General features: G+C 41.8%; 5 protein-coding genes across 5 annotated transcripts; 3 read left to right on the plus strand and 2 right to left on the minus strand.

The window, feature by feature from the left end:
• The first annotated feature begins 399 nt into the window (after positions 1–399).
• Positions 400–53,780, plus strand: TMTC4 (transmembrane O-mannosyltransferase targeting cadherins 4). Its single transcript, XM_009979014.2, has 17 exons — positions 400–630; positions 5,534–5,649; positions 7,729–7,945; positions 11,822–11,909; positions 25,908–26,005; positions 28,104–28,196; positions 34,051–34,212; positions 34,996–35,198; positions 36,899–37,070; positions 37,148–37,279; positions 44,322–44,401; positions 44,541–44,648; positions 44,798–44,939; positions 45,640–45,754; positions 46,246–46,358; positions 53,042–53,111; positions 53,629–53,780. Exons 1-17 carry the CDS (start codon positions 400–402, stop codon positions 53,778–53,780), a joined length of 2,292 nt encoding a protein of 763 aa, XP_009977316.2.
• A 6,296-nt stretch (positions 53,781–60,076) lies between these two features.
• GGACT (gamma-glutamylamine cyclotransferase) lies at positions 60,077–89,516 on the plus strand. Its single transcript, XM_086611040.1, has 2 exons — positions 60,077–60,110; positions 88,880–89,516. Exon 2 carries the CDS (start codon positions 88,897–88,899, stop codon positions 89,368–89,370), a length of 474 nt encoding a protein of 157 aa, XP_086467166.1. The 5' UTR covers positions 60,077–60,110; positions 88,880–88,896; the 3' UTR covers positions 89,371–89,516.
• Positions 89,517–92,687: 3,171 nt separating this feature from the next.
• On the minus strand, positions 92,688–413,728 carry PCCA (propionyl-CoA carboxylase subunit alpha). The gene is made up of 24 exons (XM_086611055.1): positions 413,666–413,728; positions 404,365–404,442; positions 400,097–400,144; positions 399,936–400,004; positions 352,039–352,152; positions 350,490–350,543; positions 312,570–312,701; positions 305,017–305,053; positions 298,408–298,486; positions 288,427–288,529; positions 283,718–283,812; positions 274,978–275,128; positions 264,598–264,741; positions 263,008–263,082; positions 257,715–257,783; positions 256,821–256,896; positions 245,662–245,772; positions 235,827–235,929; positions 209,733–209,835; positions 166,927–167,025; positions 153,216–153,269; positions 108,778–108,918; positions 96,142–96,219; positions 92,688–92,756 (listed from the first exon to the last, which is right to left on the minus strand). The coding sequence occupies exons 1-24, from the start codon at positions 413,726–413,728 to the stop codon at positions 92,688–92,690; spliced, it is 2,145 nt and encodes a 714-aa protein (XP_086467181.1).
• Positions 413,729–453,452: 39,724 nt separating this feature from the next.
• On the minus strand, positions 453,453–456,963 carry ZIC2 (Zic family zinc finger 2). Its single transcript, XM_086611065.1, has 3 exons — positions 455,955–456,963; positions 453,915–454,078; positions 453,453–453,719 (listed from the first exon to the last, which is right to left on the minus strand). The coding sequence occupies exons 1-3, from the start codon at positions 456,961–456,963 to the stop codon at positions 453,453–453,455; spliced, it is 1,440 nt and encodes a 479-aa protein (XP_086467191.1).
• A 10,197-nt stretch (positions 456,964–467,160) lies between these two features.
• Positions 467,161–473,525, plus strand: ZIC5 (Zic family zinc finger 5). The gene is given in 4 exon segments (XM_086615899.1): positions 467,161–467,489; positions 467,491–467,563; positions 467,566–468,454; positions 473,071–473,525. Coding segments are annotated over 4 exon segments (1,746 nt in total).
• Positions 473,526–492,210: the final 18,685 nt, after the last annotated feature.

Consider the following 492,210-nt stretch of genomic DNA (forward strand, 5'->3'; position numbering starts at 1 on the left):
ACAATTGATGATGTTTGGTTTTCACACTCAGATTGAAATTATAGTCCTTATTTTTCTCTTAAGAACTTTATAAGTGCTCCATAGTCCCCATGATGCCCCTGTTTGTTATACTTGAATAGTAAGAAACAGAAAAAGTGATTTGCTTAAGAATTTTCCTGTGCCAAAGCTTTAACTTAGAATCAAAGAATTTCTTGGCGTTATCTCTGGGCTCCAACTATGAGAAACTGTGCCTTTCTTCCATGTTTGAAGTACAAAATTATGTTTAGATATGTTCCAGTAATTATGAAAACGCACTGAGAGAAGAAATTTTAGGTTACATGAAACTTCATTCTCCTTTCCCAGCCCAGCTCTCCATTTTTAAATTCTGTTTTAGTGAAGCACAACTGTAACTGCATTTGTATGCATTTCTTTCAGATTTGCAACCAACATAATGCTGAAGCTCCCAACTTGGAACAAGCATTTCACAGAATGGCACAAACAGAACCTAATCTGGACCATGACGTATCGTGGTTCCTCCTTCCATCATACTGGGCTAAAATGGTTGTGGCATTAATTTCCTTCCTCTGTTTTGCTAACAGCTACGATGGAGATTTTGTCTTTGATGATTCTGAAGCCATCATCAATAACAAGGTTTGTCTCTCTTTTTTCCCCCTGCACCTTTTGACATAAATAGTAATAGGAAAAGAAATAATGACAACAGCTGATCTAAGTAGGCCCAAAATATTCATCCTAGTAAAGAGCTTCCTTCTGATATTCCTTTTTTTTGAATGTAATTTTTGTTTTATTTTTTTAAATAAGCCTTATTTAAGGTTGATAAACAAGCTGTGAAGCAGTGCCCTGCTGAAAAGCCAGAAGCATAAGTATGCTTAACAAAATCTTATTCCTAAAGCTATTTGAATAACATGACTTGGGTTCTAATGCATAAACAAAAGAGTGAACAAATTAAACAGCTTGCTTCCCCCCCCTCAGAATGTGTCTCCTTTCATTCTTTTGCAAGTGAAATGCTCTGCTTAACAACTGTTGATATCTGGTCAAGGGGAAGGGATCTCTTTTTGCCAAGCCAAATGGACTTTGTCTGCTTGTCATTCACGAAAGCATTATCTAATTTGGATGTGATGTTTAGTAACGCTTATTCACGGGGTACCTGTACGTTGAGACTTCCTGTAGATCTAATTTTATGCCCATTTCCAAGTCAGTGAAAGTATGCAGTAGACTTTTCTAATACCCATGGATGTTAATAGGAGATTTTTTCATATCTTCTCAGAGTGATGGATGAGTAAGCCCAGTGAATAAGCTTACTCTGGTTGCAAGATATGTAATGCATCAATAAGCGATTGTAGGGTGTAGGGGTTCCCCAGCTGGTTTATACCATGAAAATGTTACAGGAGTAAGGAAAGCTTCCTTTTCCTATGTTCCTTCCCCACTTAAAGTTCCTGTGACAACAGTGTTTTTTTTGAAATAGAGGCAGAGTATTCTCGTGCTCTATTTTAAAACTGATCATCCATGCAATGAACAATCCTTGCAATGCTTAGAAATTAACGTGTGACTTGAACAAACCTCTAGCTGAGATTCTTTCGACTTTCACTTTGAGGAGTTGAGTGTCTTCAATTGCTGAGATGCTTCATAGAATCACATGCAGCAGTTAGTGAGCCCGTGCTCATTGGAGGGGCTTGGTGTTTCAGCTCTTACGCTGTTCTGGAAGGTGCTTGTTAAACATTTGGAAAGAGAAGCACAGAGTGGAAAGAATCACCTTTATTTGTTGGTTCTGTTTTCCTGAAGCCATGGAAATACAGTGAAGACAATCTGGAGACTGATACCGCTAGAAGAACACAATTCACATTTTTTTGCTTTGCACAAGATTTACAGGCAACTTATCACGATATGCTTTTTAGAATCCCACAGAATTACTTTCTGTACGCAAATTTTTATTATGCTTGTGTAAGTCATCATACCTTCAGTTATAAATGTATGGGGGAGAAATACATCTGCCAAATTGCAAATAAATTCCAAAGCTTCTAAGAGAATACTATAGACAAATTAAGAACCTACAGGTTGTGTTTTTTTTTTTTAAGAAGCATTATATTTTAAATTACACAGCTTCTGGTAGTTTCATTCTGCAAAGTTTTATTTGGGGCACAATTATAATATTTTAGTTTCCTGAAAGAATGAATAGAAGACTGACGTTGAAACAAGGCAGGTTGTTTTGTTCATGTACAATTTCCACACTTGTAATCTTTCTTCATTTCTTTCAGTTTTTACTTTCAAAATGTTTCAGTTTATCTATGCAACACAACAACCTGCACCAGGATTATAGCTGTTGGCAATGCTGAGAAATTCAACCAACTGCTTAAATAGATTAATTCATACCTAGTCTGTATGTTTGAAAAAATGTGAGACTTATTCTATTTTTCACATCAAAATCCTCTATTATTCCCTAGAAATGAAATGAGATTTTTTGTGACAGTATCTTTTTAACACAGAGGTCGTACGAATATATGGAAATATAAAATCCACAAGAAAAATGCAGAGACAATGAGTTTACCAGTTTAATGAGGAGGGAGAGCATCTAGCAAAGGCACAGTTTATTAAACAAGGTATAGCATTTTTATCCCTATTCAATAGAAGAGACAGCAGGTGAAGTAATTTTGTAGATTTATTGAGCATTGCTATGCCAGTATTTTCTTGGGTACCACACAGTGCCCTTTTTGTTAATTTACTAGCTCCCACCACCACCCCAATCTTTCAATTATTTATTTTAGTGAAAGATACGCTGTTATTTGACCCCTTGCCTACTGTACCATGGAACATATTGTTATTAGATTTTATTTGGGCACAAGGCTGTTTTTTAGATGCTTTCTTGTCATTTTAAGCAGCATTTTAACTGGTACACAGCAGTGACTTTTGTCTTTATTTATTCACTAGCTTGGCAAGACAAACAGTTGCATTAGGAGGAGCTTCAGACACAACGTGTCATTTCCATAAGCCTTTATATAGAAAAACTGACCTTTCTTAAGTATTGAACTCTGCTGTCTGTAAGCTGCTGCTAATCAAATATTTAGAGATTCTTTGATATCTACTTTCAGTTCTTGTAGAGAAAATCGTACTTAACTTTCAAACAGCTGTGTCTCTTAGAGCAAACCATTCCTATTTTATGGTAAGTCCACCAAGTGGAAAAATTAATGTAAGTAACTTTCTGTCACAGAACTTGGATAGAAGAGCAAGATGCAAGACTGAAGATTTCTAGGTCATATGAAAGTGTAATCTAATCACTAAGTAATTCCATATATTCAACTTTTCCCTGAATTCTTCCTATGGAACACAAAAGAAGACTGATTCTAGGAAAGGGAAATCTGTCCTTGCACATCTTGAATATATTTCCCATCTCAAGTTATTGAAGACCATCTGTGACATGGAAGACATACTTTGAAAGTCTCTTTCATTGTCCCTTTCTTTGGCAAAGGTACATAAGGAGCAGTGTCATTGTTGGAAAAACAGTCTGAGGGCCACAATGCTCACTAACAGCTGTCCCCTGCGGAGTACAAAGACTTCAATATATGTTGGTGTACAATCCAGTCCCAACTTGCCCTTGGAAAAGCAGGCCATATTGATTTATTTAGTGGGCTGCTGATTAAGTGCACTCCTTCTCTGAGAGTCAAATTATGACCTTTAGGGTTCATGCATACCGGTGAGGAATGGAATGGGAATTTAGGTGCCTAAGGCCAAAATTGCAGTCCTGGGAGAGGAAAGAAATTTTTAGCTATTGCCTGGCAGTGGAAACATCTGTGAGAGAGTGAAGAAATTTTACACCTTGATAATTCTTAAGCCCAAACAGGATCCCCTATGTGTCTTGTTTTCTTAAGATTTTCCCTTAATTCACAGCTGCAGTATAGGACTTTTCAAAGACTAGAGTGTTAACCCTGCTTTCTTTTCTGTGTATTGATTAGTAACCTATTAGAGAATGCTTCACTTCATTTGACAGTGTGCTAGGATTTTTATCCTACTTCCCCTTCCTAATTTTTTTTTAAACCAGTTTTCTAATGCTGGCCAGACTTGATCAAGTGATAGAAATAAATCTCTTCCTGGATTTTTTTGATGGATGAAAGTCAGAATGTGTTAAGAGAGAAGCAAGAAAAATTGTTATTTTAAGTTCCCTTTAGCAGCTGCCAGTCAGCGTGGCCCAGGCATTTGGCTGTACCATGGGACTAGCAGTGGTATGTGTTCTCTCTTGCCTTGTTGGCAGGCCAAAAATGAGATGGAAGGTACTGGAGACCACAGGAGGTGCTCAAGATACTGTAGAAGCAAGTGAGATGGTAGCAGCATTTGAGAGGAACTGGAGTTGGTGAACCAAGGGTATTATAATGTGGGAGTCTTGTAAGGATGGAGATGGAGGAGGAATGAGACATAAGACTCCAGGCTTTGTAAGACCTTTCATGGATTTAGCAACCTGGGTTGTCTGCTTATTTATGTTTGTATTGGCTTGTTAACCTGCTTTGGTTTGTTAGTCTCTTGAACAATTTCAGGGGAGAAGGTGGGGTTAGAGTAACTTGTGGTTGATTGCAGGTGTGATACTAGCACTCGTACAAAAGCGGTTCATTGCCAGTACAGTTTTGTTCTTAGGTTCTGTCTTAAGTGTATTTAACCTGCATGTTTGCTATAGCATCAATTGGTTTTTAATTGCCCCAGGGAAGCAGGAAAAGAGGGGCAAATAGAAGATGAATATGTTAGTTTGAGCTTTGCCGCTTGTCCTCACAGAAAACTGAGCCAGATGTTACCAAGGTCCTTATTTTTTCCTCTTCAAAGTCTATGTTTTCCATTCAATAGCCTGCATTACTTGTGTTTTTTTTTATTATCAGCTTGAATTTAAGATAAAAGGAAACAGACTTTTCCTTTGCAGTTTTTTTTAAGTCCCCTACCCCACCCTAAATTAAAATAATTCGTTACTTTTCTGTCTTCCACTATTAATCTTTTAGAGCAGTATATAGAGATTTTGATTCTTGATTTCAAGTATGAAGAATTAAAAAAAAAAAAGAAGCTATTTGAATAGTGTCCTGTGCAGAGTAAGGCTTCAAAAAGAACTAATTGTTGTTTTCTATCTTTAGTCTCCTTGCTTTCATGCTTTCATTAGTAGTTGTACTACTGACACTGGTAGAAAAATAGCTATTTGCAGCAGTTTGTAGCTTGCCTCCTTCGCAAGGTAACCTAGACCTAGAATCAAAACTATAAGGTAAAGGGCTTTTTTTTGTTTCATGTCTCAGCTCTTGACCAGATTATCAACTGATATGAATATGCATAGCTCTACTAAATTTCGTGTAGTTATGCCTACTCATAGAATCCAAGTATCTTGGCCTTTATGATGACAGGCATCCAAGATGTGACCTTCGTTGCAAACTTGGGTACTTTGTCAAATGTCAGTGGGGAGCCAACAAAACATCTGCTATGTCTGTGTTAGCTTGAGATTGTATTAGTTAGAACTCATTTAGCTGCCTTTAACAGAAATGTTAAGAATCTGGTGATTCATGATGTTTCCTTTCAGGACCTGAAGGCAGAAACCCCACTTGGTGACCTGTGGCATCATGACTTTTGGGGTAGCAAACTCAGCAGCAATACCAGTCATAAGTCATATAGACCACTAACTGTCCTAACTTTCAGGTGAGACTTGTCTTTTTGCCCAAGGTCTGAATTTTTAAAAAATATATTGGCTCAATTGATTGGAGGGGGGAGGCAACAGAAAAGGAGAGACACAAAGTATCTGGAGGGTAGTTGGATACTTTTCCTAAACATGATTTTCCTGTTCACTACCTTAATCTCAAATTGAGTTTTAATTTTCAGATTGTTTCTTTCCCAAAGTATACAATGTTTTGACATTCTGTATTTCAGTGTACCTTTTAGAGATTGCTCTTATGCTCTTATATACCTTTGTACTAGGGGCAGTATGGTTCAGTACGTAGGTCACCTCATCAAAGAACTAGGAGGTGTACATTCCCTTCACTTAGCCATGCTGCCACTTATACTGCTATTGTAGTTTCTGTTCTCTGCTTTGCTGGTGACCTTTCAAATGATTTTTTTATAAATAGCATCAATCTGCTGTGGCCTTTTGCTACTAAGTCACTGAATAGTCTTCCCATGTCTTCCCCCTTGGTATTATAACTTCAAGTGAGTGTTTGTGTCTGAGAATCCTAGTGAGAGAGATGTCAGCCTGTATACATAACTTGCTAGTTTTCTCAAATAACTAAAGGTTTATGAGGATTACTTCTGTAGATGCTTGGCTTATGTTTTTTGCACAAAGATTTGAGCAGGCACTAGACCATGTAGAAATTTGGCACAGTAATGCAGACAATCATTGAGAACTCAATCTTAAGCTTCTTTATTTTCCCCATGCAAGTCAGTGTTGTGAATAGGGACCTGGCACTTGTTCTGCAGTTGTGTCTGGTCTAAGCCAGGGACTAAGTGATTGCAGAAGTTCCCTCACTCTTAGTCCTCATATTCAAGGAAAAACTTTGACTCTTGAGTGCAGTGCTAGTGTTTTAAGTACTTAACACTGTGAGTTTCACTGTCTGTTGAGCTTTCTTCACATTTTCATCAAGGAAAATATGTAACTGAATAGAATCTGTCAGAGTCTTAAACCTATTAAAGCTTTCAGTGCATTACACGGCACATGCTTTCCCTTCTTTTCAAGGTCTCTATGGTATATTCCATCTCTAGTAACATCCTGGTTAGTTTAAAGAGCGAACTGGGACACAGTCATTCCCATATCTGAAAATATAGATGAGCATGTGGAGATGGTCCATAAAATGCTATTTTCACAAGTAAGAAATTGGTTTTCTTAATTTCTCTAAGCTCCAACTTTTACATGTATCACGCTTATAATAGGTTAGAGTGTTTTAATAAACTTCACTGAAGCCAGATGCAGGCTGACCAAATGAACTATATAAAATCCCTTATCTCACCTACTGATAAAAGTATATGATAATGGCAAGATGTTTCTCCTTTTTCTTCTCCTTCTCCATTTTACCACAGAGTTCCTATCTTGAATAGGGTTTTAGACTGAATTTTCACTTACACTTCCTTCTGATTCTGATGCTTGCATGAAACCTCTCTTTAACCAATCTCACTAATTAGTTACTAAGATGTGCTAACTGACTACTTTCTGGATTAATACTGATCGTGCCCAGATGGTTTCCACATCATCAGTCCAAATACTAGGACATTTTTCAGCTAGAATGTCAGTGGAAATCGTAGTCTCAGTGCATATTAGTTTCCTCACTGTGTGAATTTTATTAATATAATTTCATCAGGTTCATTTTGGACATAGTTACTCTTAAGCCTGAGGGTGCCCCCTCAGTAGGCTGGGTTCTTTATCTGCAGGATACTCCTGCGTTGCAACATCGAAGTTATGTTGCTGACCAGAAATCATTTCCAAGTAGCCATACATGTGGTTAACATAATAGCTTTAACATATGTCTTTGGAGAGGATAGATGTTATGATGAATATATTATCCCATAAGAATGCCTTTGAGTAAGGATCAGAACATCATTTCTAGCAGACTGTGGTGGCTAAGTGGCAATTTCATGAGCACTGGGGTTTGCTGGTATTTTTCAGTCTTTTTTTTTTTTTTTTTGGTATGTGCGTGTCTAGTATGATGTTGCTATGGGGTTGTTTGGATTTTCTGTTTGCATATCTCTAACCATTGATGTAATTCCCAGGCTTAATGTTTTTGTTTCCTATAGAATTAATTACCTTTTTGCTGGAGGCTTCTACCCAGTTGGTTTCCATGTCATCAATATAATACTGCATTGTACTATCTCAGTGTTGATGGTTGATGTGTTCTCGATATTATTGGGTGGACTGCAATTCAGTAATAAAGGAAGAAGGCTAAACCTGGCTCCAAAGACATCTCTTCTAGCTGCTTTGCTGTTTGCTGTACATCCAGTGCACACCGAATGTGTAAGTACTGAATAATTAGCTCCAACGATTATATTTTAGAAGTTCTTGACCATCTTGACTAATTAATTCTGACAAATTCGTACTCTACACATTGCTTTTATATATTCTTAACACTTCTCTTGGCACATGTCTTAAGAGAACAATCAAATATTATGGTTAGTACATCCAAAAGCTTGTAATTCCACAGGGCTGGACCTTATTAAGAAAGATAAATTAAATCATTTAAGTACAATAACTAAAGAAGGATAGCCCTAAACTGCAGAGTTTCCCTAATTACTGGATTAAAAATTCATTACTAGAAACATTAGCTCATGAGCACCCAAGGAGAATGGAAGATAAACTGTATGCAAACGCATAACCACTTTTCATTTCCATTTGCTTTGATTAAAAAAAAACAAGGAGATTGAAAGTTGGAGTAAGGGCATTATATGAATTCTGTATGTGACTATATTAGAATACTGCATCCAGTTTTGAATCCGTGCTGCAAGGAGGACACTGGGAAAAATGGAGAGAGCTCAGAAGAGCCATCAAAATGATTAACGGACTGGAAATCATCCTGTGCCCTGAAAGATCAGACTCCATGGGTTTATATTTTTAATATGAAGGAGAAGATTAAAGGATTTGGGTTTTTTATCACAGTCTGTAATTAGGTACATGGGGAACACAAATTTGATAGTAGTGGGCCCTTTAATAGTACAGACAAAAGTGTAACAATGGCTGGAAGTTGAAGCTGTAAAGATGCAGAACAGAAACTTGGCACATGCATAGCAACCAGTTAAAATACCTGAACAAAGATCAAAATCCTTGTGTGGAAATTCTGGTGAAGAGGAGATGGTTTTCTTAAAAAGTTCTTTTGCACTCCTAGCTAAGAAAATCTTTTGGCCTTATGCTGGTGAGTTTTTTGGATGTGGTCCCTGATTGCTTCATCTTAAAATAATGAATAAATGCAATATAAAATAATCACAATGCAGAAATCATTTTTTTTAGAGCTTAGAAAGACTGAACTACTGATGAAGTACTAACTTTAATCTTTGTGCTGGTGATGAACACTGAATCCTCCGTGTACCTTATTCTACGTGGCACTGATTTTTCATTTATTCACAATATGCCATGATTTTGGCTTTTTTTCATTTGCTTTGCACATGATTGATGGGAAAGAGGTTACGGAAAGCTGTGTCTCAGCTGACCAGAGATCCTGCATGTATTGGAAAACTAGAGATGGTGCAAAGTTATGTGTTAGCAGTTTGACACCTTATTTGGCAGTGTGGCTAAAACATCCTGCCAGTCATTCTCTGGTGTTTGCTTGCCTGCAGAATAGCTTCTTAGTGAGAGCACATTGTGCTAGTGTCAGAAGGGCCCCTGCTATTTGTTCTCCAAAAGCAGTTCTAGATGTCAAAGTGAAGTAAAACAAGTCTTCAGTGCTTTTGATATTCTGACATGTAAAGAGGAATTTCACTTGAGTCTTAACTTTGTAATAGACCTACTATTGACTCCTTTATCAGTATCCTTAATTTTATTCTTCGTTACACTTGACTTTAAAAATATAGTTAAATGAGCAGGCAAATGTTAATAAGACCTTGTTCATGTCAAATAAATTAGAAGTGATGTGGTCTGCTTGCATATTCAAAGTTTGAAGACTTGCGTATGCTTTGGGCCAACATTGGAAGAAGAGGAAAAAAGTAGCCATTCTTACATACCATGTCTCTTCTATGATCAGGAGTGAACAAAGGCCTCTGATCATTTACAGAGTAAATAATAAGTCTTGCTGCACTGTAGCAGTCACGATACTGCTATGGTTCTAGCAGGAGTGTATGTCAAGCAGCTTCTCCTTAAAAAACATTTCTCGTTATTTTAAAGCTCTGATTTTTAAGTATGATGACATCCTGGTTTTGAAATGAAGTGACATATTTTGACATAAAATTGTGAAGAATCTGTCTGTTGCTGCTTTGGATTTTGGTGTATACAGCACAAAACAAACTGTCATGTAAAACAGATCTTGAAAAGTTTAATGCTTTCAGTACCTATGTAAGAAAAACATCTGCCATTATAATTTTTCTAGCTACAAGTAAATACTACTGTTGTGTAGTTTTCTCTTCTAAAATATGCTTATTCTTTGTAACACTTGAGTGATGAAATACTATATGAAACACAGACATAAGAATATACCTGATACTAATTTAAAAGTGGAGTGTGTTTTTTGTTTACCTTGTTACCAGATACTATGGGCCTGATCCTGCATTTGGGATAACATTGTACTGTTGGAGTCATCTGAGGCCATGGATGTGTCATTAGCCCTCTGATCTCTTTGTTGTAACAAGTTGGCATTTATTTTCAAAATTGTTACAGTTCACCTTTACTTTTATCTCATTAGCTGAGGGCGGCTCTGGAAATAGAATGACACTTGATTATTTTCAACTTTCAAGGCACTCCACAGCTATTGAGTTAATTCTCGTCATTCCTTGATAAGATAGAAAAAGAAGCCGGGAAGTTAGGTGCATGGCTTTGGATAAATCAAGAAATTTTTCTGAACTGAATTTAGGAGTCCAACAGTTTCTCCTTTTTTGGTGCACAATTGAAGCTTAGTGTAAAGTGGGAAAGAGTCTCTTCAGTGGATTCTGTCCTACTCTCATGCCTCTACACTTCTCTTTCTCTCTCTGATGTTATTTAGAAATAATTGTTCTATTGTGTCAGACTGACACAAAAAAAATGCCCTTTTCCAAAGAGAAGGATGGCAGGTGCCATTAAACAAAATAAAGATGCAATTTATCTTTTTTGTTTCCTGTTTCTGTTCCACTCATGAAATGGGACAACTGGTGTACTACACATGAACCAAAGTTTCTGCTTTTGTTCCTGAACCATCACCTCAAAAAGTGAATTTAAAAAACCAAACATCTAACCTGTAGCTGTTCTGCCCTGCTGCAGAAAGGCCTCTGTGTACATCATCTGAAAACGTGGAACACAATTCCAGGAAGTAGAGATAGACTGAAAACAAAGGGATGCTTCCGTGATCCTTGCTCTGGATGTATGTTCTAGTGAGGTCCCAACATCAGGACCTATACAGTCCCCTGCCACCCGCCTGAGTCATGATTTCCACAAGAATTTCATGGTGTATCCTGACACTTGTGTAATTGAGGAATGAAGATCCAAGAACATGTCATGCTGTGTCTCAGCAAGTTATTGTAAATGCATTTTAAGGGCTTGAACCAAAGCTTGTTGATGGCCCTGAGAATGGTTTTGATTTAAATAGGTTGACACAGATCTGGAGCACAGAGGTCCCAGAACACACTTCTCATTTTCTTTTGTGTTAGTAGAGCTTCTGTTGCAAGGTGCGGTTGGAGGTAGCTCTAATGCAACCAATTAATATAACACAAAATCTGCCGGAGGGACGATTTTTTTTCTGATTCCTCAGACTGGAAGCTATTTGTCCATTCTGAGTGTTCAGACTGCAACTCGAAGGCTGGCTTGTCATCTGAAAGTGGACAGTCTTGATTTGCACTTCAGCAGAGCTGCCAATTTTGTTTGGGCTCAGAATGTTTGCTAAGAGTTCTACTGAAAGGCAACTTGATCCAAAAAACAGATGGAATGAGGCAGAATCTGCATTTTCTTCAGTGAGATCCTTCTTCATTTCTTAGAACAGCAGTTTTTCATAAATTAAAACCAAATCATTTACCTAGTTGACACTAAGCAATACCCAATCAAAATTAGAATGTGGGTTAGAAAACTGGGTATCACTAATCCAGTACACCAGGTTAAAAAAAAAAAAAGGGGATACAGTGATATTCTTTTATATATTTCACTTTGTATATGTGTGTGTACCTTTATCTCAGATTTGCTAAGAATAAAATCTGGTGATCTGAAACTTTTTTTTTTTTTAAGGTTGCGGGGATTGTTGGCAGAGCAGACCTGCTGTGTGCCCTGTTCTTTTTGTTGTCATTCCTCGGCTACTGTAAGGCATTTAGAGAAAGTAAGCATTCTGTTTGCCCCTTTAATTTGATATTGTGTCTATTTTCTGCAGTCATATGTTTCAGTGAAGTATAACAAAACAAAACGTCAGCTTGATGTGGTTTGAATTTATTAATGTTTATACCCTCATAAAATATTAAAAAAAAAAATCTAGCAGGTATTTATTGTTAGAAGACCTGGAAGAGTTGCTGTCCCTAATTCCCGTTAAACACTAAGAATTTATTTTAAGAAAAGTTGTATTTTGTAATAGGCTTATTTGTTGAATGTTTTATGGTTTATAAGCATAAGGAAATATTTCAATAAGTGTTTTAGAAAGAAATCAAACCTATAAATGTATGTTCTTAAATATTTTACTACCCTTTATGCCATTATGTTGGGATGGCTTAAATGGGAACAAACTTTAGGAATCTTACTTGTATTTTTAATGAATTGTAAAGAATTATTCATATGAGTAAGCCCTCTAAATCCTGCAATATGCAAGTGCTGGTATATGCGTGCTGAATATAGCATTACTCAGTTTTTGTAAGACAGCTGTATTTAACATGAGTAATTCCTTTGTAGATGTTTTTTCAAGTGAGCTTTCAGATATGTTGTATTATTTGGTCCAAAGGCAAGTTGGCAGTTGTGGAGAAATTATCTTGTTAAACACACACATAAGCATACATCAATTCATGATTATGAGAAACTATACAGGACATGCAGTCTGATGTCTGAATGTGTCCCACCACAGGAAACGTGAGAATCATTTGGTGAACCCATGAGGAGCTATTTTGTGAAGAGCTTGTATAACATCAGTTTGATAGACATGGCCTGTAATGTTTAACCAGAGCTGACAGTGTATTGCAGAGGTACCTGAGCTGGCTTTGAATGATCTCGCTTAACAGTGTAGTCATGAATGGCGTAACAGAGCGTAGTGTAGGCTGAGGGGCGTAAGTTAGTCCACAGTGAGCTCAAAGATGCTGCGCATAGCTCCTGCTAATTGAGTTTAGATTGTTTAGAAACGTTTTGCATGTTCTACAGCTGATATCAGAAGTTTAACTTCATCGTCACCACTTCAAATGATACTTACGGTGATTCCTGTTCACGTCTGATATTTTTTCTCTCTTTTGAGTGCGTTTTGTTTCTTTCAATTGAACTAGTAATTTCTTGATGAAAATTGGCCTCGTGATCTTGCTTGCTCGTTTATTCTTTTCTCACCTGTTTTACTGGGAACGATTGTGCTTTGATGTTTCTTCTGTTAGTGCAAGAGTAAATTAGACAAATCAAAATATTGGCTATGGACTTTCCAGTTTGTTAGTACAGGTAGACCTATATGGCAGGGGTAATAATCTTTGCTTGAAGAACTCAAGAGCCAAGTTCTTAGAATGTCCATTGGAGACTTTTATATAGGACTCTGTAGTTATTTTGTTATGGAGGACATCTCAGGAATGATTAAGAATGTGATGTGTGCTCTGGTTAGGGATATTCTGATTGCTTGCACAGCTTGCAAAGGCCAGTTTGATAGCTTTTGCAAGTCAGTGTCATTCTAATAGTATTCTTGTACTGAAATTCTTGTCATTGATACAGAAGGAGGAAAATGTGAAGACGAGATACTAAGCAGTACTCTAGTAATTTTTTATAGGACATTACATCATAATAGTGTCAGAGCTGAGTCTCTTAAGCAGATTTGCCAAGGAAAACTACAGTCTTCCAGCATAGTTGTGCTTTTTGTCTTTCAAATCAGTTTTCAATGTTTACTGTCACCTTCACTGCCTGCTCTTCCCTCAGCAGCGACTTTCTTTGTACTCAAGAATTTGTATCCAAGTTACATACTTGAGTCTCTCCCAGCAATTTCCTCGTTTGGGGTAGCTTGATGAAAATTTCAGGTTCTTGCAGATCCTATCTGGCATGTCCTAAACAAGAGAATGAAAAGTTATTTCCAACAATGTGGAGAGCACTAATAAGTTCTTTAGCAGATCTTGCATGGAAACTGAAGGGAGGACCCCAAGCTTCAGAGTATTCTTTTCCTCTGAACCTTACATGACTTGCTGCAGGCTGATGAGCAATATGCCAAAATCTAGACATTTCAGAGTCAAGGTTTCAGGTCAGAATGGTTCTGGTCTGAAAACTGATTTTGAAATGCCTGGGTGAGATTCATTGCTCATCCCGGATGTGCCTTGCTGTGAAAATCATTCCTTTGTAAATAGAATGAGGATGAGACAGAATAGACTCTTTTAGTTGGAAGAGACTTACAGTGATCATCTAGTCCAACTGCCTGGTCAATTCAGGGCTAAGCAAAAGTTAAAGCATGTTATTAAGGGCATTGTCCAAATATCTCTCAAATACCGACCACCTCTCTAGGAAGCCTGTTGCAGTGTTTGACTAGCCTCTCAATAAAGAAATGCTTCCTCGTGTCCAGTCTAAACCTTCCCTGGTGCAGCTTTGAACCATTCCCACGCGTCCTGTCACTGGATACCAGGGAGAAAAGATCAGCACCTCCTTCTCCATTTCGCCTCCTCAGGAAGCTGTAGAGAGCAACGAGGTCACCCCTCAGCCTCCTTTTCTCCAAACTAGACAAGCCCAAAGTTCTTCGCTGCTCCCAGCCCTTTCACCAGCTTCGTTGTCCTCCTCTGGACGCATTCAAGGACCTTCACATCCTTCTTAATTGTGGGGCGCAGAACTACACACTGTACTTGAGGTGAAGCTGCATCAACACTGAATACAGCAGGATAATCACCCCTTTTGACCAGCTGGTTATGCTGTGTTTGATGCACCCCAGGATGTGGTTTGCCCTCTTGCCAGGGCACACTGCTGACTCCTCTTGAGCCTGCTGCTGACCAGCACTCCCAGATCCTTTTCTGCAGGGCTGCTCTCCAGCCCCTCCTCTCCCAATCCATACTTGTGTCCAATGTTGCTCTGTCCTACGTGCAGAATGTGGCATTTTGACTTGTTAAATTTCATCTCATTAATCATAGCCCAATGGTCCAATCTATCTAGATTCCTCTGCAAGGCCTCCTGTCCCTCAACAGTCAACAGCACCCCCCAGTTTGGTGTCATCAGCAAACTTGATAATGGTGTATTCAACTCCTGCATCCAGATTATTCATAAATATATTGAACAGAACTGGCCCTAGAATTGAACCCTGAGGAAAACCACTGTTGACCGGTCACCAGCCAGATGTAGCCCCATTCAATACAACCCTTTGAGCTCTGCCCTTGAGCCTGTTCTTCACCCAGCGCACCGTGAACCCGCTCATCCTACAGCTGGACAACTTGTCCAGAAGAATGCTTGTGAGGGATAGTATCAAAAGCCAAACAAAATCTAGAAAAACTACACCCACTGCCTTCCTGTCATCCACTGGGTGGGTGACCTTGTCACAGAAGGATATCAAATTAGTTAAACAGGACTTTCCCTTTGTGAACCCATATTGACTGTGCCCGATGGCTGCATTATTCTTTAAATGCCTTTCAGTAGTACTCTGTAATTTTTCCAGGAAGTGAGATCAGACTAACAGGTTTGTAGTTACCTGGGTCTTCCCTCACGCCATTATTGTGGATTGGAATAATGTTGGCTAGCTTCTAGTCAGCAGGGACCTCCTCAGACTCCCAAGATCTTTCACAGATGATGAAGAGGAGTCCTGTCATAACATCCACTAGCTCCTTCACTATCTGGGAGGAATCCCAGATTGTCTCCACCACCAATATATCTAAAAACTTGACCTCCAGCCTCATAAGCCAGCTGCATTTCACCTTGTGTCCATTATGTATGTGGTGTTCTCAGGTTTTATTGGCTGAACCTTCAGGAGGTCTCCCTACTTTGTTACCTTAAGCATCTAACTTGGGCATGCAACTTAAAATCCTTTTCTCCCTGCTCCTTCTGTGTAGTCACTGGAAAGAGACAGACTTCTTTTGATGGCCTGTCAGAGGAATAGCTTATCTTAGGCACTTGCAGTCATCTTTTAGAGGTACCAGAATCTCTCCATTGTGTAGAAGCTTAGGAAGACTAGGCTTGTAACTTTGGGTGCATTTCCATTGTCACTTCAACTGGGCAGAATTGCAGGCAGCTGCTAAAGTTGAGCAATCTAGCTTCCTCTTATCATAGAGTGAATTAGGTCGGAAGGAAACTCTGGAGGTGATCTCTAGTCCGACAATTTAAGGCAGAGTTAACTTCATAGATAAGGTTGCTCGGGGCCTTAGCCAGGTGAGTTGTGAAAATCTTCAAGGATGGCAGGAGGGGAGGTGACACATGACCAGTTTGCCTCAGCCTCTTTTCCTGTGTTACATTCTTCAGCCTCCCACACATATTAGTGGTTCTTTACTAGACTTCCAGATTGTTGATGTGTTTTCTGTGTTGGGCACCACACTGAACACAATACTCCTCATGTGGCCTCATAAGAGCGGAGTAGAGAGGAACAACCACTTTCCCTGACCCGCTGGCTATGCTGTAGCTAGTACAGCCCAGCATGCATTCAAGTTCTTCATTGCTGCAAAGGCACGCTACTGACTCATCTTCAACTTGTCAGCCAGGAACTTCAGATCCTTTTCTGCAGAGCTGCTGCCTAGGCAGTCCCTAGCCTGGACTGCTGCATGGTGCTGTCTTTGATTTTCATGTGGCTTCGGTCAGCCCTTCCTCCAGCTTGTTATGATCTCTCCAAATGGCAGTCCTATTCCCAGCGTACCCATGTATCCTCTAGCTGAACCCCACCAACCACCACAACCAGTTCTACTTCCTGCCCTTGGTGTGATTTTTTTCCTTTGAGAGGGGAGGTTAATCCAACCCATCAGGCAGTTGTTTGAACATTAATGTCTCTATAGGAACGGGTAGTGTCTGTATTGGAAAGGGCAGCTACAAAGAGAATGGCGGCTTTCTCCTCACAAGGAGCCACATGGAGAAGACAAGGGGCAAAGGGTAGAAGTTGCACTGGGAGAGGTTTCACCTTGGTGTGAGAAAGAAATTTTTGACAGTGAGAACAATCAATCACTGGAACAACCTCTCCAGAATCCCCATCACTGGAGGTTTTCAAGATGCAATTGGACAGGGTGCTAGGTAATCTCATCTAGGCTTCCTTTCCCGCAAAACATTGGACCATGTGATCTTTGGAGGCTCCTTCCAACCTGGGCTGTTGTGTGATTCTGTGTTTGTACGAAAGGCTTTAGGAAAAGGTAATGGAATATGGGAAGTGGCTATAGTAGAGTATGACTTTTCAGTGGTTTTGTTGTATTAAAGTAAATATGAAGTTTTACCCTTGGATGCCTCCATTTTGGTGAATGAATTTCCTTCTTTTGTGAACCATTCTTCTAGCCATTCACAATAGGATAAATGAGGAGTAAAGACCTTTTTAGCTGAGATTAGCTGAGTTTGATTCTGCATAGATCGATGGAATCAATCAATGCAGCAATCACAGCAAAATCAATCAATCAATCACAGCAAAAACTCTCTTAGTCCCAAACGTAAGCTGATCTTACTCTGGATATAGGTAAAGCATTTTAAAATAAGCATTTTAAAAATACACACATACAGTTTAAAAAACAGACTTAAACAATGTTTCCTAAGCAGCAAATTAAAAATACCGTTTCTTCTCGTGGAATGTTTTTCTTCTGCTGGCAAATCTACAAGATCCAGAAAGTCTGCGATACTGCCAGTGCACATTGATAGTTCTAGTCCAAGTTAAGGGTGGATATTGCATCACTTTCTAGGTTGGACCAAGATGGTAATTTATCTTTGTGACATAGTCTTTGTTAGTAAGAAAGAGGGGGAGAAAACAACCAAAAAACCCTCTGTGCATTCCATTGCATCAGGCTTATATTTCTGATCAAATATAGCTGCTTTGTGACAATCCTAAAGAAAAGTGAGATCTACCAGTTTGTTCTATCATCCTCTTTCCTTTTGTTGTGCTAGATTTTTATACCATAAAGGCAAGTGTGACCCTAAACCCGAGGTCAACTGCATGTGTCCTTGTTTCTGGATTTGGCTGTCACATGTATATAGCACTTAGGTCACCAGCTTTTTACAAGCAGTAGAAGAACTATCAAAGGTGGATTTTTTGAATTGCTATTAGTAGATGCATGGTAGCATGACTCTTTTGGAGTACTTAAAAGAGGGTAAAACTCTTAAGGCCTTCAGGATTTCTGGACTGCATTTGTATTGTCTTTAGAATACAGTTACCAAAACTTGTTTGATGTCATTTTGCTTTTACTGATGAACTTCGAGTGAGCACCAGAGTAAAATGAGCATTGAAAAGCCTGAGTTGATGCTGTTGATATGGTTGTGTCCTCAGTAACATATACTGTTATGTCACCAGCAGCATCCCAGTGCTGTTACCAGACAGATTATCCAAGTCTTTCATAAAGAACCTTACTGTTCTTGCAGCAATGCAATGTGAGATTTGTGTACAGCTGAGTTCCAGGAATCTGTTTGGTTTCACTAGCATAGACACAGTTGTTGAGCTATCATTCTTGGTCTTCTTTAAAGGACACAAAAGTCATAGAAGAGAGACTGGTTATTCCTTTTTGTTGTTTCACCTGGTGTCTAAATGAATGAATGTAAGAAATTTTTTTTTGCCCTGGAGTAAGGACTCATAAAATGTCTGAGGAGGATTTTAGGGTATCGTGGGAAAGTATTTATAATACTGAAAACAATCAGGAGATCAGAAAAAAATAAGTGTCAGACAAAATGATGGTTTTTGTAAAGCACAAGATATAATGCAGCTTGTTTGCCTGATGTGGTTTATTTGTGCTTTTGGTGGATTTTTGGGTAGACAGTTTCTTTTAGCCAGAATCTGTAGCATTAACTTTTTTTTTTTTAAAGTATAAGCATTTAACACACTATGTGGTCTATAATTATGTCTTACTGCAGTTCTACAATTCTGTTACTTTTTCCCAATATACAGTTTCTGATGTTACCATCTTTGATAGGATAACATTTATATTTGCAAGGAACTAATCTGTTGTTCTCATTCTGTCCTGCTGTTTTAAAACACAACTGTGGGGACAAATCCACTGCATAGGCTTTGGAGACAGCAAGAGCTGACAACTGTTTAGGTATGTTCTGAAGGGAATTGTGGGTTATTAACGTTGTTGAATTTTAATGCAGCTTCTCTGGGAATTCATAAGGCGATTAAAAACTGCTGTAGTATTCATTTTGCCTTCCTTTGTCTTCAACTTTGACAGTGATCCAGTTGCATGTATTTGCCATCTGCATTGGCAGTCTCTGAGCGATACAAAATGATGAGTTCATGATTTGCTTCATGTGAATAATATTGGCCTGGATATTAAATAGGGGATCAACTGTTTGCTCATATGCTATGACTTCAAAAAATGACTTTGTTCTGGTTGTGTGTTTCTGTTTTGTTCTGTTCTGTGTAGTCACTCGTTAATCATCTACTAGTTCATTGCTGATTTAATAAAGCATGCAAAGTAGACTGTAGTGATGAGTTTTGTGAGTATTGGAGGTTTGTATTATAGGGGTTTTCCTATAGATGGGAAATGTTTGTCTCCTGTGTGAAAGAGATCGTTGTTAAGATATGGGGAATTTATTAGCTGTTTTGCAATTGGTCAAGAGGTATTTACTATTATTAAACATGTGGGCCCTGTTTTTTCAACTGTGTGCCCTGCTTTTCGTATTTGAACATGTTGGAAGGGAATAGTTGTATGTGGAAGGCTAACAATTTTAATATTTTAGCGGAAAGAAGAGTAACAATGACCCTTTTTTTGATAGAATTAGTGCTAACTTTTGCTGGTCTGGGATTGTGTAATTCAAGGATAGATAATTCCTTTACTGTAGCCTATATGTAATGTGTTTGAGGTGCTTGGATATGTTTAGGAATGGCATTTGCTATTGTAATTTCATTATTAAGTGAAACACTAAGCTGAGCTGCAGTAGTATGTACGTTTGGAGACACACAAGAAATCTCAGGCCTAAGTTGATTGTAACAGTGGATTCTTATGTGATCTTTTAAGACTAGGTAATTCTTCCCCCTTTGCTTAGCAATTCACAAGCAGGGAAATCTTAGAGCTTGGTTAGTTGTAGTCATTTTGTTGGAAGATACCATCCCCGCAGGCAAGGCATATCAATGAAGTACATGAGCATTTGTGATCTATTTCAGTTAAAAATTAATGCTTCCTGCAGGAGCTCAACACAACTTACTTTGCTTCGACTTTCAAAGCAGTAGGTGCTTTCACAGAATCAATTACTGGGTCTCACCTGAAGATGGTGACTTCTCAAACTGCTCCAAGCTGTCACCTGCCTGAGCCCTAAGTTGCTCAGTTAACTTTGGAGAAGGAGATGCTGAATGCCTAAATGTCTGAATTGATAACAATTGTTTGGGATATTGTTATTTTGACTTTAATTAAGACTAAGCTTGGTACTCTAAATGTAATATTTTCTTCATATCCTTAACTTCTAAGGAATTTGTTTTCATTGACTTGTGGATTTAGGACACTGCAAAATAAGGTCTCTCCAAATAGGATTAGTGTTTAGGAAGACAGAATTGAGGTGTGTCATCAATGTGCTGTTCATAAATTTAGGATCAGTCAATTCCATGCTGTAAAACACTTTGTGTGTGCATCCTTGGAATGCTTATGCTTCAGTCTAGCCGTCTAAATGGAGGAGTCCTCATGGCTTGTTTATGGCTTATATGGGTATTTCATTGAATCCCCTCAACTTTCAGACTTAATGTACTCCAGAAGAGGGACCATCTGAACAACACTTGCTGGTATTGTATAGAAACACTATATTTTTCTAGCTTTAAAAAAAAAAAAAAAAAGCAGCAAGTACTCTGTTTCTTTGGCACGCTTACATTTTTGTCCATCTGCTAGAGTGGCACAATGCCCACTCACAATATGGTGTACTAGTTTCAACCAGGCGCAGGTGCCAACGAAAGATTGGTTTCCTTTTCTGACACAAGATTTTTCTGATGGGAAGCAGCGCCGTAATAGGGGACTATGCTTTGTTAGACTGATTACTTCTGTTGGCATGTGTGTATCTCATAATAATAATTAGCACTTATACAGTGCTTTACATTTTCAAATCACTGTTAAAAAAAAATATTGAAGGCATTGCTAAATGATACCTATTTTTCCAGCTTAGTTTACTGAGGTTTCTGCGGTTGGGGGTGGGGAGGTGTTGTTTGTATTGACCCAGGAACAAGCACAAGATAAAATGTTTCTCAACTGAAATTCTTTCTCTTTGAAGTTTAATCACTGATGACTTTTCCTAATATTACGGTTCTATATATGATCGTATTGACCTTTTGAGGCTGCAAAAGAAAAGGAGGAGGATTTTGGGGGAGAAGATCTTGATCACAGAATGGTTGTGGTTGGAAGGGACCTCTGGAGGTCACCTGAGCTGACCTACTCAAGCAAGGTCACCTACAACCAGTTGTCCAGGACTGTGTCCAGACAACTTTTGAATATCTCCAAGGATGGAGGCTTCACAACTTCTCTGGGCAACCTGTGCCAGTGTTAGGTCACAATCTCAGTGAAGAGAAGTGGTGTTTCCTGATGATCAGACAGCACCTCCCATGTTTCAGTTTGTGCCCATTTTCTCTGGTCCTGTCAGTGGGCACCACTGAAAAGATCGTGGCTCTGTTTTCTTTGCACTCTCCCTTTAGGTATTGATATGCATTGGTGAAATACCTCTTAAGCCTTATCTTCTCCAGGCTGAACAGTCCCACCTCTCTCAACCTGTTCTCATAGGAGACATGCTCCTGTCTCTTCATCATTTTGCTGGCCCTTCGTTGGACTCATTCCAGTATCTGTACTGGGGAGCGCAGAACTGGACACAGTACTCCAGATGTGGCCTCATCAGTGCAGATAGAGGAGAAGGATCCTCTCCCTTGGACTACTGGCAATATTTTGTCTAATGCAGCCCAGGATTCCATTAATCCTCTTTCCTGCAAGGGCACATTGCTGGCTCATGTTCAACTTGATGTCTATCAGCACCCTTTTCTGCCAAGCTGCTTTCCAGCTGGGTGGCCCCCAGCATGTACTGTGCCTATGATTGTTCCTCTCCAACTGCAAGGCTTGTTCCTCTTCAGGTGCAGGATTTTGTAATTCTCCTTGTTGAACTTGGTGAGATTCCTGCCAGCCCATTTCTCCAGCCTGTTGAGGTCCCCCGGATGGCATCATGACCCTCTGGCATATAAGCCATTCCTCCCAGTTTTGTCATCTCCAAACTTGCTGAGGGTGCACTCTGCTCCATCATCCAGATCATTAATGAAGATGTGAAACAGGATTGGACCGAGTATTGACCCTGGGGTACATTAGTAGTTACTGGTCTCCAGCTGGACTTTGTGCTGCTGATCACCACCCTCTGGGCCTGGCCATTCAGCCAGTTTTCAACCCACCTCACTGTCTGCACATCCAGCTTGTATATCAACAGCTTCTCTATGAGGACCTTGTGGGAGATTGTGTCAAAGGCCTTACTTTAGTCCAGGCTTTTGACACTGTCTCCCATAAGATCTTCATTATGGTTCCCTCATTATTTCTCTTTTGCTGGGTGCTTTTGCCTTCTTTGAGAGTCCATGCTTAAGCTTGGCTACGCTTGACGTGCTGAGACATTCCTGTCATCTGAGACTTGGGACGTCCTCAAGCAAACAAACCTGTTTCTGCACAACTTTGAATGTGTGCCTATTGAATGGCATTCGATTATCAGTTTTTTTCGCTAGACCATTTCTCCAGTTTGTCAATGAAATTCTAACTTCTCCGTAGTATGCTTCCTGGCCATTGCAGCCTGGCAGCACCTCTGGACTCAATCAGCATATTCCTTATTCCATCATCCAAATTTTTAAAATTATCTGTTGGAGCCAGGCAAAGCAAAGACCCAGTCCAGAATGTATCTTTACATTTTTCACAATGAGCTAGACTCTTAGTGTAGTTTTCTAGCTGTTATTTGTACCCATTCTATAACAACTTCATGCAGCTCATATTTTTTCTGGTGTATTTCACACTGTCTCCAGTGGTATTCTCATGCCTTTGTGCAGCCAAGGTATAGGATGTTTATGGGTTTGCTTTCATTGAGAAGGCCCTTTTTTTTCTGTCCAACTCAGAAATTATACTTAGTTTGATATAAATAGCTAAAATACATCTTTGGCAAACAATCATATCCTTTATATTTTAGATGATCACCTAGAAAATATTTTGACCAGTCAGCTTAGCTTTTTTTCTTTAGCTTATCCTTTTGTATCTATTTTACTCTTTAAAAGTAGGCATGTGGACATTGTTTTATTTTATTTCAAGCTTCTGGATTCTCATATGTTTTTCATGATTTCTCAGAGGTAACTGTTGAGGTTACTCTAGGTTGCATAGGCCTGTTGGAGTAAATTTAACCAATTGTAATTTAAAACGTTAACTTCTCTATGAATTCTGTGTCTTGTAGTTCACTATTTTTGCTTTTGTTCTTGCTCCCTTTCTGCTCCTGTTGTGCTTGCCATCTGATTGCAGCTGACCTCTTTGTGAAAAAAATGAAAGAAAAAGGCACAGAACACTTCTGTTTTCTTGGCATTGTCCATTTTCTTTCCCACTGAGTATTGGAATAACTCCTTCCTTGATGCTCTTCTTACTAATGTATCTATGGAATCGTGGGGTTTGTTCTTCATGTTACCTTTTCTCTTTTTGTAATGTGACCTTTCTGAGTTTGTTTCTGTATGAGTGTGCTGCTGTTACACTTGTCCTTGATAATTTGACCTAGTTCTTCTTTTCCTATTACTCTTACATTTTGAATCATCAAAGCATTTGTGAATTGCCAGCTGGTCTCTTACTATATATACTTCCCACTATCTTCTGTGTTAAGATAGTTTGTGTTTGTGTACTGAATACTGCTGCTCTGAGAAGTGCTTAGTTGTCCCTGCTTCTTTCTGACAGAATTTGATTCTAGGAAGAAGAAATCTCTCAGTTGAAGAAAGTACACTTCAGTGAACTCAGTGAAGTCCATTGGCTTTGTTCACTGTTCTCCCTTTTACACTTACTAAGAATGACTGTCATTTTGTGAACACAATTAGTTTGCCTTCCATCTTCGCATTCTCTCAGCTAGTTTATTTGTACATTAAAAAAAAAAAAAACCAACCACCAAAACTGAATTTTAAGAACTGGCTGAACAGTCTGTTGTATTGCAGAGTCTGAAGAGTTGAAGAGCTCCTTCAAGGGATGTATTTAGGACAGATTCCTTTTATTCTTAGCAATACTCTTATAACGAGTTTTGAAACCCCTTCCTCCATGAATTGCAACCCTCAGTTGTTCTTCTGTATTATTGATGTGAGCTGGAGATTTCTCATTCCTTTTTCCTTTTTTTTGTTTTTAGTTGCAATGTTTCTTTAGTTTAGTCATTATGTATTTTTGTATTTCCATGTTTTGTTTTGTTATTGTTGAGATGTGTATGACTTCTTTTCTTCAGAATGCTTTCTTTTAACTTTATAACATCTGCACCCCTAATGTTAAGTCTTACCTCACCTGTGAGGACATAATTTGGAGTGGGCGGAGAAGGAACAAATGCCTACAAGGTATTGCAATGATGAATCTCAAACGTCTTTAATATTCACTCTGTTGAAGCTTTAAGTCTTAGGTAAGAAAGGAGTGCTAGAAGCAGCCTCAAAATCTGTTCTTCCACGTATTCTGGAATAGAAAAATTCTGCTCTCTGCCACAAAGAAGCAGTCAGCTTCATAAAGAGAGAGGAGGCCAATGTCAGCAGATCCTTTTCACGCTTGTGGTTATGATTTGTATCCGACCCAACAAAATCTGACCTAGTGTGCTAGTTTCCCTTGACAATCAGTGAAGAGAGCACTACTTCTCTGAAAGGTGGACAACTGCATTTAATTAGGTAACCTAATGCCTAAAGGTGTCCCCTTCTCTCAACCAGTTAGAAAGGAAGCCTAGTATACTAGCTTAGATGTGGGTGCCTAATTCTGTTGAAATTAATCTTAATTCTACCATTTACCCTTTCCATAGACCATTATTGCAGTTCTGTTTAAGTACTTAGGGTCAAACCTGCCTTAGCAGTAGGGAAGAACTGCTCTAGAGATCAAGGAAAGTAGGAAAGGGATTCAGTCAAGGAATGTAGAGTTCAGCTTTGTTTTTCCACGTGCCAAGTCAAAGATTGATTCTTGTGATGCCTGTAGAGCCTATGTTGCTTGAATCAAGAAATTGTCTCTGAATGAGCAGAGTGCTTCCCTCTGTTGCTTGCACCTGTGGAGTAGAGGTTGTGACAGATATGTTTTTATGTGAAGTACCCATGTACTGTGAGTGTGGTAGTACCTTGGCTGAAGAAGGGCTTATTGTTATATTAATCTCAGAAATGCCTGCTTGTAGTACCCAAAATCAGCTACATGGTGCAGTCTTTAAAGGCTCTTTCTGTGAGTAGAACCTGTAGTTACTCTTGATCTCTTAACCCCAGAGTTCCTCACTCTGCTATAAAACTACTTCCCGAGTGCAAGGACTAACTGCTCTGCTCAGATGCTGAAATTTTTGAGCTCCGTGGCATTCCATTGCAGTGCTAATGAAATGACATGAGGTACTTGCTACGTGCAGCAGCCCTGGAGAAGCAGCTCATTGTGCCTTTGTAGATTAGACTACAGTTAAAACAGTTTGCGTGTGTGATACTTCATGTGTAACCATTAGAAAGAATTTCTTGTTCTTGTCGTAGCTTGGAAGAGAGCAGCCAGTAATGACAGAGCTCTAGCTAAGGATGATAAATGTGTTTAAATATGGGGAATTAACCTTTGCAGATGATGAATTGTGGAAACTATATGAAGCTTCTGCCATTGTAATTAATCTGGCTAAAACATCTAGGAAACAGGGAGATTTTTGATGTCTCTGAGAATAGAAAATGACTGCAATAAAGGGACAAATGCCAGCATATTGCAGGAGGTGTCCTAAGCTTCTTAAGTCTGTGTATCCAGATCTTGACTGATAGAAAAGATTGTGAGATTAAATGCTGTATATTCTTAAAATTCTAATTTTAATTTGCATTTCTAACTTTACCTTTAAATATATAAACCTAATGTTATGGCATGCTTTGTTTTTACAGATAAGGAAGGACATAATTTTTCTATATTCTGGGTGCTGGTGAGTGTTATCCTAGGTGCAATAGCAATGCTGTGCAAAGAACAAGGAATTACAATACTGGTAAGAATCCTCTTATTGACTGAATTTTGACCTCAGCATCTGTCAGGTGCAGTTGTAAAGCCTGCAGAGATGAATCTTCTCCACAGCTTATTGCTTGCACATTTTTTTGTTCTCTTCAGAAAACTAGGTAACGCTGACAAAAAGCAATATTCTAGTAGATCAGTCTTGATTGTATCCCTGCCAATCTGCTGGAATTCTTCATTTTAACTTTTATAAGCAGATTGCATGTATCTGTTAATTTTTTGCAGAATTTAAAAGATTTACAGTGTTAGTTTCAATGCATATCACGTTCATTGGCCTTGGTTTGGAATGTAATTGTTGAGATAGCAGGCCTCAAACCTCACGTTGAAGGCTTGTGAACAAAGATATAACTGGAGGAGAGCATTTTTTAAAGCTCCACCTTCTTGCTTTTGTGAACAGTGTAATTAGAAGTAGAGCCATTGTTTATGCATTTCTAATACTGAATGTCTTCCTTATGTCCTTTATTTAAGTATCTGTCTATGCAAACAGATACAGTTACTGTTCATGTTCATTGTGCTCTTGCTTTTTATTACTTCAGTGAAGACATTCTGTTTTAGGTGACCAAATCAGCCACCTGAAATGCTACATCCGTAATTTTTACCTTTTATATAGCAATATATCTTTACAAATAAATCTGATTTATAGCTTTAACTGAGATAGATAAAGCAGCAGAATCAGAAGAATTCTTTACAGCAAGGACCCTCTTGTCCTTGCTAGAAAAGAAAATGAGAAGAAATTACAGAAAAACTTCTTGCTTTTAGGACATTATTTTTGGATAGATATTTGTAGAGTGATGTATTTTTCACAAGAAAATGTGAAAGGAAGGAATGAGTGTAAGGAAAACACAAGGAATTCTCTTAAAACATGGCGTGGTTATTTCCTTTAGTGATATGAAGTCATTGTTTGAGCTAGCAGACACAGAATTGTTATTGAATATGGGTTTTTTATTTGTTTCCTGTTGCATTGCTAGGATGATTATATTTATTGTTGTGCTGAGGGTCACGGGTCAGAGGGATGAAGGGATAAATCACACATTAAAAAGATTACTTGTAGGCTGAATGTATTTTTCAGCAGGATTCTTGCCTTCTTATCTTCATGCAAGTGAGTCAAAAGCCTTTTAACTGCCAGGTGGCCTTTCTACGTGGAACCACGGCACTCTCTAACCTATCTTCTGTTTTGTTTCTTTGACTATTAGAAAGAGACTTGTGTCCTCCCAGAGTCCTAACTCTTTACCTCACCTGGAACTATTTTTACTCTTTCCATTTAGTCCTTAGAACATTGAGGTGATTTCCAAAGTTATTAGGATATAGGCTAAATATTCAAGGATTGTATGGTTGAAGGGAAAATGTTAAAGTTTGATTTTGCTGGTCACCTCAACAGAATTACCCCTGGATACATTTTGGTTGCTTGCTTGGGAGTAGTATGTGCAAGTGTGGTCCTGCAAAGCACTGAAAGTGCTCTAATTTTATGTCTAGTGGCTGATGTCACATAGAAGCTTTGTGTTTTTTTTTTTCCCAGCAACTTCCACTGTGTATATTGGTGTAATTGCAAGAAAAGCAAGCCTCATACCTCTATTAAATCTTTCTGAGCTTTTGTTTGTTGTGACAATTTATGTACTCTTTAAAACCTGTCTCTGAAACCTGACAGTCAAAAGATACCATGCTGCACAGCAAAAAAAAACAAGTAGAAGGCTTAAAGAAACTCTGCCTTACTGACAGAAGCCTTACCTTCTGACTGCAGCATTTACACTGCAGAACATTTGGGAAAGAAGACAGAGCCAAAATACCGTTGTGACCATGTGTATGGTGTTTAGCTTGCTGGCACATGGTATTCCCTGAAGGGTTATTCCATGTAGCAGGAGAATCCCTGTTATATTAACATGATATTTTACTCATCTGAGTTCAGGTTCTCAGTTTACCATTCTGCCATCATTAGTACCAATGTATCTCTCTACTTGTTTGGAATCAGAATTGAGATGTACAATAACATGATGGAAGTAGAGTTTAAGATGTATTTAAAAAAATATTTGTCGTTAGCTGCTCCCTCTTATGCTCTTATTTTTCTCTTGGTTGCTTAGGGTTTGAATGCAGTGTTTGATGCTGTGGTGATTAACAAGCTAAATGTTTTGGAGCTTATTCAAAAGTTATTACATAAGGACAAGTCGTTGGAGGTGAGTCCTCAGAGGTTTAGTTCATTCTGGCCATTAGACAGTCATTTACTAAAAGACAAAGATACAACTTCTGACAGTTATGTTTTGTTGAGAATTAAAAAACAACAACAACAACAAAAAAGAGATATTTTCAGTCAGCCTAGTAAGGCAATGTTCTGTGACATCTTTGCAGCAACATTAGTAGTAATGGAATAGCATCAGAATTGCATTGGATAGTGAAATCCATTCCACGCTTCTCTCAACAGTATGTTAAAAATATGGTGTGGAAGAGCTGACTGCTTGATGCAGGTTCTCCATGGTCAGTAGCTATACACCTGAAATCGTTGTTTATCACAGTTTGATCAGAGTAAAGAGAGAGATATTTATTCAGATTCTCAAATGAGGTAGATATTTGAAAAAGTACACTAAAAAAAATTATGTCTAGTTTGCCAGTCTCACTAAAGTATTATACTGTTTTTTTCAGAATAAAAATTACCAAACAGGAGACAGTTCCTAGCAGCTTGAGAGTTTAAAAGAAAAAATATGTAAGCACTGATAGTTGCTAAAGATAGAATTTCAGACTTTTGTTGATATCACTTGATCTATTATTGGCTGAAGTGGAATATGGCACCTAGTATTTGCACTGGCGAGCAAATCACAGAAGCAGTCAGCCTCAGGTGAATGACTGATAGCAGCCAAATAGACCCAACAGCCTACCAGAACATCACTACTATTCTACAGCTAAATCATTTGCCTCTCCCATCCATAGTTCAGCACGGCAAAGCAATATTCATTGTACTTCATATCGATCAGTGTTTTCACTGCAGAGAAGTCTCACTTGTGTTTCTGAGTAGTACAAGTCCTTTGGGGCTCTTAAATTCCTTTGAAAAGTGTGAAGTGAGGAGCTTCAGGGGGAAGTCAGTGAATGTGGAATCTCTAGAACTGAAACAGTAGATTTGACCAAGAACGGCTAAGTAAGGGGTACAGGAGTATTTCAGGCAGCAAATAGGAACGCTGGCGAATTTTGCTGTGTAATGAGAGTGATGTCAACTAGCATAGGACAAGGAAAGAGTCTAGAGCTGTAAGGGACTAAGGCAGAGCCAGTTCAGCATTAAAGTGATGGAAAGAAAAGGTAATTAGGAGGACCTTGGGAACAAGTGGCCAGTCAGCCTCACATCAGTGCCTGGTAAAATCATGGTACTGATCCTCCTGGGAGTTATGTCAAAACATTAAGACTGGGAGGTGAATAGAAACTGCCAACATGGCTTCACCAAGGGCAGATCGTGTCTGACTAATCTCGTGGCCTTCTAAGATGGAGTGACTTCATCTGTGCACAAGAGAAGAGCAGCTGGTGTCATCTACCTGGATATCTGTAAGGCCTTTGACACAGTCCCCCACAACATTTTTGCCACTAAATGGAAAGATACAGGTTTGACTGATGGACTGTTAGGTGGATAAGGAATTGGCTGAATGTTCACATCCAAACTATTACAGTGAATGGCCCAATGTCTAAGTGGAAACCATAATGAGTGGTGTCCTCAAGGGTCCATGCTCAGACCAATACTATTTAATATCTTCATCAGTGACCTAGATGGTGGAATTGACTGCACCCTCAGCAAGTTTGCAGATGACACCAAGCTGAGTGGTGCAGTTGAAGGAAGGGATGCCATCCAGAGGGGCCTTGGCGAGCTTAAGAAGTGGGCCCATGTGAACCTCAGCAAGGCCAAGTGCAAGGTCCTGCACGTGGGTTGGAGCAATCCCCAATATCAGTACAGACTGGGGGATGAATGGATTGAAAACAACCCTGTGGAGAAGAACTTGGGGAATACTGGTGGATGAAAAATTGGACATGAGCCAGCAATGTGCGCTCACAGCTCAGAAAGCCAACCATGTTCTGGGCTGCATCAAAAGAAGCATAGTTGGCAGGTCAAGGGAGGTGATTCTATCCCTCTACTCTGTTCTTGTGAGACCCTACCTGGAGTACTGATTTGAGCTCTGGTGTGAATGGAAGACATGGACCTGTCAGAGTGGGTCCATAGGAGGGTGACGAAATGGCCAGAGAGCTGGAGCATCTCTCTTACAAGGAAAAGCTGAGAGAGTTGAGGTTGTTAAGCCTGGAGAAGAGAAGGCTCCAGGGAGACCTTATTGTGGCCTTTCAATATATAGAAGGGGCTTATAAGAAAGCTGGAGAGTGCCTTTTTACCAGGGCCTGTAGTGACAGGACAAGGGGCAATGGTTTTAAACTGAAAGAGGGTAGATTTTGATTGAATAGAATATTGTCAGTTGGAAGAGACTGACAACGATCATCTAGTCCAACTGCCTGACCACTCCAGGGCTAACTAAAAGTTAAAGCACGTTACTGAGGGCATTGTCCAAATGCCTCTTAAGCACTGACACACTTGGGGCATTGACCACCTCTCTAGGAAGCCTGTTCCAGTATTTGACCAGTAATAAATGCTTTACAGTGAGGGTGGTGAGACACCAGAACAGGTTACCCAGGGAAGTTTTGGATGCCCCATCCCTGGAAGTGTTCAAGGTCAGATTGGACGGGGCTTTGAGCAACCTGATGTAGTGAACAATGTCCATGTTCATGGCATGGGGGTTTGGACTAGATAATGTTTCAAGGTCCCTTCCAAACCAAACCAGTCTACAATTCTGTGAAATGTGTCAGAGTAAAACCTTTTTGCAGGATTACTCTTGTAAGCATGAAGAGCTCAAAGTGTAATGTTTGAGTCACAAAAGTGACTTTTAAACAGTTCTGTCTGGGTGAAGAAAACATCAAATGTGCCTTTTTCTTCTTCTTTTAATAGAAGTAATTAATTTTAGCTCCTGCCACCTACAAAAATCTGTTCTGCTCTTTTCATGGAATTGTATCTATTATTGTTTTGTTTTGTTGTAAGGCAGATCTTAAATTCTCTTGCTTGCAGAGTTTTGGTTTCTTCTCAATTGAGACAGGTTTCAGTTTCATGCCAGATTTCAGTTAATTCTAAATCAAAGACAATACAGTAACACTTTTTCCCCTTCTAAAATTCTGCTTACTAAGAGATTTTCTGGTGATTTGTGAAATCTGGTCTTTAAGAAGCTGCATGTACTGTTAAATGAAATGAAGTCTGGGATAAGAGATTTTGTGTAGTTAATCTGTCACAAGACAGTCATAAATTGTCACTATATGGTTTTCCTTCATAGCACAATTCTCTCCCAAAAACAGTTTTTAGGAATGGTTTTCCTATAATTCTCATTGTAGTGCCTTTGGTTACTGAGACGTGTAAGTTGGAAGTAACCATTTGAGAACAAAGGGTAACTTATGTATAATCAACATTACAAACTTCTTTATCTTTAGGCATTCAGCTAAATATTTTATGACTCCATTGTCACCTACAAATACTAAAAACCTATCTGAATATTGCTTTTAAACTTAACTTTTGCATCATTTTAGAGAATAAATATATTCAGGCAACGCACTGTTGAATGTTTGTCTTTGTGCAGTAAACCTTTTTTTTTTTTTAAATCTTCAGAAATAACAAATATTGATTTCCTAAATAGTTATAGTGCTGCTTGCTAATCAGCATATTGCAATAATAGGTAATAAGAATTATAGAATCATAGAATGGTTTGGGTTGGAAGCGACCTTAAAGATCATCTAGTTCCAACCCCTCCGCCATGGGCAGTGGTACCTTCCCCTAGGTCAAGTTGCTCAAAGCCTCATCCGTCCTGGCCTTGTACACTTCCAGGAATGGGGGGCATCCACAGTTTCTCTGGGAAACCTGTTCCAGTGCCTCACCACCCTCAGAGGGAAGAATTTCTGCCTTAGATCTAATCAAAATCTACCCTCTTTTCAGATTAAACCTGTTACCTCTTGTTCTATCGCTACATGCCCTTGTAAAAAGTCCCTCTCCAGCTTTCTTGGAGGCCTCCTTTAAGTACTGGAAGGCTGCTATAAGGTCTCCTTGGAACCTTCTCTTCTCCAGGGTGAACAGCCCCAACTCTCTCAGCCTGTCTTCATAGGAGAGGTGCTCCAGCCCTCAGATCATCTTCGTGGCTCTCCTCTGGATCCACTCCAACAGCTCCATGTTCTTCTTATGTTGGGGGCCCCAGAGCTGGATGCAGTACTCCAGGTGGGGACTCATGAGGGCAGACTAGAAGGGAAGAACCATCTCTCTCGACTTGCTGGCAACACTTCTTTGAATGCAGCCCAGGATACGGTTGGCTTTCTGGGCTGCAAGCGCACATTGTCAGCTCATGTTGAGCTTCTCATCCACCAGCACTCCCAAGTCCTTTTCCTCAGGGCTGCTCTCAATCCATTCTCCGCCCAGCCTGTACTTGTGCTTGGGATTGCCCTGAACCTTATGGAGGACCTTGCACTTGGCCTTATTGAACTTCATGAGGTTCGCATGGCCCACTTCTCAAGCCTGTCAAGGTCCCTCTGGATGGCATCTCTTCCTTCTAGCATGTCAGCTGCACCAGACAGCTTGGTGTCATCTGCAGACTTTCTGAGAGTGCACTCAATATAATCAATGTGCCAGCTCCCATAGAAAAAACAGAACTGATCATGTGTAACTATCAGGTTTTTAAAGGTAACAGAAGCATATCAGACTAGGGAGGAAGGTAGGAATAAAGGAAAGCTAATAGTGGATATCACATGATCATATTTTTTAGGATTCAGTCAACTCTTCTATGTAAAAATCCATAGTTTACTGACAGTTTCATCTTCAGATGTGCCGAATGGAAGAGAAGTGGCCCAAATGATACCTCATTTCAGAGAAACTCTCATGTTCTATCTTCTGGTTCTCTAATGACGTAATGAGGCTGCATAGAATAATTTCATCCATCAGGTTTCAGAGAGCTCTAAGGCAATCCTACAGCACTGTAATATAGTGAGTCATAGAGAAGCTATGGCCTTCATTTCCTGTTTGAGTTACCATTTGCTGGCTGGGTAGGGTGCTGGAATCTTGGATCTTACATCTCAAAGTCGTGACAGGGATATCGTTATAGTTACTGATGATTCTGTTTCTAGTCTCAAGAAGAGAACTTGAAGAACCTCTACAGTATACAGTGTTTTTCTTTTCATTTATGAAACTGATGTGTGCTTGGAGAAAATGTGTTGTACTTCACAGATGAAAAAATGGAAAAGTCTGTCAAATTTAGCTTCTGTGACATCACTTCTCTGTGTTTTATGTGAATTGCCTTGTTTAGACCCTAAAGTGTATATTATAAAATATGTGATGTAAATCAACTGAGTTAATGTAGATAAACCACAATTTTTTTTAGATCTTGGGTAACTTTAGCCTAAATGAAGTGATTTGGGTGCCTGTCTGTCATTAGCTTTTTAATCACATTCATGATTGTGAAAATTTTAATTCAGTTTCTAATTCTTCCCAGTTTCTAACTACACAGTTTTCTTGTTGTATGCATATAATTTTACCTCTAAAGAGACCTAAGTGGACAAAAACTTTCCATGATAAGCAGTCAACTGGATATAGCTATTTAAAACAAAGTTCACAGAGTAACCATCCTCCATTTTAGAAAAAAAAAAAAGTCAATTTAATATGCCATATACTAAAAGTTGTATTCTGCTTAAATTCCCTGTCAGAAATTGCTATGTAAAATTACATCAGCTATAGAGTTACTGAGGATTTGTAGAAGAGAGACTTCTTGAATAAAATTCTTCTTTTCTGATTGAGAAGGAAATGAAAATGTTTACAAAAATATTTGGCAATTAGTCAATGAAAGCATAGTAAAGTTCGAGAGCTTTCTAGTAACTGCAAAAATAATAAAAACATCGACTCTATAGTGGCAAAAAGGATGTGAATGTGGTGGGGAAGAGAACAAAATAATGATTTTTATATGAGGGGGTTTATTTTTTTCTTTCCTGTAGAATGCTTGGCTGTTAAGAAAGGGGCTGCTTTTCAGGATAACTCTTCTGATGTCTGGAGGGGCCAGTATACTTTATATACGTTGGAGGATTATGGGCACAGGGCCACCGGCTTTCACTGAAGTAGACAACCCAGCTTCATTTGCAGACAGTCTGTTTGTGAGAGTAAGTTATGGAGTTGCTTTTTTATGGCCAGCTCAGAACATTTGTCTTTGTCATCAAATTGAATTTTCTTTTCTGTGCTTCAAAGAAACAATAAAATGGGCAGTCTTTACATTTTACGATGTGTGATGAGTCACCTTCCCGTGTGCTGCTATGACAATTTTCTGCAATTTTTTAAAAATAGTGTACCTTGTATGTTCTTTGCATTCAATTTAGCATGCACTGCACACATTGAAGTACGTTTCCATTTACTCACTATTTTTCCCATGCATGCAAGGATTTAGCTTTTGCTGGGTTTCATCTCTTTTCCACATACTGCACTTGACTTTTCATCTGTTCTTTCACAATTGAAGAAAATAGCATAAAGTTCTGGTCTGGTGCATTTGGAGCATGTCTTGGCTTTATATCTCTGACTGCATTAAGCCTCTTTCTGAAATTGGAGAATGAAGGGGGAAGACAGTGGGTGCTGTCTTTTGATATTTTCTCCTAATTGTAGGAGATTATTCTTTTTACATGTGGATATTGATTGGACAGCACAGAATTGCATTTCCCTACTCTGAGTAGGAGAGCCACCTAGCTATGTTGAAAAAATAATTAAGAATTAATTTCACAGCTGTAAAATAAACGGATATGTAGCTATTTGTAGTCTAACAGTACTTTAAGGCCTCTTTATTGTATAAGATATATTTTGTAATAAGGGAAATGATAGCAGAGAGAAGAACTAAAGTTGCCCCCCCCCCTTAAGTTTAGTATGAAATAAATGTTTGTTTTGGTTTTGACTGACAGGCTATAAACTATAATTACTACTATTCGTTGAATGCGTGGTTGCTGTTGTGTCCCTGGTGGCTGTGTTTTGATTGGTCAATGGGCTGCATACCCCTCATTAAAACCGTCAGCGACTGGAGGATAATTGCACTAGCAGCACTTTGGTTCTGCCTAATTGGTCTGATATGCCAAGCTCTGTGCTCAGAAGACAGCCATAAGAGAAGGTAAGAGACAGTGATGAATTTTAAATGCCTGGCCAACTTGAGTACAGTATTATTTTGTTAAATCCACTACTGATAATTTTAACAATTCAGAGGAAACAGTGTCTAGCAAATGCAGTTCAAATAAATATTTATAGCTGTCATTAGTTTTATCCCAATTTGGGCCCATCACTGTACACTGACTAGTGGGAAACAGAGTTGGAGGAGGAGGTATGGATGGCTGCTTTATTTTTCTGCTGCAGTGGCATTTTGAGATCCTTAACACTGTAGGTGGTAAAAAGTAATGTGTGCTCAGAATAGAGTAGGAAATGAGATATGTTGTTGCCCCTACTTCCCACAAGTCATCATCTCCTTTAATCTTCTGCTAATAATGAAAGAGAAAGGAGATGTGCCTTGAAAGGAGGTAGAAATGCTGCCCATGGCCATACAATTCAAAAGTAAAATGCCGGCCCATAGTATCTACTGAGAAAACAACTTGTAGTTTACCCAAATGAAAAAAAAAAATTATTGTAAACTATTCCATCTCACTAAGGGCTTCTGTTTAACTTTTCAGGATCTGCTCCCATGAATTTTATGTATCATTAATTTTTCATTTCTTTAGAATTTTTCAACAGCTCAATCACAACAATGTTATTCTGTTGTTCAGAGTGCTGAATATTTTCTTTTTCTTTTCTGTGATATTCTGTAATTTCATCTCTTCCCCCTCATCCCTTGAATGTTAACATCCCACCTACCTTCCTCTCTGCTGTTCCCATGCTCATTTGCACTGATAAGACCATTTTGGAGAGGGGCGGAGTTCTTGCTGCAAGTGGTGTCATACTTTCTACAAAAAAGGCACTCACTAAGCCTTTATTGCCGAACAGTTTTTCAGAAAAAAGTAAAGACAAAAAGTATAGCAAAGGCCTAGAATTCTTGGGGATGAGAAAAGAGTAAGAGGACATATCTACATTACAGTATAGATATTTATTTGTGATTAATTAGCGTAGAAAACTACCATGCCTGTGGCCTTTATAACAAACACGTGACACGGACCTGGGATTCCCATTCCTGTGTGTCAGCTCTGTAAAAGCAAGGTACCTAGTCTCAGTTGTCAAAGCTCCCTGTAGTCCATAAAGAGTTACCTGCTGAGGATTACTCATCCTAACATAGATACCTAAAACAAGGAAGACAAACTGCCCTCGAGAAGTCCCTCTCTCTGCTGACTGTGGAAAGAACTTAGATTACTGACTTTCAAGCAGTTAACCACAATGGTTTCTACTATTGATGTGTTTGCGAGGAAAGAAAATGCGGTCTCCGTAGGATGTGTACCTAAGCTTCTTCTTTAACAGCGACCTATATTTTTCCCGTTACTGTCTTACTAGTTCCAAAAACAGACAGGTAGCTTTTACTATTACTTTTCCTGTCTGTGTATTTTAAATAGGAATTGTGTAATTAATGTGTAATGGAGCTATTTTCTGGCCTGGAAGCATGAACATTGCTTTTCTGGAAATTATAGCTAGAATTTTAGGAGTGCCTGATGGAACAAAGTGTCAAAACCTCACTGAAATTTAATCTGATTTTATTTGTAGCTTTCAAAGGCTGCTTTTGAGTGCCCTGTTCCATACGCACATCCTTCTACAATGTTTAAATAAAGTTTATATGTTAAGTGGAAAAGATACTTTGAAGATTTGTGGTTAATTTGAGAATCTGTTTCTTGTTTGCAGAATTCTTTCGCTGGGACTTGGATTTCTTATTATCCCTTTTCTTCCTGCAAGTAATCTGTTCTTCCGAGTAGGATTTGTTATTGCAGAGAGAGTCATCTACCTCCCCAGTATTGGATATTGTATTCTGTTTACATATGGATTTAGTCTCTTGAGTAAGCAAGCCAAGAAAAAGGTACTATCAAAACAATCAGTAAAGTTGATGAAGTGCTTCAGTGGAATTGTTTCTTAACTTGTCTTTCTTTCCTTAAGAAAATTCTTGCTGTGGCAGTACTTGGAATCTTGTTGATAAATATTACGCGCTGTGCACTCCGCAGCAGTCAGTGGAGGTCAGAAGAACAGCTTTTTAGGAGTGCACTGTCTGTGTGCCCTCTGAATGCAAAAGTAAGTCACTCGTGGACTCTTAATCTGTTTTGGGTTTTTTTTTTAAGTATTTTGAAATTTGGGGTGGAGGAGGTATTATGCATAGTTAATATATTGTGATACAGTGATATTCACAGTCTTGCTTGGTGCAAGAATGTGTCATTGACATGTGAGACACCTAAATTACAGTGGTAGCATAGTCAAAATACCAGACAGTGCAAATTACAATACTGTAATTCAGAACTTGGGGGTGGGAGTGGGGAGGGAGAAGGGAGAATACACTTTAGGAACGGCATCCAGTCGGATTGAATGTACTGCTAATAAAATCTACTAAAACAATTGTGCATATAATTGCAAGTTATTACAACAAAATAGCAAAAAGAAAGTAAGTTGTAGCACCTGAATAATGCCTATGCTATGTTTTTAGAATGCTTTTTGTGTACCTTCCAGTGGAATATATAGCCAACACAGTTAAGGGACAAAGCAGCCTATCATCAGTGTCATCGCAGGATGCGAGGGCAAAAATCTTTGCTCCCATTCTGCTCTTTTACAGTGGCTGAATGGGCTAGAGTCTCCAGACGTGGGCACTGCGGAGAACTGCGGTATTCCCTACAACACTTAGTGAGGCAACAAGTATGGATTGGATAGGATGTTTCCCCGAGCTGAACACCAGTGTTTGGCATAGTAGACTGAATTTAGCCTGCCAGTAGAGGTGACCTCCACAGCAGTCACTCAGCTTTGAGAGCTGCGAGTGTGATCTGTTGCAGCATCCCACAGAGCCCTGATGTTGTCTGAATTTTAGCAGAGACTCTCTTTGAAGAGCCTACGAATAGGAAAGCACAGCTTGCCAATAAAAATGCACTGATATTCTAAAAGATTAGATTTCTGTACTCTAGAGTGGTATCTAGACCGTACAGACCAAGACTGAGTTTAAAAAGGAACCTGTGAATACTCAACTTTGCAAAGAGAATGATAAACTTAGCATCTACTCGAATACAAATACACTGCAGTGAGCTGTAAAAAGCATTTATGGTGGTGTCTTTCAATAATCTCAGATTTCAATACATAGCAAAAGGGCACAGTGAGCTAGAAAGCGTGGTGATGTGAACAGGGAGGGTTTTGTAGGTTCACGTTCCAATTTTGCTGAAGGAGCAACTTTGAAATCACAGTAGTAGGGAACTTTTCTAGGCAACAGCATTGCAGAGTCCATGTGTGAGAGCCAATCTCTTTTTTTTTTTTCCTCTTTATGGACTCAGCTGTATTTTATTGTGTGGCAGTTGTAAGCAGCCATCTTCTTTTTAATGATGACCTCAGTATATCTTGTCTTCTGGATGACAAGCGCATACTATAAATGGAGCAAGTGCAATCTGTTTCTTTGTGTGTAACTCCATCCATCTGCCATAGTAAGAGTGCTTTAGACAGATCCACACTTTCTTTGCCTGTGCTCCAAGCTCCTTGGACACAAGCCATGTCTGGCTGGGAAGCTGTGTAGCTGTGTTCGCACAGTGCTGTGCTTCAGCCGATAAGCTGTGTGCAAGCTACTGAACTAATGCAGCTGGTTCAAAGCCAATGAATGTTCAGGGAAAATGAGCTTGTGTTTGTCAACATTGGGCCATGTAGACATGCCTGAGCTGTATGGCTGCTAGTGACAGCTTGCGCAAATGGAAAGTGTGGTGATGTGAACAGGGAGGGTTTTGTAGGCTCATGTTCCAATTTTGCTGAAGGAGTAACTTTGAAATCACAGTAGTAGGGAACTTTTCTAGGCAACAGCATTAGTGAGTCCATGTGTGAGAGCTAATCTCTTTTTGTTTTCTTTATGGACTCACCTATATTTATTCAATTTTGACAAAGGTAAATGTAAAAATTGGAACTAGATTCTGTTCTGATCTTCTGTTGTTGTCTTGAAATTGTAGGCTTCCTTTAAAAATTACTCCACAGGATTTTCTTTCAGTGGCCCATTTATTTCAGTGGGAGGCTGATGCAGACCAAAAGATTAAATGCAGATAATAGCTTTTTCTTGTTGTTCTTGGAACATCTTTAATATGTGTAACGTGGTCATGCTTCACTTCCCTTATGTAGCAGGGTCCCAGAATCTCCAGGTATCTCCCAACTAGCAACAAAAGCTGCAGCGCCTAGTTCATGTTTTATGGTACAGCTCTTTTCAATTCCAAATTGTCTGTACATCAGCAGTGTAGGGTAAACTTACCTTAATTCCAAGTAACAAGTAGTTACAGCAGTGCCTTCTCTAATTTCAAGACCCATCTTCTTTAAACATCTTTTTAGAGGTGTGGAAACTGCATTAAATCAAATTGTCTGGCATAGTAGTTAATCTACCCCCATGAGTGATGGATGCATCTGGCTCAAGAGGATGACATTCAGGATCAACTTCGATAAATGTTGCCCAGTGATTTTGAAATGTATTGGAAATAATCAGGTACCTTAATGAAGTTACAAATATTTTGACACAATAAAGATTTTTAAAAGTTTTCAATATTTAAAATTTTATTTTAAAGGTTATTTATTTAAAATATTTTAAATATGTATATTATATAGAATTTAACTATTTTTTTAAAGAGAGAAAAAGAAGCATGTTACAGATCTTGGTTAAATGTGTCCAGGAGTGTGGCAGACATTTGAACTTTCCTGGCCCTGGACTTAAGTTGGTTTCAAAGGTTGTTAGACTGAAACAGTACATGTTTTGGATACATTTTGGCAGTATTTTTCTTAGCTGAACAGAGGGTACCTATATATTGATTCCATTTCCTCTTACCACTGGAGAGATTGACTTAGTTCCTGGAGCTCAGTGGTGATATACACTAGTGTGAGTTAGAACCAGGCCTGTGTTGTTTCTGCTAAAGTAAATTTTCTTAACAGTTATAGAGACTGTTTTTTTCTGATGTGTTGATTATATGTTACAGGTAGTTTATAAATTTGGAATATTTCAGTGCTACTGGCTTAAAAGCCTCACTGGATCCAATTTGGCATCTTTTCATTTGATGTCATTATGTTGCAGGTTTATCCTGGATTGCTTTGTTGAAGTACTGGAATATCTAGTTACAGGCTATGATAAAAGCATAACCCCTGTTTGAGCATATCAGCAGAATTTACCTTAAGTGCTGTGGGCTATGTTTTTCGGGGCTATCTGCAGTGTGTTGCCACACAGATACCATTTTAGATGTCAGGGGTTTTTGTATACAGGCACAGTTATGCAGAAGAACCTTTAGACAACATTAGCTGCACAAACAAAAAGTGAAGATCAAAAAGGCTTTGTTTTATTATTGTTATTTAGAAAACATAATTTCAGTAGTAGAGGAAGGAGAAGAGTGTTTGATGAAAGAAGCTGGTGCTAAACAGAAGCATCCACATGTTTCTGTAGAAATTTTGACATCTGTGCTTTGCTTCCGTCCTTCTCAGCAAATGTTCATATTTGCTGAAATGGTGATTACAAGCAGCTAGGACAAAAGAATAAAATAGTTGATAATAGTAGTGCTCCAGCTGAGGGGGTGTACTTCCTAGAAGATTCAATTTCTTCCTACACTGCTTTGAGAAAAAAAAAAACAATCAACCAAAAATTGGTTTGACAGTAACTTTGGTTTTGTACAGGAAAATATCGGGTTTTTCTCTCTTCCTCATATAAAAATGTGTGTGCACATTTAAACACTTAAGAGTTCAAGCACTATGTGTGTTGAACATAGAATAATATACAGTGCTTTTGTTTTTTTATACTAGCTTCTTAGGCCGATTGAGGTATTGTGAACAGAGGAACTCATAGAGCCAATTCCTTGGCCAGGCTATGGTGCCATGGTTATGTTAACTTTAAACAACACGTGCCTGTTGAGATCAACTGGGTTCTATCCTAGGGTATTTTAATCTAATTGCCCTGATTTCAGAGAATACTGTGTTGTTATGCATCCCTGAGAAATGCTCCTTTTAGACCTATTACTGTAAAGTAAGTACCTGTTTAAGATTGATAAAAGAGCATGTGAGCATAATGTAATACGCCATTTCCAGTTAATATCTATCTTTAATCATTTAGTAACGAAATGCTATGTCTGCTTTTAAATGTTTAATCAGGAAAGGAAAATCCTCCCTCCTGGGTTGGCATTCGCAGTATCTATCAAAGGCAGAAGAACCACGTCTCTAGAGATGAAATTTAAAACATCACACTGGCCCCTCATTTTTAAGGGCCCCATGTTGTGCAGGTAGCAGTCAGAGGAAAAGCCAAGGAGACTTCCAGCCTTGTGCTTGGCGGAGGGCAGATGGTTATTGTGGGCCTGGTTTGGGGAGCAGAGCTATAAAGACTGATCCTGGCACCTCTCTGTCATGGCCGGTGAGTGAGGGACATGGCTGTATGGCAAAAGTCACTTGCACCTCTCAAATGACTGTGTGTGCCTGGAAACACTTTGCTGACTCTGTTCTTAAGAGCCAGATGTTACTGTGTATTATAATCCATCATAAAGCTGATTTTGGCCTTGAATATTTGTGGTAGGCTGAGGGGTTCTTTTGGTATGTTCGTGTTAGTTTTTCTTCCCTTCCTTTCTTCTCTGTCACCACCAGGTTAAGAGGAACTCAGGCTACAATTTCACTTGAAGATAAATTAGGAGACCAACATACAACAAGGAACTCTTTGTTTTCAGGAGTACTGTATAGAAATATCATTTTATTTCATGCAGAAGCTATTTCTAAGGACAGAGAAATACATCATCAAAAATTCTAATAGTTCATTTAAATAGATTTACTATCAGTTTTAATAGACTATAGTACATCTTTTTACTTCAGTTGACAAAATATACATGTACACTTAATATTTCATTTGATGTTTTGACTTGAGAGAATTGATATCGCAGGTTTCTGCAGTCTGCGTAATTCTGTTTACATGAGAAAAATATTTTTTCTGCTTCTACTTTTGAGATAGAAATAGATATTAAGGAGTTCAATGTTTTTGAAAACTGAGAAAAATGGAATTGGACAGCGAAATGCTGACTGTTCCCTAACATAAGACAGCTGACATGTGAAAGACTGAGGGGCTGCTGTATGCAAAGCTTTTTGTCATATGCTCTGTCCTCAGTCTTTAATCAAATTTCTTATGACTTTTGTAAGATGAAAAAAAAAAACAAACACCTTTTGTAAACTTCTTGAAGTAAGAAATTGAATCAGGCTAATGTAATCTCGTTTGCTGATATTGAAAGGTGAAGTCAGATATTTTAAGGACTAATATCATTATTGAGTGAAATCTTTCCATATTTTTTCTGTTTTGCCACGATTTCTCTTTTATCTGGAAACACAGCAAAGTTTAATAACATAATTTGCTCTGAATAAATTTTCAGTCTGTAAATTTCAGCATATATAATCTGAGCAATCTAGTTTCATAAAAATGTTATCATAGTGTGCTAAGAAATTTCTGGAAGAGATATACAAATAGTATTCAGTCTTAAGAAACATCTTTCAGGGTGTATCATTTTACTTTAATGACTCCTGGGAGAACAATGCTATTCTGTTTTGGGGTTTTTTGACACCATAAACTGATGAATATGAATGGCTACATCTTGATATAAATGTAACATTCCATTGCTTCTTTGTCATGGACCTTGTCATATTTTTATGAATGTACAAAAGAAGTGCCTGGATCTTTTCTTTCTTGGAAGCTGCACTAGAACTGCTTTTACGGGATGCTGAATTTGTGTGCTGTTTTATACCTTACAGCCTGACTTGCTGCTTCTGTGTATGCTTAGTAAGCTTTCTAGCATCTTTGCTGTCTGTAAAAGCAGTGAAACTGCTTTTTCCACTCATTCTAGAAAGCATGGAAAATGTTCTTAACTTTACTTGTTGATAGTAACTCTTGCATAGTAACAAGTTATATAGAGATGGAATTCAACAATTAAATACCGTAACAATTAGGTTCAAACATAATTGTGTGTGCTGGACCAGTAGGTCCCAGGTATTGTGCCAGATACAATGAGGATTTATCCTTTGGTGGACACATAAGGTAAAATCCTTTTTTGAATGTAGAAGGTGAATTAGAGTTATCTAAATGCATTACCAACCTATCTTTTTGTACTTCACTCTGAAGTAATTCCTGCACAGTGTTTTTAAAAAAAAAAATCAGATTTTCAAAGTATGACAGAAATTACAATGTGTGCTTGTTTTAGATTAAACGTATACAATTTGATTTCAAAGAGTAAAGTAATTTAAATAATCAGTTCTGATCTAGTGGCCAAGAAGTCTGTTTTCAGGAGTCAGTATTGACAGTACGTTTCTGTTATTTCTAAACTTGAATCTTCCTTTGACCAGGTAATGCAGTCTTCTGGGATTTGTCTTAAAGTAGAATTTGAGATATCTTCCAACTCAGATTTGTCCTGAAATATATTTATTCCTATCTAGTCCTTGTCATAAATCAGATGATGTGTCCTCTTCCCTATAGCTATATCTCAAAGCTCTACATCGTTCCTTCATTCTTCACTTTTTAACAGGCAAGGTCTCCAACGTGTTGCCATACACATTATTTTTATTTCAGAAATGCTGTTTGATGCATTTTCCCCCCAAGACAATAATAGAGTGTGTGTGTTTCTTAATTTCCGTGTGTTTGTTTTTGAAGTATGGAGCTTAGTTTTTCTGTTAATGTTGAGTTTCTTCTGGTTTATGCTATAGTGAAAGCAAAGTTTAGTCAACATTTACATTGCTGTAGTGTTCTTCTGCTATGGTGGATTTGATTGAGTCAGATCTTCTCTTACTCATGTGACACAGAAATGAAATGAAGATCAGGAAGTCTCCATATAAAGAATCTTGGGGAAAGTGTGGTAACCTTATTTATAATATCTAGAAGCGAATAATCTTTCTTCAATAACTGGAACAGATCAGCTGATTTATTAATTTATTCCTCAGATTTGGTCTTGCTATCTTCATTGTAGGTATTGTTCAATCTTAAGTATCCACCTGCAACAAAAGCCAGCAGTGAACGATGCAAGTGCTGACTGTATCTATTTGGAGTAAGAATTTTTAACAACTTGGCTCCATAAAATACCTGACTGTATAGCATCTGGTACAATGTTATCTGTGTTTTCAGGTGCACTACAATGTTGGCAAAAACCTGGCTGACAAAGGAAATCAGAGTGCTGCAATCAAATACTACAGAGAAGCTGTAAGGTATTAGAAATGTTACTACTTCAATGAACTATCTTAAAATTGCTTTAATGATAGATCTGCAGCATTGCAGAGCTAACAATTTGCATAGAGAGATACATATCTCATATGTAGTAATCACCTCTTAAATTTTAAATTTTAGGTTGAATCCTAAATATGTACATGCCATGAACAACCTTGGAAATATTCTGAAGGAAAGAAATGAGCTCCAAGAAGCAGAGGAGTTGCTGTCCTTAGCTGTACAAATACAGTATGTTTAGAACAATGCTAAGCAGTGTTCTGCACCAACTGAGCAGAAATGATACAATAGGATTTTGTGTTCCAAATGCTCAATGGTCCTCTTTTTTTCTCCTCCCTCCATCCCACCCCTCTCCACCCCCCCCCCCCCAATTTTCCCAGACCTGATTTTGCTGCTGCATGGATGAATCTAGGAATAGTACAGAACAGTTTAAGAAGGTTCGAAGAGGCAGAGCAAAGCTACTGGACAGCAATTAAACACAGGAAAAAATATCCAGATTGTTACTACAATTTAGGGCGGTTGGTAAGTGCTTTTGAATAAATGATAGCTATGACAGTAATCTGTGTGTGTATGTGTGTGTGTATATATACATATATATGTAATTCTGCTATACTGTTAAATGCTGATAGTTATTCCAGTTTGCTTGATTTGTAGTTCAGAATGATTTCGTGTTTTCAATAGTTTTCCTATTGCTTTCCCAATGTACTTCCTTCCATACCACCGTAGTCCTACTTTTTCATATAAAGATACATAAACAAAAATATAGATTGTGTTCTTTCGTTCAAGAGATATTATTAATAATTTCTCAGTATTAGACTGTTCTGCAGTCATTAGTATATTTAAGCAAATTTTAGGTAGTAGAACTCTGCCAAAAAAAAAGAAATGTTTAGATTATTGGAAATATTTCTATTAAACATTTACTTATTCTCTTGTGTAGATTTCTAAATGGTATGTTAGTTTTCCTCCCCATCTTCTTGGTACATGCATATTCGAAAACAAGTCTGGCTCCCAGAGAAAAGCGGTGTAGAAGTGTAATATTAGTATACAGCAGTCTTATCTTCCATACTACCCTAGTATTCTTTTTACATTTCTTATTTTTGTCTATAAAAACAAGTTCTACTAGAATGGAAGGAGACAATTAACAACTCTTCAGTGTCTTTAGTGCATGATAAAAAAGTAAAACAAATCAGGGTGAAATGACTGGGGTTTTCTTTCTTTTTAGTATGCAGATTTGAATCGCCATATAGATGCATTGAATGCATGGAGGAATGCTACAGTTCTGAAACCAGAGCATAGTTTGGCTTGGAACAATATGATTATATTGCTTGATAACACAGGTATAAGCCCATTTGAATATTTTAATGAATAATTCAGTGTCTTGCAAAACAATCTGTATTTATCTAAAATGAGTTCTGCCTCTTGCTTGGCTACCAAGACACTCTCTATAAATATAAGAGTAACTTCTGACTCAATAGTTTTAGAGCATCACTTGAAAGCCAGCCCATAAATTGAATTTCTGATGCTTGTTTGAAATGCCATCATTGTGAAAGCATTTTAATATTATAGACCAAACTTCAGAACATTTGAGTCTGTGCTTTGTTGTTCTTCTGAAAGTGTTATCTCTTGAAAACAAAATGGAGGCTTTATTTTCTTATTCTGCAGGGCTTTACATTTGTGTGTGTGTGTGATACCTGGTTTTCTTTCAAAATGCATGTAATGAGCTATTCATACATATACAATACATAATACGCGTGGTTGCAGCATGAAGAGTAACTAATAAGGCTGTGTTAAAAGATGCCTTCTCTTTTTCCATTGCATGGGCTCCCAGGCAATCTGGCTCAAGCAGAAGCAGTTGGAAGAGAGGCCCTGGAATTAATACCTAATGATCATTCCCTTATGTTTTCTTTGGCAAATGTACTGGGGAAATCGCAAAAATATAAGGTAGGTACCAAGAGTTTTCCAAGTGTTGGGTTTTGAGTTTGAGCGGGTTTGTGGTTTTTTTTTCCCATTTAAACTCTGTAAGATTTTGTAGAAACTGTTTGAGGAGGTGATTGTGGACTAGGACTTAGATAATCAGATTTCAATGCCTGTCTCTGTCACAGTATTGCTGTATGATTCTGGCCTAAGTTCATCCCACCTTATTCTAGATGCCTGTGTTAGGAATATTGCTGCCCTAAACTATGTCGGTGGTCAGTGGAGAGAAATAGGCTCTTAAGCTCACTAGAGGGCAGTTAGGGTCTTGTATTGCTTTAGTGCTGGGAGAGTGAGCCTGCTCAGATTGAGAGGCCTTGGTTCAGGAACTAAAATTAGATACGATATTCCAGTCCTCCTGCTTTTTGCGTCTGGAGAAAGCAAGGTTTAACCATTACCCAATATGAATTCTAGCCTTTTTGCCTCAGATGATACCTACAATAGAGATACTACAGATTTGCTAATCCCAGACTGAGGATGGCATACCTGGGTAATCCCAGAATATTATGAGGAAAAAGTCCATACATTGAGCAACGTATTGAACCTTCTCTTGGATGTGGTGGACCAGTCTGTGAGTGGTACCTCAGCATTCGATACTTACATTTATAAGTAGTAAATGTAGTGGAACTGAAGGGAATGAGTTATTTTCCAAAAGGAATTGTATGAGCTGACAGAATAAATCATACACAGTTAATATATTTAGTTGTTTTAATTGACTCCATAGTCACTGATTTATGTATGCGATAGGGACAGATTAATGATCAAGGAATTTTTGAAGTGGTATTCCTCAGAAAAACACCATTCACTGAACTATGGCTTTTGGGGGTTTTGATGGCTTTTTGATAGTAATAATGTTAGCAGCACTGAAGGAACATCTTCAGTATATGCAAAGCAAGAAGACTTTATGATGTTAAACTTCTCAGAATAGATACATTTTTCCACCAGTTACTGTGTCCACTTAAATTTCTACAGTCCTGTGCAGCTGTGGAGTCATGACCTGTCCACATGTGAAGCCAGGGCCTGTGACAACCGAGCACTTGCTGTTTGTGTTAGTGATGCTGTTAGGCACCCCCGTTACTGTTTCTCTAGATTGGCTGGGGACTTTTTCTGTATGTGCTCTCTCTTTTCTGTCTCCACCTGAGACTGTTATAAAATATGTATTTTAGGTTACTTTAACAAAATTCCAGAAGGATACAAATTAACATCCAGAATGCATAAGGGATGAGATTATGGAGCAGGTAATTGCTAGGATTATTTTGGTGAGTCATGACTGTGAAAGAATGGAGGATCGTATAGTTATTCACCAAGAAGAGTATGAAGCATGACAGAATAAAGAGCACTTACAATGAAATAAGTAGAAAAAAGAAGTTGAAAACAAGCTAGAAAACTTTTTCAAATGTAGGAGAAACAAGTTTGTCTTAGTGGTTTTAAAAATAAAAAAGGAGGTAATGATTTTGATTGCTAGCTCTGAAAGGTCGTTATGCTGCAGGGGAATGTGTTGGAGACAAAGTAGAAATGATAGTAGGGGAAAAGGAGCAGCGGGGCCAAGGGAAGAATGCAGGGAGCCAGTGAGCGGTTTAATAGTTCAATATGGAGTGGTAGGTTTGCGTAGAGCAGAAAACTTAACTAGTAACTTGAAGCTAATAGATTATAACAGGGAGAGAAATTAAGGGAATTGGATAGTGAACTCAGAAAAGGTTATGATCTCAGCAGCTGTATTTTGCATCTCCTGGAAAGAAGAGATATAGGTTTTTTAAACGGGAGAATGCTAAATGACGATAAAAAGCATGGAAAATTCAGATTTCTTGTCTACTCCCTCACCATGTAAAAACAGAGAGAAGTGGATGGCTCTTTAAGGATTTTTATTGAGTGTTCAGGATGTGAAGGGAGGAGAGGGGGGATGGAGACTGTCAAGGTGATGGAGGTAATTTTCAGAGGGCTGCCTGTCTGTCTGTGTCTGATATGTTGTATAACCTCAGGCATTTCATTTATTAGGTTACTTGTTATGTGTCTGTATAAAAGTTGTTACTGTATTGGCTCTGTTGCCATAAAGTAAGATTTGTTCTGGGGCTTTTTTGTTATCTCTTATTTTAGAAGACATTAAGTCAAAAAGGTTTTGCTATGTTACGAGAGATTTCCTTCCAGTAACCACATAATATTCTCCTTCAGTTTCAAATGCACTTTGATTTTCAGCAGAAGATGGTTTTCTTAAATGACAAAAAAAAAAAAACAACAAACAACCCTTTATGATTTCTGTTGTATCTACTCATGAATGATTTATTGTTCCAGAAACAAAAGCACTTCAAGTATGAGCTAGTTTGGTGATTTTGTTTTGGTTTTTTAATTAACATCTGTTATACCAAGTTAGAGTTCTCCTTTAAATGCTTGTTCTTGTCACAATGGATGAAGAACTAAGTTGTCGTTAATTCTTTGAAAATACGTATGCTGTATCTTTGTTATGTATACATCTATGCTTTTTCTCTAAAAACGTACAATAAATCGAAACCATTCAGCACTTCTTATATTTGAAATAAAGCCAGACTACAGTTTTGTGCTGTGGCCTTGGCAGCAGATGGAATGCAGTGTGCTTACCCAAAGCCTTCACTATACGCAGCGTGCAAGTTTCTTGGCAATACAAAGATTTGGCAAGATAGAGCAATTTGAAATATCACCGGACGTACTGGAATGTATAGTTACTCCATATATCTAGAGTAATATGAATATGATGCACCTTAAATAGCCTTTAATCAGCCAGTATGCTTCTACTAGCTGCTGAGCAAAGCAGTGGTGATAAAAATGTTTTCAGCATGTAGTTGAAGATGTATGGTAATGGCAGCCAACTCTGAGAATCTATTTCATTAAATTTTCTGGGGACGCATTGCACACACTGTCCCATTGTGCTTCAGCAGTGAAAGGATAAATCCATACATTAGGTGCTTCTCCTTTGTGTAGGTGGCAACTTTTAGGCATAAAACTGAATTAATTGAACAGGACATATTTCACTTTGATTGCTGTTAACCTGCCCAGTGAAGAAAGCAGAGATTTACTTATTAGACCAAAATACTAAGATTTGCAGTGGAAAAAAATACAACTTTGTGAGACTTTTGACTGCTACATGCTTTCAAGTGCAAATCAACTGTTGACTTTTAGGCTTGAATGGTTGTATAAAAAGAGGAGGTTATCCTGCAACACCACTACACTTGCTAAATGTTTAAGTCTCAGTATGTTTCTGAGGTGACTGAGTTCGAATCATAGAATAATTTTGACAGGAATGGACGTATAGAGGTCATCTAGTCCAACCCCTGACTGAAACTAGGACCATCTCCAGTTGAATCTTGAATATCTCTATGGATGGAGATTCTAAAACCTCTCTAGACAGTGTCTTCCAGTGCTTGACGACTACTCTTACGATAAAAAAAAAAAGTTTTCTTTTATCTAATTGGAATTTCCTGTATGCCAACTTGCATCCATTGTGTCTCATACCATCTCACCATCTCACGGATTTGAGAGAAGAGTCTGTCTCCATCTTCTCTGTGTCATCTGATCAGGTACTTGTAGATAGCAATAAGTTCTCCCCTTCATCTTCTCTTCTGAAGGCTGAAGAGATCCAGTTCTTTCAGCTCTTCATTGTATGTCTTGTGCTCCAGCCCCCAACCATCTTGGTGGCTCTCTGCTAGACTTACTAAAGTATGTTCTTGTTTTTCTTGTAATGGAGAGCACTAACCTGAACCGATCATCCAGACGTGGTCTCACAAGTCCTAGAGGAGAAGGATTACTTCACTGGACTTGCTGGCTGTACTTCTACTTAATAGAGCCCAGGATGTGGTTGGTCATCCTTGCTGTGAGGGTACACTGATGACTTTTATTCAGTTTGCTGTCCGCTGGGCCCACCATATCCATTTCTGTAGGGCTGCTTCTTAGACAGTTGCCCCAGCCTGTACTTCTGCATAGGATTATCCCATCCCAGATACAAGACTTTGCATTTACTCTTGTTAAACTTAATGAGATTCCTGCAATCCAGTCCGGTTCAACATCATCATTATTGATCTGGATAATGGCGCAGAGTGCACGCTCAGCAAATTTGCGGGTGATGCAAAACTGGGAGGAGTGGCTGATATGCCAGAGGGTCATGCTCCCATCCAGAGGGACCTTAACAGGCTGGAGAAATGGGCTGGTAGGAAACTCATGCAGTTCAACAAGTGGAAGTGCAAAGCCTTGCAGCTGGAGAGGAACAAGCATAGGCACAGTACATGCCGAGGGCCACCCAGCTGGAAAGCAGCTTGGCAGAAAAGCACCTGAGGATCCAGGTGGACACCAGATTGATTGAACATGAGTCAGCAATGTGCCCTTGCAGCGAAGGCGGCTAATGATATCCTGGGTTGTGTTAGGAGTGTTGCCAGCAGGCTGAAGGAGGTGATCCTTCCTCTATACTGGTGAGGCCACACCTGGACTCTTGTGTCCACTTCCCAGAGAGCCATGGACATACTGGAGAAAGTCCAGTGAAGGCCTGCCAAGGTGATGAAGGACTGGAGCATCTTTCCTATGGGGAAAGGTTGAGAGAGCTGGGACTGTTTAACCTGGAGAAGAGAAGTCTCAGGGGGAGGATCTCAATTTATGTAAATACCTAAATGTGCAAAGAGGATGGAGCCAGGCTCTTTTCCATGGTGTTGAGTGACAGGACAACATGGAATGGGCCCAAACCAAAACATGGGGTGTTCCTTGTGAACATCAAGAAATGCTTTTTTACTGTGACTGTGGCTGAACACGAGCACGGGTTGCCCAGAGAGGTTATGGAGTCTCCATCCTTGGAGATGCTGCCTGGACATTGTCCTGGGTAGCTGGCCCTGCTTGAGCAGGGAGGTTGGACCAGATGACCACCAGAGGTCTATTCCAACCTCAATCATTCTATGATTCCTGCTATTCTTGTCCACGTCCCTGTGAATAGCAGCTCTCCCCTCCAGTGTATTGACTGCTCCCTCCTCTTAGGTGCTATCTGTAAAGTTTTTGAAAGTGCATTCAGTCCCATCACCCAAAACATTAGTGAAGACACTAAATTGTAGGGGTTTCAGAGACCGAAGCATCCAGCAACATTAATAGTCTGGGTATGAGAATGCCGGAGGTGCTGCTTATGCCAGGGAAAAGCAATACTAAAACTTGCACTATATATGGAATCATATACTCTCTAAGTTTCCAGACATCTGGTTCTCTTGTTCACTCCTATCCAAGTAGTCCTTCTCCTGAAACAGGATGTCCTGCAAAAGGATTTGTCAAGAACACTCAGGTTTGTAGTTTCCTTGATCTGAGAATATGAAGGCACTTTCTGCATCAGTCTCTCTTGGCTTCAGAGTGGCAGCCTCAGCTGTGCTAAGGAGTTCTTTGAAAGGAGCGTGTAGTTTGGGTTTGAATTTGGACATAGTGGGAATCTCTTAAGTCACTCAAAGTTGAGTGACTCAATCCTCAAAGTTGAGTGACTCAATGATGACATCAGAAATTTCTTGTCCCCTGAGGGACCCTTAAAGAGGTTTACTTCATGCTTCATATGATAAGACAGTGGAACCAAAAATCTGGCTGACAGGTTTTCTGTTTCAGTAGAGCCTGTGTTGTGTTTTGTGGATGCAAGTAATAGAAGCTTAGCACAAAGGAAAGGCCTGTTCCCCAGGTTATTGTTCTCACATACCTCGGACAGCAAGTATGTGCGTTCAAATGGAAGCCTACCACACAGAGATAATTTTATCTTCAGGTCATTTGCATTGAAACTGAATTGGCAACTTTCCCTAAAACACAGCACAGCATAGAAATCTATGTGAAATTCACTATTTTAATCTAAAATTGCATGCAAGCGAGTAAATATGCTCTATTTGGATTGCAGGGGTGTATCTTTTTAAACTTCTGCAGGAAATACACTCTGGAACAAAAGCATTTATATTAGCAGCTGGTTTGGGACAATAAAAATGTTTGAATTAGAGAATAAATTTAGCGGTAAATTGTTCTCTGAATATTTCGTGAGGGAGCTCAGCTTTTCTAAGAAGTACTCAGATATCAACAGTCCTAAAAGTACACACTGCCAGTGGGAATATGGAAAAGATAACTTGTGAGGAATACTTCAGTTGGCTTGATTTTTTTTTTTAAGTAGCAGGCACTCAGCTGCTCTTCTTTGAGAACTGTATTGAAATATCCATTTGAAAAAGGTTTACTGGAATGCCCCCATTTTAAATGCTAAAAACTATTTTAAAGGGAAGGGTGTCTAAAAGCAGTTTGCTCAGATACTGAATTATTTTATCCTTAGTTTGACTGAATAAGTAAGGAAAACTTTAATAGGTAATGCTTGAAAATATTACAACTATGCAATTTTTTTAAAAAAAGGAAAATAATTTAAGTGAACTGCTTTGCAAACTTCACCAGTGCTTAATAGCTCTGCTAAAATAACAGCAGCCTGTGAAAGCATAGCACTTTTTTATAGCATTATTACCGTTTTCTAGAAGCTACAGGATCACGCAGGGTTAGAATATATTTATATACACACACACGGTGGTGTCATATAGATATGGCATAGTTTGGGAGGGGTTTTAATTATTACCGTGGGTAAATTTTGCATTATTTTATAAACTATAAGAGTAGACTGTCCTGTTGACTTGTTCTTCTAAATTATTCAGGAATCTGAAGCTTTGTTCCTCAAGGCAATTAAAGCCAATCCAAATGCTGCCAGTTATCACGGTAATTTGGGTAAGAGCCTTTCTAACTCTTATCAGCTGTATTGTTTGTTTGCTTCATATTCATTGTGTTTAAAAAGAAAAAGCAATCTTTTGAGCCTTCTTCCTGCTGGGCAGATTTCTATTTTACTTCCTAGAAAAACTGCCAGCCAGAAGAACAGGGCACTAAACCAGAAAAGCTGTCACACGATATGACAGATCAAGAGGGCTGCACAATCCAGCCCAGAGGTAGCTGCGCTTCAGTGTCTGCAAATTGGTTCATTTGTGCTACGCTTGTAGCCTGCAATGAGCTCACCAGATAAGAGCTGCCATTTATGGCTGCAATGTAATTCATTCCTTCATCATTCCCATGCCAGTTCTGCTCCCGGGCTTTGCTCCTGCATTTGGCAATAGAACAAGCAACTACTGTGCCACCAGCCAGCGAGAGACCCTCACTGGAAACAAATGCTTTAATGTTGTTTTCCAAGTGATTGGCAAGATTGCACGTTATTCAACAATATTGCTAATGAAATTCCTCATTGATGTTCCAGCTGTGCTTTATCATCGCTGGGGAAATCTTGACTTAGCAAAGAAGCACTATGAAGTCTCTCTGAAGCTTGATCCTGTGGCACCCGGGACCAAGGAAAACTACAACCTCTTAAGAAGAAAACTGGAGCAATTGCAAAAGAAAGGCAGTGCCTGATGTTTCTTTTCAGGTTGTCCGTGCATGCTGTTTATGATTAATGTTACATGGGTACTTTTCACCATGTAAAGGATTCAGTCATTATTTCTCAAAAATAATACCACCACCAGCAATGCACACTTGAATGTCCACTTACGCCCTCCTACAGATCCTAAGATTTCAGCTGCAGTCTGGGGGATCATTTTATTTTTACTCTTGAACTGCTTTTAAAGTCCCTTTAGAACATTTTTATAGGTATATGAAAGCAATGCAGATGGAATTTCACAGCTTTCACTTGTAATTGGATATCTTCATCTGACTTTTTAGTAGCAGGATGAGTATCTGAAGGCAGTTTTATTTCTGAAAGTGATTCTAAAAAAAGTGCAATTTCCTGTTTAAATCCTGATCTTTTCAAGTACAGAGAATATCTGGCCACTTCAGTTTTATTACTGCCTTCTACTGCCAGTCCTGCAGAGCCAGTGGAAGAATGGATTCTCTCCAGCACATCAGTCTACTCTTGTAATTTCAGTTGTGCCATTGTTCCTGTTTCTGGCTCCACCCTTCGAAGTGTCAGATTTGTACAGGAGTAAGTGAGGACAAGGATTTGACCGTAAACATTTGTCAGCCAGTGCACTGCTGAGGTATGCTCGAGTGGAGAAAATACTCTTAGATAATCTAAGACAGAGATTTTAGCAAGCAGCAAAGGGAAAAGAAGCGTGAGGTGACAGAGAAGTTAGATAAAGTTTCTGTTCTTGCAGACATCCTCATCTAGCACAGACAGCTTGGGCAACAAGTCAGAATTGTTTTAGCTCCTGCCATAGGTCAGTGGTCTAAATACAGTATAGCATCTACAGGAGCTAATTCCTGTGTTCTCAGGCATTTCAGTCCTTTCTGGTTAAGAACATTACACCTTTCAGCTCCTATATTGTTGGTCAATAAGGAGAGAATTTCTGTAAAAAAGTAACTGGGCAGAGCACCTGGCCTTGACTGTTGATGTATTAACTAGAAGGAACTCGGATTCACCTTTGTCTCCCGTGGCTCATGCATTTGCTGAAGTGGCTGTTAAATAAGCATAGCTGTTAATGCATAAACTGATGACATTGATGTGAGATGATTCAGAGATGGTACACATTGATACAATGCCACTTTTCAAAATGCGCTATGCTTTAATACACCTTTAAACTCTGACTGTCCAGAGGTGTTTGTCTTGTGCTAACATTTACATTCCTGCTTCAGGAAGAAGTCATATGTCTATTTATTTGTTGATTTTTTCCTTTAAGATTGGAAGATTGCTATTGAATGTGAAAACTGAGTAAATTCACCTCTCTTTTCATATTCCTTTATCCTTTCCCTCTGTCTCCCCTTGTAGGAAAAAAATGATAAATGCAGTATTGGCAGCTTTCCTAATTTGTCCAATGATTATTGTACAGAGATTGCAGAATGTTCTCCATGCACAACCCACCTATGTGTGCAACCATGTGAAATACAGAGGGAATACCTGTTGTAGATCAGGGTGTCGTGTGACCTTGCCACCTGACCATCACATAACCGTTCTACGTCTATACTATATTTTGAACCTAGGCTACTTTTACATTATAAATTTTCTTGGAAATGACAGTCATTCTTGAGAGCTGTTTCAAGAACCAAGTGTGCCCACAGACCACATCACAATACTGCAGAGCTACCAAAGCATCCTCTGACAAAGCTAGTTTGGGTACTACAGGTAGTGCAGCTACTTTAATGTAATATTCTTGCCAGGCTAACTATAAATGTAGCCAGCAAGGCTGTGGCAGTGCGGTGCTGTCCACAAATTTGACTTTGAATGAATTAATATGCCAACATTACATAGTATGTTGCCATACTGATTTTAGTTGAGGTACCAGAGGCATGTATTTGTGCTAGTGCAGTGCCCCTCTCCTGCTAATATAGCTTGTTTCTCAGCAAGGCTAATTAGTTCATATAGGGTACTAAGTTGATGCAATTGTTTCCATTTTGTCGGGTTTCTGGACAAAGTTTTCATAAACCAGTTTCTGAATATATTTGCAGGATGTAAACATGCTCTTTGATAAGTGTCTGTACTGATCCAGCAGAACGCTGCACCAGTATGGCTAGTCATCTGCTGGTAACCAGCACAGTTTGGTCAGTACCAAGTTTTGTATCTGAAACACGCTGGAATGATACACCCTTCCATACAAACAGCAGACTTTTAAGGCTTTCAGTACATAGCCTGTTATTCATCAGATTCAGAGAACACTTAGCTACTTCAGTCACGAGGTATTAAAGAGTTGGGATCTGGCTGGATGAGCTAGTTTATAGCAGAAGATAAACGTGTTTAATATAATCAGGTCTTTTCTGTATATTTGGAATATGACATACCGAGTTTAAATTATTATCCTTACCATGAAGTTCATGTGTATAGTTTTCCCTGTTGCCTGCCATATTAGCTTTACAGAAATCCACAAGATCAGTATTATGTATGGAGTATGAATTCCCTAGGTCATTATGAACCAGAGTTGTTGTAGGAATTCCTCTGTAGAAGTCAATTTGTCCTTCTACTTAAGAGTCATAGATGGAAGAGGCATGCCAACAAGTTGGATCTTTTGTTGGTTATTGAAAATTGTGTTTATTCTTCAATACAGACAACATGATTTCTTCTTCATTAGTTTTTTGGCTACCTGTATATATTTTTGTGAGGGTTTATTTGTTTTATATCATTTTCAATGCTATAGAAATTCAGTGTGATTACTTGTATGATGGTAATAAGGAGGATTGACTTATGTCTGAGTGTTATGTTAAAGCAGAATTGGGTTCAAATGAAACAACAAACAAGACTGCTTTTTTAATAAAAAATTCCTTAAGACTTTCAAGAATGCTAAATATTTTTTTACTTTATTTTCAGAAATATTTTGAGAGTGCAAATAATACAATGAGTTTTATTAAAATGGTTATAATGTTAACCTTCTGCTTGTTTTTTCATACCTCATAACTGAACTCCTGCAATAGTGCAGAACACACAACCTGGATGAGAGAAAGGTGAAGAAAAAGTGGTTTTGTATGTAACTTGTTACAAACATTGCCTGTCTTTCCAGCGTGCTGGATTTTTTTCCCCACTTTACCTTTCCACCATTGCTAATTACAGAAGATTAAAGTTTCCTTCTTATCAGCTTGCTTGCTTGATTCTGTAGAGAAGTTAAGAAACCTGGATGTATTTTTTTTTTCAAAGATTGCTTGTTCAAATACAGTTCTGAGGACGGAGATACAGAATGATTCAATGCACAGAATGGAGTCAGAAAAATATTCACAATGACTGCTACGGATGACAGTCTCTTTTCACCAAAAACTTCTGAGGGAGTTCCCTAATTGTATGTTTTGCTGATGTTTAGACCAATGCCATGTACATGAAGTTTCCTGTTATTTAATTTTATACTTAGGATTTGAACTTTAGAGATGTGGGTTATGTGTGTGTTCATGAGCACTCAGAAATAAAAATCTTCAATACTTCTGAATGGTTTGTTAAAGACATTGGGCCTATTCACTGGGAACTTGTTTCTTTCATATTTGAGATACCTGCACCTGAGCTATTCATCCTAGTTTCTCTGTATTTACAGTCACTGGGAAAAAAACAGGTAATCTGAAATATCATTCGTCTCCTAAAGAAAGCATTTTTAGGATGTGAGGCGTCATGTACTTTAAGCAGGTGTTCTCTTCGCTAACTTCAAAGAGTACCTAAGGTGATCAGCTCACATATATGGAGAAAATCTCAGTGCTGCTTTCAGTTGAAATAATCTGGTCCCTACACCCCTAGCATTCTTGTACATTATCACACCAAGAATATTGAACGACTTGATACTGAAGCAAATTGGCAGGTACTTGCCTTGAGCATCAGAGAGTTATAGTAGCTGGATGAGGGAACGGGATGAGACAAATTAAGAGAGCTTTCTGCAGATAATTAAATTTATATGGCTGATAAAGCATCCTGAATGTCAAATCTCTGCCTACGGAAACAGAACATTCAGATCCAGTTTGATCCATTGTTAGCTTGTCTATGATCACAATGAATGGTAACAGCTTCTTACTGAATTGAGTTTTGGGGTCCTTTGCTTTGTTTTAAAAGCAATCTAAAGCAACTGTAAATTTGCAAAGGTGAGATTTTTTTTCTTAAATTGAAGTTGCTATTTCAAGCTGTAGCTGTTAGAACGTTAAATGTGAGAGCATAGCCTGTTTCTGTGTGGTGGTGGGGGGGTTAGTTTAAATACCTTAATACTTATTTGCTGGTTCCTGCTTGTGTTCCGCATTTCCTGTGAGCATAGGTGCATTTCCATACCTATCATTACATGTAGATTCCCATGTGATTCTTGACTTGGCTCTTTCACCGATATGTCTCTACTAAATGTGTGTTTATGAGGACATGTTTAACTCGAAAAGACCAGAATTTGCTAGAAACTCAAGTGAGGTCACATATTTGAATTTCTGTGGCATAAACATGGAGGGAGCCAAACTCTGTCATGTACCCCCATAAGCAGTAGGTACCACTAGTAATGGCCACTTTGGACTGCGTGCTGGGCGCCACAATAACACGAAGTGGTTGCACATAGGTGTTGTATTAACACGGGAACTTGGATCCTTTGCTTTAAGGAAAAAGGACCATATAGCCACTCTGAGGAAGAGGATGTGCATAGCTGCATGTGCAATTGAGCGCTGGAGGATTGATTACCTTTATATTAGAAAGCGGCGCTGCAGTGTTGTGGCATGGGTGTTCAGTGTGTGTCAGTGACCATACATGTCAAGTGGTTCAGGGCTTTTTAAAATAAGTATTTTTAATAGGAAAAAAATCTCTACAGATACTGAAATTGGTAGCTTGTGATTGCTGAGTTGAACTTTTTTATTGCAGCGTTACTTATTCAGATTGCTAATGGTACATTCCAATTTATTTTCAGCTGAGCAAGAAGTAAATAACATTTGTAATGGAGCCATGTAATAAATCTGCATTTTGCTATCTTTTTTTTTGCGTAGATTTTAATGGTGATAATGGTGTTTATTTATGTAGTAAGTTTTTGATTCAGGGTTCTGCCATAAGCTAGAAAGAAAATTTAACGGGCATGGTAGACTGGTACTGTGACATGCAGGAAGACATTCTTCCTCTTAGAGTAACTTCAAAATCTTGATTCTGCACAAGTGGATGGACGTAGAGTGTGTACTCCTTAAAAAAAAAAGAAAAAAAAAAGCAGCAGTGCTTGAGGAGTGATGGAATACCTAACTAATTAATTCAACCTCTAAAACAATAAACTATAGAAAGAAAAGCAGGAGATACTGCCTCGAACTCTGCTTATCCTGCTTCAGAGCTGGAATAGAATTATTGATTGCTAGTTTATAATAGTTTATATTTTAATAATAATATAGTTAATAATGTAATAGTTTATAATGGATGTAACCCGACTTTCAACTTACTGCCCAGGAGGGGGGACGGGCTGAAACCCCGTTACCCGCTGTCCCAATAACCAGGCTACAGAACGGTGCTCCCGTGCTCCGGGTAAACAAGTACTGAATCGTTCAGCATCAAACAGCATAAGGACACCTCATCCTTATTCCTCCTATCCGTGTATTCACGTCCGTACAGTGATTTTACTGTGTGGACTCTTGACATGCTTTGCGAAAAAGCAGACTGGTCCCTACGGAGCCAGCTGGAGGGGCTCCTCGGCTGGGAACTGGGAGGACGCCTGAAAAGGCGGTAAACAGCCACTTGGCACGTCAAAGCTTTAAAACTTTTGCTTCAGCAGACTCAAAATCAATCCGTCTACAGCCAAAATCCTCTCTATAGAGTAGTCAATGTCGCTATTATTTGGAGATAATAATAAGGGTTTTTTAAAGTTTTCTGAAAGCCAAACGTGGTGCCTGAGGCACGTTCGTTACAGGCGGGAGGGAAGGCCGGGGGGCTGCTGCTGTGGGTTCAGCCGCTGTTGCCGGGTTTTGGGGAACGGTTCCCCCCGGTGACCGCAGGGCGCTGCACCCTGCGCGACCGCGTTCGTAGCTGGCCCGGGCTGCCCCGCTCTCCGGGCCCGGCTGCCTGCTCTGCCCGGGCCTCCGCCTCCCCCCGGAGCACGCTCCGTCCCTCTGGCAGCCGGGCGGCTCGGGCGAACGACCCCAGCTCACCCCGGCCCGTTCCCCTCCGCCCTCGGACACCCGGCGCTGTCGCCGCCGGCGGCGGAGGGAGGGCAGGGCAGGCACCGCCCCCGCCCGCCCCGCGCCCAGCCCCGCCCCGCCGCCTACTCCCCAGAGAGGCGCCCCGGGACGGGCAGAAGGACGCGGTCGCGGGCGGAAGCGAAGGCGCGGAGGCAGCGGCAGCGCTGGCGAGTGAGTGCGGCGAGCGGCTGCCGGGGGGGGGGGGGGAGGCGGGCGCTAGGACCCGCGCCGCCGGGGCAGAGCGGGGCGGGGCCGCCCGCCCTCGCCGCTACGTGACGCGGTGGCCGCGCGCGGTTCGAGCGGCCGGTGCCGTCCGCGCGCGCCTCTTCCGCCGCTCCCGCTGACGCCGCCGGCGCCTCGGAGCCTCCTCGCGGCCAATGAGCCGCTCGCGGAGCCGCGGGCGCTCGCGGCGGGGGGCGGGGCTCCGCGGCAGCCGTCGGGCCGAGGCGTTCCCCCGGCGCCGCGCCGCCGGCGGCGGAGCGAGTCGGGGCGGGCGGGCGCCCGCCCCGGGCTTTCCGGAGGCCGCCGGTCCGGCCGGGGCCTCTCGGCGGAGGGGCAGCGGCGGAGAGCTCTGCCGGCGCTGCGGCGGGTGGAAGGCGCCCGCTGGCACCAGCGGAGAGCAGCCCGCGGCGCTTACCGGCCTGCAGGCTGAGGGCGGCGGAGGCGGGCCTGTGGGGCCGGTGAGGCAGCAGCGCGGCCCCTTGCCGGGCGGCGGCGGCGGGCGGGCGCTATGAGCGCCTTACCGCCCGCCGCCCCCGGCCACGGGGCCGAGAGCTCCCTCGCCGGGCGCCGCGCTGCCTTTCCGCCCGCCGGGGCGCCGGGCCCTTAGGGTGACAGACAGCGGTGTGGCTCGGTGCGCTGGGGCAGCTCCGGTAGCGCAGGCGGGTTCGAGGAGAGCTGCCCGTGACGCTGAACTCGAAACGGTGCCGGCGGGCCACGGCGGTGCGCCGTGCGTTCCTCTGGTGTTCTGATGCTGAAGAGCATCCTCCAAACAAAAGTGTTTGTTACGATCCAAACACTAATTTTAGTCACGTGCCTTTAGCCAGTAAGGATTAGTGGTGTGCGTTCGAAGAACAAATACCTAAACTAGAAGGAGAATAGAGAATATTCCCGATATAATAGATGAAGAGAAGCTATGACACCTGATACCTGTATCCTTAACGAGATAACCGTTCAGAGCATCAGTCTTTTTCCCTGCATTGCTTGGACAGGATATTTTCATTCCCTGCTTTTTCTGTATCCTTTTCCATTTTGGAGTTATGTAAACCTTTTGCTTTTGAATTGAGGTTCATTTAGCTGTATCCGTGTTAACTCCGGACAATTAACTTCTTCATTTTTTGCTTCAGGGATTTTTAATTTGTTAGTTCTGTAATTTTTGCCATGCTTTGAAAATACCAAGGTAGCAACTTATATAGAGCTTAACACACAGAGGCACAACTATAAATATTTCCATAACCAAGTTATTTCGTGTAGGACTGCGTGAAAAGTGGACTTGTTCCATATACTCTCTAGTTTAAGCAGGCAGTCAACCTAGAAAAGCAATTTCTTGACAATTAAAATTGTTCATTGCGTGACACAGGCCATTAAGAGCGGCTTTAAATTTTGCACATCTGAATGAAAAATGGGCATATTTCCATCTTTCTTCTCCCCTCCCCCTGAGAAAAGCATTAAAAACCTGGACTGTGTCTATAAAATGTATGTGTCCTTAGCTAGCACTCATCTCCTGCCCTTGCTCCATCATAGCTGTCAGTCATAGGAAAACTAACACGTCTTTTTACCAAAGTGTATGACGGCATTCTGTTGCCCTCGGTAAATAAAAGCTAAACAGAACAGATGTCTCTGTTACTGCGTGTCTCGAAACCTGAATTGTCAGGGGTGGTGCACGTTAAACCGAAAAATGAACTTGCCATACATTGCTAATGATGTTAAATCTACACTTTAATGGTGACAAATAGTAACTACAATATGCGTGTCGTACTTCATTTTGCTTGGGTTCCTGCAGACAGTTTGCTCCTCATGTTCCAAATTACTGTGGTGTTTTGCCTCAGCTTTGCAATCAAGTTTCTTTGGGCTTGTTCATGACTTTGTTTTGAGAACACAGCAATATTGGACAAAGCTTTGCTCGGTCACAGGAGAGAGTGTGTCATGTTGTTGATATCTGCCATGTCAGCTGCTCCTTATAATTTTGGTGACTTCTTTATATGTGATCAGAATTTTTTGCTGATCAATTTCTTAGAGCAATTCAGGGTAGAAATACTGCTTTGAATTCCTCAGTTATTGCTTTTTTGTCCTTCAGAAAAGATCATCATGTCAGTTCATACTTTCTTTCCTTAGCTGATTTTTGACGTGGAGAGCTAGGTGCCTCTGGAGAGTACAGAAAACCAAGCCTGGTTTTGCACCTGATGTCCTGCTGCCTTTCCCACCCGCTGTTAGGCTGAGCACAGCCTCTTCGCTTGAAAAAGTGTCATCTAGCTCTAGCCCTGCTCCGAGGGGGAGGCTGGGCTAGGTGACCTTCAAAGGTCCCTTCCAACCAATATTCCTCTGACTCAGTCTATATGTTTTCATGACTCCCAGTAGTACCCCAGCTACCTATTTGAAAGGAAGTTTCCTCTTGAAAATGACTTCCATCTGACTGCTGGTGTAATGATGATTTTTGCCTGTCCTGTTTCTGTTGTTCATGTGGCTGTGTTTGCTCTTCCTGGGGAACTTTTGGAAAGTGAGGTAACGTGACTTTGATCTACATTTTGAATTCGAGAGTGTAGGTACAGGTACCAAGGTGCAGTCATGAGAGTGTCGTGAAGTGAAATAAGGGAATAATAAATTCCGAGGGTATGTTGTGGCGTTTACATTCTGCTACTAGCTCTGGTACACTTTTAATCTGTGATGAATTGGCCAAATTATTTTTCTGTGTAATCATAAGCAGCATTAATAGTTACTGTTTGTAGCAAAAAATACACTTCATTTCACTGTAGTTTTTGTCGTCTTTTCCTATTCCTATTCATGTCGTCTTGTGTGTTTCTCCTGATCTATAAGCATATACTCTTTGAACTTGAACCTGGTCAAATAATTTTCATAACTCTCTGATTTAAGTAGAATTGAATGTGACACCTGCATGACATTTCAAGTGACATGAACTGCTTAAGCAGAGAACACTTGCCATGATAGCATGCGTTTTCGATATGAAATGATGTTACCTTTCTTTTCCCCATCTTTTAAAATACTGTTTTGCAGCATTGTGACAGAGAGGGTAAGTATAACATAGATAATTTAATAAGAGACAGAGGAAGTGCATGGATGTAGTCATGTCAATGAGTTTGCAAATTTAATACCCTTTTCATTCCACCTCTCTAAAGAGTGTACTTAATACCTTTTTTCTTCAGAAATAGCACTATTCAAGCAGTAGTAAATCACTGTTCTTAAATCAAAATCTGTAGCTATTTAGAATTTTCTGCTCTTTTTCACTCCAAGAGTTTAATTATACTTTATGGACTACATTTTATAGATCCAGCGCTCTCTTCCTCACTTCCAAAAACCAATTAACGCTAAAGAAGGACAGACTATACCAGCATAATATAACATTATATTGATTTACCATTACAGTGTTTTTCAAGAATGCCCTTTATGTTAAGGTTTTTTGGCCATTGTGATTTCTTTAAGCGTGTCGGCTATTTACTCTTAACATCTTGAGAAAACATATTCAGTGTCACTGCCACTCTTGATTTCTCTGTCTTACAGGACACTTTTCCTTTGGAATTACCCATATGACTCTCTCTGCAATGTTTTGACTGTAACTGCTCATGTCCTTTGCTAACAGCCAGAGTTACCATCATATTGCTGATGTACTGACAGAAGTTCTTAGCAACGTAGAATCATTTTTTGTCATCCCTTGCCTGAAATATTGCCTTTTTCCAGTGCTGTGTGATGCCGCTGTAACTGTGAGGGAGATCGTCCCACCTATGCCAGGCTGCAGCTGTGAGAGAGTATCTGTATTAGGATGATACTGCAATTTTAAATGTGTGTGCTATCAAATAACACCACAGTAATTACAAGTCTATTTTTCTTTATCTTCTTCCCTCCACTCACTTTGTCTAGCCTGATACAGTCCCACAACTTTTATCATAGTATAATTCATGTTGAGAGGGACCTCAGGAGTTTCTAGTCCAACTGCCTTATTCAAAGCAGGGTCACCTGTGTGGGCAGACCAGGCTGTTCAGGGCTTTATCCGATGTGTCTTGAAAACCTACAAGGATAGAAGCTACACAGCACCTCTGGGCAGCTTGCTTCAGTGTTTGTCTGCATCGCGAAAACCCTTTTCCTTGAATCCAGTCAGAGCCTCTCTTATTTTGGTGTGTACCTGTTGTTTCTCCAACTCCCACATCGACCTAGCTGCGTTTTCTGGATAACCCCCTCATAGGTATGGGAAGACTCCTACTAGGTCACCCCAAAGCCATCTCGTCTCAAGTTGAACAGGTCCAGTTTCCTGAGGTTCTTTCCCCGTGACCATCTGAACTCACTGCAGTTGCTTCCTTGTATTGGGGGGGTCTGAAACGGGATGCAGCATTGTAGGTGTGGTCTAATGAGTGTCAAGGACAGGGAGATCATCACTTCCCTCAATCTGCTGGCTGTGCTCCCCTTAATGCAGTGCAGGGTGCTTGCCTTTCTTCGCTGCTTTCTTTGTTCAGCAGGCTGTTTTCATGAGCCTTAAGGTAAGGACAAGTAAGGTAAATCATTGAGATGTCAGAGAAAATGTGGATCCCAGCCAGCATCATCTTGACTGCTGTACTGCACTTTTGGCTGAGTCCTGGCTCTCCAACAGCAGCCAGGGTTTTTGCTTTCCTATTAATGAGGAAGCAAATGTAGGTGCTCATTTCTCATCACAGGTCTAAAACTCTCACTGTTTACTTGCATATTCCACAAGTTTCAGGAATACCTATTGGCGTTATGTTACTTTCTGGTAACAGTATCATGGACAATTCAAATAGTGTTTTGGAATGGTAGTATAAAAGACTCCTCTTTGCTCCAAAATATTTTTTGCTGCTAATCTGGACTCAATCATCTATACTTTTATATCTCTCCATATCCTGGGTATCAGCCTGTACCTCTGCTGCTGCCTTCTGCATCACAGGGACTAAATGTTGTCTACATATCTAGTGAAATATGTCATTTAATGTATTTTGCCTTCTGGTAGGCAGACCAATTTGTGTACAGGATTTTAATTACTTTCAGGTTTTATTGTTTCTACTGACACACAGTACTGGTAAGAATTGTGGGTTTGTACCTCACCACTGGCCCTCTCTTTCATCTGCTTCTTTAGATGACAGACTTGCATTTGAATATGAGTTTCATTTATAGTTAGGGGCAAGAGATTTAGCTCACATCTCTCTACATCAATTGGTGAAGCCTGAATGATCCCCCCCTAGATTCCGAACTTTAGGAAATTAAAGTGAGGTGAATACTACCCTCTGGTTCATAAGAAGTTATTAATAGCACTCTTTCTGAATTCTTTTACATTGAACTCAAGTGTTTGTTGTTTAATTACATATTAAACAGACTACAATATGGACACTGAATTTTAGCACTAAAATCAGTAATGTAATTTTAATTATGTCTGTGAATTCTATCCACTGTAGGTTCTGTAGATAACAGTTTTGTTGTTGCTTGGATCTCAGAATGTGTGAATTTCTCTAGAAATTAAAGGTAACAGGTTAGATTATTTCCCATCAGGAGATGCACAGTCCACATGCACTGTAATACTGGAAGCTAGAAGGAAAATAGAAATAAAACTATTTTCTTCAAAACATTGCTGAGAAAAAAATATATTAGAAGTGCGACTGTAATTAGTGAGTGAGAAATAAGGGTCTTGTTCTGGTTTTGTGTTGGAAGAGTGGTGATTGTGGTGGGTTTCAATGACGTAGTGATGAACAGGGGATTGATGTTAGTTGTGATATGAGAGTAGGGCCATGACAGAATTTCATTAGCTAATAGCTTCATCAGAAGAAGTTACAGGTTGTTTTAATGTAGAGGGAAACGGTAGGTAGATAGGCCAAAGTGCATAAAGAAACTCACTTGAAGCTATAATCCTCTTGTCTTTAACTAATTTTCATTTTATTCTTTTAATTCTTTTGTTTGCTCTGTGTTTTTTAAGCTAATTTAACTAATTACATGACCCACAATTCACTGCGGGTGCTGGAATAAAACACTTCAGATTCTGGTAGCCCATAGTGTGTGCTTCAAGATCGAAAGGAAGGTTTTAAGGCTGTTTAATCGTTGATTTAACATCTATAGTTGCAATTCCTAAATAGAAGTTAGAAAATAATTGGTATCACAAGAAAGTGAACTTGCAGGCTCAAGTGGTTTGTGGGTTCAGAAGAGCAATTGGAAGCTGCTGCCCAGTAGAGTTACTGGTTCAGTGTCGACGTCCTTACAGGTGTTCAGGGAAGGGATATTAGCCCCTTCTTTGGGATCTCCCTAATTTTTAGGACACTGCCCATGCAGTCTATCTCCCCGCTGCTAGGCACCAGCCTTCTGTTTGTCCTCCTGCGTCACTCCTGTCCCCCTTTTGTGACGGTGTTCTTCTGGCCTCTGTTTTTTACTTATTTTCCTGTGCTCAAGGGGTTATTGGGCTGTAAACTGACAATATGTGGGATGAGTGCCAGAATACGCTCTATTGTATGGATTTACCAAACCCAGCTCACCTGGACCGAGACGATGTTGTTCTACAGAGAGGAAACAGGTTCTTGTCAGTGTTTCAGTCTGGGGAAAGATGGGATTCCTTCATGAGTTGTGTTAAAAGCTCATGGAAAAGGAAGAGAGGTGTTAGGAGGCTGGAGAAGGGGATTAATAACATAAGCATTCATAGTAGCAGATTGAAGAGAAAATTACTGGATTCAGATTTTTTACTATTGAGATGGGATTTAAGTGTGCAACAGGACTTGTTCAGAGATGAACTGTTATCAGAATACATGGGCGGAAAAATTGGAGGCAACTGAAGAGGAGGGTTTTAAGCAGTAGCAGTTGGGTACAGATGATCAGATGAGGGATGGAAAAAAAAAAAGAAAAAAATACTTGCCATGGTTGTCAGCTAAGATGTGATGGTCTTGGATTTATAGATAGAAGGATACAGGCATTAGGTTTCCTTATTCTCCTGACTGCATGCCTGCACAGGTGCTCAAGGGAGATTGTGGCTTGAAGCACAACTTAAGCCCAAACTTAGTCTGGGCAAAGGAGGAACTCTAAAGAGGATGTGACAAGCCTATGGAGATGAGAAAAGTGGGGGGAAAAGATTACTAGAGATTACTAGGTGGAAAATGTAATCCCAGAGTGAATGTCAGCATTTAAATATGTTCAACAGTGTATATCAATCGCTATTGATTTTCTTTGAGGCTGTGTTTTAGTGAAGCCATTAAAACTTAGATTTTCTGTAGAATGAGTAAGTGAGAACCTGAGCTCAGTGTTGCATAGTGTTTTCACTGACAGGGGATGGACTGCAGCACGTGTATGGAGTGTGGCAACATGTACTTCAAAGCAGTGCTTTAAAACTACATCATTTTGCACAACACAAAGTACTGCTTTGTCTTGTGTTGCCTGTGAGGCATGGAGATACTCTTTGGTGAGTATTGCCTTGGGATGTGGGCACAGGAGAATAACTACATTAAATTTAGATGGGACTGCACAGAGCCAAGCCTGCACTGTGTTAGGAAAATGTATAAATAACTGAGAAACTATATGAATGAAAGAAATGTTTTAACACAATTTTTGGAATGAAGCCCCAGGCTTAATTTTGCCTTAGCTGAAAATTACATAGGGAATAAATCCCAGCAGGACGCTTAGCGTACGCATACACGTTGCACACAGCAAACCGCTAACCTGCTCCAAGGCTGCACTGCTTGCTGTGATGTAGTTCAAATATAGCAGCTATGAAAACTTTCAGAACATTAATCCAGCCGCTGGCCAAATCTCACTAAAGCTTTCTGAAGCTCATTTCAAACATGCAAGGTAACACAAAGTTATATGCTTATGAACTTTGTCTGTTTGGGAAGGGTGTCTTTGAGGAAGGTGATATGAAGGGCTCTGAAAGAAGAATCTCTGCCTTCTGTGGGCTCTGTGGATAGAGACTTGTTCTCTTAACTGTTATCTCTAACAGGAGACAAATTCAAGAGAGAATGAGCATAAAAGAAAATCAACATTTCAGAGATGTAAATTATAGTTTAGGTTAATGATTTCTTTCTTTTGATTAAACTGTCCTAAGGCAGCAGGCCTTATTTCATGATTGTGGTTCCAGACATAATCATAGAATAGTTTGGGTTGAAAAGGACCTTTAAAGGTCACATAGTCCAACCTCCCTGCAGTGAGCAGGGACATCTTCAACTAGATCAGGTTGCTCAGAGCCCCGTCCAGCCTGACCTGGAATGTTTCCAGGGATGGGGCATCTACTGCCTCTCTGGGCAACCTGTTCCAGTGCCTCACCACCCTCAGAGGAAAGAATTTCTTCCTTATATCTAATCTAAATCTGCCCTCTTTCAGTTTAAATCCGTTGCCCCGTGTCCTATCACTACATACCCTTGCAAAAAGTCCCTCTTCAGCTTTCTCGTAGACGTCCTTTTAGGTACTGGAAGGCTGCTAGAAGGTCTCCCTGGAGCCTTCTCTTCTCCAGGCTGAACAACTCCAACTTTCTCAGCCTGTCTTCATAGGAGAGGTATCAATTTCTCAGTGATGTGATTATGTAGTTATGTGAAGTTTCAGAAAACCTGCTTAACAGAAACAAAACATCTTAGAGAAGACAAACAGGTGCAGTTAAGAGAGAAAAGAGATTGTTGGTGTTTTTTCATCTTTCTAGTATGGATCTTCTTAATGAGATATACTGGCTGTTTTTTCCTCTCCCTTCTATTCTTGTTTATATTTACCTTTATTTATCTTGTCGAAATATCAAGAAATTTAGGTCAAAATGTTTCTGGATCCATCTGTTCATCTAGTCTGTTCTTTTACTGCTAGTAGTTATTTTATCTTTTAATTAAGTATGCTGAATGATGGTTTGCTACATTACTGGGTGGCATCAAGTATCTTTAATTTTGTACATGATGAACTTACTAATGCAGAGAAGTGTGTTGTTTTTTTTTCTAATTTCTATATATCAAAACAATGGTTTAATCTTCTTAATTTGTTGAGTTGTAGTCTGTATGTCTTATCTGTAACTTCTGTTTCACTGTTGTTTTAGGTGAAAAGTCAACTAAGCTCTATAATTTAGCTGCCTTACCAGAGGTATATTATTATTATCGCTGTCATATTATGAATACAGGAAATGTTTATTCATTGACACAGTGATCCATTTCAGTTTTGAATCTTGTTAATTATAGTTACTCTTTTGGTATAAGAACTTTGTGCTCTAAATCTTATGACAAACTTGAAAAATTATCAAGTCCATGACTGACCTTTCAATTCTAGGTTCATCAAGTATGTTTTAATTTTTAGTATGTTATTTTTTTGTGGTTGACCATCAGTGTTGATGTAAATTGATTTTGAAGCAGGATCTGCAGAATGGTGCAGCAGACATATGACCTGGCAAACTAGAAGGAAGGAGCTGACGATACTGTCTTTAGGATAATTTGCCTTTCATGACTCTGCCAAATCAGGTGATTTGGTTTCACATCAGACAGGTCAGAAATGAATCTATTGGGCTAATTTTTGAGATTGTATGTGGGACGGAATATTTCTTTGACATCCCTCCCACCACTCTCCAGTTCTCTACGCCAGCCCAGTAAGACCACTAGCCCAACTACGTTATCAGCTGGATTTTTACTTTAGGTAGTAGTGGTACTTTGGGAGCGTGTTTAGGGAAGAGTGTTAGGAAATCTTTTCGGTGACAGTGGAGCAGATAGTCTGTGAACAAATTTGTGTGCAAAATTGTTTCCTGTATGTCTAGAAAACTAGCAGTGTGTCTTGTCTACAGTTGCCACATCGGCAGCTTGGAGGAAAACTGCAGGAGGGTATAGATTTTTAAATACTCTGTATCAAAGTGATTTATCTCACCAGCTTGCTATCAATAAAACAACTAAAATAAAGTGTATGCCTATAAACAAAATATAATTTATATTTTAAAAATCTGTAATAAATAGCAATCATTTCAGAACTACTTGAGATTAAAGTATCTCATATCTGTGATCTAGAAACAGTGTTTGAGAAGAGAAATAGACAAAACTGAGAGAAGGCCTGTTTTTTTAGATTCAGATTTATAGCTGCCTTTACGTACAATATGTGAAACAGAATGGCTGTCTTGGAAACCCTGAAGGGCACAAGTGTGTGTAGCTTTCTGAAGCAGAAGCTTCAGAGAGGAATGGTAGCAGTGGGCTGTGCAGCTGCTCTTGAGGCCGTGGCGGTGCAGCCCTGGGTTGTTCTTGCACTTTGCCGTCTTGCAGTACTTTTATCAGCCAAAGCTGTACAGCTGGCCTGGCACTGCTCTGCCTTCCAGCCAGACCTGCCTCGTGCGTGCCAGATCCAAGCAAAGCCAGCTTCACAACTAATGACAGTCTTTGACGACGCCATCTCCTAGAAAGTAGAAAAATTAGATTCCTGCCCTCTGCCCCGAGGGCTCTAACTCACGTCTCTTAGGAGCATTTGGTCTTGTTTGGCCTTTTGAAGCTGGATCACAGCGCAGGAGGCAATGCAGGATTCGTGGGGTCGGAGAGCGTTCAGTGTAGTGCCTCAAGGTTATATCTCTGAGTGTATTTGGGAGGTGTTATGTGGAGTGGGAACGGGTGGGAATCCAACATTTCATTCTCTCTTTTCAGGGTTATTGCTCTTTGGGAAAATAAATCTCAAAAATCAAGTAATTGTATCGGGCACCGTCTATATACAGGCAGGGAGCGGAATCTAGAAATCTCTTCTTGAGATAGTGGGAATCTAATGACTGGACCACAGAATCACTCTCTTGCAGTCTCCATGAGTCTAGCGTTCTTTCCATGCATAGCATGTGAATCAAACTGCCTTTTATTTTTACTTTTTAAAGGGAGCAGAGCTAAGAGTTTGTCTCATCCAGGTCCTTGGCAAAGGGCAAGTTTGGCAGTAGTAGTGTTGTTTCTGGTAGACATTTGACTGACCTGCTGTTGAAGATAGTCAGTAGTGAAGGATTCCCAGCCTTCCTGGATGGTCTAGGCTCTTCCTAGGCATTGTACTTACCATTATAACTTACCATTAGATGGTTAATCTTTCCTAATGTACATCTTTGGAATTTAAGCTTATTAGATCTTCTGTCCAAGTACATGCTGAAAGAAGCTTACAGCCTCTTTTTTTCTATCACAGTATGCTTTCATATACTTAAAGGCACGAGCCTGTTTTCTCTAAAGTGATCACAGTACGGTCTTCCCCCCCCCGCCATAGGTTGTGGTTTCTTGACCTGTGGTTGCTCTCTGTCTCTTTTCTGTCCAACTCATCCCATTCCTCTAGAAGTACAATGGTCAAAGCTGGACATACTACTCAATTTGTGACCAGACCAGAGCAGGAGATTATGTTCATGTGTTTTACTAGTGGTGCACTTGTTTGTATGTAAACATTAGGATATTTTTTTCCAACAGTACCACATTGTTGACTCATGTTGAGTTCATGATCACAGTAACTGCCAAATTTCTTTCTGCAGAACTGCTGTTACAGTAGTCTTTCCCCAGATTTTGTTTATGCAGTTGATTATTCCTGGCTAATCTTAGAACTCTGCACTGGCCTTACTTGAACTGTCTCGTCAGCCTTGTGCACAGCCTTTTGCATTGTGGCATTACCTGCATCTTTCACATCATTCAGTATTTTCATTACTAGTGTTTCTCTGCTACTAGAATTAATATAACAAAATTTGTACATATATCCAATTTGAGATGAACCTCTGATAAATATTAAATAGTTTTTTCTAAATAGCTTTTTACCTAAGTACCAACAGTTCTTGTTCAGTCATGTTTTTCTAGCTTGCTTGTGGGAATATCATGAGCAAGAGTGTCAAAAGTTCTACCAAGGTCAAGGTAAATAACTAGTATAGATCAAGATCATAGAATCATAGAATGGTTTAGGTTGGAAGGGACCTTAAGGATCCTCTAGTTCAAATCCCCCTGCCATGGGCAGGGACACCTTCCACTATATCAAGTTGCTCTAAGCCTCAGATGATTGCTTTTCAGCATCCACACATCTTACCAACTGTAGCGGTAGGAAACTACCTCTGTGCGTATTCTAAATGTTAGATTTTATTGCTAGAAGGTCTGCATTCCTTCTTTCTTCCTTAGGAGCTAACATTGGAAATAGTGGGTGTCTCCTAGGTCTGTCTTGGCAGTCCCTTCCAGATGAACGTCACCCAGGCAGTTTGGGCTGCTCAGCCTCACCCGCTGAGCGCAGGGTGGGCAGGAGATGTCAGCCCACTCTGCTGAGCAGCTCTAGGCAAACCTGTGTGACGTGTATTCCTTCACCAGTTGTACTTCTGCTCCTGTTCATGTCAAGTTTAAGGACGTTCAGATTCAGTGACCACTGAATGCTTGTATCTTTTGGGAAAAAATGGGAGAAAGAGGTCCTTTAAGATCTGTGTGGTTTTGTATTTTTCCCTTTTAAAAAGGGATGAGGGGCTAGAGAGTCTTGAAATAATTGATGCTTTATATTAAGGAAAACTTCTGGTGTTTGTTGTTTTTATTTTTTTGTTGTTGGGGTTTTTTTGTTCTGAAATGCTGCAGAAGCTGGAGAGAACAAGTGGTGGTGTTACACTAAATAAATCATGCATGTAAAACCTGTCTAACTCCATTAGCCCAGCAGACTTAGCTAGTCTCTTTTAAAAATTATTTGTTTATGTTAACATCCATTTAAATCAAGCAATTGGGAGAAAATCTCCTTTTTATTAATGACTTAGCCTTCCTCTTCTCAGGCTTCAGCCTTTTTTCTGCTTTTCATGACTTTTTTTCCTTTATATGGGGTTATGTGACTTGATAGCAGTATTCAAGGTTGTGTTGCTTGCCTGTCTTCCTTTTAGGTCATTTGACCTTCTGTCATCAAAAGCTGCCTCCCCCCGGTAAGTTGAGAGGTACCTTGCTGGAGCATGGGGATCTCCTCCAAACATGGTCTATGGATCCTAGATATGTGTTCACCTGAAAATAATCTCTGTATTAGTGCTAGACTTCTTTTTCTGGCTTGAAAATCCACAATGGTTGGACTAAAACCTGAAAAACCCATACCTATAGGAGTCCCTATATCTTACTGAAAAAATACTGAAAGACAGTATGACTTTTGGAAAGTCTGCTGTAGAAAACTTATGTGTGATTAGTGGAAGGGAAGTGTCAGTCTGAATATGTTTTTACAAAGTGAATTACAAATATCTTGACCAGATCTTCCTCTGTTTTCTGATACATCATTTTCTTCCAAAATAGAATCAGAACCAATAGGTTCTGAAATCTCTAAAGTATCGCACCTGTTTGTCATAATACAGTATTTTCAATCTTCCCTGTCTAACAAGTTATGACTCTTCTTTCAGAAGTTCAGGATTCTTTCACTAATTTGTTTGAAAAACTATATTTAAAAAAAAAACCATAACACAACTTAAGTCTTACACCAGTTGCTCTAACTGGCTGCCATAATTCCATTTGGGTTTTGAAATAAGCATCAAAAGCTGAGGAAGCTTTTATTCTCTTATGCCCATTGTCTAAAGTTTAAAGCAAATGAATACGTGTACTTTCTTCTTATTTTAGTGAAACATGGGGCCACCAATTCTGAGTCCCTTTGCATTTTCCATGAATTTGTCAATTTTTATCAGCTGTCTTGCTGATAGAGCGGAAGGAAGAAGAGAATGAGATTAATTACATCTTCTTTGCTATTTAATTTTTTATGTAGTATCTTGGAGATCCAAGGAGCTCCAAACAATAATCAATCAAAATCACTCTCTTCTGTCTATTCTCAGTGAAACCGTCATAATAACCCATTAATACAGCCCTAGACTAGACAGAAAAGTAGTGATTAGCCAGTGCAAAAATTTATTGCAATTAACAAAATTCTAGTGTAGCAGAAGTCACCAGTTAAAGCCTTTTTGCAAAACAGATGTAGAATTTAGCTTGCTCAAAATACAGGGATACAGCAGAATTGTCACTTTGCTTCAGGCCTTTTTTTGACCTTGACTAAGGGATAAAGGCTTTTAGACACCTTGAGTTTCAGTTTTTAAATGACCTGTCATGGTCAGTTAACTGATAATGTATCATTTAACCACAAAAATCGTCTGTGTGCATCACTTCCCATAATTTTCTATGGTTCCGCGTCTTTTGAAGTATTACTGCCTTAAAATCAAAGCGCATGCACACAACTGCAGAGCATTTTAGAAATATACAGCGTTATTCTGGTGACACCAGGTGTTGAAAGCAAAAAATGTAATGCATTATGTATTCAGAAGCATTCTTTATTAATTGAGAGTTACTATTGGGTAAAGAGTGAACTCATGAAGGTTTGTAGTTTGACAGGCATTTGAGTTACTTGTTTTAAAAGAAATGTTCACGTGTTGAAAATCAGAAGTGATTTGTTCATTACTTGTCTTTTGAAGCCATATCAAAAAGACAAAATGAAATTCTTGTATGGTTTCTTTTCTTCCTATGTCTTAAGTAATGCACTGTTTCTTGATTTACATCTAGTGTAACTCTAATTATATTATTTAATTTTTCTTTAGTTAATTAGCATCACTGAGTATTTGCGTAAAGAATGCAGAAGTAAAATTAACTGAGACTTCCAAATGTCCCTAGATGCTGTCTGTAAAATCTGCGAAAAATAGTGTTCAGAATAATAACATATTCCTGTAATTTGGGGATTGGGAGTTACCAGTGACTGCTGTACTACACGGTATTTGGGCAGGGGGAGTGGCACTGGGAGGGCAGTGATTGATTTGTTCAAGAACTGAAATGTAACTTTCTATGGCCAAGTTGGACTAAGCAGTTATTAAATAGTTTTGTGCCTTTTCAGCATTGTATGGATAATGTTTATCTTTAAAATTTTCAGTTAACATCACCTTAAGTCCAAATTAATCTGTAAAATCATCCCTTCTTATTTCAGCTTTCCATTGTGAGATGTGTTTGGTGTGAGGGTGTACAAGTGTTCACTCAGAACTACCTCTTGACACTGCCAGGGCATAGTTGCTACGAGCCAAGACCTTTCCCTGGAAGCAGTCTGTTTTCAAAAGCACGGTGCCGACTTCTCTGTGGTATTTAGTGGAGGCTCTTCTCTTTAGTTGTGACATAAAAATAAATTATAAATGGTGGTTGTAAATTTACTTGAACTTAGCAGAAAGTTGCTAACAAGAAGAGCAGTTGGTTTTATACTGTATGTCAGTTTGTGCTGAGAGGAGGTGGGTGTTGAAAATGTCTGTTGATCCCAATGCAAGAATGAAGTTTTCACTTAGAAAGAAGTCTTAAGGACTTGTTCTTCCTGTCCTACTCATCCTGTTTGCTGATGCTGAAATTGGAAAAAGTAAAGGATAAGGAAGTGAATTGGAGGATACTCGACATATTACTAGGTATTTGGGACCTGTTTGGAGAGGTGGGATCCCAATAAAGCCCATTGCAGCAGGTATGAGCTGAGCAAGCCCTGGAAAAGGATTAATATAGTGTTTCCATTATCACTTCTGCCTCACATCCCATAGTATAGGCAGTGGATACTAGTTTGGCAGGTACACTTTTCACACCAAAATCTGTGCATCCGCTTCGGTCTGCTCTGTTGCCTACTAATGTAGCCCATTTAGCCAGGCTCTTTTCTCATAATTTTGTCCCATGTTTGGGGTGTGTGAGGAGGCTGTTGTGGGGAGATGTTAAAGCTAGTCGGAGGATATGCTAATTTGTACATAAGGCTTAATCACCTTCGCTTGAGATCTGCTGTAGTCCTGAATCATAGAATGGTTAGAGTTGGAAGGGACCTCAAAGATCATCTAGTTCCAACCCCCCTGCCATGGGCAGGGACACCCTCCACTACACCAGGTTGCCCAAAGCCTCATCCAACCTGGCCTTGAACACTTCCAGGGATAGGGCATCTACAACTTCTCTGGGCAACCTGTTCAGTGCCTCACCACCCTCTGAGTGAAAAATTTCTTCCTTATATCTAATCTAAATCTGCCCTCTTTCTAAATCAGCTACATCTTGAGATCTAGCTTGAGACATCCAGAACATTTTATATTGTCATATTGCCTTGTCTGCCCTCTGTGCCACTTTTCCCAACACAAAGTCTAAATCAATGGATAGGTGTAGTGGGACGCTCTCCTAGATATTTGAATGCCTTAAGGTATGTGAGTTTGCTCTGATATGCACTCAAAGTAACTTTGAAGACTTAATATCCCTAGAATGCTGTTTTTCAGCTACTCTATATGCTGTAGTGATGCAGGAACCTGTTGCAGATAGAAACCACTTGGTTTGTAAAAGTAAAATTCTTCACAAAATTACCTAGCACTGGAAAATATGAAACTTTTAGGCACATAGGGCCACCTTGAAATCATTAAATACAGACATCGTAACTGCAGAAAATGAAGTACTAGATGCTTGCCCTAAGATAATGCAACTCACACAACTATAAAAAGAGTAACAGTCTGTATTCGCAAGTCTAAGCCGTTCCATCTCTCATTTTTAATCTATGAAGTAGAGTGATCAAGGAAACAACCAACTTTCTCTTCTGTGCATTTGTTGAACCTTTTATTGATGTTTCTGAGTACAGATGAGGTCACTTTCTTGAGATTTTTCTAAATTAGATTTTACTGTTACCTTTTGTGATGTCTCCAGTGTTTCCTTGAAATACTTGTTCCAGTTGTGCTGCCCTTTTACAACCATGTCATCTTGGTGGCTGGCACAGGTGTCTCTTGTAGTTGATGAAGACAATGTCCTGTGCTGGTATTTACTTCCAATATCTATGTGCTCATTCCTGCGAGAAGAGGGAAATCTTTGAATGGGAATGGTTGGTAAATGAGCATGTGAATTTCTGAGGACTGCAAAACATACATGATTGTTCTTGAGTATTATTTTCTCCTGGCCTACAGCTTGGCTTTGTTCACTCATCATTCCGTGATCAACCGAAATATACAAGAGTGTTTCCTTTTATGAAAAGGTCACCCATCTAGTTGGCCAAGAGAAGCCAGTAGATATGGTGATTTTGGATTTTAGCAAAGCTACTTCTGGACAAAATGTCAAGCATACAGCTAGACAAGTCTATAATACGTTGGGTGAGCAATTGGCTGATGGGTCAGGCTCAAAGAGTTACAGTAAATGGGGTTACATCAGGCTGGTGGCCAGTCACCAGTGGGGTTCCCCAGTGCTCAATTTTAGGGCCAGTGTTCTTTAACGTTTTTATAAATTATCCGGACACAGGAATCAAATGTACATGAAGTTTGTTGGTTATCCTCAACTAGGAGGAGCTGTGGACTCTCACAGGGGTAGAGAAGCCTTACAGAGAGATATGGAGAGACTAGAGAGCTAGGTGATCACCAACCATATGAAATTTAACAAGAGCAAGTGCGAGATGCTCCACCTGGGATATGGTGATCCTGATTATATGTACAAATTGGGGGATGAGAAGTGGAAGGGTGGCCCCAAGGAAAGAGATCTAGGGGTCTGGGTTGATGACAAGTTGAGTATGAGTCAGTGTGCCCTGGCAGCCAAAAGAGCCAGCCGTGTCCTGGGGTGTATCAAGCACAGCATAGCTAACCAGTCAAAGGAGGTGATTGTCCCACCCTGTGCTGCACTGGTGTGGCCCCACCTCAACTACTGTGTGCAGTTTTAGGTGCCTCAATACAAGAAGAACATCAGACTATTAGAGTGTGGCCAGAGGAGGGTGACCAAGATAGTGAAAGGCCTCAAGGGAGGAGCGGCTGAGGTTACTTGTTTTCTTCAGCTTGGAGAAGAAAAGGCTGAGGAATGACCTACATTGAGGCTACAACTCCTCAAGAGGGGCGGTGGAGGAGGAGGTGCTGATCTCCTCTGTCTGGTGACCAGGGATAGGATACGAGGAAATGGAATTAAACTGTGTCAAGGGAAGTTCAGATTGGACAGGAAAAGGTTCTTCACCAAGAGGTTGGTCGGTCACTGGAACAGACTCACCAGGAAAGTAGTCATGGCACCAAGTCTATCAGAGTTAAAGGAGCATCTGGATGATGCTCTTAGTCATATGATTTAATTTTAGGTAGTCCTGTGAGGAGCAGGGAGTTGGACTTGATGATCCTTATGGGTGCCTTTTAACTTGAGATAGTGTGTGATTCCTTCATTGCCTTCAAGTGATGAGTCCCCAGAAGTTCTTGTCAGTGGTCTCTAAGCATATGTTTCTGGATCTTGTATCACGAAAAGCCGTCGTATTTCAGTTACACAGTTCATAGGCCATCCAAAGTCAGCAGCATGAGCCGGTCCTCCTCAGGATGCATCGCACACAGGTGTGGTAGGCACATAACTACTTGCTGTAGCAAGACCACTAATAAACAAAATAACATTGATTCCTGAGGAATATGAAACTTCTGTCTGTGCTCATTACTTCTTATTTTAATATAGTCCCTTATAATCTTCCCTTAACTAACTCCTCATTCATATACAGTTCTTCTCTATGACTTTTATCTGGAGGTATTTTCACTGACTATTAAATAAAGTATTTTACTTGACTCTAAGTCCATTGTGTACCCTTGTCAAAGGAGGTTGTTTTCGTGACATTGGTCTTTTTTTGTGTTCAGAACCATATTGGGTATTATTCCCCTTACTCACTTCCAGTACTTGATTCTGTTCTTCTTACTTTATGAAGTTAGTAACATAAATTCCTTCTCAAAGGTCACTGAAAAGAGGCTGCACAGCATGTATAAGGCTATTTCATTTATAAAAATATTTAATTTGTAAATAATTCTGCCTCATATAAATGTCTATATAATTCAGACAAATATTATATAATGTTTTCCTCTTACAGCCAGACCTCCTAGTTTAAGATGCCTTTCATTAAGGCTGCCTTCCAGGGATCCTGGACATTGCCAAGGAGACCTTCAATTAGAGTAAATTCTACATGCCATCATAAAACTAAAATAGCTTTTTCTGCAATTGCAAATATATATCTAAGTAGAGATATGGAATTACTTCCATCAGTATTTCTTGTGAGCCCCTTGTGGCTGCAGGAGATTCAAGGGCTTGTGTAGCTGGTTTTCCTTGTTCTTCAGTAAATACAGACCTGTGTTAAATTTTGCATCAGACTACAGAACCTCTTTCCACATCAGACACCAAACATTTTATTCAACACATCCTTATAGGACACAAACAAACAAATTGGGAATTTCTTGTCTTTGGGCTTGTCTCTGACTCTACAAGGCAGAGGGATATTTGAGATTCTGGTCAGTATGTTTTCTGGATCTGAAAGCAATTACTCCAGTGCCTTGCTGAGTGCCATTTCAGGCTTTTTTGGATGCCCCCAGAATATGTACTTTTCTTCTGTGTAGAAGATAGCAAGCCAGTAAATGTATTTACTTTGAGAAAGGATGCTTTTCCTGTTGATGAAGAAGGAGATGAGGTATGTTTCACATTTCTTTGCAGGACTTTGCAAGTCCTTCTTGGAGAAAAAAAATCAAGACCAGGACAGTTGAAATAACTCATTAGTTTTCTTTTCATGAGGATCTGTGACTTTTTTATCTTTTCTCTAGTAAACTCTGTACTAATTTCTAAGCAGAAGTGATATGCCTCAGTGGGACTGAAGTAATTACATACATCTGTTCATGGTTCTTTGTAGTTTCGATTTGGTGTTCTGTTTTGGATTGTATTTTCTTACCTTTTATTATATTAGAAAATGGTGGAAGAGATTTGTTGCCAAGATATGGACTGGGTTTTTATTTTTGACTTGTATTGAGCTGCAAGCTGAAATTCACTTACCAAACAAAAGTATTTTTATTAAATAGAACTACTTGCATAGCTTATCAAAGTAAGACTTCTATACACATTTAATTAAATAGGCAAATAAAATAACTGCAGTTAGTGAATTAGAATAGAATCATAGAACCATTTAGGTTGGAAAAGACACTTAAGGTCATCGAGTCCAACCATTATCCTCACACTGCCAAGTCCACCAGTAAACCATGTCCCTAAGTGCCACATCTATACATCTTTTAAATACGTCCAGGGATGGTGACTCAGCCATTTCTCTGGGCAGCCTGTTGAGCTGATTTGTTTTGTTACCAGTATGTCACATATTAAATATGCTTTTCCACAAATCTGATTCATAGACTGAAAAGATGGTACAAGCCTCTTTTCTTTAAAAAAAAAAAAAAAAAACCAACACCTCCTCCCCCCAAAAAAATAAAAAACACACATGCATCCTCCAGAAAAAAAAAAAAAACAAACATAATCAGTTTCTTAGCTTTAAAAAACTTGACCTCAATAAATTAAATAAAGCAGAAGGAAAATATTTCTGTATGTCACAGAAAGAATGTCTGTTGACATTTTTTCATCTTTTCGCATTTTCCACTGTTTGTCCAATGGCTGTCTCCCGACCAGTGGCTTGACTTGCTGTAGCAGCAAACCGGTGATTCTACAATTCTCCTTTATTATTGTATGTATACTCCACTTTTCCTCTTGTGCACCCTTAGTAACCTCAGCTGTGGTCATCCAGATGTCAAGAAGGGCTTCTTCTTCCACTGCTACCTAGTGGCATGCATACAAATAGAAAAGCAGTAACATTAGTGTATGTTCTATATGTATAACATACACCATGTTATCCACCACCCCTTCCAAACCTCACAAAATTCGTACAACTCTGCTTCCAAGCAAACATGCTTGGCCATTACCCCATGCCATCTGTACCCTTCCTGCTTGAATATTTAAAATATTGTTTGTGTTTAAATCTGTTGATTCCTTCAGTACAGCTGGTTTTAATCTTCTTCTCTGCTTTTTCGTGAGCCACTGACACTTTGCAAGCAAAGCGTGGCTCTATGATGCAAATTCCTTGTGTGTACACATGGATGCTGTAAATCTGTATGAATTACTTTTCTTTGGCCCTTAAAAGCAGCCTGTAGTTCCCCAAGGAATCGGAGGCTGAAAAAAACAGTCTGTTGGGATTTTCCGATGTGTCATTTCTGCCACGTTGGTCAAAGGTTTGTGTTTCAGTAGTGGGTCCGTACTGGGGTAGGTAGGCGGTTTCCGGAGGAAAAGTCATTCAGTGTTACGTGACGCTGTTCCCAGATTTATACCTGGATTTTCCCTTTGGCTCGTTTAGCGGAGTAGCTTTGGTTTCCCAAGCACACCTGCACTTTCGTTGGGTTTTTAGCGAGGTTGGGGGCTCCGTGTGGCAGCGAACACTCTGCACGGTGCTGGTCGGCTGTGGCACCTTGGCCCCATGGAGCTCATCCCGCAGAGCCGTCCTTCTGCTGCCCGTGGAGCCACTTGCCGGAGCAGCTGGGGAGCCCGACTGCCGTCTCACCTGGGCAGAGCCCGTCTCAACGGCAGCCCCGCGCTGTGGCACCGCCAACACCACTGGAGCACCGGCGTGAGATGGCCTCTGGAGCCACGGGCTCCTGCCAGCAGGAGGCTGCTGATGCTGAATGATGGGGTTTTATTTCACATCTCCTTTCCAGGCTCAGTCACGCTGCTGAGGGATGAGGGGACGGTGCTGTGCCATGACCTGGGCACCTCTCCCCTCCTCACAGAGTGCCGCTGTGTGGCTGTTCTCCCATTTCCCATCTGGAAAGGCACCTCACGACCTCGCGCAGACCCCGTCTTTTCTCCCTTCCCCTTCTCTCTCTCACCATCTTTTCAGTGTAGACAAATACGTTCCCATGCCTAGGTACTCAAAGCGTTCGACGTGTTTTGCGGGCCGGGATGCTCTTCTCCGTCCAAAACAGCGAACGGACCGCTCCGGGTATTGGCATGTAAATCAGTGTGCTGACCTCGCGGGGACACCATCCAAGCTGCAGGCTTGTCCCCAGTTTCAGGATGTCGACGGTCTGAAACCCTGGGCTACGCTCTGCATGTCAATGATGGAAACCACTTCACATTCACGGTAGCGTTCGGAACGGTGCCGGCAGCAGGGCTGGCATAGCAGGGCTGCCCTATCAAAAGTTGTTTTCTACTTTTTTCCTGTAACAGCCATCTGGCGTTTAAAGTTAATGCTCCAGTTTTTGGTGGTGGGTTGGTTTTTTTTCCCCCCTTTTGTGCAGATGTAACAGTTTTAGCTTCTGTACTAAAGGTGGAAAGATGAGATGTGTCTATGTATGTCATTTAAATTAATTGTCATGTACTTGAAACAGCATCATAAGGACTCACCGTGCTGAGTGGGATTTTGAGAAGCCATCTAGTCTGCTACCTTTCCCTAAAGCAAGATTTAACTATAGCATCCATGATAGTTTGGACAAATACTTATTTTTTAAGAGTTGATTTCCAAGACTTCAACACTGTTGGACTATTCAGTAAACACTTCACGCCCCGTTTGCCATTCAAGAATATGATGCTTGAGGTATCGTCATATTCTTCCAAACTATTAGCAGTCAAAAAGGTGTTGTGGGAAAGGAGCGGGAAGGAAACAGGAGACATGATTTATATCCTTGTATAAATCTGTGGTTTATCCATCCTCAAGTATTTCGGTTTTGCTTTCCCTATCTCAAAAAACTATAGGAGAACCAGAAAAGTTAACAGGAGGAGGTGGCAAACATGATCACAATGAAGGAGTGTTTTCTGTTGTTAAATACACTTGGACTCATCAGCCTAGAAGAGAGCAAGAGCTGAAAAAGTACTCGGTGGCACTGACGAGATGCACTGAGGAGACCCCTGGCTCAGAGGAGTTGCCGTCAGATGAAGCAAGCAGGTGGCAGGGAAAAAAAAACAAAGCAATTTGTGTCTCATGCCCCTGTGTGGAGTCGAGGCGTGGGGCTGGCTGCAAGCTCACAGGAGGAAAAGGTCTTTATGCACCACGGCGCTCGTCACGCTTAGACAGCGTCTGGACCCAAGGCTGGAAACATGGTTTGTTCTTACACGCTTGCTGAGGTATCTGCTGTTGGCCGCCCTCAGACAGGAGACACTGGGCTTACAGGACTTTTTGTGGTGACTTACTGTGGTCATTCCTATGCCCTGTCTGTTCTTAGGATTAGAAAGCTGTTCCTATCCATGTTAATTATTCTGTGCAGAGATTTTGCCCGGCTGTGTGTTCATGTATGTGGAGAACCAGTTGTCCCTTATGTAAGACCTTCACCTGTATTTGTAGGTGACCGTGCCCCATCTCGTCAGCACCTGGTTAAGCTCAACAGCCTCTGCTTGTTCAGTCTGTGCCCCAAAGAAAGAGTCCTGGACTCTTTTTCCTAGTGCTCTGCCCTGAGCTCTTTCAAACTACTTTTGTAGTCCACAAGTTTCTGAACTGTGGTAGTGAGAACTTGATACAATATTCTGTCTGAGATTCATACAATAATACTTAATATTATTACCTAATAGTAGGACAAAACGGTCAATACTTAATAATACTGATATAATATTCTCCTGGGCGGACTTGCCCCCCCCACCCCGACTCAGTTTGTCCACATCCATTGACTTTCTATCTTCTTCATCCTCGTTTTCTTGTCCTCCTAATGTGCTGGCCATCCCCTCATGTCTCGGCACTGTCTAGAAATTTAGTCTTTAATTAGTCTAATGGTGTGTCCAGCGTGTGTCTGCATCACATCCCCAGCACCTTTTTTGCATGTGGTGGTTTTATCAGGTTGTCACTTATCACTGCCTCTGTAGCTGTTGGCACTACAGTTGGCACTTTATCACTGCCTCTGTAGCTTCTCCTAATGGTCACTTTGGGAATGAAACTCTTTCTGGTAGTAGTAAAAATTAATTTCCCTATGCAGCAGAGTTGAAAGTGATTTGAAACGGTTTCAGTCGGACAAAAGGCAAACGTTTGCTGTGATGCCAAATGGGTGCGAGGCACGTGAGCAGCGCTGTGGCCGATGCTTGTCTGAAGGGAAGGCATCCTCGCGCTGCCTCCTGGCGATAAACACCTCCAAGGCACTCCAGCTTAAGCGCAAGCGTAGTTCTTGGTTGTAAAGTAGCCAAAGTATCCAAAAGTGAAAAGCATCAGTGAAGTAGGTTGCATGGCGTTTCGGATATCGCCCGGTAGCGTCCAGCATGGCACTGGTTACTCTAATACTCTTGTTTGTTTTCACAAACCAGCAGCTCACCGTTTCTGAGCGGGCGACTGCTGCGAGGAGACCGTAACCTCTTTGATTTCAAAGGAGCCATCGTTTCGCTGGTGACTCTGTGGTTAATGTAAGAAAGGTGTCTTGCCATAAACTTTTTCCGAGGTATTCAGCAAGGTTGGAAAGGGGTCGGCCCAGGCAGGAAGCCCTTGTCTGTGCTATAAAGAAAATAGCAAGGAACAAAATGAAAGCATCAAAGGACCAACAGGATGCAGTCCCAGGAGTCCTCTCTGGCATGTTAGCCCTTCTTGAAAGTTAGCATTGAGTGAAGAGTGACCTTAAAACTCGCCTCATTCAAACAGACTGGGCTCAAGTTTAAAGTTCAAGGCATTTTGTTTTTTCACCTGTTTCCTACAGTTTTAAGAAACTTCTGAAGAATTAATGTGTAACTATATCTGGTCACTGAGCCAAGGCGGAGAATTTTTCTCAAGGGAAAATAACGTTACTGTATGGAGTGAGAGAAATGGATACTTTCTGAGTTGGGAGAAAGAGTTTCAACAGAATAAAACTCAAAACCGCTGCTGCCACAATCGCAAACAACCCTAGAGCTGGTGTAACGCTAGTTCTTATTTTATTTTCGAAAGAAGCTGGTAGGATCCTGTAATTGTCTGAATCATGGTGAAATGATGTTTTTTTTCGAAGCCGCTTGGGAAGCAAGGGCTTGTTTTGGCACAACCTGGGAGCATGAATCATGGTGAAATGATGGGTTTTTTTGAAGCCACTTGGGAAGCAAGGTCTTGTTTTGGCACAACCTGGGAGCAAAGAGCCTGGTTGCAGCAGTTCAGCTTCAGCCAGCGACTGGCCCCATGGCTGCCCCTCCCTCATCTTACTGCACTGGAGCTGTTGGGCCCCAAGAGGGAGAGCTAAAGCCCTGATCCGAAACCCCATCCATCGGTAGGTGAGAGCAGACGTGGATACAGTGCTGCAGCCCTTCCACTGCTAATGCTGAGCAGCAACCTGGGCTGCTGGCTGGCGCTGGTTATGAGCCGCTTTTATTTTCACCTAACAACATCTTCTGCCTGCATGATCCTGAAATAGTAACTTTATTTTCTGATCTTTGCATCTCGTGTAACGAAGCAACTAGTAATTGATCCCAGGAGTGGTTTGGCAGGTCATCTTTCATAGCTAAAAGAAGTAGTTCGAGGAGATGACATAGGGATTTCACTCGAGTTTCCCCCACCATTAAATTTTAATGATTCTGGCATGAATATTTCATGAAAGTACCTCCTGAATGGGTTTGTTTTGTCCTGGCAGCTAACACTCAGTATAGAGGCTGGGAGATTTTTTGTTTGGTTTTTGGTGGTTTTCTTTTCCTCTTAGGTGGTTTAGCATAGGTAAGAAGTGTCCAACTGGATTAAGTGAGGAAAAGGCAACTTTCTTGTTGGTGATTCAGCGAAAGGATACTGCCTGTAACTCTTCTCAGCTGTTTAGTGGAGGTCTGTGAAATGACCCTTAAATAAAATTCTGCTCTTTACTCTCCTGCCACAAGGTGGCTAAAAATGTTTTGCAAGCCCACGATACGCGACTGCTAGAAATGATGCTAATACATCTAACAGCCTTTCTGCAACACAATGCACAAGACCAGATTTGGTATTTATGCACAGAAAGTGGTATATGTCTCATTTATATGGACCAACGTTCAGAAAACATTTTTACCAAGTTTATTCCAGTCACTCCTCAGCAGGGATTGTCTGGGCTTGGCTTCGGGGTTCTTTTTTTGAATAGAAGAAGTCATTGAGCCCAGCCCGTCCCGCACGAGCCAGCGACGGGGCCGCTGTGGACGGCAGCGGCGTGATGGGGAGATGGGGAGCGCAGCGGCCGCCTGCCCACGACGCCACAGCTCTACCAGTGCATCAGCCTCCCGGCTCTGCACAAACCGTGGCTGAAACTTCAGGTTCCCACTCCACCTCCGTTTGTGCTGCCTGCTGAACCCATCCACTCGAGCGATAAATCGCAAACACTTACCCAAACCTGGCTTGGCGACGTTTGTTGCTGTTGAATTCTGATGACAAGGATGACGGATGTGTTGCTTTAAATCAGTAACGTTTCCAAAAGCAGCTGGCTGCTGCGCCATCGGAAGCCCGTACTTCGTTTTCACCCATTTCAGGAGGGGTAACGCTCTTCCCTGCAAACTTTTTTGGCAGCTTATCTCCAGCTGTACAGTAGGGCCAGAGCTTTTGTTTAATGGAAATGAAGCGTATCTTTTTCTTGCAGATGCACCACTCGCTATTGAGCTTTTTAATGTGCGTTTTAGGTTTCCCTTTTTATTTTTTAACTTATTAACTCTGACAAGTAACCTCTTGGTTGTGAACAATTTAATTCACAATTCATTTTTCTGATTCAAAGTGAACATGAGTGCCCTAATCCCCTAATGGGAATTAATTGCATGTTTCAGTGCTTAACTCTGATCCTTCTCAATCCCCACTGGGACAAGCTTCTTCCTGAAGGATCTGTGTTTGTTATTCAAAACACAATCTGAAAGGTAATGATTTTTCTTAAAAAAGAGAGTCAGACCGACTGAATATTAATGCTCTTTTTATTGTGAGGGAATGAGCCGCATCCAAAAATACTTGTATCATGAAGGATAAATTATGCTGAAGTATATCTGATAAAATACAGGGGTGGGGGGAGAAAAAAAATCAGCATGGTCTTTTTTCCTTAAGTGAAAGCAGTTTGCCAGTAAATAAAGGCACACACCGTTTTTGCTTGGAAAACTGTATTCTGTTAGAAAAACGCTTTACTTCAGCAAGGGGAAAATCACTTTCCTATTGAGTATTTTAAACGACGCTCCTCTTGGCCAGCAAGGTACCCTTTTGGATAACCCGCATGATCTAACAGTTTGCTAAAATGAGAGTAAACAGCAGAAAAGAGATGACAAAAAGATTTGTTCAAATTTGAAATATGTGGTTTCATGACCCTCTTTCCAAAAGTAGCCACATGTGCCCCTCTGCTTGCTGGGCATCTGGACGGGGCAGACCGCTGTGGGTGAGGCAGGCTCTGCCCACTCAATGACCCAGGGCAAAACGTGGGAAACCATCAAACAGTTCCAGAACTGCTTCTGCCCTACAGAAATGATGGGGAATATATGGGGCACACTGTCAAAAATAACTCAGGAATGATGATGGTACCTTTTTCTCCCCCCTACTTTTCAGTAAAGCCAGCCTTTTATCCCATTTAAACCAATTTAGAGTGGTTTGTCCTCACAGATGAAACAAACGTTGAACAAATTCATTCAAGGTCTGTTTTCAAGACCACATGTGAGATGGGCTACTTCAGGTAGGTTAGCACTTTAGGGTATCCGGTGGCGAGGGGAGGAGCACAGCGGTACCTGGCCCTTCTGCCAGCAGCCAGTTTTGTTAGGGCTGAAATACCGCATCCCCAAGGTAAATAAATGCAAACAAATGTGTACACCTCCCTCGGACAGGAGGGGTGAAGGTGCTTGTGAAGACAGAAACCTCATTTGTAGAGCAGGTAATCACCTAAGATTTATCAGTGAGGAGAGCCCTTGTCCTTCCTGTCCCCAGAAGGAGAAGGACAAACGTGTCCTTGCGCTGGCCATGGCACCTTGCAGACAGCACCCACTCGCCTGGGACGTGTTTGCTGCAGGCCACCCTGCTTCTCTCCCCAGAGCCACAGCTTGCTCCTTGGCATTTGTCAGTCAGCAAGTGGGACCTTGGCGCTGGGGTTGCCCAAAATCCTTCAGCGTGTCTGTGAAATGACTCGACGCCAGGTTAAACTTGCTCTGCTGCTGCGCCAGCGTGCCTCATGGTGCTCTGACGTTAAAGCCTTTTCATCCCTCTTTGTGAGAGACAGGTCTTCTGTTCATCTCAGTGATGTCCCAGTTTCATAGAATCATAGAATGGTTAGGGTTGGAAGGGACCTTAAAGATCATCCAGTTCTAACTCCCCTGCCATGGGCAGGGACACCTTCCACTACACCAGGTTGCCCAAAGCCTCACCCAACCTGGCCTTGAACACTTCCAGGGATGGGGTGTTTGTACGTAGTTAGGTTGCTGCAGCTACTAGCATTGTGCCGCTTGCTTTTCTTTCCCCTTTTTTTTTATTATGACTTTTTCGAAAGAATACCATTGAATGCGTGCAGCTGTAGCGCAACAGGACCAGAAGTTTGAATCCATTAATTTGCTTTTGAATAATTAATGCCACTGTGCTTTATTTTACCATGAAACAAGAAGACACTCCTAACCTCCAGGCTTCTCTGTCACTGAATAAAATGTTGTTTCTCAAATACTGAGTGCGGTCGCAGCGGAAAGACAGCCTGAGCAGAAGAGGGAGGGAAGCAGGCAGGGCACGCTGGACCGCACCCAGAGGCGGCAATGCCGGCTGTCCCACGTAGTGTGCGACCACGTCCACCAGTTCAGGCTTTAAAAAACCACTGCACCACCCCAGCAAGGGAAAAAACTACCTGTGGCTTCACTCCTGAAAGTTTTAATAACCCTGCTTGAGCTGGGCTACTTAAACCGTAAATGCAGTGGAGGAGCACAGGAAAGTGTCTGCATAGCTGAGCTGAACCGTGACTTTTTTAAGTTAATTTTTTTACCCCTCCATAAAGGATGTGCTAAGTGGAGCATGTTTCCATCACGGAGGTGGCTCCCTGGGTTGCTTTTGAGGTGTTACTGAGCATGACATCACACTTCCTGCAGCATGGCTCAGGTGCGAAGGAAAAGAAATGAGGTTTGGATCCTGAAGAGTCTTGTGCGTACAACACATCTTGGCACGGGTGTGCTTCTCCAGTGTTGGGCCGAGCAGCCACATGGGTAACGTACGCCTTTGTCTTTCAGGTGCTTTTGCAGGTACGATGGCTCGTGTCTTCGTCTACGGCACGCTGAAGAAGGGCCAGCCCAACTACAAGCACATGATCAACTCGGCCAAGGGGCTAGCGAAATTCCAAGGAAGGGGCCGCACGGCAGAGAAGTACCCGCTGGTGATTGCAGGAAAATACAACATTCCTTACATGCTGAACATCCCGGGAACAGGACACCACGTTGCTGGGGAGATTTACTCGGTTGACGACCAGATGCTGCAGTTTCTGGATGAGTTTGAAGGCTGCCCAGACATGTACCAGCGCACCCTGATGAGAATCGAGGTGGTGGAGTGGGAAGGGAAGGGTGGCGTGGGCGAGGCGCGGGCAGCTGCTGAGGGCGTTATGGAGTGCTTCGTGTACAGCACAACGACATACCCGCCCGAGTGGGTCCGCCTCCCCTACCATGACAGTTACGATTCCTCGGGGAAACACGGCCTCTCCTATGTCCTACGCGAAAGTCGGGATTAGAAACGGGAGACAGCGCAGCCCGGCCGAAGGCATAGTACTAAGCACGCGTCGATGGGTAACCTTTCCAGGAAAGCTGTAATACCTTTCTATTAAAACACAGGATCTCTCGTAACCTTCCCGACCCGGCAGCCTTAGTGCTAGAGCTGAAGTCCCTGAAGTCCTGTAGGCGCAGCGATGGGGACTCGTCCCCGGCTACTCAGCGTCCTCCTCGCCCCCCTAACCTGCCGCCAGTAACTGGGCTTGCGTGAGGCGTAAATAACTGTGTCTGTGCACCTTGGTTTCGGCGCCTCGTTATTTTCTCCATCCCTCCCCTTTGCCTCAGTGCATGATTGAGGTCAATGAAAAGCAGATGAAGAGACTAATTTTTTTTTTTTTTACCTGAATTGACAGATTTTTTTTGTGTAGTTCTCCAAGGTGGGGGGAATAATGATGACGCTATTGCACTAATAGCTAAAACAGATTAAAAAGAAATCATGTCTGCACACCTCACATTTAATATTGACTTGTAATGCTTTTGAGTAGGTTACTGAATGTGAACAGGGAGAGATGACCATATAGATACTATGCGCTTCGAGACAAATATACAATTGCTGGAGAAATAGAGAAAATTTCAAGACTACTCTTACTCTGTATTGCAACATTTTTCTGAACTGGAGTATTTTTAAAACATGTTTAGTTTTATAAGGTACTGTGAAGACAGAGTATAAGAGAATTACATTTAAAAGCATATTTTTAATTTAGCATTTTAAGCACTTTAGGTACTACTTCAGTTCACTAAGTGACTGTGGGATTTGGGAGGGGGTGGAGGAGGGTGGGGTTTTGGGGACCAGGAAAATGTAAACCTGATTTCAGCTGCCTACCACACTACTGCAGCTGCAGCTGCTGTGGGCACTTACTATCGAGGTGACTTTTAGCCAAGCACTTTAATGCAGAACTTGCAACCATATGCAAACTTAATTTCCTATCGGGGGAAAGATTTTATATGCATTATCAAAAAATATCCAGAGGACCTGTAGTGTGATTATTGCAACATTTAAACTGGGGAAAAAAAAAAAAGGAAAGACGACTATTGTCCCCTGACCCAACCAACTGTGCTGGTTTCTGTACAGTCTGGGAAAATCGTGGCTTTCTGTTGTTACACTACTGTGCCTTATATATATTCTTTCAGCTGCAGTGATTGGTACATATAGGTTGTACAGTCTACAGAGCTGCCAGAGGGCTGTGAGCGGGGAACGTATGCCACGCAGTGAGCCCAAGTGTGATTAAATGTACTAAAGAAACCACCAAGAACAACATCGTACTTTTGCTTCATTGCCAGTAGCCCTATGATGGCCAGAGGAGATGCGGGGTAGGGAATCAGCCCAGGGATCCAGGGTAGGGAATCAGGCTAAACTTTTATCAGGAGTAGGCACTGCTGCATCTCATTTAGAACAGACAGAAAGCTTATGTTGCTGCAATAAGCAAATTAAGTAATTTTAAAGTAGGATACTTTTGTCTCTTAACAATACTTGTTTTTGTTTAGGGCTACCTGCAGAAGCTGTACTGTGCTCCTTTTGGAAAGGGCTGATGGTGTTAAGGAGATCTATAGGAAAGTCTGCAGGGTGTCTGCCTCGGTTTCTCCAACTCCAAAAGCATTAATTTTCCTGGAGGGCAGGTACTAACCAAACACTCTCCTTACTCATCTTGATGGTTTTGTTAACTTAATTAACAAAGCAGATCCTTGTACTACATTATTCTGTCTTGGCTGTGTGATTTAGTTGGCAGCTTCTCAATAACATGACAAGTGCCTCTTCAGTCAGAAGTTTCAAGCAGAATCATGAACCTTTCTGGTTGAACATGAGTCACCAGCCCTGGCACACTGTTGTGGTCCTTCACCTTCCAGTAAAGGGCCCAGGCACCTCTGGCCAGAGGGGTTTTTCTGGGAATTAGCATGACTCTGCACATCCTAGGCAAGAAAATGAGAGCAGGCCCCCTCTTCTCTGGGGCAGTGGTCAAAGCACAGCAGGAACGGTGACTTAGAGGTATGTTAAAAAAAAAACAGCTGTAGGAGGTGAGATCAAAGGCAGGAGTGGCCCAGTGTCCTGGCCCAGCAGTGGGCAGCCGCAGAGGGCTAGGCAAGAGCGTAAGGACAGAGATGATGCTGAGAGCGTGCAGGGACTGTGGAGGTATCACTGCTGCCGACATACTCAGCTAGATTAACTAATGGAAGAAGGAGCCTCTGTTAACCACACACTAACATTTTGAACCCAGTAAACTTCTGGTATCTACACCATCCTTGGCACTGAGTTGCTGAGTGAGGAGGAAAAAAAAAAAAAAAAAAAATCAGTCTTCTTACCTGTTCTGACCAAGTCACCAGCCCTCTCACTTCTGTTCAAGTCTCTTAAACTGTCCTCCTCTCCAGGCCCTTTCTGGTTTCCCATACTGGATACACAGCTCTTCCAGCAGGATATAGTCTCATATAATGAACAGTCCTAGTTCTTCACACAGTCTTTAGTAAGAGCCTCTGCACAACAAAAGATCAGACACTTGGTATCCCTTTCCTCTAAGAGTTAAGGAGAAAGCTTGGCCTGAGGACACAAGTGCTTCTAGCAACACTTTGGGGCAGCTAAAGTGATTCAAGGACAGTGCCAGCTCCTTCTGTAAAGACTTGCATCCAGTAATCAATAGAAAGAAGATAAAGGGCAGGAATACGAGTAAGGAGACTGAATAAAAGAAAATTCCCTTACAACTGTAAATGAAAATACATGGGGAAAGTCTGCGCTAGCAAAATAAAACATCTAACCTGTAATCTAGTGTATACAAAAAGCTTCAAAATATTACAATAAATCTGATCAGAATTTAAGCCATCGGCAGTACTTGTTCAGCGCTTACTCAAGAGTGTAGGGAAACTGCTCAGTTCACTCAGTGGTTAATTTTTCACTCTTACCAACCATTCTGTACAGTTTGGCTGCGGCCTCAAACCAGTGATACTACCAAGGAGAAGACAAATCAGATTTGGGCTTTTGTTGTGTTTTCTATTTTTAAAAAAGAGGCTTTTCCTGTTTTAAAGCAGAAGTGGTACTTTATTGATTTCATTTGATCCTGAAAAATCAAAGAATTACAAAGTTTATGTACAAGTATTTCTGGAAGTAAAAATCTGGGATCTGTTGCCAAGGTTTAACATCTGTGTTTGCTGTCTTAACAACTGATACAATAAATAGGACTGTATAAAACCTTGCGCTTAGGACTGTCCATTTTCTGTTTTGAATCGCCTTAATCTTACTTTACAAATGAAAATAATAAAGGCTTAGCTAATTCAACAGTGTGGAGGCAACCTTTCACTCCAGTTCCACCAGCAGATCTCCTTCCCCAACGGTATCACCAGCTTTGCAGTGCACAGCTTTCACCTGCGGTACAGAAACAGAAATAATTTCCAACTTTCCTCAACAGCATGGTTAAATAAATGGTTTGGTTGACATTACTGATATTGAGTACTACATCTGCATGCAGAGAGTAAATGGCCACTGTGCAACATTATGGCCACCACAGGGATCGCAGACGCACCTATGCTGGAAGGGCCTCAAGAGGTTGACAGCTCGACCTCCAGTGTTCAGAATCCAGCTGAGTTTTGAGTATCTCTGAGAATGGAGACTCCACCACCCGTCCAGTGCTTGACCTAAATGTGTCCAACTCCATCAAGGTATTTGGGCACCTGCCACTAGCTGGTTTTCCTACGACTCAGGTGCTTTTAAAAATTAAAAAGCACCTTTCTCCCACCTGTTGGCACTGCTGTTCATTTACTACTGAAATTTTAAATCTTTCAGAGGACAGGCAGACTCTTCAACACTCACGCTTGGACGTTTCAATGAAATACTACAGTATTTCTTGCATTACAGATCTTAAGTATAACTGAATTTTTAGCCTGCAGCCATGAAGTGGGTTTCCCTCAATCCCCATACAGCTGGGATAGATTGATTCAAATCTGAATTGGGATCCTTTGACATAACTGAACTTGGCAAAGGGCTACCACAGTCAAGTAAATGCAGCTACACCTGTAGATGAATTATATACTCACGTGCAGATTCCTGAATTTTAAAACATAAACATCTTATATTAGTCCCTCATTTAATCTATAAAAGGCTGTAACGTGTTTGAATTCCCTTTCAGCACGTGGAGCTCCAGAAAATACTTGAAGCTGTGTATTAGAGCTTGCTTGCAATATTAATTCAGAGCTCGCACTGACATGCCCAAATCCTTGGTCAGGACCTTGTTCACCAGTTAGCTCAGTTTAGTCGTCCAAACGTTACCTTGGGCTCCTAAAGGAAACCCGCAGCGTACCCGAAATACCAGGTTACCATGGCTGCACTATTGCCCATGTCCGAGTTCAACACTCTAAAGCCAGGTGAGCTGTAAGCTCCGTGGCACAGGCACATTCACAGTGTTTCTCAAGAAACTGAGCTGAACGCTGTACGCAGGCGCAGACACCGTAAGACGTACATAAAAGAGCTTTACTTCTAAATCAATAGCTAGGCAGCCCACCAGATTCCCGAGTCTCAACCTTTTAAAAGATGAAAGCAGTGTGAAAAACACCCTACTACTTTCTTTTCTTTTTCTACAAAGTCAAGGTTCAGCAAACATTGTAGCTGAGTTGTATTTCCAACTCCCCAGTGATTTCCGACATGCTGCGGGGCCAGCTCGCCGTCCCGACCCATGTGCAGCTGTCCCGTAGGCACGCCGGTTCCTCTCCGTCTTTCCCTCATTTTTAAGCCACCTGCAGCTAGAGTAAACTCAAAGTAGATAAAAACAAGCCACTTTTCTCACAATTACAAACAGGAAGATGGGGTTTGATGCAGAAAAGGAATTCAGCCGGAATGAAAATGGGAACGTCTTCCAGCTGAAGACAAACGAACTGGGTTTCAAAACATAGCTTCAAAGCATCAAAACGTGGACTAACAGCCAGTGCCAAACATCCCATTCCTGTGGAGGGGCCAAGGTATTTTACCACTCAGAGCCATGACTTTGCACTGCAGTACGCCATGAATTCTGTTTAGCAGCTTCACTTCTACACAACCCAACACTCTTCTGCTTTTAAAAATTCTTAAAATTCTAAAGAACCAAATAATATGCTTATTATTAAAATGGAAACATCAAGGGGACATTGCAAGGTGCACATTAGGCCCACTGACTGGCCTCTGCACCATTCACATCCCACTTTGAATGGTTAATAAGCCAAATGTGGGGTTTATGTGGCATCTGTACAGAATGGGTGGGAGATATGTGTTATTGGGAGAAGTACGAGCAGGATTTTAAGGAACAAGCCCACGGGTTGCAGCACACCTTGTGGGAAAGGGAAGGTTAAAGTGAAAAATAAAAGGAGGTGGGTGGAAAGGGGAATGGCATTTTAATTACAAATACTCACTAGTTAAAAAGCAGTGAACGCAAAGAGCGGCAACAAGGGGTTAAACAAAAGAGGCGAGGAGGAAAAAAATAAACACTGGGAAATATTAATCAAGTGAGAAAATACATTATACAGGAATTAACGCATGAAAGAAAATAATAACGCGGCAATGTTAGAGCAACAGGAGAAGGTACGTTCTCCCTCTCTCTGCAATTTTTTTTCCTCCAGACCCAGTTTTGCACTAGATGCATGGGAAGAGGCAAGGCCTGGGCCCCAGCCTCGGAAGGATCTCGGTGCCAAATAAGCCTTTCTTGTAAACACACAAACAGTCCTTGGCATAGAGACCCATCTTGAGACCTCAGCGAGTTTTGCCAGCGGCTACCCTCGTCCCTGCCCCGCAGGCTCCGGCTCCTCACTGCCTCCCTCTGGGATAAGGGGTCTTGCCAAGGGGTTTGGTTTGGCTGTTTTTAATAACAAAACTGCAGAGCTTCAGGGAGCGCAGAGGGGCTTGTCCCCAGGCAGGGAAGGGCTAGGACGTGCTAGGAAATGCAAGAGAGAGAACAACATGTAATCCAGACCTTTGGCAAGGACTCTGACCAGTGGCTCCTCAAGAGTGATTCTGCTCTCCTTGTGAAAAGGATGGATCAGGGCCTGTGTCTAGGTGATGGTTTCAGGCCGTGAATTATAACCTGGCACAGGGATGCTCTGAGGCCCTGATTTAGGGGCTGACAGTCCCCAGACCAGATGGGCTTTAAGGCATGCCCGTATCATATAAAGCTTAACCAGTTCTCCACCCAGGGCCCTGATTTTGATACATCCTGCAGGAGAGTCCCAGCTCAGGGGCTGCAATGCTGATCCCCCTAGAAGCAAGGTACCACAATGAACAGCCTTGCAAAGTTTAACATGTCAGGATTTAGCCTCCTCACAAAATAAAAAAAATTGCTTCTCTCATCTTCCTGCAAATGCACTTTCTCTGCCTTGTTCCGAGTGGTTTTTTTAATGTCAAATTGTTTGCCATTAATGAATTAACTGGCAAAGAGATCGCTCTTCTTCAGTTGCTCTCTGGAAAGATGGAATTCGGAGAAACAGTCTGCAACACCTTTCAATTCAACTTGGCATTGTAACATCATAGAAACCAAATCATTTAGGAGAAAAAGAGTTATATGAATTTCTGAAGCCAGTAATACTATTTCCTGCTGTGCTATCTAAGGCTCGGAACTACTTAACAGCATTCACAGCAGATGCGAATGTTAAAAATTAAAGACACCTCACTTCGAAACACTTACAACAATCAGACTTAATTCCTTAACAACCGGAATCCTCCTTTTTTCCTTTTTAAATTCTATCCTATTTGACAAGTTGCATATGGTTTTAAGTGACCCAAGGTAGCTTACCTTGCCTGTTTTAGCAGCAATCATACTGTTCTGCATTTTCATTGCTTCAATTACACAAATCTCTTGACCTTCTGAAACCTGGTAAAATTAAAGCAGTACAAAATAAGGATAGAGGATTTGAAACGCTCTAAGTGTGTATGATTCTTCTGGAAAATAAAGGGATTATTTCATTAAATGCTAAAAAGACTTTCATAGCACAAGTTAAGTCAGACAGCTACACAGTCAGGACACAAACCACAATCACAAATCGCAGTTGCCTTTGACAAACTAGCAACAACACTGGGAAAAAGGAATCACCCACTTAAAGCTACTACCCCAGCCAAACCTGAAAGGCTCCTCTCCCATCCCATCCATTCAGCTCCGGCTTCTACAGTTTGCATTTCACATCCATCACAGTTCGACATCAAATCCAGAGCAAAACTTAATCCGTGCAGTTTTGGCCAGGGAGCCTTTGCTTTGCTTTCCTGGCTCAGATCCCGCAGATACTAATCCTGATTCAGAAGCCAAAAGTTTCTTGGCACGTGTCCGGAGGAGCATGGGCTGGAAGCGCCAGCAATACTCAATAGGCTAATGCTGAGCAGAAAGTCACACCTCTGCACATGGCAGCATCCAGAGGGCAGCTGATGACTTCGGACTGATGGACGGGAGCATGTCTGCGAGGAACCACCACCTCTCATCATGGAGGCAAACCCATCATTTTTACTACAGCTGATCACTCTTAAAGGGAAACCTTCAAGTCTCTTTCTGCTTGTTTGCGCTCTGCTAACAGGCACACACAAACTCAAGGTCACCAGAACCCACTGGGCAGCTCTGCTGGGTTCCATGTGCCTCCCAGCCAGATCTGCCCTCCAACGCCTTGGACCACACTGCACAGAGGAAACAGCCACTTGGGGCTTTATAGGGGTCGGGGGGGGGTGGTGCCCGTAACTGAGAAGAAAAACATAGGATTCAGAATTTCTCCCTTGTGTAACCCAGTGATCATCCAGTCATCCCACAAAGACCATCTATGCTGGAGAGGGAAGGGCACTGGGCCCTACATGCCAGTATTTAGGACCTGTGCAGGTACACCGCTCTGGGATGCGAGGCTCGAAGCACACACTGCCAGCCTTTTCATTAGTCTCTTTTGCAGATGTAGTCTGCCATTCATTCATTATCCCAGCAAATTTGGGATGTTGGATGAGGCTTTGAGCAACCTGGTCTAGTGGCAGGTGTCCCTGCCCATGGCAGGGGGGTTGGAACTAGATGATCTTTAAGGTCCCTTCCAACCCAAACCATTCTGTGATTCTATGCTTTCGCTCCGATGCTAAAGTTTCATTAAGGAGGGTAATCTGAGACCTGCAGAGATATGGCCATTATATGTGCTAGTTCCCTCAAAATGTGTTTGTTTATATACACGCATACACATATACACATGTATGTATTTCTCTAAATATATGTAAAATGAATAATATGTATTTAAGGACAAGTGTGCCACTTGGGAGGAATATGCTGTAACAGACAGGTCTGAAGTCAGAGATCAAATGCACATCGCATGAAGTACATTCTGAAAATTGAACTAAAATGTTAAGCATCTCCCAGTGCTACTCTTGGCTAATGTCAACTGTACATTTTAAGCAATGACTGAGAAGCATCGATGCCTGCCTACAGATTCCAAGTAAGACAGAAGAAAAGACGTTATGTTAAAAGGTGCTTACGTACCACTTCTCCAACAGACTGCCAACAGCAATACGATGGGCTTTCTGAGGTAAATAGGGAAGTGTTTGCTATGGGAACATGGTGTGCTCACCGGATACCAACACCTAACACTTCACCTGCAGAAATTCCATCCTGAGCTTCAGGTGAGCATTTAAGTCATTAGCAGTGTCAAATTCAGTGAATAGTATCAAAGACTTGTTCTTTGTCCCCAGTTATTTCCCTTCTATTCCGTTTCCCTGTCTTTTGTCTCCTTCCTTCCACACCTGCTGCTCTGCCTGTAGCCTTGTCCTAGCAGCTTTCTTTCCTTCCTTGCTTTTCCTCCTCATCTCCCTACCTCACTGCTCAGCTTTTCTTCCATCTGCTCTGAACTTTCCAGACATTCCTGAGGTTGAGAGGAAGCTATGAATATCTACTTCTGTTTAAATAAATAATAAATAAAAAAGGTAAGAACATTTGGTGGAAGGTTTTTTCATATTTCAGAAACAAATTTGCCATCCTCTGGTTAAACTTAGCTATCAAAGTGCCAACCTCTAAAAGTTGCTGAAGATTGAGACGCTAAGGAGCGCAGATCCAAACCAAGTGGCCTAATGTCAAGGGCACAAGAAACTCTCACATCCCAGCACGATTCAGTTTGCCAAAGTGTAACATGGCTTCATCAGATGGACGGTGTGCAAATGGATCCGTTAGCAATTATCTAAACAAGGTTCTGTAAATACATCTACTAGAAAAGTACAGAGTTGTCTCTGTAGATCTTAAGTACACCTGTAAAACGCAAGGAAGTAATAGCAACTGTGGCTATATCCATGAATCTGAATTTCTCCTAAGTTTTCCCTTTTTCTCAGAAATAAAGTTTTTGTGGTTTACACAGTATCTACTGGGTTGATGTCAAAGGAAGCAGCATTTGGAAAGGATAACCCACAAATTATACAGACAAAGTAACCATTCAACATCTCCTAGTCTTACTAATTTGGAAGGAAGGAGACACTTTCAGCACATATCACGTGTGAAAACGCTGTGTCAGTACTTCTGATGATGTGCAATTTGTTGAAAATTACCTTGGCGAAAGTGTCACTTAAGCACCAAAGTTTAATTACTGTTCTTATGTTAAACCTTTACAGCTCCACTCATTGTGTTGCAAAGCGACAAATCCTAAAATTAGGCACTTGTATCTCTCTTTTCTCTTCTTCAGTCTTTTGGGCATTGTCCAATTTCTTTCATTCCATAATTGCACGTATCCTTTTGCCTGTTATTTAGCCTGCAAATGAAAATCGCAGTGATGTGTACACGTTCTTGCTTTCTGACTTATTTAAGGATTTATCTGGACCCCTTTTAATGTTTCATTTTCATCGTATAATTTATTTCTTTCAGTGGATGGTAAACCAATGTAAACCACCATCTTTACATTTCAGTTTAGAGAGGTCTCAGTGATGACCCAAATCTGTCAAAACAGGCAAATAAAATCAAACAAAAAATCTAATCGAATGGAACCAAGTGAAATAAAAAGGCTCCTTTTCTTAAAAGAAATTAAACTCAGGTATCTTTCTCGCCAAATTATGCTACAGATAAATCTACCTTTACGTTGCTTGGAACATCAAAATAAATGAGTGGTTAACTGTTAGACCCGCAGTCTGTATTTGAGTAGTTTATTTCTGCATGGTGCAGTTCAAAGTATCTTCTCAGTTTTGTTCTCCACAGAATGAAAAGGAAAAAAATAAAAGAAAAAAGAAGAACACAAACCACCGAAGAGGAAGGTGGTTAGCACCGCAATGTCGCTCACAATTCTGATGTGAATTTGGGAACAGTCAATAGCGCTGTTTGAGTAACTCAGGGGCTGCACAGTGGTGGTGATCTCCTCTGGCCGAGAGGACACAGGACAGGGGACTGTCTCCAACCATTTCCCGACCAAGCAACTCTTGACACAGAGCGGAAGCAGAATTTGGGAAGCAGCGAGCCCAAGCTGTTTCCACCGCACCTACCGGATGACCGTAAAGACTAATTGCACTTAGAGATGCGTCTCTTTAAAACTCAAGAGGCACAAAAAGACAGCGCACACCCGAGGGCATCGCTTCTGCAGGACCTCTGTGAACACCGTACGCTGTTCTCAGACTTTTGTGCGTCATCCAATAGAGACTTAACGATTGTGACAGGACGTCCTCAATGTTCGGCTTCCAAAATGGTCACAAGCCCCACAAGTCTTTCTGATAAACCCAACGGGCGCTGATGCATTTCCCCGCTCCCTGTCTAATTGGTGTGGAGTTTGCGGATCTGAACCCCCTATCTTTCATCCAGCTTGCTGCGTCCTCTCCTTTGACACGGGGTCAGGGTTCACCTTCGCGTCCGATTATCGGAGTGGCACTCATTAGCCGGCAGCCTGCCTCGCACCAGAATGAGCTCGCTGGAAGGGGAACTCGGCCCATTTACTCAGCAGATTTTAGCATTTTAAGGAGGCCTGAATGTCACACGGCGTTGCTGCGTTTTGAGGAGTTTCAGACATCTCCAGCTGATGATTAATTGTGAGTGATGGGAAATAAAATCCAGTAAAGCCAGCTGCTTGCCATGGTCGGCAAAATTACTATAATGGATATAGGCTGCCAATTTTCCAGTTTTACTGGCAAGTCTTCCAAGTGTAATTAAGGGAAGTTATAAATGATATGGAAATCTATCAAGTCCCATTTATTTTCAGAGGACTCTTTCCCCTGAGACTTTTATCTTCGAGCTTATAGTTTGCTTTGTTGTGCTAATGATTTAAACCACTTCTTATTTCTGATTAAAGCCCCCAATATCCTTCGTAAGAAGTTAGAGCCACTTTGTTCAGAAGGATTTAAAGAAACAGAAACCTTTTTAAAGTTGTGTTTGTTAACTGTGCTGAGCTCCCGCTTCCTCTACAGAGACATAACAGAGCGTCCTCCATCTTAGGCACCTCGCTACCGTCTGGATTTCTGCTCCCGACAAATTCTGGGGATTGGGAAAGATCTGGTGGGGGGAGGGAGGGAAGAGAGGGAATAAAAAAAATATTTTTTTTTAAAAATTACCATCAACGAAACCCCAACTTCCCTCCAAATCCTAAATCCAAAAACAAAGATCGCGGGTGCTGCCTTAGACACTAGGCATTTAGCACAGGGTGGTGTTGCTCGCTAATGTCGTTTGATTTGGAATAAAAGCATGAAAATGATGTGCAAAGGCCTAAAATTGGAGATGTAAAGGATGACTGCACAGTATCCCATTTCTCAATTTCATCCTTCAGAGCCACAAAATGGGGGTGATACAGTTACTGGATGAGATTTACAGTAACAGCTGTGGTCTTCCCACACAAGGGAGGACCTTCTAATGGGCTGAGGTCTGTTTTGAACAGACGGGGAGTAGCAAAACAAGGTTCCCTATTAAGGGTGTGCAGTAATATTCCTGATAAAGAAAATGAGTGGTGGTAGTCAGATTGCTTTAAGAGACCTACATCTCCTTTTGCTGTTAAAAAAAAAAAAACAACAACAACAACAACAAAAAAGCAGAACTATTTTAGAAAGTGCTATTTTAGAAATAAATGAATGTAAATGTAAGGGTTTGGGGTTTTTTCTTGATCTCCTCGCTACGAACTGTAAAGAATGCATAGGAACCAGTGCCAAGGGCATATGGCTTTCTCCTGTGCTGAACATTCATACAAAAGACAGGTTCATCAGTCATTGGAGTATCTGGATAAAAAATTAGCTCCTGATGGATGGTATTTAGAGCTTACCTGCTGCTAGTACATTACCAGAGAAACACAGGTTTTGAAACCCACATGACATTAGAAACTGCAGACCATGAAATACCCCACGTGCAAGCGCGCTCATAATGTACGCCAGGTTATACAAAATAAGAAATAAGCTATTTAAACTCTCTGCCTAAAATTGGGCCCGCTGCAAGGAACCCTGGGTCAGCCCTACACAGGCCAATTAATGCACAGCATCTGCTGTATAGAAGCCGTGCATGAAGCACTTCCGAACGATTTCAGCAATTAAAAGAAAACTGTTTCCTGCCTGTTCTGACAGCAACTGTTTCAATGCAAGAGTGAGCACCAAATCACTGTGTGCAGCTGAAAAAATTAAGGCTTTTTTTTTTTTTAATCTTGTGAAAAGGGGGTGGGAGGGACGAAGATTTCTTACGGAATCGGATCGTTCTTTTGTTGTCCGACATTCTGTGTTTTTCTGCCAAATTAGACAGAAGGCTCCGAGGGTTTACGGGGCCCTCTACAGTATCACCTTCTGGTGCACTGTGGTTCCCTAAAAAGATGGATCAATATCAACCCTGCTGATTTGCCTACAAAAGTGAAAATCCCTCAATTACGTTTTTAAGACCATTATATTTAGAACACAGGTGCTCCGATGCGTAACGTTTTTAAGGCTCTTGGAGCTGAAGGGAAAAAAACAACGACAGCTCTAAGCAAAAACGATCGTAGATTTGGTTAAAAGCGACAATTGGATTTTATTGATATCTGCTTTCTCAGCTTTGGGGAGTCACCAGTAAATACCCCTCGTAATTTCCACTATGCTGTGACTTGTGTCCCTATTGAGCCTTGTAAGTAGGAAGGGACAATGCAAGATAGTACCATATGAAATCGAGTCACCCTCCCTTGCAGCCTTCTGCAAAATAATTACAAACACTCATCTTGTTTATGCTTGTGCAAAACCACTGAGCAGTGAATTAAGTACGCATTCACTATCTAAAACCCGCACCAAGATACTGGCATTTTTGTTTGTTTATTTGTTGTTTAAACTTAAGTCCATGCTGGTATCATTCCCTTCCCAGAATTTTTTTTTCCTTCTGACTTGTTGGCAATCTGGCAGCAAGCATCCAACAAGAAAACAAATCAAGATGAATTGGATGAGCAGCAATTGAAATTCCTTGACATTGTCCATTACCACGTAAAATAATTAGTGGAGGTTTTCCCTTCTTTCCAAATTAACTTTGAAACGGGAGCTACAGAGCTGCAAACGTAATTAGCGGCAATTAATAGTACTTGACAAATCATTATTAAACTTTTTTTGCCAGACTCCTTTAACGAATGAATCCGAACAGAGCACATCCCGAATTTTGTGACCTCTGACTAACCAAAGGTCAGCGATGTCCCCCTGACAGCAATCAGCACTGGTCATTGCACTCCCACTTATCCAAAACACACTTCCCAACCACTTCTGAGATCCCAGCGTGCTGGGGAAGTGATACGCAGACAGAGCGCTTCTCGGGGCGATCCTTGTGCCACACAGCCCAAGGCAAGGCTTAGCTTCCCTCCCACCCATCTTTATCAGTCAACTTTTTTAGTAACAGCTAAAAAGTTGCTTACCATTTGAAAAGGTAAAGTACACCACTAAAAAAATATAATCCAACAATTCTTTTCAAAGGAAGGTAGCAGTTTTCCCCTAGGAGGAAACTCTAATAATATTGACTATTTGTACCCCATCATTGGAATAGAAGTTCATTCTTAATTACACCATACTTAAATCTTATGTGCAATTGCATAAAGATATAGAAGAAAAATCTATTCAAGTCAAATATTAAAAAAAAATACTTAAATACCTTATGAGCAATTACTATAGTTAAGAGGGGTTTTTTAGTGTAACCACAATTATCACTTGAAGCCTCACGTTATAAGACTGGTGAAATATTTGAATGCTTTTTCTCTTGAAATTTCACAAGTGTGAAAATGTTTTCATTTCCTGTTTACCAATAGGTTTTTTCCCTCCTTCCAAAAATACACCCCCCAAAAAATATTATTTAATACATAGAATCATAAAAGCTACATGAAGTTTGTGACTACATTTGGTCAAGTTTGCAAACTTCTTTTAACTCAAAAATGCTGTTTATATTTCATCGGGGATCGCTGAAGAACAGTAGGGAGGAAAGGAGGTAAAGGGAAAGAAAAAGAAAAAGCAACAATTAAAAAAAAGTCTATACACAAGATAAAAATATTATTTGAATTTAAGAATACTTTACTAAATTATTGATACTATATTTTGATACTATATTTATCTAAATAAAATGTGAAATTGTTACTTAAGTAAATACGTTTTTACTGGGTTTCCTGGTTGTTTTGCTGTTACAAATTCCAACCAGTATAATTATGAGTGCAAGATAAGAAAGAGAATTTTTTTTTATTGTTATTAGTTTGTTGGGGTTTTTTTAGATTTTGAGGTCTGAATGGCAAATATGATTTAAAACAACACACAACTGGCTGACAGTAACGGGTAACTTTATAACTCCACCTTTTCTTTCACGAGAATGAATGATGTAGTGAGAAACAGAATTTAGGAAGCTGGTTTGTTTTGGTTGTTAGTACTGAGCACTTCAGCAGTAGAGGTCAAGCAAAAAATATCTTTTCCCATAGAAAGAACTTTCCAAGGCTTGTGAAATGGAAAATTGGGGAGAAAGATTTATTTTTTTTTAAAACTATTCATCTAAAGAATAACAAGAGAAATTGAAATAATGTGCATGCAACTGAACTGAAAGAGGAATGTAGTTTAAAAGAACTGGAATGCAGTTTAAAACTTTTTCCTCAGTCGTTTTTAAAACATGGAATCACTCACAGTAATGTGTTTTGTAAGTTATACAACTAAAAAAGCAGCCTTCAAGTTACCCAGTTTTGAAATTATTGAGCATATACATTTAACAGCTGACATCTTGGTAGAAAAAAATCATCTCATGCAGTATCAATACCCATGGCTACACTAGCATCCATTTGAAATAATAAATATTGATATGAGAAAAGTTAATTTAAAGAGTGGTTTGAACGGTGATAACTTTCAAAACCTGGAGTAGTCTTCAATTACTGGAAAGAAGAGAGGAAATTTGGAAACTTAGGTCAAAATAATCAACTATCCCCTTCTTTGGCCGTAGTCCTACAAAGATTCAGTAACGCTGGGGTGTGTTTACCCAACAGTGCTTTCCTTTTACATATTTACGGATGAGGGCAATCATTAAAGTGATTTAGGCTACCAGCACTGGCGTTAGCTTATTGACCAATGCTTGGCTTAGTAATGCCACCTGTTCTGCCTAATTTAATTAAAAAAGAAAAACAACGAACAGAAACATACAGCTAAAAGAAGAACATCTTTCCATTCCTCATGGATAGAAAACTGAAAAAGCACAAACTACATTCATAGTTGAAAACATAGCAAAGGCTACAAGGCAATCAGGGAAGTTAAGATTTTGTTGTTGTTGCTGCGGACAGTTCAGACTATCAAAGTCGGAATCAATTGTGGGAGCACTTTGGGTGCCTTGCTTTAAATGGGGTATGGCAACATGGCTTTACCTGTTCAGCTGTTAGGATCTTGGGCTCTCCCTGCTCCTGCAGTTTCAGTGCACATGGTACCACGTGCACAAAAATCAAGCCAAGCGACCCAAGACGAAGCAGAAATATTTGCAAGTGCCTGTGTGCTTCCTGCCCTCTGAGTAAAGCAGTGAATTTGTGCAGCTTTAGTAGCCTTTATGGTGCTGTATTTGCAGTAGTTGTGGTGAGATAAAAAACAGGTGCAGTGCCATCTCCACGCTCCGGCATAAAAATACTGCTGTGTGCCAGCAGAGCTGGCTTGTGCTCCCATCAAGGTCAGCAGAAACAGAGTGAGTCCCTTGCCTGGACTCTTGAAGCCCAATGGTTTCTCTGGCCCTTGGCACCACAGAGAATCTAAAAGTAACTCTCTGCAAACCAAATTTCATCCTAATGCACACTCGTCCTTAACAATCTACTTACAAAATAAACATGCAAACATCCTCGCTCCCCAAAATGGCTATTTCCTATATAACGTGGCTATGTTATCATGAGGAATGTAAGCTAAATTTAAATCTTCTTTCCCTAAATAATATTAACCTTCTTTCCAGTCAGCCAGATTTCAAATTGTTATGTTGTTTATGTTGCTTTCTGCTTCTGAGTGCCTTCATTGTGTTTCCAGGAATAATTGAGTGACAACTAATTACAGTCTTCTGATCACATGAAGAAAAATAAAGTAAGTAGAAAGTAACTAAAAAGCTAAAAAAAATTGGCAGCATCACAAGTTCTGCTTCTCTCTAAATGACAAACATCCCTTCCCCACTGTGTTACTAAAATCTATAGATCATCTTACAGACAAAAGAAAATAAATTCCTTGCATATGCAATATCTTTTGGCAAAAACGAATTGAAAACTGCTTATCAGACCAGCTGGATAGAGGATGCTCACACAATCTTCTCTTGGGCTTCATCAGACCAAAGCATTTTTCAACAACAGCAGCCAAATGAGAACACTGTGCTTCAAGGAAAAACAATGATACATCGAGCGAGGAAAACTAACGCAGAGATCCAGCGTCGCCTTCTCGTTTGGCTGAGGACACACAGAGAGGGACTAACAAACACCATATGCTTTACCTGACTGGGCGCGATGCCCTATAGCTGAACCACCAGCAACAAACACCAGTTTGCAAGTGCGGTGGTCCAGGCAAAGAGATGTCCCTCTCTAGGAGGTTCTTCACCATTCGTAAAGTTGCACCTGAAGGAGGGGTCCAGTAGCCCAGCTCCCCGTGCTACTGACTGCTCCCAGAGCACCTCTCTGAGCGCGGCACTGTTGCAGGGGCTGTGCTGCACTAAGGCTATTTAGCATAGACTGCAGGTTAGGAGAAAACCATCTCGGAGCAGCTGATAACCAGGCACCTTTATTGCTAGCAGCACCAGCAACAGCTGAGTGGAAGGACGAACAACTACACAGCTACCTCGCGCTCTCCCATTTTCCAGCTGTGCTGCTCTCACATGCCGTGCAAATTTGAGCTGCCAAACCCGGTTGCAAAGACAGAATAGAAGCTACTTAAATTCCCTTTTCTCCAGCACGCTAAAGAAATCAGACTTTTCCCAAGCAAAGCAACAAAAAGAGCGGTATTTATCAGGGAGCTACAGCTCCCTGCCCGTCATGCCTTGAACAGCTGTAGTGAGCGAGCTGGTTTCTGACGGACAGCCAAGACGTGTAATCTGAATCACACCATCCCACTGCTTATTCAGTGCCGATAGCTGATGCTACCCTCATCTCGCTCGCTGGCTCACTTGGGTTTTTTTAACGTTTTGACACTAGTCCTGAAAAGGAAGGATTTAAGTTAAACCCTTTTCAATAACGCAAATGTGTTTTTGCAATTAAAGCCACACAATTAGCATTGACAAGCTCAGGTCAGCAGAACATAGATTACACCGTTCAAATGCTCTGCCACTCAGTGCCTCCAGCAAAAAGCTGCAGGAGAGGAGAAGGGGAAAAAAAAAAAAAAAATCTCCACACATTATTTAACAACTTGTGCTCTGATGCACTGCACCACTTGTGGATTTGTGGAGGGAGGTTCATTTATTTATTTACTTAAAATCTCTTTGGCTCTGGCCTCCTTCTCCACTGGTTCTATTCCTTCAAGACAACAAGAACTGTTCTTCAGGGCAAGACGACTGGTAACATTTAGCAGAATTAGCCTCTCAAAAAAATCTTGAACAAATTAAAAAAGGCTCAAAATTCTCGCCTTAAAAATGTTTCCCTTCGTTCTTCACAAAAAAAAAGTAATTGTTTAGATCACCCTTGCTCAGCCACTCTTTACTGCAAAGACACAAAAATCAGATTTCTCTATCCATCTGATGACATAGTGATTAATTTTAATTGAATACTGCTGGTTTGAAAGGTATAAACAGTGTGTGCGCGTGTATAGATCACAAAACCAGAAAGCTAAGTGTAGAAGCTAAAAGAATGTCTCTCTTGCTCATTTCTTCTGTTTACTCAGAAATGTCTTTATTTCAGTACTATAAATATTTGCACCTACAGATCTTTAATATTAACGTGATGACTCCCTTCTCTCTAGAAACAGTCAGAAATATCCATATATTCTAAAACCAAAGTGGTTTCACAGCAAAACATAAGCAAACAAATCACTTTACGAGCACAATTAATGACCATCACATAGTAAGCACAGTGCTAATTTTGGACTTGAGATCTTTATGCCACTTCTGCATCATCTCTCAGGAAAATCTAAGATTCATTGCCATAAATTATGAACTCTGTGACTAAAGCTTTCTGTTTGTATCTAAATGTCACATACATGTTTATGGCATCGCTTAACTGACAATAGTATTTTAAAATTAATTTTCACAATCTGATTCAAACGTTCCTGGTCTCTGTCATTCTATTGCTTTCAATGGTTATAACAGATAAGGGCCTTGACCTTAGAAATAAAGTACGATACAACATGGTAGAATTTAATGTAAAGCTGAGTTCAAGTGACTATACATCTAAGTCTAAACCACCATATTTACATTCATTTTCAGCTCAATGTGAGGTAAGAAGCACTGGAAATCCCCAGGACAGCAATGGCATGTTCTGTTGCCCTTCTGTATGTCAAGTTTATTTCTTCTGCAGGACAAGAGGATTCCCATAAGAGACTGGGAATTCCCAGCAGGGAATTCCCAATTCAGGAAAGTCCTGCATCTTGAAAATGCTTACATGGGGATTGTTAAAAAAAACAAGGGGGCAAAGGACAAGTAAGTTAAATATCTATCCTGTGCCCCTTGCGCTTAGTAATATTTTCATTGCTTCAGGGCAGAAAATCAACAATCCTCTCCTGTTTGTACTAATAGCATAAATATACTTACACATATTTACATGCCCACATGAACACACACACGCACAGTTCTTTTTTCCCTGCCAAGGCACTTGTGATAAAAAAACAAGCTTTTCATTGAGTTCCAGCTGTGGACTTGTACCCAGCTAAGAATGTTCCTTTTAAAGCTACATTTAATTTGGATTGTGCTTCCTTATTAGTTTTTACAATTTAAATGAAAATCACATCCTTCAGCACACTTTATTCTACAGGTGAGGCAAAAAAAAAAAACCCAACCCTGACCTGTAGTTTCAGTGGCACCAAGGAGAAATTTGTGTAGAATATATAATGAAAATGCAGATACATAGATCACATTTCTTACCGTGTCCCCAGGCTTGACAGAAACTGCCACCACTGCTCCAGGCATAGGAGATCTCAAAATGCTGGAGGTGTCCTCTGCTGCTTTCTCTGGCATGTACTTGCTCAGCTCTGCAGCAACCTTCGTCAGTATTTGTAATTTGTACTAAAGAATAGGAAGAGGAATGTTTCAGAAAACTGTACCTTGGTGAATTCCAGTCAATAATTTGCACTATTTTATGGCATGTTTTTATATAATACATCTGTTATCTGTCCTTCACGGGAGTGTTTAAAGATCACTGTTTGAAATCTTTATTCAGAGTTTTATTTTCAGGATGCAGAAAGATATGCAACCGCAATTTGCAGCAATGAGCACACAAAAGGAAAGAATCAAGTACAGTAAAGAAATGTCAGATTCATTTAAAAATTGCGAGACAGGAGATACAAATTTAAAAAAAGAAAAAAGAAGAAGAAAAAAAGGAAATATCCTTATGCTTACTGTACGTTATCTTTAGTGGATACAGAATATTGAGGGATTAGTTTCCAGTACTGTGCTAAATTGGAAATTGATCTTTTGGGAAGGTCAGCAAGATTTTCAATGACATGACTGATTTTAAACATTATGTTTACTTTTTAAACATTTCTTTTTATCATGTATTTCATGCCTGAAGTGAACAACTTGCTTAGGTTTTGCAATTAGAACATATTAAACAATTTCACTTCCATTTTTTTCATGCACAGGTAGAATGATAGAAGATTTTGGAAATATATCATCTGGGTATATTTTATCTGTAACAAAAACTGTTCAGCAGCTGTTATCTACCTTGAGAAAAAAAAATATTTTCTCTAGTATGTTTTACAGCAATTAGAAATGGAAGAGAACATGATGAACCTCAAGTACGAGAGCATCCCTTTAAACGAAACCTTTCTGAAGACATATGAGCGTGTACACTGATTTCAGCTCCACGCTTTTAATTTTTAAAAACTTGTCATCCCTCGGACACCCAGCCCACTCTCACATTTGTCCCAGCGCACTTGAAAATGAATGTCACAAGCCAGTAGATGGCAGCAGGTCTCTGCGTGAAACTCCTGCCTGGCCCCAAGGCCAGAGGGAAGAGCAGCACCGCACTTCATCAATAATTTAAACAAAGGTTTTAGTAATAAGCATTGGATGAGCTGCATTTACAATTCAAATGCGTATTTTGCTGATGTAAAGTTCAACACCTTGCTTTGAACAGTATGTTTTCCTCCAAAACAATTAGCTATTGTTTTATTAGCAATAAAATGTCTTCTCATTTTTACACAGACAGAAAAAATCTGATATCCTTATGGTGAAGGTAAAGGGGGACTCTACCTTCTGCTTCTGCAGAGACTAGAACAAGGTATTTACAAGTACATGCAAAAGGTGATTAATTCTGCAATGACATCTTTAAAAAGCAGCTTTCAAAGCCAAGTTAAAAATACGTAACAGAGGATCAGCATCCTCCATCAATGGTGTTTGGACACACAAGACCATGTGCAACGAACAGCGCAGCCATTCAGTTAGAAATACTCACTCCTAATCAGAAAGACAAGCAAATAGTCAAGTGAGCCGATCCCCCACCGCTGCCCCAGTGAACATAATAAAACGCCACAACAGCACTCCCTGAAGCTGTGAGCAGCACCCAAAGATTTGAGAACCCACCCGCAAACGCGTGTCTTGGTTACAACCGATGCGGCACAGGGAAACCAGCACCATTTTGTATGCAAAAAGCTGCTTTAACTCCAAGCCTCCTGCAGGCATCATCATGACAATTAAGACTGTGGCACTCACATTTTCCAACCCAAAACGCGGCTAGTTTTCTGCCTGCACAAGCACCTACATTCAATGCGGCGTGCTTCTTGCAGAGTCTTTTTCTAAAGTTCTTTTTCTAAAAGTAAAGCGTGCGTACGAGTGCACGTATGCACACTTGCATGGATACTGTAGGGAGAGGGGAGGTGATGCCTATAGCAGATTTGATGACACAAGTTGCAAATAGAATTAGAGCAGTGTGACAAGTCAAATAATAACATCTTACGCGTGTTTCTTTACTCTTGAGTGTCTGTTTTGCAATCAAGACATACAAGTGTCTGCCAGTTTCTGAAGGATATGATCCTTAAGTGAAATTACTGTGCAAATAAAAGCTTTTTACTCCTATTAAAATTCATCTGAGTCATAAGTGGCAAGGAAAAAAAGCTTGCAGAGTGTATTCTGCTGTCAATCTAATAAACATTCTGTGCAGACGGACTATTTATCAAAGATAAATTGTACTTAAAAGTCCTTCATTAAATCTATGGGGGGGAATATAATTACACCAAATTGCACAGTTTCAGTATCCATGGTTAGTGTCTTCTTTGTACTCTGAGTTTGAAAATAGGAAAAAAAAAAAAAAAAGAAAAAAAAAGGAAGAACACAGAAATAAGTTAGATTTGTGGACTGTACCGTTGCCTCTTGCAAGAGACTATTTTGATACGATTTCAAAGGATTAGGTTTAGATGCCATTTAGTTTTTTAAGCCACATCTAACACTTCCAAGCTGCCAATTTCAAAATTTAAACTTGAAGTGAAAGCTAGACCTTCTGCATTCATCTAAGTTACAGTGCTTTGCAAGGACTGAAATATAGAATTCCCTGCATATTCCACAATGTACAGCAGTGGGGGGAAAACCAGGCTCCTCAGTATGCTGCATTTTAAAGCTCAGTTCACCACACCAAGTTAAAATATCCCTACTAAACATTGTTTTTACTATCTTTATAATTTTCATATCTTTTAGATTCCTTTCTCTGCAGGACTCCTGCTTTCCTTGGAGTGAGATGTAAGAGTCAGTATAGTCAAAGCTTTAAAACGCAGGTCTTTGTTATTGATGAGCTGTTCCTTTTCCTTTTGTATTTGTTTATTGTTCTTTAGTCTGTTTGGGGGATAAGCAAGTCACTGTAATCAAAAAGTAAAAAATAACAACAGTAAACTTCTGGGGAAAGGCCTTTTTTGGCTCAGTTGGTTCACAAATGACCTTTCAGAATATAAAAAGACAAAGCCGCAAAGAACGGTTCCTTCTTTAAGATCACCTTTGATGTATTTCTGCTGCTGGCTGGACCCCACTAAATACTCACGAGTGTCCCTTTGTAATGTTGTTTCTTATCTCGGGGGGGGGCTGAGTTGAGCAGGGGGTGTGCGGGGCTCTCTGAGAGCCACAGGACTCTCTGGAAGACCATGTCAGGCAAGGCCTGCCAGTGCTGCTACAACGAAGACAATTAAGAATATATCACGTTTTTTCATTACATCATTAACATCGCTGCCTAATGCTAAATCACTGTTTTTGATTTAGAGAGGACAACGCTGAACACACGCAGCAGAAGTTTTGATATGCTACTAACAGAGCGTGGATGAGGTTCAGGTTTTCCTCCTTTGTCCTCAGGAGGAGGAGGAGGAGAAGATGGGAGAAAGAAAGGGCATAAATTGGGCAAGGCTGTAAAGTTTGGGTTATAAATAGAGGCCAGAAGGTTTCTACTGGCCTAAACCATAAGAAACATCTGTTGGAGTCATAAATAAGATTGTGGGTGGACTCTCAGAGCAAGCAGATCTGCCAGCCATCAGATCTGTGCCGATCAGTAGCTGTCACCAGCCACTGCTCCACCCCGCAGGGTTTCAGTGCCTAATTCTGCCAGCCAAAGAAAAGTCAATAAAGAGGTACCAGAAAGGTGCCGTACAGCTTTTGATGGCACAGAAAACAGGTGTTTCTGCTCCACAAGACTGCTGGAGTCCACAATCAGCTGACAAAAATTATAGTAAGGAAAAGTGATGTCACTTAACAGTTTTCTAAGGGTAACAGTATCCTGTCCTACCTCTCCCACTAAATGAACTGGATGTTTATGTAATGCAAAACTGCCTCTTAGAACCAAATCTCCATCACAAAAAAAAAGAAGAAAACAAAAAGATGTAATAATAGCAGTGCAAGGAGGGGGAGAGAAAGAGCACAAATACAGTGAAAATTATACCTTGGGTTTTGTGGGGTTTTTTTTGTAGTTATATACCATACTGATCCCCTAAGTCAGTAGACAAGAAGTAGACCAGCTGCTACAAAAAAAAGGTGGCCAGGGCACATCTGACCACATCTTTGCTTAAAAACAAGCTCTGTAGTTTGCACAGATATGGTTCCCCTGTCGTGTACAACAGAATATTGTAAACCTTCAGTAAAATGCTCAAAACTGCACTCTGTTACATCTCACATTAGTTTATTAAATATGATCTTCCCTGTACACCTGAAACTCATGTCCCCAGAAGCTGTAAATGTTCAAACCCCATTGGAGATTTTATAGAGCAATCTAATGTATCGCTCCCCATATGTTACTTACAGCAGTGTTTGGACTGCTGACCAGATGTGGATTTTCAGGACGCTTTACCTAAACGTTCAACCATGTTTTTCAAACGTCTGTCATTCTTGTGGTCAGAGGGGTGAAAATCTTCTGGAGCTCAGGTTTCAGTAGAGAAACTGTCTGCTGTGCGTCTTCATTATTTTCACTAACCTTAACAGCCTCGTTTTTCCAATCGGTGCAATTTATCAACTGTGGTCACGTAATTTCCCTTTAACATTCCTAATCCGCATCCTGCCTCAACTCACTGAACTGTTGTCACCTGCGGTTTGACCACCATAGATTCCCAAGTAGTGCGTTATTCAGTATTCCTTCAAAGCAGTACTAAGCAACACTCTAGTGCCTTTTTTATTAACCATTAAACATTTTAACATCGTGACCATACTCTTGCTCAGAATTCCACCACGGCACCTAATCAGGAAAAAGCTGTATTTATTCCATTTTACTTGAAGGTGTCAGGCACCACCTTCTTTCAGAGCCAAGGATTTCTTACTCAACAAGAAGATAAATGACTTTTTGCAAATCACAGAGGCTTTTTTTTTCCGAGTTCTAGAGCTAATTTACTTCCCCAGGGTGGTGGTGAGGACTGGTATTAACATCGGCACAAAATAGCGGCGCTTTTAGCCTACTGGAGGAGCAAACACCCAACATGCTATGGAGACATTAAAAATAATAATAATAATTAAAAACCCCACACCATCGAAAACCAAAACAGCGACAAAACTCATGAGCCTTTAGTAGCAGCAAAAGGGAAAGAAAAAAAAAAAAAAAGAGAAGCCTCACCACCATATAGTACACACTCCAGCAGCAGAAACTTAATTAGAATGGTAATTCAGCCACCTTTCCCACTTTCCGTTCCTTGTGTGATACACAATTAACACTCTAGAGAAACCTAACGAGGGTTAAAGCCACGCAAAAACATCTTCCCTCCACTTCCGACGAAGGCTGAGCCGGCGGGATCGCAACCGCACAGACTGAGAGAGCTTGGAGACGTCCTCCTCTCGAAGCCAGCGGGCAGCCGAGCACGGCGAAAGGAGCGGGGAGGGAGCGCAGGCGCCGGCTCCGGCTGCAGCTGCAGCCGCTGGAGCAGCCGGTTCGCATAAGGCTTTGACAACTCCATCAGCGCAGTCTCAAGGTAGCTGTCAATCAGGATGCATCATTTAATACAACAGCACACTAAGGATTTTCTCCTACAACCCACATGACAGCGTCTCTACAGCTCTATTTATATCAGCGCCCGGTTGTGTTTACAACGCCGTTGTAATTAGAAAAGATGCAACAGGCGGCGAGATTATTCAGATTTCCATTCTGCCGGGCTGCCACGTAAAGTGCGATCTTGCTTCGCGGAGTCACGCTAAATGACAAAAGCGCTATTTTCTTCAGTCTCCGGGCTCAGACAGCACTTCATTTGCAGCTATCTATAATTAGATTAATGGTGTAGTGCCGTACAAAGCAGGCCCACTTCACATCAGATAGCATATGAATTAGGACAAACACTTATTTCAATTCCAGGCAGAGAAAGCAGTGACTGGGGTATTTAGCATACCCTTTATGGTGGAATGAGATGTTAATTGTGTACCATTACCTCTAAACTGCTTGCTTGTTGTATAAATCACTGTGCTAATTGATGCAGAGATAGAAACGTAGCCACAGGCAAGAAAGCGACGGAATGAGAGCTGAAGATGGTGGATAAAGGATTATCGAGTAAAAACATATGGAGATGAGATTCCTTTGAAACCTGGCCACAAGCAGTACTACTATGAACTACGGGGGGAAAAGTGCTGCACTGATGCTTAAGGAAAAAAAAAAATAAATTTACGTCATCGTTTCAGAACAGACTCTTAGTAGCGAATGCGAGCCAAGCAGAAAACTGAAGAATAAACGTGTTTAATGAACCTCAACACACGCTTCCAAAAGACAAGTAGCAGGCTAAGCATGCCCTGGGAATAGCTACCGCGCTGCCCGGATTTTGGGGGCCTGAGTTAAAAAGTAACACTTGCCAAGTATCCAAAGCAGATGTTCCCCTGTGACCCATCTGCGCACTAGAGACGCAAGGGCTTTAAACAGAAAATGTGGCTGTGCTAAGAAAAAAAAACCACTAAGACGTTCAAGTGGCTACTGATAACTTAAACGTTCTAAACAAGGCATAAGAATGGAAGCAGCTTTACACACCTGTAGTAACAACTCCACATATTGTAGCCCGCGCATACACAGAGACGAGAAAATCCCTGAAAATCCCTTCCACGTACTTTACTGTGCAAGGAGAGAACTTCTCAGAAGTAACATAAGCAGCCGTGTCAGCACCAGGAAGAGCAAAGCCTTTCTCACACATGGGGCCTGAAGTTGTTTGTCATCTCTAAAGCAGCACTAGAGCCTCGGCGGCGTTCATACCTGCACGCCCCGGTGTAGATCCTCTCCTCACCTGAAGTAAACAGCGAGTTCGACCAGACCCTCTGACCCCGCACTCTCTACCACACAGAGTTGCAGCTTTCTCCTTTAGTTGGACACCTTTTAGCCAAGAAATAGATTGGACCGTAACGCTTTTAGGACTCTTGCCCCTCTGTCACATTTGGCTCAAGTCGATCAACCGAGCCAAAGTTACTGAGGAGCCGGGGGACAAGCATGCACGATGCCTAAAAACAGCGTTATGGAAGGAAGATGAGCTACAATGTCGTCTTGAGCACTGCACTCAAGGACAAGCCAAACGGGTGACACGCTCACCTTTGAGCCACGCTTCTTTCTCCGCAGACACCGCAAAGCTGCCTGGCGTAACTGTTCCGCAGAAGAGTGGCTTATGTGCTGGAGCCAACACTGCTGCACTCTAAATCTTCTCCCCCCTGCCACCAAAATATTATATATACTTTTTTCTTAAGCTTCTTGTTCAGAAAACTTGGTTGAACTTGCCCACAGCTAAGACTTAGCTTCATACTTTGATCCCTAACGAAACGCCAAGACAAAACACCAGCAACTAAAACACTACTTGATGCCCTGTTCTAAGAAAACACATTCCCCTCACTCACAACGTGATACTTCAGAGCAAATGCTGACTTTCAGCCACGAGCTCTAAGATATTAGCATGGTGAAATAAACTTCCAAAAAATACAAGGTATTTTCCCCTTGAGTGTTCAATCCCTGCTACTCCTCAGTGTTTGACACTGCTTTAGCTTAGAAGAGCAAAGAGAATGTGTTATATCTACTAGATATCTCACTGTCCTAAGGTTCATTAAAAAGAGTGAGACATGGCATTTTCCAAACTTGTTTTTAATTTTCTTTTGGAACTACCTGTTTTTCCTACATATGGCAGTTAACTGTTACTTGGGGGGGGGTAAAGTGTTGCAGTAGCATTTATTGACCTCAGCTCTCAAAGAAATACATGTAGCAAATATATATGTGCATGTATATCCATGTATATATATAAGGGAGGGCTTGGGGGCGGACAGTTACCCATTACAAACGAGCAGTACTAATGTACAAATTACTGCTTGCTGCAAAATCAAGTGAATAGCAGAAGGGAATCACATATTGGTTGACCAAGTGCTTCAATTACTTTGAGAGGAACCTTTAAATTATTTCCAACACAATACATCAAACAGAAGTAAGCAGAGTGCTGTTAAAGACAGCAGGCACTGTTCTGAAATGACTGCAGAGTTTACCTTTTGGTCACCAGACATACAAAGACTGTGGATTATCCTCCTTTAGCCCTGAAGCTTACAACTTTAAGGAAACAGTAGCTGTCTCTGGCCAACCAAAGGGACCTATGAAATAGAAACAAATGGCAGTAGAAAAAAAACCTTGTGTTGACTACTTTGAAATAACACCTCCCAAGTGTGCAGCTAGTTGACATAAATGGAAACGCATTGAGGAAAAGAGCTGTGAAGCCGTGTAACAGTCCTGTTCCTAATCATTAATCACTTTTTTTTAGACCATTTAAGCTAGCCCATTAGAGCCTGCAGCAAAATGCCAACACTCCCATCACTTGCATGTCAGCAGTGCTGGTGTTAACAGGAGAAAATATATGGTTTCTATGACTGTGCCCCAGTTCTACAGCATTTGCTACCTTTAATTGAAAAAGGCAGTTAAACACAAGGTAAATCATTCAGTTAGCTAAGCTGTTTAATAACACATAATTGATAATGTCAATATGTTACAGTGACATAATGCATCACTTTCATCACTCTTATGCTTCAAATACAGGCAACTTATACTTCAAACATTTACTTTATATCTGCTATTTAATGAAAAACCCAGGGAGAACCGCCTTGAGTACCATATGTGGAACATACGTACAACACACACCACTGCCTCACAACTTATCTGCTGGTTGGTTAGAAACAGGTTCCTGCCACAACGTTTGCAGCTTTGGGAAAATGGTTTACTTAGGTCATTAGCAACTTGCTCTTTGTCTCAAAACTCCAGAAGCTCGTACTGGAACAACATACATTTCTCTGATAAAATCAGTTGAAAAAGAGCGTGAAAAAATCTGCACAAGAAAAAGCAACTACTTGTTTTCTGAAACGTGTCCCAGTCCTGCAGGCTTTTGCCCAACTTTTTACATGTAACCAGGCCAACTGTTGCCATCAGGACTTGTTAGTATAAGGCAAATCATGTGCCTAAGGGTTTAGAAAATCATATCCTCTAAATATGAAATATGATCTAGAGCAGGAAAAAAATATATCTTACCAGCTATATACAGACAGTGTGGTTAAACATGACTAACTCCATCATACAGTACAGTGGTTTTAACATGTATTAATTAAAAAAACATATTTCTACAAGTATTTTAAATAGGCAAGAATGTTTGACCAGTTTATTCTGTAATAATAAAAATGTAACCACTGACAAGAACCATTCAATTCTACTTCATTGTGTAGCAGAGAATAAGCAGATGCTTGCAAAGTGTGACTTTTTTTTCTCCCTAAAAATACCCCCAAACAAAACCCAACCAAAAAAAAGGCAATCAACTTTTAGTGACCACTGTTACAGGATAGATGTAGGAAAAGGTGGTGATGAAGCACACTCAGCAGTGGTAGGCAAGATAAACTGCCACTTTGAGCCCCCATTACCTACATGCCACTACAGTATTGGTTTGCCATGGGATTTCAATTGTATCATAGACATAACACCCAGGAAGGCTCAGTATTCTGAAAAGAAAAATATGCTGCCTTACAAGTAGCCACTTGCCCTCCTCATGTGGAGGACTTGGAAAGCAGCTGTAGATAGTGGTACTGATATCGCTACAACCAACTCTTTACATGTCTTTCAGAGAGGAGTTTGGTTCAGCTGTCCTGAAGGAGTTCACTACCTGAGGAGAAAAGTTACGCAGTTGTCCAAATAATAAAAGTTGCAAAGAACTGCATGCCACAGGTGGCTAAAAAGTTGTCGGTACATCTTACTAAGGTAACTTGTTAGAGTAATGGATTCTCATAACCATAAAAAGCAAGTCTATTGACAATGAACTGTGCAAGGCTCACAAAAGCATCCCGTAGAGTTTGGCTCAGCTAGAGACCTGGGCATTGTATATAAGGTAACAACTTATAAAAAGGGAAAAGCCAACAGAGACGTGTAAAACTATAGTACCAATTATATAGCAACCCAACACCTGTAATATACTTACTATTTTTCAGCCTGCTTCATTTCGGTTAACTACAAATTTGTAAGTTATTCAGCAAGTTCAGTAAAGAAGTACTTTTTGAAAAGTACTATCTGATTTGGGGCACAACACATCCCCCTCTAGAAAACAAAAACAAACCACAACTATTGAGTAGAATTGATTTACATCAAGCCAATGCTACTTAATTTCTAGGCACCAATGTTGTTCCCCCTCTAGGTGGTCATGGGATAATAAATGCTTGAATCGCCTTCAAGCTCAGCACTACTTTTGGCATTCACCTAAATGGAAGAAAAAGCAGAGCACAGAGGCCTTTCATTCACTGTGAGGCTACCTACAACCACACAGAACATTTAGATAGGTCTTATTTTCCACTGACTGCAAAAATGGTTTTAGTCTGTACGTTTCATAGGGAGAAAATTGCAGAGCAAACCGCAGTCTTTCACAGCTTACAAAGTTTTCTAATGGTTGGGCGAGCACTGGTTAGAGCTTGGTCTGTTAATTTGCCTTGGAGTGCTTCCAAATACTACTTGGTTAAGCCACAGCATCTTTCTGTTTTGTTTTGTACAGCAGGTAGCACGACGACATCTACAACTGGAGAAAAACTTGCATAGGAAGCCAAGGCCTTTTTACAGAGATTTGATTCCGTTTATAAAGCTCTCTGGATTGAAATACGGATTTAGGGAAGCTAACATATGAAGCCCCTTGAATCTGGGCAAGTCCAGATGCATTAGTAAGGCTGTTGCAAATTCAAAATTCAAAGCAGGCATCTAGATGGTCATGAGGGGAAATAGTGAGAAAGGAGTCATGTTTGAGAACTCAAGCCATCAAAGATGGTGCAGCTTTACATAAACTGTGATAATCCCTTCCATAGTCTTCCTGCCAGACACTCCATGCTCACACCACGGCAATTACATAACCTGGCAATTGATTTAGGGATTTAGGGATTTTAGTAGCATTACTGTTCAGGTTACAGATAGAGAGGCTTTTACATCTCAGATCTGCCTTTGTCCTGGACTTGTTTCTGTCAGTAGTCCCACTGATTTCAGTAAATTCATGGTCTCACCCAAGATACTTCAGTGAGAACTTTCAATCCAAAAAGAACTGAGTTGCTACCCTGCACATTAATATGGACACACCTGCCTGGAAAAAATTTGTTTGAAAAATTAACTCTTCATCCTTACTGTCTGCTTCAGGGTGGGGCTGGTGAAAAACTACTACATAATACAAGGAAAGTTGTGTTCTACTTCTTCATTCCTCAGTTTAAGGTAGCTCAGTTTCTATTTCAGTTGCAATAAAATGAACAAAAAAGACTGATGGTAAGATCATGCAAATCTACAAAAAACTCTATACGTTTTATAACATGTAATAAAACAGTTTTTAATTATGTTTCTTAATTATTCTGGATACTAAATCATTATGAAAGTCTCAACAATAGTGCAGCTACAGCACCAGTATTACACCTGTTTCCTACCATTACATTTCCAGGGATCATTTCATGGCATTAGGATGGTTATCTACAGTAGCAATAGATGCACATTCTCTAATCTTTGTAATTCAGAAACACATGCTGTTGAATCTATGATTAGTAGCAGCACTATTCATGTAGGACTTAAAATGCTCTTTTAAGTTACAGACTAGTGCTTTTGTAATTCCAGCCTTACGTGACAATCTTTGCTAATATCTAAGGGCTAGATCCAATAAAAGACTTACATATCTAAAGCAGGACACCAAGGAAAAATTGAAGCACCTAAATCCAAAATGGCAATACAAATCCCTGATCATCTGTCACCTAACACTGAAGGTACTTATATTCCACCCTCCTCCCTGGTTCAAAATACATGTTGAGTTCTGCTGCTGCACCTCCTCAGAAGAAAGTAGTATGGCTACTTCCTTCTCTAAGTCCAGATGTGACCCAGAAGTCAGGAAAGCAGGGTCCAGTTCTGCTCCAGAGACGATTTCTGCATTTTTCTTTCAACTGACATTGCATATCATACATAAAATATTGCAGAGCAGACAGAAAAAAAAAAAACCAAACCACAAACCAGAAATATTGAGACCAAATGGATAGTAAAAACTGAAAGAAAAAAACTCTCAAAGACTAGCCTCTGATTTTCTGCTTTAAACACTCATGTAGTTAAACATCTCCTTTATGCGTGCTGATGAATTGGAGTCGCTATTTCAAAAACAGGTTTATATTTATAAATATTTCATTCACACAGATACAAAGTTAATAATTGTCAAGTACTCATTAGACAATTGTGACTGAGCTGTCTTAGCCCAAAGCTGTAACACTCACATAAGAGGCTCAAGTAAGAAGTGAATCCTGGGAGTCATTCACCAGTGAACAGCAACCTTATTCAGTGGATTTGGGACAAGGACGAAGAGACAAACATCACCATATCCAGTGATGACTGACAGGGCAGTAGAATGCAATCATCCAAATGAAGATCGGACTAGAACACCTCAGTTAACAACTCATAACCACCCCCACCAAAGTTATTACTGTGTGAGCTTTGGCCACTACTTCATAACTGATTTACCCTCTGTCCTTGGGGCAATATTTTGAAGTTGTTGGTTAAAGTGATTTAGATGTGGTATTTTTTAATTAATTTTTCGTGAGGCATTCAGAGCATGGAGTATATCAATCTCCATATTTTCATCTCTACTCCTGACCCCATTTTTGACATAACAATTAAAGGATCACGGATCAGGAAACTGGTTCAGACAATCCAAGTGAAAACAGCGATGAAAGCAAGTTAGGAATATTTCTTTAAATGCAAATGAAACTCAAAGATAACGGACTTTGAATAAATATTTCATCAGTCTTACTCTTCACTTCAGTGAACAATCATTTTTTTATGCCATGGGAAATAGATTTGCAATTGCCATTACAGGATTTCTTTTAGAGATGCATTTTATACAACTGTTTTATCTTATTAGGTATCTAACCAACATTTATTTTTCACACCAGTATTTTTCTGAGTGCAATCCAACAGAATAATTGCTCAGACAACCTACAGTAGATCTGGACTATTTTATTTGCAGCTACTACTGGTTTAGGCCCAAGAGCTATTTTCCAGGGTCACCAGGCTAATTTCTCTGCTGGTTTAAAAGGTGAAATGCAACTTGTAGTACACTTATTTTGATCACCAGAGAACTTGGTTGTGTTTCTTTAACTGTGGTTCCTTGCTTCAAAATACCAAAACCACTATTCCCAAGAAACCTGAACTCATTCTCAAGTCTGTTGTTAATCACACAGTGAATTTCTCTACCCCAGGAGAAGACTAAGAGGGATCCACTGGCCACGAGGTGAAAACCAGTCAACTGGAAAGGAACTGAGCAGCAGTAACATGCAACTATGGATCCGTTACCCTACCATGTCCATTTTCAACATAACAGTTAATCATATTTGGTGTAAATAGCTACCTGAGTGAGTCTGTGTATCAGTGATTACATAAACGTGGTACGGGAACAGGAAAAGAAACTAGGGACAGCAAAGAACACTGCTGAGAAATACAAATTCCTGAGCATTGCTGTGTAGAGTAAAATGAAGATGAAGAGAAGGAAAGGGTTGTAAGACTAGAAATAACTAGTACTGATTTTATCCCTCACAATACTCTCATTACTCAGAATAACGTCAGGAAGAAACATGCCAGTTATCCTGATGCTGTAAAGCTTTCCAGTTTGTCTGTCAAATTTGCAAAGAAAGAGAATTAAGAACATTTCACAGTGGGGTAAGATCAAAGTTGAACAGATCAAAGTTGAATGAATCTTACAACATTATTTACAAATAAAATTTTAAAGTGAGACACATTGCAAAAACATCTTTTATTTTCTCTTCTTTTTTTAAACTTAAATGTATCCAACATGCCTGGAATTTGGCTGACAAGGCAATCCTGCTCTGGGTGTTAAAGGAAGACTTTAATTGGCAGATGACTAAAACTGCAAAACGTGACCAAGAAGGGTAGATATACTGAAAGGACAATCAAGATGCAGCTCAGCATTCCATACTTCAAAACGGACTCAGTAATTTAAATATTTACAAATTTGACTACAGGGTGCTCAAAGAAGACCACACCTGCTGTGTAAGGCAGGTCATTATGCAGTCACAAGTGCAGAAAGGGGACAAGGAAGGAACAAAACTGGTTCTGTGGCTTAAAGGCTAAGGAACTCATCCGGAGAGAGGAGAAAACTGCCTTCTGGTCTCTGCTCCCAGAGTTCTGCAGCTGCCTAGTCTGATGCAGGGAAATGGTTCCGAAAATGGGAACCAGAATCTGCTTTCCCAGCAGAATGGCTCAAGCACAAGGTTTCATCCTCTACCACCTTAAGACTTGGCAATTACAATATACTGCACAGATAGAGCAGATTTTAATCCCATCATGTGGAAGTCAGTGCTTTCAGCAGCAAGGGTAGCAGCAAAAAGTGAGCATCTCTACCTTGTACCACTATGAATTTTGACGAATGTGGCAACAGGCGCTAGGCTTTGGGTTGAACACAATGCTGTGCACTCATGCCAAATGTTTTCTGAAGACTATTCTCTCAGGAGACTTGGGATGAGTTTAAGTACTTTACTTAAGCAGGACAGTGAGGATAAATGAACATTTGATATCTAGTTCCCCAGAGCAGGGTTGCTAAGAAGATGCAGGTACCCTTAGTTAGGCAGCTGTAAAGCCTATTTTGGGTGTCCTGAAGACACGTAGAAGGTTACTAGATCTTAAGCTTCCTGGATCACTTTCTTTGACTCAGACACTTAAATTGCACTTGAATCTTGCTGTAGGTGGCAAAATAGGCACTTGAGCTCCTCTGGACCTTTAAGCCCAATGCTGAAAGACATCTGAATACATGATACTGAAGTACTGTTGTCAAAAAAAAAAGCATACATAATCATACCAATGTTTACATCAATCTCTGTAACATTGATTAGTGATAATTATTCATCTACTTTCATTTCACTATGGATTGCTTTCTACAGACAAGTTTCGCTCAAGATAAAATATGTCCACCAGTTATAGTCCCATAGCTCACATTCTCTACCTCCTTTTCGAATATAGACAACTGTTTTCATTTCTGCACATCTTGATATCACTACTGTTTCCAAAAGCATTGAATTCTAGATAGCTGTTCCACCAGCTACAACCTGGTTGCAAGTTATTTGATCTTAAACATTCACAATGAGACAAAGGTCACAAGACACTGTCAGAATTCTCAGTATCTCCTGTTCTCTTCATATAGTATGTGATAATTGATAACTTATTTTCTTACATAACTAAGACTTCAAGATTAATTGTACAGCCTATGAAGCCAGCGGTTGGGGTATATGATCAATGACTAAATCTCAGTTGCATGGTTGCCTGTAATCCAGAAAGAGTTCCGTGTTACACAGTTTTGTTGCTTTATCTGCTGCCAACAACTTTACCGTAACACAGTTCATTATCAATATAGAGGAACAGACTCAAGACCAATTGCGAGGCTATCTCTATGGCCTACTCATGTTTGTGGTGGTTGTGCTTATTGCACTTGTCCTTCCTTGCTGCTCTTTCACAGATCAAATAGCTTGAAAGATGATCAAGTAAAAAGGTATCAACACAACTCCCTTCTTCCATTCCTGATTATTTGCTTATTTTGGAAGAAAAGGAATTTTGACAGCAGAGTACATTAGTCAGAATAATATTTGGAGCTTCAAAAATCTGCTGACCTACAATATAACCAAGGACCTGTTTGCTGCAGTCAGTCAAGACTATAGTTCCACTTACAGAGTGTCAGAGGATTTGGTACCAATTGGGATCCTACTTTAAGATCGATTACAGGCATTGGATTTCTCTTCCTCCTTTAACACAAAACAAAAACAAAATGTGTTTACTGCCATTATAGAGGGGTAACCTTGCTAAAGCTTGCAGCTGTAACTTGCCTCATGATATCATATTGCACGACCTTCACTGTTTATATAGTCGATAGAACATAATTAAATGACTTCATAGAATCAAATTAATTTTTCCTATGCCGTATTCATTTTAAAATAGAATCAATATTATTTACCCTACCTGACAATAATGCCCCATGCTTCACATAGGATTGATTCAATACCAGCAGGTAGTTATCCATGAATGCACTTTGCTGTGGTAAATGAACATAATCAATACTCAGAAATGTGAGTTTTCTGGCATATGACTGAATTGTAACTGAAGTGAAGGCTGAGTTTTGTTCAGGTCTTTTTACAACTTCTTTTACGTTTCATATAAGGACAATCTGAATTTCATAGTCAGCACCAGTACAGTAACCATCTGAAAAATTACCAGGCAGCACCATTGCACATTGAACATCATTATCCTCTGATGAGGTTATGCCACACAAGACAGCAGACAGAAAAAAAAGAAAAATCAAGAAACAAATATCAGAGATTCTCAGCATTTCTTGAAAAACATGATTGTTTGAATGCTTAAGCACCACATGAGTATCAGGCAAAAGATAACTGTCTTCCAGTACCTCAAGGGGGCCTACAAGAAAGATGGGGAGAGGCTGTTCAGGAGGGCCAGTTGTGATAGGACAAGGGGTAATGGTTTTAGAACAGAGGGAGGTAGATTCAGGTTGGATATTAGGAAAAATTTTTTACCATGAAAGTTGTAGAACACTGGAACAGGTTGCCCAGAGAGGTGGTGGATGCTCCATCCCCGGAGACGTTCAAGGCCAGGTTGGACGAGGCCCTGAGCAACCTGATCTAGTTGGAGATATCCCTGTTCCTTGCAGGGGGGTTGGACTAGATGACCTTTGAAGGTCGTTTCCAGCCCTAACCATTCTATGATTGTGAAGGGCACATTGCATGAATTTCAATTTGTTCTGTTCAAAACAAACTAAGAGAGAAAAGCTATAGTTCTTGGAAGGATATCCCAATACATCTTTTTTCATTTAAAAAAAAATCATGAATGTAACATCAGTTAATATAAGCTAAGAATTATTTTAAGTTATATTACATACACGTCAATAAGATTGACGTAACTTCTCTAAACTTCAAAATGAACTAAAAATAGGGACTTTGGCAAAGTCATTTCATTTAGGGCAATTTTAAAGTAAAACATGTGAAACGGAGATTTTAGAAGACATTAAAGAATCAGGTGTCCGTGACCACTCACTTCCAGCGGCAGCTGGTCACTTTCTCCCTTATAAAACATGTCCTTGAATCCCCACAATCCTTCAGCTTTTTAATCTTTTTAAGACAGTCCTCATTCTTCCTAGAGTAACTTAACCTAACTTGCACTATTTCTGAAGTCATGTTGCACCAGTCAGTTTCCCACCTACCAAGTACCTCTCCTTCTCTCTAGCAAGTCCCTCAACCTTTACATGTACTGAGCAATCCTGCTTTTACTTTACAGAAAATTCCAGGAAGTACACTGAAGAAAAGCACTTCCATAACAAACTTGATCTCATGTTTTACTACTGATTTAGTATTCAGATATTCTTTGTGTAAGAGCCAAGAAAACAAAAGCAGAATGCTTTAGAATAACACTTGCACATTTATATACATATACATACTGAGAGAGAGGTGAACAGCGATTTCAAATATAAACAGCCTTTACAGTTCACATCTTCCAGAAATCAGCTACAACTTCACAGCTTTTTTTATACATGCGTTTTAAGACTGAAGTTGGCTTTCTTGGAAAAAACTGTGAATTCATGAAAATCTGAAGTAGCTCCTTTCCTTAAAAAAAAAAAAAAAAAAAAAAAATCTGATCATATATAACATCTATCACTGTTTTGATATCTGCTTGCAAAAAATACAGAAAGCCAGCATGCGTCATCTATCTTTCATGCCCTTTACCCGTGTTTCATAAAAACATCCTTATGTCAATCATAATCTACCACAATTCTCCCAAAAATAGCATAGACACTACATCTAGCTTCACAGAATAAAGATAAAACTGAACTGCAATTAACAATCTAGGCTTAAAATTATTTCCCCTAGAATATTAAACCACAAGCAGAAGAGAAGCTTCCGTAATTTACATTTCAAGTGCACAGAATGACAAACAGCAATCAATACAACATATGTTCAATGCAGAAGAGCTACTGTAACTGCTGGAGTCCACAAAACTGAAGGTTTGCCAGTGGGGCAGTAAGGCAGTTTAACATGTAGCAGTCAACCACAACCACCAAGGAATACTTTCTCTTTTCTCTGTTGTTTTTTCTTTTTGTTTCTATTTCTCCCAGTCTTATTTTTCCAACATTTGACTATTTAATTTGAAATACCAGTTATTAACTGGCTTTATAATTCCACCAGTTCATTTAACGTTCTGTTCAAAGTTACATACAGGGGAAAAAAAGAAATTAAGTTTCCCTTTCACATGTAGAACGTTACTATCCAAACACACAAAGTGCAATCATTATCTGATTCATTTGTATTTACATTAAACTGTTTCCTTTTCATTACCTAAGTTTAATCTTTATAAACAGTATTTATATATAATATAAGCATATAAATCTACACTATGTACAAATTACATATACGTATTTACACATGTGCGTATACATAAGTAGATATACATGTAAGAATTTAGTTCTGGTTTGTGGTTTACAAAACCTTTTCTCTTGCAGTTTTAAAAGTTCTTTCCTGTACAAGAATGTATTTAGGGGGGGGTTAAATAGAGGAGGGTTTATTGTGATCGGCAACATGAAACATGGAACAAAACAATGCTTTCTCTTGTTCTCATACATTTTGAAAAGCGTCCTAAAGGAAGTTTTCTGCTTTGGTTAAGGTATGTACTATGTCATAGATTAAAGAGAAACTCTTTTGGTAAAGCTCCCAGTAAATTCTAGGCTCTAACAGAAACTTCTTTTAACATCTTTAGGGGTGAGGTACAGGTACCGTTGCCATTTTGGATGCTTTAAGGTGTCCCATCTGGCTTCTGCATCCTGCTCCAGAAAACCACAGGGCATCTGTACATCCTGCGTTATGGCTCTCAGCTCCCTGTAGATGTCTTGGGTACACTGCATGCATGAAAGTTAGTTATCAAAGTTTGAACACAGGAACTTCGACCTCTCTACAGTCCCCTTTACAGACCAAGCAGAGAAGCATATGAAAGAGAACTGCCCCTGGAAGTACCTGATTCTCTCTACTGACCGAGTAATCTCAGATTGTGATGTGTAATTTTTGATTGCTTCCATTAGGGTAAGTGGAAGTTAGACTGCTGTTCTTATCAATTCTGCAAAATGCTATTGCTGATTCAGGAAACATTAGCAAAAGAGACATGGGACAGAAAGACACATCTGCACTGTCCTTTAAAATGAAGCACAGCTATATAGTTTTATCACAGTGGGATAACGTAAACAACCTCTTCACAGAAGGCCCTTCTGTGGGAAAAAAAAAAAAACAACACAACCAAACCAAAACACTACAAAATTAAGCAAGTCGCTGTTTCATAAATTTGTTGGTGGATGCTTGAGAGGAAGTTTCATGGCTTCCCTCCATGGCACTTAAGTTTGCTTAAGACAAAATACCAATAGCTTCTGAATTTTCTCCAGGCAGTTTACCTAAAGGAAGACATTACTGGACCTGGAGATGTGGATTTTGGACTGTGGGGCTGGATAAGGACTCATTCACAAGGCATACGCCAAGGACTTTCACACAGCCTTTGAGTAGAAGAGCTTGTAGGAGCGGGCAGGAGCTCAGCAGAACGCAAACACGTGCACAAATGGTGAAGGAGAACAGGGCTGAAAGAGACCACGGTCATGACAAGGCATAATTTTCCTCAAGCTTCTTGGCAGTCCTGGCCATGACCACAGTGAATGTCCTCTCCCTTCAAACAACTGCTTGAAGTGCAGAGGATCTGTCTGAGTGGCATGGAAGCGTAAACACATGTGACCACATATTATTTCTGATTCAAGCAATACATCATTTACTCACTGCTCAACGAGGAATTCCAAACAGGCAAGTTCAATCATTTTAATTTCCGGTTATTTTACCCACTTTACTAATTACAGCACTGATTAGTTTGTAATAGTTATTCATTAGGTGTAAGTTGAACAAGAGCTGATTTGAGGTAATTACCTCCTTGACACGTTCTGGGGACTACGTATTTCACAGTCATCAGATAATGACTCTGATGAAATGCGAGGTCAATAGCAAAGACTCAAAGAATCACTGGTGAAGCTCTAAAATAATTTCAGAATCATCCCTGCTTTTTTGTGTGTGGATTATTTGGTAAAACCAGCTTTCCTCCAGCCAGAGTAACCACGGATGTTACCACAGATCATACATTACAGAAGAGAAAAACAGACTTTGAGACAGCTCAGTATTACACCTTGTGTACTTTGTCTTGGAGAAAGACTGTATTTTGCCTATCTAAGGCCTCCTTACAGATGATTACAATATCTTGTTTCTGGAGAAGTTGTTTGTCCTTGCACTCAGCCTTCTCCTCCTTATCCCATTGATCCTCAGTGACAAAAATTTTCTTCATAGACAAAAATCACACGTGAGGAGAATATTTCTTGTTTCATGGGCTTGGAGCTGTTATGGCTGGAAATACAGGATATTTCACAGGTAAGACACCGAAATCAGGGCCAAAGGATATGTCTCCAAAATATTCCCCGGTATCTTCCTCATCCCCCTTGACACATTTACATGTTTAGCTTTCTCTTGCCATTTTGTTGAGGGCTGCGTTTTGGATCTCATCTTGAGGAAGCATTGATTAAGTCCCATCATTCTTACTACCTACCATTTAACTGGAAAGCAACTGCAGGTTACAAGAAGAGATATGCTCCTAGAGACAGGATATTGACTCCTTTTTCCGCTAAGCAGTAATTTGTTATCCCTGGGATATTATTTTATCCACTTGTGGAAACTCATGGAAATTTCTGACCTCGATGCGGCCAAGTAAACAGGGTGTGCAGCCCTCGGACTCATCCCAATAAATCTCCAATCGGAGCAAGCTGCTCTAGTGGTTATGTTCCAGATCTTAAATACCAGATGTGATCTCAGGAAAACGTATTATTGCGGAGGAGCGAGCTAAACCCTGCTAAAAAACTGTCCACATTCAGTCACCTAAGAGCACGAGTGAAATGAAGGTAGCTCCAACAGAATTTCCTTGGTTTTACTGCTCAGCTCTCTTCAAAGTCCTGTCACTTACGGTTTTGGTTATAAAGGGGTATAAACTGAAGACTGGAGCATGGCAATCATACTTCATGATTTTTAGAAATGGAATGATTTTGTTTTCATATCCAAACTAAGCCTCTAAAGATGGGAACTCAGTGAGGAACAAACATGAGGCTTAGAAGGATGGCAGCAACATAACGCTACTCCCCGAAATGATTTGGAACGACTCAGAATTAAAAACAATGGAAGAAAACAAAACAGTAGCTTAGTTCGTATGCCCAGAACTAGAAAACCTAAGATGTAATTATTTAGGAAACACCCAAACCTTTTCCTTTAAGCCTTGAGTCATTTTGTTACTCGATAGAACACAAATACAAAACAAAACATTTAGCAGAAATGAAACAATACAGAAATACCGAAATGGATACTGAATAGGTCAGAAGAACTTCAAAGGGGAATGGATTTTTTTAAACCTAATCATGACACTACGGACAAGATCAAATCCCAACATATCTTGTACTCTGTGAAACTTTAACAATGCTTGGAAAAAAGTACATGGTGGGGGAAGAACAGAAGTGAAGAATTTACTTCAGACGTCTTTCTTAGCAGCTTCTATTTTTACATGATCTGATCTGTCACCTTTGCTCATCACCCAAAATACGCCCCCCTCCTCCCCTGCCAAAGTCACACACCCCCCCACCCCAAGTTCCACAATAAGTTCCATTGATTTTCGAGACATATTGTCAACTACCTAATAATTTAACTGGTGGCACAGCTCTTTCAGTTGAAGCTTCAGTTTCCCAAACAAAAGCTAACCACCTGAGACCACAGAGGACAGGATATGAGCTACTTATAGCAACACTGGACCAGTGAACAAGAATAGCAGGAAAGCTGCTTATTTTATTTTTTTTTCTCCAGCAAAGGCCTTTGAAGTAAACTATTTATTAAACATTATAATACTCGAAACAAAAATCTTTGAAGGCAGGTTATCCTCCTCTGCACCATGTCCCGTTGTGAATGAATTGCTTCCTTTTCCTTTTTGGATTTTTTTCACTTGTGAAACTGACACTCAAATTGTTCTCTGAAGCTCCTTGGGTGAGCCCTCGCCTTCACGAAGAGGAATAATCCATCCGTCACACAAAGGGATCATTAAAAATATTTATAACTCAAACTACTTCAATATCACTGCACTGTAAGCAGCCACCCTGTTCATCAGGCAGCGTTATATAAATACAATAAATAAGTTCCTTGTGCACAGAAACCCAGCATCGATTAATAAGTAATGATGCAGCCAGATCATTTGAAACAGAAACAAGTAGTTTAACAGCAAGACTTAATTTTTTACTTTTTTAATTAAAAAAAGGTAAATTCTCCCACTAACCCTGTTACTGACGAGTACACATGGGTTTTCTTTGTTCTTCTGATTAAAGCATTTGTCTCTCTTCCTCTGTTGTTGAAATAACTCATTCTTCTCTATAGTATCACCGAGATCATTGGGAGTTTCAAAACCAGACTTACAGAATTGCCTTTCAAATACAAGTATTTGAGCTGTGGAGACAGAACCGTCACACATTATACTGCATTTGCATCTTTGAAAATCTGGCACTGACGTGCAGTGAAGAAGGGGATTGCTCTGAAACCATCACTCAGAACCATCTGAGCTTGAGAAATTCTCCGGCCAAAGCCTGGGAAATAATCAGAAGTGAACTGAAACTCCCACTGGGCCACCATGCATGCCTGCATAGTAAAGATGTCACTGGCAAGCTACAGACAAATCCATATTAAAAGAGGTCTTAATATCTTTCCATTGAGAGAAATAACTTACTTCAAGGGAGAGACAGTAGAGAAACCTAAACTATCAATATCCTGTTTTCTGAAAGATGGAAGAACTTGGAACTTCCACTGATTTCATAGAAGTAATAGTGATCTACTACCTCTGAAAATCTCATCACAAAAATATGACTCAGAGTTCCTCAGTTTTTTCCTAAGAAGCAGATGCAAACTTAATCATGCAAAATACGACACTCTTCACTGAGTAGGCACATTTTCTCCATTTGTTCTGCCTTCTGCTTTCAGGCGCAACCTGGCACACGTGCAAGTGATGATCAAGCACTAAGAATTTTGAGTCATTTTCTTCCCCATCTCTGAAACATTTGTCCATCTGACAACATATTGCCATTATGTATCATATTTTTGCATTTCACCTTCCACAAACACCTATGAGCAATTTTTAAAACATGTAGAAGGAGTTTTGGTGGTTTTTTTAATCAAAGCAAAGCTCTCCTTGCACAAAAAAGCAGAGCCAGCCTCTAATAAAACACTTTCTTAGGTATAGAAGTATTCTAGATGCCTCCTACTTGAAGTCTGTCACTGCTAATTAGCCTTAATTTATCTATGCTATATATTAATCTAATAGATTTATAGTAGTGAGTGGCTCATTTTATATTCCCACCAGGCTAAGCTGAAATTCAGAATGCTTATTCAGCTCCAAGGTGCTGACTTTTGAATAACGAAGAGTCCATCCTTTAACCATTTCTCTTGCTATTGGAGGGCATCAACATGCTTGTAGCCATGTTACTGCCTCCACCATAAGGACACAGTGTCAACAACCTAGACAAACGACAGACTTGTGAAATTTGTACTAGTGATTGCCAATCACTGAACTTCGTGAGAACTTGGAGAAGGAGTCTCTCTGGTGGGGAAAAACAGAGTGTAAGCTCACAATTTGCTAGAGATTTTACAGGCTTTCCATGGAACTGAAGTGCAGAGATGGCTCTGAATATAAACTGTTATAAATGAGGAAAGATTCCTTAGGCATTCATAATTCTGTTACTTATGAATCCTTATTCACATACAAAGTACTGGGAAAACCACTACATAAACTGAAGGGTGTGTCCTAGTTCCCTCTGAATAATCAAACTCAAACAGGTTTTGAGTAAGGAACAAAAACTATAATGAACGTAGCAAAACAATGGATCAAGACAAAAATGGCTACACACAGCTCAGCTCATAAAAGCTTGTCAGTATTTTAAGTGCTCTTTAAGACACATTTTCAGTGCTTTCGAGGATAAGGACACGCTGAATCATACATTTAGCACTTTCCTAAGGGTCTTAAATGTGTCAACAGCCTTTAGTTCTACCAGCTCTAAGGCATAGTTGATAGTCTGGAGTCACTCTTCTGAATGGACAGCTTCAGTGGTTCCATTCCCAAGTCTTTTAAAAAGCCTAGTAAGTTATTTGGAGAAGCTGCTGACTTATTTTAAATATGCAGAGGAACAGCCACAAGATTAAAATTCTTCAGTTCCCCTGTCAACTCGCTTCAATTCAAAATTCAGTAACACTATGAGTCAAAGGGAGAAGGAGGTGGTTGTAAGCTCTTCCTTCTCCAGGACCCTTCCTATCTGAAGATTTTTCAGCAGTTTGTCTTCACACCTCCAAGTAAAATGGGATCTCATACACAAGCTCTCCCATACCATGGGCCATTTGTTCAAACTGTCAAATCTGAGCCTGAATTTCAGAGTCAACTCATCCTCTGTCAATAGAGGCACAAAGCGAATAAGGAACTTGCAGGGTAAAATGAAGAAATTAATAAAAGATTTCCATGATTTGCCCAAGATCATTCAATTAAGTTTCACAGTGGATGAACTAAATGTTGTACTTGCATGGCAGATTTCAATACTTTTTTAAATTTTTAATGCTAAATTAATTTTTACAACATTGTGTTTCCATTTTTGTTCTAGAGTAAATAAAATTGTTTGGGCTATGAATTTAAAAAAACACTTTTCCAGTCATGTGTTGAGCTGCCATCAAAAGCTGCAGTTTACTTAGCTCATATATTGCATTCCTCACCACTGCACATTCTAGGTATCTTCAACACCACAAACAGCGGTACGTGTCCTCACGTGTCAAAAGTTTAAATCAAGTTTCACTCATCTTTGCAACCATCACTAAACCAGCTGTAAGGCCAATGCATGTTCAATAGCCGTGGTCTGGAACTGCAGTAGAGAGGAGGCAGGCATTCAGGGAAAATCAGAGGGCAAACTGGGGACCCGGCAAATGTAACTCACAATTAGTAAAGTAGCTACTGGAAAGAAGTTTCATTCATTCTTTTAGCTTTGTTGTTTAGATCAATTAGAGATAATCTCCTGGTAATGCAAGCAGAATCTGGGCCTTAATATGCATACGACTTCGCAAAATCCTTTCAAGTGTACGAAAAAGAGCTTTGAAATAAAGGCAAAACCAGCTCATTACATCATTTTCAGACACCATTTATATCAGCTAGTGCCATCTCCAAGATTCATAATAGCATGATTTTATTAATTCTCATAAAGCCTGATTCTGCATTCAGGCAGTCAACATGATTTTAAGTGCCAATATCTCAACCTGAAAGTCAGCAAAATATAAAATAACATCAGTAGAATATTAAAATCTCCCACTGAGATAAATAGAAATGTGAAGGTTCAGACAGAGCCAAATAGATTAGCGCTCACTTCTTACTCATTATGTGCTTTCAGCTACCACAGTACAGTTCTATAATTTGATGGAAAAAAATTATACTTTTTAGCTATTTTCCAGCCCGACTTTCAAAGGCAGCTCCTCCCTTTAAAAATGGCATAGTATTATCACCCATAAAATAAAACTATGACTACACAACAAGCTCAGTTCAATGATGTCCACATTGCTGAGATATATATTCTTTTCTCAAAATATGTCTTAGGAGGAACTGAAACCCAGGGGGAAAAAAAAAGTGGGGGGAGGAAAGGGGAAATCGCTCTTTGACATCCTCCTTACTTCAGAACTTATTTGTAGTTCAGAACGGAGTCAAATGTCGTATCGGCAATTAAACTCTGACTTCTACTAGAGCAATATTAATGTAGAGCGAGTCCCAGAGCAGCACTGCCCAGCCCTGCACTTGGGGTTAGCTCCAGTGCTAAACAGCACGTTGCTGACCGACACAGGAAATCCCTCTCCTGTTCCTTGAGTTGAAATGAAGGGCTGGCATAAAGAAAATGTCCAAAGTATTAACAGCAACAAAAACTACAGGCTTGGAGCCAGATTTCAAAGGCATTTAGGTACCTAACTTGCATTAATTTTAGTGGGACTAAGTTGCCTCTGAAAATCTGGCCTTCAGTTTTCACTCTTCTTAAGCCACTCCAAATCCTGTGGCTCTGTCAGGACGTAGAAGCAATTACATTTCACAACTTTGAATCCAACAATGTATTTTGGAAATAATTCAAAGTACTGTGCTTTTTTAACATGAAATTTCCTTGTCCAATAAAATACACTGGAATTTTATATACTTGGTATTTGCAGGTCTCACTCCTTTTTATTTAGATTGAGGCCAGAAGCTAGCAGTGTGTTGAAACCACTGACATCCAAATAAACTCTGCTTTCTTCCTTTAGGTGGGAGAAGTGTTTAATGGATACCAATGCTTTGACAAATACTTTATAAAGAGTAAAATACACAATTTCAGCTTTACTGAACACTAATGTAATCGCTCCTGAACAAAAACATTGCTTAAAGAATGCTAATCCCAAAAGAAATAACGTAGGTGTTACAGTGCATATAAAAATCAGAAATTAGCATTTGAGGTGTCCATTCCCATACAACTCCAAAATGAACTCACCCAAACAAATATCAGCTTGGCTTGTAAAGGAATCCAGGGTAATGAAACACATTGAAAATGAGAAAACCAAATCCTCATTTTAATTCAGAAGGCAGATGTGCATACGCTTGGGCTAACAAAATCGATCTGAGAATATTTTAATAAAAATAAACACAGGTAGCTGTAATATCTGTTAATGTCAGGCCATTTCATGAGATGATGATCACACTGCATCAACAGATCATGCTATGCCAACTCTTCAGAGCAGAAACTGCAAGCCCTCTCCTCGTCCATGCCCATGCCCGGTTTGTCCCTTGCACTGGTTCCAGGGCCCCAACATCAAAGCATACGGATGGAGCTTGTAAAAAGCTCTCAGACAAAACTTTATACCCCTTTCTCCACTGAAGCTGCAGCAGCAAACAGGCAAAGAACTTAGGTGCTGCCTTTTTTCCCCACAGCATCATCTAATAAGAGATGTTGGTTCTCCCTGTAGAACTTGGTTCTCTAGTTTATACTAGTCAGTTGTTTTCCTCTCAGTTGCTTTTAATTATCCAGTGATACTGTACAAAGAAAACACACTGAATATACATATATTAGGTAACTAAACACTCCTTCTTCCTCAATGGAAAACGGTCTGTGGGTGAGCACGTTAACCTCCTTCCTTCACGGTACAACACACGTTGTCTCTCACAGGGAAGAGCAGAAATCTTGTTGTCTTCCAAGAGCAGGCTACCTTCTCCCTGACCTTACAAGACAGTATCCTTCTCTTCCACAAAGGAGTTTCTTCCTCTCTGGCCTCTCAGATCTCCTTGTAGCTGGCACACACACTTCTGAAGAATCACTCCTTAAGAGAATAACCCACCTCCCTTTAAGCACCTGCTTGAGTATAATTTCAGGAAATTTATTCCCGACTCAGGCTAATCCTTCCTGGCTAGTCATCTTCCCTTTCCTTCTCAACTCACTATTATCCTTTAATTGTTGATTTGATCCCTTATGTCCCAAGCCATCAGGGCAGCTCTTTCCCCACTCCTGTGCAGGACTGGTTCAGCCGGAATCCCTAAGATGGTTAGCACCTCGACAGCCCCACGTCAGTTTATGAGGAAACTTCAAGTAGAAACTGAAGGCAGAATTTTTGGCTTAGAGAAGACAAAGGTTTACTCTTCTTTTACTAGGGTGTAAAATTAAAGAATTTACTGCTGCTTATGTAACCTAACAGTTAGACAGGGTTTTTCCTACTTTGCCCTGGTTTAACCTTAGACATGAAACCTGTTGGGTGATGGAACTCGAAAAACTTCAAGTAGCTGCATTTTCTTTCATCTTTCTTCTGGAACTCAAACAAAACTACCAGCTGATGAATGGCCATTTGTAACACAGATGTTAACGCAATACTAAATGAGACAAAAATCACCAGTCAGCAGGCAACACTGAGACCAGCACTAACCTAAACTGGCTTTGCATATGCAACCAATGCATGTTTCATCATTAATTTCAATGTTTTTTTCACACTCAGTTGGGTTAATTGAATGTAACAATAATCACATTGCCCCAAACTGTACCAAAAATGGTCTTTAAAGCAAGTGCTAGCAACATCCAAAGGAAACATTCGAGATGCTTTCACAGATAATTTTACAACCTGTACTTGCAAGATGAAGTACCTGTTACTGGCAGAAGGTATGGAGAGGCCGTCCAGAATATTAAAAAGAACAGTTTAAGACATCATTTGGCTCAATCCGCAACACATTCCAGGAACCCCATAAACAAAGACAACATGTGCAATGTTAACTTTCTCTTTTATGCTGACAGCTTTTTTCTCCCATATAATGACCTTCCTGCACAGTGTGTGTTACCATAAAAAGAAACAGAGCCCAGTAAAATTAGAGGAACTGCTTAATATCAAAACGTTTTATCTGAGGAAGACACCACCGCCAGTGTAAATATAAAAAGCACAAGAATTAAAAAGTATTTGTTTTGCTGTCTCTTCTTTAAGTTTAGATTGTTCAAACAAACCTAGCTAGAGTTTTCAGTTACTCTGTACTAGACGGTCCTCCCAAAGGCTGAAACGGTACTCCAGAGAATGTGAACTTGGCTCCAGTTTCAGACATTTTTCGTTGTCTTCTTTCGACAAAGAGAAAACTATTTGAATGCTTTGTCTGTAGCCAAGAATTTGGATATGAAAGACACACCAGTAAACAAGTCACCAAAACAGGCCACCACTACACAGACTGTAGCACACGCTTGTTTTTAAAACACGCTTCTCTGGCCCAAAGGACTCTGTTTTATTTTATAAGCAGAATGCTAATGCGAAATTTTAGTTGGAGATTATCTCTCTCATCTAAGTACAAAAGAAAAGCCACTTGCATTTTTGATAGACAGCACCCAAGTTTGCTATTTTGTTTGTACAAAGAAAACTAAAAAGGAAGATAAAACAAGAACTTCACAGCTAGTCGGCTTGGTAAAATGCTGCAAACTGAATTACTTTTTTATACTTTTATTTGAACTACTGCAGAGAGCCAACAACCCTTATTCATAGCATTCACCTTTCTATCAGCAGTCCCAGAAGAAAACTGAAAATTTAAAAATATCATTGCTTTGTACCAAACGCACCCTAGCTTCCACCATGGCAGCTATCCCACAAAACTCAGGCAAGGCTAATCATGGTTCCATAGGTTTATTATCTTTTATACCAGGGAGGCATTCAAAAGCACTACGGCTGCTTGGCAGCTGAGGCAGATATTGTCCTCCCTCAAAAGCGTTTTAATTTTAGCCTCGTACATTTGGTGGAAACACATTTCTGAAAATCAGAGAGCATGCCAGGCAAAAGCCTACACCAGCTCCAGCACGGAGCTTCTTGCTCCGCAAAGCGGCATATATGAGAACTGAGCAATAGCTCGGCGATGCCAGGGAGACCTCACTGAACATGCCAGTAAAGTCTCCCTAAGCCAGCCAGAAACCCAAGGGAGGGAAATGAGAGTGATTATATACAGCTGAGCAAGCACAGTACAGAGACTCCTAAATCAGTGATATGGTGTTCACTGCTGGTGTTCTGGGGTAAAAATGTTTACCATCTGTGTTACTCTCTCTTTGTTATGGACACTAATGGAGCCTTCAAACATAAAAGCGTGGGGGTGGAGAACAAAAACACGATTAAGCTGAAGTACTTTAAAATCACTTTTAGCTGTATATTACATGAGGAAATCCTGACACTAAATGAAAAATGGATCGAAACCAAAACAGAGCAGTTTGAGGCTGAGCTCAGGAGGGCTGCACAAAGCTGGGTTACTCCACCCTGGAGGTCTGGTTCTGGGCTGTCAGGCACAGACAAATCCTTTAGGTCCTGAGAAGCCGCTCAAGTTTGGACACAAGAGAGCGAAGTATACTCCAATAACTGCTAGGCTTTTCAGCCCCATCCTCTCACTGAGGACGCCTGTGGCAGTGAGTTTCCTAGGAAGTAGCTGCGTTTGTACACAGCTTTTCAGCAGGGGAACTTCTTCGCTGCTCGTCTCCCGCTGCAGAAAGGCCACGATGGCCTGGGGAGTACGACAGTCTGTAGTGAAACCAAAAACTAATACACGCCATTCAGTTTGCAGTCTGTGCATAAAACCAAGCATCTGACTCACTCGTGCTAGACATCTCACACCGTCATACATAAAAATAGGTGGAAATCACAGCCTCTGGCCTGACTTCCATCTCAGATGTATTTTACTCTGCTCATCAAAATTTATGTAAGGGAAAGGAGTTCCAACAACTCGATATCTCCATTACAACCTCAAGTAGTTGCCTTGCTATGCCTTCTGACAGTACCTTTCTCCCTCACTACCCAGAATAACACTGCAGGGCATCTACGGTAACAGGAGTCCACCCTGCTTCCTTCAAGCCCAAGGAAGAGACCTCGGCTCTGACTCCCCTACTTCCATTCAACACAACTAGCTATCAAGACATCTATTCTCCAACCCCTAGCACATCCAAATTCTTTGGCAGCCAGTGCCCAGTTGTCAGTAATTTGGGGCTAACTACTCAATTCAGCATATGCCCACAGCACAGCCTCACAACAGCGCAAGACCAACTGCCAGTGAGAATAATGCTTTTTCAGATGAGATGTTTCAGGTAAGTTGTAACGTCTCTCATGTTACTGATGCTGGTGTGAATGTAATTCTAGCAGAGCAGTAGCGGACTTCATGAACCGCAAACCAAGTCAGAAAGAAAAAAAAAAAAAAAAGTAGAATAGCAGTTTGTTTTATCTACAGCTGGAGGGGCCTCCCAGCAGTCTCACACTGCCGAAACTCATTTTGGAACTGATTTGTGCCACCTGCAACATGACCAAAACTGAAATACCGCATGGGTTTGAAAAATGCTTCTACAGCTGGCACAAAGTTGGAGGAGCTTCCTCACCTGAAAAGAATACAACTAAATCAGTCTCTGGCCCAAAATTCACCACTGCTAATGCATGGTCTCAGTAGATGAACCACTGAGGGTGGATCATTCAGTCACGTGCTTGTGAAAACTCCTTCCTGAATTCCAGGGAACTCACTGCCTGTTGGTTTGTTATGCCTCTCAACAAGTGCTCTACCATTAGAGTTAAAAGGCAGAGGGGTAAAAGGTACTGTTTGGCACAAGTAGAGCTTCTTCTGGAGTGCAGCAAATAACAATGTAGGGAAACCTGCGTGGAAATGAGCCAGCAATCATAATCCTAATAATAAAGGAAAACTCCATAACTAAAAGAGCAAAGACCAAACCACTGATCCTTCAGATCATGAAGGGAAATTAATCAGACAGCTCTGATATTATTTTTCTAATTCTTACCTTCTCAGTAAACCCTCACGCTATTGAGGCATGCACCTAAGATTCTCAGAGTCATTAACTTTTTCTCTCTCTAATAATCTACTTATCATCCAAAAGTGGTAAACTTACATCTACAAAACCCATGAATTTACTTTTTAGCATTGAACTGTGCCATGGTTATAAAGTCTTTACTGGGTGGGGGCAGAGGGAGAAGCCCTGTATTTTGTACAGATTCCCTCTACTTGACACTTTGCCTCTGATATTCTGTTTCCTGTGTACCCTACAGATGTTTCTATTAGAATCTTTACTCCTTTAGGGTACTAATAGTAGACTGTTTCAGAGTCCAACTCATCTCTGGTGATAATCTCTTCCTAACCTTTTCTACAGCTTCCATCATCACCTTCCAGCTGGAATTTCAGGAAGGAAGTTCAGGAGGGCCTGTTGTGATAGGACAAGGGGTAATGGTTTTAAAATAGAGGGAGGTAGATTCAGGTTGGATATTAGGAAAAAATTTTTTACCATGAGAGTTGTAGAACACTGGAACAGGTTGCCCAGAGAGGTGGTGGATGCTCCATCCCTGGAGACGTTCAAGGCCCGGTTGGATGAGGCCCTGAGCAACCTGATCTAGTTGCAGATATCCCTGTTCCTTGCAGGGGGGTTGGACTAGATGACCTTTGAAGGTCCCTTCCAGCCCTAACCATTCTATGATTCTATGATTCTATGAATTTGACAGGTTAAGAGGCATCAACCTGCCAGAGCTCTCAATCTTCAAACCTCTGGAACACTACCAGTGCATTCTGCTCCATACCTATGTTTCCACCATAAGCATCCATGGTTTTTCAGATTAGAAACAGAGCTTCTGACCTCCTCAACTGGATACTTCTCAGTGCAGTCATACAAGCTCTTGTAAAGAATGATTATTGCCTTTTACACTCAACATTAGCACAGACCTGGAATTGCTTGTCCTGATTTTCTCCATCTACGCTACTGCTGTGTCACTGCCCTGTAAAGCCTTCAGGGACATCTAAGAATTTGCAAAATCACGGCGTACATAGTCAAGAGCACGTGGTCCCTTCCAACCTATGACTATGAGAGTCTTCTCTGGCCTCTCCAAGAGTGCAAGTGTGTTGGTACAGTTACTTCACATGTAACATTGTATTTCTGTTTGGCTATTTAGGATAATTCAGAAACAGTAACATTCTGGGTTTTCATCTTGCCCGTGGCACAGTCAGAAACATTTTAAGAGTGGAGAAACTCACTCTCTCTCTTGCATTTTGAGATGCTTCTCAGCTTCTTGAAGGTATCTTCTGCTTTACAGGAAACATTAGTACAGCTTGTGTCTTGTAAAAGTCACCACTTAATGCCATAAACCAGGATATTTCCATCATCACATACTCCTTTTCTATGTTAGTGTGTCAAAAATGGGCTGTGGGACAGACACCTTTCAGGATGTAGCTGTGATCTTGATGCAGTGTCCAGATCTGGCTTTGGTACAGCAACCACATTGGGTTGTTCTGCTTTCTGAGTATTTGTTAAATGTTAACAGTGGGCTTGGAACTTAGAAGGCTAAGGGAGGGCTTCCCTGCGGCTCTTTTATATCTAAAAGATAAACCTAGGGAGAAAAAAAACAACGTAACACAAAACCCTCACAAAAAAACAAGAAACGCCCGAAGACTTGTAACAGAACACTAATGTCAGTATTTTAAAACTCAAACATCTTTGTTTTTCCTCATATGAAGACTGACATCAAAGAAAGCAGTAAGTGAGAGTTAGTTCTCAGGGCATATGAGGAGAAATGGCTCTGAAGTAAGGAGGAGAAGGAGGTAACTGGAAACACAGGACATCGCCACGGCTTTCCTACCCACAGGGCTTTTCGGGCTCGATGGAATATTCCCACATCCCACTCAACGCTGCTGTGTCATATACGCTAAAGCTCTTTGACACGGGGGCAGTTTGTTTTCGATGTCCTTACAATAGCGCGAGCCTTTCCTTTTCATCCACATCGCCCTGACCTCCCTTTTCTTCCTCCCTCCCCGCAATCAAACAATTATCATCAGATGCAGGAAGAACCTTGTTGTGGTTCTGCTGCTCAGAACACAATTTGCTATGCGAATACTTCCTGTGCACCCTGCCAACATGGCATCTCTCCAAGACATAAGACTGGCGTTTGGGAGATGGTGACACAAGCATGATACTTCCTACTACAACTGCTCTGCCCTTCACCTTCCTTCGCCTTACTACGGGCAAGGGCTATAAATATCAAATGGCATGAACCAAACGAAGACAGAGGCTGCCTGTACCAGCATGAGTGTTTGCAGCAGCGTGGATTGCTGCTCTTCAGATAAGCAGGGATGCACATCATCTTTGTTAAAACGTCGTTAACATAATTTTCAATGTACTTTACACAGACGAGAATTTATGTGAAACTTTAGTTTCATAAAAAGTGAAATAAACTGTATGCTCCTGCTTGGTATATTCAGTTCCCCTGTTATTTGCATAGAGCCTTAAAGGAACATTGGGAAAAATTCCAGACCTTTAAAATATCAATCGAAGGCTAATTTCAGATTTTACACGCAATGAATAAACTGGACCCTGATACTGTAAGATGATACAATAGGGCCAAAGGAAAGACTTTTGTCTTACAAGAGTTCCCAGTGTTCCCTGTTTGTACGTGTATATTAACTCCAGTATCTGCATGACTTGCTGAGCATAATAATTTTTCTATTCTTATCCTCATACTTCTCCTAAATGCTACTTACAGAACAACATGAGAGTTAATGTTGGATTAACAGCAACACCTCTCTTCTTGACCCATGTATCTCTCTAGCAAAAAAATCAAATATGCCTAAAAAACTTGATGAAGGAAACGCACAAGAGAAGTAATTTGGGAAAAGATGGAGAAGATAAACATGGTAGAAAAAAAAAAAATCAAAGAAAGAATGACTAGAAAGAACAAATGAAATATCAAGAAAAAGAAGATTCAACATGGCATACGACGAAGTAATATAAGGCTTTGGTGATGAAGACAGGAGGACTGAACTTCACGTATAAAGCCATAAACTCATTCAAAAGGGACAACACAGAAGCAGACCATTTTAAAGACAGCACGGTTGAACACATATTTTTTGAGTCCATGAAAGGCATCCAGAAAGAGGAACTGAAACCAGTTTTAGTTAAGAGACAAATGTACAGGCAAGGGTTTCAATTGTGGGAACAAAAAAGCATGGAACGCAAGTAAAAGCCAACTGAGCGCATGATGACAGCACTTAGAGCCCCACACCGGCTTCCTACCTGCTTCAAAGCACCACACAGTGTTTAAAGTTTGACCTCTGACATGGTCTGAGAGTTGGCCTTTCCCTCAGTGATGGTCCTAGCAGTAGAGATATTTTAGCTCATAGACAGACAAAACGCAATGAAACAGACAAGTCAAAAAATTAGAGTTATTTCATCAGTTTGTGAGTTTAATTACATTTCCTACTGTTTACTCATCTTTTGTCAGGTATTTCAGTGCTTTACCAATGGGAAAACAAAATTCACTATGGTAATTTACAGGAATCTCTTTATTTGCACTTAGGATACAACCCAGAGTAATTCTGAGCAGTGTGTGGCAATATTTTAACTATTTAGGACAGGAAGTAAAAAATACCAAACACATCTAAAATTGCTTTAGGAATTTGTGCAGACAGAAGGTAATTATACTAAGCGGACTTTGGCCAAGACGCTCAGAACATGAAGCGATCTCAGAACCTCGTGGAAATTACCGTGGGATCTTTAATGAGAAGTGGGCTAAATCTTCGTTTAAATTGTCCTTAAAAAGATGCCTTCTCTAACGCCACATTGTCACTTTGCTACGCCGGTTGACAGCACCATCGTATTCCAAAATTAGATGGCATGTCCAACACTACAACACGCAAATGAAAAAAAAACAAAACCAAAGAAACCCCAAAGCACAATCATTTAAAAAAATAGACCAGGAGCAGACATCTCAAGTGTTTCATATGCACAGAATTACTTGCTTCCTCCTCTAATTTATTTCAGATTAGTAAGAGATCTCTTATTTTAGGTCAGCGCTATGACAATGGAAGTATGCCAACGTAACCTTCATTTTCTTAATTAGCATTTAACAAGAAGTTTGCCCTCCTCTAGAAATATTTCTTTCCATAAGGAAGAATAACCTTGAACAGAAGACAAAACTAAACCAAGGAGAGGAGAAAAATGAAACTGAAGCTCCTGACATATTTACACGCCTTTAAAATATATTTGGTTACATACCATTAAAATTTAAATAAAATAGATCTGAGTAAAAAATGACTTCATCTCCCAGAAGCAAGCACAGCACTATATCTGTATTCATAACTACTTCGGGGAAAACCAACCCCAAAGAAAGTCCCTCTTCTACACATGCTTCCTACCACGGACCACATGCTCACGTAACTCATTGTTTATCTAGTCTGGAAACAAAAATGCCACCAAAAAGCAATCACAAGGCAGATGGCCGGTTTCACTAATCTGACCCTATTTCTTCCAAGTAAATCTAGCCAACTGTTGCAATAATAGCGATGCCCCAAATAATCCACCATTCCTATAATGCTTAAATTTGCATATTTAGGTTAGGAATGCCTGGCATAGCTGGATTAAGATTTTCCCCCAGTAAAACAATGCTTTGTCATAAATTCTGTTCCAGGGACCGTGCCGATTCTTAAACCAGACGCACCCACGCACTGAAAAGCTGAGTGGAGGCACATCCACAAAACATTCTTACCAACCTCACCTCTACAGCTGAAACACGTTTGGAAGTTTCCTTTTACTCTACTTAAACCCGACAGTAAAGAGTGACAAATGCAAAGATTCTCGCTGTAGCCGCCCCCATGACAACAGATGACAAGATGCAGCACAAGCTTCATCTCTTGCTAATTAAACGAATCAATTAAGAGACTATTGTCGCAACTGTGTAACTGCTGTTCTATAGTGGCAATAACAACCCCACGGGGAGGTCTTTTACCACATTAAAATGCTGTCCTCCACAACTCCATTTGATATTATTAGAAACAGTTATTTGCGTCTTGCTGTCATATTAGTAGCAAAGGCAAATTATGGAAATATGCAGACCAGAATGGTCCCAGTATGAGATCAGGTTTGGTTTTCAGCCTCCAAGGGAACAACTGCTGAAATTCCAAAGTTCCCTAAAGTTCTTTAATGGAACTGATAAATCTATCAGCGCAGCATCCATTTAGATTCTAGGTAAGGGTCACATATTTGCATACTTTCCTGCTAAGCTGATACAATTCAACTAGATAAATTATCATATTAAGTTTACCCTCCTGAGTTAAACTGATGGAGTTCAAAATTGTTTTCGATGGTTGTCATTAATCGCTGTTACATCCTAAATGCTCACTTTGAAATCTAATTGTGCTGGTGTACCAAGGGTCATATTAATAGCATTTTTAATGTTAAATCTTTGTAAAACATGTTTATTTTACTGATATTACCGCTGAAGCCTAGAAGACTAATGAGAAACAAAGTGTATTTATTATCAATAAAAACTTCATTTAAAATTTACATTCAGAGACTTAAATTAGCTTTACTAACTTCATCATGCCTTTGTTTCATTAAGATCCCTGGTTAAGCTTCAAAGCCGTATAAATTAATACCTCCTAAACAGTTCCTGGGTATATGCCAAAGTTGCAGCCATCAAAAAGCTTTTTAAAAACATAGGCTATACATATGTTTATTACTTGGCAATAATCATCATCTTGAGAAGAAAACACTATCTTCACTAAGAAGTAACAGCCTTGATACAGCTAAAGCTCAACAATACTTCCTTGGCCAAACTAATAACTATTTCAACATTGGTAAATCTTAGTTTACCGAAGGAAACCACTTGAGTTACCCTTGGGCAACCTGTCCACTTGTGTTCCAAGAAATAACAGGCTAATTAATGAAGTTCAGTCCTTGTCCTTAAAGCATTACTGAGCTCAATAAGAAAGAAATTTGTCAAATGAAGTATGGAAAATCAGAAATTTTTTTTTTCCATTTGCTTATTTCCGAGGGATAAGGGGCATAATTTATTATAAGCAAAGACTACTACACTATAGATAGCACACACACTACAGAATCCACCAACATTAAGGACGTTCATGGGAATTGTGATCTACTTATGATGTTATCACAAATTTTCTCTCTGCACATTAAAACTGTAATTAAAAACAGAAGAAAAGGCCGGGATTAAAAATTAACAAATAAAAAGCAAAACATTAGAATCTAAATGTAATAGCTCTTTTCCAGTCTGGTTTTTTTAAGAGAGCAAGGCGTTCAATCCATATTTCTGTCTCTAAATCCCCACATTCCCCATCTCATTTCATCTAATTATCCCATTTGCACGCACTTACGCTATTTTAACCTGCTGACCAATTTCAACCAAATTGGAAGAAAAGGTAGGTAAGTCCAACTATCTATGAGTATCATATATATACTTTTTTATATATATATATACACACACACCCCATATATATGGTATCTATAGAAACCATAACTATATTTCCACAAATCTTCTGAAGAGCACTGGCTGTGCTAAGGAAACAAGAGACATAAATCCATGGTCCAGCTGAGGAAAATTTGGCAGCAGCCTGTTGGCCAGCCAGCATGTTCACACTGGTCATCCAATAAGCACACGTGCAGCTTTGGCTTCACCTTGACACCACCACCTCTCACTCAAGGAGGTCTCAGGCAAAGATTACAAGAAGTTGTTCTGTGGGAACTTGTTGCACTTCTGGTTTCTTTTAAGTCATGGAAGCAAAACTCAAAGAACTCCAAGTGCTTTCTTATTTCTCTTTCCAAAGGAATCCTGAGCAAGATTCCCAAAATAATATAAGTGATTGCCCCATCTCCGGAAGTGTTCAAGGCCAGGTTGGACAAGGCTTTGAGAAAACTGATCTAGTGGAAGGTGTCCCTGCCCGTGGCAGGGGGGTTGGAACTAGACGATGTTTAAGGCCTCTTCCAACCCAAACCATTCTATGAGTCTAGGACATGGCTTTTGGTAACATCAGTATTTCTAAATATCTCGGGTGCTTTTGAGTTTGTCCCCAGTGGACAGCTTTAATATGTTCACTATATCTTCTGCTTTAAAACATACAAATACATAACAGAATTCATATAAAAACAGCACGTGTAGCTGTGTGGTTGCACTCCATGGTAACACATCCACATCATGTGAGCTGGAACAATTCTCACTGAGCACTCCTAATCAAAGGTGGAAGTACCACTGCTTTCGTAAGTGAAATCCTTGTTGCATGAACTACCTGCATTCTGCAGAATACTGCAGCAGCTTGCAGCCAGTCTCAAGGCTCTCACCACTCATGCTCAAAAGGGACTTGCAGAAGTTAATGTTTCCAGAAGCAATCGCACATTTTTCCTTATAACACCTTCTGTACTACCAAAATGTCACTGATGATAGCTCTACTACTAGAAGTACTGTAGTTCACAATGCCTCTGAAGCTGGGTGGAAAGAAAAACTATGCAACAGTAGAATTCCCTTTAGATCAGCAGGGACCCTAATCTTAAGGCTTGTGAAAAGGAAGAAAAAAAAGACATTAGCTTGCAAAATAAACACCTACTGGCCCATATTTATTTTCTTGTGGTTAATACTCTACATATTCCAATAAATACAACCTTTGTAACCTCTGCAGGTTTTCAAACAATGTTTGAAAGTACAGATCTTCAGTATCTAGTTTCAGAAGTGTCATATACAGAAAGAAAAGCAGAAAGAAAGAAAACCTGTTAAGAACTGCAATGATTTGTAAGGGTGAAAGAAGCAGGTTGTTAAACATTTGTCATTGTGAGCTAAATCAGACTCATACAGTCAAAGCTTCCATCTTTATTGCTATTTAATTGGTCTTTGTAAGAACACAAGGAGAAATGAGAAAGGAAGAAGCTGTCTGGAAGCTGATGAGATTCTATACAGATTGGAAAGTTCCAGTACAATTTGTAAGCCTCAGTAATGGGAGAGAAAGTTGGAAGTTTGCTGTTGAAGCAAAAGCAAGTCATGGCAGGAGGGAGTGGGAAGGGGAATCAGAAGTGAGAAGTAAAGTTGGCACACTGACCTGGTAGCTCCCAGGGTTACCTTAGATACATAAATGATGAATATACAATAACCCAGGAAGTAAAGGCAAAAATTTTGAGGAATGCCTCTTCTGTAAAGCTCTCCATTTCTGACCAACTTCATGAACAACATACGTAACTAATAATTGCCAACCTATCTGGAAGTAGCTAAAGAACAATCAGAAAGTCATTAATATTGAGAGATCACTACTGTACTAGAACATGGGCCAACTATGCTAAAAAGCACAGCAAGGGCTTAACAGAGACTAGTTTTCCTAAATCCAGTGTTCTCAAGGTGGAGTTTGCAGAACTGGTCACAGTGGTGGGTCTCCAGACTATTTTAAATGGATCTGCAAAAAGGCTGAAGAACAGCAAGTGTAGTATTAACAGGTTATTAGTAATCATATGAGAGCCTCAGCCCCCACAGTAAAACTTCAGACATTTTGTAAATCAAAGGTGACAAATAGCACTCCATCAGAGATTAGACTGGAGCAACGAAAAAAATCTCCATTGAGAAGGCTGAACGGAGAAAACAGTGCTAGGAAACTCAGAAGCACCTAAAGACAGCTTAATCCTTAGGTCAGCGCAATTCCACTCAGTTCCACGTGGGTTCCTATATTGTGCTCACCACTGAAGGAACGTTGTAAAGTAATAAACTGAGCAACATGACTAACATCTGTCACATATATGTCCTTTCATCCTTCTCTAGAGGAAAGAAGTAACTGTTTTTCTCTACATTGCTGCTTTGATGTTAGAGAACAGAAGATGAAAGAAATGGCATGAATTATGAGCAGAGGATAGTGAAATTTTCCACTGTGGCTGGGGACTTCTCACTGTCTGGGACTGTCTCTTTTGAGGAAAGTGTGTGAGGAAAGCGTTCCACTGGACAGGGCATCACTGTCAAGCATGGCCTGCAGCCCGAAGCTGACAATGACGTTACGGACGCAATGGAGCCAGCCCACTCACTATCTGAGCATATGGACAGTATTTCTTTATTGGCAATTCTACACAGAGGCCATGACACACAGTCTAGAACAAGTTTAATGCTTCCATAACTACCTGTAGTTCTCTATACATGCAGCTTTCTTAGTGTTAAAGGCTGCCTGGCCAGACATATTTCATTGCTGAAGTCCAGCTGACAGAGGCGTGAATAACCAGCAAATGATGGGGCCCATCAGTGGGCCAGCAAAAAACATTGCTCTCACGTAAGAGAACAGAAGGTGGAACGAAGAGACAAGAGACATGACAGAAACCGGAGGCTATCCAGAAAGAGAAGAAAGGTAGACTTTGGTCCTCTGAAAAGACTAAAACATACAGGCTTTTGAACTGCAGAGGCTGAAGCAGAAGCTCTGTGTATAGATCTTAGTATTTTTCTACAGATCTTCACGTTTGTTACAAACCTACATCTGTGAGCTGCCTACGCACAGGAGACAATCCATAAAGGACTGCTGCTTTGCTTCCTGGTACCCTTGCTTTTGGGCACCATTTTGGACACTAATCTGAAGCATGGATTATCTTGTTTCCTTTTTCTTTGTATAGTACACAGCACAATAAGATTCTTTGGTGTTACCATAATGCTATTAAATACACTACCCGAATAATTCTAGCTTAAAGTGGCAGAATAGCAGGATTCCATTGGCATATGATACCTAGTCACATCCACCAGAGAGGAACAACGAGTAAAAACTCATAAGAAGTCTCAGTTACAGGAATAACCCAAGATCTGTTTTGAAATAATTTAATTAGGACTCAAAATGTTATCATCCCAAGAAAAGTAAACCAAATCCATGTAGTTTCCCAGTCACCAACCATTTCTTACAGCTGAAAGTATCTAAAAGTTGCTTGCTCCTTGTGCAGAAACATCCTTGTACATCCTCCAATAGCACAAGTCCTATATCAGATCAGAGACTCATAACCCTCTACCAAAAAACAACTCAGAGAAAATAAGCTGTTTAATGCCCCTACAGTTTGAAGAGAAATGCTCAAGTAGCAAAGAATTTCTACTCACGATCAGAAACAAACAAAAAATATTATAAGAAATCCATGTAGACTCCCAAATGATGCTAACAGCATGCACTCAAAACTATGATTTCACTGGGGAAAGCAACATGAATTTTCTTCTTCTCCTCTAAAACAACAGAAATATGCTGCTGCACTAACAAACGTTGGTCCTACTGTCTACGTGTTTACCATAGGTTATGCAGCAGAATTCACATTAAACTGTTGTCCTTCTGCTGCAAAGTAGTTTTCTCTGTCCTTCGCCTAGCTAACTGGGACAGAAAGGATGTTTCTAATAGAGAAGCATACCTTTCACTTCTCCTCTGAGTGTCAGCTGGCTTCCTAAAGCAGGGACTTGTGTTTTATCAAAAAACCAGTAGCAGAATTGTTTCTACTGGCCAATGTCAAAAAAACAAGTGAAGCCGTTTATCGAAGCTGATGCCCTCCTGACAAGCCAGGGAGCTGTGCTCCTGATCAGCTGGTTCTAAAAATACGTTCTGATGGACAGGTCAGCAGTGTATACGCTCAGGAGCATCACATTGCCTGCCACCACTGAAATGCCAGCAACATTTGCCCCTGTCAAAAGTAACACGGAATGCTCAAAGCTATCCCTAACGTTTTCTACTATGAAAAAAAGAGCAGAGCAGTAATTTCACAAGCTCTTTGTTACATTGATAACAATACATTACAATAATAAGGAGCAGTCAAGAGTTTCTTGCTGCTAAATATTCCTTTCAAACACTTACTATCTTGACTGCACTTCTATGCTAGTAAAGGTTTAGTGAGAGATACAGAACGGTGAGCCCAAAATTATTTTTAGGACCTTCATTCAAGATTATATTCTTTTCATTGACTAAATTGTGTATGTGTACACATACACACGCAGGTACACACATATAGACTGTATATCTATATGTGTAGGCAATTTGTAGGGAATATCACTGTAAGGAAAATCCATCCTTCCTTGCTGTTACCTAAGCTGAGGGTAATTAAGTTGAAATCAGAAAATAGCAAAAATGTTAAAGGAGTAAAAGACAAATTAAATAAAGGAAAGGAGGAGAACAGTAGGCTAGAGGAACTGATAGGAACACAGGTGCAGACTCTGGCTTGGATTCTGTGGGAAAACTGGTATCAGAGCAAACCCTGGGAAGCAGACTTCATTACTGCTGCTCTACTCTGCTCGCTGAAGTTCTCCCTCTGGATTTGATCAGCAAGACATGTGCATAATTTATATTAAATAAAAAAATGGTGGATAGAGTATTGCAGGCTTTTCTTTTTAATCCTCTGGAGAATTTTAGTTGTAATCACATACTTGATTTCCCAAAATAACTAGGATCCAATAAACACGCACGAGCTAGTCAGTAAGATCTGATACATATTACAATCCATTAGCTGCTTAATCACCAATTTTTTAAAGCTAAAAGTATATCGAAACTGTACCCTCTTTTGTCTTCTTTAGCTATTGCACAAGGCCCAGCACAAGAGTTCTAGTCTGTAAGTGAGACTCCGGGGCACTTCTCATATACAAATACAAAACGTTCTCCTATTTAACTTAACAACAAATTTAATTTTTGATGTCACTAAATATACACAATCAAATTTTCTCTGTTACAGCACCCACTTACAAGGGATGGATTAAAATATTTTCAGTATTATCTTATCAAGTCACATTTGTGTTTATATCTTATCTACTTGGGGTAATTAGTTTCTTCTCACACAAAGACTATGACATCAGTCAGCTAGTAGCAATCTTGCATATGCAGGATGCAACTCCAGAGCTGAAGCACAAATACAATAGTGCAGAACAAAAGTTTTATTTTATGTCTTATTCATAACTGCTGCTCTGGTTGATATTGAGTAAGACAAATGTATATGCATGTATAGAGATATATTTATAGAAGCAAAAAATATTCACTTTTCACCTCTGAAAAACAACATGCAAGTCTACAGGTATTCTTACTGTGCTGCATCTCCCAAAAAATGGCTTTATAGGACTTGTAGAAGAACTGACAACAAGTAAGTAGAATGAAAGCATTATCATATGCAATCTTAATCTACTTTTGTCCAAAACATATAGCGCACACAGATGTCAGGACTAAATTCTAAAGGGAACGTATCACTCCTAGGCTTTTCGTTGTTAATGTCACTACAGGGAAACCTGTTGGCAGCAATCAAGATGACTGACTTTAGAGGATACTTCAATTTTATTTCATTTTCAGAACTATTTTCAGGTGCCTAAGGAACTTGGAAAAATTCAATGACTCATTTTAATCACGCAGGTCATGAAATCTGATGCTGCTTCAATCACATATACAATCACATATATGTTTAAGCATCCATCACCTAACACAAAACTTTACTTTCTATATTATACATGATTGCTCAAGATAACAGCAGATGAAAAATCTATTTTATTGAGTAAATTCTGTCCAATGGTGTAAAATCTGATTAGGATTTTAAAAATACTTCTCTCCAACAAACAAAATCTGGGAGAACCACAGAACACTTTGCATCACTATACAGTCTTTTTATAAGACCATTACTGACCCACCTCTGGGATGTGAGGGTACATGGTATGGTGAAGCAACAGAGATCAGAAAGTTCAGGACATAGGGAAGTGTGGGTTTGATAGTAATGTGCAATAAACTTACAAGTTTACAACCAGTTAACTGTCAAATCCCTTGTAAATGAAACAGAGGCAGACTTGAATCAATTGAAACGTGGAATGCATACACTTGCAAGTTAGCTTCAGAAATTTGCCTAAATTCAGCCGTTAAGCTCAGAATATTTACACATGACACTAGCCTTCACAAATACAAGCATAAATGTGCTGCCAGTGTCATTTACCCATTTTCTGTTTAGATTATATCCTTCTACCAACATAACTTTATACATACTTACCACTGTGCCTAGAAACTGAATGCTTGTATCTCCAGAGGCATTCCGAGAAAGCCGCTGAAAAAAAAAAATAGATATAAAAACTGATTAGAAGCTTCTCTGTAATTTGAAACCATTCCATTTTTTCTGTCACATCACTGTAATCAAAACTAATAGAGTACACAAAACTATACATAAAACAAATAAAATATAACCATTTCATTCAAGAATTTCAGTACTAGAAGTCTAATTCACACTTCAGCTCAGATTTTGGTTTTGTTTCAGTCAACTCAATAAAATTTATTTCTGAAGAACAATGGAAACAAATATGACCAAGTACAACACAGAACAACCTTGCAGAAAGATGAATGTCATGAATAATGAGGCTTTTGCCATCTCTAAACGTTTGTGATTCTGTATTCCTGTTACTCACATTTACGTCTTATCATCATTCTCTCCTAATGAGAGACATTTTAATCTCTTTTTAAAATGCAAACCTCCAATGATGCTACTTTGAAAACAGGAAAAAAAAATGACCTTATGAAATGTCTGGTCACCTACTGTGGTTCAGGAGTTGATTGAAGTTATTAAACAGTCTTCAAATATTACATTGTCAGTAAGCCACAAGACAATGCAAAAGAAAATACGTTATTAATTTAACACAGTATTATTCGTAATCTAAATATGCAAAATGCACAAAGAATTCTTTCTTCTTGTGAATTGTCTCCTTCTTCAATGTGAGAAGTTTTTTCTCCCTTTTTCTTCCTGCTGTTAAATTATGCAGACCCAAAATCAGGGCCCTAGTCACAGAATGCAGCCCTAAGGACACAATGCCAGGTGTGCATACAAGCACAGAAGCATAGATTTGAGAAGATGAGTATAAATTGCAAAGAGTTGCACGGAGATCTTCAGCCTTTTAACGACAACGAACCATAGGAACAACAGGGCTGCAAATCATCTTGAGAGATATTCTATAGTCTAGTACCCCTGGCAGACTCACCACACATCTGTGTCACTCCCAAACGACCCAAACGATGTGTGTCTAAAACTCATTCTTAAAATCTTTCCATTGCACAGACTTCAGTAAGTAATTTATCCCAGTGTTCAACATGCTTATCATCAGAAATTTCTTCTTAATATCTGACTAAAACAACCCTTACTGCAACTGCAGCACGAGTTCTCTTTTTCATCATAGATAGGAAAGACAGATTATTCCCTTTCCTTTTCCAGCTACCTACAAGTATGTGAAGAGCCACTATCACAGCTCCCTTTAGTCTTGTCTTCTACTAGACTAAGTGAGAAAGTGCTACACTACAATAGCTATATATCCCTCGAAACAGTTTTAATACCAGTAAATTACATCCTGGTCCCTTTTCAGTAATGGTGCATGTTCCTCAACTACACTTTCTGAAGTACTAATTACTACAGCCCAAACATGCTTATTTTTTGACTTAACAGGTCACACACTGACACTGCAATCTGTACAATCATATGAAAACAAAGGATGATGTGCCAAAGCCTGACATATTTCAACAATAATGATTAATGGAATGGAAAATATGGGAAATAAAATTTCATACAAAACCTGACGTTTACTTTTATAAAGGAAACAGGAATATACACTTTTCCCACAGTCTAGCATAAACACAATCAGGTTTTGGAAACCACAAAGAAGAACAAAGTACCGGCTGCCTACAATGAATGAACCGCATGCCAAAACAAACAAGTCCCAACCACTTGATAAGCTGTCAGAAAATGGCAAGCTGAAAAAAATTAAAGGATTTAATTTCTTTTTTTCCTGGAATGCCCTCCACCCTTGTTAGAGTTCTGTCACTTATTGTACTACCCTTTTGTCCACTTTCAAGGGTCATTAGAGACCTTTTCATGTCCTAATAAAAATTCCATTTTTTTGGCTAATCTCCCCATCACACAGAAAAACACAACTTAAAAAACAAAACAAAACCAAAAAAAAAAAAAGAAAAATAGAGCCCTTTTGTCATCTGCTTTAAAGGCTTTCAAAGTAAAGCCAGGTATCTTGACAACTTGACTTTTCGCAACTGAAAACCAAATCATTAAGGTATTTCCTCACACAGACTCTCTTTACTCACAACTAAATAAGCTAGCATAGCAATAGCCAAGCCCTTTCAAAAATAATAAAGCCAAACATATACGCACATCAAGAAGGCACCTTCTAAAGCCATAATCTCAAGACAAGACAAAGATATAAGCAGCCTTTTTCCTGCTCTGGCGCTGTTGAAGTGCACTGGTATCACAGTATAGTAAATCCTCAGTGCTACTGTTCGCTGTGTCCAAAATAAAAAGCATTACATTCAGTTGTTGATAGCATTAAGAGTCAGTAGAAGCAGTAAAATCCATCTCTTAAATTAACAGCCAGTGCGGGGGGGGAAATGGTGAAGGTGAGAAAAATAGTTAACAAACAGAAGAGAAAAAGAAATTTCCCTTCTGGGTATATTGAAAAAAAAAAAAAAAAAAAAAACACACACAAACAAGAGAGAAAGGTAGAGAAATTCTCCAAGTCACAAAACATATGTTACATCAAGACCAAAAAGAGAACTGCCAGGCTTTTGAGAACCATGTTACAAAAGAAGTCAGCATATTATCATAATTAATGTTTCAAATTACAGTTGTAAATAAATTTCAGCTGTTAGATGTGATTAGATTTTTTGAGGCATATTGAAAGGAGCTATTTCTGTTCCACTGGTGGGCTTGTGTTTCTGGGATTTGTAAATGTAATTGATGTTTTCAAGAAAATGAAAGGACATGGTTAACAATTATTCTTTTATTTTCCACCTCTTTAGAAAAAGTACCAGTCTCCGGTTTCTCTTGTAAAGTTAGATATTTACATATTCTATACCTCATAATAGATGGTTTCATATTCCATGTGATAGCAGGAAAGTAATCAAATAGAGGTAACAAAAGAGAATAGTTGATTATATGCATTAGCATTGTTTTCCTAATAAATTGCAAGTTATTTACTAGGAGGTTTACACCGAAAAAGCACGGAAAGTCTACCATTTGAACAAAGACAAAAAACCACTGTATGTTTACCTGCCAATGCAGTAAAATTACATTGTCGGCATCAATTGCATGATCTTAGACATAACCAATGCTCTTTTGGTTGACACAACTGATAGAGCTTCAGGCTAACTTAATTAGCATAATATGAGTTAAAAGTATAATTTTTTTCCGTACGAGAAAGTAACAAGCTAAATCAAATCTGGAAAAAAAAAAAAAAAAATCACAACTTCAGAAAATCCATCTGCAGTCTCAAAGCTGTCAAACGGATGTGAGTGTTACATAAATATTATCTGTATTTTTACATACACAAGTTACAGTACGCTATACTGCATATGCTATGTATATACAAATAAAATGCTTATGCATGCACATAAAAACACACAAGTGTATAGAATCATACAAAACGTGTTTGATTTTCCTCCATCTTAAGCGTATGCTATATCACAGTCATTTCACAAATAATCATTTTAATCTGTAAAGCTCAGTAAATTACTAGAGGTTAATGTGATATGACTTTAAATTCTTCTGCTTTGCCACAGAAAATTTCTTCCACTTAGTTGAGTATCAATGATCTATTCATCGTAAGATGCAGTAGGGTTACAATCAGCTTTGCATTAAGCCTGCAGTGTGGCTGAGCACTTGCAGACAAAATTGAGAACAACCTTCACATGAAGAAGGATAACGAAGCTCAGCCAAACATAAAATATATATTATTGAAAGAGATTCTAACCCAACACAGACATTATCAGACAACAGCAAGATCTCAAGAGTATTTTCCACAAATCTTCTGGTATCTCAGGCTCTCCAAGCTGCTGGAGGGGAGCAGCTGCAGGGAAGGAGAGATACCAAAACAAAGAAACTCCAACAGACCAAAAGCAATTTTTTTGCTTTGCTTACACATGAAAAAGTAATGTGTCAAAGTCAAAATGAATATGAACTGGCAAAGGAAATCAGATATATAAGTTTCTCAAACACGTTTATCTTGAACTACTATATATTACCCTCATTTGTTCAAAGTAAAGCTGGAGATCATTTGCTGCGGAAAATGTACAGATTGTCACTTGGCCAACTTTTTTTGCAATTTTTTCAAGCCATGTCATGGCTATATTAACAGTTGGACAACATGTATGATACTATACAGAACAAAACCAAAACGACACACACAAAAAAATCCAACACCAAACAAAAACACAAACCAAACAACAAGCCCAGAAAACTTATACATAGACTATAGATAACATTTTGAGTGACACACTGTAGTTTCCCAGCATAGTGCTGTTTTTCAGAATGCAGAAGTTCTTGCTGTCCCTATTGCTTCATTTCAACTGTTCACTACCAGAAATTCTGAACATCTTACACCATGAATTTCAATTGAAGAATGCTATCCACTTTTTGGCTAATATCTATAAATTCTTGAACATTCAACCTAGCAAAATACAGACCCGAATCCATCCCTGACAGGTCTGATTAAAAACCAAATTATTCCCACAATAGGGAAGTCAGGGGGAAAAAAACACAGCATTTTACATCATAAAATTATAGCAAATTCATATGCTAGTACCTCATGTATGAGATTCTGTGTACGTGAATGCTTGGACATCTGGAAAGCTCCATCATTCACCTAAGTCACTCTCATCTCTGGAGTCCCACAGATGGGTCAGAAAGGAGCAGAAAGCTGTAGAAGCAGCTGTGAAACCATGAAGCCATCATCTTGCCAAAACATGAGGATTGTTTTGGCTTTATCAATCTCCTTTTCCCACTCCTCCTAGAACTTTTTTGCAGAAAGCAGAATTCCATTTCAGTACTCCCACAGTGCAAAACCCTAGTCTAGGAAAGTGATCCCACACTAGCAATGTGACCAAGCTGTCTTGCACATTGGAGACTGCATCGCGCTATGTATGTTCAGACTTGTGGAGCCTCACAAGCCTTTCCACTTCAGGAATAACTCTACTTTTGTCACAATTTAGTGTTCTCCACTGGTGGTGTCATCATTTCCTCCCCTCGGTGCATTAAACTACAGATGGAAGCTTAGCTCCATTTTGTGTGCTGCTCTACCCTTAGCCATTACCTGATTTAGACCACACTTTATAGAGAATGAATCCTCAGTTAGCTGCTCCTCCTCAGGGCACGTCCACATTTGCCAGGTTCTTACAAGGGCAGCAGTCACCCAGTGGGGAAGGAGATGATCAAGTCCTGCTGTGTATGAAGCATTTTGACACATGAAAGATGCCTAAGACTGGCGTAAATGGTACTGTGCCGAAACAGTCTTTCCCTTTAAAAGGGATCCTGCCAGGATACTGAGATACTGGCCTCCCCCGGCACCTGTTGGAAGCTATCTCAGTCCTTTTGCAGGGAATGAATGGAATCTATTCTCAAATAGTGCAAATATGGATGTTAAACAGTGTGAATGGCTTACAGGGCATCAATCCACACAGAGAAACAGCACCTGCACCTTTATGAGAGGCAGAACCACTATATTACTACTTTTAAAAGAACCACCATTCCCTGAATGCCTGGGATTTAATTACATTAGATGGCTTAGGAATTTCTGTCCTCCCATAACAGAAAAACGGAAACACAGATCCTTCCCAGTAGTTCTTTAGGTGATATCCAATGTTATACACCACTTTTTACTTCTTTTTGCCAAGTTTTAGACATGCATATGTTTAATATTAATACCACTGCAGTATTGCTATTTTATATACATAGAGCACCTTCCAAGAACATCCATGTGCTCCTTTAAAACAAAAAGAAAACCCAAAACAAAAAACACCACCAAAAAAATTCCACATGAAAGACTGTTTATTTGGTGTTGTAAAGAATGAATCTAAAAAGTCATTTACTCCAGCCCAACATTTCCAGCTATTTACAATTATTTACAATAATGAAGTTCAGTCCTCCCTATGAGCCTCTAAATTTTTGCTGTTACTACATTAAATCATAAAATGATTAAGACTCTTGGAAGCTCTACCCTTGTTTTGACATGCTATATATGTTTTGGTCTTATAGAGGAACAGTGTGCAGGTAATATGCTGCCATGCTATTCTAGATCTGCTAATGTTTGACTGCCCTGAGACACATTCTTTGCAGGATCCATCGTCCCTTCTCACTCTTTGATGACTCTCTTCCTTCCCCTTTGCTCTCCGAACATGTTACCATATTCAAAAGAACTATTCCTTGTTTTTCAAGGTTTAAATATCATAAAATCACAATGTTTGTCAACAACTGCTATGGTCTTTGGACACATATAGAATCCTTATAGTTATTCATCCTGAATATTGTCTGTCATCAAAATTTATAGCTCTTTTGGAAAAAAAAAATGCATAAGATACTGTGACAACTAACATTATTTGATTAACCCATTGAGTAGCACAGGATATTACCAGTCCCATTAGGTTAAAGAAAGGGAGAAGTATGTTGTCTGTAGATAGAGCTTTATTGTGGGAGACCTCTCACTGAAAAGTGGACAATAAATTCCAAAGGGATTGATTTGGCATAGCAGTTGATCACTCATTTCCTTCCTGGTTGAAAAAAGAAAAAAGTAATTCATTTTTCATGAAAGAATCAGTAATGGTGGTAGTATGTGCTTTTTGGTTCTGCTGGTCAATCAAAAAAAAAAAGGCAGCAATAATCTGTAATTTCATGATTTTTTTTTCCTTGAATTTACCCTTCCCTTCACACATTCTCCATTCAAATCAAGATAAGAAATCTCCACACAAGAATGGGGCGTCAGCCTTGAGTTCAATTGATTTCACACAAATTGCAGACCACTCATGAGATTCAGGTACTTGCTATTTAAAGTAGACATTAATACAAATACTTTGGTATGACAGTAAAGGATGTCCAATATTTTTAAAGGCTTCATGACTCAGAAGCTGGGCATGCTGCTGTCATATAGGCATACAGGCATTCAGGGCTCATTTAAAAAACTAATAATTTTAAAAATTCTGACAAACACCCATGTCAATGAAGCCATAATAGCAATATCTATTTTAATATGCATTATTGGCAATTACAACAAGAAGCAGCAAAAAGGCCAGCTTTGATACACCTTCCCTTTCTCTACAACCCCTATAAAGGACATCTCAGTCCTTCCTTAGATCACCCATGATCAAACAATGAAATCTAAGTGGTATAACTACTGATTTTCATGTACAGAATCTTTCACAAACTTAGAAAGTTGAATTATCTAATAATTATCTCAAGCAGATCACTCAGGTCTTTCCAAGTACACCTAGATGATATGCCTTGAATCACATATGCTGATGAAGTTTCAGAATTTCTTCTAGCTATGACTTTTCTCTGCTTCTGTGTCCACTCAGTTGGGAAGGATTCACCTCTACCTGCAAGAACAGCTATGTTGTTTGCCAAGGGTGACACCAGGACCTTGATATCTGTGCTCCAGAACACAGCACAGCTTCAAAGTTTCCTGTTAAAGCCTCCTTGCCAAGAGTTTATCTTTCTCTTCCTTGCCCACATGGTTTCCCCTCCTCCTCAGGCAGTACCAACCAGAAACAATAATTCATTAAGAACATCAGTTCCATGTCTGATTTTGGTCAAAAAAGCCAAGGAAACATTTGACATTATTAATGAGAACCAATAACAAAACAGTAAACACCATTAAGTTATGATAGAAGTCTAAGTTTTGCCCGTGCTTTTAACATGGAGCACAGTTCTGGTCTCTACAACTCAGAAAGGAGAAAACAGAAATGGAAGATGTTCTGAGAGCAACATAAACACAGGATTCTCTGCAAGGAACAACTCTGCACCACTCAAGAGAGGCAACTGAATGAGCACACAAGCAGCATGGACACAGTGGGTAAGGATCTACTCACAGTCTCTTCTAATACAGCAACTAGGAGGAATACAAATGAAGCTAAAGGACACTGCCGCAGCAATCATTAGGCAACGATAAGGCTGCAGCAAGCTACTTGCTAAAAATCTATGGTTCTCTTTGTGCAACTGCAGGGAAAGAACTAACAACAACAACACCCTGACCAACAGATACTAATACTTTCCAAAAAATTTTAAAAGTCTAAAACAGCAAGGAATTCTACACTGTATGCAATAGGCTTCTGTATTTGTCTTCTACCTGGGATGTTCGAGCCCTTGTTCGTACTTGTCTCAAACACCAAGAGAATGTCAAGTGAGGTGATAAAAATAAGTTTCTCTGTATCATATCCCCTGATCATTTTTGGAGTTTCAAGACTGAGGTCTCTTTTCTCAAATGATAGTGGCTGGACGAGCAAACAGGAAAACATGGGCAGCCTGTGTTTCTATACTGCTAAATAATGGAGGGCCATGGACTGAGGTCTGGTCCCAAAGCCAAACGGCAATTGACTATTTCGGACCCACAGCTTAGGTCTATACAGCATGGTACAAGTCTAAACCAGATTTGCCTAGGTCAGCCGTAACTGGAACAGCCTGAAACAAAGCCAGGGAGTGAGCTACCAATTAATCACTATGGGCCATCAGGAATCCAGTGCTGGGCCTCACACTCTGGCTTTTCTTTACTCAACAGCATAGCTATTTCAATACAGTGTATCCAAATGTCTGCCCCTGTTGCAAATCATTGTGTGTCTCTCTTCTAGAAACAACGTAGCAAAAATAATTCTGAGATTACGGGTAAATGACAACAGCAGAGTGTGTGAAGTAATTGCACAGCACTGAAGAATAGACTGTCAAGCAGTCTTCATGTACACTGCTCACTAAAGCTTCCCAAAATAATTTCCGGGGTTTAAGAAAATGAGTGTGCTGAAGTAATGGTATTTTAGACCTGAAACCTATACAATATATCATTATCACAGATTACATGAGATCTCAAAACAGTAAAAAAAAATCTATAGGTAATTTTCTAAAAAAAATTACACATGTTTGAAAAAAATCTCCACAGGGTTGAAGGAAATGAACACTTGGGCATAGGCTTTGTTCTCCTGTCAGACATGTCCCAGAATGTCAGACAATTGCCAGGAAAAAAGGCTTCATAACCTACAGCATTTTCAGTTTTTCTGTTCTCATAAACCAAAACAATGAAAGAAACATTTTATCAGAGAAGCACTTAAGAGTTGTCATATCCCAGGATGCAGAATGTACTCTTTCTGATGCAACTGTTGATGTAATAAATAAAATATAGTAAGCTATGCCATCACTGAATTCCCCATAACACTGTAAGTAGAGAAAACTCCACTAATAAATCTTCATCTCTTTCATTCACAAAAACACTTACAGCTTGAGACCGGCGATTTCAGCTTTACAGGATCATATTCTTGTTTAGTAACTCCATTACTCTCTTAATGACATCTTGCTCTGACTGATAAAGACCTTTTACTGTATAGTTTGGGATGTTCAAAAGAGCCACAGAACAGTTAGGCTGGAAGAGACCTCTGGAAATCAGGTAGTCATGCTCCCTGTTCAAAGCAAAGCTAACATCAAAGTAATATTGAGCTGCTCAGGACCTTGCCCAATTGAATTCTGTCTATGTCCTACAGAGCTTCACTTCAGCGGAGACCAATCCTCTGAAAGCCAGGAAATACAAAGAGAGGACATGACCAGTGCCACTGTAAATTGCTTTGCTGAAGCTGCCAAAAGCCACCAAGAGTTTTCCAGGCTCCAGGCAGAATGCCTGCTCTACCTTTAGAGCGTGGGAGGTTTCATTACAGCGTAGTAATGTGTATGAGAGCACGCTGTGAAACCCGTGCGGGCTGACAACAGGCCAGTGAAAAGACTGGGTGCATACGATACGAGGTACAAAAGTGTTGTCAAAAGACAGTGACGAATAATTTATTATAGCTCAGAATCCTTTTGCTATAGGGAACTGTCTGCAAGTAAATGGTATGTAAGGATAGGTTGAGTGTTTGATGATGGGATCAATGAAAGTAGGTCATTTATCAGCACTAAGGAGTTGTAAAATTTGTCCATGCAGTGTTGCCATAGGGCAGTCTCAGAATCTGAACGGTCAGTGGGGTGGTTTTTGAGAACGTGCCCAAACACAAGTAGTGCCAAAGCAAAGAGGGCTTGAGGATCTCCTATATGCCTTTTTTTCTTGGGCAACCTGCTCTCTCTGCAGATACCTGATCTTCCTGCACAGCGTCCCAGTAGAACGCATCTACTTGCAACCTGACTGTAGTAAGGACAGACTTGCAGTTATGTTCAAGACCATCTGCTGGACTTCATGGATTAATTGATTTATCCTGAGATTCTCTTGGCTTCTGGTTCACATGAGGGAATAAAAGGAGATGTCCAGCTCTACGGAAAAGGCAGCTTATTCCCTTCTCTCCTTCCACCCACTCCCCAGTTCATGTGCACAGGGAGACAGAAGGGGTCATAGACGACGACATCGTCTATAGGCACAGGGCTCACAGAAATCCAGCTTTCTTGTAAATGAGAGCAGAGGTACAGGGATAAAAATGTCCTCCTTGTCCCAAAATACATCTGCTGCCATTCTTCCAACTGTTGTTACTTTCCATACCATTCTGAATGATCATTCTCCTCTTCCAATTTCCACTGAAGTTCTTGAGGTTCTTTTCAACCAACCTCTTCTTTTCCACTTGCTCTTCACAGGAATCATTAAGCATCTCATTTATTTATTTTTACTCTAAATATTGCCTGAAAGGCTATATCATATTCAAATCACATTTTATATATAAATGTATTTTAAATAGGTATTTTCAATTAACAGCTAATCCCTTCAAATTTGAATCCTCAGGAAGACATATTGTAACCACATGCCTACCGTTACTTCTCTAATTTTCAGCAAAGGCAGATTCTGAATAGCTAGGTGTAAGATTCTAAGCCACTAACATCTTTGGAAACAGGTGGGGGAAAACATTTTGGCAAAGTATTTCTGCACACAAAAAATAATTTGCTTGGTGAACAAAATCCTACACTTCACAATGCGTTAAATTCAGCCTCTCCAAATGAGTGGTAGAGCCTAGTTGTAAGTGGAAGAAATGCTGAGAAACAGGAACTAGCTGAGGAATGACTGAAAACAGCAAAAAAAAACCATGACAGAATCTGCCTACTTAAAGAAACACTACGAGGTCTTCCCACATCCTCATCCCTGGAGATTGTATCACAGAAATCTCTTGCTCAAACGATCCCAAGATTTCATCAGTTCATCACCTTCTATAGCACCCTACGGATTTCACAGTAATCCAAAGCAGTACAAAGATTTTAGAGCCCTTATGCTGCATCCAAACGGACCTGCAGTATACCCCAGGGTTTTGGTCCCTCTATCGTCTGGGGACCTGGCCAGGCACTCCACAGTGCCCATCTGCCACACACAGATGGGCTTCCTCGCAAAGGAAACAAAAGTGGGAGGGAGGGGGCTGCCACACATGCTAGTCGTGCCCCGATATGCCCTAGACAGGCTGTGACCAGGGCATATACCTCTTCTCAGGCACTCAGGTGTATTCCCAGGTGCCACACTCTAGGAATAGTCTTAGGAAATCCAGGTTTTAAACTCTCAGGCCTTCTTAACTCTGTGGCAGAGTTGGCGCTCTGCTTTACTCTAATACACATCGAGCCTTCAGCAGAGGAGTGGAAATACAGGAGCATGCTTAATCACTTATTTTTAAATGTGCAACAGATATGAAAAATTTGAATGTCTAGACTATAATTTACATAAATACATTTTAAACCCAAACATTTTACTATTATTTATTTCCTGCTTCTGTGCTCAAGTGCTTTGCTGGATTGGGGCTGGACTGCAGGATTGAGCTGAAGGTGCATAAATCAAACCTTCAAAGAAACACAATGTTCACAAAGACTGTATTTAGTTGAGCAAATTTAGGAGAATGAAACCAACTATGAAGAGAAATTAGATTGGCTGAAAATTAATAAAGCACAGCTGGAATTATTCGATTCATCCATATTTGTTGCTTAAATGGCTCTAGGGCTAAGTCTTGCTGAAAGAAGATACTTCAAGACTCCAGGGTCAATTGCTTTTGGAGACAAATTGACCTACAGGAATACACTTGTCTAATTTGGTTCTTGCAGCAGCGCAAGTCTACAGAAATACATAACCAAAAAACCAATTTAGATTCCAGTGAGCGGATATCAGAGGTCAAGTTTAAGGTTCCCATAAATTTACATACACACATTGAAAGATTAATAACTTTTTAAGCTACTGGGTTTCTTTGCTAAAAGCAAAGACTTATAGATAACATCTGAGAAACAAACAACATGTCCTTATTCCACATTCTGTTGGACAGACACCATGCAGCCAGCTCAGTGCTTGTTGCTGTGGCTAGCCCTGCAGTATTTCACACAATTTGGTCATACTCAGGGAGTGCAAGCAACACTACTGATGGCTCAGTTCCTAGAATAAAGCATGTTCAGATCTCACGATCGTTAATTTTGAAACTAATTTCATGTGCCAGTTCAAATATTACACTTTTAGTTAACTGGTCTTACTACTATTAGTTATACTCCGAGATCTGTTTCCAGCCATATAGTTGTTATTATATAGCTTACAATGAGGCCTTCTGAATATAGTTATCTGTTCTAAATATAATGCTTTTCTCCTAGACAGATTTTATATATTCATACATCAGTATTGTTTCCTTTTCAAAATTAGGAACGTACTTTATAAAATAGCACCAAAATGGACCAGTAGTAAAATATTAAAATACACTTTAAAAATAGAAAATTATTTTAGATATACATAAGCCCTGAAGCTGGCATTAACCTTCCAAGAAATCTACAAAGTCCAGAATTTACTTGGGCATGTAATGAAAATTTAACAATCAGTCAATGCTATCCTTGAAAGATACAGTATTTTTTATCTTCAACTTGCAGTCTTTTAAATCCAGTCACAGCAAAAATAACACTTCCGGTTTGGTAACTTACCAGGGGTGAAAATGAAAAATTAAATTCACATATTTCACTGTAAATTATCAGAAAACTGACCACTGTATCACTGATAAATGCATACAAAATAAACGGATAACATTGTATGTAGAAAAATATTTTTAAAAACTCAAAAAAGTTTTTACCTTTCACTGTCTTCCAGGATCAAAGATATTCTTAACAAACATGTAAATCCTGACTAGCATTGCCTTCCGAAAAATTTGCATAGTAGTTAAAGGCACACTCTTTCGTTTGGAGTTTTCAAACACATTAGTGGTCAGAACAAAACAATGTACCTTAATCTTTTTAGACCTCTTCTTAGAGCCACATAGGTTTCAGATGTTTTCTACATTTTTCTTTTCAAGTCATGGAACTTTTCATAAAAAAATATATCAAAACATGTCACATGGGAGATGCACTGACCTGTGACTTTCAATCTGCCCAAAGTGGAAAAAACACACAATCCAAACACGAGGAAGAGAAAAATTTTACTGCGGGACTCCACCTTTTTGTAAACAGTAATCTGTTCTTTATTTCTGAAGTGATTAAGAAATCACATCTCCTCACATCCATTAAGTAAACAGATCTTAAAGTGGGGTGAATTTCTGTCTAAAGTAAGCAACTTCTCTTTAAATGAAAGATATTCAAAACTCTAGATAAGTAACTATGAGACAAGTTGACTCCACTGAAGCTCTGGATGTATTCAAAGTAGAAAGAGCATGTTATTTGCACAACATAACATAATTTTTATGATGTAGTAAGTTTAGACCCCACATATCAGTATTATTTGTACATCCAAAAGCTTCTGGTTATCTCAGTTCTACAAATGAAGCGCTGGTGGATTTACCTGTATAGTCCTCTGAGTGCCATCAATGGTGACAGACAATAAGGGTGAAGCCAGGTTCCACTCGCTGGTCACGTTTAGTTTCATCCCATCAACTTCCACCTGTTGTGACACCGAACAAGGCTGTTACTATGAAGACAGACAGAAAACTGATCTCAAGTTCATTACTGCATACAAAGCAGCAACCATTTTAAAACAGATGGCTCCCAAACAACCTGTCATGTTTACTGCTTCTGCCATAAAAGACAGGGTCCAACAACAGAGTCTTCCAGCTATCTCTGGGGAGAGGTGAAGGACCTGTGAACAGCTGCCTCTGAGTAGCAAGGTTTCAAGTGATTTCCAGCAAGTAACAAACAGCCATCCAACTTTTAAACCTATCTGGACATGCTACATTTACTGCAATTAGACAAGTAATGCATATAAATTCCTGTGACACCTTGCAACCCACACAACAGGGCTTGCATATAATATTCTCTCCAAGGACCAAGGAAGAACTTTTCCTATGCTTCTAATGAAGGGTTTTGCATTGTTATCTTAATTAATATGAGGCAGTAATTAATTCTTCAGTGTTTTGCCTCAAAGTCTGGAAAAACTTTGCAAATTCTGTCATGTTTTCTTTCAATATACAGGTGATCAGAGGAATACAATTTCTGACTTGAATGTCATTATCCTTACCCAGAAATAAGTTTTTAAAAAAATAATCATTCCATAATCTTTATACAAAAATATTTCTAAGTGAAGAGAAAAAATCCTGAGTTCTAAAGAACGTGTAGATCAGAGTAGCTGTAATGACAATTCTGTCATTCTTCTATTGTATAATACTGTTTAAAAACACACATCACACTCAATACTGTAAGAGCCTCAGAGCAAGTGCTGGATTATGAAAAAAATTACTATACATGGGCTAATATAATTAATGATTAATATTTGTGGCATGTTTTGAACACTCATCATGCTATCTAAGGTAGGTAAATTATTTCAGATATGTATTTTACTATAAATAGAAGAAAAATAATGGTTGGCTGATTTCCTTCCTCTCTCAAAATCTCCAAAATATTTTCAATCAGTAAATTACAGGCAATATTGATAATGAAACAAATATTGCAGACATTTTCAGTAAACTAGAGGAAAATTACTGCATTTAGAATAAAAGCTGAGCACACATTTTGCAAAATAAAACTTATAAAGCCTACTCTTTTAGATCTCAGGCTAATCATTATTTCATCTTATAAGAAGACCAGGCAACTGTAATCTTAGTGTAACTTAAAAGAAATCCATAACAGAGAAGTGTAGCGGAGCAGTGTGTAATTCGATAATTTTGTTTCAGTTAAGAAGAAAAATCTCTGGCTTAAAAAACCTCTAATTTTCTAGACTTTAGATTAGAACACAAAAATCTGTCTTTTAGTGATACGGTCTACTCAATTTCTAGAGGCTTTAACTATAAATAAAGTTATATGTAAAGAACACGAAGAAAAACAAGTCATTTATAACGGTTCACCAACAGGCCAGATTAGCTGGCATGCTTCAGGTACTTTACACTGCTCGAGTGATGCGAACCAGCCATAAACCTGGCTTGAGTCAAACCAGACCTGCAGCTGGTTTGCATTGCCAGAGCACTGCAAAGCAGCTGGAACGCGCTGGTGAACCGAGCCCCCTCTCAGCAAACCTGAATCAGCAAATACTGTCTTTATTAAGAATAGCAGAAATATCTGAAAAAGACTTTCCAAATGGAGAAAAGCAAATCTGGTGCTCTGTCTAAACTCTTTGTTTAGCAATTCAACTTCAGTAAGGTAATTTATTTAAAAAGCTGCCTGTCACTATCGCTATAATCAAAGAAACACTGTCTGGAGCCTGGGTCTGAAAACATCCTTTACCATGTTTCTCCAGGGAAGGAGGGGAGATGGTCTGAAACCATACCAGGCTACTGGCCACCAAAAAAACAACTTCAACTGTACACCATGCTTGTTGCACTGCGCTATTTACATGCAGTCTCACAGAAAATCTATAGCCGATATCTATAGTCCTAGTGAAGAGTGTTCCAGTGGCAAGATGCAAGTCAGTACCTCCACAACAAACTCAATTTAATCACTAGCTCTTTTGTCACTGTACAGATGAACAAAAGAAATGTACCAAGTGTGTCACAGCAGTAAATGACCTGCTTAAAATCCATCACAAGGGTCTATACAAGTCTAGCTATCATTGATTCCAGATTATATTAGTATCAAAAAATTTCTGGTAGAAACCACCCTGAAAGAAAAGACACCAGCAGTCAGATGGTAGGTCTAAACAAAACAAACCATGGCACTCTAGGTACACTATGGCTGCCTCTGTGCAATAGAAAAACCAGCAGACAATATACTTCCTCAACTATGTCTTCCCTGTTCAAGAAAGAATAAAGGGCCAGGGGAGGGCAGGGAGTGTTATTTGAACTAATGCATATCCCAGCAAACTGCAGCAGGCTTCTCACAGAATGGAGCTACAGGCTCTTAGCTGTTTTCACCTGGGGCTCACCACGGCATGTGCAACTGGGGAAGATGATGTGAAGCCAAGAGGATCACAAGGAAGTTGATTATCTCTGCTCCAATAGGTAGGATGACAAAGCCAGGAGGTCAAGCCATCAGAGACAGCGAACAACAACTGAGGGTAAGAGACTTCCCATGCAGTGAGCGTGTTGCTTTCACTACGAATAAGGGTAAGGCAGGGGAGGAGCGGTGCAGGGGCGCAGCTGAAATCAAACCAATGCTTTACCTAATAGAGCAAATCTTCCTTCTGCAGCTTGGCAGCCAACAGCCAAGCAAGATTAGTTGGTGGATGTAGGCGAATAGATAAGATCTTCAAAGAACTTGTCAATTTTCCTTTGCCTTCATTCCTCCTCTTGCAATGGGTAAGATAATAGAAGCTAACAAACACTGCAATAAAACCAGGGCCTTTCTGCTTTAGTCTTGAGGGGGTGAAGGCAGACACAGGGATGATTAATCAAGAGTTACATTGACTATTTCCTGGTTTGTTTTGTTTCCATGCTCATAAGACACCCAGGAACAAATCATCACTCAATGGATACTAACACTTGAACTGTAGGGAGGAGATCCCAGTCAAATCACTCACACAGTAGGCCAAACTGTGCTCTACTCCACAGCTATATAGTCTAGCTTTATCCTCAACTGCTCAGTTCCAAGTGTGTGCACACGTGTGTATGCATGCATATGAGCATCATGTCATGTTCCGTGGGAGAATTACTCTACAGTAACTATGGTTGTTTGAACCATTGCTACACTACATCAGTGTGGCATGGCAGTGGTGGAATTTTTTTTTTTTTTTAATAGGATTGATTGTCCCTGTGTAAGGGCATAAAAGATAAAAGCAGCCATGGTCCTCCTTTACAATTATTTCAAATTCAAAAGCTATTGTAAATGAGGTCTCAGAAAGAAGAATGACAAGTCCAAGACACAATGCTAGAAGAAGGTCAAGCGCTTACTTCACTGTCACAACTTTGCAGACTTTCGCTGGCATGCACCTGAACTACACAAGTAGCAGCCCCTTCACCTCTTGTGGACTGAGTTCCTGATGTTCAGCATGATGGGTACCAGCTAAGCAATAGTGCAAAGAGCTGCAAAGCATAATCTGCATTCAGTTTCCCTTAGAGAACATAATTGGGCATTCTATATGCATGTCAGGCAATTAAAGAAGGCAGCGCAAGCCTGAGTGTTACAGCCCTGTTAATTTACTAATGCAGAGTCTCCCGTACATCTGGCACATGTCACTTCTTTTCTCCTGGAAATGAAGGTGGTTTTCCAGAAGACTGGAGGGCAGCTCGAGCAGTTGTTTCCTGCCTGATGCTTCAAAATATTACACCTGAAGTTCCTCATGTCAGCCTTGAGCTTGACTAACTTCAGTCTGCTGACTTAATCCCATGGTTCGATTTTCCTCCCAGCACAGTGTTTAACTCGACGCTTTTGGTTTAACTCCTGGCCCTAACTACTGGGTTATGTCACTCCTACCATAATTCCTCACACCTCTTAATTCTACCTCTTGCTATAGCAGAAGTGATGGCTTTCCCTAGTCAATCAGATCAATCAAATGAAAAGTCATACTCTGCAGATCTGCCTTGCTGAAATCTTTCTCTGATCAAGACAGCTGCCCATGAAGATGTTCTCTTTCAGGAAAACAGGCATTACTATTCACAGGAGATTTATGAATCAGACTCCAATCCCTTCAACTGGCATTAATTCAGCTGTAAATCTAAGGCACATCCAGTGGGCAGTAAGGACTCTACAAACGGAAGTCTTAAAATCGTCCTGCAAGGAAGAAGCAATGGTAGCAAGCATCACTGTTGTAAACATGAGGTAGCATATATGTTTGAGGACTTTCCTCAGGCCTTCACAAAGTAAAGTTGTCCTCTGGGAAAAGTAACTGTCTCGGGCAGAAGCCTTTTCACCTCCATTACTGGTAAATACCACCACCCATGCCAAAATAGCAAAGAGATTCTTTTCGTTTTTATGAGTCAGGTAAAGGACCAGTATTGCTTCTTGTGCAGAAGAGGAGATAGGCAAAGAACTCATAGCACATTGTGGCAATAGAAGGTTCAACTGCAAGCAGCAGTATTCAGTAATGGTTAGTCTGCAACGATCTCAGACTAAGCCAATTTGAGTTGGACAAAGAGGCTTTTGGTTCTCAAACAGTTTTCACAAAAATCCTGGAATTCTCATCTAATCTACTGACCGGCTAATGGAGAAGTACATGGAATGGAAAAGGCAAGTGTGAAAACTGTTCTATGCCAAAGCTATCGTCCCTTACTTTTTGCAGTCCCATGTACCCTTAGGAATGAGTGCAAGGTCTTCATGGGGCTGAGGACTCTAAGGCTTCCTTTAGGAGCATGATGCATGAAACCCCTGGCATTTTGTAAAGTCTTTTGCTAGTCCTCAATGTAAAAAAACCTCTTTCCCAGTCAGCAGGAGAGCTCAAACACCATCTTGTATCTCTCTCTATATTGCCAAAGCTAATAACCACAACACACTTCCTTATCATGAAAATTACCAGCCACCTGGAGGCTGTAAGGATTTGTGAGGTCATTTGCAGTTGTCTTGGCAATTACTGGCTCTTCCTATACAATTTTCTCCAACTCTCCCCCATTGTCTTTAAGTACCTTGAATAAAAAGGGAGTTGTATCTGCCACATTAGGCAATAGTATCAACCAAATACTACTTCACATGTCGTTGTTCATAAAAGCAAAGAAACCCTAGATTTCCCATGTGGGCAGTTCTTATTAAAGCTCCTTCTTACATACATTTTTTCCCTCTTCTTTGCCAACGAGCCAGGGTCTGAATACTCACAAAACATTTGACATTTTTCAGGGTCACGTCCTGGAAGAGGTGACAGAGTGTACTTTTGTCAAGTTTACAGATGGCACAAAACTGGGACAAACAGTCAGCACACTCTAGGGCAGGACTGCCATCATGGGGGGGCCTAGACAGGCAAGAGGATGGGACTAATGGAAACTTTGTGAAATTCAAGACATTAAGATCAGCATGTAGGAAGGAAGAGCCCATTGCAATGATACAGGCTAGGACCTGACTGGCTGAGGAGCAGCTCTGTGGAAAAGGACTTGGAGATGCAGGCAGACATGTCAGCTGGACACGAATGAGACAGCAGGATGTCCTGGCAGCAAAGGTGGCTAACAGTGTTCTGTGCTCTGTTAACAAAAGCATAGTCTGCTGACAGAGGAAAGTGATTAGCCTCCTCTACTCAAAACTCAGACCATGTCTAGATACTGTGTCCACAAGACAGACATTGACTTTGTTTAGTTATACAAAGTTCCCATTAGCCCATTCCTCTTGCCTGTCTAGGTCCCACTGGGTGGCAGCATTGCCCTTGACTGTATTGAGCACTTTCCCCATTTCGATGTCTTCTGTAGATTTTATGTCAATGCACTCCCATTGCCTCCTCCAGGTCATTGATAAGGTTGTTGAACAGGACTGGTCACAATACAGACCATTGCAGACCCTTGGTGTCCTTCCTCTGAGTAGCGAACGACCCATTAACCATGACCCACTGAGCCTGATCATTCAACTGGCTTTTTATCCATCTGGTTGTGCAAGATGGTGTCAAAAGACTTGCTAAAGTCAAGGTAATGACATTCACTGCTCTCCCCTAGTCCACAAATACTGACAATTTATCATAGAAGGCTGTCAGGTTGATCAGCCTTCAGTAAATTCATGCTGTTTGCTATCGCCTTTAGTGCCCAGAAACGTGCTCCAGAGTCACTTTCCAAACTTCGCAGGGATTGGAGCAAGGCTGTAGTTCCGTGGAGTTTGCTTTTGGCCTTTTCTGAAGACTGGTGTAACATTTACTTTACTCCAGTAATGAGACCTCCTTCACTCTCCACGTTTCAAAGTTATAGAGCGCAGTCTTGCTACCACATCAGTCAGGTCTCTTAGCACTTTTTGATGCAGCCTGTCTGGTCTCATGGATTTCCATGCATTGAACTCTTCCAGTCGCTGACTTGATCTGCAACTGCCTCCTACCTGAACTCTTTCACTAATAATAGAGGTCTGGGAGACCTTGCTAGTGAAGACTGAAGCAAAGAAGTCATTAGGTGTCTTGGACTTATCTGTATCTGCTGTTACCAAATCACTTGTGATCCCTTTCTTGATGCAGCATTTCCCTTTTTCAGCTTTCTATTACTACTGCAGCAGTAGGAGCCCTTGTTGCTCGTAACATTCCTTGCAACTTTCAAGGTAAGCTTTGGCTTCCCTAACACCATCCCTCTATGCCCAGACAATTTTTCTAAATTCCTCCTTTGTACTCTGTCCCTACTTCAACCTCTCAAATGCTGCCTTTTAGCATTAGAGCTCTGCCATCATACCTGTTCTTAACAAAGCTGTTTTCCTGATAATGGTGCTTATTTTCCTAAGTATTCTTGCACTTAGAAAATGGTGTCCTTAAAAACTTGCCAGCTTTTCTGAGCTCTTTTGCTCTTTGGAGCTGTCTCATATGAAACTCTCCCTGCCTGCTAAATAAATAAAGAATAAGCTGAAGTCCAGTAGACTGAAGTTCAGGGTCTACACCTTGCTAATCTTGTTCCTCACTCCCTTCAGGATTCTGAACACCAACCAGTTATTTCATGATTGCCACAGCCAAGGCTGTCACTGACTATCATGTCTTCAGCCAGTTCTTCCTTGATAGCAAACAGCAGATCCAGCTGTGCCAACATCATTTGAGCCATCCAGTACCAGTATCAACCAGTTATTCCAAACACCCTTCAGAACCCTTCCTCCTCCATCATGCTACTTTAAAATTTTTCACTGATCAAGTCAATAGCCTTCACCTGCCCAAGTGATTTCATAGTCTGGACAACTGGCTTTCAACTTCTCTATAGGGACAGAATGATTTGCTCTCCCAAAACCCATAAACATAGATGGTCTGGTCTTCACTTTGGTGAAGGATCCTTCTGGTCTCCAAGCGCTCAGAGTCATATGTGGTGGTCTTAAGCTCTGCCCAGCCATGTTTGCACACAACGTACTTGCTGGTACTGGTCCTTGTGCTAGCTGTGGTGCATACACACACTAGCACGTACCTGAAGACACTGACAGGATTAACATCCACATCAGCAACATGCGCCAGTCCCTTTGCCACCATCACCACCCTGGCCTGCACACAACACTGCCACTAAAATCCCAATTTTACACACGCAGGTCATACAGGCTTTTTCAGGAAAAACCACATTGACACCACTTTCAAGATGACTGGCCTCATCTCAGTGAAAAAAAGAGGCAAAGCTGAAAGTGCCATGAAAAAAGGAAGCTTCTTCCTTTTGTTTCCACAGATAATTATTTTTTGTGCTTTCTTCTGAGAATGCCACATGAAGAAACTTGGTAGATTGATGCTTCCTTTAGCACACTAGAATGTCTTAAACCTTCTCTTATCACAACTAGCAATGGTCTAAAAACCTTCAAGATTAGCTGGCAAAAAGGTGCATGAAAGAGCAAATAGGACAGAGAGATTCTGTGGCCAACAGTGCAGTGCATCGACAAACCCATAAAAATGTCATAAAGAGAAGTTCCTTTAAGCCCGAAACAGTGGCTTTCAAATAATAAGTGAATTCACTGACACTTATACGACAGGAATGACTGATTCAAATTAATCAGTTGTTTTAGCTTGCATTTTCAGCTTGTCATTATTGACAATATATTCACATCAGATTAACAGACTGACCTTTTTTCTTCTTTTCTTCAAGTGACTGTAAGATTAGCTTTTTGGACTTTTGAAGTGGTTGGCCAGATGCTTTCAAAAGGAAGTTAAAGTACGTGAGTTTCAACCTCATTAAAAAGGTCCTTTTTTTTTTTAAACAAACTTTTCCTTTTGTTCATATCAGCACTTACTTTTTTAAAAGACCCCAAGAGAGTTCCAGACTATAGATCGCTTGTCCTGAAGAAAGCTCTGTTAACTATTTATAGATCATGTCCTTTTGTACCAAACTAGATCAAGCAATTTATTCAGTGCATGACTGCAGGAGAGAAATTCATTTGCTCTAAGTGTCATCAAGGCAGCCTTTTACCTGCTATGAACAAGACCAGAAGATCTGAATTGCTGGGCTTTTACTTCAAACACACATTTTGACATTGTGTGGGGTGTCATCATTTCTTTCAAGTTTTCAAAGTATTAAGCACATTCATAGAATGGGCAGTCCTTAATCAGAAGAGCAAATAGCCCATAACCACAAGAATAAAGCAAACACATGTGCACACATTCAAATTATCTCTCTTTTCTTTAAAGAGGCACATACAGATGCAAATTACCATTAGCTGCTTTGGTATATCTCATTTCAGAAATGGGAGCATGCCAGCCTACAGACCAAGGAGGGGAGCACACAACAGGCATCAGCTCCTCAGCTTAACAACAACAGAATCAAAACAAAGCAAGAGAAAGAAGCTATGGCCTTCATCACCTCTAATCAGCACCGGCTTTCTTCGAGCATTCACCAGGGAAGTGATCCTCTTTGTAAAACCTAGTAGAGAGGCTGTACACAGCAAAAATGCTCCACTGTGGCAAATGCTTTGGTTTATTACTTCAGTTTTCTTTGTGGGGTCATTACTAAGATGATATTTCATATTTCTAGCCTGCCTGAGCCCACTAAAGTTAAAAAAAAAAAAAAAGAAAAAGTTAAAAATACAACAAGAAAATAAATCAGCTATTAAAAATCATTGACATTTGCTGGCAACAGCTTTAGACACAAAAAGCACAGCTGGTTTGGGGAAAACGGGTGTCTATTGTTATAGGACCAGTGCAGAAGAGAAGAAAAACACATGCCTTGCTTTCCTTTTCCAGTTGCTGTACTAAGACAAACGTCCTGGCTCTGTCTAGCTAAATACGCTCCAGCCTGGCTACAGCTATTGCTCCTAGATGGCTGGAAAATGGTGCAGGTGGTTCACTGTTTGAACCACCTGCTATTTTCCTGCACATACAGGGCACTTTCAAAGTTGCATAGCACTCCTGCACTCCAGCTTTCCTTGGCCAATAGGGTAATGTGTTGGGGATATTCTTGTTTTCTGTCTTGAATAGAAACCAATGACAGAATCTGGGTCATGAAAAGCATTATGCTGGGAGTTAAAAATACATCGGTAAAAGAAATAGTGATAAGATAGACACTGCTGGTTTAGTAGCTTTTGCGTCACAGTTCATGCTTATGTACTGAAATCGCTACTCAAGCCTAAATGACTTTCAGCTGTGCAGTTTCCGTTCTTTCCCTTCAGATGCACACAGGGATCCCAAGCCCTATCCCACTTGACAGTATAAATTCTTGAAGAGTAGAATGACATTACCATACCAAAGTTTCACTACAAAGCATGACAGACTAAAACTCACACTACTATTTTAGACAACACATTTGGAATAGATTTTTTTTTAAAGCATTCATCCAACAGATACATTAATTTAGTGAAGGTTATGCAATAAGGATACACAAGCTAAGAACTGATTTCTTTTTTTTTTTTTTTAAATAGAGACACAGTATCACCAGAAGCTGGATTTCATAGCTTAGAGTCAAGAACTAACACATTTCTGCCTTGATTGCCAATGTGCTGCTGACAAGTCATACATAACTCTTAAGTCTCTAATTTTTGTTTTCTTAACTGGGAGAGAGGGGTAGGAATTAATACTGGCTATCAAGGAACTCCCAGTATGACTGCCCAGATATCTATTTGGAAAAATATCAGAGAGTATAAATTAGGAAGATTATTTTTAAAGGAAAATATTAAAAAAAAAAAAAGACAGACCAACATACATACATACATCTCCACCATAAAAAAAAAAATTCTTAATTCCTACTGGTATCCTTCTTATCTCCTTTCTAAGCTGAGAATTATGTATTAGGTAGACTTCCAAACTGGTCTAAAGAAAGCATACTACAACAACCTGAAGAGCATTTGAAATCATGAGGGCCATATCCATCAACTGAGAAGTGTTTTAAACATACATCACTTACAACTTGATACAGAGCGCAAACAAAATCAGTAGGCTCCAAAATGGCTGTTAAGAAAAGCATCACTTTACTATATTTGAAAGTTGAACCGTACCTCGGCCTAGTTAGAGGGTGGATGCCCACACTGAACAGAGTCTGCCACTGATTTCAACTACTTTTCCCATTGTACCACCATGGCAGCACCACTCTTCACATTAGTAAACAGCTAGAATAAGTAACAGTTGTTTTGGGTTTTTTTTAAAAAAAAGAAAGAAAAAATGTCTTTGATTTGACATTGTGTAGTGATAAGAAGAAAGTACAGTGGGCAACTGGGTATGGATTTCATCCAGCAGTTCCAACCTGCTGCTCTCAGCTGTCACAACAGGATATAGGTCACCAGCAGTCCTTCAGATATCCCCAGCCCAAGGTTATTCACCACTTAAACGAAAAGCTTTACATGCAAAATATCTGCTATTGCATATCTTCCCCAAACTGCCCCAGATGCTTCAAGACAATAAGCGTATCATGGAATCAAACCTGATTCTTTTTAAAGACAAACCTATTTTGATATCATCTGTGATCCAATGTATGTTCTTTAATCCAATAGCCCAAGGGAATACTTCTGTATGCTGTATCAATCCATTGGATTAACAAAAAAGAAAAGGTAACAGCTAGACTAGTTATACAGTCTCAAGTATAAGAAGAATAGTGGTTGTAGGAGACCGTTTCTTTCTTACAGCCAGAAGATAAAAAAAGTTACTTTCATTTCTGAAATTAAAATAAGCACTGAGGAAGAAGAGACTAGATGCAATAAAAAAATGCCTGTTTACCTACTCTCATTGTTTGGTTTGTTTCTAAGTTTAATAACTTCAAAATCAAAGCAAGTGTTTTAACTGATGACTTTCAAGAAGCTTGTTAGAAGTAATTGCATGATCAGATGCTCACCAAATCCCTTCCACCATTCCCTGCTCTCCAGCTACACACTTGAATCATCCTTCTTGGGCATATACGACTAGCACCAAGACAATAGCACTCATTTTTATGAAAACACACCAACCATCTTGCAGGCAAAAGAAAGAACTCTAAGGAATTACCAGGAGTAACAGCAGACATATTTCCTCTTTAGAAACCCCTCTTCTAGCTTTTAAAATAAGCCCAAAAAAGGGAGTAAGAACATCACCACTCCAGAGGTGTCAGTGATAAATAGAAAAAGGAGGAAACACAAGCCAGTGCACAAGGGATAAGGATGCAAAGCTGATGCAGCAGGGAGAAGATGAGATATCAGAAGAGTCACAAGCCATTTACACAAAAGAGGAAACGTTAAGAAGTTCTGAAGTGTTTCCATAAGCAGAACAAATCAAGTCATGTAGGAATGTAAAAAAGATGTTTACATCTAATGCTATTTGCCTTAGCAGTTAATGGGATTGCATTGTTTATGTTAAACTGACTACCATGAACTCACTCAAAAGGCATAAAAGTACAGTTTGTGAATAGACACCTCTTTGAATTCAGTATTTCCTCATGGTTCCACCTACTTACATTTCAATAGGTGATAGCGGCTTGCTCTTGACTTTTACCAGGGTAAACTCAAATTCACCATGCTAATAGAACCAGTTAAACAAGAAACAATATTTCCTTCAAAAACACCATATAAATTAAATTCAAGTTCTTTTTGTGTTCTGGATTGAGCAATCTTAATTACATTTTTAGCACATAAAAGTTGATATGGAAACTGTTCCACAAGTTGTTTGGAACATTCTTTTTTCCGATCTGCGTAAATGTAGGGGAAAAAGTGAAGTCCACACCCTGAAATAATTTGGCATTAGAGACAGATTACCTACATCCTTTAGCATTAAACAGAGAATTTCCTCAACAGAGAAACCTCATGAAGTGATTACAATACCCTAAATACAAAATTGCAATCAGCACCTGCTAAACAACCTCTTTATTTTAATCACCTATAAATATTCAGACTTTGGGCAAATAAAAAAAAATACATCTTCGTAACAATTGTCAACAAGAACAGAGTAGGTTTTATACTGTCCTAAACAAAACATACAGTCGCCACACATTAAGCTGCACATTTACTACAACACTGAAATTCTGGAGATCTGATCTAGCGTCTAATTGCTAACTAACCATACAAAAATGCACGGACAATACAAAACAATTATGAGATCTGCTTCTCAGGCAGCAACGAATGGGGCATTCTGACACCACAGCTAGTATTGTCTTTGCTGGTTTAAAAATCACAGGAAAAGTATAGACTTTTTTTTTTTTTTTTAAGGTTTTGTCACAAAAGGCTTATATTTCATAGAATTGTATTGTGGTGGAGCTATCTCTAAACACATTCTGGGATCTTTCAGAAACTCCACTAATATTTCTTGTATGTGAGTATTTATTAACCTAATTTTTCTATCATCTTTTTCTAAAAACTGAGACAGAACCTTGAAGTCTAATAGCCATCATTTCACATTCTCCAATGTAGCCACAAAACATCAGTAAAATTACAAAGATGGGAAAGTGCAGGAAGTTCTCCTGTGGATCACATTCTACGATATTCAAAGCCCTATCAGTCCCCAGAGATACTAACATTTTCCTGCTTTTCCCTAACACTAATCAAGGGTCCAATTCCTAAGCCCAGTGAACATGGCTGGGTTCTGTCTAAAATGCATTGAAGAAAACATTCTACATAGCACACGGACTCCTGTACGCTCACTGTATAGAGATTCCACCACCTCAGTCATTTAAAACGGTCCCCACACCAGAACACAGAGACGGTCCAGGCAGGGATCAAGGAACAGGAAAATCTCTGTAAGAGAAGCTCGCTCCTAAGAGACAGGAGAAAAGCTCAAGGTAAGGAATGCAAAGCCCCTGAACTAATTCTGCTCCTGTTTTCACAGTAAGCTCTCTGCCACGGGCATCTCTGCTCCTAAAGCAATAAACCAGTCCAAATCAGTCATCCAGATATTACAAAGACAATATATACAGACTGTGTAGAAACAACCAGAGTTTACCTCCAGTGACATGCTACAGCAGAGCAATCAGCTGATTTTAATTTCTTTTAAAAGTTGTGAAATTCATTCTAAGAAGCAAGATTTGATTTTGACATTGTAACAGAAAGAAGTAGTTGGAAGCACCATGGAGACTGGAAGCTACAAGACAAAAGATAACATTAAAGATTTTGCTCTGCACAAACTTTAATTTGGAAAATATGAGACAATGTAACTGCACAAGGTGTTCTCTGGAGAACCAGGGCTTGCAGCAGGCTGCACCTAAAATCCAAAGAATCAATGCAGTTCATGTGGGAAGTTAAGAAGATGATGAATGAAACAAAGCAAAACAAAACCAAAAACTTTAAGACTGCCTCGATATTCTTAAAGAGTCTGAGAGGTACTTGAAAGTATATCAGCTGGAAACGTAATACAGTACTAGTGTAAAAGCAGGTAAAATGAAAAATAAAGAAGTAGACAGAAATGTCTAAAAAGCTGAACAAAATTTAAAAAAAAAAAACAAAAGCAAATTAGAAACACTGGGGGAAATCCCCAGAAATGTGGTGGTGTTTTTTTTTAAAAAAAAAAAGCCAGAAAATGAAAAATGAGCTTGGGATTCAATAAGAAGCCAAAGCAGCTAGTGTAACCCCAGGTCAAAAAGGCAAGGGACATTATCTCAGAGAGAGCAAGGAAATCATAGTCCCTGTCTTTATAGAGACCCTACCTAGAAAACCATGTTAACAAAGCTAACTTTACACATGAAAAATCAAACATATCAGAAGTGGTAGGGATAGGACTACACAGAGCGTAGTACAATCACGCACCCATAATTCAAGGACTTGTTATTCCAAAGGTGGTGACAAATTGAGGACAGCACAGAAAGAAGAAGGATAGAAGGAGGGCTTGAATATACTGTTATGGAAAATAGCAAAAAGTTGAATGGGTCAGCGTTCAAATTATTAGTGACAGACCTGCATAATACCACACCATCACACTTGCTTCTCATTTAAAATGACTCTCCAGACTCTACCATTCCAACGCTTTGACTTACAGACTCTGGCAAATACAGGACAGGCAGAAATAACAATAACAATTTGAAAACCTCCAACAGGTGTAATTATCATGGCTCTTGACTGCTCTGAGTAACAGCATAGAATTAAGGAGAAAAGACTGGATGAGTCAGGAAGAATCTTTTAAGCCAATGAAGAAGAAACCTCTTGGGAACAAATGCCATCTCCGCCTGGCTGGTCAGGGCTTCCCATACTAACTGTGGGATAAAGGCCCAAGAAAGAAGGCAGCTCTGTCCCTTCAGATTTTTTACTACCATCTTTCCCAAGCATGGGGATACAGATGTTTTGCAGCAGTACTGCTCCTCTGAGAGGGACTGGGATGAGCCTGAGATCTGAGAACCAGGGTTTGGGCTTCTTTACCCTCCGCACCAGGTGGGATACGGCAAATGACAGCCAAGAAACACAGTAACACCCCAGCCCCAATTCCTCCCAAAGGGTTCCTGGTAACGGAGCTTTGCGTCAGCCTTAGGCACGTTTTTGGAAGACAGGCTTTCCTTAACCCTAAGAGACTAACAGCAGCATTTCGCATGCTTAAAAACAGGTACCATTTTGCCCTAACAATAATTTCAGATTACACTGTATTTTAGGAATTTTGAGAATAAGCTGCAGAACTTCCCATTGCACGTTATCAGCTGTGCCAAGTAACGAGTTGTGTTGTAAACACTCCTTTAAGCAAGCTAGTTAATTTAGCATTGCTTGCACAAAGGGTCAGCAGACATGAATGGAAGACTTGGTTGGCTTCAAATATTTAAAATAAAATTGTTATCTGGAGCTAAACAATGTTGAATGATGCTAGCATGGTATTTTAACTTCCAAAAGAATCCAATAAGCTTTTGTGAATGCCATTGATAGAACAGCACATGATACTACAAGAGCTATTAGGAAGCTACTTCTTGGAAATGAACGGTAGCACAAATCACAGACAAGCCCTAGTTTTCATACGGCCATTAAATACATGTCATTTTCAACTTGCCACTACTTGCACCTCCCGTAACAATTATTCTCAGTTTCTTTTCATCTGTCCCATAAAAAAATGATTGCTTCTGCTTTACTTAATCCTCCACTTACATCAACCCTATTGTTCGCTTCCTTCCCTTTCATCTTCTCCACATTAATTCCCCACATCGCTTTTGATCTAGCTTTTTGTTTCCTTTTTTCCCCTACAGATTCTTCCTGATGAAGAATTTACAGCCATAATGTTCATCTGACGTGCATGGTGATATTTTATTGATTTGCCACTCTGTCTATTAGTTTTGTATAATGAATAACATTATACAAAACACAAGATGGGTTGCTTACGCCTATATCCTGGATCTTAAAAACCAAAATCAATTTAACTGAACTTAAAAAAAGCTCCATTTTATCAGCAAATATTCATATTTCACTATAATTGGAACAGAATATGCAAGGAGCAGCCAGAGAAAACAAATATTTCCTCCTCACAGTCCAAAGAATTCCTCTTTGCCATAGTGGCAAGCCAAGTTAATAGAATAATTGCGATTTTCACTGCTGCTAAATAAGAAATAGAAAACCTCTCCAGGAACTGTTCTGTGTTGCTGTAATAAATGCCCACAGAAACGAGCTAACCTGCATTATTCATCCCCCTGCAGAAAGGATAGTCCTTTTAGAACTAGAAAGACTGTAATAAGTGGAGCAGCTAATTTTAGCTGATATAAACCGTAAGTTATATTTTAAATACATGCTATATTTAACTTTTAAGAAAAAAAAAAGGTATTTAGTTCACGCAATTCTTAAAACTTGATCCTGAACAAATGCGGGTTTTATGTTGATAAGTTAACAGCAATACACAAGTATATAAACCCCTCAAGTTATTTTACTTACCATACTATACTTACTGCAAGATCATATAACCTAAGCCAAATTTTGTGTTTACTCAGTTGTGTCAAAAGCAGTCACTGGATAAAACCCCTGGGCAGTCCCAGATGTAGAAACCAGGCTGAGGCTGCCTTTCTTCCAGTCTCACAGCCCCACAGTCAGCCTGCAACAATGTTCCTCCTCAGGCATTGGGTCTCCAGCCCCATGAATCTTGCATTCCTCACTGCACCAGTAGAGATTCAGCAACAGAAGGGCTTTAAGTGCTCCCCACTACACGAGACCAGCTGAAGAGAGGGTGGCTGCTAGTTCTCATGCTGAACTCAATGCTACCAGTGTTCATTAGTCCACAGGTGGCACAGCCTGTGTATGTCCTGCAAAGGAGACAGGTGCAGAAACACCCAATCCATCGTGTGTCAGCGGCAATAGGTAGGAAAGGGACACGAACGTTTCAGCTTGGGCAAGACTGCTGGAAACTCCAGGCGTGTGCAAGTACCAATCCTCTACACAGTTTTACTGGCAAAGAAAGCTAAGCACTTGAAGCCTTCCAGATACATGAAAGGTCAATCCTGGGTTTATGATGATGGCACCCTGAGCATTAAAGGTCACCATACCATGTGCATACAACACCAAGTTCCTCTATGGACCCAGGCCAGTTCTTCAGTATGCACAGCAAATCATTTGTGATGTTTACCATCACTCAGTCACATAAGACTAGGGCAAAACTAGACAAATTTAGACATAAGGAAGAAATATTTTTACAATGAGGGTGGTGAAGCACTGGAACAGGTTTCCCAGAGGAGCTGTGGATGCCCCATCCCTGCAGGTGTTCAAGGACATGAATACCTGACATGAAAGGCATGAGGCTTTGAGCAACCTGATGTAGTGGAAGATGTCCCTGCCCATGGCAGGGGCTTTATAACTAGACTATCTTTAAAGTCCCTTCCAACCCTAACCATTCTATAATTCTATTAATTAAGCTCAGCTGTCCTCCCTTTCTGCCTCCCACTCCAACTACTGGCTGGGGACAGTCAAACACTCTTAAGGAAAAAAGATCCAAAATACAGGTTTTAGGTCCCCTTTCCTTTTCTTTTACCTGCTAGTGTTATTTTCACAGAAACAGAGCCTTTCAACTTGGCTGTACCAGCCACCTGTTGAGGTGCATAATCTAAAATCACCAAGACTGGAGAAAGTACAATCAGTAGAAAAAAAAGCTAGCATCTGTAATAATTAATCACTGGAGGGAAGACACACAAAACAGAAACCATAGTACTTTTGTTCCCATAGCAAATCTTTTTTCAAATAGTTTTTCCTCACAGAATGTGTCAAACACTTATCTATTATTAATACAAGCAGGTGATCCGGACACTGCATGAATGTAAACCAAAGAGATGGTCTCTCTCCTAATCCACAAATTAAGCTCTCCCCACAACCAGCATGAACACGGGACATCTGCCTGTACAAGATGGCAACTTGGCAAGGGCACCATTTGCTATGGCAAACATTGGCCACAGCACAGTTGTCAAACCTCTGGCTCAGTGTTTTGCAGGCGTCCAAACAGAAAAGCATTGGGGAAGGCCTGGAGAAGAAGAGGACAACTTTGTAATTAGTAAATTGAAATGATATCTGTTGTCTTTCTAGTCAACAGATGGTTGAATGGAAAATTAAAGTATCCCTGAGCTTATCAATCTTTATTAAGAAGCAATAACTAACGGTAAAAGTCCTTCAGCACAGATAACTGAAGTTAACAAAAAAGCCTCTTATTTTCTGCTTTTAAGAAAACCTAGGAATCAAAACTTCTCTGTCTACTTATCTACACCAATTTTCAAAGCAGTCATACTCATTACTGTCAGCTATGAAGACTGACACGCATACACACCTTTGACAGTTCACAGGTGAGGTATCTAGGAAAGGTCAGAACACCTAGAACAATCAACAAGACCAGCCATCAAAGCCCTAAACACATAATGAAATGCTAAAATTCTAACACTGAATTTTTGTAACTCCAATGATACAATAAAGCCAAACAGATATATTTTATGTATTGATTTTCTCATCAGTGTTGAAATTTTTTTGGCATGTTCCTGAATGAATTCAGTTTTCATAGAATTATTAGACAGGCTCATTCTGTGACAAACGCCATGAGCTAGAGCACCCATCGTTCAGGTTTACTGTTAACATCCTGTTCTCTACAGTGAATGATCTCCACTTTTTCACAGAAATAGTTTAAAATCTGATACTTTCAAAAAATTTAAGGAAGCTCTCTATTTTGCATTACAGCACCTGTTGACTACAAAAATAATCAAAGCTTGTTAACATACATATAAAATGTAATTACCTGACTGTGCATATTGATCTTTACTGTGAGGAGTTTCCTTGTTATAACCACAATCAAGGTGGTGTCTAATGATAGTAATGGCAAGTAGGATGGGGAAAAATGAAAATTTGGAATTACACCATTAATGTAAAAAACCTCTCAAAATTCCTGGAGCTTGACAAACTTTCTATCCAAGAAGCTGCCACTTACTGCATTAGGTTTAGGGGTCTTCTGTTTGTTAATCATTGCAACATTTGATCATTTTGTAGCTTGCACATGTCTTTATAGGAATCTAATATCTTCCTGCCCATGAAGTGGGAATTGTTTGGGTTGAATTAGCTTTGATGCCATTAGGAGTGAGGCCCCGGCACTGATCTTTTCTGATATAAAGAATTTCAGCCACCTCACAATGGAAACTTTTCATACATTTTTCCTCTGCGCAGTCAGATAACATGAAACAAAGATATCTCTCTCCAAATTCTTCGATTCTTTCAAGATATCAAGCCGTTACACTACTTGCTACTTAGAAAAAAAAATCTCAATATAGATACATTAGTACTACATTTCCTATCAAACATATGCCAATTTATTCTCTTCACACATTTTGTTTCCAGACAGAAGACAGCAGCACTGTCTTGTAAGTGATAAAAACTGAGTATACTTTCAGTACAGACACATATTCTGTATCTAGCTGAAGGCGTTAGTTCAGTTAATAAAGCTCAAACTTGCAAAAATCCTCCTTACAATAATGTTACGTAGAAGGGAACCTTACGTCTTCAGAAGCAGAGAAATACTGAATAAAGCAGCTCAACTAGGCAGAAAATAGAAGTTTGAAGTACTTTACTCACCTAGTTGACCTAGCTGTGAATTAGGAGAATGTCAAGACAGAGTCATATCAATAGGAATCCTGGTTTAACTGTTCTTACTTTATCTGTTGCTGTGACTTCAACATGCGAGGAAACGAGGACTTCTTGGAATTAATCATTCCTTTTATGTAATTCTAAACTCTGTATGTGAAAACACTCGTCTATTTATTGATTTTATTTTTCTTGAGGTGCATCCTGCTTTATTATAGCCCTAAAAATGCAATCTATTCCGTTTGCTCATTGTAGCATCTGCGCAGCCAAATACAGTTGAACTGAGGCTTGCATCAACAGGCGTCTGCTGGGACATAAGCTACAGTAGGTTATTTCCACTTTAAATTTAGGCAGTCACAAAACTATAGCAGTAGTTTTAGGAGAAAATATTTGTGGACCTTAACAGTTGTTGCCAGAATTACAGCAATTACAGGGATAGCAAAAGACAGCGGCCCTACTGTCAAAGAGAAAATTTTTACTGCATTTCCCAGATCTCCTATTAGAAATAAAATAGATTTCTTTTCTTTTCTTTTGACAGCAAATGCTTTAACAGTAACTTTCACAGTTACAATACCACTTGCAGTGAAGGAGTCTGCTAGCCCTCCACACCCCTGGAAACAAAGCACTCTCTCTATTGTCAAGCTTCCAAAGGCTGAAGATTTTCCTGAACGTGGCCGCAACATGGTTCCAGTTCCCTTAATCCAGCTTCTCAGTGCAGAGTCCATTTGCTTGGGACATCTACCTGCTTCTGGTGTCAATGGTTCATAGACCAACATTTCTCTCCACAAGAAGGCACCATTTTTCCTTTCTTGAAATGACACGACTGTGCCAATGTCATGGTTTGATGTGGAGGGGGGGTGGTTCTGGTGGCAGGAGAGGGGTTTTGCTCCCTGCGACCTCCCCGGTTTTGGAACCGGGTTAAGGTTTGGTTCCGGCCACCAGATCAGACTGCCATCCCCCTCGGGATTGAGCCAATAGGGCGCCTCTGCGAATTGCCCTATTTAAGTCAGGACAAAGGGACCGGAAAAGGTGCTTTGCCCAGGATCGAGCAGAGAAGGGAGGAGGGCACTGCCCCTGCTCCCTGGCTCCCAGCCAGGCAGCTGCCTGCGTCGGGCCGGCGCCGCCCACGGAGAATGGCGGCGGCGGAGCCAGCTGGGGAACTCGGGGGCGCCCCACTCCCGGGGTGCCCACTGGGCTGAGTTCACCTGGAGAGGACTGAGATCTGAGAGAAACAGCTGCATCGACAGCAGGTCAGTGAGGATGGAGCAAGAGGAGGTGTGCCGGAGCCGAGTTTCCCCTGCGGCTGATGGTGAGATAGCAGGCGGCCCCCCTGCAACCAGGACGGCCTCGGTGGAGCAGAGACCCACTCGCAGCCCGTGGGGAGAAGATGCCTGAGCCTGAGGATGGTCGTGTTGGGGTGCACGACAAGGTAGAGAGGCATCTGGAGTCTGCATGACGACCCACGCCGGAGAGAGTGGCTACAGCTCCCTAAGTACCCCAGACTGTGGTAAAGCCCACACCGGAGCAATCTGTGGGGAAGGATTGTTTCCAGTGGGCTGGACTCACGCTGGAGAAGTTTGTGGATTTTTCCTCGTGGGTAGGGGATCCATTGGAGCAGGGGAAAAGGGTGTAAGGACTCCTTCTCCTTTAAGAAAGAAGCAGCAGTAACAGCACGGAATGAACTGACCTGCACTCCCCCAGTCCCTGCCTCTTGTGCTGCTGGGGGGAGGAGGTAGAGCTGGGAGGAAAAGGAAAGGGGAGGGGGGAAGGTGTCGGTTTTAAGATCTGGTTTTGTTTCTTTCTGTCCTCTCAAGTAATCGGTTTTTGTTTCCCTTTGTCCTTCTAAGTAATCATTAATAAACTGTTTTGCTTTGAGAAAAGCTCTGCCTGTTTTGCCCAGGACCATGGTTGGTGGGTGCTCCCTCTGTTCTTGTCTCAATCCTCAGTCCCTTTGTTGTTTTTTTTTTCTCTCCTCTCTACTTTACTGGAGAAGGAGAGACCGTGTGAGTTTTAGTTGCTGGATCAGCCTAAAACCACGACAGCCATTTACAAAGATCCTGCTGCTGCATTGTCAATCACATTAAGAGCATACTTTTCCTCAAAATAAGTTTCCGAGACTTGATAATGACAGTGTGGTAACGTTCAACCCAAACCAGGTAAAGCTCCCTTTCTGATCCGGCATGAACCATGCTTTCAGCATAGAGCTGCCTGCTGGTAGGCTCTCTGACATAAAAAGCCAGCAGCTGTTGCCACACGCTCACTATGGTTTCAGCCCTAGATGACGAAAAGAATCTCCAGTAAACTCACTACTAAGAAAGCTGGAAGAGGAAAAGCAAGAGTTTTCAACTTATACCTACTCTGACAGAATCTATTTCTTCCCATTCCCTGGACTCAAGCCAGACCAGAGTAGGGAGTGTTGAATGTGACATGCTCTTCATGCTAGCAGGGTCTTTGCTTTTATACATGCAGGGTGATGTATAGATGCTGACATCAGGCAGATAGACACCCACCACCAGAAGAGCTCTTCCGGCAATAAGGATGGATTGCATCTTTAGCGTGGAGACAGCAAAGTACAGTACCTACAAGCAATTTAAAATATTATAATGGACTTTGTTTTCATTGTCACTCAGGAATCTGGGCAGAAATGAAAAAACATGGTAACTCTGGCATGCTTTACCTAAGGTAGGCATTATATATACTTTTTGATATGGAATTGCACAGTTCCTACAGGACCTTGCATGTTGGAGCGCTTTGCGAAAAAAACTGTTTCTGTGGAGAGAAACCTTGGGCAGACTTTTCCTACAAGACAAGCACGCTTCTGATCCATGAAGTAACAAACGCCAGACAATCAACAGTTCCTCAGTGAGAGGAGAAAGACTTTGGTATCATTAGAATCTTTTTACCAATTGGCAACCGATGGCCAATTAAAAGAATATTTAAATAATTTCTCATGCAATTAAAACAACTGATCATCTATTTCCAGTAAAACAGGTAGGAAAATTATAAAGCTGCATGTACCATGGAGTTTCAGTAACACTGCAAGAATATTGGAGCTTTCCATGATCTTAATAAGCCATTTCTTAAGCGAGTGCCTGTGGGCCAGGGTGAAAGGAAGGGTAGGAGACTTTACAGTGGGAGTCTGCTACAGACCACCCAATCAGGAAGACCAAGTGGATGAGGCCCTACATAGGCAGATAGGAGTTGCTGCTCGTTCACAAGCCCTGGTCCTCATGGGGGATTTTAACCACCCTGATACCAGCTGGAATAACAACACAGCGGGGAACAAGCAATCCAGGGGATTCCTGGAACGCATTAACGATAACTTCCTTATCCAAGTGATAGAGGAACCAACGAGGAGAGGTGCCATGTTAGACCTCATTCTCATCAATAGGGAAGGGCTGGTAGGTAATGTTAACTCGTGGGTAGCCTTGGCTGCAGTGACCATGAGATGGTGGAGTTTGAGATCCTAAGGGCAGCTAAGAGGGGGAAGCTCAGCAAGCTGGAAACCCTCGATTTCAGAAGAGCTGACTTTCGCCGCTTCAGGAACCTCCTTGGTAGTGTGCCATGGGATAAAGCCCTGGAAGGACTGGGAGCCCAAGATTGCTGGTTGACTTTCAAGGATCATCTCCTCCACATTCAAAGGCATTGCATCCCTAAAAGGAAGAAATCAGGCAAAAACACCAGGAGACCTATACAGATAAACAAAGAACTCCTGGCTAAAATCAAATATAAAAGGGGATTACACAAAGCATGGAAGCAGGGACTGGTAACCTGGGATGAGTACAAGGAAGTTGCTCGTGTACTCAGAGACCAGGTTAGAAAAGCTAAGGCCCTGACAGAGTCAAATCTGGCCAGCGATATTAGAAATAACAGAAAAGGATTTTATAGGTATGTGAGAGAAAAAAGAAAAACAAGAGAGAATGTGGGGCCCCTCCAGAAGAATACGGGTGACCTGGTTGCTGAGGACATGCAGAAGGCTGAAATTTTCAACAACATTTTGCCTCAGTCTTCACTGGCAACCACTCGAACCACACCACCCAAATCGCAGAGGATGTTGGCTGGGTCTGGGAGAGTGAAGAACCACCCAGGGTAGGAGTAGATCAGGTCCGGGAACACCTAGAGAACCTGAAGGTGCACAAGTCCATGGGACCTGATGAGATACATCCACAGGTCCTGAAGGAACTGGCAGCTGAAGTTGCTAGGCCACTAGCCATCATATTTAAGAGGTCCTGGCAGTCTGGTGAGGTTCCTACAGATTGGAAAAGGGCAAACGTAACCCCCATTTTTAAAAAAGGGACCCAGGAAAACCCAGGAAACTACAGACCAGTCAGCCTTACCTCTGTGCCAGGTAAAATCATGGAACAGATTCTGCTGGTAGCTGTACTAAGGCACATAAAAAATAACCAAGTGGTTGGTGACAGCCAACATGGCTTCACTAGGGGCAAGTCGTGCCTGACTAATTTAGTGGTCTTCTACAACAAAGCCACAGCGCTGGTTGACGTGGGTAAAGCAACGGATGTCATTTTCCTGGACTTGTGCAAGGCATTTGACACTGTCCCACGTGACATCCTTGTCTCTAAAATGGAGAGACACGGATTTGACAGATGGACCACTCGGTGGATAAACAACTGGCTGGATGGTCGCACTCAAAGAGTTGTGGTCAATGGTGCGATGTCTACATGGAGACCAGTGTCAAGCGGTGTCCCTCAGGGGTCTGTTCTGGGTCCAGTGCTGTTCAACATCTTTGTCAGCGACATGGATGACGGCATTGAGTGCACCCTCAGTAAGTTTGCCGATGACACCAAGTTGTGTGGTGCCGTAGACTCACTTGAGGGAAGAGATGCCATACAGAGGGACCTTGATAGGCTTGAGAAATGGGCCAGTGCAAACTGCATGAGCTTCAACAAGTCAAAATGCAAGGTCCTTCACCTGGGTCAGGCCAATCCTAGGCACAAATACAAACTGGGCACAGAGTGGGTTGAGAGTAGCCCTGAAGAGAAGGATTTGGGGGTGTTTATAGATGAGAAGCTCAACATGAGCCGGCAGTGTGCTCCTGTGGCCCAGACGGCCAACCGCATCCTGGGATGTATCAAGAGAAGCGTGGTCAGCAGGTCAAGCGAGGTGATTCTCCCCCTCTACTCTGCTCTTGTGAGACCCCACCTCGAATACTGCGTCCAGTTCTGGTGTCCGCACCATAAGAGAGACATAGATCTGTTGGAGCATGTTCAGAGGAGGTTCACAAAGATAATCGAGGGGTTGGAGCACCTCTGCTACAAGGACAGGTTGTGTGAGCTGGGATTGTTCAGCCTTGAAAAGAGAAGACTTCGGGGGGACCTGATAGCTGCCTTCCAATACCTGAAGGGAACTTACAGGAAGGCTGGGGAGGGACTTTTTACAAGAGTGTCCACTGATAGGAAAAGGGGAAATGGGTTTAAGTTGAAGAAGAACAGTTTTAGATTAGATTTTAAGAAGAAATTCTTCAGTACGAGAGTGGTAAGACTTTGGAATAAATTGGCCAGAGAAGTTGTGGATGCCCCCTCCCTGGAGGTGTTCAAGGCCACGTTGGACGGAGCTTTGAGTAGCCTGGTCTAGTTGAGAGGCGTCCCTGTCCATGACAGGGAGGTTGGATTAGATGATCTCTGAGGTCCCTTCCAGCCTATGCCATTCTATGATTTTATGATTTCATTGCATTAGGTCTGATACCTAAACCGTCAATAGTCCACAGCTGTTAAAGCCCCATTTCCTCTGTCATGCAACATGACATAGAATGATTTAATAAAGCCATAATACTACCTCTAAATTTACAGAAACAAAAACCTCAAGCCCAGAACAATAAAAAATTTTGTCTTGTCCCTAGTGTTGCAAAAATAATTTATTTGAAAGTAATATATACACCAGCCACTGTTACTCCAATAAATGTGTCCTAGGCTTGGATGGATACATGCAATCAAAATGGAGATTATCCCTATTTTAAACACAGATGCCTTACACAGAAACAAGGAGAAAAAAAATCCTAGTATTCCACAGCAGATTGCGCTAATGATGAGGTTTCCACACAAGTTAAAGGACAGCATGCAACTTGGGGCAGAATTCCTACAGCACTGAAGCTCAAGGTTATCTAAACCCAAGAGCTTGTTTACACAAAACATATTTCCTTAGAAAGGCCAAAAAGTGCAACCAGGGAAAGAAGAATGGAAAAACCCACAATTCTCCCTCATCGAGAGCTTTACGATACTACGAAACAGTAATGATGCTATGCTTTTTCAATAATGTGCTAAAATATGATTAAATCGGATGTGTGTGTTTATGGAAGTGTGCAGTTAAACACATGCGCAAAAAAATTGAAGATAAAAATGTAACTGTGAATATCCATTAAAAAAATCATACAAGAAGCATCAGCGTACAACATAGGCACAAACAGAATGACCTCTGCCATTCCTTTCGTGCAAATCAAATATCTTTATCACCACCAAAAAATTAAATGACTTAACATTTAAAAGAAACCAGATAGTTTCATCATGCCTCAATGACCACCACATAAGGAAACCATTCATTAAGAGTCCTTGTCTACATAACTCATTCCATTCCTTCAAATCAAACGGTACAAGCCAAGATGGCTACTTGCACAGGTAAAGACTAGCCAGAGGTGTGCACCATGAAGCCATACTGAAGCTATACATAGAACTCTCCTTGCTTGTGTTTGCTTTAGCAGAAAATGAGGAATACCATCTTTGTAAATAACAGTCCTATGAAAAGCACCATAATAGATACGCCTTAAGTCTGTATTTACAAGGCCCTTAAACTTGGGAAAAGACATTTTATCTTCGTTAACGTACTCTTAAATTAGTTGTTTCTAGAAGGAAGTACACACCAGTTAAATGAACGTGTCTGTATTTTTTTGCTTACGCCATGCAAATATTTAAAGCTTTTGGTGGGATAGGACAACAGGCTAATACATGGTATTGTCATTACAGGAATCATTCAAAGTATAAAGAGCAGCGTGGAAAAAATATCAAGATACCTATTGGGGAAGATGACAAATAGCATTAAAGGCTGGCAAACTCAGCTGGAGATAAAGGGTACCTTGCAGGTGAAAGGCTCAGATATCTCTGTTCTTCCCAATGTTAATTAATCTTCTACCTGCTCTGCATAGATTGGTTTTTAATGTCATTACTTAACAAGAAAAAGATTTAACATAGTAAGATATACTCAGAGATTAACCCAAGTCAGGGAGCTGTCTAAATCTTATTATTCCCAAAGTTACCTGTGCTTTTTATTTACTCTTCAGACATTTCTTAGGGATAAGACCAAATTGCAAAATTTGCACTGAACTTTTTTCAGTACTGGCACCGATGACAGGCACCACTGATACAGGTTCAGAGCTGGAGCACTATGTTCCAGTTCAAATACAATGCAAGCTAGTGAAGTTTTGACAAAAAAAAATCCACAATAGTTTAATTGAAAAATCCAAACTATGTCATACTGATTAAAATAATTCTTGATTTAATATTTTAAAGGAGATAACTATGCCTAAAAGAGAGAAAATACAAAACTATCAGATTTTGAAGAAATAGTAGAACATGTCAGCCCGTGTTGTTTCTAATTCTGATCTAGAGAAGATGAATAATACGTGCTTTAAAATTCTAAGTACTGATACATGCTAGTAATTACGAAAGCATACAACAGAGATGAAATATAACTTAGAAGACCAAATGCGAATTGATACTCTGACGTCATTCCATCTGCTAATTGCACCACCTAACTATACTGGAAGTAAACTTGCTAAAATGATAAACTAATGGAGAACATTAAAAAATTCCAGCTGAAAAATAAAACAACCAGCACATATCCACAGAAAGAGCTAGGCATATCTAGTAAAGTGGATTAGTAGTTCCAAATGACTGAAAAATGTCAAAGTTGTGTGTAACATCAAACATGCTTCGTACTGCCATTTTCAAAATAATTTCCCACCTATTCTGGAAAGCTTTACTAATGTTGAACTTCCTAGGGCACATCCTTAGCCATTGAAACAGCTTCTGTTGGGAATGTGAATTGTTCAACAGATTCAAAAGATCCCACTCAGTAATGCTCCTAAAAGCATGTATTCTTAAGGCCCTCTAGCACTTCAGTTTTCAAGCACATTTTTACAAAGCAAAACCATGTATTGTGAATTGGGACTTATAACATAAATTACAGCAAACCAAGTAATGAGTATTCAAACCACAGGGTCAGCCTGAGCAACTTTAAATGACCTTTGTTTCAGTCTGGACTGCAGATGTACCCGACATAATGGGCCAACACCATTTGATCTCACTGTGACTTTGCTGGGTAGACTGACAGACAGATTCACTGTGACTGACAATGACTGTCCCTTGGCCCTTTCCCCTCATTCCTATTAACTCATCTATTTCAGAAAGTTTTCCTTTGCCAAGGCCAGCAAAAATCCATCAGCTGTGTAAGGGAGAGGGTCTATTTCTCTCTGTTTTATCTTAAGAGGTACTTCTGTCTTGTTCAAGGCATCCTATTCTGGCTGGTTTTGTTCTTGGTCTGTTTAATTGTTAAACAAACGAGGTTCAGGCTCTCAGTTACCTGAGATTTGGATATACTATCTATCTCTATCCTTCTCTTCATTTACTGGCACTATCTTCAAACAACAAAATTAGTCTTCATTCTTGCTTATTGCCTATTAAGTGTTCAAGGCCAGGTTGGACAGGGCTTTGAGCAACCTGATCTAGTGGAAGGTGTCCCCGTTCAAGGCAGGGGGTTGGACTAGGTGATCTTTAAAGGTCCCTTCCAACCCAAACCATTCTATGAGTCTATTATGCTGATTGGACATCGATGTAGCTTTCCTTTGAGAGTTTAGATGATAAAAGCAATATAAAAGACCCGAAATTACTTAAAAGTATGTTTGTTATAAATTAATGATATGCAAAGCTCACCATCATTAAAATAAAGATGCTAGTTTAACCACACACACTGTTTGCTAAACTATTTCCCTCCTCCCCTATCAGCTAGGAGAAAATACTAAATTAAAACAGGATAAACTGTGCATGCAAGCTAGTCTGCTAGCGTCAAACAGCTGGGCTGCTCCAACAGTGACAAAGGGGTCACTGTGTGAAAATACACAGTGATTACAGCAATAAAGGAAACAGCTGATAGAGGTTAGATGGTGGAAACAAGAGGGCAGCCACAACAGAAAGACAAGGTTGGAATGAAGACAGAATGAGCACAGGAGGAGCAGAGGAAGAGCCTGCCAAAAGGCATAGGTCTGGGACACAGAGCTACAGCGTGAGGGGGAAGGGAAGAGCCTTAGTGCCAAGGTTGTCCAACTCCTCCCATCATCACACTGTATTTTCAGTTTCTTACAACTCAGATGAACTCTGTTTGGGCTGAATAGTCATTTAGAGGTGATTTCAGAAAGGGGAACTTTCAGAGAGAAACATGCAATCATTTCTGACACAGAACAAGAATACCTTTTCGGCCATATTACTAAATTCTACTGAGTTTTCTATGAAAGGCTGCAACATCCCCTTTCTGATTTGGAACAGAGGCTTGAAAATCTACCTGGCAAGTGAAACTGTTGGAATATACCTCCATCATCCTCCTGCAAACTGCATAACTTTGGATGAGTTCCATGCATTTCAAAAAACAAACCCTATCTGTATCTGTAGATCACCACACTTCACAGCTACATTTCTACAAGACGTTTCCCTGTATTTAACACGTACCAGCCCAGGGCTGAACACAGCTTCCCCTGAAATTGTGAGTCTGGATTGTAAAATACCAGGTCAAGTATAAATCTAGTAAGTGTCACTTCTGTGGTTTCAATACTTACTCCTGCTAGGGCTGAGCACCAAAGGAAGAAGCAGCAGTATAAACAACCCACAAGCAACAGAAACTGGACAAAGAGCCCCATGACTGGAGAAAGCAGACTGGAACAAAGACTGGAAGTGTCAATGAAGGAGGTGCAGAAAAGACGGAAAGGAAAATCTGGAGCAAGAAGTAAGGTGTGGGGGACTCACTGAGCAAGAAGACTAGAATAGAAATGGAGACAGGAAATGGAAGTGGTAACAGAAACACATGAAACGTAATTCAGAGAATGGAAGCACGCACTGATTGTGCAAGGAAGAAGGGGCTAGAATCATAGGATGAAGGAAAAGAGAGAACTATCTATGGAGTGAGAAAGTGATCTTAGAAAAAGGACTAGCCAGATAAATAGTAACGTACAAGAAATAGGACAAGCAAAAATAATGCTGATGCCCTGGGAAAGGAAAATGAGGACCAATGCATGGATGAATGCCTGGAGGCCTGTGGAGCAGGGCACGGCTACAGGAGAGAAGGTCCTGTAGAAGAGAACCAAGACTGATTGCTAAGTGATGTGGAAGTTCAAAGAGGAGACTCGTACTGGCCAGACAATTAGCATGGAGCAGGCAAGAAGACTGAGGGGTGGAAATAGGACTAGTCAGAAGAACAAAACCAGAACAAAAAGAGACAAGCTGCGAAAAGGTAGGACTTGAAAAATGACACATTAGTGGCAGTGAGCAAAAAGAAGCAAACACACAGAAGGCACAATCTTTGAACTCTTGACTATCCTTTAGAAATGGAGCCTGAAATAAAACTTAAATTCTTAACCTTTACTGTTCACTTCTATTACAGTGCTGCACAAAAAATGGCAGTCTTACCAGCAATTACACACTCAGTTCACTGTAGAGGTCCCTGCAATGACCTTAATGGATCCAACGCAGCTAAAAAAATCCTCTGAGCGTCACCATTACATTACAAAACTAACTGGAGGAGAGGGGGAAGAGGAAGAGCTATGAGACTCCCATGCACACACAGTTGCTGAATTCAGACACAAGTTTATGCGAATGTGAATATCAAGATCAAGTTTGAGATACAAAGCACTATGTGGCTTCGTCTCATTTATACACGCATTTTAAACGGATTCAAATGCTGTGGACACATTACTGAACAATACTCAAAATCTCATCTCAAAATTGTTCAGGCAGGCTTACTGCACACTACTCAAGTCTAAGTCCACAGACAGAAGTACTCATCATACTTTTCATTCTCCCTTAGCACAGAGTATTTCACTCTTTCACGTTAGAGAAACATCAGTTTATTTTCACCACATTCTCATCATGTCACACAGTCTAGTAGAGGTGAGATCAACAGATTACAGTTTAAAAAGACCCTTCTAAATAGATGGTGCACATGAAACCTGATACTGCAGAGAACTTTGCTTTGTAACTTTCAGTGTTCTGATAGCAGTGATTTCCCCAGCAGCTGGAAACATTCAGCATTTCCATGGCTGATTCTAGCACGAAGTCTGAGGCCCAGAGAATGAAGAGTGTACAAAACTGACTGCATTTATAGAAAGAATGGTTTCAAAGATTTGGCTAGCACCTCTGAAAGACTTTGGCAGAGGCGGAGACAGAAGTCAACACCGAGCCCCACTAACCACAAGACTGACCCTTCTCTTCCTTACCCTTCCCTCATACATTGCCTCTCTCCAGTTCCACAACAAATGAAACAAAGGTCTATAGACAACACTCCTCAACGCTACACAAACTATAGGAAACACCCAGAGCTGGCCTATACAATACAATGAACAGTGAAGGGATTCTGTATTCAAACACATAGTTAATGCTATTGCAAAATGCACACCTGACATCTGGCATTCCTTAAATCTGAGTGATTTTGGAACCGCAACAACCACCTTCAAAATAAAGACTGGTGCATACAATATTACTTGAAATAATTCTAGCGTTATGGAGCTATAGGTCTATTTTGGTTTCCAGTTGATTTCAATTTATTGTATGTCCTTGAGATCCGTAGATTTTCTCTGGAAAATGAAACAAACCATTGGCAGTAGGTTATGTCTACTTAAATCAGGTTCCTTTTTTATTCTTTATATGAGCCACAGACAGTGATGCAATTCATTTTTAATAATTTAAAATCATTTCCCTTCTCCTGCATTCAGAACAACCTTGTTCGTTCTTAACCCTTTCAATAACAATACCTTTGGCCTGATCTTGGAAGGAAAAAAGCGGTTAACAAAATACACTGTGTATTTGTGAGTCTCTCCTCTAAATCCCTACCACACACTCAACTTCCAAACTCAGACTGGTCAGCATTAACCAAACATAACAGAATCCCTTTAAGTTTTATGAAAATGAAAAGCTGCACAGAGCGCAAAATGAGTGCCCTCATTCAGCTCTTGGACAGACAAGGACAGACAGAACCCAGAAGCTGGGCTGGCCAACCTGTATGTGAGTGACTGCACAGTAGACTCAGACTTGCTTTCTGGCAGGACAAATGGGGAACATGAAGCCAACAGTCAACAAGCAGAGGATTAAGAAAGGATGGTGAGAGGCAAACATTGGAAACAACTGGGTGAAGCTCGAGGCAGGAAGAAGTATTGCAGTGAGTTTCCTAGCAGACATGCAAGTTTGCTGATGTGGTCAAGTCATGGGGTCCCAAGAGACAACCCTGCAGACCAGTCAGTTCCACTAATGGCAGACTGCTCACAGCCCACCACACCACCCAAGACATTATGCAGCTACCTGAGCACCCAGTGCTGCAGGGATCTTGGGTTTCTTCAAGCATCTAAGAGACATTCTCCTATCAATGTGTCCTGACCATCTGATGCAGTTGGGGCAGGATTGCCCTTTCTTTGACAAGGAAGAGAAGAGGTGACTGGCAATCGACAGAGGCAAAACCAGCTCAGCTGCCTTGCTGGGGAGCAGAGTACAGCCAGCACAATCAGTCTGTTTCTGTAAACTGATTCCCCTTAGTCTAAAGGTCATCATGACTGTAAAGCAATCAGTGGGGAATAGACACAAGTGGAGCATCTGTCACCTTGCCTTCCTCACACTCACTTTCCTTAAATATCAACCATAGCAGTATCTGAGTATCATTCACTGAATATTGTAACACTGATCAATCAGACACTTACCACTACAGCTTTCGTGATGTTCTTTGTTGTAGGGGTGTCACAACATGGCATGACGCAGTGTCACATGGAGATGTCCTGCCAGCTCTAAACAAGTTGGTTCAACAAGGAGCAGTACAGCTGGACTGATACAGCACTCCCCAAACCAGGTTAGTCAGCGTAGGTTCCTTTGTACTGTGCTAAACTGTGTCATGTAAACGCATCCTAAATGGGGCACAACAGGGAGTACAAAGCCTCTTTGGTGACTACCGTATGTAAATAATAACTAGGAATGCTATCCATTGACAAAGCCTGATCGTTTGTACCTCTAATCTTCATTTTCCTCCTCCCACAAACCCAGGTTCCCTGATTTTATTAGAACATCCTGCTTGCATTCAAATCTTCCTTACAAGGAGCTTAATAGCCAGACACAGCTGTCCCACTAGCCTCATACAGCAAGATCTATTCCACAGATCTCTGACTTCTACCAATAGCCAACACTGATACCAAATGAACCCTCATGAACAAAAGCTATGTTTTGTTAATAATAACAGTTGTATAAACATAAGGTCTTCTCAGTTAAAGGGAAACCAACATCAAAAAGCAGTAAAACATGGAACTCTAAACCCTTCTTTCTTTGAAGAAACACGTTTGAAGCGAGGTGTTTCTAGTTATGGGTGAATGAAACGAGAATTCAGCTGCAACAAACGGACATCCAGTCTGTATGAAAGACTAATTAGATCCATCTGAGAAGCTGTGTCTAAAACTGCTTCACATATTTCAAAGGAAAGCTCTTCTAGTCTATCTTTTGAGAAGACTACATCAAAACATTTAGTCACAGCTGACGCACATCTATCCACTACAGCAGCATTATTTTTCATAAGCCATAAAAGCTACATTAAAGTAATGTTAATAGTCTGTCTTACTTAAAAATTAAATTAAAGGGGGAAAAAAAGAAGCAAAAAAATTTAGAGCTAAGAAAGCAACTCAAAGCAGCAACAACCTTATAGTTTCCCCCTATGCCAAAGCATCAAGAGATCCCAAAGTAGAGTGTCATACTGAATATTAAATGTGCTGGGATTTGCTCACAGAACAGAATTAAAGATGAAACACCATGCAGGAGCTGCAGAGTTAACCGTGGCTTTTGTGGTAATAAGCTAGGCTCTTAACATTATATTAGCATGCTTTTAAATGTAACTATTGCTACTGCTGAACCAGCAGGAGGAGCTCACAACGTTTTTTAATCTGTTCATTTCACAAAATTTGGGGAAGGGGGCTGGGAAGCTGGAGGGGGCTTTGAGGGAAAGGAGGAGTTGGCAGGACTTTTTCTTTCCAGTTTTGTTGGATGCAAAAATCAATGGTATAGAAACGCATCCAAGTGACATCCGTGTAAGAACTTTTTTTTAGAAACTAGAAAATAATGACATGAATGTTGTGGTGCAGGATCTGAAGTGCACATGGCACACAATTAATCAAAGACAACACTCATGCCCCAAGGAGTTTTCAGTCTTACATCAAAAGACCACAGAAGATGTGGAAGGGTGGTAGGACACACTAAATGCTGTTATTCCAGAAACAAGATTTTCTGAAGAAAGGAAATGCTATGTTATTGCTCTGTATCGTTACAGGTATTTAATTTATATTTCAGCTTATTGTACACTGGAATTCCTGGAATCACTGGATCATGACCCATGGCAGAACATAGTGTCTGTTTTCACACCACAAGAATTCATGCTATGAAGCCACCTGTGTGGGTAAAGCTCTTCATTAGGCAATTTAGAATTAATCATTGTGAAAACCTAGCTCCTTCTCCGCCTTCTAAGAACTACGCTTCAAAACAACAAAGAGAAATCTGATTCTAACACAAGGAAAATAAATATCCAACCTGCCCACCCTTGCTTTTAAAATATTTTACATTTTAGCATTTCACACTTTCTGTTGCATCTTCTTTTTAAACATTTCTTGTCGGCTACATACCAGTTCCAGACCATATGTTACTGTGAGTTTTGTAGCAGAACTACAAACTTCCAAAACCTACTGTAATCAAGTTATTACACTGCCCTGACATAGAGGGGAGAGCATATTTAAAACTACACAATTAATTCATTACTTTTCATGTCATTTTCAGTTCTCAGCCTTGCAGATATTTTCTCTATATGCTTATGGAGTACTGTGTGAACAAACTAATTCAATACACAAACCCGCACCAACAATCCCTCTTTACAAAGCGAACACGCATCCATTGTACCAGTCCCTTACGCACACAGTTAAGCTGGAGTGGTATTTAAAAAAAAAAAAATGCAATCCAGATACATTCTGCTTCTCTTTTTGCTTAGTATACAAGCCCACTTAATACAAGTTCATACAAATATTATATGAGTATACTCAATACTTATCTAAGCATTTTTACCTCTATTTCATCTAACATGTCGCAGCATCTAAATTCTCCAAGAGACTCAATGCAGCAAAGTGGAAACGCGCACTGAGTTCACAACAAGATACTGAGGCCAAGGCCGCTTTCATTTAAAAAACACAACGTCAGCAGCCACAGAAACATAGCAATTAAAGCACTTGTCCACACAGTCAAAATACGAGGATCAGTGCTCTCCTCAGATTGAAGGGTTCAAGCGCACAGTTCTTGCCTCCCAGGAGATACTGTCCCCAACCCATCAGGATAGGATGGGGCAGCCTCTATACCCTTCCAGCAACTCTGCCACTGTACAGAAAGGAATACAGGATCCGTAAAGCCAGAGTCAGTCAACGAGTAGGAGCACTGCTATAGCCCAGTGATAACAGCAGCACTTTGCAAGGGCAGAAATGTGGGTCCTGCTCTCGCCACAGGGCTAGCTTATGCGTATCGTATTAAAATGCCATTAAACAAAACACATAAGTCTTACAAACAGAAAACGCTCTGGATTTGAACCTGAATTAAAAGAGTAAAAGTAGGTACACAACCTATAGAACAATAGATTCCAGAGGCATACAACCTATAGAACTTGGTACTGAAGAGTTTTGTTTGCACAACTGCTGCAATGGACAATTCGTGTGCTACTGCACAAGTAAAATATAAACTTGGAAAAAGGCAGGAAGAGTTTTCTGCTTACAGCTGTAAGGATTGTCTAATTGATCTTTCCTCTCCACTTGTGCCTTTACACATGCGCTTTCCCTTCATTCAAACTAACATAGGACATTGGAATATTAGTGTATTTTATTCCATGCATATAACAATGTAACATATATAATGCTCCAATATATATTCAGAACTAGACTAACCAGAAAATCTTCATTTACTTCTGCTGGGGATATACCTCTACTGGCTATCTCTCTTTGTTTTAATTTCTACAGGTATTTGCTTTACATCCTTATTAATACAGCCCTCATATTTCTTTTATATGACAAATTAGTTACACATTATTATGTGCCTGAAGCACACCAGAAATGTAAAATACTAGTAATACGATAATCAATAAAATACCAGAATTAACAAGATCATTAATTTTACTGATAGAGCTGGGCAATGTTGTTATTCTACTTGGACTACTGGAAAGACAGAACTTAATATGCACTGAATTATGATTCCACTCCATTAATGTTTGTGTTTAAGGAATTAAATGTGGACTAAGTTTGTTTACAGCAACTTTCTGTATCATTGCTCTGATTTTACATTGTATTATTCCTTTTTACATTTGATGCTTTGCATACTTCAGCTGTATCTAGTTTGATTTTTGGGTGATATTCCTTCTTAAGCATTTTTTCCTCCCCTGTAGAGATTTTGCAAAACAAAAAGTATTTCCCAAAGTAATTTTAAAATCAACTTATCCCTCAGTCGTAAGACGTACAGCGAAGTTCTCCTAATTAAATATTTATTCATTTTAATTTGAAGTCAAAGCTCAATTATAACTCAATATACATGAATTCACTAACTAAATTAAAGAATGCAGATAATGGCTTATCTACTCGATGCTTATGATACAGGATGCATTCAAATAATGACAACAGCAACGTCTCAGATCTGTATTTTATCATCTCATTTATATACTATGCAATAGGTTCTCTCTTGAAAATACTAAGGGGTACACAAGCCAATTTACCACCTACACAGACAACTAAAATTCTTTACTTCTTGTGAATAAAATATGGGGAAAAAAACACTTTTTCCTAAAATCAAGAACGTTCATTAATCAACTTCCCATCGGGCTGAACAAGCTTCACAAATTTTACATAGAGGTTTCATCTCTGCACTATATTTACTTGTTCTTAAATTTGAGTTTAAGAAGTTATCCAATATTTTAGGAAAATGGTAGCCCATTCCAGTAGCAATCTGAAAAAAGTAATTAAGCTTTCTCTAGTCCTCTTACTCAATGTTTGACCTATACAGGTCCCTCTGGAAACATATCAAGTTTCCATTTGCTCAAAGTAACTTCTGAACTATTTCACCTTACGCTTTTTTTAAAAAAATAAACAACTTTCATTCACCACAACTTCAATGATAAGAAGCTACTTTATAACTGAAAACATCTGGAAATTCTTTGTCAACTGAACAGATGAGAAGATGAGGCTAAGTGGTCTAGGAAGGTATGCATTTACTACAGAGACGAAGAATCCTAACAGAAAGGACTGTTTCAAAACATGAAAAAGGAGAAGAACAATTCCTTGCAGAGAAATCATGCAATAAAGAATTCTTAAGACAGAGGATTCCTATACTATAACAAAGAATCAGAAAACAGATTATGCAAAAAAGGTTTTAAAAAATGCAGTTTGTTGCATAAATACAGCTACAAATTCCTTGTTGAACTAAAATTAAGTCCTCAACCTACACATAAAGCAATAAGCTTCAAACAAAAAGAAATATGACTATCTCCTAAAGTGTAATTACTTACTGTTGGTATTCATCATATGAGCCTTTGGATTCATCCATTGCTTTTGTGAAACCAGAGGTGTAGCCAAAAATCAAGATGACCCATCCCTTTTCTACCACCTCCTCCACCACAAAGATATTAATACAAACCATCGCTTAGTTGCCTAATTTGAGTGACATTCATAACGGAAAAACAAAACTGAAGAATACTGAAGGAAGTAAGAAAAGTGGGTTATAGCAGTGAAAAGATTGCACTACATGTCATGTAGCAGTCGTGCAATTACTTATCTTTCATTATTTGTTGAATGAAAATTATACGGTGGTGGATCAATTAAACTGAATTTTATTATTGGATACTTGGTCCAATGTATTTGCATTCTCCCTTCCTTAGACCACTTACATTCTTTGCTATTGTTTTTATGATGCATTTTAAGTCTATTACCTACACGAAATCCATTCACATTGCAGGTCAGTTCATGGCTGCCTGTGACTCCAAAGTCCTACACAGGCCAGTGGCTTGGGAGCTGCTGATAATGCAGCCGGGGAGGGCAGCTCCCATCCAGCACACCATTAGCAAAGGGACTCCACACTGACTGCGAGCAGCCAGGAGCTGAAGTCTGCAAATAGGCAACACAGCCACCATCATCACAAAAATCCAGAGCATCCTTGGTGGTTGACATCTGGCTTTGAAGGGTCAATTTAGTACAGTGCAGGGAAATCACACAGCTACCAGGTTTGCTCAATATATGTAGGTTCCCATTTGCTTTTGTCTCTCCTGCCCTTTGGCACTCTGCAGAATACTCAAGCTTTGTAAAGAAAGAACATACTTCACCCTTCATCAGCAAAACTGGATCAAGTCTTCATATTGATGAAATCATAAAATAAACACATTTCATAGCCAGACTGGCAATTAAAAAAAGGGCAAGACTAAAAAGATTCCTGTCTGAAATTGAACTAAATAAAAGATCCCAGTTTGGTGCAGGGACGCTTCTGGGCTGTTTGCTGCTGGTTTACATTAGTCTGATGTAAAGGAGGGTATTCTTCCTTCAAATCCTATTTTAGCAGTAATCTTGATTGTAAGATCTTTAACTCCGTTGATGAGAGGAAAAATTTTAAGCATAAGAATACTACTAATCAAAGCCCAGAATCTGACCATCTGTCCTCCAAAGAACTAAATGGATACATATGACAAGCAGTTAGCTTAAATACTTCTCTAGCAATTAATATACAGGACAAAGAAAAAAGAGCAAATGACATTTACTTGAATTTAGTTGGCATGTTCTTGGTACAGAAGCAAGTAGATCTCAAAGTTGCTGAATTTTAATTCTCAAGTCAGGTCATTAGAATCTTTTAATTGCAAAATTGCTTCTTATGTTGATAGGGTATCACCAGAAACAACTGTCTGATGCTGAAAATTCTAGTACACTGATATTATACAAACTTAAGTATTAGCATATACATTGGCTTCAGTAAAACAAAACAGAGATACTTCTATTTTAAAAGAAAAAAATATGGAATATTCACACAAGTTTTTAACCTTTACTGGAAACAAGAAAAATAAAATTTTTGTTTGCGCTGCTTCAGGCAAACAGTATCGCTCACACTTGACCACTTATCTTTTAAGCCCTTCACTTTGGGGAAGCAAGGTCTCTGAAGTGGCCTAAAGCCAGCTTGCACCAAGGACCCCTGTTACAAATAACATGGTCGAAAACAGATGGCTACAAAACTCAAAATCCTGAAAAATAAAGAGCAGCAAAGAAGAGTTAACACTGCACAATTCATGAAGATTCTCACGATAAAGGAAGAAAACCACAGATGACCCATAGACCGAGATGCTGACGAATGATCTGCTGGCAAACAGCAGGAACCGTGGAGAAGCCTGCTGCTGGTGCTCCCTGCACAGGGAGCGAGGCATCGCACACTGTGAGGTGGTGAGGTTTCGGCTGGCAAGAGTAGAAGAGTTAAGGAAAAAAGAAAGGAGCCACTGTTGGAAGAGTCCCAGTGGTAAACAAAGTAAATCAGGACGCGAACATTGCTGCTGCGATGCACAGTCTGCAGCGGGAGCAAACTTCTGAAAGGGAATGTGAAGGTGGCCCTCCCACTGGGCTCCCTAACTGCACCACGGATTCAGCTGTCTTTGTCACAAGCCACAAGGGGACACAACCCACAAAGTCAGGAGCCCGTGTCACACCAACTCAATAGCAAAAAGTAAACGCCCAAGTTCAAAAAGTGAGGCTTGTGTTTCTGACAGCAAAGTTAATAAAGCAAGCTTTGAATTCCCTCTTTTTTTTCTGATGGTTTGTTATAGCTCCTGATCAGAAACAAGGATTTCTTGTTCCCAGTCTTTGACTTTTCTTCTTTGAAGTTTTAAGTCAATTGTTTTTCCATTGTAAAGCTTCGAATAATAATTCGGAAGGTTTTTTTGACTGTGCTGTATTTACTATGTATACTCTTGTCTGCAGCACAATCACAACAGAAAGAAAATTATTAATAAAGAATAATATGTCCTCTGCTATTTATTCAGTAACAATGAAAAATAACTAACTCTAAACAACCCTGGTATTCAAAAACAGTTACCTGCTTTTTACAAACCCAAGCTCAGGAGTTAATTTTAATACACAATACCTTAAGGTTTAAATGAGAAAGACTTCTGTGATCTCTGGTCACAGTGAAATCCACCTACTGTGATTTATTTCGCCAGATAAGGAATTTTCCAGATACAAATAAATGAGGAATTATCTCTCCCCAAGTATACAGGCTTGGTTAGGGCAGAATCAAAATGCAAAAGTTTGTCGCCAATCCCTCTGGCCCAACCTTTAGGGCACACAGCATGTCCTACCTGGCACCCCTACTTCCTCCTTATCATTTATGCATCTCTTCGTCCATGACACTGGAGGGTGCTCAGTACCTCCAGTCTCTCCAGTACCCAGCGTACTGCAGGGACACAAGGACGCGAGCAGGAACCTTCGCACTGTTACTGTTTGAACAACAAACCAAAGGAATTAGAAATCGGACTCCATATATGCCTTGTTAAACTGGGCTTAGACCAGCTGTAATGCTCACACTGCTGCAAGACACCAGAACTGTTTAGCAGTCCCATTTAAACCGAGACAAAGGTTTGGTCTGCGGTATAGGTGGGAATGATTTTCTGTAGGTTGAAATGATAAACCAGCAGCAAGAGCATTACATGTTCAGCATCCTTTCTCAGAGTTCGTACATCCTGGAGAATCACAGTGCAGTTTACAACTCAGCTGCAAGTGGAACGTAGGACTGACTCATATAAGAGCTTGAATGTTCAGTTACCCTCACCATTGATGGAGACAAAAGCACAGAAGGATGCTTAGGCCTCCTCTGTCTGTAAACTTTCCTCAGTCTGATTTAAAAACATATCTTTATTGAATTATGTAAGCAAGTGAGAGTCTAAGGTAACCAAATGAAACTGAAACAAATCTCTCAAAAACTACGTGTGCACATATGCACACAGATGGATGCCTGTGTAACTAACTAGGTGTGCTAAGCAAAACTGCTAGTTCAGGGACGTCCAGCTATGGGAATTACATTCCTGAGCTCGCAGCAGAAGGGGCCTATGCAACACCCACAGCAACCACCAGCCACTCTGTCTTCTTCACAGCAGCAGGCAGGTCCAGGCTGACCACTGTTAGACAGCGGTGCTGCAAGAAAAAGGTAGAAAAACTGGGGGCAATGACTACCCCTGGGAAGGTCTATGTCAGATGAATCAGTGCCAGTCCAACTCTAAATTAGGCTGAAATCTGGCAGAGGTGTTTTCTTGTTTGAGCAATGGGTTGTATCAGAGTTCACAGGATGACTGTTAGGGCCATTATATAAATTTAATGCAGTAAAAAGCTGCACATAGATATGGCCTTCACTCCTGAAGCACCATTACACAAGCAGGGTGAGTGTCCCAGCCAGGGAGCAACACTATAGATTAGATACCAAATAAAGACCTCCTGGAATTCTTTCTAAAAGAAACACTACAACTACAAAACAACCCCACCTGGAATACTTCCATTCAGCTCTGAAGTCCCCAACACAAGAAGGACGTGGAGCTGCTGGAGCGAGTCCAGAGGAGGGCCATGAAGATGATCCCGAGGGCTGGAGCACCTCTCCTCTGAAGACAGGCTGAGAGAGTTGGGGCTGTTCAGCCTGGAAAAGAGAAGGCTCCGGGGTCATCTTCTAGCAGCTTTCCAGTACTTAAAGGGGGCCTACAGGAAAGCTGGAGAGGGACTGTTTACAAGGATATATAGTGATAGGACAAGGGGCAATGGCTTTAAACTGAAAGAGGGCAGATTTAGATTAAATATAAGGAAGAACTTTTTCAGTTTAAGGGTGGTGAGGCACTGGAACAGGTTGCCCAGAGAAGTTGTGGATGCCCCATCCCTGGAAGTGTTCAAGGCCAGGCTGGATGAGGCTTTGGGTAACCTGGTGTGGCAGAGGGTGTCCCTGCCCATAGCAGGGGAGTTAGAACTAGATGATCTTTGAGGTCCCTTCCAACCCTAACCATTCTATTATTGATTCTATGACCACCTTCTTCCACACTTCAAGTAGTACATCTTTTTAAAGGTCATGACTATAACGACTGATTTTCTCCATATCCTTTTTACAGTACATCTATGATCCACACAGAACTGATGTCTTTAGACCTTTTTGAAAACTTTTGCCTAGAGTCAACAGATACTTTGCAAGTCATCTGTCTATTTAAAAAAAAAAAAAAAAAATCTCAGTTCGCTTGAGGAATTACTATTAACGGACTTAAAAAGCAGTTCTCTCTACAAATCTACCTTGTCAATACCTCAATTCAACCAGCTTGCATCTTGGCTTTATTCTGCTGAACAGCTGAACTACTGAACACAGCATAATTGTTCTTCTACTGTTATGGTCATCTTTCTGCCTTTCATGTTGATGACATTAAGTGCTTAAGTAATTACCTTAGAATATTTGTAAAAACAACAGTTTATACTCACGGATCTGAAGTGATTTAAGCATATCTTGAAATACTAGAATTTTATTATGCCCACATTACAGTTTTACCACTGAGGTGATGAATAACCTCATTCCAGTATGACTACACATTCAACTTGCTTAGTTCTTTGATTTGTTTTTTTAATCACTAACTTCAGCTAATGCAATTATTTTTAATATTGCACTTATTTTCTTGCTCTCATATATCTAAAATGGAAGCATAAAACCTTATTTCTAAGCAAGACATTAAACAGAGCCGTTAATTAGAAAACTAATTTAAGAAACAAGTGGATACAAAAATGTTCCACAGACATGAGCAGAGAAAAATCTTTGTACAATGGCACTATTTAATTAACAAAGAGTCCTGTTTTGTAAGTCACAGTAATGCCTACTAAAGACAAAGCAAACATCAATGTTTGGCCACTGAACAGATAGAGAATGGCAGTAGGGGTCAAGGATAATACACATTGACTCAACACATTGAATTTCTTAGAAAACGAGCAGAACTTACAGAAAATGATGAGCCATCCTTTGAAACTGCAACTGGGTAAATTCCATCTCCTAGACGCACAGAGAGCTCCCAGCTACTTCTCTTTGATTTAGCAACAGGAATTCTAAAAAAGAAACAGACAGAAGAAGAATTTTTAACAGAGATTTCATGCTGCACCCATTTTAACCAGAAGCGCTTGCCTCATAGGATGGTCACAAAGGATATAAAATAGCATTAATCTATAGACACAGTTGGAGTGCATACTTGGGGCGGGGTGGGGAGGAGAGCCACCCTAAGTTATTTTTCTGTCAAATGGCATATAAGGAGAAAATACACTCTACTTTCTTTCTAGGTTTGCCCTGACACACTGGGTATGCTGATAAAGTTATAGGATGCTCTCAAATACAGCCAGTGCTTGCCACAGCATTAGCTCAAACAGAATGAAAAGCAGATGAGAAAGTGGGTTGGCAGGAGAATAGCAACAGTGATAGCTGAAGCATTTTTTTAAAGGCACAATATAATCACTTTCTTTCAACTCATTCTCAGTAAACCTTAAATACAGGCAAATTACACACAAAAGATTCAGCCAAACAAGTAATACAAGTGTTTTTACAATTAATATACATTTTAGAGTATGCCATTCACAGAGCCCTTCAAGCAAACTGAAAAAATAATATATCATCACAGCCCACATGCAGGATCATACCTATTCCTGCAGAATTCTGCGGCTGCATCAGTTACCAGGTAATACAAGAAACCTGAATCTTTTCAACTTTAGCTGAAAGAAGCACACCTAACAGCAAAGGAATGAGACCAGAGACTCCACTCTCAGAAGTTTAGAGTGAAACAAGTAATTTTCACTATTTAATTTAAATTTATATTTGATTTTCGTTTTCTCATCCTAACTTCTCAAGTCTCTTCTATTTTGTTGTAACAACTGCTGTCCAAAGGTACACTACAACTTTTCTGATGAGTGGTTGCCATATATTAGCATCAGCAAGCACCATGTAGCCTAAGAAGAAGGTATGAATGTGGAGTTTAAGCTCCATTAAAACAAAGACATGTTATTTTGGTATAGCTTTTCTTCTACCCTGACTCTTACACATGTTTAGATTCTCCATAAGAAATCTACAGAGATAAGTTCATCATCACCTTTAGAATCATAGAATGGTTAGTTCTCTTCTTAAGGATTTCTGCTAAAATGTTCATCTATTGTACATTATAGAACTTAATATACCATTTTACTGCAGCTTTCAGAGTCTTAAAACTTGGAAACACGCCTTTTTGTGTTGCACTACATGCATCCTCCTGAGGATTTACGTGCCCAGTGAACCACATCTCCTCAAATGGGAGTGTTTAGATTCCCTGTGGAATCAACAGAGAGAAGCATCTGTGAGGCCTCCAGAGGCCACAGGAGGATAAATTATCTGACCAAGCCAAGGATAACACATTGACTCACTAAGAATTTTGACAATTATTTAAAGGCGGCTGGGTTTTGAGACACCTGAAATCTAAGCAAGTACAAGTTCAGGTATCTAATTAGGCAAGGAGTTTCCAAAAATTGTGCCTTGCAACATGCCTGAAAAGGGGAAATGGAAACACTAAATCTATTAGCTGGACAACTAGATGCATAGTTATTTCTGGATCCAAGCCAAGGAAGGCCTACACCAGATTTCACCAAACACCTTAGCTCACCTCTAGCTATCACTACCCACGAAATTCATGAAAACAGATACCGAAAATAACCTGTTCCCACACTAATGATGCAAAGTGTTACCTTTTGCATTTAATATATAGTGACAACTGTCAAAACAACGAACCTGAGGAAATATCTATGGCTTATTGGGTGCAATGACATTTCTCAGCACTCATCTTGAAATTCCTGTATGTCACCAAAACGTTTAGACTGGCTGATAGGAAACGTGACAGACACGGGAGTTCCTGAAGAGGAGGAACAGGAATTTCCCGCACAGGTAGCAGGCAGCAAGCTGAGAGATGTTTTCATTGCATTTCCTGGTATCGGAGCACCAGTAAGGATGAACGTAGCAGGGTTCTGGCAGAGTCTGGCTGAATTCTCCATAGTACTCCACTGCAATAACCAACAGGATTTAGTTTATAACAACTCCATATTTCTTGTATGAGAGGTAAGACCTCATCTCAAACACAGCTCAGTAGATCCGCCTCACTGGTGGCATGAGATTCCTTATAAACGTGCTGGCACAGCCCTGCTTCATATTGCATTTGACTGGAAGTGACCTCATGAATCTGGCTGCTGGCCATCAAAGGAAAGACAGTCTTGCTCTCCAGCAGGGATTATTTTTGTTCGGTCCCGTCTTGCTGAGCTTTGTCAAGTGTATCTCCAAACAGGATGCATGCCTCTTGAAAGGCATGACTATGATCACTGCTTTGCCTGGGTTTCAAACAGCCACGCAGGCATATAATTCCTGTCTCTGCAACAGTGGTGGTCAGGAGGGCAAAGTCCAGAGCTGCATCTAACACCAAGTACACAGCAAGTTGTATGTACTACCGTCCTGGAATTGTTAGATCCATCTGCACATGGACATTTTTCAGCTTTGCTAATCAAATGTCTGTGTCTTTGTAGTCAGCGTAACTGTAGGTTACAGTTAAGACAGATATTTACATTAGCTCACTAGAATCCTAGTTTTTCTTCATTAAATCAAATACCTTTGAAATAAATTGTCTTGTAGTAGACTCCATTTTGATGAAATTCCAGGTCTGGGGGGGAGGTTCATATTAGTAGGGATCACAGAGTCCAAAAGTAAGGATCAAAGTCCAAGTTTCTTGAATATGGAAAGGAAGTTGCTCAAGTCTGTGAACTACTTCAGAAATGCAGATGTTTCTATCAGGCTAAGAAAGCGGCTTTTTGGTGGGGTTTGTTGTTGTTTTGTGGTGGTTTTGATTTTTTGTTTGTTTTTTCGGTGTGTTTTTTTTGTTTGTTTGTTTTTTTTTTTTTAAATATCTGAGAAGTCCCAGTGCATGGGAAATAATCTCTTTGTTCTTGGCCAAGGTTGCTTCCTTAGCTGAGAACTCTTCTAAATCCTCCAAAAAAAAACCCATCTGGACTTCTGAATATATTTTCAATGAGTTCATGGAAAACTCCCCAAACTTCTGGCTATTTTCAAAACTATAAATTTTTAAATTCTACATACTGAGCTGAAATCTGACATATTCTACTTACAGAAAAAAAAAAAGCACTGAAGGAAAAAATGCCATTTTTATCATCATAAAAGACAAAAAACTGAAGGCGCTTCCTCTCCAATCCCAGATTCAGAATTCACATAATATGTCTTTCATAAGGTTCAACACGCCCTCCCTCTTTCTTCCAGTTTTGGCAAATGACCTATCATCAGAAGAATTACTTTTGTTACGTATAAAGATCACAGGCTGCAGGAAGAAATGTAAGTTTAGCAGCAAGATGAGTGCCAGGGAATGGGAAGCAGGGCCACAGAGCTGTACGCTGTCGTCCTTTGCCAGGAGTATTCACACAAAGAGAAGGAGCGAGCAAAGGCCACAACAGGAGGTGGGTGGAGAAGTGTGTTAAGAAGTCCCTCCGTACAGTATTGGGCAGGTTCTGAATCCTTCTATTCCAGATTGCCTTCTAAAGGGAATTAACATGAGCAATAGGGGCACATATGAAGAGTACGGTTATGGTCTGACTCTAAGGCATAAAGGTGTGACTCTAAAGCATTGAAGTTATAAAGACATGCAAACCGTGAGAAGAAAACCAGCAGTGTTTGCCTGCTTAGTTATTTACTTATTGTCAATCTCTGTCACTGTTCAACTACAGATGCTGTTGTGGTCCCATAATTTATTTCATGTGTTGCAGTGTATTATGTCCCCTTTACCCCTGACTGCCATGAGAGAGATACTTTATAATAATGCAGCAATTATAGCCCCTGCTTTCTTTGCAAGTTTTCAGAGAGGAAAGCAGACAACTGCTAAAAATTTTAGATCGACACACACTTACTGTGCTCATGGAAAACAGACACTAGTTAAACTATTATCTATTCTAGTCAAAAACAAACAACGAAAGAAAACAGACATTCACAAAAGCAAGTCAAGTAATAACTCTGCCCCAGCCCATCCATTTTGATTGTCATCAACCAATCAGATAGAAGGAACTCAATAAAACTACAATTTTCTGCAGTTTGTAGCAAATAAACTTCCCTCTCCTGATTACTGTTGATGATGTAATGAGCTATGATAAATGTCACCAGCTCCTAAAGGGTCAGGAAATTGAGTATAGATTTTTTTTATTTTTTTTTTACTTCCAATTCAAAATGTGAGTTCTAACACTGGGGGGAAAAAAACTTGCAAGTTCTCTTTACTTCTGATATTTTTGCTGCATAATACTTTATGTAAACAGAGAAATCCTAAGCTATCATAACAAATTTCCCCGTTATGAAACATTATAAGCGTTTGAAAACCACATTATATGACACTCCATAAAGCTGTTTTTCAATTGTGCAATTACCTATTCAGCAGTTAAATAAAAGTGAAATATTGACTTAAAACAATGTTAATGGTCAAAGAATCATTAAGAAATCCTTCATCATAACTTTCACAGCAGGTGGCCTGTAAAATGATCAAGAATAATGTGCTGGATTCTGTAGCCACCAAGGTCAGTTTCTGCATACAAATCTTTGCAGGGGGAGAAAAAAAGACCTTCAGAAAGTGGGCCATTCATCTGAACCAAGTTCAGAGAATTTCCAGCACTATGAAAAGATATGTTATGCAAGCACATAGATGTATTCAGTGGGGGTAGACTGAACCAGCTACATGGAGACTACAAAGGAGCCCTCCCATGGCTCATGAATAAGTCGAGGAAATGATCAGAAAAAAAAGGAGAGATGTTTAGACAGATGGCCCACTTAAAATGCCTGGGACAGGGCATAAGCAATTTTAATGAAACTTTAGATCTACCATATAAATTGTTTCTTATTTTCTCCACAGTCCCCCCAAAAATCTCAAGAAAGGCAAATACAAATGTAACAGCTCAAGCAAGAGCCTATCTTACGATGTAGAAAAAAAAAGGAAAAAGGGAAGTAAATCTCACACTTTTGGGCATTATTGGTTTAATAAGTTCACATACAAAGAAAAATCCTTCACAGAACCTTCAACTATCAGATGAATATAAAAGCAGGGAATGGACAGATTAAAAGAATTCTAAAACAGAAGGGTACTGCCAAACAAAACAAAATTCTAAGCTCTACTATCTGAGTACTTTCAACACTTTCCAACATAAAAGTTCATCATTGCACAGAAAAGATAAAAGCAGCACTTTCACAGGATTATTTTAAGAACTAAAAGTTATGTGAAAGGAACCTAGGAATCTGGGAATATTTTATTCAGCAATTTGAAGTATTTTCTATATCTCTTCACACACATTTTCTACATGTATTCAGATTGATCCATCTACACATATCACACACACTTTTACATAAAAATGGGGTTTCCTTCTTTCTGCTTTATGTATGCATACATATACTCCTTTCACCAAGAATATTAAAATATACCATCATTAGAGTAAATTATAGTTCTGCATATGTCATACAAAATAATAACCTCTACTAGCCTGTGCGCCAGCTGATCAGACAAAGCCTGAAAGAATTACTCAATTATTATGTCAAAACGGTTTTACATTTTCTTACATATTACATTTAGATCAATAACAAATATGCATATTTATAGCTGTGTACTCCCTATCTGAATAGTGGCGACAGGAAAAAATTAAGTTACATGGAAAGTAAACTACAAAATGAAAAGCACTGCTTTAAAAGGACGCTATGGAGTGAACTGTGCTTTGATTCAAAACAGTGTACATCTGGATGCTTCCTTTTCCTTTAACAGAGGCCTTTTGGGGGAGTTGCATTGACATAAGGGCCTGCAATCCAGCGCCCAAGGAAAACCTCCAGTGGCTTCCATTAGTGAACTCCAAATCAAGGTTAAAGACAGAAACAGTTGAAGTAAGATCTTATAAATCTAGGGTAAATTTAACTACCCAGATCTAAGCGTGTGGCTCAATGCCTTTTGTTTTCATTTAACTGATACGTAATCCTGCAGACAACCCGAGCTCACTCTCTTCCACTCTGCAGATCTTGATGCACACAGGGGTTGGGTCCTCCCTAACCCAACTGCGTTGCAGCTAGCTTCTCAGCAGCCTGCCAGGGGGCAGGAACTAGAGGCCCCTCTGCCAAATATGTCTCCATAGCTTTAAGGAGAAGGTGTGCTCCAAGCATGCAGGCAGACATCAGCAATTCTAAGCCTCTTGAAAAATCTTTCATGGCTCTTTTAACTCTAAATCTATCAGCCAAAGGAAGTAGTATTGCTGCTATTGCCCATCTTGCTATAATACATTCACGTTTGCAGCACATACATCCAGAGAATGAAAGATGTGGGTTATCAGTCTCTCTCAGCCTGTGAGGGTCCAAATCTACTTCCCATCTCTAAAGAGAATGAGCCAGGGCCCAGGAAGGCATCAGGGGACTCACCATCCTACCCTGCTGATGGTCAGAAGGAATGAGAGATTCACAGAGAGAGTACAGATTTGCAGCCTGATGATGCATCCTCTTGGACAGTTCTGGCATTTGGCCCTACACCAGGAGAAATTTCTATGCGCTTCCCATTTAACAAACTGGATGAAACGTAGTTTCAGTTTTCACAGTTTCACAGCTGACTGTCCAGTCCGTTCGCAGATGCTAGCGTACCTTGAAAATTACAAATAAAAGGAAAACATGATATCTGAAACTTATTCCCTCTCCTATGGCATGTCAGGGCCTACTTTAGCATTTGGTTTCTCTTGGAAAAAGGAAATATCACAAGAATTAATGCTCGATAAGAGATGTTGCTCCTTGTCTCATTGTAAGCATTTGTGAAATTATAAGCAAGGAAGCTTCAAATCATGTGTTCACAAGTACAGAGAAAAGACATTTTATTTCCCATATAAACTAACTTTCCTAAATCAGTAAAACTATTTACCAAAGAAAGAACTACTTGCAAACAGGTGTTTTTAATCAGATCAGTCAACAATATTGACTTGTGCATGCTGACAATTGTTACAAAGAGAAAAATCTGAAATCTGTTTGTCATCAAAAAATGTGGAGCTATTTCTCCTCCATTAAAGTATTTAATTTCGAAACTTCTTCTCTCTAACATCCTTTTTTTTTCATAAGGGTCTACTTTGGGAAGTTGAAAAACTAACAGTAAAACACTCCACAAAATGAAAATTACAAACTCTTTTTCCTGTACAAATTCTCCTATGTTTCCTTAAACAAGGAAACTTACTAATTCTCTTACTGTACAAATATTTAGGAATAGTCTTACAATTGTTATATCTCACTTTCTTTTAATGCTCAAAGAGCTTCAGAACAAGTTACTGTGATGCAGTAGGGAGGACTACAGCTCTTCTGTGAGCATCATCCAGTAGCAGTTATATTCTTCCATACGACATGACGGCATTAGGATGTAGCTGTTTTCTTGGGCAGCCTGCTTCCTGCACCTCCATTCAAACAACGGCTGCGCCCAGTAATAATGTGCTATTTTTCACTTCATTTAATACAAAGTTTAAAATATTACAGGTTTCCTGTGGGTGTTAAAAATTAGCAGCAAGCAATCTCTAAACTACTAATATGAAAATGGAGGTGAAATTATTAAAAGATCACCTACTGATAAGTTTGATAAGGTAACAGTCATTCAGTTTTACATCTACACATAAGACAAGTTTTCATGCTTAATTATTTTTTGAACCATCCAGGCAAACTTCATGTTAGGCTTGCTCTACTCATCCCAGTAGTGACATCTGCCTGACATGTAGCCTACTAATCTCAAACTAAATTGCCACTAACCACTGTAAACCTGAATTCAAAACACATTTGCTACTTTGATCTATCATTGCTTTTGTCAGAATTTAGAATTTCAGTTTTTTCAGTCATTTTTTCAGTAAAAGTTCTGGAGAGTACAGTAACTCGCACACACCAGCCACAAATGGGCATTCAGTGCACAGGACTGGACTAGAACTAATCAGAAGTCAAATATGCACACGGAGAGTATCAGCTCCTGATCATGAACTAGAAATCCACTTGTACTGGTACACACTCAAAGGATAGCTAGATTAAATAATGAAGAATCTTTTATTCACATAAAGAGATTTCGATCTTAATGACAATTCCTGCTACTGCACTCCCTCAAAACCATAAGCTCAGTATTTAGTTTAGATAGTGAGTCATAGTTTAAAAGATAAACAAAAAACTGATACTTAAATTTAGGCTCAAAATCCCTTATTTAGTTGCCTCAGTAAAGAAGTTATGTTAAGAAGTGTTTAGCACCTGCCAGATCCTCTCGGTTGAAAGCAAAGAGAATACCACACAGTGTAGCACATTTGAAAAATCATTCCGCCAATTTTGAGGACAAAATACATATATTAGAATCAAATTTAAAACTTTCATTTTGAAGAAATGTTGACCTGACATTCCAGTGCTGTGTCTACTCTGTTATATAACAGTATTTTCTTAAACACATCACCATTTCTCCAGTTTACAAGGTTAATGCCCAAAAAACACATTAACCCATCTCTTTCGTGTTCACAGACATACATCTGCACCCATAAACTGTCACATCCACCATTAAAGGCAGTAACATCTGACTGAAATGCTGCATTTCTTTAAAGAATAAAGTTTATAAGACTCAATACAGCAAAACCTGTCAGCACCGGCTCAACGTACTAGATCATGAACCAGATCAGAAGTGTGACACAACTACTACAGTTAAAGGAAAAGGAAAGACATCAGAGTAAGGCAATCTCTGAGGAAACCTGGCATCAGCACTGGGAGTAAGAATATTGGCCTTCTTCAAGACTCACAGGAAACACACTGTGCAAACTAATGAAGAATTGTAAATTATATTAAGCTAATAAAAAAAAAGTCTTAAAAGTGAAAATATCCTCTTATAGAGCATCAACTCCAAATACCTTTTTGAGGTTATTATTAAGGACCATGTATTGAATGCTACCTTTCCTACGTTTAATAGTTCAGGTCTCTCACCTGAGACTTATTACAGTCCCCTCAGAATTGACCAGATTATATTGCTAGAAGTATGGAATTAGTTTCTTTCTGCCACACTTTGGAGTATCAGTGATCTGACTTGGTCTCTCTGAAGCCTGTCACACATGCAACATGCCAAAGGTCATTATTTAAAACAGAGTTCTACTCATTTTTTTTAATGCATCTTGGAAAACACAATGCTTGCACCAGACCTGGCAGAGTTCCACAGTATTTTAAGAGCTCACCCATCACACAGCTTACCATCTCCTGTAAACTTGGCTGCAGTAGAACGAAAAGAGTACATCCAAGAGCTTAATGAGATCTCACGCCATCTCACACCAACGAGATCAGTTTTGCAATACAGCTGTACCGATCCTATTTGTTCTGTTGCGAGTTCTCTTCTATACGAGACTTAATTCAGGAAATACATAGAACGCACATTCAGGATGGCACACACTCCCAGAAAACGATGGTCAGATTTTCCTTTACTAGCCATCCTATATGTCATAGCGTAAGAAACAGAAGCTGGCCAAGAACAGTGATTAATTTGCAACAATATATTTTTCTAGACAGTGGTTAGTTTTTAAAAAAGATGCTTCTTTACTGCATACACAGGATCTAGGGTGACAGCACAAATACCCATAATGTATCTACCAAACCACAGAAAAATGTTATTAGAGCATTTGGCTAGAGGCACTCTAGTCAGTTTCCAACAGGCAATGTGACAGCTACTTCTTCTCCCATAAAAAACATGGCATGTTTCATGGATTCTAAAGGTTTGTTCTCTATTTCTTCTGCACTAGATTCCTATGGAACAAATTAATGCCACTAATTCTGTTAAGTTAAAGAGAAAAAACAGCAGATGAAGAAAAACCCCAAGAGCTCATTAAAAATTATATTAGATAACATAAAACAGACATATCTTCAGTAAGAGCTAATTCTTCATGTCTAGACAATTATAGCACATAGCAGAGCTCCAGTGACTCACATTACCTTCAATACATCTTCCACTGCACTTTCAGCTTACATCCGGAGTTCACACCACTCAGCTTTCACCACCTGATATTAATCATCTTTTCCTTTTATAACTAATGTAAAGAGAAAGATACAACTCCACGATGAGTTAGAATTTAGATAGGCTGAACTACCTTTAAGTGACACTTACCTGTATTTATTACATTACTTAGGCACTATCAATCTGAGCCACACAAACCCAGGCTCAAATTGTTATTCAACAGTCATATGTATTTAAAAGAAGATAAATCTCTATTGCCTTCCATATATTTTCACCCTTTTAATAGGACACCTGCCATTGTTCATATTACGGTCTCACAAGTAAAGAGAAAAAAGCCAGTAAGAAAAAAATACGTGCAGGTTTCCTACTTAGCTAAAGTTATAAGCATCAGATATGAATGAAACCATTTCAGAAAAAATTAGTTAAACTAAGGTTGATTGTAAAGGATGAAAATTTTGTAACAGCTAATGTCTCATACTCAGTACTAATAAAACAGATTTTTGCCCACTAAGCTTTTTGCTGACTAAAGTCAAAGTAGAAAAGCCAGGCTGCGTAGGTGCGAAGGACCCACGGAGTGGCAGTAACACAACGGCACATAAAGTTTAACGCAAAGAGGGTTACAGTCTTCGATTTCCTTCTGCTTATTTTGGGAGAATCGTGATCAATCTAGCACGGGAACGTAACAATGGCTATACTGAGTGGCCAAATATCCATCTAGTCCAATATTCAGTGATCAACAGTAGGTAGTTAAATAAGGTATAAGAACAGTACAAGAATGTAGTCATACTTCTACAATATACTTAACTAAAAGTTCCTTCTCCTTCCTTGTCTTTCACCAAGACAATTAGCACTAATCGAAATAGTTTGTAATTCACAAAACAAAGAAATAAATTTCCTAACTATAAAGCATTTCACACACATACATCATATATAAACAACATAACCCATATTTATATATGCCATCCAGGTACATTATTATATGCTATAGAAAACATATTTTCCATTAAACATGATTTCACAGAATCATAGAATGGTTAGGGTTGGAAGGGACCTCAAAGATCATCTAGTTCCAACCCCCTGCCATGGGCAAGGAAACCCTCCACTACACAACGTTGCCCAAAGCCTCATCCAACCTGGCCTTGAACACTTCAAACGATGGCGCAGCCACAACTTCTCTGGGCAACCTGTTCCACTGCCTCATCACCCTCAGACTGAAAAAGTTCTTCCTTATATTTAATCTAAATCCGTCCTCTTTCAGTTTAAAGCCATTGCCCCTTGTCCTATCACTACATATCCTTGTAAACAGTCCCTCTCCAGCCTTCCTGTAGGCCCCCTTTAGGTACTGGAAGGCTGCTAGAAGATCACTCCGGAGCCTTCTCTTCTCCAGACTGAACAGCCCCAACTCTCAGCCTGTCTTCAGAGGAGAGGTGCTCCAGTCCTCGGGATCATCTTCATGGCCCTCCTCTGGACTCACTCCAGCAGCTCCATATCCTTCTTGTGTTGGGGACTCCAGAGCTGAAGACAGTATTCCAGGTGAGGTCTCAAGAGAGCAGAGTAGAGGGGCATAATCACCTCCCTCGACCTACTGGCCACACTTCTTTTGATGCAGCCCAGGATACGGTTGGCTTTCTGCGCTGCAAGCACACACTGCCAGCTCATGTTGAGCTTCTCATCCACCAGCACTCCCAAGTCCTTTTCCTCAGGGCTGCTCTCAATCCATTCTCCGCCCAGCCTGTACTTGTGCATGGGATTGCCCCGACCCATGTGCAACCTTGCACTTGGCCTTGTTGAACTTCATTAGGTTCTCACAGGCCCACCTCTCCAGCCTGTCAAGGTCCCTCTGGATGGCATCTCTTCCCTCCAGCGTGTCCACAACACCACACAGCTTGATGTCATCTGCAAACTTGCTGAGGGTGCACTCCATCCCACTGTCCGTGTCACCAACAAAGATGTTAAATAGCACTGGTCCCAATACTGATCCCTGAGGAAAACCACTCGTCACTGGCCTCCACTTAGACATTGAACCATTGACCACAACTCTCTGAGTGCGACCATCCAGCCAATTCCTTATCCACCGAGTGGTCCATCCATCAAAACCATGTCTTTCCAGTTTAGAGACAAGGATGTCGTGTGGGACAGTATCAAATGCTTTGGATAAGTCCAGGTAGACGATGTCAGTTGCTCTTCCCCTATCCATCAATGCTGTAACCTCATCATAGAAGGCCACCAAATTAGTCAGGCAGGATTTGCCCTTCGTGAAGCCATGTTGGCTGTCACCAATCACCTTATTTTCTATGTGCCTTAGCATAGTTGCCAGGAGGATCTGCTCCATTATCTTGCCAGGCACAGAGGTGAGACTGACTGGCCTGTAGTTCCCTGGGTCTTCTTTTTTCCCCTTTTTAAAGATAGGGGCTATGTCTCCCCTTTTCCAGTCAGTGGGAACTTCACCAGACTGCCACAACTTCTGAAATATGATGGATAGTGGCTTAGCAACTTCATCTGCCAGTTCTCTCAGGACCCACGGATGCACCTCATCGGATCCCATGGACTTGTCCACCTTCAGGTTCTCTAGATGGTCTCAAACCTGATCTTCTCCTACAGTGGGCAATTCTTCCTTCTCCCAGTCCCTGCCTTTGCCTTTCTGTGACTTTGACTTCTGTGATTTCTTACACATTCAATCATTATCTAATGAATAAGATTACACATACTGTTTAAAAAGATGGTAGTTCCTTTCTTAGTAAACTAATACGTAGAACTATTTTTCTGTGAATGTTCCTATTCTATAAATGATGAGCAAATAACTTGTCTGTGGTCAAGATGATGCCCAAAAAGAACATCAAGACTACTTTTTCCTCCCACAGAAAAAACAGACACCTTTTAAACAGAAAATGTAAAGTAAAACTTTGAAAAACAGGACATGACATACATTACCTAACTGGTTCTGATCCAATGTCTGCAACTATGCCCACTGGTATCTCCTGAAAATTTAGATGAAAAACTGCCAATAACCAGTAAAGAAACAAGCAAATAGCAAGGAAAATGCCAAAGTATTTTCAAAACACACTTTGAGAAGCTGAGTATGGCAGCTGCAAGAGGATACCTTGGGAAGATGTTCAGAAACAGTTCTCAACTTTGCCTTCAACCCCAACCCTTCCTTTGCACTCTTCCGTTCCCACTGAGGGAATCCACACATGACAACAGCCATGTTCCCTCTAAGCCTAAAGTCTCCTCACCCATATCCAACATAATTTCTCTAAAATGCAAATGATCGCAGCTCCTTCTGGGCCTTCCTGTGAGAGACGAGCTGGCCTTGTCTCTGAAGAGTTGTGTTCCACCCTTTAAGGGCTGTGAACACAGTGATTTCTCACAGCAATCCAACTTTTTTTAACTGTGAAACAGCAAAATGCCATCAGCTCTCACTACCTCTTGCTTCTGGGAAGACCATATGAATGACTGAAAGCTCAGGAAGTTGAACAGAGTTGTGGAATGGTGCTGCAATGCCTGATGTAAGGAAACTGAAGCTTAAAGGGCCATAAGACTACCAGGATTTTGGAAATCACTTGAACAGAGATTCACTCTATTCACTCAGAAGGGTTCACTTAAAATAGGTGCTAAGACTTGGGAAAAGGAAGCCTGTAGTAGAGGCAGACATGCAACGTCTGAGATCAAAGAGCAGAAAAATCACAGCTAATAGAGGAATAAGGTGGACTTAATGTTAGTAAACATCTTTAAATGATTGTTATCTGCCTGAGGACATGAGTAACAAAAAAAACCGATGTGCTAGAGTAGAGTGTGGGAAAAACGTATGATGTAGAAGCCACTAGGTTCAAGGAAATGAACAGAGAAAAGCTGTTGGTTTATGGCATCTCCCTTGTCTAAGGACATTAAGGGCTGGGTGCAGCCACTTGAGGACCTGCTTTAAATGTCAGAGTCTGGTAGAAATATGGGCAGCACAGCCTGGAGAAAATCATTACTGTGTGACCAAGGTGTATGACATCACTGCCCACAGCAGAGAGAGGAGCCTCAGAAATACGTACCACAACACTGGCATAAAGACAGATGCTTCAAACCTAGGAAGGACAAAATTTAGCAAATACTTCAGACTTTGAGGTGCTTTTTAAATCTGGACTCAATAGGTAAATAAATTATTTGTGTCGCACTACTAACTACAGCAAGACTAAATTTACTAAGCACCACAGAAAGACAGGATAAAGACCTGTCATCATCTCCTTTCTAGGTCAGTGGGTAAACATCCCTGGTTTCAAAGAACAGGGTCTTGCGCTGTTCTTCCTGCCCAGTGTTTCTCACACCACAGGCTTTGAAGATACATGTTAAAGGGAAGCCACAGCCAAAACAAACTCCAAGCACATCTAATTACACAGAGAAGTAAACCACTCAAGAATGGTCTGTGAAAGGTATTAAAGAATCATCCATAATCACAAAGGAAAAGTCATCTGAGCAGTCTCAACACAGATCCAGGAAAAACGTCCAGGCCTTTGAAAACTTCAAATCAGCCAACAAAAAAAAAACAGGATATTTTTTATTTAAGGCATCATCCATCTCAAGTATCCCATCTGAAATTCAATAATATATCCATGTAGTTTTTAAGATTCACACCAGTTACAAGGACAAAAATATACAGCATTTAAGGAGGAACAATGAGGGCTACCTCAAATGCAGGTAGCAGATCACCGATTTTGAGCTGTGCAAGTCTCAGGCATGAGATTCAACTCCAAGATAGTGATTAGTGGCACAATTAGCAATGTTACCTCTCAAATACTTCTCCCATTAGAATCAGACAAATCTACATTGTCACAGAACAACAAATGGGCCTGTGCTCTTTTATATATAAGAAATGAAAAATGTTTTTTTATTATTATCACTTGGTAATGCACATACCAGGAAATGCCTTATCAAGAAAGCGAAGAAAGAGCTCTCCAAGACTTCTGAGAGAAAGGCAGGACTTATTTTTCTCATGAAAAGTTTCTTCAATATTTTCACTTAAACACACACACAAAAACTATGCCAAAGTGAACTGTCTCCAAAAGTTGAAAAGAGAGAAGCCTTAGCTCAATCTTACATGTTTACACTTTTAATCTTACCCTTAAACGAGACTGAATTGAGCATAACCGCACTGAAGGTCAGCTTCTATACTGGCATATCAAATTTCAAGCCAACAGCTCTTTTATTTAAAATATGTTAGATAAAAAGGTAATATGTGCTCTGTAAGAGTTCCCTTGAGGTTAAAAGAACCAATAAATTAACTGTTACCATATGTTTGGCTCCTTTTGGCAAAATTCAGTAACAAAACACTGCCAAACCTCTTTTGGCAGGTAATAATATTTGGTAGCTTATAGTACAACTTGGGAAAAAAGGAAACTGGACAGAAAGCTCGGAAATTAATAGAATAAACTGCATTTCTATCCTTGTATAGTTAGCTATACGCCGTTGAAAGAAAAATACTAAGAAAGTCAACTCTATGATCTATTATAAGCAGCTGTCTCCTCAAAAAGTGCTGTATCAAATGCAAATCCAAACATTCCAGCTAGTACAGTAATGTAAATATTCTGCTTCTGTTTTTTTTAAACGATGGTAGATATTTATGATCTATTTTGCAAATGAGAAGCTTTGTAAAGTTAGTACTCCAAAGTGTTAAAATCCATATTATTAGTGTTTTCATTATACTGGATTTATTTCATGATAAATGAGCGAAGTCTGCGCTTATTTGCAATGTCATGTTCTTAAGTTTCACTTATGTGAAAATTAAATACTTCCCCCACACACACATCTTTTATACCTACATAACTGAGAATAGAATGTGACAAATGAAAAGCCTTTTGCACTACAGCTCTAATTATAATTATAGACATCAGATATGAAATTCTGGGTATTTTAAGGACATCTATTACAGACTTCTTTTAGCTTCCAGCAAACAGGTTGGAACGAACCTAGCTGGTCCTATTCCTTGACGAGGGAAGGGCTGTGGATGTAGTTTTCCTTGACCTCAGTAAAGCCTTTGATACAGTCTCTCATAGTGTTCTGGTTGCGAAACTGATAACTGCTGACCTGGACAGGCACACCCTCCTTTAGGTTAAAAATTGGCTGGATGGCCAGGCCCAAAGAGTGGTGGTAAATGGGGCTAAATCCGGCTGGAGGCCGGTCACCAGTGGGGTTCCCCAGGGCTCAGTGCTGGGTCCAGTTCTGTTTAACATCTTTATCAATGACCTGGATGAGGGGATTGAATGTACCCTCAGTAAATTTGTGGACAACACCAAGCTGGGAGGCTGTGTCGATGTGCTCGAGGGTAGGGAGGCCCTTCAGAGGGATTTGAACAGATTGGATCGTTGGGCTGAGGCCAATGGCATGAGCTTTAATAAGGCCAAGTGCAGAGTCCTTCACTTGGGGTACAAAAACCCCAAGCATCGCTATAGGCTCGGGGAAGAGTGGCTGGAGAGCTGCCTGGCGGAGAAGGACCTGGGGGTGTTGGTTGACTACCGGCTTGATGAGCCAGCAGTGTGCCCAGGTGGCCAAAAAGGCCAATGGGATACTGGCGTGTATCAAGAATAGTGTGACCAGCAGGAATAGGGAAGTGATCCTGCCCCTGTACTCGGCACTGGTGAGGCCGCACCTGCAATATTGTGTCCAGTTTTGGGCCCCTCGCTTTAAGAGAAATATTGAGCTCCTGGAGTGGGTCCAAAGAAGGGCGACTAAACTGGTCAAGGGGCTGGAAAATAAAACTTATGAGGAGCGGCTGAGGGAGTTGGGGCTGTTTAGCCTGGAGGAGAGGAGGCTGAAGGGAGACCTGATTACAGCCTACAAATACTTGAGAAGGGATGGTGGGGAGGTGGGGGAAGGGTTCTTTACATTAGTGTTGGGTGATAGAACAAGAGCAAATGGGTATAAGCTTAGTCAAGGGAGATTCAGGTTGGATGTTAGAAAGTGTTTCTTCTCTGAAAGGGTTGTCAGCCACTGGAATAGGCTGGCCAGGGAGGTGGTTGAGTCCCCATCCCTGGATGTGTTTAAGAAAAGGGTGGATGAACTACTTAAGGATATGGTTTAATGGGAGATTAGGGACGGTTGGACTGGATGATCTTTTAGGTCTTTTCCAACCTAGAAATCTATGAATCTATGAATCAAGACAAGCAGGACTCACTCTGTAAGGCTGCAGTTATATGAAATACCAATGCTTTTTCAGATATGAAAAAGTCCATTTAGTTTTATTTTTGTAGTCATCTATGATAACATAACTCTAAATTTATTATTATTCTCATTTCCAATAAAATGAATACAGACTGTTGTTCATGTCATGATGGTTTGCATGTACAGGAAAAACAGACTTAAAAATTCCATATTTCTAATCAATTGCATCATCCTGTTAAATTCTAATTTTTATGTATATAAATCACTTGCTATTCAGCTTACAGTTCCACACACGCATCTGGCAAGCAGTTTGAAGCAGGTTGACAGGTATAGGCCAGACATTTCACTTCTTAAAGTCATGTTATTGCATGATTAATGCTATATTTGCATTAATTTGATTACAAGCACTTACAGGTAAAAGCAATCCTTAAGGGTAGGTCTAAAGATTATAATATACACTTCTGGAAGGTTTTTCCAGAAGAAAAATATTTTGCTGTTCTACGGATGTTTGACTTATTCAGCCATTTGGGATTTTATTAATAATCTTTTCATTACTGTACTCATCTTCTGATTTCTTATTTTTTATTTTAAGTAAGGCAATTTCTGTGAAGACTTGACACTGAAATCAGAGACTTCATTACCCTGCAAAATATATCTCCAGTTCAAAGCATTTAAGAGGGTTAAACAAAATGCAAACATTTAATGCAACATTAAGCATGTGAAATAAAAACTTGATTGCCTAAAGAAAGCATGCTATGCTGTTACCCTGGTGACAGGTTAAAAAAGGATTGTGAGCTGAATGGCTGTATGATATGAAATTAAAATGTTTCACATTGAACAATCCAAAATGAATTGGGAAAGGTTAGAGCAGAGGAGAGAGAAATCAATTCTCCAATGGCAATGGTGAATAGAAGTGAAGTCTGAATAGGATTTGCCAGTGGGGTGCAACAGCTGCCAAATATCCTGCAGCCAAAGAATTACAATAATACTGATGAAGTGTGCAAGAGCTTTTGGAATCATTGCAGGGAACAGAGAAATACTCCTACAATAATGAGGCCATTCTGTGTCCCATCCCACTTTCGCAGTTGAATCAAAGGAAAAAGAAACAGTTGAAAATTGTAATACTCAATAACAAAGGTATAAATGAATTATCTGTCCCTTCAATCGATATCTTATATTTAACTGCAGCCTTTGTGAACCACGAATGAAGCAAGCATGCTAAAGAATGGACAAATCAAGACGCATACATGTAAAAGTATGCAGACAGTATTGAATGAGACTTTTTCTTCCCATATATTTTGTTGACAACATTTCTACAGCGACAGCATCCAGAATAAGCTATACACTACACCAACAAACAGCAGGACACAACCAATGCCTCAAGGAACTTCACAAGGTAAGGTCCTGATGTTCATGCTTATCTTTATGCTAATAATCCTAGGAAAGAAACAAAAGTAAAACTTCTCACATGAACGCAGCTACACAGGCAATTATGGAGCTTAGAGTCCTCCAAAGCCAGAAAAAACTTTGCCCTTCCATAAAAACCTCCAACACAACTTCATTTCTGCTCTTCAAAACTCCAAATAAAATACACAGATGGAGAGCAAAAACTACACTAAATATAGCTGTACAACGACCAGGGAGTGCATGGAGATTAGCACGCACCTTGTTAGTTCTACAGTTTCATGCACAGACTTTTTACACACAGACAAATATTAAAGAAAGGTTTAGGAAGTGCAAACCTGCATGAGAGAAAAAGAATTCTTGGGCTTATAAAAGGGATCAAAGGAAAGAGAGAGAGGCCTTGCAGAAGAGGTCATAAGCAAAAGAAAAGATGAGAAAGGGCCAGATGCACAACTAAAAAGGGCCAGCAATATGGCAGCACCACAGAAAACATTCACTATGTAAATTCAAGTTTCGACATTAAGTGAACAGTAGCCACAGAAGCTATAAAGCTCCTACAGTTGCTGCTGTTATCCCAGCAGACACGGTGAAATAAAAAATAAAAAATAAACACAGAGGCTTAGCCAGGTCCATTTACTTTAATGAACAGCTTTCCCACCAGCAATCACCTCAGCAAGATGCATGCCACCACTTTGGGGATCTTCCCAAGAGATGCTCAGCAACGTTCAAATTTTTCATAATGATTATCTTCATAATGATTTCACAATGGTTATCAACTTTAAAGATTGAGCAATCACGGATCCTAAGGGCCCAGCACACCTTTTTCCCTACAAATGACAGAGGGATGACAGGCTATGAAAGTTTCCTACAACAGACCATTCTGTTTCAGGAACATATTTTCATGAATCATATGAAACGATGGCTCTCTTTTGAAACGACTATATACATACCTTATATTATTTATGTTATCAATTCTGAATCCATTAATTTAATCAAATCAAAGAAAAAAATGATACATACATATGTCATAAATGCTATCTTGAAATGTCTCATTTTTAACTTTTACGTAAAATATAAAAGTTATTTTCACTGGCCAAAAATACCTGTTTCATATATTTGCATCTACTTGTTTGTCTCTAGCACATGTAATCCTCTTTCTGTAATAAGCAACCGAACAATGTAGAAGGGTAAATAATGCCAGATTTTCAAGACAGCTAGAATATTATATAAGGCAGCTGATTTAGCAGTGACTAAGCAAGAATACAAAAAAAAAGTAATTATTTATGAGAGGTCAAAAGAGCAGCATTAAGTAACACCTAAAGAGACAAGAGAGGGTTGTCACAATCAGAAGAGCCTGTTATAAATGAGGATATGACACAAAAAAAAAAACGGAGAACAGAGTCTTAGTACCTTGCCAGTCTGTGGGGAACGAAAAAAACAGTACAGTGGAAAAATGGACTGAAGCTGCAGTAGTTACATAAACATATCGAGGACCTTCAAAGGCGTAACAGTAAATCATGAAAAGAACGCTTGACTTGTTGACCAGGAGACCAGAACAGCAAGGATAAGACAGTGTTATTTTCATGGGCTAAGGATGACTGCGTAACTCCAAAGTGAGGGAATGAAGAAAGCCGCAAGTGGGCTGGACTTAGTCATCCTTAGCAAATGAAAACAAAGTGGTTTATCTTTATATCACACTGGAGGGTATTTGTAGGGTAACACAAAGTATAAACATTTGGCTGTATTTGCAATAACCGTTCATGTCATTATTGCGGTTCAAAGAGGGGGGATAAAAGCCTCGTAATGCAATTGATACAACTCAGCAGCGCCTGTGACCGTGCTGCAAGTAAGAACTCTCCCCTCTTTCCAAGAGGCCAGTTCAGATGACTCCAGTGAATTTTCCTGACATCATCTTCCTTCTGCTTAAAATTAATGTAACATAACCTTATTCTGCGCTGCTCCAGCAGCGCAGGAGCACCAGAAAGCTCTCCTATTGGGCAGCTGACCATCCCTCCATATGGGGAAGCCCTAGGCTGGCAAAGAGCTGGCTCCGTCCCAGACTCCAGCAGGGTAATAGGTGTAGTCCATGTGAAAGCAAGCATGCCTGAGAGGTGCAGGGCTCCCCTGCTCTCTGCGCAGTTCCCTCACTGCCCTCAGCATGCAACGGCAAGGAGAAGCAGGCATCCGAACCATCACTACTAAGTGTACCTGAGGATTTACAGCAATATATCTGCATCAAATCAACCTAGACGCAAACCTATGAGAACCCATTAAACAAAAAGCTAAAAACATCCATTTCTGTTCTTGCAGTTCATCAGTCATGTTATGTCTGCTGCACTGGACCCCTGGATTATCAGAATTTTAAAACATATAAATATTCAGCCCAGCTATTTCAGAACTTGACAAAAACGTGCTTGTATTTTATCTGTAATTTCTCACCTACACATTTACCCTTCCTGTGAAAGTATTCTTTTATGTTTAGAAAGCATCATCTATTTTAGATCTCAAAATATTTTACACATATTGATAAATAAATATTTACAAAACCTCAATAACGTAGTAAAGTATTAAGGCCATTTTGTCATTTTGTAAACTGAAGCCAAATCCAACCGACTTCTCTAAGGTCCCACAAGAACAGTTAGGAGTTTAACTCAAGAATCCCTAATCCCAGTCTTTTATATTAAACACACAAGTAAGATAAAACTTCAGGTTTTTTGCTAGCAATATAAAACATTTTCCAATGTGTTACCATCTTTTTGCATGTAGTATCAGGTAATATGGGCATGCAGCCTCACTGGTTTTTTCCAAGTTATAAATGATGAAAGAGTAAAACCCATAGAAAAATTAGGAAAATACACTTAGCAGCCAACACAAGCAATGCATAGGAAGTGCTGCAGGCAATTGGGTTTAGAAGTGTAAACATCACATTAGTAGACCCATGAGATAGCATGATGTAGCCACACCTGGAGAGTCACTCTCCTATTCCCCTCCCAACCCACTAATGAAAACAAGTCTGAAGCCAAAATGTGAAGATTCAACTGTACAACATCATTTTTGGTCTCAAAGGCTAACTACATCAAACAGACGTAAAATAAGCTGGATTCACTTCAGCCAAAATATGTTTCCACTTGAAACAAGATCGAGTTCTGTCTACAAGACCTTGGGATTTTACTAGATGCTGTAAATCTGTTCAGCAGCTGTGGGTGGCACCAGTTTCACAATAAACTGGACTATGGAATAACTAGGAAAAGTCCTCGGTAAAATAACTGAAAGCTGAACAATGAAACAATCATCAATCATTCATGGCTCTTTCCTGTAGGAAACATGTGCCTCTACTATCTGAATAGCACAGTGAAATATTCACATTAGTATCTGCCTCACAAAATACCAGGCATTTTCATTAGCCAATCATCTTCCAAAAAAACCCACAAACCGCTCCACAATAACTTCTTTTCCCAAGAAAACTAGTTAAATAACAGCCAGTTAAACAAATTTAAAAAGCACACATAAAATGCTCTAAATATTCTATTGTATAACAAACATCTATATGCCCGTAACTTTGAGCATGCACAGGTCTCCAGCAGCTGTTGTAGCTAATGGTCAGTGAATTAGTCCTGGGAGACCATTGGCAATGCCAGGGGCACACAGCAATGCAGACAGTGGAAACTCACCTGTGGGTGCTCCACCCAAATCATAACACAATTTATTCTAACACAGGAAAGCCAAACCAGCCTTCAGCTTGTGGCCTGTATTAACCTCCTCAACATCACACAAACTGCTGCAACAAAGAATCCCGCTACTGGGGTCAAGTCTAATTGAAACTAGCTGAAGAAAGTTGGGTGTTTGATCCTAATGAGGCAATAGCTCGCTGATCATCAGAGCGCCTTCCAGCAAGAAATTTACAGTCGATGATTCCACCACCCATGGGAATGCAAAACACATATTTTTCCAGTCACATCCCTGCAAATATGATCGACTGTAGAGCGGAACCCCCCTCATGGGGCCGCTACTAGTCTGATCTGTGGCACAGAGCTAAGGCCCACCTCTGCATCCCTTTCCCGAGCCATGCTCTGCTCATCTCTTCCTCCTTGATACACATTCCTATCCCTCTAGCTCCTGCAGAATAATTTCACGTCATGAGTACTTAACCTGGTTCTGCCAGAATGATCTAACAAAGTATTACTAACTGTTTCTAGGCTAATATGTGTCATTTTAGCAGAACCAGAGCAGAAAGCAACTGCACACAAAAATCACACCTGCGTATCTGGAGGAGGGAAAAGGCAAGAGACCAAGGGAGGAACAGGCAGCGACAACAATTCCTTAATTTGGCTCAGCTCCATTTGATCTGATCACAGTCTCAGTAGCACTGCTAGTGAAAGGTGGAGCTTTTGTGAAGACTTCCAGGCACGGTTCTTTCTATCTATCTGGCTAGAATAACAATCTTGAGCTTGGGCTGAGTAAATCATGGGGAAAAAAGGGAACTTGAAATGCATTCTTTTTACAACTGCAGTGGTATGTTATACATAAGGCTCCAAAAAAGGAAAAGAAAACAAATCAAAACCAAAGATAAGCATATAACTCACATTCAGCAAAAAAATTGTCTATTTGGCAGCAGTGACAAGTTTAGAAGAAATAATGCATGATTCCAAAATACTACTTTTCAGTGCAATTCCTCACACAAAAATTCCTCAATTGCTTTCAGTGTACGCAAAAGAAAAAACGCTGTCAACATAAATAGTGGCAGAGAGCTGAAATTTTGAAGATGATCATCAACATGGCAGTGCAGTTTTCCAGACCACTAGGAGAAGGTTACGGATCAACCCTGGAACATGCAGTCTGTCTAATCCGCTTACATCCTCCAACATGGATTTAAAATTCACACTGACTCCAAACACCCAATTCCGCTACAGTGAACCACATCCAAGATTACAACTGGCCTTTTTGATTTGTTGCCACTAGCACAGGTTCCTACTCCGCGCTTTTTATTTACTAATATTTTTCAAACAGATTGCAGGCATACCAATAAAGATGTGCTTTCTGTGGCCACAAACCTGCTCTCTAAAGAGTACCCATTGACATGAAACACCTTCAAAAACAAGACAGATACAGTTTGGGTAAGTCAAGGAGATGCTGTGAGGGATCCTTGATGGGACTGCAGCAACTTCTATGCTCCACAGTCCTCAGTCCCCTCTAGAGGGAGTCCACTAGCTGCTCTAAGGAGCAGAGAACACTGTCCAGGACACTGCACAATCCTTTGACCTCATCCTGCCTCTGTTTCTTCGACTTCTCCTCTGAGGGAGCTGCATGATTTTGTGGAAGGGGTATCATTATCAGGTTTAGATTTCTTCAAAAGTTACATACCAGCAAGCCTTTTGCATTAACCTTGTCCTTGTTTGGCCTCAAACAGGCAGTTTTTACTGGAACTAAGACAAGTCTAACAACATATGTGGATTGAAACAATGACCTATTCACTAAGAATCACACTTAGGCACCACTTTGAGAAAATTATAAGGCTCAACTTCTGAAAGATTCATTCCAGAACTGCATATGTCACAATAGACAGAAGAGATCATCCTTTGAAAACTGAGCTGAACGTAAGCATATCCCATCACAGCAAGAGAAACCAATCTTCCCTGTACTGAAAAGATTTGTTAGCTCCACCATTTAAAATCTGAAAAATCAGACCTTAATCTAGTCTTACCAAGGACAAACTTCACATGGTCAGACTCTGCCACCTTCTCTGCTCATGCTGGAATGGAGGGAGTTAGGTTAGAAATACTCAAAAAATAAGCTTTTTTTTTTTTTTCAAAGCAGGAGTGTATTTGTTTCCCTGATGCAGCACAACAAGACATGAACAACCATGCCTGATTGCTCAATGCAATACTTTGTTTACGTATTTGACATCTCAGTTAAAATAGTTGTATGTCTTTTTTTTATTAAGATACACAGATACCTAGTACTGAAAGAAAATACTTGCAATAGAAAACATGAAAAGATTCTTCAACAATTGAACTCCTATTCTTTTCTTCTTAGCAAGAAAGAACATTTTATATGCCAGAAAAAAAAAAAAAATCTCAAATCAGAGCAGGGAATGCAATAGCAATTTGAGAATCACTACTTAAATCAACAATTCCTATCCTTACTCTACCTACAAAGTAATCCATTACTTCTCTATAGCAGTACCAGAGTACTTAACTTCCTATGCTAATAGGCCAATAAAAACTACAATCAAGGCTCCTCCTCACTTTTCTCTCATTCATCTTTTGTTTAGGGAACAGTGGCCTTAGAGTGTCTGTTCTTCTCCTTATGCCATTTGCTATGGAGGACATAACTTGTGGAAGGAAATAAAATGGTGCTTTACTTTCCCCCATAGGTGCATAAGAGAAGCAATGACCTAGCCCTACATATGCTATATATTACAAAGCCATTATGCTAGCTCTAAGTGTCTTTTTCTGTCTTTTTTTTTTTTCTGTTTTTTTAAACACCATATGGTACTATTTATCTTTGTGGGTACAAATAAAAATAAAGACTTCTTGAAACCACATTTGATTTATTCCTGACCACTGTAAAATCAGTAATAGAATACACTGTCAAACCACTGGCATGGAATGTGAATAATGTCTATTCTGCATTCTGACTTCCCTCTAACACAAACACACACGCATGCAACTATGTTAAAGAATGTGAGGCAAGAGTCATGCTGAAGTCGGGATTCACTGTATGCAGCCATTGCAAACACCAACTACCCAAGCAAGGTTTACAAATCCAAGTGTTATAGTATACGGTCTCAAGGCATTGACAATGATGGGCCAGAGGACACTGAAAGCTAGAAACACCCTAGAGGAAAAAAAGCACACTGTTCCAAAAAGCTGAAGTGAATTAGTATTCTGATGCAAGGTACTGCAACAGCTGGCCAGTTAACAGTACTACCTAGGTAACTAGCAGCTGCTGTCCGAAAGAACGAGGGAGTGTGGGAACAAAAGCATCAAAAAACATACTTAAAGCAAGGTGCTGACTCTTCCAGCATTTACTAGTTAGAAAGCGTTTTCAGAATTAGACCCTAAACTATTAAGGTTCTTCTTCAACATAGCAAATTAATTACTCATGAATCCACAATATTTTAAAGCTCTGTAGCTGAATATTCATATTATCCCAAAGTGCTTAGATCACTTCAAATGGGCACATGGGAAATTTGTGATGCTCAATTCATGGCTAGTTACTAATGCAGCAACATTTTGCATTAATGAAACTCCTGATGTGCATTAATTACTGTACTGGCTTGTAACACATTTTTGTGCCTATTAGTTTGCTAATATGTAGAATAAAAAAATAACATACGACTTGTGTGAGTAGGGAAATGTAAGCCACAGCTCATTTGAATTTAGAAAAAACAGAGTATATTAAGAAACCATGCAGTTTCTCACCAGTATCTCGTCTGTGAGAAGATGCTGTTAACAAAATGCATCAGCACATCTGAGTTCCTAGAAATGAACTTACCTTGGAGTCCCTAGAAATCGCTGTGATCTCAGTTGCTCAGCCACATACAAAGATGCTGCTGTTGCCAGTAGTTCTCTTCTTTCAAGATCTGTCAGCTTGTGTCCTAGTTTTCGAAAAGCAGTTAAAAAAAATTAGATACCAGAGACCAAAACAGATACAAAAAGTAACAACTACCAGTAAGACATTGTTCAGTCCTTACACATGAAACCTACACTTTTCCCCTAAATTAAGAGGGGGCTCAGCATAGCAGACGCTCTGAGTTTCAGAGTTTAAATTGCATGTTTTCATACAGATCAGCCCTACTGCTAACACTGGTATCTCTGTTAAAAACAATTTGACAACTGAAAGAAAAAAAACTGAACGATGCTGCAGCATCTTGTTTTCGTTACTGAAATGTCACTGGTTGACATATTGTGCCTCATGCTGGTAAGGAATCCATCTGTACATTAAAACTTACTCAAAATATACAGCATTCTTTCTCAGTACTTTACCTTGTAAAGGCTACAGATCTTCCAGGCAAAAGGGACAACACAACAGCATAGATCCCAGAAATAAGCACAAATAAAACTACTTGTCAGCCTTGGGTCACTTAGTGCCATTTGTGTAACCACTAGTTTGTGACTAACGGAGTCAAAGTCATGTTTGGCACTTCATATGCAGAAAATGGCTCAAAGTAGCCTACAATCTGAAGGCAGGCAAGCTGATAAAGGTTCGAACAAAAAGGTGGAAAACAAGGTGACTGAAAGCAGATTTTGTCTCAGTCCGGTCTTGTTCCTGAAAGTGAATTTAATTAAAAATTCAATTGTCAATTCAGCAGGCTAAAAGACAGAGCACAGTGACAGAACTTTGCTTGTCAGAACCTTTAGGTCAGAAACCGCACAACATAGATTTGGTATGAGAAGCTGGCAAAAAGGTGGCCAAGACTGGTGTCACCAGAGAAGCAGAAGAGTCAAAACTGATATGAGAGGAAGCAAAAGGACAAGTAAAATAGTCCAGTCCACAAGGCAGTAGCACAAAGTTAAAGCTGACATAGAAGACACAGAGTGCAAAGAGGAATTGTCATGGAGAAAGAGATGCAAACTTTAGAAGAGAGATTTTGCACAGATGAAAGAAAGGGTGTTTCAGAAGCCAGAGAAGAGGAAAAGCCAATAAAGTTTTAATAAAAAGACGAAAGGTAAGACAAAGATTTAGGTGAATGAAGTTACAACAGAGCTCTCAAAAAGTGCTTTGTGCAGCTGCTGTCTGCCTCAGCAGACCTTCACGTGTACACATCACAGCAAATACCAACATCCATGGCAAGTACAGATTGACATGAAGGGATGGGGGAAGAGGTTGGGAATGGGTTCAGAAGGCTGTATCGCCCTGACCAACTCTGCCCTGAGGGGCATGTTTGCTTCCAGCCCTGCAGCAGAGAAACAGTTACGCAGTTCCCTTCTCCGCCTCCACTCTCCCATCACCTCAGAACTACTGCATATAATTTAATTCACATTCCCAGTACTTATCACTAGTGAGTGATGATTTCTATCAGGCATAACATAAGACTAACATGATTCTCAGGAAAACCCAGAATGGAAACCTGTGAAAGGGACTGGAGCAGACTTTACAGTAACAAGTGCACAGTTTCAAACCAGGATGCCTTCTGCACAGGACCCATCCTTCCACTGGGCACAATAAAAACACGAATTGGTCAAGAGGCTGTTTAGCGTCCACATCAGCAATGCAATCGTGCCACAGTGATGGAAACACATTCATTAGAGCTCCAGCTAGCAGTACAAAGAAGCTGTCACAAGCCAAAAAATGTAAATTTAAAAATAACAAAAGCCAGTAAATCTGCATCAATTTATATTTAATTTAGTCCACATTAACGTATTCTGGCTAAAGATTACTGCAACTTCCTTTGCTCAGTGTTTATTATTTTTTATCTGCCTTGAAATGGAAACTATCTTTACTTTAACAAATGTATGCAGAAACACAAATGTTGAAAGGTTGAGGAACCAGCCTAAGAACCAAACTTGATCCTTCCTTTGCCAGTTACCAGAAAAACTGATTGCAAAGTAAAAGTCAAAAAACACTGAACTTTTGTACTACTTGTGTATATATGTAAACACATATATGTGTCTATATAAGCCTTATATAACTATACAATGTAATCTACTATCTGGCTCTGAAATGTGCCAGTTTTCCATTTGTTTACACACAGTGAAGCAGCTCTGAGATAATTTTTCCAAAATGCTGTATCTAAAATTGGTACTTTTTTTTTACCTGTCTCAACCAAAGATACATCAGAAAATCCATCCTAAAACCTTTGCTTTCCAGTTACTCTGCCTAATAGCCATGACAAAAGCATGGGACCAAAACTGCATGTTCCCACCTGCTCCAACACACACTGCTACTCTATGAACTCATATAAAGGAATAAGGTAAAACTAGAAAGATCCCAATTTGAAGGTTTTACTGCATGACCTTCATCTTGGATGAAATCAATAACTGCTTTTGCACTTGCTGTGCTGCAAAAACTATTTTCTCCCTGTACCTTCAATAAAAATCAAACTCCAAACAGTGAACAAAGGTCAATAATTTGAAAGAGGTTAACAACCCATCAAGAGTTACGTTCACCTCTTCATTACCACAAACATGAAAAAACGTTTATCCACTTCCTCTGTTTGTCACTATTTGCATTAGTTGTGGCACAGCAGAAAACCATTCATGACTAGTATCCAACGTGGGCAATTTGTATTTATTTTCCTAAGTCTCAGACATAATATAAACTGTTAACAAGACATACCAAAATTAGGTTTTGGTCTTTGGTTCTTTGTCACTAAAAGATACAATTCTACTACAGAATGTCCTTAGCATAATTTTGGAGACACTTCAGAAGCTTGATTAAAGGCTGCTTCCTAAGGATGGCAATTTACCTTTATTATACAAGACAGACTGCCTTCGTTCTCTGAACTCTAGCCCCATTTCCCTTGCCTTCTGCTCTTGCTCTGCTGCTACACTCAGCAGAATTTTAAGCAGTTTTAAAGTTACATTTTCAATTCCATTACTATATTTGGAAACACACAAATGCACTAGATAGCAATACCTTTGTTTCACTTCAAGTCTTATTTTACCTTACAAGCAACCCTTCAGGATTTCAATCGGATGTCTTGAGATGTAAGTTAATATTCACCACCAATAAAGACATAACACCACAGTCTTTCATGTTTACCATGCAGAAGATCGATGTGAAAAGTAACAAAGCCGCCTCTGGGGCATTTGTCCAAGTACTGCCTTGATAAGGAGTGAAATGAGTAAGTAGCACAGGTTCTCCAGTTCCCAACATGGGAAGTTCTGTCATTGCTCTTTCCTACTATCATCGCTGCAGACTCCTGGGCTACATGGAGATTGCATCTCTGCCATAAAATGTAAATCAGCTCCTAAATTTCTCTCCTCAACCTGAGATATACTTCCACATTCTCACTATCATCACTGAACTGAATTATGTAAGGTGAATATAAAACAGGATTAATGGCTATAAAATTAAATCAAAACTGAAGGAGTGGAAGCACTATTGTTCATATTATTTAAAACTAGACTGCATGCATCTGTTACTACTAAATGACAGAACCCTGGTCGGAAGGAAGACAAGGAAGACTTATTTCTCCCTCGTTTCCCTGATGTTATGATTGCTTAAATCAATATTATCCCAGTATCCCCCAAGCTGAGTCAAAAAGGTTCATGCAATTACTTTACATAACCAACTTCAAATTAAATTACATAAAAGGTCATTTTTCCCATAACAGTCTCATTTGCATTTTGTCCTAGAAATGTTTCCTACTATCAATTACTGGAGGGGAAAAAAAAAGAAAAACACAACACAAAACAAACAAGCCCTTGTTGCCCGAGTCTGTTACTTAATACTTAAAAAGTGACTTGTTTTCTGATTGGGAAGAATAAAAGCAAAGCAAACAGTAAAATGGGTAAGATAGAAAGTACAATGCATAATTTAGGTCCACACCAATGAAGGCAATGTCTTCTTGGCTTCTTCAACCATCAGACAGAAGAAAGTCAAGTAAGCTGTTAAGTCAATTTTTATAATCCAGTAGCTTCACCAAAAGAAGACAAAGATTAGATTCCTGTGTGGAGAAGATGAATGGAATTAATAACAACCATCCTCTCCCTTTCTGTAACACAGCCAGGGGAAGCTGCATTTCCCCCTCCAACTAATAACAAAAGTCTCCAGACAAATTTAAAAGTCGTATCTACAGTCTCAATTCACCCAAAAAGCGCTTTTGTTCATAACAGAATCATGGAATGACTGAGGTTGAAGGGACCTTAGATGGTCTTTAGTTTATTCAGAGTTCCCTCCCTCCCCACCGAGCAATCAACATCAAATTCAGATCAGGTTGCTCAGAGGGTTTGTGCAATCAGGTCTCAAAAATCTCCCACCGAAAAGCCTGACTCTGTCTTCTTGGGAACTCCCTCAGAGGCATGAGAAGACTGCCATTAGGTCCACCCTAAGCTTTCTTGTTTCCAGCCTAAACAAGTCTGGTTCCCCCAGGCTCTCCTCACAGGTCCTGTGTTCCAAACCCACCACAATCCTGGTGGGTCTTCACTAGGCCTACTGAAGTCTATTGACATCTTACATGCGTGAGGGTGTTAAAACTGGACACAGTATTCCAAGGGTGCTTTAACAAGTGTTGAGTAAAGTGGAGTAATCAATCCCTTCAATCCATACAACTATAATAAACACAATGTATCTAAAAGCCTTCACCTCATACACAGCCTCTGCAGCCAATACACAATTGCAAGAGAGGGAGACGTTTCCTCTTTCTTCCCTTCTGTATCAGAAATCATGTTAACATAAAGGATTGTCCATCAGAACTTCTGTTCTTCCTCTCCACCCAAGTGAGGTAAACATGCTAAAAGAGGGGGCAAATAAAGGATTGTTTTTCCTTTCCTCCCTGTGTTTTGGCATGGCTTTTGCAATAACCTCCTGCAAAACGCCTCATTTCTTTGTTTACCAAGCATTTGAGATGTCATTTAAAAACAAGGAAGAGTAGACCATTAAAAAAAAAGTCTCAGCATTCAAACAGATATCCAGGAAGAGACAAATTAACTATGAAACAGACTGAACCACAAAGAATGATTGAATGGATAGGGTACTAACATAAGGATCCTTGAGTTTCATTTGTTCTTTGTCAAGGACTCCTCTTAAATCTCTGTGAAAACAGAGATACTTTATGTGCCTATAAAATAGAGATAATAGACAGTATATTCCTTTCTCAGTAGGCAGGTTAGGAAGTACAGAGGCAACCCAGGCTGCTTGGAAGTCGTGGAAGGACAGCTCGTCTGACAATACTCCAATAGCATGGGCTACTGCTGCATGCTTGGCAAACGTTTTTATTCTGTGAACAAAGCACTTGGAGGCCACTCTAAGACAGATGTATTTGTGTCATCTGACCTAATCAGTGTCCCTGCACCCACCCTCTGATCCACACACCTCTCAAAACATGCATGTATGCCAGAGCAATAACCCACTCCAGCTGACCCACTGCCAGGCAGCATTCTAGCCATCCCTCCCTCATATAGACAACAAAAGGTACGACAGCAGCTGTTTTCCCACACTAATCATGCCCTGAGCAAACTTAGTTTCGGCACAGCAATATTTTAAAATAACTTGCAATAAACAAACTGGTTTTGTTAATGAACACTTATTTAAAGAAAGGAAGAAAAAGAGTTAAACCCTAATTATGAAAATTACTTAACATTTCTGTTTAATTTTCCTGATGTAATTTGAAGTGGGCATCACAGGTTAATGGAAAAGCTGACAAGATATTTCTAATTAATTTTTTTCTTAACTTATGGTAAAAGCCTTCAAATAAAGGGCTTATAAAGAAACCATTGAAAATGAGACTGGAAAACAAAGCATCGCTTAAGACTAAAGTTAATATTTATATTTGAAGAAAAATGCACATAAGAAATGGGCCAGTACTTCATGCAGTCACCAGAAAGAACACAGCTGACATTCATTATTTACCACCAATGTAGACCAAGAATCACAATTGTGTAGCTTACAAAAGAAACATACTGGATTGTGTACAAGCATTAACATTGCACTCATCTGCACTGAAATCTTCTTTCTTAAGTTTTCCAAATTTAAAATACTTCTTGTTTCTACTGTTAATAATGGCACCTATTTCTAGGTATTTCCAAATCCACTTTGGCTACATGTTGCTCTAACTTTTCAGGTTATAGAATCATAGAATGGTTAGGGTTGGAAGGGACCTCAAAGATCATCTAGTTCCAACCCCCCTGCCATGGGCAGGGAAACCCTCCACTACACAAGGTTGGCCAAAGCCTCACCCAACCTGGCCTTGAACACTTCCAGGAATGGGGGACCTACAACTTCTCTGGGCAACCTGTTCCAGTGCCTCACCACCCTCACAGTGAAAAATTTCTCCCTTATATCTAATCTAAATCTCCCCTCTTTCAATTTAAAGTCATTACCCCTTATCCTATCACTATATGCCCTTGTAAAAAAGTCTCTCTCCAGCTTTCCTGTAGGCCCCCTTTAGGTACTGGAAGGCTGCTAGAAGATCACCCCGGAGCCTTCTCTTCTCCAGGCTGAACAGCCCCAACTCTCTCAGCCTGTCTTCATAGCAGAGGTGTTCCAGACCTCGGATCATCTTTGTGGCCCTCCTCTGGACTCATTCCAGTAGCTCCATGTCCTTCTTGTGTTGGGGACTCCAGAGCTGAACACAGTATTCTAGGTGGGGTCTCATGAGAGCAGAGTAAAGGGGCAGAATCACCTCCCTCGACCTACTGGCCACGCTCCTTTTGATGCAGCCCAGGATACGGTTGGCTTTCTGGGCTGCCAGCGCACATTGCCGGCTCATGTTGAGCTTCTCATCCACCAGCACTCCCAAGTCCTTTTCCTCAGGGCTGCTCTCAATCCATTCTCCGCCCAGCCTGTACTTGTGCTTGGGATTGCCCCGACCCACGTGCAGGACACCTTGCACTTGGCCTTGTTGAACTTCATTAGGTTCTCACAGGCCCACCTCTCCAGCCCGTCAAGGTCCCTCTGGATGGCATCTCTTCCCTCCAGCATGTCCACAACACCACACAGCTTGGTGTCATCTGCAAACTTGCTGAGGGTGCACTCAATCCCGCCATCCCAGTTTTGTTGTTTGTTTTTTTTTTTTTTCACAGCTACACATCTTTTATAAACAATATTAAGATAAGTGAAGCTACTTAATTTTCAAATCCCCCTAGCAAAGTTTACCCTGGGTATTTATAGAAAAAGTTTAGCTGAAGTGAGTAGGGGATTTACACCGCTTAAATTAATTCACCTTTGTTTCTCTTGCTGAGCATCTACTCTTCATCTGTCTACCACCCTTGCTTGCCTGCAACAGTTCGCATTAGAGTCTTTGCATTTGCAGAAATATTTTTCAATAGGTACTTAAAAAACTATCCTCTAATTCAACTCACCAGTTGTTTTTTTTAAGCCGGAAGGGTCTGATCCAGAGCAAACTACTAAGCTTTGAATCAGTAATTGTGAGTAAGTACTCTTGACTTGAAATGCAATTGCTTTGTAATAGTTATATCTGCATTATTTTATCATTAAGAATGCTAATGCATACTTGTATTTAATACCTGGAAGGAGAAGAGTGAGACTTTTCATACAGCAGGAACAAAGTCTAGTCATTTCATGTGTCCCATTCATTAGTTTCTATTATGAACTGTCACAATATCTCTTCTTGTGCCTTCTGGTGTCTAGAGTAACGGCTTATCTTTAAGACTGTTAGTACGGTATTACTGTTTACCTCAGACTGCGACACTAATCAGCCATTTGCACCTGTGTGTACGTGCACACAAACACATGCATATGCAGTTCAAGTCAAATGACCCCAAAACAAATTTCTTATCATCCTGCAATTTGTGGACTAATAAGTAATTAAGTGATTTTACATTGCAACATTAACCTGTATATAACATTAAAACAAGAATAAAAGAACAAAAGACAAGAGTGCCTTTCCATAACCAAAAATACAGAGCAAGGGGTCTTCTCTCAGATCAGAAACACCTGTCCCAGCTTATTACAAGTGACCAAGGGCCCCAACAGACACATTATCAAAAATAAGAGTAGAACAGTTTATATTTTTATTGTTCATAGTTATGTGTCAAGGGAGGCTGCCTTTTCATAACACAGTATAAACCTGTCTAATATCTTGCATCCTTGCCTTTCTCCTCCATTCTCGTCTCCCCATTCCTAGCCTGCTACTCACTTTACACACCTGCTGAAGTTCACCAGACTCCTTCACGAACTAAAGTCAATCCAAGAACACTCAAAAAAACTACCTGAACCAAAGCAGCAAGAATAAAAAAAAAACACAAACAGTTTTCTGGTGGTTTAGGGAACTGAATCCACCCAGAAAAAAAGACTGAAAAGTCCCAAAACTGTCAAAAGGACAGGACATGGGATTTCACGTGAAAGTGTCAGGGAAGTGAGACAGACCAGCTAATAAGCAGCACTGAGACTTCAGAGCAGATTAGAGTATCCTCCAGTCTATGCTGGATGAAAGCCAGCTGAGTTACCTGAAGATTAGTTAAGCACACCTTAGCAAAGAAGACAAAGGAACATTTGAGCTTCAACCATCACAAGCTTACTGCCACCCAAGGTGACTAAGTCCTATTGCTTTGCTTGCAGTCAGGAGCCAGTAACAATCTGGATACATTAATTCCATGTGTAGGACTGCATCACGTAGAGTTGCCAATTACATCATGATAGACAGTTGTTCTGTGGAGCAATATTCTTTGCACCAAACTCACACACTGTAGTCCTGACATTAGAAAAATCTGTTCTGCCTCTTAATGAGGCTAGAATTTGGCAAGGTGCCAGTCACATCCAGTGACTGCTAGTCCAGCAGTGTCGTCTCCAAAGGGGAATGAAGATTCTGCCACATTGGATTAATGATGAATGGAGGAGAAAGGAATCTCCATAGGATTCATAAAGGACCCATGAATGATGAGCTATCAACATTGTCTTTTTTTTTTTAGATAGGAAGAGGTTCAGCCTTATGAATGCCAGCTGAGGTGTGAGGTCTGTATGGAAGGACACATCTACAGAAGATTGGCTGAGAGAGAAGACAACCTTTTAAAATCTGACCCTTAGAAAAGAAACCAAATCTCTTTGTTTACTTACATTTCTCCACCAATTGTTGGTACATATTTTTGAAACTGAGCTGCTCGTGATGTTGTAAAGAAACATTTGAATCTGTGTTTATGTTAACCTAGTGCACAAGATGTTAATGTCAAGGTGATGCCCATAACTGTGTGTAGTATTAAGACCAGGCTACTAAAATACTCTGAATAAAATGCCAGATCCTCCAGACAATGCTATAGTGAATACAATGGGTGCCAAAAGGTGATTCTAAAGATGCTGCACAAACTCACTGGAGAAGCAACAGTGTTGAGTAAAAAGAAATCTTATCGTCAGTTAACAGTAGTAGCACTGTCTGTAATGAAGCACAATAGCATGGTAGAGTTGAATTGATGTTTATTTTACATATTTCATATCACCTACAGATTGTTTTTCTTGACTTCGGATGTACTTGATTTACTATTTTGTCACTAGAAACATGCGTTTTGCTTTCTTGAAAGTAAAGAAAGTACCTGTTCCAATTATATTATGTGTTATTCAAAAGCTAATTGCATGTATGCATAGATGCATTTGAAACAAAATGTAAAGTCTGATTGGGGAACGTGTCAGTCTATAAATATAAAGGAAAAATAACCAGAAACAACAACAAATAATGAAGAAAAAAAAAGAAACATTCCCAAATGAAACAAACCTTTAAAACCATCAGGATAGACTTCGGGAAGGAATTTAGTGCTGATATCTCCTTGAACAAAGCGTGGATGGATGATCACTTCTCGCAGTAAAGAAATATTGTGAGCCACACCTGAAAACAAAACGTCAATATAAAATCAGGTAAACATATTAATCACAAATTACAGTAGGAAACAACTTATAAAAGTATGAGCTCTTATCTCTGTAGAATAAATACTTGTTCACAACTTAAAAGACTATAGTACTGATGTAATCAATGTAGATTTACCAGTTTTGTTCCACTCCTGCCTCAAGATACCCTCCTTAAGCACACAGTTCAAGAAGTAAATCTTCCAAATCTTCACCTCACCAAGCCTAATCCAAACACCTAGTTAAGTCAATGACAGCAAACAAGAGCAAGAGACTTTTGGTTCAGTCCTAGCAGATGCAGGCAAGACCAGAGCCACCTCCTTGAAATGACAGATTAGCCACGACTAAGTACCAGCTCAATTCCAGTGAACCCTGGCCCACCTTGTCAACCTCACACCTTATACACGCATATCTTCTACAGGAGAGTATGCCAATATTACACCCTTATAACAGTAATGAAAGACAGTAAAAAGTTATCACATATATAATTTTAAACATTTTTATCATTTGTAAGTCATAAAAGACTCCTGTGCAACTTACAAAACAAAGAAATCTACCGCTTGTTCCATGTATACCTTTATAATACTTTGCCTAGCCAATTCTTTTATTGAATGCCCTGTTCCCCCCTTCAACACCATCCCATGATTCCATGATTCTGATCCCATGATTCTGCTCAGCATATAGCCCCTCCAAAAACGTTATTTCTTTAATTAAAAAATTACTTATCATAGAGTTCTTTGTCCTTTAGTTTCTTTGAATTTTTTTTTTCCTGAACTTGATCTCCCTTCATTCCACTTCTCAGCCTGCCTCCTCTTTTTTTTCCCCCATATTTTTCATTGCCTTCCCCCCCCCCCCCCCACTTTTGTGCCAACAAAGAGAAACAACTTCTAACAAAGGCAGTCTAAAGCTACACAGCTCAAAGGATGCTGCCAGTGTTAGTCCGGCACTAGCACACAAAAGGGTAAGTCCTCTGCCCCTTCCTCACAGATGAGCAAAAGATTAATTTATTTTCTCAGAGAGGAAAGGAATAAACTATATCCCATTTCCAGCATAAGCTGGAAAAAACATAATCAGCAGTAGATGTCAGCACAAGATATGTACTCAGGATAGTTAATACTGGAAAAAGATTGCCTAGGGAAAGATTCTGGAGCCAGTGAAAATGTTTAAAAATAGGTTAAACACCTGTCAGGACACAGATATAGATGTTGTACCTTAGTTCAGGCAGTGGGACTAGATGATTTTCTGAAATCTTTCAGGCTTTATTTTTCTTTGAATTTAACAGGACTGTGTAACTAAGTAACTTAACGCTAAACTGTACTCGCTGGAAGCACTTGCAGTTTAGCACTGAATATGATGGTCATTAAAAGTCATTCCACTGAAATATTAAATACAAAGTAGTCTTTATAGGAGGTAGGAGAGGAAAGGAGGTGAAAAAAAATCCCCAGATAAATTATCTTCTGCTTATTGCACTCCAAACAATTTTCAAAGAGAAGATACTTTGTCTTTTGAGAGTCACACACAGGTCATTTCTGGAAAGGGAAGTTTAAGATTATGCAGGTAAGAAAAATACCACCTTTATCTCAACTCTCTTCTTAATTTTGGAATAAGATTGTAACAGAAAATTTGAAGCGCCATCCCAGTTCAATCACAATATGACAACATAGAATAACACTGCCTTACAAACAATACTTAAGAGAAGCTGAAATAGACATGCAATTCAGGAGCGTAAACTGTAAGTGTTGGCTGTTGCATCCATTTCAGGTTTGGATGAATGAGGAAGCTGCTATAGGAAAGAGGTTATCCAGCCTCAGCTGCACAGTGTGCACATTCTCACCCCTCAGGAAATAAAAAGGTAAATTTAAATTCTTTCCTCTCAGTGTCAGAGGGACAGGCAACTCCAAACCACATTGCGTTTTCCAGGTCATGTGAACTCTGGTGTTAGGTGCACACCATGAAGTATAAAATGCAGAGCACGTCACAAACTAGTCTATCTTGTAAAAGTTTGGCTGTGTAAAGCATAAGATTCTGAACTTCAACTTTAGACATGTTTACTTACAAGTCATTACGATTAATAGTGATGACATGACTCTCAAAGTTATTTGCACGCTTTTTTCTAATAGCTCTAGTTTAAAAGAACATGAATAAGAATTCATCTCCCAACTGTAAATGAAGCTATTTGGATTTTTTCCCCTATTGAGATCTCACCAAAGTAAAAACACTAGTAGTACAGCGACTGTGAATTGCTGTAGCTACAGAAGGAGATTCCTTGCCCTTTGTGTTTTTCCAGTTTAGAAGTATGAATAACATTCTTGTTATTTTATATGCAGACCAGTTCAAACCATTTCAAAGCTTTTTTCCCCCGACAGTCTGCTGCTGGTGTGTATTTCCAAGCTCTCTGTGTGGCCATTACTGAAACCACTTTCAACACATGGAGTCAGACCCAGCCTCATTGAATTATTAAGTCATAGCTTTAAAGACTAGCTCATGAGCTGTTAAGAAGCACATTACACAACCAGTTCAACAAGGATAAGAAAAATTTGACCATTTGATTAAAAGAGGATCAGTCTACTTGCTGCCTGTGACCTAGACAATCATTCACGGACCCTGATTTAATAAACACTGAATCAAACTCACGTTGCATCTCCACTAAACAAAAAGTCAAAAAAAAAAATCTTATGCTAAATGACTATAACCTGGAAACAAATAAAGTCTGTCTTTGGCTCCTTACAAAATCCTCCCAAAATTTCCCATTTGAACAATAAGTAGAAATATCACTGAGATTTTCATCTATTAAGTACAGTTTCAGGACTATAATTAGAAGGCAAAGAGGAGCTCTTCAATGCTCCCCAACTTTGAATCTAGGATTTAAACAATGTGTAACCAGACCATCTTATGTTTTTCTTTCCTAAACTGCTATAAGATCCCTGGTGAGATGATGGCTGATGACAGATGACAGAGCTTGGTGTCTCAATTGACTCCCCCAAAAGACCTGAAATCAAAAAAACACTCTGAGTATCTTAATTATTTCCAACTCCCATGCATCAGAAAAAACAGAGGCTTCTGCAATGTTTTGAGCTCCAAAATTCCTTTAACAAGTTCAGTAGAGCAGACAAGCCTAGGTGTTTGGGAAGCAACATAACATATGTATTTTACATATGTAGATTAAAATTTAATATGTAACAGCTGCCCTTTAAAGTATCATGAAAGGCTATCTTTACCAGTCCCCATGATCACTATGTGAGCAATGACCGACTGCATGGTTGATCTACTTCTCAAAACTGAGTTGATACTTATAATGATGTTCCAAATCATATGGCTTTTAAAAAAAAGTACCAGCGTAACCCTTCAGAAGTCCAAAAGTTTTAGATTTGCAATTCAGCGTGACCTCTGTCAAAGTTCATAAGGTCTCCTTCTGTGTGTGAGTAACTGCTCGGCTACAGAAATATGGACCCCTAGAGCAGCTTGCTCCTGACTACCTGCTGCTTCCAAAACACTGGCCAGACATTAGCCACACACTCTCACAGGATCAAACAGAGGCTAACAGGCAGTGCTTATTTCATGCAAAGTTAGACACTAAACTGAAGTATATTGTATTTATGTTGCAGTGGTTTTCAGGGAATTTTTCTTTTTCTTGACCAGGTCTGCAGTCTGTCAGGAACAAAATCACATTTGTTAACCTGACAAGCCATGACATTTCCAACAAACAAACAAAATCCTAAACTATATCAATTTATTTCCCCTCCAGCAGAAAACAAAATTTCACTTCAGTATTTTTTTCACACCGTTGACTGATGCAGAACCGCAGTTACAGTTATAGTCTTCATTTCTCTAAGTCAAAATAGAATAAAAAATAATAATCAATGTTCCTTGTACCTGTGCTTTTTTTATTTCACTTGGCAGTATTCTTCATACAATATTACATTAGTAGAAGCTCAATTTAAGATATACTTCTTGAATTTCAATTTCGACACACTATTTTCCAGAATATATTTGTAAAAGAGAACAGACTAGCATTTAACTTCTGGAGATCTAATGAAATAAAAAAAATTAGATATTTGTATGTTTTATATCTAACGAACATGTATTCCTGAGGTTCAATTACTTTTCCAGTTAAATTGTAGTTATTGTCTAGTGAAAACATGAGCACACCAAATAATCACATTGTTCACCAGAGCTGATAAGTAACCACTATTTGAAGAAGCCCACATTAAAAAAAAATAAAATCACAATCAAAAGAAATTACTCCCCATACTGCCTTCTCTGTCTTGCCTCTTTCCCTTCCTCATTCTCTGGATTACATCTATCTTAAAACTTTGCCTAATTACTAGATTTTTTCATTAATTTACAAACTGTAGCCTAACTCCTAATCTGTCTTCTCAAGAATACACAAAGATGAAAAAGACAACAAAATCAAATTTTACAGAAAACAAAAATTTTATAGCAGGTTTATGAACAGGATACCGCACCACATTTTTGCTCACTAAAAACCAGAACTTGGAAAGCCAAGGCATGAAACCATGGGCAATGTTTTCACTCTAAATATTTACTGACACTAAACATATTCAGTGTTGATTAGCCTTTTTACAGTATTAAGCTTCTGTCATCTTGACGTCTGCAAACACAAATCTGCGTTTATCCATGTAAACTTAATTGGAGTCCTACATGCCTCTCTGTAGATAAGCAGTTGAATATACTTAACTTGCTGATAATTTCAAATTGCGCTAAGTGGAAGAGAAAGAACTTTATCCGCATACTTACTGATTGCAAAAATGTGTGAAGTATATAGTAGTAGGGGTTTCTCTTCTTGAAAAAATAGCAAAGCTAAATTATCACCAATCAATTTAAATCCTGAATAACAATAAATGCTATGAAGTTTAGGAGGCATCCCAGTTGATGTCTCTAACTCAAAAATAAAAAGTTAACCAAGTTCTGCACTGAGCACCACAATACACTGATTATGTTAGTCTCCACAAAACAAGAATATCATAGATTTGCACAGACTATTAAAACACCACTTTCAACACAGGAACTTCTCAAAGTCCATGATTACTACCTAGCTAGCCTCCATGCTTGCAGTTCCAAAAGTTGTCATAATATTCCCTAAAACCCTCAATGTTCAACCATTTGCCTTTCAAAGCTTGTGCTTTGCTTCAATTGACTTCAGACCAGATGATCTGCATACAAAGTCCCATCCCAAAAGCAAGAAGAAAGGCTTTTGTAGCTTTGTAATTTTAATACACAAACACACAAAGTTCTCACATAGAATCAGTACACCACTGATCCTGAAATGTATTTCACTTAAAACACTAATTATTTTAGATATTAAAGTCTGGAGCTCATAGAACTCATAGACCAGAATCAAGGAGAAAAAGAAGGAAAGAAAAAAGCAGATAATATATGGTAAAATCTTACTGTAAAAATCATTATTTTTAACAGAAATTAAATTTTGAACTGTATGCACTTCTGAACCTCTTAATAAGATTAAGCAGCACATTATTTATGGTGCTAGCAAACATGGACGAATGTTTGAATCAGTAGAATAATTGGAAGCAGAAGCTAAGCAGGCTTTGTCAAGAACAAGTGAAAGAAAATGGATGGCCATCTCTTTACTCTAAAGAAGGGGAACAGACCAGGATAACATTATATCTAAGGGGTATAACTAGAAATAACAGCACTTGTCTTTCGATGCCTCCTCAACCTGGCACACTGCATTTCTCAGTTTTTTCACTGTCACAACTTTCTTAATTAAAAAACCCAAAACTCCTCTGGAAAAAAAAAAAAAAAAAGCCTTATTTTTTTTCTCCTGCACCAGTAACACTGCCTTCCTCTTTTATCTGATCAGTCTGTACTTCAAATGCCCCTCCTTCTTCCTCCTCCATACTGCAGTATCTATAACCCTTCCTAAGCCACTTCCCACTGACAAGCTGCCATTCCCACTCTCTCCCATGCAACTGGCTTAAGAAATAAAATGAGAGGAGAAACAGGAGCAGAATCTTCCCTCATGCCAGCATCTGTGCTCCAAGCTGTCATTACTGAGCATCCTGCAATGGTCCCTTCTAGTGGTTTTGAAGCAAGTTCATTGTTTTTCCTTCTTCAATTTGTTTCTACACTGACACTCTTGGAACCCGCTGGTCCCTGTTGCAAAGGGTCAGAGAACATTGAGATCCTTGCAGAACTCCCAGCCCCTGCTCCCTCTGCTACATTAAAGGGGAGAATCCACAGTTTGGTTGTACAGCCTGTTGCAGCACTTTTTTAAAGTGCAAACAGGAAGATGAGACCTGTTTCATTCTTTTCTAAAAACAGATACTGTGTGCCTTTTCCAGGAAAACTGGCTTACACACAAAGATTGTTTTGTTCACAATACCAATGAACACACTTGCATACCTGCATGGGATCAGAATACAGGAGAGTATGAAAATTATGCATAATAGTGCCATTGAGAAGTATCACTGAAGTTAATATATAAAAGATAAAATCATTCAGTAATTGATGACAATTGGATTTAATTAAAGTTTATTGTGAAAACTTTTGTATCCGAAAATTGATTTCTTTTAAATATATGATAAAATACTAAAATTACAGTGGGTGAGTTTCATTGGATGCTTTTTCTTGGAAAGCCAAGGCCTTCTCCATAATACTCCAGCACAGTACTCTTTTTTCCTCCCAATTAGTGTGTTTACAGCTGCAAAAACTCAGGACAACAGTTTCTGCTGCCACTGTTCTGGCAAGTCTCCATTCACATCAGAGAGTTAACTTCTATACTGCCATTCCCCTCAAACATTCACCACACTTATTTACTACTTTTCCATTTTCTTTTCTATGATTGCTCTTTTAGCCCATGTCAGGAGAGCCTCTGTAGTTAGTGGCTCCCTTATTTCCCCCTCATTTCTACTTCTTCTTGCTCTATCTGCTGCTTACTCTTTACTCAGATGCTCCTTTTCCCCACTCTTCTTTCTCCCAAATGGTCTACTACATTCCTATCTCCCCACAACAAGCAGGATCTCAACAGATAACAGTTGGCTTTATACAAAGGCTGTTAATTTCATGTTACTGCTTTCTACTTCAATCAGCAGGGAAGATAAAAACAGAGGTCATAGGAAAGATTACAGGAATCTCTGCACTCAAGGATATGAGCTATCTCCCCAGTCAGAATTCACAAATTCTCCAGTAACCACCGGATAAAAATGAAAAGTATATTTGCTCGAGATAAATCTGTATCAGACTGTGAACATTAATCATCTCTGAACTAACTAGACCCTTCCTCATTCAGAAGTCTCAACTGAGATTTTGAATTTCAATCAGTTGTCAATGGAGGAGTCTGTTCCTATCAGAATAATTTAGACTGCAAAGGACTTAAGGAGATAATTTAATCCAATCCATCACTCAGAGAAGTGCTATTCTAGACTTTAATTTGCTCCCATGTAAAAACACTGTATTTATTACACAGGAAGTAAGATGCAGACTACCTTCCCATGACCACATTGAATGTATCTTGAGTTAGTCACACTGTTAGCATCCACCAATGAACAGACTGTAGAATTTCTTATTTCCATGTGTGCAAATTGTCACCAGCCCAAACTGTAATAAAATGTTAAGGCAACAGGCATCTTCAGAGCATAGCATTGTTGCAAGTATCACAATTTGATCTATTCTGTATTTATAATCAAGATGCTGCTATTACATGCGGTAATAGCTATATGATGCGGTTTTGGTTGCTTAAAATATTATTTACTCAAATTTTGCAAGAGTCTGCTCTCTTTGCAAAATTACATTTTTTGAAATTTAGTTAATTCAATGTTGTCAGGCAAATTTCACTGAGACGGACAGTTGAACCATGGATTCAAGGCCAAGTACTATCCAGTCCTAGAAAACAAGTCAATAAAGACTCCAGCCTGAGGATTTGTTCCCTGCAAATGAAATGGAGCTAGAAGGGAATGGGTAATTCTTCGACATCCTAAAGCCACAGTAGTAGAAATTGAATGTCTGCTCATACATCCAGTAAGACAAGGAACAGCAGAGTAAGTCCTTGCACTTCACACTGTCAGCATCCCTCAGCCCAGCCTGGATGAGTCACCTCCCGCAGGGTCACTGTGCCGCTTCAGTCTCTGGATTCTCTGCTGGGACTGCCATGAACAACATCATATGGTGGCGCTTGTTCCAAGAGGACATGTGTCTTCTAGGAACTGGATAAAGACCACTGATTTCACTCAGGTCAGCAAGCAACCATCAAAATATTAGTGACTAAAAGTCCTTACTAACTTTTGCCTGCTTTGAACTGGTGACACAGAAGTGATGGGAAAGACTCCATCTTCCATTAGCGGTCCCTAAGCTACCCATTAGATGGTCCTTGACCTGTTACCCAGTCACCCCATCCCATTCCCATCTTATGTGAGTGAATAAGCATTTTTGTTTATAGAAATGTTGCAATTCTTGAGAATTTAAATCTAAATTCTCACAGTGTATATTATCAGTACAATTCACACTGACTTCAGCCAGTAATGCTTAGCTAAAATGCTTTGTAACTCAGAAGAGACTTCTTACTTACAGGGAAAAATACACTGTCTCTAAAACAAAAAAGCAAACACAAAAGCTGCTTCCAAGGAAATTGGGAGGTGAGGGGAGGGGGCAGGGGGTGGTGATATTTCAGAAATAGGAATATGGAGCACACTGGTCAGGGAGACCATGGTGATCTCTAAATAGTTATGCACAGGCTCACTATTCAAATATAAAAACAACTTCAAAGCTAGGTAACAAACTATTCTGTATCTTTTACAACTAAAACTGACTCCATTGCAGAAAAGACTTCACGTGAGGCACTTTCACATAAGATCAAGGTGGTTTAATATTGTTTTACATAGCACCTAACATTTTGAAGCAAAAATTGTTTTACAAAAAAATGTTGTGAAATTGCTTTTATTTTTCTGATATTTAATTATTTTTGTCCATTTAAATACCAACATATCACTACTTCTGCATCACTTGCCAGGCTTACTTGAACTTATTAGAGACAACTCTGAACAAGGAGGACTTCTGTACGTCAATGCAGTTCAAAACATTACAGATTCGACAGTTTCTACAAACTGCCCTATCAAGCATCAAAAAAAAAACTTTAATATCAATGAATGTTACATTTTAAATAAAACCTGAGAAGAAACTACCAGCTGTGTAAAACTACACAAAAATCCTGTTGGTTTTCAAATGGAAACCACTGCTCATGGCAACTTAAAAAGCATTCTGGAAATTCATCTACTTTTGAAATCTGTGGTAAATTAAAATTTGTCCTTTGTAATAAATGCATTCACCCCTGTGGTTCATTTATTGCCTCTTTCAATGTTTTCAATAGATGAAGAGCTTTTTCACAGGTAGAAATACTATAGAGATATTAGGTCTGAACACTTAAATGCATACATGCATACAAAAAAGTGTGTAAAAAATCAAGAATGCAAATTAGTAATTTTCATATCTAAGATGTCATATCCTTTGTAGATATTTATTTATCTGTGGAACTGTTATTAGGTACATAAACATCTGTAAAACATCTAACAACAATTAGGTCCCATCTCACATTACAGCACACAAAAGACTATGCTCCACACACAATTCTAATATTCTCATTAACTATAATCCTTCCAGCATAATTTTCTAATAATTCAAACTAAGTTTGAATCCAGAGCCTGTCTCCATTAAAAAAAAAAAAAACAACACAAACAAAAAAACACCTCGCATCAGTCTAGCTCTAGTGGTATAAATTTATCTCTCATAAATCTACTCAGCTGATAGACAGCAGGGGTTTATATCAGCACACTGTACCGCAATAGTCTAATGGCTCAAGTTGCACCAGCATAAATTCACTTTAGAGTTATGCAGTTCATTTACAATGGCTAATTCTACCATCTATCTAGCTACACAATGGTAGAGGGATGCTCATTTTCCCCTAGATAGATAAATCTTCTTAGTCTGACATGGATCTCTACTATTCAGCAGGCAGCATTAAAGCCAAAACAAGTTTTACAGAAACACTCATATGATTATCTGCTATACGAGGTGTCTCCTGCTCCTCCTCCCAGTCATTCAGAGGAGGAATTAAATAAGTATTCCAAGTCTTTCTCCCACCTGAAACCATGGAACAATCTGTCCAGGAACCAAAACAAGGAACAAAGGCAGCAAATCTTCCAACGGTTTCCTTTCCACCTGCTCTGGTTCTTCAAACATACTGACTTGTAATGAAAAAAAAACAAAACACTACTCTCCCAAATACCCACACAATTCAGGGTAAAAGGAAGATTTTTGCCACATTACAGTTCCCTTCCCTCATCATCCCCAAGAAAAGAAATGGTAAGAAATCAAACTTTTTCCCTCTCCTATGAGTTTTTCTTCCTCTTTTCCATAAGATATAGAGGAAGATATAAACATTTCTCCTACACAAACCATGACTTCCCTCTCTAAAACATAAAAGGAGTTAAAGTGGTCTTAGTTGATTCACCCCTGCTGCTTGGAAACGGTAGAAGAACAGCTACTTCTGCTAGGCAGTCAGTCAGCAAGAGCTGAAACATTCTGATCATCAGCCTACATGTCTATTTGCCCAAGCTTGAATAATTACGTTGAAAATAAGAAATATATATATACACACACAACCAATTACTGCATTGTGATATTATGTGACCGTAATCAATGTATTAAACTGCTACAAAATAGCAACTACTTTAAATTTCTTACAGTGTAGTGGCCTTTTTTTCCTCCACAACATAATAAATGAATTATATGCTACCGTTTTGTGAAAACTCTTATGAGGTTAAGGAAATTATTTAAATATTTATCTCATAATATTCCAGCAAAAACAGTGGAGGAAGAAAATGAAGTCTCTTTAGATTTGATATATCGTCTCAGCTTAATTAACACAAGCTTTTCCTGTTTTAATTTGCACTTAAGAAGCGGGAACTTTACTTAATTTGCTAATTACTACATTTTCAAGCTGTTTTCTTGAAATAGATGGCAGCCTATCACACTAGGAACCCAAATTTCTGTATTTACCTCGAATTACGTAATTGTCCAAAGCTTCTTCCATTCTTTTCAGTGCTTCAGCTCTATTAGAGCCATGGGTAATCAGCTAAAAAAAAAATAAATTTTACATTACCCAGAAATGAGATGTTTGTCTCTAGATTCCTGAATAGCATTTAAAATGAAACTGGCTTACAGAACTTCTCCAGTCACAAAACCATTTCTCGCACATTACTGCATCTGTGCTTCAGTGGCTCTCCGAAACATCGAGAGAAAATTAAGCTATCTTAACTCATTCCATGAAAGAAGGCAAATCACTTTTCCTTCATAAAGCTTAAGGCACCTAAATAAGCTCACTTTTCTTTAGGTGCACAGAAAATTAGAGCAGAGGTTCAATATCTAGTTGTCTTCCTGACTTTTAATGCCAAACTGACTTCCAAGATTTGTGTGAATTTTTTTGACAACTGAACTCTGATTATAATGTCATATTTTCATTTTACCAATATGTAGTCGATGAATAAGAACTAATACTAAGAGACACTATCAACCATTTCTTTCACTGCTTCTTTTTCGGAAGTCAGAATTATTGAAATTTTAGTTCTGGCTAGGTTACATTAAAAATGATAAATTGGCAGCACCCAAGTCTGAAAGTAACAGCTTCTGTTTAAATCAGAATCCTTTCAATAATGAGAAACTGCAAGATAAATAATTATGGTGTCAAAAGATTGAAAAAATTTACAAGTGACATTAAATTTCTTCTACTCCATATCTTCCTTCACTTCTATCATATTCCCTTGAGGCATGTTATGCCTAGCAACTCTAAAATATTGATTTACAAATCCTTTAATATACTCTCCTTCCTTTAAAAGATCTGTGCATAAAACTAGTGTTTCATACCTTTAGAATATTGAAAAATAACCAACTCACTTTTGAGATCATAGGATCATAATAAATGCTAATATCACTTCCTTGTTGTACGCCACTGTCAACACGTACCTTCAAAAAAAAAAGAACCAAAAATAATCATATACTGGGAAAAAAAATATTTCAACATGAGATCAAATCTACCCAGCAGGCTTAAAAGAAATACCCATGAAGTTGATCACACACGTTTCTTCCCCTTGAAGAACTAGAATAATTATTTGTTTTCAGAGAAGCTGGGAGGGTGGATGGGGAGTGAGCTTTTTCCTCCACCAGCAAAAATACTTCCAAGCTATTCTCTCCTTTAAAAAAAAAAAAAATCCACAACTGAATCTTCAGTTGATAGTCAAAAATTCTCCTTTGTTGTCCTAGAACACGTAGTAACCACATTAAATTCGATCTAAATTTAGGTTGCGTTACACACTCCAAACTTCAACTCTGTGAACGTATCCAATTCTGATTTAATCCCTGTAATAAAATACAGCTGTAATTATTCTTCTGACTGACACCTGGCATGAAGGATGCCCCTTATAATCACATCCTTTCTCCATCTACATGTAATCACGTCCCCCATGTTCTGCTACAGCCCTTCCAAGGGCTCCAATAGGAATACACGTAGGGAGCATTCAGCAGGAACTTTGGAGCTCTGCTTATCAGCTCCATAGGAATACTGATCCTGTGGTTTTCATGTCTGTAACACTTTCCTTCTTTGCCTCACCCTCTCACTGTAAAACGTTTTTTTTTTTCTGTTGCTGCTGTTCTCCTGAGGCTTTAATGTTTACACAGCTTTTTCCATGGCTTTGCTTTGTAAGGACACAGCCCCAATTAAAGCTCTGATTCTGCAATATTAACGGAAAAAAATAACACAAGTTCAAAAATTTCTTTTGAAGAGGTTGATTGCTGTTAACCAGCCAACAAGTTAGTATATTGCTGATTCTTGTTTTCATCTCTCAGTTTGATTTTATCACTGCAGCAATGAGGTTAGCCATATAAAACTTTTCGAATGAGCAATTTCTGGGCAATAAATATTTATTAAATTGCTGCTTTTGAGTGCTGGAATCTGAAATATTTTTTTAAAAACTAATCAAAATAACTTAAGAGTGATAAACACATTCTGGGAATCATAAGGATGGAGGGCTCTAACCAAAGCTGTTGAAGCAGCAGGGCTCCGATATACTGCATTGGAAAGGGGGTGGGAAAGAGGGTCCTGGAATCTCACTTAAATCTTCACCAGTGGGAAGGAACCTTTGTAATAAACAGCAGCTCATCTGTCTGCAGCAAGGCAGAAAAAGGTCAACGCAACGGCTGTTAGGCCTTTAATATTTTAATTTAGGCAATTATCAAGGGACCACATGTAGAACCTCTTGTCTACAGAATCCACATGAGGGCATGATGATGACTTTATTATCCAAATGACATAAAAAGATATCCTAGCAGGTGTACTCACTTTCTTCGGTAAGAAACACTGTCTAACCAGTTTTTACCATGTTCTTTATTTTTAAAAGGCATATACTTATTCATATATTTGCATTTGTATATTTATACTTATATATTTATATATTGTTTTTTATATATTTCTGTTTGTATAGTGTATTTATTCATATGTAAAGGTTGTAGCACTTCTGCAGCATTTTATCACATCTTATCTGGATGTGTTTTATCTATGCTTAACTAGGCCCCCCACTACCCACAGCAGGTACATTTAACAGTAGCTACTGATGAGAAGGTAGTTCAGACATGTCATGGTGACAGAAGAAACATGTACCATATTTCCCAGCTCTTCTTGTAACTGCTAAACCATCCTTCCTCCCAAGATTTCTGCCTATATACAAAGTCAATGCATAGATTGTCACATTCTGATCAGAGAAAAATTAATTTACCTACTCAGATCCAGATAAATCCCTTGCCCATAATATCTTTTGTACTATGCAATAAATACACATATAAGACACGAAGGGATGACACACATAGTTGAATTATACTGTAACTTTTGCCTCCAAAGTAGCACCTATAAAGTGATTACATACAAGTGTTCAGGGTGCTTTACATTCCCATACATGTGCATGCAATTATTTATACATATATATCATATTTTGACAAAGGAAAAAACATTAGACAGCTGCATAATTCACACCCTAAGTAAGCAGGTTAGTCAGATCTTGAAGTTAAAGTAAGACTTCTGAGACTACTGACTACATGGTGCACCTGCTCTGTGTTTTCTGTTGATACACAACATACATACCACTACACAATTTACACTTTTTCCTAAGCACAATATCCTGAAAAAGTACAGTGATAATTGAAAATTCTTTAAACATTACAGCATAATTTCCTTTAAAAAAAAAAACTCAAGTCCTCTGTAGAAGTTTAATTTCCATAAAATAAACTCAAGATGATTAAAAAAATGACAGCAAAAAACAAACACATTTACCATCTTCAATTCTTTCTGCAGCGCTTACATTTTCAGAGCCTGGTAACAGTAGGTGATTTTATGAACTATATGGTGTGACAGAACTTAATGAATATTAGATGAAAAAGAAAGCTGAATTCAACAGATACTCGCTATAATGTGCCTAATTTGATAAATAATAGCAATAGTTATTAGACCTCCAGCATCTACTTTGGCTTAACATTATTTCTTTTCTTTATTCAGTATTTAAAATAACAAAGAAAGGCTATGGTTCAAGACCCTACTGTACCCTACAGCTCATTGGTTTTACAGCCCCCAACACTTTTATTGCTGTTGTAATATCATTATGTGTTATTACACTATGACAACAGTAAACTGAAAGATAAAAAAGCTTAAGAGGGAAAAAAAGTGCACAATCTATGTCCCAGTCCTGCAATGAACCATTAGTGCATCAAATTCCACTTACCAACACATGCAGGTTCTAGTATTTCTCAATTCTTTGCTATATCAGAGTTTTCTTTCTGGTGAGAGTCATTAAAAGCCCAGACTGTGCATCATACTGGCAAAAAAGCAATGCTGGAGTCCTTCAGATACAGCAGTACATCTGCTGTGTTGTGTAAGAGCATTGAACATCAATGTTCACTATCATGATATGGGTTTTTGAGTCCATCATAAGCCTCATTATCAAAGATGAAAAAAATTTGATATTTACGAGTACCATGTTCTAAGGAATTACAGACTACATAACACAAAAATAGCCAGTACATTCCTATGTATGGCTAAGAAAAAACCCTCACACAGCCATGCACGCCAGTTCCACCAGCTTGAGCAAATGGGCAGGTACTCAAATCAGAGCTAACTTGAGACACAGATTAAATGAATTGAAAATGCATTTGGCAGTACGCTACTCATAAGCCGAACTCACTGTGACACACTGCAAGTGTGTGTCTATGATTCCATACTGGTGTTTTCCTTCATTCTATGATTCTAAGTCTCTGCTAATGTTTTTTAAGCCAACTTGTTGACAATTCTAAAATCTAAAATGCAGAAAATAAACACTGTGGCACAATGGGCCTGTAACGCTGAACTTTTTCAGTCATATTAGTCTTGTTCTTAGCAGCGTGACATTCTCAGGAGAGAAATTAGTTTCACAGTGGCAGAAAATATGTATTAAGACACCAAACCATGAGTGTCTACATAAAAATAGCTGCTCTATTTTTAATACGACAATAGAGTAAACAGAACAGCCTAGACACTCCGTATGAGCTCCTCAAACCATTGCTCTGAAGCCTCCAGCGTAATTAAAATTTCTTTCTTCAGTACTACGATGGACCACGTGAAGCGATCAGGCGTCTCCCACCCTTCATTTTCAATTCACCTCTCCGCCTAAGCACAACTCCCAGCCCACCCTGTCTACCTGACAAGTGACAGCCCAATCTGATTAAATGCTTGCAAGGGAGGGGACTCATGGGCCTCCATGACAGGCCAAAAGTGATCACCATGGAGATACATAATTACAGCTGTCAACGCGTCTACTGTCCTGCTGGCATCAATTTGATTGCTCCCAGCAATAATGATAGACAAAGCTTAGTGTGCACTCTCCTGCACCCAATCACTTTATCTATTCCGTGGTCCATTTAGCTGACATGCAACATTCACACAAGCAAATAACAGCAGTAAGCAGAACATTTAAGGCATTTTAATTGTTTTTTCTTTGTATGGATGGCTCACAAGCGCAAATGTTATTACATAAAACTCCTGCTGCAGCATTAATTGAAGAAAGATTTGGTGGGACAAAGACTGTAGGGGGTATAGTTTGTCCATTATCACTTGTACTTTCAACAGGTCTCACGTTTGGAAAATTGCAAATTGCAAAAACTTGCAAGGGCAAAATGTTTGACATCCTGTTAGCTATTACAACATGGTGAAAACTTCTACTGGAGTATTCATTATAAATTCTTATTTAATACACTCTTTGTTTCATTAAAAAAAACGTTTAGATACATCCAATGATACCTTTTTCCCTCCTCTCCTCTTTAAGATCACATGCCGCCTTTTAGATCTTCACAAATTTTTTCTGCTTTCAGGCTTTGAACACAGCATGAAGCCTTAAAGACCAGAAAGGGTCAGGTCCCTTTGGAAAGTACATGGGCAAAAACAATTTAAGAAGCGAAATAAATCATATATCCAATAACATCTCCACATTTAAGATTCCTCCTGTAACCTTTCACTGTTTTTCGTGTAAGCAATCAGACTGAATAATCATATTCACAGATAGTACAGCCTTGTCATTCCACTAACTGACACAGTGTCATGTATATGTGCACTTATGACTTGGACTACCTTGATTTTACAGAAAGGCAGTGCTGTGTCCTTGTTCTTTACACGTGGCAGAAAACACTGTTTGTTAAACAGCTGTTCCATATAGCTAGACTGTATCCTGAAACGCGTAATAATCACTGTAACAAATTTCCTCTTTAAGTCTACAAAGCTAAACAGAAAACACTGGCAGTTTCTCAACGGTGCCCCGAGTTCTCTGTGCTTAAAGAGCTGACTCAACATTTCACTGTCCTTTCTAATCACCACAGTATTTTTACTAAAGCTGTGTTTGAGAAAAACTTAAACTGAAAGCTATAGAACGTAACAAAAACATTTCAGCATACAATGGTTTCCTGTTATACCCAATTGGAACATTTTAAATCCAGTTTGGAACTGTACGTTTTTAAGCAGTTTTCCAGGTTGCACAAGTAAGTATTGCTGGAGAGGGACAGGACACGGCAAAAAGCTGGAAAAAAGGCCCGATTTACAAAGCTGCTGACTACTTACAGTCTCTGTCTACAAAAGAAACACTCAGCACCTACCTACAAAAATCAGAACCAAGTTACTTACATTTGGCACGTGCAATGGTTCCTGATACTGAGACAGTTTACCAATGGACGGTAGGCCAAAAGATTTATAGGGGTCCTGAAATAAAATTCAACATGCGAAAGCATTAAGCTTTGTCAGATGCAGAGAAGATAACACTTAAAAAGCTTGATGCCTAGCAGAAACTACTGCTGGAATAACTTTGCTTTCCTCCCCAGAATTACTCGTGTTGAAGTACTTTTCTTCATCCACCTACTCCTGTGACGCCAAATAAAGAACTGGAAGCATACAAATTCTCTTGCATTGTAGTCAAAAAGTAGGAAAGAAGTGTTCTGCTCATAGGTACCGTACACCACCAAAATATACAAAGATGACGTTTTCATTTGCTTCATTGTGCCTTCAAAGAGGGATAGGAAAGTATTCGGAAGGGTAGAGTTGAGAAAAGAGCACAAGGTAAAAAATTTCAGAGATAAAAAAGCTAGTTAGCAATTCAATTATCTTAAATCAAGCTGAACTGCCTTTGGAAGTTCCCTACATAATCCCATAGGACAGCAAATATGTATATGGCCTACAGAATAACCAAAGTCATGGCAAGGTAGTTGGATCCATTACTTATATTCTCTCACCTTTGTAAGTACCAACAAAAAATAAAACCCAAGCGTCAGTTACTCCAGGGTAAAGCCTACTCATACTCAGAAGAGCTTCCATGTCAATCACAGGCAAAATATTTATTCTTTATCCAAACAGTTCATATAACTTGTAATCAGTACAGCGTGTTGAAGATTATGCAGGTGTCATGAAGAGAAAGAAAGAACCAAGATAAAGTAAGATGCATTGGGTCACAAGAGTCACAACAGTTAAGCAAGGGAAAAAACATCTCAAGGTGCTGAATTCCTTTTCAAAAGCACAGTTACCTAAAACACTCCTCAAAGTGAATGAAGTCAAGCATAATTTTTTAATTAACACATCTTGATTTTTCATGTATCACAAATGACAGCAAAAAGACATTACCTTGAAACGTCCTAAACATGCTTGAAAATGGGGTTTATGTTTTAGTAAGCTTTTTTAAGGTGAGATAGAGTCATACTTTATAATTATAGTTATTGTCTTGGAGTGCACTTTGAAAGTTTGCCCTATAAAATATCTTATAAAACTGCAGTTTAACTTGCTTTTTCAGCAACCTATTAAAATGTTTTAGTACAACAAAAACTCTGTAAGCCACTGAATTTCAACTGTTTTTTTTAAGACAAGTTCAAAGTACACAAGTTAACAGATCTGGAAACACTAGTAAACTGTAGCAAATAACTGCAGCACTGCATCATTAAAAGTGTAAAGAACATGAAGGAAATGTCCTTAGAAATAAACCTTAGATATCGCTTATCGCTCTATATTTTGATTTTCAGTAAAAAGGTATATTGAAATACACATTGTATTTTGGATGAAGAAATAAAAATGTTACAATTCTTCAAAAGCTCATTAACAATTTGTGTTACATACTCTAAATCATGACTTTCATACGATATTCCTTGACTTCACTGTGGCATCTATCCACACCTGGGTATTATTACTCCACAATTCAACCACTTACCCTCCTCCCCATTATCACTCATTTACCTCAGCATAAACTCGACATTCAACCGCCCAGCCGTTGATGGGAATATCAGCCTGTTTGTGCCTGAGAGGGTAACCCTTAGCAACACGGATCATTTCTTGGACTAAGTCCAGGCTGGTAATGCATTCTGTAACGGGATGTTCAACCTGCAAGGTCAAGAACTGTCAATCAGTAGGTAACAAAAAAACTAAAAAAAAAAAAAAGCCCACAACAAAAACACCACAACTCCCCCCAAAAAAAAAAATCAACCACTCTCCATAAACAAACACAGATAAACAAGAAATTAGACCAGCCAAAGAATACGCTCCCATCTTGGTGTTTTTCCAGCAACCACCTTGTTTGCAGGGAAACCTCAAATAATAAAATAATTAGCAGATTACGTAACTAGGAGCCGCATAAAAAAGGAAAACTATAGAGAACACCTACGAGGGTTTGGGGTTTTTCAGGAGCCGTTTTTCTTTCCCCCCCCATTTATTTTACAAATTCAAATGCACATGGTGAAGACGAGTTATTTTTTCTTTGTTCAGAAGCTTTTCCCATTGGATTTTGTTTTGAAGAGACTCGCACCGTAGCCATATTTAAACTGAAAAATCTCAAAGTAGCTGATAATCAACCCATTCTGCTACACTTAACATGGCACATACAGGAGCCGCTTACAATTTTCCATACAACTAGCCTACCCTAAATCTCACCCATTCGCCTGCTTTCACTAACCTGTCCTGACAAGCAACCAGATTAGCGTAATCTTGCATCAGCGCAGTGTAGCAGAAATGAGCAGATGGATCCTTCAATTTTTTTTTCCCCCCCCCTCCAGACTTATCTGTTTAGTGCTTAGCATGCACAATAGCTGGGCTGGACCAACAGAGTCACTCTGCGCGCTCAGCAAATTGCTGCTAACGGCTTTGGATGATGCTGCCATGGGAATACCCGTCGTTCACACTAACCCCGGCATGTGCGTACAAGCATGCACACATGCGCGCGCATACGCACATGCACAGACACCTTTTTCTTGAAATAGGGATATAAACGGACCCATTCATTAACTTTAAAAAAAAAACGTGTAACCAGACACAGTACAGTAAAAAAGCACCCAAAGACAGGAGGGCGCACCATATAGATCAAACAGAAGTTATGTACGCTAAAAGCATGTTCTTCACACAGAGACAGCTGTAAGACTTTCCATACAGAAATTATGACAGAATTGCCATTTTTATTATAAAATGTTTTGTGTTCTGAGGGCCAAAATACCTTAAGCAAATGCACCTCACAATGGTTTCTCTATCATGAGATGTCATACGACGTACATTTTGCGACACAGGAAAAGGTCAGCGACCAAACCACTTGTCTTTCTTCCTTCAGCTACACTAATATTAAGGAAAACATTTAGTCATTATTGTAATTTTGTGGCTTATCAGAACAAGAAGACGCTTTGGTCTTTAAGAAATAAGCTTTGTAAAAATAAACAGATGGCATTCATAATTAGCCCTGTGTGTGCTGTGAGTTTGTTTAGAGTTTCAACAACATTTTAAGACGTTTTGACATAATTTTAATGACAAATCATCACTGAAACAAGCACCTATTCTTTGAAGGATAAAAGTGACATTGAAATGGGAATCTGATTACACAGTTTAAGGATGTACCTTTGGGATTCAATCTTGATTCTACCTAACACATGATATTCTCCAGCACGTCAAGTTTAATAACAGTATTTGGAGAATCTATGAAACATCTCTGTGTCTACCCTGCAGTGCTAAATTGAAGCAATTCAATTTCTATTAAATCTGGAAGTTTCTATTAAAATTCTGTAAGTTTTAATATAAAGTTACTTATCACACATTTGGACAACAGAACTTATTTTCTTTTTTGGAATTTAAGTTTTAAAAAAATACTTTTGAGTTTAGAACACATTCCAGATAATTAAAATACAATATTTTTTCTCAAAGACATTTGCATTATTTAGTTATACTGTCATTTTTCTTGGATTACAATTGGCATTCCAAATTAAATAGCTTCATTGTTGTTTTCCACTTTATTGTTGATGATCAAAATAGGATGGAATGTTTCTGGAAACAAAAATATTTTTGTTGTTTGGTTCTTACAACTCACAAACATTTATTTAATCCATTCTTCAATAAAGATCTTTGACTTGGTCAATATTTTCTTCTGTTTCTTCAAAATACTCCCTTTGTGTCTGCACATAAAACAGCATTCAGAAAATGATGAGGAAAAATCTTTGAGGTTTTTTTAGGGTGGAGAGAAATTGTTCTGCTTTCTTTTAGGACTGTGCTTCAACTAGTGCTGTTTAGGCATGATGTAGACAGTACCAATCATATCACTAATTTTGGCATACCAAATATATTTAAAATGCATTTTAGTATTAAGACCATCAGATCACCCAAATGGAGTAGAAAAAAATTGTAACCTTAAAATCCTAATTGACTGATTTGTAACTTTAACCTTTCAGTGAGGTGCACAACTCAAACTGCACTTGTTTTAGCATTTAGTTTTCTTTTGACAAGGGGAGGCGCAGGAGTGGGTCAGTATTTTTAGCATTATATGGAATACGCTTCAGCATACAGTACAAAAGAACATTAACAAAGCAGTAATGCCATATCCTGGTTCAACAAGCACCCTGCAATGAGGTTCTGGAGGTGCAAGAATCCACCCACAGAGAGGTACATGCAGGATCTGAAATTAAAGCTCTAATCTTCTACAAAGCAAGGAAGGATGAGGGTAGAAGTGAAGAAATTAGACCTCTTCTCTTTTCCCTCCCTAAAAAAAAAAAAATCCACAAGCATCATCATTCCCTGCTTATGAAAGCTCTGGAATAAGTGTCACAGCTATTTGACTAAGGTAACCGTTCTATTTTTAAATCACTATTAAAAGTCAGGCTTTAAACATTTTGCTCTTACTTTTCAGACTTCTGCTTCATGTGTCACTCTTGATTTGCCTGCCTGTTGTATTTTCTATTAATTTTACGCTATACCTCTTTCCATCAACATCAGCATCCACAAAATGGCAAGTAAAGTCAAGGACTAAACTTTTAAAGAAATGAATGCAAGTATGCTCACAAACAGAGCTGAATCACACCCAATTGATCAACTCTTCTAGCTTTGGGCCATGCTCCAATTTTGCAGTCAGCCAATCCAAGATCTCACCACTGAAGCCCCAGTCAATAAGGTAAGAGCCAATGGTGGTACGGTTATGACAGTGGGAAAATTCACACATTATCCCTGTCCTTAACACCAAGGGCAAAGCCAGACATGTCTGCAGCAAGCAATCTACAGATCATAGCTATATCAAGGCAGCTGTACCTTACTCTCAACAGGACAAGCAGAAAAACTGATCAGCGATAACTCTCAATTAGTTAACTCTCGTCATTTCAACGCATATTGTACTCCTTTAAAGTCTTACTCCCCACTTTCTGCAATCCACACACACCTCCTGTGAAAAATGCTACTTTTGTTCCTTCTTTCAAGTCCACAAAGCCACAGCTGTTATGGCCAGCAACATCCGTACAGGGTAAAAGGCAAGTGCTTCCCCTCCATACTGAATCTGCTCCTCTTCAGACATCTCGCCGCAATCAGCTCCCCTGTGAGCATTACAAGTGTTTTTGCTGCCCTAACTTCTTTCAGGTCATACAGAAAGCGACGCTGGTGGCAAAGCCTGTAAGAAAACAACAGCTAAGCCCCAGTCTATAGATGGTGAAACAGGTACAAGAGAGCTAGGGAAACCTGCCAACATCATAATTCAGTTAGCATCCGTCCCCAGAACAGTATGGAGAGGCTGCTCACTCATCCCGTTCTGTGACTGCCAACAGTCTTAAAGCTTTACCATAGTAGGGTTCATCCACAGGCGTGCAATTTTTATGAGTGGCTGGAGCTAAGAGTTAAATTAGCAATGACTACTCCCCTTATATTCAGGGGAATAGTTTCAGGATATGTTTTTCTCAAGACTATCAATGCACTTGGATCTAATAGCACACACTTCTGGACACTCTCAGACTGCTCTCTTGCCCCTATGTGCATAAGGCATCAAGTTACTTACACACCACTTGGAGCATTCAAGCAGAGCGCAGCAGCCAAGAAAATCTAAATTTCAGTAGACTTAAAACTACAGCCTATGTCACCCCTACTACTGTTAAGTCCCTAGTTGGTGTCATATACTCCTTTACATTCAGATAAATAACCTCAAAACTAACTTTCATCATACACCTCAGTTTCCAGGAAACACGATTCACCTGGAATCCCATGAGCTTTTCTGTGGCAGCCAAATTCAGTATCAATTGACCTAAACCCATCAACTTACAGATGGTCCTCAGCCCCTTTTATTTCAGTAAGCCTGGTTTCTATTTCAGAGAACTGAACAGCAGAGCTGCACACATGTTCTGCTCTTCAGGCATGCCAGCTTCCTGGCTACTATGAGCAGGAGCACTCTGGGGTTACATCATCTTTCTGCAAAATAGTTCACAACAGCCATGTATATGGGGTTTGGGGGTACATAGTAAAAAAACAGCTTTTCAGAAAGGCTACTGGAGAACAGACAACATTTGGATTAATGTATAGAATGAATGGAAAGCACACAAGGAATATACAACTGGCAGTCTCCTATGTTGTCCTCTTCTATAGACATAGTACATAATGAGTTGCTGCTTATTTTCCAATTTCTTAGTATGTGATTGAATAATGGAGTGCAAGCAGAACTACAAAAATTTCCATAAACTAAGATGCTCAGGTAGACTTCCGTCATTGTTTCCTAAGATGCTGCAGAAATAAAAACTAATGCACAGACATTTGATACCAACTAATTTTCTAACAACAGCATATAGTAACTTTGAAACATATTTAATCTGCTTCCTCATAGGAAGTTATCTTACAATAATCATTGATTCAGTTTAGACAATTTTTCTTTGCAAGGACCTGTGTGGTTTTTTTTTCCACTGGACAGACATGGGTAAGAAACCACTTACATAGCCTATGAATACTGAACCTGACTTTTCTGTGTTTTAAATAAACAACGCACACTTTATATCAACAAGTTATTTAGCTCACAATTGCAACAACTTTCTCAATTAACATCCTGCACATCAAAAAAATGCAACAACTCACAATTCAGTAATTCAACACAATTTCCTATCCACTGTGTACTCCATGTAAGAAAATATAGAAGCTTGCACTCACAAAACCTATGCTTTCTTTCCTAAAAATACAGTTCTTACTTTTACCATATTTAGCAGCACTATTAAAGCCCTCTCGGAGTACTTCATTCAAGGTGGCTCTGGTCACACTGCAGCCATTCTTGGGTTTTCTTTACATCAAATTTACCAAAGGAAAGAAACTCATGTACTCTTTGAAGAATGATCTCTTGTTTCTCTACTTATTAAAAATGGAGGGAAAGCTCCTTTTTCTTTACTTTAATAGGATACTGTGATAGATATGTGGCAATGTTGTCTCTAAGATATCACTCCATGCCCTGGCAGCACTGTTAATGGCATCTTTCAGATTCAATGACTTACACAAACAATGTCATTCTCTTCTGTCAACAACAATTAGCAATGCTTTTCTGTAGTTCTTTTGGGAAGCCTGAAAAGCAGACAACCAGTAGCTACATAATGGAAGTTGCATTAGGAGGCAAGAATGTGGCAAAAATCTGGTTAACTGTTGTCGGCTGACCCTCTTGTGTGAAGAAGTGTTGTTTGGCAGCAAAATCACCTTTTCTTTCGGTTCTAAAAATGGCCATGAACAGCTGGTATAAACTGTGTGCAGAATGGATTCTGGTGGGCTTAGGGGATCGGTAATGGGATAAGAGACCTTTCACCTTTAGGTCAGTAGTTCAAATTCAGCCCAGGTTAGCGGCAATTGAAAGTCTTTACCATCTGACACTGTTCGTTAGCCTATTTAAAATGACTGAAGCAAAGTGTCACAGTAAAACAAGATTCCAGTATTAAGAAATATGAAGAGTCTCAGCAAACAGTAGAAACAGCCACTTGAGACTTTACTTTGAAATCCCGCTATTCAGACTTTGTAGAAACCTACTCCTCTAACTCCTGACAGCCCCTTTCACTGCTCCCATGTTCCTGCCCACCTATCATAACTCATCCTCCGGGCAGTTACACACACAAAGACAACAAATCCACCTCTTGCCGTCCCACGAGTCTGCTACGGATACCGAAGTCACCACCTCACTGTGGTTTTAGCTGGCAATCCAGACTCAGCTCATCACTTTGCTACTTATATTTGCTGCTACTGTTTATATAGTGCAGCTGCAATATCTTCCAGCACTTCTCTCCTTCACTGAGCAGACTTGTAGCAGGTGCTGCCTAATGATGTAGAATGGAATACAGATACCACTAAGACTGGTAGAAACAGCAGTTTATAAGCAGTGGAGCTCCAGACAATCACCCACAGGATTTCTACATACTTCTAGACATTTCCCAACCAAGCGTTTCATACTTTCATGAGCAAACAGACGAAAAGGGAGGTAGAAAGAGACATGTTGCATGTAACATTCTTCCTCTGTCTTTTACAACAGGCACAGCCATTTCTGCACAAGAGACGAAGCTCTGGAATATGGCATTTTCCAGAGGTCAGTAAAATCTGATGAAAACACTGAAAACAATGAACAAAAATCTTAACATTGAGTAATATTTTATGGGTGTATGAAAGTTTATTTACATTTACCTTATGCCTTAGAATCAAGTTACTTTAAAAGAACTTGAAAACATTTACGTAAAATACTCTCTCTACAATTAACTGTAGAATAAAAACAAAGATTTGCCATTTGCTTTCAAAAAAATCTCTTAGAAACACATCGAAATTAACTTTTAATCCCTAAAAGGTTATGACAAAAATAGTCAAACTGTCACATGAGGAGAAAACACACTGCTAGTCAAATTACCGTATTACTCAACTTCACTGTGCTGAATACAGTCTATACAAATGATCCTTCCAATCAGATCACTCTAAGCAAATTTGGTAATGTTTTGAGGAGGGAGTGCTCACTTGTTATTTAAATCACACAACACATGGAGGAGGCAGAAGGTTGGGAGCAGACCTGAGACACAGACCTACAAACTGTATCCAGGCTAAGTGCTCTCTTCACACTTGCTCATTACACTTTTCTCAGTTCCCCTCAGGACAACAAGAGATGCTTCTCGTTTCAAGATGCTACAAACTTCTAGAACATGAGATGTTTTCCCTTTGCTGTCACCTATTGATTCACATGTAAGAAACACTCTATGTTAACAGATATTCTTTATTTACAGACTGTAGACTCTCTTCCTATAAAGTCAGAGAGGAACAATTCTAATCTTCCAGTGAAAAGCAGAAGAGACATTTCTGGTGAAAGACAGCATTTCTGATGGTAGTATGATATAGGATATTTTGACACAATTTGGAAGTTAGAAAGGCTATCAATGTAAGGGGTCAGAAACTTTTTATTTATTTCAAAGCTCTTGTTTGCCTATCTTGGACTATGACTGCCTTTGATTAGGCTGATGACAACTAAGTAACACAAAGCACAGCACAGTGTGAGCAGCTATAAAGAATCAGATACTCAACGTCTGGTCTGCCTCAACAACCTTAACAGTGGTAAGCTGCCTAAAAACCACTCCAAAAATGCCCTAAATGACAACATACAGAAGTTCTCTTGTAGCTGCTAGGGCAGTTATTTCTACGTTTTCTTGTGAAAAGCCAGAATAACTAGTTTTGCTATGCAATTATCCAATCTCATGTCTCATACTGGCTAGCCTCTAAAACATGGCAGAGCAGCGGATACAAAAAAGTACATTGCCAACAGCAAAGAACAAATTATTCTAGTTGAATCACTTGGAGAGAGTGAAACATCTGTAACAGATTTTTGTAGCATACAAGAGACACAATGGAGCTGATTCACTAACTTTTTTCACTTTCCAATCTCATATTGTATTGCATCAACACTTAAAACAAAAATTAAATAAAATATAAGCTTCCTGTAAAGCTACTTACACTTTTCTGCAGAACTATGTAGCAGAAAAGGTATATTCCCAAAGAGCTCCCCAAAAAGACAGTAAAATAATAACACAATTCTCACTTACAGCACAATAATTTACAAAAAACACTAGAAGATATCTGACAGGTACATCAAAGGGCGGGAGGGGAGAAATCAGTATTGGACCTGGTTTATTTAGCTTTACACAAGCATGTTCTGAAGTCTGTATCTAAAGTAGAAAGACTACATTGATCTGATTAGACCACTGAAACGTTAAAACAGACACAGGAAATTACATCATTTAGTAGACACGTGATGATGCTGACAGGTAGCTGCGTCTGTAATGCACACTGACAAAGACCTTAGGAACATCACTTATGGATTAGATGTCCATCATTTAGGAAAGTTCTTTCAACCGCAGAGTGTTTAGGGAAAACACAGCAAGTGAGCCTGTTAGCAACTGCTCACAGTTAGGAGATGCAAAAGGAAAAGGCTGAAGCAACACAAGGACATCTGGAGACTCTCCTGGTTCTGAAGTTAAATCTAGAAAAGCTTCATTAGAGTTTCTATGTTTGGCTTCTAATAGAAGGGAGCAAGAACGAGATGTTAGTTGTTTAACTGTTAGCTGAACAGAAAGCAAAGCTTGAGACCTAGTAGAAGTGACAGATCAATCGGGTAAGCCTTGGGGAAGAATCAGAAAATTACCACTCTCCAGCCTCAAGCTGAAGTGCTAATTAGAGACAATACACAGTTAGGATGGAGGAATTAGATAATATCTACACAAGTTCTGTAATTTAAGATTAATACATTTCTTTACGAGTTGGAAAGAATGAATCTGCTATTATAGGCAACTGTCAAACTGCTTAGGCTATATTTCAAAAGGAGTCTTTAAAGTCCTTAAAGATGGAATTGTGAAAGCTTTCTTACTATGTATGTGGAGACCTCTACAATTAAGCAAGTTGGAGGTTTGGGACTTCAAACACTTACCACTATGCACTGCAGAGAGAAGACATCATATGTTAAAAGATAACATCTTAAATTGCAAAAAGAATCCACTCCAAGGATATTCCACTGCTAATTCCATTTAGGAACTGATGGACAACAATATACTACATCAATTAATTTTCTTCCATGTAAACAAGAACATGGGAAGTCACTAAAAAGTGTTCTCTCGAAAACTACAAGATTGGGAAAAGTGTAAAGAACATGACAAAGACAAATTCTTCATGATATTTTAATGGACTATACATTGCCATTAACCACCACTCTCTCTAATCAAATCTAAGGTAGACCAGATTGTGCCTAGCAAAAGCATATGAAGTACAACTGTCATGACTAATTCCAAAAACACTGCTGCTCTGCAAGGCACAGAGGAATCTTCCCCTGGCACAGGGGAAGATTGCAACACCCCCATTCCGCCTCCGTACCACAAATCCTCTCTCACTTTTTTACCCATGGCATAAATTTACCCAGTCATTATATGAAGTCATGCAAAGATGCCAGAATTACAAGGATCTCTTTATGCTCTATCACTACCCACATGCACGAGCAGCAGGCAGGACACAGCCCTAACAAAACATAGCACAACAGAATAAGCAGCTAATCACTCTATTGCTTGATTCCACATTGCAGTCTTTCTGACATTACTTAACAAAGTGAGAAAAGGAGAATAAAGATGATGGACTTTACTTGCTTACAAGTTGAACTTTCTTCCCATCTTTGAGAATGATATCCAGACTTTAAGTTAAAGTGCCTGTTTTCTTAGATTATAGCCACAAATGCATTCTAACTGTCAAATAAGAGGTAGAGGAGGTTTTCCATAAAACACTGTTTGTCCATTCATTTGTAGTGTACATTATAACATTTAATACTGACTACATGTGTTGTTACAAAAAATCCTACACCATGCCTCAGCGTGCTTTTTACACAGTTGCGCTCCAGTCACAAGTTCAATCATATGCAGATTGCTAGTGTTTTTAGTGCTGATACACACATATAGTTTTAATCACCCTCCTAGAGAAACTCAGCAAGCGATCATCAAAGTATAAAAAACAAAAAAAGAAACTTCAGGGACCAGTGGGGAAAAGCATCAGAGCACAGTGGCTAGCCACTTACTGTGAACTCACAGTGGCACTTAACAGTGACCTCTTGCAAAGTCTTTAGGTCAAGTGCAACAAAGAGCAAAAGCTCTGAACGCTTACATGAGCACTGTGCAAGGGCTCACTGCTGCAAAGTCTTCCATACGCAGGCTTATTTAAGTGAGCAGATCTTTTAAGTTCAGTGGGAAGTGCTCACATGCATCAAGTTAGTTATGTGTCAAGTCTTTGCAGGAGCAGACCCCGAAGTATGGAAGGAGGTTATGTTCTGTTTTTTTAAATAACACTTTTCTGAATCTGAAGAGCTGTTTTTCTTACCTGAAGTCTAGTATTCATTTCCAAGAAGTAGAAATTCTTACTGGAGTCCACAAGGAATTCTACTGTTCCCGCAGAGGAATATTTTACTGCTTTGGCAAGAGCTACTGCTTGTTCTCCCATTGCTCTTCGAGTTTCAGGGTCTAGAAAAGTGCTACAATACAGAAACAACGCTTGCCTTTAGTTAAAAAAAAAAAAAAAATATAATTAAATCATTTTATCTTGTGCTTAAACTATCACCAAAAGAGGAGAGCATCATTTAAGTTACGAAAATGTCAAGACTGTCAATGTATGGCTTTACATTTATATTGCTCCTAAGCAGATATACTGCATGCTTTGCAATTACTGCTAGTGTACAGGAAACTCAAGAAAAATAACAGTCTTCTCTAAAATATAAAATAATAGAACAACTTTTTTACAACACTGAGATCTACAATAATGTTAAATGAAAATAAATGCATAGAAATCCATGATATTTCAGAAGGCATATCCATTTCAAAAAAAAAAAAAAAAACAGTAACTAAAAAAATATCCATCCAACGGAAATATGAATGCCAAAATATAAGACAGAAGGTGTATGGTGAATTAGTTTTCTGACTCTCAATTAAAACAGCATGGCCATTTCATTGTTATTCTATGCAATAAAGAAGTTCTGAAAATTGATGAAGTGTTTATTCAGGCCTCGCATATGAGTAAGATTGCAATGAAGAAAATTTGGGCATTCACAGTATTTAACTAAAACACAATCAACAACACCATGACTTAAACCTTCATATCCTGTATTTCCACTTTCAGCTTTACTTGTAAGCTGAAGACTAGTTATCCATGTTTGCTAATTGCAATTCATTCCTTTCTACAAATCCTGGACACATTCAAGGGCACCCAAAGAGCAGCTCAGCTACCACCTTAGGAACCACTGTGAACACTGCCCAGATGTCAAGCCTTCTAATTCTAGGAGACCAACATGCCACTTCCACTGGTCTAGTGAACTGAAAGACTGAGGAAGGTACATATTGTTACTTGTTACTCTCCTCTGTACAACAAATTCAGATTTAGATTAACCTATGCAGATTGTTAACTTAGACCTAGAGAAATTTCTGTGGCTTTATCAAAGCTGTGAAATCAATTGCATCTCGCCCTGATACATTGACCTTCAGTGAAAAACAACACGTAGTTGTTAATCTTATATGAGCTTATAAATACACTTACTAGATTTCTGCAGTGACTTACCTTAAGCACAAAACTCATATCATTTTGAAAGTACTTTTTAAGGGAATAGGAAGTCATTTCTACCTTACCTCTAAGTTACTATTTATAAATAAAATACGAAATGTTAAGTGTTTCTTGAGGTGTGCTCAACAAGTCCTAATTCTGCAAAGGAGCGATCAGGAGCCTCCATGTACCTGAAGCAGCCCCATCAAAGTCAGTGAAGCTCCACCTGGAGCCCAGGTCTGCACTCAGACAGAAGCCAGTGCTGGGTCAGGACTTACCTTTCAGTACTATGGGTTTTTTTGACTGAGACCTGATCTCACAGAAGAGCTAGAGACTTCTGCGACAACAAATCATATTTGACATGACACAAAAAGTCAGGAAGTATCCAGGCAAAGTGGGAGACAATGGAATCCTATTCTTATAGGAAAAGTGCTACTTAATACCTCTGTCCTTCCAGTGCTCACATGGGCAGATTCTGACTGTGGGGAGGCATTTTCAGAGTCTAGGAAAAAAATTTCCTTCTTGGTAAACAAGATCAACAGGAAAAGGAACTCAAGTCTGATCCCGAGAAAGCTACCAGATCCTGGGAAAAACAGATGTGCAAAACTGTGTCATATCTATCAAAAATAGGCACTGGTAGTTTAAGAGTTTCATAATATTTCTTATTTTGATTCAATAAGAGGATAATACATTACACAAAATCAATCTATAATTCAATTTGGAGTTTCTGCAGGGTTTTGATCATGAAAGGTCAGTAAGTGGCTTATGAAGAACAGAATCCTTCCAATATCAGCTTCATACTTTATTTCTAGAATAACCATTATTACTTCTCACACGGATGAAAGACAGTTACTCCCCTTTATTACAGTGGTGTCTTCCCTATGTTTGTTAAATGGAGGTCTGAGATCTCTCTGTTCACCTCCTGCTGTAGCCAAAGAATGGAACAGAGGTGTCACACTGCTGAACTTGATCTCTGCCACACGGTTAAGCTTTATGTTCTAAAATGACTGGATCATCCCTGCAATCAGCTAGGTTAATTAACCAAAGTTTTGCTACTCCCCTCTGATGCTTCACCTCCCGTATACATTGTTTCTCTCTTCTTTAACAATGCATCTTTTACAACTCATACAACTCTCTCCAATCTAATTAGGCATCACTTGAAAACACAGCATTTTAAACCTGCCTTCAAATCTTTCTCACACATACCTGTTATTCTTTCAACCAAATAGCTCCTATGGCAGCATGAAGGCTGCAAAATAAAAAGGATTCACAAGATAAAAGCACTAAAAAGAAAAAATAAGATCAGACCTGACATTTCACTCGTAAGACCTTCTTCAAGCTATTGTAAAGTTGATCAAAGACAATACAATTGGTTTGTTCCATTGTTTCTACATCCAGAGAGATGACCACATGGGCAAAATGTTACCTTTGCACTTCTAGTTCATCAGATAACGTTTCCCAAAATACTTTCATTATCTTCACAGATAAGGTTGAGATTTTGAAAAGTACAGACCGTTACACTGTCAGTGGAAGTTTAATGCTCAGCTTAGACAAAAAAAATTAAAAAATAAAACCATCAATAACATATACCCTTCCTGTGACGATACCACTACACTGGGAGAATCATTTCCTTCATTTTCTAAACGTCAAGATCAGCTTACCTGCTCTTAGGAAATAGTTAGGTATACTGTTTGTTGAAGAAAATTACTTACCTACAAAAACCATTCTCCTTTTAGATATCTATTGTGGACTACTACAGCACAGGCACAAATATGTTCAAGTATTTGAGAACACAGTTTTGCCCCCACATCTAAATGGTGCCCATCTATGAATCACATATACTGTCACAAAGGGAAGAGGGTCACTGTTTCTCTTAACACAGAATCATAGAACGGTTAGGGTTGGAAGGGACCTCAAAGATCATCTAGTTCCAACCCCCCTGCCATGGGCAGGGAAACCCTCCACTACACAACGTTGCCCAAAGCCTCACCCAACCTGGCCTTGAACACTTCCAGGAATGGGGGACCTACAACTTCTCTGGGCAACCTGTTCCAGTGCCTCACCACCCTCAATGTAAAAAATTTCTTCCTTATATCTAATCTAAACCGGCCCTCTTTCAATTGAAAGCCATTGCCCCTCGTCCTATCACCACACGCCCTTGTAAAAAGTCCCTCTCCAGCTTTCCTGTAGGCCCCCTTTAAGTACTGGAAGGCTGCGATAAGATCACCCCAGAGCCTTCTCTTCTCCAGGCTGAACAGCCCCAACTCTCTCAGCCTATCTTCATAGCAGAGGTGTTCCAGACCTCGGATCATCTTTGTGGCCCTCCTCTGGACTTGTTCCAGCAGCTCCATGTCCTTCTTGTGTTGGGGACTCCAGAGCTGAACGCATTATTGCAGGTGGGTTCTCAAGAGAGCAGAGTAGAGGGGCAGAATCACCTCCCTCAACCTGCTGGCCACGCTTCTTTTGATACAGCCCAGGATACCGTTGGCTTTCTGGGCTGTCAGCGCACATTGCCGGCTCATGTTGAGCTTCTCATCCACCAGCACTCCCAAGTCCTTTTCCTCAGGGCTGATCTCAATCCATTCTCCACCCAGCCTGTACTTGTGCATGGGATTGCCCCGACCCATGTGCAGGACACCTTGCACTTGGCCTTGCTGAACTTCATTAGGTTCTGACAGGCCCACCTCTCCAGCCTGTCAAGGTCCCTCTGGATGGCATCTCTTCCCTCCAGCGTGTCCACAACACCACACAACTTGGTGTCATCTGCAAACTTACTGAGAGTGCACTCAATCCCACTGTCCATGTCTCCAACACAGATGTTAAATAGCACTGGTCCCAGTACTGATCCCTGAGGAACACCACTCGTCACTGGCCTCCATGTGGACATTGAACCATTGACCACAACTCTGAGTGCGACCATCCAGCCAATTCCTTATCCATCGAGTGGTCCATCCATCAAAACCATGTCTTTCCAGTTTAGAGACAAGGATGTCGTGTGGGACAGTATCAAATGCTTTGGATAAGTCCAGGTAGACGATGTCAGTTGCTCTTCCCCTATCCATCAATGCTGTAACCTCATCATAGAAGGCCACCAAATTAGTCAGGCAGGATTTGCCCTTAGTGAAGCCATGTTGGCTGTCACCAATCGCCTCCTTGTTTTCTATGTGCCTTAGCATAGTCACCAGGAAGATCTGCTCCATGATCTTGCTGGGCACAGAGGTGAGACTGACTGGCCTGTAGTTCCCTGGGTATTCTTTTTTCCCTTTTTAAAAACAGGGGCTATGTTTCCCCTTTTCCAGTCATTGGGAACTTCACCAGATTGCCACGACTTCTGAAATATGATGGATAGTGGCTTAGCAACTTCATCTGCCAGCTCCCTCAGGACCTGCGGATGCACCTCATCAGGTCCCATGGACTTGTCCACCTTCAGGTTCTTTAGATAGTCTTGAACCTGATGATCTCCTACAGTGGGCAGTTCTTCATTCTCCCAGTCCCTGCCTTTGCCTTCTGTGACTTGGGCTGTGCAGCTGGAGCTCTTGCCAGTGAAGACCGAGGCAAAGAAGTCATTGAGAACCTCAGCCTTCTCCATATCCCGGGTAGTCAGGTTCCCCGTTTCCTTCCGGAGAGGGCCTACATTTTCCCTCGATTTCTTTTTATCACTGACATATCTATAGAAGTTTTTCTTGTTGCCGTTGATGTCCCTGGCCAGATTTAACTCTATCAGGGCTTTAGCTTTCCTAACCTGATCTCTGGTTGCTTGGACAATTGCTCTGTATTCTTCCCAGGCTACCTGTCCTTGTTTCCACCCTCTGTAGGTCTTCTTTTTGTGCCCGAGTTGGTCCAGGCGCTCCTTGTTCATCCATGCAGGCCTTCAAGGATTCCTAGGTAGTGACAGGAAATGTAAAGCCTGATATACATACATGCAGCACAACTCTAAAGAGAGCTTGTACATACAGTCTAGTTCAATACATACCCGTTTGCTAAGTTCTTGCCTATATACATTCATTCAAATTATTTGCCAGTGGCTTCAAGTAGCACCTTGGCAGTTAAACTGGAATATCATCCTGAAGTACTTGGCATCATATTGAGATCTCTCACAGAGCTTAGTGCTTGGAGAAAGTGAGAGAACTTGTGCCTGTATACCTTCCAAGGACAGAATCATTCCTGAGACTTGCTAACAATGGAGCACGTAAAAAAGGTGACCAAAATAGTTTAACTGTTTCACTTGCATTCTAATGCAGTCACCGGTAAACTAGCCTCCCTTTAAATCTCCTGCCTCTTAGATCTTTCTGTCACAGGAGAAATGGAAAGAAACATTTTTGTCCTTTGAACTGAAACTGAAAGAACATCTTAAAAAAAGACACTGCAAAACTAACATCAAGGATAGGTAAGACGATCTCAACTCTGAATGTATGCAGCTAGGAAGAAAAAAACATAAATAGTTTCCTGTCTGAGATGAAACTCAAGGAAATTTTGGAAATTGTGGAGACACTGTCCTAAGAATCACCTTATTCTGAAATTCATAGATGCTAAGATTTAACCCAAAGGATATGGAATCACTGGAGAAAAGTAGAGACAAAGGAGAACAAGCAGGCAGCTAGCAAGTTCTAAGGATTTGTTCACTGTGGATGCTAATACAGATCTTGCATGCTAGTGTGGGGCTGTTCCATCATCACTTGTCCAGGAAAAGCCTGAAAACATAGACAGAAGGTTTAACACCCAGTGCCCTGGAGCTCAGCATTTTGAGATATGGCAGTTAGAGATGGCACATCGAATACTCTGTTCAGATTTGGGCCCCTCACTACAAGGCAAATATTGAGGTGCTGGAGTGTGTCCAAAGAAGGGCAATAAAGCTGGTGAAGGGTCTAGTGCACAAGTCTTACGAGGAACAGCTGAGGAAACTGGGGTTGTTTAGCCCGGAGAAAAGGAGGCTGAGGGGAGACCTTATCACTCTGTAGTGAGGTGGGTGTCGGTCTCTTCTCCCAAGTAAGAAGTGATAGGACAAGAGGAAACGGCCTCAAGTTGAGCCACAGGAGGTTTAGATCGGATAGTAGGAAAAATTTCCTCACCAAAAGGGTTGTCAAGCATTGAAACAGGCTGCCCAGGGAAGTGGTTGAGTCATCATCCCTGGAGGTATTTAAAAGATGTGTAGATGTGGTGCTTAGGGACACAGTATAGTGGTGGACTTGGCAGTGTGAGGTTAACAGTTGGACTCAATGAGCTTAAGGTCTTTTCCAAACTAAATGATTCTATGATTCTAAATGGTATTCCATGGAGAATCAAATGTTAAATCTCTGACTGCTACAGTAAAGGATAGAGCTGGATGACCATGATGAGTGTAAGGGTCTTTGTATGGCACTTCTCCATAACAACATTCCAAAATCTTAACTTCGGGCATCAAATAGCACAGATAGACGAGTGCTTCCGAACATTCCTTCACCCAAGGGGTGAGGCAAAAGTTAAAGTGCTTTAAAAGCCTCTAAAAGGTTCTGAAATTGTTAGATAAGACACCTCACCAAAGCAAAGTTTAACAGCACTCCTTTGAGCTTCATGAATTCCTGAATAGGAAGTCAGCCAAGACTCTTGTATATTAACTATCCACTGATCCATTTACTTTAGATTGATCCCAAAGGATCAATGAATTTTCTGAAAAGCTTATGGGCCTTGTTTCTCCACATGGGGAAGAATCCTTATCAATCACTCTAGCAGACAGGAAAATGCAACCAGATGCTCACATCTTTTCTTGCCAAAGTACACTATCTCATAGCAACTGTCTTTGAAAATGACTAGAGAAGAGTTTGGGCAGAGGAGGAACAAAAACTGAACTAAGGAACAACAACAATTAAATATTTCTCATCTGTTTAAATTTCAGCCTCTGGTGTAATGAGAAGCCAACAACATCTTCCAAAAAGGTGTGAAGCTAGAAGCAAAGAAAATTACTGTAAATCATTGGAAGTTTTGCATAGCACTAACTTTGCCCAGCACTAACTAAAAAACTGGTGATGATCAGATGTGTCTTATTGTCTGTACTTCCCAGAAAAGAGAAGGATAACTGACTATGTTAAAAGGATATAAGAAAAGTTTGTTGGCCTCCTATTTGAAACTGAGGGATTGACCACTGTGAACACCAGGGCTCCCTTGAATACTGTAACCTCATCAGGGTGTGAACTAAAGAGCCTTCTCTCCTCAAAAGAGGTGGGTTTTGGTTTTGGTTTTTTTGTTTGGTTGTTTTTGGGGTTTGTTTTTGTTGGTGGTTTTTTGTTTTTTTTTTTTTTTTTTTTTTTTTTTACAAGAGACTGAACTTGCCTAGGAAAACTAGACATTCAAACGCAAAATGATCCCATAAGGATAAGTTCAACAGCTGCAGACTTAGCTTTAAGAAAATCATAGATGTTACTCTCAAAGCCAAAAGGTCCTAAACAAACAGTTTCAAACTAGATACACAGGAAAACATCATAGGAAAACAGTAAATCAAAAGAGGCTCGAGAAGAGGCCAAAGTCAAGAGCCCTAAATTCTACAAAAGACAAACAGTGCCAGTTCCACAATTATGATCCAACATCATCTTATATGCTGCCTCTAAATAAACAGAATGTGAATGATGTGCTTTTCCTCACATCCTAAATTGTTGCATCACATAGTTCTGTGCTAGAAAATAACGGCAAATCTATCTCAGATGGTGAATATATTACACTGGGAAATCCCATGGGTAGTGATATAACTATGTCTGTTTTTTTGAAATCAGAACTTCCTTCTGCCTTTTTTTCTACAAGCATCCTCTGATGAACGCCATGCAACAGAAAACATAGCAAGACCATACCTTGCGCAGCACCAACGTATTTCAGCTCCATTTGAAATCAGTGGGATTAAGATCACTTCAGTTTTGAATTAGCGGACACCTACAACTGTAGTTCACTACCATGAACAGTACTAAAAGTGGCACAGAATTATTTAGTACTTCGTGTTCCATTTCAAATAGAAATAAACAGTATTATCTAGCACTCTCACACAGTCAAGTATCTATATCTGTGTTAAAATGAATACTTATTCCATATTTTATTTTACTCAAATGCAAAAGTTATACGGCAAAGAAAAGGAAAAATATCTTAGATGTATTAAGAAAGTCATCTCATATACCACATACATTTGATTGGTAAGATCCATATCTATTTCATGTAAGACCATGAAAAAAATTACGAACACAACACCTGTTTTCTTCTAACAGAAAGGTATCATGAAGGAAGATCAAAACACCCTCAAGTACAACATTAAAACTGCATTACAGTAAAATGACTAACTTAAGCATTTCTTTATTTTCTTTATGGTTTTTAATAGAATAAAATTTGCTTGCATTTGTACAATAAATAAAGTCAACAGCTTTCCAAAAGTGCTCTCAGTAACTATGAAGCTGCATCAAGAGTCTAGAGCAATCTGGTCTAGTGGCAGGTGTCCTTGCCCCATGACAGGGGGGTTGGAACTAGATGATCTTTAAGGTCCCTTCCAACCCAAACCATTCTATGATTCTATACATACCTTGGTGCTTCCTCCACAACTTTTTGGTTTCTCCTTTGAATGGAGCACTCTCTTTCGTTCAACCACAAGGCATTACCATGTTTGTCTGCCAAAATCTGAAACAGTAACACGTTGCTATTAACAAACAGATGTATGCATATGGCCTTTTGAAATTACACTATTCTGTAGCATTCAGTTAGTTTAATTTAAAAATAACTTTTTCCAATCTAAAAATAAAGGTTGGAAAAAAGCTAGTATAGAATATTAATTTTATATTAAATACTAATTGAATGTGCCTTCAAATTCTGAACAGGATTATTTTAAAGCCTCTATATAGAACCTATATACAGGGGAAAAAAAAAAAATCTCACTTCAAAATTTGTGAGACAGTCCCAAAACTTCAGAAATCAGAAACAGAAAGACCAAAATAAGATGAAAACTACATTTTCATGCATTCAAAATTGTATTGCATACTGAAATTAATCGAAAGCATATTCTTAAGCAATATCATGTGTGAACAAAGAGAGAGAAATCTCCAAGGATGTCAAATTTTGCTCCCAAATTACACAAAAAAAGTCTTCAGAAACAATGGCTAACAGCCTTCTCAGTAGGCAAACCACAGCAACCTGTCTTTAATGAAGAAGAAAAAGTCTTCAGGAACTTTGCGGTCTTTTATTAAGAAGAATAAAATTTACTACATCCTCAATACTTTCAATGGAAATTAAAGCAATAGTTTCAAGGAATTACTCAAAAATCAAAAATCAAGTGTCAACTACAGGTCTTCGCTACAGCTTCAGTTCTTGGAAGAGTTAAACATACAGTCAAGTATCTAGATCCAACTACCTAAATTACATGCTAGAAAAAGCACAAGTTTGGCATAACAAAATCCTCAATTGACTCTGCAACTTCAAAATGGAAGGAAAAGTATGAAAAGGAACTCTATCCCTTTATGAAATCAACTGTACAGTACAGTCATTTCCAATAGCAGGATATTTGATTTGAGGATTCAAGTAGACTTCTTCTAATCTTATAATGTTATATACTCTACATTTATTCTTGGAACAATTTCTTTCATTGCAGACCACACCTGCTCCCTTTCTTCCTTATAAAATTTTCCCTCTAATCCATTTTTTTCCATCTTCCTGCTCTGATCTGCGGAAACCTGTGCCAATATTCATGCTTCATTCTTTAATAGTGTAGTTCTACACTGAAAACAGACAACACGAAAAAAGGAGACAATCTTCCTCAAACTGTGTGAACTCAACCATATCTACTCACATTTGTGACAATGAAACTGTATTATTTATTATTCCTTTTAGCACCACAGAGCCAGAATAGCACTAAGCAAGATGAATTCCTGCATCTATGACACCAATGTTTGCTGATGCGTGAATAATCTGGGTAGATGTGACTGAAAATGAGGCACTGATCTCATGAAGACAACTCGCGTGCACTGCGCATCAGACCCAGAGTGCTCTGCATTCTGTAGTATCAGACTTATCTTCTCCTCAGAAATTCTGTTGCACTCCCATAATTTATGGAGTTTCCTAAGGGAAAAATCCCCACCAAAGAGTTCTAAGAGATTGATGACTTTGGGAGTTCCTAAACTACAGCTTGTCCAAGAACCCTCTTCCCTGCCCACGGAGAGGGTTTAGCAGTGGCAGCACGAGGATACTCCAGCCAACTGCTAGATTCTGTAACAGGTGACTCAGTACGAAGCCAAAACAAAAAAAAACCCAGCAGCGTCTAAAGCAACTTCCTGCCTGAGTCCTAACTCATCCAATCCAGAAATAAATATCACGGAGCTCTACAGAAACTCATTTGGCAAGACAAGATTTTGAGGGGGGTTGGGGAGGGGTGTAGACTTTTTTAATATTAAAACAGCACCTCTAGGTCATAGAATGGTACTTAGATGGAAAAAAAAAAAATCACTGTCCTGTAAGTAGAATGATTCCTTGTGAGTACTTCTGTTTGATTGCTAGAAAGCCTACAGTTTACCACAGAACTCAGCCTCACCAAAACAAACCAAAAAGTCCTGGGACATTTCAATAAAAATAAGAATCTGTGTTTTTCTCCTCCCTCTCTCTCCCATTTTCCTGAAGGGGATAAAGTATTTTTTAGCCAACTAATATATATTTTCTTTCACTTCAGGACATTTCTTGTATTCTGTTTAAGTTCTGCAACATGGACCTTAAGTGATTTTCCATTATCAGTTAATCTGGCTCAAAAAGAGACATGCATGAGCATTTATTATGAAAATGTGATTATAAATAGAATAAGCCAAACACATCCAGTGTTAGAATTTTACTTTCATTTGAAGTCCACTATTTTCATTTTCAGAAACTAAAGACGACACTTACTTCATAAAACTATTTCAGAATACACTTATAGAATCATCAGCTCCGAGATTACATAAGATTCCAGTACACACCTCACTAAAAATGCATGTCACAGCTATAGCATTTTTTCTAAATATTCCTAAAAGAAAATATGTTTTGTGGGATTAGATGATTATGATGTTAGTATATGCTACTTACAATTATATGCAAAAATAAATACAATGTATCACAATCTCTCCTACATGATTCACAGAATCACAGAATGTTAGGGATTGGAAGGGACCTCAAAGGATCATCTAGTCATATCCCCCCGCCGGAGCAGGACCACCTAGATCAGATCACACAAGAACGCGTCCAGGCGGGTTTTGAACATCTCCAGAGAAGGAGACTCCACAACTTCTCTGGGAAGCCTGTTTCAGTGTTCTGTTACCCTTACTGGGAAGAAGTTCTTCCTCATGTTTAAGCAGAACCTCCTGTTATTTAGCTAGGTAATAGACGTACTCTTACTTAGATGTACTCTACGTTAGATGTACTCTTACTTTAAACTCAGTTCCTTTATACCAGGTACTTCAGAAGAACAAGATTTCAAATCAGTTCATGTATGAAGTTTATTTGGACTCTATTTTCCTGTTAATTGTTTTAGTCTTTTCTCATGTTCTACAAAGTGATTGTTTTATAGCTAGACACAGGAAACCCCTTATTTAACAATTTGAAGTACTAATACTTTGGAGCTATACGAGAATGTTAAAAAAGTTCTACTTAAAAGTAACTGCTAAATTAATAAATATTTGGCATCTGTTCTCAAATTGTTTGTATATTTAGCTGTTTGAAAATTAAGCAAGGTCAAAGTCCTAAAGCTGATTAGAATATGAAGTTAAAATTATATGCTACACTATCGTTAAAAGGTACCAAAGTCTTTGTGTAAGGAAAACAACATTGATTGTACACTTAATATAAATAAAACTGTAAGTTATTAATGACAAAGCTATTTTGTTTAATCTAGGTGCAATTATTCAACTGTTCTTAAATACAGTACTGTATTTTTTTTTCAGGTAACCTTTTTTAAGACTAAAGGAATCAAGACAACATAAAATCTACCTCCAATTCATGAAAGTATGGAGGAATCAATCTCATCTAACTTTAGTCACTAAAGGGTCAGTATAAAGGGTCAGTAGGAAGTACCTCAAGCTCCCAAATCTGTAAGCACTGAAAGGAACAGATCATTAAAATTCTGAGCCACAGCAAGAGAACATAGGAAGAAGCTCCAGCAATCTGACCTTTTGGGTAACCTAAGCCTAATGCTGAAACTAAGCGTTTGCTATACACCTTCCCATGATCCTTCAAAAAGATAACAGGGTGGGGTTTGAATTTCGTTTTTACAGATTGCTTCATTTCACATATGCAATAAGTTAGCCTGTGCACAGACAAGTTTTATATGGAAATTTAAAATAAATAAAAACCTAGGAAGTATCAAGTTTGAATGGGCACACATCTGGCAGAGTAAAAAAACATTAAATATCTCTCTCTTACAAATCATTCCACATTATCAAATTTATTGTTGTTGGTTCATTCCCTTATTAAGCCACTGTCAAAATACTTCAAGGTCTCAATGTAAAAGAAAACATACCACAACTTAGAGTTTATATTTTGGACAAAAATAAACTAAGTTTCTGTTGAGGAAACTGACATACTCCATATGGATTTTTTTGTCAGGAAATATTATTTCATGGCTATTGACAAACACAATTTAGTTACCTATATAAGATCAAATACACCACAAATTTTAAAAACATAGTTTTGTTAGAGAGTGTCCAAAACAAACAAGTCTTGTCTTGCATTAGCACATCTAGCTTAACACTGGATCAAATAAATGATATAAATGGTCACAATCCAGAAGTTAAGGAGAATACATCTGATTTCGGAACCACAAACTGCCCAAAACGGGACACAAATCCTCCTGAGTTCCCAGGGAGCATGAGATACTTCAGAGCAGAATCCAAAACACTGACAAAACCACCTAGAGCTTGCAAGAAAAACATTAAAGCATGGCAGTGCTTGAACTCCTACATCCTCTGCTCCACTCAAGCACTGCAAGCAGGATCCAGAGTTCAAGCTCCAGCCCTCAGGGCAGATGCCTACAACATTCCCTTCCCCTCCGCCCACAACGAACTGAGTGCAGTACATTGTCTTCCCGCTGAAGAATGGCTAGAGAATAAAAACAGGAAGGCTGTATTGTGCATGATAGCCATGTAGTTTGACCAATGGTTCAAGACACAGGAAAACACAAGACTAGGCCTTTTTTAGCGGAGTGTTTGAAACATTTTGAACTTTGATTAGTTTAGGAGTTCAAATCTTATTAACTAAATAATAAATAATAATAATACTACAAACCTGGATTTCTATGTGACGAGGGTTATCAATGAACTTCTCTATCAGTAAGCGATCATCGCCAAAACTTGAAGCGGCTTCTTGAGATGAAAATCTAAAGCCTTCCCTTAAATAATGAAAAAAAAAACAAAAAAATCAATACTTTGAAAGTTAAGCTAAGTTCTGAAGTACACAAAGAGAAGGAACACTTATTCCAGTCATCTGGCAGTTTTCATCAACCAACATAGACGTCCAAAAGCCAAGTTTTACCATTTGCATTTAATACTTTAATGAACATCCTTTTTTTCTTTCTTTTCTTCAAAGACAAAAAAATAAATTCTCAAAGGACAGAGAATTTCAGAGTGTTTAAAAAGTCTGGACATTCCTGACAATTATTCATACAGGTTTTCTTTGTTGGCATTTTATTCTGCAAAAGCAATAAAGCAATCAAATTTTAAAAACCATTAATTACAAAGTAATTCTTACACAGAAGTAAAGGTAAAGCTCATTATTTAAAGCATACAGCCCTCTTAAAACTCAATAAGAGCAAAGGTTAGTTGCACATTAATTAGATGAAAGAACTGCAGATATAATACTGCAAACCTTGTACATTCAACCGCTGAACACACAACCAGAAGATGCAATGCTTCACCTTATAGAGCATACCAGCTCTACTACTAGTTTTTTCCCTGCAATGAAGTATAATGGAGTGTTATACTGTGCATTCCATATGCCTCCCTCTTTTTTCTCTTTTACATATGTAACTACTCAAAGATTGTAGGATACTGTATTTATTGACTTTATTTTTCATGGCAGAAAGATTAGTCCTGTAGGGCATAACTGCTGACAAACAACCTCAGGTAGAGCTTTCTCAGGGTGAAATGTACCGTAACGCAGGGACCCAAAGGCTCCACAGAAGTTTTCTACAGGCTTAGTAGTCCCATTTATGTTGATACATATGGAAAGTTTGAGGTAAGCTTCTATGAGATTGACTACTGAAATGCAGCAGCCCTGATATTTGTGTCCCAAATAAGAACTATGACACAACTGAGTCCAAGTTTCCACTCTTTCTACCTCTTGAATATAGTTCAGTTCCACAAACAAAACCCAGACAATAGAAACACGAGATAGGTAAGTCTGCCATACAGAGATGCGTACATTTAAAGCTATTTCTTCACCTTCTTTCAAGACTGTGGAATAACATATGCTATAATTGAGATATCACATTCAACAGACAGTCTTTTCTAAATTCATATTGAACTTTAATACATTAGACTACTTAATAAAGAGGAAAAGGGATATCAAAATTTATGATTCTGTATACTATCTGATCTGTCGAAAAAACTAAAGCGAGGTAAGAAACAGCCATACACAGTGCTTGAGCTTACTGAAATGGATTTAGAGCTGTTTTAATTCCTAAATCAAAGGCTCTGTTTCCTTTTGTAAATATTCTATCACACAGTTTTATGCACAATTGACTATTTTTCCTTCATTGAAGTATGTGTTAATTAGAAATCTAAACTGCAATATTTGTCAAAAAAAATTGTCAAAAAAAGTCAGGTGCCTAATTATCTAATCCATACATCTGTAAGTCTTTAAATTATATATAACAGGAACGACTATCTCAGTCAGGTATTCTGACCTTGTTTGTATCTTACAAACGTGTGTAGTGGCACTCGTTCAGTGATAAAAATTACCATAAACACTTTGCCTTCCTTAAAGAGATCACACTAACTAAATGGAAATGGGTCTGAGTCTCTTTGCAAATATTTAAAATAAAAAAAGCTGTTTAGCTAGAAGAGAATTTGCATTTAGAGCGTTATCCTTTCACCAAGTAGTAGGCCTACAGAGTCCCACTGCAAGGAAGATGGTCCCCATGCAGCACAACTGCACTGATAACCTGTGATCAAGACCAAAACCTTCCTGCCCACACTAACTTCAGAAGAGAAGTACGGGGGAACTCGGGACAGGGAAACCTGAGCTTACTGCCCTTGTCTGGGCTCAGGCAGAGTTTCCAATACAAGCAGCACGCTGTCTGCAGCCTAATTAAGCCCTGATGTTTGACAAGACACTATCATTCAGGCCAACGTGCCTCGCCGATACAAAGACCATTGTTGATACCTCTACACTAAGACTCAAAGAGGCACTCTGCTCAGAGGATTCCTGAGCAGGGGCTCTGCACAGACCCACACTCCAAACACTGACTGCCAACTAACACGGCCATCTTTACAGCCTTCCAGTGCCAGCGACCTCCGCTAGACCATGGGGCAGGGAATGGGGAGGACAGACTGTCCATTAGACATTATTGGGTGCCCCGTGCTACAAGGACACCAGCTGAGCCGCTATACAAGGAGCGCAGCAAACAGCAGCACCTAAGAGAGCCCTTGGCAGGAGATATTTTTGGTAGTTTCTCATAAGGAGGAGTTGGTTATAGAGGTAGTTTTGACAGTAGGGTTGGAAGGGGTGTGGCATTTTGGTTGCAAGTTTATTCAGGCAAGGTTTTCTGTTAAGGTTTTTCCTAGGTTCTCGGTAATTTTTTGTAGCAGTTATTTTCTTTATTCCTATATGCAGATTTGCTGCTTTTAGGTGCTTCCATTAGCTTCTGCTAGCTCTTTTCCAACTCACAGATTGACAGACTGGTTCATGATGAGAAGAGGCCCATAGCTCCCTGCTGCAAGGATGACTCACACTCCAGGTCAGCCACCTGGAGACAGACTGCCATAGGGCCAGTAAGCTAGAGCACTGCTAACGGTATGGCCCCATGCAGTACACATAGTGACTCCACAGCCCCAGCTACAAGAATACCCACCTTATCCCAAGTTGGGCTTGCAGCAGTGGGGCCAAAAGGCCACCATAGTCCATGCCTAAGGCAGGCAGGGAACACCACTGCCTCTCTTCAGGAGCAGGGTGGGTCACGCTGGTGGGAGCTGCACTCTAGTCATAGCCTGGAGATATCAAGGAGAATGGGGAGGGAAAAATCAAGAGGTCCACCTCAAGCAGCTGTATGTAAAAGGCATGTGGCCAAGGCAACAAACAGGAGCTGGAGCCTCCATGCAGACACAGAATGGCAACATCCTTAGAATAACTGACATGGTGGCACAGGTCATACCACTGCAGTGCTGCAGTGAACAGCTACCCAATCTTTAAGACATGCAGCAGGACAGGCTTGCCCTTTTTATGAAAAAGCAGGTCAAATACATGGAAAATATATGGATGTCTTCTTGGGAAAGGGCAAGAGGGGAGGAGGTGGAAGGTCTGGATCAGGAAAAAGGCCAGAAAGAGTAATACTGCAGTGCAAATTTGTTAACAGTTCACATGCTGAAGCTGACAAAGTGGATGAATTCTTCTTTAAGCAACTCAAAGTCTCCAAGATCTTCAGTGCTTGTGGTCTGGATTTGGGTTTTTTGAGCTGTGGGTTTGGGGGGGGGGGGGAGGGGGGGTGTTGTTTGCTAGTGGTTATGGGGGTGGGGTTTTTTTTGTTGTTTATTTTGAAGTGTGGTTTGGGGTTTTTTTAACAGGAAACTAACCTCTCTTCATCCATTGGAAAAGCAACACAGAAGACTACAAGCAAGCTGGGAAGTTTCTGATGGATGTTGGGGACAACTTCTCATAGACATTAGATGGGCTGAAGAAGAAGAATTACCAGTAGCAGAAGAGAATGGAATCAAGGATCTCTTGAGAAATCAAACCATACAAGTCAGTAAGACCAGATGGGATGCTAAGAGAGGTAGCTTAAGTCATTGTGAGATTGCTCTGTCATCTTAGAAAGGCTTTGGAGGTCAGAAGAGATTCCTGATGACTGGAGGAAGACAAACATTGCACCTATCTTTGATAAAAGCATTAAAGAATCAAGAGAATTACAAGCTGGTCAGCCTCACTTTAATTCTGGGGAAGAGTCATGGAGCAAGATCTCCACAAAGCTATTTCTAGACACATGAGAAAGTGACTGGAAACAGACTGACTTTACCAATAGCATCATGCTTGACCAATCTACTTGTCTTTTATGACTACACCTATGGATTACAGGAGAAAAGTAGATATGTCCCTCAACTTTAGCAAGACCTTGACAGTCTCCCACAGCATCGCTGCTTCCAAGGTAGAATGTTACAGTCTACACAGGTGCACAACTAGATGGATGAAAAACTGGCTAGATCATTGGGCTCAAAGGCAACAGTTCATCTTCTACCTGGAAACCAATACCAGGCCATTTCCCCAAGAATCTATTAGACTGGAACCAGTTTAACCTCTTTGTCATTGACCTGGAACACACCACCACTAGTCTGTGGACCACTGCTAAAACAGGGCCATCAATATACTCAAGGGCAAGGCTGTATTTCAGCGAGACCTAGACAGTCTGGAGGAATGAGCTCACAAGCATCTTGAGTTTCCACAAGAACAAATGCAGAGTCCTGCATGTACCTAGCACAGCCTAACACGTGTGTCCCTCCATGTCTCCCCCCCACAGCAGTACAGTCTGTGGAACTGACTGGCTGCTTAAGACAACGTGGAGGTCCTTGTGGCTAACAGGCTGTGATGCAAGTGAGCAGTGCACCCTGACAGTAGTGAAGGCTAATTGAATAGCAGGCTGTATAAACTGCAGCACCACCAGTAGACCAACAGCAGCAATTGTACCCCTTTACTCAGCATCTGTTAGACCACAGTTGAAATACACTACATCCAGTTTTGGACACTCCTAGTACTGAAAGATATTGTTACACTCAAGATGGTCAAAGTACATCAGAAGCAGCAGAGTCAACCGGGCTTGCTGAACTTGAAAGGTAGCAAGGCTTTAGTGAACATCTAATAGCAGCCTTCCAGTATTTGAAGAGGAGTTCACTAAAACTTTGGAGCCAGGCCATTTACTGCAGTGCACAGCAGCAAAATGAGACAGTGGGGAGTTTCCAACTGGATGTAAGGAAAAAAATGACTAGAAAGAACTGAGAAACAGGCCAGGATGTTTAGAGAGGCTGCAGAATGTCAATGCAAGACCCAACTGGGAAGAGCTCTAAGCAACCAGCTTCAAATTCAGTGCTGATCCTATTCTGAGGATGAAGTTCAATGAGATGATGTTCCTAGGTCCCTTCAAACATGAAGGATTCTATAAGAAGATGATGTCTTTAAAGGTTCCCCTCTCTCCCTGTAGTACATTTATTCACACTGAAGTCTAAGTTGTACAAGAGCATTTATTTATCTTACCACAAGCTTTCTTGGGGTTGTCTGAAGTGAGATAGCCCATGCCAACTTTCAGCCTCTAGCTCTGAAATCAGCATTACTGCTTTAATTAAAACAATCACCTTCTTTGGATGAAGTCAGACACTAATAAAAAAATGCAGTCATTATGTAATATTTCAGTTTCCAATATCAGGAAATAATAAAAGAAAATAGTCTTTTCTTGGCCTTTCTAATTCTGGCCTTGACATCTAGTTAAAAACAGATGTCTGATAACCATTAGTGCAGTAGAATCCCTCTAAAACTATGACTGGTATGTTAAGTAATGAATAAATACTCAAATGTTGTTTGATTTTACACACAAAACCAATATCCATTGCTTCAGCTTGACGCCAACTTAAAAAAATCTGAAATTATGTAGTCACAGCATTTTACATATGTTAACACAAGTACCTGGCACGGAAATCTGTTGTAAAAAAAAGTTTTCAGGAACACTGTTCTTCAGTCATCCAGTTGACTCCTTCTCCCCTACCTGAACACTTGTACAGCACATACCTGTGCAAGACAGACCAAGGATGCCAAACTCCTACACTCCCATTTTTGCAGAGCAGTCTGACAGGCCAGATGCACTGCTTTGGAGGGTAATAAAACTCAATGTACAGGCTTGTAACGGGGAATGCTGTTTGGTTTTTCAAAGCATTGTCCTGTCATACTGCACACTTCAGACTTCCTTTACATCAGGAGGTGGGAGATTGAGAATGATTTGTTACATGTTATTGCACTTTAACTTCTTCCAGTTCCACTGCTCATTCCTTCAGAGCCATTAGAAGATTACAACATCAGAAAAAACTTCCACAGATGTTTCTGAAGGAAAGTGGGGAAACTGCAGAAAATTATCGCAGACTACAAAAAAACAACCTTCTACAAGTTCTCCCACATACCCTGTTGTATGATCCCAATGAAGAGCAACAACTGTGGAACAGTGGAAGTAAACACAGCACGGTATCATAGAACCACAGAAAAAATATTATAGGATTCTTGGAATTTGAGAGCAGATGTTTGACTTAAGCTTATAAAATGGGCGTAAGCATCAAGAACGAACTTAACAGGACAATTTATACTATAAATTAAAATTAATGGGTAATAAATGAATTTATAAAATAAGTTAAAAGGCAAAATCTTTCATCTCTCTAAATACTTGTTGCTGAAAGCTGCCTTGTTGGAAGCTTTCAAAAACAGACACTCACTAAGCATGCAAGATTTCAATATCCAGGAAAAGTTACAGAAGCTGAAACAGCTGGGGCCGGAGTGGTGGGGGGAGGCCGGGGGTGGAATTAGCACAAACCTCAAAATTTCTCAAAAGGGAATTGTTAGAAGATAATTCAGTAAAACTTTCCAACTCAGAGGTTATCACGTTTGCAGCTGAAACTACTAACTAGAGAAACTAATTTTTATCTGCAATTCCATGGAGTTTAAAACAAGGGCCAGTAGTTCCTGTATGATGACCTCTGATACCTTAAGTATCTTTGTGTGCAAAGATCCATCACAATGTCTGCCAGAAAATTTAAATTTGTTCTTTGGAGAGGATAGAGTCTTCAAACGAATTCCTTTTCAGAGTTGCCAGCAGACTATTTGAAGCCATGAAGCCCAAAGACTTCGCTATAGGTACAATTGTTGCAAGCATACTGAAAAGCAAGAGAGTCTTCTGTTTCTCCACAATCAAAGAAGGAATGATACCGAAAATTTCTAAATATTCAGACACCTATTCTATGTTTTGTTGCACTTCATAATGAACTTCATATTGCCTATATTGGGAAAGCACTTTCAGACCAGACACTTTGGGATGCAAGTAGAGGCTATTTACATACAAGACCAGAGCTAGCACTAAGACAGCAGTAGTTTTAGACACATACAGCAGCAGAACTCTCGCAGGCTATGAAGAATCTACCAATCTGAACTCAGTGTAAACTGCTCTTCAGAAATCTGCACTTCATTTTCAATAGAATTTCAAGTGGGTATTATGTGAAAAAAGAGCGTTCTGAACTCAGCTTACTCAAATCAAGGTAACTGACTAGGGATTACATTAGAATGAAGATGGTTATATTTTCATTTCAGGTGTGGGTTAGTGGCTTGAACTGCACACAAAATTCCAGACTAGAACTTGATGAAAATTTCAAAAAAGTAATACGAGTGAGAGTTAGGAAGGATTCATATCTGAAGAAATACAACAGCGGCCCTACCCAGATAAAGAGTCAATGGGCAACATGGCAGTCATCCAGTCATATGCATATGAAGAGCTAGTTCAAGAAAAAATAATTCTAACAGTGGTAAAAATATTGCAGTAATTCTAGTTATAAATACTAGCTGAAAGTTACAGAAATCTTAGCTAAAGCTAGAATAATATAATATTTAAAGATTCTAACAAAATTTTAATCACTGGTGATATTTAAGAGATGTGAAGGATGAAGCACCAGTAAGTTACCACAGTGAATAATTCTGTAAAAGTTGCAGTTAAGTCATTCACATAGGTCTTTTCTATTTCCAATGGCTATTTCCATGTCACAGCACACAATATATTTAAGTCCTCTCAATATTATGCATAGACAGTTGAGACAAGAAAAATTTTCAACTATCCTGAAAATCCAAAAGTATGTGTCAAACAAAATTAGTTTATATCAGGCTTTTTTCAAATAGCATTTGGAATTAATCCCATGTGACAAAGCCAAAGCAAGTTTACAAATCAAAATAATCATCAACAATTCTTCACACTCATCTTGGATCTACGAACCCTGAAATACAAAAGGCCATTCATACACTGGCTTCTCAGAGTCTGCCAATAGCTGAAAATTAGTTTATTTTTAAGATTACATGGATTTGGATGCAGCAAGACAATACATGAGATCAACAAGTTGAGTCACCTTCAAAACACTCAGTCAGATGTTCTTCAGACACATAAAAAGGAACAATCTTAGTTCCATAATGCAATTAGTGGACATATCCAATAAATATTTTACAACCTCACAGATATTTATTCAAGATAAACAATAAGAGAAACCCAAATGCTCTAGTTCATATGTAAATGCAAAGTAAATGTTTCTATCTTCAGTTCTCTTAATCTCACTTATCTTCTTGCAACAAGTACTTTGCCAACTTAATTTTGCCTTCACTGTTGCTTACCCATAAGTGTTAAAATAAGTATTTCCCCTTGATACAGGATCAGTAACTAGTGTTGATCCATGACTCAGGCCAAGTGTTCTTTCTCTTAGCACTTTTTAGATACTATTCTATAAAATTACACTATGAAGACAAGGCTAACTAACCAAAAGGATTGTTATAAGAGCACCGCTGGCAAATAAGAAGCTGAATGGTATTTCAAAGGCTTTGCACAAACAAGGCAAGCATCTCAAACTAATTTCACTAAATATCACTGGGCCAAAGTAATATCACTAAATTAATTTTGTACGCAAATATACAAAAAAAGAGTATCTCTAGCTGGCCTTCTGTTGATACTCATCACCTCTATCACATGACTTCCCTAACAATAGCCGCAACTTTTCTCCAAAATAAGTCAGCAATCATGATCTTAGGTTCAGTTTTCAATTTTTAAACAGTTACTTTAATCAAGCTCCTCTAGTCCTTTCTGAGCAAAACAAGAAATGAATGCCTTCCTTTCAAGTCCAACAGATGCAATTGCTGCCTGAACAAGATCAAGGCAGTCATTTTGGATTCTAAAGCAGTGGGAACAAAGCATCCTTATAAGAAAGCAGGTTATTCTAGATCTTCATTCTAATCACAAAACTTTATTTTCCCATTTAGATTTGACTATAAATGGGCTAGAGGTAGTAAGGTACAAAAAAAACACGACCATGTTTTCTTTAAAACTTAAGTTTAACTGCTAGCCATTCATTGTTCTTTTTTCCAGTTATCACATTTTGACAAAAATTAATTAGGGAACACAAAAATATGACAAGGAAATCTTGCAGGTGACCAAACTAAAGAAAATTTGAGTTGTACTTTGAGTTGATTCCAGCATGTGCTGTGCTCTCCATGTGGAAAGGAAAGCTCTTAAAAGGTTATCTAATTTTGCATTAAACAGGCTTTTTGTTACAAGTCTGAAAAAACCCAAAACGCATTTTTCTGTAACATCAGTAGCACACAGGGTTGAAACCAGTCTCCTCACTGCCAGAATGTCACCAGAGAATGGATTGTAAAACTTCACATCAATAACAAAGCATCTTGAAGTGTTCAGGCTTCAGATAACCATTAAGAGACATGAAAACGTCTGTGTTTAAACAAGCATTGTTTCAAACAGGCAAAAGCACAATAGTTTGCTGAGACAAATATTTTAAACACACAAGTATGCAATTTATTAGAACACATTCTGGAAACACCATATGCGTTTCCACACATGAATAATCAGTCTCATCAACTTTAACAGAACTAATGGCACGCATTAATGTTTGAGAATCAGGGCCAATAAGTATTCTACCTAACACACAGACAATTAATACATCAGCATTCTGAAAGGCATACAGCGAAGTGTTGACTAGCATACAGTCTACATTTACAGCCTATTATTGGACTAAAGGCAGTTGTATTGTTTTCTTACTCAAATTAATGGACCATGTTTTCTAAGGTTCATGCAAAAATTAATTTTAAAGAGGTGCACACAAACTCCCAAAGTATACCACTCACTATACAAAAGGGAGAAAACTAAATAATACCCAATTTCTCTGTTTAACATTTCATATCTGCTCAACTGTCAGCTCACAGTGGCTTAATGGGACTTTAGTAACTGCAGCATTCATCAAGGCAAGCTTTTGGACAGCATCTCACCTGGTCTCTTCATCATCCCAAGCGATTCTCATGCCTTTCCCACCACCACCTGCTGAGGCCTTGATCATGACAGGGTAGCCTAACAGCAGGGAACAATTAGACAGAAGTTCAAACTTTGTTCAGTTGGTCAGAGGAACATGACAACTGACCACATGTCCAATAATGCCAGCAGACAATACTTCGTTTATTAAAACACTTTGTTTGGAGGGAGAGGAGAGGAATGATTTTTCTTTTCAAGACTTAGCTGTCAGTGCAGTGATTTCTGAAGCCAAGAAAGGTTGTCTTCTCCAGTTCATTTATACCAAAGAAGGACTGAATGAATTATTCCCAAGTAAAAGTGATTTATGAATAAAGGCGTTTGACCTTTTTCAGCTCACATTTCTTTAGGAACAAGATTTTGTTCCTTTGTTCCTGCTGAAATAAGCTATAGCTCTGATAAAATTATTGAAAAGATTACTAGCAAAAACAAGCAGATGATCTTGATAAACTATTAGTCAAGGGATTCAGTAAGCAAATCTATCTTATCAATACTTCTAGTGTAATACATTTTAAATAACAGAGCACCTCACAAGAGCTGTGCTGCTCAGATATTATGCAATAATAAGTTACAGAGAAAGCAGATGATTACACTTTTTTTTTTTTACAATAAAAGAGGATTTTCCCCAAAATGGCAAGTAGTAAGGAAAAAGTGAGCAGCACAAATACGACAGCATTGTGCATAACTGGTCATATTTTACTCTCAGAACAAGATATCTTAATATGCATATGAGTCAAGAACTTGGTTATCAGAAAGCTAGAAAAGCACAGTAACAGAGTATGTAGTTTAAAAGCAGATTTAGTAATGATTGTTTATCTTGTACTACAATATTTTAGTTCAAAGCAACTTCCTAAAACAATTTCTTATTCATACCAGTGAACTTCACCTTTCTCCCGCATGAACGTACAGAAATTTGAAAGTTAAGGATCTGATTAGAAAGTTTTTGACATTCTAGGATAGCAGAAAATTCTTCAAGCCTTTGGTGTCCGGTGTGTTTAATGAAAATCATAACATTAGTCAAATATCAGACCAGCTGATACTGTCTGGCAAGAAGAGTCTGTCAGTCCTTGCAAATTGAAGATACATTCTATGAAAAGCTTTGATCTGGGGACAGAAAGGGATATCTGAATATGGTTCCCAATGGAAAAGCTTAAGTCTGCTATCATATGTGTAATTAATGTTTACAGTTTCTTTCTGAAACACATATCTGCTCTTGCTCTGTCAAGTGAGAGTGATACAGCACACTCACTTCCTCCCTAAAGTTATTTGACTGAAAGGAGGTTCAGGAGAAGATAATTAGAACCAGCAAGATCTGGAAAACCTTTTGCCTAAAAAGACTGAAGTGGACACAGAAAAAGAGGCATGATACAAGCATGAAAAAACAGCAGTGTTGATTGGAAGGCAGGAAAGTAGCAACAGTACAAGAGAACATTAAATTAACAAAGAAACAGAAAAAAAAAATCTATAAAATAGTTTCCAACATAACACATTATTAGACTGTGGAACCCCATGCTGCAGAGCATTCGTGTGGCTGAAAGCTGCAGAAAGGTAATAGATAAGCATATGTAGAGCACAAATCAAGATTCTCTAGGCAAAGATGACCAAAAGGTTATAAGCTTTCATGTTTTAGAGTCTAAAGTAACCTCTAGTTACTAGCTATAAGGAGAAGACGAAACAGAGCCATGCAAATAAGCTTGTTAGAGCATCTCTTACATTTTACTATGAAATATCTGATGCTGCCCACAGAACGGTAAGGGATAAGTCAGAGTAACAATGAGTTTGATCCAGAACTCTACTAAGTATTTTCAAGGTCTCTACAATCCCATGCGAAAAAAACTCTAGATTGCATGCAGCAAACAGTTCAACTCATTTTCATGAAATGCAGTATACACAATATGTACACAGGTAAAATTTATCTGTGCTGAGGCTGCTTTTCCAGATCCCTGGCAACTGCCAGGCTCCCAGAAGAGTCACTGGCTATCTTGAAATAAAGCAAAAAGCACATTTTGTACTATTATCATGCAAGAAATGAGATTTAACTGGGTAACACTAGTGAACTTAGACCTCTGGCAACACTATCACCAGCTGGAGACTCTCTCCAACTCAAGAGGTTGCAAGTCTGAAATTCTGAAACAAGCATTGTTTCAAGCCTTATTACGGCAAACTCACTACAGCAATTTCCATCACCTAATCTATCTTATTCAGTGTTACATGTACTTGAAAAAATCATCATCAATTATGCTAACAATTTCAGTCTAACAATATCAGTCTCTTGAATGGCTTACTGATTTTAATTCTGTAAGAAGAGACTAGTCCTAATTTACTGTTATTTCATTTCAACAGCAAAATAGGCATGCTGGCAGCAAGCCTTGGTGAGTCTTTATACGCTACAGAATATGTAAGTTCATATATCAAAACTCACATGGTTAAACTATCAAACAGGATACATAGGTTACTAGTATCGCTCACGAAAAATAGAACACTTCACTTCCCCCACCACCACCACCTTTTATGTATACTGATTACATGTCGACCACACTTGTATGCAAGGCAGTTAAAGATTCCAGAGGGCCACCATAAAGGTTTTTTTCAAAATTAAATCAAAGTAAGGAAGTCTATTTTGCAAAGATATACACAGCTTTTTAAGTTGACAAGGAAAAATTCTTTGCAACAGACCTCTGTGAGTTATGATGACGATCACCCAGTCCACTGAAAATAAGGGGAATTGAACTTTTTCTCAAATATGCCTTTACACACTATTTGCTCTCTGGGGCACTGAACTAAGCTAAACAGCAGTTCTTTGGCCAACACCGAAGACTGATGCGTGCTCAGACAAGGAAGGCTTTGTAGAATCTAAGTTTTGCATACACATTGGGTACAGGATGTTGGGATCAGGATGCATTACTCATCATTCTTCTAACCACTTCTGCACTATTCAGCAACAATCAAAATCGCTGAAGTATGCACACATGGATTGGCTGGACTAGTTGTGAGAAGAGAGGCATGCAAACAATTTAATAACATTCAGAAGGACCCGCAACAGCAATGAAAAGTGTCACAAAGGAGGTCTATTTTTTTAGTAGGCGTTAGGTTTTCAACCCTTTCCTCAAATTAGACACTGATTTACCCGAAATTAAAATTGCATGTAAGAATAAAAACTACTCATTATATAGTTTTACATCCTCGGGAAAAGAGCCGATGTGATTTAGCACTGCAGAAAGGATCACAAGAGGAGAACAGCCCACACAGACAAATAGAACAGAGAGACTATAGAAAGGAGCCTATACAAGAATTTGTGCCTGAACTACTTCTAATTCCTGATTTAGCCTAATATCTCCGTCACATTCTCTTGACAACTTGTAAGAGCGCATCTCAAACAAGAGGCAAAAGGTAGGGTTTACTCTTGTACTTGCAAAATTTGTATCCATAAATAATAGTCACCAGAAAAGGTAAAGGCAGTGTCTCAACCCTGAAGTGCCATGCTGCACTACTACTGGCTCTTTGGCCAGAACACAGCAAGTAGAAGTAGGAAAAAATGCAGGCAGCAAGAGAACATTATACAACGTTGGAAGCTTTAAGCGCTGACCCACAATGAATTTTATTTTTTTTTTTAATATAATTACTTAAGTCTTCTTGGAAGACTGAGGCTCTGGATAAGTGAAATTAAAATAATCTTAAAGTATTCAACTGTATACCAAGTGCCTTATATATGAGGACAAATGCATTATATACATAAGAGACTTTAATTTCATTCTAATTTAGACCTTTGGGAATTACAAATTATTGTGTTTTAATCTGATCAGTGGTCATGATTAGACAGAAGCTTAACCAAACTCATTAAATCGTCAAAATATGGACGGGGGAAAAGCTAGAAAGGATATTTTTCTTTCATAGATTTCTAGGTTGGAAAAGACCTTAGAGATCATCCAGTCCAACCATCCCTAACCCCCATAAAACTATATCCCTAAGTAGGTCATCCACTCTATTCTTAAACACATCCAGGGATGGGGACTCAACCACCTCCCTGGGCAGCCTATTCCAGTGGCTGACAACCCTTTCAGAGAAGAAATACTTCCTAACATCCAACCTGAATCTCCCTTGACTAAGCTTATACCCATTTGCTCTTGTCCTATCACCCATCACTAATGTAAAGAGCCCTTCCCCCACCTCCCCACCATCCCTACTCAAGTATTTGTAGGCTGTAATCAGGTCTCCCCTCAGCCTCCTCTTCTCCAGGCTAAACAGCCCCAACTCCCTCAGCCACTCCTCATAAGTTTTATTTTCCAGCCCCTTGACCAGTTTAGTCGCCCTTCTTTGGACCCGCTCCAGGAGCTCAATATCTCTCTCAAAGCAAGGGGCCCAAAACTGGACACAATATTCCAGGTGCGGCCTCACCAGTGCCGAGTACAGGGGCAGGATCACTTCCCTGTTCTTGCTGGTTACACTATTCTTGATACACGCCAGTATCCCATTGGCCTTTTTGGCCACCTGGGCACACTGCTGGCTCATATCAAGCCGGTAGTCAACCAACACCCCCAGGTCCTTCTCCACCAGGCAGCTCTCCAGCCACTCTTCCCCAAGCCTATAGTGATGCTTGGGGTTTTTACACCCCAAGTGAAGGACTCTACACTTGGCCTTATTAAGGCTCATGCCATTGGCCTCAGCCCAACGATCCAGTCTGTTCAAATCCCTCTGAAGGGCCTCCCTACCCTCGAGCAGATCGACACAGCCTCCCAGCTTGGTGTCGTCCACAAATTTACTGAGGGTACATTCAATCCCCTCATCCAGGTCATTGATAAAGATGTTAAACAGAACTGGACCCAGCACTGTGCCCTGGGGAACCCCACTGGTGACCAGCCTCCAGCCGGATTTAGCCCCATTTACCACCACTCTTTGGGCCCGGCCATCCAGCCAGTTTTTAACGCAAAAAAATTCATTACATGGCATCACAATATCAATCTTTTTTGTATCAAAATGGTTTAAGAATTTGCCATCTAGACAAAGTACCACCTAGCTGACTGAGGGTGACTTTATTATCTACATATTTAAGACTGTCAATGTAATGACCTCCAAAGTGCTACTGATATCAAAGACGGGAATCAGTGAACAGAACACCAGAAGAACTCAGAAGAAAATTAAACAAGAATACATTTTAAAGGCTACCTAGGAAGCCACAGAATGCCTTCCGACTAGCCTGATCTAGTTGAGAGGCATCCCTGCCCATGACAGGGAGGTTGGATTAGATGATCTCTAAGGTCCCTTCCATTCTATGCCATTCTATGATTACACTAATCAAAACTGTTTTTAATATACTTGCAGGAAATCTTTAAAAAACAAGTTAAAAAGCAAGAGCAAGACAGACTACTGAAATGAAACTGAACTGAAATAAAGTCATAATACTATGTATGCCTTTTTTAACAGCTAAAACCAACTTTATTTACAGTTCTCCTCTGAATGTTCCTCTTTGGTTGATAACCTCTTCCTTTTGTTTCTGCTCCCATGACAGTGATCAGAATCACTTGACTTCCCAACAAGGACATAAAGGCTGACCAACAGAAACGCTGACTTCAATTGTGTCAGTCTAAAAGCCAGCCAAGTGTAAATTAGGGGGGTTAAAGACAGTTAACCAGTGCAGAGTAAGAACCCCAACTTAATCTCAAAGTGGAAAGGTGTTACACTGATGAAGAGTCATCTGCAGCAGTGCAAATTGCAATTTCCATTTGGCACATAAGGCAACGCCATAGCTTTTGACACAGGTGAGGTGTATTAGTAGCTAGATCAATAAGAGGCACTTCAAATGTAGACACATTCTTTGAATTATGTACCTGTGATGAGCCTAAATAGCTTCTCATGGCTACTGTCTCTTAAAATGAAAAAAACCCACACCTAGAAAAATCTTATTGCATTACATTAGATTCTTCCTCTAGAAAGCATTTAAGAACATGTGTAATTTCAAACATATGGTTAAATATTTTCCCTAATACTAAGCTTTAGTAAATAAAAGCCAAAACTCATTAAACACATATTACACTTAACCGTCATCCAAATGAGTCCCAGACACTTTGCTGGTTGTTCTTTTCACCGTTCTGTAAGATATTCAGAAGTTGAATAGTGACTTTATTCCAGAAAGCACAGAAAAAAGGCTGGTGGCCTGGATGATATTCAACCTAATTGCAGTCCACACAGTGATGAAGAATGAAGATCATAACATCACTGGTGTCAGCCTCCATATGAAGAGAAATGCACCATGCCTGACTCCTGACTATCATGTCCAATTGCAGATATACTTTGAAATAACTCCTTTGGCGAGCTACTCATTACTGCGTATTACACACATTCCTCAAATCGTGGCTGCACTTGTTCTGTAAAGTCCAGTTTGTAAAGCTAAAATGAGATGATTTAAGACACGGGGCGTTAATGCCTAGATTCTTTCAGCCCTATAGGCAACAGGGAACTTAAAAACTATTAAAACATTATTTGTTCTATAGGGATTACTTATTACACATTCAATTTAGTCAACCATGTCTGCTGAGAGGCACACAAATCCCACCATAGCTAATTTAAGAACTTACCAATTTCCCTTGCAATTCTGACAGCTTCATCTGCATCCTGTAAAAGCAGGAAATGAGACCCAACGTTAATCCCATCAGCCATTGCACTATGTCCTGAGGGCAGTCATATATTGCACTACTGTCTCCTCTGATTCATTTAATGTTTGATTTTACAACCTTCTGACCCTTTTCAGCCAGAGGAATGTAAAATTAATACCATAAGTGGAATGTAAATTCTACCTCATCATTAGTATACTGAGAAACTCAAAGCAACGAGGAATCAGCTGACAGGAAACACAACCAGGATCGCAAAATGATTTTCTGCAGTTGTAGGAATTTAATGCTAGAATTTAGAAGTTTACAATCAATAATGGACCATAAATCAGATCGTTAAAGTTTGTCCACTGCCAGCTTGTTTCGGTCCTCACAGGTATTTCTTGTGTTTTCCTGGTTGTTGTCAGTAGGGGGAGTTGATTCTCTATTGTTTGGGAGTGATTCAGGTTCTGAAAACTTGCAGAACTTTTTAAAGACAATTTTGTTGTTTACTGAAGAACGAACAAAAGCATTTCAACTTTGCAAAGTTTTTCAATCTGAAGACAGAATAAATCTTAAATGCATCATTTGAAACTGTATCTGGAATGAGAATATTCACATAATTGTTTCCATTTAAGACTCTGCACATTACTAGTGTACAACAATTATAAAAATCCTTTTGTTGATGCCACCTATTGCTTCAGCTGACTCATACTACTATAGCCCGGTAAAGAAAAATGTACTAAAAAAACTCAGAATAAAAAATAAAATACTTGAAATTATTACTTATTAATAACCAAATCTATTCTCATGCAGTAGTTAATCCCAATTTTTTTTTTTACTGATAACAATATATTTCCATTATACAATACTTGAAAGAAAAAGGGTTAAATTACAGTGGCAGGGGTTAAGTTTGAAAATTCCATCCAAATTTGCTAGTATTTATACTATTCCATGACATGCATTAAAACATTTGTATGGAGGGCAGTAACGTCTGGAAACCACCAGCTGTTAAGTGTGTCTGAAACTATGGGGGCTGACTTATGAACATTAAAATGAAACTTGATATTTTTAAAGCTTTCAAGTCAATCCGTTTTAAAAGCACCCAGGTCAGAACTTTAAAAAAATACATAAGAAATGTTCATACCTGGTTCATTTATGTCCGATAATAAAACAAAATCCTCTTTAAAAGTCTTCAGTACCTAGTAACAGCCCCATGAAGAATAAGGGGGCTGGCAGGGGAAGTTGTCAGAAAATTTAATTTCCTTTCATTAGCTAGTCTGCTCCACAAATCGGTGCTTGTTAAGTTCAAAGCAGTCCTGAAAGCAACATCAGTTTTAAGTCTTTTTACTCCAGTCACATCTGTTAATGAGATTTTTCCAAATAGCAATTGTTTTTAAGTCAAGAGATAAATCTAGCAAAAAAACCTTCCTCGTCCTCCATCCCCGAAAATATAACAAAAAAAAATAAAAAAAAAAATCAGGGTTTACTGTTTTATTACACCTTGCTGCTTTCCATGACCCTGTACTCTCCAAATTTTAGCTTAAAGGGATAAAATGCATGAAAAGGGTCATTTAAGAATGTTAGTGGTTTCCACACATTGAGTTTGAAGGTTCTTTGTTCCTGCCTGTGACAGTTATGCGAGAATACTTCCCCTTAATAGCCTCTCTGTCAGGAAGTGTTAAACCTGCCAAATGCAGACAATTAGAGCCTCTGGAACAAAACGCAGGAAGAGTGATGACTGATGAAGAGCCACGATTATAGTCGAGAAGGAAACTTTTACATTTCTTTTCTCTTGCAAATTCACTCATATATTTGCAAAATAGAACGGGGGGAGGAGGGCAAACAGTAATTTTTTTCTTCACTCAGTTACCTGCAAACAAGTGGCTCACTGGCACACTGCAGTCCACAGGAAGGCAAGCTGCAAATCGTTAGAGGAACTTTTCACTGCCACTGTATTTTTCTACATGCAACAACTTTAAGTAATAAGCGGCATCGTTATCAGCAGCACTAATTGTCTCAGCTCTGGCTTGAATAGACTGAAGTCAACTGCCCAGCACAGTTATTAATTTACACTATTTCAACATCTGTTTCTTTTTCAGTTCTAATATATTAGAACTCAAACTCTAATACTAAAAATGATAATAATAAATGCATATTGATAATAATAAATGCATATTGATAATAATAAATGCATATTCAAATTGTTTAGCCTCCAAAGAGTGCTTCTGAAATAGAAAACAGAAGTATTGTTTTAAAGAGAAAAACTAAGGAACAAAAAATTAAGAAGCAACTGACATTGAAATCTCTGGAAAGGCTTTTGATCCTTTTCCATAAGAAAGTTTTTGTATCATGCATTTCACTTGCAGGTTACATAAACACAGCGGCAGTTTGACTACTCATAAAAAGTTAGAACAGTTATTTTAGATTTTTGGTTCAAAGAATTTATGCTAGATACACAACATTTGCCAAAGGGGGCAAAACCCAAACGCTATGACACTGTGTAACACACAAGTCCATACGTGCAAAATACACAAAACCACACTGGTACTGAAAGCATTTTGAATTATTTTTTAAAAGTCCTCAATGATTTACTGCCATTTCCTCCAAAAACACATTAGCTACACTACCATTTTCCCAAAATAGATTGCAGATTGTAAAGAAATATATAATTTTAGCACCCCCTTTTATTGTACAAATAAAAGTGTTCAAGTAATGGTACAAGTTTATAAAAATCATAAGTTATAAGATGATGTCATAGTGCTTTTACAAACGGCCGATTTCATTAAGTTAAAAAGACATAAAATACTCACTTAGCGTAAGAATTTCTAACCTCTTAATTTCGTGTATGTGCCTCACTGCCAGGTACCAGCAGGTGGAGACAAAAAAGCAAATCTATTCTGATGTCGAGGAATGTCAGGATAAAGCTGTTTAAGAGACTTTTAGAGTTGTAAACACTGTATTAACTATGAAGAACTACATAATAGTTTTCATGGCTGAGGGTGTTGGGCTTAGAAAACATCCAGTTCCTGCCTAGTCTCCAATAACCTCTGCAGCAACACAAGGATCCTTTAAAACTGATGTCAATAACCCAATGCAAGAATACCCCCAAAACAGATACCTGAAATTTAAATACAGTAAATCCATAGCCTTGCAGAAAACCTTCAACGTGTCTCCTGACATCATTAAAACTAAGACGACACCCAGAAATATTAATCTTCTGAGTCTACATCCAGTTGTGTTCTACCAGCCATAAAACCAAACTGGCTGTACATGGTAGAACAATACAAAAGTCTTTCTTCCCTTGCTCTTCCTTTGCCAGCTTTTCACCACAGCATCTCCTTACACTCATTACTCATCCTCCACTTTCTTCTCGTCCCTTATTTCTGTTTACTTATTTACAGACAATACAACTTCTGTGCTCTAACTTTAGCATAGCCATTGCTCACGTGGATTAACACCAATTCTTTTCATTAAGACTGTTTAGCACTATCTCCCCCAATCAGGTTTTAGGAAACTAACTGGAGTTACAAATTTTGAAATTAACTACCTCGGAATGCTTTTGTTAGCTCTCTACCCAACAGCACCAGACTCAGGTTCCTTGCATGTGTAGGCTGGGTAACACTTGCCCCAGTTAACTGAGAAACTGAACCAGGGAAGAGAAGAAAATTACTCCTTGTCAAACTGCCCTCTCCATTCTCACTCCACGTCTTTCCACTCTGTTTCATATTTACTACAGCACTTGCCTATATGAGAATAGTTAGTTGAGCCTGTTATGCCAAGCATCTTCCTCTTCTATTCTTCCAGGTCTGTAAGTACACTGTTGAAGGGCTTTCTTCTCTTAAATTTCTAATTTAATTTCTACTCACTGGGAATTTTTCTACATGCAACTTCTCCAAGATGTTATTACAAAAGCTTAGCAACTCCAATTTCTACTATGTGTAAGTGCTAAACAAAATAAATAAGAGGGGGAAAACATTTACCCTTTTTTCATGAAAGGCCTATGTATCTGCAAGCACCATTTAATAAGCACTGGATAAAGACAACTCTTCAAGTAACAAAGATTTTCAGTGCAGTCCTGAGCTGAATAACGAAGCACTAGAAGTTGTTACTCTATGTTCACTTTAACTATTCATCCACAAAGAATACATGTAACTGATCTTTAACTTCTGGCATTGTCAGAGGCATGAATGTAGTTTTATTCCAGCTTTATTAGACTCCACTATAAAGATGAAGCCACCTTTAATCAACTCAAGTATCAAGCACACACTTAACTCCTTCCTAGGACCTTCAAAAATTTCGTTTCTCAAGAAAACGAGCTCTCAAAGATGCTGAAATCTTTGTAACTCTGATCAAAACAGGTCTCCCAGAGAATGGCAGAAATTCTATACAGTCCCCAATTCCTTGTGTGTTGCTCTTCTGATTGTACTTGGTATCACACAGCTTTATCCCTCCTATCTCGGTCTGAATTGGCAAAATAGCACCTCAAGTTTTAATCAAAGATCGGGCATCCTATATGACCTAACTACTCACATATTCATCCGAGTAAGACACATTATCACAGGAAGGAGATCAGAGGACAAACACAGGCACATATTTAGATCCACAGCAAGGATGAGAATGTCAATTATCAGAAGTTTTATTTCTTAGAACTGCTAACCAATGCACTGGTTAACCTTTAATTTTCATCTCCCCTTTCTGATGGAAACTACAACACTGGCAATGTATATGGACTCTCCTTTTCTTATCTGGTGGGTACACTGCAGGGTTTTTTTTAATCTCGTGTTTTTTTTCATTAACACTCACCAGATAATCAGAACTAGTGCAAGGCTGAGGTATGTGAAATCGATATGATATGGACACTTCATGATTAAGCAACTACTGCACAGTTCCTTTCAATAGCTGAGGATTGGAGTTGTCAACTCAGTCCTACATTCCAGTTCATTTGGTATTGAGACTATTGTTGCATATAGCCAACTGCCAAGCAGATACTTACACTCTTTCATTTTTGTATCAGGAACTTCAGATAATTGTCAAGAAACAGTGCAATTAAAGGTCTCAAACAAGCACATGCAGGTAAGTAGCCATATAACCAGTGAAAGTGGGCTATCTTTTCATTAACCGCTATCCTACTTTGCCAGGTTTGTTTCTTTATATTAGCAGATTAACAGACCTTTATGTAAGTTTTAACTTGATACAGCGATATAACCAGCATTTTGAGTGTTCTGCATTAGAAATATTTTTCTGGGGTTTAGATTATTGTCATGGGTTAGGCCGACCCTCCCACACACACAGCCGGTCACTCCCCCTCCCCCATCCCCAGGAATGAGGGAGAGAATTAAAGGATAAACGGGAAACCCATGGGTTGAGATAAGAACAATTTAATACAGATGATTTAATGCACAGTGTAGATGCTCATCGCCCCCTCGTATGCGAAGCCCGTCTCGTCCCGAAGCCACAATCCCGGACGAACGCGAGGCCCCAAAATAGAGAGGGGCAGAGAGACAGAGAGAGTACTCCGAGAGTGAGAGTCCTGGGAGAGAGAGGAAAAAGAGGCAATAGAGCAAAAGCGCAGCAAACACAAAAGAGCAGAAGCGGCGAAAGAGCCAAAGCGCAAAAGCCCTTCTGTCCGGCTGACCCTCACTTTATACTGGGCATGATGCTGCATGATATGGAATACTAATTGGCCAGTTTGGCCCTCAATCTTAAGTTCCACCACAAATCACAAGGGGAATCGTGGCCCCCTTGTCCCAGCTATGCTCCCCCCTTATCCCGCCGTGCTTCTGCACTCCGGCACACTGAAAAATCCTTGGAGTTTCACGTCCAACCACAAACATCAACTTGCTATCAGCATTCTTCTCAGAGCGAGCCTCTGAGTAAAACCAAAACATGGAGCTCTTCTAGCTGCTAAAAAGAAGAGCTAACTGTCCCAGCTAAAACTAGGACAATTATTAATTCAGTTATCTCTTAATTAGACTTTTTCTATAAGTTAATTTCAGAATTCCTAGAAGAATATACAGGATATCAAGGCAGAACAAAGGATCTTACGCACAATAGCTTGGCTGCTGTTAAATTGTATGAGTGCTAAAGGACCATATACACAAGGACTGCTAAAACATGCAACAAAAACCTGAAGGAATGCTGTGTTCAACTTATGACTGCCAGATTTCAGCATTGCCACAAATGCCAGCCTAACACTCATATGGAGCTCTCCAGAAGAGAAACAATTCTTTGCACTTTTTGCTGTTGCAGCACACACCAGGCATTTCCATCACGAGTACTGAAGAACACTTGTTCATTTTGACCTCAGATATTGCATGGTTTTATCATTCTCTCTCACTAGGCAAGTTCTCCAGGCATCCTCATCAGAACAATTTTGTGGAGGCTTAACTATTCACCTTTCTTATTTAGATAAGTTGGGTTTTCTTCCTCATAAGAGTTTAAAGTCCAACTGAGCTGACATGATGCTGAACACCATTGCCCTGGCATATGTTGCTCCTTAAACTACAATCTGGATTCCAGCAACATATTCAGTTGTTCCCAATTATCTTGACATTTCCTATTTCATCATGTAAATAAGATTTATGATAATCAGAGGTCAATATCAATTGTCATAAATAAAACCTGAAAAGCTTTCCTTTCAATTACATTAAAGTGTTGCTGAAACAAACTTTTCACTTCTTCCTGAAACCGAAAGTTTTACTCTTTTTTTAGGGGGTGGGTGGGAGCTGGGATGAGGTAGAGGGAGATCTAACTTGACATGTCAAGCATAAAAAAAAAAATCAACCCAGGAGGTCAACATTTTATAATGCGCTAAAGTTTTAGATGTATACAAATTAAGGTTTTAAAGGAAAAAAGCTATTTACCCACATTAACAGAGACTGTTATATATAAAGACACACAGGAAAGCTTATAAGAGCCCAATACTTCATCTCTATAGCAGAAAATAAACCAAAACCAAGACATACTTTATTTCACCTTACAAAATACAAAGAAACAATCAAAATATTTTTGGAAAACCGTTTCAAATCTTTCCTTCTAAAACCCCAGGAAGGACGCTAGCTGCAGATTCAGACAAAGAGTCACCAACTTCCACTTGCCCCACACCCTCAGTTTTGCAACACATGGAAATCTACACCATTAGCACAGCCTGTAAAGTGGAAGCTTCATACAGTGTAACATACTTCACTGTTAACTTAGGGCTGTCCAGGTCTTGGTCAACAAGAAGTAAAGACCTGAGAAACGTAAAGACATGCAGATAGTCGAATTCGCACCTGATATTTAACACATTTCCCTGCCTTCATGTTAAATTTAAAGCAAAACATTTTTAAAGACGCCCTAGAAGCAGTCTTCAATACATCATTTATTGTGAAATACTTTCTCTTCTTCTCCAAATAAAAACCTCTACTCCATTTTTAATTACATGTTATTGAAAAAGAAGTTGAAATTATAGTAACATTCTGCATCAGACTTTCAATAAGTGTATCTCAATTTAGGCACTGTTCCTACAGTGGGTGGACAATAATTAAATGATTTCTCACCTTGACTACTCCATCAAAGCCAGGGATCGTGTTGACCTTTGCATTCTTGGCTAACAATTTGCTTTCAATCTTGTCTCCCATAGCTTGAATAGCATGTGTATCAGGTCCAATGAAGGTGACACCTTCTGATGCCTGCAAAAACAATGAAGATACAACTTCAGGAGATGAAACTGAAAATCAGCTTTACACAGGTATTGGTTGTATTTTTTTCTCTTTTGAATTGATTAACAAAAAAAATTTAGAATACAGTGATCTGTTTATGTAACAACCTAGCAATAATCAGTGCTTCAGCCAGTTCATTAAAAACATATATGACCTTGTGAAACAATGTATACACACAGATTCAAAGCCCCTATAATTAGCATTACATAAATCAAAGCCAGGCCAAAGAAAGATAGCTGAAAGTGGAAGTACTCCAGCTTGAAAGTTAGAAATATCCCTTGAGAAAACACTAAGGCTAGTTAATTCACCATCAAAATAGCTGCAAGTGATTTACAAAGATATCCTTGCTGAACTGTAATGCAGTTGAAAATTCCATTATATGTTCCTAAAACCAAACCTCGATGAAATAATAAAATGAAAGTACAGTCTTGTTACTCAACATTTTTAACAATCTTGAAAATAAGGTAACAATTGAAATAACATTTCCCCAGTTCTTTCAGGCAACCCTCTCTTCCAATACTACCATGGCAATATGTTAACATAAAATACTTTGATACTTCAACTTTAATACTTCATTATGTAGGTAGAACACCAGGTTGTATTTTCCCCCCCTTCTTGTTTCTCTATGCCAGCAATGGCCTTCAGTGATCAAGTACACAGACATTTCCTCAAACTTCTCCAGGGTCAGTACTGTACAGCTAAAGGCAATTGTATCAGAACTGTTTCACTGAAAGTTACTGATGCATCAGTGAGTACGTGCGTGTTTCAGGCAACTTAGTGTCTTTTGTACCATAGGAAAAAAACATCAAAAGAATAAGCACAGTAGCCTTGCAAAATTTTTTCCAACTGTTTCATTGATTCCCCCCCCCCCGCCAGTTCTAAGACACCTGTAAAATGCTTAAAAACAACTTGTTTCCAGTCTATGGGCAGTTCATTCAATATCAACATTAATGCAATGGCAAACATTCAATTTCTTGTATCATAATTCGTGTCTTAATATTTTGTCTTTCTGACATACTCTTGTGCTGCATATGTCAGGGTTGCCAGATAGTTATACTCACTAACAATAAAAGAATTCACTGAAGCTTTCTGAATTTACATGATGGTAATACATGATCACAGAACTAACACAGGAAAGACTTTTTTTTAATTTGAGGAACACCATCCTATTCAGAATCTCCGAAGAGCCGAGAGCTCCCAACATGCTCGGGAGTAACTGTTTACACTGTCAGCAACTCCCTAGCAGGAAGAGTGAATAGCAGAAGCTTTGCATAGACAACTCCCTATCACCCTAGCTAACAGGGTGCTACAGATAACAGAAAAGACCAGATAAGTACTACAGACACACTAGGAAGCCCAGTGCAAAGACACTCAAACCTAATGCAGAGCAACAGGTTAGCTACGTAGAAGGCTTGCTAGCTTCAACTCCGTGAACCATCTGGGTTTTATTTCAGCCCACTTTTTCTCTACTACAGTAGGCTTACTAGCTCAGCAACTCAGTAATACTGATTTGATGAACAGCTGTCTTACAAGCACAAATTTGGGAAGACTGCAATATGAGAGAGGAAGGGATAGAAGACCAACACAAGGGTGAAAATCTATTAATATTATGGTGCCAAAGAATCTGAACAAGTGAAAAACATTCCTTCACTGAAAAAGTGAAGGAATTCACTTCTTAAAGGAGAAGGGAATCAAGAAGCAAGGAGTTGACATCTGAAGTCATACCAACACAAAGTTTGGAGCTGACCATTTCAGAAACAATAGCAGATTACAACACGAAAACCGATATTCCATTCCCTCTTAAGAGAGCTTTAAATAGGTGCCTGCATACACCTGGATGTAGGGCAGAGTTCCCTTTTTGTCAGACCATATTCCAATCTCAAAAGGCTTTGTTGAAAAGCTTCACTTACATACTTGGCAACTAGAGTTTACTCAGTCTCTCTTGTATCACTCCTAACCTGGAAATACTTTGTTTCTACAGTTTCTGGCATAATATGGACTTTTACATACTAATCAATGCCACTTCCAACTTGACCATGTATTGCTGCTTCTCCCCACTCTTCTCAAAGTCTGCCATTAAAAACATAGGCTCTCCAGAAGTCATCAAGGCAGTGGTTCCAAAAATTTCACTTTCCAGTGAAAGGCACATAGCGGACATTTTGCTTGACTTACTATTTCTTCTCACTGCCTTATGGCACAGACTTTCAAAGTGCCTAATTTAATCCCTGCTCCTGTCCAAGCAGGTAGTTGAATAAGAAGACAACAGCAGCATTCAGGAGAGATTCATGAACCACCTGAGAAGGAACACTTCAGGCCATGTCAAGAAATGAATCTGTTACAGTCAGTATATTTGTTACGTGAATCTTGTAGAGCTGTAATATTCCACATGGATACAACCAACATAAGTACTAGATTACGTGCAGCAGATTCACATTACTGTAATGCAAATATCACCAGGTACAATCTATATCTCTGTCCTTTTTTAAAATGCATGTTTTTAATGTCTAGAATTTACTAACTGCACTTGTGTACACATGCACCTCGGTTTTAACTGCTTTGAACCTTTGTACCCTACACAGAACTGCTCTTTAAATTGTGAATAAGCGGCAGCTCAGTGCTGCCAGCTAGTCCCCTGTGTGGTTAGCCATCGTATCCAATCATTTCAGATTTTGTTGATGGAAAATAAAATTGTTTAACTCAATATGATATCACAAGATACCTGAAACCACATAACTTTGCATGCTGCAAAATCCTTAAATCGAAAATAAGTTAATAAACTAAGGGGGATCAACTGGTTTCCAGCCAATACGTCAACCCATCTTTCTTACATACAGAAAGGTGTGTATTCTGACATGACTTGCAACGAAATTTAGCTAAGCTCACAAAAAAACCCCACACTTTGTCAGCTTAAGGCACTACTAGACAAACTCTAGCAAGTCTTCCTACAATACTTTAAGACCTCATCACTCGAAGATGTTTGCTCAAGCCCTCTGCCAAAGCTTGTCAGCTCACCACGAGAACAGTGCCCCAGATTCTTCATTGCCGATACTCACACATAATGTACTAAATGACCCGTTCAAAACTAGTGCCAGATATAGAAAATACCAAAAATAGACCATAAGAAAGTGTGGCATTAACATCTTCAGCTCCCAGAAAGATTTATCAGCACTCATCCATTAGCATCCTTAGTTTATGAAATACATGGAAGTAGTGAAACTGTGCAAGAAAAACTTCTAGTGCCTGATGAGTCTGCCCACACATACAGAGATCTGCCAGTGTAGGAGCAAGCACTAGAACCTCTGCTGTACCTACACAAGTTTACACACTGCATATCAAACAAGTTTTTCCAAAAGTTCTGTTACTCCTCCACACGTTCAGTGTACTCCAGCCTTGAGGACTAATTATCTGGCCACAAGGAACATATCAAATTTTGCCATAAACATGCACCAGCATTTTCTTTACAGAGATACCTGTGATACTTATGTATCACTGCTCTACTTTGCATAGTCAAAGGTACAAACAATAAAGAATATTTAATAAAAGAACAATTTCAGAATACATTCCATGCCAAGAAAGTTAGCTCTTTCTTTGACTAAGAAGTAGATATTGAAGAGTTTTCCCCAACACCTCTCTATTTTTGAGAGCAACAATAGTTGGTTTAATTGTAGCACCTTAAGAATCACAAGCAGTCCGTTCTCTCTTCCCTTTTTTTCCCCCCTTAAGCCAGACAAAAGCCTTATTCTACCCTCAGGGAACACAAGACCCCAAATACAGCAAAAATTAAATAATGTCAAAATAGGACAAGCAAAGGCAAGATTTGGAAATTCCATTTGGGAAGTCTGTGGTTGAGCTGTATGTGACTTTCACAGTCTGTCAACCATGTCTGACTGCTCTGAGCACAGAGTGGGACAAATGGGCCTATGCTAGCATAGATTGCCATCCTCTCGATGTTTGGAAAGGACTCGCCCATCTGACAAACTCTTACGGATCTGAGGTAACTGAAGAGACTGATCCTAGAAGAGGAGATTCCTTTGCATTGCCTCCTGGAAATTATAAATGCAAATGTTCACAATCACTGTATTATACAGTCAGTAGTGGATTCAGTCTCAGTGACAGCATAAGCAGAACTAAGGACAAAAAGCATGAAGGAGGGAAAACTGCATAATAAACTTTCATACTCACTAGTTCCCTTGGCAGTATATACTCTTCTGTGGGCTTATGAATATGTGACAAACCAGCCAACTCACTGCCAGGCCCCTGAGCCCTGCAGGAAAGGACTGAACAGTTCCAACCCAGCTTCAGACAAAACAAGTGATATTAAAACTTTTCCTCTGTCTTTTACCACATTAGTTATGGTCAGTGAAACACATTTTTCAGTGTTCTCATTCGAGCCAAGATATTTGAATCTACATATAACACCAACTTAACATGAGCAGCTTCAACCAACAAGCAGGTACACCATGTACAAAAACACAGCTATCAAAAATCTCATGTGTTCTCTTTCAGGATCATTTGGTGAGGGGATTCTTCCACTCGCACCATGCTGATGTGGCAAAACACACTCCAAGTGCCCAGCTGTTTCCAGGTGCAAAAGCCTCTATAGTTATCTTACCACACAGAAACAATGCAATAATGTGGGCTTTGTGCTTGTTCATTCCCTGGTATCTGAAATCACCAGCTGTAGGAAAATGTTTCCCACCTCTGATGAAGAAACTACTGGGAGGACAGAAATCTCAGAAGCAACTGTAGCTGCTCTACCTTATTGAAAATAAACTTTCCTAAAAACAGCTCTAAACAGAGCTGGTTTTAAACAAGCTCATGAAATTTATGGAAGCCAAATGATCTGTTGCATATAACCATCGGATCATCTGTTCTCAAACTCAGACTTACATATGATGTTTTCAAGATTACCCAAACTCAAGGTTTACTTATTGGTAGACAGTAACAGGAATTCACTCAGGAGGAAAGGGCTTAACCCCAGCACCACTGGCTGGGTAGGCTCAGAGTCTGCACTCTGTCTGGAGTGATGAGAGAAGTAACTGAGCCAACCTAGTTGCTCTTCCCCCATTCTCTCTGCTTCCTCTCCTGCACATCCCTTCCCACAGTCCTATCTATGATGTGAGGACAATCTGGCTGCAACATCTGTCACCCCATTGATCACCAGGGTTGATTCAGCTGATCTGGCTGGCTAGATGGGTGTGCTCTTCCTCCCTCACCACTCCATGTGCGTCCCTCCCAAAGCTGAGCGCTCGCTCGAAGAGGACCACCTTCCCCGATAGAGACGGTACCATTCATCAGTCAAGGGTATACAGTAGCTGCGGTCCCCTGCTAGAATCTCCAAACAAGCTCAAGGTCCATTTGTAGAACGTAGGGTAGTCAAGCTTCCAAGACTGTAGTCTGTTTTTTCTGGCCAGAGAGATTGTGGAGTCTCCTTCTCTGGAGATGTTCAAAACCCACCTGGACACGTTCTTGTGTGATCTGATCTAGGTGGTCCTGCTCCAGCAGGGGGACTGGACTAGAAGATCCTTTGAGATCCCTTGCAATCCATAACATTCTGTGATTCTGCGATCTATCCCCTTTCTCCAGGGCAGGCTCTGGCACTCCACAGTTGACCTCGTTGACCAATATGGCAGTCAAAGGCCTAACTTTTTTTTTGTGAGAAGTGTTTTCTATTGCTTTCCTGAGTGTAAAATCAGCTAAACAGAGAAGCTTAATGGGTATCGGAGGAAGGACCACATAAGCTGCTGGATCATGCAACCAGGAACAAGAACCTTCTTTTGAGAAGGCACATCCTCAACTTTCAGGTGTGCAAGGGAGAGACTGCATGCTGCCATACTGGCCTGATTTTGTGTTCAAGTCTGCATTTCTACTTTAAGGTTTATTTTAAAATAAAGCATGTTGTTGTTTCTCTGAGGAGTGCTGTTTTAATCACAGAATGGCTGAAGTTTGAAGCATCAAAGCTAGTGGTTGAACCAGCTGACACGGGCTGTCAAGCAGCAGAACAGCTTAGGTGCAGAAGAGAAGCAGAAGCAAGATTCTGTTGCAGTGAAAAAACAGCAAGATCAGCAAGTGTGGTAATCTCACACATACTCAAGAATTTATTGGCAAATGAGATTATGAAGGAAGATCCACAGATGAGAACTCCAGTAGAAACTGTTATCATAGGTCTAGTTTTCAAAGGGGTTTTGTCCCCACCCTCAAGTTTTCTTCACAGGAAGATCTGGAAAATGTTTCCATGAAATACTCGCATGCAGCTGATGAATTCTTCCACTGTTGTACTGGGGAACAAATGCCTTAATTTTTCTGCCCTCTTGACACACAGCCAGTCAAGGAGGCAGAAGTAGTCTGGTAATCACAAACTGTATCAGAGTTAGAATCTCCCACAAACACATGTCCCATCTACAGCAGGGACTCAGCTCATCAGAAGAAAATAGACTTGTACATGCATCTGCCTGCAGCCACATACAAAGCAGAGCACATAAGCAGCACAGCTCAAGGATGACTGTAATAGCTAGCTGGGCTCAAAAGCCTTTAAGTTACACAGGCTAAATGCAGGGTTGAGAAGCAGAGCTAGCAGCAAAAGGAACAGAGGTTTAAACAACCTAGAAAGTAACCAAGCAGAACAGAAAAATCCAGTTGAAGTGGCCCAGATGACCACCATCCAAAGACAGACAAGATTCAGGAGTCCCACCAGAAAAATAGACAAGCACACTGACATCTGTTGAAAGAGGTAGGGGCGTAACAAATCACCTCACACAACACAGGAACTGTCCATTCAATACTCGGAAGGAATCACAGAATGGTTTAGGTTGGAAGGGACCTCAAAGAACATTTAGTTCCAACCCTCCTGCCACAGGCAGGGACACATTCTGCTAGACCAGGACTGCTCAACACCTCATCCAACCTGGCCTTGAACACTTCCAGGGATGGGGCATTCACAACTTCTCTGGGCAATCTGTTCCAGAGTTTCACCACCCTCATTGTAAGAAATTTCGTCCTTAGATCTAATCTAAGCCTACCCTCTTTCAGTTTAAAGCCATTGCCCCTTGTCCTATCATTACATGCCCTCGTAAAAAAAAAATCCCTCTCCAGCTTTCCCGTAGGCTCTCTTCAGGCACTGCAAGGCTGCTGTAAGATCACCTGGGAGCCTTCTCTTTTCCAGGCTGAAGAGCCCCAACTCTCTCAGCCTGTCTTCACAGGACAGGAATAAATGCAGGGCTGAATCCTCCCAAGAAATATACTATAAAAATGTATTAAAGAAGCATCCACTCAATCTAGGAAATACTGGACTGGTAAAATGCTCTACAACAGAACACCATGGAGGTGAAAGAATGCCCCAAAGCTTTCTGCTAGATGCACAGAAACAACCTATCAGCCCGAACAAATGGACCATGTTGCTGCTATCCTAAAAGCTCAGAATAAAACAACATACAGGAGTGGTCAGTGATCTGTCCAGGCATCAACCTGTACATTTAGTATTAACATATAGTGAATTTCATTGTATGTAGACTCATTTTAAGTTGGAAAAGGCCTGAAACAGTAACATGTTTAGATATTGTCATGGATCACCAAAAGTAGTAACTCTCCAATAGTTCAGCGAACAACAGTTTCTCCAATCTTGTTTAGAACAAAAAAAGCAGAACTCTTGAGGCCAAAAGATCTTCAGATTCGCACACATTTATATACACACACAGGGAGAAAGACAACATTTACAGGTAGAGTAGCATCCTTCATTAGAACAAAATGAGCCATGCTGAAGAAAAGCAAACTACAGCCTTCTATACAAGATTACAACAGAACAGCATAGCACCTCTTTAAGTAAATACAGTATGTGATATAAGCATCCGCTTGGATAAATATGCTAGAGGGGGGAAAGGTTGTAGCATCTACTTTTACCTGACTACACCTGCCTTTAGCCACTGCATCTCTTTCTGGAGGGTCTGGCTTTTGTTTTGTATGAGGGTTTGGGAAGGAGATGGAGTATTACAGCCATATAAGCAGCAGGCAGGTAGACAGTGATAGCAACTAGTCTGGGAAGTAAAAAGTTATTCGGTGACTGGGGAAAGTGACAGAACCCGATGCAACTTGCTAGAGTAAGGAGGTGGTGGTGAAGAACTGTGCTGCCCAGCCTGTCAGACCTCATAGGTTATTCCAAGTTCTACTTTGAAATAAAAGCTTAGCATTACTTGGCTCCAAAACACACGGCATTTTAGAAGCCAGACCCACCATGCAAGCTGTTTTCACCACCTGTGATGCTATACTGTGCCATTTTAAATATCTGTACTCACTGTCTCAAACAGGAGTACATACTGTAAGAGAAAGTGATACATTGGAAGTGTTTCTTTAGAAAGAGAAGAGCTAGCAGAATGAAAAAGCCTTACCTGAAATTGAACACAGCTGCAAGAAGTTTGTCTCACTTAAAACTGAAATTACAGAACACTATAGCATTTTCACAACCACTACCTTAAGAAAGAAAAATGATGATTGTTGGGCAGCAATACTAAAAATCTGAAAACCAAAATATACTAATTTACTTGGAACTAAGCCAACACAGATGCCAGCTTCCATGTCTAACCTCTGGCATGGGGAGGGAGATGTGTTAACAAATTCCCTTTAAGCCATTATTCTAAGAAATATATCTGATTTGTTTAATCCTGGTGTGAATTTGTTCACACTGGTCTCCAAAGTATAGTTTTAAAAATGCAGAGATATGAAAATACATTAATCAGTTACTAGAAAATTTTGTACTGTATTTAAGTTCCACCAGTACGACCAGACAAGCTTCTAAAGGACCAAATGAAAACAGGCCTTATCCAAGCCCCAAATTCACCTTCTCTAAAGCAGGCTAGGAATAGAATGCAGAAACAGTATATATAGTGTATATTACATATAGAGAGGTATATTTATGTGTTTCAAAATGTAGTATACGTATACTCAAATATTTGGGGGTGGAAAGAGAGAAATCAACCTGTTAGACTACCCTAAAACTCAGCTTAAACAACAGCTACAGCTGCTGAATCAGTATAAGCATAATCTAAGGCAACTTAACTCCACTGCCTCCAAAAAGTGTGCACCTCTCAGAAAAGGTGCGTGACCTCCTGCGTAAACACCAGGGAGGAACCAGAATAAATCTAGACGGTCAGCATCACCTTAAGTACAAAGGCTGCATAGAAAATATCTTTTAAATAAACTTTAAAGTCATCTCCTCTTTAATTCCACAGAAGTAGTAAGTTTACAAAGTCAAAAGTCTAAGAATCGGACTAATCTGTAGACACCTTAAGATACAAGTTGTGAACTCATACTATCATAGAGTATATGTACAAAGGGTCAATGTGCTTGCACTGATTTAATTCTGTATTTTAAAACTCAAGAAAGTTTCAATAACCACACATTTCATAGCATATATTATACTCCTAAGTAGAAAAAAGTAGTAATCATCTTCCAGGTCATATCTTTACAAGTGAAAAGAAGCACAGAAGCAGCTTTCTCCAAGGACTCAAAGCTACAAGGCACTGTAAGAAAAACAAAAAGTACCTCTGAGGCTCTATACTTACAACTTTTCACTTTGGATCCGATCATCAAGCTGAAGTTTTACTTTATAAATTGACTTTAAGACAGTTTAACGCTTTAGATGGCCTACGTATTATTGTACGTCTTTGCCCAGACCCAAATGCAACAGAGAGTTATCAGAAGCGTTTCTCAAATACAAACTACAAAACTCGAGCATACAGTAGTTTGTATGACATGCCACTGTCAATGACGAACTGCTTTGTCACCTATAGAGCATTCTCCACACACGCATCACCCAACGCACAGGAACTTAGCCCTCCTGTGTCACAAAAAGTTCGAGCACTCGACTATTTCAGTAGTAACGAATACCCAGAAAATTTAGAGAGAAACAAAGGAAACTTAAGAATTTTCCCTGGATGGTTTCCATATTGCTTTTCTTCACTTCACGGCATTGAAACCACCCTTGATTTTTACATGATAAAAGAAATCTGTGGAACTAATCCTAGAAACCTCTTTCTGTTTCCTTGCTTAACACCTCCAGGCGACAGAAGAGACAAAATGCTTCATTTGCATCCTTAAACATTAGAAACTGCGAATGAGCCTTTTCAGCTGCAAATGTTATTGCATCTACATTTCCAGAAGAGAAAGAAGGTTAAACAGCCTACTCAGGTTTATGTTAACTCATCTCTTTTTAGCACCGAGAGCAGCACAAAGAGCAGAGAATGTGGAAGCTTAACAGCCCAACCTCTTTCTTCATTACGTTCAATTAGATCCTGGAAATGGATATAGCTGCTGATTACACGAAGATAAAGAGAGGAAATCAGGAATGCACAAAGGAAATGGCAAACACTAACAGTGTAATCTTAGTCTTCCCAGTCATCTAGCCTCATGAAGATCATTTCATTTTTTCGTGCAACACAAAAAAGTTCTATCGCTTGCACGACCACACAAGATTTTTGCCTGCTGTAAAAGCAGCATTTGTTCAATCATTAATACAAGCTCTTAGTGTGTAATGCGCCAGTGTTGGACAAAACCATCCTGCACATGTTAGGAAGGTAAGAAAGATTCCTTGCTTGATATGCTACATAGGATTCCATCTTATCAACTAAAGAATAAATCTGAGCCACAGCCAAATAGCTAAACAGCACTATTAAGCTACTTTATTTCAGAATACAATTAAGTACAATTTATTCTTCAAGAGTACTAGATTTCCTAACTGGCAACTTTTTTTTTAAATTAAGATGCAATCTACATGGTATTTTTAATTTGTTTGACATGAAAAAAGCACTTGAAATTACTGTACTGAATTTAGTAGAGAAAGTTAGCAGCATTTAATTTTCTAGGCCATTTGGCTTTCAGCCTGGAAGAAAAGTCTTCAGCTTGGCAGAGAACGCTCAATGAGATGTTTAACACCAAATATACATTACTTCAAATGAAAACCAGGCACTCATGAAGAGAAAGCAGGACAGAATGATGAGAGGGAGAAACAGGGGAGCATCCTTCTAGTCAAACCAATACCTCACATCACCAAGGACCCAAGTTTATGACATATACAAGATTTTCTCTATCAAACCACCAAACTGAAAGTTCAGTAGGGAAGACAAATGGTGTAACAAGCAGTTTAAAAACCTGAATGTTATGGCAGATTAAGAAAATGCACAGGCAATATTCTTTATACAGCCATACTGTTTCTCCTGTCCTACAGATGCATATGAAGCTTTGCAAACAAATACAGAACACAAGCATACAACCTGATTAGTAAGTGCACTTTGCAATGCCTTAGCTTTGCAAAGGGGCAGATAGGCATGAGAATACATTCAGAAGTCAATAAGTAATGAAAAAATAGCATTGGGTTATTGAGATGTTACACTGAGCTTGCAGTCAAAGGATACTAATTGTACGCCTGCAAAAACAAGCCATAATAAATCAGAATCTGAAGAGAAAAAACAAATGTTGAAAAAAATCTGGTATTTTTCTAGACATTCTACAACGCTTCAAATTTAGGTGATCATCATTATATTTATACTGTGTATTGAGGGGGGAAAAAATAAAACTGAAGATGACTGTCCAAGCTCACATTACTCTGAATTTACTGGTGACTTACACATTAGGAACCCTATTACTGATAACCAGGAAGGTAAGTGACCCTAGAATCATCTTTCTAGTAACTACTCTGCATATTGAAAAACAGAGTCGAGTAAAGCACACAACTACACTGAAAAGTGTCATTTCTCAAACAGTGTAAGAGGCAAAGACACTGAATAAACACCATTCTTCATAAAAATAAGAGTCTACTGCCCTGATCAAATTCTAATACAGATAACTCCATTCTACCCACCTACAGTTCCCTTTTCTCAGCTGGTTGATGTAGTTTAGGATCCTCTCTGTCCTCACATGAAGACTAATAAGTTACTTCCCGTCAAACAGCTGCCATCACTAACATAAGGCACAGTGGTATTTCTTTGGTAGACATAGCTATCTTCAAATATATTTGATAAAGACTGTTCTGAAGGCCTTCAGAGAGTGAATAAAGATGCCAGGAATTACACTACATGATGCGGAGCAGACCAGTGAGCTCACTTTAGAAAACTGGAAGCGTCTGCAACTCATTAGTAAACTGGAGTTATTTTCCCCACAAGAAGAGCGCCATTAAAACAGCACTAGATTTAATTTCTGACATTCATAAAACAACATCATATGGTAAATAGGCATATTTATTCAAAAATAAATATCAATCTGCCAATCACATTAATAAACATTAGTTAAGAGCTAAACAAGCAGTAAATCAATCATACCAACAACAAAAAAAGTGCTTGTGCACACATTTGTTTGCTTGAGCTGGTTTGTGGGTTAGTTTCCCCTCCTCCCAACCAGGCTTAATTCACTGTCTTCCACCAAAGCCAACATATACTGACCCTGCAGTTACTAAAAACCACACAAGTAAAGGAAGGATAGAACTGAGGCAGCAGTTAAGATTAAAGCCACTATAAAGCTCCAAGGACTGGATGCTGCCACAGAGCAGTGACCCAAAAAGACAGTACCCCCACCCTAGGTCTCAATTCCTCCTGTCTCTCACACCACAAGCAGCATCTGTGCAGCTGCACAGCCATCAGTTCAGGAACCCTATCAGCTAAAAACAGGTAAAAGGGCAAGGGGTGCTTAAAGGATTTTGAGAGACTGTCCCCTAGAAGGGACAGTGGCAGCAGTGGCAACTGTCAACAAACACACTGTCACCAGACATATAATGGGTTACACAGGGGAAGGTGAACAGAAAAGTAACAGGCAGGACTGAACAAGGCAGGATGACTGAAACGACATTTGTGGCCAGAGATGCCTGTGGCAAAAAGTCACTGACAGGCAAGAACTGGGGGTTACAGAGACATTGTCATGGCAATGGTGATGAGAGGACTGATACAAGAGGTGGCTACAATCTGTAACGGCAAAGGATACTGGAAGAAGGTAGTCAAATACAGGAATGGGTAGCCCAGAGAGGCTATGAGTCTCCTTCTGTGCAGATACTCCAGACCCAACCGGACATGGTCCTAAGCAGCTCATTGCAGTTGATACTGCCTTGAGAGAGGGACTAGGTCTCCAGCTATCCCTTCCAAATTCATCTACTCTACAGCCCTAAGTGAAGAATACCAGTAAGATTATAATCTCTGGGTAGGTGAGGAAGGTTACAGCAACCAAGTATAGAGAACTTGGAACAATCCTTGTTGCCAAGAACCAAAACAAAACCTTCTTCGATTGTCTGAGATAAACAGATATGGATCTTCCTACTGAACCTCACAGCATCCATTTCTTTAAAAGAAAGTAGAGCCAGGTCATACTGCTCTTTCTTTCGATAACTGGTGGTGCTACTGTCTGGCCATTTATTTCTACCTCTGTACTAAACTATGCTGTTCCTTTAGTTTTGCAGACAAAAGTGATACCCATTAGATCAATTAAATAATTCACACAGAATGTTCACAGAATGTTAGGGATTGGAAGGGACCTCAAAGGATCATCTAGTCCAATCCCCCAATTCAATTGTTTTGAAATAAAAAAAAAATCTCATCCAAAGGTTCCCATCTCTGAAAGACAAGTTCATCCAATTATATTAGGCCACCACAGGACACAGCACAGGGCTGGGAAGATACAGCTGAGGACAAGAAAGGACAAGAGGAAACTCCCTACATCAGCACTGGTATGGAAACACTTGAGAGAAACAGCTACAGTCTGAGGGAGGCAGGATGGTAAAGTGGCATTTCTGTGATGCCCTCTCATCAGTTGAGTAAGCACTAGCGTACATATGGGACGACAACGTCAGACAACACAGCCATAGTAAAAAGACATCGCTTCATAGAACTCTGTTAAACACTACTGTCTTATCTCCTTTAATATTTATAAAAGGATGCATGTAGTAGTATTACTAACAGAAGATGTTCTTATTTAAATCTTACACACAGTTCCTTGGAGAGAAGTGTGGACTAATTACCCTGTAATTAAAGATAACTAGTTCTTACAGCTGCCCGCTGAGGCAAGTCCAATACTCTGCATTTAAGCAAATAAAAAATTCATTGATTATTTTTCCCCCCTTTGGAAAGTGTTAAGAAAATTTTGAGGTTTTTTTCTGTATCTTCCAACAGTCAGTCTTTAATACTAACATAGCTCTCCCTCTGATTTCTATTTATGCTCAAATTACACAAAGATTACATTAGATATTATGGGTAGAGATGTGTGTGATTGCGTTATCCTCTTAAATGTCAGTGTTCAAATAAAATTCAGAAAAAAGACTCAAGTGCTTTTGTAGCCAAACTTAACAGGAAATTATTACTCTTAATTTTATTATCTTTAAGTATTGAGACTTGTATATACAAATTCATATTTTCCACCAAGCCCTGTTCTTACTCTCACACATTCTTGCACACATCAAACGAGCAGATTTGGCCCTTTGCCTTCAGTATAAAAATAAAGCCACAGAACTACATGTGATTATAAACACTACTAAATAGAAGAGCTTCAAACTACTTTAAAAGTATGTGTATACTATACTTCTTGGCTAGCATGAGGAAATAACAGTGGAATTGGGCATATTTAAACCTATTGAACAAAACGTGATGGAATTGCAATGCTCAACGCTACAGCATTGGGATAACTATCTCAGCATCACAAACAAAACAAGTAAACAATATGTATCCATATACAGTACTAGAGAATTTATAGGCACTTATAATGCAGCAATCCATGAGATCCCCTTGCAGCCTTACTCCCTGTGAACCACAACCATTCTGAGCTCATAGAATCATAGAATGGTTAGGGTTGGAAGGGATAATGTACTATGACAAAAATATCTACCATGTATTCCTGAATGCCACGACCTCTGGATCTGAAAGATAAATTTTGTCTGGTGGCTAAGGATGGAACAGCTTTTTGGAACATACACAATTAAGTTCCTCCCTCCCCCTCCCAACAGATGGACCTGAGAGCTGGACAGTCTGGCTTCACTTGTGCTGTAAAGTAATTAGACAAACAAATCTGGATCCTGTATATAAGCACATGCTTGAAATTAAGCATGCTTAAACAGTTGCAGGATGAGGGCCTAAGTTTCAAAATTTTAGCCTGAGGAAACCAGACTATTAAAACGACAGCAATCTTTCTGAAAATTTGACATTTCTTTATTTTCAAAGGTCCCCACAGAAATGGCACAGGCAGAGAGAAGTTTCTGTAAGCAGAGACTAGTCAACTACCAACTATCTTTTTATTTTTTCAAATGCAAAACTGACATCTCAAGAGTCCTCAAGATGGTAAATAAGACCACAGCACACTGGGAAACTTCTATTTTAGTATTTCAGCTAAGTTATACAAAAATTTTTGAAATGCAACAGAAATTCCAGAAGACCAACCTTTAATCTATCCACTGAGCTAGGATTACTTGGAAACTCCTAGCAAACTGAATTTTCACTCATGAATTGGATGTTGAGAAGTATGCGCAACTAAACAGCGTCCCTCAAACCTACAGGGGAAAAAAAAAAATCCTTAAAGGCAGAATACACTCCAAGAGACTAGCAATGAAAAAGCAGCAATGGGTATACGCAAAAGGCTACATTTAAAGAAGGTGACTTTGTAACCTGCTAACCTAACAATATAACAGGTAAAAGCAAGAGGCTTGATCTGATGGGCTCAGACAAAGAGGGAACAAACAGGAAATTTAATTGCCAATACCTAGAAGTGCTTCACCATGATAATGAAGTCAATCCAGTGCACATTTTGCCACAAGAGTGGGGTCCTGACCTCTAGGCTTTTCATTTCTCACACTCAGTCCATTGCATTTGGCTGGTGCTAGCACTAACCTCTCTTTCTGGATTACTTTTAAGCTTGCTCTAGATGACCACATAAATAGCAGTCCTAGCACACAGGAGATCACAGAAACACATGACCAGGGCCAACATCTCCTTTGAACAGCAGGAAAAAAAAAAAATTAGCTTATGGAGATTGTGACACTGCATCTTTTCACAAATACCCACAAGATGTAAGAGGGTATTAAGGCTCCTGTTCTTTGTTTTGCAGGAGCAATCCAGATACTGCTGGCAGCATGAGCTACAGCAGAACTTGAAACATTCACTCTGGAGCCCCAGGAGGACAAAAGACTAGAACAGAAAGCAATTTGCCGTGCAAGTTCTGTATCATCCTCCTAAAAAGTAATTGGTCTCATCATCAAAATATCTGGAATTAACACTGTCTGTTAAAAGAAAGATTTTTTTCTTAGTTCCCAAACAAGGATGCCTTTCATCAGGTAAAAAGGTAGGAAGAACCTGCTCCAAATTAGAGATTTTTGACAAGCTTCAGAGCTATTGCTGAAAAACATTTGTGTATCAGCAGAACTCCTTCCCAAAGCCTCATCCTTAAGGCACTACCGGAATCTTCACTGAAACTTGACATGTAAAAAGTCTCAAATGGATGCAAAGTAAGCATGATATTCTGAATGCAAAGGACTAGCTTAGAAAGTTAAAAAACAAGTAAGAATCACCACTTCTAGTGTGAAATACTTGGTTATTTTAAGTACGGTGCCATGATGATCTCTACATTACCCTAATACTGGATTCCATTAACTGCTCAGAAGCAAGTTAAATTTATTCCTTCTCCATGCCAAAATTTCAGTTTGTGTAAAATTTTGAACAAAAACACAATCTAAAGGGTGTATTTATTAGCCTCTTCTGTGTAAAACTGACACCACTCCTCATCTCTCCAACAAAATAGAAATTCCAAAACAAAAATCAAAACTAAATGAGTACTGTCAAGAGAGCTAGAGATACCAGCTACATAAAAAAATGAACTAATCTGACAGAAGATACTCACATACAGAAAACAGTTTATGAATTGGAGCTGGCACTTAAGATGAATTTTTTTTTTTTGGAAGAACAAACAAAGACTCTAGTTTCCAAGATTTTCAATACAGGAAATAAATTTAAAAGTAAGGAACTCATTAACTCATGCCTGGAATAAATAATCTTTCACCCAGAATATAAACACATTTCAAAAGAATTCAAAAATATTATGTATAGAAAGGGCAAGTTCCAAACATACAGAAATCAGGACCAATACTGTCACTCTTTCCCAGGCAACTATGCTCTCTAATTGCAAGGACTACAGTCCAGATATCAGGTCTCTAATCCTGTAGTTTATGAATCAATATCAAGAGTTCCTTTAAGAAAACAAAGTAAAAGCCACATTAGTCTCTCAAGCTTATATTGCATCATAAATATTTAACTATTTAAAGTTAGAAAGTTCTTGCCCTTTGTTGCTCACATTTTAAACAAGGTTTCTGCTAAAAAATTCCTATAAATGAACTGCACAAGACTGTTCCCATTGGAGAAGCTTGACAGGTAACCAAGAAAAGAGGAGAGACAAATGCCCATATCTTTGAATACTGCTTTGCCTGACCACAAGGACTGCCTGAATTTCTCCATTTTCAAAAGAATGGTGAGGGGCGAGATTTTTTTTTGTGCGTGCGGGGATTAAGGTTTCCCTGTTTAGAACCCCAGGCTTTTCTTACCCATTTATTTTAAGCTTACTCCTTTTTGTTTTCCTTCAGATGCTAACAGAATCGGAAGGAAGGGAAAAAGGTATAAACCAGCTTTTCGTTACACATGTGCATATGACATTTGGCACAATGGGGATTTAGTGAGCATAATTAGGTTCTTGGGATTCTGCTCTAACACAGATAAGTCAACAGACATTAGTGATACTGTAATATAATTACATTTACTATGCTCTGCAACATCCACCATTAACATTTAAAATGAAAAAAAATATGGAGTGTCATTTAAGTGTTGAACAGTCAAAGATGTGATTGATGTTACAATCTAGTTGTTGTTATCTTTGCTTTTTCAAGTAAATTTTTGTTCAGTTCCAGGACTATGTTTTCACTGACATTTATTCTTCAGCATTACATCAGAAAATACCTACAGCAATCTTTGCACAAAGAGCAAATCTCTTCATTGCAGATGTGTGAATGGTTCATACAAGAGTTCTTGCTGTTTACAAAATTAGCACTACATTCACTCTATAGATCTCAAGTTCTTCTTCCAACGCATTATATTTCAACCATTTTACATAAGTATACACATTTTTACAAGTATTTTACACTTTTGCTGTCTTATGATGATTCTCACTGGTCTATTTATCACACCTTTTTATGAACAAACCGAACACATTGCTCAAAAGCTAGCTTCTGTTTTACTCACTCATATGGAGCTCCAGTTCCACAATAAGTCTGGAACCCCTTGTTTTAACGTCTGAATGAAAAATTAATTTCACAATGCTTAATATAGTAGATGTTTTTCTCTTGGTCTGAATACATACATCCTTCATATATAGTATGATATGCCTTTGTAATCCACAGGGGAGTATATGGCTCTCCACACATACTTTCTAATAGCCAGTTTAAGTTTTAAACACGACACAGCAAATTAAGACCCTAAACTATCACACAGAAGCAACACTATTTTCCAACAAATGCCAGCTGCCTTAGCAAACGAAAGTTACAGTATATAAACAGCTTAGACTTTAAAATCACCATGACACATTTGAGCAGAGCTTCAAAACCCACTGAAGATCACACTGGATCCTGTTTTAAGAGAGTCTCCATTGTTGGCTATTGCTATGCAGATAATGTACCTGAATGCTAAATTCTTTGAAAGTATGCAATTCAAAAAAGCAACAACAGCACCTTCTTTCCTGCCTACTGAAGAAATTGTTATTTTCCATTCTTTAAAAAATAACTGCTCCAGAGTCCACCTCAAAGTCATCATCTCAGAGCTTTGTGACAATTTTAAGACTCAGGTTGAGGTTTCTATATTTTGCAATTGTACAATACACCTGATCACTCTCAGTTTTGGCATAATTTAAAAAGTTACTACATTAAAGTGATACCTGTAGTTTCGACTGTAGCCTTCAGAATATGGTCCAACATGCATGTGAAACTTCAGGCTGTAAGACAGTAACAAAGGCCAAACTCCAGCTATCTTCTCATTTATGGGAATATAAGATCAAAACACATATCTTACAATCAAACAGGAGAGTAAGCAATCAAAAGTTAAGTTTAAAATAATTAATGTTACTATTAAGAGTTTACTTCACTCATTTTAACAATGGCATTCAACTAGCACAGGAACACAGGCTACAAAGTTTCATTTATCCATGCTGAAATCTATTATCTAGCTTTTTCTATTGCCAAGTTCCATCTCCATTTCAACTCCTCTAACTTATCCCTGTAGTAGCTTTGCTGTCCAAATATTTTTGGAAGGTTTGTCATTCCTGGAATGGAATCCAATCATCAGATTTTATTGCACTCTAACAGAGCAAGATACAAACATGTTACACTGGAAACTCCTTAAAAGGGAATAATATTTTATCATTCAAAAGGCTCTGTTTTCTTTCACTGCTTTTTAGAAGTAATTGCGATGACTGCATTTTTTTAGTATTGTGTATCAAGTTTGATGTGCAATTACACGACATTGAGAATACCTGGCACTGCAAGTATTTCATTCATGGAGTCACACACCCAGTAGGAAACCATTCCTGCACTGAATGGTAATGCAGCCTTTACAGAAGTTAGCTGTACAGAAATCTTAGTACACAGATAAAAACTTTTGGAGGGGTTGGTTGGTTGTTTTTCTGCCTCCTCTACTCTTCTGCTGCTCTTTACATGGTTTTAAATTTTGGCCACAAATTTCCTAGTATCCAGTTCTGTAGAACATCAACTATGAGAATGGATTTGTGTATTTCTCCCAAACAACACAGTATTGAGAAACAGGGAGAGGGGGGAGGGGGGGAGAAAACAGACTCAAGGGGGAGAGGGGAAGATAACATTTGGGTTTAACTGCAAGAAGAAAGCCTGGAGAAGTCCTTATGAACTCTTCCACAGAAATGTGGAAGGATGCTAAACAATTTATAGTGATATAGACTTCAGTTCATGCATGAATATACTGCAGATACTTTATCCTTACTAGTCAGTCTTAGGCTGTAATGGAAAAATCAAATTGTAAATTCAAAGAAAAATATTTCTGTAGTTTTCTGGCACTTGGAGCTAAAACAATATCCTGAATTATATTCAAAGCATAAGCAAACATGTAGCTAACAACGCTTCCATGGATGCAATATCTGTACTCAGTTCTTTAATGTCCCTTATGGATTTTTTCAGGGCTATGAAGTATAGTGTTTCAGATTCTCTTTTTTTTTTTTGAACAAAGACAAATGTGTTAGCATTAAGTATTTGATATCAGAAGAATAGATACTGCACTTCACACATTTAAGTAACATTCCAGAGGAAAAGCACTCACAAAAGAAACAGGCAAATCACCAGAAATAAGCAGAGCAAAAACACTCTAGGAAACCAAATACAAATTTATTTTCAAGAGAATCTTTAGCTTCTTGCCGTAGGAGCTGTTTGAACCTCCCATCCCTTTAATTGGGGAGGCTACTTAAGACGTTCTATGTCAGTCAGGACCAACACTGAAATACAACTATAGTAGTCCACTTTCAAAATTCTTGAAAACCCATTTAAGGATATCAGTAGGGGGTAAATTAAAACTGTATGCATTAGGAAGCTAATAATTTGAAAAATGTACAGGGGCAATGAACCCTGAAGTTATCAAGCACTGAAATGACTAGAAAGTGTTTTGTATAGTTGTAAGCAACTAAATGCAAAAAAGCTGTTGCAGAAAAGTGTACAACTATAATCTACCAGACCATCTAACACAACATTAACATCTGAAGTATAACAAAATCTTGTAGATGAAACATTCATATCCTATCATAAACACTTTTCGGTACAGGTATAGCAGGGAGGCAGAGCTAGCCTGTAAGCAGAACTCTGAGCACCCTTTATCCACTCTTCCTAAACACTGTTAACTTGAATATACTTTTGTTAAATTCTAAGCCTCATTGGACTCAAGTCTTCCACTCCAAACATTTCTTGCACAAGAATTTCTCTAAGTATCTGTAAAAGGCTAGAACTTTCAATGACCGAAATTAAGAGACAGAACAGCTATAATACTGTTTAAATTGTTACTTAAGATGAGGTTAAAAAGGAGTTTCATACAGAAGTTGGAGGACTCAAACCAACAACTATGAAATCAGAACAGAAGCCATGTTGTGTCATGGTAAGCATGACATATCATAAATAATGCCTTTACCATCCTCATGAAAAAGCTACCCATAATTCGGTTCATAAACTACCAAAAATCTCAATTTGCACAACCTTCTAGGGAATTTTGGAGACTCTAGCTGTCAGGTACTATGAAAACTCATTACAATCAGAGCACACTCCACCCACTGGACACAGCATCCAAACACCACTATCTGAAATTGCTCTGTTCAGTTGGAAATAACTGAAAACAAGGTAACTTATCTCCTGAGCTTCCCACGCCTCCTAGGAAAAGGCCAAGACATTCTTTCAAGACAAGAAAGGAGAACATGCAAGGAAGTATTGCAGGACATGAGCAGAGCAGAAGGAGATAAAAGATCAGCAAAATGTTTTAAGTGCATTAACATGCATAAAATGTACAAACATGCTAATAACAAACAAAGTTTTCCAGCTAAATTAAATATATATATGCCCAATGCAAGGTTTAAATATTGTCTGAAGCCAAACACTGAAGAGCGAACACAAAGGAATACTGAGCCTCTAAGGCATGAGTCCCACGGAAGCAACCAAGCAACCACATAACGCAAAATTCCATCAATGCCTACCCACATGATACCCAAACAAACGGAATCTTCATTTGGGTATTTCTATCTTTTGGATAACCTGCTTTTGAAAAGCCCGATGTTATTTTAGCATGATGGCTTTGAATTTAATACCGTAAGATCAAGCACAGCTGGCAAGCAAGATGCCTTACCCAAAAATCTGGGCAGGGAACTTATTATTTCTAAATCCCAGCCAGAGCAAATAAAGCTGAACTTCTCTGGGTGGGACAGGCGAAAACACTATGCTGCAGCACATCTGCTGCCTGCCTTTGAAAATTTACACACTAGATTTCTGAGTAGCCCCTTTGTGCTCAAAAGCATATTCTACATATACAGACATACATATAATTTCAATTTTTGTACATACAAAAACTCACACAGTATTTGGGTAGCTCACTACAAACACAGATAGTCATTTGCCAAAAGAGGTCACAGTTATGTAATACAGCTGCTATGGGAGTTATTTCTCTAGATCATTAAAACAGAATCCATGAATAAAAGACAATTCAAGTGTTTCAGCTGGGTATCACCTTAAAATAACACGTTCTTTCTGCAAGAGGAATAAAAACATGCACCAAAATAAAATAAGATATTGCAGTATCCCTTACAGGTGTTATTTTTTGGCTTCCTAAAAGATGCAGAAACTCATGTATACTTAGTGTCTTCCTTAAGACTAAAAAAATCTCAATCAAGTTTTGGGACACAAAAATGATGTCACACTACCTATTACTTAAATTGAACAACTTGACAAGTATCCTTTGAACATTGCAGTATGGGCTGCACAGGTACTGAATTCACTAGATGTCGGCTACCAAAAGTCTCCTTGAAGACAGATATGGTTATAGACTACACTAATCTGGCTGACAAGAGTCTGCCTCTCATTCCATAAGAAGTCAAATCAACATTTAGAGTGAAAGAACAAATAGCTTCCTTCCATCAAAAAAAAAAAACCCACACCAACAAATCTGTAGGAAAGCCTTTTACATTTTCAGGTCAGATCCTGTTCTAAAGATCAAAGAATCATTAATCTACTCAAAGCTACCTTTGGTGCAGTAACAACTTTGCCCTAGCGTTCACAGTTATAAGCCATTCCTACCAGATCACACAGGTAGCTACAAAACACAACTCTTGCTCTATCAAGAAAAGGAACAAAGCACGAAAAAGTCACAAGATCCAGAAAGCACACAGTTCACCTGCCTTTAAGAACTGCACAATTCCACACTCAACTCTAAGACAATGCCTTAGAGTACAACTTAATCTGACTTAGATGACAAGGCAGTGGCACACACAGCAGCCTCCATTTGTTTAGTTAGCCATCAGGAAGCACATTCAGCCAGGCAGCAGGAGACCAGAGCTAGAGAACCTATTCAGAAGAGACTAAGCCCTCACCCCAGAAACCTGCCCCTCCATAAACCTGCAAGAGGGAAACTTAACCAGTGCGGTGTTTCAACCAAAAGCACTCTTCACTTTTTCCCTATCTGAGCTATTCAGACATTCAGAACCAGAATCTAACACTAAGACATAAGGCTGCAAATATTTTAGGACAGTTGCCACTGGGGGGAAAAAAACAAAACAAAACCATTTTAAGTTTGAAGTACAAAATGTTTCCCCCCACTCTTGATGCCTGAGTGCAGCTTGCACCTCTTGACTGTTTTTCTGCTGGTCTGTCCCCTTCCCATGCCTAGCTGTGAGTATCTCTAGCTTTTTGAGACTGTAAAGAACACATAAATGTCCTAACCACAAGGCAAAGTATCTGACACAAGTTTATCCAGAGAAAAAAAAGCAAAAATTTCCCCAGTTTTATTATGAGCCAAGAAAGACCTCTTAGCTCATAATTAAACAATGCCTTTCCAGGAACATCTATAGATATGTTACCACCTGTTAGCTCATAAACTACTAGTTGTTGTCTAGACACAGTCTCAATCAATTTAGCTTCTAAATTACCACTCCAGATTCCTTCTATGTGTTAGCACAGTGCTAAAGGCATTCCTCTTCCCAGACAAGCCAAGTAGCAGCTCTTTTGCAAATTAACAATAGGAATTCCAAATTTGACCAAGGCAGCTATGAAAATATTTCTAGCATGTGAAAAATATTCAAATTACTCTACTTTCTGCAAACATCCTCATTTAAATATATGCACCTAATGTTCTGATAGGCTAATAAAAGAGTTCACAAGTTCTTACACAATGAACTGGCAGGTTTTATTCACAAGAATGTTCTGGAATATCTTTTGCTGTTCCCCCCCCCCCCCCCATTCTAAATGTTTAATGCATTCCCCATCCCCAAACTGTATAATAAGTAGCTTGAATATAAACAGTGTTCACAATACCTTAGAGTGAGTGGGAAAGACTAAGCACCAGCACTCTTTTGCTAGAGTTCTGAAGAACATGTCAGTAAGATCCTAACGGGCATCTGGAATAAAAATGCTTAGTTGTCTGTGTACTTATGTAAATTTAGCAATACCTATCCTTTTGGACAGAAAATATATGCAGGACTCTACAAAGGAAAGCATAATTTCACAGTATAAGTTTCAGTATGGCAGTCTGTAAATAGAGCAGCTTAGAAAATAGCAAGAACATCACTCCATCAAGAATACATTTAGTTAATCATATGGTTTTATTACCAAACTAAACTGTTGCCACATGAAAGCATCAACTCTCCCCCAAAAGCTAGCAACCTTTGTCTTGCATCTCAATTGCCAACCACAACGCTACTGCATCTCAACACACTAATACTTGCCACTACAGCAGTGAACCACACACATCTTCAAGACAAGACAAGTCAGTATCAGATGAGACAGAAGAGAGAGAAAAAAGGGTGAGAGCAAGTATTCAGATCTCCCCATCACAATAATCTGACAGCAGGACACTACACAGCTCATAAGATCATTTGTTTCTAGGACCCACTGCACAAGTATGACTTTCCTGTGCCACCTCTGAACGAGTAAGTAACCTCATTGGGATATCTCTCTAACGAACCACATTCTTATATTAAGAGGTGTCCTTCCAAGAGACAAATTTTGAGGAGAACCACCATAAAGGTAGTTACAAAGAAAGAGGAGTTTCATAGTTAAAACCTACCTGAAGTAACCTTTCTAGACTTCAGCATTGCATTTTCCTGCTGCTCCATGCGTGACTAATCAGTGACCCACTCGAAACTTCAGCACCCATTGAAAAGCCTGGCAGGGTATTTGGCTTTCAATTCTTCTACTCAGTTTACTCCTAACATAAGTATATTCATCAGGCTTAGAAACAACTCTTGAACAAGGGCGGCCACTCAGCAATGAAATGTAAATTACTGACATGTGCTAAAACCTGGACTTGCCACTGCTAATGAGCACATTAAAGGAAAAAACTCACTAGATAATACCGCAACCTTTTCACTTAACCCTGTGTGTGCTGAAAGGTGTAATTTAGTATCAATTAAAGGACCCACTTCTAAACAGTGAGACGTTGTTCAGCAGGTGTATGTTTCCTATGCAATTCTCATGTAAATTATGATAAATTTTTATGACGTAAAAATTAAGATAGGCAAATGTGTTAAACATCCAATCAGCAATGTGTGCACACTGATAGCAGCCTTATTTGAAATTTAAATTTCATAAAACTGTCCAAGTCAGTTAAAAAAAAGGTACAAACGTCCTGACACATATAAATTGCTAAATTTACAATATTAATGGTGTCAGGTGATCAAATAAAACATGATTTGCTATCAACAAGCCCTAAGGCTAGGAAGTCAACTTGTAGCAACTTTTCCCTCCCTATTATGCTCACAGAGGGGTGCAGACCCTAAGAAAAAAAAATCTCCAAACAGTAGTGGCCTGCACAGTCAGGGAAAACAGCACCTTTGCCTTGATAGCATCTGTGTAATAAAAACCTCACCAAATATACAATCACTCCAAGTTTCAAAGCTTTTAATAATGCAGACTAGCAACACTGCAAGAAGCGACTGTAAACTTATATGCTGGCAAAGGGGCAGAGAATGTTTGGTGAAAACCATTACCCCCACTCCCGTTGTATTTTGAGGGATGAAGGGAAGTTATTTAAAGATTATTTTGTTAATGAAGTTCTTGAAATGTTTCTATTACATAACATTTTTGATAAGCATATAAACAGATGGCACACAATTTTGAAAATGTAAATTAGGTACCTAAATCAGCCTAAATTAAGTACCTAGGTCCCTCTCAGTAAGGTTTCTGTCAAGCAGTAATTCAGCTATAAACAGGTTTAAGTTATCAACTTCAGTTGCTTATTTTTTCCCCTCTTACTCCCTATATCCCACTCCCAAGCTACCATCCCTTTGAGTTTGTATCCATTTCGAGTCAGGCAAAAACTCCTTATCTCAATTCTGTCAGAACCATCTGTATCAGCTTTGTAGTGGTTTAGGCCGATCTGGCAACTAAACTCCACACAGCCGGTCTCTCACTTCTTCTCCAGTAAAGTGGAGAGGAGAAGAATGTAATAAAGGGACTGAGGGTCAAGACAAGAACAGAGGGAGCACCCACCAACCATGGTCCCGGGCAAAACAGACTCGGCTTTCTCAAAGCAAAACAATTTATTAACAGTTACTTAAAAGGACAAAGGGAAACAAAACCGGTTACTTGAGAGGATAAAAAGAAACAAAGCCAGATCTTAAAACCGACACCTTCCTTCACCCCCCCCCTTTCCTTTTCCTCCCAGCTCTACCTTCTCCCCACAGTGGTGTAGAGGGGCAGGGAATGGGGGAGTGCAGGTCAGTTCATCCCATGCTGTTACTGCCGCTTCTCTCTTAAAGGAGGAGTCGTCCTTACACCCTTTTCCTCTGCTCCAGTGAATCCCCTACTCACGAGGAAAAATCCACAAACTTCTCCAGCGTGAGTCCTACCCGCAGGATGCAATTCTTCCCCATCCCATTGCTCCAGTGCGGGCTTTACCACAGTCTCGGATTCTTAGGGAGTTGTGGCCACTCGCTCTGGCATGGGTCATCATGCAGACTCCAGATGCCTCTCTATCTTGTTGTGCATCCCAACACTACCATCCTCAGGCTCAGGCATCTCCTCTCCACGGGCTGCGAGTGTGTCTCTACTCCACTGAGGCCATCCTGGTTGCAGGGGGCCACCTGCCATCTCGCCACTGGCTGCAGGGGAAACTCGGCTCCGGCACACCTCCTCCTGCTCCATCCTCACTGACCTGCTGTCGATGCGGCCGTTTCTCTCAGTTCTCAGTCCTCTCCAGGTGAACTCAGCCCAGTGGGCACCCTGGGAGTGGGGCACTCCCCGAGCTCCCCAGCCGGCTCCACTGCCGTCATCCTCAGTGGGTGGTGCTGGCCCAACACAGGCAGCTGCCCAGCCGGAAGCCAGGGAGCGGGGGCAATGCCCTCCTCCCTTCTCTCCTCACTCCTGGGCAAAGCACCTTTTCTGGTTCCTTTGTCCCGACTAAATAGGGCAATTCGCAGAGGCACCGACTGGCTCAACCCGGAGGGGGATAGGAGTTCTGATCTGGAGGCCAGAACCAGGTCTAACGCGGTTCCAAAACCAGGGAGGTCACAGGGAGCAAAGCCTTTCTCCTGCCACCAGAACACACATCCCTCCCCCATCAAACCATGACAAGCTTAAAGACTTTAACAGAGGAGTTGGGAACAAGGGGGAGGGATGCATTTAAATAAGGGCAATTTTAACCGAACAGGGCTACAAAGTGACTATACATACAGTCATTCCAGCACATCCAAGGAGGGCAATAACTCCTCACAGGAACATACAGCAACAAGTCACTGGGAGCAGTGATTTCTTCAGCCATCTTGGTCACAGTCAGAACAGCAGTCTGGCTACAGGCTAGAAACCTGATCTTCAGGAACTGAACACATGGGTTGGCATTCAGAGGGCAAGTGAGAGGCTGACATTAGGTTCTACACAAAACACACCAAACTTTAGGTTAATAATACTTCTGTTAGTTAAGAATACTTGGAGTGTCTTCAACAATGATGTTTTTAACTATCTTCCCCAAAACCACACACAACTCTAGCAGGAACTGTTCAGTCAGTGCAGTACTCTAAGTTATGGGTTATTGATCACTATCATTCAGTATGAAGTAGAAATGAATGAAACATTGTGTAAATAGACAAAGCTTACTTGTAAGTCAACCTTCAAATAGAATTAAAGATAAAATGAAAAGGCAAATGCATTCATAATAACAAGCCGTTAAGTCTTTTAAAGTTCCAGGGAATTATTTAAAAGATTTGCAAAATAAACCACTAAACACAATTAGGCAACCGCAAGCAATTTATTAGATTTATATCTTACAGGATCATCATTCCTGTTACATTGGCTAAAGGCTTTCATTGACAAGAAACTGACAAACCAGTTAAGTTACTATCAAATAGTGCTTATGTTGGTATTTGTTTATACATTTTCCTTTGTTTGAGCACCTGTCCTATGAGAAAAGGCTGAGAGAGCTCGGACTGTTCAGCCTGGAGAAGAGAAGGCTCACGAGATCTCATCCATGTTTGTAAATACCTGAAAGGAAAGCGCAAAAGGACACAGCCAGGCTCTTTTCAGTGGTGCCCACTGACACGGCCGGAGGCAATGGACAAACTGAAACACAGGAGGTTCCCTCTGAACTTCAGGAAACAGGTTTTTTTACTATGCAGGTTGCCAAGCACTGGTACAGGTTGCCCAAGGAGGTTGTGGAGTCTCCATCCTTGGAGATATTAAAAAACTGTCTGGATATAGTCCTGGGAAACCTACTCTAGGTGGTTCTGCTTCAGCAGAGGGGTTGGACCAGATGACCTCCAGAGGCCCCTTCCAACCTAAACCATTCTGTGATTCTGTGAAATAAAGATTGTATTTGATATCTAAAGCAGAAACCAGGTCACGAATGAATAATGCATTCTACAACCGTACAGTAAAAATATGCAACCAGCCTGAAGATACTGAAACAAAGTAGAAGATACTAACTGAATGGCAAAGTTAAAGCGACATTAAACAGTTTAAATTCTGTGAAACATTACTTAACTCTGACATGCCTGAATGTAATTTGCCCTATATCCTTTACAGCTTCCACTGTTGCTATAACTGGGCTGCATCAAGAGGAGCGTGGCCAGCAGGTCAAGGGAGGTGATTCTCCCCCTCTACTCTGCCCTCGTGAGACCTCACTTGGAGTACTGCGTCCAGTTCTGGAGTCCCCAACATAAGAAGGACATGGACCAGTTGGAGAGGGTCCAGAGGAGGGCCACGAAGATGATAAGAGGGCTGGAGCACCTTTCCTATGAAGACAGGCTGAAAGAGTGGGGGCTGTTCAGCCTGGAGAAGAGGAGGCTCCGGGGTGACCTTATAGCGGTCTTCCAGTACCTCAAGGGGGCCTACAGGAAAGATGGGGAGAGGCTGTTCAGGAGGGCCAGTTATGATAGGACAAGGGGTAATGGTTTTAAAATAGAGGGAGGCAGGTTCAGGTTGGATATTAGGAAAAAATTTTTTACTATGAGAGTGGTAGAACACTGGAACAGGTTGCCCAGAGAGGTGGTGGATGCTCCATCCCTGGAGACGTTCAAGGCCAGGTTGGACAAGGCCCTGAGCAACCTGATCTAGTTGGAGATATCCCTGTTCCTTGCAGGGGGGTTGGACTAGATGACCTTTGAAGGTCCCTTCCAGCCCTAACCATTCTATGATTCTATGATTCTAACAGTAAAAAATAAAATTAATTTTTTCCCGTATTTCAATGCACTTTCAGTAACCAACCATATCTGGCATATTAACAGTGATCCCCTCAACATGCAGAGGCAACTGAAACAGTTCTCAGAGATTACAGAAAATAATGACCCCAGAGAGGCTAGACAAACTCCTGCTCCAGAAGCAATTTTGAAACAAGTGAATCCTGTGTTATACTGAACAAACGAGTAGGTTATGTCTTGTTGCTGTAGAAACCATTCAGAAGATTCGAGTACTTTACAGCAGCAACATAACATATCATACAGGTATTAAGTACCTATAGAAGACACAACAGATAGAACAATATAAAAGGAACCAAAACAGCAGCATAAAATAAACCCTAAGTTTACAGAACTTTAAGATCAAGTTCTAATAATTCAACACGATCCTAAGTACTAACTTCAAGAAAATACTTACAGAATTAAGATTACAGTCAAAATACACACTGTGAAAAACAAAGTCCCCCCCTCCCTCCCAAGTCCACTCAGTCCAGGATAATAGGTCATCTTTAGAAGCATGTTAATCAAAAACCTTTCAGCTAAAATCTTTTTTCCACAGCTAACAGAGAAATCACACTGAAATGCCTTTGAAAGAGTTGCCAGTCATGATTCTTCCTTCATGAAGCACATTCTGGTCTCAGTAGATCCATTTAGGGCTCAAGTATCAGAATTTGATCTAAAAGTGTCAGAAGGTAGGAGACATTACTCCTCTAAAATTAAAACTAGAAAAGTCAACTAAAAAAAAGGTGTGAATTAGGAATGAAAGCTCAGCAGAGTATCTTCATTCTTAGAGAGTCATTAAAATACAGGAAGACAAATACAAAGTATTACTTGTTACAATGTAAGTGTCTTCAAGCTAAACACATTTCTACAAGTAAACAGAGAAACTTTTCTCCTTCCCTCGAAAGTAATTACCTCTTAGCCTTAGGATGAAAGACATTTAGCATGTTTGTATCCCTCCTCATGTAATACATCACTATCAATAACAAAAGCCCTTGTGTACAAAAATACAGTATGCTGCAAGACGACATCTTTCTTGGCTAGTAAAAAGTTACTTCGGTAGTCAGATTTTGGTTCATAACTTGCTGCAATTTGTTTTCAACTACATTAGAGAACAAAGGATAAAGTAATGAGAATTGGGAGAGGTAAAACGGTTCTATCACATACATCATTGTTTGACTATATTTCAACTCCACAATAGTACACAAAAGAAAAAATCCATCCCACCACTAAGCTGCATTCATCTTTAAAGTCAGAATTTATTTTCTTGATATGCAGATTTTAGGAAGAATATATAGAAACCCTTAAGTATTCAATCTGCCATGTAAAACTACTGAACACCTATCATCCATTACTATAAAATACACTTATTAAAAGGCAAGCAGAAAACAGAAGTGATTATTAAGGAAGCATTGTTTTCATTGAATTCTAAGCTGAAGCTTCATCTGCCTTGTCACAAAAGTAAATTAAAATCCACAAGGCAACAAGGAGTTCTTATTTCAAAGACATATCTCTTAACTGGTTCAGGTCTAATTCAACCTCATTGGTATTAATGAGACATTTAAAACTGATTTGGAAGCAGAGAAAGACATCACATTTGCAAGGTTACCATACTAGCTTACATCAATTATGCTAGAATGGGACAAATTAACAAATCACCTTAGCTTAGAACGGACAGAGTTTGCTATAACCAGCCACAATTATCTGCATCACCGCAAATCAACAGTAGAATTAAAAAGCAGAAAGTGAAAGGAAACAATATTACCTATGTAAAAAGATAATTACGTAGTATTACGCTTGCAAGCCTTCTGTTATTGCAATGAGGAAATACACAGGTATGTACAGTTGATAATATAATCCCAATTGTGGAAACAGAGCCAGAAGTTTTTATTCTTAAAACTAGACACCGCAACAGCGGAAGAAAGGACAGAAGAAAGCATTTCAGGAGCAACATGAAGGATTCTTGTAAGCCTAGAAATAAGTGCTATTGCAGTGACATTGCGTGTGAAGAAATAATGAATTTTTACAAATCAGAATTCCACAAATCCATTCATCTGCAGAACCACACACCCTAATAAGCGTGCCAAAGTACTGCTGTTGAAAGGTATCTCACGGGAAATATTAAGTGACTTACGATAGTCCAAATAGGCAAAAATCACTCTAATATATTCTTTAATCACATGCACAGCATTAAATCATTCCAGAAGTCATGCAAGCCCACAGTTCATCCACTAAGAGTCTCAAGTTGCCAGACATTACTATTCAAATCAAGGTTTTGTGTTTTTTTCTAAGAATTGCCACACGTGTTAAAACTTTCACCCTAAGCCATTTTAAGAAAATATGTAGCTTTACAAAACACAAGTTAAAAATAAAGGCTTACTCTAAGCGAAAAACAAATACAAATAGGTCAAGACAGCCATGTCAGAGGAAGCTGCCTAATCAGGAGATCAATAAAAAACCACACTAAGACTATGGAGTTTAGGCAAAAGCCTCAATAGGAAGGAGATTTGTCACAAATCACACAGATCTTTGGCAAAACACCACCCTGCATCTTTAAATACATGCATACAGGTTATACACATCTATATCCATAAGACCTGTGGATATACACCCTGAGACTTTTTTGTTGTTTGGGTTTTTGTTTTAAAGTTTAGACATAAACCTGCACTTGAAAAAGTACTCCAGCTATATACAGCAGTTACTCAAGATAAAGATTTGAAGGTTGCTGTAGAGTAAAACTGGCAACAATTTTTTCTGTAGTAGCATAGGCAATCTTAAACAGGATGCTGATGACACAACATAAGGCATCATATGCTTTTAGCAAAGGCCTATGAAGTTTTCTACAGTAAAGGAGTAATATAGCCTTCCTACTTTCACACTGGGAAGTGTCTAAGTAGATAGGTCAGATGACTCAATTTCATTTTTCTAGCTCACATGCAGTAGCAGAGGACTAGCAACATCTGACAAATACTGCCCATGATTTAATACACACACTGTACTTACCATGGATTTCGCACAACGTGATACTGCAGATTAAGGTTTTTTTTCTACGGAAAAAGTTTACTTGAGATTAAATACAAGTAACATTGAGAAGCATTCTGCCCCAGAACAGTAAATAGTCACCCATCAACATTATAGGTTCATGAGCAGAGCTCTTCTGAACAGCAAACTGGTGACCAGTTCACCTAGACAAGTACATCACCTAACCTTTACCACCCAGCAGGGGCACAGTCTGCAGTCTCCATCTAAGCACCTTAAGTCACCACAGGCAGTGGTGGTAGACACCGTACCACTTTGGTACGCAATGACATACTATGCATGGAAGGACACTAAGAGACTCACGTTAACAGCTCTGCTCCACTCCTTGAAGGATACCACCTCGGCTGTAAGCAGCTTCTTGACACCAAGCTCCCAAAGCTGCCTTTGTTCAACCACCACTTTGCAATTTGGAAAATGCAAATGCTAGCCAGTCAAATGAGCTGCCAGGTAGGAAGCCAATGCATGTGGGAACAGCATGAGTATTATACAAAACACTTCTCAAACATGTAACATCCATTGAATCATGATAAAGGAACTTGACAGTCTGCTTACAAATAACAAAGCCATGCACAACAATTGTAAGGAAACACTGCCACCATGAAGAGTTTACATTTTAAAAGGTGACTATCCCATAATTGGCTGTGTGTAGGGCTGCAGATCCACCTGCACAAAGTTCTTCACAAGTCAGACGTGTCCCCTTACAGAACACAACATGCATTGCTCTTTGGTTTACCTTTTCCATCACAAACTTACAGCCATTTACAAACATGTGATCAACCACTTCAATACACATTGTTTGCCCATTTATTTCAGACCATACATTGTTGGGTTTTTTTTCAATTCCACCAAGAATGTTAATCTAGCTTCAAAGGTAAAGAGAAACAGCGCCGGCTGCTTTGTCATTCTCTTAGTCACACCGAACAGTAGTTGCTGAAAGGGCACAAGAGATGTATAAAAACAGGTTCCACTAGGACTGTTCCACTAAGGTCCTTATCTTATTCCAAAATTGAATCTTTTTGTCCCACCATGTTTATGGCTTCTATTGCAAGAAGAGGATTTTGGCACAGAATAGTGGCTGGCTTTTTTTGCCTCAAGAGTGTCAGGATAGTATTGTCAAGGCTGCATTCAAAAGAATAACATTCCAGATTCAAAAAGTTGCATTTACAACCCTAATTCTTATTCTGAGATTATTTTCCGCGCAAATTACATAGGTTTCTTGGGGAAAACACATCACAATGCATCATCTATGAAAACAGGCACTCTGTCATATACACATGTACAAGGGACCAAAATGAAGATATAAATCCTGCAAACTGGTATTTTTCATACTAGACTTTGCAAAGGGATTTAGCTGAATTTATTTTTTTTAACAGTAGCTTCCCAAACGACTTTTGTAGCAGAAGGGGAAGTTCATTTATGTTTTTCTTTTAATTAAAAAGGAGAAAACTGATCCCATTATGAGCAACTGCAACACCGAGTCACCATGCATCAAGGTTTAAGCTTCTAACTATTACCAGGAAGCAAGTACATACATAACCTCAACTACAGGAACAGGACTCCTACTTGCTGCCAACATCAGCTAGAGCACAGGAAGAAGCACTGTCTCTGCAATAATGACTGTGTAACCCAGTCACATACTTGCTTTCTCTCACTTTTCTCCCCAATTTCCTTCTCCACCCAGGTAAGAAGAGGAGGAAATGAAGAGTCAGAGATCATGGGCCAATTCCAAAGTATTTCATACATGAAGAGACCTGACTCAGCATTCCCACCCACCACCACAAGAGCTGCCCTTGGAGGTTTGCAAGCAAGGAAAGGAAAATGGCAATTTCAGAAAAGCGTGTCTGTCAACAACAGGCCAACCAAAAGGCTCATCTTAGTCTCAGGACTTCCTTCTTTCCAAATTTCAAAGGCCTGTCACAGACAATAAAAGTGATAGAGCTTCTCAGAGAGGGTCTGCATTAGTTTTGTATAATGGGAAAAAATAAACAAGTTAACCTAAATACAGAGGTCACTACCAAATTCTTCTAAAACTTGAAGGAACAAGCTGTTCCGGCAGCTCTGCACAGCATCTAGAGAAAGATATGAGCAATTTCTTCCTCCCCACCCCCAATGTGGCAGTAGATTTTAACTGCACCTTTAGATATATATCAATATCGAATATTATTGAATTATTCTTTGAAGGAAGCATGCATAAACTACAAGTAACAACTTACGCACTGAATTTTACAACTTCAATGTACAGATCATTTTGATAAAGCACTGCAAGAGTTTAAGTTGTACAGCTCAAATTTCTGAATTAAAATTAGAATCCAAAGAATGATTCTAAGGAATTACATTCACTTCTAAGCAATTACATTGCACAAAGCCATGTTTTGTTATTCCACATAATAACTGGTCTTATCAACATTATATTAAAAATTTCTCAAAATATCTCATATTAAAGTATCTATCTTTAAGAAACAGATCTTAGGGTCCAGGAAATCTTTTACAGACTCATTTAATACAAATGCCGTGGATCCCTTTTCTGTCAGCCATCAAGAGCAACCAGAATAAACGCACATGAAGAGGTGACTGAATGCACCACCACTCCACTGGTTCACAGTGAACAACACGCCAGATATTCACCCACTGATTGCTTTTTGGAAATTTTGTTTTGGAAACAACAAATCATTTACTTATGCTCTCCTCCATTCTAAGAGAGAACAAAATTAAGTTTCTAAAGAATTAAAAAATAAGGACTAGTAACTTTCAATACTCTCAATGTATCCATCAAATCCTTCACAAGGACTGTCTACAGCTGTGTGCTACTCCATGAATCATTTAGGCAATAATGAACAAAAAGACATGCTTTTGTTCAAATCTCACACAGTGGGATTACATGTGAACTGACCCTCCATGTGTTAATTGAAGACAAAGCTTTGCTTTGAGCTCATTACTGCTCTACAGACAGATTGGCAAGTTTAGAAAGTTTAGTGTATTTCTCAGTTTCTGAATCCAGGTAGTTTGTTTTAAAAGAGAAGATGCATACCAGGAAATAAGCCTAAGTTTCATCACTACTTTTAGCACAAAAGAACAAAATAGTGTATGTGCAAAGACAAGGATAGGGAGAAAAAAACAGGAAAAAAAGCACATCTTTGGCAACTTCCCAACAGTTTGTAACATTTGTTACAGGCTTTAATAAAGAAAAGAAACAGGCAAATTTTACTCCTAAATATATTAATTAGAGTGTCTTGAAAAAATATAAACAGCCCTCAGTGATAAAAAGATCATTTCACCAATTCTCACTAGGGGTTTGATACTCTAGAGCCATTGACATGAAGGGAAGCATGACTATATCTTAATTGAGACTTTAAATAGTGCATTTCAGAAAGCAAATCAGAACTACTTTCTTATATTTTTAAAGAACAAAACACACCAGGTTTCTGAAACATAATTAAAAGCTATTTTGAGACTGCAGAACCAACCCAAACTTGAATAAGTTTCTAGTCACCACATTATTTCAGAAATTTACTGTTACAAGGATTTGAGTGAAAAGATGAGAAATCGGAAGGGAGAGTGGATCTACAGGAACATTTGTAGTTTCTGCTTAATCCTGCAAGAAAAAGTGTTCCAGATTATCACGTCACTAATACTGTAATTTACATCACCAAATAATAATCAGATTACTAGGAAATGTGCCCAGTTTAGAGTAATAACTATCAAATTTCAATCTTCGGCAACAAAATATACAGCAAAATAGCATAAGCAAGCACTTGTTTCATTAATTTACTATTATTAAAAAAACACAAACACACAGGAACTGCCAACTAAAGCCAGTTAGTCTGCTGGCCCAATCGAGCAGGAACACAGTTTGTTATAAATTAAACCAGGAATCTTCCCTCTAAAAAGAGGCTCTGCTACATGAAGCAGAACAGGGATAGAAGAAAGCTGCTAAACTGCCTAAAACTAACATGTAAGAGATCACCCCAGATTTGGTAAGTCCTGGCAAACACCAAGTGTTTAAAATCCCTTTCAACTTCAACATCAACATCACTCAGAAGCCAGCGAGATGCATTCAGTGTTACACAGAACCTGCACTTGTTTTTATCTGAGGGCTTTTAAAAAGAAGCACTGCAACTGAAAAGTACAAAAATTTGATATTTCACTCCCTAATAATCTCCTTGATGAGCAAGTGGTATTCTTTAACATCAAATAACCAACTAAACAGTAAAGGTCTATACTACAGTTAGAACTCAAGCCAAATGGGACATAAGTCAAGGAAGAGATGTAGAAACAAGAGTTATTCCACGAACGCTAATGATAAAAGAGCTATCATTTTACAGACTCATTCATCTGTGTTTTCACCCTGAACCAAAAAGGTACAAATTACTTTCAAAACCAGCAATAAATGTATCTTGCCACCTGTAAGACAAGATGTTTTTTCAGCTATATGGTTTGTTTACTCTGTAACAAAGTTGGTAGCTGCAACAGCTTTTTACTGGCAATTCCAGCATAATATGTGCTTGTGCTTATCCTCAGTGAAACCAATAGACAATAACACATGATCTGCAGTGACTATACATACAGCACCCACTCAGGACTTTGCTCAAACATTGCATGCATAGCTTTCTCCTAGCACTGCTCAAATTTATAAGCAGCTGCATCAGTTTTTTGAAAATAATAATATCAGTAAAAAGTCCACGTATCAGTTTCAGTAATATAGAAACACCCCACTGAAGTAAAAAAGTTGTGAATAATATTTTTTTTTACTTCAGACATGAAGGGAAAACAGCACCTTCTTTACTCTTTGGTCCTTTCAGAGACTGTAGCTCCACAATACATGACCTCCAGCAGAGAAGCCAGTTTTTAAACAGCTTCCTATTCCATCCTGAAAGTGCAGTTCAGCACCTTCTCAGGGCTGCTGATACAGCTGTTCACCAGCTGTGCTATAAATCACCAAAACAATCATTTAAAAACAGATACTTCTAACCTAGATTAACCTAGATCATTTCAGTGGCCCAGTTTTACAGAGCAGCCTCATAAGCAGTACAAGCACAAGTGAAAACACCAAAAGGTTCTTACATCCTTGGTAAAGTTCTTACAAACAGGCACATCCCCTTTTCCCAAAAGAAAACATGGGCTGCAATTACACCCTCAAAATACAAGAAATCCACATGCACAGAAAGCACACAGAAGTCCCCTATCTTATGGCATCTTTTAGAACTGCCTTGAATTGGTATCTTGATTCCTCAGATACCTTGGAATGACTACATGCCACCTAGTGCATCATTCATGGCCAAGCAAATAGAAATAACTTACCAAACGTTTCGCAAATTCTTTATTTTCTGAAAGAAATCCATATCCTGGGTGTACCTTAAAAAAAAAAAATTCAAGTTGATTTGAGTTCTGAAGCCAGACGCTAAATTTGCTAGCACCTTTTCAGACACTGAGGAAGGTACAGTAGACCTCTAAGCCTTTAAATTAGTTGAGTACCTTAAGAAACTGTCCTAACACACCGATTTATCTATCTAAAGTCAAGCTATAAAGACTCGCTGCCATTGAACTGCCATTTCTGACACACTTGCTCCTTACCTGACTAGGGAGAAAAGTGCTGTTTGCAGAGGAACAGACACATTCCCTTTGGCATTCTGCCTCCTGCTCTTTTTAACTCCATTTTGTCACATCTCATTGCAGACTTCCACATATATGCTTACCCACATTCTTCTCAGAAACCACTATAAAGTACTCGTTGCCCCAAAGCGTTTCTAGCACTGATGACAACAGCGGTCTTAGGGTCCGCAGCCACGAGCCTCCCACCTCCAGCGACCCTTGCTGGAGGACACGGGCTACTGCCTCATCGCTCCCAACTCACATGTCCTGGTGTGCCTGGTTCGCTATTCAGACTGACACGCACTCGGCGTAATTACTTGAGAGGAGGTGTGGGAAAGTTTTCCGTTTATTTTTCACAATTCACATAAGAATCTTGAACCAATATACTCCGACAGACGAAGTATAAGATGTTTTATTCCCCTCTTTAAAAGAGTCTGAACAACTGGGTTCCTTATTCAGAAACTTAGATGGAATGAAATAGTTTTTTCTTTATAAGAAAGTTTTTGGCCCCTGAAAGCACTACACCAAAACATCATCCTTGAGAGAAATTACAAGGCTGATCCAAACTGTTTCAGAGAAGTTAGTGTTGCTCAGATACACATATTCAAGTATTTTAATAAAGGCTCTGTATCATACATTTGTGTCACAGACAGAGGAACATGAGGCATGTGAACATGACCACACAGTTTTCCAAAACTGATTCCTGTTAAGCTTTGAATCTCTGGCCAATTTCATCGGAGAAACACAGAATAGCCCATATTTACACCTATAAGCTAACATGCATTTTGTAAACATTCTGAAACAAAAATAACTACAAGATGCACCATTTACTTTACCTTTCCGCAAATAACGTGTATAATTTAGAAAGCGTTTCAAATTAAGTTTAAGCAAAAGCTTTTTTGGACATACTTTGTAAAACGTTCAAAAAAGCCATTACGGCATATAAAGGGTTAGTGCTCAAAACTAATTGGGATTTTTTTTTCCCCCAGCAAATTTGGAAATGAACTGAAGCTGCTCCCTGGTGTGAAAGCTGAATCCAGCAGCCACCTGCAGGATCAGCGACCAGTGCTGCCAGATGCTACAAAGCCTTTGATTTCCAGTAGCGATTTCGGACACATTTAACTCATGTGACATGAACTAACTGGAATAGCATATTCAATCACTTCCCCCCCTCCTCTTTTAAAAAAAAATACCAACTCTGGCTTTTCTACTTTCTATATATGAAACAGCTGCAGCAGATAGACTCATTCAGACTCACAGCTTGGGCCCTGGTTTTCCTAATGACTTCCATGATGGCATCCATGTTGAGGTAGCTTTTGCTGGTGGGAGCTGGGCCAACACAGACAGCTTCATCCGCCATTTTCACATGAACCTGAAGAGGCAATATTCTGCATTAACAGATGCTCCCAACAAAAATAATTACCATCATCTTCAAACATGCACACAAATCTGATTGTTTCAAAGATAATTTGCATACCATAACCACTCTAAAATACACACTGAAATTACCAACATTGACATACAAGAACTCACACAATAATATTAAATCTCATTTCATTTAACTCCGAGCTCAAGTCACTATCAAAATGTTTTATTATTCCAATATATTATTTTAATTTGATTAAATAAAATCATGAAAAATATAATTTCAGCTTCCTATACTGATCATCTATATGTAAATGCAGACTAAAAACTACTTTGCTACATGTAACCAGTGTAGTCTAATATCTTAATACTTAATAACAAACATTCATGACCAGTTCTAAGCAGGCTCCCCAGGAAGTTGGGGATAATTAGAGTGAATTGAATGAAGGGATGCAGTGAGTGTCCCTGCACAGCATCAGGTCAGCACCATGCACAAATTAAAGCCTATGACTAAAGAGTTCAATATCACTACACGTGAACCAGAAAATCTTGAGAATTATTTAAGCAGGCTCATGTTTGATTCCTAATCCATTGTATCCTCATTTATATACATTTGCCAAACATTTTTTAGTCAGATCTGAACTATACAAAAGAGAGAAACACTTCCAACGTTTTACCAGGAATTACAAAATAGCTAGGTTTGAAGTTAGACATTAGATTTGAAGATGTCTACTGACAACTTCTATACACGCTTACCTTGAAGAAAAAGTTACAAAAGTTTAATTAGATTGGTCTTCAACATGTTTTCAGAGTACTTTTCCTTTAAAGATACACACAGATCCAAGAATCAAAGCAATCAGTTTTTCCTTGTTCTGCTCTCCTTTTATAAGTTCCCTTTCAGTATATATTTCAGAAAACAGGCGATTGCTTAAACTGTGTAATATTATATTAGCTATGTGTCAGTAAGACTTGTTTACACTGACAGTTTGACATTTCCAATGCCTACCAACTTGAAGTTATTTTTATGAAATATTTGCTATCATCTTCAGCATTCCAAACTGAGAATATATTAAAAAGGGTGTTCTTTTAGAAAATGAGTATTCACATGTAAGAAATTTAAAATAGTTTTAGTTTATGAACATAGAATATTGTTCTTTGTGAAAAAGAATTTTATTTACAAGTAGGATGAAGGCTGTCAAGTATGACAAACTAAGATTAGAAGTACTGTAGCCTGCATACACTATGAGCTTATTCAGAAGAAACAAGGACAGAAAAAAATCATCTAGAAACAATGACAAGCAATAGTCAAACAATATTTTGAATAATACAGTGAGAAATAAATACTCTAGTATAAAAAACATGTATAACAAGTACAGGGGTCAGTTATTAAGCATTTTACTTTCTTCTTCATTTTTATGGACTTTTTCTGAACTTTGCAAGAGCTAATCCTACCACCAGGAAGGAACATTAACTTGCCACTTAATTTCAAGTTCCTTTCTGGGGCATCTCAAATAGCTTCTAAATTTGCTGTATGCTTGAGTATCTGAGAGTCCACATAACCTCTCAGAATCGCCACACGTTCCACGTTCGAATTAACTGCTTCTGTCAAGTCACAATGGTTTTATTTCACCACTACAGCATTAGCCTTACATTAAAACCAGCAAAGAATCAAAAAAACTAAGCACTAGCATAGACAATCATGCAGCAGGATTTTAATGCTTTTTAATAAGTACACCTCAGCAACTTAAGTCAGTAATCTATTTTGATCAAACACTATCAAGATTAGCCTGTCATCCTTCCTGAAGCACTAAGTACAAGAAACAGCATGGCCAGTGGATATCCTTATTTGCATGATCAATTTATATACTTAAAGTTGTTGTAAATTCCAACACAGTTTACATATCTAAACAAAGTTATTCAAGCTTAAGCACAGTTAAGCATGTGTGTTTTGCAAACCTAAAAACTTCTTTATAGAAAAGGACTAACTTTAGTTAGCTATTTTTAGATATCAAGAGAAAAACCCTACACCCACACACTTCTCACACAGACACCAACATACTAGCATCAAAAGCAGACACAGAAGATACTGCAAAACCATTCATCTTATGCATATCAGTCTTGCACACTTTCCTCCTCCACTATCTTCTCCCTCTTCTGAAACGTTTCACCATCACCACAACTCTTCAGAGTTTTGACTCTTCCTTTCCCACATTCCCCTGTAGTCTGGCAAATCCATTTCTCCTTATTTACCTCACTGCAAGTTGTTAGTGTCTTCTCTAGTGCAGTGGCCGTTCAGCCCTGCATACACCCTAACACACCACACATGGATTTAGCAAAACAGCAGAACAGTAGCCGTATCGCATTCGCATTACCTAATAAAGTGACACAGAGTGCCAAACAGAACTCACAAGAAAGAGGTCTCTGTTCCTTCCCACTAGTTCAAAACCTCCAGGTTTCCAGTGACAGCTCTTCAATCTATGGATCTCTTACATATCTACTTTTTTTAAAAATATGATTAAACTAGTCCACATATAGTCTGGGAATACAGCATCTGTTTTTTCTTAGTAAATCATTATGACAATTCCCCTTTCTAAGCATTTAATTTCTTTCACAATGCACTGTAGTTCATGAAGAATACTCCAAATACCATAACACAAATAAGCTACAGAATTTACAGTACACTATACAGAAACGTAATTGTACTAACCATAATTACTAGTAAACATTACAAAACTCATCACTTGAATCTACATGACACCTGAATCTCTCAGCTTAACTACCAAGCTGTACATAATTCACACCACAATTCAGTAAACTCTTCTCTCCAAACCTACTATAATAATGCAATAAGTTGTCTAATTAACTTATAAGCTGACTTATAATAATGTAATATTTGTAGATAGTTCAATAAATCCAGCAACTCTCCTTCCTCAAGCATAACAAATTTCAAATATTTCTTTTCAAATTCAAAGTTGCTTAGTGCTTGACTTAAATCACACAATCCTAGGTATTCAAAACTTGTCCCTAACTTACTACAACTAACACTTTAACAGGTTAATTTCTCCCTTTCTGTTTTAGTTTACAAAAACAATGTCAACAAAAAAAAAAGAAGCAAGTCCCAGGAGGTTCCTGAAGAAATGCAATTCCTTCATAAATATTAGAACTGACCCTGCATTCTCAACTATGAATGGATAACAACAAAGGCTGGGAAAGAAGACAAACTTTAAAGTGTTAAATGGTTTATACTGCAAGTTTTAATCATACTAGGCTACCTGCACCTCAAAAGATACAGCATCTTGAGCAGCTACAAGGACCTGTTATGTTAGGGAATAAAACCAACTAAAAATCATGAAAAGACGTCTTATTTGTGTAAAAGCAGTTTTAAGCTTTGTAAGAGTTATTCTAAGTATCTTTCACAAGGGCTAATTATACCACAGCAACAACAGAAATAAGATGAGAGATTCACCAAAACCTACTAAATCATCATTTTACAGAACCTCCACCTAATTAAAAAACTAGACTAAACTGGGTCATCCAAATCCCTGTATAGGTTTGTTACACCTTTGGAAACCCAAACTCAAATCAGTTACAATCAACCAACCAACCCACCACAGCCTCCTCACCTCTGCATCTATGACAAATAAGCTACTAAAAATGTTCTGGATTTAGCAGGGAGTCCTAGCAGAAAGACATTAGAATGAATCCTCTTAAATAGCGTAACTACTTTTGGATTAAGGTGCAAAGACAACTGGACATAATTTGAAGTACAACAATGATGTTATTGCACAATTCTTCAGGACCCCATACAGACACAAGAACTAGCTGAAGTCCAACAAGCTTATTAATGCAGAGACAAACTGCACAAAAATGGCCACCTGTTTCCAAAGCTGGTTTAGGTCCAGGAGCCACCTTCATGACAAGGCACCTAAACCAGTAAATCCTGCCAGATCTTTGCACAGGAACAGCTTTGTGTTTCTTCTCCACGTTCCCAGCAAATGGGCACGTAAAGCAAGGAGCCCATCAGTGCTGATTAGGCAGCCATTTTGGTCTGGACTGGTTCCAAGCACCACTCCAGGCTGCAGCAGCTCTCAGAGCTGAGTGTACAACAAGGGGTAATAACAGCAGCAGCAATTGGTTTTGGAGATCCTTCTTCTACATTATGTTTCTGTATTTCAGGAGGATTTATAAACCAGGTTTGGTGCCAGGGCTTGGCATCATATCCCAGAAGAGAAATATGCCCATTACCCAAAATTCTGAATATAAGCACCACAAAAATATTCAATGTCCGCTTTGTAGGAGATGACTCAATTTGGAAGGGCTGCACTGAATCAGAGCTAGTCAGTACACAAATTATCTAGATTATGTTAGCTCTCCTTTATCCTGGAGGGTAGCACATGTACTCCTTTGACAGCAGCATGCTCTCTTGCCCAGCCATACTCTGAGTTTACCGAATTATCCCTTTAATCAAAACTGTATCTCAAATAATAATCATTTTGAGAGATGAAAATTAATAGCTCACTACCTAAAATATACATAGCACTCCTAGAGATATTCTATTTAGTACAGTAGAATCAAGGCAGCCTTCTCCAGAAGTCATTCAGCTGCTGCAGATTGCTAGTTGAAATCTGTATTATAAGCAACCCACATTTACATATGTATGTCCTTCAACATTTAAAAAACAGAAGTTTTCTTGGTATGGAAATAGAATATATGAAAAATTATTTTAAGTCAAAGAACTACAACACTTATTTTCAATGCACATGCAACCTATAAAACAAATTGGAAGACACTAATTTACAGATCCCTAGCACTATAATTTTTCAGCAACTCCAGAATTCATTATCTTCTTATGGATCTGATTCATGATAGCAGTGCTTTTCTCCCCAATTTGTTTTGTAGTGATTCTCAACTACTAATTCCAAAAAGTAAAGGCTGACTTTGTCATGAGAGCCAACAGAGGAACAAACACAATACATGTGTCTCCCAACAGAGTGCCTAGTATCACCCACATAGTTTCCACAGATGATTTTACATAATTCAGCAGTTTCTGATGTTTATCATGTGACAGATGCCATTTATTTCAGTGTAAATGCCTAATTAACACATACACACACTCCCCCCACTTCATCTCTGAGGAGGTAGATCTCAGATTCCCCAGTGTCCCAGATTTTCAGAGTAGGTCACTCTACACATCCCCAGGTCTCAACACAAGTTGACATTCATGCAGCAGAGACTGTTATACTGAGTTGCAAGACACATTTTCCCCCCCTCAATTCTTCTGTACTGTTTCAAAATTTATATATAGGGAAACTGTTATGTCTGCATATACCGTGTTAATTAAACCTAAGCAGCAATTAAAAAAAACTCGGTGAAGAGAACACTTCTGTTTGGTACACTAGATAAGATCTCAAGCATTGTTTAGACAAAGAAATCTAATCAAACAAGTCATTCTCCTTTTATAGCTCAAATCAATATTACACATTGGAACAACATCCGCTGGTGTAAGTGGATTCACTTAATTGGCCCAAACTGCATAATACCGCTCAGCAAGACAAATCACAATTAGCTCAACCCATAAAATAGGGCTAATGAGTAAATCCTTTGTAAGGCAGCTAAAAAAAACAGCCACCTCAAATCTTGCCAGCACCACTGCCAAAAGAGACAGACAAAACAGAACAAAAAGCTTGTGGCATTGAACAGTCTTGAATTTAAAAAAAAAAAGCAATGGATGCAAAAAAGGTTCAAACTCACTGCTTTTCCAAAAAACACATCTTTCATCTGACCTACGTGTCTTTAGCCGCTTCACGCTAAAATACACACACCAATAATACAATAAGTCTGTGCATATAGTGAGCGTACAGTATTCATACGGCCTTTAAAGTGCTATCAGAAAAGAAATACTGCCACACAATTACAGCGTTTAACCCTAAAATGAAATAATGGAAACATTTCTAAACCACACAAAGCAGATCTGTGAAAGCCATAAATAGCATAACTATCCCATATTTTCCACATTCATTTTTACTCAGCATTTCAAAAACCTAAATGAAAATTTATGCAAATAACAAATCAACCTACAGAGTCGGCATAAGAAAGTTTCTCTGCAAGCCTATTTTAATTTTTTTTTTTTTTTTCATTTGATGGCCCATAAACAGTTATTGTGAGGATTAAGGTAAAACAATTCTTCACTGGACTTGAAACATTTGGTTTGGTGGAAGGTATTTACTTACAGTCCCCTCCAAGTCTACGATGACTCTCAAAATTGCCCATCCATTAGCATCCGCAGGATTAGATCCTGGGCTAACAGACACCAGACAAGGAAAAAAAATAATAAAAAATAATATCAATAGCATTATAAAGCACCCTTTGCTCTATTCCTCCATCCTGCCCTTAGCCTCACTGACTAGTGGCCTCAAACATCCACAGATTTCAACTAAAATTTAAATGGAAGTATCCAGGTTGAACTGAACAGTCTTAAAAAGAAGAGAAACACCAACCAGGCAAGGAAGGCTGCGTTTCTAACCAAGACTAAGAGAATACACTTTTTGACACATATGAAGACTTTCATCTGTTTGCATTCTCACTTATAAATATGAATTTATTTTTGTAACCTAAAAAAAGAAGAAAAAGTAATCTCAAAACTCTCTCCCATGAACAAAGCTCTGGAAACTTTGCTGGCTGCTAAAGAGACCCATAATTTTACTTGACAAAGACCTTATCAACAGGAAAGGACCCCCCCGCTTTGTATCCAGAGGCCTGATCGCTAGTACTGCAAAAAAACAGACCATGCTAAGGCTGTCAAGCAACAATATTCAAACTGAGTTCTCTTTGCTGGGACAAGAAAGGAAATGCTTCCAGAGTCCTGAAGACATTACAGATAGAATCTGGAGGAGAGTCTTTCAGAATTACTTTGGCTCCTCAAGCGTTTTCCTATATGCTTATTCTTTGGCTGATAATTTCCCAGTGAAGCACCTTCTAGAACACTGATGGGAAAGAAGGCTTCTCCATCAGAGTTTTATTGTAAGCACTTAGTGTATTTTACCCTCCAAAATACTAGAGACCAGGAACTAGTAACTTAGTGCCTCATACAAACTTAAGACCAAAGAACTGCTGAAGTTTAGCCAGATCTGAGTAGCTGAACACTGGGAAGACTATAGACTGACTAAAACAGGGTGGTAGTTTTTTTGGCCAGATATTGAAAATTGAAGATATGGTGTTTGCCTCTATAGTATGTTCTCTTGAACCTTTTCTAGGAAAGCTTGTCTCTACAGACTTCTATTCAGAACAACTCAATCCTTCTTAAAACAAAGACTTCTTTAGCCTATCGAGTTTATCTGCAGATAACAAACAAATACAAATAAAAGGCTACTTAATTTCTTTTCAAGTTCCAGCAGCCTTTCGAGAACAAAACCTGCCTAAAGCTCTAGAAGACAACTGTGACAGACTCAGCTTTTTTGTGTAATAGCCAAGAAGAGTAATTTGTTTACTATTGAAAATTTAGCAGAATGAAGCAGTTGGTTTGTATTGCAACTTTCCACGTGCTTTAGTCAACACCAAACAGGAACAATCAATCTTTCTTTGATAGAATAACTGAAAACGAAGTGGAAGAACATAGATCAATAGCTAGCCATCTTGTTTACTAATTTACCTTTGGATGAACTGCAGTATAAACAGAGGTAGAGGAATCAGGAGGGGCAAACCACAACGTCCTATTCTTTGACTCCAACTCATTGCATCAGTAGCAAAATACTTCTCAATCTTGAGGGAAAAGCATTCCACTTTTCTTCCACTCATGGCTCCCTTTGATAGGGTGCAGCAGCTACCAAGTTTCTTCACCGAAGTGAAGATTAGAGGCAGCACAGCCACTCAAAACAACCTTTCCTGATTTATGGGATGCTGTAAAGAAAAAGTCTGCAAGCTAGCAACTGCACTCATACCTCTGTGGACTATTTTTACTTCAGAGTACATTACCTAGAGCAAGTCTCCAGGAGAAACAGGAGAATTTTACTTCAGAGCATACACTAGCAACTTGGGAATATCCTTACTAAATCTGTTTACCAAAGCAAGAGCCTCGATCTGTTGCAAGAGTTGAACAATTCAGTCATGTTTAGATCAGTCCACTATGCTCCGTGTGGATACTAGTTTCATCTTTGCAGTGTATGTGATTCTGAGCTTTAAGTGTTTTAGAAAAAGTATTAAGTTTTCCATGGTGTTAACAAAACAGTAGTGCTCTACAGTGTTTTCAGTAGCCTCTTAGCATTTCAAACACATCTGCACTCATATGTCAGCCTTTCCCTAATGGAATCTCAGCTTTCTAAGGATATCAGCAAAGCAACAGGTCAGATCTTTCTCTTGCTGTTTCTTTTTCCTGCCTCTCCCAAAAACAAGCTCACCATGGAATGCATTTGATGCACGTTTCTTTGTTTTGTTTTTTAAATGGGCAAGAAATGGGAGATAGGAAAACTAGTAGTTAGGCAGGTCTAGAAAATAGTATCAAGTAGTAACATGGGTAGCAAACAACTACAAAACTTCATACAGTAGAGGTTCAGCTCTTTACTCAGCTAGATACCCCAGAAGACATAAGGGATTCAGAAAAAGTAGCTTAAACCCAGTCATGTTACAAAGCAACACATAGTATACATTGGTAGCGTGCTCCTGTCTAGCATTTTCAGCTTAATTCAGATTGAGTTCCTCTTTCAGACAGATGAACATAGTACACAACCATTCAGATGAGGTTCCTATCTAATCTCTAAATCTGCCTGCCTACAGATGAATGGATTGCAGAAACTGTGTCCAGCATCCAAAGACAGTAATAAAGTCAGGGATCCCTGAAAACAGTTCCAGGGTTGAGAGAACAGCCAACAGCCAGGTGAATTCACAGCCACCTGGCATTTCAACTAAGCAGCAGCATTTAAAAGAGGTGAGAGCAAAAGTATGTTGCCTTGAGCTGACGTCCATATTCTGGAGCAGTAGCTGAAGGACTAACATTAAAAAAGTCAAATGCAAGATACAGACTCTACAGCAAGCTAAATTCTTCCCAACGTGGATTGACTTCTGGCCCAAAATGAACCATACATTTGAGACATGAGTGTAGTTTCACAATAAGCCTCACTGTATGCAAATACAAGTTGCACTCAAAGGATGATCCCACCCCTAACTCTCCTCCACATTCAGCTCTAGCAATTACAACACTGTGGAGACAGATCAATGAACTAAACAGACCCAGTGGAAAAGTAATCTAAGGGGAGGGGAAAATCAACCTTCTGCCAGATCAGCAAGTTAAACCATCTCCTAGTCACACGATCTTTGGATCCAATACAGAAAATGAATGAGATGGGATAGGAGAGCACAACCAGTCCTTTCAGAAACATTTTGGACTTAAAGAAATTTAGACATAATATGAAACCAGATCTCAAATGTCAAATAATTCATAAAAGAAAATTCCCAGAATGACAGGTTGTGGGTGAATGCAGAATACCTTAAGGATAAGAAACTTCTACTGCAGGTTTTCTAAAACATAGAAAATTTTCTTTATGTTTATGCAATATATATGTATTCTATGATACATATACATACATGTGTTTATATATATACACACACGTACATACACACACCTCAACCACTTTTGGGTACCCAGTGAGTAGGGTTTTTCCACTAAGGTTCTAAAGCAGTACTTTAAAAATTAAAAAAGACTGAATAAAAATTCAGTCATGAAACCTCAACACTATCATCATGCTCAGTACAAGATCATTTTAAGAGAAATGGATTTTTTTAATAATTACAAATGCCTTAATTCACAAAGGTAGAGCATTTTTTCTTTCAATTCTTTCATTCCACTAATGTGAATATTCAGATTTCTTTAAAATTATACTTTGTTAGTTCTCCAATAAAATTGTTACTTCTACAAAAAAATTACTTTGACAGCTATTAAAATTCTTCATTATATTATAGGACAACTTTGAAGAAGATAGTCCCCTATATAAAACTCATCCTAAGTTTTCTACCCTCAAAAGTCCCATTTTGAAAGACAAGTCAGCTTTGATGTTTTGAGAGGCAGGTGTCAAGATAAAAAGTATAAAAACTGCTTAATAGAGAAAAAAAGCATCAAGCATGCTAGCTATGGGAACTCACAGAACACACTAAGTCAGAAATCCCACAAAATCTACTTGTTAAGTATCTTTTCAGAATAGACTCAACCTTATTAAAAAAATGTGATTTTAAGCAAGAAACCATCCCTGTCCATGCCAGAAGTGTAACTACTTCCATGCCACTTGGTCCTGTTACAAACATAGTAAGAAAGTACAAAGTAGCCTTTGTTATAAAATGGTCAACCAACCATAAACCGGCAGCCCTAACTTAATTTTAAAAAGGGTCTATAACAGAGCTTGTCACTATTTGCAATCCTGTATTCAAAGAAAGCACATTTTGCTTCATATGACAAGAGTGATCACAGATAGACCCCAAAGTCAAGTACATAAAGAACTACATGGGTAAAAAAATGTGTTCCATAAAGGAGGATCAATCTAGGTAACAGCCAGGGCCAAAGACCTCTAAATAAAAAAAGATCAGTAGAAGTTACAGAATGAAGAGTTTCAGAGCTGACTGCTAGATGTGGTGCAAGACTGTTTGCTGCACTGAAAATCTTGAAGAGGGCAGAAGAAAGAAGGCAGAAAAAGTATTTATTTCTCCACTTTATTTTATGGTGTAATGCTTTTAAAAAGGTATTTAACATTGTTCATTAGCTCACTGTACTAACCTCCATTCCATCCTGAAGCAGAATTTATACATTTATATTCTACAATGCTGAACATACTACCCATACGCTAAGTGAAGTACATAACTGCTGTTACACAGAACATCTGTACACTTACAGACCACCAGCTGGCTCACCAAATCTGTAAGGACTGTGCACAGTCTAACAGGCAGGGACAGATGAGTAAATCTGTACTGTCTAAATAGATTTTCACACAGCTAACACCAGCACTGGACAATCCACTCACTGGATGCTGATGCCAGACTTCATGTGGTCCCATCCTTTTCCAGATCATCTGACAAAATTATTTTCAACAGGGTTTTGGGGTTTTTTTTTCTTACAGTCTAAAGTATTTCTTATCCCTAAAATACTTCTGCCACAGCTACATCTCAAACTGTAAAGAGTCTGGTTTAATATGACCCAAGGAAAATCCTTAATTTGCTTTTTAAGTTATTGATTATTTTCCCTGATAAGATATCAGCTGGGAGGTGGCAGTGTTATGACACACTTTTCCATCTGAAGGTAATTCAAGGATAACAAGCAGAATCTTAGTCTCTACTGTATCCCATTAATCTTACAACAATATTATTTCAGCACATCAAGTAGATTTAGTCTAAATACAGTGCACATATAATACAGTCTAAATGCACTGTATTGAGGAAACAGATCTTGATATATAAAACAGCATCCTTCACAGGTCACTCTGACATTCCACTCATCAACAGCTTAAGCACAGTTCCTGTTCCAATAAACAACATTAGAGAAAAAAAAAAAAAAGTCAGGTCTACTCCCACACGTACATCACACCCTTCTATAACAAGCTATCATTTCTGGGATTTTCTTTCTGGAGGCAAAAATAAGAAGCACGAAGTAAAGTGCTCCAGATCTTCATCTTTGAAGACTGAATTAAGAACTAGAAAATATGGGAAGTATCACCAATAGACAAGTTCAATTACACTATCATACATACTTACAGTCCCTGAACTCTAATAAATATATATTTAGATATTAAATATAATACACATGATCAATGTTAAAGATATTTAGTGTAGTAAAAAGATAACTACATTTTATACAGGCAACACCTGCACAATACTGAAGAAACAAGCTATTTCTGTAAGGTGACAACTGTTATTTTTTAAAAATGTATATGCTTTCACATTCTTCACCTAATATATAATATTCACGAGTCTAAAAGATTAGCTCAATCTCATATGTAATATTACAATACATTTGAGTAAACTTTTATGTAAGTAGATTCTTGTTTTAAAAAAGCCTAGAATTAAGAAAATCTTTCCAAGTTGCAGGGAATCTGCATAGCACAGCAATACACATGCTCACACAACAGTTCCTTCTAAATCCTCCTTCCCGTTAGCATTTAGATTTGGGTTTTTTCCCTCCTCCAACCTACTAAATAAAGTCATATTTCCTGCTGACAGCAAATGATCGGTTTACCTATAACTCCAGGGGTTTCAACTATCCCTCCTTTAAGAAGCTTTGACAGTTTAACCTGCTGAGCTCACAGCACCCAAGGGAGGGTCTTACTTGCAGTTTTACTTCTGCCGCTGCTGACCACTAATACTGACTCCACAGATAATGGATTTCAATAACAACCTCCTACAGGTTAACGCTTTGGGTACTAGCCATGATACTGCTTTAATTAAGTTAATACATGAGGTCACAGTTCGGTAGAAAGTTTTATTAATTTTGGCAGTGCTTACAATAGCAGTAAAAGTGCACACGCTCATCTGTCCAGTAGCTCTGGGATAAGTTTGCCTACAGATATAATTCAGTTGGTTTATGGGCTTACACAACTTTAAGCAAACGGTTTATCAGTTCCATTTCCTCTAAACATGGATTTTTCCAGCAAAATTGATGATTTCATGATGAATATGAAATGGATGCCATAACCATGCTGGGCATAGGATGTGCCTACTTGGCATATAAATAGCTCATGCACTAAGTTAAAGGGTGTTGGGTTTGGTTTTTTCTTTGCAAGGTTTGGAGCATCCCGATAGTGGAAAAGATTAGCTTTTTTATTTCCTTGAAGCTAAGTTGCTAACATTAATAGCTTGCTAAAACAGAAAACTTATTTTTAATTACATGAAACTTCAAAGATGTTAAAAACGTCTAGTTGAAAGTGGGAAATCATCTACATTTACTGAAAGTAAACACTTGACAAAATACAAAAAGTGCTGGTTGGTGAGGCACGTGTTTAAATGGATTTTTCAGACTAAGTATTAACTTATTCTTTTTCCACACAGCACTTAAAAGCATATATTCACTTCAAAAACAGAAGGGAAAAGAGGTTCTTTGTTAAAAACCTATATTAACTTTACCTGCAAAAACATCTATTTGTTGGATTTAATTTTATTTTTTGTTAAAGTACACAATCTGACAGACACTCTACAGAGTAATAATGAAGCAGCATGGGAGCCATTTAATATATTTCTTGATTAACTCATTGCCTGTCCAGTTCTCATACAGACATGTGCTCACATGTCATAATCGTCATAACTCCCATCATCCCTACGGTTAACACACAAGCTCCTTGATTAGTGCACAACTCCCAGACGAGCCATTGCTAATGCTAAATAATTCCCTTCGGCCTCCTGCGACTATACCGCAGGCTCTCCAATTAAATATAATGTCTCTGATGAGCCATATTAATACAGACAAATTCCTGCCAGGAATTCTAGCCCACTCACTTTCACCAAAGAAGCACCTGAAATAAAGAAAGGAAAGACATATATACAAAAATTAGCCAAAAGAATAGTTTTGCCATGAAGCTTTAATTATAAAACTTTGCTGTCAAATGTATGTTGTTTTTGGAGATATCCAGGAGACTGGCGTATTAATACAAGTTTACTGATAAATGACAATGAGCAAATTATCATTTTAATAATTGAAAAGCAAGCATGTAAAGCAGCTTTTCAATCAGTTAATTACAATTAGCAATATCTAATCACATGTGATAAGATTAACTACAGAAACCCTCAGATCACTTGCTGTTGGTGTGGCAATAATACTCAGCTGATCTTGTGCATTAAGCATCATTTGAAACATTGGCATAGCTGTACACACCTACACAAGAGGGTTTTTTCAGGTTATAAAAATATTTCAGTAACAACCTATGCACAAGATTTTCAAAGCTTGCACCAAGAAACTACCCTGCTTTTTAAAAGCCTGCTGCAGCATCACAGATTATGTTGCAAAATCTGCATATTTTAAGATATTTACATATGTACCAAAAACCACTAAAATATTTTAAGACTATAAAGGACCTAGTCATGGATCCCATATACACGAGCCAAACTATGGTAATTTTCCCCCTTTAAATTGAGAAAAGTCACTGAAAAACCAAACCTTTTCAAGGTACACTGGAATTCCTTAACACCATTTAACTCAAAATTGGTGCCATGTGCTGGGAATTCACTCCTCAGGTTTTATGAAAAATCATAAGTTCCCAGTTCTTAGATTTGAGATTCTGATGTCCTTAACCCTTGTGCTGACCTTTTCACTAGAATAGACATCAACAAAGGACATGTAAATAGACTGTTGCAGAAGTATCCTTTAGTAGTTTTAAATATTGCTTACAACTGCACAAATTGTAAGATATTCAAATAACCCCCATGAAATTTTGATAAGCTCTTCCCCAAGGTCCTTGCACCTTCATCCTTACACTAATGCACTTCATCTTCATTTACCTGATCATTAGTTTCCAGTTTGTTCAGCTGGAAACCAACACACACTAATTACTTTGACATCTCAAAGTCCTATCTGTCTTCACCACCTCCCCAGACAGCAGGGAGAAATTATCAAGGGTAGGCATGATAATATCCTGATAAATGATGATTCACATCACCTCACTGTCAGTCATCTAGAAGTGCTCACGCAAGATACCACTCAATCTCATTACTGAATCCTAGGGCTAAGAGTACAATACGCACCAGGAGTCATATTTCAAACAGCAGGCCACCTGGGTAAGATGCAGCTCTCAGATTTTCATGAATTTCGTTGGCTTTTTGTTTTAACACAGTAAATGTGAAATATTCATATGTTTTATCGTGTATATATACAGCTGGCAGAAAAGGACATGCTGAAAGCAAGGCAATTCATCTTGAGGGTTCAAGTGAGGAAAAAAATCTAGGTTCTTTGGAGGGGAGGAGAGGGACAGGTAAGTTTCATTAATTTAAGAACAAAATTAATAAATCCATGTAAAAGTTTCAAAGATTAGTTTTATGATTTAGCATCCTTCCTGCTGAAAGAAAATAAACGCATTCAGAGCTCTGAAAGAAATAATGCTAGCTTTGAAGTTCATTGTCATAGGCAAAGCTTGCTCCTTCCATGACAGAAAGCAGATATTCATAAAAGCAACGTTCCTGCTTCAATAAACAGCCAATCCATAAAAAAAGAAAAAACCACCACCAGCACCAGTCAAGCAGCAAAATAAAAACTCGGTAAGAGCTGCTTTCTCAAAAGATCCTCTTTCCCTGCTTCCAAATTAGTATCATCATCCTTCCAGCTCTCTCAATCCAATTGGACACAAAGAAAGCAACCTCCAATAGGTAAGAGTTCACGACTTGCTACTTAGTGTAGAATCTAGGCATTCTTTACACTAAGGAATGGGAAGGGAACAACACAACGCAAAATGACACATCATACATTGAACAATATGATCAATCACTGAGAGAACAGATGAGACAGAAGAGGAAAACAAGATTGAAAGCATATGGGATGAAGCGAGAGGGAATCCCATAACCATGTGTGGTTCTGGTAGTTACTGCCAAGGAGAAGAAAAACAGTCAAAACTAAGGACCAAAACTTGAGTGAAGAGCACTATAGAAACAAACAAAAAAGAGCAGACAGTAAAAGACTAAAGAAAGTACAAAGATGCACATTCTACTGTTCCACTGTATTCTTCTGGCTGAAGACACTTTAAACACAGCAGAGTGCTCTCTTGCAAGCAGGGATGATGATGCTGTGACAGGCACGCTGGTGCAACATCCAGCAACTGCCTGCCCACACGTCTGAGCCTGAACTTGGCAGGAACCCTCACATACACTTTCTTGCACCTCCGCTGCCCCAGACTGTTGGAAATACAATCACAGGCTCACAATGAAACCCTTGTCCCATTTCAAAGCACTCTCCTGTGGGGCTACACAGGACAGGCACCAACTTACAGGCTCCTGTTCAGATAATGTTAGCATAACATTTTTCAAGGAGAAACTCAAAGGACATGTTCTAAAATATATGTAAATGCAAATATAACAGAAATGGAAAGCTCCAGAAAAACCCTTAATGAATTCACTTAGAATCATAGAATGGTTAGGGCTGGAAGGGACCTTCAAAAGTCATCTAGTCCAACCCCCCTGCAAGGAACAGGGATATCTCCAACTAGATCAGGTTGCTCAGGGCCTTGTCCAACCTGGCCTTGAACGTCTCCAGGAATGGAGCATCCACCACCTCTCTGGGCAACCTGTTCCAGTGTTCTACAACTCTCATGGTAAAAAATTTTTTCCTAATATCCAACCTGAATCTAACTCCCTCTATTTTAAAACCATTACCCCTTGTCCTATCACAACTGGCCCTCCTGAACAGCCTCTCCCCATCTTTCTTGTAGGCCCCCTTGAGGTACTGGAAGACCACTATAAGGTCACCCTGGAGCCTCCTCTTCTCCAGGCTGAACAGTCCCAACTCTTTCAGCCTGTCCTCATAGGAAAGGTGCTCCAGCCCTCTTATCATCTTCGTGGCCCTCCTCTGGACCCTCTCCAACTGGTCCATGTCCTTCTTATGTTGGGGACTCCAGAACTGGACGCAATACTCCAGGTGAGGTCTCACAAGGGCAGAGTAGAGGGGAAGAATCACCTCCCTCGACCTGCTGGCCACGCTCCTCCTGATGCAGCCCAGGACGCGGTTGGCCTTCTGGGCCGCAAGAGCACATTGCCGGCTCATATTGAGCTTCTCGTCCACCAGTACTCCCAAGTCCTTCTCCTCAGGGCTGCTCTCGATCCATTCTCCGCCCAGTCTGTATTTGTGCCTGGGATTGCCACGACCCAGATGTAGGACCTTGCACTTGGCCTGGCTGAACTTCATGAGGTTGACACGGGCCCACCTCTCCAGCCTGTCGAGGTCCCTCTGGATGGCATCCCTCCCTTCCAGCGTGTTGACGGCACCACACAGCTTGGTGTCATCGGCGAACTTGCTGAGGGTGCACTCCATGCCACTGTCCACGTCACCGACAAAGATGTTGAAGAGGGCCGGGCCCAACACGGACCCCTGAGGGACGCCACTCGTGACCGGTCTCCACTTGGACATCGAGCCGTTGACCACCACTCTCTGAGTGCGGCCATTGAGCCAATTCCTTATCCACCGAGTGGTCCATCCATCAAACCCATGCCTCTCTAGTTTAGAGAGAAGAATGTCGTGCGGGACAGTGTCAAAAGCTTTGCACGAGTCCTGGTAGATGATATCCATTGGTCAACCCTTGTCCACCGATGCTGTCACCCCATCATAATAGGCCACCAAGTTGGTCAGGCACGATCTGCCTTTGGTGAAGCCATGTTGGCTGTCACCCACCACCTCCTTGCTCTCCATGCACCTTAGCATGGTTCCCAGGAGAATCTGCTCCATGACCTTGCCAAGCACAGAGGTGAGGCTGACCAGCCTGTAGTTGCCCGGTGTGGCTGTATTACATACCTGACACATACACTATTCAAAGTCTACTGTTCAGAGCAGCTGTGGATCACTAATGAAGTTCAAAAGCCAAGAGATCTGCCCAAACTTCCTGTCAAAATACCCACCCTAACAAAAGCCAGCTTCTAGTCTACAAATGCACACAGATTCCTCACTCTATAGTCTGTGACCAACACCCCTCAACTCTTCAGCACAACTTACATTAAGGTTGGCTTATCAATCTTACCTATGATGCTAAGTATGACAGATGAGTGATTCTACAACAATTTGGCCCATAAAGGTTAAACATCACATGCTTAGACAACAGAACTAAAAGTAATTTTCTCCTCAGGAACCAAAAAGTCTGAAAAATAAAGCACAACCTATTATCTCTAGCACATCAAGCAGGTCAAACTTAAGAGCGAAAACAGAGAACTTTTTTCACTGACGTGACCTCAGTGCTTTCCTTCCTAGATTTAGAAAAGGGCTGCTAGGAGAGAACAAGTAACTAAAATTGCTGTTTTAGTTTACAGGAGTGGAGCACTTGGAAAGGAAGTGAACAACTCAGATCAGTAAATACCACTCCAAGCAAGCTTCAAAGCTATAAAATTTTAGCAACATTATTCAATTACAAACTTCTATAGAAGCGTGTTAGTTCTCATTTAACTTAAAAACAAACAGCCACCTTCATCCCAGACTTACTGTATCTCTAATTTCTTAAAGAGCGTATGATCTGACTATTTGCACCTTGAGAAGGCCACTGTTGGCTTAACTGCTTGAAGTCACACAATTCATATTTCTCCTGCGGAAAGAATATTGGTGAAGATAATACACAGGCATGCATGCCTGCCTGCAAAATTAATTTAGAATGATAGTTAATGTATTAGCTTTACTCTCAGAAATCTCAGGGCAGAAAATTGTACTAGTGATTGTATGCTTTAGTTCAACTGATGGAAATATATGACATTCTAGCACTTGAAGACTTCTTAAAGAGTCATATCTTCAAATCAAAAAACTTTGTTGAAATTTCTTTATGTTAGGGCTATGACAACTGCTTTCAAAAAAAAATATCTTTTAACACAGCAGTGTCACCTCTTGAATCTCATTAGGCCAGTTAAAAAATTGACTTTCAGAACTAATTCACACAGAAAAACACATGCTTATTGTTAGCTAAGTTGTAAAAGAAAATTATCTACAGAAAGAGTAAAAAACTGGCACAAAACCAAACTTCGTTATTGAGTAAATACTGAGTTCGATACATTAAGACATAAAAACTGCATCTTTAAGTTAACTTGCAGTACAATTACAGTATTTCCTCTGAAGAAAATAAAAAAGAAATAAGTAGGAAACTGTTGTCAACAAGTATCACTACTGCTGCAGAGCTCACAACCTACAAGTTTATCTGTCAATCTTCAGCTCCACAGATATTGAACAAGAAGCATACGACAAAACTTCAGGCTCAGTTTAACCCATATTAAAGGCTGATTCTAAAAACTCTTCAAAGCATTCAGCAAGTAGAAATTAAATATAAGCTAAATGTCACTACATAGTAACAGAAATAAAACCCAGTTTACCATTAAAATTCAAGTTATTACCAAAAAAAGAAATCATTCATACAGCTAAAATCTCCCCCACATTATAATCAAAAATTTATATTTACAGAGAACAGTGACACATTTGAGGTAGCTAAAACAAGAGCATGTAGAGGGTCTTTATCAAATAAAAGCTAACATTGATGTAAAAGATATGAAAGTATTATCCTTAAAATGACAAAATACAATTGCAAAATCCATATCTTCTTGTAAAGTTAAAGCTTTGAATTCAGCATTTAATTACTGAATAAAGAATCACCAACTGCTGAATTTATCAAGTATTATATACAGCACAAAAAACAGCTTCTCAAACCAGAAGTACAAGAGTGGCTTCCACAGTTGTTGAAAACTTTGCTATGCTTAACAAGCAAATATGTAAATAGATCACACTTTCAATCACTCTTAAAGTCAGGAGCAAGAAAAGCAGTACGTTTCTGAAGGAGTAAGAGAAGAAACAAAGGAACAGCTATGGTTTTTCAAGTCCCAGCAGCAGGTCACTGTGGCAGTCAGAGGGCCTGCCCAAGCCCAACCATTCTGCATTTCATGCTCCTTTACAAAAAGGAAAGTTCAGGATCCCGGGATCCTTATCAGGCAACTGTGCCCAAAGGCAACTCCTCAACCACCACTCTCCCTTCCCCTCCCACATACACAAAGGTTTTCAGCTGCTAAAAACATCCAAAGGCATCTGGGATTCTTTCTCACCACATCAGTGAGTGGCCTAGGAAGACATCAACAGGCAGGGCAAGCCAGGCAGGTGTCCAGCACCAGGCAGCAGACCTGCAGGGCCCCAGTGCCACAGGAATGTCACAGTACTTAAAACTTGTTATCACAGCTTTCCCCCTCTCTTCTTTTGTAAAAAAAGCTGAAGCCTGGATTCCTGTTAGTCTCCAACACACTCAAAGCACCAGCTTCTTACCTCCACAGAGCACAAACATTAGCCAGGCAGTACAACCACCTTTGTTATGTTCAGGAAAAGCCTTTAAGAAAAAAAAATCTGAAACAGCAGAGAGATGCAGCCCCCAGCAGCCACCCCACACAGTACATTGGTTCCCTTAGCTCTTTGAGACAAATTCCTTCACTTATTAAGCAAAAAAGCCAAACAAAAATCAAAGCCAAAGAAAATCCTCACTGAAAAAAGCTTCCCCAAATCTGAACCTGATAGTTCAGCCATGGGTGACAAACAATTAAAAAAACACACAGGTAAAGAAACAAGTCGTATTTCCATAATAAGCATTCAAATTACCTACGAAGATGATGCCATAAACAGTGAAACAGATGTCTTTTTTGCTTTTACTTACATTACACGAGTTCTCCCCTCCACCCTGTGGGTTTTTTGAAGAAAGCAATAAACAAAAGTGAAGAATAATGTGAGGTTGGATGGGACCTCTAAAGAGCTGATCCAATTTTTCCAATCACTTTGTAGTTTAGCCAAGTTGACTACCTCACAAATTCAGCTACTAAGATACTACAGGACACCAGTGAGAGGTCATGTAAAATCAAGGTAATTGACATCCACTGCTCCTTCATCCTTGAAGCTGGTCATATCAAAGATGGCTATCAGATTAACCAGGCATGATTTGCCACAATAAACTCACATTGACAGTTATTTTTGTATTTCATGTAACAAGACATGACTTCCAAAAAAATTCACACCATATTTTTTCCAATTACTTCCCTGTAGTCCTCTGGATCAAAGAAACAGTTACCTCCTTCCAGTCATCAGGAACATCCCACAATACCAACATTTCAAATATGAGAGCAGTCTCACAATGAAATCAGCTCGTTCCCTCACCTCAGATGCATCTCATCCATCCCACAGACTTTTCCATGTCCAATTCACTTACGTAACATCCACTTGATCTTTCCCTACTGTGAATAGGGCTATACTTCATCTGGCCCTGCACCTAGGCTCAGGGACCTAGGAGGCCTAGGAATGGACTTCCCCAGTAAAAGCCAAAGCAAATTAGGCACTGAGTATCAGACTTTTCCATACTCTTTGCCATTATCAGGTGCCTTGCCCAATGAGCCCACGTCTTCCTCTCCCTTTCTTCTGTTACCAATACACAGAAACTTCCTGTTGCCCCTTCACATCCTTCAGCATGCAGCCAACATACAGTCAACACCAGCAGAGCTTTGACTTCCTTAATTATGCCTCTACACACTCTGACAAGTCTTTCTTCTGGGTAACCCATCCTCACCTTCACCTGCTGTATATTCACTTTCTGCATTTGGACTTCACCTGAGCTCCCCATACAGCCCAGGAAGGCTTCTGCCACACTTTGTTAGTCTTCTCCACATCAGAACAGACAGCTCCTGTGCTTAGAGAAGACTATTCTTGAGTACCAACCAAGTCTCCTGGGCCACTTCAACTTCCAAAGCAGTCTCCCATGAGATCCTGACAACCAAATCCTTGATCTGGTCAAAATACTGCTCTCAAAGTCCAAGGCTGTAAATCTTTTCTTCATCCTACTCACTTCTCTTGCAAACCTAAACCTCACCACTTCAGAGTGGTCATAGCTGCACATCCCTGATCACCTCTTCTCTCTTTGTAAAAGGTCCAGCACAGCATCTCCTCTAGTTAACTCAACCATCTGTGACAAGAAATCATCCTCCACGCATTCCAGAAGACTTTAATTGCTTTCATCCTGTCTTTCCAGCAAATATCAGGATGACTAAAATCCCATATGAGTACTAGAATTTGCAATCATGAGGCTTTGACCAGTTTTCTAGAACTGGTTTCATCTGCTTCTTATCCTTGATCAGGTCTGTGGCAGCCATCTACCACAACATGGTCTAGTGGCAGAAGCCACAGACTTCTCTATATTGAGAGTCTATCCTCCACTTAACTCAAGCATAGCCTCTTGCAAAGCTCTTGGCTCCACAGGTTCTCTGCGAAGAAACTGTCAGTCTGTTTGTCCTTCCTGATCCTGCAGTCAGCTCATCTCCTCCCTGCAGCTCAGTACCTGGACCAGAGCACACTCCACACTTGTGAGGTCCCCTAGTCCCAGCCTCAGGGAGAAGCACTAGACATTTGCTGGGTTCTGAGCATTTTGCCCAGCCCAAGACACAGAAGATCACAGCCCTGCTCCCCCCTGTCCCAGTTTTAGCTGGGACAGAGTTTTTTTTTAACAGCCAGAAGAGCTCCCTGTTTTGGTTTCACTCAGAGGCTCACTCTGAGAAGAATGTTGATAGCAAGCTGATGTTTGTGGTTGGAAGTGAAACTCCAAGGACTTTTCAGTGTGCGGAGTACAGAAACACGGCAGGATAAGGGGGGAGCATAGCTGGGACAAGGGGGACACGATTCCCCTTGTCATTTGTGTGGAACTTAAGACTGAGGGCCAAACTGGCCAATTAGTATTCCATATCATGCAGCGTCATGCCCAGTATAAAAGCGAGGGTCAGCCGGGAAGAGGGGCTTTTGCGCTTTTGCTCTTTTTGCACTTTTGCTCTTTTGCGCTTGCTGCGCTGTTGCTCTGCTGTTTTTTTTTTTCTTTCTCTCTCTCTCTCTTTCTCTCCCTCTCTGCCCCTCTCTATTTCGGGGCCTCGCGTTCGTCCGGGATTTGCAGTTTTTCGGGACGAGACGGGCTTCGCATACGAGGGGTGGTGAGCACCTACATTGTATTAAATCATCTGTATTAAATCACTCTTATCTCAACCCACGGGTTTCACGTTTATCCTTTAATTCTCTCCCTCATTCCTGGGGTGGGGGAGGGGGAGTGACCGGCTGTGTGTGGGGCGGTTCAACATAACCCACGACAGTCTTAATTGGCGCCCAACGTGGGGCACGAAGGGGTTGAGATAACGATGTGGCTGGCCGGAATGCTGTTTGTTATGCTTGCGTACATGTTACCGGACATTCATAATTTATTGTCTTATCTACCCTATATGATGTTAGGCGGAATGTTTATGCGGTTTTCTGGCTCTGGGTGTTGGACCGGCATGAAAAGTATGTTATCGGTAATTAAGGGTTTTGCTATACTGTACGGTGTAACTCTGATAAGATCATCGGTGCTGGGACCGGCTCAGTCTTTGTATTCGGCGGTGCAGAGGGGGATGGTGATGTGGAACTCGTTTATTAATTTTGAGCGTCACCTGGCGGATATCATCGCCAATTATACCGGTGACTTTTCATTCACAAAAGCTTACGTTGATTTTGATAATGCCGAACATCATTGGAATAATTTAACCGGTTTGATTGTCCTGCAAGGTCTCCTGAATATATGTTTAATTATCTATATATTCAAAATCAATCGGCCATTTAGGGGTGTATATCAATTTATTTCTCGGGTTATTGTGCTTGCCATCTCAACTCCCATGACAAGCACTATAGCTACTCAGACTACAACATTATCAGTTGCCCCCGTAAGGAAAAGAAAATGTATACAAAAGTTAGACGATGAAGAAGAGGAATCAGGGCCATCACAACAACCAAATGAGGAAGAGCAACCAGGACCATCAAAGCAACCAGACAAAGAAGAACAACCGGGGCCATCACAACGATTGGAGGAAGAGAAACCAAGGAAATGTCTGCGAAAGTCAGAACGCAGAGGAGAGGATGATGATGATGATGAAGAGCGACCAGGGCCATCACGAGAAATGAAGCGGGAGCGTTCTGTTTCGCCCCAGAGGAAATCTCAATGGAGGAGGAGTGACATCATAGATGAGAGGATAACCACCAGATCTCTAAAAATGAGCGAGCTGCGAGATATTCGAAAAGATTATGGCCGCCTTAAAGGTGAGCCCATTGTCTCTTGGTTGCTCAGATGCTGGGACATGGGAGCCAATAGTCTGGAGTTAGATGGTAGTGAAGCTAGGCAGCTGGGAGCCCTTGCCATGGATGGAGGCATTGATAAAGCAATTGGAAGGCAGACACAAGTCCGCAGCCTCTGGAGACGACTCCTGGCAGCCATAAAGGAAAGGTACCCCTACAAGGACGAGGTGCCATGTAATGTAAGCAGGTGGACCAACATAGAAAAAGCTATTCAGTATCTGAGAGAACTGGCTGTGCGAGAGTTGATTTATCTTGACTCGAGAAGCGGACCAAGACTCGAAGATCCAGATGACGTCCGGTGCACACGACCAATGTGGCAGAAGATTATACGGAGTGCGCCAGCCGCATATTCCACCTCATTGGCAATAATGGACTTCGGGGACGATGAAGCACCACTATCCGTAGGTAATCTGGTCACCTACCTCCGACGATATGATGATGACACTTCTATATGAACCTGTGTTGCGGCTGTGGAAAAGCTGTCTGAAGAGGTCCGAGAATTAAGAGAAAAAGTAGATTTCCCACCACCCGAACGTTCTAGAATTTCAGCTGTCAGAACCAGGCGTTACCCTCCTCGAGAGAGACAAGAGAGACGGTACAGATCACGGGGTGAGCTATGGTTCTACCTCCGTGATCATGGAGAAGACATGAGAAGGTGGGATGGAAAACCCACCTCCGCTTTAGAGGCCAGGGTACGCCAGTTGGGAGGAAGAACCAACAGGAATAGAACTTTCTCCAATTCCTCCAGGACAGCTGTTGCCCCAGTCTACAGTGAGCAGTCCACTAGTCAAAATGGGAGGGCTGATCCTCCTAGCCATCCTGACTCCAATCCTGCTGATTCCTCTGATGAATATGATAACAGGCATTAGAGGGGCCCTGCCTCCAGCCAGGTGGAGGAGAGGGATAATCGAGTGTACTGGACTGTGTGGATTCGGTGGCCTGGCACATCATACCCTAGAAAGTATAAGGCTTTAGTGGATACTGGTGCCCAATGCACTTTGATACCATCGAACTTCAGAGGGGCAGAATCCATCTCTATTTCTGGAGTGACAGGGGGGTCTCAACAACTGACTGTGTTAGAGGCTGAAGTGAGCCTAACTGGACAGCAGTGGCAAAAACACCCTATTGTAACTGGCCCAGAAGCCCCGTGCATCCTTGGCATAGATTATCTTAAGAGAGGGTATTTCAAAGACCCAAAAGGGTATCGGTGGGCTTTTGGCATAGCTGCAGTAGAGACAGAAGAAGGCAGGCAGTTGTCTACTTTGCCTGGTCTCTCAACGGACCCTTCTGCTGTGGGGTTACTGAGGGTCGAAGAACAGCAGGTGCCAATTGCTAATACAACAGTGCACCGACGGCAATATCGTACCAACCGAGACTCTCTAATTCCTATCCATAAGTTGATTCGTCAACTGGAGAGTCAAGGAGTCATCACAAAGACCCGCTCCCCTTTTAACAGCCCTATATGGCCTGTGCGTAAGTCCAATGGCGAGTGGAGGCTGACGGTAGACTATCGTGGCTTGAATGAAGTTACACCACCATTGAGTGCTGCCGTGCCAGATATGCTGGAACTTCAGTATGAACTGGAGTCAAAGGCAGCCAGGTGGTACGCTACAATTGATATCGCTAATGCGTTTTTCTCAATTCCTTTGGCACCGGAATGCAGGCCGCAGTTTGCTTTCACTTGGAGGGGCATCCAGTATACCTGGAATCGACTGCCCCAGGGGTGGAAACACAGCCCCACTATTTGCCATGGACTGATCCAGACCACACTGGAACAGGGTGATGCCCCAGAACATCTGCAATACATTGATGACATCATTGTATGGGGCAACACAGCAGAAGAAGCTTTTGAGAAAGGTGAAAAGATAATCCAAATCCTTCTGAAAGCAGGCTTTGCCATAAAACAGAGTAAAGTCAAGGGACCTGCCCAGGAGATTCAGTTTTTGGGAATAAAATGGCAAGATGGGCGTCGTCAGATTCCGATGGACGTGATTAATAAAATAACAGCTATGTCCCCACCAACCAACAAAAAGGAAGCACAAGCTTTCTTAGGCATTGTGGGTTTCTGGCGAATGCATATTCCTGACTACAGCCAGATTGTAAAACCCCTCTACCAAATAACCCGAAAGAGGAATAATTTTGAATGGGGCCCAGAGCAAAAACAAGCCTTTGAACAAATTAAACAAGAAATAGTCCATGCGGTAGCCCTGGGACCAGTCCGGACAGGACAAGATGTCAAAAACGTGCTCTACACCGCAGCCGGGGAGAATGGTCCCACGTGGAGTCTCTGGCAAAAAGCGCCAGGGGAGACGCGAGGTCGACCTCTTGGGTTTTGGAGTCGAGGATACAAAGGATCCGAAACCAACTATACTCCAACTGAAAAAGAGATATTGGCAGCATATGAAGGAGTCCGAGCTGCTTCTGAAGTGATTGGTACAGAAGCACAGTTGCTCCTGGCACCCCGATTGCCAGTGCTCGGCTGGATGTTCAAAGGGAGCGTCCCGTCTACACACCACGCAACTGATGCCACATGGAGCAAGTGGATCGCGCTGATCACACAAAGAGCTCGGATAGGAAACCTCAATCGCCCAGGAATTTTGGAAGTGATCACTAACTGGGCTGAAGGTAAAGACTTTGGAATGTCACCAGAGGAGGAGGAGGTGACACGTGCTGAGGAGGCTCCACCTTATAATGAACTATCAGACAATGAGAAGAAATACGCTCTGTTTACCGACGGGTCCTGTCGCCTTGTAGGAAAACATCGAAAATGGAAAGCTGCTGTATGGAGTCCTACTCAACAGGTCGCAGAAGCTACCGAAGGAGAAGGTGAATCAAGCCAGTTCGCAGAGGTGAAAGCCATCCAACTGGCTTTAGACATCGCTGAACGAGAAAAGTGGCCAATGCTCTATCTCTATACCGACTCTTGGATGGTAGCAAATGCCCTGTGGGGATGGCTACGGCAATGGAAGCAGAGCAGCTGGCAACGCAGAGGTAAACCCATCTGGGCTGCCCCGTTGTGGAAAGACATTGCTGCTCGAGTAGAGAAGCTGATTGTGAAAGTACGACATGTAGATGCCCATGTACCCAAGAGTCGGGCCACAGAAGAACATGAAAACAATCAACAGGTGGATCAGGCCGCCAAGATTAAAGTGGCTCAGGTGGATCTGGACTGGCAACATAAAGGTGAAAAATTTCTAGCTCGTTGGGCCCATGATGCCTCAGGCCATCAAGGAAGGGACGCCACATACAAATGGGCTCGTGATCGAGGGGTGGACCTAACTATGGACACCATTGCAGAGGTGATCCATGAATGTGAAACGTGTGCTGCAATCAAGCAAGCCAAGCGGTTGAAACCTCTTTGGTATGGAGGGCGTTGGTCGAAATATCAATATGGAGAGGCTTGGCAAATTGACTATGTCACACTTCCACAAACTCGCAGTGGCAAGCGTTATGTGCTTACAATGGTGGAAGCGACCACTGGATGGCTGGAAACCTATGCTGTGCCCCATGCCACCGCCCGGAACACGATCTTGGGCCTTGAAAAGCAAGTCTTGTGGCGGCATGGCACCCCAGAAAGAATTGAGTCGGACAACGGGACTCATTTCCGTAACAATCTTATAGACACCTGGGCCAAAGAGCATGGCATCGAGTGGGTATATCACATCCCTTATCATGCACCAGCTTCTGGGAAGATTGAACGATATAATGGATTGCTAAAAACCACACTGAAAGCAATGGGTGGTGGAACCTTCAAACATTGGGATACGCATTTAGCAAAAGCCACCTGGTTAGTTAACACTAGAGGATCTGCTAATCGAGCTGGTCCTGCGCAATCAGAACTTCTACGTACTGTAGAAGGAGACAAAGTCCCTGTAGTGCACATGAGGAATATACTCGGGAAGACAGTTTGGGTTATTCCTGCCTCGGGTAAAGGTAAACCCATTCGTGGGATTGCTTTTGCTCAGGGACCTGGGTGTACTTGGTGGGTGATGCAGAAGGACGGGGAAGTCCGATGTGTACCTCAAGGGGATTTGATGTTGGGTGAAAATAGATGATAAAATGAATTGAATTGTGTGATATTAATTGCTGAATAACCCTGTCCCTGCATACCATCATCACTATGGTTGTCACATTGTACTAATGTCATTATATTAAGAATCATCCAGGTTAATGAAGAATGAACTTCGTCAGAATCAGACCTGATTCCAAACAACCAGCAACTTCTTCAAGATCAACATCTTCAACCTGCAGACAGCGGCCGGATACACCAACTACGAGCTCCAGGCGCCACACGCAACAAAGACTACATGTCATCCGTTCTACCGACTGAGCGAATTCCACATCATCTTTCCTGCCCTGAGAGACTGCTGTAACAGATGAAGACACATTTTGGAGGGATGACCCATGGCTAAGGGAATAGTATATATGTAAGGTTTGAGCATGACATGCATGGTATGGAATAAGGGGTGGATACTGTCCCAGTTTTAGCTGGGACAGAGTTTTTTTTTAACAGCCAGAAGAGCTCCCTGTTTTGGTTTCACTCAGAGGCTCACTCTGAGAAGAATGTTTATAGCAAGCTGATGTTTGTGGTTGGAAGTGAAACTCCAAGGACTTTTCAGTGTGCGGAGTACAGAAACACGGCAGGATAAGGGGGGAGCATAGCTGGGACAAGGGGGACACGATTCCCCTTGTCATTTGTGTGGAACTTAAGACTGAGGGCCAAACTGGCCAATTAGTATTCCATATCATGCAGCGTCATGCCCAGTATAAAAGCGAGGGTCAGCCGGGAAGAGGGGCTTTTGCGCTTTTGCTCTTTTTGCACTTTTGCTCTTTTGCGCTTGCTGCGCTGTTGCTCTGCTGTTTTTTTTTTTCTTTCTCTCTCTCTCTCTTTCTCTCCCTCTCTGCCCCTCTCTATTTCGGGGCCTCGCGTTCGTCCGGGATTTGCAGTTTTTCGGGACGAGACGGGCTTCGCATACGAGGGGTGGTGAGCACCTACATTGTATTAAATCATCTGTATTAAATCACTCTTATCTCAACCCACGGGTTTCACGTTTATCCTTTAATTCTCTCCCTCATTCCTGGGGGTGGGGGAGGGGGAGTGACCGGCTGTGTGTGGGGCGGTTCAACATAACCCACGACAGTCTTAATTGGCGCCCAACGTGGGGCACGAAGGGGTTGAGATAACGATGTGGCTGGCCGGAATGCTGTTTGTTATGCTTGCGTACATGTTACCGGACATTCATAATTTATTGTCTTATCTACCCTATATGATGTTAGGCAGAATGTTTATGCGGTTTTCTGGCTCTGGGTGTTGGACCGGCATGAAAAGTATGTTATCGGTAATTAAGGGTTTTGCTATACTGTACGGTGTAACTCTGATAAGATCATCGGTGCTGGGACCGGCTCAGTCTTTGTATTCGGCGGTGCAGAGGGGGATGGTGATGTGGAACTCGTTTATTAATTTTGAGCGTCACCTGGCGGATATCATCGCCAATTATACCGGTGACTTTTCATTCACAAAAGCTTACGTTGATTTTGATAATGCCGAACATCATTGGAATAATTTAACCGGTTTGATTGTCCTGCAAGGTCTCCTGAATATATGTTTAATTATCTATATATTCAAAATCAATCGGCCATTTAGGGGTGTATATCAATTTATTTCTCGGGTTATTGTGCTTGCCATCTCAACTCCCATGACAAGCACTATAGCTACTCAGACTACAACATTATCAGTTGCCCCCGTAAGGAAAAGAAAATGTATACAAAAGTTAGACGATGAAGAAGAGGAATCAGGGCCATCACAACAACCAAATGAGGAAGAGCAACCAGGACCATCAAAGCAACCAGACAAAGAAGAACAACCGGGGCCATCACAACGATTGGAGGAAGAGAAACCAAGGAAATGTCTGCGAAAGTCAGAACGCAGAGGAGAGGATGATGATGATGATGAAGAGCGACCAGGGCCATCACGAGAAATGAAGCGGGAGCGTTCTGTTTCGCCCCAGAGGAAATCTCAATGGAGGAGGAGTGACATCATAGATGAGAGGATAACCACCAGATCTCTAAAAATGAGCGAGCTGCGAGATATTCGAAAAGATTATGGCCGCCTTAAAGGTGAGCCCATTGTCTCTTGGTTGCTCAGATGCTGGGACATGGGAGCCAATAGTCTGGAGTTAGATGGTAGTGAAGCTAGGCAGCTGGGAGCCCTTGCCATGGATGGAGGCATTGATAAAGCAATTGGAAGGCAGACACAAGTCCGCAGCCTCTGGAGACGACTCCTGGCAGCCATAAAGGAAAGGTACCCCTACAAGGACGAGGTGCCATGTAATGTAAGCAGGTGGACCAACATAGAAAAGCTATTCAGTATCTGAGAGAACTGGCTGTGCGAGAGTTGATTTATCTTGACTCGAGAAGCGGACCAAGACTCGAAGATCCAGATGACGTCCGGTGCACACGACCAATGTGGCAGAAGATTATACGGAGTGCGCCAGCCGCATATTCCACCTCATTGGCAATAATGGACTTCGGGGACGATGAAGCACCACTATCCGTAGGTAATCTGGTCACCTACCTCCGACGATATGATGATGACACTTCTATATGAACCTGTGTTGCGGCTGTGGAAAAGCTGTCTGAAGAGGTCCGAGAATTAAGAGAAAAAGTAGATTTCCCACCACCCGAACGTTCTAGAATTTCAGCTGTCAGAACCAGGCGTTACCCTCCTCAAGAGAGACAAGAGAGACGGTACAGATCACGGGGTGAGCTATGGTTCTACCTCCGTGATCATGGAGAAGACATGAGAAGGTGGGATGGAAAACCCACCTCCGCTTTAGAGGCCAGGGTACGCCAGTTGGGAGGAAGAACCAACAGGAATAGAACTTTCTCCAATTCCTCCAGGACAGCTGTTGCCCCAGTCTACAGTGAGCAGTCCACTAGTCAAAATGGGAGGGCTGATCCTCCTAGCCATCCTGACTCCAATCCTGCTGATTCCTCTGATGAATATGATAACAGGCATTAGAGGGGCCCTGCCTCCAGCCAGGTGGAGGAGAGGGATAATCGAGTGTACTGGACTGTGTGGATTCGGTGGCCTGGCACATCATACCCTAGAAAGTATAAGGCTTTAGTGGATACTGGTGCCCAATGCACTTTGATACCATCGAACTTCAGAGGGGCAGAATCCATCTCTATTTCTGGAGTGACAGGGGGGTCTCAACAACTGACTGTGTTAGAGGCTGAAGTGAGCCTAACTGGACAGCAGTGGCAAAAACATCCTATTGTAACTGGCCCAGAAGCCCCGTGCATCCTTGGCATAGATTATCTTAAGAGAGGGTATTTCAAAGACCCAAAAGGGTATCGGTGGGCTTTTGGCATAGCTGCAGTAGAGACAGAAGAAGGCAGGCAGTTGTCTACTTTGCCTGGTCTCTCAACGGACCCTTCTGCTGTGGGGTTACTGAGGGTCGAAGAACAGCAGGTGCCAATTGCTAATACAACAGTGCACCGACGGCAATATCGTACCAACCGAGACTCTCTAATTCCTATCCATAAGTTGATTCGTCAACTGGAGAGTCAAGGAGTCATCACAAAGACCCGCTCCCCTTTTAACAGCCCTATATGGCCTGTGCGTAAGTCCAATGGCGAGTGGAGGCTGACGGTAGACTATCGTGGCTTGAATGAAGTTACACCACCATTGAGTGCTGCCGTGCCAGATATGCTGGAACTTCAGTATGAACTGGAGTCAAAGGCAGCCAGGTGGTACGCTACAATTGATATCGCTAATGCGTTTTTCTCAATTCCTTTGGCACCGGAATGCAGGCCGCAGTTTGCTTTCACTTGGAGGGGCATCCAGTATACCTGGAATCGACTGCCCCAGGGGTGGAAACACAGCCCCACTATTTGCCATGGACTGATCCAGACCACACTGGAACAGGGTGATGCCCCAGAACATCTGCAATACATTGATGACATCATTGTATGGGGCAACACAGCAGAAGAAGCTTTTGAGAAAGGTGAAAAGATAATCCAAATCCTTCTGAAAGCAGGCTTTGCCATAAAACAGAGTAAAGTCAAGGGACCTGCCCAGGAGATTCAGTTTTTGGGAATAAAATGGCAAGATGGGCGTCGTCAGATTCCGATGGACGTGATTAATAAAATAACAGCTATGTCCCCACCAACCAACAAAAAGGAAGCACAAGCTTTCTTAGGCATTGTGGGTTTCTGGCGAATGCATATTCCTGACTACAGCCAGATTGTAAAACCCCTCTACCAAATAACCCGAAAGAGGAATAATTTTGAATGGGGCCCAGAGCAAAAACAAGCCTTTGAACAAATTAAACAAGAAATAGTCCATGCGGTAGCCCTGGGACCAGTCCGGACAGGACAAGATGTCAAAAACGTGCTCTACACCGCAGCCGGGGAGAATGGTCCCACGTGGAGTCTCTGGCAAAAAGCGCCAGGGGAGACGCGAGGTCGACCTCTTGGGTTTTGGAGTCGAGGATACAAAGGATCCGAAACCAACTATACTCCAACTGAAAAAGAGATATTGGCAGCATATGAAGGAGTCCGAGCTGCTTCTGAAGTGATTGGTACAGAAGCACAGTTGCTCCTGGCACCCCGATTGCCAGTGCTCGGCTGGATGTTCAAAGGGAGCGTCCCGTCTACACACCACGCAACTGATGCCACATGGAGCAAGTGGATCGCGCTGATCACACAAAGAGCTCGGATAGGAAACCTCAATCGCCCAGGAATTTTGGAAGTGATCACTAACTGGGCTGAAGGTAAAGACTTTGGAATGTCACCAGAGGAGGAGGAGGTGACACGTGCTGAGGAGGCTCCACCTTATAATGAACTATCAGACAATGAGAAGAAATACGCTCTGTTTACCGACGGGTCCTGTCGCCTTGTAGGAAAACATCGAAAATGGAAAGCTGCTGTATGGAGTCCTACTCAACAGGTCGCAGAAGCTACCGAAGGAGAAGGTGAATCAAGCCAGTTCGCAGAGGTGAAAGCCATCCAACTGGCTTTAGACATCGCTGAACGAGAAAAGTGGCCAATGCTCTATCTCTATACCGACTCTTGGATGGTAGCAAATGCCCTGTGGGGATGGCTACGGCAATGGAAGCAGAGCAGCTGGCAACGCAGAGGTAAACCCATCTGGGCTGCCCCGTTGTGGAAAGACATTGCTGCTCGAGTAGAGAAGCTGATTGTGAAAGTACGACATGTAGATGCCCATGTACCCAAGAGTCGGGCCACAGAAGAACATGAAAACAATCAACAGGTGGATCAGGCCGCCAAGATTAAAGTGGCTCAGGTGGATCTGGACTGGCAACATAAAGGTGAAAAATTTCTAGCTCGTTGGGCCCATGATGCCTCAGGCCATCAAGGAAGGGACGCCACATACAAATGGGCTCGTGATCGAGGGGTGGACCTAACTATGGACACCATTGCAGAGGTGATCCATGAATGTGAAACGTGTGCTGCAATCAAGCAAGCCAAGCGGTTGAAACCTCTTTGGTATGGAGGGCGTTGGTCGAAATATCAATATGGAGAGGCTTGGCAAATTGACTATGTCACACTTCCACAAACTCGCAGTGGCAAGCGTTATGTGCTTACAATGGTGGAAGCGACCACTGGATGGCTGGAAACCTATGCTGTGCCCCATGCCACCGCCCGGAACACGATCTTGGGCCTTGAAAAGCAAGTCTTGTGGCGGCATGGCACCCCAGAAAGAATTGAGTCGGACAACGGGACTCATTTCCGTAACAATCTTATAGACACCTGGGCCAAAGAGCATGGCATCGAGTGGGTATATCACATCCCTTATCATGCACCAGCTTCTGGGAAGATTGAACGATATAATGGATTGCTAAAAACCACACTGAAAGCAATGGGTGGTGGAACCTTCAAACATTGGGATACGCATTTAGCAAAAGCCACCTGGTTAGTTAACACTAGAGGATCTGCTAATCGAGCTGGTCCTGCGCAATCAGAACTTCTACGTACTGTAGAAGGAGACAAAGTCCCTGTAGTGCACATGAGGAATATACTCGGGAAGACAGTTTGGGTTATTCCTGCCTCGGGTAAAGGTAAACCCATTCGTGGGATTGCTTTTGCTCAGGGACCTGGGTGTACTTGGTGGGTGATGCAGAAGGACGGGGAAGTCCGATGTGTACCTCAAGGGGATTTGATGTTGGGTGAAAATAGATGATAAAATGAATTGAATTGTGTGATATTAATTGCTGAATAACCCTGTCCCTGCATACCATCATCACTATGGTTGTCACATTGTACTAATGTCATTATATTAAGAATCATCCAGGTTAATGAAGAATGAACTTCGTCAGAATCAGACCTGATTCCAAACAACCAGCAACTTCTTCAAGATCAACATCTTCAACCTGCAGACAGCGGCCGGATACACCAACTACGAGCTCCAGGCGCCACATGCAACAAAGACTACATGTCATCCGTTCTACCGACTGAGCGAATTCCACATCATCTTTCCTGCCCTGAGAGACTGCTGTAACAGATGAAGACACATTTTGGAGGGATGACCCATGGCTAAGGGAATAGTATATATGTAAGGTTTGAGCATGACATGCATGGTATGGAATAAGGGGTGGATACTGTCCCAGTTTTAGCTGGGACAGAGTTTTTTTTTAACAGCCAGAAGAGCTCCCTGTTTTGGTTTCACTCAGAGGCTCACTCTGAGAAGAATGTTGATAGCAAGCTGATGTTTGTGGTTGGAAGTGAAACTCCAAGGACTTTTCAGTGTGCGGAGTACAGAAACACGGCAGGATAAGGGGGGAGCATAGCTGGGACAAGGGGGACACGATTCCCCTTGTCATTTGTGTGGAACTTAAGACTGAGGGCCAAACTGGCCAATTAGTATTCCATATCATGCAGCGTCATGCCCAGTATAAAAGCGAGGGTCAGCCGGGAAGAGGGGCTTTTGCGCTTTTGCTCTTTTTGCACTTTTGCTCTTTTGCGCTTGCTGCGCTGTTGCTCTGCTGTTTTTTTTTTTCTTTCTCTCTCTCTCTCTTTCTCTCCCTCTCTGCCCCTCTCTATTTCGGGGCCTCGCGTTCGTCCGGGATTTGCAGTTTTTCGGGACGAGACGGGCTTCGCATACGAGGGGTGGTGAGCACCTACATTGTATTAAATCATCTGTATTAAATCACTCTTATCTCAACCCACGGGTTTCACGTTTATCCTTTAATTCTCTCCCTCATTCCTGGGGGTGGGGGAGGGGGAGTGACCGGCTGTGTGTGGGGCGGTTCAACATAACCCACGACACCCCCATGTACTTTAAATATTAATTCATGACTGCTGGCAAGATTTGTAACTAACACGTGTTCATTCACTCGAAGCCGCTTTTCTTTCATGCTTACAATACGGTATAATAAGGGAACAACATGGCCATGGGACAACTTCCGCAGGGATTATCATAAGAAATCAGTCCCAAATATTTAGCTAATATTTCTTTGTAGCTAACACTACATTGGGAATGTAGTGTTGATACCATCTAAACATAGACAAATATCTATTAAAAGTTTTGTTCAGATAAAGAAGTGGCACTATGTAGACAAGTTTTAAGTGCCTCTGACTTGTTGCTAAATGCATAGAATCCCAGCCTGATGCAGGGCCCCCACCCAAGGTCTGGTTACAACTCAGAAGAGCTCTGTTGTATTCACCAAACTGGCATCCTCACCATGCACACCTCCTCAATCATACATGCTGAGAAACAGGAGCAGAGTTACCCACAGATGTGTATATATCTATATTGGTGAAAAAACAGACAAACCCAAAAGCATTCCCGAGGAAGTAGATGCTGCATTCTCTAGAAGACTAGAAAAGAAAGCTTCATTCAAATCACCTTTGATACTTCACTACCATCATAAATCGGTGGAGGAAATTGATTCCTAAGAAAAGTAGGACAGTCAGTCACACCTGCACTGTCCAAAACAATTTGGACGTTTTAGTTAAGTCAATATCAAGACATACAGATTTTCATTAACTAGCCATTAGAGATTCAAGTGAACAAAACTTAATACGAGCCTAACGCATCCTTCAGGATCTCCACTATTCAGCATCATGACAGAGTGTCAGAAAGCAGTAGTCCAAATACCAAGCACTCAGTTTCACACATCTGGAAAAGTAATACACTGTGCAGGACCACATGACAAAGCCACTCAGCAGGAGAAACTTGAAACTGCCTTTTTTTTCTTCCCTTCTCAGGAGACAACCACTGTCAAGGTAAGTAAAGAAATATCATCATAACATCCATACTAAGGCAGGTCACTTGATCCCTGAGAAAGGGCCTGTAACATACTTCAATAAGAATCTGCCAAAAAATACCAACCAACAAGAGCTGGAAGATCAGCTGGTCACACCTGGTTTTATGCAACACCACAAATCAACTGTAATCACTAGCAATGCTCCAGCACCCCACATTGCTAACTGGGATCTTCTCTCTACACAATTCAACACAGTTGCCTTGGCTTCCATTCACATTCCTCATTCCTTTACAGTTAGACTGTATGATCTTAAAGGTCTTTTTCCAACCTAAATGATTCTATGATTCTCTCCCACAGGGTTTTCCAATAGTTGTGGTATTGCAGGACCCAAGTTTGACGCATGTTCATTGCGCTGATGGCTGCATGCACTTCGAGAGCGCTCTGGTACATAATTATAATCTAAGATTACAAAGAAAATGCAAAGGCAAAGGGATAGAAAACAAATTCATGTTTTCTTAACAGACTTTCTAGGACAGGTATTAGTGTAGACAAAGTTTTGTATTACTGCAAAAAAAAAAGGAATTTTTTTATAAAATTTAGATTTAAATATATTTTTGCATGTCTCTGTTTAATAGTTCAACCCAGGCATATAACCTCAAAATTCAACTTCAAAGAGTCCATTCACTCTAAGAAATTGAATGTGACATTTTGCCACACTAATTTCACAGTATGAACTTGTCATCCAGAGATGACCTTTAAATGATGATTTAGGCTCTGATTCTTCCCTCACACCCGAACTAGACAAATTTGAAGGACAGAGCTAAGGTTTGGGTTGGTTTGTTGTTTTGTGTTTTGTTTTTGTTTGGTTTTTCCAATTGAACAACATTATGTGTTTGAAATTGACCTACAGTCAATTCAGTGGTAATAAGCAAAAGGGTATCTCGAATTCATCCTTTTTAAATTATAATGCTACCTTGTTGAAAGTAAACAGGTGAAAGACAGGTGTTTTCTAAGAAGGAGGAAAAGAGCATAACCTAAAACCGCAACACCAATAAAAGTGACATGCATCCATACCTACACCTTATATCCCACAAAGGGTATTTCTTCCCTTCTCCCTACTACACCTTCACTTTGTTTCATGTTTCGAATCTAGAGTTTTTCCATCTTTCAGACACTTCATATGTAATTCTGTTCCTTGTTTGACACACCTCCCTAGAGAAAAAGAACACCAGGATCCTCTCCATGGAACCACAGCCTCTCAGCCACAGACTTCATACTACGCTAGTAGCTGTTTGTCGAACTATACAGCTAACAATCAAGGAAAGTATCTGGCTTTAAATACAATCCTCCTTACAAGGATCTCTTAAGATGGCTTCACTTCCTGATCCAGCTCTTCATAGTCCCATCACATACCCCACCACGCAGGGAAAAGGAAGCAGGAGAAGAAATTGACATCGGGGTGCAGGCTCATATTAACTTAAGACACTAAATTTACACTGCCTCTCAAAAGGTTAATCAGGTACTCTCCTTCCTCCTGGTCCCCAACCATGTGTCCTGATGGAATTAGCTCTATCATTGATTAACCTATGCAGGGAGTCACATCAGCTTACTGATCCACATTTCTTTCTTTTTTTTCTCCACTGTGCAGACAGACAAGCAGCCTGGATCCACTTAAAAGGCTACACCTGTAGTAGTGCCAACAGAAGTGTCAGGTACACAAAAGACAGGAAGGTAAGAAAGGATGAGGGCTACTGTAAGTAGACAGCACAGCCTTAGATCAGTTGTAAGAGCCATTTCCCAAGCACTTGTGAACATTATTCACCAAAAAAAAAACATGCCTCAGGTCCATCTCTGTCTGGAAGTCATCCTAACAGTAAAGGGAAATTTAGCCCAGAGCCTATTGACCAGTGTTTACATTCACACAGACAAGAAATGAGATAGTATTATCAAATAGCAATGCTCATGAATATTGCCTGGAAACAGATCATTCTTGAATGTCCACAACCACAGCCCATAAATACAACAGCTGGGACAATATAAACTACAGGAGCAAGAGATGTGAATCTGCACAGTGAAACAGTTACTGCTGAGGACCAGGGTGAAGGGTAAAGTCAGAAAAAAGATAGGACACTCAGAAAGCCTCAAGGACCTTCTGTTCTTGTCTCCAAGGGAGTGAGGTAGCAGGAAACAATGCCACTGCAGTACCTCTCTTACAGAGGAACACGATATAACTACCTTTTTTGATCACACCAACAATGTTTAATTGCATAAAAATTACTACATACAGCACTTCCCATCGCCATCGCTGGAAAGGTCTAGAAATTAACACAAGCAAAACCGACTACAATAGGACTACAATGCCATCAAGGAAAGTGAATCACAACCGCTGCCTCAGAAGTGATGGCGAAATTGTGTCCTTCGGCTACTAAGTCACACCTCCACCCGCCTCCGAGCTGCGACCACCCCTCAAACGAGCAATTTACACCAATCCCAATTAGTGAACACCCCTCACGAGAGAAATTTACACCAATCCTAATAAAAGTTATGTATGACTAGAGTCACTCGAGCTCTACCTAAAAGATACGAAAAAGGTATAAAATGGCAGCAAACAAAGGGGATGCTAGGGAGAAGCCCCCCCACCGGAACGTCTGGGATCAGTCGACGGGCTGAACCTCTCTTCTCCCCCCCATAGGGACGCCTATTGGGTAAGAACTCTGGGTTATGCGCATTTATTTAATTACTTACTAACATCTTGCTAGCTATTTAATATTATCGCTGATCAGTAATCGTTTTATATTATCACTGCAGTATTTCAATTAAAGTTGTTTTGTAGTCAGTCACTATCACCGGCTATCCTCGAACCTGTATTCTGTCACGAATAAAATATATATGCATGTTTCCGGAAACTTTTGAATTATTATAAGGAGCTGGCCCATAGTACTACTAGTGACGATCCCTTAATAAGTGGGCGAATCACCCTCCGACCTACTGAGCTGCCAAGAGAGGGCAGGGGGAGTCGGACCCAAGGGTCTCGTCTAACTTGGGAGCTGATATACTGGCCAAATTACCTCCTGTTTGTCTATTAGTGACGGATCCCACGATAAGTCAGACGAATCACCCTCCGACCTGCTGAGCTGCCAAGAGAGGGCAGGGGGAGTCGGACCCAAGGGTCTCGCCTGACTTGGGAGCTGATAGACTGGTCTTTTGACCTCAAAACGTGACAACACCCACTAGTTTTCTTGGGGCAATTCACTGTAATAAGCACAGTAAGATTGAGGCAACATTACGGCAGCAGGAGCCATTGATTCAGAGTTGCTAGTGTCAGTATTTCAAGTGGTGCCCTCAACAAACACTCATGGCTTCAAATAAAGGAGCTGCCTGCTCTTCCTCTGCCACCCAAAAGAAGAAGTCTTGAGAACAAGTGAGGCCCAGTGCCTTCAGCCCTGCTCAGTCAGTCACCTAAACTTTAAGGTTGACCACTGAGGTGTCTGTACATCTCTGCAAATCCCCATGTGGGCACAGTGTCCGAGCCCTGCAGCCAGCCAAGCAACAGAAGTCAGTTTAACTGATGGCTGACCTACTCCCCACTCATCTTGCTTCCATACATGGCTTCAGCACCTGTCAGACATTCCACAAATATTTCAGCATACTAAATAAGTAGAAAAAACATTAACCAACTTGACAAACAAGGTGTCCGGAATGTTCAGAGCACTGAAACAGCTCAGCACAAGGTCAGAAAAGTGCTAGAGCAAGAAAGGGCCCAGGAGGACAGTACCATGCAAGCAATTATAGCAGCTTCAGTGTACAGCAGCATTTAAGTTCAAGCCAGGACTGCTTGAAAAAAATTTTTTTTTTTTAAGTTAATCTCTCAGTCATCCCCACTCACAACACATTTGTCTCCAACACACAGCTGTCTCAAAGCACATGAACTGGCTATCTTCCAGACAAAACTCCACCAAAAGATGCAGTCCAGTAAGCACATCAAACCACCACTAGCCAGCACTGAGTCCCCAGAACCAGACTAGAACCGGAGATGCTAAAAGGCAGGCAGCAAAGACTCCACGTCTCCAGCATGAACCGTTTCACTCTGCAGATCCACTCCTGTTATTCTACGCTACCTACTGATGTAGTTGTCAGCACGCACAGAACCGCTACTTCACTCTCCACTGCTGAGCAGCTGCACGTTTAAGTCCCAGCTGACTTCTCTGACAGGGCTTCCACGTTTTCCTGCCCCAAGGATAATTCAGCACAATTTCTGACAACAGTCACCTCCCCTACATGAGCTTTATGCCAAGAAATGAATTTTAATCCACACATTGATCCTTCAAGTAAATCAGCTTGGTAACTAAATAATCCTCCCCACAAAAGTCAAAAGATCTCAATGCAACTCCCTCTTTCCAACACGTACTTCCCACCTTCAAGGAAGTGTCCACAAAAGGGCTGCAGCATGATGCTTAAAGCTTTCTACTTTACACCATTCCTCTCCTAGTCAATGTTACAGTTTCAACCAGAATCTAACACAAGCAACATTTCAGTTTAGCCAAACTACACAAAAGGAGTCTGACTCGTTCCAAAGGCCATATATGCATTTCACATCATCCTATTACTGAAAAAATGCACAGCCAGTCTTCAGAGTACAGGCTGAAACTTCAGGACTCTAAAGCTCTGATGAGCCTCTCAACTTTTAAAACTGCAGATCAAGCTTGCATTGCTCCTCATAGCCAAAGAAAAATTATTTCCTCATCACACCATCCTCCACAAACCCACTCAGCTTAGAAGCACAGACACAGTTTTAAAAACAAAAAAAGCAGGCTACACCTGGCAGGTAAGACACAATTTTGAACAAAAGCACACTCCTTCCATAGAGGTATTTGAGTCTTCACAGGATGACCACCACTTACATCTCTTAACGCTTTACAGATCTGTTCAGTAGGTCACTTGATAAGGCAGGGGGACAGGACAGTAACATCACTTCTACCATCTCCTGTGAACAAATAAGTGACATGCTGTCTTGTTTTTGCAAGAAAAGGTAAATACACTGAAGGAAAAGCCAACACCAACTGCAAATGTGACACTAATGTTTCTTTGGTGTGATCAGTACATTCCTATTCTGCACACCTTGCAAACACCATTCAAGAAGAGTGAATTTCTCCAGGCAGTACATGGAGGCAGAGTCTACTCTATACACTCCAGACAGCCTGCAAATCACGTGTTTAAACAAGACATTAAAATATTAGGGTTTCCTTTTCATATAGGTTCTGGGACAGACCTCTCCTCAGGTTGTCTGAGCACAAACTCCTGAAGTGCCACTGAGAGGCAAACAACTGTAAAAATGACTGAATTTCTAGTTTTGTAGCAGATGATGGAAGAAATCCTTACATAGTTTAAAGAAGTAAACAGCAAAAAAAGTAAATTATATTTTGGACAAACTTTAAGATCTCTGTATTTGTAAGTTAGTTACAAGTAAAGAAAACTCCTCAGTTTTGGATAAACTTCCATTGTTCAATCTAAATTTTTTTTTTTTAGATTAAAACTTAAATGTCAAATTCCTCCACAATATTTATTTTTGCCAACCACATTTCTTAAGAGCAAAAGAACCTGAGAGCATCCCATTAAGCTACAGGGAAATCTTCAGCAAAATTCAAAGTTTTTATTGTTTCAGTCAAAAGCTCAACTTGTTCACCCAAATTCACAGGCTTGGTATAGAAGCTCATAAGCTTAATCAGCTTTCCAGTTTCCCTAAACCACGTTTCCCCCAACTTCCTTCTGAAATACTGCCTCAGACTCTAAGCTTAAAAAAAGAAAGTTAGGAAAGGAGTATAGATCTTCCATTTCTAAATCATAAGATTTTTTTCGTTTTCCTTCATTCAGAAGACCACACTTTCTGGAGAACAGCTGAATTTTGTGCTATTATTTCTACATCAGTAAAAGCATTTGCATCATTTTTGGCTTTATATTATCTAGCAGAACAAGATTATCCGCAAAAGCTAAAAATATTTGGAGACGTCTACGCTTATAGCAATTTAATACAATAACACCTGAAGTCTTAAGTGACTGACAGAAAAAAATCCACTATGTTAAAGAACTATAACTATCCACTACTCCATAAAGTTTTAGTAGTTTACATTACTTTCCCATGGGATTTTTTCAGTCATTTATAGTTCATTGCTTCGTACGGCTATAGAATCCCTGCTGTGTTAAAAAATGCCAAATAAAATTATATCTCATTCACTGCTTTATGCTATACCTTCTTTTGTTCAGATCCAATTAGTGAAAGCTTGTTCTTCATTTATCATACTTTTAGCTGATTACATTAGGCATTACAATAGTTCTCTAGCTTTCCTTGACAATGTTTGCACCATCAGTGTTACATTTATGGTTGAGGAGGCTCTTTCATCTTAACCCTCTATTCCAATCAGTTCAGGGGGAAAAAGTACATACGATTACTCTCGTTCAGCCAAAACTTCTTTGCTTGTTTTCTCATCCCAAAAATAATTCCACTAGATGTTTTAATTAAAAAAAAAAACACAAATTCTATTGGTCCTTCCCCACTTTACTTATCCATGTGTAAAGAATTAGTGTCTTGCAAGCTGAACTCCAAAGTTTTAAAAAAATATCAGCATTTTGAACAATATACAATGTCTTTCCTCTGCTTTCTCCAAAATAACAGATGTAATAAAGAGTATTACCCAGGATTTTCAAGACCTTAAAAAGCATCACTCATGACCTACTTTTCTCAACATACTCAGTACCACATGAGCAACTCTATGCTCTATGGGGGTCTCAGAAGCCATTTTGTCAGGCTGTTTTCCCCAACCACCACAATGATTTTATTCCAGGATAGTTGCTAAAGCTGCAACTTCTCTTCCACTGCATAAATAGCTTTGAACATAATCTTTCCCAATCACATCCCCTCCCACGTCCACAAAAGTAAATGTAATCCAATCCCATTTAATACTATTTCCAGCTACCTGTAACTTTGCATTAATACGCAAGCACCCAGAAGTCTCTGAAGTCACCCATCTCCTTTTAAGCTTTGTTAATTGTTGCCTCCCTCTCACCTTAACAATTTTAACCTATAGGAATCCTTCAGATCTTTGGCCATTTTTTAAATTAAGTACACAAAACAGTATTTTTGTTCATTGTATTTTCTTCTTCAGGTAAGCTTTATTTGGCTCTCTACTCAATTTTTGCCACATTCTCAATTTATAACAGTCCTTTCTGCTGCTTCCTGCTCATAACAGTGAAGTTTTAATTTCTTGAAATGAAAATTCCTTTGCACTGTTATAGTCTAGTTAACTTTCATTAATATGTAAAATTAGTATGCTAAAACGAATATCGCTCTAACAGCATACTCAAGACATTTGTCATCGTGTTCCACTGAAATTAAGTCTGGAAAACAAGAAAAAATAAGCAGTTTCACTGAAGGTCTGTACGTATTTCAGCTATTCCCATCACCTCAATTCAGCACTATAAATTTCACAAGGATTTCAGCAAATTTTAGCATCAAAAAAATGAAAGAAAAGTTGAATATTCAACACAAGTTTTCAAACTATTAGCTAATGAATCTTACAGTATCTTTATTCAAAGACTAAAGATTTTAAGACTAGGTGTACCATTCCCATCCAAACACTAGTGAAAATGCCTGCTTGAGTCATTTAGGTATATGACATTGGATGGAGAATAAACTAGAAGCTATCACTGAAGAGCCTGAATTGCTATGTATCTTGTGATTGTTGTAGGTTTCTTCCCTTAAATATTTAGTGATTACACTCAAGGAACCCTGTTTCAGTTCAATTTCAGTTGTTTTCAACCAGTATGACATAAAAGAAAGCTAGAGAGATCATAGAATGGCATAGGCTGGAAGGGACCTCAGAGATCATCTAATCCAACCTGTCATGGTCCCCTGTCATGGGCAGGGACACCTCTCTACTAGACCAGGCTACTCAAGGCTCCGTCCAACCTGGCCTTGAACACCTCCAGGGAGGGGGCATCCACAACTTCTCTGGGCAATTTATTCCAAAAGTCTTACTACCCTCGTACTGAAGAATTTCTTCCTAAGATCTAATCTAAATCTGTTCTCCTTCAGCTTAAACCCATTTCCCCTTGTCCTATCACTGGATGTAACAGACTGCCTAGTTTGCCTTCCTTTTAAAGTTATTTGTGAAAATGAATATATCTCAAGAGTATTAGACTACCTATATTTTGGCAAGTAGCTACGCAGGTGTCATGGTTAACCCCAGCCAGCAACTAAGCCCCACACAGCTGCTCACTCACTTCCCCCCTCAGTGGGATGGGGGAAAGAATCAGAAGACTAAAAGTAAGAAAACTCATGGGTTGAGATAAAGACAGTTTAGTAAGTCAAGCAAAAGCTGCGCACAAGCAACACAAGCCAAGGAATTCATTCACTACTTCCCATTGGCAGGCAGCTGTTCAGCCATCTCCAGGAAAGCAGGACTCCATCATGCCTAACAGTTACTTGGGAAGACAAAACGCCATCTCTCAATGTCCCTCCTTTCCTCTTTCTTCCTCCAGCTCTATATGCTGAGCATGACATTGCATAGTATAGAATATCCCTCTGGTCAGTTGGGGTCAGCTATTCCAACCTCTTGTGCACCCTCCTCACTAGTGGGGTGGGGTGAGAAGCAGAAGAGGCTTTGGCTCTGTGCAAACACTGCTCAGTAATAACTAAACACCCCTGTATTATCAACGCTGTTCCTAGCATAAATCCAAAACATAGGCCCATACCAGCTACTATGAAAAAAATAGCTATCCCAGCTAAAACCAACACAACAGCCAATGTAATAAGTGGCTATTGCTACATCTCAAAGGTTACTCTAAGTTTCAAACAGAAAATTTACCTACTCCAATTAATGTTATTTCTAAACACTTCAATCAAAAATATTTTTCGTAAACCATCCGTACCTACTCAAGTCACTTAAAACCAGGTCTCACTACTTTTAGTAACGACAAAAAGCTTTGGGATGGACAATTAGTTCAACTGCATACCTTTACTTTTATTTCTGCCTTTAGTTCAATAACTATCATCATCAGGGTAGCTGCCTATGATATCCATTGCCTTTGACACAAGTCTTGAAGGAGTGAGGGATGTCTTGCTTAATCTTGTCAAGCACAAAATCAAAAGGATATTCACAACTCTTTCACAGCATCCCAGCGCTGAGCAAACAGGTTTCTCCCAGCTACGTGAGGACAGAGGTTAATTTGGCAAGTACATGAGTGATTACAGAGTGTTTGAGATTTTGCTATCACTGGCATAACCAAGTAGGTAGCTGTTGGAGTCTGAACACAAATGAACAACACAGGGCAAACATGGTTTGTTACTTCATGGTTAAGTAACAGAGTCAAAGAATTTGGCCTTTGGACTCAACTAACCAGATTGTCCAAACTGGCAGTCACACACATCACTGCAATGGCCAGGTCATTCCCACAAACAATGAATAACTGGAGGTAACCAGATCATTAAGACAGATGACATTAAATTGTTAAATTTAACAATTAAATTGTTTCCTAGTGCAAGCACCCAAGGTAGTAACTAAAGGATGTATGACAGACATAAGCAACACACATGTAATCAGAGCAAAAAGCCACCTTAGACTTAATACAACTACCCTATTTTAAACACACAGACCAGTGTTCCAAGCAGCCTTTCTCTCATTTCCCCTTAACCACTTGGAGCTTCTTCAACGCACATAGCCAATGCTTAACCTTGTACAGATGGGTTTGATCTGTCTTTAAGTAAGGATCCACCCTTACAGCATTTGTTAGAGCCTCGGCTCTAGTCCATGAACTCGAAAAGTCAGCATCTCATTTAACACACTTAAAGTCATCTTTATGAACTGTTATGAGTATATTAATGCATTTCTGAGATACCAGCTGGAATTTCCTTTCTTTTATAAACTATTACACATTAAAGATCCTATTCATATTTTAAAGCTAAGACAGCACCATAGATTGAAGCAGAGTAAATATATTTTCAGTTTCCTCTTTGTAATGTACTATGTGTACTCTCTTCCCTAAGGTTGTGAGTTGTACTTTTTCCTGTCATTCTTACTCCCTCATTATGTTCCTCAATCTCCAGCTAATAGCAGAGTCCACACAATAAACAAAGACATGCAGACAAACTGGAGAGAAGACCAATTAATTTTCTCAAGTCTATTACAGACTGGTGAAAGAACATGTTTTCTTTTTTTAAACAGCTTTTTCAGTCTATTTTCAGAATGAACTCATGCCAGTGAACAAGGCTGTGGAGTGCTGCTAAACAGTGAATCCATTTATCTTAACAGCAGATATCACATACAGAAGATGGAACGCAAGTACCCATCAGCATGCTTCAGTTTTACTAGAGGGATCATAGATCATACAGAGTAGTTCACATTCATATCCACTTAACCCTTGGCTTCCAAAAGAATTAGAGTTTCTCATGACGTCTGACACCCATCCATTTAGAATTCATTTTACAGTCCACTAAGCATCCACCAGCTACTATACTCTCCCAGTTATGGCTACCAGTTAAAATCCAGACCAAGTATACTCTTCATTCACCTCAAAAAAATAATTACTTTGCATAGAAATCCAGCAGTAGGGCATTTGTCCTGTCTCAGAAAATCCAGTTTCAGTCCCTTGCTCTAGCTGTAGCCCATTTACACAAACTGAGCTGGTTGTATAGGAATACAAACACAAAAGGACTCAGACAAAAGTGCTGTCAAAGTCCAAAACTCCCAACAGTTCTCATCTTTCACTTAACTCTGAAAACACCTACGTTCTAACTACTTTCACAGACTCCATCAGCCATGCTTCAGTTTTTCAACGTTGAGCAACCCACCACCTATACTCACAAATTGTCCTGCGTAAAATACATTTTTCCCTGACATCCTGTCTGCAGGACATCTATTAAATTGTAACACAGGGTTTTAACTCTCCTCCAGATTTCAACAAAATATCCTGAGACACAGGGGCATCCCCAGTCCTTTCTCCTGCAGCAGTTCTTGCAGGCAAGGAATAATACAATGTTCTCTCTAGTCAACAAGGATATGCAAGTATCACTACACTTGCTGTTATATCACAAAGGAAATTATCTTCCTAATTCTTGCTACAAGTTACTTTACTTCAGAAATATTTTAAGTGAAGAAGAGACTACAAAACCTGAAAAAGGGCAAGTAGCTACACAAGTACCTTGCTTGTCTAGACAGCCATTTTACCACCATCCTGTCATGCTCCTGAATATTCAAAGCACCTCAATATCCTCTTCAAATGGAAGAGCTCCAGTAGGCCTATTCAGCACATCTGGTAAGAGCGAGCATTCCTCTGGGAAGCAGGAAACAATGCGTTGGATTTACCAGACACAGGAACAACTTATACCAAGTTCTATACCATCTCCTATGATCAATTTTTCATTGCCTTTTTTGCATACATTAGCAAAACAAAAATTACGTTTCACTGTCACTCTTACAGTTGATGCATGTATCTACCACATGTTACTGCCTAGCTTCATTCAGGAAAAAAGCAAGATAACATTTACATGAGTGAAACACAGAAGAGTCCACATAAAAAAACATGCTAAATACTCGTCCAATCCTCCCCTTGGTATCTCCCTCCTTTCAAGCACATAGAGGAAAAGGACATACACAAAGATATTTCAGAATTGCCAACATGCCCACCACAGTAATCAACAAGCCTGTGTAACAGTTGCAAGTCTTGTTGAATTACTAAGATTTCGTCTATCATTTGAATTCAAGTAGTACTTACAGCGCTAGCATCGACATCACTGTGTATGGCAACTGTTTTAATCCCCATCTTCTTACACGTTTTGATGACCTACCATATAAAAATTGACAATTATCAATATTTAAAATACCAACAGGTTAAGAACTAACTACAAACAAAAAATTTAAAGATTACATACTTACTCGGCATGCAATTTCTCCTCTGTTGGCAATAAGGAGTTTTTCAAAAGTCTGAAGGTAAAAGAACAATAAGGATCTTGAGAGATGAACACGACAAGTCTTTCCACCTCTAGAAACACACATTCTTTTCTCCTCTGCTTCCACTAAAATCCTGGTTTATCCATGAGCTTGTAGCTCTGAGATCATCTACTTTTAAAAAGAGTTCTGCTGATTTAATAATGATGATATAGCATAAAAGGTAACCTATACTAGATCTACCTAGCACATACACAGGTTCAGAAGAAAAAAAGTGTTGACTATTCACACCAGCATTCCCCAGATCTCCTTATGAACTGTGCAGAAACTACAACTCTACAGAGGCTCTAGGAGACAGCCAAGAGACATTTCAAAGTTCTGCTAAATACACACCAACAATCTCTACCCTAGAAGCACCCAAGTTACACATTTTTTAATACACAGATCATAGAATCATAGAACAGCATAGGCTGGAAGGGACCTTATAGATCATCTAATCCAACCTCCATGGAAGCATGCTTACCATACTTCCCAGGTCTATGCTTTTTTTAAAACTACATAAAGAGAAGGACCCCACATTATGGCAGTACTCTAAAGATCCTGTTTGAAAAGTTTATACCTACATTCCGTATTAGAGACAGAGCAAACACCCATGCTGATGTTACCATCCTTCTGTTGGAAACAACCATCACTGTTCTTCTCCCACGGCAGTACCCCTGTGAAAGCTCCTGAACCTGCTTTGGGAAAGTGCCTGTATAAAACCTAAATCTAGCTGATTTTACCTCTACTTGGAGAATGCTGACAGGTACCTGTGGTCAGTGCCTCTAGCCAGCACAGATGACCTGGAATACAATATTTATCTGTCATAGGAGCTCTTTAAAAGGCATTCCAGTCGTAACGAGGAGAGGTTCCTCTCTGCCTAGGGCATGAAGGGTAAAAGACCAACACTTCCACCCCATACAGATGGGCTTGATGAGTTGTACCAGCCTGGCGCCTCCTTGTAGCTGAGCCTCATGTGAGGAACTTGGCAAAATCCTGCACTGACATCACGACACTGTTACACTCTCAATACTAGGTAGCAACCAAAGCACAATAGAACAGTAAATTGAATTTAGTACATCCCTGAAATTCACTGTCACCTTCCACACTGAACTGTGCTTAATGCTCTAAATGTACCTTCAATATTCCTATCATGCCTGCATTAAAAAAATTCTTTGTCCTAGGTTTCCCATTACAGAGCCTCAGATTCATGATTCCAGGTTAAAAAAAAAAATAAGTAATTTAACTGAGTAGTACAGCAATAAGAACAGCTCAAACTGGGTGCCTCTGAAGAGGAACCCTGAACAAAGGAGTCCCTGGGCATTTATACATTTACAGTCTATGGACCTATTCTTCACATGCTGGTCACACGCGTTGCACATGCCTCTTGGTCCAATAGTAATTTTTGGTCTGGGGTCTTCTTTGTTCCTTACTGGATTCTTTCTTTGTCTCCAGGTGGGCTGTTAGCTGTTTCTTACCCAGATGAGTTGTAGCTTCTGCCGACAATCATGACCCCCTTATCTTCCATTTTTCACTGGTCTCAGATCCTCCCTTCATGTAATTAGGCAACAGTTCAAGATAAGTTCAACTTTCCCAGGTGAAAGTTTCCAGCTTCCAGCCTAAGGCTTCAGCAAATTTAGCTACTAATGCTAAACAAGGCTATTAGTCCTAACAATTCTCAACAGTGCTAAGCAGGACTATTCAGACAAAACAATATAGTTAAAGGAATTTAGTTAACCTGACTTAATCTGTTACACCTGTAAGAAGGGGATAACACGCTGTCAGAAGTTAATAAGCCTTATATCCTAGGCAGAAACTCCCCATTAAGAAAGAGTAGTGCAAGAGCAGAGTTGCTCAGCATAAAAACCTCATCACTGGGACTAAGGGTTATTGCTGTCACTGGCCTTGCTTCTAAATATACAGGTACACTTTGATACTGCACCTGCTTGGTTGTAAACACAGATTGCCGCTGAAAGGGACAATCCTGCTTTACACACTTACCCTCCCTGCTCTCCATGCACCAGGCCTAGCAGGGATGCCGCTGCAGGACACATTAGTTCAACGCACTGATCGAACAGTCCTACTCTGCCTCCCACGTTCCAAATCAAAAAACAGGATAGGGAATCAGCAGGACTCTCCCCTTCAGGGGCAGCCTGCAGTTATACCAGATTAGGTTTATCAAACTATACCCGAAGATAATTCGATAGCTATTCTCCCTCTCCTACATCAACCAGCTGTTTTTCATACAGACCGGGGCGGGGGGGGGGGGGGAGCGGGCGGGGGGGGCGGTGAGGAAGCATTGCCACTGCAAATATGAAACTCTGTTACCCTCACAGTCACTAGTTAATTTAGGGAAAGGAAGACAGGTGTAAGAGAGGAAGGAACACTGCAAAACCCCAACAGGAATTACTATTGACAGACTAGGGTCTATCATTGACAGACTATTGTTTGCTCCCCTACTCCAAACAGACCACATTTACTTTTTCAAAGTCAGGGCTGAGCTGGCATCAAGTGACCAGTTTAAAACTACTTCAACATGATAACAATACTCAGAAATTACATGATAAAACCCTCCAGAAGTAAGAGCTGCAGCAAGATCGTATGGTAAATTCAGCCAGATCTGCTGAGGAATGCATACGACTGTCTAGTACACAGGCACACCCACACCCCACTCACAAGATGAATCAAACATCCTCAGGCAAGCTCAATTATCAGAGGTATGAATACTCTAAGAAAGCTACAGGAGCTAGCAATTTGTTTGGAGAGCTTTTTTAACTGGGGACTTGGTCTAAAACCCAGTTAAAAATCTGAACGGCTTCCAACATGCTCATACACATTGTTCTTGTCTTTAAATTTCAGCATTCTAGGTAACTAAAGACTTGAAGGGGAATAAAAAAGCTCCCAAATACTTGGCATTGAAAAGCTTAACAACTCAAATACTTCATCAACTTTGTTCTTGGTCTGTAAGAGCTGTTTTATTGATCAAATATTGTCACAGTGCAAGACAAGACTCTCAGTATCGAGATGTTAAGAATATTTGACATTGATTTTAATTTTCTAATTCTGCAACAAAGACACTAATGCAAAGAGACTGGACTCTTGCTCCTGCTGTTAAAGACAAGTCTCAAGTCCAGTACACTAAAAAAAATTTAAAAAACATCACACACCACTTTGAAGTAACACTTTTTTTTATGTCATTTCCACTAATTAGCTTTAAAAGGTCTGATACGAAAGCATTCCCATTACAAAGACAGTAGAAGAGGCAGTGAAGGGAAAAATCAGAAAAGAGCTTAAACTATCTATAGTAGCCACTGGCTGGAATGACATAGCTCCTAGTTAAGAGAAACCAAGTATCCAATGACATTGTCTATACATAATTATGTCTCTAGAAAAAGAAGAGGACCTTGATTAAGCAAGGACCTTAAGAATACAAATTTCTTCAGAAGACTTCTTTTTAAGCCTCAGTTCTAGGTACATACTGCTTTTCCCTGTTCTCCAATACCCTTTCACTCCTGCTTAATTGCTTCTACACTGGTACATAAGGGCAAGCCTATCAGTCCTGAATTGTCAACATTCTTGCCCTTCAATACTAGCATACCTCCAGCCACATTATTTTTCCAAGCGTGTTACTTTAGAGGCCATGCCAAGACAATCTTCCACAAGAAAAGTTTTTCTTGGCTTGTAACTATAAATTGCATTTGCTGCTGCACAAGTCCCAAGATGAGGATTTACTATTCTCTGCAGGCTTTAAAGGCCCATCTTTATCCAAGCCCTAAAGTTCTCACCTCCATGTCAGGCAATTTAATAATCACGCTGTCGCTATTACATACTTTTGTTTCTATGAAAAGTTTTTGGCTAGTCTAGCTCCCAGATGTTTTAACAGGCCTATACCTCCCACATCATACAAAATATTAACAGTTGTTTCATAATTATAACATGTTCAGGCTAGTATGTAACCTTCCCAAGCTCACGATCACTTATCCAACCTTTTAAGGTATGCACTTGAAGTAGTATCCAATCTCAACAAGTATACTGCAAAATTAACTTCCTTTTTGGTTCAAAAAGAGGAAGAAAAACATGCTTTTAAACCAGTGACTGTACAGGGGTTATACTAGAAGAACTACCATTGCTAGTAGGAACACAGGGGAGAGCTTTAAAAGTCAAACGTCAGCAGCACAGCAAAATGCTAAAGAAAAAGCATGCATCATACTACTTACCTTTTCATTTGGATCATACACAGACGAATACAGTTTATGCGAAGCTATAAGGCACCATCTTGAACACAGTGTTTCACACTGCAGAAGAAAGAAGGAGTTAAACATTTTTCTCCTGCTACAGTATTCCTGTAAGATAAAAACAGTTCATATACTGACATCTTGAGGAAACTCTTCCATATCCTTCCATTCCCCCACCAAGCAGATGAAACCTTATAAAGATCCACACTCTGCCAAGCCCACACCCAAACAGTAACCAAAAACAATTCAGACGCTCTAGATACAAAGTCATTAGCTTAGGTATAAATGATTTTTAATAAATTCTACCAAGTTCTCAAAAGAGCACGCATGCACATGTCCGTACACACTGGGGATGGGGAGAGGCCTTCACTGCTAGGGAGCTGTTGGGAACAGAGAAGGTCATGGACTAGGCCAGCACAGACAGCAAAAGTAGAATAGACTCTGGATACTAGTTTGGCTCCCAGTCTTCTCCACCACAACCTCTGGCAGTGACCTGAGGAAAAGAGGCTTTTTCTCCTTTTCCCCGAGACTTCTTCTATGAACTAACTTCTACAAAGACTTAGCTCCCATAGTTTAACAATTTTGTGTGGTACGTCAGGAAAAGCAGCATACACACACAATTTCAAGGAGAAAATGATAGATGATACAATAGATTTGCAAGTGTATCAAGAAGGAGATTCAGACAGGTACTTCTCAAGCAAGTCAATTCACAACATAATAGCAATTACAGTTAACCATAAACAAAAATAATCAGACAGATAAGTGATCCCACACCAAACTTGCATCAATACAGACAACTCTGGAAGAACTACACTTGCTCACCCAGTTGGAATCAAAAAGACTGTAAAAAGCCTTAATACTGAGCATTGCCTAGTAGGATGCACAAAACAGTAATGACTGGCAACTGCCAGAACTCAGAATCTGTCAGTTCTGTCTGAAACAATTGTTTTCAGAAGCTGCAGAAATCTAGGTAGAAGAAAGCAAAGTCTTTCCTGTGAGAAGACTGAAAAAAGATGAAGATGTACTACACTAGAAAGGAGACCAAAAAATAATGAAGTGTATGTTCATATAAAGAGGTTAAATAGATAATTCAGCTGCACCTTCCACAACAGTAGTGAACATAGAATTTTATCAATTTTTCAGTTGCCTTAAGTTTACTGTAAGCTCATATTGGCTCCAAAGTACCAGTGGCTGGCAGTAACTGGAATGAGAACACTCTCTATACAGCCCTCTAGACTGATTTAGCTTTAAGACCCTTTTCACATTGCATCACAGAAATCAATCCTGGGCTGACTTCTGCTAAGGGCATCATATTTGTAATGCAGTTGTTATTATAATGTTAACATATTTCAATACAAGTCCTGTAATACAAAACTAAAGGAAGCCTTAGAACACACTACCTCATGTAAGCTCAGATAAAGATTCTTAAGTAGGAAGCAGCTACACCTTCACAAACCATTTAGATGCCAATCACTAGTGGCAGACATTGCATACACTATCCCAGATAATCCAGATAAACTCAGTTATTCTAGAACAATTCAGATACACTCAGTTCTTTTGGAACTAAAAAGTCAGTGGAAAGTAACTGTTCCAGCCTGTTTTACGTGCTGGGTTCTCTCCCACTCAAGTTTTTTGTTTTAGTGGCATTTTACCTTCTTTCATTTTTTCCAGTTCACTCTTCAAAACTAAAATCAAGAAGAATAACCTGAAATGAAATTTAATGTGCTAGAATCAAATCTTAAAAACAGCCTTCTTTTATACAGGGATATATTATTCTTCATCTGAGGATGTGACAGTACAAGTCATTCCAGACACTGAAGAGAGAAGATAGTTACGGACCAAATTCCGACAGCTGCAACATCTACCAGCTGGTCATTATCCCATGTGTACAGCAGGACTATTACACCTTCAGTGACTATTGCAATCCAGATCCTGTTGGAGGGAAGACCAAGGATAGCTACAGCAGAAGCAGCAGAGTATACTCTCCTACTCCAGATGAGTCCCTCTTCTCTCAAACGCTATTGGCAGAAGTGCTTGAAGGACCACAAACAGTCTGAAGAAGGCCACATAGGCCACACACACAAAAATTTCCACCAAGTTAATATTAGAAGAAAGTGCTTGTTAAGGGTCAGCAAGGCTAATTTAAATATTTGCAGTTAGCTGGGGGAAAGGGGCAAGGGAAAAAAAGCTTCTGAACTTTCTTGTGAACACCTTTTATACAAAGCTAGTTTTGAAGGCATATGAGAAGCCAAAAAAGTTATGCCACAGACAGAAACTGGAAGGAAAGGCTACGATGGGAAAATTAGTCAGCATTAAGTTTCAGAATCTTAGCCATATGCTGTCTTGAAAAAAAGCCCTGAATAAACTTTTTATACAGAAAGAGTAAAGTTACCAACCAATTAAAAAAACTGGAAAAGCATTAAACCACACTCAGCTCTGCTTTTACACTACAGAATTGGACAGATTTCACATAAAATCTTGTAATAGCCTAACCTAATTATACATCTATGTTTAAAAACTTAACTACCTCCTCACACACTAGAATCACTTGGAGAAACAGGTTCAGTCCTGAACTGAATACATGCGAGGTGATTTCCTAAAACAAATCAAGGATATTGCTCAACTCAGATGTGAAATTCCAACTCTAATTCACAGTTTTGGAAAGAGGAGGCTGGGGAGTTTTATATGTATCTGCACCAATATACACTAAGGTTTAAGAGCTTGCTTAGTCTAGAATCCACTTCAAGAAAAGTCTCTTTACAGGTCTGCTCCTAGCCACTATGAGCAACTGAATAAGTACTTTAAAATAAATAGACATTTTGTAAAAAATGCACAGCTAGGGCCATAAAGGAACACTGCTAAATTGCCATTTCCAAATCAACAGCTACTCAGGTGTCACTTACCCCTGGGCTCCCAAGCTCCTGCTATAGGTAGGTTCATTAAAAGCTACACCAAAACGTCAAAAGAACTCTAAAACCACCAACCCAGTCAAGACAATCTAACTCTCAACCTACAGTCTTAACTGGCTGCCTCCCTAAAACTACACATGACCTAGGTATTATACCTTACATACAAATTTCCGCAGAACAGAGCCCAGAGAGCTCAGCTTGACCCAGTAATTTTCATATCTTTCAAAACTGGGAGAGCAGCAGAGTCACTGGGTATAACTTATTTTCGTCACGACTTGTTACTTCAATTTGATAAAGCTTTTGACTCCTGAAAGCCCAAGAGCACAGACTATTCACTTATGAGAGCTAAACTCTGGACTTCTGAGTTTGGCTTGGAGTTTCCCACCTCTACTGAACCCTCAAAAAACAGTGTTACTACTGTATTTTGGAAAACCATCCTGCTTTATCTGTTAATTGCACAATAGCCAAACTGAGCTCAAACCTGAATAGCTGTAACAGTTATAACTTTTTATAAATCAAACTACACAGTAATTTGTAGCTTATCATACACTGCTGCTTTGAGGCCTGTCAGAGAACCTGCCTCCCAGGGACCCAGTGCAGCCACAGGAAGCCTCTCCAGGTGGTTTAAGGACACAGTAAGCAAAAGCGAAATAGAAAATTAAGTTATTTAGAGGTGACTTACATGTGTGTTTTTAAAGGTTTGTATGTCCCTCATCAAGGAAAGACTTCCCTGCCACACTGGTCATCTTGTAAACAACTCACTGATACTGAGCTTCCCAGGCAGAAAAATGTCTCAGTGGTGAAGCGGACATGCAGAGTTCCAGATTTCAGGCAGGAAAAGCATCATATACCAACACTTGCTTTAAGAAGTCTAACACGGAAAGGAATGTATATTTTAGCATTACTAGAAAATACAGTAAGCAGTGGCCTATAGTAACAGCTGAAGTAGCATACTTATTTTCACTAGTCATAGATTCGACCTCTTCCTTCTGTCTTTCACTAGCAATCCTACTAAGGTTTTTGCCCTTACACTTTCAGGAATTCCAGTGTAAGACACCACGAGAATAATCGCTTTATATTTGCGGTGTATTTCCCATTAGCTCTAAGCATTCCTGAGTAATGAAAAAAATTTAATTTTTTCCATATTTTGATTACACACAAGCTTCAGGTGTCTGCAAGAACTTTAATCTATAAGACTGAAAATGTAGCTTATTAATACAAGATTGTACAAATCTTGTAAACAGAAAAGCAGAGATAATGCTTCTAAGTTAAAGCAGATATAATGCTTCTAAGTTTTTCCCTCTAATGAAGTATTTTCCCTTCCTTTGTACTCTCTCAGAGAGCACTGAACAGTCAAGCACTCCTAGCTAAGCAGATCCTCCTGAAACCAACTGCAAACAAAGATGTACAAGGTTCTGTAAGGTACACTGTACTATACATAACAGCTCTTTCACTCTAGTTAGGTTTGAGAACCACTGGTAATTCTAAGAGGGGCTGCATCCAAAGAAGTGTGACCAGCAGGTCGAGGGAGGTGATTCTGTCCCTCTATTCAGCTCTTGTGAGACCCCACCTGCAGTACTGCGTTCAGCTCTGAGTCCCCAACACAAGAAGGATATGGAGCTGCTGAAGCCAGTCCAGAGGAGGGCCATGAAGATGATCCGAGGACTGGAGCACCTCTCCTATGAAGATAGGCTGAGAGAGTTGAGGCTGTTCAGCCTGGAGAAGAGAAGGCTCTGGAGTGATCTTACAGCAGCATTCCAGTACTTAAAGGGGGCCTACAGGAAAGCTGGAAAGGGACTTTTTACAAGGGCATGTAGTGATAGAACAAGGCACAATGGCTTTAAACTGGAAGAGGGCAGATTTCAATGAGATATAAGAAAGAAATTTTTTACACTGAGGGTAGTAAGGCACTGGAACAGGTTGCCCAGAGAAGTTGTGGATGCCCCATCCCTGGAAGTGTTCAAGGCCAGGTTGGATGAGGCTTTGAGCAACCTGATCTAGTGGAAGGTGTCCCTGTCCATGGTGGGGCTGGGGGGGTTGGACTAGATGATCTTTGAGGTCCCTTCCAACCCAAACCATTCTATGATTCTAAGAAAATCCATTTTTCACATTCACCAACACAACACAAGCTACAAACAAGGAAACACCCATACACCTAAGGCTAAAAAAAAAATAAATCACTCCTACAACCAACCACCTTCTCCCTTTTGCCAGTCCCAGAAGTTTGTATAGTCATATAGTAAACCAGACCAGGGAATACATCCAGCTGAGAAGATACTCCCAAGGACTGGGAAAAACATGTTCTCAGCTAGATTTCAGTCCAGATTATCCACTTAGATATTCAAGCAGCAGTGCTGGCACAAGTTGGAGGGAGACAGGAGCTCAAAAGGAATAGCCTGTGATCAAGACCCAACAGCTGCAGAAAGCTGGAACAGTTTTTCACAGTAGAAACTTAAACAGCTCCAGCAAGGCTAGTACCTGTGAAACAGATCACAGCACTGTAACAATCCTGCAGGAACCACCAATGCAAGCTTGGGACAAACAAAAAAACCCAAGAAAATTAGAACACATAAATAGTGTTTCAGAAGATGACTGTCTTTTTCTGAGTCAATGTAAGCTTCAATGAATTTTTAACTTTTTCTTCCAAAACTAAAATTCACCCATAGTAGACGGCACAGCATGCTTTGCCTACAGAATCCAAACAGCTACTGCTGGGAGCAAGGAGAAAACCAGAAATCTCTATCTGTGGTCTGCTTTAAGAGTGCTTGTCAGTACTAAAATCTGTAGTTTGCACACTAGAAAAATCACTTAACTCCAGAAGTTTAGAGCTATGTTCATCTCCCCAGATTGATGACTATTTTAACTCCCTTCCCTAATGGCAGATACTAATCTTGCTGTACTGTCAGCCTAATGCTCCTGAGCTCATAAAGAAGGGGAAACACACTTCCTTGGAATACCAGCATGCTAAAAATATTGTCAGAGCAGAGAGCAAGGAGCTCCCACTGTACAGATAACTTCCATTACTTAAAAATGGTGGGTGCATAGACAACAACTTACGAGGGCACAGATGGCAGAGAAACTTTCCATACATTTAGTTCAACAGTCAGAAAATGGAACTATACTGACAAAATCCATATTGACAGATCACTCGATTTTGTGATGTATAGTATTTATCACTTTATTCTATATTAATTATTAATAATAATCAATTATTATTATTAACTCTATATTCCAAGCACAAGTACAGGCTGGGCGGAGAATGGATTGAGAGCAGCCCTGAGGAAAAGGACTTGGGAGTGCTGGTGGATGAGAAGCTCAACATGAGCCGGCAATGTGCGCTGGCAGCCCAGAAAGCCAACCGTATCCTGGGCTGTATCAAAAGTGGGGCCAGCAGCTTGAGGGAAGTGATTCTGCCCCTCTACTCAGCTCTCGTGAGACCCCACCTGGAATACTACGTTCAGCTCTGAAGTCCCCAACATAAGAAGGACACGGAGCTACTGGAACAAGTCCAGAGGAGGGCCACAAAGATGACCTGAGGACTGGAGCACCTCTCCTATGAAGATAGGCTGAGAGAGTTGGGGCTGTTCAGCCTGGAGAAGAGAAGGCTCTGGTGTGATCTTATAGCAGCTTTCCAGTACCTAAAGGGGGCCTACAGGAAAGCTGGAAAGGGACTTTTTACAAGGGCATGTAGTGATAGAACAAGGCACAATGGCTTTAAACTGGAAGAGGGCAGATTTCAATGAGATATAAGGAAGAAATTTTTTACACTGAGGGTAGTAAGGCACTGGAACAGGTTGCCCAGAGAAGTTGTGGATGCCCCATCCCTGGAAGTGTTCAAGGCCAGGTTGGATGAGGCTTTGAGCAACCTGATCTAGTGGAAGGTGTCCCTGTCCATGGCGGGGGGGTTGGAACTAGATGATCTTTAAGGTCCCTTCCAACCCTAACCATTCTATGATTCTATGATTATTTTAGACAGTTTGACAGGTCTCTCAGAAGAGTTTCAAGACTGAAATACCAAAAGCCATCTCATGCTCATTCTGTAACTACAGCCTTCTTTCAATACCAGATTTTCTCACAGTTTGAGAAGTGTAAAGCATTCAAGTAAATTTGTTATATTCTAAACAGAACTCATTGTGCATAAAAGCTAAATAGAAGTGCTAATTACATTAGAAACACAGCAATTAGTGGAATCCCCAGGTCAGTGGTTTTACACCGTCCTTTCTCAGGTCCTTTATTGACTCCCACAGGAGAGGGGCAGAAAAAGTTACGGACAACTGATTAACATTTTTTTTGCAAGAGCTAGTAGCAAGAGCTCCAAGCACATTAAGTCTGAAGATGTCAATTATATTATTTGCCTATGTCAGCAAAATATAAAATAACCCATTAGAGTAATTCCTACGCAAATTTAGTTGATTAAATCTTTTCCAATATACTGATGTCTTGAAGGTGACTTTCATACACAGGTATAAAGGGCTAAAAATCACTTCAGTTACTTAAGTCAGAAGTGCTATTAGGTAGATGTAAAAATATTTTGTTTTACAAAAGTGTCACCAATGTACCATTTCTATAATGTTTACACTGACATTGTCAGGTCATACCCTTGAGATGTTAGAAGGAAGGATACAAAGCACGCCTTTCACAGGGAGGCTCCAAAGGACCGATATCAAAGTCTTCAAACTATGTAGTGGGAAGAGCAGAAGTCTTCCACATCTATATACACATACATGTATACAGCTACCAAAAAATAATGTCTTCAAACAGCAGGAGCCCTCTGTGAATTCCAGATCACTGTCTCAAATCATTCTCAAATTTCTCTTCACTTTTCAAGAAGCTTCTCTCACATACACCTTCACAGCAAGACTAGCTTGCGATGCATATTTCCTGAGAAAAAAAATACTTGTATAAAGTACATCGCATTTTCTTTAACTTTTTCTTAAAATGCCCTGGCCACAAGAACCACCTCTTTTACATGATCCCTAAAAACATGCAAGGAGTTCTTTACAGTATTGTTATTGAGTTACATTTCTAGAGAGAAACCTATCCCCATACCCTCCGGGGTACACGGAGCAAAAATGTTCTGCAAGTTGATCCTCTTTTTTCCACTAGAACTTGCAGAGCTCCATATATATTTTCCTTCTCAGGAAAAAAAAATATATATATATATAAATTCTTCCTATTGTAAGCAATTTTGCACCACTTTTTCCATATACAAACTAGTCATAGCATCATTCAACTGTTATACAACATGGTATAATAATGCTGTTTGTTCTTATCCTGAGTGATCGCCTCTTTCTTTTAACACAATCTCTTGAAGTAACAGAGAAGAAAACAGCAACTGACTCAGTGAAATTACTCCACAGTGTAAGGAATAACTTCTAGAAAGACTTTAAAGTCTTCACCAAAAACATTAGTATAGTTCTGCAATAAGTTTATCGCATTTTCATGAAAAGTAAGAAGAATGAAAACCCACAACAAAGCTTTAAGTGATAGCTGAAAGATCCATAAGTATCTAGGGTAAAGGGAGAGGGGGGAAAGAGACAACACAATTTCACAAAGCAGTAACCTTCTCCTACAAGCTAAGATTTTACCACTAAAAATAGTACAAAACTATACTCTACCCTCGAGATTTGATAAGATCCCATTTAACAGAAAGAGAACAGAAGTAAACAGGGAGTAGCACATAATTTTCTGCTGCTGGAGAAGGTTAAGTTACAAAGAAAAAAAAAAAAACAATAATCACTCCTGGCAAGACACAAACGGCACACACCAAGGAACAGACTCTTGGATGCTGCGAGCCACAGCAGCCGAGCCCAGGGCCCACCCGCAGACCACCGCCCGGCCGGAGGCGCGCCCGCGGCGCAGCCCGCCGGGAGGGGCGGCCAGCCGGTTCCCCGCTGCCTGCCGCAGCCACCAGCCCAGGGCGCCCAAGCTGGCACCGACCCCGCGGGAGCCGGCGGAGGGGCAGCACTCCTTCCCCTTCCACCCGACAACCTGCTGGTGCCGCAGCATCGCGGCCGCACACAGGCGCTCCCCAGCGGCCCCTCACCCAGCCAGAGGGGCACCCCCGGCACCCCCAACCGCTCAAATGGGGACGCTGCCTTCCGCAGCCCTCCTCAGGAAGGACACGACTCGACCCGCCCCGACCCTCCCCCGGCCCCACACGCGGGGGACAGCACCCTCCCAGCCACCCCATCCGCAGCCCCTCGCGGGCGAGGGGGACCCGCCCCGGTCCCTCCCACAGGGGCACCCCCAACCGCACCGGCGCGCGGCCCCACAGCTCAGCGCCGAGCACCGCGCAGGGAACGAGGGCCAGGGAGGAGCCCACGCTCCCAGACCTCCTCGGCCGGGCCTCCCGCCTCCAACGCGGCCCTCACCTTCAGCAGCACCCGGAGACCCCGACGGCCGCCCGCAGCCCCCCAACTCAGCGCCGCCGCCATGTCTGCCGCTGCGGCCCCCGCTGCCCCGCCGCCCTTTCACCCGCGGCGGCGGAGGGCCGGGCCGCCCGCAGCCAATCCGAGCAGCCGCCGCGGGCGCGAGGGAGCAAGCGCGGCCGCCGGCCGGGGCGGGAGCGGGGAGGGGCTCGCGGGTCGCGGCAGCCGCCGGCGGGTGCCGTGCGTGCCGCGGGGCGGGCGCGCCTGCGGGCGCGCCTGCGGTCGTACCTGCCCCGGTCGTACCTGCCCCCGGGTGCGTGCAGCGGGGTGCGCGTTTGCGGCCGCCGCCGGGTGCGCGCAGCAGGGTTTGCGGTTGTGCGTGCCCCCGGAGCACCTCGGGGATCGCGTTTGTGCGCGCCCCCGGGGCGTGTGCCTCGGGGGCTGCGCGCTTCTGCGGGTGTCTGTCCCGCACGGTTGTGTGTGCGCGCACCTCTCCTCCTCTCGCACGCGTGTGCATGCCTTTGTAGCCGATAGCGTAAGTGCGGGCTTGCGTGTGGAGCTGGGCTCTGTCTGTGGGTGACGGTATAAGGGCTTTCCCCTGCGCGTGCACATGTATATAGGGCTGGCTGCACCTACGCATCTGCTAAGAGTTACAGCAGCGCAGAGCCAGGATTCATCCACCCTCCGGCTTGCCCCGGAGTAAAGGTGACAGGTGTAACTGTTTCAGCAGACCTTGAGCCAAGCTCCTGTGCTATGAAGTGCGAGGGAGGCTGGCACGAGGAGTGACAGGAGAGGGACGCTGCTAATCCTCTAATTCCCATCATCCACAGGAACCACTTACTGCTCGGCTCCCTGGCACACGATACTCCGGGTCAGCCTCTTCCGAAACGACCTGTGCAGCTGGGCTCGTGTTCTCTGCTGCAGGTATCCTGGATCTCAGCTGCTGGAGGTCACAGAGGGATGCCGATCCCCCAGTAAACTGTCATCCCTGGAAATGCTATGAGAGTTTTACCGTGAGGAGAGTGCATAAGGAGCATCACCATGACCATCTCGGACTTTTGTTGAAATACAACAGAGGCATAAAGCTGCCTGCAGCACTGAACTGTAGAAAAGATGTGACCCAAGATGTTCACATCAGTCTTCACAAGGCAAAGGAACCACATTTTTTTCTTTAAACTGTTATTAAAACAGTGGTAATGTGGGAAAGGAGTCAGTGAACCTGAGCCTCCTCTTTATCCTCTCTAGAGTGGTGGAGCAAGACTACGGTTCCTGAAGCTGAAAGACAATGATTCTTAGCTGAGGAAAGGGAGTATGTCATAGGCAGTTTGCAATTCACCCAAGACATGCTTTGCCATGAGATCCCAATAGGGCTAGAACACAGCAAAAAAATGACATCCATAGGGAGAATGTATGTAGGCGATATAGGTAGTTATATTAGGAATAAATCCCTCAGACTTCAGACAAAAGCTAGGTCCTCAAGCAGGATAAGAGGACATTTCCTGTACAGTCAGATGATTGCGTAACTGCAGTAACCATCGTTGAGAGGTTTTACCAGAGCACGTCATCCCTCAGCTCACACATTACATCAACCCTTACACTTTTATCCCGTACCTTTGTAGTCCTCGGTAAATTCTCTTGGGCTTTACGTACTGATTTTTTTCAGTACACATGGAGAGTCTTGGAAGAAAAAGAGACCAAGAGGAGAAGGGAGGTACAGACCTCATTGTCCTTTGCCGCAGGCTCTGCATTAGCTAGATCAGATGCACAGAGATACACACCGCAGCATCATGTTATTGTGTTAGAACAATACCCTGAAGCGCTTGACGTCAGTTCCTCCTGCATGCATAAAGCAAACAGTCACATGGCATCACCCAGCTGTTTTCTTTTCCCCTACAGAAGAGATTCTGTTTGCAGGCCCTGGTTGAGGGATCGGCAGCCACCTACGGAGGCACATGAAAGGAGGCCCCCCACAGCTGCAAAGGGAAACTGGCTGGGATTACACAGAGGCACCGCAGCAAAGAGGAACTTCGCAGGCAGCTGGGTGCATAAAGAGCTCCATACAGCGAAAAACGGCCGAACGCAAGCCTGTTTCCCGGTGAAGCTAAGGAGAAACCCCTCACATACGGGAGAGAGTGGGGGGGAAAAACCTCAAGAACGTGGATCTTTTCCCACTTGCACATGAAGTTTTCTGCTTTTAGCATGATTCGATTTTGACTGACAGATTTTATGAACGGTCTTTTTGCCTGATCTAAATTGAAGTGAGTTCTGCGCATGAAAGGTAAAATTTCGTTTCCATAAGAAAATTAAGATATCTAATGGATCAAGATTATACACAGTTGCTGTTGAACATTTCAAAAACCAAAGAGAGGTTAGCATACATCACCATTGCTGAAGAAACTGTAGATGTACCAAAAAATAATCACAAAAATAAAGTGGCTAAAACAATTAAAGGATATATGAGTTGGATAAAGACAAAGACCCTAGTTCTGCATGGCTGTAAGCACATTTGTACTGCCGTAACTCTCAGTATACGCTGCTGTCTGTTACTAAAGCTACTAATACGCACAAAGTTAAGCATGTTTATAAGAGACTGGAATACTGGGCAATTTATTCTTTCATTATTTTGAAGGGATCATGGGGAACTGTAGCTTTTGACGCTGAGATTTTCCTCAATCCCTTCTTTACAGTAGAAAGTTACCTTCGTCTCCTAACATAACTTCAAATCCAGACAGGAATCACAAATTGTTGTATCATTACCTAACTTTTAACCTGTGACCTAGGGAGAAAACTGGAGTAATTGTAATCCTTCTGCCTTTATCTAATAAGGAATATATTGTATCAGGTTTATAGAACATGAAATGCATTATGCACAAAAGCCTGTGACTGAAGAACTCAAAGCTGGAAAAACTCTTTGAAGTATCTGTTCTATATTCTGTAAACAGCCTTTGCTTCTATCAGCATTCTGCTCAACACACTGTGAGAAACAGAAATTCAGCCTTGGAGTCAGCCAAGTCAATATCTCCATACATCTCTCTACTAGGTACCTACAGAAAAATCTTGACTGTGAGGAAGGATCCTTCATGCCACATTCACCTAAGAGAGTCAAGAGTCAGAGGCTGGGGAGTCATCAAGCACCCCAGAGAATCCCTCAAGTCCAAAGCAGCCACGGACACTGAGGAGCCAGGATGGGGTCCCAGATACCAGCTTCCTACTCCTCTGGGGCACCTTGATTTCAACCCCAGGCCCAGCTGCCCAGACTTTGGGGTTCATCAGGACTCCTCAGGGATGGCAGGAACACCCTTCTCCTTCCAGAGCTCCTCGGGGGTGACCCTACCTCACACACACACACTTCAAGGGTGGCTTGATCCCTACCTTGGCCTCTTGGCCTCAGGGAGTGGTTTGAACACACGTGACCTCAGTTTCTGTGGGGGGTTGCTAGTCACTTCTACCCCGTCTACCCAGGCTTCTAGGCTCCTGAGAGCAAGCTTGAGTCTCTCCCAGTCTCTGGGACTCCTCCAGGGCTTCCTGAGCCCCCTGCCCTGGCCTCTCCAGGATAGCCCAAAGTCCTCTCGGCCATCAGGGCTTCTCAAGGGGGGCATGCACCTCCCACTCAGTGTCATTTCCTGCCTCAGCCGTCAGGTCTCCTGAGGAAAGTCCTGAACCTCCCTGGCTTCAGGAGCTCCTCAGGGGCAACCAAAGCACCCCTGGCCCATTCTTGGCAGGGCTTGACCCCATTGTCTACCTGGCTTCAGGGGTGGCTTAATCCTCAAGGCAGGTTGGCTTGCTCTGGGACATTGTGATCTCCTTGGCCACCCAGGAACAACCTGACCCTCTGCAATCACACAGCCTTCGAGGCTGCTTTGGAACAGCCTGGACCACCCCAGCTGTTGGGGCTGCTCATGGAGGGCTTGAAATCCCCAGGCCTCTGTGGTTTCGCATAGACGCTACCTCAGCCCCTCTGACCACCAGCCTCCAGGGTTTCTCAGGGTGGTCCAAGTCCTCGCCCCAGCTTCCTAGGCTGCTCAGGGACATCCTGAACCACTGGCTTCATGGGTGCCTTGATTCTCATCCTGGAGAAGCCTGCTCTGAGATACCTTGATTTCACCTCTGCCCAGCCATACTGGCTCCACCAGGGGGGCTGGATTCCCCTCCCCAACTGGCCTCCAGGGTGACCTCCAGCCTTTGAGGTCTCCTCAGGGAAGGTCTGGGCCTTCACCCACCCCAGTATGGCCTCGGGGGTGATTTGATCCCTTTCCCACTCTCAAAGGCTGCTCTAGGAACCCCTGTTCTCATCCCTCAAGACCTGCTCTCAGCCAAAGGACTATTCAGGGATGGTTTGATTGTCCTGCCCTTGCCCAGCCTCACTGACGGCTTCAGTCTCATCCCTGCTTCCTGCTGTTGGTCATCCAAAATCCACCCTTTCACAGGACATCCAGTCCCTAGGGCTCTTTGGGTGCAGCCTGAAGTGCCTCCAGCCACCACAGAGGAGCCCCAGAGCCCAGGAAAGGATGACTCAGGGAGCCCTTACCACCAGGGCAGAGTCCTGCAGGATCTGAGAAGGGTAGGCAGACCTGAGTGCTGGTATCAAGGTCTGTCGGCAGTCCCAGTCTGTTGAAGGTAAGGTGATGACTCAGGTCTAGGTCTATCCTTGAACTCCTGTCAGGGGAAAGCAACCAGAGACAGGGCTGGAGACAAGGCCGTAACAGTAGACCAAGATCCAGCCAGGAGAGAGGAACAGAGATACGACAGGAGAGAGGCACACCTCCAGTAACGTAGCTGAAGGCTCAGGCCTGAGCTTAAATGGATGTCCCAGGCCATGGGCAGAGAATGCGGGTGGAGGCCCCAGGTGAGGCTGGTCAGGGCTATTAAGACCTATGGATGCGCTCAGTGCCCCAATACTCTGGCAAAGTTGCTTGCTGCAACACAGGTTTGGTTGGGAAACATGCAGAGGCTCCCACTAGCAGAGTGAGAGTCCCTTTGCCTTGAGGATCATGTCTGGCTTCTTCTAGTCTGACAATTTGGATCAGAAATAACTTTAAACTTTTGCATTTAACGTCCTCAAGACGTTAAGAGCCTGTTGACAGAAGCACAACATGAAAACCAGGAGTTAAGCCCTGCCTGCCTCAGAGCTAGCTGGCGTCTGCAGACTCTTGGGTGGAGGCTGGGAAGCAGAGAGACTTGCAGAACATTTCAAGCAGCTCATGAGACACAGCTCTAAATGGCAGCAGTTATCAAAGAGGGCACGTGCATATTTTGGGAAGGCATCACACTTGGCTGTGATGAAGTGATACTGCTTAATGAAATTTCTTATGGGATTAGCACAGGAATCACAACTGCTTTGACACTACAGGGTGATGTCTCTGTGGGAATTGTGTTTTTCCTGTGTTTTCACGGGCTGAAGGTTTCTGCAGAACTGTATCAAAGTGGCAGAGATCCAGACAACTGGTGAGAGCTCTTCAAGGAGGAAAAGGATGAGAATGTGACATTCACAGAGCAAGTGCAAAAAGAACCCAAAAATGTATTCTATTGTAGCCTGGAGGTAAATAGAACCCCAAAGAAATACTGAGAAAGACTTATGGGCTGGGGAGGATTCAGACTGCACCAATGTAAAGGTCTTACTTCCTCATCAAGAGCCTTGGAGACAAGAGTGTTACAGAACCAGATAAGCATGATGGCTCCACAGGTCTGAGCAAATATAAACTCACACTGTTGTTCACCCCACTGCACGGAAATTAGCTATGGCTTGGAGCCTTGCTGATGAAATCCTGGAGTTGTCACACTTGTAGGACCAAGGAGGTGTTAGAGCAATCGCACGATCACTAGGACTGCTGCTCAGCACCTGAGTGATGCCTCCAGAGAGTCTGCATGACTGGAGAGTCATCTGTCCAGGAACTGGGGAAGTGACTTCTAATATCAGGGACGTCTGGAGCACTTGCTGTGTCCGAAATGCATTGAAGAACATCAGTACATGGACAAAAATTTTGCTGAGCCTCTTCTCTGTGGCGTTGTTCACGTGGAGTGACAATGGGCTTGACTAGTAGTTTGAAATTTACTGCCTGCTTGTAATGTGAATACAGTTTTAAATAGCTTTGGGTCCTTTCTAAGGCATTAAAAGCAACCCCAAAGATTAAAAACAAATTTGTAATTCCTTTGATTAAAAAAAATCCAACATGTTGTCAGGACTAACAAAGGTTTGCGCAATGGCTGTCTGGGCTGTCAAGCCCTAACAGACTCTTGGTGAATTCCTGCTGTAGTGTTTATTGCCTGGAGGTTCACTGCTCAGTAAACAGAATGGTACATTTACATTTAAGATTGCTTTTAGAATTTGCTATTCCTGGGCATAGACAAGGTAAAAGAGATGATGGAGTTCCTTAAAAGAGGCAAAAAGTTCAGCAAGGCTAAATCATTTCTTTGGATTCCAGCCACAGCATGAAAGCTCGAGGCAGAGAGAGGCAAGTTGGCTTGATGGAGAGGAAGAGAAGCTTTCTTCGTGGGTACATAGGGCAGCCACCCCCCTGAGTACAAAGATGGAAATGAAACACCAAGGGAGGAAAAGAGAACAGGCCTGAGAGAAAGTATTTGCTCAGATCTGTTCCTGATGGTGGCATTCGGAACTGGCAATAGAAACAATCTCCAGTGTGTCACATCTTATCTTGCTGTAACAGCAAAGACATATGTCCTTACCCATCTCCTGGTTTCTGCTGGAAGCAGAAAAATTTCAAACTTGTGAAAAGGAGTTCAAGGAGGCTGAATCTCAAGGTCAAGCAGCTCGTTCATTTAGTCACAGCTCTCTCACAAAAAGGGGTCTCAATTGTGTGGAGTGTTCCATCCCATTTTCCTCAGAATGATCAATATCTTCTCTACGTGGCATGACATATGACACATGGGAGATAATTCTCATATCCACCATGAGGATACTCCTGGCTGGTACTCTCTTGCTTGTAAAGGCTATTTAAGCCCCCTAAGTTTTTACAGTTTTGTTCTAGTATCAGTTTCTCAATGCTCATGATTTCTTATTCCTCCTTGGATCCAGTGATGACAAGGGAGGACAATGGATTCACCACATGGTGCTAGAAAGTGCTGGATTTTGGTAGTTCAAAGAGTGATGGAGTTACAAAGATCAACTTTTGAGGCATTGATTTCAGGAGCCCCTGAGCACAAATAACATGTGGAACTCTTGAGGGAAGAGGACCACAACCACAGCTTGTTCTCTCTCTGCTGTCTCTGAGGGAAACAGAGAGTTGTTACCCATTCAGTCCATGGCTCAGAGGGGTGACAGAGGAAGGCTGTGCTGGGATCCGGGGTCCTAATTGTCCTGGTCAGCCTCACCATACCCATACCGTCAGCCCGTGAACTCCATTTCTGTTCAGGTCTGGGTCATCAGGCCTGATCTGAGCTGTCTTTCTGAACTATTGTTCAGGTTTTCTGGTTTGACCTCAGATCCAGCTGTGTTGAGTTTGTGCGGTGGGGTTGTGGTAGTGGGGAAGGGGCTACAGGGGCAGCTCCTGTGAGAAGCTGCTGGCAGCTTCCCCAGCTCCACGTTGGACCCATCTCTGGCCAAGGCTGAGCCCATCGGTGCCTCCATGAGTAACGTATTTAAGAATGGACAAAGAAACCCACGCCATGTGGGGCCTGCAGTGAAGAGAGCCGGGGGCAGGAGATGGCTGTCAGCGCTGGGGCCACTCAGCCCCCCCTCACCTCACCTGGTGGAGGGGGCGGCTGCCACAGCCTGCAGCCCACTGGGCCAAGTTCGTCCTGCCAGGACTGCCAAGTTTTGCCAGGCCCGGCATGGCTGCAGCAGAGAGAGGAGTGGGATGTGAGAGAAACAACTCTGCAGAGACCACCGTCAGTGAAGATGGATGGGAGGAGGTGTGCTGGAGCTGAGATTCCCCTGCAACTCGTGGTGCGACAGCAGGCAGCCCCCCTGCCACCCATGAGAGAAACAGTGGAGCAGAGATCCACCCACAGCCATGGAGGACCCCACACTGGAGCAAGTGGCTGTGCCTGAAGAAGTCATGACTCCATGGGAAGGCCACGCTGGAGCAATCTGTTCCTGAAGGACTGCACCCCGTGGGAAGGATCCATGCTGGAGCAGTTCATGAAGAACTGCAGCCTGTGGGAAGGACTCCTGTTGGAGAAGTTTGTGAAGAACGGTCTCCTTTGGGAAGGGACCCCATGTTGGAGCAGGGGAAGAGTGTGAGGAGTCCTCCCCCTGAAGAGGAAGGAGCGGCAGAAACAACGAGTGATGAACTGACCGCAACCCCCATTTCCTATCCCCCTGTGCTGCTGAGGGAAGGAGGTAGAGCCAGGAAGAAGGAAAGAGTTGAGGGAAGATATTTTTAAGATCTGACTTTGTTTCTTGTTATCCTCTGATATGATTGGTAACAAATTAAATTGATTTTTTTTCCCCCAAGTCAAGTCTGTTTTGCCCATGACCATAATTGGTGAGTGATCCCTCCCCTGTCCTTGTCTCGACCCTTAAGCCTTTTGTTATATTTTCTCCTCTTCATCCCTCCAGGGAGGAGGAGTGAGCAAGCAGCTGCATGGTGCTTAGTTGCCAGCTGGGCTAAACCATTTCACCGGCTCATGGCCTTGTCTCTGCCTGGTGATGGTCAAACTGTCAACGGGACCTGTTGCTGTCACCACCACACTGGGCTGCTGTGGGACTGCCTTACCTGGGTTGTGGCCACCCTTGGCTCCTGGCTCACATGATCCCTGAAGACTCACCCCATTTTTCATGTCTCCCTTCCAGAAGCCTCCTCACCCGAACCCTGTCCACTGCCAACTCATTGTCTCCCCAGCAGTCATAGCGTAGGGGCAACCAGAGTACCAAGTGAAATAAATTTTGAGCAGACTCTAAACCAGTTTGGGAGAAGCTTCAATATCTCATTAGCTGGCCAGGCTACAGATCTGAAGAGCACTCCTAGGAACCAGATGATTTGGCCAAAATCAAAGCTTTTCACAGCAAGTACCCCTCAAAACCCAGGGTGTTGGGAAGTGTAAGGTCACACCGTGATAGGAGAGAAGGCTGTGCTGGGCCCTGAGTGCACTCATAAGCCCTAATTGCCCTGACCAGACTCACTTGGGATCTCTGCCCATGCTGAGAAGCCCCATTTCATCCCATTTGCCAGTCTGAGCTGCATCATAGGTATGGCTATGTCCAGTCCTACTCCTTGCTGCTCCTCAATTGTTTGGATTTCCTGGATTGACCTCAAACCTGACTTGTTACTTTGCTTTTCTCTGAAGATTGTGGGTCTGTTGATGGGACCTGTTGCTATCACAACCTTTGTTTGCTCTGTTTGCCCTGCCCAGTCATGGTGAGACTGTGCCCTAACAGTGAGGTCACTGCCCTGTCTGTGCTGTGGCCACTCTCAGCTCTCCTTCCCTTGTGGAGCAGCCACATGCTTGCTCCTCTCTGACAGGCTATGGGGATTGTAGGAGAAAGGAAAGTCCTGCAAGGGATGTCTGGAAAAGAGATGGAGGCAGGAGAGGTCCAGAGAAGGTTGCATTCCCTAGCTGTCACTGCTAATTCCAGTGTTTCTGACAGCTGATCTCAGCTGTGCCAGAGGGGATCACAACAAATGTGCTGATAAAACACTATCCAACAAACCTGCCTGCCTGGTGAATTTTGTTTCTCCAGCACTTCAGGAGGAGCAGCGATCATTCCAACTCTTTTTGGAGGTAGCTACATTCTCTTCCCATTCACCTCGTTCCTGCTGGAAGCTACCTTTTTCAGAAAGATTTCTACATGGTGGATCAGTCTCTACTGGGGCTGAAGGAAGATCTGAAGGCAGCATCTTTTGTATTCCCAGGGGAAATATCCAAATTCTGGTCACTACTGCCTCATGAGCAGACAGGTTACCTCCTTTTCTCCCCCTATCACAGATCTAGGATGGCCTTATTGCTTCTTCCCGTTTCTCCTCCTTTTTTTTTAATTTCTGTAAGGATCTTAGCAAGCCCATGTGGAGCTAGACACCTTTCCTGCAGCTGCATCTTGGAAGGCGGGCACCAGTGAGACTTCATCTCATCCAGACCCAGCAGCGGGCAAAAAGAGACCCTGACTTTGCTCTGACGCCACTGATCCCCCAAATCCCTTTTGGAGCATCACCTCCCACTGCATCTGCCCATTCTCTGGCCAGCAGCGGTGCTGCAGTGGAATCAGGAGTCATCCCTCACTGCTGGGACAGAGCCATTTGACGCCCTGGCCCTGGCTCCTGTCCAGCATTTTGGAGTGCCCATTATACTCCCCATAGGGTCATACCTGGAGGAACTGAGGAGGAGAGAATGATGAAGACAAAGCCTCACCGGTAGTGATCCACCAGGCTAGAGTTTGATTAATAAATTGGAACAATATGTACAAACAGCAGGGATATCCGTAGTTACACAGCTAAAGGACAAACAATGTAAATACAGATGGGGGCAGAGCTTGTCCTGTCATCCTTAAGGACACATAATATCAACCAAAGCCAGAGGAAAAGAGCAGCAGAAGAGCCTCTATTCAGCAGGGAGCACATGCAGCTGTTTAAAAGACCTTCTGAGTGTGGCCAGGCTATTCACACATTCAGAGTTAAGTGCGTACTTAGGCTCCCTCCTAAATAGAGGCCCAAAGGCAGTCTGGGTTTGACCCAGATCACATAATGATTTAGTGAGGCTGTAGGAAATAGTCTCTGGATACTCCATCCCTCACTCCAGCCAGTAAATCACAGTGCCTTTCTAGGTGATCTGACTGGCATTATCCTGGGGGTAGAAGTAGGAAAATAAAACAAGATTTCCATTTGATCAAGATAAAGCTGTAGCCAGAGCTGATAACAGGTTACTTGAAAGAATGCTGGTCATGTACGCTTAGTGATTGTTGCTTAATTTGTTTAAGCTGAAAAAGCCTATTTCTACAGTGGAATACAAATTAGGGTAATTATGTTGTGATGGAGTACTGCATGTGTAAGATGAAAGCCTTTCTTTACAAAAGCGTCTTCATCACTTGAGTAGAGGAAAATAAAATCCTGCTCAAACAACGTGTTGTTTTCTGTATTTCCATTTGAACAAAAGACTTTTTAATCTTTTTTTCCCCTGTAATATTGCATGGCTTGATTTTCTAAAAGTACTTCTTTTGACAGCCTCATAATTAAACCCTTCAACATACATTCTGATATGTAGATATAAAAGGTTGAGGTAAACATAATAATGTGTAATTGTTTCACAGCCTCCGTAGACTATTACTAGCTGAGCATTCAGGTTATATGTTTTTGGCAATCTCCTAACTGTCACAGCTGCTCGTAAGCTTTCTTCTGTCTTAGTACCCTCTATATGTCATAAAAACGCAACGTACGACTATGTAGTAGGTTAAACTAAAGTACTGATTTTTCTTTGGGTGTGTTTTATGATATACAAGCATCATCTAATCCCTTTGTATTTGCTAGCACTACTGGGTTCTCTCAAGAGTTGAAACAGGTACAGACAGATCATCTGATCTAAGTTACTCAGATACAGATTGAAAGCAATTCATTGCAGATATATGTGTATCCATGATAATTATTTTTTATTTCATTTCCACTTTCTATGTGAACAGCAGTTACTGTTTTGCATGAAACATCTTCTGAAGCATCAGTATGAAATGCTTATTGCACAGGCTTATGCTTAATCAATGCACATACACACTTGCACACTTATACAAATGATCTTATCCTGGACATCCTTACTCACATAAGCAAATCTGCCTGTAATTAGTTCCAGTGAATTGCTGTGTGACTAAGACCCACTTGCAGAAGTAAGAATTTGCTGGATTATGCCCTTAGTTAGCATGACAGGTGAGAAAATCAATTGCCTTGTATGGGAAAAGTAGACAGTGTTAAAGTGAACACACGGAGAATCATTATTCATTCTCTTCACATTACAATTCAAAACCAGTATTTGAAGTTTGGGGAAATGGTCTTAATTAGGATTATTTTAAATGATGGCAATTTAAAGGCAGGCAATTTAATTACCAGGAAGACAGATCAAAGCAAATGCTTGAAATGGACATTTTAAAATGACTTATCAAGGAAGACAGAATTTAATAAAATCAAGGGGAAAGAAAGTAAATATGCAGATTGCCCAAGCACTCCCCTCCTGGGGAGCTAAGAAGACTCCCTCCCTGGCTTCATGTGCTTGACTGGAAAACCAGTCATACTTAGAAGAAATAGACGTGTCAGACCTGGTATATGCACATGTACAGAGAAAGGCAGGAAATTGTTTCTATCTGCAAAAGAAAAGGTTATTTTCTAGTGTACTTTTGCAAAAGTAAGGCTGGTATTTACACATTCAAGTTACATTGCCGTATTTGCAAGCAAGGTAAGGTGTCTGGCTTACAGCGTTTACAGCTGTGATTGACTGGGATACGAGGCGGCACCTAAAAATGGCAGATGTAATTGGACTTGCAGCAGCACGGTGTCACACTGACTCACAGGAACCCGGGCAGAGGGCAGATTGTGCCTAGTCCTGCCCACCCTTAGTAAGGTATAAACGTGCTAAGAGAGGCACGAGGAGGGGAGCAGTCCCCATACCTCTGCCTACGGGTGCAGAGGGACCTGAAATCCCTCAGTGCTTTCTGAGGGGACCTGTCACCGTTTGCCTATTCGTGTTTTGTCCTCATTGGTTCATGATGTCTGGTAACCTGAGTTAAAACATATTCCCAGAGTCTCTAAAGTTACAGAGTGCAGTAAGTATGAGAAGCAGAAGTCACTTACTAGGTATTTATCCTTTTTGTAAGAAAATTTCTTTAGTCTATTACAACTGTGGTTGGTTTTGATACATTCAATTAATTGAACGCCAAAACAAAAGGCATAATATGATTAAAGGCAACCAAAACAATTAGTAAAGTTTTAGACTTTTAAATGGTTAGGGAAAGTCTCCTGGGTCTTTGTGACTCTGTGCAATAAGTGACTTTTCAAGCACAGAGTTTTATTGCCTTTTTTGTTTCCTTTCCTAAATTAAGAGGTTGGCAATGTACGTTACGAAATAAAATATTTTGCTTATATTATTCATGAGTATTTGCTTTGACCTTGTCTTGTCTCCTTCTGACATGAGGATATGAAAAGAACTAAAGTCTAGAAGATGACCCTGTGGTATTCATTTGCAGTGTTTTTTCTGTATTCTGAAATAAAGAGATTTTTTCCATGTCAGTCCTCCAAAGTGGTGGTTGCAGTCGTACAGCTCATCAGGAAGCACTGTCACTTCCTTAGTGTAGAGGTACCACACCTTAGAGCAGAGCACGTTTTGAGGAATAATATTCAAATGTTTTCTAATGATGACTCCCTTAGGCTCAGCTCTAACGAAAGAGAGAGTGCGGAGTTTTATCTCTGTGGTCCAAAACAGGCCAGCTCGCAGCACTGACCTAGCAGAGCTCTGGGTGACTATTACCATAACACACTGTTACATTTTTATAAGATTATTCTGCCCTCTGAACCTTCCACCGACGTCCCGTGGGAGTTGCCCCTGTGTATCTGACAGCTGAATTGGTCCTCGGTGAATTTCTAGCACATGGAGCTATGCACACAACTTTGGTTAACAATAACATGTTGCTATGGGAGCTCTGTGCGTGCAACTCCCTGCTTACTCCGAAAATTGCGCTGGAAGGCAAATGTAAATATGTCTGGTATTAGCCTAATTATTAAGTAGAATTAGAATCTGGTGCTCTATGAATATCAGCCAGAGAAGGCACGTAGTCTGAATAAGGATGCTTGCCAGCAGTGGCTGAGGTGCTTCTTCTGCATTCCTTTAAACGAAAATCACATCCATAGCCGGGAGACTAATTATTTTGGAACCTAAGGGAAATGCAGCCTATATAAGAGAGAGAGTGATCTGCAGTTAAGGATCAGTGAGCCAGCTAATGGCTGGTTAGTCAGGAGGGTACAACTCCAGAATGTTAATAAAACATGTCTGAAGTCCAACACCTCAGGGAAGAGGCTGAATGCTGCAGAAGATATACAGAGACAGAGGCTCTGTTGTTTTCTACTGCTGAACTACTCCTTTAAAGCAGATTTTAAACCTGTTTTGAGACTTGTTTATGAATTTAAAAATACCAGCAGGATAATAAAACAAAACTCACTGTGACCAAAGCAAATGCAGCTTATAAAAGCAAAATATTAACATTTTGCAAAGTGCATAAAACATGTTCAGTGCTTACTGCACAGGTGTACAGTACGGTACCCTTGTACAGTAGAGGTTTCACTGGTTTTCATCATGCCCTCACTAATATAGATCCTGGTTTATTAACCAAAACAGCATGTAACATTTAAAAATATTATATAAATGCTGGCTATTTAATCCTCACAAGAAACAACTCAAGTCAATACCATAGCTTTATTTTGTGGAGGGAGAGAATAAAGATTAAATCGATTAAAGGTTTTGACAAGAAACACTGGTAGGAAATACTAAATCGCCACTGAAGATGTAATACGTAAAATGATTCTTATGTTATTTTGTTTGATATAGTGCATGCAACTGTATAAGAAGTGCTACAGATTAATATATTGATAAACACAGGAGAACACCTTACTCCTTAAAATGTCTCCTGTCAGAGGACCAGCTGCTGTGACCCTATGAGCTCCACACCCAGACTTGCATGGGACTGAGGGTCATGGGATGGATCCTACACACCACAGAGACCCGAGCAACAGGGAAACTGCAAGAATAGCTCAGAGGTGGGTGACCGAGCAGCTCCTTGGGGCGCATCTGGAAGCGCACGCAGCTGTGTGTCGTGGTGGCCCAGCTATGACAGCTTCCACCACTCCATCCATTCATGCCGCAGCAGGACACCCAGCTCAAATCCCTCTGTCCATTGCCCCCTGAGAGATTCCTGTCCAGCCTGGAGCCCTCTCGTAATGGTGGGAAGAGGCAGATACGTGTTTTGGAACTCCTTTACACCTCAAACCACAGCACCAATGACTTTGCTGAAATATATTCACTGTTGGCAAAATTGTAGTAGCTTTCTGACTAAAAGGGACAGGTATTTTTATCTGAGAAAGGTGTTAGTGAGGCTGTGATGTTGTCTCCAAAGGATTCTGTAGTGTCACACTTATAGAAGCAGTTCTCAAGGAAAAAGAAACTTTTTATATTAGACCTTGGAGATGACTACAGCCATCTTACTGTTATGCTGCCAACAGCAGCCTTCTGCAGATAATGCTATCACACAAATGGTCTCTTGTAGTCTAATCTCTTCTTCTTCAAGGGTTTATAATGCATAACGTAGCTGTCTGATTACTCCACCTCCTCCTCCACTTCTGCTACCAGTTGTAGTCATGGTAGTTTCTCTTCCAAAAAAATATTTGGAAGGTAGCAAGAAGTTTTTACACCAATTACTCTGATACAAGAACTCAGCTGTTATCAATAGAGTTATTCCAATTTACAACACTCTAATTAAATTTCCTCTTGAGTTGCCTGAAGCAGCCACAGGAAAGATTTGTCAGCAGGTATTTTTGTAGTCTTCCACTTCTGAAAACTGATATATTTTAGAATATTAGTCTTTTCACTGGCAATATATAGTATTCAGATAAAATATTTTTTAGGAGTTAGAAACACTTCAGAATAAATGAGTGTACGTTTGTAACAAGAGGGTAGGAGAACTCACAAGTAGTCTGGAGCCACTGAAGGACTTCTGATCCACTGAGAAATATTAAGTGCCCAGTTTGGAAGATTTAACAGTGGAAAGTTTTAATCTAGGAAGGAAAGTGAAGTGGTCAGACCATGGTCTCCACATTCATATGGTGTAAGGCCAGATCAGATGATGAATTTGCATCTGCAAGGAACAGGGCAGTACCAGCCTCTAATAAGGACTTGCTAATGGCTGTGCCATTAAATGGTACATGCATTACTTGGATTGTTGGCATTTTTTAATACCAGCCATTTTATCACACTCCTATAGAGATTTCAGTTAAAAATGTCCAGAATATCCCACACAACTAGTAAGAGACTCAGCAAAACTGAGCAAAAGTTTATCCTTATTTCCACATTCTTTTGCCTTCAATAAGCTCTGGCATCTTTTTCATATTTGTAATCCCACATTGGTAGAGATAGACATAAATTTGAAACAATACTTTGGCATACTTCCCAAAAATTAGTTTATACGATGAGAAATGGATTCGTAACAGAAATTGCATGTTTGTAATTGTTTTTGATCTGTTTTCATTTCCACATCATTTGTAATTTTGTAACAATGAAGTCTGCGAGAAAAACTCATTGAGAAAAACAATGAGACCCTTCCAAAATGCAGTCAGCGTGTTTGTAGTTAAATACATGGCCACAGCTCATGAAGCCTCGGAGGGAAAGGAAATCTGGACTGAGTTTTCAAAAGTGGAAAGTGGAGATCCGCACACAGAATGGGGTGTTGGGTTGCACAGCTGCAGTGGGCTGTCCCCTGACTGGGAACTGAAACAACCAGTCAAAAACTGGAGCTTGCCTGCATCGCTGTGCTGGTGAGGAAACATCAGCCTCTGTTATTTCAGTGATGCCGTGGTGTATTCGCCGTTTTGAGATGACGTAAGAGATCCTGCTTTCCTAATCACGGGGGAAATTAAAGGACTACAGGCAGTTTCCTTGCCCTCAGCCGCCTACAACTTCCCTTTCTGGATATGATTCTATATCTTCTGGGCTGTGCTAGCAAGTGCTTGAGTGGAGAAGACAACAGCACAGCACATTTCTCAGGTAACTGTCCCAAAAAGTGTCTTCTTCACACAAAATTCTTCAAATTCCTGGGCAGATTAATGCTTCTGGTTTGACTTGTGACTTCTGTGTCAGGTCCCTGAGGACACCTTCAAGCTCTAGTATCCTCAATAGGCTTCCCAGGGACCTCCATGCACACCACCTCCACCTAGGGCACTGGACCCTGTTTTGGCTCAGCCGTGCCCCATCCCAGCCCCATCTCTTCACTATTGCTGGACAGGGCTGGGCCCAGCACCATGGGGAGCTTGTCTCCTGGGCTCACTGCTTCCCAAAAGTGTCAGGGACTTTTGGACTCCCTGAGATGGCACCCATCAGGAGTGACAGTGAGCCGTGGGGTCCCTACAGCACCCCACTCCCCAATCCCTCATGGGGCAGCCCCGCTCCTGCTGCAACCCACAAACGAGCTGTTTTTCGCAACAACCCTAAATGAGGAGCAGGGATAGCAAGCATCAGTCTCACCTGAACACAACCAATGCAAAACAACTAGTTTCCCATGCAAACTGGGGACTGTACCTTCTGATTGGGAGTTTGGGCAAAAAAAAAGTCAAATTTGTCCTTTTCACTGTTGTGATTATGTTCACAGATATGACTGTACAGACGGTTTCTGTGTATCCAAGTAGTTTTCTACCATACTGCAGTTTCTTTTGATGTCTGTTTTCTTTTCCACTTTTTTTGCCTTGTTCTTCCAACTTCATCTACTGGTGTGATATACACGTTTCATTATCTCTGAAACCACAGTGCTCACAACTTAGGAACCAAACCCTCACAAGGGCCGAAGATGGCATCCCTTGTAGCTTCAGTTCCTAAATCCTACATTTTGCATGGATTCTGATGGCTTGGGGACTTCTGACTGAGAAGTTGACTGAGATCAATTTGACCTTTTTTTAAGAATATTAAGTTCACTATATTCTTCTCTAAGCCCGGATGTTTTATTTTCTCAGCTGGTCTCACTTGCATTACTTAAGGAATAGCATTGTGTCTCCAGTCTTCATTAAACGTTGTTAGTATTCCACACTTCTACCTTGCAGTGGACAAGAAAATACGTTTTCAAAGACCAAACGTCAATAATGAGTTATTACAGCTGATGTAGCAGAGCTATAGTTCATGTTATCACCATCTTTTAGTCCAAACAGCTTCCTGGCCTATTCCAATTAAAAGTCGGCTTTCTCGCAGTCTACTAAAAGGCTATTTTTATTGGAATTTTGATGAAGACAATGCAGCAATCTTTCAGCCTCAAGAGAGTGAAAAATACCTGTTTTTTTAACTTAAAACCAACTGCAAGCTGTTTTTCTCCTGTCCTATGGACAAAAGGGCTGAGAGTTGAGAGGATAACATTTGACAGGATAGTTCTTTTTCATTGAAAAGTATCCATGAGTGAGCCAGGGAAGGTCAGTTGAGATTTGGCTGATCTACCAAGCCTTGAAAATTGTACCTTGTGTAGAAGAGTGAATTGTTGTTCTTCGTCTATGTTGAGAAAGAGCAGGCTGCCATGGATCTCACCCACGTGGGGAATGGCCATGTCTCCTGAGGACCACGTTGAGTGGTTCAGGGCTCCGGGGCAACGCTGTGTTACCTGCCCTACAGCAGAACGTGTGCTCGAGGTGCTTCCATGTGGAGTGCTAAGTGCTTCTCCAAAACACTGAACATTCTGACCACCAACTCACATGGAAAACGAGTGAAGGGTCACATCTATTTGTAACATCTTACAGGACTAGATTATGACTTTTACGCTGTCACACATCACTCTTCAGTAGACACCAATGTAAAACCTACTATACAATGTTTTCCATGCTTGTCCGTGTCAGCCTCTGCGAAGATCTTACTCCTGTCAGCAAACTTGCCCACTATTTCTGCTCTTTCTGGACTTGAATGGTGTTACACAAGCCGTGTTGCTTACACAGAGAATCAAATGTGTCTCAACTCTGATTCCTTTACGAATGGCCTTTTCTTCTTTGTAAACCTCCCTATTGACCTAATTTGGGCCCCGTCCTTCTATTAATCCACCATAATTCCCATTAACTTCAGTGAGTGTGCCCCATGTGAAACAGCGTCAAGACATGGCACAGGCCAATATTGTATTATTGCAGAAAGTTGTGGCATATTATCATTTTTTTTCCAATACACTTACTACTATTGTTTTACAGACTTTTTGTAGCCTGCATAAGCCTCTGAATTTATTTTAAAACTTGTTGAAGGTTTAGGTTAATGTATCTAAAACATTTCTTGTTTTCAGAGTATTACAATTTTTAAGGACATTATGACAATATGATCTTTGTTGCTTAAAATATGCTTACAGTGCTTTTCTTGGTACTTTCTGCAGTTACTCTCTTAATAGTTTTTGCAAATTTTCTCACAGTTAGTGAGAAAGTAGTTTCCTCTTGATGACAAAGTATTATATTGTCGTTTTTATGTTTCTGCCTCCACTTGTCTGGAATAGATATTCAGAGATATATCACCCTCTTGCAGTAGATAAATCTACCCATTTCCATTTCAGTCATTTTTCTTTTTTCCTCAGGTGCATATTCTTTGCTTTTTGTGACAGAATGTCATTACAGCCAGAGATACTAAACTTGGCATATTTGGAAATATGTCTTAAATGTAAACGTTTTTGTTTACATTTTCAATATACACCTGGCTATAGTCTGAAGATCACAGCTACTGACTCGGGAGTTAGAAGTAAACAGGTTTTCAACCTTTCTGGAAATTAATTTTGTTTAGGTCCCTCCATCTATAAGAGGCAGATATGAAATATTGACCTTTATCCATATTACTTTTTAAAAAAAGAAGGAATATCCCCTCCAACTCCAGAATGAGTATTTTACTTGTGTGTGTTATGGTTGTATTTCCTCTTACCATAAATTACAGAGTGTCTATGGCAAGGCTTTTTTGAGTATCTACAATCTAGTGCTTACCCCTACTCAGATGTTAATGCAGCAAGTTCTTAGCTGAGTAGGTTCTGTATTTAATATTATGTTAAATTAAAAAAGATAAGTTTGCTGAATCCAAGAAACTGTCAGTACAGAGGCTAAATACTCTCTTGGCTCTGCTTCCTCAAGTGTATGTTGGCCTGTGCTTGTCAGATATGCTATATAATACAGCAAAAGTGGAATTATTTACTGCACTGTTGCACCTTGAATGAAAACGGCAATGTATATGATTTCAATAAAGAATTGTTCTTTGTCTGGATCCCCAGGCAAGGCAGTCAGGCTGACTGGAGACCATCTTCTGCAGGGGATGGCCAGAACCTCGCTGATGTAGAGTCATGATTTCAGCCTATAGCTTGGCTATAGTCCCTATCCTGTTGGAGAAGTTATCATAAGCTGATTTTTGTTTCCTTGCAGAGGGAAGCATGGCCTGGAGTAGAACACAAACCGCAACATTGTCTTTAATAGGTGAAAGCGAGACATAGATGTCACACCAGGGCTTCCAGCCTCTTGCCCAAGACAGGCTCCTGATTTATTATGTCTCCAAACACGTACTCCAAATATACATGTGTACACTACAACTATACACGTACCTAGGTGAGGGTCAGAAAAGCACTTCAGCATAGGATGTGGATGTGATTAAGGTGCCTTAATCTAAAAAGTCATGTAAAAAGGCCCTAACTTCAAAACCTGTTGTATGCTTCTCCTGATGTCACCATTGTGCTAGGTGACCCTTGAACGCGCTTGTTGCATGCAGGAGCACGTAGCGCCACACAAAAACATAGTCAAAGCAGTGAGACACCAGGCTATAGGCTGTCCTTTGCCTCAAATGATCCAGTCTCAGCTCCTTTACGACAAGCTTACAGGCACTGGGGAGTTTCTGAGTTCTGCTCTGGCTTCCCAGGATTATTTATGTATTTGGCTAGGTGTCTTCCCTCTTCTGGCTGACTGCCCTACCCCCTAGGCTTTTGTTTGATGTTTCTTCTTGCCTGCCTTCCTTCTGGCCTCATAACTCTTGCATTCCTGCCTCTGCCACAACCCAGGAGTAGAGGATGTGGCCCCCGCTCAGCCGCTCTCCACTTACGAGGCTCTCCAGGACAGTCGTGCTGTACCCCTCGACCATACAACAGCTCTCAGCCCACCTCACTTAAAATTTCTCCCTTATCACTCAGACTGTCTCTGAAAACAAATTCAAACTCTCACTTCAGAGGAAATCAGGCTGCTGAAGCCCTAATGAAGGGTGAGGACTACAGCACAGCATTTCTGACCCAGCTGTGCTGACCAATATTGGGGGTCTGGTAGGTTGTCTTTTGAATTTAAGTATTTCCTTTTAAACATTTCACTCCATTTTTTTGGAACACTCCTGTGTGACCAGGCACCTAATCTGTCTGTGAAACCTACTCAGGAAGCAATAAGGCACCTTTCTTCTTCACACCAGGGTTGTCATAACCATGCTGCGTTCAGAAACACAGCAGCCAGCTCACCCCACTGCCACTGCCAATGCTGTGGTCCAAAACCCATTGCCAGGTGGGGTGTGGTGACCATAAAACATTTGGTACTAAGTACTGCATGATCCCCGAGGACACTGGTTCTTGGAAGGAAAGGAGTTCCTGCCTCCTTAGAAGATTCCCCAAGGGGTGGATTTTCTTTAATAATTCCTTTTTTTTTTTCCCTTACTACACCTTGCAGTAGAGTTTGTAGATGCAGTGTAAGAGTTTAATCATTTTCAAGCTATCATGAAGATACTGATAAAATTTGTGAGGGAGAATAGTTGATCTCTATCAGTAACAAGCTGCGTCGTGTTCCATTTATTATTTTTAAAATTATTTGATTAAATTAACTTTTCTTTAAAACCTGCTATGTATAGAGATGTGTTTTTTTCCCTCATAGGCTGCACTGCTTTTGCTTCACATAAGTAATTTCATGTTTTCCTTCATCCTTTTCTAATTGAGGAGGAGGGAAAGTGATTAAAAACTAAAACATGCAGTCAAATAGGAAATCTAATTTCATGCAGGTATAAGAGTTCGAGAAGAGACAAATGTCTCTTTCTCGGTCCTTACTCACAGGTAACACAATTGATATCTGGGAAAATGTATCCAAAGGCTGCGATGTTCCCCAGCCTGCAGTTGCTTTTCTACTAGATACGGAAAAAGAGTGAGATGGTTCTTGGAAGCTGTAAATAATGATACTAGAAAGGATGAAAAACTGCAGTTAAAGAATATCCTAGTACTGCAACTGTGGAGTGGGCAAATATAAAATCCGTATTAAAAAAAGCTGTACTGACTGGCTTCTTTTTGTTCAAGACACTGAAACTTGGCAAAAGGCACTACAGAAGACAAATATTTTTAATCTAAGAGTTAGTTAAAGGACGCTTCCTAGGCAGATGTGCCTACAGATGTGTACACTAACAGTTTGTCCACTAACATGAACTTTTATGGAGTGTTCATAAATAATAGTCCTAGCAATCGCTTTTTCTTTAGTTGTAAATTAGCAGTTCGGATTATTTCTCGAGAGGCAGGAGGATTTCTACCACCACATCCCAGAAGCTCTCTCTCCTGTTGCTACTCATGATATCTGCCAAGTCGTGTCTGTCATGGCAAGAAATACTCCTCATTCTTCCCGATTTTAGCAGCCAGTCTGCTTTGAGCTTCCTGCTGCCATTGCTGCTCTCCGGCAGGGCTTTCTCAGCCACGTTGGGAGTCAGGATTTAGTCTCGGTTTAAGGGTGAGAAGGCATGGAGCAGTTTTAATTCCCAGATTCATCCCAAAACAGAGCTTAGTTTAATTTAGTTGTCTTGTTTAGATTAGTTTTGTTTTGTTTTGTTCCGTTTAGCTTTGTTTTGTTTTGCTTTTACCCACAACCATACCGACCATTTATCTGTCCCAACCATCACTTTCTTAGAAAAGAAGGGTTAGAGAGAAAACTGAGCTTAATTACCCTTCAAAACATCTACATTTCAGCCCAACCCCTCAGTTGCAGTGCAATAGGGAGACTTAATTAATTCCTCTCAGCTGGCCCAGCTTTGCTGTCCTGAAAGCCCCTAAACTGAGAAGAGGGAAGGGTAGGCATCCTTCTAATTGAAAAGAGATGGTGAAGTCCCTCCCAGCCTCTCCCAGCCTGTATAACTGGTGTGTAGTTTCAGCTTAACAGAATTGATCTGTAGAGACAAACTTAACTGGAAATATATATCTAATAGCTGTTGTTATAAACATCACTGATTGTTTTTCCCTGAAGCTAGTTTGCTATGTATGGAGCAGGCTATTTATTTCCCTGAAATTGTTTATGCCACTGTGACAAGCAATAGATTTTTTTGTCTAAGCACAGTCTCTAGCTGGCTGAGAACATACCTGAAAATACCAGACTTACAGCAACAAAGCACTGTTAATTCAATGTTATGTGTGCCCTTTCTACCAAGATCAGGGGAGTTTCATTGAAATTTTTGATAACACAATAAAATATTTTATCTCTAGTTTATGCCTGAGTAAAGAATTAAACATAATATGAACTCTTTAGGCAGGTCAGAAAACAGATTAAAATGCTGGAGCAAATTTGTAGCTGTCCTTGATGCTATGTCTTTTAAGGTGGATATAGATCATGCAAATCTTGCTGTAATAATTCTTGAAGTTGGCTGACTTTTGAATGTTTAATCTTTTGACCTTTATGATGCATTAATGTTTTCAACATATTTATCTAAACTTTTAAGGAAAAGGCATCTCAAATTATGTGCAGAGGGGAAAAAAAAGAAAGAAAGAAAAGAAATCTGGAATCAATAAACTTGTGGAGCTTGTAAATTCCTTCTTTCCAAGTTATTCATCCTAAAGAGGGTACAAGCTCTGCTTCTTAGAAACAAAAATGCAGACAGAGGAATGGGACATTTAATAAGCATAATATATCTGGAGGCTTCGGACTGAGGACAACCTATGCAAAGTATCTGCCTTTCCAGTCAAATCTCTTAAAATTATTCCTCAAAACGAAAGGTTCCTATGGCAAAACAATCAAAATTAATGACAAATTAATCAAAATCTGACTGGAGGACCCTGGCCTTTGATGCAGATTATGTCCATGTCAACTTTGCTGTGACTCTTTCGTAGTTTGAGAGGTTTAGTCTATGTGGAAAACTTTTTTTTTTCTTTTTTTAACCATCACCACTTCAAAAGTGGATAAAAGAACATTGTAAAAAAAAAAAAAAAAGACTTAGGAAAATCATTTAAGGGCAAAAACCACAGAGAGGAAATTTGAAGCCACAGAATATTTTTTTAAGAAAATCGATCACATGAAAACAGGAAAGAAGATGATTACACTGAAAATATTTGGCAACCTTGAGTATAATAGACACCAGCAATCATTTGCTGTTGTATTTACTGTATAAACTGTGTATGAACAAGCTAAGTATACACAGAACATGTCAGATTTCAGTTGTGAACCAGGTTATGTGTGCATTACCTTACGATTCACAACATCTGTTTTCTCATCAGTGTTCCCAAAAGTCTATGAAATACAGAGACTATAGGGTTGAGACTACAGACCTTAAAACTGAAATAGTGCATCGATAAAGCTGGATAAGCTGCTCTACCATTCGTGCATCCCATCTCCTATGGGAGGTGTCACACAGCCATGAGGCCCTGGGCTTCATATTGGGGTCTCTCGTTCAACCTCAAAGCAGTAGAGACAGAAGACCACACTGCAGTAAATTGGGCGCTGATATTACTTGTCAGTGCTATCAAAGGTTGATAATTTCATATTGTTCTGCATGAACCAGGCATCTGGATTATCTGTAGTTCTTACCTCTTAAAGTGCAGAAGGAAAGGCAATCTGTGTGCCTGAGTCCACTGCTTCTGCTCTCTGCTCATGGCCATCAAGTGCAACTATAGCTGGTTCTGTAGGATGGTAGTATTTCATAGCTTTTAAAATAAAGGTATATAAATTAAAATGGATTTTGCTTAGCTTAGCAACAAACAAATTTAAGACACCAGAAAGGAAATACTGAAAATCCTTGTAGATATTGGAAAACAAAAATGCTCTAACAGATGCCTGAAGAATTGATACCTTTAAGGTTAACTGTATCTTTGAGAGAGGGGGATTTAACCCAACTCTATGGGTCCAGCGGCTTCACAGGGATTATCTGCTGCCTTCAGAGGGGAAGGGCTGTGTTATTTCACTACAGGCGGTCTCCAGCTTTTAAGTGACTAATCACCCATGTTCCTGACAGATGACTGAGTGTCTCTCCAGTATAAGCGTTTTTGGATTTCCAGGAGGGAATCTCATACAGCAAAACAGACTTATGGCACAGCATGCTTGAGGACCCTGACTGCCTCCAAAGCCTCACAATTTTTCCATCAGCAGCCACAGCACAGTGATTTCTGTAGGATCAGTGCAGTGAGATGCTGCCAGACGGGTACTGCTTATTATGTCCTTCTAGTTAGGGGACACTCAGACTAGGGCATCCGAGAGGTCCCTGGAAAGCAGATGGGGAAAATACTGAGCTCTGGCTACCAGCAGGACAACAGCCACACACTGCTCACACCTCCTCAGCAAGAAAATGTTAACTATTTCTCTAATTAAAGTTTCCAGTAAAATTTAGGCGAGGATAAAAGCATCAAGATGGAATTTGGTTGGTCTCCTCAGTGTTGCGGAAAATGCTCTTAAGTCTGATCCCACTGGAAATGCAGATGCTCAGGTCCCTTTTAGACACCGTGACCAGGTGATGCCATCCCTGATGGAACCAGGCAGGTTCCTCTTGTAGCAAGATCTCATTAGAGTCCCCTACAGCGCTTTGTTTCAGTCTGCAGGGAAAGCAAGAGCACTTTGGAATCGTAAAGGCGCTGATTTAGTAACGAGAAAATTCTGGCCCTAATGAGGAAGCAGTCACACTAATGCAAGAGGCTGTAGTGAATATCATCATGTGTCACTAAATCTATTGTAATTAGCTTTAAATTGCTAAGCCTGGAGACGTTGGCTTTTCTTTGAAACTAGCTTATGTGTCCCCTTGTAACTCCTTGAAAGCCAACTCAGTTCTAGCCACTGATTGCAAGGTAAAGTATGAGCACAAACTGTTTTCAATATCCATCACCAGTTTTCCACATTGGACTTTAATTCCCAAATTGTACGTTGGCAGTTGCACTCAGTAATGACTACAGAATTTTCTATTACATTAACTGTAGCGAAATGAAATCTAATGCTTCTGAAAATACAGAAAATACCCTGAGTGTTACAAAAATAAAACAAATATTTCTGAATGGAGCCCAGCAGCTGTCCTCTAATTACTTTAAATTTCAGCACATAGAAACTATGTTGAATGACAAGTCAATTTATCTGCATGCTGGAAAAGTTCATGTTCTAGGCACGTGTTTATATGATAACAGCTTCAAGCATATGCTTTTTATTTTTCCCAAATGGACATGTCATGTTTTTTGCCTAGAGGCTCATAGTAGGTTTTCTGCTCATATGCCACAGTTAGCACACGTTTTTCCTCATTTATACTTTTGTGAGTGTGAATCTAATGTTCTTGGAAGATGGTGGATTGATGGTCCTGCAAGATACTCCAACCTGCCCTGCTACTTTCCTTAATCCTGACCTGATGAAACCACCTCCAGGGGAAAGAAAACCCACCGCTCTTTATGCCCAGCAGGTACCTGACTTCTTTACTGAAGGCTGCCCACAAACCTAGCAAGCAGGACCACTTCACAGTACTTGGTGTGGTTTGGGCATCTACTTGGAGGAACTGGTGGAAGATTTATATTTGTTTACTAATCTGTGAATTCTATAGATACAGAAGCCTAAAATCCAGTTTTCTTTTGCTCACTAGGAATGAGTATATGTCTCAAAGGATAATCTTCCATGGAGCTGAATTAGTCTTATAAAATTCAGTATTTTACACAGATTTCTAAAGCTCAGATTTCCTTGTTTTATAGAAACATTTCCATTTTACTAAAACATATCCTGGAAAAAAAAACAACAACTGATTGTCTACTTCTCTGCTAAATTCCAGGTCCCTTTCACAACGATCACAATCAAGCATTCAATCATACTAGATTTAAAACCATTGGGTTTTTTTTGTAGAAGGCAAACTGCTTCACAGACATGTGTAAAGCCAAACCACAGCTTGGGGCTAGAATTTGATGGGGTGAGTCTCCATAAAATTCAACCTTAAGAAGATGCAGAAATACCTTCTGGAAATAAATGGCAATTGAGTGTTCTGTTCTTTACTAGATCTATGCCCCTGAGATTTTTAAAACTCAGTGCCTGAGATACGGAGTGTGGCCCTTGCCTTGGCAGCAGTTCAGATCAGCTGAAATAAACCTGGAAGTTTCATTTTGTCCAGCTTGCCCAAGAGACAACTCTAGTCCATATGGAGACTGGATATAAAACATGTAGGCATGCAGTGACAAAAGGTGCCTACGGGCAGCAGAGGGCAAGAAATCAGGATGGGTCAGCTGAGCAAACATCAAAGACTCTCAAATAACCAACAGAAAAGTAAATATTCTCGAGCAAATGGGATATGCCCATAACACTATTGAGGTTTCATAGAAACCAGTCTTTGAAAACAATTCTGCTGGGCTGTCTCTATTTGTCTTTCTCATTCTGGAATATTGAATTAAAATGGACTGTTTGTTCTTAAAGTTCATCCGTTCTCACTATTCGTTCCCTGCAGCAGCCTCTTGACACCTCAATTATCTCTTTGGCAGCTCCTAATAGTACCACAGATGTTGGTGTTGCCCATCTAGATATTTTTGATGCACCCCACCATGAGACTTGCTTAGCAAAATACATGCAGGTACAGAGGATAAAAGGTATTTATCCATAAAGGGACTGTGCAAGGTCTAGGAATTATTTAAAATCCACTTAAAACCCACGAAGGCAAGAAGTAATGCATTTAAGGATTATTATTTGAGGGTATTAAAGGAACACACTCTAAAGACAAAAATCCCTACACGATTTCCATTGCCTCATCTCCTGCAGAAATCAGGATAAAAGGTAAAGATACCCATTAATTTCAATGCTCAAGCCCGAAACTTGAGCTAAACCCAGAATTTTTGCTGTTTCATTCTCCTACATAGCCTCTGCTCTTCTTTGGTAACAACAAAACTGATATGAGCTGTATATGATGCAATAATTGCTTAACGTAATTGGCTGTTTTCTTGCTACATCAGTGTCATTCTGGCTTAGATGGTGCTATCTCTACTGGACTGCACATGGTAGTTGATCATTGTGGCTGCACAAGGAACCATCTCAACATCTGGTTTAGTCACTTAATATCTGGCATAAGGGTAGGATGAATGAATTCTGCTGGAGGCTAAATCTCCTTTAACAGCTGTAGCAGAAAGGAGGTTGCCAAAATCTCACGCTGCAGCCTGTGATTTCAGGCTAAGGTACTTCAACTTTCTGGAAGCACGGTGGGACAATAAAAGATGTGCTAAATATACAAGTCCATGGAAGGCAAATAAAATAGATGAGATTTCTTTTGGCTGGTAGGGCTGGTTGGTTGTTTTTGCTTGGGAAGCAAGAACCTTACCCTGGAGCTCTTTCTTTGCACCTTCACCTCATCTTCTGCCCCTTCTGCTTGTTACTCCCTTCCCTGGAAAGAAAACATTGCTACTCTACAGGCAAAGAAAATGATTTTTTTGTGTGTAACTGTTCCAATACCACGTTTACAATAACATTTTAGAGTACCTTTTGCGCAGTGGAGCATCGTTTTTTAATCTCACTTGTGTCTCCAGCAGGTGTGGGTTTCCGTGGGTACATCAGGGCAGGTGAGGGCGGGTAGGGCCAGCAAGCTGGAGCCAGAGCCGGAGCCGGAGCCGAGTCGGTGGGCTGGGTTGCGCGGAGCCTCTGCTGAGCTGGCAGTGGAGAAGCTCGCACGCTGCGTGGGTTGCTCCCGCGTGGGTGCCCTGGGAAAGCCTCGGAAACGTGAGCCGTGGAAAACGAAATTAAAGGGCATTAAGGTGGAAGGGGTCATGCTGTTATCTATCCCCCCTCCAAAAATTAAAAAAAAAATATATATATATAAAAAAGGAGATTAAAAAAGGATAATTAAAAAAAAAAAAAAAAGAAAAAGTGGAACCAAGACAGCTTCTTCCCTTCTCTTGCTGCTTCATAGATATGATATAAATATTCTGGTTTCCGTGGTCCCGAACCCCAAGCCGCCGGGCCGGCCTCTCATCCTGCCCGTGCTCGGGGAGCGGGGCTGAGCCCCCGGCACCCCCAGCCGGCAGCCCCCGCCGCTTCCCGATGCCCGCTGCTACTTGGCGCAGTGTTTGCAAACGCCACCTTCCCGCCCCGCCACCCCGCACCCCCCCGAGGCACCCGGGGGGCACCACGCCGGCCCCCGCCGAGCCCCGCCGGGGCCTCCCTGAGGTTTCTCGCCCGCTGCTTCCTCCGATGGCGCGTACGGGACCCCTCCCGGGGGTGCAGCGGGAGCCAGGCGCCCCGAGGAGACCCCAGCACCGGGGGCATTGCGGAGGGAGCCCTGCGGGATACCAGGGACAGGGAGGGAGCCGCAGCCCTGCTTGTTCATGTCTCTCCGGCCGCAAGAGCTGGAAGGGGCGAGTGACCGGGATTAACCGGGGGAGCTTACCCGGAGGCTCCGGTGCCCGGCAGGCACGTTTCACAAAGTGTGCATGTGTGCGTGGGCGTGTGCCCCGCGTGTCCCTCCAGAGAGCTGGCGCTGGGGCAGCCCCGGGGATTTCGCCCCTCGTTGCCGGAGTCGCCCCGGCGGCGGGGACAGTGTCCCCGAAAGTCCGAGAGCACCGTGCGTCGCCAGCGCGGTGGATGTTTAAAGGCCACCACGGGTGGGTGTTTGCCGAAATGCCGGGATACTGGGCACGGGGAAACGCGACCTGAAACGCCCCAGTGCCCCGGAGCGGGAGCGGGCTTAGGCACCCATCACTCGGTGGCATCGCGGGTGGGAGTTCTGCATCTCGCCCGGCAGCGAAATTCAGAGCGGCAGGTTGCACGGCCGAGGTGGGGAGGGGGGACCCCGCTATCCCCTCCACGGGAGAAGCAGGGGACGGGACGGGCGGCCGCTCCGGGGGAGGCTCCGCGCCCTTCGCTGCGGAGTCTGGGCGCTCTGCGGGGACTGTTCCCCTGCCTGCGGGGCTGCATGTCGCCGGACACGGTGTCTAAAGCCTGGAAGTGCCAAGACGCACAACCCCTTCGTAACCTGCCGAGGGAAGCCGCTTCCAGTGCTTCCCCGGGGGGGACAAACGGGTAAAAAAAAAAAAAAATAGAATAAAAATAAACTCCTTGTGGCGTTGCAAAATTGCGTTCAGCGGGTTTCGGGGCAAGAGCCGTCTCTGGCTTTTACCATTGATTCACCCCAACACCACGGAAGCAGGGACCCCTCAGGGTGAGCGGGCGCAGCCCGAAGAAACTTATCACTCAAATCCGCCTCAGCCGCGAGAGCAACACTTGAACCCGCGTTCCCCTTGCCTTGGTGAATCGTCGATGCTTTTAATTAAAGGCAGCTACTCCTCTTTGTTAAGATCTGTACGCGCGAAGCACCTTGACAAGGAGAGACGTGGGGGTGTCGCGCCAGTTCGTGACAAACCCATTAAAAGAAAAGCATGGGCTGGGTGAAACGGGGGGGGGGGCAGGATCTGGCCCCCTCCAGGGACCCACGGCCCGTCTGCTGCAGACACTCCAAATTACTTGGGGCACCTGCGCCGCTGCTGTGCAGACAGCGCGGGGAGGGGAATGCAGGGTCCAACCCTCGACGGGAGCGCAGGGAAGAGGCTCACGAATGGGCAGGGGGCTGTGGGGCCGGGAGGGCCGCTGTGCTCAGGGTGCCGAGGGAATTCCGGGCAGCTACGGCGCACGTCCCATCAGGGATCGCAGTGACGTTCCCCACTGGGATTGGGGGCGCGGGCGGAGGGGAGCTCCGCAGCCTCCCGCGGGGCTCTGGGGAACACCCTGCCGCGGGAACCCCTTTAGCAAGCGCGTCCGGGAGGCTCCGGCAGCCGCCACGCGCCGAACGGGCCCTCCGCGGATTTCTTCACCGTCTCTACCAAGCCCCAGGCTTTTATTTAAGATCTGAAAACGAGAAACTCTGCCTCCTTCCTTTTTTTTTTTTTTTTCGGGTGGGGGGGGGGGGGGAGGCGGAGGTGATGGAGACGGGAAGGAACCCGCAGCCCTCCGTCTTGTGCGAGCGTAGTTTGTTCAAATCGGGGAAACCCCCGCGCCCCGATGCTGCGCGTCCCGCCACCGCTGCCCCCGCGGTGCGCCGGGGCGAGCAGCGGGCGCGCACGTCGGGCAGGGCTCGGGCAGGTGCGGGCAGGCAGCGAGCGGCGAGGCACGGATTTCGGGCAGCGGCGATGCCTGCCGGCGAGGGAGAGCTCTTCGGCGGGGAAAGCCCCTCTCTTGCCTTAACTTTTGGGCTCACGTCGGACCGCGACGGCGGGCGGTCAGAGAGTCCTTGGCCCGGGGGGGGTGAGCCCAGGCGACCCGGAGGACCCAGGGGATGTGCGGTGGCCCCTCTGGGCAGGCGCCGGTCCTGCTCTCCCCCTCGCCGCGCAAGCAGAGCCCGGGACCGCGGTGCGAACTGGCCGCCTGCTTCGCTCAGCGCTTCGGAGCCGCTTGGATCGGGAAGAATTTGGAGGGGCGAGAGGGGGGATTATTTGATCTGTTGCCTAAAGTGAATGATCCTTCGCTTTTTCTTTCCTTTCTTTATTTTTTTTCTTCTTTAAAATAATATATTTTTTTTTTTGTCTGTGTGCGTACCAAAGAGAAATAAACGCGAGCAGGTATGTCCGGCTCCCCCACTCCTCCCCCCCCCCGCCTCACCCATCACTCCGAGGACGTGGGCACACGAGAAGGACTGGAGAAGGAGTGGGGGGAGACGATGGGCAACGCGAGCTCGATCGGGTACTCTCCCCCGGGGCAAAAAGAAAACCAAAACGGAGGGCGGAGCGGGGAGAAGAAGGGTTTGCAGTGAAACATCCCCCCTCAAACCCAAGTGGGGTCACTGGAGGAGAAAGCAGTAGGTAACCGGGAGGAGCAGAGGTTAAATCTACCTTCACCGCTCTCAAAATGAAAAAGCATCCCGGTGTCTGTGCCGCTGAGCAGCACGGAAGCTTTTAAAACCCCGCTTTGCTGGTTAGAAATGACTCCGGGAACCTCTCCCTCCCGCAACTCGCCCTCGCCGCTCCCTCCCTGAACCCCGAAACCTGCCGAGGAGCCCGAAATCTGCCTGGTCCTGCCGGGCACCTCCACGAAGCAGGCCTGCGGGTTTTCCGGTCGTCCCGGGATCCCTGTCGTAAGCTCTTAAACAGAATATTGAAACCATTTTCCTTACGGTGCCTGTTGTAACCTTGTAGCACTGGCATTAAACAAATAGGAAAAGCGTGTTAAAGGGAGGCTACGGTTACAGCGTCTTGGCCTGACATTCCCACATATAATTAAAACCATAGCCACAATAATACATAAATAAATAACAGCAAACAGAAGGATCCGTTCCTGTTCCAGTCGAAATCAACTGTTTTGGCTCCGTCACTGTATTATTTTATTGGAGTGGTCTACGTCGTTCCATCCTAAATCTATTTTGTTTCATTTTAGTAGGAGAGACAACAGAGAAAGAAATTATGCATTTCTTTTTCTTTTACGTCCACGTTTAGTTTTAATTTTCCCATATTTTAAAATAAACGCGTTGGCTGGAGAATGTTTGATCTTTGCAAGAAGGAAGTCTATATTGTAAAGGAATGTGCAGCAGTTTGGTATGAAAACGGGGTTGTGACTCACAGCTGCAGGCAGAAAAAAAAGGTGTTGTGGTGTCAGCCAGAGGTGTTCAGTCTAATAACTCAAGCTGTAAACTGTATCCTCTAAAATTACTTACGCAGTAAATCACTCAGGGGTTAAAAAATAGACTGGAAAGTGTAAGGGAGAAAAAAAAAAGTCTTTTAGAAGTTCCCTTCATGAAAATTATTTGTAATGACGGGAATTAGGAGTTTAATATCTCCCTTATTTTCTTACATGTCAGCCTGATACAGTTAATTGCCCCTATATAGTCGATGGTGCTTAACTCTAGGTCGTCCGCGAAGCAGCAGAAACTTGAAACGCGTGTTTGGGGGTAGCTATTTCATTGACTGCTTTCCCCGATTTACAACTAACTTCGACCGTCTCGAAGGGTAAAAAAAATTTCAACGAGGCAGTCGGGGCAGCGAGTGATCCTTAACCATCCACCATCGCCTCCAAAACCCTCCGAAAAGAGCCTCCTCCGCCTGCCTGGCCAGGCTGCTTCGCACGGGCGGGGAAGTGCCTCTCTCCCGGAGACAACGGCGTTTATCCGTCTCTCCTTGCCTACCGTAGGTGTATCTAGTCCGGGAACAGTTGGGAAGCCGGGCAGGCTCTGAAGAGAGAGCTCTTTTCCAGCTAAAATGCTGAGTTTGCCGCACGGTCCGGGAGAGGAGAGGGCGGAAGAAAATATTAAAAAAAAAAGGGCGGGGGGGGGGAAACTCACACCACAAACCCGACTCCGGTGTCATCTGCAGCATTAAGCTGCGAAGGAATGGAGCGAGTAACGGAGCAGAAACCCGAAAGGTGGATCCCAGGTCGAGATGCCGCTTCTGCCAAGAGTTCTCCCCGTTTTCAGCAGCGGTTGCCTTCGCCGCGCCGTCTCATGGAAACGAGATGCGGGCGGTGGCTTTCGGGGGTTTGCGCCTTGGCTGCTAGGGAAAGTAACTTGCTGCAAAGATTTCCGACGGGAGATTCAGTGTGTGTGGGGGGGGGGAATAAATAAAATAGAGTCAAATAAGACCAAACGAAATAAAACAAAAGCAAAGGAATTGAAATAAACCTAGGAAAAATCGCCCTACAGAGGTCAGCAACTGTTTACGGTGGAAAGAAGAAGTCACGAACAATTAAAATCTGGAAGCCACGTTCATTAGTATTCAGGACAGAGGATCTAGCTTTTATGTTTATCTTTCTCCACGGATCAATATTGTAGCAGCATGTGCCGGGAACGAGCAGAAATCTGGCCACTGCATGTGGCTGACCTTTCCCTCTCTCCCTACAGGTCAGATCGTCTTCATCAAAACAGGTCGGATCGTCTTCGTAACTATCATCACCTAATGCGGCCACAGCCACGGCTCTCATTAAAACCGGGATTTAATCTAGGGGCTGTGACTAAGAATCAAAGGAGAAGGGCTGTTTGCCCACACAGAGGAATTAGTGCTCTAGGAAGAAGAAGAAGGGGAAAAAAAAGAAAAAAAAGTTGGAGGGAAAATTGCTCTTTTTTTTTTTTTTCTTTCCCCGCCGCAAACTGCTTTATATCGAGATCCAGACCAAACCCACGCACATGGACACACACACACACACCTCGGCTCTTGCGAAGGTTCCGCGGCCAACCGCGCCCGCCGAGCAGCGGGTCGGGCCGAGAGCTCCGCCGCTCCTCCGGGCCGGGCCGGGCCGGGCCGGGCCGCCGTCCCCGGAGCCCGCGGGACTCCCTGGCCGCGGCCACCCACGAACCTGCGGCGGGGCCTGGGGCGCGGCGCGACGCCCCCACGACACGCGCGGCCGGCGGAGCCCCGCGGGGCGGCGTCGGGCCGGCCCCGTCCCGCGGCGGCCGACCCCGCCTGCTCCGGGCCGGGCGCCCCAGGTCCTCCCGCGGACCCCACGGCCGCCCCCAGCCCTCTGCCAGGAGGAGTGTCGCGCGTGTGAAACACCCGCTCGGCCACTTACTGGCGCTTGAGCGACTTCCCACCCCCTTCCCCCGCTTCTGTTGCCGATTATTCTCTTTTTAAGACCAAAAGAGCGTCTTTCCCCCCTCCGGGACGCAACAGCTGGCTCCCGCGCGTGGGGCGGCGGCGCGGCGCGGGGGTCGCCGGGGAAGCGCTCGCTCCGCGCCGGGTCCTGCCGCTCGGCCCTGCCGGATCCCCCGCGCCGGCGGCGTTGTAAAGCGCTCGGGGCCACGGGCGAGGGGCGCGGGGGAACCTGCTCGTGTTTCCTGCCCTGCGAGGAAGTGGGGCCGGCGGTCCGTTTGGTGCCGCGCTTCCTCTCCTCCGGACAACAGCAGGGCAGCCACTTTGAAGTATTATTAAATAAAGACATGAAACCTCTGGAGAAGGTCCTCCCTCCCCCCCGTCGTCTTCTCCTTCTTTTCTTCTTTTCTTTGCCCTCAAGTATTAAAGCAGAGAAACCCTCCAGCTTGATCGGGGCAAAAAAAAAAAAAAAAAAAAAGAAATAGAAAAAGAAAAAAGAAAGAAGAAAAAAAAAAAAGGGAGAAGACCCAAAGCACTGAGGAGGAATTGCACTTTGGGAGGGAGGGGGGCACCGTGCCCTGCAGGGTGGGACAATAGTTTTTGCTTACTCTGCCGGGAAAATGCGGCTCCTTCCCCGGCCGTCTGGCTCGGAGGAAAAGAAGAGGGAAAAAAAAAAAAAAAAAAGGAAGAAAAATTAAAAAAGGAAAAAAAGAAAAAAAAATAAGGGAGGAAAAAGACGACCCACGACATTAAAAAACACCAACAAAAAGTACCAATCATGCATGGAGAGGAAAAATATACGTACCTCACTGTGCCCGGGAGCACGTCTAGCGTGCACGTGTGGCTGGGGAGAGGTTTGGGGGAGCCTGTTATGTCTTCATAGCGGGCAGGAAACGTGTACGAGTTTCTGAAAACAAAGGGGAAACTTAAAAGGCAGTTAGGGGTTTGGGGAGGTCTGGCCAGAGCCAAGCCGAGCGGCTGCAGCCCGGACTGCTGCCCCCCGGCTGCCCGCGGCGGGGGCTTGGCCGGGCAGGGGCAGCTCCTTGCCCGCTGCGGAGCCCTGCCGGTACCGGCACCGACAGCGGCACCTCCGGACTCGGCAGCCTGCTCGGCGCTCGGGTTCGGGCGAGAGCTGCCTTATTTTATTTTATTTTGTTAGTTCGGTTTGGGCTGTTGTCATCCCTGTTAGTTTGCTGAGAGGTTGGTTTGCCTTTGGGTTTGCTTTTTCTTTTTCTCTTTTTTTTTTTCCTTTTTCTTTTTTTTTTTTTTTGTCGCCACCGGCTGCAACACAAAGACAGTGGAGCAGCCAAACCAGGTGAAGAAGAAGGTTTCATAGGGTACAGGCAGCGGGGTCAGGTAAAGGCAGGGCAGAGCCCGGTGCAGCGAGCTGCCCTCCTACTCCGAGTGCCTGGGGCAGAGCACAAACAAGTTGGTGTATGGATGGAGCCTCAATTCTTTTTTTTTTTTTTTTTTTTGGCTTGGGAGGGGCACATGAGGAGAGAGCAATTCCCAGGGAAATCATTCCGTCTTTTCAGGGGGTCTCTAGGCAGAGTTAGGAGTGAATTTTATGATTAATAGTAGCAATAATAAAAATGGGAATTAAAACCACCACTCCACGCTGCTTTTCACGGTAAACGAAGAGTCAAGCCGCCAGAGGAGAACCGGTCGGGGGGGGGGCTGCCGTAGCCAGGCACCGCTCTCCCGGGAGCAGAGTGCCGGCGGGAGGGCAGCGCCGTGCCCCCACTACACACCGGCGGCGATGGGCGAGGGGCCCGGGCGACCCGGGAGCCGTCGGGGCAACGCCGTCGGGGCGTGCGGGGCACGCCGCCCGCTGCGACTGGGCACAGGGCGGGTGTAGTGTCGGGGGAGGATGGGGGCTGCCAGCGGAGCTCCCAGCCTCCTCCAGGCTGGTCCCCAGGTTGCTTTCAGGGCCAGGGCAGGGAGGTTTGGAAAGCTTAGGCTCGGCGTGGGAGACAAAGGGCCGGGGGGAAGGGAGTTGAAGGAAATTGGGGTGAGGGGGACGATATGGAGGAAGGAGAGAGAGCAGGAGGGGACAAGAGGAGGACTCCAAGGCTATGGGTCCCTGAGCCCGGGCCACCCGTGCAGAAGGCTGCGAGGCGGGTCTTGGCTGCCCTCCCCCCTAAAAAAAACCCCAACCCCTGAACCCGATGAATTACCGCTCTCCCTTAAGCGTGGCAGGGCCGGGCCGGGGTCAGGCCCCGGGGGAGGCGGGCGGAGAGGGGCTGCGGGCTGGATGCGTCAAGGCCAGGGTCAAGTTCAGGGCCAGTCCGGGGAGGACAGGGAAGGGGGGCCTTACTCACGGCCACGGCTGCCGCGGGCCTGCCGTAGGGGAGGCATGCCCGCCCGGAGGGAGCGGGGCTGCCCCTGCTGCCACTCGACCTGCACTTTGGATTTGGGGGGCCGCCTGCTCTGCGCATTCCCGTTATCGGAGGTTGGGGGACGGTGTCATCCCTGAGGGTCCCCCGAAGCCAGAGCAGGTCCGAGGGGAGGGAGAAGGGGGAGCCCAGCTCTGGGGCTATTCTCGCCGGCCGGGGCAGAGCTCACCGGGGCGGGGGCCGGCGAGGGACCAGGGAGCGGGGTTCACTGCCCTTGGGCAGGGCTGCCCGTGCACCCCGGGGCCCGGGAGGGCATTTGGTCTGGCAGGGGTTGGCAGCACGCGCCGGGCTCTGGAGCGGGACCCTCGTTTGGTTTTTCGTTTGCGGGGAGGCTGGCAGGACAAAGAGGGATCCTCGCAGCTGCATTTCCCACGGATCTCTCCAAGGGGCAGGCGGCATATGCCAATGATTTTAATAAATATTTTTTTTGCGTAATATTATTACCGAACATAAATTAGGTTTTAATAGCCGTTTGATTACCCGGGGAGCCTGCCGTGTGCGCGGGGATGGGCGCGCTGGGAGAGGGGGGTGAAGAACGCTCCGTCTTCGCTTCGCATTTAAACTTCGCTGGCAGCGGCGGGACGACGGGGGTCTTTCCCTCCCTCCTCCCCTCTCCCCGGGTGTGTGTAACCCCCATCCCACGCCAGAAGCGAGCAGGGCCTCGCGTACCCTCATCTCCCTACCTGTCTCTCCCACACCGGCTCGGACACCGCTATTGCTGTTTGAACACGGGGGTAAAAGCTCGAAAAACCCAAACCGACTACCGGCCTGGGGGGGGGCGGTGGGGTCGGCCGGGTGTGAGGAGCAAAGGCCTCTCTCTGCCTGCACAAGCTGCCGCTGAAGGCAGCGCAGCCACCGCAGGGCGCTCGGAGCCCGGCTCACAGCGCTGCCTCTTCGCAGGGCGTATTTCGGTGGCTTGGCAAGGCCGAGCTTTTTCCACGATTTCCCGTCTGCTGTCACACTCGCCTTGGGCGTCCCGTTGCGGCGGGGTGTGCCCGCGGAGCCGCTGCCTGCCGGCCCCAAACGGGCGGCTCCGCCGGCCGGGCCCCCACGGCTCCCGCGGAGCGCAGCGCTGGGCCACCACCCCGGGAAAGGCATCGCCCGGCGGCTGTCGGTCCCTCGCTGAACACATCTGACAACACAAACCGCTCCCCAGGCTAAAAAAAAAAAAAAAAAAAAAAAGAGAGAGAGAGAGAGAGGGACAAGCAAAAAAAAAATCTCGAACGGAAACGTGAGCTCTCGGGCATCGCCGCTTTCTCCTCTCTAGGGCTGGACGGAGGCTACCAAAAATACGGGGAGGCTCAGAAGGACACGATTTACGTCTCAAAACAGCCCTGCGCAGAGCTGGGCCCGGGCCATTGCCCCTCGGCCTTCGTCACCCGTGGGGCATCGAGCTCCCCAGCCGCACACGCACCGCGGAAAGAAGCGCAAACCCGAGTAAGGCAGAAAGCGAAAGGTGCTGCGCTCTTGCCGTATCAAGCTCTTTCTACAGGAGATCCTGCCTTGCGAGTCATTTGAGGAAGAAGCAAACGCTCACTCTTTTCTTTTAGCACAGAGGCTTCCTAAAACGTGGTGCTTGCTTTTTTTTTTTTTTTTTCCTGGACGGGGAGCCCAGCTGGAAGAAATCCTCGTGTTGCAGTAACTGGTGGATTTTTAAAAAGCATTTGTTTTGTGGCTGCCGCTCAGCCCCTCACACACGTTAGCGCAGGTTTCAGAGAGCCCTTGGCATAAAAAGGAAACAGCTCGTGCAGTTTCAACACGTTTTATTATATTTCTGTATGCATTACTCTCAAAACATATCACAAGAAATGATGAAACCACTTAAACCTTCAAATAAAAAATCTGAAACAGTTTATGCTCACAATTGTACATATTTATAGTTAAGAAACATTCTTTATAAATACTGTTTCCTCTGTAGCAAGTTAATACCATAATTTAATTACAAATGGATAAATATGGTAACAGGTATTTACAGGAGGAAGGGTGTTATTACGGAAAAGCTAACGGCACGACGTTTATTTTTCCTCACAATCTTCCGAACAGGAACTAACAAATTGAACTTGCAAAAGCACTAAAACATCACATGTAAACCCAGCTAACAGAAAAAATACATTCACAAGCGTTGTTGTTCGTGTGTGTTTCTGTGAGTAACAGAATGGAGACTTTGGCACGGTATTTCTTCCCCAGTCTATAGTTGAAATGCAGTTTACAATCAAGTTGCCTCTTAAAAAGGAACACAATATTCAAGATATCACAATTACAAAAGAAACCATTTTTTCTTCCACGTTACTTTTTTTCAAGGGGTGGACTAAAAAAGGAGGAGAGAGGGAGGCGGGAGGGGGAGAGGGAGAGAAGAAAACAAGTCCATCACTTTCTCGAGGAGGGAGGAAGAGGTAAAAAAGAAAGACGACCAAAAAAAAAAGAGGAGGAAAAAAAAAAGGAAGGGGACCAATCCGCGGTTTACAAACGGGACGAACTTCTATATACCAAGAATCCAGGAAAAACTTCGTTCCCCACCTCGCCGGAGGAAGGAGAGGGCCGCTATGTACACAGTTCGTGGGGCAGGAGGGCACTGGCTGCTCCGGGCGGGGAGGCGCAGGGGCCGCAGGAGTTTGAGTCTCTGATCTTTTGTCTGGAGGCTCCGGAGGGAGAGTTTCTTTCCGCCGGCTTGAGGAGCTTTTTGCTGGCTGGTGTGTTGGTGGCTTTTGGGTGTTTCTTCCCCCCAATCCCCCCGCCTCTCTCTCTCCCCTTTCTGTTCCTCTATTTATTTACTCATTCTCTTACGTTTTTCAGCACGTAATTTTATAGGATTTTTTTTTTTACTGGTTCAAAACGTTCTCAAAAAGAAAATAAAGAAGGAAAAAAATCCAACAACAACAAAAGAAAAGACCCGAAGGCGGGAGGGGTGTGGGGAGATAAAGGCCCCCCCCGTCCCCATCCAGCTCGGCCGTCATTTCGCTGCCAGCGTGTGCGGCGGCATCTCCCGGCGCGCCTCCGGCGGGCTCGCTCCCTCCTTCCCGCCGCTACCGCCGCTGCCGGGGCGGGGAGGGCGCGGCGGGGCCGTGCAGAGCAGTCCGGCGGGGCCCTACACGTACCACTCGTTGAAGTTGGAGGAGAGGCCGCTGTGGCCGCCGCCGCCGCCACCGCCGCTGCCGCCGCCGCCGCCGCCGCCCCGGTGCACGGCGGACACGGCCGCCGCCGCTGCCGCCGCCGCCGCCGCCGCCGCCGGGGAGAGGTTGCTGGTGCTCTGCGACTCGGCGCTGGGGGACACCAGCCCCGGGGGGGTGGAGGACTCGTAGCCGGAGCTGGCGGCCGGGGAGGACTCGGAGCCTTGCGGGGACGACTCGTGCACCTGGGGGGCAAAGGCAAGACGGCCGGGTGGAGGGGGGACGGGGAGGCCGCCGCCGCCGCCCCCCGGGCGCGCCCCCCGCCGCCGGCCCGGCCCGCCGCCCCCGGGCCCCGCGCCCGCCGCCCGCCGCCCCGACGGGGCGCCCGGTGCGGGGCGGCCGCCCTCCCGCCTCCCGCCGCCGGCTGCGGGGCCGGGTACCTTCATGTGCTTCCGCAGGGAGCTGGGGTGGGTGTAGGACTTGTCGCACATCTTGCACAGGTAGGGCTTGTCCGAGGTGTGGACGTGCATGTGCTTCTTGCGGTCGCTGCTGTTGGCGAAGCGCCGGTCGCAGCCTTCAAACTCGCACTGGAAGGGCTTCTCCCCTGCAAGAGACCGGCGGAGCGGTGGGGTGAGCGCGGCCGCTCCCGCGCAGCCCCCGCGCAAAGCCCGCGCAGCCCCCGCGCCCGCCTCCCTCGGGCTTTCCCCCCTTTTCCCCGCTCATCTCTCGGCCGTCCCGGCTCCCAGCCTCTTCGCCCAGCAGCTTCCCAAAGCAAGAGGCCGCTTTTTCCCCCGTCCCGTCCACGCCGAAGGGCCGCGCCGCTCCCGCTTTGCCCTGCAGCGAGGCAGCGCTCGTCCCCCGCCTGGTCTTCCTACCAACCCACCCCCCTCTCCCCGGGCACCCCCGGCCCGGCATCCTGCCTGCTTTTATTTCGACCGGTGCCCACACACAGCCGAGCCCGAAAGAGACTGAGGAAGAAAGGTGATTAAAAAATAATAATAATAATTAAAAAAAAAAAAAAAAAAAGCAGCACCGAGGCGTTTTGCCTCGCTACCAAATCCGCTATCCTGTTAAACTGGAAACCATTACCGACAGATTTAAGGCCGGGCAGATTATTTCGTGTATGGATATTCGAGATAAACGCACATCCGCTGGGAAAACTAAACGTCTGTAAAATACTTCATTTAATTTTCATAGGGATTTTCTCTCGCCCGGCTGCCAGGACTCCAAATGCCGGCGAGTGATTTGGAGGTGAGAACTCCACATCTCTCTCCCCCCACCCCCCACCTTTGGAGGGGGAAGCATTTAACATTAAATTCCATTAGCACCTAAATTGTTTCTTAAAGACATCCGCTCAGACACAATGACTTCAGTGCGGGCATCTCATGCAAATACATTTCTCAAAATTTAAACCTTGTTAAAGCTCGTCTCGCACCTCGCATCGGGCTCAGCACTTGAGAAAACAATAGGCCTCGAGATTTTTAGTCTTTCTCCGGGTAAATATTTAGAGTGGAAGTGGCTAAAATATTTGGCCTTCTTTTATGAAATAGTCTGGCACGGTTGGAGCCGGCAGAAGTAGTAAATGAATAATAGATGAAGCGGGAGGATGCGTTTATTTTTGTTACCCTTCGGCTCGGGCGGTTTTCCATCGGGAAAGCCTGGGCTCCTTCGCCCATCTTCCACCTGACTGGGGTGGAAGTTTCCGAGCCTCCAACCCTCTGTTCCCTATTACATAATTTAATAAACTCTTGCAAAAGCACCTTAAATCACCTCGAGTGAGACTTTTAAAAACACTTTTTTTTTTTTTTCCTGAAATGAGAAAATTTTATTGCCTTGCTCACACCATTTAAATTTAATGGAAAGCGTTCCCAGAGAGGGACGTTTTGCCACTTCCAACGGGATTTTGGACTAATGACGGATTTTGCAAGTATTTATATAGTTTCTCTCTCCGTTTCCGTACGTGAAAGCCACGCTCACGAGCCCAGAAGTTATATGCAAATACGTTGCGCGTTGCAAATGTATAAGGCGTTTTATCTGTGTGCGTATATATATATGTATATACATATATATTGCATATATATATACACACATCTTCCCGTCTTTTAGCAGGACGGCAGAATTTAGTTCGCGCCGTATTTTGCGTTTCTACGGCAAAGACCCCGCCGACTCACGGCACACATCTACATCACTCCCCCCGCAAATTAAAATAAATCAGTAAAATATCCTTTCGAAATCTGGGAAGGGGCGGGGGGTGGTGGTGTGGGGAGGTAATGCTGGTGGGGAAGAAACCAAAACAAACGCAGCCGTGTGATGAGCGGGGAAATAAAATATGAAACGGGATCCTGATTCCGTGAGTGAATGATCACTCTCATCATTTCACATCTCTCTGTCTGAGTCTCTATCTGCTTTTATATATATATACGTATATATATACAGGCACGGGCAGAGGGGGGAAATCTGCCGAACGAAACCCGAATTACCTGTGTGCGTCCTTTTGTGAATTTTGAGGTTTTCCGATCTGGCGAAAACTTTTCCGCAGCCGGGGAAGGGGCAGGGGAAGGGTTTCTCGCCCGTGTGCACTCGGATATGATTGACCAGTTTGTATTTCGCTTTGAAGGGCTTGCCTTCCCGGGGACACTCCTCCCAGTAGCAGACATGGTTGCTCTGCTCGGGTCCCCCAACGTGCTCCACCGAGACGTGAGTGACCAACTCGTGCATGGTGCTGAAAGTTTTATTGCAACTTTTTTTGGGGTTGTTCAGCTGCTCGGGGTCGATCCACTTGCAGATGAGCTCTTGCTTGATGCACTGCTGCCGCATGTAGCGGAAAAAGGCACCTGGGTGGTGGTGGTGGTGGGCTGCCATGTTCATGCCCATATTCATATTCATGGGGCCGTACTGGTTGTGCAGCTGAGCCGCCGAGTAAGGGTCAGTCCTGGGGCTGGAGACCTGGCGGTACTGATCCGACCGGGCGAACACCTCCCCCGGCAAGCCCAGGCGCATCTGCCCGTTGAGGACGTTCTGCGAGGCATGGGGGCCGTGCTGGTCGTGGATGCCCGGGAAGAGGAGGTGGCTCTGAGCGTCCGTGTGCGGGTGGTGCAGGCTGCCGGCCGCAGGGCCGAAGATGCCGTGCTGCCCGCCGGCCGGCGACGAGTCCCCGAAGCCGCGGCTGCGAAACAAGAAGTCCCGGGTGGAGTTGAAGGGCGCCCCGGAGTAGGAGCCGACGTGGGCGGCGTGGGGCCCTAGGGCGGCGGCGGGGTAGCCGGGCGCCTGCGAGGTGAACGCCGAGCTCTGCCCGGGAGAGAGGTCGTGGGCCCCGGCGTTGAGCTTGAAGGCGCCCATGTGCGCCGCCGCCGCCGCCGAGTCCACGAAGCTGTTCTGCGCCGCCAGGCTCAGCTCCCGGTCCTGCATCTCCGCCGCGGCCGAGTGGTGGTGCCGGGCGAAGGTGCCCACGCCGAGGGCCGGGAACTGCGGGCCGGCGTCCAGCAGCATGGTCCGCGCCGCTCCGGGGACGCCGCCGCTGCCGCTGCCGCCGCTGCCGCCGCTGCCGCCGCCGCCGCCGCCCCGCTACCGCCGCCGGGCTGCCGCCTCCCGCCCGGCCCGGCGCGGGGCCGCCGCCGCTCCGCGCCGCTTCCCCCCGGCAGCCGCCGCTTCCCCCCCGCCTCCGCCGCCGCCGCCGCCGCCTGCGCCCGCGCCCGCACCGGCCCGCTGCCGCTGCCGCCGCCGCCGCCGGAGCCGTATCCGGAGCCAGGCAGAGCAGAGTCCAAAGGCGAGCGGAGAACCAAAGTGTATTAAAGGAGCTGAGGCGGGGGCGGGCAGGGGAGGGGAGGGGGAGCAGGGGAGGGACGGGGCTGGGGACGGGGACGGGGGGGCAAGGCTCGCCTCGCCGTTCCCTGCGGCACACACGCACGCACACACACACACACTCACACACGCATTCGCACACACGCCGCCGCCGCCGCCGGCCCCCCCGCCTCCGCCGCCACCGGGATGTCAGCGCCGCCGACCCCCGCCCGCCCGCCCGCCGGCCCCGCGCCGCTCCCCGCTTGGGCCGCGGCCCTCCCCGCCGCCTCGGGCCCCCCGCCGCCCCCGGGCCCCTGCTCTCGTTTTATCCTCCGCCGGGCATTAGCTGTGTCTCTCACGGAGAAAAACTTGCAGCCGCGGGTTCCCACGGAGCGAAGGGACCCGGGGGGGCGCCGCGCCGCCCCCGCCCGCCGCCGCGGAGGGGCGTGGGGAGGGGAGGGGGGGGGGAAGAAGGGGGGTGCCGGAGGCGGATTAAAAACAATAAGGGCGGCAGTGGGGGTGGGGAGGGGAGGCAGGGGGCGGGAAGGGGCAGCGGAGCGCCGGGGCCGGAGCGGCGCGGCCGGGGCGGCGGAGTTGGAGCCCCGCTCCGCCCGCGCCCTCACTCCCGCTCGCTCCTCTGTTTATTTCAGTGGGCGCTGCTGAGGCGGCGGCTTTTTATTTTTCTCCCCCTCCCCTCACTCCCCCTCTTTTTCTTCCCTCCCTCCCTCCCTCCCTCCCTCCCTCCCTCCCTCCCTCCCTCCCTCCCTCCCTCCCTCCCTCCCCCGGCCTCTCTCCCTCTCCCCGCCCGCACTGGCGGCTCCTCTCCCAACGCCGCCTTTGCCCGCCGCCCGGCCGCTCTCCCGGCGCCCTCTCATTGGCCCGGGCCGCCCCGTCCATCCGGGCGTCCCCGGCCAACCGGCTAATGGCGGCGCGCCCGCCCCGCGCCCCGCCCGCCCCGCGCCCCGCCGCTCGCCCCGCGGCCGCCCGGCCCCCGCCCGCCACGGCACGGCGCGGAACGGCGCGGAACTGCGCGGAGCGGCATTGCCCCGCTCGGCGCCGGTGGCCTCCTTCAGCCCGGCACTGCCAGCGGCTTTTTTTTTTGGGGGGGAGTGGGGTGGGGTGTCTCCCCCCCTCTTCGCCCCCCCCCCATGGCGAGGGTGAGGGGTGGCGTGGCGGGGGGAGAGGCGCGGCGAGCCACACGCACGGAAAATATCGATGTGCGCTTGGCCATGCGATCCTGCCTCGGGAGGCAAACAAACAAAGCGAGGGGCTTAAAACACAAACAGGGGGTTGCGGGGCAGGGTGGGGGGAGCTGCCTGCTTCTCTTTTTTAGGTGATGATGGAAGGAGAGAGGGAGGAACTCGCCCATCCTGCAACCCTTTCCCCCTTTTCGGCTAAAGCAAATTAAACCCATGATCGATAAAGGGAGCGAGGGGGGGGGATCGAATAAAAGTCAAGTTGGAGGGGCGACGTCGGCTGGTGGAAAATGAAATTAAATATAAAATAAAATAAAATAAAATAAAATAAAATAAAATAAAATAAAATAAAATAAAATAGTAAAGTAAAAATAGGAGAGGGAACTATCGCCTTGGTTGTTTGAGCTTTTAAACCACTTGTACGGAAGCAGAGGAGTCAATGTGCATATGTTGTGAATGTGCATCCGAGAGCAGATGCTTTAGGAGTTTTCCTTGTCTCGTCCCTTTCTTGAAATGAAACAAAAACAAACGCGAAAAAAAAAACCCACAACCAACTCAACCCCAAAACCCACCCTGCCATTGTTATTTGGAAACCGGATTCTTACATGGCAGGAATAAAAAAAGCATACAGCTGGCAGACACACACACACACACCCGCGCACACACACACACCGAGCAAACAAGTCCCCTTCCCCTCCCCCTCCAGTAAATACATGTCTGGCCCCTGCTTTGGCTTGTTTTGTAGTGGCTGAAAAATAATCATGTCGGGGCCAGCAGCTCACGAATAGATAAAGCTCGGTAAAAATTAAAACCCGATATAACATTTGTAGTCTTAACCGTCCTGCACTTAACCTCGCGTTTCGATTCCCATCGGCTCTGTGCTTGGTGGAGAAGCAACCCGGAATGTAGGGGTTCGTGGGGTCTGGGGGGGGGCTTTTTGAAATTTTCCCTGCCACATTCCTGCGACTCCTCATGGCATGAAATCCCGCATCGGGCACAGGCACCATCAAACCTGGACCCAGCGTCATAGCAGGGTTTTTACAGCTAGAGGTAGATGGATGGATAGATAGATGGAAGGAAGGAAGGAAGGAAGGAAGGAAGGAAGGAAGGAAGGAAGGAAGGAAGGAAGGAAGGAAGGAAGGAAGGAAGGAAGGAAGGAAGGAAGGAAGGAAGGAAGGAAGGAAGGAAGGAAGGAAGGAAGGAAGGAAGGAAGGAAGGAAGGAAGGAAAAGGTAACACTGCCCACCAGCTAGGGTTGTTTAAATAATGTTTTCCCTTGTCAGTAAATAGTTAAAATATTTCCAAGCCTGTCCGAAGGTGGTTGAAATGTGCCAGTACTGGACATTGCTCTTTGAACAATGCGAAGATTTAATTTGGGAAGAAGTGAGATTCCTTGTAATCTGAAATTGACATTAGAAGAGAAACTGAATATTAATGCAGAGCTACACCTCTGATGCCAAGAGCCCTCTTCTCTTCACCATGCAGTCATTCGGTCCTGTCTTTGCAGGCGGGAGTGTCTTCTCCCCAGATATTGCCTTCCCAGGCTGCAGCTTGGGAGCATATGCTGTCCTTGTCCCGACCCCCCAGGCTCCCAGGAACAGATCGCGAACAAATTCTATTTTCCTTCCCTGAAAGGTTTCCGAGGCGGAGGTCTGAGAAGTGTCCTCCACCGCTGCTGGAGATTTTGAGACCCCAAGTTGGGAGAGGAAATCTTGGTCCCCTGCATCGTCTGCCTCTAGATTAGTGAAAAAAATCATACGAACAACGAGATCCTTGAATACACTTTTTCTTTGTTTTTTTTTTTTTTTTTTTACCTAAATTTAAAAGAAGTTACTACACCTGAGATTAGAAAGGGAATCAAAACGTCCAGGAAAATTCCCAGTTAAAAATACTGTTTCGGGGGGAAAAAAAAAAAAAAAAAAAAAGGAAAAAAGGATAAATGTTCATATAAATTCCTACCTTCTGGATTTTCACCTCATTCTCCTTTCTTTCTCTTTCTTCTTTCTCTTTTCTTTCTTTCTTTCTTTCTTTCTTTCTTTCTTCCTTCTTTCTTTCTTCCTTCTTTCTTTCTTTTTTCCTTCCTTCCTTCCTTCCTTCCTTCCTTCCTTCCTTCCTTCCTTCCTTCCTTCCTTCCTTCCTTCCTTCCTTCCTTCCTTTCTTCTCTTTCTCTTTTTCGTTTTCTTTCTCTTTCTCTCTTCCCCCTCTGTTTCTCTCTCTTTCTTCTTTCTTTCTTTCTTTCTTTCTTTCTTTCTTTCTTTCTCTTCTTTCTTTCTTTCTTTCTTTCTTTCTTTCTTTCTTTCTTTCTTTCTTTCTTTCTTTCTTTCTTTCTTTCTTTCTTCTTTCTTTCTTTCTTTCTTTCTTTCTTTCTTTCTTTCTTTCTTTCTTTCTTTCTTTCTTTCTTTCTTTATTTCTTTCTTTCTTCCTTCTTTCTTTCTTCCTTCTTTGTTTCTTTTTCATTCCTTCCTTCCTTCCTTCCTTCCTTCCTTCCTTCCTTCCTTCCTTCCTTCCTTCCTTCCTTCCTTCCTTCCTTCCTTCCTTCCTTCCTTCCTTCCTTCCTTTCTTCTCTTTCTCTTTTTCGTTTTCTTTCTCTTTCTCTCTTCCCCCTCTGTTTCTCTCTCTTTCTTTCTTTCTTTCTTTCTTTCTTTCTTTCTTTCTTTCTTTCTTTCTTTCTTTCTTTCTTTCTTTCTTTCTTTCTTTCTTTCTTTCTTCTTTCTTTCTTTCTTTCTTTCTTTCTTTCTTTCTTTCTTCTTCTTTCTTTCTTTCTTTCTTTCTTTCTTTCTTTCTTTCTTTCTTTCTTTCTTTCTTTCTTTCTTTCTTTCTTTCTTTCTTTCTTTCTTTCTTTCTTTCTTTCTTTCTTTCTTTCTTTCTCTTTTTTTCTCCTTTTCCTTGCCTTCTTTATTTCTTTCTCTCTTTTTTTTCTTTCTTTTCCTTCCTTTCCTGCCTTTCCTGCCTCCCCTCCCCTCTCCCCGCGCTCTGCCCGCTCAGTGGCGCCGGCACCGGGGCGCTTTGGGGGGGGACGCGGTGAATTCCAGCCGGAGCCCCCGCGGGCTGGCCGCGCTTTTTCTATTCTTTCAGGGCTCCAGCTCTACTCTCTGCAGGAAACAGAGGAGCTGATCCAAGTTCAAAGTCACGTCGCCGTCCCTCCTAAGAAGTGCTTTATTTCCCTCCGAACCGCAAAACCCCTTGTCCCCCGTGTCACAGGGTAACAAGGGAAGGGAGCGAGAGAGGCAGGGAGGGGGGTGCAGAGGCACCGGCAGCCGGCCCCGCACTCGCTTGCCGGGCCACCGCCAGAAACGCAGCCTTCGGCTCACGGCATCTTTCGAGGGAGGAAAACAAGCGGGCACCCAAAATCGGTTATAAACTGGTTTATTGAAAGAAGTTTTTCAACAGGTTTCTGGAGGTGCCAGACCTGCAAAGCAAACGCCAGCCTTCCCGGGAAAGCGTTCCCTCCTTTGTAAGTGTTCCGAAATTTTCTTTAAAACTGCTCTGCTCTTATTCTTGCCGGCTGCTGATGCGAAGGGAGATGAGGGGAGGGGGCCGGTAGGGACGAGCGAGAGTAATTTCTGGCTTCCCCTGGAGCACATACACTGCTGTCTCCTCCTAGCCCCTTTTCTCTGGAGATGTCACCGCTCGTGGGCCGGGGGTGACGGAGAGGCTGCTTCGCATCCCCTCCCTCCCTCCCTCCCTCTCCCCGGGCAGCCGAGGGTGCCGCGGCGGTGGCGCAGGCTGCGGTGAGGCCGGGGGCTCTGCCCGCGGAAGGCTGCGGCTGGCGGCAGCCTCGCCGGGGAAAGAGAGGCGGAAGGGCCGACCGGAGGGAGGAGGGGGCAAGGAGGGGTCTTTCCCCCCCACATTCAGGCTTCGCTTCTGCCCGGAGTAGCAGGACGAGGTGCGGGGCGGGGAGGGGGCGTGCGGCCGGCCGGTAGCCTGGGAAGAACAGGCCAATTGAGCGGAATCCCTTGCACCGTTGTCTGTATCACAGACACTCATAAATTCAACAAGCTCATCAGCAGGATATTAAGTTGCAGGTTACCTTTGATGGTGCCGATCCGAGGCACTTCTAGGCCGTTCGACCTATGACCCGTGAAGACCACATGTGTTGGGCTGTAGCCTCCCTCTGTAAAACACACTTCGGGACAAAAGTTCTTTGTCAGGCTCTACCGGCAGCGTAATGTAAAAGAAAAAGGGGAAATAATGAAAATCTCAGCCAAAGCTGTAACTTTTAAAGGCCTTTTCTTTTTCCTTTTTTTTTTTTTTTTTTTTAATAAAAACCGCTAGGCAGGGTGGGGGCAGCAGGAAGGAGCACCTCGCTTTCATACCATTGATATTTATTGTTCTCTCAGCTGCACTTATATATACATTAAAAAAAAAAAAAAAGTTGCCGTATAAAACCCGCGCTCTGCGGTGATGCCGTGAGGCGGAGAAGGCGAGGAGCAGCGGAGCGGTGGTTTCCAGGACGGGAACCTCGTCCGAGCGGCAGCCGGTGTCTCTGCTCTGCCCAGCTGCCGCTGAGGGACGCGCAACGCCGCGTATTTTGCGCGCCCCGCGCCCTGCCCCGCCGCACGCCTCCCTCCGTAGCCGGCGCAAACCCGGTGCGACGCCCCTCCAAAACGGGGTCTCCTGCAGTCACCGCCGAGTTTTATTAGATGCACCTTTTTCCGCCTGGAGCTGCCCATATAAACGTTAGAGGCAGGGGAGAAGCTTCCCAATAAAGCGCGATGGACTTTGTAATACAATTTATGCTGTCATTCATAAATAACAATGCCATATGGTAACCATATTGCTTATACAAGTAAAGCCGTCAAAGTGTCACTATTTGATTTATCTCAACAGCTTCTTCCAACGGTGACGTTCAGCTACAGAGAGAGGGGACGGGGAGAGAGAGCGCAGAGCAAAATTTGGCCTGGGTTTCCCGAGGCTGCCTCTCTCTTCCTCTCTCCCTCTCTCTTTATGCATAACTAGGCGAATACATATGTATGTATGTATACAGGGCTTGAAGGATGGATTTTTTGGTCCTTATTTTGCCTCTATTTGAGACAATCCCTGAAGCAAACGTGCGGAGATGGAGCCCGCTTTCCCTGGCGAGGTGCGCACTGAAAATGGCAGCTCCGAAACTTTAGCAGAAGCCCGCAAGTCCCCGTCCCAAATGTGCGGTGGGTTCCGGCCCCGGCAGCCCCTACGGCCGCGGCAGCCCCGACGGCGGGCACGGGGCCGGCACCCTCACGGAGCCGTGTCCCAGCCCTCGGGCTCCGGCTTGGGTGCATGAGGCGACGAAACCGGGCGTTTACTTGGCTCAACTTAAGTTTATTTTTAAAGGTAGAAAATATCCACCCCCTGATCCCCTTCAGAAAGGAGGGGCGGGGACCCTCGCCGCCAGATCGCCCCTCCCGCTCCCTTTCGAGCCCGCGGACAGCCACGATCCCCCCTCCTGCCCGAGGTCGTGGCGCCCCCGTGCCATCCCCACGATGGGACAGTGAGGGAGGTACCAGGGTCACTCCCCGCCCGTTTCGGTCCCCGCGGGGCTGTGACTCGGCGCGCTCCCGTCTGCTGCTGGCGGAATCCATCGCCGGTCACGCGTGTTCGCGGAGGAAACATGGCCACAGGCTCCCCTACACCCGACAAGAGAGGAAAGCCACCCGCCACGGGTCCAGGGGGTGATGAGCTGCTTTAGTAGATTCGAGGACATGTGGAGGTCTTGCCGAGGAAAGTGGCAACTGCGCTCACTTTCTAATGGTTTCCCAGAAGAATGTTTTGCACGTTATAAAATATTGCTCCCCGCTCCCTAACCATCAATAAGACGTGCATTAAAGACGATTGTTTGTAAATGGTGTTCATGATCATTAGCATACATTTACATAATGCAGCCCACAGCACAGCGTTTTACAGCTAAACAACTCCTAAAGTCCATAGCCCGAGCTCGGGTTCTAGAGGAACCTTTAAGAAATCTGTTTGAGAGCTTCCAGGCTTCCACCCCGCCCCTGCAGCCTCCCCCGGTGTCCCTTGGCGGCTTTGCCGGCGCGCGGGGCACCGCGGGAGGGCTCTGCAGCCGGCTCCGCCGCGGGAGCGGGGCGCGGGGCCGACCCCCGACGGGCGCTGCTGGGGTTTTGGGGGAGCGGGGGGAGAGGCGCAGCCCGCCTCCCTCCGCCGCGGCCCCCCAAGCGCTGCGGCAGCCTGGGTCTGAGCTGGGGGTCGGTGAGTTAATGGGCTTTAAATTCTTCATGGGCCTCTTGGAACTGGCACCGTCCGAAACCGTCCCAGCCCGGGCAGCCACCTTCGCTTCCCGGCGTCCTAAAAATGGGCGAATTTCCACGGGAGTCTCGGCCAACCTCTCGCTCCCCACAGTCGCAGGTCAGCTGCCTGTTACCCAGCTATAAAATATTTTCTTTGGTTTATAGCCCCTCATAAAAAGAAATTGATCGGGGGGATATATTTGAATTAAGACATTTTAAATCGATGACAGATATAGATCACGCTGCGTTTAACAAGAGCGGGACAAGGAGGCGTGCGCAAGGTTCCGCAGAGCCGCGATACTGTTCTTCACCTCCACAGCATCTCCCATCAAACCGCTACATCTCGGGAGCTCGGGCCAGCAACGTGCCCAGAATTTGGGGAGGGAGGAGGGCACTTTTTGGATGCACCTATAGAAATCACACGGATAAAAATACGTGTACAGACGCACGGCTAGTTTGCGAGGAGAAGTTTTTACTGTGCAATAAAACCACGGAGCAGCCCCTTTTAAAACCCGGGGATTATTTATTCTCGTTCTTTGCCTTGCAGCATCACTGAGACACTCAACACGCCAGGCGAGCCGGGAGCATCGGTTTGGCTCCGGGGCGGGGGCGCCGGCGGGTCTCGCTCCCCCTCTTGGGAGGGGGGGGGCGGGAAGCCGAAGCTCCCGGCGGGGCGGGATGCCGTGCTACAGCCCCTGCTCCGCTTTTGGCGAGCCGTGGGCCAAATCCTGTGAATTTTCCCCACGTGAGTAGCGGCGGGAGGGAGGAGGGGAGGGCTGGAGCCTGGCCCGGGAAACGTCGGACCAGCACGGGGCTTCCTCTGGACGTGGCTCTGCAAAGGGCAGCGCCGGGGACACGCAGATGTGCTTTGGTCGAGGGGATTAGGTGGCCGCGGAGGGCCGAGAGGTGTGTGTGGGGAGGGGTCCGCTGGCATCCCCCGACCCTGCCGTGGCGGAGGAGCGTCCCCCGCTGCCCCGCAGGCAGGGAAGGGCAGGCAGCTGCCTGCATTTTCTAAAGGAGCCCGGGAGCGCCAGGCATTCCCAGGAGGTTCAGCACCCTAAGGAAAGCAGATGACATATCATTAAGGCCACCTTTCCTCTCGCAGCCCCAGAGAAAAGTCACGGCCATGTTCTTTTCCCTCTCTTCGGTTGGCAGGGAAATCCCCGGGCCCGCCTTTTCGGCACCCCCAAACAGCAGCACCCTCCTCTGGGCGGGAAGGGCAGTTGTGGCGCTCCACAAAGCGCTTCGCTTTCGAAGACCAATACACCCTGCACCCCAGGGGCGGTCCCAGCGCTCTCCCCGCCCGCCCCCCACCTCTGCCCCTTTTAGGAGAACCCCCACTTTTCCCGCCTTTTCTGTCGAGGGCAGCAGCTCCTGGCAGACACCCCCCAGCCAGAGACTCCCCATTTCCCAGCCCACCGCCCCCCTCCCTCCCCGGCACCCCAAAGCGTCGAAGGGCGTCGATGCTCCGTGTCAGCGTCACCGCGGCGATTTCATCCCCCTTTGGCCGTTGCTGAATTAGGGCTGAGACGGAGGCGGCTGCCCGGGGTACGGCTGGCGGCCCCCCGAGGAGCGTGGGGTGGCTCTCCGGACGGGGCGCCCCGGGAGGAGGAAGCTCCCAAGGAGGCGGTGAGTACAGGCTCCCAAAACTTCTCCCTAACGTGTGCTGCAGCCTCCTCCTCTGCTGCTTACTCGCTTATTCTCTAAAGGAAAGGAATCCCCTCCCCATCCCCCGCCGCCTCCTTCTTTTTGGGAAGACGCTGGCTGCCTTCCCCTGGTGTTGCCTTCAGTCTCCCGCCTCGGGTACGAGCACACACAGCCTCGGCCTCGCGTGGGCGTGGTGGGGGTGCGGGTTGCATCAGGACGTGCTTTCCCGCCTCATCGATGAACGAATGATGGATGAATGATGGCCTTCCCAAAAAGAAAAAAAAAAAAGAAAAAGAAAAAGAAGAGGAGAGAGAAGGAAATCGATCGCAGAGCCCCGTGCGTGGGTTGCTCCGAGGCGAGGAGAGAAATCCCGCCGCCTCGCAAACGTAAACACGGCGGCGCAGCGCCTCCGAGCAGGGCGCCCCGTCCAGCGCCGGGGGAGCGGCAGCTGCTGCCCGCTGCTGCCCGCTGCCGGCGGGGGCGGGGGTGGGGGGCGAGGGGGGCGGCGGGCGCGCCCCGTCGGGCCCCGCGCGAAGTTTTGCAAGTGCAACTTCGGGGGGCGGCGCGGGGTGGCGGGTGGGGGGGAGCGTGTGGGGGGCTGCGGGGGCGGATCCCCGCTGCGCCGGCGGCCTGAAAGGGAGCCAATCGCGCGGCCCCAGCCCACGCCAATCATCGGGATCCGTCCAATCCCTCCGGTGCCGTGTCCGAGCCGTATTTCCCACCGCGCCGCTGAAGTGTGGTGAGGGCTCTGCCAATCGCGGGCGGCCAGAGCGGGGCCGGGGATGCGCGGAGTTAGGAGCGCAGACAAAAGAAGTTAAAGAGCCGCTTAATATATACATGTTTTTGAAGGCGGGTAGAGGGAAAAAAATAACAACAGCGAGCGTAGATGGGCTTGGCTGTGTCGTTATGGAGCCCCCTTTGAGCAAGAGGAACCCGACACTGAGATTAGCGGATTTGGCAGCGGCTCAGCCCCATCCTCACCAGAACATGACAGGCTTCCCGGGGCTGGGGAACCACCACGTCCACCCCCACCATGCGGCCCACCTCCACCCCGGGGACGCTGGCGGCGACCCCGGCGGCGCCCTCACGCCGCTCGGACCCGAGCACATGGCGCAGCCCGCCGCCCTCAAGCTCACGCCCGAGGCGCTCACCGCCGCCGCCGCCGCCTTCGCCGCGCCCGCCGCCACCACCGCCGCCGCCGCCGCCGCCACCGCCGCCGCCGCCACCACCGCCGCCGCCTACGCGCCGCCCGCCGCCGCCCTCCCGGGCTACCCGTCGGGGGGGGCGGCGGGCCGGGACTTCCTCCTGCGGCGGGAGCTGCCCGCCGCCGCCGCCGCCGCCGTGCACGGGGCGCTGGGCGAGCAGCACCCGCCCGCCGGCTCCCCCCACCTCCCGCACCCGCCGCCCCACGGCGTCTTCATCTCGGCCGCCGGCACCTACGGGGCGGCCGACGGGGCGCACGCCGCCTTCCCGCCGCCGCCGCCCGGAGAGCAGGGCGCGTCCGCCGGCCGCCACCCGCCGCTCAACGGGCAGATGCGCCTGGGGCTGGCGGCCGCCGCCGGAGAGCTCTACGGGCGCGCCGAGGCGCACTACGGGGCCGCCACCGCCTCCTCCTCCGCTCTGCAAGGCTACGGCTCCGTCAGCCTCAACCTGGCAGCGGCGGCCGGCCACGGGCATCCGCACCACTCCCATCCCCACCACCACCACCATCACCACCACCACCACCACGCGCACGTCGGGGCGGCGGCGGCCGGGGCCTTCCTGCGGTACATGCGGCAGCCCATCAAGCAAGAGCTGATCTGCAAGTGGATCGACCGGGAGCCGCCTCCTCCTCCTCCTCCTCCGCCTCCGCCACCGGGCGGCAGGAAGCCTTGCTCCAAAACTTTCAGCACGATGCAGGAGCTGGTGAGCCATGTCACCGTGGAGCACGTCGGCGGGCCCGAGCAGAGCAGCCACGTGTGCTACTGGGAGGAGTGTCCCCGCGAAGGCAAGCCCTTCAAAGCGAAATACAAACTCATCAACCACATCCGAGTGCACACGGGAGAGAAGCCTTTCCCCTGCCCCTTCCCCGGCTGCGGGAAGGTCTTCGCCCGCTCCGAAAACCTCAAGATCCACAAGCGGACTCATACAGGTGGGTACTTCCCCCCTCCTCCACCTGCCGCCTCTATAAGGGTTTTCTTCCTTTTTCTTTTTTTTTTTTTCTTTTCTCCCCCATTTCCCCCTCTTTTCCTCCTCTCCTACGCACCGCCCGACATGTGACTTTTTCATGAATAAGTAATTCGGCAGCACACGGGCCACGCACGCACAGCCACGCACACGCACCCGGCCCCTCTGCTCTGCACACACGTGTGTGTCCCCGTCCCCACCCCCGCACCTCGGGCAGCTCCCTCCCACCCCCTCCGCCACCCGCCTCCCCATACCTCGGCACCACCGGATAAATACACCGATTAATTAATAAATAACGCAGATCCCGGGGTGGGGGGAGACAAGCAGCAGCCCCTGCGGAAGAGCGAGCAGAGGACGAGCGAGTGCCCGCCCGGCCCGGCTCCCGCCGCCCCCGCCCGAAGGACGGCGGTGCTGCCTTTCCTGCCGGTTCTACCGGCGGGGACGGAACCGGGCGGGAGTCGCTTCGCCCGGCGGAGATGGGGCCGCGGGGGCTCTTGAGGGCGCAGTTCCCCTGCGCTGCGGGAGGCGGCGGCGCGGCGCTCGGGGCTGCCGGTACCGCCGGGGCTCCCGGGGCTCCCGATGCTGCCGGGACCACTGAGGCTACCGGCGCCGCAGCTGCTTCCGGGACAGCCGGTGCTACCGGGGCTGCTCTTGCCGCCGGGGCTACCGGTGCTGACCCTGCTGCCGAGTGCTGCCCGGGCTGCTCCCGCCTCCGGTGATGCCCGCGGAGCCGGGGAGGAGGGCGCAGGGCGGGGGAAGGCGCTTGCGGGAGAACGCTTCCCTCTCTTTGTGGATCTGAGGAGGAAACTTCAAAGCAGCCGCGGCTGCCCGGCGGGGCTTCGCGGAGCGGGAGCTGCGGGAGGAGGGAGCGGCACCCCCGGGGGATGCTCCGGGGGACAGGCCGGGCCCAGTGCGGGGCTCCTGGAGCGGCTCGGGGTGTGTTTGAGTCTTTGATTTTTTTTTTCCTTTCTTTCTTTCTTTCTTTCTTTCTTTGTTTCTTTTTCTTCTTCTTTTTTTTTTTTTTCTTTCTCCTCTCTCTCTCTTTTTTAACTTCTTCTTTTTCCCTTTCTTCTCCTTCCTCGCCGCCCCCGAGGAAGGAGATTTTCGAAATACGCATTTTCGCTCAGAGTGTAAAAACTCTGCCGAAAACGAACCAAGCCGGGATTTATAGTAGTAGACAAATATTATTCCTCGGAGGACACTTAAGGAAGTGGAGTTGCCGTAATTGCTTTCTTGATTTATTGTGTGCTGCTCGGGAAGAGAAAAGAGGCGACCGTACAACGTGTTGTTCCGATGTAAAACCAAATGGCCCATGGCGGAAAGGATTATAGATTTTTATCTCCAGAATATGTCAGGCATGAGCCTATATGTAGCTGCGGAGACCTGAGGATGCCCAGCTCTCTGCGCCCAGAGCCGGGGGGCGGTGGGTGGGGGGCCGGAGGGGAGCTATCTCCTGCGGGGGGCCTGACACATTTTTGGGAGGGTTGTTGTTGTTGTTGTGTTAATGGCACCGCGGAATGAGTTAAATGCTGGAGGCCCGTGGTTTTGTCATCTCGCTGTCCCCATCTGTCTTGATTCAGAAACCGAAACTTCACTGCGGACCTTTCTGGGCTTTTCAAGAGAATCCGGGGAAGGTTTGGTGGGGGGTAGAGGGAGTCAGCGAGAAAAGGAGCCCCCCCCTCCCCCCCCCCCCGAAAAAAAAACCCAAACAAACAAACAACAAATAACTAGATGTTTATCAGGCACAGTTTGCAGCTCTGAGCTGTGGTCGAGCGTTGCCCCGGGGCCCTGCGTGGGGCATGACTACTCGCAAAGGAAATTTGGAGGAGTTGGCAGGTGGGGCCTACTCTCAGCTCTCTGAGAGCTGTGCACACCAGAGCCCCCGAGAAGGTCCCCACGCGTGAGCCCACGGGGGGAGGCTATCTCCGCGCAGAAGGGGCCGTTGCCACAAACAGGGGCTCGGGGGGGGGGGGGGGGCAATGACCCCCTCGAATGACAGCTCGGCCCACGGGACGTTGAAGGGGACGTGGCTCTTTCCCCACGCACAGCTCTCGGGTGGACGAGGAATCCCAAACCTTCTGCCCGTCCCTATCAGATTAATTACTGTAATTTTGCCGCCTCAGCTTTAATTTAGTCAGGTGCAGCACGGGAGCAGGTGAGATTTACAAACTCTTCGTTTATTATGGGCGTTTTTGAGGGGGGGAGGGGAATAATAACACCTTAATTATATCATTAGGGGATTTTGCGCGTTTCTGGTAATCCTGCAGGAAGAAGAGTTTGTCGGAGGCGTTTGCTTGCTTGTGTTTTTCCTCTTCCTCAAAAGCATCACCCGGGAGCTACTCACTGTCACCCTATTTTGGGAATAAATCGCTGTCCCCACCCTCGGCTGGGGCTGCATCCTAACGGGGACAACCCCCACCCCCCAAAATAGCTGACCCCTCGCTGGAAACGGTGCTAAGGATCTCCAGGCTTTCCCTCGATGATTCCCACCTCCCCCCCCAAAAAAAAGAGTGACCCCAAAGCACCTCCGTGACCCCCCCCCCCCCACCACCGGCGCTGCTGCTGCCGGGAGGAGTCAGAGGACGGCGCCCGGCATCTTGCCCCCTTCTTTGGGTTGAAACCACCAACAAATGGTTAAACTCTGACGTGACGCTCTCGTCAGCGTGCCAGGGACACTCCGGGCCCTTCCCCGCTCCTGGATTCGTGTGGAATTGGATCGTCGCGATTTGGACGCTGGCGAGGAGGAGCTACCCGGGGGCTGTGCACCCCTCGGGGAGCCGGAGGAGAGAGGCCCACGCGTGCACAGCCCCCGGGAGGGTGCCCACGCCTGAGGCCACGGAGAAAAGCACTTCCCTGAAGCCCCGACGGCGGGGGGACGCGGTTTGGGCAGCGGCACCGCGCCCACTGCAGCCCCGGCAGGGAGGTGCTCCGAGCATCTCTCGGGGGGGCTACGCTTGGGAGCTCTGCAGGCCACATTTTTGGGGTAATACAGATATAAACCGGCCAAACCCTTGGGTAGATTCGCTGTTTTTCTCCAGAAAAAAAAAAAAATCCTTAACGAATAAACCCGAGGTGACTCGAGATTTGTCTCGGTGGGAGAGTGAGGGGGTTTCCGTGCACGTGAAAAATCCCCTTAAAACCCACGAGATATGTTTTCTTATAATCTTTTTCTTTTTTTTTTTTTTAAGGATAAACTTGCTCTTTCTAGTGCTACCGCTTCGTTGGTAGATGAGCCGATTGGAATTGAAAAAGTTGACGCGTAAACAGGCTGTGGAGGCACATGTTTCTATAGTAACAGCAGAGAAATAGCTGGGTTTTAAAAATAAAGTCGTTTTCTTTTTCCGTTATTATTTCGCTAAAAATGATACTATTTTACAAATGGAAGGAGCAGTAAAAATCGCCTGGTGAAAATCAGAAAACGTCCACCGATGGAGCTGCTGGGTTGTTAGTTTTGAGAGCTCAGAGCAAAACAGATCTGAAAATACGCATCAGTCATGCTTAAACCGACAGCGTTTTTCACTCAAGAGTCGCGATAGTCGTGACAAGGATTATCAGTGCAGGTCTGTCTGCGCCGGGCTCACGTGTAGCGCGGCAGGGAAAGAAAAAGTTGCTGTAAGAAACTCCAGTCCGTGCGCAGTGCAGGGATCCTGCACTTTTTTCACCCTGGTCTCTCAGCAATAGGAATTCGCTCAGCCCTATTTGGGAAGGACGGGGAAGGGTCGGTTCGAGGCATGGTTCTGGGCATGTCCCAGAACACATATGTCCCAGGGCACGGCAAGTAGGAGCCGGAGCGCGGGGGTGAGGAGGGGTGAAAGGTAGACCAGACAAACCCGCCCCGGGCTGATTTTCACAAACGCTTGAACTACTAAGCAGTGAGCAAAACTCTTAAAATAGATCGGCTGGAGATTTTTACACCCAAATTAGCCTGAGGGAACCAGCTGCGGTAACAGCAGCCCGCTGCTGTCATCACCGGTGTCCGGTCTGGTGTCCCCTCACCTCTAGCCTGCAGTTTTCCAGTACGGGCTGCTGGGTTCTCCCGCTTTATGTCGGGATGCTGAAACAGGTGTTACTTTTATTTTCCCCAAACTAATTATTCCCGCAGCATAGTGCCCCATTGGGAAAGGATTACGCAGGAGATGTGCCAGGCGAGCCAGGCTGCCGGCAAACGTCAGCCCTCGCAGGCAAAGGCATTGAGGAGAGGTTTTTGTTTGGGCTTGGTCATTAGAGCCGTAATGAAGGTTTCTCGTGTGCGAGGGGAGCGCCGCAGAGGGCAAACAAGGCAGGGCCCTGCCGCCGCCAGCCCGGGGACCCGGCTTTGGGCTCCGCCAGCGACGCTTCACAGTTTGCAAAACACGGGGGAAAATGGGAAGCCTCGGCCGTTTCGCGACTGTCGTGAAGGGGGGAAAGGGAGGGGAGAGCGGGCAGAGGGAAAGAGAAAGAGGGAAAGGAGGGAAGGGGAGGCTTCGCCCTGCCGCTCGCCCCCCGAGGCCGCGCTGCGGAGGGGCTGCGGCGGGCGGCGGTGCGACGGGCAGGGCCGTGCCGCCGCCCGCCGGTAACGGTGCCGTTGCTGTGTCCCGGCAGGGGAGAAGCCCTTCAAGTGCGAGTTCGACGGCTGCGAGAGGAAGTTCGCCAACAGCAGCGACCGCAAGAAGCACTCCCACGTCCACACCTCCGACAAGCCGTACTACTGCAAGATCCGCGGCTGCGACAAGTCCTACACCCACCCCAGCTCCCTGCGGAAGCACATGAAGATCCACTGCAAGTCTCCGCCGCCCTCCCCGCCGCCGGGCTCGCAGGGCTACACGGCGGCGGGGCCCCCCGACGGCCCGCTGCCCCCCGAGGCCGACCCGGCCGCCGAGCCGCCCCGCAGCCGCGCCGCCGCCCTCTCCCCGCCGGTCACCAACCTCAGCGAGTGGTACGTCTGCCAGGCCGGGGGGGCTCCCCGCCGGCCACGAACCCCCTCCAGCCGCGGCACCTCCCCGGCCTCCGAGGGGGACGAGCCCCACAGGACCTCGGGGGGCAGAACCGCTCCCTAGGGCCGTGCTGTGCCGTGCCGTGCCGTGCCGTGCCGCCGGCCGTCCCGGCCCCGCCGCGCTGGCCCAGGCTGCAGCGGTAGCCGCCTGGCACGGGGGGCTGGAGTGGAAGTGCCATCAGGTTTGACTCGCGCTATTTATTCCGTGTACGAAACCCTATGGTGTTTGTACGGTAACTAATTTAATTAAAGAGACTCGGACTTTTTTTTTTTTTTTTTCCCTTTCTTTCCTTCTTTTCTCTTTTGATAAGAAAAAAAAAACCAACAAAACATTAATAACGCCGCCCTGGACCGTCTCGGCGATCGCAGCCGCACGCCTGTGCAGGGAGACGGTGCCAAGGGAGATGCCCGGGATGCAGAGGACTTTCCCCAGCTCGGCTCCCAGCCTGCCCGTGCCGTACTGCTCCTGACAAGAGAGAGAGCCAGCGGGAGGCTGGGAGCTGGCAGAGCCCTGCCGTTCCCTGGAGCGGCTCTTAAATACTTTAGCTGCCACCCCAGCACCTCCTCTTCAGCCTGGCTAAAGCCCCAGGTTTGCAGTGGCCTCCTGACTGTAAAGCAGCACCTGCTGAAGCTCCAGCCGGTGGAGGACAGGTTATTCATCCCTCAAAACGAAATAAATGCGGTTTTCTGTCCCTCTTGCAGCTCAGCTCCTTTGTGACTGTTGGTTTCTCTCCCGAGTCGTGAGGTCTCACCCGCACCCGGCATTTTTCTCTCTTTCTTACTCCTTTAGCTGTAACCATGTGAAAATCATTTAGGGAAGGAAAAACAAAAGATGCAGCAATCTCTTACCGCTCCTCCACGGTTTGTATGCGTATGGCTCCTGAAACGTAGCCGGAGAAAGAAAAAAAACCGCTGCTATTTGACAACTGCGATACTGTGATACATTTTTTTTTCTCATAAAAAAAAACCCACAAAACAAAACAAAACCACGAAAACTGACAGCGAATTTCCTTTTTCTTGGGGTCGGTATTATTATTATGATGGTTATTATTACTATTTTTTTTTTTAGAGTTCGTCTCGTTGAGGAAGACTTTGCCTCTTGCTCCCTCCAGCCCCGTGTGCAGTCAGTTCTTGGATGGGGGGGAGCAGCCCCCCGCTCCCAGCGAGCGTCGGAGGGGAGGGGAGCGAGGGGATGGGAGATTATTTTTTAATATATATATCTATGTATTTCAGGTTTATTTCCTCTCTCCAGGCGAGCCGGTGCCTGCGCGCACTCTTGCTTTTCACCATCTCCCTGCGGTGGCCGGGCAGAGTCACCTGGGAGCAGTGGACCAGAGATGCTGGGAAAGAAATAGAGGGGTGGGGGAGCGGGCTGGGGTCAGGGTGCTCACCCCTCTACAGCCCCCTCAAGGAGCCCAGCCCAGCGGCCGAGGGGCTGCGAGGCGGCGTGGGGGGGACGACGGACACCCCGGCCCATCGCCCGTCCGTCAGGAGCGGGGCGCAAATAAACTAAAGAGCACTAATTCCTCCTCAGAGACCCCGAGAGGAGAAGCGGCAGCCTCCCTCCCCCAGGGCTTGTGGAAATGTGTTTTGTGTGCCGTGAATGGTGGATGTCGTCTTGTCATTGTTAATAACGTGTATGTGAACGCGATTATTTTGTACAGTCGAATTAATTTATTTTCTGACATCATCCTTTTTTTTTTTCCTTTTTTTTTTTTTTTTTTTTTTTCCTTTTCTCCCCTGGAAGAGTACAGAGCACACCAAAGAATTCTCTTAATAATTTTGGTGATAGATTGTTGTTTATGACGCTGTGGTTTGTCAAAAAAAAAATCATTATATTTTTCAGCTTACTTGAACGAACGATGTAATGTTGAAACAGACTCTTCCTGCATGTCCTCCGTGCGGTGTGTTGGTGCTGGTATATATATGTATAGTTCATAGAGATATTATATTATTAGTACAGTGCATGGTGCTGTCACTCTGGAAGCCTTTAAACGTTGTCTTCATGTTGTTGTGTTGGATCTAAAGAAGCAGGCGTTACTTTAAAAACAAACAGAAAACTTGAATAGAAGAGAATTTTTTAAAGTTCATTCAATTTGCTTTTTATTCGTTTTTCAAAGCCCATTTGAATAAATAATAAAGTAAGGTATGGACTTTTTAAGGAATAATTTATGTAATGTAATCTTATTAGAGATATTTTGGTGCTGATTTATAAACGAACTTTTTAATTTATGCTTTTTTTTTTTTTCAACAACAGATTGCACTATACATTGCTACATGGCAGGGTTTATAAACTATGGCTCGGGGGGATATATCACTATTTTTATGTATTTGCTACACGTAAGGTCACACACTTGCCCATCAATTTTATGACACATGATACCTCCTAAATAAAATAATACTAATTTAATTTTTTTTCATCTCTGTAAACCCCATAAAAAGGAAAAAAATTATCATGCAAATGAATAAAAATATTATTTCTATGTATTGCATGTGCCTTACTGACAGACGAGGGGCAGAGACAGATCAAAACACCCCCCGCCCCCCCCCGAGGGGCAGTAGGTATAGTCAGAAAAAGTCAAAGCCTCCCAGCGCAGCAGGAGCAGCAGTGGGAGATTTGGGGGGCGGCCGAGATACCCCGACTTTTCCCAGCGAAACCCGTGAGTAAAACTGGTTCTCCTCTGGGTTTCCGTTTGGATTCGCAGCCAGGCGGAGGGGGGAGGCCCTGGGCCGAGCCACCCCCGCCTCCCCCTGCAGGCTTTAGGCTTTGCTCCGGGGGTGTTTGCCCCTGGAAGTCAGCCGAGCTAATGGCGGGGGGGTGGGCGCAGAATTGCAGATTTGCCTCCTGATGATGGAACGATCGGGTGCTCTGCTGCTGGCTTTCCATGCACAGGGGGAAGAGAGGGACGGACAGACAGATGGAAAGACAGAAAGATAAGTGGATGGATGGATGGATGGATGGATAGATAGATAGATAGATAGATAAATAGATAGAACGAACACACAAAAGTCAGGCATTTATAGGCACAATATTCTTCATATCTCTCAAGAACAGCTAATCAAGGTATCAAATCCAATTAATTAAAGTGTTAATATTTCTGTTGAGGGGAGGGGGGGAATCTTCCTGGCAGTCTCCTTTTGCAGATACTAGTGAGTTAAATAGCACTACTCTTCAGTAGAAGACATAGTGGAAGAACTGTGTGCCAGAAGATTTTTCTGAAATAGAAAGTCAGGTCAGGCGAGAAATAACGCCAGGAAATCACTGGAATGAGGGGGAAAAAAAAAGTTTTCAGGAGCTGAGTAAGTGCACACGTTTCTCTTTACGAGAGAAAAAATCTGAGTGAAACCTGCTGTTGGAAAAATTCCGGGCACAGTCGTGTGTCAGCATTCTCTAGGATTATGTTTTTTTCCTCCTTTTGTTTTTCTTTTAAATAAAATAAAATAAATAAAATTAGCCCAGGATGATTTCCTCCCCCTCCCTGTAATTTACCAGTGCTCGAAAACGACTGGTCAAAATGTCAAGAACAGTTTCACCAAAAGGTTAGAGTGTTTTTTAAGTCAGTTTTGTTAAATGTGGTAAAGGTGAAACAGGTTGCAAAGAGTTGTTTCAAGCAGAATGACAATAACCAACATATGAAGCAGAAAAACACTCATAAATGAGGGCTCCAATCAATGGGAAAACTTATAGCTCCCTAATGAAGTTTCTTGTGAAAAGGAGGGCGACACAAAGCCACCGAGACATGAATCATTCATGGGAAATATAAAAGATAAAAGATATCTGACAATGAGCAGAACCTTGTATAGAGTGTCTAAAACAAGTTTCCCCTTCTTATTTTCTGCTTCCCCCCCCTCCCAGCCTCCCTCTCCTAGTGTTCCCTGCCCGCCCTATAGAGTTAACATTGACCAGTGCACGTCCTGCCCCACTTCAAAGTAATTTAGCCCAGAACGGAAGGCTTGGCGCTTGGACAATCTTCATGGTGTGTTAAGATTTCTATGGCAATTGGCAAGCAAGACGTTCCCATCTGAATATGGCTCAAAGAAAGCCACTTATTGACACCGAGTTGGCCATCATCAAAGACTTCATCTTTTCCTAGGCGAAACGTGGTCCGAGCAAACACTGTTTAAATCATCCACCTTTGTAGTCGGGGCTGGGAGACATCCCGCCACACACTGCTGCTGGCGCTCGGCCCTTTAAAGGCTGGAGCGGCGGTAGCGAAGTTTGAAGGCGCTAAGAAATTTCGGGAGTGTGGGAAATGGCATTGCGTGGGGGGGTGATGGGGTGGATGGATAAGCGGGGGAGCGCTCGGCGGAGAGCCGCGGGGCTGCGCTCCCCAACGCACCCATCACGGGAGGGGGCCTGGGACAAGGCTGCTGCTTTGCTTTTCGGGCGGGTGGGGGGTGGGGAATGAAGGATTTTCAGGATTTTTTTCCGCGTGTCGCCAGAGAGTAAAGCGCTGGGAAGCATGGACTGTCACACCCGCCGCCTCCCCCAAGGAAAAATATTTCCAGGTAGGGGTCAGAGAGTGTGCTGGCACACACACACACACACACACACACACACTCGCGCACACACACACGCTCCCCCCCTGCTCGGACAGCCAAACCCCGGCGGGGCGCTGCCCCCGCTCCCCCCCGCACCCCGCGTACCGCCGGCACACACAACCACGCTCCCGCGTTCACACACACACACCACGCAAGTGCCTAATCAGGCAGGGAGAAGTTCAAAGGCAGGTTCTTTGAAATTCAAACTACTGCTTTTATGGTACATCAACATGGAGCGTTAGGATTGCTATGGCAATGAGTGCAGCAAAAGCAAGCTGCATTTAAAATAGTCCACCTCGATTCGAGACACTCTATTAAGATACAGTTGCATTGACCTTTAGTTTCATGCCGTGTTAGCGCAGTCAATTTTCACTTCATCAGAACGTCTCATATTTTTTGGCCTCTCTCCCACCCACCCCCCTCCTCTCTTTTAGGACCCCCCCCCCCCCCCCCCCCCAGCTTCAGCAGATAAACAAACAAATAAGCGGAGAAGAAGCTCCAGTTGCAACTCTTCTCCTCCTCCTCTGCCCCTCTCTTTTCTTTTCTTTTTTTTTTTTTTTCCCCCACCTAAGCACTTTTATTTGCAGAGTGATTGTTCTTTGTTTATTTAATACAAGTACTGTGTGAATGGTGAAAAATAAACACGATGAAAAATAACCAAACAGATGATTCCGCCAAGTGAAAAAGCCCGGACTTAATAAAAGTGCGAAGCAGTCACCGTTGAATGAGAAATCCTTTGAAGTGGAACTTATTATAGGAAGAATACTTTTTGGTTTCCCTAACGACGCTGCTGAATTGAAAGGGCTCGCCTTTGTCAACGATTTGTTCTCCTTTGCCGGGATGCCCGCAGAAATTACTTACATGGGCTGCCTTAACATGCAGCCTGCAAATCAGTAACTTCCCAGCTCAGACTCGCAGACGCCGCTCTCCTAAGGACAAAAGAAGTCAGGAGGAAAACACCCCAACCTTTCACTCAGCCTCTTATTTTGGGGGGAGAAAAGGAGGTTTGGGACGAGGGGGGGCGAAACGGGTGTACCCCCCCGCCTCCTCCCGCCCGCCCCGCCCGGCGGCAGGCACCCGGAGTGGGACCGCTCCTCCGCCCCGGTCCGGCCCCGGCTGGAGCAGGGGGGGCGGCGGAGCTCCTCCGGCAGCGCTGTGTCTCTCCTTTCCCCCCCCCCCTTTTTTTTTTCTCCTTTGCCAAGTGATTTTCCCAGGCAGAGACATATTTAATAAGGGTCGTTTATTACGAAGGCGCTTTGAAGGGTCGCCCCTGAAGCCCTGTGTCCATTAAAAACATGGAGGTGACATTTAAACCTCGTTTTAAAGGAGCTCTGGGGTAGTTCAATGAAAGGCAACTCGTTTGTCTTATGAGCTTGGAAACAACCTCCCTTCTTCTCCTTTTGACCACATGGCATAACTCAAAAACAATAGTTCAAAAGTAAAATGGCATCGTGGTGTTCAGCCTCAGACAGGCACCCATCTAGCAGGAGAGAAAAGGGATAGTCCATAACACAATGTGCTTTTTGTGTCCGCCTCTGTCACAAGGATTTCGTTGTTTGCTTTAGAGGCTGCGCCTGTTATACTTTCTTGAAAGTGCTTGTGTTAAACAAGAGTTATAAGTCATCCAAAACAACAAACATTTTGATTTTCTTTGCCTAAAGGGTTTTCCCTGGCCATGGGCACCGTGAAAAAATAATGTACTTGCTGAGAAAGGAGCACCAGTAGTAGCATTACAAGCGCAGTGCATTAAATATTGAATGACACGAGGAAAAAAAAAAAAAAAAAAAAGAGCTTGTCGAGGGGCACTCAGCCTTAAAGTCTTTCTTCAACTTTGTCTTCAGTGCCTGTTGGACTATTTAAGATGGTGTTAATTAAGGGCTGCATCTGATTCCACTAGCCCCCAAGCTTTGTCTCTTTGCAGCGCTCCCGTCAATAGCCCCTCTCAAGCGCGGGCTCTCCCCACACGTCGGTTTAGTGGTGCATGTGTCACTTCTTATTTCGAGGCTGAAGAGAAACCTGGATCGTGCGTTAAGGGCAGCGGGGAGATAGTAATCAAGGGCTGGGAGGGGGCGGCGGCGGCGGCGGGGCAGGGGCAGGGGCAGGGGTAGGGGCAGGGGCAGGGGCAGGGGCAGGGGAGGATGCGGCGGCCGGGGCTGGAGCCGGGAAGGAGGGAGGGAGGGAGGGAGGGAGAGGAGCGGGGGCACCGCGCGGGGTGAAAGCCTGTTTGCACATTGCCAACAGCCTGTTTGGCAAACAAGAGGCGGGCGAGCTTCATTTGTTTCAAATTAATCGTTTTCTACCCCCCAAAAAAAAAAGGAAGGGGGGGATTAAAAAAAAAAAAAAAAGGCAAAAAAAAACCCTGCAAAGCGAACGGGAGGAGCCGTCTCAGGCCGTTTGGTCCCGCGGCCGCCCCGTGTGCGAGCCCACGCGCGTCTGCGTGGGGACCCGCGCCGTGTGCCCGTGCACCTTCCCGGCTGTACCCTGGCCGCATGAAGGCTGCTGCCGGCACTTGCGTTTGCGGGTCCCCCTAAACGCACCCTGCCCCGTGTCGGACACCGCCGACCGTGCCCCGGGGCAGCGGTGGGGCGAGGGCAGAGCCTCCGGCAGCCACAGGTTTGGGGGCAACCGCTGTGGTACCTCACCGCGCGCTTATCGTCCCGCATCGAGGGGCTCGCTGCTTCCCGCTCCGCGGGGAGGACGGAGGCACCCCGCATTTCGAGCCCCGTCCCTGCGCCGCCTGCCCCGGTTGCCCCTGCCGTCGGGGGCGCTGCTCGAGCCCCGGTGGGGCGGCTCGCCCCTCCCTCCTGCCCCTCCGAAAACGTTGGAGGCCAAGAGAGGCTTTGCCCGTCGGGGGCATCGCCTCCCCACTCAGCAAATGCCAACAGTGAGGGTGAAAATTGTGAGTCGGCTCCACTTTTCTCCTCTACTCGTTTGCAACCCGCCAAAGGCACCGGGAGTTAAAAGGAGAGGGGCGCAGAGGGCTCCTTCGGCAGGTGGAGGGGGTAGGGATGTCCCTGTTCCTCCTGGGCGTCAGCGGGGACCCGCAGTCCCCAAAGAGCGCTCAGAGCTGGAGTGGGGTTAGGGGCCCCTCTGAATGGGGGTGTGTGTGGGGGGTGAGGGGCCACCTCCGCTCTGCCTTGCCCGAGGGGCGAGGCGGAGGAGAGCCGAGCGTGGGTCTGGGAAATCCAATAGCCGGATTTTCTTCTTTTTTTTTTTTTTTTTTTTTTAAGTCTGTGTTCCCCCTCTCCTCCTCCTCCTCCTTTCACACGGCGAGCCCGTCTAAAGCGCTCCAAATGGCCTTTCAAACAAGAAAACCCTTCAAGGAAAAATGGGCACACATCCCCTTCCAGGCACCTTGCCAAAATCTCCCAAGCACCCTACCTGGCATCCTAGCTTAAGTTTCTTCAAGAAGTGTGTGTGTGTGCGTGTGTGTGTGAGTGAGTGAGTGAGTGTGCCCCGGTCGCGGCCGGGGGGGTGGAATTACAGCCGCCCTGTAGTGGTAGACACAAGTTCAGAGCTCCACTTCCCCCCTCTTTAATTAGGCTGGGGAGAGCCTCGGAGGCGCCTGGTTGAGGTGCAGGCGAGGCGGCCAGGCCGAGAGAGTGAGTAACCAGCGCAGCCCTGACGGGACGGGGATGGGCGCCTGGGGAGGGAAGCGGGGAGGGCGCGCCGCGCCGGGGGGCTCCGAGCTGGGGAGGGGGTGAACAGCCGCCCCCCGGAGAGGGGATGCGGGGCGGGGGGGTGAGGGTGGGAGCAGTGGGCCGGGGGGTGTGCCGGGGGGACTCGCCTCCCCAAAGTTGCCGTGCGGGCCGCTGGGCGAGTTTGGGGAGGCCAGTGCCGGTGCTGCAAAAGTCAGCCCGAACCAGCTGTGACTTCACCTATTAGCCCCGATGTCTTTCCGAGGAGATTGGCGGAGTTAAACATCCCACAATGGGCGCTCTGGGGCGTCTCCAGCCTGACCTCTACCCGGTTTTAATAGTTTCATAGGAACTTCATTAAATCAATTACTTAGTGAGCACATCATCATTTATTTGTAATTAGCACTGAAGAGCTTGATTTTTGCAGCAGCCCGCAGCCCGGTTCCCAGCGGGGTTGGCCATGTACTACAAGCACTTTTGTTTGCTGTGTGTGTTGACTCGTGGTATTATTCGGCCGCCACAATAAAAGTGTAATCTTCACGTCTTAATCTAGCGTTCAGGGGGGAAAGGAAAACAAACACGGCGCGGACGAGGCGCCGGTTCCCCGTCCCTTCGTCCTCGTCCCCCCCACCCCTACCCCCGCCCCAGGCCGCCGGCCCCGCTGCGCGCAGCCGGGAGCGGAGCGGCGGCGGCGGAGCGCGGCCCGCGGCGGCTCCCGGGGCGTGCGGCTGGGAGGAGGGCGGAGAGGCGGGAGGGTGGGACGGAGACCAGGGCCGAGGGAGGGGGGAAAGGGAGGAAATGGGTCATCCGCAGCCAGGACAAAAGGGAGCGGCTCGGTGCCTTGAAGGGCATGGAATAAGGGCTGCAGCTGCGAATCGGCGGCTCGGAGCCGGCCAGGGCGTGCGTGTGTGTTTGGGGTGTGTTTGGGGGGGGGAAACCCCCAGGGCTCGGCGCTGCGGGGGGCTGCAAGGAGCCTTTCGTTTCGGGGGCTTCAGGGCAGGAAAGGAATGGGTAAGGGGGCAGGGAAAGGCGCCACGGACGTGGGTGAATGTTATCGCCGGGGGCTGGTGGGAAAGGAACAACCCCCCCAAAGCCAACCAGGCATCCTCGCTTCTCCCCGCAGCCAGCGCCTTTTTCATGGCAGCCCTCCACGGAGCAGCAGCTCCACGCGTGGGGCGCCCCACGGCTGCCCCCAGGCGACAGCCCCAGCCCTTCTCTCACTGCAGAGGCCGCCGCGGCAGCATGGCTGTGCACCCCGGCCGGTCCCTTCGCCGGGCCTGCCGGCGCGGTGAGGGACAGGGACGCCGGGGAGCCGCGGGGATTTGCTGCCCCCACTCCGGACTGGACTGGCTCCCTACGGAGCGCTCGCTAGGCGGGCTGAGCTTTGAGGGGTGGGATAGTTTTTGGAGTGTCTGTCCTCCGCCCGCTCCCCTCCTTCCCGGGGCTAGGGAGGGGGGACTGGAGTCCCGTTAGAGGCGACAGCACACCTGCAAGCTCCCGGGTTCATTCGCCCCACGCGCGGCCGGTCGCGGGTGGGCATCGGGGCTGGGACCCACGAAAAAAAAAAAAAAGGCCCAGGGGGCGGGTAGGGCTGTATATGGGGGGAGTACCGTGTCCCGGACCCGGCGACACCTCCAACTCTTGGTCCTCAGGCGCTGCCCACATTTCGGCTATTCACCTGCAGACGGGCTCCCCCACCCCTACGCCCCACTGCCGGCCCGGCCCTTCCCCATGGAAACGCACCGAAGTGAACGGCACGAACAGCCCTGCCGGTGCGTGCCCGGACGGGCTCCTCCCGGCTGGGGCGGGCGGGCCCGATCCTTAATTTCCATCCTCATCGCGGCAAGAGCCCCGGCCCGGGGTAAGGCAGGTATAGGGGAAGGTGCAGGTGTCACCTGCGGAGGAGCCGCCCCTCACTGCGTCGTCGGGCACCTCGCTGAGGGCGGCGGGAGTCTCTCAGCCCCGGCCCGGGCCGTGGGGGAGCGGGGCGCGGAGCCCCACAGCTGCAAGGGCCAAAGCGGGGGGCCGGGAGCTTTGGCAGGGCGGGGGTCGCCGTGCACCCACCGCCACCCCAGAGCCTGGGCACGGCAGAGCCGCCGGGGCATCTGCGAGGCCGTTCGGACGCGGGTGATAAAACACGCGGGGGACACGGAAAACGCGCAAGTGCCGGGGGTTTCAGTAGGTTCCCAAATTCACACAAATAGCGAGAAAAAAAAATCAGCTGGGACTCGGAGGGGGTAGAGCTGCATTACTTGCGCGGAGCAGCCGGGACGCGGCGTGTTTTTAATTGCTACGTATTTTTAATATTAAAGCGCTTAAGCGAGTATATCAAACATATCCAATCTCTCCCGGTCGAAAACAGCGGCCCGAAAAGCAGAGCTGTGTGGGTTTGGCCCCGAAGTTGCGATAAATGGGAGTTTTCCCGCGGTAGCACCGGGGAGGCGGCGAGCGAGGTTGCGCGGCCGCGGAGGTTGCGCAGCGGCGGGGGCGCTTCCAGCTCAGCGGCTCTCCTCTTGCCTGGCGGGTGAAAATGTTCACAGACCAAACGGCAAACGTTAAAAAAGAAAAAGGCATTTTTGTCGGCAGGGGGAGGGGGTTTGTTACCCGTCCTCGCTTACACTCGGAGCTGGGAGAGCGGTGCCTGGCTCTGTCCTGGGACGGGCGGCAAAGTCCGGGGTGCTCCTGCCCTCTCCCCTCCTCCCCCCCGGGGCAGCTTCGTGCACGGGCAGTGCCCACGCAGGGCCGCGGAGCCGGGACGTTTTGTGGGGCGTTATTTTTAGGGCACGGGAATGGAAATGGTGGGGCAGCCCTGGGCTTGGCAAAGCCGGGGGGTGCGGGGGAGAAGGCTGGGCAGGGTGCGGGCCGGGGGACTCGGTATGTCAGATCCCGCCGGTGACACGAATTGCTCGTGGGTGGCAGGAGAAAGAAAGGACCCCACGGTACCTTCTCCTTCTGCAACCCCAGAGCCCGAATTGGCCGGACAGCCGACCTGGTGCGCGCTCCCGGTGTGCGCGGCCCCGAGGAGCGGAGGTGGGCAGCGGCCCCGACACCTGCCCGTGGCCAGGAGCGGGTCCTTTCCCTGCCCGTGGAGTTTTATGGGACCGGGGGCAGGTTCCCATCCCGGAGGTGTTTTACAGTCCAAACCCCTTTTGGGGTGGATGGGGGTCGCTGCCGCCGTCCCGAGGCCCCGCGGGGTCGGGGGATGTCACGGGGGGAACCTCGGGCGGTGCATGTGGAGGGCGGCTCGGTCCCCCCCGGCTTCGGCTGCCGCTGCCCGTCCTGCCCGGCCACGACTGAGGAAGAACTTCTTCCCAGTAAGGGTAACAGAACACTGGAACAGGCTGCCCAGAGAGGTTGTGGAGTCTCCTTCTCTGGAGATGCTCAAAACCCGCCTGGACGCGTTCTTGTGTGATCTGATCTAGGTGGTCCTGCTCCGGCAGGGGGATTGGACTAGATGATCCTTTGAGGTCCCTTCCAATCCCTAACATTCTGTGATTCTGTGACTGATCCTGCCCGTCCCTGCCTGTGCCTGCCGGTGCTTATCCGTCCTGCCCGTGCCTGCCCTCCCTGCCCGTCCTGCTTGTTCCTGCTGCTCCTGCCTGTCCCTGCCTGCCCTGCCGGCACCTCCTCGGCATTCCCTCTCGGACTTGAAACCCTTCGGCCTCTGAAGCTGGCGCTGTTAATCGCTGGCAGGGAGTTAATATACATTTACTGGGGGCTGCACCCTCTCGCAGCCGAGCCTTTCATCTTTAATGAGGAGGAGGAAAGCTGCCTCCCCTGGGAAATGGGTGAGGAAACGAGGTTCAGCAGGACAAACTGAGTCAGCTCTCCCCTCTCCTAAATCTGGAGGGAGCTCCCCGGACACCCACCGTCACCAACGTGGATGGCAGATTGTGTTTGAAAGTCGAGGCTGTGCTACAAAATATTTTACAGCAGCTGTTTAACATTTCCCTACCCGGTTATTAAACATGAACGGGAGTAAATGAAAATGGCAAAGTAAAATGAAATAAAAGCCCTCTTTTCATTCTGCTAAGAGACAACACCTAATTAAGGAATATTTGAATCCCACAAAAATGCAGACTCTCTGTGGTGACATAAAACTTCTCTTTCCAAACCACAACCAAACACAAGCCAACCCAATCCAGCCCAGGCTCAGGCACAGCCGCAGCCCCAGCCCCGGCTCACCAAGGGCCAGGGCAGGACAAGGGTATGGGGCTTGTTGCCTTGACTCTACCCTAGATCAGATCCCCTTGCAGGGGGTTTCCTTAGGCTTTTTATGTTCTAATTTCTTCTAGGGCAGGGAGGCAGGCTGGGCCCAGAGCAGCTTTGCAGATTCCAAGTTTACTGGTGGCGAGCCAGGGCAGCACCAGCCACTGGCTTCAACAGCCGTGCCTGAGAGTGCCTAACTGTCAGGGACAGCCCTTGGATCTCTTTTTCCTCTCTCCTCTAGCACAGAAAAAAAGTCTCCGTTGAAACTGTCCATCATACGATCACTGGGAACTTCGGATTATTTTATACTGTGCTGTCACCCGACCAAGAACTCAGAGCAATCTGCCCAGGATTTTACCAAGATCTTCCTCCCTGTCCCCAATTACCTCATCAGGACTTAACGTTTCTGTTCTCCAGTTGGCAACGTTCGTATGCCAGATGCGTTTGCCATTTGGGGCATCCCGCAGAGGTCAGAGAAATATAACCCAGGAGGGAGCTTAATCTGCCCCCATCGCTGGGAGCATACCTGTGGGTTCTGATGCTTACAGGGGGCACCCGGGACCTGCCAGGCAGTGCTCAGAGGTGAAGCTTTGGGCTGGGTATGTGCAATCCCATACTAGACTGCTCTTAAGCAGAAAGCAGGGAGAATGGGAAGATCTTAAGCCCAAATACACACACAATATGAGCACAGAGCTCTTCCAGTGGGGTAGCAATTCAGGAAAGTGAATAGGCCCAGTTCCCCAAGATGTTCATGAGCTGGTGACCTAAGGATTTAGCAGCATTTTATAGTTGTTTAAATGGAGCTACATTCGTTGTTTTATAAGCCACCATAAAGGGCGAGTTTATCTGCCTCTTGGCTGCTCCAGTTCTGCTTTTGCAAGTAAAACCCTGCTACGCACAGAGAATGCATGCACGTACACACACCTGGCTCCCCACCCTCCCCTCCACATGGATGCTGATTTCATCCAAATACCCTCAGATCATGCTCATTAGGAGAGTAAAATCCACAGGGATTTTTCCAAGATATAGGGGAAAGAAAATCGAGCCTTGAAAGGAAGGGGATGCTGCTGGCTGGTGTTCAGCCGCCTTTTCCCTTGAGCTTTCCAAGGATACAACCAACCCCTTATCACCGTGGCGCAGGGTGACAGCAAGATCCATTTTAAGGGCAGATGCGGCTTTATATGAATGGCCTGTTTTGTAGGGTTTGCTTTGTTTTCATTACTTTGCCACTTAAGAAGCAGAGACCCAAGTTTTGTCAGAGTCAAGGCATTGCTCGCTTCCCTTTCTCAGCTGCCCATCTGTTGAGGAACTAAGAATTTTACAATGCCCATTTATTAGATCTAAATCAAATTAAAAGTGGGGGTCTGGAGGATTTTATTGAAAAAAATTCCTCTGAGCTTCAAAAAAGATCAGGCCAAATCATGCTTTCCTGCCCAGGTCAAGCCTGTCTTACCTGCTGCCTTTCCAGAAGCATCACTTGCAGCTTCCCCTCTCCCCAGAGCCCCCATGGGTCTGAGAAGATAGCAGGGACAGGGGTGGGGAGGAGAACATGTCCCATCCTCTGTCTGGACAGGGACAGAGCCAGCCCAGACGTGGGGCTGGAAAAGGTAGTTCTGAAGGGCCACAAATGTGCAGTGAGGCTGTGCTGGTTCTCAGCCAGCCCCTGTGGCCTCCGCAGGGGAGGTGGACGGGCACCTTTTGTATATTGCCTTCTGTCTGCTCCTTTGAGGAGGGCCTCCTTCACCTCCTGAGAAAAGGACCCCACCTCTACCCTCGCACTGCTGGGGCAGTGCTTGTGCTCTGATGCGGAGTGACACCTTCCAGCTCGGGGTTCTCCACGCTGAAACTGAGCTCCTCACTTGCAGAGGGCAGCGGTGTCGTTTGCTGGGCTGGTGCAGGGCCTGGTGCTCCCCAGTGATGGAAGGGACGGATACGTGAGCTGCTGGTGACACGGATATGCAGGCTTGTCCGTGGCTGCCAGCTCCGGGAGCAAGTGCAGATCAGCGCTGGCAGAGGGTGGTTGATTGATGGCTGGGTATTATGGCGGGGTATGGTAGATGTGTGGTGCCAGCTTCAGCACACCCGGTCCAGAAAATCAGGGATTATATCAAAATGGCAGCTTACAACCGTGCCTAAGTAAAGGCGGTTGCTTACAAGCGCAGTGAACCCGGCCATTTCCTAATGCCAGCACTAGATTTGCTTTCCGCATTTGCATCTGTGGCTTGTCTGAGCTCTGCACGTTGGGGAATTTAAAAACAATCATTCGTATTTTCTTCCTTGTTTCTGAATGAACCAGGCTCCTGCAGAAAAATAGCAGGGGGGAATATATTTCTGTTCAGGGATACAGCATTCTAGTCAAGGCATTTGGAGAGTAAAAACGTAAATGTATAAAGATGCGAAGAGATAATACGCAGGGAAATTATTTATAAAATACAGAGGTAAAACCAGGATTACACTTTTCCAGAAGCAATTTGTAGACTAGGAGGCAATGAGAACCAGCACGGCAAGTGCGAAACTTGGATATACATATATAGACGCCAGAGTGATCCTTCACTCGCCATTTAAAGCAAATGATTAAGGTCACAACATTACGGTGCGTGCACGTTAAGGTGTGCGTGCATGCACACTCACATGCACAGACACGTGTGTGCACGCGCACGTCCGTACAACTAACGCCGCGTGATTATTCTTTTGTTTTCGGAAGGTTTCGAAATTTTGAAGTGCTCTGACAATTTACACTTACCTATAGGGTCTCAACCGTTGGGGTGGCACCTGCTTCATTTCCTGGCGATGCTGGTGTCAATAATTTATTTAAACGACCAGAGGGGACGTGCTAGGCATTAATGATTGCTTACGCTCTCTATACATATTCAGATTCTGACTCCTGAGACTCTGCAGGTTCAGTTTGCCAAGAGACGGTGCTGTCTCCGCAGCAGGTGTTACTCGCTGAGGCGGCGTTAAAGCGGCGAGCGGGGCGATGGGAGAGCGTCTCCCAGAGCCGAGAAGGGCTGGGAACAGATCCTGTACTGAACTTCAGTAAAGCTGAAATACACTCAGGACGTTACCTTGCAAGCGAAGATTATTTAAACCTCAAAGTCTGCCTTTGAGCGCAGAGATTACAATGGGATCCATCACATTTCAGAGCCAAATCTGTGTTGCCATGTTTTAAACCCGCATTTCTGTCACAGCCCAGTCGCTGCCAGCTGAACCCTCTCTTCAGCCACGCGCGCTCCGTTTTTAAGAACGGTTTGGGAATTGCGGCACTTGGGAGGAACCGGGGATGCCAGGGAGCCGGTCTGGTTCAGGTCTGACTCTCTCTTTGTGCAGCACAGGAGGGAGCATGGCATCCTTAGCTCAGCGGAGGCGAGGGAAGCACAGACAGATTTACTAACCATGTCTCCCTCCACGACAAACTTGTTTCCCTCGTAAGAGGTGAGATGCCTCTTCAAAGCACAAAGGAGAGAAGATAACTGGCAGGTGGGGCTGGGCTGGTGCATGAGGGATTTTCTCCCCCCTTTCTCGCCTCCTTCCCCGAGGTCTAGTTTTTGTGGTTGTGGCTGCCTTTGAAAGGCAGTAATGAGGTTGGAAATGTTCGTGCTCCTCTTGACGTCAAAGGAGTTCAGAGCAGGATTGATGCTAGATGGCTGGAAAGAGAAAGTCTGAAATGAGAGCACTGTTTAGGGGTAGTGTAGACCAAAGTGTTTTTTTTTGGTACGAGTGCAAATCACTTGATATACGTGCCTACATGGACACTGGCCAAAAGTAGAGCAGGATCATTTAAAGAACTTCTTCCTAAATGATGCTTCTTGTTGCTGATGACCATGGTACAAACTTGGTTACTCTTCCTTGTGAAAGCCATCTTCTTTTGGGCCTCTTTGGGACAATATTAAATATCAATTGACAATACAGATTTCTAACTTGACTAGTCCTAACAGTGCCCTTAAGACAAATCAACAAGGCACTGGTAGGAAGAAATATCTCCCTTAGTGGAAGCGGGAAGGTGTTTTTTTCTCTCTTGTGTCAGAGAAATAAAAATCTTCCGCTAAATCTGTTTCGAGAGGCACAGTCTATGCATGGGGCTGAGAGCTGGGACCCATAACCGCTCATTCCAGCTCTGATAGACCCCCTTGGTGGCGAATCTCCCCAACCTCCCTTTCAGCACCTGTAAAATGGAGATAATGAGAACGATGTTCTCCCTTCCTCGGGGCTCGACATGCCAGCTGACGTGTGCCGAGCTGTCGGAGGCTGGTCCTGCAGGCATGCCTGCGTACAACCAGCACTGGTATTTTGCTGCCATTTGGTTGGCATAAATATCCCACAACAGCGCAGTGCTCCAGACTATCATGGGCAGGCATCTAGCAGTCATCCTTTGTTTTCTTTAAACGATTTCAGCACCAAACAACATCTCTTTTCCCGGAGCTGCAGGCAAACCATTTGGCCTCCTGGCAAACAGCTTTCCTACTCCTTGTGAGCCTGCTGCCGTTTGCTGTGTAGGTTCACGTCGCGTTTTCTGCCCCTTCCTCTCAAAATGTTTCTTTCTGAGGGTGGGATGCTCTCATTTTGTTTTATTTCATTTCATTTTCCAAGCCCTAGAGCTGGCAGAAAATAGCTACCTCTGAACAAGCACCGCTCGTACAGAGCAATGGCCATGGTGGGGACGCTTCCCAGCTGCATGGGCCATGTGCCTGTCTCGTTTAAGATTGGTGTTGGAAAGCAGCACTTTTAGAGGGTTTTTTCAGAAAGCACCCAGCAGACCCCGGCATGAAATGATGACAGATCTGGGAAATACCTAGATGGTGTACCTAAAAGGGCATTTTTTTTGTCCTGGGGAAGATTTTTAAAAACCTCTTCTCTACTGACAAACTGTCAGGGAGTGAACGGGAGAGTCGTATTTCTGATTTTCAGGCTGAAACACAGTGCAACGACTCGTGCTAGAGCTGTAATAAAGGCAGGCGAAAAAAGAGACGGAAGAAGAGGTGCTTGCTCGGCATCTGCCTTTGCACATTCGGCATCATGTCTGCAACCCGAGCAAGCTGCCACCTCTGCTGTGCAGCTGCCACCACAGTGGCCTGCAGTGTCATGGGGAAACCGTCCAGCAGCAACGACCATGGCCATGGCCACTGGCCACCAGTCCTGGCCACCCAGGACAACCCACACCGATGGTTACCTCCATCTCTGCTGCAAAGCACTGAGCAGAACCACTCTAATCGTAACAAAAGCCATTCTCCCCGTTGCATCAGTAAAGTACTTTTTCTCCCCCTTCATCTTCCCTGAGAAAGCCATGTATGAATTTGTGGCAGAGAGGGCCCAGGCCACACTGAGGACTAGAATTTGAGAGATGAAAATCCTACATCCACCTCCTGTCCTGTTACTCCAGCTTGGAGAAATCACATTTCCTTCCTCCCTCTTTCATCTTTCCTGTTTTTTTAGGTCAGGCTTGTTCTTGCTATTTGTACCACAGGTAGAACCAAGGGGGCTCCCAATTCACTGTGGTAGTAGTAGTAGCAGTAGTAGTAAAAATAGTAATTATAATTATATTAAGAGACTGGGCTGTAGCCAAAACAAAATCCCTTTTCACACATTTCTATTTAGATGTAATCCATAAAACTGCATTTTTATGTCAACACATTGGCAATGCAATAACCCTGTAGTGGAGGCTGGAACAGGCAAAGGCACAGCTATATGCATATTTATTTTATATCAGCTCATTTTTACATAAGTGTGTGTGTAATTACATGGCACGTAAGACTTTATTCTCCTGCGTTCAGTGGGATATATACACGTAGCAGTGTGTCATTTATACAGCAAATGTTAAATGACTTCAGTTGGTTATTCTGGGTGATGCACAGATAGCCTAACCTTTTTTGATCATCTGCAAGATGGTCTAACTCTTTTACAGCACCAGAGGGGATCACTGGGCTTATAAGTTCTCAGAGGCAAGGAACTGGCCCTTGCCACTTGTAGCTTAAAAAAAAAAAAAAAAAGACTAATTGGATGAGGTGCTACCACTTCCCTCCTCTGATCTGGCATCTCCCATAGCAGCAGATTGTCTCTCTGGCTCGTCCAACCCTGGAGTCAGGCAGTTGTCGAGAAGTGACTTTTTCCCCTCTGGTATTTTGGCTCCAGGTCTCTGGGTTGGAGGCTACAGTTTTCAGCACCTGCTAATAATTTTTTAACAGATGCTAGAAAGGAGAATTTCCAAATACAGCAGATACAATCTGCTGTAGCCTGGGTCAAGCATGGACCACAGAGTTCATTTGCCCTAGAGATGGGGGGCTAACCTTGTCCATCCTTTAGCAAAAACCTTGTCTTCCTTGAAGACAACGGTCAACGTAGGGACTTTGCTGCAGAGGGGAAGCG

This window comes from Tauraco erythrolophus, chromosome 1 (assembly GCF_009769465.1).
Source record: "Tauraco erythrolophus isolate bTauEry1 chromosome 1, bTauEry1.pri, whole genome shotgun sequence".
Lineage (NCBI taxonomy): Eukaryota > Metazoa > Chordata > Aves > Musophagiformes > Musophagidae > Tauraco > Tauraco erythrolophus.

Excerpts from the sequence above, each read along its gene's own strand:
- TMTC4 (XM_009979014.2), top strand. The coding sequence starts at position 400 with ATGCATTTCTTTCAGATTTGCAACCAACATAATGCTGAAGCTCCCAAC. Across the intron at positions 7,946-11,821 it reads ATCCAGTGCACACCGAATGT|GTTGCGGGGATTGTTGGCAG; the intron begins GTAAGTACTGAA and ends TTTTTTTTTAAG. Across the intron at positions 37,071-37,147 it reads GTAAGCAAGCCAAGAAAAAG|AAAATTCTTGCTGTGGCAGT; the intron begins GTACTATCAAAA and ends TCTTTCCTTAAG.
- GGACT (XM_086611040.1), top strand. The coding sequence starts at position 88,897 with ATGGCTCGTGTCTTCGTCTACGGCACGCTGAAGAAGGGCCAGCCCAAC.
- PCCA (XM_086611055.1), bottom strand. The coding sequence starts at position 413,728 with ATGGCGGCGGCGCTGAGTTGGGGGGCTGCGGGCGGCCGTCGGGGTCTC. Across the intron at positions 264,742-274,977 it reads AAATGAATACTAGACTTCAG|GTTGAACATCCCGTTACAGA; the intron begins GTAAGAAAAACA and ends TTGACCTTGCAG. Across the intron at positions 245,773-256,820 it reads GGACAATTACGTAATTCGAG|GTGTGGCTCACAATATTTCT; the intron begins GTAAATACAGAA and ends TTTTGTTTTCAG.
- ZIC2 (XM_086611065.1), bottom strand. The coding sequence starts at position 456,963 with ATGCTGCTGGACGCCGGCCCGCAGTTCCCGGCCCTCGGCGTGGGCACC. Across the intron at positions 454,079-455,954 it reads TCACAAAAGGACGCACACAG|GGGAGAAGCCCTTCCAGTGC; the intron begins GTAATTCGGGTT and ends GGTCTCTTGCAG. Across the intron at positions 453,720-453,914 it reads CCCTGCGGAAGCACATGAAG|GTGCACGAGTCGTCCCCGCA; the intron begins GTACCCGGCCCC and ends TTTGCCCCCCAG.